At 43.2% G+C, this 576,716-nt stretch overlaps 1 protein-coding gene across 8 annotated transcripts; it reads right to left on the bottom strand.

Annotated features, from left to right (window-relative positions):
* Positions 1-44,716: 44,716 nt before the first annotated feature.
* On the bottom strand, positions 44,717-354,893 carry NCAM1 (neural cell adhesion molecule 1). Of its 8 annotated transcripts, none has more exons than XM_083163241.1 (20): positions 354,460-354,893; positions 151,471-151,542; positions 149,241-149,450; positions 146,100-146,243; positions 145,632-145,769; positions 143,625-143,742; positions 142,476-142,639; positions 142,195-142,337; positions 132,422-132,451; positions 114,353-114,503; positions 103,294-103,478; positions 102,390-102,486; positions 102,084-102,254; positions 100,259-100,390; positions 84,065-84,189; positions 83,081-83,261; positions 54,573-54,780; positions 53,321-53,437; positions 51,344-52,090; positions 44,717-47,282 (listed from the first exon to the last, which is right to left on the bottom strand). In XM_083163241.1, exons 1-20 carry the CDS (start codon positions 354,578-354,580, stop codon positions 47,162-47,164), a joined length of 3,375 nt encoding a protein of 1,124 aa, XP_083019367.1. In that variant the 5' UTR covers positions 354,581-354,893; the 3' UTR covers positions 44,717-47,161. The 8 variants fall into 8 exon arrangements, with proteins under 8 accessions (XP_083019367.1, XP_083019366.1, XP_083019368.1 ...); XM_083163240.1 differs by having other exon boundaries at positions 151,471-151,545; XM_083163242.1 differs by lacking the exon at positions 132,422-132,451 and having other exon boundaries at positions 151,471-151,545; positions 354,460-354,892.
* Between the last annotated feature and the right edge of the window lie 221,823 nt (positions 354,894-576,716).

Genomic DNA, 576,716 nt, shown 5'->3' on the forward strand with positions numbered 1-576,716 from the left:
CACTGCAGTAACCCATTGTTAAAAACTGTTTGACAAAAGTGTGCAGACAAATTAAAGTTTGATATTCACACTTTGATTTATTTATGAAAACGCAGGAACATTTTTCTCTGTGTCCCAGTTGACTGAGTGATTTTTTTTTTGTTTTGTTGAAAATGCAAACTCACAGTTGTCAAATAATTTCTTTTAACATTCCGTGGAATAATATCCACCAAGGTTCTCTAAACAAGGTAACGCAACATTAAACCTTTTACTTTCTTTTCAGATAAAGTCCTAAGAGAGGAAAGAAAACGCTATTACAATCATTTTGTTTGAAAAAAGCAAGTCTAGACATATATTGAATTTCTAGATACATTTATCATGAGTTTGGTGTGTCATATTTACTTATATCATGTGATTAAAGTTTTCCAAATTATAAGTACGGTCCTTTCTGTGACAGTGGAAAATTTCTGGTGGTAGTTGGACAATTGCTGGAAATAGACAACACATGGCATATTCCCAATGGATTGTGTAGAAAGTAATGGATTTTTTTTGTATTTTCAAGTGATGATTTCTTCTTGTCTCTCTCTGATACCGCCGTAGAAGCAGCCATATTGTAGGGTCATCCAATATAAATAATAATGACAGGAACTAAACCTAGCAGGAGCTTGAACACTGAAGTCTATGTTGATAGTCCACTGTCAACAAAGCTGTCTGTAAGCTGGGTCCAATGCTACAGTAGCAGTAAAGTTATAGCAACAGATATCATTGGTACTTGTGTAATATCACGGCGGCCATTAAGCCATTTGCGTAGTGGGCTATTCTGCATAGGAAAATTGCATTGCATGGGCCATTTTAAGGGCCGTGCGATGCGATGCGATTTTCCTATGTAATTTATTCACTGCTCTGTTAGCCCCGAGGGATCGCATCGCACCTCCCACAAATTCGCATACGGTTACATGCGATTTTATAGTGTTTGCGATGCCATTACATTAGCTACACAATAATATCATTGTATGACATTCAATGAGGTTTTAGGCCCCCCCACTATCCACGCCACCCCGAAACATGGTGAGTGCAGTGAGCCCCGCAAGGAACACGTCCTCCGACTTTTTCATACCCCCACTATCCATGTCGGCGTGGAGTTGATGTTATATAGTGTGGGCTCGCCACACTATATAGAGTCAACTCCACGCCGACGTGGATAGTGGGGGTAGGAAAAGGTCGGAGGACGCATTCCACCGCCGCTCGCCACGCTTCGGGGTGGCGTGGATAGTGAGGGGGGGGGCTAAAACCTCTTTTTGTGTCATACAATGATATTATTGTATAGCTAATGTAATGGCATCGCACACCCTATACAATCGCATGCGATCACATTCGATTTTGCGGGAGGTGTGATGTGATGCGATGCGATCCCCCGGGGCTAAGAGAGCAGTGAATAAATTACATTGAAAAATCGCACCGCACGGCCCTTACAATGGCCCATGCGATGCGATTTTCCTACGGTGCCGTACGTAAGAAACTTGGGCGCCGTGATAATACACAAGTACTATATCATTTACTTCATTTACTTTTCAATCATCAATGTGACAGCCTCTTACGAGAGCCACTAACTCAGCAGAAGATATGTTCTATATAGCCCTGGAAACACTTATCACTGCGTTATGCAACAAGTAAATTGTTGAAAAATACAGAATCCCTAAATCTTATACAGCAGATTCAGAACTCTTGATATCTCAACAATTGGTAAAGTTTCTTTCAGTATGTCCAGTACTTTTAAGTCCAACATTTGGTGTTCAGCTATTAAGCTTTACACATTTTGCACAGTCCTGGTTGTCTACTAACAGTTTTAGCTAAACTCGCACATTTTTACAACTCGGAGGAACATGCAAACTCACATGTTTACTGCAATCCTAAAATTTCCATCCAAATGTTTCGCCATTGCACACATAAAACTTGGATAGTGTCATTAAAACATTGAAAAAAAAAATACAAAAGACAAAAGCAGAGGCTTAAACTATGGGAGGCAATGGAGTCATTTGCTGCTCCCAAGGGGGCACTTCTCCTCCCCAATTAGTTTGAATCAGTGAATTGCTTCTGTGGCTGACTCCCCCTCCTAGCAGGACAATACACATCACACTTTCTTGATTCTAAACAAACAGTTTTTACAAATGTCACACCCTGTATTTGAAACCATGACCTGTTCCAGTAGAAGCAGACACCTTACTGATGAAGATATTTAGGGGGCACCAATATTGATCTTGCCTCATGGCAACTGGGACAAACAAGCAACTGGACAGAACATGTCATTTCTATGCTGAACCAGCTGCAGCTATGTCACATTATAATCGGTGGACTCCAGGCAGCGAGTATCATTGCAAAAACCAGCCCAGAATGTGAGTGTTGATGCTTAGATCACATTCATTTTATAGTGTACATTAAACTGCCAGTTATGTTCAAGTTGCTGATGAGTACTGGTGTTCTACTGCATTGTGATACAATGAAAGCCTATTATACACATTAAAGATAGTTTGTTGAGTCTCACCTATCATAATATACGTGCAACTCGGGATATATGCCTAATGCTTTAGAAAATAATAGAATAGAATTCCTTTATTCATCTCACAATGGAGACACTTGCAATTGTTACAGCAAGGTTCAAAGAACAGATACAGTAAGAGTAAAATAGCATAATAAAAACACACATGATAATAAGTCCAAACAATATAAATCTAGACTCTAAGAACATGAAGCTCTACTACAGACCATGACAGTTGTACGTTCTAATCGCAGCAGGAAGAAAAGACCTGAGGTTTCAGCAATGGAAACACTGCTGCCTCAGCAGACCACTCCGTTGAATACGGTCGATGCCACTACACAGTCGAAGAAGGTCTTCAGGAGCACTCCCTGCACTCCAAAGGACTTCAGTCTCCTCAGCAGATAAAGTCTGCTCTGCCCCTTCCTGTACAGAGCAGCAGAATTATCGGACTAGTCCAGTTTATTGTTCAGGTGAAAACTCAGATACTTGTAAGTTCTTACGATCTCAATATCCATTCCCTGAATCCTCACCGGTGTTGGGGGTGTATGCTGACGTTTCCTGAACTCAACTACCAACTCCCTAATCTTTCTTGTATTAAACTGAAAATTTACAATTGCACCTAGTCCATTCTTCCTCTATGTTGGTCATGGACCCCCACAAGGGAAAATAACCCATGTAAGTCGGAATTCAGACTGTTGGAATTCTGATGTTGGAGAAATGACCGTCGAAATCCTAGTCAAGCCCCAAGGGTACAGTATTTGTTTGTACTATGTGGTTACACAGAAGATTTGACTTAAAAAACTGAAACAATTTGTGTTGACCAATTGTGTATTGTGAACACTTTTTATGTTACCTTTTGACTCTGTCTTTTGTATCTGTAAACCTTAACCCCTGTCGATCTTTTGTACCTATGAGCTGCAGTAATATACGGGGACTCAGGACTTGAAATCTTTTGAAGAATTGGTGTTGTCCTCAAACTCTTCTTCCCACTTATTTTCAACCATTTACAAATACCTGAATGAGACTTTATTGGTACTTATATGTTAGTTGGGTGCCCACTATAGTTAGTATGCTCATACCCACACTATCTATGTCTGCGTGGAGTTCATTTTATATAGTGTGGCGAGCGCAATGAGCCACTGAGCCGCCGAGCCTGAAGCGTGGCTAGCGGACACAGAAAACTAAGCAAATAGCTAAGTGGGCTCCCAACTAACATATAAGTACCGAATGATTTTCCACACTTCCAAACTTCATAAAACCTTGGAACAGGGACATTGGTTCTGGATATTAGTATCCCTAAATGCAGCTCAATCTTTGAAAAATCTTGGAGTAGCGCCAAGAATATTCTTACGATTGAGACTCTCTTTAAGGTGATGTCACATTGGTACCAGTGCCCTTCCACCTTATCCAACATGTATCCTGTGGTACCCATGTGTTGTTGGATATGTAACTAGGATCTGGGATCCACATTATATATATATATATATATATATATATATATATATATGATAGTGTACCGAAGTACTGGGGCAGCACTCGTAGGACTTCTCTAGACACGTACATGAACTGCAGACCACACAGCAGTAGGTGCTAACGTTTTGATAATTTAATATCGTTATCAAAGACACAGAATATACCATAAACACTTACCTATATAGGAGAGAGAGATCACCCATGTGTATGCCTTCTGCGTTGCTCGGTGCGGCCCGTGGCGCTGGAGACGTGATGTCATCAGAAGCCACCCGCTCTGGCCCAACGGGTGCATTGCCGGGGCAACACGTAGACGCTAGAAAAAAAAACATAGTGAGAGATCAGAGAGCCTTATGCTGCGCCGTGTTGTAGAATCACCCCAACCAAGGGGACTGAAGTAATGAGGCACAGAAATGGAGATCAGAAGTGCGAGAAGGGGATAAGAAGTGACAGGAGTAATGAAATAACAAATTTGGTTTCCCTGCGGGCTGCTATACGTAGGGAAGACCACCAAAATCTTCAAAGAGCGTATGGCAGCCCATCGCTCAGCAATTAAATTGGCGTTGGAAGGTGCACCATCTGACCAGACAGTGGCGCGACACTTTAGGGACTTTAAACATCCACTCCCTACTCTCAAATACAAGATGATCGATCAGATCACACCCAGCATTCGTGGAGCCGATAGGAACAAAAAATTGCTTCAGTTAGAGGCAAAATGGATTTTTAGATTAAATACCATTCACCCAGCAGGATTGAATGAGTACTTGTCCCTTGGCTGTTTTCTCTGACAGCATCTCCTACTTATTTCACCTCTGTGCGTTCATGACCAGCATCTTTATATATCTTCATTGATTGTTTTCACCAGATATGGTTTGCATTTTTTGTACTATGTTATTTCATTGCTCCTGTCACTTCTTATCCCCTTTTTGCACTTCTGATCTCCATTTCTGTGCCTCATTACTTCAGTCCCCTTGGTTGGGGTGATTCTACAACATGACGCAGCATAAGGCTCTCTGATCTCTCACTTTGTTTTTTCTTTCTAGCATCTACGCGTTGCCCCGGCAACGGACCCGTCGGGCAGAGCGGGCGGCTTCTGATGACGTCACGTCTCGAGCACCACGGGCCGCACCGAGCAACACAGAAGGCGTACACATGGGTGATCTCTCTCTCCTATATTGGTAAGTGTTTATGTTATATTCTGTGTCTTTGATAACGATATTAAATTATCGAAACGTTAGCACCTACTGCTGTGTGGCCTGCAGTTCATGTACGTGTCTAGAGAAGTCCTACGAGTGCCGCCCCAGTACTTTGGTACACTATCTTCTGCATACTGCCCTGTGGAAGGCACCGAGGCCCTCATTACTAAGGAGGAGTGCCGGACCCCAGCCTTTGCTATATATTTATATATCTATGGTGGTCATGCCTGGTTTTGCAAATATTCTCTGATGATGTAATTACAGTTGCACTAGAAGTCCTAGGCCCCACACAGAATCTGGTTGGTTGGCATGGGCAACATCACTTCTTTTCATTTTTAGAAGCTTAGTAAATTTACCCCCCACGTTAATTCTTACATTACGTACAGATGGAGCCGCCATTTTCCATTTAAATGAAATGTACAGCATACAGTGTAATAGGGGATCTGGTTTAGCTTACGTTTTTCATAAGCTGAACCCAATAAAAGTTATTTTATAGTAAATGATGGAAAACCATGGAAACTATTATAATAATTGATTTTCTATGCTGAGCTGCTGGGTTTCACAGCTGCATGAAAACAAGCAAAATCAAAAATAATATACAAACTCAATCCGACAACAAATATGAACGAGAGCAAATTGCGTTTTACAATACATATGGAGATGTCACTCAGGATGGAGAATTGACACATTCGCTGTTAAATGTGATTTTACTGAGTTAGTGTCAACATCAAAGTAAGTATGACATCCTACTGGGAGTTAATGGAATTATCAGTAATTTGCTTTAGAAATAAATATTGGTGGTGGCAAGTGCTGGAGAACCTAAGATTAGAAAAATAAGGTGACAGTCTATTAATTCTGTCCTGCAGACATGTGGATTCTCATTGCACTTCCTCGGATTACTGAATGACAGCTTTTCCTGTATAGAATTACCTGACTACATTATTTTGTCATTATTTTAGAAATTGACAGTTCATTAATGAATGTTTAATGAAAATTAGGTAGTTCTATAACATAAATTACGTAAATTAACTGTCAACTTTATATGCTGTCAGTGGCAGTAATGTCTTTACTGCTAGGCAACATAGACAGATGCTTAGGGCCCACTGTCACCTGTCATGACAAGTACATTGGACCACAACAGAGGTGTGTGGGAAGCTACTGCGCTGCCTATACTCTCCACGGCACTGATCTTTAGAGCAGATATTATACTGCTGGAGTGGCTGACTGGGTAGCAGAAGTTGAGACAACTAGGAGGGGCCAGGAAGCTCTATTCACCAAATAAATGCGGTACACGTGTAAGGGAAGCACAAAATGATGCAAGTAGAGCTGAAACTTGACCAGGCTTTGATCAGCTACCTGCTGGGGGGTGAGGATCGTGGGGCAGCGGGAAAGTCCCACATGTAAGAGCGGTCTACATTACTAAGGATGGGGAGCAGGAGCGAACGCTGCTGGGATTGAGGCCTAGGGCTCAGGTGGAGTAGTGAGAATGTGCAGAGGGTCCAATGCAGCTGATGGAGTGGGTGAGTTCTACAAGAATAAGGACATGACTGATAAGGAATGATGGGAGTGGGAGGTCAGGGGCATGTGTGTGGGTGTGCCATTGGATGGGCATGGCAAGGGCCACAGGGTGCTGGGTAAGTTTGAGGACAACTAATTGCTGGTGGCCAGGTCTACACTGAGTACAGTGGGTGCTTGGAGGGGGTACAGGCTGAGAGTGACAGTGGACACAATATGCAAAAAGGTGTGTGTGAGGACCAAAGGCAAGGGGTGATGTAAGCCACATTGGGTGAAGGGGTGTGTGAGGGCCACACTGGGATAAGTGAGGTGTGGGAGGGCCATATACTGGAGTTGATGGTAATCCTACTGCATCAAATGGGTGTGTCTGAGAGCCATCATTTGTAGGCTGATAGCTCATAGGGAGCACTGGGAGGCACACTGAGGATCAATAGGAATACTGAGTGCTGGGGGAGTGCCGGTGGTGTATCAGGACAACAAACAGTGACTCAATGTAGAAAACAATGACTGCAGGGGAGACAAATGGCAGAGTGTGCTGATCGGTGCTGATGATGGGGATTATTGGGGTATGTGAGGGTGCTGAGTCTGACAGTGTTTGATCAGTTGCCACAGGCTTATTAATTTGCTAGAATTTGTTAATGTAACCAAAGCTTTGATCATCCATATGTTGTGTTCTCTCTCTCTCTCTTTCTCACTCTCTCTGCTTCTCTCTCATCTCTCCGCCCCTTACTGTACTGTTGTCAGCACCGGGTTTCTTGTGTTCCCGGCCTTGACCGTGGTGGACCAGTGGAGGGCGCTGGGTAGCAGAATATAGGAGGCTTGATATGTGACATGCACTGGGGACCCAGGCACAGCGAACCAGAGGGTTGGCGGAGACCAGAAGCAGGGGCGCGGAGTCTAACTTGCCAGCGGTATTCACCAGGGAGTCCCGCAAGGAACTATGGACTTGGCTGCGTCTGACAAGCAGGTCGCGGCCCCCTGCCCTGGTCCTCTGGATGAAGGCTGGGAGTGAGGACACAGGAGATATGAGAGAATGTCTTTGGAGACGGCCTGAGAGCCGGGGATGATAGTAGACAGCCTGAGAGCTGTGGGACGGCCTGGGAGCCGGAGGTGATAGTTGGCAGCCTGGGAGCTGCGAGACGGCCTGGGAGCCAGTGATGACCGTTGGCAGCCTGAGAGCTGCAGGATGGCCTGGGAGCCAGAGGTGACGACCTGGGAGTCGTCAGTACACAATGTAGATAACTAGGAAAGTGTAACAGAGTCTCTGGAGGTACTTTAGTATATAGTCGACACAGGATGTCGGCAACAGGTGTATATGCGACAATACTTGAATACAGCAACTGGTGGACGTCAGGGATGTCGACTGAGATGTAATAGTCTCTATGGAGCACAATAACAGTGAGCCAACCCAGGTGTTGACGGGGACTGTCGACAGGATCAGGACAAGATGGTGAAATCACTGATATTGGTAACTGGCTTAAGAGCCAGAGAGGTGCTCAGCGAGACACCTGATACTCGACCGCAGGGATGGTATTAGCAGGAGTCTCTGGAGATGAAAGGAACCAGGTAAGTAGCAGCAGGACACTTGGAGAAGGTATCGCTGGAGACTGGATAGCCAGGAGCCTTGGAACTCTCTGTCTCTGGAGTAACCACACAGGAAGCAGAATTAACATTTGTTCAAGGCAAGGAGGACTCTGGGAAGCTGGCTTATATTCCTCCAGGTGATTGCTTGATTGTCTGCAGCTTGCAGCAGCAGACAGAACCAGGAAGTATGCCTTGAGTTACCTGGGATCATGTGACTGGTGCTGAACTCAGGGAGCTTCACAGGAGTTCTAATCACTAAAAATGCAGAGCAGCTGCAACAGCAGCAGCTAGGAAACAAACAGGCATAGAAACCTCAGGAAATAACTGTGAACCAAGTCAGGTTCATGACAGTACCTCCCCCTTTAGGGGTGGACTCCGAACACCCCAATGAACTTGGCAGGGACGGGAGGATCGGGCCCTTGAGGCTAGGACTCCACTATAGCTTAAGTTGCATCTAGTAAGATAGCCAGGGGCTTTTGGATAGCAACTTGTAGAATTCAATTTAATTTTTTCCTGAGGCAAAACATGGTTTTCATCTTCGGAACAGGTGGACCATCCATCATTGACAAATACTGATTTTACTGGAATATCTTCCTGGAGAAAAACATGGTCGGGAGGGATAGAACCTCCCGGGAAGGGAGTTTCATCATGAACTGGGTCATAATCAGAATCTGAGTCCAATTCTAATGGACGTATATGATCCTTTCTCTTGGAAGTATCAGTTAGAAAGTCCTGTAAATAATGTAAAGCAGAAGAACCAATACAGATTGCAGACTCTGAATGATCAGTATACTTCTCTTTAGGGACAGAAGTGATGTTAGCTGGTACATCCATGGGACTAGAATTTCTTAAAGGACCTGCAGAAAGACAGAGTGAAATTACACCCATCTTTAAGTCAAGGGACCGGGGTTTAGAAATATCTTTATTTCTGGAGATATGATGACTCTTAATATATGGATCCTGGAGAGCCTGGTCTTGTTCAAGTTTAGATACTCCAGAAAATTGAGAACGCTGATATACACTTGGACAGGCAGAGTCCGGGCTGGAACCGGAACGGACTGAATCCGGACATTCAGATGGTCCATCTTGGACCTGGACTACACAGGGTGCAGACATAATGGCACAGGAAGAAGGCTGACCTGGAGTAAATGGCTTGGGTGCCATTTCTGGAACTGGAGAAACAGATACAGATGTTTTAGAAGTATTATGCATAAGAGTACTGCGGCATTGAGGCTTGTCACCCTTCCTGGATGTACAGAGGTTACAGTCTCTAATAAGGTGACTAGCACTACCACAATATAGGTGGAGCTGTCTGCGACGGTGACATTCAGCTTCCGAGCATTTGGGATGCAAGAATCTCCTGACTTTGTCTTCACTTTGCATGGAAGAGAATGGATTATTTCTCAGGGAGTTTATAAAAGGAGATTGTTTAATTGCAGTGGGTCGCGCAGAACTTCTTGCGGTAACTTATGTACTCTGAAGAATCTCTGGTATTAGCAGAATAATAGTGGACAGAAGACTTTGCAGCTGTTCCAACAATCTATGAAGAACACTCAGAGGCTCAGAATCCCTTTGACAAGGGAACTGGGAAATCTGCGGACAATTCATGGGTGACCGGGGACAGAAAACTGGAACAACCGGAGTTGACTTGGAACATGGACTAGAAGTACCCAGGAATTGCTGGAGATCGTCCAAACAGGAAGTGACAGCAGGTGGTGCAAAAAATTTTTGGACAGTCGACGCAGGAGGTGTCAACGACTGCTGTATAGTGTCCAATCGAGTGGATACTCCCTGGAGACTCTTCGTTATCCACTGCTGAGTGGCTTCTTGGATCTTCATACGGGCGGAGACATCTGGAAGAGCCGCTGGTCCCACACTTGGGTCGTGAGCCGAGTCCATCGGCCTTGAACAAACTGTCAGCACCGGGTTTCTTGTGTTCCCGGCTGTAACCGTGGTGGACCAGTGGAGGGCGCTGGGTAGCAGAATATAGGAGGCTTGATATGTGACATGCACTGGGGACCCGGGCACAGCGAACCAGAGGGTTGGCGGAGACCAGAAGCAGGGGCGCGGAGTCTAACTTGCCAGCAGTATTCACCAGGGAGTCCCGCAAGGAACTATGGACTTGGCTGCGTCTGACAAGCAGGTCGCGGCCCCCTGCCCTGGTCCTCTGGACGAAGGCTGGGAGTGAGGACACAGGAGATATGAGAGAATGTCTTTGGAGACGGCCTGAGAGCCGGGGATGATAGTAGACAGCCTGAGAGCTGTGGGACGGCCTGGGAGCCGGAGGTGATAGTTGGCAGCCTGGGAGCTGCGAGACGGCCTGGGAGCCGGTGATGACCGTTGGCAGCCTGAGAGCTGCAGGATTGCCTGGGAGCCGGAGGTGACGACCTGGGAGTCGTCAGTACACAATGTAGATAACTAGGAAAGTGTAACAGAGTCTCTGGAGGTACTTTAGTATATAGTCGACACAGGATGTCGGCAACAGGTGTATATGCGACAATACTTGAATACAGCAACTGGTGGACATCAGGGATGTCGACTGAGATGTAATAGTCTCTATGGAGCACAATAACAGTGAGCCAACCCACTGTTGTCGGGGACTTTCGACAGGATCAGGACAAGATGGTGAAATCACTGATATTGGTAACTGGCTTAAGAGCCAGAGAGGTGCTCAGCGAGACACCTGATACTCGACCGCAGGGATGGTATTAGCAGGAGTCTCTGGAGATGAACAGAACCAGGTAAGTAGCAGCAGGACACTTGGAGATGGTATCGCTGGAGACTGGATAGCCAGGAGCCTTGGAACTCTCTGTCTCTGGGGTAACCACACAGGAAGCAGAATGTACATTTGTTCAAGGCAAGGAGGACTCTGGGAAGCTGGCTTATATTCCTCCAGGTGATTGCTTGATTGTCTGCAGCTTGCAGCAGCAGACAGAACCAGGAAGTATGCCTTGAGTTACCTGGGATCATGTGACTGGTGCTGAACTCAGGGAGCTTCACAGGAGTTCTAATCACTAAAAATGCAGAGCAGCTGCAACAGCAGCAGCTAGGAAACAAACAGGCATAGAAACCTCAGGAAATAACTGTGAACCAAGTCAGGTTCATGACAACTGTACTGTACTGTATGTCTCCTTTTTCTGCCTCTCTCATCTATCTCTCTCCTTTCTACTCTCTTTTTGGTTCTCTTTTTCTTCTTTGCCTCTCTCCTCTCCCTGCCCCACTCTCTCATCCTCCATATCATCACTCTCCTCTCTCTGCCCTACTCTCCCTGCCCCACTTCTGCCCGATTCTCTCTGCCTATCTAACATCACTCTCCTCCCTGCTCTCCTCTCCCTGCCCCACTTCTGCCCGATTCTCTCTGCCTCTCTAACATCACTCTCCTCCCTGATCTCCTCTCTCTGCCCCACTTCGGCCCGATTCTCTCTGCCTCTCTAACATCACTCTCCTCCCTGATCTCCTCTTCCTGCCCCACTTCTGCCCAATTATCTCTGCCTCTCTAACATCACTCTCCTCCCTGCTCTAATCTCCCTGCCCCACTCTTCCTGGCTCCCTATCAGATCTCTCCTTTCTTTGCCCTCCTCTTCTTGTATCACTATCCCTGCCTCCCTATCATCTTTCTCTTCTCTAAGACCACCTCTCTCTGCTTTCCTATCATCCTCTCCATGCCCTCCTCTCCCTGCCCCACTCCTGCCCCACTCTCTCTGCCTCCCTATCATCACTTTCCTCTCTCTGCCCCACTCTCTCTGGCTCTCAGCTCTCTCCTCTATCTGCACCCCTACCTCTCTCTACCTCCTCTCTTTGTTTCTCTCTCCTGCTCTCTCCTTTCAAAAATGTCTACCACCAGCTTCCATCTTTCTTTTTGCACCTGCCCATGGTCCCTCTCCCTATATTGTTGGCCATCTTTGGCTTCTTTCTGAACCTTGCAACTCAAATCTCTCACAGCAGGGGATGCACACTGAGAGCTCCCACTAAAAGAAAAGTATAGATCTGCCCTGGATGATTTTGCTCATCTCCAGCCTCTACTACCCGCAGCAGCATGGCTACTGGGAAAGGGTGGGGGCTTGAGATAAACTGCTCGGGGGGAGGCTCTGTAAACTCCCAATACTTCATTAGTGCAGGTAGGCCCTGAGAGGAGACACACACACACAGCAGAAAGAGACTAACAGGAAATAGGGTGAGATGTACTAATATGCTGTGTACACACGGTGAGATTTGACATTATATTGTGACTATATAGTTAAAATCGCATGCAGATTGTATGCAGATCGCACAGGTTTTTTTTACCTTGCGATCCATATGCACGCTTCTGTGACAGCACAAATCAAAATCCAGATAGACAGGGCAGCAATGGCTATATAGTGTAGACCAGGGGTGTCCAAACCTGTCCTCAAGATCTACCAATGGTTCATGTTTTCCAGGCAACCTGTGGATCTATAGTACGAATGAATGCAGCAGGTTTGAAAATGTGGCAGTTAGTAATGACTACAGCTGTGCACCAGCTAGGTGATGTGGAAAATGTGGACCGTTGGTAGATCTCGAGGACCGGTTGGGCCACCTGGTGTAGATCTAATGCAGATTGTATGAATTGTATGTAAATAGTACAGATTTCTCAAAGATTGCATAGCACTTGAAACTTAAGTCGAATAGCAAAGGAATCTCACCTTGTGTACGCACCATTAGTCTTTCAAAGTGATAAAATGGAGAGAGATAAGCCACCAACATCAGCGACATTGTAAATCACTGCAGCCGTTCACACAGTGGAACTGCACATGTGCAGTCCACCAACAAATCAGAATGAGCCCCTAAATCCAATTCTGGTCAGTGGGCCTGACTCTGATTTGTACAGTATTGCACAGCTGCGCGGAAGGAAGTTGTAGGAGATATCTGTATAAAAAAGACACATCCTGCCACCATCTGCAATCTAGGGGCTGCATTCTAAGATGCAGCATTGGATTACACTTATGCTCATCGGCGTTCAGCCATCTGCATAAACTGGAGATCAGACAGCATTAGAACTCCACTGCTGGTCAGGGCCGGTGCGGGATCACTGGAGCGCCCTAGGCGGGAGGGGCCCGCCGGCGCTCACCCTCTCCGCCACGGGGGGAGGGTGTTGATGCAGCCGCCGCGGTCGCCATTTTGCTCCAGGGGGGGATGTTGCCGGAGATGCCGCAGGGGGGGGGGAGAGTGAGCGAGCAATATCCCGCTCCATGGGGGGAGGGGTTTACAGATGAGGCGACAGCCGCAGCTCCGGCAGGGCTCCAGGGGGTCAGTGGAGTGCGGGTGCTATCCAGGGGCGGGGGTGTGGCTCACTCACCTGCTCCAGTCCTAGCTACTTTCTTCTTGCTCTCCTTCTTGCTCTCCTTCTTGCTCTCCTTCTTGCTCTCCTTCTTGCTCTCCTTCTTGCTCTCCTTCTTGCTCTCCTGGGGCACCGGCGGGAGCTCTGTTGCTGCTGTTGTTTCTGCTGCTCACTACCGCCCTCCAGTGGCCGGCACCCTAGGCAAATGCCTAAAGCTGCCTTGTGGTGGAGCCGACCCTGCTGCTGGTTCCAGGTGCTCTTTGTCCAACGATGCCTTATCCAACTAAGGAGCCCACTGTCCCAGCAAACATTCCCAGTGCACCATGCATTTTATCTTTTTCTTTTATTAGCATTGCGCCACCAATGGGTTTTGAGCCAGGCAGTTCCTGGTGGTATGGGAGTAGGAGGGGGTGTCACAGCAACTGTACAGTTACTCACTGTGTGCCTGGAGCCGCCTAGTGTACAGACGAGACCAGAAGTACAGCAGCTCTGCAGCAGTGGATTCTCAGCGGGTGAATAAGTGTAGTGACCAGACAACCATATCGGTGATGTCTCAGATCTGCAAGCGCTTGCAAAACCATTCGATGGTTGCTGACCATCAAATGATTTTGTCACCACGCCCAAGGCTGCAGATGGATGTTTTACAAAAACATCCATTCACAAACCTGCAGAGGATTTTGGCATGCGAGTTGGGAGCGGGCGGCCGTGTGGGTGGCAGGCGGCAATTGGTGGACTCATAAGGCTGTGAAATTCGAATAAGGGCCGGTGACTTCATGTAGTGAGGCTGTTTCTTCCTGGCACTCAGTTAACATCCCAAACTCTTTGCTGCTATCTGTACAAAAAAAAAGTTTATATTAATTTTTAGAGGTTGTAGTTTTTTTATTTTACTAAATGAAGTATACACATTTATATGATACAAATATGAATTTGTTATATAATATTGGACTTTACATCTTTACAGTGATACTATTATTCCAAGATACATACACTAGTGTGGACTTGAGGATAACTTTACTACTTTTTACTGCGAGCCGCAGAAAGATTTATAAAGATAAACTTTTAATCTTGTTCATTTTTCCTCGGAGTATAAATTTATACGACACACTGGTAATAAAGTCTCCATTATGAATTTTTTTCAATTTCTTCTCTAATTTCTAGACACTCAATGAGGGACAAACAATGTTTATGATGCCATAATAGTTAAAGTTTAAATATACAATTATATTATCAGGTTTTGATAAATAAAACCATTGCCTTATGCTATTAGCATCTGTGTATTACCAAAGCAAGTATTTACGCCATACTGTATATACTTTCACAAGGCTTACAATTACTTGCACATCTACAGTATATGAAAACCTGTAATATTGGAAATGATGGCATCTGTACAGCCTGGTTTGCATAGACCGGTGGTCAGGGAACTTGGTCCTCATTACCCCACACAGTGCATGTTTTGCTGGTAACCCAGCAGGTGCACAGGTGCACTAATTACTCACAGACACATATTATAAGGTCCGCAGGTGGAGTTAATTATTTCACTTGTGATTCTGTGAGGAGACCTGCAAAACATGCACTGCGTGGGGTAATGAGGACCGAGTTCCCTGACCACTGGCATAGAACATGTCATCTCTTTACACTAAAGGACACATTTAACAATTTTTTAGGTGCTAGACCTGACCATTTCCAATTTCTGCTCTTCAGGGCAATAAGCAATTAAATAATGTCTAAATGTATCACTATACACCAGCCAGTGGCGTAGCTACGTTTTGGGCGCCCCCCTCTGTTAGGGGGGGCACCCCCCCCCCCGCCGCCCCGCCAAGCACCCCTACCCCGCCGCCCATGCAAACCCCCCCTCAATCCCCCACAGTGACAGCCTTACCTATCGCGCTGGTCCCGGCGGCTCCGTTCTTCTGCTGAGGACCACCAGAAAATGGCCGCCCCCATACAGCAGACAGTTTCAGAGAACTATGCGCTATATGGGGGCGGCCATTTTGTGGTGAGATTCAGCCAATCAGCATGCGGCCAGTGTTTTCAAAATCAGAAGCACTTCCCACGCCACCGCTCGGCGGATAGCGCTAGTTGTTTTCAAGTCACTGCAGGGACCCCGCCAGATTAATACACAGCGCCACAGGGACCCCTCTGACTTGCTTGCAGACAGCGCTGCAGGTACCCCTCAGACACCCCCCTCCCGGGAACCGCACCCCCCATCCGTGTAGCGGGTGGTTGCCGGTGCGCTCCCCCCCTCACCTGGGGCGCTCCGGTGCCTTGCACCGGCCCTGGTTGTTGGAATGAAGTGACGACGTTAGTACTTCACTCTTCTATGGAGAGTCCTGCACATGCCCAATCTACTGATCATGCATGTGCTCCAGACATTAGATGAAGATTTGTGGTGCAGGTTGGGGAGTGAGGTTGGGTCTAACTGCTTCCTCATTGCTGTCTGCCTGCCAAGACCTAGGGAGGATCTGATTCCAATAGAACATTGCAAAACTGCAGGAACCCAAACATGGACCCTGGCAAAAAAAAAATATATATATATATATATATATATATATAATATTTGCCAGGGCTGTCTTATCAATATAGTGGGCCTCTGGGCAAAATAATTTGAGCCCCCCCCCCCCCCCCCCAATCCTCCTCCACCCACCTATATGCAGCAGCAGCAGTGGGGGACTATAGAGCTTGATGTTGTCATCTGGGCATCGTGTGGAGGGGATCCGGGCAACAGCTGTCAGCGAGTCCGTTCCGGCCACTTGATGTAGTGCTATCGCCGCCGCACTGGGTGGGAAGCTCTTTAGCCAACTAGTTAGTAAGGGCTACTATACTGTAATGGAAATGTATCTATCTCTCATTCCTTTTTCCCCCAAAAAAGTAACAGTATTACATGGGCTAGGTGAAATGAGGGAGATTGGTAGACAAATGAGGGAGAGAGGGAGATTGCTGTTATTTCAGGGAGTCTCCTGCAGAATGCAGGAGGGGAGGTAACTATGGTACAACAAGAGGTAACGCTGATCTGGAGTAGCACCAAGGCATTTCACTGGTCCAAATGCCAGCTTTATTAAGGTGTGATATTACCCCTGGCCCATCCTTGCCTTAAGAAGGCTATATTCCACATGATGAAGTGATGGGCCCCAACAAAGCCCAAGAACTTCATTACTGGCCGCTAGGTGCCTCTGGCCAAACTATCCTGGCTCGCTAAACCGTGGTTGCAGTCGGCTGAAAACTCTGCAGCACAAATTGTGGAGATAGTCACACTGGACCATGTTGTGCGGGTGTTAGACCACACAGTGCAACAATGTGCCCTTTAGGCTGACCCCTAAACTTTGGCAGTGGTGATTGAGCTACACATGACCCTTGGGAAATTAAACAAATACAGGCCAGGATTTGGACCAACAGCAAAGCCAAGAATCCAGTTTCCAGTTGTCAAGACATAGGCTCTACCTCCCACTATGTGCTTTGAATGCGTCAAGCCTGGTCACATATGGTGGGACTGCCCAAAACAGGGAGAGCTGATGGATTGCAATGTGGAGAAAACAATTTGGCAGATGCTCATCAGAGTTCACCCTATGCTGTATCATGGTCTAGCTGGAAAGCTTGGAGATTTGGGCCCTAGTCAACATGGAAGGGGTCGACCTTCTGTGTGGACCTATTGACGGTCATCTGGAACCCATACAATCTTGCCTAGAGCATCAAATTGGGATGGCTCTGTTTAGATATTTAATCATCATTGTATCTTATTGTCACACTAATACGGTGTCCATGTCTACCTATGCCAACGTAGACACCAAATATACATGAGAAACTCATGCCAACCTTTAACAATGCCACTTAGTAATATAGTTTATCCTGTCATCTGAACCAGGGTTGCCAACTTTTACAGTCTCCTCTCCGGGAGAACCTGAGAGGAGACTGTCAGCATCACTTCTGGGGGCGGGGCCTGATGGAGACATCATCAGTCCCTGCCCCCCAGTAATGCAAATCCCACAATATGCGGGTCTCCGATAAGGGGGCCGGGCTAAAAATGCATGAGTAGCATATTTAGCCCCGCCCCCTTCCGCCGAAAACCCGCGAATTACAGCAATTTAAAGCTTCTGCAACCAGGTACATTAGGGGCGGAAGGGGGTCTGCCGGAATCCGGGAGGGTTGCCCACCTTTCCGGGGGGGCCGGGAGGGGGACCCGATTTTCGGGATCCTCCCGGCCATTCCGGGAGGGTTGGCAACTCTGACCTTAACCAATAGCTTGCTATAGGGCACTTGTGGTGATGGGAAAGTAGAATCAAAGTGCAGATCTAAAACCAGCTTTAGCTGAGGACTAATGTACAAGTGTTTCCTTCCCGACAATGTCATTAAATGAAAGGGAAACTTTAAAGATAGAATCTATCATGTCACATTTACTCATTGAATTATTGAATTAGCATGACATTTATATTCTTGTTGTAAGAAAACAATTCACTATTAATTATATTTTCCTCCCTTACTGCTAGTCTGAATAATTAACTATTGTGAGGTAATACAGGCAGATTGCTATAGATCATAAAGTGCATTTTAATTGCTTTACAAGTACATGTTTCATGCAGTTGCTGATCCTATCTTGCAAGCGTAGTATTCCAACAAGAAAGCTGGTACACTTTACCACAAGTACAATTGCCCAGTTGCTGTTTTTTTTTTTTTCTGTAACCGAGGCTGAATCTTGTTCAGGAAAACTGACTGCAAACAGCTAAATTTAGTGAACTCTATCACCACCTAGTGTCTATTTTATTAATTACAAGATAGATAGATACAGTAGAAATAAAACAGTACATTGCAAATGTGATCACAAAAAGGTTCAAATTAATCACACAAAAGGCAATACAGCACTCCACTGCATTTACCATGCCTAGATGTATCTTTAGTGTAATATGGTATGGTCAAGCCTATAAGTGACTTCAAAAAAATATAACACCATGGTGACATATGGTTTGCTTTTTTGTTGTGCGAATTTTGGTCAAAAAAGTTTCAACAGTTTTCTGCAAATAGCACATGTAATAGGATGCCATTCCTGGTAGAAATCACACATTTTGGCCTGTCGTAAAATTTGCACACCACAAGTACAGAAGTTTTCTCATTGAAAATCGCAAATGTAATAGGGTGCGAATTTCAAAATCGCACAAGAAAAATTACCGAAAATTCCAAAACAAATAGACCAGGTCCAGGCTGCCGTTTTTTAACACACATACAAGTGTTTATTTTTTTATTAAAAATACACAGGTGAACCCTATAATAGCCAACATATATATATATATATATATATATATATATATATATATATATATTATATACCACCCTCAACAATGGCACCTGTGAGGGTATTTGCTATGGAGTGGTTGCAGTATGGTACAACCAAGGGTGGACCCAGACTCTCTCTCTGATCAAGAGGTGGTGCAGCTTTTTAGGCTGAATTGTAGTAGTAGTAGTAGTACGTTTATTTATAAGGCGCCGCAAAGTGTCCGCAGTACAGTATGAATAGGGGTATAGCTGGTAGAACTAAAATCAGCATCAATTCAGAAGTAGGTGTAAAAATTGTCGAGGAGACTGAAGATTAAGTAGAGGAAGGGAAGAACAGGGCAGGAGCGCTGGTGAGGTAAAGAGGTAGGGTGAGTACGTGAGGCAGGAGGGCCCTACTCATAAGAGTTAACATACTAAAAATAGGTGGGTGGACGAACGAAAAACAATAGGATAAGTAGGAACGGAGGCAGGATAGGAGGATCAAAAGAGGTTAGGAGGAGGGATAGGCTAGTCGAAAAAAGTGGGTTTTGAGGGAGCGCTTGAAGGAGGTAAGGGAATCAGATAGCCTGATGGGTGGCGGGAGGTTGTTCCAGTGCAGGGGGGCAGCGCGAGAGAAGTCTTGGACACGGGAGTGGGAGGAGGTGATTAGGTGAGAGGTCAGTCGGCGGTCAGCGATGGAGCGAAGAGGACGGGAGGGAGTGTGGATAGAGATCAGTGAAGAGAGGTAAGGAGCGGTGGAGGAGGAGAGAGCCTTGTAGGTGGTGGTGAGGAGTTTAAAGAGAACTCGGAAAGGAATGGAGAGCCAGTGAAGAGATAGACAGAGGGGGAGGCGGAGGTAGAGCGGCGGGAGAGGAAGATGAGCCTAGCAGCACAAACCTTTTGAATTTATATGAGCAGGTGAGAGTAGGGCAGGCCGCAGGGGATCTAGGGGGACACTCGTATAGGGCCCCGACCAGTTGAGGGGCCCCAAGGCTTTGAGGGACTCAGGGGCTGTAAGTATGCCTGCCTAGTCACCTGTATGGCTAATTGTACTAATGAGTTTAGTGACATCACACAACACACCAAACCATACAACGCACAATGCTGTGCCCTCCCATCTGCCCTTCCCTATTACATTGCATAGCAATTATTAATTATCTGTTTATTTCTAATAATAAAAAAAATACATTCAATATGCAATGTAATAAAAATACACATGTGTTGGGGGCCCCAAAAGATATTGGGGTCCCGAGATTTCTGCTGCCGGCCGTGTCTGGCATGAATAGTGCCAGACACTTAAAAAAAACTACGTCCCAGCAGCCCCTGCTGTCCGAGACCAGAGCAGAGTCTGGCTGCAGCAGAGCCGATGGACACACCACGGGGACAGAAATCAGGGACAAATAGATAGCTGGTAAGGAGTTATTTAATATTTACAGTTGTAGGACCAGGTCCAGGCCCCCTTCTCTGTCAGGGCCCAGGACTCCAGAACCCACAGACCCTCCCTGTCTGTGGGCCTGCTTCTACAGAATGTGCTGTGCTGACAGCAGGCTCAGCATGAGTGTCTCACTGACAGCATGAGAGGTCATGCTGAGCCTACTGTCAGCACAGCACATGCTGGAGGTATGTGCTGCTGCTGCTGAGATTACAGTTTTTAGAGTTTTATTTCACCCTCCTCTAAACATTTTGGGGGCGTGGCCTAAGTGCAGGAGGTGCCCACACCACCCACACTTAGGCCACGCCCCCAAAATTTTACCGGGGCCCGGCATTCCTCTCGACTGCCCTGCTCACAATCTATCAAAGGTCCAAAAAGGAGGGTGTGAGGCCTATATAAGGGGTGTGATGCATAATGTAGGGGACTTGTGTTAGCCTATATGTGGTTGTATTTCGTTAGCCAACATGCTGGCTAAATTGCAATCTGATTGGTGCAAAAGATCGACAACTATTAGTTGACATGGTCAAAAGGTCGACGTGAAAATATCAATATGAGTTTTTATATTTTTCCAGTGTCTATGGGTCGATATGGACACCGTATAAGTATAGCACAGTTCAAGATTCAAATGGGGAGCCACACCAACTGCCAGTAAGTCAGTTTGGAATGGCAGTTAGGGGAGCCACACCCACTGCCACCATTTGAATTTTGAACTGTGCTGCAGCCCCTCCTCTCCAGTCTACCTGGGACCCATACAATTAAAATAATATAACAGGCTTATCTGAGAGTGGCATCTTTTGGAGGAGCATAGGTGGTGCCCAACACCTTTTGTCCTTTAAAACTTGTTCTAGGACTTTCTCTTGGGATATTTTATGTTTAGAGAATACATTTATTCATTTGCCATGTGTTTATTATATTTTATTTGCACGTGACTCCGAGTCATTCCCAACTGAGGCGGTGATTCAGGTTGGCTTGCACATTTGGTTTGCTAATGGGCAAAACCATGTGCACTGCAGGTGGGGCAGATGTAACATGTATAGAGAGAGAGTTAGATTTGGGTTATTTTGTATTTGTGCAGGATAAATACTGGCTGCATTATTTTACACTGCAATATACTGTAGAACAGTTTGAAACACAACCCCACCACCCAAATCTAACTCTCTCTGCACATGTTACATTTTCCCCCCTCTGCAGTGCACATGGTTTTGTCCATTAGCAAATGTACTTTGCGAGCTGACCTGAATTATGCCCCGAGTGGGAGCCTCCAGCTAATTTCTTACGGCCAGCACTGACTGCTTACGGTGATATTCAGCCACATGGTAACCTATCCTCGCAACACAGTATATAGGGTAAGCTGTGTCTAGCTAGCAGGCATTGTATAACAGTGTACAGTACCTTAAAGGCTGAAGATAGTTAATTGTTCTAGCCTGTAAGTAATCAGTGCCCAATAAGTAATCCAAAGCCATTGAAAAAAAGTTTCAGGGAGATTATCGTTGGTAGCAGAATTTTGCACAGCGCCCCATTGAGGGGGCGTGTCATGCTAAACTTAAGGGGTGTGTCTAGTTCCATATATGGAGAGATTGTGAAAAGAGATTGTGAACGTGGCACCTAGAAGCGTGGGTGTGTACTGCTACATCTGAGGGAAATCTTTTTAAATGACTTATATCCAAATGTAGATGAGCCCCAAAGCAGTCAACAGGAGCTACTATACTTGGTAAAGTTCTGGGAAATGGTGCTGATGATTCAATGTAAATGTATCTATCTCTCATTCCTTTTTTCCCCAAAAATGTAACGGTGTAATGTGGGCTAGGTGACATGAGGGAGATTGCTAGACTAATGAGGGAGAGAGGGAGATTGCTGCTATTTCAGGGAGTCTCCTGCAGAATGCAGGAGGGTAGTCAACTATGTCCAAAGCCCTAGTGAAAGCATTAAACTTCAGCAGCGCTGCATAGAAGGGAGAAAAGAAAGTTCACTCCTTTCTCAAAACAATACAAATCTTATAATTGAATGTTTAGTTTAATGTCTCTCAGGAAGGTTTTTAAATTGCTCTATTACTCTTCTCAGTCTTGTCTTTGTCTTCAATGTTTGACTAAAATGTTCTCTTTGAATTGTGTGTGTCACTGTGTCTATGTACGATGTTGATGTTAGCTCTTTCTGTTAGTTGCAGTTTAGTTTATCTTGCAATTATTTTCTGTTTGCAGTTTACTTTAGGTTTCTATACAATGCTGTTACCTTTCCTGTGATTGACTAAGTACATTGCACTGCAATTTGGTGTACATTATGTATGGTCATCAAATTATCTTATTTCATAATCTTTAATTATATTATACTTTTCATAATCGGTCCTGCCTTTCTGCCTTTCCATTTACATTTGTTGCACCATGTAATCCGTGGTGAGGTTTATTTGCTGCTGCTAATTTTAGTATTTATTCACAGTAACACTACTGTCTGTCATTGGATTTTTTGTTGTTTGCAAAAACACACGGTACTCTTTACCTAGAAGGGCGCCCACGATTTTGATCGTGGGCATCGTTAGTAAAAAATCGCGGGCATCGCACTAAAAAATCGCATACGATGCGACCGACGCGATGCCCGCGATTTCCCATAGGGAACAATGTTAAATGTCCCAATTGACCCGATTTTCCTGTTCAATGTCTCAATTGACCCGATTTTTCCATAGGAAACAATGTTAAATGGCCCACAGAGGCCAAATAGGCACCCTGAAGTGTGAAATGGCCCACACAATTGTTAACGCCACCCCACGATCAACGTCAACCCGAAGCGTGGCGAGCGCAGCGGTACACGTCCTACGACCTTTTCATACCCCCACTATCCACGTCGGTGTGGAGTTGAGAATAGAAAGTGTGGTGAGCACAGCGAGCCACCGAGCCCGAAGCGTGGCGAGCGCAGCGCGCCCCACGAGGGGACGCGGACAGCTGTGAAGCCCGCGAGGGGACGCGTATACCTGTGAAGGTGTCCGCGTCCTCTCGCGGGGCTCGCTGCACTCGCCACGCTTCGGGCTCGGTGGCTCGCTGCACTCGCCACACTTTCTATTCTCAACTCCACGCCGACGTGGATAGTGGGGGTATGAAAAAGGTCGTGGGACGCGTACCGCCGCCCCTCGCGGGCTCGCTGCACTCGCCACGCTTCAGGTTGACGTTGATCGTGGGGTGGTGTTAACAATTGTGGGGGCCATTTCACACTTCAGGGTGCCTATTTGGCCTCTGTGGCCCATTTAACATTGTTTCTTATGGAAAAATCGGGTCAATTGAGACATTAAACAGGAAAATAGAGTCAATTGGGACATTTAACATTGTTCCCTATGGGAAATCGCGGGCATCGCGTCGGTCGCATCGCACCCGATTTTTTAGTGCATGTGATGCCCGCAATGGCCGCGATGGGCGCCCTTCTAGGTAAAGAGTACCAAACACACTGAGCATGCTCAGTGAACGGAAAACTGAAGTCCTGTCTCTACTCCCAACAAAAATGAACCCTAGATTGCCTTGTAAGTGATTGCCTTTAAAAAATAAAATTTGCTAAAGCTGTTGAAGTTTGATTATGTCATTATAAAAAAAGTTTAACATCTAAAAATACACAATAAAATAATCAAGAACTGTTTTTCTCAAAATCTAGCCATGTTATTAATGATCCATAACATTTTACAATAATTCATATTCATTTTACAAAAATTGGCAACTTTATTTCACAGTATACATTTATTATTATTATTATTATTATTATTATTATTACTATTATTATTTTATTAATGTTGATTTGTTCTACAGAGCTTTTAATCATTATTAATAACTAAATAGAGTTGTTTTTATTTATTAATAAACTATTATAAAAATGATTACTAGATCTGTGGCTTATCGCCTTAAGAATGTAGTATTGGTATGTGTTAACCAATGGCGCCATCTTGTGGAAAAATGTGAAACTGACAAACAAGGTATGTAACAGCCTTCTTACTCAACTGCAGTCTTCAAGAACCCACAACTTTAAATTATTTTTAATTCCATCTGTAAGGAATTAGTGGGTTAATACACAACTACTGTATTAAGGCTGAATGATTCATAAATTCTTAATTAAATAAATCTTGACATTTTCCAATGTTATTTTTTTTTTGGCAGCAATAATGACAAAATCTGTATGAAACCCAAGGCTGAAATTGATGAAGTGTAGACTTTTGTTTTAAACCTCTAATGGTTAATGTGCATTATGTGCATAACAATATAAAACACTTATTTTAAGACACTACAGGGCCTAATAGGGCGATTATTTGGGGTAAGAGTGCGGCTCGGCTCTCTCAGGCAATTTTAATCCAAAGTCCAGCTAGAGGAGGCCTTCAACGTCCCCATTTCTTAAGCTACTACTATGCAGTACATATGACTAGAATCGTTGAGCTGTCCATTGTCCCTACCTCCAAACAATGGGTACAAATGGTAGGTCATGCCACTTACCTATCCCCTTCTACTCTCCCTTGGATCATTAAACTACTTCACATCTCGCATCCTACCTTAGGTCCTACTATTAGATTTAAATTTAAAAAACATGCTCTGTTTAGCTCTGGACTATCAATTCCTACACCAGTTTTTAGTAACCCAGACTTCCCTCCAGATCTCTCCGCCTCCTCCATGACAAAGTGGTCCTTAACAGGTGTTTCTTGTATCTTTTCATTTAATATCCAACACAGGACTATGTTCCTTCACAGACCTTTAACAGACCCATTATCTTCCCTCTAGGTCTTTCTGTGCATATTTGCAACTACAGTAAGACACTATGGGGCAGATGTATTAAGCCTTAACAAGAGATAAATGCAAGGGTGATAAAGAGAGATAAACGTCCAGCCAATCACCTGCTAACTGCCATGTTGCAGGCTGTGTTTGAAAAAAGTCAGTAAGGAGCTGATTGGCTGGATGTTTATCTCTCCTTATCACCCTTGCATTTATCTCTTGTTAAGGCTTAATACATCTGCCCCAAGATCCTCTGTCCTAGATGGACCCCTACCAAATTTGAACTACAAATCCACACTGAGACATTTGATCTGTCATTTACCAGCTATGTCTGGAAACACTGTCTACTAATCTATCTTCTTTTGTTAAAGAGTGGCAATCTGAATTGGCAACTAACACTCAAGATGAATATTGGCCAAAAATATTTCAATACACTTTTGGCAGCTCATCTTCAATCAAGGTCCTAGAGACTCAGTACAAAATTTTATCTTATTGGTATAGATGCCCGGTGCACATACATCAGATGTTTCCTACTATTACAGAGAATAGTTGAACATTCACATCAGTCACTGCCCCAGTGGAGCTTACAATCTATTTTCCCTACCACATGTACACGCACACACCGACATTCCAGGGTTATTTTTTATTTTGGAAGCCAATTAACCTACCAGTATATTTTTGGATTGTGGGAGGAAACTGAAGTACCCGGAGTAATCCCACCCAAGCACAGGGAGAATATACAAACTCTGCACAATTAGGGCCATGGTGGGAATCGAACACATGACCTCAACATATTATATGTTCTTGTCATTGATACTGTATTCAAGGATCTTGTATATGTGATTTGATCTGATATGTATGATGTTTAGTTCTGTCATTCTGAACTATTTTTGTAAGATTGAACAGTTGCTACCCTTTTTTCTCAATAAAAAACTGATTGCCCAAAAAAAATAATAATAATAATAATAATAATAATAATAATACAAATGTAGTATATTTCATTGAATATATAATAAATAACAATTTATTTTAAATATAAGCAGCAAAAAGCCAGTAAAATTATCTGGCCACATATGTGTATGTGGGTCTTTAGTGGTTGCTAAATAAGAAATGATTCCATACATTTTAGAAACAGCCAGGGCCGGCGCCACCACTAGGCAAATCTAGGCATTTGCCTAGGGCGCCGGCCACTGGAGGGCGGTATTTCGCCCCCCCCCCCCCTTGCCGCCCGGGTACCTGTCCTGCGGCGTAAAAGCTGGCGGCGGCAGCAGGGGGTACCTGCAGTCAATAAGAAATAACGAGCGCTATCCGCCGGGCTATGCGGAAGCGCTTCTATTTTGGAAACACTGGCCACACGCTGATTGGCTGAGACAGAAGCGCTTCCGCATAGCCCGGCGGATAGCGCGCGTTATTTCTTATTGACTGCAGGGACCCCCCGCTGCCGCCAGCTTTACAGCGCCGCAGGACAGGAACCCGGGCGGCAGACACCGGGGCGCCCCCACCCTGACTTGCCTGGGGCGCTCTGGTGCCTTGCACCGGCCCTGGACACAGCACTTGTTAAATGGTATATTGCCGTTTTTTTCCCACTTCAAAACGTTTAAGGCTGCAGTGGGAAAGCGCCAGAGTTGATTTACAAGTTAAAGATAACCGGTATTTCAAAACGTTTAAAAAGCAGAGTCCTACACGTTTCAGAGCCGTTTTTTATGCAGTGAGAATGGCTCTGAAACAGTATTTAGTAAAAACAACAGATTCCAAACCTGTGATAGGCTGTCCCCTGCATTCTGCCTTGAAACATGTTCAGGGGATTAAATGGGTTAACTGATGTGAATGGTACTTAAACAGTATTTAAAACGGTAATATACTGCAATGTGAAGGCTAAGACCCGTTTTAAATACCGTTTAAAAATACAGTTTTTTAAAACTTTTTGCAGTGTGAAAGCGGTATTACTGAGATGGGAGTTCTATTTTACATGGGATGTTGTAATGGGAAACCAATCAGATCCTACGTCTTATTTATTTAGCACCCCCTAGAAGATATTAGACAGGGTCTGATTGGTTGCCCATAACAACACCCCATGTGAACTGACATCTAAAGGTGCCTATACACTGTGTGATGTACTCCGTGCTTTTAGTACCAAGTGCATTGTATCTAGTACAAAAAGCATACAATGTGCTGCAGCACTGTGCTTTTTGTACTAGATACAATGCAATCTAGTTCTAAAAGTATGGGCTGCACAGACTTTGGGCGAGATGTATCAAACGGAAAATGCAGTAAAATCCCGGTTTTACCGCATTTTCCAATGTATCAAAAATGATACCGCATTGAAGGGTATCGCCACCTTTGGGTGGCGATACCCTATAGAAGCCTATGGGCTTCTTTTCGCCGCCCGCCGACGCAAGCCCCCCCCCCCCCCCCCTCTGGCTTACCTTCCTGAAGGGTCCTCCTGGACCCCGGAAGGTAAACCCCTCCTCCCCCTAGTGAAGCAGCGGACATCCTTCCGCCTGTAGGGGGGAGGAGGAGGCGCCTTGGACAGCCTGCTTAGCAGTCCCCAGCGTGAGGGGAGAGCCAGGCGGCAGGGAGGTGAGGGAGACCCCCCGCACACCAGAGTACAGGTATCGCGGGGGGCGGCTCCATCACCACATCGCAATGCCAGCCGCATATGTTAGTACATATGCGCTGGCATCGCGGCGGGAGGGGGGAGCGCGAAGGGCGGCGATGTATTTTAATACATCTCGCCCTTTATGTGCTGTGCGATGGGATGTGCACGGGAGTGCGCATCTCATTGCACAGCACCATTGTACCGTATATGGGCACCTTTAGTAAATTTCCCCCATGGAATCTGTGCATTTTCTGCAAATTTCACAAGTTTGCCCGAACCATTTCTTGTGGGTGATAATGTACAATTCCATCCAATCTTATTTCAGGGACAACGTTCTGCCAATGTTTTGCATACAGATGTGGCCTTTTATATCTTGGCCTGCTGCGTGACACAACATGCAAATTTCCGTGCACATGCCCGTATCACAGCTGCCGAGGCATTAGCATGGGCAGGGGAGGGGTGCGGGCAGGTGTCTGCATCAGGGGAACGGCCAGTGTTTAATGGGCATCCCCGTGAAAATGCTGGGCATTCTCCCGGGAACACAGGCGCTGCTCAGGGCGGGGGCGGCTGACATCACATGACATCAGCGCCGTGACGTTGGAAATAAAAGTCAGTGTAGACTGACTTTTATTTCTGATGGGGAGAGAAATCACTCTCTCTGCACATGTTACATCTGCCCCACCTGCAGTGCACATGGTTTTGCCCATTTTCTAAAGAAATTTGGGTACTCTTAACCTAGCACGGCGCCCACGATTTTGATCGTGGGCATCGCAGGTAAAAAAATCACGGGCATCGCGGGCATTGAATGCACTAAAAATCGGGTGCGACGCGACCGACGCGATGCCCGCGATTTCCCATAGGGAACAATGTTAAATGTCTCAATTGACCCGATTTTCATGTTCAATGCCTCAATTGACCCGATTTTCCTGTTCAATGCCTCAATTGACCCGATTTTTCCATAGGAAACAATGTTAAATGGCCCACAGAGGCCAAATAGGCACCCTGAAGTGTGAAATGGCCCCCACAATTGTTAACGCCACCCCACGATCAACGTGAACCCGAAGCGTGGCGAGCGCAGCGAGCCCGCGAGGGTCGGCGGTACGCGTCCTGCGACCTTTTCATACCCCCACTATCCACGTCGGCGTGGAGTTGAGAATAGAAAAGTGTTACGAGCGCAGCGAGCCACCGAGCCCGAAGCGTGGCGAGCGGACGCGGATACCTTCACAGGTAAACGCGTCCCTTCGCGGGCTTCACAGGTATCCGCGTCCGCTCGCCACGCTTCGGGCTCGCCACACTATTCTATTCTCAACTCCACGCCGACGTGGATAGTGGGGGTATGAAAAGGTCGTAGGACGCCTACCGCCGCCTCTTGCGGGCTCGCTGCGCTCACCACGCTTCGGGTTCACGTTGATCGTGGGGTGACGTTAACAATTGTGGGGGCCATTTCACACTTCAGGGTGCCTATTTGGCCTCTGTGGGCCATTTAACATTGTTTCCTATGGAAGAATCGGGTCAATTGAGGCATTGAACAGGAAAATCGGGTCAATTGAGACATTTAACATTGTTCCCTATGGAAAATCGCGGGCATCGCGTCAGTCGCGTCCCACCCGATTTTTTAGTGCATTCAATGCCCGCGATGGCCGCCGTACTAAGTAAAGAGTTCCCAAATTTGTACTGCAATCAGATCTGAATAAGGGCCTCTTGAGGGATCTCCAAGCAGAACACAAGTCTTATACTATTATTGATCTGGGTTTGGCAAGGTTGCAATGAGACTTTCCCATGTATCTAGAGTACATTCCTGTTTTTATTGCACAAAATGTTAATTTTATTATGTTGAAAAAAATACACCTTAATGTTGCAATTTTTTGTTGAATATTTGTGATGTGTACTAATCAAGTCAACAGAAATTACAAATGTGTTGCCTGTAAATGAATTTAAAATATTGATTATATTGACCGATTTTAGTTCCAAATATATATTCAAACATCAAAAAAAACTTTCCAATTAAAATGAACCGGAAATTTTGTTCTATCGTACCTTTATTTTGTTGCACATCTACCTGATACGTGTGCTCAGCAGCATCGAGAGGGGGTATTTTTTACCCAGGCCCAGATCTGCTGTAGGGGCCCAGGCCCCGTTCCCCCTCCCACTTTGGCAAGGAGCTGGGCATTGGGGAGAGAGATGACAGACTGCCGCCGCAGTACAGCCTCTCGCCCCATCTCAGCACACGATGCTCAGTGCCGTGTCCTGAGCCGGGGAGAGACACAGCTTGGGCGGCAGCCTGTTCGCTTTCTCCCTGTGTGGGTGTTTTACCCGCCAAAGGGCCAGCCACCCGCATTCCCTGCTGAATTTTTTACAGGGGTGTGGCCACGCCCCTCTCATTGGCCACACCTCTTTTTTACTGGGGTCCGGCGGCGCCCCTGCATGTGCCTACTCAAGCCTCGGTATAGAAGATACATTTAAGTTTGTACACTTAACTAGGACTGAGTTAAATGAGAACGCAGCTCACACTTTAGCCCATACATATTATAAGTTGCTTGCTGTAAGTTGGAGCCATAGATCAGTGGTTTTTATTCGAGTGCAGCTATTTACTGAGACACATTCTGTATTGTCTGGGTCTGGGACACAGCCAACTTTTAGCTGTTGGTACATGGCTGAGCATACAGATGTGTCCCTCCACAGCCTTCCAGCTTTTAGCAGCGTGCCGAAAGCATTTGGATTAGAGCCAGGTCCCATTGAAGTAAGTGGGAGCTGGGCGCATGCACACGAAGGCTCACGTTCAAGTCCATGGCATAGCGGGAGCATGCAGTCACACACGCCCCGATATGCCATGCTGTCCTTTACTGGGAAAACACTGTAACTTTTCATATGCAGATACAGCGGCGGTTGCACATAGAATATAGGCCTGCCACATATCATTGTAATCAGCAGAGGCTGCTTGTTCACAATGCTTTGTGAATTACAGTAGATGCATTTAAGCAGAAAAGTTGCATGCAAAGATGCCCAGAGATACTGAGTCTTACCACTGCATGGTGAGACAAGATGGACTGTTAACATGCAAAAAGGCTGGAAGTACTGTATGTGAACCCTTCTGTACGTCACTCTATCCACATATTGGCCCTTATTCAGATCTGATTGCAGTACAAATTTGTTTGGAAAATGGGCAAAACCATGTGCAGGGGGGCAGATGTAACATGTGCAGAGAGAGTTAAATTTGGGTGGGGTGTGTTGAAACTGAAATCTAAATTGCAGTGTAAAAATAAAGCCGCCAGTATTTACCCTGCACAGAAACAAAATAACTCACACAAATCTAACTCTCTCTGCACATGTTACATCTACCCCACCTGTAGTGCACATGGTTTTGCCCATTTTCCAAACAGATTTGTACTGCGATCAGATCTGAATAAAGGCCATTGTGTTCAGTATATCATTATTGACTGATTGTATGTAATGCATTGAAATTACATGGATCCCAAAGGTAAGTACTGGGGTTGGGGTTAGGCACTGAGGGGAGCGTTAGGCTGAGGGGGTTGGGGAGGATAGAGTGCTGCTGAGGAGGTGGGGAATGTTAGGCTTACACTGAAGGTTAGGGCCAGGGGCGGGCTGGGCCGGGGGGCAGAGTGCCATGTGCCCCCCGGGCCGCTATACAAGTTTGTGCTTCGGGCCGTTGCCGTCTGGTAATCCAGAGAGCTTTGTCTTCCTTCAGCACTCCTCCTGTCAACTGTAGGGGCCGCGGCTACAGGAAAATGGCCGCCGGCCCCCTGCACTGAGGACATGTCCTCAGTGCCGAACAAGTGACTGACTGCCTCCAGGCAGCACTCTTCACTGCAACAGCCAGCCCAGGATGGAGGGGGGAAGAGAGGAGGCGGCAGGTCAGACTGACACATGCTGCTTTAGCAAACTATGCAGTTATTACTGTAAGCAGCATTTGTATAGGTACGGGGTCGGGGAGAGAGGGAGGGGGAGGTCGGGTGTCTGTCTGTCTGTGCCTCTGTGCCTTGTTTTAATAGACTGGGATGCATTATATGTATGTGTCTATATTATGATATGTATGTGTGTGTCTATATTATTATTATATATATATATGTATGTATGTATATTATTATATGTATGTGTGTGTCTATATTATGGTATGTATGTGTGTGTGTCTATATTATTGTATGTATGTATGTATGTATGTATGTATGTATGTGTGTCTATATTATGATGTGTGTGTGTGTATATTATGATATGTATGTGTGTGTCTATATTATGATATGTGTTTGTGTGTGTCTATATTATGATGTGTGTGTGTCTATATTATGATATGTGTGTTTGTGTGTGTGTGTGTGTGTGTGTGTGTGTGTCTTTATTAGGATATGTGTTTGTCTATATTATGATGTGTGTGTGTGCGTGTGTCTTTATTAGGATATGTGTGTGTGTGTGTGTGTGTCTATATTATGATATGTGTGTGTGTGTGTGTGTGTGTGTGTGTGTGCATTTTTTCTGTATATGTACCTGTATGTAATATACTGCAAGTGTAATACCCTAGATAGGAAAATCATTTTATGGCATATCAGAATTTTTAAATGCAGACTTTACTTTCTCAGAGTTTCATAGTCAACCGTGCCCCGTCGCCTCAGGATAAATATAAAAAAACAAAATACCTTTGTATATTTATCGTGATGACAGGACATGGATGGCCCCAAAACAATGACAAAGAAATGTCTGCATTTATATTGAAGTGATGTGCACTGATCTTATGACACACGGTGCGATGGACAGATGCGATGCACACATTTTCCCCAGCCCTCAGCAAGACCCCCCCCCCCAGATGTTTTGTTTTTTAAATGTGTCCGATCACGCATGCGATCATAGCTTTGCCCTCGCCCTCTTACTGAATTATTCTCTGCCCACTTGCGGCAATATTTTATTTTTTCTGGGGCGGGGGTGGGCTGGCAGCTGGCATCTTATGGGCCTGTGCTCCGGACTTGCCACCTAGGCTAAAAGTTGCCAGCCAGCCCCTGGTTAGGGCTAAGCGTATGGGGGTGGAGTGGATTATGCTGTGGATAGGGGTGGTTAGGGTTAGGCAACGGGAAGAGGTTGGATAGATTTAGGATTAGGGGTAGGAATAGGGTGAAAATACTTACTGGGATCCATCAGGCTTCTGCCCATCGGGATTATGTTGTCGGCTTTCTGACTGAGTCCGGAGCTCGACTACTGGGATTTCATACTCAACCTGATTGTACTTACGTGGCTGTGTGAGTTTAACAATGGTGTAGCTATTGAAATCAGAAATTCTCCCTGTTAATACAGTACATGTTACAGTGTATTAGACAAGAAATTTGTCTAGCCTGGTGCTGAGACTTTCTAGCCCTTAACAGCAACCTTTACACTTACATATATTCCATTTTATAAAGTGCAGTGATTGTCTCAAAAGTGAATTAAGCAATAAAACTTGTGGGAAGTTTGTCCTTATCCTAATGTTCCTCGTACCCATGATTAATGTTCTAGTTGGGAGTATCTGCAGATGAAGTATTGCTGGCACCATCCTGCAAAGTACCAACATCATTTGAAACTTTAGAGTCCTGCGTCAACTGATATAAGATATGGTTTTAATTAAGGTGCTAGGTAACGACTTCATATATTTTTGTCATCAATTTTTTTTATATCTAAAATAACTTACTGTGTCTTGAAATATTAATATTGAATAATTTATTAAAGGCTCTCAGTACCTGTCACTTTAGGCTTAATTTGCCTGCTTAATTAATTGGCATTAGGAAGAAAGGATCACAGAACTCTTAAGGGATTTCTCCCCTTACCAGTGCAAAGTCAGATATCTGAACAGTAATCAGACTGCAGGCGATTTAACCCTTTGAGTGCCACGGGAATTTGTCAAAACTGGGTGTGAAAATTGTCAAGTAAACCTTTTTATTAACCCTTTGAGTGTCAAACATTGATGTGGGAGATCCTCAAAATATCCATTAAAATGCTAGCACCATTCAGTGACTGTTCTTTTTTGGGGGTGCAAAACTAAAAATAACTAAACTTCAATTTATTGACTTGGCTGCATTTGTATATACTAAACAAACAGCCGCTGTGATTAATGCTGGCATTTTTTGTGGATATTTTGAGGATCGGGCGCAGCAACATTGGCACTCAAATTGTTAAAAAGAGCTGGATCAGGGTAATTTTTGCCAAAAGGTAGCATCCCAATAATTGACGTGTAAAGGCCCCCATCCATTACTGCGACCTCTATGAAGGAAAAGTCACAGCCAATTCACTTTGATCCAACCGGGAAGGTCCTGGACAGCAGGGTTGTGGTCCAGGATGTGGTCCTTTTGCATGCAATATATTACATTTGGTCCCATTCCCCACTGCCGGGAGGCTGCCTGAGGTTGGAACTGCAAGCAGGTTTGATCTCCAACTTTAATCTGATGCGCACGGAACCACATATCAGATCGGATGTCAACACATGTGATTTGCCCACTTTTCACCCAAAATCGGGTGAGAAGTGGCCAAGTCGTACTAGTGGAGCCTTAAGTCCTGCTAACTTGACCGCACAATCACACCTTGGTCCGCTACTATGTTTCTATGTTACTACTCCGCTGTTCAGTTTCCGGTGATCCTGCTGTCCCGCTGAATCCAGACGCTCATCAGTCGCTGCTTATTTGCCACGATGCAATTCATCAATCTGGTCCAGTCTCTGGTCAACCTCCGGTCAGTTTTACAGAACTCTGCAGATTCAGTATTCTGGTCCAGTCTGTGGTCAACCTCCGGTCAGCTCCACAGAACTCTGCAGATTCAGTATTCCGGTCCAGTCTCTGGTGAACCTCCGGTCAGCTCCACAGAACTCTGCAGATTCAGTATTCCAGTCTCTGGTCACTCTAGTCGACTCCAGCTAAACACCATTTCTGCTGTGTATAGATGACTACCAGTTCTGGCTCTAATACATTTGCATCTGGTGTGTACTAGACAGTCTCCTCTGACTCCCTGCCACTCATACCACCAAGTGACATCACATACCAGTACTCCACATCTGTATTATTGCAAACACAGAGGCATAGCTGCTGTCCGTATACAGGAGTGTATTCCGGTGCTCCTGGTATCCCTGGTTATTCCGGTGCTTCCGGATCCTGTCTTCTTCATTGTCCCTGGACTCCTGAATCCTGCAGAGGGGGCAGATGTAACATGTGCAGAGAGAGTTAAATTTAGGTCTTTTATTGTTTCTGTGCAGGGTACATACTGGCTGCATTGTTTTTACACTGCAATATAGATATCAGTTGTGGAAGCCGAAATTGCACCTCTATGGTATTTATGTATTACGAACGCCCTCTACGCCAGTTAACTACGCTATTTTGGGTAGATCTAGTTTAAATCAAAATAATCTTAAATTGATCAAGGATGGACATAATGCATTAATATCTAATCATTGTGGTACTTCCGACATATGCACATTATGTTTTGGAATATGATCGTCCACACTTTATTGTTTAGTATTGTTGTAACCACCGTCACAGACGCAAGTTAATTAAATTAATAGCGATGGGAATAAATACACAACTCCAGAGATATCTGTATATATAGATGTGTATGTGTATAGAGACATGTGCAAATAGCTCCAACCAAGGAACAAAGGGCTGTAAACCTGGCTAGTTTAAACCAGCTATACCTCATGGCTAGGAAGAACTCCGGATGGATATCTGAAACCAAAGTAAGAAGGAACCAATGAGAAGATGCCTGGTCTCCTTGTCTCACCCAATGATCATCAAGACTGACCCTCCAACCCCTTCCTTATAAATGGAGCTACACTGGGCCCTGACGGACACATGTGATCTTACAGAGCACATTCCTAGGATCCTGGGGAGAGAGCGCATGTGATCGCATCTCTTCGTATGTGACGGTAATTGATATCTTTATACAGATGGATCCCCTGTCATCCTTGGCCAGTGCCTCCCCTCTGGCTACACTGAACTGGAATGCACATGTGTCTCACATGCACGTACGTCCCAGTCTCTCAAAGGTGGCGCTGCGGGTCCCTGCCCGCCTCCACTTCAGGGAGACGGGCAGGGTTAGGGAGTCGGGGCGGTGAGGGGGACCGGCGGTGACAGCGGGGGAGGCGGTGGGGACCCGGGTCAAGCTCCGTTACCACGGGTGCGCGAGCGTCTCGTGCGTGCAAGCCTCCTGGTGGGAGATGCCCACTTTCTGGCGCTGGTGATACTTTTGCCAGCCCCTGCAATGAAAAGGCCGGCTCCATCTGTATGTGTGTTTGTTGCACTGTGTTAGCTGTATCTGTGTTCTATAGTCACTGCGTTTGTTTAAATCCTTTATGTAATATTTATTCATTCCATATTTTGTATTGTAGAATTGTTCCTGAATATTGATTGTTACCCTCTTATAACCTTTGTCCATTAGGGACTTAAATATACTAGGACACAGGGTTAGATCCGTGATCTCACCATAACTGATTGTCTGTGCGAATTTATTATTTTATAAGTATATAGCGTATGAGATGCCTTAAAAGATTTTCTTATTCTCGGTGAGGATAAGTGTAAATGTAAAGTATTATTCAAGGGTGATCCGAAAGAGTAAACCTGATACACCACAGAGACAATGGTGTGTGTTTGAACCTAGTCATGTGTAAATGTGTTTTACAATCTCACAGTGTCTGTGAAAGGAGATGCCTTTAGGAACTGCTGTACATGGAGTTATAAAAAGGTAGTTACTAGGGATAAAGTAAAAGGTTAACAAGTGAGTAAGGGTAAGGAAATAGCTTAACTATTTTATTGTCCACTGGTTTATTCATTATTAAACAATTCTACAGTTTGAAGTACACCCCACCCAAATCTAACTCTCTCTGCACATGTTACATCTACCCCACCTGCAGTGCATATGGTTTTGTCCATCAGAGAATGATTGTGACTTTCCAAGTAAATCAGAATAACTCCCATTGTACTACATACTTATGTAGTGTAGTAAAAATCTGGGGTGAAATGTAATAGGATGAGAGATTCAGAAAGTGAGAGATTTGGTAAGAAATCTCCAGGTGTTTTTTAAAGCGGCAATCATTTACTTTGCACAGCCAGTTTGATTTTGAAGTGTAATCATTTACACTTCAAAATCAAACTGGCTGTGCAGAGTAAATGATTGCCGCTTTAAAAAACACCTGGAGATTTCTTACCAAATCTCTCACTTTCTGAATCTCTCATCCTATTACATTTCACCCCTGGTGTAATTCCAATCTCATGTAGTTCAAAATGCACCCAGTGTACTGTACAGTCTGAATCGCATAACACACATTGGGGCAGATGTATTAAGCCTTAACAAGAGATAAATGCAAGGGTGATAACGAGAGATAAACGTCCAGCCAATCACCTGCCAACTGCCATGTTACAGGCTGTGTTTGAAAAAAGTCAGTAAGGCGCTGATTGGCTGGATGTTTATCTCTCCTTATCGCCCTTGCATTTATCTCTTGTTAAGGCTTAATACATCTGCCCCATTGGGCCTTATTTTGGTTCATTCTTTCTGACAAAATTCTTCTTAGATGGACAAAACCATGGGCACTGCAGGGGGGGCAGATGTAACATGTGCAGAGAGAATTAGATTTGGGTGAGTAATTTTGTTTCTGTGCAGGGAAAATACTGACTGCTTTATTTTTACACTGCAATATAGATCTCACTTTGAAGTAAAACCCCACCAAATCTAATTCTCTCTGCACATGTTACATCTGCCCCACCTGCAGTGCACATGGTTTTGCCCATCTAAGAAGGATTTTGTCAGAAAGAATGAACCAAAATAAGGCCCATTGTATTGGATCAAATTGCAAATAGCACACATCTCACCGTGTGTGGGCACATTAGTAAATAAACCCTTTAGGTTTCCTTTTAGGCTTCACACCCCTAGTCTCCAGTATTTCAAACCAGGGTTTTTGATTATGGGTTAACATTAAGTAGGTTGACAGTAAATAGATTAAACTCATATAGTCAACATGTACGAGGTCAAAGGTCAACATTGTCAAAAGGAAGACAGTGCTTACAGTTACAAAAACTTGGTAGGTTGGGTATGGGTTATTGGGTCGACTCAATTTAGGTTGACATAGCTAAGGTCGACACAAGCATTAGGTTGACAATAGGAATGTTGACAGTCAAAATGTTGACATGAGTTTTTCACATTTTTTGTCCCAAACGTCAACATAGACACGTCAAAGTATCCCATGTCTCCTCGCATGGCTCGCTATGCCTCCCATTCTTCAGGCATGCTGGCTCGCAACGCTCGGTGCAATATTTTATTCTCCCGCCTCGCCATACTTTATGGTAGGGCAGGAAATACCATCTTTCATTTTGACCTTTTGACTGTATCAACCTTTTGTACCTTTTTAAGTGTCTAGCTTTTACATGTCAACCTATTGACCTTTTGCCCCATTGATCTATTGCATGGTGATCTATTGACTGTCAACCTAATTATGGCTGACCCAGACCATTATCATTGTGCTTTCGGTGTACAGTATGACCAGCTCCTCAGGAATCTACATTACGTGCAATAATTCGTGTGCGATTTATCGCATGTAAAAATGGCACATCAAAGCCAAATTGTAAGTGAGCCCTCCTGGGGAGCTGTCGGGGGAGCTCAAGGGGAATTTGGTCCAACTTGTCCTTAGCACAAGTCAGACTAGTGTATGGGGGGATTGATGCTTGTGGGGGAAGATATATCAAATTGAGGAGAAAGATTAAGCACCTAACTGTTGTTTGTTAAAACACAGCAAGTCAAATTTAGTTAGTTGCTGATTGGCTGGTACTTTCTCTTTCTCTGAGGTTTGATAAATCTCCCCCAAAGTCACAGAATACATACCATTCCTCTGACAGAATTGTTCAGCCGCAACTTGAGCAGGTTTCATTTTCTATCAGTGTCAGAATAAAAAAGCAAAAAGTTGACAAATTAGTGTGTGCACTCTGGAAACTCAACAATCAGTTTTACTAATTTGATTCTAATAAAAAACATATATGTTATACTCCCCAGGGTAGAAGCATCTCTCATATACATGATATGTGAAATTGTGAATAACCATGAATAAGCCAAAGACACCACAGGAGGAATTTTTTTGGAGAAATATAAAATGAGAAGACCTGAATAATGAAAGTCTACCTTACTAAATTTTTATAACGAAGTGACGGAAGACTCACACACCTACCCACAGTATTAATTCACTATTTTCACACTTAAGCAATCTTTCATTCAGGACATTTTAATTACGGATAGAGCGATCCTCATCTAGCCCTTTAATAGGATTAAGTGAGCCAGAGCTGTCAGACTTTATCCTATGCTAATCCCCTACTGTATTGTTATATTGTTGTATTGCTGCTGAGAACAATAGACCTTGGTGAGCCATGGCTCACCATGGCTATCCAGAGAAGGCTATCTGAAGAAGGCTCCATCTGGATATGTGTGGAGAACCACACAGTCTTAATTACAGAGCAATAAATGTTGTTGTTTTTTTTTTAAATCAAATTAATAAAACTGATTGTTGAGTTTCCAGAGCATACCCACCAATTTCTTCACTTTTTACTTCTAATAATTGTTCCAATACGAGAAGGGTAGCACTATATCTCATATCAAAAGGAAAAAAATGGAAAATCAGTAAAAAAAAACTCTCAGTTGAAATATTTTTTACATCATGTAGGAACAATGTCACAAAACACACAATTACCACAAGACCAGGTCAATTTTTTGTAATTTTTATTGAACACAAGTATTTTGACAGAATGCAAAGTTCTCCGTTAGTATTCAGTATTTACAGCAGTGAGAATGGGAATAAAGTTGGTAGTCAATGATTCCCTTGGTAAAAAGTTTTGTAACAAGAGAAGGCCCCAGAAGTAGGGAATGCTGCGTAGGGATGTCAATGGAGGCATTTCAACTGCAACAAACAGTCGCCCCTTTGCAAAACTTGGGCCTAGTCCAAGTGTCATACTGTATTAGAAATGATTTCATCTTAACTCTCAAAATCAAGCATTGTGTATCATGAAAACAAAAGAACACTTGACTATCCAAATGAGCTTGCTCTCCTCTGCTGTTACATAGATATGGAGGGGGCGGGGTGTATCAATGCTTAAAAGAGAGAGCTATATGACCTTCCAATCAACTCCTGTCATATTTCAAACACACCCTGTAAAATGGCAGTTAGAAGCTGATTGGTTAGTACTGTACTTTATCTCTGCCCAAGTTTTGATACACCGCCAAAGTGGCTAAACCTTAGAATTATACACATGTACCGATGACTTGTGTATAAATATATTTTACTAGATTTAAAAAATAATCCTTGGTCCCGATAATGAGAGAATATCAATAAGTCAATTATAGTGCTAAGATAACGTCTCATGGCTTATTTGAAACGTTCTGTGAGTTATTTTTTTGAACCTGTATATAAGAGCATTGGCCTATGCAGTGTAAAGAAAACTTAGCCAAGCCTTATGAGATTAGCAGATAATTTATTTTCTTCAGGTCAGGAGAAGGCCATTTAATACCCGGTAGATGTTGCTGAAGTACAAATCCCAGCATGCATTGCAAGATATGGACAAGAAAATCCGATTTTTAAGAGGCTGTTGTTTAGATGCAAATCGCTTACTGCACATTATAATATCACCAACAGCTTGGGAGTCCTGTGACTTTCCAAGTCAGAAATAGGAAGTTGAAATGCTTGGAAAGGAAGTGGTCAAATCACACACATCTAGCGGAAGCAGCCATTGTATGTGCTATTCAAAAGACTACAGTTTATCAATTTAGGAATAAGGGACAGCACAGAGGTATGAGGCAATTCATGTGATGTCACCAATCCCCAGTGAATTGATAGGCTAACTAGTCATGCAACAAACAAAGTGACTGCGGCCAATTGTGTGCAGGTGATGGCACCACTTTAATTATAAGGGTAAAACTATGACCTTCTCAGACCAATGGAAGCTTTTAATCCAGGTATACTGCATCTAAAACTCTAGCTAATTCATAGTCATAATGCCTTTAAAATAATTATAACCCAATACACTTCACTTTGAAATTAAATGTTACACAAATCCCTCCATTTACATCCCTAACAGCATTAGCGAAAACGAAAAAAGGGAGAAAAACAAACAGTAATAAACACTTAGCAATGTGACAAGACCATTTTTTTTTCACAGTTTGAATTTACTGAGCGATGTTCACTGTCCAGATGCAATCATTAAAAAAAATAAAAATTAAACATAATAATTAAAAATAAAGAAGACAATTACTATCTCATTTTAACCAAATGTTCATTCACTGTTAAAGGCATGGAAACACACTGTAGCAGAACTTTGTCATCGTGACATAATCTGAGGAACCTTATGAAGGATTCACCAGGATTTGTGATTGTAAAAATCTACTAGATTGTAATTCCCACTATTGTTCCGTCACCAGAGCTATACGTTTTTCATGTTTTTTATTTTATTTTTTCTGATACTATGACAAAAAACACATTTCACACTAATATTCACGCGTTTACTGTGCACAAGCTGACAGCAAAATGGGGAAAGGGTTTTTCCTGGTTTTTTTTATTATTTTAATACAAATTGTTGATTTTTTAATCTGATTTTTCCCTTACCAAAGATAGAATGAATCAAAGTAAAAGTACATAGTATCAATCAAACATACCCAAATTGTTTTATAGTATGAAAAGGGAGGTTTGTTTGAAATGGTCTTTATATCCTGGCAAAAAGTAACAAAAATTAGAAAAAAAAACGGAAATAATTCACATTTCAAGTTTATAGGACTACAGTTGGGAGCTGGCATTAAATCAAAGCATTTTGGCATTTAGTCATTATGTCCAATGCATAAGACATTTTACAATGATTACTGCATTATTGAGAACAAACAACAGAGGCATCACTGTGATAACATTTTAAAGCCTCCATGCATTTCCACGCACATCTGCCATATGTAAAGGGGTTCTCACATCTTATAGAACAAAATAGAATCTTCACTCAGACCAAGTATAGAAACATACATAATAATTAAGATTTCCCTTAACTGCTAGGTTTACAGCAAGAGATGTGCAGTTTGGTTCTCCAGAAATCCAAAGCCACTAGAATTGTGTGGATCCAAGCTGATCCAAAACTAGACCTGGATCTCCTAAGGAAATCTGTTCCAAACTGAGTCCCGTTTCGGATTTTTTTGGGCTGTTTCAGAATTCAGATTTAAATTTGAATTTCAGGTTTTTGCTTACAAAAAATGACATCATTTCAGCTGTTTTTATTGTTTTTATCAAATTTTTCCAAAACAAAAAAAGAATCCGAACCAAAACAGTTGAAGGTGGTTTTGCCAAAATCAAACACGATGATGAATTAGAACCAAAACACAGGGATCCGCACACATCTCCAGTTTATGGTACAATTGCTGTGTTTCCGTGAAGCTGTTCAAGAGTCAATGCTGGGTAATATGTAAAGCATTCAACATCAATAAGAGGTTGACTTACTGTATGCAAATATTCAATATACTGTAGTGGACTTTGTGTTGAAAGGAATCTTAAAGCCCACAAGCTATGGTGTATGTAATATTACTTTGGAATGCTTTTCCAGTGGTTAATTGCAGGCACTAGGATATTCAGTTAGACTAGAGATGGTGCTGTCTCAAGGATAATCATGATGAGGATTACCAAGTCACATCATTGTACAATACAACAGCCACAGTGGACCCTTTGTGCACTATACTGTAAGTGATGTTAAATGCACACAGTGAATAGCCCAGCCTTATAAGAAACAAAATTCCAATATTTAGAGACTAAAACTGTATTCTGGGGTCTGCCGAGAATTTTAGGTGTAAATTGCACCCTGCTGAATGCTTTTCTTTTCACCCAAAAATAGCTAATGCACACCTACTGTAGCTACATTTTCATGTTTGGATTTGTGATGTGCCTCATCAGAATTGAGGTGGAGCACCCCTATTTACATCAATGTAGTGTGGCATCTAATCACCTGCTGCTCTAGACCCCCTCCCCCGCACAGTACACTTCCGCCTGCTGGTGGGACAGTTGTGAGCTATGCTACTGTATTGTATGACACAACAATATGCACACTAAGACCAGTGCATGTTGCTTTCCTTTTGTCTTAACTCTGTTCTCCACATGTTCTTAATGAGCCCTCCCTAATAATCTTATACATTTAACATGTACCCTTACACATATCGCACTGCCTTTGTAGTTCTCTTACCAGTACAGTGATCATTTTATTTGTAGCATGATTGAATAAGTGGATGCTCCCCTTAACCTTTCTGAAGTACCCCTTGGTGCACACGTGTCACATGTTGAGTGTCCCTGAATAAAAATATTTAAAGGTGACAATGCAGAACAATCTGGACTTAAACGCAGTATTCTTCTAGATAATTGTGCTGTGTTTAACTGTGTAATAATAACAATAATAATGATAATGTGACGTTTTCACTAATGAAATTAAACAAAACCATTACGATCCATTACCCCTCAAAACATCTCATTGCAAAGTATGCATGCTAATAATATATATATAATTGCATATATATATATATATATATATATATATATATATATATATGTTACACAAACCCTCTTGAAAATAAAATGTTGATGCAAATAAAAATTGTCTGTAAACATAAAGAAAAAATATGTATAAACAATAACCTAGCAAAATGTACATGTCAATACTGTAGACTGAAATATAAAGTCAAACAAAAAAAAAATGCATTTGGCATCCTACCTAGGGAAAAATAAAATATACAAATCCCAAAACGAGTTCGTGAAGTGCTGAGATGGAGAGCGGGATCCACATTCAAGGTATAATAGCTACCGGGGTTTCAGCGTGGAATCTCTTTTCACAGTTAAAAAGCAATGTGCCACTTAATAACATCTAATATGTATCATAGTAAAATTGATCCATCAACCATACACAGTTTGAGAAGCCATTTTGGTGTGCTGAAGCAATTTGTATGATAATCCAGCCTATCAATTCACTAGGAACAAGTGACATAATGGAAGCAAGAGCACATAAGTCCTAAGTGATGTCACTTATTTGGTCATTTCAAAGCAGTGCTGTAACAGGGCACCAAGACAAAAAGCACAGCCTGGAGCATCTTAAGGACGTATTAAGGATGCTCCAGTTGACTCACAGGGTGCGTTGCCATAGTGTCCTTAGATGCTATAGGCAGTTCTAATGGCTGGAGAGTACGCTTCTAGGCACACCATAAGGCAATGCTGGTGGCCTGTGGTCCAGTACCGTGGGCGGCAGCATCACATGCATAACCATAGCTCTGCTATACGGGCTGTACTCTCATGACTTACTCCAGCCCACAAAATGGCTGCCACAACTGTGGAAAGGAATGTGATGACTATATTTTATACAGTAGGTTGTAAAACAGATATGGACAAACTATATGTAATTGCTAAAGACATGAATAAGTTCTACTAACGGTATTGGAAAAAAAAATATTTGCAAAATTATGTTTTTATATCACTGGAACTCTTGTTAATTATTTTCGGAATTATCTTGAATTAATTTTCTATCTAAGATGTTGTAACAAAATTGTTAGGTTCATATACAGATGGAGCCAGACTCTACCTTGCCACCAGCACACCAGATTTCACTAGCTGGCGAGCACTGGTGGAGGACGGCCAGGCAGACGGGGATGCTCACGCATCCATAGTGCAGAATGGGATGCGAGAGCATGTGAGGCGCACCCCATCCACCAGCTGGCGGCATCACATCGTGGCGGATGGCGCGATAGGAACTGCTTTGATGAGTGTGGCTCCATCTGTATACAGCTGTTTGTAGAGATGCTTTTAGAGATGTGTGGGTTCAGATTTCGGCTTTTGCCGCCAAATTAGAGCAAGTTTGGATTTATCTAAAGTGTTCTTATTGGCTATCCAGAACATGTGACAGCTGGTAGCCAATAAGATCTTGCTTTGAGATCAGAGTAAATCTGAACACGCTAATCTCTCACTTTAAGGAATCCAAGTGGTTTTATTGAATTTGTCTGGCGGTTTTAATTTTTTAAATAGATCAATTTGTTTGAAAATTTGACTTGCTTCAAAACAAAAGATGTTGAAATAAATTATAAAATGTCTGTCATTTTTTTTTCTCGTATTTCACCAATGAAAGTTAAACAAGCTCATCCATGATCAAACATGGTGGTACATGTTCATCTTAGCCAAATTTAGGTTAGAATATTTAGTATAACTTTGATAATGGACTGCAAAGTGTATAACAGTAGTTCAACAAACTTTTACTAAACCCACATTGAAACAGTTAAGCATTATTCATGACAGTGCAGCTTAGGACTTTACAATGAAGTAGCAAGTTAGCAAAATCAAGGAGTACAATGGTTAGTACCTTGCTAATTGCCAGGCTGCATATTTATGGTTCAGCACACAAAATGGCTGACTCCACTGTGAATGAACAAAATGTCCACTTTAACAAATATTGAATTCAAAGGGTATAAATCCCTTTAGGACACTGCATTAACAAAAATACTGTCTTAATATCCATGTACTGAAGACATTGTGTCCTTATTATAATCTCATTTGGTGCACACCTAATATTTCCATATCAAAGAATTGTAACGTTTAAACTTTTTGGAGTATTTATGGTCTATTTTCATATGAAAGGATTATTCTGTAGAAGCAGAAATTAAATTTGACACAGCAGTTCTTAAAATAAAGCACAAAATGCAAGTTGACATTTGTGAACATTTACAGAGTTTAAATAGATTTCCACTGATTGCATTTATAAAAAAAAAAAAAAAACCTTAGCCATATTTGTAATAAATCAGAGGGAGACAGTGGCTCTAAATGAATTGAGAAACATCCGTACAATACTCAGGGCATATGCAGGTCATATCACCCTTCTCCACGAAAAAGAAAAAGCTACTTGACATGTAATCAAGTCATGATTCTCATTCTGCGAAATAATGTCTATTTAAAGTGGTCAATCACGGTTTTCTGAGCTGAAGAAAATATTCAAAAGATTTTCTGACACCACTAGGGCGGCACTAGTTTACTGTACCTCATGCTTCAGCAATGTCCTGTATTCATTTGCTGTATGGGTTCGACCACTTAATGGCTGTGTATATTGTATATAAGTAATGCTTCAAAATTAACTGTTTTTTTTTTTCCCTATCTGTTTCTACCTGCACAAAATAATAATCCTAACACATTAAGTATGGAAGTGTGGAAATTGAATACTGGTATCGAACATCCCATGATGGAATGATATTCCTTATTATTATGAAAATTAAACATCTAAACAATCTATAATGTAGGTCTAGTGGAGAAAGCACATATCAGGAACAGACATATCTAATGAAGCAACACTTGGTGCTAAAGCGACTACAAACACTTTGCATGTGAGATATTTAGTTACTGAGATGCACTGATACAATGACGCATTCCAACCCAAACATATGACATCTGTCCATTCAGACATTAAAATGTGTGAAGAGCAGGTAGAAGGGTCATGCCAGCTTATGGGTGTTCCCTCAAGTGATGAGAACATATACAGAATGCAATTTGCCTTAATTTGGTTGGGTTCTATGACTGCTGAATCACGAACTGCTCACTTTGTAAGTCCCGATTACTCATCATTATAAATTTGCCAGGACTCATTTTTTTCCTTTGTATAAAAGCATTCTAATGAGAGCAACCTTCACCCAATCTTCATACCCCTTAGCTGGACTGACATACAGCCAAAGTAGGCACCTCTACAGAATGGTGGCATCAAGCACACTTTGTCTACAAATGCTTAAGATGCCGATTAGATCTTCATAACCCTGTCCTACATTTCTAGAATATAGAATTGGTGCTTTTATTGGGTAATGCGTATGTAGTGACAATTTGGAACAGAAACAGAACAAAATGGGGATCTATTCATGTTACCTTTAAATAATGACACAGGGAATCAGCAACACGCAATAAGGCCATCAAGATAGCTTTTTAACAATATACCGTACACCCATCCAGCTTATACTATTAAGACACATACAGATCTCTTTGTCTTTTCTCCAATTTCCTATACAGTCGATAGAATGTGATAACCAACACTTCACTGCCAGCCATGCAAGTAAAATAGGGTTCTACAACTTAAATGGGCAAATGTTCGGGCAACGCATTCCAAGACATTACGCGTAGTGTATTATTTTTTAATTGGACACCTAGACCCGGCAGGATTTCTAGACCTGATGGAGACCATTACACATCTAAATGCAATGACCTTGACTGTCTAAACTTCTCCCTTCCCACACGATAAATAATTGGGAGTGCTAGTTTTCCGGATATTGCATGGGACATCTAATATTAGCATTTTTCCACTTGGCTTTGTTCATAAAGAGAATGTACACGAGAGATGAACCCATTCTACAATCTCACAAAACATAACAAGTTTTTGTAAAAAAAAAAAAAAACTCAACAAAATAATAATAATAATCATCATAACAAGAAGGCCAAGATTTGAGAAGAATGATGAAGTGTTTGTGTGTGTACCTCACTCTGTAAATGGCTAGCATGAGGCTCTTCAGACATTATTTTTAGTATCCACTTTCCCCTTCCTATGTAACACACCCCCACTCCCGAGGAGAAATCATGCTTTACTCTCATTCGCATTTGTTTGAGTGGCTTCATTAGGAACTGTTTTCACTTCTGCTGGGGTGCTCTTGCTGTCTGACTCCTCTGGCTTAGAGTTCTCTTCTACAGAGGCCTTCCTAGAAACAGAAAATAATAAGGCAGAGTGAGGACAACAGGGAAGGAAAAGACAACATGATAGCACAATGCTTTTTGGGACATTCCAAAAATATGGTAATTACATTTACTGTGTTAAATAAGGATGCTCGGGTGTGGTTATTAGATAGACTGTGTCTAGATAGGCAATCAAAGGGTCGACCACTATTGGTCGACAGTCAAAAGGTCGACACATAAAAAGGTTGACATGTCGATACTGACAAATGTCAACTTGCAAAACGGTCAAAAGTTTGACAAAAATGTCAACATGCGGTTTTTGCAAAAATGTTATGTCGACATCTGTCGACATGGACCCCAATTAGTGTAATGCGTACACTCACATGCTTGCCATGCTTCGGGACTGGTGCCTTGCTTCTCTCAGTCATTTTACCATTACCAACGTTAATCCACGTGGATGGTTTAGTATGAAAAATGTCCAAAAAACTATTTATTTTTAGAAAGACTCATGTTGACCTTTTCAAATTTCAACTTTTTTAAGGCCAATCTTTTGACCATGTCAACCTATTTCATGTCAACATTTTGACTCATCAACCTTTTGTCTGTGTCGACCTATTGCAGGTCAAGCTGTTGACCTATTGACTGTCTAGCTTAGATTTATCAACCGGAAACAGGGAAATCCCTCTCACATCAAGGACTCATATGTGGCCCAGTTTTCCCAGGTACTTGTTTAGTTTCACGGCGGCCGATACATCAGATGTGATATCGGCCAATATATCGGCCGATTCGATGCGATCCAATGTGATTTTTTACCTGTTCATTACCCCATTATTCACTCCGCATGGAGTTGATTTTATATAGTGTGGCGAGCGCAGCAAGCCACCGAGCCCGAAGCGTGGCGAGTCGACGCGGATTACTGCACTCGCCACACTATATAAAATCAACTCCATGCGTAGTGGATAGTGGGGTTATGAACAGGTAAAATATCGGAACGGATGATACAGATGGGTCAGGTCCCATCTTGGCAGGGGATGGCGCTGGCGTCGCCAGCCGCCATCCCCCGCCAGCGCCATGGCGATGGTGAGAAGGGGACGCGCGCGCACGAGAGGCGCGCGCGTCCCCTTCCGACGGCGCTTCCATCCGTTCCCCCGGGTCCCCGCCGGCTTGCCGGCGGTAACCCGGGGTCCCCGCCGCCTGCCCGCATCCCCCCCTAAACCCCCCTAACCCTGTCCGTCTCCCTGAGGCGGAGACGGACAGGGTTTCCGTCGCGCTGGCGACGGAGACTGAGACGCGCGTGCGTGTGAGACGCACGCGCGTCTCAGTGCATTCGCTGGCGCGGCTGCTGGCGGGTCGCCAGCGCGGACGTTCTGGCGACCCGCCAGCCAGGATGGGACCTGACCCATCTGTATATCGGCCGATATCGCATCCGCTATATCGGCCGCCGTGAAACTAAACAAGTACCTTTTCCCATGACACTTTCTCAATCCAAAATTATTAATCCAAACATGTAATTTTTACAAAGAAGAGGACAAGTAGGAATAAGATTCTGTAACAGTTATGTTTTATATGGCATGGGGAAGCATGTACAATATATGCTGGATTTGACTAAATCGCTCAGAGTGCACTTCTCATGCCCAAATCTCCAGAAAAAATGGCGCGGCAGACATTTTTCCATCAATTTTCGCAGCAATGCTACCACCGGTGCTGTACTCCAGAGGGTATGTATTAAAAAAATGGGTGCAACATGTGCGGTGTGGCGGCCTCTCTGGCACACTGCACCCATTATAAATACACCCCTGAGTACATGATAAATAGCCCTGTTGGTCAATTGCATGTCAGTTTCCTAAATGTGAAATATTACACATTTCTATCTTCCAATTGTGCATGTGCCAACTGAGTATGGGGCATGCTCAGAACCAATGTACAGTGGCACTCATAGTATAATATAATAGTAATATATATTACAAGATTCTTCTGACTATATACTGTACATAGCATTCGTATGACCCTCAGTCCTATGTTACCTTGTATTGAGATTTCTGTCATCTTTGACCTAAAGCAGAGAGGGTTTTCCTGAAATATTGCAGTATGATTCCCAAGGGCGTAAGTTCATCTCAGTCGCCCAGAGGCAACTTGGAGTCGCCCCCCCCCCCCCCCCCCCCCAAAAAAAAGGAAGACAAATATGGTATGTGTATGTATGTCAGATCTTATCTCACAGTCCAGCAGCAGGCAGCAGTGATAGCACCATTGCTTGCTTCAGTACTGGCTGAGGGGTACCAGGCAGCAGCCACCCTGTCCCATATTGGAGGTGTTAACAGGGCTTCTGACAATTAATCATGCAGCAGCAGTGGATGCACTGCAGAGTTCTGTTGGAAGAGCAGTGATCAAACTTGGATCCTGCTGTGAACCGCACATATGCTGCTGTACAAGCAGGTGCCCCTTAAGGGCTTGGAGCCCGAAGGTTGGCTCCTCCATTGCATCTGAGTGTTACGCCCCTGTAAATCCTATATAATAAAAGGCTAACAATGCTCTTCACAACTATGGGGGGGGGGGGGGGGGGGGGTTTAAGTGTTGTCTGCACCGGTGGCCACTATATGGCGCTATTCAGAGCTAATCAAGTGTTGCCCAGTTTGGGCATGCACAGGCACTGACATTACTGTTATGTAATTCTGTTTTTCTGATCAAAGGGAACTAGTATTGGATAAAATCACACAATGTATGGACTTCTGGCTTAATTGTATTTGTAGGCAAGTGTCACTTTGCGCCCTCTTTGTGTTACTGCAAAATAACAATGGGGCAGATGTATTAAGCCTTAACAAGAGATAAATGCAAGGGTGATAAGGAGAGATAAACGTCCAGCCAATCACCTAACTGACTTTTTTCAAACACAGGCTGTAACATGGCAGTTAGCAGGTGATTGGCTGGGTGTTTATCTCTCTTTATCACCCTGGCATTTATCTCTTGCTAAGGCTTAATACATCTGCCCCAATGTGTTTGTACTAGCCTTGTAGCAAGTGTAAAAGGCCCGATATTAAATAAATGTAAACTCCTTACATTCTTTTCAGATCATACAATATTCTACATATACAACAAGGCCACAAAAAAAATGCTGTTTTCAGAGATGTTAGAGGTCCTAACTAATAGGCGGCATGCCACCAGACTTAGCAAGCAATGTATGGAGAGAACAGGGTTTATTTAGGAAGATGGAAGTTCTATTGAAGAAGGAATGTTGTTATGGGCAAACAATCCGATTATATCTATTATCTTCCAAAAGGTACTAAATAAATAATAAGAACCATAAAGGTTGCTAGCATCCCATCTGCAATAGAACCACCATCTTAGCAAATAAAGTTTGTGTAAAAAAATATTATCGAAAATCTGGTGGAAAATATGGCACCATATAAGGTTTTTACCATATATGGTGCCATATTTTTCCCACAAGGTTCCAACAAATGAATAATGAAAAGAGACGTAAAGTATGTTTTCAAAGTTTTCTGTTTCCTCTTTGCAAATTGTTTTTTTTTTAAACCTTGATATGATCTGAAATCGGTAATTTCAAAATAAAAAAAGGACTTATCAGTAATGTCATCAAACTAATAGTTTCTTCATGGAAGCTCTCTGCCCATGCCTTGAAGAGTGTGCTTGCTAAATTTGGTCACATCGCACCTATTAGTTACAGCTACAGACACCTCTCACTATATTTATATAACCTCATTCTTTTGTATAATTTGCACAATGTGGCTTTGATGACTGGTGGCTATTTAGTTATAATAAGTAAACATAAGTGAACTGATTGTGGAAGACACTTAGCTGTCTGCTTCAGACATGTTATATCAGAAGAAAACCTAACGGACTACAGGATAACAATATTCTCTTTGCTCGTAGTTAAAACAATGTTTTACTCGTCCATCCAAAATAAATAGAAACATCATCAGAAATACCAATTATCTCCAAAGACATAACTAGATGCATTAGTTAAGCAAAGGCAGTGATGTTAGAAAAGACAACCACTAATTAGAACACTACACAGCACCAAGAAAGGACAACACAAGACATAACCAACACAGAGGATTAAGGGAGGCCATACTCGGTCTTTGATGAAGCAGGCGGTACAGAGGTGTCTGCAGTGGAAGAAGCCAACTCAGGAGCTTTCCCACTAGCCACAGCGGTAGAAGCAGAAGTTCCAAGAGCTGCAAAAACATCCTTTGCAAGGTCAATTTCTGGAGTCTTGAAGGTCCCCCCATCAATTTGAAAGTCCTCACCCTGGGAGGGTTTTGTGTTGCTTAGGGAAGCTGCCTCACTCTTGGTAGCCTCCGTTGGACTTTTTATTGTGCTGGGCTGTACTGCTTCTTTTTCTGGGCTTTTGATACCTGTTGCTCCCTGCTTCACCTGTTCAGGAGTAGCTGGGGGGCTAGTGGTACTTGGTGGAACTGTAGCTGGAGGCTTGGCAATAGCTTTGGGAGCCTCCGCAACAGTGCTGGCAGCACTGGGATTCATAACACCCCCTTGGCTGGCTACAGCATTAGCTGAATTGTTAGTAGATGGGGTATCACTGAGATCTACCAGAGGGGCGACCTTTGGAGAAGCAGCAGCAGGAGGTGATGAGGCTGATGCTGCCTCTGTTTTGGAGGGAGTTGCTTGACTGGATTGGACTGAGTTTGAGTCAGGAGCAGATGTGGGTGGAGGGGCAGTGCTAGATGTGAGAGTGGTAGTCTCACTTGTGGGACTATTTTGTGCTGTGGCAAAGGTTTCAGTGATAGTATCAGAATTAGTAGTGACGGTGGTGACAGAAGGCAGCATATCCTCAACAGTAGCTGTGGTGTCAGCTGGATGCCTGCGAGCACAGGAGCAGAGAGAGAGAGAAAGAAAGAGAGAGTAGACAATGAAGAAAACGAGTGACAGAAACACAAGAAAGCAAAACACAAACACATGCACATACACAGAGGTATAGTAACAATGGACTGAGTATTATATTTAGACAGATACATGATTGTTAATAGCCATACTGGAGAGAGTCAAGCTGGAAAAAAGAAGGAAGCAACTAAATTGAGGTTAGTATAGCTGTATTACTTTGGGTCTTTCAAACCTCTTATCTGTCATGCTCTTTGTAACCTTATTCACACCTAGAGCTTATCTCTAAGTAAAAATAGTTTGTCCGAATAAGTTAAAAGAGTTGACAAACTTCTGGGTTTCAAACACATTAAATGTGATGTGGGTTTTTTTTTAATCTTTTTGTCTGTCCAGGATTGTGGTATACGTACAATGCTACTTAAAGATCTTCTCTAAAATAGATGGTAAGTGTGATTTTGCTTAATATAAATTTATATTGCACCCTAATCAAACTTAACACCTATTTAGAGTAGCTCCCAATGAGACTAAAGTTCCTGATGTTACCACAAGAGCAATGTCTGGTTTATGTGTGCATCGACTCAACTACAGTATGCTAGGTGTTCCACATTGCTAAAAAAATTATTATTTATTCTAGATCGGTTCATTTTATCTCTTATATAAGCTTCTGTTCATAAAATGTCATCTTCAAGGAACCATTTTACTACGATAAACAATGTTTAAGAAAACTACGCTGATTTCCAGGAATCATTTTTGTGCCTATGGACTATTGTAAGTAGCCACAGTGACACCTAATGCATGTATTATACACTAATGTGGGCCCCAATTTCCCATTCTGTCAATCATCATACTGAGCTATCCAATCACCGATCCATCTGGGATTTGGGGAAATTCAAAATGTTTAGATTGCCTGGCTCGCCCGTTCCCAACAAGTTTTTGGTTGGCATCAGGAAATTTGGTAAGCCCAGCATGTTTGATTTTTCGGTCCCCGTAAAGCCAGCCTTTGGCAGATTTAGGAACTGCAGACATCTTGGCACCATAAAGATATAGTGAAAACAAATTGGCCAGTTGGTAATAACTGTTTACTTACAATGAAAGAATTTTGAATTACTATAAGTCTGCAAAGGTCATGAAGTCTTTACAAACACCGGTAAACTGAGGTCATTATCTCTTTTCTACAGCTGCTGTAACTAACAATATGAATGATGCTACATACTCAGGTTCTGTTAGTGGAGTGGTCTCATTGGGTTCTGTCTGGTTGCTTCCATCGTGGTTTGGTGTCCTCTCTTCTTCTGTTCGTACCTCAACAATGGGCTCTTTAGACTCATCTTTCCTGTGGAAGAACCGTATTTGTTTGCAAATTCATCCGGATATGTGGTTCTACAGATTGCCACTATTTTAATTTTATTTAATTATACAGTCCTAAATTTCATCTTAAAAGTATTTAACATTCAGCCTTTCAAAGTCTCAGTAGAAATATAAGTGCTCCAAAAATGTTCCTAAAGTCTAACATATGTGTTATACCCCAATGCCTTTTTTCTAAAGGTATTTATTAGTAGGCATCATTGTAGGAATTCATCAATTAAATCCTTTCAGAAGTTAACTAATTAAGAGCCTGAAGACTTGTCCACTGCCATAGACCAGTGTTTTTCAACCACTGTGCCGTGGCACACTAGTGAGCCTTGAGCTGTTCTCAACTGTGCCCCCAGATCCAGAGATGCCCAAACCAGTTTATAGCCACCACCAGTTCAGCGGTTATTTACTTGTCTCTTCTTTTCATGTAAAGGGCCAATGTGTTTTATTTTTGTTACCTGTGGGGACCAGTGTGATTGTTTTTTATATGGGACCAATAGGTTTGTTTTTTTCCAGTGGGGGCCAATGTGTTTTGTCCTGTGCGGATCTCATGGTGTGCCTTGGCAATTTTAAAATCTTATTTAGTGTGCCGCAAGGTAAAAAAGGTTGAAAATCACTGGCATCGACACTACTACAAATGTCACATCACCTTGTAACTTTAGGTGAGTATCGAAACCATATGTAATAGCTTCTACTATGTTTATAACTACAAATTCTCATAACTTGATGAAAAGTACCTATGTTAAACAAGGATACTACATGGTGTGATTAGACTGTGCACTATGTTAGCATAGTTAATACATATCAGTTTATTGATGATTATTAAGAAGATGGACCTCTTTTAAGTTACACATGTTCAAGGCTACTACACATCTTTTTGCAAATTTTCATGAATTACAATAACTCACATGTATCTCATTTGATAATATAAATTGAACTTAGGGTAGGCAACATTGACTTAAAGTATGTGAGGTGCTCCTGAACTCTCCAGAAGTAAACTGTTCTCATAGCTTGCACAACCCAGAATTGTTTTAATGTAACAGAAGTAAATGAATGAATATATGGAATTCGTAGATTCAAAACAATTGTATGCAAAAACAAAGTGTGCTACGTACGAAAATGCTGCCTTTCCTTCTTCTATGTCTTTGCCCTTAGCTCCAGGGCCGGCTTTTCCACAGAAGTTGACTGCAATGCACATAAGCAGTCCGCATTTGTTCAGGAAGTAGCATGTTATGTCCACAGCAACCAACAGGAGAACAAAGACAATGACGAGGATTCCCACGATGGCTCCTGTGCCCAGACCTGAGCTGGTACTTGTGGTGGCTTTGAAAAGAAAAGGGAGACTGTAGTTAGTGATCGCTCATCAAGGGCCTACTCACCACATTCATTCTAATTTTATATGAAGCAGATGTTGTTTTTGTCCCCCATACTGTGCGACAGGTAACAAAATGCAGATGAAGCAGGCTGTATTGTACAATATGACCCACCAAAATGCTAAATGAAAACTGAAGTGGTAGGAATATACTGTATTGCTCATGTTTACCAATATGCTTCTGTGAGTGGGTGGGTTTACCATCTAAATCCGGGGTGGCCAAACCGGTCCTCAATATCTACCAATTCCTACTATAGACACACAGGTTGCCTGAGAAAAATGAACTGGTGGTAGATCTTGAGGACAGGTTTGGCCACCCCTGATATACAGTACTGTAGATGAATGGACAGACAAGGTAAATTATTGCAAAAATATATAATGAAAACCTGAACGTTCTACTATAACTGGCGAGAAAACTGAAATAAACGACAACTGTATTCCCAGACTTCATCATTCAGAATTCTTCAGTTAACCCTAGCTGAGAGGTGCAATAAGGTCTGCTCCATCTGTATTTAGTAAGGTAAAAGCTGATTCTGAAGCAACAGTGATACTAATATTTATTAATATTTAACAAACCTATAATTCATGTAATATATGATATATGTTTTCAACATCTTAATAAATATCTGACCATACAGTAGCTACCAATTGTCCCATTTTGGGACAGACTCCATTTGAGTGAGGTATGACACTGTAGTTTTCCTAAGCATGGGCGTGACCACACCAATGAGATGTGGACCCACCCACTAGGATGCAGTACGCCCCCAGCTTTCCACAGTTATGACTCATGTCCTGATATCAGAATTCTAATATTGGGCAATACGTTTTTACATGCAGACTTGACATTTTATTTATGACTTTATTTATTAACAGTTTCTTATATAACGCATACATATTCCACAGCGCTTTGCAATATTTCTAATAATAATATTTACATTACCAGTGCAGTGTGCAAAGCTGGGAAGTCCTTCATTGCTATTTTTTAAGAAAAAGTGATTTTTTTTTTAAACCACTTGGAATAATGTGCACAAATAATTCTCAAATGAAACTTACTAAAAAAACTGGGTATTTTATCCCATATGCAAGACACTGAGATGTGTCTTACTCCATGTCAGTAGTATATCTAACCAGTTTATACATAGTCACCATCATCAGTGTATACTTGTACTTGGTGCATATGGATATGGCCTTTTTGTTAACAAGTGTAGTGTGAATTTGCAAAGTTTTTCTATGCAAACAGGTATAAGTTCATCTCCATATAAGGCTCCTGGTATATTGTATAAGAAAGGAAAAAAAGGATACAATACAAATGTGTCCTTACATTATTGCTGCAAGTTTACCAAACAAGACCCTCTCCGCATGCCAAGTCCTGCGCCACTCTGCTTTTGCAAAGCAATGGGACTAAAATCTACTGTCTGCACTGATCGGGGTTGGGAAAAAATCACAGTTTAAAAAAAAATGAAAACACTTTCTTTGGTTTAAACCTTATTTTTGGTTTAAAGTAACAATTCATTTATGCCTATTTAATGAAAAAACAAATGTAGTGAAATAATACCACGAAACATTGCTATGTATTACAAATCTTGATCAACCATGTTTTAATGCTAACATTAATTCTAACATTAAAAATCCAAAGTTACTAGGCTTTGGAATGATTTATTTGAAATTTTTAATAAAACCAATTTTAAGCGGTGTCCAAATGGGCCAATCTGTCAGCTGCATCGGATGGCAGGGAGGGGGTGGTGCGGGCCATGCAGCATTGAGTGTCATGGCCCTCATTCCGGTATGGTAGAAATAGACTGTGCTGCACAGTCTATTTCTACATTCGATTCCAATGCAGCGGAGCTGAGCATTGGGATCGAATCGGGAGTGGGTGCTGCATAGCACGGGGCAATTTGCACAACGTGCTACGTAATTTTGAATATATAGTCAAAATCGATAGAGCAAATTGGACCGTGTGGACACATCATTAGCAATGAATAGGCGTCACGTGTCAGATTGATGCTAGGGGGGTATTCCGACGGGGGAATTAGCGGCGGTTGTCTTTTCAAAGCTGTCGTTCCCAACAGCAATGAAGAGGCAGATCGACAGAATGGACCCAACTTTAAATGCAGTTGGGCCTGTTTCGAAAATGGCCATGGATTGTCGAGAACACTGGCGGTTCTTGACAATCGATGGCTGTTTTCGTGGTCATGCGCCGATAAACTGGCAAGCAGAACAAAAACAAGCCAGGGTCCCGACTGTCGTGACGTACCTACAGTCAGGATCCGGGATTGAATATTCCCCTAGGTGCATAAGGACACATCTGTATAGCTGCAAACAGAAGTGAGAAGGTTTTTAGGTACTTGTGTACTTTCACGGTTCCCATCGCATGCCATATGTAGTGGCATGTGATGGCATGCGATGAGATGCGATTTTTGCCGTTTTTAAGCATTTTTTTAAAAAATCGCATGCAATCGCATCGCATGCGATTTGATTGCATGCGATCGCATGCGATTTTTAACAGAAATGCATCCAAATGCATTGAAATTAGTATCAAACATGTTCAATGGCCCCCAAATGTCATTTTTCAGGCTGTACCACCCCCACTATCAACGCGAACCCGAAGCCTGGCGAGCGCAGAGAGCCCGCAAGGGGTGGCGGTACGCGTCCTACGACCTTTTCATACCCCCACTATCCACGTCGGCGTGGAGTTGAAAATAGAAAGTGTGGCGAGCGCAGCGAGCCACCGAGCCCGAAGCGTGGCGAGCGGACACCTGTGAAGCCCGCGAGGGGACGCGGATACCTGTGAAGGTATCCGTGTCCCCTCGCGGGGCTCGCCCCACTTTCTATTCTCAGCTCCACGCCAACGTGGATAGTGGGGGTATGAAAAGGTCGTAGGACCCGTACCGCTGCCCCTCGCGGGCTCGCTGCGCTCGCCACGCTTCGGGTTCGCGTTGATAGTGGGGGTGGTACAGCCTGAAAAATGACATTTGGGGGCCATTGAACATGTTTGATACTAATTTCAATGCATTTGGATGCATTTCTGTTAAAAATCGCATGCGATGCAATTTTTTACTATGCGATGGACATCGTGGGAGCCGTGATTGTACACAAGTACCGGTTTTTATTATTGAAAGAAGACGACATTGAATCAGTGCAATAAATTTGAAGACCAGTATTTCTTTTTCATTACTTCTTAAGAGTATTGTCCTCGATATACCCATAGCTGCTGTGAATGTAAAGGCCCCCTTACACTTGTCAACTTATTGTCTCAACAAATTGAACCTGATTGACTCAAGATTTATCCTATGTGCAGGAGGTTCAATCTCTTCCAATCTCTTGGTTATACCCAATGGCACAGGATTGTGGATTGTGTCCTTATCATCAGGCACATAAGATTTTGTCAGACGGCACATCAGATCTTGTCAGATAAATTGACTCAAATTGGATGAAATCTCACAAAATCTCAAATCTCACAAGTGTAAGGGGCCCTTTAGGGGCCCTTTTAGAATCACGGTTTATGAGAGTAATGCTGACATAAATAAACTGAGTGCTGTGCTTTGTTTCTCGCAATAAATGTATAGGTTCATTAGCAGACATGTGGAAAGACTTTGTAATATACTGTACAAAAGGTTTACACACACTTTTTTCAGGTCAGCCCTTAGATAGCATGATAGCATACGCACAACAATGTCCTGAAAGCCATCGGAACTATAAGCCGGTCTGCATTAGCCAATACAGAAGGTAGGCGTGGCTCACCGGGCTTGTGTAGGCTTCCTGCTACATATGTGACTGTGTATTGTGAGTCTGTTACATAATAATACATCATTAGTCTTTATTCGTTGAAAAACAAGAACATGATTCTATTTTCGGTGTAAAAAAGGTCATTTGTAATAAAAAATAATTTGTGTTGACCATATGGGGGAAATTTACAAAGATGCTTATTCTACTTCACATGTGAAGTTGCTATTGGCAACCAATCAGATCCTATTATCTTCTAGAAGGTGCTAAATAAATAAGAAGTAGCTTCTGATTGGTTGCCCATAGCAACAACACATGTAAAGTAGAATACACATCTTAGTAAATTTCCCCCAATGTTTACCCCTTTGTCATATCAGTCAATTGAACCTGTTCACCTTTTGTACCTGCCTACCTTAAGCACTGTCTACAACGTCAACCTTTTTGACTGTCGACCTATCATCTGGCTCCCATTAAACCTTTCTTTTTCACATAATAAATATATTGCTTTAAACAATAACTAAAGTTATTCCCCATATGTTCCCCATATAGTTGTTTCAATCATCAGATGCAAACAGGTTATGCACCAGCTTTTGGCACACTTGTTAAGGTACACTAATAAAAGCTGATATCTGATTGGTTGCTGATCATGGCCCAGACATGGCATCTAATCCCCAGCGCTATGTGGTCTAAGTTGACTTTGGAGCAGTATGCTTCCATTGGGTGTAATTCTATTATTTATTACATACCACAAGGGGAAGCATAAGTACTAAGAATATCATTTTAAATGTAGGAAATGGAGAAACTTAATTGTGTAAATTTGTCAGTATTGAAATGAGAACGTTTGGTTCCTTAGGTCCTATTGAAAAGGTTAGCAGTGTCTGCGTTGACTGCAGCAGATCAACATGAACAAGGTCGGCATAGAAAAAAGTTTCACATGAAATGGTTGACACATAATTCCTTTGGGAGGGAGGGGGCAATTTTTATTGTTTAGCAAATGGACCCCCAATTAGTGTCCCCTATGGATAGTAAAGTAATAAAAAGTTTAATACATGTAAAATGGTGGAAAAACTCATGTCAACCATATACTGTGTTGACCAAGGTCATGTAGACCTTTTAGCCAAGTCGACCTTTTGATCATGTGCGCCTAATTCATGTCAACCTACAGTGGTCAACCTATTGACTCTACTGTTGACCTAAAGTCCGGATAGCAGTGAGTCGTCTGGCTCCATACCAAAATGTAGGCAAGTTCTATGTGACAGAGAGCAAAGAGGGTCCTTCTACTAAGAATACACGGACTAGCATATTCACCAACTGCAGATGTGCCATCTGTCATAGAATGGGTTGGGATCATTTGGTCTATTGCATTATGGTAGAAAGTCATTAGGTCGAATCCATTAGGTCGACATGCTAAAAGGTCGACATGATTCTAGGTCGACATGGGAAAAGGTCGACATGTTTCTAGGTCGAAAGGTCATTAGTTCGACAGGTCATTAGTTCGACAAGGTCATTAGTTCGACATTGTCTATGTCGACATTCACAAGGTCGACATGGGGTTTTTCACTGTTTTTTTACCTGAATGTCAACACAGTCGACATGGACACAGTTTAAAGTGCACTGCATCCCCTCGCATCGCTCGCTGCGCTCGCTATGCGTCGGGCACGGTGCCTCGCTACGCTCGGCACACTATTTTATTCTCCCACCACGCCCTAGTGGATGGTAGGGCATGAAATACCGCCTGTCGGCACATGTTGGCTCAAAAAACAGTGAAAAACTCCATGTCGACCTTGTGAATGTCGACATAGACAATGTCGAACTAATGACCTTGTCGAACTAATGACCTGTCGAACTAATGACCTTTCGAACTAGAATCATGTCGACCTTTTCCCATGTCGACCTAGAGTCATGTCGACCTTTTAGCATGTCGACCTAATGGATTCGACCTAATGACTTTCTACCATAATGCAGTAGACCAAATGACCGCATCCCCATAGAATGCTGTGGGTGCAAGGGGTGCAGTTGGCTAAAACTGGAGGGGTGACCCAGAATAGTCAGCCTCACCCTGGGACAGATAGAGGAACCACCCTCTGCACCCATGATAGTTTAACCTCTAGCTCACCATCCCTATGAAGCGAAAGCAACAATGCACTGTGATGTTTTAAATAAGTGTATATTCTTCTATTGGTTTATTTTTACTACAAAATAAGGTACGCAGGAGGTTATTTTGCCAAGGGCATCACATTAGGCATGCCAGGATTGCTTGAATGTAATTTAGTTTACTGTAGCAAGCAGCTGGGTGGACGCCAGCAGGTGTAACTACTTCTGTGATGAGCTAGCAGAATACCGATATGCTGGATGTGCAGGTCTAATATCTAAAAGAACTAAAACATGTAGGTTTATTCACAGTCAAACAAGGTCATTTTTAATCGCTCGTCAGCTGTGTACCTGCACAGCTTCTATTCCTAGCAAAACTGGAAGCAGGAGAATCTGCCTTGACAAGAATGTATAAGAAATGGACTCCTTTTAGGTGTATGACAGATATTGATATAAAAAGGGTCGTTTGACCTTTAATTGTCACATACAGTATATAACTTGACACTTGGCCCCTCCCATGCTTAAGTTGTTCAGCATGAATCCAGTTAAGAAAACAATTTGCAGCAGTAATGTCCTGGTGGCATAACTGAGCATGGTCTAGTGAAACACAGATTGGCATTGCTTGGATTTTAATATGCCAGGGTCATTGCATATAGTGTGCAAATGTATTCTACATCTAAGAGCACCACAGAGGTGTGCTTGTGCTGGATATACCACATCCCGAAACTACAATATGTGCTTGGATTTTAATTGCATTGTTCTTCGTAATATAAACGACCCCTGTTGGGATTTGGATACTCTTGATCAAGTCCAGTATATCACATTCAAACCTAACTTGCTACAAAAAAAAGAGACTTTGAATAATATTTTCTTTGCTTGCTGTTTATAAAGAACTTCTGATACTTTGGAGTCCATGGTATTGCAGGGCACCCATGGAGCCGATTCTGGTTCACTCGGTAAGCTTACCAATCGCCTGCCGTTTTAACTGACTACCCCCCAAGCCCCCTTCCCTCCCGCGCGCACCGCCACCACCACTGATTCCCCTCGGCAGCACGTGAGGGGGTGTGTAACCAAAGCACATCCCTCGCATGCCTCCGCTGCATCAGCCTGCCCGGGTACCCATGGGACTTCCCGGTGTTTTCATAGGGACGTCTATAAACCACTGGGTGGTCTCATGGACGAGCCCCATTCTCGTCGCCTTTCCTGTCCCGATGCTTTTGTATGGGCGAGTGACTATGCAAGTCGCCAAAGCCATTCACAAAGGGGAGCTGCACATGCGCATAATAGACCATGTGCTGTATACGCAGTCCCAAAAACAACAAGATGGGGCTGAACTCACTATATAGCGAGTCAATCAGAATCACCCCCCATATACGGTGCTCCTGGCAACACAGCAAAATTGTGGGGGTTGCTATGTGCACCACTAGGGGAGCAAGGACACATCAATGATGTCAATGGCGAGTCCCATTCCAGAATGCAATTCACACCTACTGTAATTGGAGTGAAACAGCCAGGCATACTGTATCTCCTTTCTGCCGATTGTGTTCTAGCTTCAGGTCCTTGGCAATTTGCGACAGTAAAAGTGATGATTTTGCAGCACTACAACCACCGCATTCTGTGCTAGAGGCTCCAGCATTATAACTAACATCTCTTAGTTAAGTCCATGGAATAAGTGAGTGATTTATATAAGGAACAGGTGGAAATAAGCAATTTTATATGTATGTGTGTTTGCGTGTGTGTGTGTGTGTGTGTGTGTGTTTAATTTTATTTTTTACTTTATATGCAAGTTAGGATTTTTTTTTAACTTTTTGTTCCTTTCTTGTCTTTAAAAAAAGATCTTCAAACTTTGCTTCCCCTGTTAAAAGTGTTGCTGACCTCTTGACAACCCCTGAATCATGTACCTCTGCATTTACCGAATTGCAGTCATTCACTACCAGAGCTGGCTGCTGGAATAAGAGAGTTGTAAACGTATTTTAGCTGTGAAACATTATTGAAGCTATAAAGTTTCCAAACCCTGGGAATTTCTGCAGCTCCAGACTCGGTACCTGGCGAGAGCACAAGCCGTCACTAAACCATCTCTTATAGTTTTCTGTTCTAGAGTGCAGTATAACATTTTAATGAGCAGCGTTGTATTCTATCGTTGTGCAGTCTTTTGTAGAGTTTTTATTTTAGAACCATTATATTCAGCGGACATAGCCGTCATCTCTACACGTGACCCATAAAGACACACCACACCGCTTCTGTTTTTTTTTTCTAGAATTTATTAATAGGAAATTCTCCACCAATGAAATTATCTGTACAAGAGAGAGAATTATATGGCTTTTGGCATCTATCAGTGTTAATACATACATGCTTCATCCACTCCTCTTAAAAAATATCACTCACAAGCAAGTGCTCTTGGTATTCAGGAGAATGGATTCTACCAATATATAGAGGGGGAGCAGAGAAAGTGCTGACGTTCGGAGGCAATTTGTGCAATTGATATTTACAGAATTGATGCAGAACTTCAAAACGGTGTCAACTAGGGTACGGATCATTAGACTGACACATATTAGGGCGACATTCGTTGGGTCAACCACTGAAGATTAACATGGCTTAGGTAAGGACATCAGTTTTAAATGTTTTTTTTTGTTCATAGTCGACTTGGACACCATCAAAGTGTACCACGTCCCCTTGCATGGCTCAATATGCATGCCATGCTTCGGGCGCGGTGCCTCACTGCACTCAGCAGACTATTATATTCTCCCTCCACACCCTAGTGCATGATAGCAGTGGTGTAAGTCTGTCCCAGTTGCCCGGAGGCAACATAAATATTGATGCCCCCCCCCCAATAGCTCAGTCAGTAAGGTGTCTATCTCCAGTAAGATGGGTAATGGGTTCTAATACAGGGTGACACTTGCAAAACTCAAGTTAGGAGGGCGAGTCAGTCAGGGAAGTGAGATTGATGGCTTTCAGTTAACTGATTCAAATTTGCAGTGGAGGAGAGGTGCCCCCTTGGAAGCAGGAGCCCGGAGGCAGATGACTCCATTGCCTCCCAGAGTTACGCCTCTGCATGATAGGGCATGAAATACCGCCTGTCGGCAGATGTCGGCAAACAAAAGAAAAACTCATGTCGACTTTTTGACTATCAACCTTGCCATTGTCGACCTAATGCTTGTGTCGACCTTCCAACCCAGCACACCTTAGTCATGTTGATCAATTTCACTTGCTGACCTAGGCCATGTCGACCTTCAGTGTTCGGCCCAATGCATGTCAACCTACTGTAATATGTGTCGATCTAATGACCATATAGGCATTCTACCATATAAAGTGCATCCTATTTTGAGCAACAGATGGTTAAAAAATGTATATAAAGGCAATTAAAGAGACATTTGTGTTAAATGTTTACTTAGCTTTACAAATGCATTTTGATGTTTAATCATGGACATTCATATCAGCAGTAATTGATTAGTCACAATGGGGGATATGTATTAAACAATCTCAAGGGTACACATGGAGACGTTTGCCATCACAAATAATCAGTTTCTAGCTGTCATTTGTCTACCAAATTCTCTAAAATGATTGGTTGCTAAGAGCAACGACTTTACTTGTCATCTTTAGAAGTTTTAATATACTGTATCTCCCTAATAATGTCAAAGCAACCTTATATTCATATTCAAAAGTGAGTAAAATATAGATATGTCAATTGTTTTGCGTTATTGGGTTGGCACAGTAGTGTGTTATTTGTCTAGCCTTGGAGACCACCATTAATATTAGCTTTACTGGAAAGATTGGATTTGGGAGGGTAAGGAACTGTGGGGTAGATGTATGAAGCAGTGATAAGGGAGGAGGAGTGCCTGGTACTTTGTCACCAGTCAATCAGCTCATGACTGTTAAGTAACAGGCTGGGTTTAAAAAGGGACAGTCAGGAGCTGATTGGCCGGTGATAAAGTACCACACACTTTATAACTTCTCCTCCCTTATCACTGCTTCATACATCTACCCCTGTGTCCCTTGATTCACCCTGACCTAATGAGTGTGACCAGAGTGTTCTCTCTCTCGATAGTTCTAATAATATGCTCCTGTAAACAATTCTCTGAACTTACTGAATAACAAATCATACACTGAAACTGCCGTTCTCTGTTAAGTTTTTAATTTAGAACATTCTTATGAAATTTTTTTTCTTATTAAACGTGACATGTTTTATGTTTTATTTTGACAACTTTTATGTTGTTTAATACTTTGTTGAGCCAACTTTTTCAGCCATAACAGCTGAATGTATTTTGGTGTAAGTAAATACCTCCCAAACATCCCATCTGTCTTGCCATGCCACCCATGGACCATAGCATCCAAGGTGAAGTGGAGGTTGGGAGGCTCGCTCTCATCTGCTGTTCTGCTGATCAGAGAAAGAGGTAAATAGATGTCGAATATTCATTAGAAAAAGGGTTTACCCTGGACTCAATGAGATCATTTTAAACAGCAGGGGGCTTGTCCAGCTGGTACAGAATTTCCTGTAAGGTGATGCTTCCTGCCACACCCCTTATTGGACAGGCACAAAAGTCACAATCTTTATTTATGATAGGTAGTATAATACCAGCTCTGCACACTGTTCATAAATGATTTTCGCCCATCCTTTAAAGGCAGATTTACTCTGGGATAGGTTTATTTGACGAAAATTATCCACCCCAACTTTCAGAGAGGGCCACACAGTCTCAACTATATAGGATTGCAATCAGAGCCATCTTAACATATAGGCTCAATGAGCAGCTGCCCAAGGGCCACCCAATTCTAGGGGTCTTCGAGCTGGGACAGATTGGCTTATGGGCATCTGCTTCCTGAGCTCCTTTTATGGGGCAGTAGAAAATTCACTGTATGGAAGCAAGTGGAGAGATCGCGTGGGACCACAGGAGGGACATGTTATGATTCTTTGTTTACATTTTTTTCCCGTGAATGGGTGTGGAGGAGTCACAAATACATTGCTTTTCCCGGGGGCCTACAATGTTGTCGTCCATAATTCCAATCAGTGCTTTGACTGGGCTATTGTACAACGATCATTTTTGTTTCTGAGCCACAACAATATTGGTTTAGGATTAGGATCGTTTGCTCAAGACTTTTTTTTTTTTTAAAGCAAATTGAAGAAGGTTCTCTTCCAATATTTCTTTGTATTTTCCAACAACCATCATTCCTTCCTTTTATCTTATTAAAGATGCTGATGAAAAAATAGTCCAAAATCAAAGTGCTGCCACCACCTGGTGTGTTTTGAGGTGTGGACAGTGTTAGAACTTTGGGTGTGCCAGTGTCACTCACTAATCTTATTTACCTAGGGCAAATCTGACATAAAGAACTGTCTCTCCTATAAGAATACAAGGTTGTACATGCTAACGCCAAAAAACTTGGCTCGTAACCCTGAATGAAGTCCCTACACAATATTAAAGTGTAGGGGTTCAATACCTGTGCCATGATCACATTTTATGGTGGGAAGGGGCATTTCCTGAATGTTTTTTTAGCATACAATATTTATAATTTCATTATTTGGAGCTTTGGAAATAAACAGTAACTTTTGAAATAAAAATATCGATTTCATCAACCATTGTTTCAGCAACAAGGGGGGAATTGCTTGTCAAAGCATCTGGAGCTAGCAGGGCACTGTCCATTATTCTGTACATTTTAATAGGCAGGGACATAAATAGGGACAAAGAAAGGCTCCATACCAAAAAACTACAATTAAATTCTCAAATAATAATACTGTAACACAAAAAGATACCCACAAGGTCGCCATTCATTTTGTCACTTTTTTTGGTGTAGACCGACTTGGTTCATACTTAATATCCAAGTGGGCATAGAGTGAGCGTAATATGGTGTGCCAAGTGCAGTGAGGCACCGTGCCGAAGCATGGCAAGGGGATGTGGAAATACTCATATGGTGCCCATGTCGACATATGTCAACATAAACATGGAAAAAATTTGCAAGAAGCATGCCAACCTTGTGGGCGTCGACCTTAAGCTTGTGTCGACCTATGGTATGTCGATCATATCAAGGTGTCGACCTAGTGACTGTTGACCTAGACATTGTCTATCTCTTATACCGTAACCCCAGCATAGTACCCTAATCCCATATGACCACAATGCACTGTGAGCCTGGATTTTGAGTTTGTTAACAAACAATAACAAACATTTTTAAAAAAGTAGAAAAAAATAATTGTTAGTTTATGTTTTTTAATATATTTAGCAAAGGAAAAATGCCTTATTTAATTAATTTTGTATTTTTTCCATTTTGGGTCCCCTGCTATCGCCAGCAAAGCAATAGGGGGCGGTACTTGTACTGCAGATGTCTTGTTATAGACAGCACCTGGGTAGAGGGTGTAGTTTTAATTTGCAATTGTCTTGGAATGGGACATCTATCTTACAGTTGCGTGCATTCAGATGATTGATTAATTTAGAAAATAAAATGGCCACAGTTTGGTGATGAGTGCACTTTAAACATATACTGTAGCTACACATCGTTTCTCTGAATAACCCTTTTGAGTGTTTTGTAGAGAACGTTAGACCAACGTAACTAAACTTAGCTAACATGCAGCTTGATCATAAGATACCTAAAGTACAGTAATAACATTATGATGACACATCATCAAATTAATCTATGGTGGCTTAACAAATTTTCTTACATTAGTTTTAGTTATTTTATTATTATTATTATTATTATTATTATTATTATTATTATTATTATTATTATTATTATTAAATCATATTATCTGTACAAATTGTCTAGCTAAGCCATAATCATATTATAAATACAGTGTTTGGCACTTTAACAGCATAATGCTTAATAATTACTGTATGTATTGGATTGAATTGAAAACTTTAATGTAATTAAAAGGACATTCCTTACTTGTATGCATTAACTAGATAGAGTGGGGGGACCATGTAGGGTGAGACAACATTTGTTTGATTACTACCAATTAAAGTACATCTAATAGAAATCAGTAACATTATTGAGGCGTGAGGCACTAGTGATGCATTATTTATGATGAGTTTGTTAACCTGTCATGCTACTGCTAAGTCACTGGAACAGAGAGACTCCATTTTCATAACCAAAATGGCAGCATCTGATAAGTGTAAAGAACAGGTACACTCTGAATGGGGGTAGTCAGATTTTTATAGTCATACCCCCATATCCACAAAACTAATTGGCTCATGGAAAATTTAAAAAAACTATCAAGGTGCCAATTTTGAGAAAATAGGATGAAGTATAAAAAGGGATGTCAATTTGGTATATCGGGAGAGATTTATCATACCTTCAAAAGAGGACAAGTTGAGGTGCTGCACTTAGCAACCAATCATAGGTACAGTATAGTACATTCTACAAAATTATAATAGAGTCTGATTGGTAAGAGCATGGAAAGCAGAATTTAACTGGCCATACACCTAAATATCTAAATATCGATTGTCAGATCTGGCTGGTTGGAACAAAAACCTGGTAATATCTGAGTGACAGTTTGTCAGTTTTCCAGCATTTCAAACAAATGGTCAACTGTCATTTGCTTTCATCCGTAAACAGGTTTTTAATCCAACCAGCCAGTTCTGACAATAAATTTGTAGATGTATGGCCAGCTTCAGACTTTTCACAGTATGGAATTAAATAAAGTTGAAGTAAATAGCATACCAACCAATCAGCTTATGTCAGTTTTTCAAATGCAACCTGTAAAATGACAGTTAGAAGCTGATTTATGGGTACATTATCTCTCTGTACACTTTGAAGATTCTCCCCCCAAAGGATGACAACCTCTTTATAATGGCTGTATAATTATCCTCCAAAGATTACATTGACAACCATCAATCCAAAGCTATTTGATTGGTGTCAACAAATGAATTCTAATATCAGCAAGGCACATTATTATTTTATTTTCAGAGATCCATCACATATCAGTCCAATCACATCAAATAGATCTCCAGCATTCCCTCGGTAGACCGACTAAACATTTTTTTTGGGGACAATTTTATGGGGAGAAATACATGTTCTACTGCAATTAAAATAAATCTACATCTTCAGAGATCTGTTTGCCAATATATAATTGAAGAATTTTAAGCATACCACTGCAACACAGGTCACAGATGAGTTCAACAGATCCAATTAATTAATAAAAATAAAAAACAACACATTAAACAGTAGTATAATGTTTTCATTACACCAAACGTTTTTCAGCTTACATGAATTATAATAACAGTAATTATCTAGAGGGGAAATGTAATTGAGGCATACTGTATTCACATTATACTGTACATAGGAGATGAACTGTAAATACCACACACATAAGCAGTTTTACATTAGATGTAAATAATACTAATGAAAGTGCACTGACCATCTGTACACACAATGGAAGGAACCATTTTCTGGCCAGAAACATTACTCAACTTAAAACGTTCACAAAGAAATTGATCACTGGGGTATGATGGTATGTAAAGGTTGTGATTCCTTGGTAATGCCATCAGTTCCTATTGAATTCATTGATTGCATTCTCTTGATTATTGGTTCAGGGTATAACACTGCTGCTTCCAATGTGGGTAGGTGATGGGGTGCACACCGTGATTTGCCTCCAATGTGGCAACGTAATAAAGTTGTGATCCCAATTTAAAATACTTTGATTTTTAAAAGATGCTGTCACCACCGTCAGTTCCTAACCACTTTTGCTACATCTCCATTTACACTGGCTCCACCCCTTTTTTTATATATCCAACATCCTTCTGTAATAAATCCACCTGCAGTGGCCACCCACTAACCAACAGGTATGTGTTAGAAATGAGCTTATTCCCAAACTGTCGAAACGTAAAAATAAAACAAAAATCAGACACATGGTATGGATTGCTTGGATGACCGCTTCTCTCTAGGGCAGAGAAACATCTACTGGAGCAAATAAAAAATCAGCCTAAGAGAAAAATACAGTCACAAATAAGGCAAGTGAAGCTGCGGAGGTGGATGACACAGTACAGCTCCCGGTATTGGCTGCTGATGCAATGAGTCCAGGGAAAGTGGTTGTTGGCGAGAATATTTGGTGCATGTAGAAGAATGGATGTCCAGGGGCGGTTGAGGTGACACAAAAAAAAACAGACAGGGGAGAATTCAGGGACAGAGGTAGGAGGTGGGATAAATCATGGGAAAGAGAGGAAGGAAAAAAAGAAAGAAAGAGAGAGAAAGAAAGAAAACAGATAAGAAAATAAACAGGTCACAAATACAGAGAAAAAAAAGGTCAACTCAGCATAGCCAAACAAGAAAAAAAATAAAAGATGGCAGCTGTTAAAAAATTGCATAAATACTGAGGCAAGCCCGGAAGCAGAAGCTGTTAGCAGTGAATTAGAGATATAAGTCGTACATTAGGCAAGAGCAAGATACCAGCGCATAAAGTATGGGTGGAAACTAAAAACAATGTGAACTAGAGTCTAGCTCAATGGACAAATCTGCCATCTATTATGAAACATTAGTGTGCCAGTGATTGTGGTGTGCATTACTGAGTTCCATTTCCGTAATAGGAGTATTTTTCCTGGTGAAAAACATACTGAATATTCTGTACAGATCAAGACCTAGTCCGGGAAAATAAAAGACCAATATTGAGCTCTTGAGATACAGGTAGTGATGTGGACTCGGGGTTTACTATATTAGATCAGGATTCATAATGTCAAAATGAGAACATGTCAACATGTTGATCATGCCGATATTCAGCATGGCAATGTCAATATACGCAGAATGTCGGTAAATTCATTTTAAGCATAACTATGTCGATAAATTAATTCTAAGCATAACTCTAACTCTAATGTCAACAATTCATATGTTCACATTCGGTCCATGTTGACACTTCCCAAGTCTCGACATTTGTTAAGTTGAAGTTTTAACCATGTTGACATAACTTTCAACATTCCGGGGGCAACATTAAGAATGCCAAGACCGCCAACATGGACAAACTGATTGCATGTTTTTCATAGTCATTAGGAGCCTCTCTAAAATGGCCCGACGTGCAGGAGACCTTTATCCACCAGGGGCAGGAAAACTTTTCTATTCCAGATGGTTAAACGCTGGCATGCTATCCTTGGTTACTAATTGGTACTATTTGGCTGCAGCAGAAATTGCAAAGGACGACCGGCTGACTATATAGGGAAAATCCATTATAAGGTAGTATAGGTACCCCCCTCTTTAAATAGTTTCTGTATTTTACAACCATTACATCAAAATAAATACAAAAACATAATTATTTAACAGCTGCAGTTATTTTATTATGATCTAATTAAGATGGATGTGGCGGTCCCCAAACTCGGTCCTCAAGACAACCTCATGGTCCAGGATTGAAGCATAACAGTGGTTGGCCACAGATGGATTAATAAGCACTTGAGTTAACTATCTGTGCTTAGCCATGGATATACTTAACCCTCTGAGTGCCGACATCAGAGATGTGCAAACTATCCACTAAAAATGCCAACGTTGCTCACATTTGTTATATAAATTCAAAAAAATTATTTCCTGTTCAAGGTAAACATTAGAAGTAATGATGATGAATAAAAAGGTTTGCTTGGCAAATTTCACACCTATTTTGACAAATTCTATTGGCCCTCAAAGGGTTAAAACCTGACCGGTTATGGTCATTTGAGTGCCTAGTTGGGGGACCACTGCTATAGCAGATTTTATTTGCAAAATGATTGCAATAATGTCTAATTTAGAAATTGGTTACTGTTTTGTTTAAGGAAGTAGTAGATGCAGTCATAGTTCATTTCTGACCATGTAAACAGTAACTGTGCTGTTTTATAGTCAATGTCCAATACGGATGGTATGATGTCTGGCCTATACTCGCGGTTCACAAGCGAGGCCACGCCCCCATGGTTTTGCCCATTTTACAAACAAATTTGTACTGCAATCAGATCAGAATAAGGACCTTTATGTATACCACTCACAGTATTCTAAAGTGTAGAACAATTGGAAAAAAAATTCCTCAATAACAGACAATGACCAATGAAGCAGAGATTTCCAGTATCAATTGCAAACAAACTGAGAAATGTAGCCAAATGTAATAGCGGTGTGTGATGCCAGCCAGCCTCTGTGGTTTGTTTTTTTAAAGGTGCAATCATTTACAAGGCAGGGTTTTGTATTGTAAATGATTGTCCCTTTAATTAAAGCCTCCGTGTTCGGCCAATGGTCTTTAAAACTAAAATTGAATGAAAATGCCCATGTTTAGATCCATTTTCAACCAGCAGTTCTACAAGTGACAATGTCCGCTTTCGAAAAATGAAACGATTATCTACACAAAAGATATGTGCCATAAGTGAATGGTGATAGGAAGTATGATGGTTATACAATTTTCATTGTGACAATCCCTTCCTTCCCTGTCCCCCTGCAGGACACTGTACCTTTCTGATCTTAAAGAGGTTTAAAACATGAGAACTACAATTGAGTACATTTATATTTTGCAGCTAACACTGTAACTATTGCCATTGCAGGGCCTTTTGCGATAATATTTTTTAAGTGTTAAAAGATACTCTTTCATTGGGAATGAACATGACTTTTTGGTTTATTTATTTTACGAATACGAGAAGAGAGATACTGTGCAATCATCCTGACTGTTAAAAAGTAAATATATGGAGCTAAAGTTATCCAAGGAATCAACATGGGTTGAATTACAATCAGAAGAAACAAAAAAACATTAAACTCCCCTTAGTCCACTAGCTGGGCAACGTATTCAAACATGTACTTCCTTACACAATTATAATTCACTTTCTGAGTCAGAGAATACGGTACTCAATGTTTCTTGCTATAAATTTAGAAACTACTGAAAACGTATAAATCATTTAAATAGATTATGTGAGAGCTGTGATTATGGGGGTGATTGGGATATGAACAGAGGAGAGACATAGGGCTCAACTGTCCAATGTTTTTCCTCGATAGGTGTTTCCCGAGGGTTACTGCCTGGCCAACGCAGATCGGTATTGCATGAAAATCATGGCATTTATGGGTTGTGATGGATAATTAGAGTCTGCTGCTTCCACCTCGGAATCAACCCCAATGTGAGAAACTTAAAAAGAAGACAATTTCTGAAATAAAAACTCAGGGCCTTATTTTGGTTCACTCTTTCTGACAAAATACTTCTTAGATGGACAAAACCATGTGCACTGCAGGGGGGCAGATGTAACATGTGCAGAGAGAATTAGATTTGGATGAGTAATTTTGTTTCTGTGCAGGGAAAATACTGGCTGCTTTATTTTTACACTTCAATATAGATCTCACTTTGAAATAAAACCCCACCCAAATCTAACTCTCTCTGCACATTTTGCATATGCTCCCCTGCAGTGCACATGGTTTTGTCCATCTAAGAAGGATTTTGTCAGAAAGAGTGAACCAAAATAAGGCCCTTAGTATTGTATGTCTTCAATGTATTCATTAAACAAGGCAGGTTCTTAAATACCCTGGGCCAGATGCACTAAGCTTCAAAAATGATCAAATGGAGAGTGATAAACAGCCAGCCAATCAGCTCCTACCTGCCATGTCACAGACTGTGTTTGAAAAATGTCAGGAAGGCGCTGATTGGTTGGTTGTTTATCACTCTCCATTTGATCACTTTTGAAGCTTAGTGCATCTGCACCTTTAAACAAACTTGCAAGTACTTTGTGTATTTAAATGGGATATTAGGAGCGATATGACCTTTTTAGACATGTACATTAAAAATAAAATAGAGTTTAGTTGCAGGATAAGTTGATACCGTGGTTGCTTATTAAGTATCAGTTACACGTTTTCACGTTTAAAAATAAAACACTAACACCAACCATCTTATATCTACTGTATATTTTATTGAGGATTTATCATCTCAATAAATTATCCTAATGCATGAAAAACCAGTGAAAAAGAATGTAAATATGTAAATTCTTCTATGTGGTTTCTTTTGATTTATACGCCTTTGAAAAGTATTCTCCCTTACCGTTTGTTTTTCCTTGGAATTTTGTTTAATATGTGGGTGACACCTTTTATTTGGGGTTTTTTATTTGGGGCTGCATTTGTGCCATCCACAATTACTGTATACAATTATCCACACCACCTAAAGCCCCCGGGGCTGGAGCCAGTCTGTATGGCTGAGACTATACATTATCAGTAGATATATGTTTGTGTAAAATGCAGGTTTGATTCATTGGGTTAACAGTGTCTAGGTAGACCACAAAAGGTCAACGTACACAAGACCAATATTAGAAAAGGTCAGTGCATGAAAAGGTCAACTTGGGTTTTTTATATTTGTAGGGTGACGAATTTTATCTTGTAACACATGGACACCCAATTAGTGTATCATGCCCCCTTGCATGTCTTGCTTGATTCGCCATGCTTCGGGCACTTTACAGTTCCCAACCCTAGTCCGTGTGGATGGCGGTGGCATGAAAAAGTTAACAAAATTGTGAAATACTCATGGCGACCATTTTACCATGTTGGCCTATTGACCACGTCGACGATATGCATATCAACCAATAGCGATCAAACTATTGTCTTTTGAACTAATAACTGTTAACCTAAAGTCTGGATACTGTAAACTACATACATCTCAGGTAGTCTGTTATATAAGATAGACAAACAGCAGGATGTAATGTAGTTCCAATTCCCCGAAGGTGAAAGATGCTGGCTGTATGTAAATGATTGATTGCTGCTTTGCTGGCATCCACACGTCTGGGGAACTTGGACCGCATTACATCTAGCCGAATAAATGTAATAATATCTGACTATATGATGAACTGGTGTGAAGGTAGAGCTGCACTGGGTTAGTCTGAAGTTGTCTTTACAAAAATGAATCTTCAGTCAAACTGCAGTGAATAATTTGCAACCACACTCATAATTTGTAATGTTGAATACTAAACAATGCAAATAGTTTGTTATGTAAACCTACCTTTAATTTGTGTTACTGCTGCTGGAAACCCAAACACTTTATACACTGACACTCGTACCACAATCTTTATTCAGCAATAATTTGATAATAATTTAATATCATTCAACACAGACATACAAAATAGAGATCCTTGATTCATGAAGACTGCAATAACGTTTGTACAAAGTGTTGTATCTATTTGTTTTGTTTAGATTCTAACATCACAAACTGCACTGCCACACTCAAAACTGGCTACAGCTGATGTCAGTGGTGGATTTTCCACTGGGCATGTAGCGGTGACACTTCATCAGGGCTTAAAGTGGTTCTAAAGAGGTGTTGGCACTAATTTCCCACAGCCCCTATTTTTCCCGTTTCCACTCCGGCATTAGGCAGAGGTAGGGGCCAGTGGTAGCGGTTTTGGCACCCCCCTGCAAACTATAATACTTTTCCGTTAGAGTTATTGTGCAGGGCCAAGGTGGAGGTTGATCTACAGATGGAGCCAGGTTTATCCATCTGACCGGTGCCTAGAGATTTCCGTTTCAGCGTGCCTGTCCCGTAGAATGGGGCACATGTGCATGTGAGACACCCGCGTGCCTCATTCATGGCAATGGGACACGCAAGCAAGTGAAATGCGCACGCATCCCTGTCTCTGCAAACGGTGCACCGAGATTGAAAGCAACGGTCGGATGGATAAACTTGGCTCCATCTGTAGTTCCACCTCACCAATACAGGTTTTGGAACTCAGTTTCACCCCACCAGACACACACACACACACACACACTTTTATCCCTTCACTTGGTGATTGGGGGGGGGGGGTGTCACAGTGGCATTGGAGTCCTGCTAGGCCAATGGCCAGGTGATTCTTTTTTTTTGTTTATTTTTTTGTTATTATGACTATGACTTTTTAATTAATGACTGGGCTATGGGCTGAACATGAAGGTGCAATGACATGAAGGACGGTGACCAATAATGTTGTGCTTAGGGACATTCTGACCCCTAAATTTGCCCCTGGCCAGTGTTACATAGAAGGATTTTTATTTTATTTTTACAAATTTTGAAAAATGGATTAACATGAAACCTTTTCTCTTTTTCTATCTTTGCATAAGATGACTGTGGCCTTTATATGCTTATTTTACAATGTCTTTATGAAGAAGCATACTTTTTTGGTTTATGTTTTAAGGTTATATTTTATTTTATGCATTACAATTTGCTTTATCATGTGATACTGTGATGATGTTTTAACATTTTTTTTAAATGCGTTTAGTGTACTCATCTCATAATTTTAATATCTATACTTGTGAAAATGTTTAATAAGAAAATTTGTCCATGACAATATATCTGATATAATAATAATAATAATAATAATAATAATAATAATAATAATAATAATAATAATAAAAAAAAATGTTCTTTAAATAAATTCAATTTATAACACCCGTTTATTACTGCACATTCTGTTTTACATGAGACTCGTCTTTGGCGAGTAATAAGGTTTGACCTATTTTATATGTAACATCAGCATGTATAAATACTGTATGGGAGACAGCATGTAGCTCAAATGCATTGGAGAGTAGAAGACCTGTCCTCTCATTAAGTGTGTCACAGACAGATCCCCTGTAAGTTAGGTGTGACATTGCCCAATCATTATTATCCTTCCTAGCACTGGAGGTATTCTGTATTTCTGGTTTCCGGATCTTTCCTATAACTATCCTAATACTTTTGCTAACTAATCATTTCTGTATATACAGTATGTATTGACAGCAGAGGCCATAAAGATTTTACAGGACTTGTCTTTCAAAATAAACTATCAGTCTTCATTGATTATTATATAACACTGTGACCTATAAACGGCAAGGTTGTTATAGAAATGCATTTAGAAAATGAAACAACAAAGATAAATATTAAGCTCTGGGAGACATTCACCACTGCTTAAGAACATCACGGCTCTTGTGTTGAGAGAACTTATTAAATGAATGCAGCGGAAGTCCAATCAGTGCACCCAACACAGATGTCTGCCCCATTGAAATGGAGCAATCTACCACCAGCTGCAGCAACAGATTGAACAGCCCATTTAGCAGTACAAAATCAGAGCCGATTTAAGAACAGTTAGCTTTTAGACCTAGTTCTGTATTAAATCTTGTCTAAAAAGTTTATCAGGGTTATTTTTGGTACACTTATAAAAACATTAGATTTATTCAAAGCTGTACTCAAAGTCATTCTAAGCATAATATATATTTGTGACTGTATAGAACATGACACTACAAAGAAATGGGTATAAATCAGTGTTTTACCAATTATAATTTCTGTTTTTCAGTACAATTAATTCTAGAAATGTTCTATGTCTGGTAAAGGAACTGTAACACAAAATGTCTGTCTTCCAGGCAGAGGAGTACTAAGAGATTTTGGGCCCCATAGAAACAGAGTTTAGAGGTAGAGAGAGACACCCATCTGCTGCAGTGGTTAATTTTACACCACATAGTAGTGTCCTAATTCATATCACATTATGGCCCTTATTCTGATCGGTGCGGATATATCCGCGTGCGTTCGGCCCGCCGATGTTTTGTGTCTGCGCATGTGCAGAGGCGTCTCTGCGCATGTGCGAGCGGGGCGTACGGCCAAATCCCGCATGATATGTGAACACTCCGAACAGGGGGTGGAGAGGGGCGTGAAGGGCTATTTGGGCTCATTACCATATGCATACGCCCCGCGTTTCATGGGAGTTCCCATGAAAACGCTGGGCGTACGTATGGTAATGCGGCCGTGACGCACGTGTAGGGGGCGGACATATGACATCGCCGGATGTCAGCTGCCCGCCCAGATCCCTGCTTTTGCACGTAAAAAAATGTCCGTGTGGTCTGAGGTTGCGGGAGCTGATGGAGCACACGGTCCTGCATTCGATGGTCTGCGACCATCGAATGATGGGGGAGGTTCCCTTAGATGGAGGAGGCGTATTCCGTGAAAAATACACGTGCGGTCCGTTCGGACAGCTTCTTACCGCATACGGACGGAGTTGGCGATCCGTATGGAAGGCGGGGTTTCGCACGCACGGTCCTGGCCGCATAATCGGCTCCGGCCGCACCGATCAGAATAAGGGCCATTGTCATTGTCTGGCTGCCAGTATACATTATTTAACAGCGTACCCCAAATCTGCATTATGACGTTTCCCCGGTTCATTTTATGCCAAATTATGCCAAATTACACTGCTGCCAGTCCATATTATGCCACATGATAGTATCTCCACTACTTCATATTGTACATTACAGTGCCCTATTTAATATTATGTAACATAATGCCCTCATTTTATACCACATTATATGGAGCAGGTCCAGAGGCACTAGCGCACGCAGGGGGAGTTTCTAAGTACCCAGAACCCTGCCCCCTGACATATCAGTTTATTTTTTAAGCTAAGAAAAAAACACTTCCGCGATCCGTGATTTAAGTCCTGCCCCTCCGGCATTAGGCTCTGCCCCTTTAAAGGCCCGCAAATGGTGGGATGTGCAATCATGTGCACTGTCCTCCAATGGCCCCCTGTTGTTTGGTAGCTGCTTTTGTGGCCATGCCTCCACTCACTTGAACTCCCAAATAATTTTTTAAGGGCCCCTATGTACCACCAAGTATAACACATTTAACTTCAGCAGGAAAGATGGGCCCCTCTCAGCTCTAGGCCCCATAGCAGCTGTATTCCCTGCACTTATGCTAGCTAGGAAAACAACAGTACAGTATACAGTATGCATACATACCGTCAAACACACTACTCAACGTTTGCAGGCATCAGGAACTTTCGTTCTCTATACTTAGCAACAAGACAGTACCTAGGGGTGTACAAGTAGTGCTGTTGTTCTAGAATGTCTCCTTGAAGCCAGTAATGCTGCTGCAGAGCTGCCTGAAGTGTCCAAAGGATGCCCTAAAGATGCATCTGCAGCCTGTTGAGCCACCCACAGCATCCTAAGTACATTCTAGGCGCTACCCTTCTTCCTACCACCAGCGGCCATAAGCAGTTTGCATGACCTAATTATGATTGAATATGTATTCCAGAGAGAACTTATAACAAGGGATGTTACATTTACTGTATAGGTCATGAGAATGCATTTAGGGAGAAGCTTTCTCACCCCTGCAGGACAAATAATGAGTGGCACAATGCATTCAAGTTTTGACTTGCTGGCCTAATACCAGTGAGCAATCTCACACAAGCAGTATGGGCATATTCATGCTTGGTTGTTCATATCTCTTATGTGTTGCTACATATACGCTGTGCCTGTGTGTATCTCACAACAGGACAATGCATTTGTCTAAAGAGAAAGTTAATAACTAATAGGTTCTAAGCTTAAGGTACAGTACTGCATGTGCAGGACCAGGCCAGGCAGAGGCAGAGCTCTGGGAGGCAATGGAGTCATCTGCCGCCGGGCTCCTGTTTCTCCAAGGGGGCACCTCTCCTCCCCTGCCAGTTTGAATCAGTTAATTGAAAGCCGTTGATATTGCTTCTGTGGCTGTCTCCTCCTCCAAGCAGGACCATAGATGTCACACTCTCTTTATTCTAAACATAATATCCATAACATACACATATGCATACATATGTTTATATAAGATGGTGTGTGTGTGTTGGGGGGGTCACCAATATTTATCTTGCCTCCGGGCAACTGGGACGAACTTACACCACTGAGGCCATGTGTGGGAAGGGAGCTGAGTGGATGGCCAGATGAGTCTGTATGCTGAATTTGGAGATTCCCTACCAGTAGCCTCAAAAATCTCAAGAAAGCTAAGACTGACACAATCAAGTCAGACTGAAGTGTATTAAACATTGACACAGGGACAGGCTTGAGGACAGTTTTAAAATAATCCCTTGTTATGGCTCGAATATGGTAGGAGGTGGGGTTAGGCATCCGTAGTTTATTTTTGGCTCATGAGACCTCATTTGTCTACAAGCTACACTCACTCTCCTTTTTTATTTGAAGACTTCAGGTCTGGAAGATCAGAAATAATTTGTGGTAGATACACTCAGCCCCTCCTTCTGACTGGATGAGGCTCCTTTAGGCATGGATACGTAGGAGAAGAGTAGCCTTTGAGCCAGGCCCTTGTTATGTTGCCCCTCTATTCTGAGTGTTATGTGTTGGCCCATGAGGCACTGTGAAACACTGACTTATCATGTTTGCCCTCTGGGGCCACAGTGGAGCAGGCGGATTTTTCACAAGGCAACCAAGGCAGGTGATATCCTGGCCATCCAAAACGTGCCACTGCATAGCGCCATGACCTCACATGGACCTGCTCACACTCCCAAAGTCCCAATGATGTTATTTGATAAGATAGAAAAATGTTTGGATACACAAAATGATTGGACACACATGGTCAACATGGGTCTAGGTTGACAGGTCAGTAGGTCGACAGTCAAAATGTCAACATGGGGTTTTTCACTGTTTTTGAGCCGACATGTGCTGACAGGCGGTATTTCATGCCCTACCATCCACTAGGGCGTGGTGGGAGAATAAAATAGTGTGCCCGAAGCATTGCGAAGGAAGCGAGCGATGCGACGGGATGCAGTGCAATGGAAATTCTGTCCATGTCGACTGTGTTGACATTCAGGTCATAAAAACAGTGAAAAACCCAATGTTGACCTTTTGACTGTCGACCTTGCCCATGTCGACCTAATGCTTGTGTCGACCTAATGTCCTGTCAACCTAGTCCCATGTCGACCTTGGCACCTGTCGACCTAGTTGTGTCAACCCAATGCTTGTTGACCTAGTTGCTGTAGACCCAATGATCCCAGCCAGTCTCTGATTATGCCTGCTCCAGTTCACAACTAGATGAAAGGGTACTTATGTAATATCTGGGCTCCCGTTTTTCTTATGAGACCGTGTCCGCTCGCCACGCTTCGGGCACGGTGGCTCGCTGCACTCGCCACACTATATAAAATCAACTCCATGCGTAGTTGGATAGTAAGGGTATGAAAAAATGGGGTGCATTTAACATGGGAGCCCAGATAATACATAAGTACAGATGAAAGTGCTTGTACTCTATTAGGACCACATTTGCATGCATCTTAGCTCCACTAAAGGATTACCCAAAAGATTGAGAAACATAGGAAGACCCTAGATCATGTTCCAATGTTAAATAATAACTTTGAGAAGGTATTTAAATCACTGGAACTGTTGGAAGTTATTCTGCCAGCAGGTGGTGCTGTTGCTGTAGGTCACCACAAAGTGAAATGACACTCCTCAAGCTTGGACTGTCTCGGCTTCTTGGTATGGTGCTTTAATTGTGTATTTTTTGAGGAGGGGTTGGGATGGGGAGGCAGCCAGTGATAGATTTGTGTCAGCAATGGAGGAGATCACCACCAAAGCCTCTGAGGCCTATCATATTTATGGCTATAGTAAGGAGGTAAGCATAGTGTGGTCCATGATGTTATATGAAGATGTGAGGGCACAGACAATCTGCCTCTGCTTATGAAATTATATTTTAGACTGTTTTCCAGGAAAACACTGCAAGGTTCCATTTCTCACAGATAGAGCATCAGTCAAAATCTGAATATAGGCATGCAACATATAATTTTAATCAGCAGAAGCAGCTTATCCATCCATTTCACTATTTTCTGTACTATAAATAAAGCACTACAGTATTTAATAGAAAATGTAATGAAAATGTCCAGCGCGCACGTGTTATGTATAAAGTGACCTGTATTATATGGAGGATAGAGGTATGTTGACACATATGTACTGTAGTTTATAAAATTTCTTGGCTGTCCCAATTATTCCACATCATTTTGGATGTACTGTACAAGCTCTTCATTAGATAAATGAAACTATAACTTAGCAAGAGGTACATGTACTGTCATTCATGAAACTGTTCCCATCAGGGCCAGATTAAGCCTTTGTGGGCTGGGTCAGTTTAGATAGGGGGACCCCCTCCCACTTGTCATTACTGGCTGCAAACTGCATGGGAGAATATTACACTGTCAAAACAGAGAGTAATAGCAGTATAAACTTGGACAATGGGTAACTGCGGGGGGATTAATATCTATGCACCACATTAAAAACCCATGTTTGTCCCTCTGTACCTTACACTGTAGGAGACCTCACAGGCACAGCGTTGCCTCTGATTAAAAACCCTCCCATGATGAGGCAGCTGCTGCTGCTGTCTTCCATGGGCCTAAGAAGCATGTGATAATCTCCACCAATCAGAGCTCAGCACAAGCCTCTCAGCCTCTGACCTCTTGTGCAGTTTCATGGTCTTGAAAAAGTTTCTGGTTGCCATAGAAATGAAACATGTCGACGTCACTTCTACAATCACATTTGGATTCTCCGTGCTTCTCCTTAGCCTCTTCTACCAACAGCCGGCTTGCCATTCCTCCTCCCCTGTGAGCGGTTCTCTGTCCGGCATCACTTACGTGTATAACGAACAGCAACTGGAGAAGCCGCCCAACTACCCGCCTCCATCCAGGCACAAACATCATACGGCACATGCTGTAACAGCCATCAGCCGCTGAGAAAGCCACCTGGGCACCTGCCTCCATCCAGGAGCAAACATCACACGGCACACATCTAAAGGGTTGAGCAAAATACCCGCTGGGCTCCCCATCTCTCCTACCAATTGCATTAAGAGACTGTAGGTGAGCTATAATACTTTACATCTATCGCTGCTATGCAAATCAAGCCTGTTGCTTTGACCTATTAATGCCAGCTGACTGCTACATGCGTGTTTTGATTACATGCTAACTGGCCTTTTTTGCTAACGTAATATTATACTGATCATTCTGTTTACTTTTCATTTTCTATTTTTAGAATGTTTATGATGCATATGGCTTTCCAATGCCTTTTTATCAATGGATGATCTATATGTACTTCTTAATTATAAAATGTGAACCTACTGAGTGTGTCCAGTGGTCATTTCTTCAGTAGGGGCATGCTCAGAGTTTTACATCCACTAAGCAGCGCACTGTGTTAAAACCTCTTTCTTTTCTCATGGGATTTAGTCAACTCCCAGTAATGCATTGCACACTTGTGCAGTCAGTGTGCCTTGGCTCCCGATGCTCAGCACCATTAATCATTGCCACATTGGCAGATAGGTGAAGCTGCAGCACTACCCCACTCCCATGCACAAGACCTTTAGCTAAAAAAATTATAATTATTATTTTTATAATTCATGCCGAACACAGGAGGCCCCTAGATAGAGGGGGGGCCCAGGGGTACTCACCCCCCTGAGCCCCCCCTTAATCCAGCCCTGGTTCCCATAATGTACTGCATAATGTGCTATAAAGCAATGATTGGGGGATAGCAAGCAAGGCCATTTGCCCTATGAGACATCTCTGTTTTTTTGCTTCTACAAATTTCCTACATACATACAGCGTCACTATATATTTTTTAATCCGTAGTAAAAGTTGCGGTGTAATTTCATTGAACATACTACATCTCACGCTCCGATTAATGGCACCGTCCAGGCACAACACAAGCAGTGCATGCAAGACCAGTTATGGTGGTAGGCAGTAAGCAAGCAGCTGCTCGGGACATGGTCAAGCATATTAGGAAGGAAGCAGCACTGTTGCGTTAATGGTTAAGCAGAATGGGGGACAATATGAAAGAAATGAGCAGTACCTGGAATGACCGTCGGCTTGGTTGTGGTTCTAAAATTCAAAAGAGCCGATTTTGACTTCCCCTGCTGGTTCTCAGCCACCACAACCACCTCGTATTCAGCGTTCCACTCCAGCGATCGAAGCATAATGTGGTCACTTTCCGATGCTATCTTAATTTCCGGTTTCCAGTCCACAGAATTTTTCTAAAGAGTGACCAAAGGTTGATATTTAGGTCTCAGATACATCACATGATTTGGATGCTTCCAGTTCATAGACAGTAGGAGACAGTAACCAAAAAGAAGCCAATACACAATCAGAAATGTGGATTAACAAGAACATGTGACTAAAATGCAAGTGACTCGACTGTTTACTCATCTCTCCAATCACATACTCTATATGTGTGACCTCTTGAAATTTTCAGATGTCAACAATTGACACAGTAAAGGTCCATAAACACTGGGCGATTGATTGGTATAACCAGCAGATGAGCGGCTTTCCCAGCAATGGTACAGGAGCGCGCAGCACCTCTCACCGCTCATCACCGGGCCATACACAACGGGCGGCTTTGAGCTGAAAGCCGCTCAAACCTGCTGTTTTGAGCGACTTTCAGCTCAAAGTCAAAGTCGCCCAGTGTGTATGGGCCTTAAATGGACAGATGGCACACAAATAGAATTGGATGGCAGATAAGAACCACTAGGCCCATCTAGTCTGCCCTAAACACAGATGTTTGCACACACTTACTGACTAGTGTGCAAATAATCTGCCAGTATATTTTTGGACCTGGAGTACCTGGAGGACACAAGCACAGGGAGAATATACATATAGGTTAGGACCATGGTGGGATTTGAATCCATGACCTCAGTGCTGTGAGGCAGTAATGATAAACATCACATCATTCATGTTGAGCGTGAGATTGAGCAGCTTCGCTAATTGGTAATTAAATAGGCAGAATATATCGACAGTTATTAGTTCAATCACTAAATAAATGCCTGAAAAGTAGACTTACAGGTTTGTACCGGTACAGGTAGTGGCGGATAGGAGATCCACCATCGTCTTGCTTAATCAGGAAGACTCTAAATGAGTTCCCATCATCTCCGACACGGCCAGACAACTTTGGAGCACTTGGCTCCCCTGAAAAGACATAAATAAATATTATCATTTATATATAGTACTACCACGTTAAGCAGAGCTGCACAGAGATTATGTCATTCACATAACAGCATGGCATGAACACTAAGACAGCAGAAACCACAGTTAAAGTGCAGTACATGGATTATTGAAGTATTTGTATTAGTGTAAATGGGGGAGTCTGCTACTATAGCTTCATCAGTGCATCTTAGCACTAATGCACTGTGGTTTCATAGCATGCTAATTCGGAGTTACACAATGCACAAAGTGCACTATGAATAACTTTTTTACATATTTAAGCTCTTGATGTACACTGTATAATTACATTAACTGGCTGGAAATAGTTTAAATATAAGGATTATTTTTTTATGTTTGTTAATATCTAAGGACTAAACTTTTCTTTGCATTGCTAATGTTGCCACATTCGAGTGGATTTGTATTGTTTATTACAATAAAAAAAATCCTGAAATGCTGAATGGAACTTATGAGTTGCAGTAAAAATATGTTCCTGACAGGAGATATCTCTGTATTGTATTACTCTTGTTTAATCATATTATTAACCATAGCTGACCACTAACAATGGCATAAAGTGTTGTGAACATGTCTGCATACAACACTCCATCTCCGGGTTCCTCCAATGAAATTCAAAGGCCACCAAGAGGAACCTGTGACAGCTTGTTAGGTTCCCAAAAGCAGTCCTCACGCACCACCACCAACACCCCAGGTTTTGAGAATATCCATGCTTAGCCATGCTTAGCCACAGGTGACTTTATTAGTACCTCAGTTAGTATGCTTGTGCACAAGCACGGATATCCCTAAAACCTGAACTGTTGGGGTGGCTTGGGGACCATGTTTGGGAACCATTGCCTTAAGTTGTTTGTGCAGTATTGGCACACTGGGCCATAACTAGTTCATGTACTTTATCCAGAAGAATATGTGTTACTTATAACATTGGAACACTGGATATACTCTACTGAGCATGTGCATGAAGCTCAACTCAAGCTTTGTACAGTTCTGGGGCGGGGCTTAAATGTGACAGCTAAATGACGCGATTATGACACGTTAGCCCCGCCCCCTCCCCGGAGATCTGCAGGTACGGCAATTCAAACGCTGCGGTCGGGGAGGGTGAGCCGCAATCAGGGGGGGGGGGAGCGGGGATCCCCCAGAATCCGGGAGGGTTGCCCACCTTTCCGGGGGGCCAGGAGGGTGACCTGATTTTCGGGACCCTCCCGGCCATTCCAGGAGGGTAGGCAACCCTGATATATATTCTTACAATTACCACCCAACTTTTTCTTTTTCCCCAGACCTTAAAATTATATTTATATACTGGGGGTGGGAAAACAGTTATATACACTTAAAAAAAAGCCCTACTCAAAATAATAATAATAATAATAATAATAATAATAATAATAATAATAATAATAATAATAATGTTATTATTATTTCTCCCTTAGTCATTTGCCAGTCTAGTACTTCTGTTGATGTGGTGCTATTGATAGAGTAGATATTTGTGGGATACAAATATCTTGTTGCTAAATATGACGTTTTCCAATGTAGAAGCATGAGTAAACGTTCATTGGTAACAGGTGGGATACTTAGCATTGGCAGGACTATTGCCAGCAGTAATTCCCTACATACTTAGGGCAAAGAAAAAAGGGCCTTTTACTATACGGTCATTAGGTTGACAGTGTCTAGGTCAATAAACAAAAGATCAACCACTATTGGCCGACAGGCAGAAGGTCTAAACATGAATGGATGTTGACATGGTCAAACGGTCAACACAAGCAAAAGGCCATCATGGAAATTGTCGGCATGAAAAACAGGTCGACATGAGTTTTGAATGATTTTGTGTTTTAGCCGACTTGTTCATACTTTACAGTCCCAGTGGTCATAAAGGAAGAATATAACAGTGTGCCAAGCACAGCGAGGCACCATGCAAGAAGCATGTTGAGCACAGTGAAGAAAAACAGTACACTAATACAATGTCCATGTCGACAGATGTCAACATTGACACCAAAAAAACATGAAAACTCATGTAGACCTTTTAATCATGTCAAACTAATGCATGTTGATCTTTTTCATATGTCAACATTCTGCCTTTAAACCAATACGGGGCGACCTATTGACAGTCATCCTAGACACTGTCGACCAACGATCCACACCCTTGCTTTGCACCCTGTGATAAATCACAGCTGCCATGAAACCACATGAATGCAAAGATCGAAGTCCAACTGCAAATAACTGAAGTCAAGCACTTCATCTGCAAATTTCTTCCGTTCACAAGGAAGACCTTCGTATGGATCAAACATCAAACCTTACACCTATTCTGTTATTAGTACAACATTATTCACTTTAATAGTACTTTATTAATATAAATACACCATGAAAAAGGGCTATTTTCCTAACTTGTGAGTATGTAAGTGTCAATTAGCAAATTAAACATTTTGGGGTAAATGTAACAGGGTGGGAGATGCCGGAGCTGCCGATATGGTCGTTATTTTTAAAGTGGCAACGATTGACCAGGTTGGTGTTGTCTTGTACAGAAAATGATAGCGGTTTTAAAAATAAGGACAAACTTCCACACCTCCAGCTTGTTGTATCCTATTACATTTACCCCTTGAATAAAGGATAGCAAACACTTATTTAATTATGATGAATGTATTAAGATAAAGAAAAACGCGGTACAAATTCTAGTAGTTGCAATGCTTCCAAACGGCTGTTTACGATGATGTCAGAAAATTGGATAACGCCAGTATTCCAAATGATCTTCACCTATGTTTGTATTTTTATAAATAAGTTTGGATCTGTTATTATCCCCAATCTTCACAATTAAACACATTAGCTTAATAGACGATTATAAATGTTAACCTTTACTTTCGAAAACACACAAGACACTCAATAGCCTTTAAATATTGATAAGAGCCTTAATGCTAAATCTGCTGCTTCTGCAGAGATTAAACCCATCATTTTATGAATGCCAATTCATAAGTGGCCACCAAAGGTGCTTTAGCGCACCGTCCCCAGGACTGAAGAAGACTGGATACTATATCATGGAGAGAAAAGGATTTATGCTCCCGTGAGTGTGAAGGTTACTCAACGATCGTGACCTGCCGGTTTTAACATAAAATAAAACTTAAAAAACTAAAAAAAAACGTTAAAAAATAAAGGACTGGTCTGTAAACAGAAACCGTAAACTAATCAAATTGCAGGGGTTAGTGATGAATGCAGCTAATAAATAAAGAGGATTAGTGAGGAGAAAGTGAAATATTAGTCAGTCAAAAATACATCTGCCATAGCCACTAAGGGAAAAGAAAATCGTTATAGAAGAAGTGGTTAAGTGAGAGAGATGGATTTGACAGGCTGTTGTGAATTTCTGGTGACAATTTCTGAGACATGATATAAATGGAATTAAAAAAAAGCACCAAGGTTTACAAACGAGGGCTGATCATTATTGACGAGCAGGAGACATGCAACTTCAGGCATCATGCATTAGGGGGGAAAAAAAACACCAACAAAAAAGTGATTTCCATTATCCCATTATTTCTTAAATTGTATAGGACTTCATACAACATTAACTAAATGCCTCGTTGTTGTTTTTTTTTTGTTTCTTCCTTTTTTTTAACATTTACGGGGAGATCTATCAAACTTTCTAAAGAGGACAAGTAGAGGTGAGGCACATAGCCAATCAGATTTTGGCTATAATTTACCTAGTATTCAAATAATAGCTGAAGGATGATTGTTTTCTACAGTATGGTCAACGTATCCACTTGTCCTGTTTAAACGGTTTAATAAATCTCCCCCATCATTCTGTATTCATACACACTCCGGATTCACCAATTTGGGGGCAGGGCTGGGCTCTCATTTCATTAGGTCCTTGCCCCCATAATGTCAAAATGCCTTGAATTGGGGCTCAGTGGGGGGAGTGGCAGTGCTAACGTGACACAATCTGTGTAATTTAGGACCCTTCATCCATGGAGCAGCAATTCACAGCATTATCTAATCATCCTGCCCAATTCACTAGGAGATACCCCCTCTTCTGGTGGAGTAGGGCACTAAAAGAAATATCAAGAGTCGTCTGTGCCTTCTAGGAGACATGGTATGATTTAATATTATGAAATATGAAACAGCTCTGCTGAACTCTCACTGAATACCATTACTGTATGCCAAAAGAATTGACTTCAGGAGCTGGTAGACTATGGGCAGGATGCATCAAAGGTTATTTTTTGGTCAAACCTCCAAAAATGCCGCTTTTGGAGGGTGTAAGGCATTTTGTATATGCACCAAAATCCGGAATGTGATACATTCAACAGCTTGGACCCAGCAGGCAATGTCATCTGTAGGTGGTGTTTCCTAATAGAAGCCGATGGGCATTTTGCACTGAGTGGGATCCAATCAGATGGCACCTGTGTCATAAAACACATGCTCAGTAGAACTCCTGGGTTACAAACCCAGAAGTATTCACACCACAAAGCACAGCTTATATGAGGAAACCCGTAAGTGTCCACAACACATAGGAAACCTATACGTGTCCACACCACAAATGACAGCTCATATCAGGAAAGCAGTCCTTTGTTTGACTCTTCCTGCATACCGTATGGCCTTAATAAATGCTACTATGTATGCGATCAGTGTAGGATGCACCATATTTAAAATGTATTTTCTAAGAGCAGCAGAAAGGACCATAAAAGCCAGTGCATTATTAGGCTCTCTTGAAAACGTCAGAGGAGAGGTGAGAATGGAATGTAATTTGAATAAAATAATTACAGTCTAACTCAATTTGTTGTTTCAATTTAAATTCAATTTGACAAATGAATAAGACCTTAACATAGAATTTGTTTCCAGAACAGACTGATGTGAGCTTAGTTTCATTATTAGTTTGGTGTTAGCCATTTCTTGTAAAACAGGAAATTACCACAAAGGAAATAATAATGTCTATTAGTACAGTGCTGATCAACTTTCCCGCCGGGCGGCTATCGGATAGTTTACAATAATATCTGTGTATCATAGTCTCAGATAAGGGTCTCCATATTGTCCACAAGGTGTTTGACCCTGAGAAGCAGTAGCCTTCATTCAAAAAACAAAAAAAAACAGCTGACATGGGTACCAAGCCATTCTGAAAGAAGCACACACAGGAAGTAGTGCATGAGGGAGGAGATAGACATTTAGTCCTATGGGCTACCAGTTGGACAGCACTGGACTAGTACAACTCAATAGCAGAGGGTGGGGTAAACTGAAGACAAACCAAACAGAGCAGGTTGTTTCTTTGTTCCTTGTGTTCACAATGTCTCTGGGACTTGGGACGGGACATTTGCATGCATGCATTAGTAAAGATTCATTATTAGAATTAGTGATACTACTTGTGTCATAGACTAATTACATTAGTGTGCCTCATCATCCATACTCTACCTTGTCATTTTTCCTACCAACATTTTTCCTGGAGGTTCTAGGTTATTTGAATGTGAGCAATATTTTCAAAGTATTTTCTAAAAATAGCATTGGGGTATTAATCTCACAGCGATTCTCAAGGAAATCACTGTAGACAATGAAACCTACTGTAGTTTCCTTGTGGCAATTGTGAATGGCTCAACAAATAAACTGTACATTTTAGCATGCAATTAAATTGAACCCTGTAACTATACTTAATATTGCCAAACGTGAGATCTTATCCATGATTTATAACTGCTCTAGGGATCTCTGGGCTAATTTCTGTATTACAGATATCATTGCCTCTACTTTGGTTGTTGGGATGGTGAACTGGTATTTTTTAATATGTACCATATAGAGCAGTATTGAATATTACAATGCAATGCTTTTTATTACCACACTGGCTATAATGCATAGTAATGCATAGGTGAGAGAAATTATCTACCACTATGTAGTTATCTGAAAAAAGAAAGTGTTAGATTTAACTTTGGCAACTAGCTGGAATTCTAGCTGCTGTGGAACTTTAACTCCCAGCATGCAACGGTTGCCTAATGCCACAGTAGGTTCTACTGCACATTGATAGCTGCCCCGCCACAAAACGTTTCAAAGTTTATTCAATGAACATCATTACTGTGCTGGGACATGTACCAGCACCAAGACACAAATCTTAGAATTATGTCCTGTGTTTTGTGTTTGAAGCCTAAAAACGATTAGTTTTATTCTGTTCATGAAAAGTGCAATGCTCCCGACCTTGCTATAAACCAACCAGAACAAAGAATGTTACCTTCTGTTGACCAGCGAGGAGGACATCAGCAGCACCATGCAAGTCACATGACAATTCACATGATACGCACGCACATGATTGGTTGAAAGGAAAGTGGAGGGAGGTCACATGAAAAATATAAAAAGAATGTAAACGATGAGAGAAGGGGAAAAATAAACATTTAAGGGATAAATAAAGGGAAGGTAACATAAAACAAAACATTAGGTAATAAAAGCTGGAAAAATATATAAATAAATTACAGCTGGAAAACTTGGCAGGATAAATGCCCAATTACGTTAGTTTACAAACAAAGGACACAAGTATTTCCACTGCTTAGAAGACCCAGCGCCACGGAAGAGCTGAAAGATAAACATGTTAAATATTACTTCAGGGAGGAAAGGCGTGTTATTGCAGAGGTGGTACAGTTCCGTCCTGTAAAAAAGAAAGGCTGCTGTGTTTGTGTGGTCTTTGGATAGGTCGTTTTTTCTTAGACAAGTTTTGCACTGCTTGCGTCATTGGCATGGATATTGCCAAGAAAGCAAAATACCGTATTAGGCACATCGTTCCAAGACTCTTGATATAAATCCACTGGCAAAAAAATCTACATACAGCAGCAGTAAGAAAAATACTAGAAAATCCAATGAAGATAAATCAGCAAAATAGAAAGTTATGTCTCTTCCACCTGTAAAAGCGCCAACTATTTGCTAAAGGGGTCAAAACTGTGAAACCAAAAAAGGTTAATTGATGCACCATAGGATAAGCTACCCCTGTGGTGGTGTGATAAAGAAAGTGTGAAGCTTTGAAGACACAGTGTGAGTAGATGAAGTGATGCACAATGTAAGTACAACAATCCATGCTGTGATTTGTGAACACTGTCCCTGCACTCAGTCAACTGCTATAGTCTAGAACAAATCAATGCATCTAAAATACCATCCATAGTGATCTACCTCAAGTGCTGAACATATTACAGCAGAATATCCTTACATGTGCCAGCCAAATACAATGCTGCAACATTTTGGTTCCCTGTGCCATAAAGAGCATACATTAGCCCCAACCACCACAACCCCTAAACCCCCCCCCACACACACACACACACACACACACACACACACACACACACACACACACTTCAAGTAGGGACATCTTTGTCTTATGGGGATGGCAGGTGGCCACATGATACTAACCCCATTTTATATTACCCCTTATTCACATTACACCACACAATAGTATCCATTATTCACATTAATCCACACAGTAGTTCTCCTTATTCCCATTACACTGAACAGAACAGTAGTATCCATTATTCACAGTCAGCCACAGAGTAGTACTCCTTATAGCACATAATGCGTCACAACAGTAAAGCCACTCATACACATTATATCACACAGTAGTACTGCCCCTTATACTAATGGCTTCGGAGATAATAAATAAATACCTGCCCTGAATGTGAAAACTTGCAACATCAGAATAAAATAAAAAATAAAAACCACACGTCCTTTTAATAAAGTAATACAATAGTATCTTTAGTGACCATTTTGCCAATCAGGAATCCCCAGTAACAAGCAACACTGATACCCCACAGAGGGACTGACCAAGGGGAACTGTTCATGATCACGGGGGGCACTGTGTTATTATCATGTCCAAGCTGCCTGAAAGAGGCGGAAGACATTTTCCCCATGGGTACCGTACAGATACAAGTAGCAACTTATATAAGTATCTTTCGTCACATGGAGGAAGATGGTGAATCAGGGCATGCTGGCAGTTTGTGAGGTTAGCTGTGGAGGTCTCTAAGATAAGCCAGCCTAGCGTTGTTCTAAGTGCAGCTTTTCCCAGAATGCCAGCTGCTACCGGGGTGTAAAAGCCAATCACACTGCACAGCTGCAGGAAGCGGTGTTGTGAGAGTCGGGGGAGGGAAGTGTTATAAGCACAGAGCACTCTGCAACCCCTAGTTACAGCCCTGGCCATATTGTATGTACAGGATTTCTGCAGCTGACCAAGTCTTCCGTGCTAACACCCAAATAAAATAAGAAGGCAGAGGGACTGCTTAGTGCCAGCCTGAGCCCTCCAGTTCGGTCATGAAGTTGCCACCATTCTTATTTGATGATCCCAGTAACAGCAGATATTAGTTCATGCTACAATACTATTAGCCTGCTATAATATTGTCATTCAGCGTCCTTTCCTCTGGTTGCCTGCTAGAATTTGGTCATGGAGAAGAAATGGAGATGATATCTGCCAATATAACCGGCCATAGCAGGATGTATAAAGGTAAACAAATGGCCACCAATGAAGGAACTCTGCATTGTAGAGTAACCATAAGGTTTCATCACCTATAAAAAGCAATCGGTCAACAGGTGTCTGGCAAATAACTATACACGGTCCACCAGGAACTGTGCTCTGTATAGCTCTTTGTCCAGCAGGACTGTATTGTACACTACCATCAAGTTATGCATTACACTTTGACACTGGTCCTAATTCATACAGTATGTATGTATAAGACACACAACCAGTGCCCATTGCATTACTTGCGTTACCCCATTAAATATCTCCCTCATTACCAGCCTGGAATGCTGGCACATCTACTTTAAATTCCCTTTATGTAAATGTATTTCCATTTTACGGCTTCCAGTACCATTAAAAGTTTTATTGAAAAGACATTTTCAATTACGTAGAAGAGAAATATATATGAAAGCTTTCAGTTAATCCTGCTGATCAGCCCCAACACAAAAAGAGAAGGTAATAGAATGTATCAAACTCAGACAACAGACTACAGTGAATTCGGAGACACAGGCAGCTAATGGTAGCCTGGACTTTCACACACATTGCCAAGGCCAGTTCTATTCCTCCCAACATGACCCATGCCAGGAGGGTCACAATGCTCTGCTCCTGGTTTTCCCTCTTAATGTATGATTGCCATCACCTATTATGAACAAGTCAATTGATAAGAAAAGTGATTCACCACAGGTGATGGCTATCATAAATTAAGAGGCAAGTTCAGGAATAGAGCATTTTTTTTGTCCCTCCTGAGAAGAGCGTCATGTTCGGAGGTATACAGTTCCAGTTTTATTTACATGCATGCTCTCAAGTTAGTGTACAGTGTACACAAATCAGTCTGCCAATATCAACATAAATACCAGGGCATGTTTTACCAGCATAAACAATCTAACATTTAAACGGGGTAAAAAAATCAGGTACTTGTTTCCTAGCATGGCGCCCATCGCATACCTTTACATAAGGTATGCGATGGTATGCGATGCGATAATCGGGTAAATGACCCGGATTGTACAATTAAATATCGCACAGCAAATGGCATGCGATGCGATTTTTAATTGTACAACCCTGATGGGTGCTTACAATGTTAAATGCACCGCCATTGTCCTTGCCACCCCCACTATTAACGCCAACCCGAAGCGTGGCGAGCACAGCGAGCCCACGAGGGGCAGCGGTACGCGTCCTCCAACCTTTTCATACCCCCACTATCCCCGTCAGCATGGAGTTGATTTTAGATAGTGTGGTGAGCGCAGCGAGCCAACGAGCCTGAAGTGTGGCGAGAGCAGCGAGCCCTGCGAGGGGACGCGGAATACATGTTAAGTCATCCGCGTCCCCTCACCATGCTTCAGGCTCGGTGGCTCGCTGCGCTTGCCACACTATCTAGAATCAACTCCATACCGACGTGGATAGTGGGGTTATGAAAAGGTCGAAGGATGCGTACCGCCGCCGCTCGCCACACTTCGGGTTGTCGTTGATAGGGGGGTGGCGTTGACAATGGGGGTGCATTTAACATTGTAAGCACCCATTTGGGTGCTTGTACAATTAAAAATCGCATTGCATCGCATCACATGCATCGCATGCCACTATATTGTATGTGATGCGATGAGATGTATAAGATGTAGTAAGATCAAAATCGTGGGCGCCTTGCTAGGAAACAAGTACCAAAAATCCTACTAAGCTGTAGGCCTCAGTACTCATGTACAAGGCATTTCATCTCACACCCTGCACACCAAGGCAACACACTGAAATTCATGCACACCAGAGTACACTCCATGCAGCACACTCATCGGGAAGCCCACAAGCATAGCATAGGACCCCAATGATACATGCATCAAAAAAATAACAATATATATTTAGGAATTGTTGATTATTATCATAAATTGTAAAGCGAAACGGAGAATATGCTGCTCTATATAAGAAACTGTAAATAATAATAATAATCATATAAAAAAATAAATCTCAGAATTTAGGTTCTTGAGACATGTGTCTAAGTAACCAACAGTTGGAGATATTTCTATAGCCAACTATCCCACATAGCTCTCCTGCGTTTGCCATCTGTGACATTAATTGCAGTGATGTCATACAAGAAAGGACACTTCACTGCCAATCAGTATATAATATTAGCTTTGGCTTTAGATGTTGTCATACATTTCTTTAAAAATAAAATAAATGTATGCCTTCACGTGTTAGAAAACATTTCAGTTACAGGCTCTGTGTCTTCTTTAGTATGCAAGAGAAAATGGTAGAATACTATGGCATGCACACAGCAAACAGCTCATCCAGAGTCCCCTACTCACTAGGAAATTCAGTGGTGTCAGGTGGTGAGGTGGTTCCTAGAAGAAGAGGAAAGCTGCAGTGTTCAAACTCTGCAATAACTGATTTTTTTTTTATTATTTTTATTTTTTAGCGTGTAATGTTTGTGGCTGAGTATATTCTGTTATATTAACCATGGAGGTGATCGATTTTGTTGTTGTTATTGTTGTTGTTGTTGTTGTTATTACGTTTATTGTGACAGTTTGCAAATACCCAAACTTGTACTATGCTAGTAGTATCAGGCTTGTTGATATTAATATTTAATAATATTAAATAATAATACAGGTTGAGTATCCGGTATCCGTGCATCCATTATCCAAATTATTCCAAAAACCGTGGTTTTTGGAATCATTAAAAAAAAAATTTATTTACCCCCCTAACCCTCTTTTCATACTTACCAAGTCCCAGGGCGTCCACAGCAGGCCTCTGGCATCTTCTCCAGGGCCTCCAGCGGTCCCAGGAATGCATTGCATGAGTGTGCGCGCGCCGGTGACGTCACCGGTGCGCGCGCACACCCGTACAATGCATTCCTGGGACAGCTGGAGACCCAGAGAAGATGCCGGAGGCCTGCTGTGGACGCCCGGGGACCGCGTTGGCCCCGGGGACCACCGGACACCATCGGGGGACAGGTAAGTAAGCCTAAAAAAAAAATTCGAAAAAACGAAAAATTCCCCTATCCGGAATGCTTGTGGTCCCGTGCATTTCGGATAGGGGATACTCAACCTGTATTAATATTTAATATAACATTAATAATTCATATTTTTATTATTATTATTATTATTGTTATTATTATTTTTATTTGAGAGAGGTGTCTGTGATTAGAATTTTTAGAGGAAAATGATAAAAGAATCTTGCCTGCCCTTGGCTAACAAAAAAGGTGTGCAATACATTTTGAATCCAGTATGGTATTACATATTTTTACATTCCTGTATAATATATACATAAAATAGTATGTGTTTTATCAGTTCATTACTACTACGATTATTATTATTATCATCATCATCATCATCATTGTTATTATTATTATATTTTTCTCATGATGGTGTCAATGTTATAAATGTACCCTATCGTTCAGCATTTTCAGCAAAACATTTGTGGTTTTATCAATAACATTTAAAATATGAGCATCTCATTAATTGCTAATTAACTTTTTGAATCAGCATGACATTAATATATTATTATTTTTTACAGAAAAGATTTAAAAGCTATTGTTAATAGGATTATGCTTTGGGAATGCTGTAAATGGCATCCATCCCAGAACAATAATGTCTAATGCATACTGTAATTGCAAGTCTTAATCCATCAGCCCTTACTGACTGCCAGGTGTGACTCATCTAGACATGATCTTATTCGGTTCTATGAATAAAAGGGAATAGTGCAGAGCTTGTGTGTGCGATTACCCAGAGAACAGAACAAAAGCCTCTGGCTCACCCTCAGACAGAATCATATCATCTTGACTTCATCGTTACTGTATGAAGACATCTTAAATCTTAGTCCACTGTAGGAGTCTTCTTATCCTTTATGTGTAGTCAGGATGAAGCCATATTGCACACTGATCAGAACTTACAAAACTCCCGTAAGGGTTTGTTTCAACACCTTCCTTGTTAGTAATCAATGGCTGCTCTACTACTCTGGAGACGGGAAAAAGTATCTTAACCAGAACCCTACTGTAGTGATTATCCCGGCAGCAGTAGAAGACTGGTCCCTTCTTGCACATAAAAGGAGGAACATCAAAGACTGCTGTACACCACAAGTCATTTCTAGATCTACAGGACACTTGTATGTACCTGCTGGACAGGAGCAGTCCTAGGTCATTACCTCGGTACTGTCTTATACAGGCTATGGTTGCTTCTATACGAAATCCTTAAATAATACTATCACAAAACCTATAAGAAAATATATATTTATCTCTGGTTCAAGTTTTTCAAGGTAGGATAAAGTGAGCTAAAGAGAAATTCTGAAATGCGGATACATATTTTGGAAATGTTTTTCCCGTGTTTATTATCTGTGTTTTAATCAAGTGTAGTTAAAAGGTACTTTAGTAGGTTAAAAGTTCAACCAGAAATGTACAATGTACAAAGCAAAAATGCTTTTATGTGTACCGTTTGAGTTATGGGGATATAATTATTATTATGTACTTTAGCTGGTTAAAGGTTATACACATATTGAATAGAAATGTACAATGTTTGTCTGAAAATGCTTTTTCTGTGTAGCGTTATTGGAATGTAATTATTATTTCAATTTGCATTTTTTGCAGAGGTAAAACAATTTAATTCGGACTAGCCCACATGGTTATAGGTTGGGCGTGTGAGTGGGGTGTGTTAGAAAATACCCTGTGGGCCCTACTGCCAGCGGACCATGAATTTTCCTCTGTCCAGTTTAGACAGTGTACTCTCCTTATATATTGTTACTCTATATAGGGGGGTAGTCACCGGATACAGCAGGAGAATGTCTAAACATGGATGTTTGTTTGTTTACGTAAAAAAATATACCAAAAACCGCCCTCCAACCAATAAAAATGAGCAATTAGTCTATAAATATGGGCCCAGGCACTGCAGTGTCCATATTGTCTGCAGGTTAAGTCCCCTTCAATGGTTGACCAAGGTTATTAGGCATGAGCCCATACTGCTGCATTTCCCGGTGGGTCCTTCATGCCTCAATATGACACACTTGTAAGGAACATCGCAGTCCTCTTCTCACCGAGATAAAAGGTATGCTGCAATATTGCTGTCTTCTAACAATTTTATATTGATACCAAACAAAGGTTGGTATTTAATTAGCAGGTTTTCCATGAGGAACTATGTACTAGTTTTTGAACCCGCATTACAATCAAAAATGGTTTTCCTACTATATGAATCAAGCTGTTTCTATCAGTCCTCTTCAATCTGTTCGGCTCTGCTCTACCTTTAAGGGGAAATACTGACTGTGTAGAGGGCCATCTAAAACATATATGTAACTTCTTAGTGAAATAATCGGAAATGACAGATTAATGGGTGCATCGGCAATGGCGGTATTTATATAGGACACCGCACATAGCCATCTCTTATAACCACATACATGATTTAAAGAAAAAACATCTCAAAACCCCAAACATGAATATATTATTTCACAGGAGCACAGCTATATATATTAATGTAAATTCTGGGGTTGATCATAAAAAATGTTGTTGCTAGTAACATAAAAACTAAATAAACTTAAAAACCTACAATAATAAAAGAGGACCTGTCACAGTACAGTATGAGTTATTTCCTAACCTAATTCCCATAATTCCCTGCATTCACCAGCAGAACATCCAGCCAGGAGAGTAGGCTGGCCCATTAGCAAGTAGAACTCGATACCGCCACCTCTTTCCCTCGTCGTACTCTGTCTTAAGCTATGCTGCGCTACTACATTAAATATTGTATGCTGAAATAACACATCTATTTAAAATATATCAAGTTTAACCATTTGCACTTAAGAACACCTAGAGATAAAACTCTCTATAACATTATTGCCCCCAACGCATTTCATATCCTACTTCCCCTTGGGAAGTTGTGTGCAGGGATAGGTTCAATGATGCAATGGATGTCATGGAAAGAGAGAGGGATTGCAAAGAGGCACTTACGTGACTGTGAAAAATCTGTGGTATTCCAATAGGTTGCAGACAGATGAAAAGAAGAGAGATGGTTCGAAATAAAAGAGAATGCAAGTGAGATGGGAACAAAAAAAAAACAACCAAAAGAAAGGATGAGCTTAAATTAAATATGTCAACATACAATGTAATGGAATCAAATGAAAATGAAATCAGAACCCATACATAATGAATTAATAGAGCCTGTAAATTCATGTTCTTTAAGAAAATGCTAAATTGTCCTTAAAAACATGAGCTCTGCACATTGAAATTATTTTCAACTTTAAAATCAGAATATCAGTAATGATAGATGAAAACTTGGGTTGTGATGTAAAAGAATGCTGATGTCACACTGGAGATAGGTGTGATGGGTTTTGCCATCACAAAAAAAAAACAACAGGTCTTATTTACATAAGCCACTATATAAATTTTAGAATGCCATTACTTCAGTCTATAAATATAAAATCAAAAAAAGTTTGTGTGGCCCCGTACCACATAAAGAGGTGTCAGAGATTGTTGGTACATTGCCATGTGTAGTAACAATGACTACTGTACATTTAATATTCGTTAAGAGTGAAATATACATCACATATGCTCTAGTACCTATTGAAGAACATTGTTATAATGTACTGTACATACACCTTTCTGTGTATCTTCATAGTAGCCAAGTATAATAAAATGTGTAAGATAAATAATTAGGTCACATTAAATTATAATAAAAACATCACTAAATTTAATTTACGAGTATTTTGACTTTTAAATTGTAAATTAAGAATGAAGGTTGTATCCTCCTAACTATTCAAATGGGGCAGAATACAGACATAGGGCGGTATTCAATCCTGTATCGTGGCTGTCGATTCCCCCCCGACAGCCGTGATCCAGGCCCATTTACATCTTGGCGGACAGCAAATCCGCAGGCGGGATTCAATGTCTCGCCTGCCGATCGGCGAAAAGTGGGCGTGTCCGCGTAAACTGCCGTGGATTGCCGATCTGCGGCCAGGATCGTGACAATCCATGGGCGTTATCGGCAGAACGGGCCCGACAGCTTCTCAAGTCAGGCTCGTTGAGCCAATGCTATCGGTAAAGACAGTATTGAATAGGGACCTGCCGCTATTTCCCCCGTCGGGTATAGTGGCTGAACATTGAATACCCCCCATATTGCAATTTGTAAAAATTCTAGGACCATTATATATACTGGCAACACAGCATCATTGTGTAAAAGCATAAGACTAGTAATTTATAAAGGTGTAACATACTATACTCTAGATCAGGGGTTCTCAAACTCGGTCCACAGGACCCCACACAGTTCACATTTCCCAGGTCACCCGGCAGGTGCACAGGTGCATTCATTACTCATTGACACATTTTAAAAGATCCACAGGTGCAGATCATTATATCACTGAGGAGACCTGCAAAACATGCACTGTGTGGGGTCCCGGGGTCCGAATTTGAGTATCTGTGCTCTAGAAAACAAATGATGAATTTATGTGCACCTGACCTAAATAACTGTAGATAACCATTGCAGATATGGGCCTGATTCAGAGGTGGATGCAGTTGTAGCCATAACTGAGCCATTTTTTGCAATACCATCTCTGTCCTTATGTTAATGCTGCAATCGATTGTCATTGACATTGACATTATAATCTGTGTTTACCCAGAGTTTTACAATCTGAAAGAGCTTTCGATTTACTTACGAACTGGCTGAGTCACAAATTCAAATGGTTGCGATGATTCTCCGATCCCTTTGCCATTAACAGCTGACAATTTCACAACGTATGATGTTTCAGGCCTGAGGCCTACGATTGTTAGAGAACCCTCTGAGCTTTCTGCAAACAAAGGAGGCTTGTGCTTCAGTAAAAGGCTATACTCTCATAACAAAAGCAAAATACAAATAGCCAGAAAAATGTCATTGCTACTACAGGTTGGGTCTCCCATATCCATGTATTCCAAAAACCTAAATATTCAGAAAACTGTGGGGGTTTTTTTGGTTGGGGGGTCGCCCCAGACCCTTTTTTTCATACTTACCTCATCCCCCGATGTCCATGGCGGCCTCCTGGACATCAACGGTGTGCCCGTGCACTCGCGCAATGCATTCCTGGGACCAGAGATACCACTGAAGAAGATCATGAAGGCAGCCGTGGACACCGGGGGACACCGTGAACGTCGGGGGACCATCAAGGCAACACCAGAAGACCAGATAAGTATGAAAAAAAAACATATATTCCAAAATCTGAAAAAAATCCCTTATACAAAATGCTTGTGGTCCCGAGCATTTCGGATAAGGGATACCCAACCTGTATCATCATTTTCAATCAACAGGCTACCTGTACTCCTTTTACTAGTCTATATTATAGTACTCTACCTTATTCTAGATCTTGTAAGTACTGTAAGTTCTACTGTAAATATTCAATGTAATTTATCATCTTTTAATTTGATAAATATATTAATTCAAAAAAATATATAATGTATTGGGTGGATAACTGCCTCCAACCAAAATTTTTTTTGGCTCCTAGGAGTCTGTTCACAACGCAGTACTATAGGGGCCATGTCACAATGTGAATGACCACTACATCTTGGAGGTGGGCCAGTTCCACCTTTTCAGACATGGCCTTAGTCAGGCCCAGGAACAGCTACCCCTGTTCTATGAAGTCAACTTTCTTCCTTTCCGCAGTGTGTTTTCTGGAATACATCAAGGGTCTAATTATGGCTCCATGACCCATGCCATACTCTTTTTACTGCTTAGCTTGTTGAAAAGTGCTGAGTAAGTGTCTGTGCCCTACCCCTGGGGGGGAAGTTCATGAGGCAAGAAGGAAGAGCGGAACTTATAAGAATGAGCAGAGGTTCTTGGCAGGGGCTTAACTAACTATTTTGCGCCCTCCCCCCCCCCCCCCCCCCCGCCGCACGTTTTTTCGGTGCCCCCGCACATACCTAACCTGGGCCCCCCCCCCCTTCTTACCCGTACCTGTCCTGCACCCTGCACCCGCGGTCTGCGTCTCGCCCGGCTCTCTGCCGGGACCTGCCTGACCGTCAAGGTCCCGGCCGGCTCCTGCTGCTACAATGAAAACTGGCTCTTAGAAAATGGCTGCCCCATACTGCAGACAGAAAACTGTCTGCAGTATGGGGGCAGCCATTTTCTAATTGTCAGTTTTCATTGCAGCAGGAGCCGGCCGGGACCGTGACGGTCAGGCAGGTCCCGGCAGAGAGCCGAGCGAGACCACGGGTAACTATAACTCCGCAGCCCCCCGGCGGCGCCCCCAATTTCTCTGCGCCCCCCCACCGTGGGGGCAGCGGAGCTATAGTTATGCCACTGGTTCTTGGTAATATGTAATAAAGCCATTGCAATTTTAGCTCATTAAGCTCCATCAAAGAATACAAATAGTTCTCCTTAAGTGATTATGGAAAATAAATGTGCCTGCTTAAAAAAAAGTTAAAAGAACTATTCTTTTAAGTCTGTTTTATTTTCAGCATGCATTAAAATCAGGTTTGAAATAAAAAATGTAAAATCGTCAACTCAATTACCATCCCGGGCACTGAAATTGGAGCTGTGCCAAGTTTCTCCCGCCTTGAGTCTCCAGTCTGCCTTGTATTTGAGGATGGGTACTCCACCAGTAGAGTCTGGCTCTTCAAACTCCACCATGGCAGTACTCGAGTAAGATTCCACCTTGAGAATGGCTGGTGAAGAAGGAGTTTCTGTGAAAAGAAAATGTAGTGAAATTTACACTATTAGTGTGTTTTACATTAATTGACCACTTGTTAAAAACATCTAAACACACACATATACTGTGTATATATAAAGCAGGACTTGTACCGAGGCGGGTTACACACCTGCTTGCACGAGAATGAATTCAGAGGACTCCTGCCCAACGCTGTTGACTGCAGTACAGTTGTAGTTTCCAAAATCACTTTCAGAATCTGGGTTTATCTGGTGGAAGACAGAGGTCTTATACACTTACATGGTCTGAGTACACTTTTCAGTTAAAAAATAATACAGTAGTTACTAATAGGCTCTGAATTTCTTAACAAATACCTGCAGTAGCCATTAAAATGATCCCCACCATATGGAAGAGCTCACATATGCAGGGCAAAATGCATCCTATAATATGATCCAGCTGTTTTAGAGATTAAGCTTTATAGGGTAGCGATATTATTATCGGTTATCGGAACAAGCTGCAACTGCATGTTCATATCTTGTATGTGGGTTATGCATAAAACTTTTCCTATATTTGTTTAACATGATTTTTTGAATTCTGTTTATAGATGCCTATATCAGAGCTGCCACTAGAAATATTGGGGCCCGGGACGGACCTTCAGTCTGGGCCCCTAGCGGCACAGCAGCACAACACCCTCCCCTGCACACCCACATAAGCACACCCCTCCCCCCCAATTACCATTACTTACCAGCGGCGCGGCATCTCCCTCTTTCATGGATGGTCGGGAGAGCACAGTGCAGCCTGCAGAGCGCAGAGCCCCTCTGTATCCTAGGCTCGGCGCTCTGCAGGCTGCACTGTGTATTGTGCGTGCCTGGCTGGGGGGCTGCCGGGTGGGGGAGGCGTTGTGTGGGTGCGGGGAGGTGGCGCCGTGCCACTGTGGGCAGCTGCCCAGGCCCCTCCATAGGCCCGGGACAGCTGTACCCACGGCATCCCCCTGCCCTATATTATCTGCTACTGATTGTCATTCTGTTTGTATACATTTGAAAAGCAAACTCCCGATTGTTGGGGGCTATTTGTACCTCGAGACTGCTGGCAAAAGGAGTGCTATGGATCTTGATGTTGGAGAAGTTGGAGCTGGGCAGAAGTTGTCCGTCCCTGAGCCAGGACACTCTTGCAGTGGGGTAGGCAAGAACCTCACAGGTGATATTAACCGGGTTCCCCTCCCAGGTGTAAACCACCACTGGACCCTTGATCTTGGGGGCATCTAGAAGAGGTAAAAAGAAAAAAAAAATATTCTCATTAATCTGACCATATAAAAAAAAGTTTTATTTGGAATACAAGGGAGCTGAATATATTTGTACTACTGTGTTCTCTCTATGTCAGTCCAATACCAAACATTAAATATCTATGTCTTTCACTTGTTGCCAGGGGTTTCACGCTCAATGGCGCAGCAGCGTTCCAAGGTAATGGGTAACTCTGTACACACTGTGCTTCCCTGACATACACCAGAGATCCTGTAGGAACTTTAGCATCTGTCCACTCCTAGGCTGCGGCAATTTTTTGGAAGGCCATTTTCAGCAGATTTCAAGCAAATGGCCAGATCACATGCAATCTGCATAAAACAGGCGCCTGCACCCCCAAGCCACTACTTGGTTTGCAGTGGTATTGCTCTGCCACTGATAGCCATGCTTGTGCACAGATGGTATTATAAGTAAACTGACTGAAGTACTTATTAAGTCAACTGTGTTTAAGCACGGATGTCCTTAAAGCATGGACTGTTAGGGTGCCCTGAGGATCGCATTTGGGAACCACTGTCATATATCATCAAAATGCATTAAAAATTCAGTATGTTTACATGAATGATATTAAATACATAAGACTATAAAAAAAATGGAAATCAAATAACTATACCAAGATGACCCACAAACTGGGAGCTACATTAAAATAGATTTATAGGTCCTGGTGTCCACTTCCTGTGAAAGGGTTAATATAAATGAATCCCTTTGTGTGAAAAGTACATATATGTATCTTTACTACTGATTTTGATGTTTGATTTCCTATAAAATTCATGCTGAGCATCAAAGTGAAATAAATGCTCAGCAGTACCGTCAGATCTATCCAGATAAGTAAGGGCACCCTCACAGCCGGAATATGTATTGAAATAGAACTATTATTTCCAATGCATAGTCATTCTATGGGGTCAATCCTATTAACCCCGAAGGGTGCGATTTGCCGTTTGGGTGTCGTTTCTCATGAGCCAGCAGTGGCTCATTTCTGTTAAGTATTTCTGTCTGTTTGAATACCATGTTTTCTGGTACAGGTTGAGTATCCCCTATCCGTGCATCCCCTATCCGAATTATTCCAAAAACCGTGGTTTTTGGAATCATTTGAATTTTTTTTTTTTTGCCCCCCCCCTAACCCTCTTTTTATACTTACCAAGTCCCAGGGCGTCCACAGCAGGCCTCCGGCATCTTCTCCAGGGTCTCCAGCGGTCCCAGGAATGCATTGTGCGAGTGTGCGCGCGCGCCGGTGACGTCACCGGTGCGCGCGCATATTCCAGCTGTGAGGGTGCCCTTACTTATCTGGATAGATCTGACGGTACTGACAGGTAAGTATGGCTACAAAAATTTATTCCAAAAACCGGAAAATTCCCCTATCCGGAATGCTCGTGGTCCCGAGCATTTCGGATAGGGGATACTCAACCTGTATATGGTTTTGGCACTGTGGAGCTGCAGCCTGACTCCTGTGTCCTCTATTTGCAGTACAGCTGCTTATTATTATACCATTAGCTCTGGGCCTTGTGTGTCAGGCTGTTCACCTGTAGTAAGTCTCCTCGTTAAGGGAGCTTGTCTGCCTTAGCAATTCTGATTGTGAGTATTCCCTTTATCTCCAATGCTGCCTTTCACCCAGATGCCGGTGATTTTCTAAGTGCAGCCTGTCCTAGTCTGTTTGCCTGTCATCTGCCGTGTATTCAGCTTCCCAGATCCAGCCTGTGACCAGTGGCCTTGGAGTTCTCTGCTTGTTCCCAGAACCTGCAAGGACAGAGATAAGTGCTCGTTCTATCCCCTGCAGTTTCTCTTCTGTCCATTGCTAGCATTTATCCGTGGAGTTATATGGTCTCTCTTACGTACGTTTGTGTCATATTGTGGTATATTATAAACACCGTCATGCATTGTTGTATTTATGAGGTCAGCCAGGACATATAATGTTTAACACCTTCCTGCACTTCTAAGTTTAGCTGGGAAGTATTATATCTACAGTATGTATAACATCTTTTTGCATTGTTGCATTCACAGTAGTTCTGTGGAAGATTATACCCCTATTTTCCACTTCACTACCTTTTGGTAATTGATCTACGCAGGGGTCTCTTGAGGTTTAATGTTGGGCTGCTGGAGGATCCCTTTCCATGGAGGACAACCATGCCACATTTTGCATGGTTTCCCATTTCTGCGTGTTTTAGTTAGTTTCCCTCTTGTTGAGCACCTTGTTTCCTTGCAAAGTCCTGGTGCACCGGGGTTGGGGTGAAGCTGATTTACCCCTTCGAACGTGGCTATTATAGGTGGTCTTAGCTCTGCAGGTGCCTATAACCTCTGGAGGGATTAACAGAGTTAGGGTTGGGATCATGGCCTGTCCTTCCCAGTAACCTCTTGTCTGGAATCCCCTCCGAGTCCTAACATCATTTTAACGCTGAAAACGGCACCCAAATTAAGCCTAACTTGCACCCTTTGCAGGGTTCAAATTCATTGAAAACTGATTGCACCCTTATGGAGGTGCGAGGGCTTTCAGCGAATTCAGCCCGCCGTAAAGTGTGCCTGGTCTCGTGATGATTCCCAACTTGCGAATCATCCGCACCGTTCGGGGTTAATAGGATCTACCCCTATGAGTGGAAGAGACTTTCATAGTGGAGTCCTGCTTATTGAGGACCTGCAGTAAGAAACATTGGATATGGGAAATGGTAGATTTGTATCAACAGCCTTCTCAGACAAGCTTAAGTATGTACTGTATATAAAGTCCGCTCTCAAAATATTTTCCTTTTATATACCATACCAGACTTTCTAAACCATCCAGTAAGATGATGATTTGATAGGAAGTGGAAGCCAGCTTTACAAGAAAAGAAAGCAGGATGCAGGGTGGCAACCTAGTCTCCATGGATATTCAGGGTGTGTAGACCAGGGCTTAAAGTGATTCTGGAGCGGTGTTGGAACTCATTTTTCTCTGCCACCCAATTCATGCCCTACCATCCACTAGGGTGTGGTGGGAGAATAAAATAGTATGCCGAGTGTAGCGAGGCACCGTGCCCGACTCATCGCGAGCACAGCGAGTGATGCGAGGGGATGCGGTCCACTTTAATCTGTGTCCATGGCAACTGTGTTGACATTCAGGTAAAAAAAAAGGTGAAAAACCACATGTCGACCTTTTGACTGTCGACCTAGACAATGTCGAACTAATGACCTGTCGAACTAATGACCTTTCGACCGTTTCCCATGTCAACCTTTTCCCATGTCGACCTATACCCATGTCGACCTAATGACTGTCGACCGTAATGCTGTAGACCAAATGATCCCAATCCGGTGCAAATGCACACTGACACAGATGACGGATAGGAATGTTCTAGCATAGAACAACTTTTCCAGTCTATGCAAATGTATGCATTTTTTTTCAGATACTCCAAGAAAATAGCAGTTATCCCCCCCCCAAACGCCAGCTTTCTGTCAGCCCAATTGCAAGGGGATTGCGATTAGATTTCTTTGTTATTTTTGTTGCTATTCTGCCTCACGCAAAAGCGATATTATCCGTACACATGCATCATTCGATAATCAAACGGATTGCGACTCGGCCCATCAGCAATCAACTCTGAATTATGCCCTATATGTTGTATCCATTCATTTCACATGTGGATCTTTACATATTAGTTTCATTGGCATAAAACATCAGCCAATGTGATGGCTTAAATTGGTGTTTATACAAAATGAGACCAATCTTTACATCTGATTCATTTATTTTATACTACAGTACCAGCATATTGGCAGCAGGCCCGCCACTAGAAATGTTGGGGCCCAGGACTGACCGGCGCCACCCCCAGCCAGCACCCACGTGCACCCTGCCCCCATTAATTACCAGCATCCAGCACCAGCAGCAGCGACGGCATCTCCATCTCCCTCCTTCATGGCCCGCAGAAACCCGTGTCTCAGGCTAGTACTGCCAATCAAGGCCGCCGACAAGGGGGGTGCCGTGGCTACAGCTGTCCCGGGCCCCGGCCTCTGGAGGGGCCCGGACAGCTGCCCACAATGGCACGGCTAACACCCCCCCCCCCTCACCTCTCCTCCTGGCCTCCCCCACCCGGCAGACCCCAGCCAGGCACGCACACTGCACAGTGCAGCCTGCAGAGCACCGAGCCCCTCTGTGTCCTAGGCTCGGCGCTCTGCAGGCTGCACTGTGTATTGTGCGTGCCTGGCTGGGGTCTGCCGGGTGGGGGAGGCCAGGAGGAGAGGTGAGGGGGGGGGGGTGTTAGCCGTGCCACTGTGGGCAGCTGTCCGGGCCCCTCCAGAGGCCGGGGCCCGGGACAGCTGTAGCCACGGCACCCCCCTTGTCGGCGGCCTTGATTGGCAGTACTAGCCTGAGACACGGGTTTCCCCAAAGAGGAATTATTCATCAACAGGCACAGGTGGAGGAGCCTCATCTAAACCTATTTAATATAATATTTCATAATGGTTAACAGATAATTACTATTGAAACAATTGTTTCAAGCTGTGTTTTCTAAAATGTCTCAAAAGGATTATATTTTTGACTTTTATCATTGTTTGTATATAATAATAAATGCTGCAACTGATACTTTGAAGATTATGCATAATTAATTGGAATGTACTCTTTGATATTTAAATTGTTATCTATCTTTAGTGGTACATTGTAATTATCTGTATGAGAAATGACTGAAATATAAGAGAGTAAAAAAAATAAAAGCCAACATGTGTACGGTAAAGCAGTAATCACTGTGCTCTTTATATCGTCCTCTAGGGGTGGTTACGTTTCTCAAAGCTCAATTGATCTGTGTGTTAGCTATCCTGGTTCCTGGTAGGGATGCCAAGCCCAGGGCATTTTTTTCAATCGATTGAAAAATGCTCAATAAAGAATTTACGGGATCCCGGGAATGGCATCCCGAATAAAAAAAAATTCCCCACCCCAAACTAGGTGCCCCGCACATTTACTCATATGCTGGGAGTGGCAGAGTGGCGGTGCGGCCAGGAGCAACAGAGCCGCAATGCAGCCGAGAGCAGCAGAGCAGCGATGTGAGGGTGCGGCTGGCAGGCTGTGCAGCATGGCCTTTGACCACTTCATGCTGTGCACAGCCACACAGCTGGAGATGGGAGTAGCCAGGCAGTGTCTAAGTAGGTGCTCAAATGCTGCCCGGCATTACACTGCGTGTGCGCATTCTAATCTCAAATTCTCAGGAATCAAATCCCGGCAATTTTAGGGCCAAATCCCAAGATCCCGCCGATCCTGGGATCGGCCACCCCAGTTCCTGGCAATGAGTATGTGGGATCTATTGATACTAGTCTGAGAAACCACTGCTATACAGTCTATGGAGGGTTCTCGAGGGGAATTTGAAGGCCCACGAAAAAATTAAAAGCTTTGCTGTGCATGGATAATCTTGATGCACGGAATTTGTGTCATGATATATTTATTATGTTTTCCACATTCCCAATCCCTGAGTATTCATGTAAGTCAGATGGAGGGCAAATAAAAACAGTCAGACAATGTATTTGTTTCATCCTCAAGGAAAGCAGTTTAGTCTACTGGCTTGTCACTCTGATATATGATAATCATTACCCTTAATTGATAAATCAATAAAAAGCAGAGAAACCTGACAACTAGGATAAATTAAGTTGTTTGTGATAGAAATGAATGTAAAAAAATCCACTGAGAATGTAAAGTAGCCCATAAATCAGCAATCAATCGGCACAATTCTGTGTTGTGCCGATGATCTACAAAATCCAACAGAATGCCCATTTTGATACAAAAGTGAGTGAAATCGGCAAGTCGAGGGCTTTTAACATGTTGTATTTCACCGATCATCAGAGTTCGCCTACTGGCACATTAAATCGTCCATCAGGGAATCTATGATTCCCCCCCCCCCCCCCCCGATAACTGTATGGGACCCTTTAGAAGATGAAAACCACAATCAGGCAGTTGGGTCTAGGGTCTTGTTCTGTCATGCCCACAACACAGGAACAACACACCTGTTTTGTAGAACAATGTCAGTTGTGGCCCCCACTCCCAAAGGCCATGTATGTACATCATTATGTGGCTAAGGGGTGCTGTAAGCAATTATCTGAAGACCCTGCACATGCGCAAACAACTAGACATCAGATTTGTACATAAGCCGTTGGGTTTGTGTACACATATGAATCTGGCTCTGGGTTGCCCCATGTCGGCCTGAAAAAGTGATATATAATATATGACTCCAGTTTCTACAGTGGCCGGCTTCTGCATGCATCCAGTTTTGAACTTTTATTTTCACTACAACAGAGATTTTTAAAAAAGCATAAAAAATATTGTGTCAGGTGTTGGGGGTGATGTGTTCCCGGCTGTGACCAAAGTGGGTCTGTATGATGGATAACGGAACTGGGCAGACTTGATATAGTGGTGCATATGCAGGAGATGAGTACAGGAACATGGAGGGCACAGGCAAACAGGGAATTGGCGAATACTCTGGCAGAGGCGATGAGTATAAACCTGCCAGTGGTTTTCACTAGGGAGTCCAGAGCTATGGGCTTTGCAGTGCCCGATGGGCAGGTTGTGGAGCCTCCCTTATCCAGGCTGTGGATATTCTGGGAAACAATGATTCAGGTATTTTTCGTACTGGGTACCAATGTACTGGAGTATAGGGCTGGCTACCAATGGTTGGTCTGGCAACCGATGATACAGGCTTGGTGTCAGACTGGTTGCCAATGGACGGTCTGGAAACGATGGTGCAGGTAAGCATCAGACTGGATACTGATACAGTCTGGAAACTGATGGTGCAGGTAAATATCGAACTGGTTACCGTTGGTCGGTCTGGAAACGATGGTACAGGCTGGTCTGCGCTGAGGTTTCCTGAACTGGGCCCAGAGACTTACACATGGAAGCTAGAGATGGTATAGCAGGATGAATTCCTGATATATACATTTTTTCTTAGCTTGCAACTCGCAAGGAGATTGACAGGAAGCCGGTGTGGTAACCGGCCTTTTAATGGCCATGTTAAAAAGACTCAGGCGTCCCAGACTAAATGCAGTTGTGCCTATGGAAAATGAAGGTGTGCCCAAGTGTTTAAGGGTAGGGTGTGCAACATCGCAGCCACCGAGTAAATCCATGGCTACTCAGAGCCTGCAATCAGTGGTGACCAGTGGGGAAATCCTTCCATGGAGAGCGGCTGATGAATGGACTTGGAAATATTTGCACAGCTGAGAATAGTTTTGCACCCATACACATGTACCCACACAGCGAATACATTTATTCACAGGATTGGATTTCACTCTAGTGGGGCGGCATTTACCTCACCACTGGCCGCTATAAATTAGCAGCCGCCCGATCCGGTCTCAAAAAGGCCCATCTTACAACTTCATTGTGACAAGGCTTTAACAGAACAAGTATTGCGGTAAAGGCAGCACTGCTTTCATGAATAGGGTGGTATGATAACGACTCACCTTAACAGGGCCTCCAGACTTTTCATAAATAAGCCCCAATATTAACTTTATACGTTTTATAGAGGTGCAGGATCCAGGGAATTTATTTTTAAGATACAGAATTACATCCAGGGAATGCTGGGAAAGCAACTGTCTCACATATTGTTTGTTACATTTTTCCTTAAATCCTCTTTATTAAGTTCTCATTATTGCTGTATGCGGTCTGATTACAACATTAACTGGATCATAAATCTCATACAGCGCAATAACATCATTAACAATATCCAGAAGCAGCAAGCATTCTGGGAGGGTTTTATTAGGTGTTTTTCTTTTTTGGATTATTGTAGCTATGTTCGCATTTTAACAGTTCATTTTAAACATTAGTTCAAAGCTTTGGGGGGAAAAAGGGTACTTGTTTCCTAGCACGGCGCCACCGATTTTAATTGTATGAAATCGGGTCGCAAAAATCGGTCTCATCGCATGCAACCAAATCGCATACGATGCGATCGACCCGACCGACCCAATTTTTTACATTGCAACCAATGTTAAATGGTCCCTGAGACCCGATTTTACATTGGCCCTAATGTTAAATGCCCCCCAGACCCCATTTTTCATTGTATGCCCCCCCATTGTTAACGTCGGCGTGGAGTTGATTCTATATAGCGTGGCGAGCCCCGCGAGGGGACACGTATTACTTCAGACGTATTAAGCGTCCCCTCGCGGGGCATGCGATGCGACCGGTTTCAAAGTGCGTTAAAAACATGTTGAAAGCCTGAAAGTCGGGTCCCATCGCATACCTTAAGTTAAGCTATGCGATGGGACCCGACGGGCGCCGTGCTAGGAAACAAGTACCAAAAAAAGTATTACTCTGCATTGGCCTGATTCAGGTTCATTCACAAAGCACATTTGGGACTTTATTCTGGTTCACACGCAAAGCTGCAAAATTTGCAGCATTGCGTGTGGAAGTAATGCCGCCTGCACGGCTGCCCACCCACCCCCGCCCTCACATGCCACGTTCCCCCGCAGGCATGCGAATGGATGTTTAGCATAAACATCCATTCGCAGCTTGCGTGCGGGGAAGAAATGATTCAATGGTCGCCGACCGTCGAATGATTTCTACAGTGCTCGCAGATGTAAGACACCTCTCATGTTGTCTTAGGTCTGTGGGCGCCCTGTGCGGGAGGCGGGCGGGCAGCTGACATCCACTGACATCAGCTACCCGCCCACCCCCCCCCCCCCCGCATCACAGCCGCATTTTCATGGGAACGCCCAGCATTTTCAAGGGCACGTCCATGAAACTCTAGGCGAGACCCCTCACTGCCGCCCCGCCCACACACCTAGGTTGTTCCCCTTTGTGTAGAATAACCCCCTTGGTTTGCTAATGGGCAAAACCATGTGCACTGCAGGTGGGGCAGATGTAACTTGCAGAGATCGTTAGATTTTGGTGAGCTATAATTCTGTGCAGGGTAAATACTGGCTGCTTTATTTTTACCCACTGCAATATAGATATCCGTTTGAAGTACACCCCCCACCCATATCTAACTCTCTCGGCACATGTTACGGTACTTGTGTAGTTTCATGGCGCCGTGCTACTTCGGGGTTCTACGCTCGCCACAAACTATGTTAAAAAAAGTCACTTAACTCCATGCCAACATGGATAGTTCATACCCCCACTATCCATGTTGGCATGGAGTTGATTTTAAATAGCGTGGCGAGCCACCGAGCCCGCAGCGTGGGCGAGCGACGCGAGCCCCGCAAGGCGCCGTGAAACTACACAAGTACCCATGTTACTTCTGTATGGCTTTCTCTGCAAGCCGAAAGCCTCCATGGAGAGTAATAGCAACAGGGCCACAGAAGTATAGCAGATTGTAGCAATCCCAATCCCCAAACAGAATGTACAATGATATATGTACAAATACAGTAAAAAGGTGACAATGAATGCTAAGTGGGTAATTAGAGTCTAGGGACCATAATGATGACTTAGGGCAGAGGTTCCCAAAAAAATTTGAATCACAAGCACACTAGAGTATCAGAATTTTTTGTCATGGCTCCCCTAGCCAATAGTTTGATACAGGGAGTTTTTAAGGATTTAAAAAAAAAAAAAATAAGTAGTGCTTATATGTCATCCATAGGTCCAGTTATGTGATGAGGAACATGGTTCACTTCTGTTTATCCACATATTTCATAATAGGAAGTCACAAGCAGTCTTTTTCCTTATTACATTGACCATAAAAAATTTGAATTGGTCCTGGACCACCAACTCAGGGCACCCCTGCAATTCCTCTACGGCACCCCTGGAAGCCACGGCGCACAGTATGGGAACCACTGACTTAGGGCCGTATACAGAGATGGGCTTAATAGCCATTGCTGCTATGTGTTTGTATGGAGTGGATCTGATAAGACAGTGGAGGAGAACCTTGGCACCCCAGCTGTTGTTGAACTACACATCCCAGCATTCCCTGGAACAGATTTGCTATTTGTCCATGCTAACACTGTTACAAGGCATGCTGGGATGTGTAGTTCAATAACAGCTGGAGTACCAATGTTTTCCATTACTGTCATAAAACATGCTTACGCCATAGCCATGTTAAACCCGCTGCTTAGTACAAAGAGGCTACCTCAAACTCACATCGGCCGCACCCTTGGACCTCTGAGCTATGGTTGCTCAGAATGTCTGTCACTACTAAGAAGCCAGAACCACTGAATACAAGGATGCTGTCACTGTCTACGGCACATCTCTGAACCAGTCATGCATGAGGTTTAGATACCATCCCCACCTCCGTTACCTCCCACAAACAGTTATGGAATCATAACTGTCCCCTAATCTCCACTACATCCACCTTCACAAGATCTTCATGGCGCATTCACAATAAAATCTATCTGGATAAGGCCCGAAGGGGCAGATGTATTAAACCTGATGAAGAGATAAAGTGGAGATAAAGTAGAAGGCGAAAACGCACCAGCCAATCATCTATTGTATGTTTAAAAAATGACAGTTAGAAGTTGGTTGGCTGGGGAGGAATCACCTTCCACTTTATCTCCACTTTATCTCTTCAGGCTTAATACCTCTGGGGCAGATGTATTAAGCCTGGCGAAGAGATAAAAGGAGATAAAGCCCCAGCCAATCAACTTCCAACTGTCATATTTCAAACACAGCTGATTGGCTGGTGCATTATCTCCTTCCACTTTATCTCCAGTTTATCTCTTCACCAGGCTTAATACATCTGCCCCATTGCCCCTTAGTATTGTACTTTCATTGCAATAATGTTCCTCTGACAATGAAATGACAGTAAGCCATTGACCCAGGTACAGATACAGCTCACATGGTTGACGACCTAGATTTCTGGTTTTCATTAAAAAATTTCTGGTCAATCCCCTGTAAACAAGTGTTGTGACACCTGGCTATTTGGTGCTGTAACAGTAATCTAGCATGTATCTGTCATGTGACGCTAGAAAAAGAAATGAGAGCTCTTACACTGCACTTCGAAGTACATGGCTTGCGTGTCCTGGCCGATGGTGTTGCTGGCGACACAGAAGTACTCTCCAGCATCTGTGTACTGGATGTCCTTCAGGGTAAGAGACGACATTCTGATGTGTCCTTGGACCACCACACGTCCATCCAAGGTCTGCAGGGAGGAGAAGAATTGGTCAGCGCACTAGAACTTCTAACAGATAAAATGTTATTACTGTATGTTCTAGACTAAATTCAGCAGATCCAGAGAGATAATAATACAAGAGCCAATGAGGAGATCCTTTATTTGTTACATATTAACAGTGAAGGTAGCCATTTAGGAGGCCGTAACAACAGTCAATCATCCACTTGAAACCAGTGGCTGATGTCATGCCTCAGGGATATTTCCATTTCCCATTAACATTGTGTGCTACTACTGTCACTTATGTTGTTTCATCAACCAAAATGGCTGCATTCACTCTACGTAGGCGATAGATATGGTGCAACACTCACTAGCTTTATTCATGGATACCAACCACAGGTAGTATGGTTAAGAACCCTTTGTAAACTGAATAAAACCCCCAGGGCAGCCGAGAGGAATGCCGGGCCATGGTAACATTTTGGGGGCGTGGCCTAATTACGGAAGGCGTGGCCACCACCTGTGATTAGGCCAAGCCTCCAAAATGTACCTACATCATGTGCTGTGCTGACAACAGGCTCAACACAAGCTTTCACGCTGTCAGTGAGACGTTCTTGCTGAGTCTGCTGTCAGCACAGCACATGTAGGTGTGTGCTGCCCGGGAGGGACGGAGGTGTAAAGGGGGGGGGGGGGGTCGGACAAGGGCCCCCGCCAGGCCCCTCCAGCAAGCCTGGGCCCCGGTAATTAGTAACTGCTCCCCCCCTCTCGGCTGCCCTGACAATCCCCTCCATCTAAACGCAATTCTGTACAGAAAGCATAATTCAATGTTATTCACCAAAGTGTTGTTGAGATGCCCAGGATAATAGTACACAGCTGTTACTACTACATAGGATGATAAGCACCAGGCTTTTGCTGAGTAAACAAACTGCATGACCTGCAAGGATGGAAACCTTTTTAACAATAGTTTACTAAATATCATCCCACCATCAATTGAGGAGCAGGACAGCTACCGGGGAAAGGTCTTCGATTGGACAATAGGGGAAATGTTGTTGGAGCTCTGACAAAACCGCCACAATATCACATTTATCGCTAGTTTTAAGTGGATGTGAGAGTATACAGCATAAAACCAATATATCATGCTGTGTTCTGCAACGTTTAGTCTAGTAGCCTTATACTGTTTTCTCTGTCCTCAGCTTTTTTTTTTTTTTTTAAGATAAGTGAAAGTCTATTTAAGACATGCAAAAATAGAGGCTTTTTCCTTAGCTTAAAAAGAACAATAACTCCTGCCCTTGTGGGGGCTCTGCGGTCAGACATCACCAAGCAGTAAGGGGTTAATCACCTGTCCATGGCTGTAGTGCTTGCAGAGTATAGACACAGCAGCTATGCTATTATGACATTAGGGGGCAGTGCACAGTATGGAGCCATGGGGGACATGCTATCTGATTGAAGCGGTTCGTGTAACTGTTTTGCAGGAATAGATTGAGAAGCCATTTTAATTGAGGTTTCGGTGCTAGGGCCACTTCTATTTAACATATTTATCAATGATTTAGAGGATGGACTATTAAGAAAAGTGTCCATCCTCGAGGACGTAGGGTAATTAAACGGGACAGGATGTATCCATACTAAAGAGGGACCTTAAAAACTGGAGGTGTCGGCAAATAAATGGAAAATGCTCTTCAGCATTGTTAAATGTAAGGTCATACACCTTGGGAGACATAACCAGGGTTTTAGCTATAATCTAAATGTGGTAGATAGGTGAATCGGTAATGGAAAAGGACCTACAGTAGGAATACAAATACCCTAGACAAACAGAACTTACCCCAATCAGTTTAGTTGAAATAATGTAGGTTGAACTTGATGGACAAAATTCTTTATTCAACCTTACCTACTATGTTACTGGTATACGGTCGTTAGGTCAACGCTATTAAGGTCAACATAAATTGGGTCGACCACTGAAGGTCAACTGATCTTAGGTCAAAACAGACAAAAGGTCGACATGCCTAAGGTCGAAAAAAGCATTAGGTTGACATTGGGAAGATCTACAGTCAAAAAGACGACATGGGGGTTTTTATGGGGTTTTTTTTAGCCGAAATGTGCCTACAGGTGGTACTTCATGCCCTACCATCCACTAGGGCATGGCGGGAGAATATAATAGTGGAAGGAACCATGCCCGAAGCACGGAGGGGACGCGGTGCACCGATAAAGTGTCCATTTTGACCTTTTTGTCTGTGTCGACCTAAGACATGTTGGCCTTCAATGGTCGACCCAATGTATGTCAACCCAATGACCCATATCAATGTTACTATTATGGGAGTCATTGCAATCTCCATATTGAATTTTAGCTGAGAACATTAGCAAATTGTTCATAGCAAATCATATATATGTACCCAAATGAGTGCTTACAATGTTAAATGCACCCCCACGCCACTCCCCCCCCCCCCACTATAAACGTGAACCCGAAGCGTGGCGAGCGCAGCGGTACGCGTCCTACGACCTTTTCATACCCCCACTATCCACGTCGGCGTGGAGTTGAGAATGTAAAGTGTGGCGAGCGCAGCGAGCCACCGAGCCCGAAGCATGGCAAGCGCAGCGAGGGGACGCGGATACCTTCACAGGTATCCGCGTCCCCTCGCGGGCTTCACAGGTATCCGCGTCCCCTCACCACGCTTCAGGCTCGGTGGCTCGCTGCGCTCGCCACACTTTATATTCTCAACTCCACGCCGACGTGGATAGTGGGGGTATGCAGGGCCGGTGCAAGGCACCAGAGCGCCCCAGGCGAGTCGGGGTGGGGGCGCCCCGGTGCCGGGGGGGAGCGGTGGTGGTGGTACCTGTGTAAAAAACTTGCGGCGCCGGCTTCCCAGCAGTGCTGGAGCGGGGTGTCCGTGCCGCGGGGGTACCTGCGGCGCTGTCATTGTGTATAAAGCTGGCGGCGGCCGGCGGGGTCCCTGTAGTGAATAGAAAATAACTAGCGCTTTCAAGCCCCGCCGCTCGCATAGCGCTAGTTATTTTCTATTCACTGCAGGGACCCCGCCGGCCGCCGCCAGCTTTATACACAATGACAGCGCCGCAGGTACCCCTGCGGCACGGACACCCCGCTCCAGCACTGCAGGGACACCGGCGCCGCAAGTTTTTTACACAGTTCGCTAACCCTCCATGCTGGGGGTGTGGGGCGAACTGCTGCCCTCCAGGTGCCGGCGCCCTAGGCAAATGCCTAGAGCTGCCTAGTGGTGGCGCCGGCCCTGGGGGTATGAAAAGGTCATAGGACGCGTACCGCCACCCCTCGTGGGCTCGCTGCGCTAGCCACGCTTCGGGTTCACGTTTCTAGTGGGGGGGGGGTGGCGTGGGGGTGCATTTAACATTGTAAGCACCCATTTGGGTGCTTATACAATTTTTAATCACATCGCATTGTATGGCATTGTATGCCATATACAATTTTAAAATTGTATGACATTGTACAACATTGCGCGATATCGCATCGCATACCATCGCATGCCTTTTGGTATGCGATGCGATGGGCGCCGCTATACATACACAAGTACCCAGGATTTAAATCTGACACCTCATTTGAAATGAACCTGTGAGGGAGGGAGTTGGTTTAGGTTTCTGGTAATTTGCTGTAAAAAAAGAGTCAGCTATAGAAAATAGTTGTTCCATAAAGTTGCAGGACTCACTGTGGGGTTAACCTCTGACCTGTTTTGTAGTCATACCCAAGCCAAGGTTCTACAACCCAGATTTCCTCTACTGTGTGATTACAACGGACATCCTGAGTATCCTGAAGGTTACTCAGATATCCAATGTTCTCATAGATGATCTTATGCTGTGTCTTCCTTCATATGTAAATACCTGCACAATTGTGTTCTCCTTTAAGTACTGGAGTGGAGGCAGTTTTGAATGGGAGAGAGACATATATTTGGATACTGCCTGCCAACAGATACTGTTGATTCATTATTTTTTTAGAGGTTCGCCCACACAGACATACACACATACACGTGTGTATATATATATATATATATATATATATATATATATATATATATATATATATATATATATATATATATATATATATATATATATACACACACACACACACACACACACACACACACACACACACACACACACACACACACACACACACACACTGCTGTTACTTCTAGTCATTATTTGCTTGGCCTGTAAATGATCCCCGCCATGCTCTAATGCCAGAGGGCAATACCTTTACGTTCAGCCAATCTACAGTTACAGTTTATTATTGCAGTCCATGAGATTTGAAGGCCACACAGGGACAGGACACATAAACTAATAATCTCTCCTAATTAAGATGAGGAAAGACATTATGTGCTTCTCGCTGGTCAATCTTTTTTGCCTCTAACCAACTCTAATTACCGCATCCTCATACTATAAAGGTACCATCAACAGGCAAGTAACTGTAAACAATTTAACAACCTAATCTAATTATACCTTAAACTAATGTACTGTGGCCATTCTGAAATGGAAAGCAACGGCAAATTACATTTTTATGAGCTGCTGAATTGGGGAATAATTGACAGTCATATGTTCTCTTTCCTTCAGCTTCTTCAGTCCTTAGACTAATAAAATGAGGGCGATGTGAGGTTGGACAGAGCAGCCGGTCTGACAAAATCTAGCAGAGCACAAAACGCCCAGGCACGCACAGATACTGCCAATGCAGGACTTTATTTTCTTAATCAAACATAGGGGCCGGTTCAGATCCATTCGTAGTGGGCCGAATCCATTCCCGTCCCCGATGGTTGGGGTTTGCAGATGCCAAAGCACGAATATGCGCATGTGCAAACCGCGGGAGAAAACAACTATGGCGAGTTTCGCAAAGGGGGTGTGCAGGGGGCGGAAGCAGGGGACATAAAAAGGCTGGGCGTACCACTGTAGATGCAGGCGGCTGACATCACACGGCGTCCGCCCCATTTTAGTCCATCTCTGTCCAGGATAAAAGTAAGTAAGTAAAGACACTTTTATCTATGAACGGAGAAAAAAATAATTTGATGGTGAGCAACTATCACTTGATTTTTCCTTCATGTGGCCGCATGCGAGTGGATGTGTAATCGTACATATATATATATATATATATATATATATATATATATATATTCTGGTCATACAAGGGTTCGTTGTCTCATACTGGGCCATGCAATCACTTATCAGAGTACTTCCTCAAACACGGACAACTACAGGTTGAGTCTCCCTTATCCGTAACGGTATATTCCAAAAACCTAAATATTCCGAAAACCGTGGTTTTTCACTATATTTCGTGTGTTTTTGTTTTGTCCCCTCCGCCTCTTTTTTCATACTTACCTCATCCGATGGTGTCCACGGCAGCCATTGGAATCCTCTTCTGTGGCATCCCCGATCCGAAGGATGCATTGCGCAGGCGTGCCGGTGACCTCACCCGCGCACTTGTGCAATGCACCCCTGGGACCGGTGCCGCTGAAGAGGATTCTGAAGGCCGCCGTGGTTGCCAGGAGACACCATGGACGTCGGGGGACCATCGGGACACCGACAGGGGACCATTGGGGCATTGCCGGGGACCAGGTAAGTATGAAAAAAGAAAAATATTACAAAATCCACAAAAAATCACTTATCTTAAAGCATTTCTGATAAGGAATACTCAACCTTTATTTTCATCCAATTTCACACATCAGTGCTCTACATATGTAGTGTATAATCTTTCTGACATAGCTCTTACTTGCTATCTTTGGTGAAACCATTCACGGACTGCCCTTTTTACAATCCCAAACTTTCATGAATTATACAGGTAGTTGTTTATATAACAATTCTCCTGAGCCCAGCGTTACTCATGTTATCTTATACAGCATTTCCCAGCAACACATAATATCTTTCTTTTTTCTTTTAACTGCATAGGGTGTGACCACGGGATCCCGACTGGCTGGACCCAGACAGCATGGTGAGCGCAACTAAGCCCCTTGCAGGCATGGTGGCTCACTACATGAGCCACCTATTTTATTATCCCTCTATGGGGGTCATGGACCCCCACGAGGGAAAATAGCAGGTGGCCGTCGGGAACCCGGCTGTCTGTGTTTAGACAGTCAGGATCCCGACGTCTGGTAAATGCTTGTCGGGATCCCGACTGTCGGGACCCTGTCCGGCACCCGTGACCACGCATACCAAATTTGTCCACATTACCTCCAGTACCTAAGCCTGCCGTGCTACAGCTGTCTCAATGGCCCTGCACGTCCCTATTTGTGCTAAAGCACCTATTTGTCTACCTGTACAAAACAGATGCCCACCAATGTTCCAGGTTCTGGAACACCCCTTGCACAATGACTCTGGGCCTAATTTGGTGAATTATGAACATAAATGGATCAAGATCCTGACTACAAATACTATAGATGAATCTCCAAACTTTCCTGACTGTGGACATCTTTGTCCTTATAGTCATTTTGGAAGTTGTATCCTACACTACTCTGCATAGATAACTATCTCCTAAGGGTGTTGCAAGGCGAAATTAGTTCCACCTCCTCTCAAGGATCCCTTTAAGCCCTGTTTACAGCTGCCACTATTTAGGTTTTATAGCACTTTGTGCGTTAGTGTGCCTAGAAAAGCACTTACCTGCATGAAATCTGCCTGGATTGCAAAAACACCACCACCACCCAAAAAATGGGGTAAATGTATGAAGCAGGGCTAAGAGTGGTGAAGTGTGCCAGTGTAAAAGTTGTCCATGGCAACCAACCAGTTGCTCTGTATAATGTTATAGTATGCAAATTATACACTTTATTTCAACGTTTATTAGTTGCCAAGGGCAACTTCTCCATTGGCAGACTGCTCCATTGTTATCACTGCTCCATACTGCGTTATCTTTCAACAGTTTTTCACTCTCTAAAGCTTGGTATATTTACCCAAGGTAACTAAAGTGCAGTAGCATGTGGCACAGCTGCTGTACGGTTAGCAGCATTGGCATAGATATGTCTTTATTTCTTGCATTTATATATATCCCCCCCCCCCCTGATTCTTTTGTTTTGATATTTCCTGGCAGGTGTATAGAGGAGGTAGTCTGACAATGATGTCCTACTTGGTGGCTGGCCTGCCCAGGAGATCCCGTGACCTGCACTGAATTGTTCAGCTCCTTGGCTAGGGTAGCTGTCTGATCCACTCCTCCTCCCACATGGCCCACCTGACTCTCCACCATCTTCTATTTTCTCACCTCGTGCTCCATCTCCTTTCAACATGCTCTTTCCCTCCTGCCTCTACATTTCTCACTTGTCTCATACCATAAATGTTGCCTCACTCTCCCTCCATCCTTCAGCACATGTTACTAGAACTCTTCTAGTCAAAAGCAATTCAGGTGTGATGGTGGAGTATTAATTTAATATGGGGAGGGTTTTATTATTGTAATGTAGTGGGTACAACTTATTTAATAACAAGTCTATCAATGTAAAACCCGCTGTGTCTCCCGGTGCTGGGCAGTGCTGCTGTGCACTATATCAACCACTGCCCCGCCCTGCCCCCGGCAACCCGGCTCTCTGTGTCGTGACGTTACCAAGTTCACGCCGCACATAGCCAGGAGGAAGGAGCCAGGGACGGGCAGCTGGCGCCGGGCAGTGGCTGAGCTCATCACTAGCTCAGCACAGCGCCAAGGAGGGGGAGTCATTGGCAATCCTGGAAAATTTCTGGGAACGCCAGTGTTACAAATGAAGCATAGCCCGGAAAATTTCTGGGATTGCCAGTGAAGGGGTTAATTTAATTTGGTGTTTATTTTATTTTTTAATTAAATGTGAGTAAATTAATGTAACGGGGCTAATATTTTAATGTGTTGTATCTGTAGTGAATAATCATTTGATGTCAGGGCTTGTATGGAAGAATGATATTAAAGTCATAAATATTGGGTCCCTTGCTCAAAATTGTTGTCCTCACTATGAGTAAACAAGTGCACTTAAATACCTCCTTTTTAACCTTACCTAATAAAATATCCTAATAAGTAATATATACTGAAAGCTACTCCCAGCATACAAAGCGTAAAGTAATTGTCCCTACAGTGTGGTGCTTATGATTAAGAAAAGACCACAGCACCTTAATATAATCTGACCAAAACAGATCAGAGGACTGTTAATCATTATTAGACATGTTGGGGCAGATGTATTAAGACAAGAGAAAGGGTGATAAAGAGATTTAAACGTCCAGCCAATCAGCTCCTTACTGACTTTTTTCAAACACAGCCTGTAACATGGCAGTTAGCATGCATTTATCTCTTGTTAAGGCTTAATACATCTGCCCCGTTGTTTGATCACCTATATGTATGATGTAGATCACCAAATGCACTAAAAGGTCAAAGGTTGTGACCATTGGCACACTTGGTGTGTGAGGCTCACTCAACGGATTGTTCTATACGTGGCTATCTATAGATTTGCAAAATGTATAGTTTACATATAAATATCTATTGACTCAAAGATATAAACTGTTGATGATTATACCTCACTGGACATAACCAAATCGCTCCAAAGACATCACATTCATTTTGATGTACAATAACTCTACCTTGGCTAAATACAGGTGGGGGGATACAGATGAGATCCCTTGATATACAGTCAATGTACAGTAGGCACATGAATTAACTCATGTGAATGTAGGACTGTATATGCCCTCTCCCCAGCAAAAGCGATGCAGAATTGTGAACCACCGATCGGAACTTAAGCGGTGGTTCACAATGCTGTCTCTCTAGGCCTAAGTGGGCGTTAAACTCCTGTACAACTTATGCTGCTGTTTACCATACATGAAAACATATCTGTATCGCTTCAAACCAAATATGAATGTTAGGCTATTTGTTAGCAGGACTAGAGTTCTAGAGCAAGAAAGATCTGTTATGTACAGTCAAAGGTTATTGTCTAAAACAGGGTAAAACAAGCTGGGTTGGTGCAAGTCTGGTTAGAATTGAAAAAAAAAAACTTTTGACAATGCTAGTATTAAAATAACACAATCTAATTTTGTATCTGCTGTAAACTTTGTGTTCTAAACAAATAGTCCTTTCTAAACCTCTAAAAAATCATAAAGGTAACTGCAAACACATGTTACTATAAAGGTCAAAATGTAAGGAGGCCTACTCCTCTATAAAGCCAGGGAGACTCCCACATTAGGAAACTTCCCAAATTTCAGGGGTAGATGTATGAAGGAGCGATAAGGGTGGAGAAGTGAGCCAGAGGAGAAGTGGCCCATGGCAACCAATCAGCTGCTCTGTATAGTTTTATATTAAGCAAATGATAGTTTCTACTTCAGTGCTGATTGGATGACATGGGCCACTTCTCCTCTGGATCACTTCTGCTCCCTTATCACTGCTTCATACATCTACCCCTCAGTGAGATCAGACAACTGTAGCTCATCCTGCCCTTAAGGGATGTGCAGTGATGGTTCGAATTGCATAACTCACGATATTTGGGGCTCCATTTAACAATAAATGTAATTGCTGGCAGCATATTTCATACATTGAATATGCTACTAGTAGCTGTCGTCACTTACCTGTCCAGTGTCTCCCTTGCAGGCAACGGATTAGTGACTAAGCATGTTTGGCAGGACACCTGCACATTTATATTGTGATCCAGGGACTCTGCAAAACCTGGAATGGTACCAAAAATGTGGACTCTACCGCTACCACCATCTATAGGTGGCATAAAGGTTTCTTCAGAAACAGTAGTAGGTTATATTACCTCTATCTGCTAAATAAATGGAACCCAACAGACAGGCAAAATCTGGATGAAATAAGTCCTGTTCTAATTTGCCCCAAAAGGCTACTTTCTGGTTACCTCTTACAATCTTTATACAAACTCCAACCATTTTAAGTTGTACGAGTTTAGATAAGTATGAAATTATCATAGACCTAGCGAACAATGGCTAGGACCGGCCGTGATACCACAATTACCATTACCATACCCATTGCAATTTCATGACACAAAATGGTGTCACCAGGTCACACTCGCACTTCTTCTCATACCTATGCATCTCTCTGAAGTACAGGTATGACAACCATTCTGAAGCACACGAGACAATTGTTTTCAGTAACTAGCTATTGTACAAATTAAACATATGACTTGTATATTATGAAGTGTGGTATAAAACCATTTCATTTTGAGTGAGGTGATCCTTTAAGCTTTGTTTAATATGTTTCTAGATCAGTATTTGTAAAACCTATAGAAGATACCAGTACTGTTTGATTTGGGAAGAAATCACAGGGAATAACGGACATTTAAATAATTTAAAAAGTCAACGTCAAGGTAAAGTAAGTGATATGAATTATACATGCTGAACAAACCTATTAAAAAATTTTTATAAGCCCTACAATAGCAATGATGGTTTTATGTGTGTGTTGTAGGATAACTGCTGTTTTTTTTTTTCTGTGTTTTTTTTTGGAGAGGGGGGATTATATATATATATATATATATATATATATATATATATATATATATATATATATATATATATATATATTACATTTTTAAATGTTCAATATTTCTTAACAGACTGTTAGGAACCACTGGGATAAGGATAACCATTTCAAGGTTTTATGGTCTTAAAAATGTTCTCCACACTGCTATGTCTGTGCTCGCACTTACTTAACACAGAATTGTACCATCTATAAGTCAGCATTGGGGAGTGTTGAATATATAGTACAGTGTATTGGGAACTTTTGTGGGTGAACCACAATTGTAACACTCTGTGGAACTAATTATTTCTAAAGAATACAAAGATAGGTTAACCAGATTGAATTTGTTTTCACAGGAGAAACGGAGGTTGCGAGATGATGCGATTAGTATGTTCAAATACAGGAATCATATGGAACTGGGAGATGATTGGTCACTAACAGGCCTATACTTAGGACACGCGGGCAAGTACTGAGGCTCGAGGAAAAAAAATTCCATACTGAATTAAGAAGAGGATTCTTCACCATTAGAGCAGTAAAATTCTGGAACTCATTGCCGATGGGGGTGGTTACAGCAACTACTGGATACATTTTTGGCCACTAAGGGAATCCTATAGATATGACTATACTACTGCTATAATACTCAAGTCAGATAGGTTGAACTCAATGGACTAAAGTCTTTTTTCAGCCTTAATTACTATGTTACTATGTTGAATCTGTGAGGAAAGCTGTAAAACATGCACTGTGGACTGAGTTTGAGAACCTGTGCAGTACTTTATTTCTTATTGATGCGGATAGCGTCAATAAGAAATTATGATTATTGGGTTTAAAATTATGCCCCATCGGGTCACACATCTTGCAATGAAAGAAGCTGGTTGCAAGAAAAGACCTAAAGTACACCAGCTGTGACCTGTTGCAAATTAATGAACATTAACCCCTTGAACATGAAGTTTAGAATTATACCAACCCAGAACATCAACAAAAGGAGTCCCGCCAATGCACCTATGCCATGCTTTGCAAGGCAACCCATGCCTCTACTCATCTGTTTCTACAGTATGTTGCATCGGCCTGCCCCTCTATAGACAATTTGGGGTGCAATGAAACATTGGGGGGGGGGGGATAACTGGAGGGTTTCTTTTTTGCATTTTTTTTCCTGAAGTTTCGCTGCTTTTATTTTTTTACTGGATTTCCTGTAGAAACAAAATACTTTGTTGTGTAAAAACACACAGGTCCAGCATAACCTGTGTGATTTTTGCCACCACAGCCCCCGAAAAGCTCTTGTCAGGAATTTTGGTTCCCCTGCACTATGCAGATGAAACAAAATCACCAATAAGCCGCAGATTGTGCCGGCTTATAATAGGATAGCCCCTGCAAAGCAATTAATGATCGCAGGTAATTGAATACCTCCCACTGTCCCTGTAAACCCTATGTGCCAAGGTGGAAGAAGAAGTATTATGTATGGTATAACCATACCGCTACCACATATCATATTATATTTTAGCCCCTAACCTAAGCCTTAACTTTTGAAGAATAAAACAGACACATTAAAATACCAAGCCATAAAAAGAAAATCTAAAAGAAAAGTTATTGCTCATTAACTATATAAAATAAGAGATAATTTGTTGGTGGTGACCAGGCTCCAGAGAAGAGGATGAAAAATCAAATAAAGGAGCCACACCAACTTCCACCAACTGCAAAAAGAAGGTGGAGCGCTATGAAACTGATCAATTGGATATTACAATAAATTTATTAAAAAAGATAATAATAATAATAATATGGTTATAAAAACAACAACAATGACAATTAATGTATGTATATATGAGGGACAAGGAAGGTATACTTATGTCTCTGAAATGCTGCTGGGATTGTCCAATAGGAGAGTATGCTCCTGGATCCAATGGATATATGCCTTTGGAAGATGGTGGAAATGAAATGCCGTCCTGGAATGCAAATGATGTCGCTGGAGGAAGATCTTAAACCCAAATTTGATGTGGGGTCCTCACAATATGCGATAGTTGTAATCCACAGTGGTTGGTCTCACGCTGGAGGATGATCGAATTCCTGCATTCAGGAAATGTCCTCACGATTAAGCGGAAATTGTAGGTCCACAGTGGAGTTGGTATAAAGGTCCCAATGCTAGGGATGGATGCAATCCGAAATTGGGGGGGCAAATAGGGGATCCAAAGGCCAACAGGGGGTGGAGATGGCAGTATTCAGAGATCCTTCAGAGTCCAAGTTAGAGTTAGCAAGTGCTGCCTAACATGTTTCGTCGTAGCCTTACCTTTGATAAAGTCGTAAGGCTACGACGAAACATGTTAGGCAGCACTTGCTAACTCTAACTTGGACTCTGAAGGATCTCTGAATACTGCCATCTCCACCCCCTGTTGGCCTTTGGATCCCCTATTTGCCCCCCCAATTTCGGATTGCATCCATCCCTAGCATTGGGACCTTTATACCAACTCCAATGTGGACCTACAATTTCCGCTTAATCGTGAGGACATTTCCTGGTTTATAGCTATTTACACTGCTTGTATGTATAATTTTAAATAATGAATCATATTTAAATATGTATTTGGTGATTATCAGTGTTGGCGTCTCTCTCCCCACTGTTTAGCATCTCTCTATCACCTCCAGAGATCCTTCAGAGTCCAAGTTAGAGTTAGCAAGTGCTGCCTAACATGTTTCGTCGTAGCCTTACCTTTGATAAAGTCGTAAGGCTACGACGAAACATGTTAGGCAGCACTTGCTAACTCTAACTTGGACTCTGAAGGATCTCTGAATACTGCCATCTCCACCCCCTGTTGGCCTTTGGATCCCCTATTTGCCCCCCCAATTTCGGATTGCATCCATCCCTAGCATTGGGACCTTTATACCAACTCCAATGTGGACCTACAATTTCCGCTTAATCGTGAGGACATTTCCTGGTTTATAGCTATTTACACTGCTTGTATGTATAATTTTAAATAATGAATCATATTTAAATATGTATTTGGTGATTATCAGTGTTGGCGTCTCTCTCCCCACTGTTTAGCATCTCTCTATCACCTCCATACTGCCTAGTGTCTCTCTATCCCCTCCTTACCACCCTGCATCTTTCGCTCCACTCCCTACCGCCCTGGAATCTCACTGTCACCTCCCTACCCTACAGCCCTGCGTCTCTATCCACTCCCTACCACCCTGTGTCTCTCTATCCCCTCCCTAATGCCCTGCGCCTCTCTATCCCCTTCCTAGCGACCATTGTCTCACTGTCACCTCACTACTACCTAGCGTCTTTCTACCCCCTCTCTGCCATCTATCATCAAATCTATCTCCTCCCAATTGCCCTGCAATTTTCTGTCCCCTCAAGCAGATGAAAACTTGTACTCTGGAGGCCGATTTTTTTTTTTATGGTGGCCTTTCAAGATTTTGCTATGGGGCCCACAAAGCTGAATGCATGTTAAGTGTGGCATGGCAAAATCTGTATAATGTTCAAAAGGTAGGTAATTTATACATGTGTGCGAAAATATATATTTTGTATATTCTAACATAGTGTTAAAATCTTGAAGCAGCAATCCCAGATACTGTCCTGATTTAACATCACTTAAGCCATATTTCTGACTGGTGTCTCTAGAGTGAGTACCAACAGGATGTGTGTCCTGCAGCTCCTAATAATAGGAACTCCCCACATAGCTTTAGGGTAATGTGAACATCGTTTTATCTCAGTGCTGGACTAGGGAATCCCAAAATGTATATGACAGATATTACTATATATCCCAAAAAACATGTCAGCTTTAAATAAATGTGGGCTAAAATTTACGGGTAATGAATTTTACAATTTTAAATAATTTAAAATTGATCTTTACTTACAGACAATTGTTGATATTATTTTTTATATTTATGAAATGTGTGTTTTAGCCCTGGAAACCCAACATCGATTTAGATCAACTTTTTGCAATTTTATATAATACTGAAAATTTAACTTAAGTAAATATATGGCTAAATAAACAATTATTATAAAAAAGAGGACTTCCACTACTTATACCCCTTTCACATCGCACTTTTCCATTTTTTCCATTTTAAAACGTTTAAGGCTGCAATGTGAAAGTGCCAAAGTTGATTTACCGGTTAAAGTTAACCGGTATTTCAACACGGTTAAAAAGCAGAGTCCTACACGTTTTAAAGCCGTTTTTTTGGCAGTTTGAACAGCTCTATTTCAATGGCTTGAAACGTGTCCCTTGGGGGTTAAACGGGTTGAATGTTTGAATGGTATTAAATGATTTTTAAAATGGTTTTCACCTGCAATGTGAAAGGTCTCAAGGCTCAGACCCGTTTTAAAGTCCCATTTAAGAATACTGTATCATTACCCATTTCTGCAATGTGAAAGCAGTATTATAGTACTACACTACTTAGTAATATCACACATTAGTGAAATAATGTTTTATTTAGAATATAGCGGCACTTTACACAGTATATTCAATCCTTTACTCCCAGTATATGGTTAAAATGCTAAAGCTTTCCATAGGACTTTGTGAAGTGGTGGTTTATGTATGCCGCTGTTGTTGGCAGGTTGGATGTCACTCAATTGTGTCAACTGTTAAGCTACACTTATAATGCTTTGTTGCGCATAACTAATAAAGTACATTTTTCTCGTATGAATATTTTCCAATAAATATCCTTCTAGTAAAATTTATAATGAATATAAAAGTAAGAACTGATTCTGATTGGTTGCCATTGGCAGTCAGATTCTATATTTTTTTTTTTCTAGAAGGTGCTAAATAAAAAAGTCAATTCTGATTGGTTGCCCATCTGAAATAGAACTCCTATCTTAGTAAATTTACCCCCAAAGAATGTAAATGAATGAAATAAAGAAAAATGCACCTCACATACAGGGCTCTGGTTTCCTAATATAGAAAAATAGAATTTGACGGCAGATAAGAACCACCTGGCCCATTCCTGGTGCACCTGACCAATTCTTCAGGCATTTAACAATGCAACTCAACTACCATGCGATTGCTGCTTTAAGTAACGTAAGCTGAGGATCACAGAAATATGTTAAAAACCCAAGGGACCCACACAATGCCACTTGTGTATAGATTACCTTGTGTAAGCTTTATGTAAATTCTATATTGCATTTTTCTATGAGGAGGTTAAACCTTTCAATCATAGGAACCATGTACTAAAATACACTTATTTATGCTTCGCAAGAGCCAGCTACCGCCATTGTTAATAAAACTAGCTCCGCTGAAGAGAGTGAGCGCTAAGTCCTCCCTAACAGCAGACAGAAAAGACCAAGCACAAACTTTTCTACCCCAGGTTTAATTACTATAGAAAAGTTATCATTTTACTGTAAGGAATATATAGTACCAAGTGTTATTTGCAAACACTCACTAAGGGCGAGATGGGTACTTGTTTCCTAGCACGGCCACAATCGTGTGGATCGTGTACCTTTCAGTTAAGGTACACGATCCACACGATGGACCCAATTTCCTTTGAAATCAGGTCCATTTTGCCGGCAAAGGGTCAAAATCGGGGGCATCGCGGCGGTCGGGACCATTAACATTGGTCCCGACGCGACCGACGCGATGCCCCTGATTTTGCCATAGGCTTCAATGTTAAAATATTTTTTAACATTGAAATCGGGAGGATCGCGTCGGTCTTGTGCCATTATAATGGCACAAGATGAGATGGACTTGATTAAGTCCATCTCACCTTTAAAAAAATGTGAAAAATGTGAAATGGGCCAATATGACCCATTTCACATTATAGATGTCCCCGTCGTCACCCCACGATAGACGCCAACCCGAAGCGTGGCGAGCGCAGCGAGCCCGCGAGGGGCGGCGGTGCACGTCCTCCGACCTTTTCATTCCCCTACTATCCACGTCGGCGTGGAGTTGAGAATAGAATAGTGTGGCGAGCGCAGCGAGCCACCGAGCCCGAAGCGTGGCAAGCGCACACGTATAACTTCACTATTCTATTCTCAACTCCACGCCGACGTGGATAGTAGGGGAATGAAAAGGTCGGAGGACGCGCACCGCCGCCCCTCGCGGGCTTGCTGCGCTCGCCACGCTTCGGGTTTGCGTCGATCGCATCGCATGCGACCAAATCGCATGCGATGCGATCGACCCGATTTTTCAGACACGACCACCCCGATGTAAATCGGTGTGGCCGTGCTAGGAAACAAGTACCGCGAGATGTACTAAGTGATAAAGTAAAAAGTTATAAAGTGGAATTTGATACAGTACCAGCCAATCAGCTCCTTACTGTCATGTTACAGGTATGGTTTGAAAAATAACAGTTATGAGCTGGTTGGTTGGCCATTTAACACTCTACACTTTACCACCTTTTTAAACCTCAGTACAGTACACCTGGCCCTAAGGTTTGGGCCATACATAGCAGTGCAGCGGATTCCGTTCAGTGGGATCTGCTAGGCCACAAGGAGCCCACACACAGGCTCCTATGCAGCCACCTACAGATTAGTGGTATGGCTGCAGCCACCGGGTCCTACTGAAGCATGCTGCAATAGGACCAGACGGCAGGATGGACAGATTTTGGGAAGCCGCACTATGTGAACACATACATTGTCGGCAAAGGCCGGATCCTATTCTGCACCCTACACAGCCTCTTTGTGGCCAAGCGGGATCCGCTTGGCCTCTATTTGTGGCCCAGCGCTAAGTGTAAAGTTCACTAGAATCTAAATAATTGTAGCTTTTATACAATGAAAAAACTTGATAAAAAACATCAAATAGATCAACGAAAGCAAATGTCTACACATTTATTTGTCTATTTAACATTAAACAATGTTATTAAATAGCCCTTATAATTGTATGACGTCGGGGACTTCAGTCCTCCATGACTGCCTTCAAGAACATTGCAAAGGCACATGACAAAGAGCTGAGAGTTTACTATGTGCATAGCCATGTTCTACCTTTGATAGCTTTGCTTGAAGTGTACCATTAGCCTAAACACAGAGTGAATTTTGTAGGTTGGACCAAAAGTTCTCTGGGGTTTAGGGACAACAATGAGGAACATTGTGCTAACGGCACTGGCTTCCTGCGCACTGGCAGTCTCCAATCTCATTGACAGACTCTATTCATTAGTCCATCCTCCAAAATGACCGCTTGTAATGTGTGTAGACAATGGGTGGAATTTAATAATGTGATGTAAATAGTACAAACATCCTGTAAACCAGATTAACCAATCAAATGAGTTTTAAAGTATAAATTTGATTTTAAAAATATAAACATGCAATTATCTGCTATGAGTTGCAGGATATACGTGAAGCTTATACCATGTATAAGCTGGATAGTTTTACATCCTTAACTTGTCTCAAAAACCAAGATCTATAGACCCTTCCGTAGGGTAGAGTAAGTGAGGTATTTTTCATAACAATTTTATAATTGTACTTAGACCAACCAAGCTTGTTTGATTGTTAAATTTGACAAACTAAGGGTAAACTAATACTATCCTCTTATCACTATCATCATAGGTTAAATCAGCGTGGTACTGGAACACATCTAAGGGTTAGGCAACTCTCTCTTTGAGTACAGCATTTCACAGCTAATTGGTTTTATACCTCTTGTTTCTGGGGTCGTGTCCACGAAGCCTGGAGAGAACAGATATAAAAACACAACAAACACAGAAAGCAATAAAACATTTTTTTGTGGTTATTGTATGTGCTGCGTTATGCTACAGTGACTGTCCGTGCAATGCATGCAGTTACGTGAATAGCTTAGGTAAGGCTTCTGCAACCTGGTGCTCTCTAGTAGGAAGTGAACTACAAGACCCAGCATGTTGCATTAAGCAGAGACTGGCAAGGCATGCTGTGACCTGTAGTTTAACCGCAGTTGGAGAGCGCTAGGATGCCTACCTTTGATTTTAGGTTACTGGACAACACATTGTTTTCCACACAACAATTAGTAAATATCACATATAAGAAGAGCATTGTTTTATCGCTATATGATGTTTAGCACTAAAGCAGCAGTACTCTGCAGCATTAATATAGCAGTTACCCCTTGACGTCAACGGAAATAAATTCAGTTAAAGGACAAGTAGTGACTTTGTTGCTGGGTTTCCACCAATACGTCTTGAACAGCCATTTCATACATATCAGAGAACTGGCCAGCTTTTTTTTATAATAAGCTCGTATTATATCCAAAAGAAATGATCACATTACAGAATAAAAGCAAAGAACACTGTGTGTGAGGCTAATATGGGGAGCTGTATACTTTATCACTTGTCATCTACACAAGCACCAGCTTAATACAATATATTGGCGTTGGCAATTAGAGTGATTAAAGAACAAGAAAAAAAGCCACTTTCCATGATTCAGATATGAGACATTCTATTGAGGCTTAGGGCCTTTCGTTGACACAGTGTCTTCGGTGACCAGATATGGTCTCTTTGAGGGATCTCAATGCTATGCACTCTCAATTAAGTGCTTCAATCATCCACATTGTTTGGATTTTTATGTAAGTCACTTGTATATCACAGCATACTGTATAATATTTGCATTCAATTAGTGAGAAATGAAGACAGTGCAAAACGAAACCAGGAGAATAGACTATGTCCCGGTTTGATCAGGAAAATCCAATCAGTAACTTTTATATTTCTGTAATTCAGCTTTCTTCTGAAAACTGTTCAAAATCATTATTGGAAATAGCTCCCTCGAGATTGATATAGACAGTACTGCTGCTTAACAGGATTTTCAGCTTAATCCATTAGGTGGCAGTGAATGGGTTAAGATCACAGACGCTAAATCCCAGGTCATGGAAGCCATTATGAGTTACAGTGACACATTTTAAACTTGAACATGCACAAGCAGTTGTTTGTTACATCATGCACACAGTTGGATTCGGTACACACAATTATGCCATGCTGTTCCACATTACATGCATGAATTGCAATGGATTGTCATTTCAACCTAAAATAAAAACAAAGAGCTTACATTTTATGTCTATGACTGCAATCAAGCCAGTAACTCTCATCAATATTTTGTAAAACAGCAGGTATAATGGAGGGGGGCCACATATAAAGTAAAGAAAAGAATTGAGCAAAAGTCATGAAAAAAAAAAGTTCAAGATAAATGTAGCACATCTCTGCGACTGCTAATTAAATATATGGGAAAATGTATATATTTATTCGTTAACAGGTTCTTATATATCCACTGGTGCAAAGTTATAAAGGTCTCTAAAATATGATGTCATAAAATTGACCTGCGCCAAATGGCCATGGGTTTGTACTCATACATGTTTCCGATGAATGGTAGTTACTTGCGTTCAGCAGGGTTACCTACAACAGGACAGCATGCCAACAATGTAGTTACTTGTATCCGCTTTTACTCTTTATCATGGGAGGCACCAGAGGAGGGGCTGTAGCTAAGTTCAAATTTCAAATATGAGAGCCACACCCACTGCCACCAACTGCCATTCCAAACTGACTCACTGGATTTGAGCTTTGGACAGTGCTCCTGACCCTGCATTTGTGGCAACAACAAACTTCATTTGTCATTGCCTCTAGAGCCGTTGCTGCTCTTTTTGATGTCAGCCATATTATATCCTCTTTGAGGAGGCCCACAGGACTGCACTAGAACAAAGTTTAGTATTATAAATTCAGAATAATGTAGTCACAAAAGGGGTGCCAACGTGCAGCACAGAGAGAAGTTTCCAATTCTCTACCCTGGAGCTACATGGGTTCGAGACACATACAGATCATCTATATTACAGCACTACAGGCCCCCATACACTGCAAATAATCCCAAATCTGGTCACTTTGATGTCCCCTCAGGTTCAATGGCGGTCCTGTGCGCATCGGACCCGCATCGCTACGGCCCCAACACGCGGAGTGATGTAGGGGCATTTTCTAAGCGATCTAGTGAAATCGCCCCGTCTGTAGGCCCCATTAGACTGATTGTTGTTGTCATTAAGGTCTAATGGAGTGTTAATGGAAGTACTAATGGTTTGTTTATCTACCATATAATGTTTGGGAGATGTTTGCTGGGACTCTTTTCTACTGCTGTTTCCCACCTTCCCTTCCCATTTCTGTCTTGTTTATCAGCTTTATTTTGGCAGGAAAGAGCAGCAGCCCAGCATCCAGCTTGCTCTAGCCTGGGGACTTTGCTCTTTTTAATACACTGAATAGCTGGCAGTTCTTTCTTCCGCCACCGTAAATTTGTTATAAATAAGGCAGACCATTTTTCTGAGCACCATATTCTGGTGGTCTGATGTCTTTATTAATAGGGAATTTAGAAGGCACTGATGACTCTGTTGTTAATGAGTCCCATTTATGTTTATTTATTTGCGAACGGCAGAGCAGTTGCTTGGTGGCTGCTTTGAATTAACTAATTACATTTTTTTTAAAACAAATTAGACCGTGTTGAACGCATGTAACCCCAAATCATACAGGAACGTGTATATGTGAACAGGCCCTCAGTCCTTGAGTTTCATCACTGCATAATTTTATCAGATTAGTAAATCTGAAAAAACTAAGAGGTCTTTCTACACCACTTTATACATGCCCCGCCCCTCTCAAGTGTTAATAGATGGCAAAAATATGTCTCCTAGTCTATTTTTCATGGCGCAGATATGAATTACTCGCCATGTTCTCTAGACAAGGGACCAAGCTTCAAAAAAGGGATAAAGCGGAGAGTGATCAACTGCCAGCCAATCAGCTCCTATCCATCATTTTGCAAACCCAGCCGGCAGTTAGGAGCTGATTGGCTGGCTGTTTATCACTGTTTTGAAGGTTAATACACCTGGCCCAAGGTCTTTACTGAATAGTGGAAGAGAGGTTCATAGTCTGGCCATGTTAGCAGGACTCTCGGCTGCCATTTAAATCTATCTCATGGAATAAAACACTGCCTGTTATTAGATGGAATACTGTAATGCTGTAATGTGGAAGACAGATACAAGAACAGAAGGATGACTGTATGTGTTGTGACAAATGCCATTGAAAACTTGCAGAAACAATAAAATTCTCCTAAATCTGTGTTTCACAAAAGAAAGTCAATACTAAATGGAAAAGAACGATCTGAAGTTGGATTTGTGCTAAATGTGCTATTTCATCTTATAGTTCCCAGGTGACTAAACTAAACTGTAAATGTAAAATAGAAAGGTAATTTTTCCTGTTATTATTTAGTCTGAGACTAGTTCAGATTATAATTAACATTATTTTCCCCAACTATCCAATGGCAATAGTCAGAAGCAGAAATTAAATGCAAAGTCAGCTCTCAGTGGCTTCAAACCAATCAGCTTGGAAGAATGACTCCGACTGGTGACTGACTGATCAAAACAAAGTTTTCAGGCTTCTTCAGTAATTGAATTGTCTTTCAAGATATGGTTAGACTGCTGTATTCTATCCCACAAATAAATAAAAAAACACTGATTTTAAATTCTCAGCAGGTCATGTGAGGACAGAGGGGGGTGAAAGAGTGGGATGATGTCACAGCACAGACAGAGTTCCCATAGGCATTTCAAGCCTCCTTCCACATCATGTTACCATGAAACTTTGTCATTAATAGCAGCTTCGGGGAAAAAGGAAAAATTATACACCTCAAAATGATTTTGGTAAAGTGCTTTGGAATTGCTGCTTAAAAAAAAAAAATTGGCAAGTACAAGAATTGGTAGCCTTCCTTTTTAAAGGATGTACTAAAAAACTAAAATACCGGTAAATAGATGTACAACATTCAAACAATGTTTAAGGAAAAAAAGTGTTCATTTCTAATGTACTGTAGGATATAATATGAATAATATTACAGTTTGAGTATCCCTTATCCAACTATCCGTCATACAAATTATTCCAAATATCATAGTTTCCAGAATGTATTTTTTTTTTTTTGCTGGGTACATTTGTAACTGGCACTACTTACATAATAAGTAACTGGCACTACTGGGGACATGATATGTAACTGGCACTACTGGGTACATGATATGTAACTGGCACTAAATATGTGCAAGAATATTATTGCTTGTCATCAAATTCAGTGTCTGAAATTGTTCACAAATTTTGTTTCATGTTTTAACACCTTGTTTCATGCACAAATAAAATATATTTGTGTGCATTTCATTTGTTTGATGTGTTCATACAACATAAATGCAAGATACCCCAAGATACCTCACTGAAATATAAACAATATTCCGAAATACGGAACAATCTGTTATCCAAAATGCTTCTGGTCCCGAGCGTTTTGGATAAGGGATACTCAACCTGTACTGTCAAAGAGATATAGAGGCTAAAATATATAAATATTGTCAATATCTTGCCACATATCCCTAACAGAATGCAGGAATTAAAGGTACCAAATGTCCCCACTGTTTCTCTTCACTGTGTGAAATGATCTCAATCTGGATTTAAAAACTCAGCAGTTAAATGCTATCCTACTGCTGTAATAATCCCATTTAGGAATGACATATTGCTAAAAAAAAACTATTGTACTTTACCTAAGTAAATGAATATGATTAGCAAAATCTCTTATCATATAGTCATACAAACTTCTACGCTTCACGAAAATAAACCCATTACACAAAAATTCCTTGTGTAAGTGTTTGGATCAGTCAGTGGGTAGATATCATTCTTTGCAAACCTCTGGTTTAATCATCCATAGAGAGCTGAGGAAATGGTATGAAATCAACAGATTATTAAACGCGGTCTTCTTCGTCCCCGTGGCTATCTTCTTTGTGGAGATTTCACAAAAATAATGCCTCAAATGATTAGCGGAATTACAAGACGTGCAATAACATGTGGACATTTGGATGGGACAGGCACTCAGAAAACACAGTACGCAACAAGACAACCGAAACATAGGCACTCTGTTACTGCAGAACTAAAACTACTCCTAGCATAATAAGACCCGGATGTTATTAACGTATTTCAAATTGAAATTGGCCACTATTGATCTAATTTGTTGCTTTTACGTATAAACAAGAATTCATTGACTAAAATGTGTATCTTCGCGTTATGTATTGAAGATACAAATCATTTTTCATATCCAATCTTTGCTTCCACAATATACAAAATTTCCAGGAAAATGTTACAAGACCTACCACGCCTATCCTAGCCATTCTCAAATGACATAATGCAACACTCAATCCTTTGCTGGATACTGTCATACTGTAACTTTGTACAGGAAAATAAAATAAAGACTTGCATGCCTGATCTACAGTAAATTAGAGTAAAATTTGGGTAAGTATGGGCATGGTAAAAAAGTAAAAAAATGGCCGTTCAACACCTCTCGACATTTTGTCAAATTGCCTTGCCTCTGTATAGCATAAACACTTTGACTCTGTCAAGCTGAAGTTCTGCAGAAATTCCGTAATGAAACTAGCAGAAAAAATGTAGACATTTTGTAGAGCGGAAAAGTCTAAGGGTATGATTCTGATTTGGAAGTAAAGAAAGAAAAAGGCAAGTAACTTTGTAAATATTCAAGCACAAGGGAAGAATATGTTTTTTTATGTGCAGGGTAAATACTAGCGGCAATTGAATGTAGCCCAAAGATGTTAGACAACTTTATTTCTCCACTGAAATTTAGATTTCAGTTAGGACACGCCCCACTCATATCTAACTCACCGTGTTACAACAACCACATCTGCAGTCCAACATGGTTTTGCCTAAAGTAGGTTCATAGTATATTGATTTTTTTTTTGCTTTACTTCCAGACTACAATTAGACCCTACATTCACAGTAGGTCTACTAACTTTGACTAACTTTGACTATTCCAATTTCTTCATAACTAAGTAGTTGGTATGCAACTTATAAATTCTTGGGGAGATTTATTACCAAAATTCTGAATTTACAATAGTAAAATAGAAGAAGCCACTAAATGCATTACATTAGGATTGACCTCTATCATGCTATCTTGTACCCAAATGAAGTCAGCAGAAGTCTGCTACAACACAGTTGACTAACTGTTGACTAACTTTGTGACTTAAATGGACAAAGCCCTATTGATGTAAAGTTAGGCTATACAGCTATCTACATGGGATAGCTGAACAATAAATGAATGCATTAAGCATCAAAAAATAGTAACGTGTATTGCAGTTGTTTAAAATTGTGTTAAGCTACATCTGAAAATAATTATCGTCAGTCGGCACTTAGGGTACCACGAAGGCTTGGACCATCCTCTTGTGTAAAGCTAGCGTTAAAGCCAATCAATGTATTTCACTTTAATGAGTATTTGAAAGAAGCAGGATATTCCTGGGAAAGTGGGTGTCACGTGCCGCTGTCGGACCCTCTCCATTCAAGTGTCTCATGCGCTAATGCTTGCCTCATACCAAAGAGTCACTCAATTTCATTAGGACACAGTCAGCATAAGAATATTGATTTACTTGGCACATCTCTGTACACAAATAATATATTATATAGACTGGATTGTTTTCTGGAATTAGGAATAAAACTGAGCTGAATATTAAAGTGACATTTTCCCATGTAATATGATATAAGTATTTTATTGCGTAGAAAGGTTCTGTCTAAGGGCAGAATTCAATGAGAAAAATTTGCCGTGTTTTATGGCGAGTTTGTGCTATTTTCGCGTTGGAAGGAGCATTTTGCTCTCCAAAAGTGAACCACCCTATTCAATGTGATATTTTCGCCGTCTTTTTAAGTGATTTTCGTCGTGTCTCTCCGTGTAGCAATTCTCCATCTTTTCATGGAGAACTGAAATGTGAACTTTGAAGCTAAAAGGTTTTTTTTTTTTAATTTTGGTGTAAAAAAATCAGGATTTTTTTTTTCTGTGAAGGGGCATGTTATTTTTATTCATGTGCTTATAGCACATGAATATATATTTAATTAAAAAAAAAATATTTAATTTTTTTTTTTTTTTACACAGAGCAGCCAGCAGGGGGCCGGAGCTCTCGAGCCACTCATTAGATATTCATATATTCACTGCACCTGATCATTACATATGCACGATCGGGTGCAGTGAATACTGGGTCCCCCGCTGGCTATAGGGGGGGGGGGCAGCTTGTGCTGCCTGGGTCCCGGGGAGCCCTCCTCCCCTCCACATATGTTCTGGGGCAGCCAGGGAGACTTTAATCTCCCTGGCTGCCACCGTCCCCCGGCTCCCTGCCACGGACGCTCGTCCGCTGCAGGGGTTAAGACTCGCCGCGAGTGGCGGCGAGTCTTAACCACATTGAATAGTGGGAGCAGGAGTGGCAGCGAGCCCTCCGGAACAGGGCGAGTGCATGGCGAGAGAAAAAAATCTCTCGCCATGCACGGAGAATTTTTCTCATTGAATACTGCCCTAATTGAGACCGCATTCTATTTCCCTCCAAAGTGAATCTCTGAAATTATTTCTATTATGATTAGAAACACATTGTAATAGTCACTTACAGTATTATTCTATATTTCTACATAAAGCAACTGCAATTCTAAATATATTTGAAAGGTTGGGGGGGGGGGGGATTTACGATGTGAGGTATCAATTCATATAGTAGTGAATATAATGGTGGAGTGCCAAGTTGCCCATATTGCCCAATCAGCTTTGATGTAGCATTTATCAGGTAGAAAATTTTAGGTTAATATAAAATATTAGGTTGGAGCTGATTGGTTGCTACTGGCAACTTCTCCACCCTTTTCTCAGCTTGATACATAAACCTAGTGAAATGTATGAACCTTTGGAAACAAATCAGCAGTATGCTTAGGCCGAAAGGAAATAACTGCCTGGTTGCTACAGTAACTGCAATATGCGTCTTAGCTGTAGGCTTGTATTTTTGGACTCTACAGAATAAGTGGAACATATGATTGGTATTTGTTGGCTAATGATTAGGCAAAGTTGTAGGAGGTAAATGTGTAAAGTAAATAATTTAACCAATATATTTAGGTTTAGAAAGAACAATAAATGTTGTAATTTAAACAGTTCTTAAAAAAGCTTGTTCACCCATAAGTCTATATGTGGAAATTCAGGATTTATGTGAGGTCGTGGTTCTCTAAGCATCCTGTAGAATGTTTATCTCTTCCAGGAATGTCTATCAAACCCCCACACAGAGAAATTTACAGACAGCAACAGTTATAAAGTATGTAAAACCTTAATATAGATCTGCACAGATGCAGTATTGCAATACATTGCCTAAGGCTTGGTATGGATATAAACTAAAACACAAGGGGACTATAAAATAAGAGACCATAGACAGTAACTGAAGCAGAACACAGAGCAACAAGCACTGTATATATATATATACAGTAGATATCTGTTTGAGACAGTTTGCTGCCCCACGATTACACTCTGAACCATAGGCTTGGTCAGGAAACAATGGCAGACAGGAGAGGTGAGAGTTTCAAAAATAGTCAGTAGTTTTGCATATTTGCATGGACTCCTATGAGTCTCCCAGCTTTATAAACCTGGAGGGAATTTCCAATTAATACTGTAAATGAGACAACTCAGCCTAGTTCAATGGTGGCCATTTGTGGTTAAGGCAGACATTTTGTGCGCTGACCTTACAATCTATGAATTCAATGATAGCAACATTGGTTTATAGTGAAAGAAGAAGTTTAAGATTGATAATATGATTTTGGTTAAGCCCACAATGTGACTGCCTCCATTATCTCTAGATGAAAGGTATACCTTAAAAATACAGACTGATATGAGTCATATATGACTAAAATTATAGGGGTCGTTATATATAGTAGGGGGAGATATTTGTTTTTAGCAATCATTCTCTAGTCATGTCCTAAGGCTCAAAAATTGTTGGAAAATGATGGGAGACCAATCATAAAAAAAATATTTTAGGCACATTTTGTCCTGTAAGTGACGTCAAAACTGCTGATTATTTTTGCCTTTGTCACAGTGACAATCCATCCGCACACAGTTGCTGTGGTGCTCTTGGTGAATACTTACATTTGTTTGAGAAAACAAATGGCGGCCACTGAAGGACACCAAGCGCATTTCGTCCCAATTCTCAGTCCAGCGTTCAGACATCAGCTTTCCCCTCCTAAGACCCAGTGATGATGTCACTGTACACTGATTTACTGTCATTGCACAATCCCAGTTATGATGCCACTGCATACTGCCTTATTGCCATTGATTTGATTTGGAGGATGCACAGAATGTAGAATGATTGCATTACATTCTTCAGTGTTATACATAGAGGTTATGGAAGTACAAAGGCCAAAGAAAGTGGGTGATCAGTAGGGCACCCATCACTTAACCAGGGATTCCTACCGTATGAGATACGTCCACGAATTAAATAATTTCCTTAAAGTAGCATTCTATTCAAACAATGGTACGCCAAACTGGTTATTGTCTGCAAATTGCTTATAATGTCCCGCTAACAGGTTGTCATCCAGCGACATCATAAGTCAGGAGTCCAGTGACATCATAAATCAGTGCCCCACATTAGTTAAGCAAGACAATGTTACCTTTTCTTCCTCACTGATGTTGCGCGTGGCTGTTCTCCAGGTAATGCTTGGTAGTGGGTCTCCAGATGCCTCACAGGTTAGGGTGATCTCATTATCCAGTTCCACTGCAGTTTTGTTTTCAACGTAAGTGATTTTAGGTTTTGCTGAAGGTGACACAAAAAATAAATAAATAAATACGCACACACACACAAACAAACACATTTATTCACATATAAGGCCTGATACAGCAACCTCTGAATACATTATATTCCAGCAGTCATGTATCCCTTACGTCTCCTCACCATAGACTTTGAGAAGAATGGTGGCTTCATTGTCACCAGCTTTATTCTCTGCAATACAGTTATATTCAGCCTCATCATCCTTTTCCACTCGATGAATGGTCATCTCTGACATGTCATCACTAAAGGAGTATTTCTCATCTGCATCTTCAATTGTTTCTCCTCTCCTGCAACAAAGAATTCCAAGTTTAAGATCAATTATTTAGACTTCTGATTCAAACTAGTTAAATAATAATATGATATATATTTTTTTTTCCAACCCTCCCACCCTTTATTAAATACATTCGGTCTCTATTGTACTCTTTGGTGTCTTACTCAATGTTGAGGTGCCAATACACTAGTCCGATGTGGGCTGATTTCACCCGATCCTAATGGATCGGGCGGAGAAATTGGCCAAAATCGAATGAGATTGACATCTCCCTAGGGTCCGTGGGCATTGGACCTGAACCGGAGGTGACTTGGCCCTCTACCGTTGGTGGGGAACAGGGTCACATGCAATCCTGCTGCCCAAGAAGGTTGGCCAAACACTATTGCGATGTACCTACCTTAAAAATTCATGTACTTTGTTTAATCTCCCACAACCTCTCCCATTTCATATAGATAGTCATTGTTAGCCTTTCCTTTCAATATTATACACTCATTGATGGTTTATATTACTAGAACATTACATCCCTTATACAAAAAACATTGTACAAGCCCTCTGTCTCACACCATCTCCAAATTCCTTGGCTTCCTAGTTTCCAATCATGGCTATGATAGGAACCACAAAACAACGACCAATACAAGGATGCCCCAAATAACTACCAAGACTCCAAGGTTGACTAAAATGGTAGTCCACCACTTCTCACTTATGTAACTAGTGGAAGTGCCCATAATCTTATAGGGGTAAGAAGGGGAACCCCTGAGCATTACTACCATTGGTTTAAGTAAATTATATAGAGCTATATTTTATAGTACTCGCAAGGAAAGTTATAAACTATGCTGTATGCGTAATGAAGGCATCAACTGATTGAACAGGTGGCATCTATATTATGAGTCTCGTTGAACACATTTTGATGCTACTGACTTCTGTCAATTATGTATTTTAATGAATAGCAGCCCCCATGGGTCAATAATGTTACTAAGAAGAAATTATATTTATTGATCACTTACTTTGTCCAGCTTATTTCAGGCTCAGGGAAGCCATCGGCATCACAACTTAAGGTAACGGACTCTCCTAAGTTGGCTGTTGCATTGACAACTAGTTGCCTGGCTCGCACCGTGGGGGGAACTGAAGACAGAGGAAAATAGAAATAAACTTCTATGAGCAATAACATTGTGATCTATCGTTCAGGGTCATCTTAACATCATCATAGGTCATGGGAAATGTAATGCACAGGGGCGCCAACCATTCACAGGAAGCAACTACAAATAATCATGACCTGCCCCTCTTGCGGTCTTGTGCCGTAACTCCACATGCTTCCATACAGTAAATGACTGTCAGCACTATGATTGATGGACAGATCCAGCCATAAACCAATCAGCATGCTGACAGCCCTTCACTGTCTGGCTCCACCACTCACCCCTGCTCAATGGTTCTGGGGATTGTGGGGCACTGAGCACTTAGCAACTGCCCTGTGTGTACATTAATTTGGCCCTGTTGTTGTGTCATAGAGAAAGTATCTTGTTAAATATTCATAGGAACAGGCGGCTATGAATCATAAGTGTGTGTATATGTGTGTATATATATATATATATATATATATATATATATATATATATATATATATATATATATATATATATATATAGATTACGGTGGGATGGTGATTCCAAGAAAAGCTGCATACCCCCCCCCCCCCACCCATGCTGCATCTAGACAACAATCAGACCGCCTACTTTTAATATAATGTTACGCATAATTACTAGTACAATAAATCAATAAACAAACAATAATAACGATGCTAAAGACATCGAATAGTATATCATCTCCAGTTCAGTTACAGCTTCCAGATCCTTTAATCAGGATGCACTATAGTCGCTTCTGTTCTATGCCAGATAACACTAATAACACTAATTTACAAAACGGCATCTCTGCAGTGTGTTTGCCATAATAATTCATGAGTGTATTTCTGTGCGTCGTCTGATGGGAGGTGGTTTTTTTATCTATACTGTAAATTGAAATTGGACCCATGAATGCTTCCTGTATAGCAGGCTTTCCCAACCACGGTCCTCAAGCCATACCAACAGTGCAGGTTTTAGTGATGTCCAGGCTTCAGCACAGATGGTTTAATCAGAATCACTCAGGTACTAATTAAGTCACCTGTGCTGAAGCCTGGATATCTACAAAACCTGCACTGTTGGTGTACCTTGAGGACCGTGGTTGGGAAAGCCTGCTGTATAGTATAGCCATAGACTATGGCTATACTCCATAGTTTATTGGTGACCACAAATACCTTTTTACCCAGCAAAAACACTGTGTGGTATATATACTAATCATCAGTTTTGCATTTTGTAGCTGTCTTCTGGTTGCTTTGCAATCTGCAGGATTTCGTGTTTCCTAGGTCTATGGCCATAGTGATGTCATCTTTTTTACTAAATTTCTCACAGTGATTCTCATAAATACAGACTTCGCTAATAAACTGGCTAACAAAATAGGTTATGTCATCTGGTTGGGGGTGACACCAAAATGCCCACTTTCCCACAATGACAGAAGTTGGGTGCTGCAGTGTGACATTATCATGCAGCTCTTGGCTCCTGTCACTGAGGAGGAGCTGGCAGTGCTGAAAGAGTCTCCAGGGGCAGCCCATTCGCTGCCTTTGAGTGAAGTTGTTGGGGGCTTCCCATGAGGCCATGCCCCCTTCAGTGATATCATTGGGGCTCCAATGAGGTCATACCCCCTGTACGAGAAGCCATGCCCACTTTTCAAGCATGTCGGGTTAATGCTAATGAGGTTCTATTCCCAGTCATGAGTAATGCTACAATGAGAAAAAAAAAACAAATATGGGAAAAAGGATTAAGGCTACATTAGAGACCTATGAACACAGCGATGGGGGGAAAAAGTTACAGGTACAGCAAGAATACAGAGAGGACGACTCAGGAAGTATGTTAGGTATCCCATAATTCTTATGGGCGGCCCTGTGCACCACACAAGCAAAATACTTCCTAGTGATTTCTCACCATTCACTACAACATGAATATCCTTGAAGTTTATCTCTCCACGCGCTAGTATCCGGCCCTCACATCGATAAGTCCCTTCATCTGTCTTCTTAATGTTCCGGATCTGAAGATAATTGTTGGATAGCATAACAAATCGGGCTGTGGGGAAAGGAGATCAACAGAGGGAGCCAATTAATATTTTCCTCTATGCACGCATCATTCTTCATCATCATCATCCTTATTGTTGGTCATGGGCTGCCTGGCCAGAGTAGCTAGTAATCAATATTTGTATTTATTTCTATTATTATTACAGATGCTTGTGAATGTTTCTATTTTTTTTTGCATACAATAATGCACAATGATTTTTAATTTGATTCTAGCTCCGACATGAGAACCTAAAGGGCCCATTATAGACCATGTCATTATAATGGAAGCTGTCAATTGCACAGACAAAGTGCTCCATAGTACAGAGGCTAAGTGCAGGCTTACCGTCTTTCTTGAAAGTCACATCTTTGCCTTTGTGTTTCCAGATAATGACTGAGGGGATAGAGCTTGATACATCACAGATGACAACAGCGTCTGATCCTTCTGTGAACTCCTGTGGGGTGGGCGCATTCCTGAAGGTCAATTTCTCTGGGGGAAAAATTAGCATATACAGTATGTCAGGGATCTGGGCAGTTACATTATGGATATAGTATTAAGTACAGGCAGTTATATATTAACATTATGGCTTGTTTTGCTACTCTAAGGGCCTAATTCAGACCCGCTTGTGTTCCCAGGGGAACGCCCAACATTTCCTTAGGGATACCCATAAAACGCTGAGTGCTCCTCTGCTTCAGCTCAGTGTCCGCCCCCGCCCAACCCCTCTGGAATTTCACACGCGCCAAAGCCTTTCGCTCCCGGGGTTTGCACATGTGAAGTTGTTTGTGCAAAGATCGGGGGAAGGGCTGAATGCGGTCTGAATCGGCCCATAAAAGGAGCATTGGTTGTCTAACCCAATACTACAGGAAGTGAACTCTTGTATATGAAACTAATCCACAGATATCGGAAGCAGTTATGTACCGGTAAGGACTGACAGATCCAGAGATACTACAAGCGGCCATTTTGGGTGAATAAAGGTTAATGCTTATTTTGTCCCAATGTTAGCAAGTTAAAGAGTATTAACTGCTTTATATATCACTGTTGTATTTTTATTCCTTGGTCATCAGTACTGTCCATTGTGTCATCTCTAGGTGCTGGAACGCAAACAGGAAGTTGTCCATTGTCACGTTTATGTTCCACTTGAAGCCCTTCTCTTCTGGGCATGTAGCGTCGATGGCAGAATTACTATCAGGCGTTCACATTTGTATTCCATTATACAAGGACAAACCTGTTTCTGCTTCTGGGACCTTGTGTACTTTGAAAACAGCTATATGATATAGCCAAAGTGCATTGGTGAAGGAGGTCAAGCAGCGGCCATGTGGTTTAGCTACACCTGACAACCATACCACTACATCTGGAGAGACAATCTGAGAGTTCCTTCAAATGTGTACAGATCCTGTTATGAGCGCTGGTTCTTATTCCATATGGTAGGAGGCTTATTTTATCGAATTTTATCAAGAGTGATATTTTCCATGCTGAAATGTTATCTATGTTTCTGAGCAGAACACAATTAAAACGATTATGTTTTATGAAAAACTAGATGCATTTTCCTTATCTTTCATCCACCTGCACATATGGGAGCTATCTACTACAGGCAAGGACCTTTCTTTGAATCGTTGATTTTGATATGCAGATTACCAATAATACCTTCTGTAAGCGTATTACCATAAGAGTGATATTTGCCAGGATTTTTCCTTCTTGTTCCCTTTTCATCTTGGCTGCATGTTGTGTTGTTGCTTTTCTTTCTACATCTAAGGTGGAAAAGGCTATTCTGTACACACGCCAGAGTAAAGCCCGAATCTCTCACGGCATAAACACAATTACACTATGAGAATATTCTCTTCTTATTTTTTTTTAACATATACAGTATGTGACATGGGAGAGAAGAAAGAAAGAAGTCACCCATTCATCAAGGACTGTCATTTATTTTATCTGAGTATACATGTACTGTACATGACTGAAAGCTGAGTGTACATGTACTGTACATGACGAAAGCTGAGTGTACATGTACTGTACATGACGAAAGCTGAGTGTACATGTACTGTACATGACGAAAGCTGAGTGTACATGTACTGTACATGACTAAAGCTGAGTGTACATGTACTGTACATGACTAAAGCTGAGTGTACATGTACTGTACATGACTAAAGCTGAGTGTACATGTACTGTACATGACTAAAGCTGAGTGTACATGTACTGTACATGACTAAAGCTGAGTGTACATGTACTGTACATGACTAAAGCTGAGTGTACATGTACTGTACATGACTAAAAGCTGAGTGTACATGTACTGTACATGACTAAAGCTGAGTGTACATGTACTGTACATGACTAAAGCTGAGTGTACATGTACTGTACATGACTAAAGCTGAGTGTACATGTACTGTACATGACTAAAGCTGAGTGTACATGTACTGTACATGACTAAAGCTGAGTGTACATGTACTGTACATGACGAAAACTGAGTGTACATGTACTGTACATGACTAAAGCTGAGTGTACATGTACTGTACATGACTAAAGCTGAGTGTACATGTACTGTACATGACTAAAGCTGAGTGTACATGTACTGTACATGACTAAAAGCTGAGTTAGCATATATGTACTGTACATGACAAAAAGCTGAGCTAGCATACATGTACTGTACATGACTAAAGTTGAGATAGCATACATGTACTGTACATTACTAAAAGTTGAGTTAGCATACATGTACTGTACATGACTAAAAGTTGAGTTAGCATACATGCACTGTACATGACTAAAAGTTGAGAGCACACATGTACTGTAAGTGACTAAAAGCTGAGTTAGCATATATGTACTGTACATGACAAAAAGCTGAGCTAGCATACATGTACTGTACATGACTAAAGTTGAGATAGCATACATGTACTGTACATTACTAAAAGTTGAGTTAGCATACATGTACTGTACATGACTAAAAGTTGAGATAGCATACATGTACTGTACATGACTAAAAGTTGAGTTAGCATACATGTACTGTACATGACTAAAAGTTGAGAGCACACATGTACTGTAAGTGACTAAAAGTTGAGTTAGCATACAATTACTGTACATGACTAAAAGTTGAGTTAGCATACATGTACTGTACATGACTAAAAGTTGAGATAGCATACATGTACTGTACATGACTAAAAGTTGAGATAGCGTACATGACTAAAAGTTGAGTTAGCATACATGTACTGTAAGTGACTAAAAGTTGAGATAGCATACATGTACTGTACGTGACTAAAAAAAAAAATTTTTGTGGAATAATTTTTTTTTATGATTTTGGATGAAGGAATCAATCATTTCACTTTGATCCTTTTAGAGAAGTAAAACCCTGCTCCTAATGGCAGGATATTCCCCTTTGAATTTCCATATTAGATTAGCAAAGTATATATCAATAAATATTATTCTACTTATACTTTGATTTACTGTGTTATCTGTTCCAGCCAGGAAATGAAGGTAATAAAGTAAAGCCAATCTTACGATAAATCTGAAGCTGTACGGTTCCTTCCGATCTTCCTTCTTCCGGGCTGGAAGCGATACATTTGTAGGTTCCTGCATCTTGGATGCTTGCATTGTAAATGGTAAGAGTTGATGAATAGTCATCGCTTTTCACTACTGAGATCTGTTGCTGGTTTGTTAGCCTTTCCCCGGTGGGGGATTCCCAGTAGATCTCAGTTGCTTCCCCGATTACTGAGACACAGGAGAGAAGGAAAGATTAGTACAAAATATGGTTAGTGAATGTACCTGTACCATTACATATTATTACTTTCAAAGAAGCAATGATTCAGAGGTTGAGGTATGAGTCATGCTAATGCCAAAGTGATGGCCATTCTATTTAAGCAACCAGTAGCCCTGTAACAAATATCTCGATATACTAACAAAGACCCGTCATTGATCGTACATCGGCCTTACCAGTGGACATTAGAGTGACACTATGGTTACTCAGAATGTCCTTCAGTACATGGCTGCCTATGGTGGAGCTGCATCATTTGATACAGTCCCTGACACTGACACACCAGCCGCCATTAGCCACCCCTCCCCCAGTCACTACCCAGGAACACCTATCGAAATTGCTTGCGCTCGTAGTTTTAATTCTGCCAACCTCTGGATGACAATGAAATTATTTCATAGAAATATCGCTACCAGGATATGCAGCTAACCCACATACAATAGTGTTACTGTCACCACTACAAAGCAATATATAGAACCTCTGAATTAGTCCCAAATAGTAAGAGAGCAATGAAGAATGAATATAGTTACATAGTAGGTGAGGCTAAATAAAGACTTGCGTCCATCTAGTTCAACCTATGTCTATAATAGCTTATCCCTTGTTGTATAGTATGTTATGATATTTTAAAGACATATTTTGTTACTTATTCGTTCCCGTGGATGTTTTTAACCAATAAATGTTTATCCAACCCTATTTTAAACATATTTATAGTGTCTGCCGACACCACTTCTCCAGGAAGAGAGTTCCAGAGTTTGACTGATCTGACTGTAAAGAAAATTTTTTCTTCTAGATGAACAAAATCTTTTTTCTTCTAATCTAAACTCGTGACCTTGCATCCTAGATTCCTTTCTAGCAGAAAATGGGTGTTTGACAGTTCCTTATATTGGCCCCTTAATATTTTTTACATGTTGAGCATATCCCCCCTTAAACATCTCTTCTCTAGTGTAAATAGTCCCAAATTGTTTAATCTTTCCTCATAGTTTAAATTCTCCATTCCCCTAATAAGCTTTATTGCTCTTCTTTGGATTTTTTCTAATTCTATGATGTCCTTTTTATAGTGCGGGGCCCAGAATTGTACTCCGTATTCGAGGTGCGGTCTAACCAATGATTTGTACAGAGGCATAATTACCATTGAGTCCCTAGTTTCCATGCCCCTTTTAATACATGCGAGAATTTTGTTGGCCTTTTTTGTTGCTATATGACATTGAGCACTACACCCCAGTTTGTTGTCTATTAGGACTCCTAGATCCTTTTCGAGTACTGATTTACCCAATTCATCCCCGCTTAGGTTATAACTAGCACACTGGTTATGTCTCCCAAGGTGCATGACCTTGCGTTTGTTCACATTGAACCTCATCTTCCACTTTTTTGCCCACTCGTCTAGATTGTCAAGATCATTTTGAAGCGTGGTGACATCTGCTTTAACATGAGTAAAGCATACTTGCCTACTCTTTCGTTAGTCCCTTCAGCCCCCAGAAGAGTGAGCACCCATTCTGCATCCTGCCCACTTCCTAGTAAAGTGGGCAGAATGGAGAGGTTAATATAGCGAATCCCGCTGTCCCTGGGGGTGGGGGAAGGGCTTAGTGATGCATCTCTATAGAAACAGGTAATTTTGGTCCCACCTCTATGCAAATTTGTGCCAATCAGGACATTTTCCTAGTGGGGGTGGGTCCAAGTGATGCATATTATCCGACCCTGTCACCAACCACCTGCGTCTCCTCTCTGAACTTCTCCCAGAGAGAAAAATGATAAGGCAAACAAGTAAGGAATACAACTATAATTGATCCAAGATAAATTTGGTTCTTTATTACTGGGGTTGGTGAAACATGACTTAAATAACAAACCCCTGAACAATAACATGATGGTTTCCTAAACCGGTAATAATATGGTGGACAACATAATCATTATTAACTCATGTTTATTATTTCTCTAAAGATCTTTACATCATTTCCTGCATTGAAAGGCTTTTAAGACCCATACCTTGACATAAGAAGAACTTTGATTCCCCGAGGCCTATTTCTCCTTGATCAGGAACAATGTTAACTTCTAGAGCTGCTGCAACAGAAAAACAAAAAGGAAAATGTTAAAGTCACACTTGAAATCAATAAAATAAAACTGTGACATTTACATCATATTTTACATTTTAGAGGCAGCAGTATCTGCTATATGATCATATAACCTCACAGCAAAATCACATTTTGAATTTATGCACCTAACTTCCTAAACATTGTGCGCTCTGCATAATTGTGCAATATGTAAATTAATCTCTGCTCCTGAGCCAGCAAGGTGCACAGAACTATGCACATAGATGTAGTGGGTGCAGGGAATGCAATTGCTAGAGGGCCCAGAGGCTAAGGGGCCCCATCTGGGGCTTCACCCAACTGCACTCTATAATGCACTTTATAGCCTAACTAGTAAAAAATAAGGGCTTAGTTCCTATCTGCTACTAACTCCAATCTCTGTATTCACAGCTCCCATTCTCCATATTCAGAATGTTTGAAAAATATCATTTTGCTTTCACTTTCTGTTAAGTAGTAATTTGGTCTGTTGAGTGGCCTCTAGTGGTCACCGGAAGTAGTTCATCTCAGAGGTGAGTAGTTAACCTTATATATACTGAGGTCAGTGTATGTACACTGAAGGCACTACTATGGGACACAACATTAACTTGGGCACCACTAAAGTTCATAAAATGAAGTAGAGCAAATCTTTGGGGCATAAAATGAACTAGGCTACTTCTTTGGGTCATAATATAAACTAGAACACTACTTTGGCACCAGGGCCGGATTAACGGCCATATGGGCCTGGAGCTGAAAATGTTCAAGGGCTTATTATGAGAAATGGAGGAGATGAGGCCAATACCATGTAGACATGTAGAACAAATACACTATAAGCCCCAGTGTCTCCCTAAATATATAACAGTACAAACATTGCATAACTGGGTGGAAAATAGAAATGCAACCATGTGTCCAAATGGGATCTGTCTGGTGATCTTCATGCTGTCCTGCTGATGGCCCTAGTTTTATGTGGAGGCCAGGAGCTGCAGCTCTATCCACCCTATTGTTAACTTGGCCCTGTTTGACACATAAAAAGAGCAACTGCTGTGGAGAGAAGAGTCTCCAGTAAGGGGAAGGAACTTTTGATGTGGAGCCCATGAAGTTGCTCCGCCCATGCAGAGCACTGACACCTCTCCATAAACTTTAATGCTCTTGATGTTGGCATCTGTCTCTCCACTGTATACCAGTCAATCACAGAACAGGGGAACAGGATGTGAATACTGCCCATCAGTGGCGTACCTCACTGCACGTCCCTGCTGCCCACGTGAACGAGCCCTTATTCTTGACCGCGGCAGAAGAACTTTCTGAAAGCCTCAGTATTAGAAATAAGAGGTGATTCATGACAGTATTTAAGCATCTTGATTCATTTCTATTATGGCTACAGCTTTCCCCGGAAGACAACGGCGAGGACAGTTTCATTAAACTGACGGGTTACAGGGATGAAAAAAATGAAATAAGTTGAAGGAACCGCGGTGACCCTATGTCATTATACAGCATGATAAACATTTAATCTCTAACACTCTATGGCTGATTAATGGTTGCCTTCTGCTGCCAGCACTCTGGCTGTATGCAATTTAGCTAAATGATCAGGAATCCCCTTACACATAAAAGAAAAGTGAGCAAAAAAGCAAATTGGAAAATCAAAATGATTTAAATGGCTCACAGAAAGTAATTTGGTAGAAATGACTCCAAGCTGGGTCACCTTTCAGTGACTCATCTATATCTACTTTCATAAGAGCTTCCTCCTTCCAACCCTTCATTGTACAATGAGGTGCGGATGAGTTACTAAGTGCAATTACAAATGCATATTCCCATCAGAATATAATAGATTTTCAGCAGGAAGAAGAGGCTTATGTCCACAGCACTTAAAGGCCATACATTATATTCGTACCTAAGAAAAATAATAAATGCAGAATAATATTCAGTCTGCATCCCTATAGCTGCATATTCTCCCTCTACGCCAATATGGATGGTGAAGTAAGAACAAGCCAAGTTACCAAAAAATCATGAAAAAGTCTTGTCATGTGTCTCTTTTTCCATTTCGACATTTTGATCCTGTCGACTTATTAAATGTCGACCTTTTGGGGTAGACCTATTGACTGTCTATCTAGACCAGTGGTGGGGAACCTCAGGCCCGGGGGCTGTGTGCGGCCCCCCGTAGCTGGTCTGAGTGGCCCGCCCACCCGCCTGGGGGCTCTGCCGGGAGTCAAGTAGAGGGGAATTCTCACGAGAGGTCAGTAGTTCTCGCGATATTCCTCTTAATCAACAGCAGCCGGAGACTGTCAGTCCTATTCAGCAGCACCCGCCGGAGCGTGGGACGACTGCAGCAGTACAATTTGTAAGAGAAATTTTTACATATGGCCCACGAATGATTTTTTCCCCATACAAACGGCCCTTGGCACAAAAAAGGTTCTCCACCCCTTATCTAGACACTGTGGTTCTATGAACTGTCTGGGACAATGGAAATATAATTCACAGCAGATTGCAAGAGTTTCTACAATCAAGGTCATTTCACAAGTAATTTGTTGAAGGAGTTATAAAAACTCGAGACATAAAGGGCATCAGTTTATAATTGCCGATGCCGGTACTCTGACGGGCACCCACCACCACCAATATCAGCGTTTGTGGGGATCGTCTAATGTGTATGGGTACCAGTGTATTAACCACAGGAGCTGATTGGTAGGTTCTTTCTCTCTCTCCAAGTTTTAATAAATCCACTCATTGTTAGACTGAGGATCAGTTCCATAATGAGAAATCATTGTAAGTCCATTAACATTTCTACAGTTCTTCAGAAATCAGCTTATTAATAGGAATGGACATCGACCATTTGTGATCGTTTCTGAATATTTTTTTTTCCATCGATGATGAAAAATCAGATGGTTTCCTTCGATCTATGGCACAGGATAACTGAATTTCTTTCTTTTTTAAACATGTATCAGGAAATGGAGCATAGCTCCATCCCTGACATATGTGAAGCCCTGCCCCCAGGTTCTGATTGGTCCATGGCCCAATCAGTCAAAAAACAGACAAGACTATTAGTTATTGAAACCATCAAAGCTTATCCATTGCATACGTGGTAACCATTAATAGCCACTTGCAATATTGCCATCAACGGTAACCTGATGACAACCACAGCGATGGCCATCCCTACTTATGAATATCATTAAGTTGCATTCCCTCATTAATCCCAGCCTTATTATAGTATTTTTTAATTCAAGTATATCAGTATTGTTTAATTTTTACTATAATGCACATTGACGGGTCTTCAAACTTTGCTTCAGCACAGTCAGCAGGCCGAGTGGGATGTAAGAGTCCAGAAGTGGGCATTCCTATGGCGCTGATTGGGGTGCTCCCTCCCGATCATCCGTTATGTGTGTCCTCGGTGTACCAACTCCTGCGAGTACCGTACAGACGGTGCAGAAAATAGCACAATGTGACCAGGACAGCGCAAGTCTAAGTAAGCAGAGACTGACTAAGATTTGATGACCATCGAATGATTTCAGGAACGGACGCTATCCTGCGAATGGATGATTACGCAAAGCATCTATTCGCAGTACGGTGGGTATATTCGCTGGGTGGCGGGGGGCGGGCATTCGCACGGCCGGCAGGTGGCGTTTAAAGGCTCGCTAAGCAGCAATGACCCACTATATTCCCTACCACATGTACATGTACACACATTCACTCTTGGGTTCATTTTTTTTTTTTGTTAGGTTCCAATTCACCTACCAGTATATTTTTGGATTGTGGGAGGAAAACTGGAGTACCCAGAGGAAACCCACACAAGGTCAGGGAAAATATACAAACTCCACAGAGTTAGGGCCATGGTGGGAAGCCATGACCTCAGAAGTGCTATAAGGCAGCAATGCTAACCACTACAGTGGCAAACGCTGAAATTTGGTATTTTTCTAAACCGGATACTATATGGAATACAGTATTAATATTAACCGGGACAGGTGGTCTACATTATAGGCTGTTTTAAACTTTTAAATAAGATAAGTGGTCAGGAAAAGTTTAAAGATATCATAATAAATAAATACACAGACATAAAAGAACCAGTGCTGCACTTTCTAAGCTCACAATCTCCCACTTCATGGTAAGGCTCCTGTCTCTTCCTCTTTGCAGCTACTCTCTGGTCCATTGCAATGCTTGAGGGCTCAGATGCACACATACAATAAATGTGGTAGAAGAAGGTGGTACACTGGGCATGTGCAGCAGGGAAACTGTAGAAAATGGATCATTACTAATGTACATTGGCCCTTTTTCAGATCTGATCGCAGTACAAATTTGTTCTCAAAATGTGCACTGCAGGTGGGGCAGATGTAACATGTGCAGAGAGAGTTACATTTGGGTGGGGTGTGTTGAAACTGAAATATAAATTGCAGTGTAAAAAAAATAATGCAGCCAGTATTTACCCTGCACAGAAACAAAACAAAATAACAAATCTAACTCGCTCTATAAAAAAAAAAAAATATATATATATATATATATATATATATATATAAAGACAAAGGAACAGAGTGCGCTTATAAGTAAAGGTACATAGCTTATTCCTCACATTTGTTTAAAACATTTATTCAGTAAAAGCCTTAACAGTTCGGCTCATATAAAATACACAAATACATATAGTCTTTGAAGGTGACAATTGTCGTAGTATACAATTTTTTCCAATATAACAACTGGAATGGATTGTGCAGCAGGTAGCCCAAGAAAAGGTTGCAGTGAAACAAAATGACTTATCAGTTGGATCTAACTAGAAGGGAAAGAATTTAGAAGTGCAGAGCGCAATGAACGCAGTGTCAGCTGGTGAGGCTGCCCCTCAGGTCTGAATAATGGGGATCACCATGGTGACAGAACATAGAGCTAAAGGTTCTCTGCCTGCTCTGCCTCTGATCTCATCTCTGGCGCACTGCAAGTAATTAAGGTTGTACTCAGTGGGATGCTGCCGAAATGACAATATCATACAAACATTGCTCCGTGGCTCACAGATCATTGCAAAAAGAAAAAAAAGACATTATATGTTACAGGTGACTCTATATCCTGTTATTTGCCATTATCTTCCTATAAAAACACAAGTACGGCTGGTGTCGCATACAATTAAGGCATATTGTGCTTTTCTCTGCTCTGTAATTTCTGTTCTAATCTGTGGCAAACTCGTCAAATCAAAAATAATCTTCACTTTTTTAAAATTATATAGAGAGATACAGGCTGATTTCATTACGTAAGAGACCTGGAAAGTGTAGAGTATGAATGAAAGCAGTAGCGTAAGTTCGTCCCAGGTGCCTGGAGGCAAGATGAATGTTGCCCCACACCCACACACACACGCACACTTTATTATATAATGCAATATGCTACGGTGCCACTGACTTCAGCATGTATTTATAGTTTAACTTACTCTTACTCCCTCCTTCCTTGCTCCTCTACCTCCATCTGTCACCCCTCCACCTCATCCTCGACTGTTCAACCCTACACCTCTCACTCCAAGCCCTGTCACCCCTGCATCTCTCACTCCGTTCACCTCTCCGTTTCCCTGTTACCACTGCACCTCTTACTCCTTGCACCTCTCAGTTGACCTATCATAGCAGGAATTTTATGGAGGGGGGGTTCTGTAAATATGTATGTGTGTGATTATATAATTAGGCGTGGGGCCATGACACAGTAGAAAGCAAGACCAGACAGATACGCAGAGGGTTTAGGGTACGCAGGAGGGACGGTCAAAGTTACGGGGCGGGGGGGTAAGTATACTGACTGTCGGGGTTGCATCCACTGGGATGCCGGCATTGGTGTTCTGCCTACCGTCATCCCCACATGGGATGGCTAGATGGGGGGAGGGGCACTGGGCTGGGAGGGCTGGCTAGATGGGGGGGCACCGGGCTGAGGATGGGGGATGGCAGCACTAACCTTTGGATTGCTTGTCAGGGTCACGCACATTGCAGCATCTCAGCTTTGGCTGCTGCTTGAACATCACAATCTGTGCTGGAGCCAGCAATGGGGAGGGATGGAGAGGGGAGCCGCCATTCCTGTTCCCACTGCTGGCTGGGTCTCATCACGATCCGCGGTTTGGGAGGGAGAGGGGAGCTGCCAGATCCTCCTGATCCTGTGCTGGTAATCATCATGGCCGGCGGAGTTGGAGGGAGTGAGGAGCAGCAAGTTCCTGATCCTCCAATGGGTATCATCATGGTTGGGGGTGGGCCGCCAGGTCCTGGACCCAATCTGGGTGTCATCACGAGTGGCGCTTGGGCGAGGCGGCGGCGGGGAGTGTGTCAGAGCCGAATGCCGATAACTGCTGGGGGGAGTGGGACGGATGGACGCACACTGCTACTATTGGTAGTAGCTAGTAATGCTGATGCTGCGCTGAGGGAACCCGCTCATCAGATATGCATGGGGCGGGGACCAGCGTCCTGCATATCTAATGAGTGTGTCCCCACCCCTTGCATACATATTGAGTAGGGTCCGGCGCAGCATACAATTAGAGCCAGGTCCTTTGTGCTGGGGCACTTTTTCTCACAGGGGTTGCGGAATCTCCGGTTGGACTCCCAGGAGGCAATGGAGCCAGTGCCCCCTTTAAGGCTGGTGCCCGGCGGCAAATGACTCCATTGCCTCCGGGAGTTCCGCCACTGAATGAAAGGATTTGATAGAGATTAACTGACTGCTAAACTGTTATTGCAAGGGTTTGTCCAGACAGAGATTTAGGCCTTTATTCTGGTTGACTCGCAAATCTGCAAATTTCTGTGAGGATCGGACTTACACAGTTTTGCACAGACTGGGAATATGGGACCTTATTCTGGTTGGCTCACAAGGCTGCGAATGGATGCTTAACATAAACATTTATTCGCAGGACAGGGGGAACCTCCCACATCTTTTGATGGTCGTCGACCATTGAAACATGTGGAAGGTGCACGCATATAAAAGTGACTTTCAAGTCACTTCCATATGCGTACACGCTTGGACGGAAATGGGTGGGCAGCTGACACCCGGTGATGTTAGTGTCCGCCCCCCGCACCCGCGTCACGGCCTCATTACCATAAGAACGCCCAGTGTTGTCATGGAAACACCCATGAAATGCTCGGCGTTTGCATATGGTAATAGGGCTGCCCAGCACCCCAGCCCATCTCTGCCCCCCTGCTGGCCATGTAGAATACGTGGACAAGGCGAACAGGATGTTTCCCGTGGGTGCACGCACCCTATGCCTGCACATGCGCAGAAATGTGCATGTGCAGACGCACAACATCGGTATACACACGGAGGACCAGATGAACCACAATAACCCCCATAATTTGATTTGGTGTGAACAAAAGTCGGGTAACAAATGAAAGCATATTTGCTCCCAAATGCTAAAAAATTTACAAAAACTATTATTTGGACAAATCTTTTAAATCAAATGGATTTACCCAATTTTTCTGAACGACCATTGTCTGTTTTCCAGCATTTGACAACAAATGGTCAATTGCCATTTTCTCCAATACATTGACAGATTGGACAGATAAATCTGTGTGTACCCAGCGGGTTTTCCCTCTGTCTAGGCGGCGGCAGCGGTTAAACAACCGCAGTAAAATCTTTAGATGTGCAATCAAGTCTGAATTAGGCCCAGAGTGACTTGTAATATGATTGTAGTGCACATATTTTTACCTGCCACATTTCTATGTGAATACAGTTTATGCTCCAAATGCAGATTCCTTACTTTAAAATCCACTGTGATGTTAAATTGATGTTAGAAGTAAATTGTTAACCAAAGGACAATTGGAGTTGATAAGATAAGCGGGGAATACAGCAGAACGTGGAGTCATTTGAAAACTGCTCTGCCCCTCTTCTAGACAAAGCATCCTATAGCAAAGACGATCGATGCTGGGACAATGGGTCAAATCTCTGCAGCAATGGGATTGATTAATTAATGAGTTACTGGAGACAAGTGTCCAAACACACATGTGGAGCATCTGTGATGCTTCTGACCTAATTACAGTAGTTCACTAGAAACTCTATTTTGTAGCCCGAACAGAAAACCAGTTATTCTGTGCTACACAGAATGGATACATGCAGAGGCAATGAAGTCACCTGCTGATGGGCTCCTGCTCCCAAGTGGGCACCTCCCAAGTGGGCACCTCACCCCTGTGAGTTTGAATCAATTAATTGAAAGCCGCGGATATCGCTTCTGTGGCTGACTCCCCTCAGTCACGCTCTTTATTCTAATCATATTTTTTTCTGTGTCATGGTGTATTAGAACCCCTGACCTGTTCCACTAGAAACAAATACTTTACCTAAAGTGACTATTTGAAGTTACTACACTACATAGCTCTGCACTAACAATCATACATAGTCAAAATCTGCATACTTATATTGCAGGAGCAAAGAATTCTATCAGTAAGGTGTTTCTCTCCAGTGAGACAGGTCACAGGTTGTAATCCTACAGATGTAGCCCCGTGGCAACGTAGCTCCCCGCCGCCGCCGGTCTACCTCGCCGCCCCGCCCCACCCATAATATCCGGCCCGTCTCCCTGAAGCGGAGAGGGGCAGGGTGACGCTGCCCAGCCGCCAAGGACCTGGGATGCACGTGGATGGTGTCCCTCTCCGCCGGCTCTCGCCAGCTGGGACGGTCTGGCGAGAGCCGGACAATAATGAGAGGGGCTCCATCTGTAGGTCTGACTGCTAAGCAATGCATTTGTTTAAAATAAAAGATATTGTGAATAAATCTGGTGCAATGTAACAAGATTTTTAGAAATATTTTCTATATACATATATATATTTATATGGAGCTGTGTTTGTGTGTGTTTGGGGGACACCGATATTTATTTTGCCTCTGGGCAACTGGGATTAATTTACGCCACTGGATACAGGGAAGTTTAAATGGAACCTGAATGATGTTTTGATTTGAGATACTTATACCGCTTTCATACTGCAGCTCTTAACCGGTATATTGCCGATTTTTTAGCCTTTTAAAACTGTTAGAGCTGCAGTGTGAAAGCACCAGTCTGCATTTACCGGTTACAAATAACCGGTATTTGCAAACGGGTAAAAAAAAAGTCCTATACGGTTCAGAGCTGTTTTTCATGCAGTGTGAATGGCTCTGAACCGGTATATAGGACTCAGGCAGTAGCTACGGGAGCGCAGTGCATATGTAATGAGCCGTTCATTACATATGTACATATGTAATGAGTGCAGTGCATATGTAATGAGTGTCTCATTACATATGCGCATATGTAATGACTGGCTCATTCATATGCACGGCGCTCATTACATAAGCACATATGTAATCAGCGGCTCATTACATATGCACTGTGCTCTCATACAGTAGCTACTGTCTGTCTTGCTTTTACACTGCAAACCTGCTTGAGACCGGGTATTTATGTGTGGTGTGAAAGGGGTTTAAAATGGTAATATACCGTTTTAAATACCGTTTCAAAATACCGGGTCTCAAACGTTTAGGCAATGGGAAAGCAGCAGAATACAAAGCCTTATGTTATTATATTTACTGCAACAAAGTTCTACTGCTTCTAGCTGTAATAAGTGATTTTCATTCTTAGAATGACACTAAAGATTCAGAACTAATTTTACCATGTTTTCTTGCCCTCCTGACCTTCTTACATTACAGTCAGTGCTTTCACGTGCGGGAGAAACCTTTGGCTGGTCTCCATAGCAATGGGTCTAGCTATATAGCGGAAGAGATACCACTAAAAGGCCTTTTGATGCAGCAGCAACCCTGCATTTTACAAGTGAAACCCTCACTTAGGAGAAGTACTGGAAACACTGACTTGTCAAAGCTGGGTTAACAGTAGGGTGAACGGGACCCCCACATAAAGACAGACCAGCAGCACAACACAATGATGATATATTTATAGATTCACACAAAACCATAAATTAAGTGGGTAGAAGAAATGATGAAGTAGGAACCAAGACAGTGTGCTCCTTCTCTATCCTCCCCCTTCTGGGTAGCCTAGTGCATTTTAAGTACCAGGCTCATCCTAAGAGAACACCGCATACAGCCCCCCGCTCCCCAATTTAGCATTAATTGTCCTTATCATCCAATATAAGAACAAAGAGGCACAATGCATACCTCCCAACTGTCCTGCACTGGTTGGCTAGATGGGGGAGGGGCACTGGGCTGGGAGGGTTGGCTAGATGGGGGGGCACCGGGCTGAGGATGGGGGATGGCAGCACTAACCTTTGGATTGCTTGTCAGGGTCACGCACATTGCAGCATCTCAGCTTTGGCTGCTGCTTGAACATCACAAATGGCCCTTATTCTGGTTGGTGCGGCCAGAGCCGCACACGGGGCTCCGGCCGCACAAACCAATCCCCGCCAACCCTACGGATCGCCACGGCCGTCCGTACACGGACGGCTGGCGATCCGCATAAAAATGGTGGAGGCGTACGCCTCCACCATGGTGGGAGCTGCCCCCTGCATTCGATGGTCGTCGACCATCGAAGGCAGGTCCGCACGCCCCGGCAGCTCCCGCAAGCTGAGACCACACGGACAATCGTCCGTGTGGTAGCTTGTATGGGGGCTGAAAGCTGACATCCGGCGACGTCAGCTTTCCGCCCCCATGAGTTGCGTCATGCCCTCATTACCATGCATACGCCCCGCGTTTGCATGGGAACGCCCATGAAACGCGGGGCGTACACATAGGGAAATGAGGGCATGAAGCCTCTCACGCCCCTATACGCCCCCTTTGCGGCGGACGAAATACGTCTGCGGCGAAGGGGGCTGCACATGCGCAGATTGACCTCTGCGCATGTGCAGAGTAAAAACATCGGCGGTACGGCCGCACGCGGGCCGTACCGCACGAAACAGAATAAGGGCCAATCTGTGCTGGAGCCAGCACTGGGGAGGGATGGAGAGGGGAGCCGCAATTCCAGTTCCCACTGCTGGCTGGGTCTCATCACGATCCGCGGTTTGGGAGGGAGGAGGGAGCTGCCAGATCCTCCTGATCCTGTGCTGGTAATCATCATGGCCGGCGGAGTTGGAGGGAGTGAGGAGCAGCAAGTTCCTGATCCCCCACTGGGTATCATAACGGTTGTGGGTGGGCCGCCAGGTCCTGGACCCAATCTGGGTGTCATCACGAGAGGCGCTTGGGCAAACCTGCTTGAGACCGGGTATTTATGTGCGGTGTAAAAGGGGTTTAAAATGGTAATATACCGTTTTAAATACCGTTTCAAAATACCGGGTCTCAAACGTTTAGGCAATGGGAAAGCAGCAGAATACAAAGCCTTATGTTATTATATTTACTGCAACAAAGTTCTACTGCTTCTAGCTGTAATAAGTGATTTTCATTCTTAGAATGACACTGAAGATTCAGAACTAATTTTACCATGTTTTCTTGCCCTCCTGACCTTCTTACATTACAGTCAGTGCTTTCACGTGCGGGAGAAACCTTTGGCTGGTCTCCATAGCAATGGGTCTAGCTATATAGCGAATGAGATACCACTAAAAGGCCTTTTGATGCAGCAGCAACCCTGCATTTTACAAGTGAAACCCTTACTTAGGAGAAGTACTGGAAACACTGACTGTTGTCAAAGCTGGGTGAACAGTAGGGTGAACGGGACCCCCACATAAAGACAGACCAGCAGCACAACACAATGATGATATATTTATAGATTCACACAAAACCATAAATTAAGTGAGTAGAAGAAATGATGAAGTAGGAACCAAGACAGTGTGCTCCTCCTCTATCCTCCCCCTTCTGGGTAGCCTAGTGCATTTTAAGTACCAGGCTCATCCTAAGAGAACACCGCATACAGCCCCCCGCTCCCCAATTTAGCATTAATTGTCCTTATCATCCATTATAAGAACAAAGAGGCACAATGCATACCTCCGAGTCCCAACTGTCGAAGCCTTTGATTACCCCTGCTCTGATCCAAAAAGCAGCGCATTATCCTTGAATATAGTGCATCTGCCCAGCTGCTTAGGGACTGTTGGTCATGCCCCCAAAATGATGAAAATGGGATTGTGTCATGATGTCATGGCCCTTCCCATCAAAGGCCACTCCTCTCCCATACAAGGCCACACCCCCGGCGGTGTGCGACGGTCCCGATTTGCATGGTTCCAAAAATTAAAATTAATTAAAATATGCTATATTTCCCAAACTAACAGTATCAAATTCATTTCTGATACTTTAAAAAAAGGCCTACTTAATATTAACAGCTTCATGTATCTAACTTGCTTCAAGGCAGTGGCACCAAAAGGCATTTACTGTAACCGGCAATCCCTAACAGCCAAACTGACCGTAGCTCAACTACATGCCCAGCAAGGAAGATGGAGGGGTCAGAATGGATACATCTTCACGCTCCGCATCTCCTTCCTATATGGAGCTGGGCTCAGAGGTCTAACAACACCTGAAAATGGAGTCAGTTCCTGTCAGGGCCGCCTGTCGTGGGAGGCATGGTCACCTCCTGTGATAAGGCCACACCCCCAAAATGTTTAGGGGGGTTGGAAAAACACTGTAAAGTTGAGGGGGGGGAGTGCTATTGTTGCCCCCCCCCCCTCCCCCAGCAGCACACACCTACCTACAGAATGTGCTAAGCTGAGCAGCATGCTGTGTGCTGCTGTTGCCCAGGAGGAGTGGAGGGGGAGGGTGGGGCGTACCAGAGCCCTTGCCGGGCCCCTTCAGCAAGCCTGGGCCCGGGTACTCAGTACCCATCCCCCCCTCTCGGCGGCCCTGGTTCCTGTAGTCAAGCACTGAAATCTTTCAGAATTTAGAGCTTGATGACTAGCAGGCATGCCACATAATAACAGCAACTGCTGCTTCCGCATTTAAAGTGGACTCGTTCACCTTGATCAATAGACCCCTATAATCCTATAATAATTTGATAGCTCAGAAATAAATGTTTTTTTTGCTGTGTTTTTATATTATACTTTTATGTACTACAATTTACTGAAGGTCGAATTGAAATGAATAAAAATCTATGAAAAACAACCTTATATCACCCAGTGCCTGCATCCTTCCCTGGGATTTTTAGCTGCGTTGTTTATCCAGTGTTGACCACTAGAAGGCAGTATTGTAACATTAATGCCTGACATTGTACAGACTAACAAGAGAAAAAAATGTTTTTCTATTATGAGGATCAGAAACAGTGGAACAGAAATGGTTCCACGGTTATCAATTCACATTAACAATGCTTTAGCAAAAATATCTGTACATGATTTTGCGATTGGTAATGCAAAGGATGCAGGCAATGTACAATGTGGCAAGTCCCAGCCTCACCATCTTTGCCATCAGGGTTTATAACAGAACATTTGGGGTACGGGTAAAAACCGGACCTGGACAAGATCCAGGAAGGGAGAGAATAAAGCCGGGCATGTATGGTCCGGGCATGTAGCAAAACCCGGAACGGTCCGGACTACATGGGAAGTCTGTAATCTCCCCTTCCCCATGTCCCTGGTGAAAGCTATCACAGGCCCCCCCGGACAAACAAGGCATTGGGGTCTTATCCGGGTTTTTACTTAGTTGTCCGGGCCCGGTTTTTACTTAGACCCGAACATTTGCACTATACATAATAAACCATCATTTGTAAAAGACTACAATCGTTTCTCGCTCGTTAAGAGATTCCAGCACTGGCTTGTGGAGTTTGTGACTCATCCATGGGAACAATGTCCAGTGTCTCTGCATGCCATTGTATACAAATGAGGCAGCCACTGTGATACACAGAGGTATGTGCATCTAGCTGTAACCTATTGTGTAGAGATCAACGGAAATTTGTCTAGCTGGAGCTGCACAGCGGGGAAGTAATTTGCTAATTCTTCCCTGTCCACACAGTGCCTCGTTTCTTCCCAGAAGATGATGTTACCCAGTAACATTCAGAGCAAAAGGGGACCCAGCCGTCACCATTCATCACACTGGGCAGGGGAAATGAGGAGAGCGGGGTGATTACAATTCGCATAAGCAGATCTGTGTACAGTATTTATACACCAGACAGGAGAATTACATCCTATACCTGGAGCCAAATCACCAAACGACTGTGGAACTGACAAATGACCAGCCTGTCAAGAATACAGAGATTTCAGCCCACAAATAAACATATCATACACAATGACTGACTGACCACTCTGTTTACACATGGCGAGCCTGAAGAAAGCTTCTTCAGTCCACATTGTCAGATAAATATCTCTACCACAAGAGTAATGAGGCAAGAAATAAAAAAAAATGCATTATACATCCATACATCCAGCCTCAATACGCCACCTAGCGCAAGATTTCTGGAGTGATTGGTCAGGTCCCTTGCGAAAATGGGTCTTAAGGTCCATACACACTAGACGGCTTTCCCCCTGCTCGGCGCCGACGGAGGGGGGGAGGATGGTGTTGCATAGCGGACCGCTATGCAAAGCCGTCCTGAAAGCCGCTCATCTGCTGGTATAACCAGCAGATGAACGGCTTTCCTGGCGATGTTGCGGGAGCGCGCAGCAGCGCTCACCACTCATCGCCGGGCAAACACACTGGCTGGCTTTGAGCTGAAAGCCGCTCAAACCTGCTGTTTTGAGCAACTTTCAGCTCAAAGTCGCCCAATGTGTATAGGCCTTTAGTCGCAGCCTGATGTGACTAGGACACACAAGGACACTGCTGATTTAATTTGATGTGGCATTTGTATATTGTGTGTATCTCAGCGCCGGCCCTAGGCATAGGCAAACTAGGCATATGCCTAGGGGCATGCAGCACATACAATTAAGCCAGCAGCGGGAGCGCTAGTGTGATTAGGCAACGGTGGGCAGTAACAAAATGGCCACCTTCCCTGGCGGAGGGTTGCTGTGCAAACCCAGCCACAGAAGCTCCAACTCCCATGCATCTTTGTGGAGTCCAGCAGAATGAGCTTGCACTGAGTGTCTCCCTGCAGCCACAACAGCCTTCAATATCTGCAGAGTCTAAGCCGTGTCAGTGCTCTGCAGTATGGGGAGGGGGTTAAGTTGTAATAACGTGTGGCATATGTGTAAGTGGCATTACTGTGTGGCATGTATATATGGACATTACTAATGTGTGCCATAATCTTTAAGGGCAAATACCGTGTGGCATTATGTGTATAAGGGCATTACTAATGTGTGGTATAATGTGTAAGAGGCATTACTGTGTGGCATTATGTGTATAAGGGTAGCTGGCCACAGTGCTAGGAGGCACCAACCAAAATCTGGTCGAAGGCATCAAATTAGATAGGGCCACATTTCATAAAGTGTGGGATAGATGGTTAGAATCTCCTTTTCATACTGTATATGTAGAGGCTGACGATATCTTTCAGTGTGAGCGCACAATATCGGTACCCGTGGCTGCTATTGTTAATTATATCATCCACAGCCCCCATTGTTTAGTGTGAATGGGGCTTAAGTCTGTAAATGGAGCAGGACAAAGCTTGTATTGGAAAAAGCTGCTGGTGCTACATTGTAAGACTTCATATGCAAATTCGGAGTCTCAGTCGCACACAGATATACGTCTCGTTTATCAAATTAATTATCAGTCTCCTCATGCATTCTAGCGGGATGTGGTCATTTGGTCTACAGCATGATGGTCGACAGTCATTAGGCCGACACCATTAGGTCAACATAGGAAAAGGTCGACATGGGTCTAGGTTGACTTGGAAAAAGGTCGACATTGTTCTAGGTCGAAAGGTCATTAGTTCGACAGGTCATTAGTACGACATTGTCTAAGTCGACAGTCAAAAGGTCAACATGGTTTTTTTCACAGTTTTTTGAGCTGACATGTGCTGACAGGCGGTATTCCATCCACTAGGGCATGATGGGAGAATATATTAGTTTGCCTGAAGCATTGCTAGCGCAGCGAGCTATGGGAGGGGATGCGGTGCACTTTAAACTGTGTCCATGTCGACAGTGTTGACATTTAGGTAAAAAAACAGTAAAAAAACCCATGTCAACTTTTTGACTGTCGACCTAGACACAGTCAAAATAATGGCCGGGAGGCTCCCGAAAATCGGAAGGTGGGCAAGTCTCCTATTTGCCCCCCAGAGTCCTGAGCCGCTGGAAAGAACTACCGAAATTTGCAGGTCCGTGGGAGGGGGCGGGACTAAAATTATGCAAATTGCGTCGTTTTAGCCCCGCCCCCACTTGCGGGGCCACCAATCGTGGCGTTTGCCTGTATTGGGGGCGAGGCTTTGAGACATCAGTACTGTCCCCGCCCCCCGACCAGGAGATTTGGCTGTCCTCTCCGGGCTTCTCCCGGAGAGGCTATTTGAAAAGTCGGCAAGTATAGACTACCAGCATGCAATGCATGCTTCCCTTACTGAGTAGCCAATAATAAAGGACAACACAAAAGAAAAAAAACTTGCTCATTAGAACATGTTATTTAAAGCAAATATGCTCTAAATGGGTTCTCAGCCCCCCAAACAAATCATCTGATTAAATTCTGAAAATCTCTACATATAAGTCCCACCATGGTAATTATATGCCCTAACAGTCATCCACTGGCCAAGGGCACCAGCAAAGCAGAAAGCATAGTAGTCCACTAAAACTGGGACAGTGGGGTTTATGCATTAACATATTACATTTATATTGTGTTCCAGGCCTATAATTCTCTACTTGCCTCCTCTTCTGGGAAGGTCTGGGAGACAGGAGAGTCTGTCTGTACTCCCAGCAGAACAGACCAGCTCCCCCCATTCCCTTCGCATCCCCAGTGATGTCTGCTGTCCAGGACACGATGACAACAATTTGCATCACCTTGCAGTTGCAGCACTACACCTGATGCTCAGTGCCTGGGAGCTGCTGCATCGATCAGTGAAATGACGCCAGCTCATCAAGCCGCAGCCTCCACTGTGCATGTAATGTAAGAGAAGACTGAATAAAGGAGAAGGCTGAGGACTCATTATAGTGTTTATGTGATGGGTGATGATTGCCGTGGGCATTTGTATTATAAGCCAGACAAATCAAAACAAGCACGTAAAAAAAAAGAAAGTCCACTCTGCCTACTAAGGATTAAATAAGAAAATTCCCTTTCATTTTTATGAAAAATAAATGATAAAATATCAATGGATCAGTTATAAAAACCTATATTTTAGTTAAGCATTATGATTGTGAATTTGCTTTTGTTTGCTGTTGTGTTTAATTGTGTGTATTATGCAGTTGTGCATTGATATGTATTCCCTTAAAAAATGATTTATTACACAAGCATATTAATGCACAGTACTCGCTTCTCCAATAGGATGGGTGCTTGTCACACATGCCTTTAGCACCCTCCCCTTGCTACACATAGGCCCTTAATCAGATCTGATCTGATCTGGTTTTGCTGTGCTATCGATGGAGAGAAAACATCTGGTTGTCCTCATTGATGGCACAAGTATTCAACATCGGCCATCACTATTGATGATTTTGAATCATCGCTGTTCGATCCCTAGCCACATATGCCTACCTCAACTGACCCGATCTAGGCAGCAGGACAGTGCTGTTGTGCAGGTTATGTGTGGTCTAGAGGTGTGTGACAGTCATCCAATCAGGTGATGGCGGCCATTTTTATCAGTGCTCACTAACCCACTGTTCTCAAGCAGCTTCTTCTGTCTCGGGGCCTAACTCAGACTAAAACATTTTGGTACTTGTGTAGTTTCACGGCGCCACTTACGTAGTCAGCATCAGCGTCGTGTTCCCGCATCCAGCGTAGTCAGCGTAGTTATCGTAGTCAGTGTCCCTGTTTTGTGGCATCAGGATCTCCGGGCAGACAGAGCAGAGGACTATCAGCTGGACCGACTGTTCCCAGACAGACCACCCGGGCGTTTGGACTGGTGATTATTTCTTGCCTATGAACTGCTTAACACCCAGTTCTGATACTGCAGCTGGTAATTAACATCATATCTGCATTTATCTCCCGGAATCCATTGGTTTTAAATTGTACTGTATTACCATTATGTATTGTTTGTGTGATTTTTGTGTATGTAATTAAAAATTGGCTTCACTATCACAAGCCTTTTTTGTTTCCGCATACATTGAATCACTTCACCTGCTGGGGATATCCTGATTGAATCTGAGGATCAAAAGATTGAACCCCTGACCTTTTGAAAGGAAGTATTTTGCATTCCATATCACCTCTTTAATCACCTGTATGCATGCAACCTACTTCACCTATTTCACCCATATATTGGCGCCGTTAAGAGTTACATACCTTTGTCTGAGCATCAGCGTCGTGTTCCCGCAGCCAGCGTAGTCAGCGTAGTCAGTTTGTGTCTGTGACTGTGTACGTTTGCGCCTAACCGGAGCTTAAGCAGTTAGCGTAGTCAGTCAGCGCTTATTACATTGTGTGGGAACCATTGACCATTTTAACCTGCCTGACATGACAGGTTTGAATGTATTCCTGAAACACCCCCACTATCGCGCGCGACCCACTGATCCCAAAGCGTGGCGAGCTCAGCGTGCCCTGCGAGAAGATGCATAAAATAAGCCCCAGTTCACCACACTTCGGGCTTGGTGGCTCGTTGCGCTCGCCACACTTTATAAAACCAACTCCACCCCGACATGGATAGTGGGGGTATAAACAGGTCGGGCGGACGCGTACCACTGCGCATGCCACGCTTCGGGCTGGCATGGATAAGAGGGGGTTTGAAATGGAGGCATTTGCCAGTATGTAACATGGAGCTCTGCCAAATGCGTCCTTTATTGTACATGAGACGCATGCGCTACCGAACCCCTAACCCTGACTATCTCCCTGAAGCGGACACGGGCAGGGTTGCCGTACCCAGCTGCACGAATTACTGAGACGCACAAGTGTATGAGACGCTCATGCATCCCAGGCAGATGGAGCACCTCTCCGCCGGCGCCCGCATGATCGCCTCTCCGCCGGCGCCCGCCAGCGCAGGGGATCTGGCGGTGACCGGCGCTGTGTAAGAGGCGCTCACTAGGCTTGCCAGGGACACAGGGGACAGAGCTGCAGCTCGCAGAGACAGTGCGGTGACTACGCTGCCTGACATGGACACTATGAGGACTACGTAGGGCTACCGTTGGCCTACGCTGACAGCATAGCGTAAGGTGGCGCAGTGAAGCTAAGCAAGTACCCAAACTTCTGATACCACCTGCCTTATAAAACAAAACAGATATCTGCTCCTGCCCCATTGAACAATTTAAAATGTCAGGTAAATAATGTGGAGAGAAGCAGCCGCATTAATAATATTACTGGGAGGTATCAAAACATGTTCATCCAATCAACTTCAGTCGCCATTATCAGTTTGTATTTTGCACCAAGGTGCACGCACCATCAAGTGATAGGGGTAATGGCAGGCAGATGCCTCTAGTGTGATATGGATGATCTGTATTTGTGGGAATGGTACTAAATCCCGGCAGTCGGAATCCCGGCAGTTGGAATCCCAGTGTTCAAAATCCCGATGCCGGAATCCCGACCGCCGAAATCCAGACAAGGGGGACGTGGATCGCCCCCCTTTGTGGGCTCGCTGCGTTCGGCACACTAATTTATTCTCACTCTATGGGTGTCGTGGACACCCATAAAGGGAGAAAGTGTCAGGATTTCGGCGGTCGGGATTGTAGCTGAATCCTGTATTTGTTAATACTGCCTTATTGTATACACAGGGCCGGTGCAAGCCCCCCCCTCCCTGCCCCAGGCAAATCGGGGAGTTGCCGCTGATGACCAAGGAGGGGGGGGGGGTTGTATCCCTCACTCACCTGCTCCCCACTCCTGTACCCGGCTACTTGGCGGCACCGTCCTGCTCTCCTTGGCCCGCTCACTACCTCCCTCCAGTGGCCGGTGCCCTAGGCAAATGCCTAAAGCTGCCTAGTGGTGGCGCCAGCCCTGTGTATACATGGCAGTACTTGCCTGCGCCATCCCCATTCATATTCTAAGTAAGGGTAAAGGTGACAAACTCTACTTTCGGCTAAAACACTTTTTTGCAATTTGCACAAAGGAAGATACTTATATTCAAATCTATATCAGTCCCCCAATCTCTAAATGCCTCACTTATGGATTCCTGAAAACCACGACTGTTCCTGTTTCCCTAGAGGTTTGAGTGAAATACTCCAACTTCAATCTCTGATCAAGAGATGCAAAAGCATGGCCCTACTATTCTAGAGATTTTAAGGAAAACCTGAAGCCCTGTCATTTCCTAACTTTGTCAGCTGCAAATGGGCTGAGGTGAAAGCCAAGGCAACAATGTACTGTGATAGCTGAATTTACATGCGTGGATTGTGCCAGTGCTGTATATCGCAGCCACTGCTGATCTGAAAGGGGAGCTCTATGCATTGAAAAATGAAATACAAAATCTCCATTGAGGCTGTTATTGCAGTTGATTTGCTAAAAAAATTGCACTTTATGCAATGGGAGAAGGTAAATTGGATTTTAATTCAATTTTAATAAATAAGTCACTGGCTGGGGTATCTTAATTATGGCTCTCTGTGTTTTGTTAAGCCACCATTACAATAGAATGTGTGGGTGACATCCCATGTGCTACGCACTATTCTCCTGGGAGAATGTTTGACAATCATTGTAATTATCTTTTTACTCCGTTTTACTAAATTTCCCCAACAATCAGCGTTTTAGACTGATATATTGTTACAGAGTTCCATTATGTGATCTGCATGGTGTTTATACCAAGCTGATATACAACTTACTTTACATGTTTAAGCAGCATTCACTAAAGAATGCAAAGATTTACATCACAGCCCCATATGGATTAAGAATGGTTCATGTTACAGAGGGGTTTATTCTAGTTCATTCTTTCTGACAAAATCCTTCTTAGATGGACAAAACCATGTGCACTGCAGGGGGGCAGATGTAACATGTGCAGAGAGAATTAGATTTGGGTGAGTTATTTTGTTTCTGTGCAGGCAAAATACTGACTGCATGATTTTACACTTCAATATAGATCTCACTTTGAAGAAAAACCCCACCCAAATCTAATTCTCTCTGCACAAGTTACATCTGACAAAATCCTTCTTAGATGCACATGGTTTTGTCCATCTAAGAAGGATTTTGTCAGAAAGAATGGACTAGAATAACCCCCAGAGTCCTAGAACAACTGGGTTTGAAAAAAATGGGCATCGGACTGTGCAATACCTATTGGGGACAGTTTGCCAAGGCAACTGTAGACCGATTGCTGAGCGGACTTCATAGTAAAGGAATCTGAGTAGAGAGATGAATTGCAAGCTGTGCTGTGACCCTTAGGATAATCATACAGTAAATGCAGCAGGCGCAGTGAAGCTAAGCACAATATTGCAAGACGCACCATTTACCATTACATCCTGCTGATTTAATCACCAGTGACATTTAACAGACATGACAATATGATAGGTATTGCACTTATTGCATATTGCACTGGCCCACCCTCATTTGTGTGTTTAGCATACAGTGCTGCTCAGAGAGGTGCAGTCAGGGGAGGCAGTGCCTCCCCTGTCATTAATGATTAAAATATTACAAAGAAGATACTTATGAGACATATTCTGCGCCATAAGTATCTTCTTTACATAATCTAATACATTTTGCATAGTGTTAAAATTGATTTTGGAGGCACCAAAAGCAGTGCCTCCAGCTGGCCATTATAAATATCTGGAAGCAGGGGGCGGGGACAAGTAGAGGGCTGTAAAAGCCCATTATCTCTGTGAGAGAGGTGCAAAATATCCGCTAAAAATGCCAAAGTCACTCACAGTTGTTATAAAAATTCCAATAAAAAATGTTGTGTAAAAAAAGCTTATATTTCCTATATAAATTATACAAAACCGGTCATTATGATGAATTAAAATGTTTGCTTGGCAATTTTCACACCTATTTTGACAAATTCACCTTGCACTCAAAGGGTTAAAAAAAAAAAAACCTAGCACAGCGCTCTGTGGAAAAATTTGCAATACCAATTAAATTATATACACACTTGGGGGGTTATTTTGGTTTACTCCTTCTGGCAAATTCCTTTTTAGATGGACAAAACCATGTTCACTGCAGGTGGGGTAGATTTTACTTGTGCAGACAGAGTTATATTTGGGTGGGGTTTTACTTCAAAGTGAGATCTATATTGCAGTGTAAAAATAAAGGAGTCAGTATTTTCCCTGCACAGAAACTCACCCAATCTAATTCTCTGCACATTTTAAATCACCCCCCCCCCCCCTGCAGTGCACATGGTTTTGTCCATCTAAGAAGGAATTTGTCAGAAGGGGTGAACCAAAATAACCCCCTTGATGTTTAAGCTCTTTTTTGTGATTTTTTTTTTTAGAGTAGTTTGCCATGCCTCAGACCATATGCCGTGTAGGCTGTGGGGGTTAGTAAACTATCTCTCCCTTACTATTTGTAGTATCAGCCGCTTGTTTCCTCAGTGCGGCTTCAAGCGCTGCTTCAGCTCCGGAGCTCCAGGTGGCAAGTTACAGTTTCGCGGTTCTGGCAATAGCGCTTCCAGCCTTCCGTCCTTTAACGATCTATGCTTGCGAGATCTGCTTGTCTATTCAACGTGTTTCATGCGTGTTCCACTTAATCATGGATCCATGATTAAGTGCTACATGCATGAAACGCAAAAACATGGAACATCAAGGTTCCGGGTCTAAGGCTATGCAGACTGTGCACAGCAGTAATGACAGCGGTGTGATGTTTTGCAAGTAAGTACACATAGATGACAGCAGATACACACCACGAACACGGCCATCACACGCCTGTACTTTTCCAACCACTCCCTGTTAACACCTACAAATGGTCACTTCCTGTGAATCACTTTGCCACAAAATCTTCATTGTGAGCAATATTGCAGCGGCAAATATATTCAAATGTATCCAATATTTACCAAGGAGAATCCAAGTCCATATAAAATATGTCTCAGCAGGCTCAAATATAGGTCACTTTACACCAGTTGTTTGTCCCATTATGGTGGAGATTCTCTAAAGCAGAAATGCGGTAAAAACCCCGTTATCGGGGTTTAACCGCATTTCTGTATGCTCCGTCCCCACTCCGCAGTGGCAGCGCTGCGGAGGGAATCGCCAGCAAAAGCTGGCGATTACCTGCAGAAGCCTATGGGCTTCTTACCACAGAGCTGTGTGAGGGATCCGTCACGGATCTCTCCCAGCATGCCCTGCGCCCGGCGCTGTGCTCTGCACATGCGCAGATGGACTCCCGGGTCACAGACCCGGAAGTCCAGCACCGGCGCCGCATCGCAAGGGACAGCTCTTATCGCAAGAGCTGTCCCTTGCGTTAATGATCGCATATGTTAGAGCATATGCGATCATTAAGAATGCGGTGGCCGGCGAAGGGGGGGTGAAACAGGGCAGCGGATGTTAGAACATCCCGCCCTATATCAGAGATGATTATTCCTGGACACAACGTAGCATATTGTTTGTCTAAGTTTATGCACGAAAAGAACCACGTTCAGAGCTACTCAGTCACAGCCTTTTCCTTATAAACTGTTTATTTGGAAAAATATAACCAATAAATCAGGGGCAACTTAGAAGTTTAAACATTGAGATACAATATAAACATTACATTGCCGGTTCGCTGATGGGATCTGAACAGACCGCACATGCCGGGTCGCATCGGGACTGAACCGTTTGAAAGTCCCAGTGCGACCCTGCATTTGCGATCTGAAAGCGGTATAAGAGAGGGGGCTGCTTAATGTGTCAACTTCCACTAGCCTGGCCATCAGGTCCGGATAGCGGGTAATATGGGCATGAGGTTTACAATGTCAGGGGGATTATTGAGAGAAGCGAAGGAGACAGTTCAATGTGTGTGTGTGTGTGTGTGTGTGTGTGTGTGTGTGTGTGTGTGTGTGTGTGTATGCAGAGGTGGGGGAACTCATTTCTCCATGCCACCTAATTACCCCCCTCCCTTACCCCCATTAGGCAGAGACAGGGCCAGTGGTGGGGTTTTTGGCATCCCCCTGCATACTACAATGCTTTTCTGTGAGAATTACTGTGCAGGGCCAATGCAGGGGTTAAAATGTTCGACTTCACCATTAGAGGTGGTGGAACTCAGTTTCACCCCGTTCCCCCTCACTTTAACCCCTGGTAATCCCTAAGTATTTAAAGTAGACAAAAAAATGAATTAGTTTGATGAAATTAGAAATACAGTACAATGTAATACACAGATGGTGTAATGGTTAGCATTACAGGCTCACAGCACTGAGGTCATGGGTTCCAATTTTCACCATGGCCCTAACTGTGCAGGGTTTGTATATTCTCACCATGCTTGTGTGGGTTTCCTCTGGGCACTCCGGTTTCCTGCCTCAACCCAAAAATATACCGGTAGGTCAATTGGCTCCCAACAAAAATGAGAAAGAATGTGTGTGCGTGTACATGTGGTAGGGAATATATATTGTCAGCTCCACTGGTGCAGGGACTGATATACAAAAAAATGTGGATCAACTTTAATTTCTACATATGAAAAACTCATGTAAACATGTATTTATTTGTTCCATAAAGAAGGTTTTTTCTTTCATAAAGAGGATGGCGCCTGTGTTCTCAATTCCCGCATCTATGGCTATTTGCCTTCAAATCTACAAGCTTGTTCAATAAAGGGAACCGATTTTAACTTGTGTCTAAATCCATGTGAAACATAGGAAAAAGGAAAATAAATCATTTGAAAAAAAAAAAAAAAAAGGATTATTGACATCTCGGAGAGAGCGCGAAAGAGATTGATCTGCTGCCAAAGCTACTGCAAAAGCTGCACTTGCCTACGTACTGTATATAGACGCTGCAGATGTTTATTGAGGGCTATTTACACCTCAATGTGATTCTGTTCTCATAGCAACATTGCAACTATCTCCTAGGAACCAGGGTGGACACCTGGGGGATAATTGAGAGGTGAAATGAAACCTTTTATATTCAGTGGAATACTTCTTACTGCAGTTTCTTATAAAAATGTTCACACGGTTGGAAGAAAAATAATGTCAATGTGAAAACTCTATGTTAGAGGTATCCAATCGTACACGGATGTAAATGGCAAATTCAATGGGCAGTATTCAATGTGAATACTGGCGATGTGCAGCGAATCCTCGCCGGCTCCGGTATTCAACGAGTCAGGGGCTCGCTGCCCCTGACCGGCGAAATTGAGCTCCTGCGGTGGACGCCGCAGGGAGCCTGAGGACGGCGGCAGGCAGGGAGATGGAAGTCTCCCTGCCTGCCCCAGAACGTTTGTGGGGGGGAGGTGGGCTCCCCGGGTGCCAGGCAGCACAGGCTGCCCCCCGGGGGTGCCAGCAGGGGACCGGGTATATTAACTACACCCGATCATGAATATGTAATGATCGGGTGAAGTGAATATATGAATATCTAATGAGCGGCTCGGCTCCAGCCCCCTGCTGGCTGGTCTGTGTAAAAAAAATAAAAAAAATAAAAAATATATATTCATGTGCTTAGAGCACATGAATAAAAATAGCATGCCCCTCCTCAGAATAAAATTCCAGATTTTTTTACACCAATTGTAAAAAACAAAACACTTTATTTTAAAAGTTCACCTTCCACTTCACCATAAAAAGATAGCGATTTTTACTCAGTGAATCATGGCGAAAAAAACCTTGAAATGTATTCGCCATCTGGTCATTGAATAGGGTGATTCACCGTTTTAGTCAAAAATTCGCCTTACAGCACAAAATCTCCATAAAAACCTGGCGAATCAGCCTCATTGAATACCGTCCATTGATGCAATTCAGTTTGGCAACTGTGATTTGAATAGGATCTGCCATAGTGGGAGTGGCAAAACAGGGGTGGGGCATGTTCCCTGGCAGCCAATGACAAGGGGCTCTAAAGAAAAGGCAGGGACATGATTGGTCCATGTGAGAGTATCACATATTATGCCCGAGGGTGTCCATGTGCAGTGGTTGTGACATCACACGACAATGTCTGGGTCGGAAAACCCGAGAGAAGACAGAACACATTGAGAAGTGCTTATTGGAGTAATTACACTGGGACAAGATAAACAATACACAGAATATAGGATAACGGCTCTTTGCGCTGATTTGCGCAAAACAACTTTCCAGGAATGAAGAACCTGAGGCCATGCCGTTCACTACACATGCGCAACCGGTAAAAACGCCACACCATCTAGTGGCAAACACATTAACCCACTGCGATTAGATACAATGTCGCTACATTTGGGCACACCTCATATTTGGATAGGTAACCTCATCCTAGTGCTACTATTACAATCATGATATATAGTCTATTTATGTGTGTTTACATGTGAAGATCTTTTCATTTGTGCCAGTTTTTATATGTTTTCATTTTCTGCAAAAACCCATCGAGAGTAGCCAAGATTATTAGTCCCAAGCTAGTGTCGGAATACAGTAACAGCCCCAAGCGGGATGAGGAATGAATAGCACCAGCACTGAGAGGTAGAACAATTTAAAATATTTGTTTAATTAGATTTTGGATAGGGTATGTCTGTGTGTGTGGAATAGTGCCAGGGAGTTGTCATAAGGGCATATTTTTTCTTTTCCCTGGGCGCCATCAGCCCTAATTACACCTCATAGTTTTCTCACATAGATATAGCAGTGCAAAAACCATACCCTCCAACAGTACCCTTTTGGCAGGTACAGTACTTTTTTTTTTTGTTGGCCTTGGTCTCTGACTATCCATTGAAAGTAAAGGAAAGGGGCATGGGCACGTCCTCTTTACCCATGACCACGCCCCCTTAATGATTTTGAACCAGTTTCTGCCCTTCCGATGCAAAAACACACCCTGCATAAGCCCGCCCACAAACATGTAGGGATTGAGGCTGCATAGACCATGGGAAAGAGGGGCAACTCGAGGCTACTCTGGGCGTCCCTCAGTAGGTTTGCTGTTAGGACATACGAAAAAACAAGGGGAGCTCTAGGCATCGGCCTGTTAGGCTGCCATTCCACTCACCCTGCATGCCAAAGATAGAGAACATGGGGCAGCGCTGGTGGTGCTCACTAGGCCCTGCACCCTGGGTGGCAGCATCTGTTCCGTCCCCCCCCCCCCTAGTTATGGCTCTGTTCTTTTAGATTAGCACATTATGATCTAGTAAATGAAGAGCGCGATTCCACGTTAATGACATGTGTGGCTCTGATTGTCTGTCTACGCCTAGGAATTTAACAATCCCCTGTAGCATAGAATTCTGTAACAGGGCACCTTATTTATTGATTCCAATCAGTGGTTCTGCTTGTAGGACAGATTTGCAAGATGTCAGAGTGCAACGAGTGAACTTCTAAATGATTTCCTGAGGTGAATGAGCTGTTCTGACATCACACAGGAGACAATTCCACCTTCTATACAGCAAGGTAGCTTATTCTTATAATACAATATATTATTTCAAATAAAGGGGAGAATAGTTCATCTGCACACAAAGTAATATGTCATGTATAGTGCACATATAGATAATATATAACATAAAACATACTTACATACAAAAATTGCAAATTCCATGATGACAAATTAGCAAACATCATCCTGATCTGAGGTAAGTGTGCAGCTTTGCCACACTTATAGTCTCACACTGGATCTGGCCTCACATCTGTTCACAAGCACCAGCACAGAGGAAAAATCATTTGATGGTTACTTTATAGGGGCCCCTTGGGACCTACTGGGCCCTAGGCAGGTGCTTAGGTTGACTTGTGGATAATCCACCTCTAACCAGAGTGCAGCCAGCCGCCCTCATGTCTTCCACCCACTCCCGATTGAAGCGTGGCTCCAACAGCAACTCTGCCCGCCTCCTGAAGACCACATGGGCCACTGTGCCTTTCCAGCTCCGGCAAAGCCCCACATTCTCCCTGTCTTCCTGATGCTTCCTGGAGACACCCTGTTCTGCCTACTTCCCCCCCATCAGACCAGCCTACGGTATCCCAACTTAGTAGTGCATGGTGCAGTGCATGGACTTTTCTAGTTTTTTTTGTGTAGAGGACATGGCCATGCCTCTAAGATTTGGCCATGTGGCACACCTCCCCCTCAGTATGCGTGCTGAGCAGTGCCAGGAGGTGGGGCTGCTCAGCCAGGTTTTCAGACAGCCAGTGTGGACGTCACGCCATCAGCTCTTCTAGAATTGGTCAGAGGTGGCAGTTGGCCAGTTGCCCTTGTACTGTACGATGACAATTGCAATGGTGTCTGCTTACTTACTGCCTTCTCCATCGGTATATGGGCCCTTATACTAATCTATTCGCAACGGGGCGACTTCGGCCCCGTTCTGATGTCTAAGGCTCTGCACACGCGCATGGCCTTTTATGTGCATGTACAGCTCCTATTTGCGAACAGCTTCAGGGACTTGATCACAGGGATCGGGGCGGGCTGGGGGCGGACAGCAGTGGGGACGGTGGTCACCCATGGGAACGCTCATGGGAATGATGTGTGCCGGGGGGCACGCCGCCCTGTCACGACCATCAAAAGAGTTCTCCAGCAGTAGAGATATGTGAGGGGATGTGTCTTCATTACACATTCCCTCGCTTGTTAACGTGGGGATTCAGCAGTGGGGGTGTGTGGGCGTCTCTGGTGCTGCGATCTTAGCATCTTACCAAGCCAAGCAGAATCAGGTACATAATCTGTCAGCTATATGGGACATATTCAAAATCCAAATGTGTACGTTTAACCTCTGCCTTATTCACGTGCACCTGCATGTTCCATGACACTAGTCACATGTCCCATATCATGTAGAAGACAAAAGACAATCGGATGATATTTTGGAAATGTGGAATGTTCCCCTACGGTGCTGGTCTTTACAGACTACTGATGTCTGTGCATACTGGTAAATTGAGTAAAGCATGTTATAATGAATATAATGGCATCTGACGCTGTGTTCACAGAATGCCATCTGTAAGACTCTTCATACTTTCTAGCTGGTTTGATACAAAGCAATATCGTCACTTTAATGCTGAAATCCCAAGTACACCGAGGAAATCAACACATAAATCAATGAGCTCTTTCATAGCACAGAAGAGTGTAGAGAGTCTTGAGCAGTTAGCAACATGGTTTCCAACTACAGCCTAATGCCAGAGTACTGACTGCAATCAATGCTCGGAGCTGAGATTCAGGCTGTTATATTGATACTGTATTCTATGGTGCATCTGCCAGATTACATCTGTTGTGTAATAATAACTAAGCAGACCTAGTAAAAGTAGCTTTTTGAAAGATTTATCCTCAGATGCAGACCATGGCAAAATGAAAGTCGCTCTTAGCTAATACTGTAAGTATATAGGAACAGCCTACACATTTGTGTTAATGCCATTTGTGTTACACTTCATTAATTTAGTAATCAAAGTGGGATAAATATGAGATAAAATACCAACTAACTACCCCCCACCACCACCACCCCACTTACCACCCGGCTCCCCCTCACTTACCGCTCGGCACCAGGTCCCAACCCCCTTCCCAATTAAAATGTGGCATGGCTGGTGAGCCAATCAGAGCCCGCGTAGTGTTAGCCAATCAGAGCAGCTGCCGGGGGTACCTGATGTCTGATTGGCTGCCGACGTCTGCAGGTGAAGAAGCCTTCGGGACTCTGCAGAGCTTCGTTCATTGCACTTAGGGGTTTATTCTGATTCAATAGGAAAGGCACAATCACTCTCTAATGGACAAAACCATATGCACTGCAGGTGGGGCAGATGTAACATGTGCAGAGAAAGTTAGATTTGGGTGTTTTATTGTTTCTGTGAAGAGTAAATACTGGCTGCTTTATTTTTACACTGCAATATAGATATCAGTTTGAAGTACACCCCCCACCCCCACACACACACACAAAACTAACTCTCTCTGCACATGTTACATCTGCCCCCCCCCCCCCCTGCAGTGCATATGATTTTGTCCATTAGAGAGTGATTGTGCCTTTGTGAGTGAACCAGAAAAATCCCCCAAGAGCGCAAGCAGCACAGTGGCGAGGGTTCGGTGGGCAAAATGAGTTGCCCGGGCCCTCCCTTTCTCTCTCTCTCTCAGGGCGGCCAGGCCTTGGACAGCTGTATCCACAGCACCCCCCTAATGGCGGCCCTGCAGCCTGTTACATGGGATTTAGGGGCTGATTGGCTGGTACTTTATCTCCGTCCAATTTGTCTCTCTCTTTAAACTTTGATACATATGCCCATAAGTGGATTTCCCTAACATGGTGGTATCTGATGCTGGAAGCTTATCCTGGTGGATCTTCATCTCACATGTTTGTTCATTGTTGGACATATCACATGATGTCACCATACCTCCCATCCAGAACAGCTCAGCTGTGTCCACTTGAGCCAACCAGGCTGGTGGCAGCCAAATTGGTAAGTATGCCGCAATATATTCCAAAATGCACAATATTGTATCGGTATTAATAAATAAGAAAACCTCAGAGAATGTCACTGAACACATGATTAAGCATTGCCATTTTGCAAGCTTCTTTCTGTTCCTTATTACGCAGACCCCGGGTGTAAACCAGGAGGATACTAACAGTGTCACACTGCTGTGCCAAGTGGGAAGCTCAATTGTTCTCTTAATATATTAAGTTGGCAGCTTTGCAAGGAAATGGATTCAGAAACTCCAGTACAGGCACTTTAGTGAGATATGATGATTGCTAGGTAAACCATCTGTGTTAGGAATGTGCTCTGCTTTCTGTATACTGTAGATTTGGCTTCATAAAAAGCAGTTACAGGCAATCAGGTGAGGTCATAAAATATAACAAATGAGCAATCTGCGCTATACAGATATCCGAGCCTATCAATGAGTCAGTCAGTAAAAAAACTATAAAGTCTGGGCAGTGACTAATGCACAGTATGTAAAAAATGCAATTGTGGTGCTGGATATGGAAAAATAAAACTCCGATTTTTTTTCTTCAAACCATTAATGGAAAAAAGGTTATACACATTTTCTGTTCTCTGTAATGGTAGCTGGCTCTGTTTCATTTATCCCCTGGGAAGTGTGATGATAGAAAGCTCTTAAAATGGGTATGGATTGTTTGGTCTACAACAACTAGGCCGACAAGCATTGGGTCGACACCACTAGGTCGACATGCAGCAAGGTCGACATGGGTTAGGGTCGACATGGGTCAAGGTCGACGTGGATCAAGGTCGACATGTGTCTAGGTCGACATGACATTAGGTCGACATGACATTAGGTCGACATGGGCTAGGTCGACAGTCAAAATGTCGACATGGGGTTTTCACTGTTATTATGCGGATGTCGACACAGTCTACATGGACACAGTTTGAAGTGCTTCGCTCGCAATGCTTCTGGCACGGTGCCTTTTCCATGTCGACCTTTAGTCCCTGTGGACCTATGGTGTGTCGACATTTAAACCCTGTCGACCTTTCCCATGTCAACCTTTAGTCCCCGTTGAACTATGGTGTGCCGACCTTTAAACCCTGTCGACCTTTTGACTGTCAACCTTTTGACCCTGTCGACCTTGTGACTGTCGACCATTAGTGGTCGACCATATGACTGTCTATGATGAGTCTGTCTATAACCAGTCCGGATACCAGACAAAGTATGCCGGATACAGATGTAGCCGGCTTTATCTTTGCCCGGCGCTCGCCAGAGACTCCTCTCTGGCATGCGCCAGCGATAGACACTGGGACATGCGTGCGCCTCACACGCACGTGCGTCCCAGTATCACGGCGGCTGGGCAGTGTCTCCCTGCCCGTCCCCGCACAGGGAGTTGTTAGTTTGGGTGCTACATGTTGCACTCCACCACTGTCTCCTATGGCTGATATGTAAGGGGAAATGGTCAGGCAACCTTTACCAAGATGGCTGCCGGAGACTCACTGTGGTTGTGGGACCATAAATGTCACTATGATGAGTTTCACAGTTCTTCATGGATGTGCGGCGCATACAGTAGTTCATTGATGTGAGTGCCTGTTACCAGCTAACTGCCATAGCTACCACTGTTAACACTATTACTGCTGTTCTACTAATAACCCTGCAAGCCGGGTTAAGGATCACTGTGTGGCCTAAACTCCATTTCGCAATTCCACTGGTGCCTACTGTTAACCTCATAGGTTTTACATCAAATGGTACATGTACATGTAACCTGGTACTTCTCTGTGGGGTGACAAGCTGAGGTATAGGTCATTGGTAGACAGTATGGTCAACATACATTAGTTTACACTTAGTGGTCGAACTAACGTACATCAACCTTAATACTGTCAACCTAGTGACCATAACTCACAGGCTGTTAGTCCATACTTTCCTGCTCTCCCCAAAATTTCCAGGAGGCCCTCGACTCTTGAGTGGCCCTCTCAGATACCAGGAAAAGTAGGGAAGTCTACTGGTGGCTGGCCACTGCATTATGGCACCACCCACTTCTCTCTTCCACTATTGTGGAGCCACCCCTACTGTATTGATAATTGCAGCATTGTCGCAGGGACATAATGATGCAATCGTTCTAACACACCGCCTTAGCCCACATCTTTAGTGAAATTATACAATTTTTAACTTTTGTGAACACATCAGACGCTCAGCAAATCACCATTTAACACACCAAACACCACCAAAACAGCCAATACAGTTGTATACTCTAGTTGTTTTTAAGAGTTTGATTTGAAAGAATAAAAGGTCTGAAGAGTTGATCTCTGCACTAGGCAGAGCAGCAACATTGAGTGTGTGTTTTCTGTAAGTCAATAAGTGGTAGAATCAATTCTTCTCAGACTAATATTAAAATAATACATTATTTTGTTAATAATACAATTTGGCAAAGTGCAATTTATGCAAATGAGAAAGGCACCTAGACTAGCAAGACTAAATCTGGGATATATCTGCTCATTATCACAATCATTAACGCAGTTTGCAATCCTGTGACTCCATCACACTCTTAAGGGGTGTACACACTGGGCAATTTCAGCCCCATTTCCAAGCAAACTAGATAGCTTCAAAATGGAGCACGGATCACTTTGTTTGTATTCCACCCAGCGATGTCGATACACGGTCCCACGCGTCGCCATCGCCCGCAGGGATAGACAGTGCATGAACTCTCTATTCTGCTAGATCGCATTGTTTTGTCTATTAGCCTAGGCAAAACGTTGCTCTGCATGTATCACTCAGCACACGTCACGTGCTGTAACAACGTTGCAGTAAGAGATCCCCAAATTTTAGTAGAAATAAATGCAAATAGACCAATTTAATTATTTGAAGTTCAGTTAAATATTGCACCCAAAAAAGAACAGTTGCTATGAGCGGCGCTGGCATATTTAGCGGATATTTTTAGGATATCTCACAGCAATGTTGGCACTGAAAGGGTTCACACATACCTCCCAAATGTTCCAATTTATACAACACTTCCTGAGAGGGAACCAATGAGATCCCTCCCAGGACCACCATGGCCATGCACCTTGCATAGAGCATGCCCAGTCTAGTGCTCGCTAGCTGGCCTGCAGTGGACGTATATGCCCTAGTTTTGGGTTTTCAGCCATCATAAAAAATAAACTGTAAAAATAAACTTAAAAATATATATATTGAATATTTTTTTTAAATTACTTTTTCCAACTGCAGGATGGTTATAACGAAATACTGTAAAGGTGCCCACACACTAAAACGATTTCCGATTAATCGATCGATATAACAAATTATCCATAGGAACGCACATGGGATCATAAGAGAAATCTTTGTTAAAGATGTGCGCTTGCCTGAAATCCTCTGTCCGGGACTTGACAAAAGATTTTCAAGGTTAATTTATGCGCACACCTTAAAGAACGCTGATCTTTCTAGTGCGTGGGCACCTTAAGTATTGTGGCAATGAATGTAATGCTGCAATGCAAGTTGACCCCTTGATGTTCCGGTCCTCACGCACCATATACTGTAGGTCTTTTTTTATTGAAATTTTTTTATTGAAAAATGTCTTTACAAAGAAATTGTTTCAGATTTACATGAGACAATGGGCCTTATTTTGGTTCATTCTTTCTGACAAAATCCTTCTTAGATGGGCAAAACCATGTGCACTGCAGGTGGGGCAGATGTAACATGTGCAGAGAGAATTAGATTTGGGTGGGGTTTTACTTCAAAGTGAGATCTATATTGCAGTGTAAAAATAAAGCAGTCAGTATTTTCCCTGCACAGAAACAAAATTACTCACTTAAATCTAATTCTCTCTGCACATTTTACATCTGCCCCCCTGCAGTGCACATGGTTTTGTCCATCTAAGAAGGATTTTGTCAGAAAGAATGAACCAAAATAAGGCCCAATGTAAGGCTATGTTCATGTAAAGACATAATTTAATCTCCCTTCTGAAGTGTTGGGAATGCATTTCTAAGGCAAAGTCTGACAGCGTCTGCTTCAGATTTACACCCCTCCTGTTCCCAAGATTTCACATTCAGTTTCCCTGCACTGAACTACTGTCAGCCTGCTGTCTGAGAGAGGATGAGTCTGCCCTTACTGACAGCTTCTGCAGTCACAACACACATAAAAGGGGACTTCCTAGAAAAAATAACGAGATCTGTGTGGGAAGAAGAATGTTTTTTTCTTTCCTGCATATGTAACCTTTAAAATATCTAAAAACAGTATATTTGCTTAAAGATTGTCCTTTCCAGGAACAACGTAATACGCCCAGTAATTCTAGCGCTGTCTCATCCGATTGTTTTATTGCGGGTGATGACACTAGAGTTGAAGAATATATTTTTAGTTGTAGTAGTCTTTAGGTAGCAGGCGTGCCGCATGCTGGATACAATCCAAATGAGTAGGGACTTAACTTTCCATTTACCAGTACTCTATGAAGCAACAACGGGCTTCTCGTTAATCACTGCTAATTACAGTGACAAGGAATTCCATGAATGGATTCCCTTTCTAAGCAAACCACAGAAATGGGCAAATGTACTATATATATATATATATATATATATATATATATATATATATATATAGTGGTGTAGGTGTAACCAGGTGTAATCCAGGTAACAGACAGACAGCGGCACTCAATGGGTTTTTCAAAAGTAGGTTTAGTGGTACTCCAACGTTTCGGGGACTACACTGCATACTGGATCCTGAGGGCACCTGGGAATTTGCTAGTGAGAGCAGGAGTGCCAAGCCACAACCCCAAGTCTATATATATATATATATATATATATATATATATATATATATATATATATATATATATATATATATATACACAATATATACAATATGAAGAAACTTCAGTTGCTGTATAGTTTAGCAGTTTGTTTCTGTGAGTCGACCTAATGACCAATAACCGTTTTACGCACTACTGATCCCATTCCCTATTATTATCAATGGGCACTATGATGTGATCCCTATCTTCCGCTAGTTAAGCTTCTGTCCGGCTCTGGCTCAGATTCTTCCGAAGGAGTTGGGTACTAAAGCCAGCCATACATCTACAGATCGATTGTCAGATCTGTCTGGTTGGAACAAAATCCTGGTAATGGATGAGAGCAAATGACAGTTGACCATTTGCGTTGAAATGCTGGAAAACTGCCATTCAGATCCTACCAGGTTTTTGTTCCAACCAGCCCAATCTGACAATCGATCTGTAGATGTATGGCCACCTTAACTCTCAGGGATAGTGGCTATCGCTATTGCCGCCCCTGGCTTCACTACATACATATTTATTTATTACCAGTCATTTATATAGCGCATACATATTCCACGACGCTTTACAAAAAATATTTGAACATTCACATCAGTCCCTGCCCCAGTGGAGCTTACAATGTATATTCACTTCCACAGGTACATGCACACACAGACATTCTAAGGTTAATTTTGTTGCGAGCCAATTGACATACCTGTATATATTTTTGGATTGTGGGAGGAAACCGGAGTACCCGGAGGAAACCCACGCAAGCACGGAGAGAACATACAAACGTGGCACAGTTAGGGCCATGGTGGGAATGGAACCAACGAAAACAATCCAAATAACCAAAATAACCTCTATACTATACTTAACACTCAACTGTCCCTGCGAAAAAAGGTCTAATAACCCAAAGGGGTTAATTTCCTTTAACTAGAGCATAGAAGAACAGCTGCATAAAATATTCAGCTCTAATGCTTCCTTCATAACTGGCTTAGCTTAACTCAGGGTGATTAATCAATTATTTACTTAAGGGTAGACCATTTTTCTGTCATATAAATTACATTTAATACCAATCCATTACTCTCCATTATGCAAGTACAGTTATGGCTTCCAGGTTTGGTGGTGACAGCCATTAATATAAATATATGTGTCTATGAAAAACATAAGGTACCTCGGGCACAGTCATACACAGCTTTTGTTCCACTTTCCTGGCAAATTACATGGTGTGGAAAAACACATTCTATTCTGTCAATCACAACGCAGTAACAGTGCTTATATTCTAAATTGCTAGACAACTTGCAAACGTACAATTCCCCAGTCATTTCCTGCAAGATGCACAAGACGTACATTAAACTGTTTTATGCATTGGCTGCTGCTGCAAGCATCCTTAATGGGTTAAGCCATTTTATGCATGAGAGGCTGGGAACATTCTAAATGGGTTAAACCATTTTGTACAAGAGAGGCTGCAGACATCCTAAATAGGTCAACGATTTGCTGCTAGCAGGCTGCAGATATTCTACACGGATCAAACCATTTACTCCTGGGGGGAGGGCAGCTGGAGCCATTGTAGAAGATTACGTATATAACTAAACTGATTTCAGTGGTTATAACAGTGATCATGATCATTTACACGTGTACATGTAAATGATCATCAAATCATTTTTATTATGTAATCGATGATTGTAGCAATATGCAATGACTGTCAACCTAACACCTTTCAAATACGGTAGGCATAAATCTGTAAAAATCAAGGGTTTTAAAATGCACTGTTTAGTAAATACACACCTTATTTCTTTAGGAACCCTTAAGTCCTATTTCTTTACGAATGAGGACATTAATATTTTATTACTTAGGAATGTGGTTACTCGCTTGTACTATTTTAACATGTTATTCTTGGGAGGAAAATGAGACACACAGTGTTATTGTAGTATTGTGCTGTGCTCATTCTAAGGCAGACATGTCCAAACTATCCACCTCCAGCTGTTGTGAAACTACATGTCCCATCATGCCTTGCCACAGTTTTGCATACCTCCCAACTTTATCATATGTAGAATAGGGACACTCGCGCGGCGAAGCCGTGTGAGCGCCGGAAAGGGGAGTGGTTTATTTAAATGAAGGTGCAGCATAAGCATTTTGGCCACTGCTCCTCTGAATATTCTGTCAGATTGGGGGGACTCCCAACTGCCCCCCCCACCCCCGCAGCGGGAAATTGCCGGCCGTGGGAGGGACGCGGGAACGTCCCCAAAAACCGGGATGTTCACGCTTTTAGCGGGACAGTTGGGAGGTATGGTTTTGCTAATAGGGAATGCTAAAACTATGGCAAGGCATGCTGGGATGTGTAGTTTTACAGGTGGAGGGCCACAGTTTGGACATGCCTGTTCTAAGGGGTAAATATTATGTGCTTTGATGTGTCATATAGTAAATCCCTGAAAATATGTTCTCTCTCTCTCTCTCCCTCTCTCTGTCGCTCTCTCTCTTTCTCTCCCTCTCTCTCTCTCGCTTAAAAAAAAAAATATATATATATATATATATATATATATATATATCCAGCTCTTGCTCTGCCAACAACTAACAGCACTGTTTTATAGCAACACTGGCTTGGCAAGGTGTAGGATGAAAGCCCTGCTATAAGCAGATGGTGTATATATATATACTGATGCTCTATTTACCGTTTAGTAAATGTCTCCCAAGGATGCATTACAGATTATATTTACATGTACTATATGCTGGTGAAAGTCTAACAATATTGCTGGAAGGGATTCTAACACTGATTGTACTTCCATCCTGAGAAAATAGGAAATGGTATTACCGCGGTCTAAAAGGCTTTGAATACAGTTATGTTGTGGAATATTTCAAAGAGACTTCAAACCATTCAGCATCTTTTATATTTGTAGACAAAGGGAAAATACATTTTTACATCAGTATCATTTGAATACATTGCAAATCTCTTACCTAAAGTTGGATCAATGTGTGTTTCCATGTACCGTACAGGTGGTAGATGAGTGGAGAAAGAGAGAAAGAGAACATATATATTAGTTTTTATCCCATTTCATAGAAATATATTTTCATAGTAACAGTTGGTCTATACTCTGAATTGAATGCCTTTTATAATGGTGTTCTTCATATTGTACAGGTGTTCCATCCAATCAGCTGCCTTGACATGTACTGTACTTAATGTATGTCTATGTATGGAAGGACATGACCTCCATCCTCCATACATAGACACAGACTGTGCAGCATTGGTATTTAAGTAAACAGATATGTCAAATTGATAACTGGCAGAATATAACCATTGCTGTATAAACTACTGTGGTGGTAAATGGTCTTTTTCTCTGATTCTTATTTTAGACCTGACATCTGTTGGCACAGTGACAGTATAGTAAGTTCTTGCTGTTATATTTAACATATGTTCAAATTTTCTGCAGATCAGTAGCGGAAACCTGCGTGCACCCAAAATGTAGGAGGTGTGACATCATAGCATTAGCCATGACCTCAATGGAAATTCCATTCACACCTGTGTTTTTGTCACTGGGGGCATGTCTGACACTCCAGGATCTGCTGGACATGCCCCCAGTCCTATATGTACAGCATCTACTCTAAGCAGAGCAGCAGGAGAGAGCCTCGTTAGCTTTCCCTCCCCACAGCAGAACACTGCGACCCGCAAGTGGGGCAAAACAGAGGTACTGTCGTGCTCAAATCTGCTAAAAGAGATCATTAACTACAAGAAGTGAAGAGCAATACAAGGTATTGTTAACTACTAGTTAAAAGCCCATCAAAATGAAGGATTCAACAATTTCTAGAAGTGGCCTCACATAGGCGGCACCAAAAAAAATGTAGGTGGAACCATCACCAAAAAAGATGGCATTAATACATCACTAAACCTGTTTGGAAGCCATTGGTTTCAATATGTTTGGCAGACCAGTGGCCTCCAGACCTTTAACAATTTAAACAAGTTTTGCTTTGACAAACCACAAACCTTTAATTTTAAATAATACCCCACTCTTCCCTCTGAGACTGACCACAGACCCCAAAACAACTTGTTACCATAATCCCCAGAATATCACAAATATCCACACACATCCCCCCAGTGCAGCCCAAGAAAAACCAGAGAAATTGTTACACCCTCAAATAGCACCCATTCCTGTCCCTTTAACAGATATCACAATGGATATACTGTAGATGGGCACCTGACTTAGCTGAGCATTTGCAGTGTTAAGTACTCTGCTCTGTGAACAGGTAAAGGTTGCTTATGTGGGAGACAGGAGGGGGCCGGGCCACGTCTTTAGAAAACAAAAGTCACTGGCCGACAGGTGGTCTCAAAGGTGCGGCAGCCTTCCGGGAATCTTCCCTGTAAGGTCTATGGCCAATCAGCCCCTGACTGTCGGCATGCATTTTCAGCGGTATTCAATAGGTGTGTGTATAAATAACGGGAGAGAAAAAATTAAATTTTTCGGGATTTGTAAGGAAGCTTCCACAAATTATTGTTTGGTGGCTATCCAATTTTGGAAAAGAAAACATTGTCATTCATGTGTCAATCATTTTAAGAATATTATCATCATTTTAGATCACTGGGGTTGGAATAACCGCATAAAAATCCATCCTATTTTTAATGTGCAATTCAGTCACATAAAGGAGCAAATTAACAGCGAAAAGTTACAAATGAGCCCTTATCTAACCACATCATTAAAATGGGAAAAAAATACCAACATTTTACATGACGTTACCAAAGCTCTTCCCTGGCCCTGATTTGTACAAAAACACTTTAAAGGTGAGGTATTTACATTTCGGAAATAAACTGTAATTCTCTTAATAAGCCACGGAAATTAGATTATCGAAAGAGCTATTAAGCAGCTGGGTGTCTAAAGATACCAAAAGCATTGATTTGTGCAATCTTCAGAAAATCATTTTGTTGACTTGACTAATTGTTCTTCGTATACAAAGTCGCATATAATGAGTTAAATTTTTAAAATGCAAAAGGTCATACAGAGGAAATTTGGGTTGAGGAGCAAACTTTGCTTTACGGATATTTCACATGGTACACTCAGTATAACAAGCTTGACAGTGTATATACACGGAGTGATTTTCACCCGGCCCAGCGATTTTTACAGTGGGTGAACCACTTTACATAGTAGGAGACTGTGGAAAGTGGTCCACTTGGCCTGTAAAACAGGACAACAGATGGTGGTGTCAAGCGATGATGGAGGAGCGTGCATCAGTGATCACTGCTCATCACCCGCCCATAAATTATAGGAGATTTTTAGCTGAAAGTAGCTTAAAATGAGAAAAGTGAGCTACTTTAAGCTCAAAATCGCCTAGGGTGTATGGGCCTTAACTTCTGCACAGTGAACATGTTGGCAAAACTTAAAATTTGGATTTTGGCAAATGCCAGCACAGGATATCATATAGACCAAGTATCCTCTGTGCTTCAACGGTGAACTAGGAGAGGATGGTTCTCGCTGATCATCTACATACACACACACACATATACGTTTTGGGCAATAAAGACCTTTATGTCTTGATAATTGGCTTTATTGCCCAAAACGTTGGCCATTGCACCCTTGAGTATGGGTATTTATTCTTTGCTGAGATAAAACATCTCTAGAGTGCCTCCAACTATTTGCTGTATTACCTCCCTGACAAGGAAGGAGTGCACTGTAGTTAAAAAAAAAAATGTAAAAATAAAAAATAGCATGCCCCTTCACAGAAAAAAAATTCAGATTTTTTTTTTTACACCCCAAAAAAAAATATGGTGAATCATGGCGAAAATCATGCTCTCCATCCTAACATTGAATACATTCTTGGCGAATCCCAGTTAAAACCCCATTGAAATACACCAGCGAATTGCACCGAGCATGAAACGGAGAACTGGCCGGTATTCACTGTTTGCTTTTGGTGAACAGGGAACATTGTCCAGGGTGAATCAGATTTTCAGTGAAAAAAATTCACTGCAAGGAGTGAAAACAGCCCGATTCGGCGAAAAAAACCGGTGAATAGGGGGCATTGAATACTGCCCTCTCTCTCTCTCTCTCTCTCTCTCTCTCTCTCTCTATATATATATTATACACATATATAAACACTGTATGTTACTTTTTTTTTTTATTCTGCTCACAGCTATTTTGAAAAAGGAATAGCCTTTAATCCTATATTAAGAAATGCAATCACATTACTTACATTAAATACTATAGCGGCATCGGAGAAGTTAAAAAAATGTAACCCACTTCTTGACCACAGCACTAACTCATCATACTGTACATCAAATATATGTTTGTTATCTGATCCCTTAACACTGGGCACCTATACTCCTAAATCCAGCTCACAACAAACTCGTACTCCGATATAATTGCTTCTGTCCAGTCCACTGGGTATGTGTACCAGTACATCAGCCTAGACGCACTAAATCCTGACTCAAAGGTCAGCCTGACACCAACCCACTCGTTTCCTCTTCCTGAGTCACCACCTTGGGAAAAGATGGTCTTAATGAAGCGTGGAAAAGTAATATACTGTAGAGAGCACTTTGGGAAAACCGAATAATTTATAGGTGTATTGTGTGGATCTACACAGTACTGATGCTTAATATGCTGCCTATGTACTTGGTGTATGCACCTGAGGGAGGAGGACAGATGTCTGCACCCCATAAAATTAGCATTTGTTTATATCTGGGACGGCTGGGGCAGATCACATGGCTAGTCTGTTAATTTAGATTCCTGCTGGTCTTTCCTCTAATTACAAGCTTCCTGATTATTGCCTGTGGCCTCCCGGAACTCAGAACAGCTGTAGCGATGGAATGTTACCAAGTGAAATTGTAATCCAGAAACTGCATACACTATGCCCAGGGCAATCTACAGTCTGCAATACTCATAACTACAATGTGTCAAGTGTGTCTAATCTACTTTAATCACATTTGTAATATTAAGAAAGTTATTAAAACTTGGGCGCTCCGGTTGGAACAAACTAATCGTGTCAGTTTTTTTCATTCTTATTATTCAACGCAGACAATATATTTTTTTTTTTATTCTAATACACGTAGGCAAATTAATTAACGACTTACGTACCTACAACATGTTTATTGCTATTAAATTTCTATTAACTTCTAGGAGTGCGGAGTTTGTATATTCTCCCGTACTTGCGTGGGTTTTCTCCGGGGTTCTCCGTTATCCTCCCACAATCCAAAAATATACTGGTAGGTTAGTTGGCTTCCAAAAAAATAAACCCTAGAATGTCTGTGTGTGCGTGTACATGTGGTAGGGGATATAGATTGTAAGCTCCACTGGGGCAGGGACTGATGTGAATGTTCAATTATTCTCTGTACATCGCTGCGGAATATGTGTGCGCTATATAAGAAACTGTTAATAATAATAATAATAATAATATAATAATAATAATAAAAATAGTGTCTATTGTTTAAGTAAATGGAACGCAGACCCATGAAAGACATGGACAGTACTCACCAAAGAAGGTAAAAGGGGGGGAGGGTGTTTACCGCATTTTGCGATGCACTAAACCCTGCAGGTCGAGGTTTATCTGCATTTGCTGGCATTACCCTATAGAAGCCTATGGTTTTCTCTCCACAGCACTGCTTGAGGGATCTGTCACAGATCCGTCCCAGCATGCCCAGAGGACGCAGTCATCACTCAGACCCGGAAGTTCAGTGACAGTGGCGCTTCCCAAAGGACGGCTCGTATCAGAAGAGCTGTCCTTTGTGTCACAGATAAAGAACAATAGAACCTGGAGTGACACAAATCTATGGTAGCTATATTTGTATACAGATTAAGATTCACTATTCACCTATGATCAGAGCGGTCTACAAAGACTTTTTGTTGTATTTCAGCAAATAAGATCCTAGGCAAAGCGGAGCAACTATTCAGACCTGATCGCAGGATAAATCTGTTCTCAAAATGGGCAAAACTATGTGTGCTGCAGGTGGGACAAATATTTTAGCGGGGTAGTTGTCTAATGCGGGGTACACACCAGGACGATATGGCCCAAAACGAGTCAATTTAGATACAATCTCGACCAATTATATGTAAATTGGCCATGTTTTGGGCCATTTCGCTGTCCTTTTGATGCGATATCGATCTGATGCGCGGGTCAGTCGGTCTTTTCTGAGATCCTACCTGCTGCAGGTAGGATCTCAGAACCGACCATTGCAGTGGGTGGGGGTCGTGATCGGATTGCGAGCACATCAGCGGCATTTCCGCGGCGTGTCGGCGGCGCTGTCGTACGTTCCTGTGAAGACCCGCTCACGAGCACCATCGTCCTAGTGTGTACTGGACATTAGCCTGGAGAGAAATACAATTGTGAAAGATAATGTACTAGCCAATCAGCTTCTACCTAACAGGCTGTGTATGAAAAATGACTGAAGCTGATTAGGTGGTACTTTATCTCTCAGAATTGTTATCTCTTTTTGAGCTGTGAGAATTATCTCGCTTAACAACTGACAGCTATTCAATAAATTCTAATGGGTAGTAATTCATTATTATTAGTGGATACCTGAATATTGTTAGCGTGCACTGTGCAATCTCACCGAATCAGTATACCACAGTAGCGACTTGTTGCTCAATATAAATTGTTATATCTTATAGAGCGGGTACATGAGCGAAAATAAACTGAAAAGCAGTCTATGGCAATTTAATCACCCTTCCGGTTGGTCAACTGCTTTTTCCATTCTACAAAGCCCAACATATTTTTAAAGGGCAGTAAGATGAAAATGCATCAATAAAAGTATTTTACACATGTTCAGAACTGTAATGAAATGTTGTTTCTAGATTACAGCACCTATGGCTTAGATGTATATTAATGTAATACAGAAATGTCAGCATAAGACCTACAACAATAATATAGATAGATAGATAGATAGATAGATAGATAGATAGATAGATAGATAGATAGATAGATAGATAATGCTAGGAAATTCTAGGATCTGGGACTAACCACGTTTCCGCTCTTGCCGATAATGATGATGAGGACATAGACTGACACTGACAGCAGATCGTTCAGCACTAACAGTGATTTAATGGTTCATATATCTTGCTCCTTCTACTTATGGCCTCACAGTTTATTCCAGACATTGGTTAACCTGCAAAACCTAATAATAAATAATTTGATTCAACCCTTCAGTATAGTCAGGTAACAGAGACAGGACGTGGACAGCCAGACAGGCGCACTGGAAAAAAAGGGCATATGACAGTCTTACGAAAGGTCAGCATTAAGGAGCACAACCTTGGAGTATAGTTAGATTACTGACCTATGATTGGGGGTGATTCAAGCCCCATTGCAAATTAGCGTGTGACTCCATTTACTTACATATGTGTCTTACATTGCACATGTGACAGACCCATACTGCACATTTACATTCAGACTTGTTTGCAGGGCAAATTTGTTCTCAAAAGGGGCAAGACCATGTGCACCCCAAGGAGAGGGGGGATGTAACATGTGCAGAGAGAGAGTTAGATTTGGGTGGGGTGTGTTCAAACTGAAAATCTGAAATCTAAATTGCAGTGTCAACATAAAGCAGCCAGCATTTACCCTGCACAGAAACAAAATCACCAAATCTATCTCTCTCTGACCTTGTTACATCTGCCCCACCTGTGCAGCATGCTCTTGCCTATTTTCAGAACAAATTTGCGATCAGGTCTGAATTAGGCCCACAGCGCGACCACAGACGTCAGGTAAGTGGAAAGGGGGTTGCAAGCAACTTAATTTCCCAGGGTCTCTGTCAGAGAAGCCCGGAGAGGACAACCAAATGTGCAGGTTGGGGGGCGGGGACAAGGCTGATGTATGAAAGCCCCGCCCCAATCCACACAAACGCCGCGATTCGCGGGTCCGTGAGTAGTGGTGGGGCTAAAATGACACGATTCGCTTCATTTTAGTCCCTCCCAGGACCCGCGATTTACAGCACTTATTTTCCCAGCTCCAGGGAGGGGGGGGGGGGGGGGGGGGGGGGGCGGGGACTCTGGGGGGGAATGTGAGAGAATTGTCCACCTTCCCGTGGGGGTGGGAGGGGGACCCGATTTTCGGGAGACTCTCGGCCATTTCGGGAGGGTAGGCAAATAGGAGTTGGATGCTAACATAGCACTGCTGTGCAGCAGCACCTGGCACTGCATGCTGTATAAACCCCACAGTGTATTTCTTTCTAGGTGGAACCAAAGTGTTAGTTCAATAGGAAGTCATGCTAACTAATTCTGTGACCGTTTTTCAATCACCCATTTTGTCTGCATAATTAAATATAAACTTTGGTTTTAACACAAAATAGATGTTTGTTTTAGGAATTAAATTTGCAATGCAATAAAACTATTCAAAATACATAAAAGGGAACTTTGGTTGTTGTAAAAATAAGGAAATGTTTCTAAAGCATAACAAATGACAGTATGAGTATGACAACATAAAACTGAAATGGCAAAAGATTCTACAATTAAACGATAATTATCGTAGAGTCTTAATATGATTTTGTGACCCAACTCTAATTTGGTGCAGAAAATGAACAAAATAATTTATCGGTGGGAAAACTCACTTATGCTGCCAGCCACAATACGGTACTTTTATCACATCGCATGCAATATTTCTTTTTTCTAGAACATTGAATAATATGAACATAAGAACATATTAATGCTAGAAAAACAAAAGGTCATATATTCATTGTTCCCATTAAAATCAGAACAGGGTAAATATATTATTAAGCAGTAAATAAATGTACAGGTGTGTCCTTTATACTGTAACTTCAGTCACACCAAACAGCCCCTTCTCGCGGTTCCAAGTTCTGGGTCACTGGATCGCTCCGAGCGCCATTTTCGTTCAAGTGGTCAGATTTAGCGATGATTGCTTATGTGTGAATTCGCAATCCATTCGATTATCGATTGACTGTGCATGCTTCCGAATCTCAGCGCGCATGCGTGAGACGAAATAAGGACAAATATAGTGAACGGATCTATTCAGAAACCCACCACAAGTGTCAGACAAGGAAATGCAGACTTGCCCAGGCATTTAGGAATGGGTATGTGACGTCAGCGCCAGCCTAGATTGGCCAGTCTATGTCGCAGAGAGTTGGAAGGGTCAAACTTACTCACATTTGCACCAAATGGGAAAATCATTGGATGGTCCGTGAATTGTGCATAGACGTGCGACAGGTTACCAGATAGCGATATTTTCGCAATTCGCTCGCAAATTTACACAGGGCGGGTTTTCTGAGTTTCTGGGTGGTGGCTGACTACTCGCAGCCATCTTCAAATTTGACGATGAGCGATCGGGTCTGAATTAGGCCCAAAGTCTACATCTTGGGGGTCATTCTGGTTGACTCTCAAAGCTGCAAATTTTGCAGCTTTGCAAGCCAACTAAACGCTGAAACCCCACACCCCCGACCCCCCCACGCGCAAAGCATCCATTCGCATGCGTGTGGGTCCCAAATCATTTGCTGATCGCCAACCAGGGAATGATTTTTCTAGTGTTCACAGATCTAAGACACTCTCTGGTGACTCAGATTTGCAGCGCCCTGCTAAGTGAACAAGGAGGGCAGCTGCCCGCCCCTGGCACCAACGTCATGGCGCCATTAGCATGGGAATGGCAAGTGTTTGCATGGGAACGCCCCTGAAATGCTGGGCGTGACCCGTGCCCGCCATCCCACACACCCCGCCCACACTGCTCCGTGCGAACGGGCTGGCGACTATACAAGTCACAAACAGAGCCTGCACATGTGCACAAGCAGTAGCAAAACATTGCGCATAAGCCAGAATGACCTCCCTTATTCACACCATTAAAATAACTGGAAGTTACAAAATTGCACTGCTAGATTATACCGATCAATCATTTTTCCACTACGATGCAGCTGTTGTACTCCTTCTGCAGCTTTGCATGTTTTTAAGTATTTTGGGGTTAAAGTTGCAGCCCCGCGTCTCTAGAACAGTTCAAAGGTGTTTGCTACTTTAAGATGCGAAAGAGATGTAATCTTTGATAAAAAAATATGGTAACCTGCACCTGTTGGAGCGGTGCAGCCACATCTGGCATCTCACAGTGTATGGCTAAGTGTATGAATAAGGCCCCATGTGTGGGCAGACTTACTGCAGGAGCTGCAACTGAAAAGTCCTTTGTGCATAACCAGGGAGTTACACAAGTTCTGTAGGCATCGTGGGTAAATGAACCTGGCCCTAGGAGGAAATGTCTGATGCAGTGAGGGCACTTTCATATCTTCTAGTGAGACTATGCTTTGCTTTCAGTGCAGATACAAGTATCCACCATGGTGAAAACAGCCGTCAATATGCAGGTAGTCAGATAATTCCTATGTGTGGTCATTACTTATATCTTGCCCAACGTTCAGCCATCTGCTTTGACCTTTAAGCAGGGGTTAAAGTGAGGAAGAATGTGGTGGAACTGACTTCCACCACCTCTAATGGTGAGGTGGAACATTTTAACCTCCACATTGGCCCTGCACGGTAAGTCTCACAGGAAATCATTCTAGTTTGCAGGGGGATGCCAAAAACCCTACCACTGGCCCTGTCTCTGCCTAATGGGGGTAGGGGACGGGGGGTAATTAGGTGGCATAGTGAAATGAGTTCCCCCACCTCTGCATGACCACTTCAATCCCTGCCTCTAAGTGAGAACAACAAAGCTAACTAATAATTGAAAGCAGCAATATATAAGTAACAATTAAAATGCTACTAATTGTTATCTTAAAAAGAAATAAATATTGTGTCTGAATGGAAATACAAATTATTAATTGTAGCTCACAAAAACATTTATCAAACAGCTACAATTAAAAAAAAAAACATCCTTAACCCTTTTGAGTGCCAAGTGAATGTCAAAATTGGCAAGCAAACATTTTTATTCATCCTAAGGACCGGTAATGTTTACCTTGTATAGGAAAGATAATCTTTTTTTTTTTTAATAGAACATTTTTTTATTTAAATTGATATAAAGACTGTATGTGGCATTTTTCAACATCACTCACGGAGATGTTGGCATTTCTAGCGGATATTTTGCACATCTCTAACGGAAATGTTGCCTCTCAAAGGGAACTGTACATCATTGTAGTATATAGAGCACAACTTGAGTTGTGTTTTTCAGCAGAATATTACACCTCTGTTTCCTCAGCAATTCTCAGCCATGAATGCAGAACAATTATTGTCTCTCACACCGACCTACAGCATACGTTCCCGCGTCCCGCCCGGGGCCGCCATTGTCCCGCGGTGGGGGGACAGTTGGGAGCCCCCCCAGCTTGCCGAGAATAGACGCACAGCATCTATTCAGCGCCGACGAGCGGCGAAAACGGGGGAGTGGCCGGAGTTCGCGTCACCCCATGAAGCCACGCCCCCTTTTCTTGAGGCCACGCCCCTTTTCGCCGCGCGAACGTCCCGACCTCCCAACTTCAAAAGTTGGGAGGTATGCTACAGTGGGGCAGATGTATTAAGCCTAGAGAAGAGATAAACTGGAGATAACTTGGAAGAGATAACGCACCAGCCAATCAGATGTGTTTGAAATATGACAGTTGGGATCTGATTGGCTGGTGCGTTATCTCCTTCCAATTTATCTCCAGTTTATCTCTCACACCGACCTACAGTATGCCCTGACGCTTCATTTACCACAGCCCCCCCCCTACAAATGACTGTATATCGAGGTCTTCTCCTTTAATCACAAGCAGAACATTCTGCTGAGTATGAGAGATGTTTTACCATCTGCACTTTTATATAAGATCTAAACTGTGATAAATGTTCCGATGCTGCAGATAAAACATTTTCTGCAATCAAACTTTTAAAAACCAGTGTGATCCATCCATCACCATTTCTGTATTATCCAATGAAATCACTGTATCTACACCAGAGCATATTAACCTTTTCCACGCTTCAACTTAGATTAAGTTCCCTATTAATCAAGATGAGGCGGTATGGATGATTTTCTTTCTGCCGCTGCAGATAGCAATAATCAATTATTACCGTTTGTCTGTCTCTAAAGTATATATGTACGTCTATTTGTGTGTTATATATATATATTTGTGTATATATATATATATATATGTGTGTTTGTGTGTATGTATGTATATATATATATATATATATACATATATATATATTCCCTTTTTTACTTTGTGGATTAAATTACCATCTGAAACCAGTGATGGGCCTCCCAGATGCGACGTGCAGACAATAAGCGCCCTGTGTGTGCCTTGGGTATACACAAACAACGTTTCCTTTTGTTCCCTCAACCACCAGCCGGCCCGTTGTTATTCACCAGGCCACTGCGGCTTTCTTGTTGCCATGGCAACTCTCCAGCATCCTCCCATCAGTGAGAACCGAGCCCTTAGCTATCAGCTCATACATCATAAAAACAGTAGGGGGGGAGGAGGTTGGCTGAGACCTGGGAGCGTCTTCATTATAAGATCTTTTGATTTTAGAGATATCTTCTTAACTGTCTAGTTATTGTGGCTGAGTTATTTTAAATGCTTTCTTGGGAGGACTTGCAGTATTTTAAGAGGTTTGCAATATGCAGCCCCCACGGTGTTACAAATGTAAACTTTTAGCATCTTCAACACCAGGCAAAAGAGATGATGAAAAAAAAATAATAATAATAATAAGTGCTTTAGCCTTCTATAGAAAATGCATAGTCATAGGTGAAATACCTGCTGCTGGGTAGAGGTTTAAATGAAAATGGCTACTGTTACTTTGCAATAGTCATTTTTTATTGTTTAAAAGACAATGATCCATGCAGATTTCTCAACAGAAGCTCTGTCATTACAGTCATTAAGCAGAGCTATAAATAGATATTTGTCTGCTGTGGTTGGGATAATCAGAGTCTCCAAGCCCGCAGCAGCAGATACTTGCCATTATAAGACGTACCATTTGTATGCTGATATCACATTGCTAATAGGATGTTTGCATGTATGCACATAATAAATGTCATATTAATGCCCTCTAACCAGATCATTATTGTAGGAACATTCATCAATCTTACAATTGTTAACACCCTGCTCGGCGCTCAGTAAAGCCTCGTAGTAGCAAGCTTCTTATAATGACATCTATTCAATAAATGAATATTTGTTCTTGCTAGCGTCTGAATCCAAAGATGCTGGAAATAGCATTTCCGGCGAAGTGTCTATCATTAATTTACTGGGAGCAAGTGACGTCACTGTGGAATTGGTGACAGTCTGCCTTCTCATGAGGACTAGACATTCCACAACACAGCTGCCGCACTGTGTAGATATATGTACTTCAAATAGCAGTAGATAGCAGCAGCGGCGTAACTATACATTTTGCTCCCCCCTGCCAAAAAGTTTGTGGCGCCCCCCCTTCCCTGGGCTCCTCTCCAGCGTGTTTCCCCAGCGTGAGGTGATGACGTCACAGGCATAAAGGAGAAGCTGAAGTACGATAGAGGAAGAGAAACCAGCAGACACTGCTTATTCCCTTGGCTCCGACGCATCCCAGGCCGCCCCAGCACGCCCATCCTGTACACAGTAGCCAATAGCCGGCTCTGTGTACAGTCAATTGAATCAGTGGGGGGGATTTGTCGTCTCTGCCATGGCCGCACCCACGCTGCGGCTGACTCGCCTCCGTTGCTCAGCCAGTGGGCAGTGGCAGGCAGCAGCATTTCAGTGCGTCCAGCGGGTGCTGGCGCCCACATAGACCCCACTGTGGCTTGCTCCCCCAAGCGGCAGTTGGGGCTGCATTACAGTAGTTACGCCACTGGATAGCAGTAACAGAGAAAAGAAGGAGGCACATTGATCCTGGCTATGAAACTACTGAACCAATGAGTCATTATAGTATACTGTACTGTCCATATGTGTTTTTCTTTTGGGAGCATATACTTTATTTATTCAAAAATATTTGCAGGATGTCCTCCAAAATATCTGATTTTAGAGGCACCCACACATACTAACTTCGGGAGATCACGGCAGATAACCTTATGCAATGGAAAACACCAACTCTTGTGTTTCAATGTCTATTTCCCTCTAGAGCATCCTACCTCTATGGGGTATATTCAATGGTGCCGCCTCGACACAAAATGCAGCGGGCTTGCTGCATTTGTGGCAAATCTAGCCGTTCCGGGAAATCGGCAAAGATTTCCGCGGAACATTGAATACAGTGAGCGGCCAGCGAGGGTTAGACGGCGAGGATGGCTTGTTTTCCATCCTCATTGAAAACAAGCCATCCTCGCCGCACAAACCCCCTCACCGGTGGGATTGAATACCGCCCTAAGTCTAGCTGTCATTACCAAGTTTTGTTCTATTACCGTTGTTCCAATTGTAAAGTGCAAAGGAGTATTCTGTGCTCTATATATATATATATATATATATATATATATATATATAACGCTGTTCTTGATAAAAGCGCGACAAGCGCTGAAACGTTGAAACCTTCTACAGCCTATTGTAGTTTTTTCTACCAAGACCTGAGTGCCGCCGCCACCGCCGCTATATCCATCGGGCCCCTGTCTCCACGGTGTGCCCGCCCGGAAGGCACCAGGCAAGTACCCCTCTTATCCGGAGTGCCGGGGACTACCTCCTATATATATATATATATATATATATATATATATATACTGATAATACATAATTAAATAATAAATACATTGCTGGCCACAAAGACTTGTGCAGTCGAATTTAACGAGCTCCAGAATGCAAAGCATTCCTGTCATCTGTAGATGACGTTATCCTATAGTAGCCTATGTGCTAATGTAGAAGGGATTTTTTTATGGAGAGGGACCCTCAGGATCCTTCTCCGTCAACCCCCACTGATGTATGTGATGGAAGAAAGCCACACATGTGCAATAATCAGGGGGCATATATATCAAAACGTGAAGACAGATAAAGTACCAACCAATCAGATCTAATCATGCATAAAAAATCTTTGTTTTGTTTTTGTTGTTGCGAGTCTCCTGCAGGTTAAGGGAAGGTTTAAGGTGGCACATGACCAACAAGAAGAGGACTACAGAAACACTCCCTAAGCGACTATACAATCTCCAAATTGAGATCCTGGACTCAAAGATGTAGCCACGCTCATTATTTCTATGCCAAATGCCATGTGGTGATAGACGCATGAGCATGGTAATGGGATTATAGATTGTAAGCTTGCGAGCAGGGCCCTCCTACATTTTGACTGTCTGTAAATACCCTGTTTTGTTGTATCACTGTCTGCTATTGTAAAGCGCAACGGAATATGCTGCGCTATATAAGAAACTGTTAATAAATAATAATAAATAATTGCAACAAATTCACTCCCAATAAAGATCTTCGCAGCAATATCGCTGTGCGGCGTTTCCTTGCAATGGGTTTAGCTTTGTTCAAACATGCACGAGCGGCCGTATGGTGGCTACAATGTGCGTGGCTACATCTGTATGTACTGTACAAGATTTGAAGGGTTCTCCAAGGCACTGTATAGTCCAAAAAAAAAAAAAAAAGCAACCTTTATCATCTATATGATTTTAGAAGCTATATATATATATATATATATATATATATATATATATATATATATATATATATATATATAGGATATGTTCGTTCTCTGAGAGATTTTGTGAAATTATTTGTTTATGAGACTTTAAGTGATTTAATGTGATTTATCTGATGAGATTAAATTGTCCACAGGGGGAAAACCTTCCTGCGTTTCAATAAGCATTTCCTGACCAGAATCACTGAATATCTCCTGAACAAACTATTAAATCTCTTATTCCATTAAACTTTATAAATTACTTGAAGTGCATGCATTAACGCAGAAGCGGTAATCTGGGTCGGTGGACATGGCGGTGATGCACAGAATTCAGTTCCCGCTACAAGGATTGGAGAATGTTTTATACATATGGAGGCAGAAAAACAAATGTTGCTGCTGGTGGAGAAAGTGACTACCCTTTCACATCGCACTTTTAAAATGGTATATTGCCGTTTTTTTTCCATTTTAAAACGTTTAAGGCTGCAGTGGGAAAGTGCCAGAGTTGATTTACCGGTTAAAGTTAACCGGTATTTCAACACGGTTAAAAAGCAGAGTCCTACACGTTTTAAAGCCGTTTTTTAGGCAGTGTGAATGGCTCTATTTCAATGGCTTTAAACGTGTCCCTTGGGGGTTAAACGGGTTGAATGTTTGAATGGTATTAAATGATTTTTAAAACGGTTTTCACCTGCAATGTGAAAGGTCTCAAGGCTCTGATCCGTTTTAAAGTCCCATTAAAGAATACCGTGTCATTACCCATTTCTGCAATGTGAAAGCAGCATGAGTGTGATTTTTGTCATACAGCAACAGTTAACAATAATAAATATATTCCATATACAAATAATAAATACATGAATAAACAAAACTCCTTAGTCAAAACAGAATCGGTATCGCATAGAAATGAAATAGTAATCAAACATGGTTTTAAGCATTCGATGCCGATTCGCCCTTCCGTTCAGCTGAAATCGAAAAGCCAAACAGACAGGGCAGCAATGACTATATAGTGTAAATTGAATGTAGATAGTGTGAATTGAATGCAAATAGCACATCAAATCTAGGGCTATTTCACATGCTCTGGCTGACGCCGGGCGGTCAAACTCCGCAAGGCCAAAAACCGTGCCGTACACAGTAGTGAACAATGGACATTGTGTCCTTTCACACAGGACGGTCACAACCCGGCCGCTGGCTTGCAACCGGATGTCACCACTGGAAAGGACGGCTGCCGGGCTGGCCGTCTCGTCCATTGTAAACTTCTGTGTACGGCACTGATTTTGGCGGTGCGAGTTTCGCCACCCTGCGTCAGCCGAAGTGTGTGAAATAGCCCTGAGAGGAATAGCTAAGGAATCTCACCGTGGGCGGGGTGTATTAATATACATTGCCGCCCTTCGCCATGCCCTCGCCGCGATGCCAGCGCATACAGATGGGTCACGGTCCATCTTTGCTGGGGATGGCGCTGGCGTCGCCAGCCGCCATCCCCCGCCAGCGCCATGGCGATCGTGAGAAGGGGGCGCGCGCGCACGAGAGGCGCGCGCGCCCCCTTCCGACGGCGCTTCCAAACGTTTCCCCGGGTCCCCGCCGGCTTGCCGGCGGTAACCCGGGGTCCCCGCCGCCTACCCCCCCCTAACCCCGTCCGTCTCCCTGAGGCGGAGACGGACAGGGTTTCCGCCACGCTAGCGACGGAGACTGAGACGCGCGTGCGCGTGAGACGCACGCGCGTCTCAGTCTCCTCGCTGGCGAGGCTGCTGGCGGGTCGCCAGCGCGTACGTTCTGGCGACCCGCCAGCAAGGATGTACAATGACCCATCTGTATGTACTAACATATGCGGCTGGCATCGCGGTGCGATGACGGAGGCCCCCCGCGATACCTGTAATGTGATCTGCAGGGGGTCTCCATCACCTGCTGGGAGCCTGCTTCTCCCCGGCGCCTCCTCCCTCCCCTGCAGCCGGAAGGATGTCCGGCTGCGTTGCTAGGGGGAGGAAGGGCTTACCTTCCGGGGTCCAGGAGGACCTGTAAGAAGGTAAGCCTAAGGGAGGGGGAGAGGGGGGGTATGCGATGTGGCGGGCGGCGAAAAGAAGCCCATAGGTGATATCGGTGCGGCCGGGTAATAGTACATAGGAAAATGTGGTAAAATGGGGGTTTTACCGCATTTTCCCCTTAGTACATCCCGCCCCATGTGTACACACCATTACTTTATGTGCTGTACGATGGGATGTGCGTGGGAGTGCACATCGTACCGCCCTGTCGCACCGTGTATGGCAGGTTGAGGTATATATTGGATAACTGTGAAAACTAGGTATATTTTTAGACAGAAATCTATAGCGTTTTATGTACTCAGATAGTGACATATTTAGCTTGGGAACGTGATACCTTTACTCTGGAGAACTATTGGTCCAACAAAAACAAACCTATCAGCTGCATGGTCAAATCTCTTATTCCTGCGTATGTTGTTATTAATAATGACCTTAATCTCTCACCCCCATGTAAACAGACAGAGTATAAGCCGCTCTCTGTCACCAGCTGAGCAGAAACACGTCTGCACTATTGTTTCCTGGTCCAAAATGTGCTTGTTCCGTAATTAATTGTAAACTTACCATAAAAGAAACGATATAATTAAGCACATTAATAGAATGTATTTTGGTTAGCATTACTGCCTCACAGCACTGAGGTCATGGGTTCGATTCCCACCACGGCCCTAACTGTGCGGAGTTTGTATATTCTCCACGTACTTGCGTGGGTTTCCTCCGGGTACTCCGTTTTTCTCCCACATTACTAAAATATACCGCTAGGTTATTTGGCTCCTAACAAAAAAAATGAACCCTAGAGTGAATGTGTGTGCGTGTACGTATGTATGTATGTGGTAGGGAATATAGATTGTAAGCTCCACTGGGGCAGGGACTGATGTGATTGTTCAAATACTCTCTGTAAAGTGCTGCGGAATATGTGTGCGCTATATAAGAAACTATTAATAAATAATAAATGTGCATCTGGCCAAAATGAGCCTCATGATGCATCCAGCTGTGCAACAGTAACAAAAGGGGTCAAAGAAGTTGTCTCATCAGTGTTAGTAGTAAATGATAATATCACATGACCCAATTTGTATACAATATAATGCAGAAATGAACTGATATTTACATACAACTGAATAGTGCGCTAAAGGTGCGTACACACAGGGGCGATTTTGTGCAAAATCGCAGGAAATATGGTCGCTGAGCGACCATATTGCCCGCAATGGGAGTGTGCACCGGCGATATATCGCCGGGTGCGCGCTTCCGTTTTTGCCCCTGTGGTGATCGCTGGTCGCAGGAACATGCTCCTGCGACCAGCTGATTACCACTGCCGGGCTCCCCCCGGCAGTTTCTTTTTCATCAGCGACCATCTCTGGTCGCTGATGAACAGGAGAAACTGAGCAATATATTGCTCAGCCATATATTGCTCAGATATATATGGCTGAGCAATATATCTCCCCCGTGTGTACACAGCATTAGAGTGTAAAATGCCATTACCTACAACCACAAATGCAAAATACAAATACCTGAAAAGTGTAATTCTACATGAACTTTGCTTCCTGGTACAGTCTGTAATGAATAAGGTGGGCTGACATGTGTACAGCAATGCCCTGTGACACTTCACCAGGAATTAAAACCCCCCCCCCCCCACCCACCTCAAAGGATCTATATATATAAAAGGCTTACTACGCCTCACTTCTATGAGGTGAAGTACCGCCAGTGACCACTAAAGGCCGCTTGAAGGACCAAATTACTCCTTAATGTGCTAAAAATGTCATAACAGAAAGTGAAAGCAATTTTGCAGGGACACTGATCTGTTTCAAATGTTGCCGGATATGGAGAGAGGGAGAAGTGAAGACATAAATTGGAGGTAGGAGCAGATAGGGACAGGGTGTGAGGTGGAGAGTTTGTGGATTAAAAACTGTCACAGCTCAAAGCTCAAAGTACATTGCAGAAGCCATCTTTTTGAGGGGAGTTTAGTCGTATATTATGTAAAGCAGTCATTTATATACACTTATATAGCAATCAAAGAAATGTAAACAACATTTTTTAACACAATCATTTTTTGTAATCTTTCAAGTTAAATATAAAACTCAGACCCTTTTCCCTGTCTGTTGGCAACGCTATGACAAGGATGGTCCGGAGGCCATGTGACTTTCAGGAGAGCGTATCTGTACAGAACGGTCTCAGGTAGAAGCCGCAGGCAGAGAACGAAATCACATCCACGACAACATCCGTGCAGACACCTGATTACAGACACTCAGTCCCCTCGCTTACAAGGTTTAAAATAAATATGGCTTGGCAAAAAAAAAGTATAGAGGTCTGAGATGTGTTCTCCTAAGGCGGGTCAAACATAACGTGTGGAAGGTGGGAAATTTGCAGATCACACTTCATATTTAAAATGTCAATGAAAATATTTCTTCCACAGAGCAGCTATGTTCTCGTTTCCATTTAACCAGATGTCTGAAGAAGTACAGCAATTGTCTAATCTATGTGACTATGGGCCTGATTCAGCCCTGCTCACTAAGCTGCATATATTCTCGCCTAACGCATGCCCTCCGCTGCCTGAATCCTTGCGCTACGATGACGCGGCCGCACAGAAGAAATATCATTCGATGATCGCTCACCATCGAATGATTTATCCTCCCTTCACAGACAAAAAGGAAGCCTATACTTACTTTTATCATGCACGGTGATGGCAGAATTGGGGGCTGGCACTGGAGTCATGTGACATCAGCTGTCTGCCCTGAGCAGGCATGGGCACCCTGCGTTCACAGAGGTATACCCAGCCTTTCTATGGGTGGACTCTTGCAACAGCCTCCTGTCTGTCCATCATTATTCGAATGCTCCAGCGAGTGTAAAACTCGCCAAAGGCATTTGCTCTGGGGGACTATGCACATGTGCATGAGCGACTATGCACAAGCGCACTCCCCCACCATAGAAAACGGGGCTGAATTATCTGCTCTTCTTCCTTCACTGACTTCTTAAGGCCCCCATACACTATGCGATTTGGGCACGATTTAATCGGGCCATGAAATCGGCCCAAATCGCACTTGCAGACACCCCCTCCGACCGCGCATCGGATCGGGGTCGGGAGGTCGGACGGGCTGCAAATAAGATTTGCTAAATCTTATGTGCAGCCCAGCCCTGGAGCCGTGCGGGGGATGACAACGGGCCGGGGATGCCGGCTATAGAGAGCCGAGCAGGGGGAGGCTGCATAGGGAGAGAGGTCTCAGCCAATCAATGGCTTGCTAGTCATCTGTATGGGCTTTTTTTTCTTAAAGTTATCTGTTCCTCCCGGGCCGGCTCCCGCCGCTGCCCGGCAGCCAGCGTGCGTCATCCTCCCTGCCCAGCGCCCTGCTCCCGCTGACACCCCACCACAATAGCCTCCACCTGCTCGGCTCTCTATTACCCGGCAACCCCCACCTTGCTCCCTCCTTTACTGCAGCTCCCCGGGGACTGCATATGATAAATCCATGCGATTTATCATATGCAAACCTTGGCACATCAAGTGCCTAATCGTGTGTCCCCCTCCCGGGGAGCTGCAGGGTGAAATCAGGTCCGACTTGTCCCTAGGACAAGTCGGACTAATGTATGGGGGCCTTTAGTGTTTGCTCACATTGGGGCAGATATATTAAGCCTGGATAAGAGATAAACTGGAGATAAAGCGGAGATAAGGTAAAAGGAGATAAAGCACCAGCCAATCAACTCCCAACTGTCATTTTCAAACACAGTTCATTGGCTGGTGCATTATCTCCTTTTACCTATCTCCACTTTATCTTTTTGCCAGGCTTAATACATCTGCCCCAGTGTGGGCTATTACAGATTTAGCAAATCTGTAAAATGACAGGAGCTAATCTATTAGTTCTATATCTCTCTTTGCTTTGTCTTTCTCCAAGCTTTGGTACATCGCCCCCTGTGCAAATAAATGAGGCTTTCATCAATTTGAACTATGTATATGCAGAAGCCATTGGCAATGCCAGTACCGGTGTCAGTCTAACATACACGGGTAGATTTACTAACTGTCGATCAGGGGAATATGTGCTATCCCCGTGCGTTATGGCATGGGATATCGCCTCCACTGATGTATGACACCCGCGATGGGGGTGTTTAACGGGCAGCGCTACGGGGGAGGAGGCTTAGCGCAGCTATGATATTTTATAGTGCGCGCCTGGATCCTACCTAATGCCTCCTGCAGCTATCAACTTCGACAGCAGCAGGTGGCGATGCCCTATCCCCACAGCAGGGACTGCTGCTGGCTCTGAGCTGCGCTGGAGTTCTCACGTGAGTAGCGAGATCCCGCACATGTCCAGTCCAGACAGCCGGTGGGAAGGACACAGCGCTGTCTCCAGGAGAGATATCACCAGAGGGGGGAGGTTGCCCTCCCCGCTTTGGCGGGCAAGATGTTAATACATCTCGTCTGTCTCCCCTCCTGAGGTGAAGCAGGAAGTGTTTTAGCGGCGTGATAAGTGCCGCTATAATAAATCGACCCCACAGTCACATTAATGTCCGATGTATTCAGCTTTCCTTGATATTACTATTAAAATGACCTCTCGGCAATGGTAAATGCGATACACAATGTAATATTATACATTCACTTCGCTGCCATGTGTCTTAATAACTATCTAGTCTATTTTATTAATCCAATTAACGCTATGTGAAAAATAAATCATACAGGATACTGTTCATCTATTTTTCTTTTACCAAGCAGCCATGTAGAAGCAATGACTTAATATAGATGGTGGGGTATTGAAATATAACAATCTCGTAAAAGAGTCACACTGATCCGTTGATGGATTGTCACTTGACCTAGTTATATTCACCCTGATGTTATGAAAGAGTGGGATTTATTACTGGACTGCACATATCTCACACCTTGTACGTGTTTGCTAATGCATTATACGTAGTAGGATTAACTTCATATATTATCTAAAAAAAAAAATGAAATTGTTGGTAATCCAGGCACAGATGGTGACAAAGAGCGCTGCGTTATTACACCTGATCCAGCTTCTATGGTAATAAACTCCTCACATCTCATGTTTAAGTGGATAAGGTCTGGATCATCCACCTATTGCTGTTTTGGTGCCACACACAAAATATTGTACTTTCCCCTCCCATGTCGGAAGAGCGTTGTTAATATTATTGTCATTGCTCTCTTTCCTTTTCTTTCCTGGACCTTATATTTTTCAATTGAACCATCATATCAGACATATATCAGACAGGTGCCATTCACAGCTGATGTAGAGCTATACCACTGAGGCTGGGGTGAGTGGGGAGGGGGGGTTGCTGCCACTGAGAGCTGGGGCTGGGGGTACTGCTACTGAGGGTGGTGAGGGGGGTACTGCTGCTGGGGTTGGGGGTATTGCTGGTAGGGATGGGGGTACTGCCCCTGAGGGTTGGGGATGAGGATACTGCCATTGAGGGTGGGGGGCACTGCCACTGGGGTTGGGGGTACTGCCACTAAGGGCTGGGGAGGGGGGTGCTGCCACTGAGGGATAGGGGTGGGGGTGCTGCCACTGAGGGCTGGGGATGGTGATACTGCCACGGAGGATGGTGAGGGTGAGTACTGTCACAGAGGCTCTGCCACTTGGGGTGGAGGTACTGCCACTGAGGGCTGTGGAGGTGTGGGGGGTGCTTCCACTGAGGGCTGGGGAGGGGGAGTGCTGCCACTGAGGGATGGGGTGTGCTGCTACTGAGGGATGGGGGGTGCTGACAATGAGGGCTGGGGAGGGGGAGTACTTCCACTGAGGGCTGCTTGGTGCTTCTGAGTGTTTGGGGGGAGGCTAGGCACTAGGAGGCAACGGGGTACTGGGGCCAGGGTTATGTACTAGCAGAAAGAGTTAGGGTTATGCCATGTGTGTGTGTGGGGGGGGGGGGGGGTTGTTCCCTTCTTCAGGATGCCGGCATCAGGATTCAGAACACTGGCAGCCCCACCAGCGGACCTCTATATGTATGCCATATGTACATTATGTATAAATACACACATGTACATTTGGAATTCCTGTGTTTGCCCTTGACCTCCAGATGCACAATCACGGCTATTTTGTGGAGCATTATAAACATAACTTTAGGTTAAATCGTATTAAATCTTGTTGTTCCTATTGGGAAAACTGTGCCCCTAGAACCACATGCAATCCAGCTTGGATACAGCCGCTGAGACGGAACCCATCAGTCTTTTATCAAGCAGATGGATTGTAACCAATACCTAAAGCATGCCTTGGAATGATCATTTGCTTGCCCCGTCTGCAGAACGGACACAGCTGCCGTCTCACATAACACCTTCCTCACCATCAGGATGTATAGTACAATGCATGGCCTGACAGAGTGAAGTCTTAGTTTAAGGTTACAGTACTGCACTTATTCCCTATGCATTGCTAACCCACGCTTTATTAAATAATAGGCCAGAAGAGTTTAATGTTATATTAGGTAACTTTATATATCTAGAATAATTTGATTTGATACCAATATGAATCTATTCATTGTGCCTATTTCTCTCTTCTGAGTGACTCATTTTAAAAAGGTATTGATCCATTTGTGACGTCAATGTTATTAAAGATGTGGCTAAGAGCTTGCGAGCTGCAGTTACCCAGCGAGGCTGTTCTAGAATAACACATAATGCATCTGTAGCGATGGCGCACAGGAAAGGTGCCATTTACAGCCCTCTAGACATCGATCTCAGAAGCATTTCTCAGATTCACATTTCACGGGGTTCAAAATGACTGCACAACAAAAGGATCCGAATACCAGTTTTACCGTATCTCCGAATAAAATACTATTTCTAAGCTAGTTTAGAAACAGTATTAAAATCAATGAAGTAAACAGTACTGTATATTCTAAACAAACGCAAAGAAAAACACAATAAAAAAAAAACTGACTCAGGGTAATTTTCCAAAAACTTCTAAAAAATAAATTAAAAAAAATGATGTTTCCCATAGCAACCAATCCGATTATGTCTATCATTTTCTCTATTGAAAATCATAGAACAAAAATACTCAGTCAAAAAAGATAGACAGAATTTGATTGGTTGCTATGGCAACATCACCTCTTCATTTTTAGAAGCTTTATTAAATTTACCCCTAAGTCAACCGTGCACAATGCCCCCCCCCTACAACCTTATAAAATACGTGTTAGGAAATATATATTTATACAAAAATATTGAGAACACATACATATTTTTAGAACTCTGCCAGAGAATCGATATTGATGGCTTTCAATTAACTGATTCAAACTCTCAGGGGAGGTGAGTTGCCTCCTTGGGAGCAGGAGCCCGGCGGCAGATGACTCCATTGCCTCCCAGACTTCTGCCTCTGGTGCACACCATGGAGAGTGCCTATGGTGGCATATCCAGAATCACTGACAGTGTTACAGGGTGATTATGGTATAGTTGGTTGACAATGTCTAGGTCAACCCTAGGTTGACCACTATTGGTCGAGAGTGACAGTGACTAGGTTGAGCCATTAAAAAGGGTCGCAAAACCATAGGTTTGACATAGCTGGATGGTCGACACTAGCTTAAGGTCAACATGAATACGGTCGACACTCAAAAGGTCAACACAAAATTTTCCGGTGTTTTTGGGTGTCTATGTTGACATATGTCGACATGGACACAAGTATACCATGTCCCCTCACATGGTTCACTACACTCGCCATGCTTCGGGCACTCTTATACTCCCACTCTATGCCCACTTGGATAGTAAAGCATGAACCAAGTCGGTCTACGCCAAAAAAGTGAAATACTTGTGTTGACCTTTTGTGTATCGGCCATGTCCATGTCGACCTTACACTTGTGTGGATCTTCTGTCAATGCCAACCTATGGTATGTTGTCCACCATTTCCAGATGTTGACCTAGTCACTGTGGACCATTATTGGTCAACCTAGATATTGTCTACACAGGGACCGTATACGGGTGTAAAGATGCAGGAGGTGGGAAAAGGCGAAACAATGATGCAGAGAAAGGCATTTTCTCTTGGCTTATTCTGTATTGAATATACTCATGTGGACAGGAACCAGGCAATTGTAGATTAGCTCTGGCACAGAGTCCACCAATTTGTCCTCAATGTAATCCATAACCCACAATTGTCCCCGAAGAGTTCTGGAATATATTTTATTGTGTAAACAAAAACCACAGGCAATTCCGATAACGTCTGGCACAGCCTTCATTGAGATGCAAATTTAAACAACTCTATTACACACAGCAGGTACAGAGCATATGCTACCTGGACGTGAGGTTTGACAAATAAAACCCAAATTGTACAGTAGCTTTGCAGTGACCATTTGGCTAATTATTTCTACCCAAAGCTAGACACTTGCTGTTGATGTGACATTCTGTATGGGAGATGTTGCATGGAAACAACCGAAGCAAAGCCAAGTGTGATTTAACCATGAAATGAATGTGGGATTGCTATACTCTTATGCATGTTCTGTCTCCTTTCAAATCAAAGCACCGGCCCATGAAATAAATCCAGTTGCATGTTAATTACCGCCAGGCTGGAAAATAATCCGTCAGCAAAATGATTTGGAGCATAAAAACAATATACTATCCTTGCTGCTTAGCTAATACAAGCTGCAGGCAATATTGGAAAGGTCAGGTACTGCATACACATGTATAAAACAGCCAACCACTATAAAATATTTCCGCTTTGATTGTACCTGCAATAGAGGTAATCGCCCATGTACTGTAATATCTAATATCTAAAACAAATACATCACACTTTTCTTCACCAGAGGGATTCAGTTCCAGGATGACACTACTTACAGGGATGGGGGGAAGGTGGTGGTGGTGGTGGTGGTGGTGGTGGTGGGGGGGGGGGTGGTGGTGGTGGTGGTTATTGCTGTTGGCAGCTGGGATCCTTACAGTGGAATACTGGGGTTAGACAGCAGGGTTTTTTTTAGGCTATGGGGTGGGATGCAGGGGAAGGTTAATGTCAGGCTGTGGAGGGGTGATTGGAGGGTTATGCTGTGGGAGGGGCTAAATACTGGGGTTAGGTTTAGGCACTAGGCGGATGGTTAGGCTGATAGGTGGGATAAAGCTAGGGTTTGGCTGCAGCAGGGTGGTTATTATTGGGCTGTGGGGGTGGGGGTGGGGGTGGGGGTTCAGGGTTAGCCAGCGCCACTCAAATTTGTTATATAAATTCAAATGAAAAATGTTGTGTAAAAAAAAAAGATTATATTTCCTATATAAGGTAAATATTACATGCCATTATGATGAATGTAAAGGTTTGCTTGCCAATTTTCACACCAATTTTGACAAATTCACTTGGCATTCAAAGGGTTAATCCAGCCCTGACCCTGGGTGTGGCATTGTGCATAACTCATCATGGGCAGAAGAAATCAGATGGATCTCTATGCACAGAAGCAAGTAGTGACTTTTATCATACAAAAAGTTGGATGGTGACAATGTGAACGCATGGAACTGCCATGACATTTGAGAGTGCCATGGGTGTGTTCGTAGGTGTGTAATTAAAGCGTGTGGGATAGAAACATAGAAACATAGAATTTGACGGCAGATAAGAACCACTTGGTCCATCTAGTCTGCCCCTTTAAATGGTATGGGGAGCCTGTTCATGACAGATCACTTTCAACTACCATGGGGTACTTATGGCATAGTTGCCTACCCTCCTGCATTCTGCAGGAGACTCCCTGAAATAACAGCAATCTCCCTCTCTCCCTCATCAGTCTAGCAATCTCCCTCATGTCACCTAGCCCATATTACACTGTTACATCATAGTTACCTCCCCTCCTGCATTCTGCAGGAGACTCCCTGAAATAACAGCAATCTCCCTCTCTCCCTCATTAGTCTAGCAATCTCCCTCATTTCACCTAGCCCACATTACACTGTTACATCATAGTTACCTCCCCTCCTGCATTCTACAGGAGACTTCCTGATATAAAAGCAATCTCCCTCTCTCCCTCATTAGTCTAGCTTTCAACTACAGTGTTATATTGTTATATTTTTGGGGAAAAATGAATGAGAGATAGATACATATATATTACATTATAGTAGCTCTTACTAACTGCCTTGGATATAAGTCATTTTAAAAGATTCCTCTCAGATGTAGCAGTACACACCAACGCTTCTAGGTGCCACGTTCACAATCTCTTTTCACAATCTCTTTTCACAATCTCTCCATATATGGAACTAGACACGCCCTTTGGGTGGAGCATGACACGCCCCCCTCAATGGATCAATGTGCAAAATTCTATTACCAACTGTAATCTCCCTTTAGCTGCACGGAATCTCTCATTAGCATAAGGTAGGAAAGACATCAAACTCAGAATAAGTCTACTTCAGACACCCAGCAACAAGAAGCTTAGGTTTTTCCTACCCATCGAATCAGCAGTTTCATTGTGGGTACTTCTGCTTGTGTTATCAATCAGGACATCTTACAAGAATGAACTACAGTCTCCCAGAACATTACAGTGTGGAAAAACCTTAGCTACATGTCTAATTATCCTGGTCATAACTCTCTCTGTCACTCTCATGGTCACGATTACAGTGATTTACACCAACCCAGTGATATATAGGTACACCGCAGTATACATATCCAAACCCTTGTTATTAGAGGATAGACACTTTGGCTGGGACAGAGACTTGATTATTAATGTTGTGATCCGGTTGCACAGAAGATATACATTTGGATGTAATACACAGCTTGTACTCCTATTTTGAGTTGAGCATAACTATACAGTCTTCTGTGAATGGCAAGGCAGACCAGGGGTGTCCATGTTTCAGTTCAGTAATGGAGAGGAAAAGCATTCATGCTCCTCAGCTTTTTGCTTACGTGTATAATGTGTACAATGTGTAGATATGTCATTTAGATGCTGTTCCTTTGTGTTTCCTGTCGGTATAATCTTCAATATGATGATGAGTTTTTAGCTGGTAGGATGGGCTCTAGAGATGGGTTTTGAGTAATCACTTAAAAAATTGAAGTTTGGAAACAGCGGTGGATTTAAACTATGAGCTGCAGGACCGCAGCCCCCACAGGTAAAATCCGCCATTCTACTCAGTGTCTGTGAGCCAGCTGCAGTCTGTGTTTTTCTACTGGAAGGCATACCTGTCAGTCACACACACACACACACACACACACACACACCACAGCCAAACTGACTGCATTTAGCAGAAATAGTTCCTCCTGTAGAAGCCACTTCCTTGCCTTTTGCGCAGCGCTAGCCAGCTTCTATGGTCTGCAGCCGATGCAGTCCAGAGAAGCTGGTGGATTGTGCACGCACAGTCATTCCATTGCTTCTGTGCATGTGCAGGTGCCAGGACCTTGGGCTAGCTGTCTCCTCTCCGGTCATGGCGAAAGTGTCCGCCTCCATCTAAATGAGTCATACTTGCCTACTTTTGAAAACTAGTTTCAGGGAGATTATAGTTTGTAATAGAATTTAGCAAAGCGCCCCATTGAGGCGTGTCTAGTTCCATATATGGAGAGATTGTGAAAATAGATTCTGAACGTGGCACCTAGAAGCGTGGGTGTGTACTGCTACATCTGAGAGGAATATTTTATTATGACTTATATACAAATGTAGATGAGCCCCAAAGCAGTTAGTAAGAGATACTATACTTGGTAAAGTGCTGGGAAATGGTGCTGATGATTCAATGTAAATGTATCTGTCTCTCATTCCTCTTATCGCCAAAAATGTAACCGTGTAATGTGGTCTAGGTGACATGAGGGAGATTGCTAGACTAATGAGGGAGAGAGGGAGATTGCTGTTATTTCATGGAGTCTCCTGCAGAATGCAGGAAGAGAGGTAACTATGATGTAACAGTGTAATTTGGGCTAGGTGACATGGGGGAGATTGCTAGACCAATGAGGGAGAGATGGAGATTGCTGTTATTTCAGGGAGTCTCCTGCAGAATACAGGAGAGTAGGTAACTATGATGTGAGTTGGAGCTGCCGGTCACTGGTGAAGGTGATAAGCTTGAACCTAATAGGTCGGAAGTATAAAAATCCGTAGAAATGTCAGCCTCCTGCGGAGTCTTTCTTCCATTCAGTGACAGTAAAATCGCAGACCCAAATGAGATAATAATGATTAATGCTTATGGCAAGTAACAGCCCCACACCAAATGGAGGAGCAAGAACACTTCAGAGAGAATGAATAGCAAGCACAACTGCAGCGACAGCATGGCCACACTACTCTTATATGAAAAAGGTTTAAACAAACCTATTTAGCAGGTTTTCTTTTTACCTCCATTTTGTTAGTCTCTACAGCAAAGCTTCAGCAAATGTATGCAGCCAACCCTTTAATTTACACGTTCATTGAAGATAATTATACTTCATAATTTGTTTAGTTTCCCAGAATCCAGACTTCAAGGGATTCAAAATATTGGAAATTGAACGTACTCCCTATTTCTTTCCTGCAGTTAAATGAAATTATCTTCTCCATGGGTGGTTTCTGCTTTTGTGTAAAGAAAAAGAAATAAACACCTGAAAATGCAGGACTATTAGTAATGTATCTTAAATAGCCAGCTTTGTACATTCTCACACTTGTATTGTTCTTGTGATTATATTGCCGAAAAAAAAAGGAAGATAATTATACCCCATGCACAGCTACCTTGCAGCTGCTAAGACTTCAAACGCAGCACAGAATTTCTCCTACACCAATTAGTATACAGGAGAAATAACTTTCACAGGTATATCTGCCTGACAGATATTCTTTCTAAAACTGTGTTAATTGCAAGTTTCTTATAAGTGTAACTAACAGGATCTGAGAGTGTTGCTCGCTACTATTTTTTTCAAGAAGTTCCCTCTTTCTCCTCAGTGTTTCCCAACCTCAGCCACACTATCACCGCTTTTACATTGCAAATGACGGGTCGCACCTGGGATTTGGGAACGGTCCTGGCATTTGCGCTAATTGCGGCTCACAGCGACCCTGCTTATTGCTGGGTCGCTGATGTCATCCAGGGGGTGGGGTGGAGCAGAGTGATGTGTCAGCCGGGGGCGGGGGAGGAGGCAGCACTAAGGTAACACAGCTGCCTTCTCCATAGAAGTGAATGGGACCTGGGTCGCTCAACCCAGGTAACCTATTCACACTGCTCAGCGACCCGGGACCGACTCGTGTAATACCCTTCTTTTAACCCGGGTTAGATTGCTGGGTTTCTGGACCGAAATTTTTTTCAAAAGGCCCTTTCTCACCGCACAGTGACCCGGGTCGACCTGGCAACAGCCCGGGTCGGACCCGGGTCATTTGTGCGGTGCAGTCCAGGTTTTAAGGAGCATAACCCAATTTTCAGGAGCCTCCCAACCATTTTTGAAGGGTAACCAGGTATGGCTTGAGTACAGTTGGTTAAATTCAATAAAGGTTTCTATCTGTTTTTTTTTTAATGTTGGCTGCTGCTACCCTTGCCCAGACTCCTCTCCAGCTGGGTCTGGGCACCTGAGCAATGGATCAGGCAGGGGCCACCACATGCACATAAGCGATGGCAGGACTGCACATGCACAAACCATTGGCCTCTACAGACTGCATCAGCTGCAGCCCATAGAAGCCCAATAGGCAGGAGTAGCTTTCTACTGGAAGATTGCTCTCTGCTAAAAATACATTTGAGGGAATAATGGATTTCTGTGGTCATTTATGAAATAATAATATATTGTGTATAATTATAAATATATACATTTTTGAAAGCCAGCGACGGCAGCATACTGAGTTCCCAGACTGTGTCAGTTAGATGGCTGCAGTCTAGATCCTCTTTACCTGCCACATAATTGTCTTCTCACAAATTTGAAGGTGGAATGAGTTTAAAAAACACTTAACTGTGTTTAAAAAAGTAAACATTTTTGTTCTGTAGTTCTGGCATTTTTGTGTTTCTTTTCTTTTTTGTTTCTTTTTAAAAGAGGAAACCAATCAACAGAGACCATAGAGCCAATATAATATCTGAAATGTTAGGTTACTGCAGTTTACTTTGAAACGCACAGATTTCATTAAACTTTTTCAAACTGCAACTTTGTCCTAAATATAAACAATATATAGTTCCAAAAATGTCTGAAGACATTGATTGCTTGTTATTATATCATGGATGGTGTAATGGTTTCATTACTGTCTCATAGCACTGATGGGTTCAACTCCGACCATGGCCCTAACTGTGTGGAGTTTGTATATTCTCCCCGTACTTGCGTGGGTTTCCTCCGGGTACTCCGGTTTCCTCCCACAATCCAAAAATATACTGGTAGGTTAACTGGCTCCAAACAAATTTAACCCTAGAATGTCTGTGTGTGCGTGTACATGTGGTAAGGAATATAGATTGTAAGCTCCACGGGCAGCCAATGTCACAGCATGTCTACCGCCCACCCAGTTCTCAGAGCAGGACGCCGCAAGTCTAACGGTGCCCATACTCGCACCGATTTTGTGTGTTGTGCTTTTTGTACTTCAAGCTGCCATGCGATTTTGGCACTTGAAGTGGATGCGATGCGATGTACTGTACTGTGCGGGTGCGATGCGATTTTAGCCTTTTTTTTTTAAGTTAATAGTTACTAATGGACATCGCATCGCATCCCCGCAGGTACACGGTACTTTAAAAGTACGAAACGCATGCGATAATCGCAGCGTGTATGGGCACCTAAAGTCAGCAGAGACTGACTTAGATTTGGGAAGACTAGAGACATAGGAGCAGATGTATTATAGCGACGCTTATCACGCCGCTATAACACTTCCTGCTTCGCCTCATTAGTGAGGCGAAGCAGAGAGGGACATCGACAAGATGTATTAACACCTTGTCTGCCGAAGCGGGGGAGCGCTAACTCCCCCCTCCGGCGATGTCCCCTCCTGAAGATAGAGCATCAGTTTACACTGATGCGCTGTCTCCTGTCCCCCGGCTGGCTCGACGGCGCATGCGCGGGATCTCGCTGCGCAGATCCCCAGCGCAGCCCACAGCTAACAGCAGGGACAGCGCTGTCCCTGCTGTTTAGATAGGGCTTCGCCAGCCTGCTGCTGGCAAAGCCAAAATGGGCAGAAGGCGGAACGATCAGCAAAGCTGACCGTTCATACATTCGGCCTGCTATCATTTAGATAGCAGCGCCGATATGGACAGGGGTGCATAACGCCCCTGTCCTTTACCGCACGCTGGCTCCATCATACATGGGGAAGAAGAGGTATCAGTACACATAACATGCGCTGATACCCCTTCTCCCCCATAACGACACTTCATACATCTGCCCCATAATTTGATGGTCCACTAGCCTGCAAATTGATGTATATGCAAATCATTCATTCACAGTGCGGCAGGGGGGGGTGGGGTGTCATTCGAACAGCCGACGGGCGGCGTTTTAAAACTCACCACTAGCCAACCAGAAATTCCCCCCTGTGTGCGCTATTTAAATAACCGGAAATTAACAATTGTTCATAAAATTCACTGGATTAATATTACCAGAAAGAAGCACAAAACACTTCCCATCTCAAAACACCAGAGGGAGCAGTGGAGCGCATTAGGATTGTTTATTAACGTTATCGGCGAGCTGAGGACCAGAGCTAGCCTGTCTTCGCTCTTTAGAACAGTACACGCCCAGGATCGCCATATTAGGTGCAGCGTTTTCACATTACAACTAATTGGATGCTGTGTCCTGCAGCAACAGACGCAGAGATTTCAGCTGCAGCAGCAACTGCTATCCCATAAATACAGCACCAATGGATATTCCTGACCATGCCTCAGCATACAATGTTTCTTGTGGTGAGATAGGAATGCACAGATCTGGCACAGCCGGGATAGCAGCATTCTGGGAACAGTCTCTTCTCACACAAACAACTGTTTAATAGCTACAGGAAAGGGATGGCAATAATGCTGGAGGGCATTACATTGTAAGCATGACATGTAATACAAGAAGATGCTTTCTGATACATGTAAAGCCTAACAGCAGCAGGATTGTATAGCACATTTATTCTGCTTCTATATTAACGCCACCATATCACACAGGGCAGATCCCAGGTTCAGGGAACAATACCTCCCAACCGTCCCAATTTTCACGGACCATCCTGTTTACTACGGCAGTACATAGTTATTTAATTTTTACACAAAGGCCTTTTAAACACACCCACACACCCACACTCACACACTCACAATTATAGAGGTAATTCATCTCTGTTGTACACTTGATGTCGCACTGGATGGACCAAAAATAATATAAGCATTCCAGAGTATGTATAGAGTTGGTATCAGTGTACACCGATGACCTCTGTCTTGTGGCCAAAAGGAAGACAGACAATCCTGCCCGCCACACATTGAGCAGCTGAGCAGCTTCCCCTGTCTGCTTCTCTGCCATAGTAACAAATAAAAGAAAGTGAATGTACAGTAACAGCGCTACCCAACAAGACAATGGTATGCAATAAGTATATATATATATATATATATATATATATATATATATATATATAATGCAATATGTTTAATAAATGTAACCAACACTTTAGAATTGAATCCCGCAATAGCTCCCCCCAGTACATATTAGTACTGATCTTACTTGAATAGACAAACAGGAAGGCTGCATAGAGCAAATATTGAAGCAGTGGTGACGTGTAACTACAAATTTACTCCCCCCAGCCAAAATATCGTCTGGCTCCCCCCCCCCCCCCCATACTGCGCCTTATACACTATGAAACAGTACACATCCCCTCACCCCTCTTCATTCCTGTGTCACTTATCTGTGTCCATATGGGTCCTCTTGCAGGCTGCAGCATTTGTGATGTAATCAGCATTCACCCCGCCTCCGCTGTCAGAGGAACCTCGAAGTGGGTGGGAAAAGGTCCAAGAGTCTTTGTACTGCAGTTGTCGGTGAGCGGCGCACAGCAGGGGAGCCAGGGTGCCATATTTAAGCCCCAAAGCCCTGTAACAGTAATGGCTCCCGGAGTTTGTGCAGTGTGCACCACTGGAGCCACCCTCCCTGCTTCTGCCGCCTAATAGACACCGGCGGCGCCCACCACAAGCCCGCTGGCGCTCGCTCCCCCAAGCAGCTACGGGGTCTGCAGCATGGTAGCTACTCTACTGTATTGAAGAGAAATGATAAAAGGCATCTGCTAATGTAATTTTCTATGTAAACTGTATAGTACTATCTTTAATTTCCACAGAGGGCTGACGAAGTCTATCGTGACGAAACGCGTAGGGGCGTGGCCTAGCATCAACGTGACTGTGATCGTGAGCCGACGGGGAAGGATTACCCTGCTGTATTGAAAAATACTATTCCTATGCTGTCAACCTGCGGCAATTTGTGAGCCGCCGCTTGTGGTACGTGATCCCATCTGTTGCCTTGTACCGTGCTTTTAATAAATTGTTTTTCCATAAAAATTGGTAATTTGCACTATTGGAGCGCCCACACTGTCTTTCTAGATACCTACAACCTGATTGGATTCAGGAGAACCTTCGGGTTCAATTGAGTGGAGCAGCCGACTTATGAGTGAAGTGCTGGGCTTTCTGATTAACCACAGGATTGGAGACTGCCCTATATTACTCCTATCGTCCAGAAAGACTGGGACTTATATATATATATATATATATATATATATATATATATATATATATATATATATATATATATACATATATATACACATGTACATGAGATTGTTCCTGGGCCAGTGGTGGAACTTGGTGGTGGTGAGCCCAGGTGCAAAAATATAATTCGGACCCCGCTCCTCCTCCACCCCATCCCAATATGCAGCACTGCAGTGGGTGACAGGAAAAGGCAAGGGGAGGCAGAGTGTGGCAGGGAGAGGCAGTGGGAGGCAGAGTGTGACAGGGAGAGGCAGCGGGAGGCAGAGTTTGATAGGCAGAGACAGCGGGAGGCAGAGTGTGACAGAGAGAGGCAGCGGGAGGCAGAGTGTGACAGCGGGAGGCAGAGTGTGACAGGGACAGGCAGCGGGAGGCAGAGTGTGACAGAGGGAGGCAGAGTGTGACAGGGTGAGGCAGCGGGAGGCAGAGTGTGACAGGGAGAGGCAGCGGGAGGCAGAGTGTGACAGGGGAGGCAATGGGAGGCAGAGTGTGACGGGGGAGGCAGAGTGTGACAGGGAGAGGCAGTGGGAGGCAGAGTGTGACAGAGAGAGACAGCGGGAGGCAGAGTGTGACGGAGAGGCAGCGGGGGGCAGAGTGTGACAGGGAGAGGCAGCGGGAGGCAGATTGTGACGGGGAGGCAGAGTGTGACGGGGGAGGCAGAGTGTGACAGGGAGAGGCAGTGTGAGGCAAAGTGTGACAGAGAGAGGCAGCAGGAGGCAGAGTGTGACAGGGAAAAACAATGGTTAACAGGAACAGGGTAACCGGGGTATTAGTGGGACCCTTAGACCTCAGAGGCCCATATTGAAGCAGTGGTGACCGTGTAACTACAAATTTTGCTCCCCCCAGCCAAGCACCTGCTGCCCCAATGGTACTGTAGTTCCACATCTTCCCTGAACTACTCATCCATTTCATATTGCACGTATATGACTTCTCTAGCAGGGAAACAATAAGAAGAAAACAGAGGCCTCTGTTCTGACAATTTCATCTGCTACACAAGAAACAGGATGTTTGGCATCAGGGCAAGTCTATTACTTAGCAACATCTATAGAATGTGACACGGATTGCAATGAGACGGGGATATGTACTGCCTTTGCACTGCAGCACTTGTAAAGCATTGTTTGAAATTCTTCCTTTTCCTTTCATTCATTTCTGTGTGAGAGTTAAGCAAAACATGGCTTTGTGTCAGATCAGAACTAACGCTTAATGTTTGTTCATATATGTTAAGGACTACACGAATATGACGCAACCTCCTATCAACAAAATATGCTTAGGAGCAGAGAGGTGGACAATATAACACATCATTTCGAAGCCACATATAGACCACATAAGTCTTTCAAAAAAAGGTCTAGGTTTACAGTCCCAGAAGTTACAGGCTCAAACTGAAATTGGGGCTTGTGCCCCAGCATCCTACAAACAGTTATCCAGATGGCCAAATTTCTGTGTTTCGTTTAGTGGAAGGTAGTTTATGTCACTGGTGGGTGGAAAAAGCCACGAAGGAGCACTGTGACCTGACACTGTTACACCACTTCCACTGAATTTCCTGTGGTTGCACATGCCAGTAAGGCTGGTTCTTAATAATAATAATAATGATATTTATATAGCACTTTTCTCCCAATAGGACTCAAAGTGCTTCACACATTGTCTTTACAGCTCGAAATACAAAACAAGCTTAACAGTAGATGTCAGTGAAATGCTTGAGTAAATAAGTATGTCTTTAGTCTATTTTTAAAGGATTCTATAGTGGGCGCTTCTCGCACTGTGCGAGGAAGAGAGTTCCACAGAGTTGGAGCAGCAAAGTTGAAAGCTCGACCCCCAGATGAATTCAGGGAGATTCTGGGTACTGTTAGTAGTCCTTCTTCAATGGATCGTAGTAATCGAGTAGGACAGTAAGGGATCAGCAGCTGTTGCAGGTACCTTGGGCCCTGGTCATGTAGGGCCTTGAAAGTGAGTAAGCCAATCTTGAAAACGATTCGCCATTTTACAGGTAGCCAGTGAAGGGCGTAGAGAATGGGAGTTATGTGGCAGGAGCGGGGCTGGTTAGTTAATAGTCTGGCGGCTGCATTTTGTACCAGCTGCAAGCGGTGCAATTCTTTTGCTGGAAGACCCAGGTAGAGAGCATTGCAGTAGTCTAGTCGTGATGATATAAATGCATGTATGACTTTAGGAAGGTCTTCTGAGGGAATTAAATGCTTGATTCTGGCTATGTTTCTCAGATGAAAGAATGAGGATTTGATTGTGGCTGACACCTGATGTTTAAGTGTCAGGCCACTATCCAGGACAACACCAAGATTCCACACATGATCAGAGTTTTTTAGTGCTGTGCCCCCCAGCTTAAGACCTGTCAGTTGGCTATGCTGCCGTCTTGTCCTGTGATTTATCATCAGGACTTCTGTTTTATCTGGGTTAAGTCTCAGCCAACTGGCACTCATCCACTCCTGGAGCTCAGCTAGGCAGCCAGTTAAGGTTGTTATTGTGTTATCGGTGCCTGGAGCAAAGGATAGGTACAGTTGGTTCTTCATGTTTCCAACCATGGAGGAAGGAGTGGGGACCATTCAGAGGTGGGGGGTAGGCGGCGTTTACCTGTTCTCTAGGTTGCGAGTTTACTCAGCCTGGCTAACTGGTTTGAATCAGTCCCAGTGCTTGTTTATCTATATTACTATATGGATTGTGCATGGCAACTTTTTGGACATATTATTTTGAGTGCTGCCTGTTAAAGCTTTCCTGCAGAAACACTTTGCTATTTTCATGTGGCACTGTATGCAGGAATCGAGTAGTGGCCAGTAATAAACATAAGGCACGGTGGTTTCTGCCCAGTAATACATACAAGTGTAGCAGCGGCTAATATTATTAGTAACAGGAATGACTATTAACATGCCATCAGCGCAGTAAAATCCTATAATAAACCAGCAGGAAAAGACCGGTAATAAGCAAGCACACAAAGCGGCAAAAGTAATGCCCATTAATATGCCACCAGTAGAACAACCCTGTGATTCCAGGCAGAAAAGCCCAACACACATACGCTTATTATCTGGTGCAGGGCATTATTTGCAAGCAGTGTTTCTTTTTATTTTACAAATAAACACGCTTTATGCTAAAATTATTATAAAAGGCTAGCTACTGTAATACACATTTCCAGATGTAGGCAGCAATTAGGAGCAGCGAAAGGCAAATATAAGGTATAATACAGGGTTGCCGGCTTTATCAGTCTCCTCTCCGGGAGAAGCCCGGAGAGGAGACTTCCAGCTGCAGTTCAGGGGCGGGGCTTGAGCGTGATGTCATTAAGCTCCGCCCCATGATGTAAAATGCCCCAATTCACGGATCTCTGTGGAGGGGGATGGGGCTGAAATTATGCGATTGTGGACATTTTAGCTCCGCCCCCTCCTCTGAGAACCACGGATTGCTGCATTTAAATGCAGAGGTCAGGGGAAAGACGCCGCAATCGGGGGTGGCGTGGGGGTCCCCCAGAATCCGGGAGAGTCGCCCACCTTTCCGGGGGGCCAGGAGGGGGACCCGATTTTCGGGATCCTCCCGGCCATTCCGGGAGGGTAAGCAACCGTGGTATAATACTGAAAAAAAAAATAGTTTCTAGAAAAAAATGTTGTGTTCAAGGTTGAGAAAAACTACCGACATATTTCTACAGAAATGATTCTATAAATTCATTCTGGATGCTTTCGTTTCTTTGGCTTTATGGCAATATACTGTAATTTTCTTTGAGGGTGAAAAAAAAATGCAAACACAATAAACAAAGTATACTTACAGTGAAAGTGCACTCACAAACGGCTCTACAGGTTGTCAGCATCTCTTACCGCTGAAATAATGCTAAAAGCAGTTGTTCTGTTATACTACAGTAGTCCTTGACTATACTACAACTTCCACTTCCCTAGACACTTGATATTCTTAGTGCACAAGGTGAATAACTGCAAAATCAAAGTTGAGTCAAGGATAGGTAGTGTTGCAAACTGCCATTATTTGGAAGTATAGCCACTGTACAGGAGTATAAACAAACTAGGTGGCCCGTGTGAAAAATTTGCATACGAATAAAGTACGATTCATTTTATAGCGAGGTTGGTGGTTTGTTATAGGATGAAAAAAGAACCGGTTCCTTTGCAGCAATTTCGAGTAGCCGAGCAAAACGGGTAATTTTAGCCATGCCGTATTGACGCATCCAGGGAAAGAACTCTAGGGCCAAAATTACATTTTTAAATTTGATTTTAAACAAACAATGCCATGAGCAATCTAAACGAACAATTCGTCAGACGCTGAGAAATTCATCCTTAAAATGGTATCTCATTTATTGAAGTATAATCACTAATAATAACACCATTTTCAATGACATTGGCAGTAGCTGGATTGTATGCAGTAAACTACACCTTAAGCTAAGTTGTACTCCATATAACAGCAGTTAAAAATCCAGCATTTGCCACAAAAAACAAAAACAAAACCAGGGGCGTAACTATAGCACCGCAGCTCCCGCCACCGCGGGGGGGCGCTGTGCATGTGGGGGCGCCGGGGGGCTGCGGTGCTATAGTTACCCCCCCATCCCCCGCAGACTTACGTATCTCGCTGGTCCCGGCGGCTCCGTTCTTCTGATGAGGACCACCACAAAATGGCCGCCCCCATCTAGCACACTGTTCTCTGAAACTGTCTGCTGTATGGGGGCGGCCATTTTGTGGTGGTCCTCAGCAGAAGAACGGAGCGGCCGGGACCAGCGCAGCGCGATAGGTAAGACTGCGGGGGAGGGGGTTAGCATAGGCGGCGGGGCGGCGGGGCAACGGGGCGGCCGGGGGGGGGGTGCTTGACGGGGCGGCGGCGGGGGGTGGGTATGGGCGCCCCCCCCTAACGCCCAAAACGTAGCTACGCCACTGCCCAAAACATATAAATCCTATTAGAGTTAAACTGTTACACTTTATTGACACATGAATGACCTTGCACAGAAATAATCCTAGACATTTTATGAAATAATACCCCTTTCACATCGCACTTTTAAACCGGTATATTGCCGTTTTTTTCCCATTTTAAAACGTTTAAGGCTGCAATGTGAAAGTGCCAAAGTTGATTTACCGGTTAAAGATAACCGGTATTTCAACACGGTTAAAAAGCAGAGTCCTACACGTTTTAAAGCCGTTTTTTAGGCAGTGTGAATGGCTCTATTTCAATGGCTTGAAACGTGTCCCTTGGGGGTTAAACGGGTTGAATTTTTAATGGTATTAAATGATTTTTAAAACGGGTTTCACCTGCAATGTGAAAGGTCTCAAGGCTCAGACCCGTTTTAAAGTCCCATTTAAGAATACCGTGTCATTACCCATTTCTGCAATGTGAAAGCAGTATAACTGAGCCCTGGGTAAACAACAGCAAAAACAATCCGTATCATTATTTACAATTTCACTTTGTTTCTTCTCATTGTCATCACTCCTGAGTTTTTGACTTGTGGGACTCATCCTAATCTCTTTTTATTTATATATACGAGTCTCGCACATCTTTAGGGGTAAAGGAATTAACAAACATGGGTAAGGTCGACAGTGAAAAAGTCTACATGGTTTTATTTATTAAAATTTTTGTAATTTTTTTTTGTCATTTTTTTTTTACCATTATGTCCTAGTTATGTCCACAGTAGGGCATGAAATACCGCCCGACGGCACATGTTGTGTCGACATGGACACCAACACGTACCACCACGTCCCCTCGCATGGCTTGCTGCGCTCGCCATGCTTTGGGCACGGTGCCTCGCTACGCTCCTCACACTATTTTATTGTCCCACCATGCCCTAGTGGATGGTAGGGCATGAAATACTGCCTGTCGGCACATGTCGGCTCAGAAAAAAGTGAAAACCCCATGTCGATCTAACTGATGTCGACCTAATGACCCTGTCGACCTAACCCATGTCGACCTAAGTCTTGCCGACCTTACTGCATATCGACCTAAACTCATGTCGACGTAAACTCATGTTGACCTATCTGCATGTCAACCTGTTCCCAGGCTGCTCCATGTAAGACTGAAGGCCATCACAGCTAGTGTATACCATATGACATTAGAGGGCTCTGTGAATGAATGAATTAAATAAGAAGTCGATTCTGATTGGTTGCCCACAGCAACATCACATGTGAAATAGAACCAGTGGCGTAACTACCTAATTGTCGCCCCCCCCCGCCGCATATTTTTCGGCGCCCCCCTCCCCTCGGCCCCCTCCCTCCCTCCCCTCGACGTACCTGTCCGGCCGCATCTGCCTGTCACTGTCCCGTATCTCCCGGCGCCGGCTCCTGCTGCTATAATGAAAACGGACTCTTAGAAAATGGCTGCCCCCATACTGCAGACAGAAAACTGTCTGCAGTATATGGGGGCAGCCATTTTCTATGAGTCCGTTTTCATTATAGCAGCAGGAGCCGGCGCCGGGAGATACAGGACCGTGACAGGCAGATGTGGCCGGACAGCAGCGAGTAAGTGGTAGCTATAGCCCCGCAGATCCCCGGCGCCCACAGGTTCTCTGCGCCTCCCCTCCACCGCGGGGGCTGCGGAGCTATAGCTACGCCACTGAATAGAACTCTAGCATCTTAGTAAATTTACTGTCTAGTGTCTATTTATATAAACAAATACTCTTGAGTGTCTATAGGAACACCCAATGAGTTGACAGTATCATGATGTGAACACTGGCAACTCACAGCATTGAGGTCTATTCAGTTAAGTGCATAGTCTACTCTACTCTACTTACTTCTTCGTATGCCTATATTTCAAGGATACATAAACAAACAGATAGAAACATTCTATATTCCCTGCGATCCACGGGGAATATCGCAGACATTTAGAGATTATTATTATAATTTATATAATATTCCCAATGTACTTAGTAAAGCTGAAACAGAAGTGAGATTTAAGGAGTTTATGGAGTCTTGTAATTTGCCGTCGTTAACGGAGCCTCAAATTGAAATATTAGAGGCACCAATCTCGCTAGTGGAAATCGAAGCCACCATTAAAACTTTAAAAAACGCATCGGCCCCAGGTCCCGATGGATTTTCAGCCATATATTATAAAAAATTTTGTAAAATTTTGGCCCCACAGATAAAAACGTTTTTTGACTCGATCCTAGAGGGACATCCCCTGGATCAGGCGACAACATTAGCCGAAATAATAGTGATTCCCAAGCCAGACCGTGACCCCACAGTATGTAGTAACTATCGCCCTATTTCTTTGCTTAATACCGACCTTAAACTTTTTGCTAAAGTTATGGCAAATCGTTTGGCAAAAGTGATAGATTCACTAGTCCACCCGGATCAGGTGGGTTTTATACCGAATAGACAGGCCTTTGAAAATATCAGGCGAGTAGTGGACACCATTTCAGCTATTAATATAACACAAACCCCAGCCCTTGTCATGGGCCTAGACGCGGAGAAGGCCTTTGACAGGGTTTCATGGAGGTATATGGATCTGCTACTCCCTAGATTTGGAATTTGTGGGCGTTTTCTACAGGGAATTCAAGCTTTATATAAAAATCCCATGGCAGTGGTTTCGATAAATGGCAATAACTCATCCCCCTTTAGAATTAATAACGGAACTAGACAAGGGTGCCCATTGTCGCCCATGATCTTTGCACTCATGATTGAACCCTTGGCGGCTAAAATTAGAAATGAGAAGGAAATTGGAGGTATCAGGATCGGGTCAGAGGAATATAAGATCGCGTTATACGCGGATGATATCTTGCTAACATTATCGGACCCGCTGAAGTCAGTGAATAAAGTATTCCAGACTACCCTAGAATTTGGGGTGATCTCGAATTTCAAGATGAATTCAGCAAAAACCGAAATTCTGGACCTCCACCTTCCTCCAAGTTTAAAGGAAAACTTGGCCACCACTTTTTCATGTAAGTGGAGAAACAGTCACCTGAAATATTTGGGCATCAATATTACAAGAAATTATCATAAGTTATATGATGCCAACTATCCTAAATTACTGAATGAGATCTCAAACGATATAAAAGGCTGGGCCAAAATTCATATTTCGTGGACGGGAAGAGCTAACGTTTTGAAGATGAACGTCCTCCCACGTTTGCTATATGTATTTCAAGCCCTCCCTATTAGAGTCCCCCCCCTGGTCTTTAAAAACCTACATAGCATTACCTCCCACTTTTTATGGTCAGGGAAAAGACCACGGGTTCGTTTTAAGACATTACAGAACGGCACCAGGGAAGGTGGGCTGGGGGTACCTAACTTTAAACTTTACTTCTATGCAGCCCAAATATCACAACTAGTGATGTGGCACTCAAATAAAGAAACACACAGATGGGTCAAACTAGAGGCGCAACTAGGGAATATATCAACTATATCCACGCTACTCTGGGTGCCGAAAAGCAACAGACCTATCAGGGAAAAAGCTCACCCAGTAATTGAATTCTCTCTGTCCCTTTGGGATAAAATAACTAAAGAATATAAGATCATAAACACTCCTAATGCTCTCTTACCAATGTGGGACAATCCCCAATTCCCAGTAAGTAAAGAATTATCCTTTAAAAAAAACTGGTCAAAAACAAATATATTATTCCTAAACGAACTAGAAATGTCAGGTAGACTCCCGCCGTTTTCAGAAATAGCACTAAAATTCAACATTCCGCCTAGAAGCGTTTATCAATATTGCCAGATAAATAGCTTTCTCTCCCACTCACAGCAGGCGAGAAAGAACCAAGTTAATACGGTAGTTGAGGTACTATGCTTGAAAAGGGCAACATTTAAGGGTATTATTTCAACTGTGTACCAAATACTATTAAAGTACCATAAAGAGGAGCGCCTCCCACAGGAATTGATATGGGAGTCAGAGTTTGGGAAACAACTAGCCCTAGAAGATTGGGGGAGGATCAGAAAAAATCTGATATCAGTATCCCAGTCAATTCGTTATAGAGAAAACTCTTATAAGATATATTCTCGCTGGTATTTGACCCCAAATAGATTAAGTCATATATACACTGGGGCCAGCGACCTATGCTGGCGTGGTTGCGGGAATAGAGGGGATCTCTCACATATCTTTTGGACATGCCCACAAATTCAACAAACCTGGAAATTAGTACTAGATTTAATTAAGCAAATTACAAATATAGAGATCCCTAAGTCTCCTGAATATGTACTGCTCCCTTTAAAAATTCCAGGGATTATAACAACGTCCCAAAAACTAATATGGTTTATATTGAGTGCTGTGAAAATAAAAATAGCTACTCATTGGAAATCAAATAGGGTTCCATCTATGCCAGCAATTAAGGAGACGGTGTGGCATCTTTATCAAATGGAATATTTAGCAGCCATGGTAGAGGAGAAAATGGATCTGTTTAGGGAAGTATGGACGCCGTGGGCAGAATTCCACAACTCTATAATTTGATATGACCAAAAGGGCAGGGAGAACTTAAATAGAGAAGCTTAGTTTAGGCGGCGGAGACCAATTGAATAGAATAGTCGGGATCATGGAAACACCACTCCTTCCCCCCCCCCCCCCCCCTCACATTTCCCTTCCCCCAATAACTGTATGGTATGCTCTATTCCTGTCCTCTCCAATCTACGATTAGTGACTCTATGGGACGAATTCAGGTCTTATAAATATATTAGAAGTAATATCAATTAGTTAGAAGGGACTCTACCAGAGATGAAAAAGAATCATTAAGATATAAGTATTAATAGATTATATAAAAATATGCTGAGTATGTTAACCTGCCTCATAGGTAATGTAGCTACCTCGTGATGGACATTACTCGGTGACCAAAAGGGAGAGAGAAGGAGGAGCAGCTAAGTGTTTTGTCTATGTGTAGTCTGTATGTGGGTTCTTGTTGGGATTTTTACGGGTTTTGGGAGGGGAAAAGTGATAGTAATCAGGAGGTCTGGCTTATAATAAAGGCATAAAAGTCGAATAATACTGTAAATAGAGGGGGATATTAGGGTTAAAAAGATAGAGGATTGAAGAGAAAGAGGAAAAGGGGAGGATTAAGAAAAATAGAGAGATTATTTTGATAACCAGCCATCATTCCCCAAAGGGTAATTTTAAACACTATTTGATGTGGATATTTGCTGAAAAGTTATTATGAACTCCCTTTCATAACCACACTGATAGAAGGTTATTGGTTTTAATATAAAAGGGAGCTACATACGCAGATATAATCAGATAAAGGAAACGCAAGCTCTAAAGAACAACGAGCAACCCAGTCCCCCCCCTTGGATATAGATCTTTTCCCCACCCCTCCTATAAATCCACTCACTGCCCTAGGGTAGGAGTTTGAAATTTCCTTGTCTATTGTTGTATGTTCGTCATGTTATGGGTTCACTGTTTGGAAGTGTATGGGCCGAAAAGATTAAAAGCATACGGTTAACAAACAGTCAAAACATAAGAGACATTATAGTATAGATATAAACCAATAGAAGATTAATTATTGAAAGTAAATAGATGGTGTAATAATTTGTATATGGAAAGGTGTGATTTTTACTGCATTGATAACTGTCTGTTAACTGTTGTAATATTTTGCACTTAAAGCCCGAATATATATATATATATATTCATATCTGTGTGTTATCTTGTAAAAATGCTGAAAATGAATAAACAAATTTAATAAAAAAAAAATAAACATTTAATCTAAATTGGTTTATGTAAACTATTTCAGATACTATTCTGTATGATACCTTGTATCTAATATCATTTCACTTTGATAATAAATAGGCTTTACTTCAGCAGGGCAGGCAAGTGTGGTATGAGAGAGAAGTGAAACAAGGAAATTGAGAATGATGACATCCTTTACACATTCTCTAAGGTTTGTGAAACAAGGGTTACTAAACACCCAGTAGTTACGTGTAACCACCCCAGCACCCTCACTGTTATACATTGCCCACTGTGGCCAGCAACATTTAACACACTGTCAAGGTAGAGATCTATTAATAGAAACTAAGTGAGCATAAAAGGTAACTGCTATATAAAGAATGTGTCAAGGACATAAAACATATCACCATGGAAATAATGGCTGCATTGGATAATATTTCATCAGGACAATATTATGATATTTTTCTTTATATTATACAAATAAAATGACAATATGAAAACCTTCATGTAAGTAGGTGTATGGCAGCAACATCTGTAAGTCAATTATCATGCAGCAGCTGTGACAGGCACGCACAGAAGAGGTGTCGAGATGTATAAAATAGACATGTACAATCTCTTGTGCCTCTGCCCCTGTCACCCGCCTCTTCCTGTCACCTACTGTTTTTCCTCGCCACTCCCTGTAACCCCCTACCTCTCCCTGTCACCCACTGCCATGTCACCCACTGCCTATTTATCGAAAAGTCTCCGCCCCTGCCCAGCCTGGCCCGGCCCCCTCTCTGCTGTGCCCTGCTGCTTCCCTCCCCTCCACTGTGACTCCATCCCCCACCCTCAGCGGAAAATAGAGTAAGTGACAGTAGGAATGCATCCAAATCCTAGTAATGATACCAAGGGCCCATAAAATGTATATGCACATATCCTTTTTATAATTTTTTAGGGGTATATTGGTTGGTTTTGGTTTTTTATTTATAGATTTTTATTAATTTCAGTTCAATTATAATCAATCTTAGTCAATGTTGGGCATCCAGGGATATATCACACATTTACTACCATTTAAAAAATTAATTTAAAAATGTGTACCCCTTAAGGTGCCCATCCACTAGTGTGATTTTGGCCCCTTTAATCTGATTTTGAGGCATCAGGCCGCATGTCAAATCGCATGAGGACTTTACTTCCAATTTCAACAGCAACTCAAAAGCTGTTTGCAGGTAATTGGATTCCCCCATAGAGTCGCAAGTCAAATCATTTAAAGGAAATCCAGCACACGCATCACAAGTAGAAGAGACGTGTGATGTGCAAATGACAAGTTAGCAGTAAGGGGTTAATGTGTCATTTGAAAGCCGAATCTCTATTCATGGCAATTCATGGCAGTGAGGGTGACAGGTAAAAGGAATAATATTCTACCTGTGATGTTCTGTCACTCCAAGTGATCACACGCTGATCTGCTGGCACATACGGCACATAGCCTGTCTTGCGAACAAATTAATTGCCCCCAACAACCCCCCACCACCAGCACCACCGTGCAGAATCACTGAGGTGCAGCATAGGGGATTATTTAGCTGAAAGTCTATATTATGAGAATGCAGAATGCTAGGAGATAGTGACTTTAATGAGGCAGGCTTTCACAGCATGCACACAATGGGGGTTATTCTGATTCACTCGGAAAGGCACAATCACTCTCAAATGGACAAAACCATGTGCACTGCAGGTGGGGTAGATGTAACATGTGCAGAGAGTTACATTTGTGTTTTTTTATTGTTTCTGTGCAGGGTAAATACTGGCTGCTTTATTTTTACACTGCAATATAGATATCAGTTTGAAGTACACCCCCCACCCAAATCTAACTCTCTCTGCACATGTTACATCAGCCCCACCTGCAGTGCACATGGTTTTGTCCATTAGAGGGAATCAGAATAAACCCCAATAGGTGAACAACTGCTTAAAATTCATCGTAAATTCCATAGGGCCACATGGGCTTGGTGCTGAAAATGATCAAGAACCTTAGTGTCATGTGGGCGTGTACATCCCCTAAGCTATGTGTCCCAGTGTCTCTCTAAATATGCACAAATACAAACATTGCATCACTGTGCTAGGTAAAAGAAAAAATAGAAATTCAGTAATTTATGAATGACCGTGCGGTCAGTTGATGGCTGCTCATCAAAATATGGGACTATTTTTAAGTGGAGGCCTGGAGTGGACACTCAATCTGCCTAATAGAGGGTACACACGGTGAGATATGCACTATTTTTCTATTCAATTTTGCTTATAGAAGCAAAATCGAATAAAAAATCGAATGGGCATCGAATGGTTTTTCTACATGCAGATTCGATGCAGATTCAATCCCGTTGCTTGCTCCCGTGTAGTGTAAAATGAACAGAAAAATAGTATTTTCAGGCAAGACTATAGATGGAGCACCTCTTAGCCAGCGCCGGGGCTCGCCAGATTGCCCCCGCGGGCGAGATGGTGCTCCATCTGACTGGGAAGCGGGAGCATCCCAAATGCACACGCATCCCAGTTACCGTGCTGCGTGGGGCGCGAACCCTGCTCATCTCCGCTTCAGGGAAACAGGCAGGGAGGGAGCGGGGAGGTGGGTGACAGGGACCGGTGGCGGGGCTCCGTTAGAAGGGGATGCGCGCACGTACCCTTCCGGCGGCTGGCAGTTGGCGATCCAACTGCCAGCCCCTGGATGGAAGAGGCCGGCTCCATCCGTAGTACAGATCTGTACTACGTAGTCACATCAAATGCATTTTGTGTACCATTCAATTTGATCCCGATTCAATCCCAATTGAATCGGGATCGAATCACAAGCAAAACCGCACTGTGTGTACCCACTACTAGTGTTAATCTAGCCTTGATTTCAGTACATAAGCAGGAGTCTAATGGTGCATACAGTACACACAGGTTCATTCCTTGTACGATTCGATATCTATTAGATTTGGACTATTCAACCTGCTCTGAAGTTTTTTCTATTCCTTTTTGATTTCCACTATTTTCTATTCGGTTTTCCATTCGATGTGCATTCGATTTGCTACTAGACCAACACTGGCTTCAGGCAGGAGATGGACATCGAATCGAATGCTGCAGTGAACACATTAGATGCGCAGTATCTACTATTAGATTTTCACTAGATAGTCTCGCCTTCCAAGACTTTTTTCTATTTGATTTACCCTACATGGAAGCACGAATCGGGATTGAATCTGCATCCAATGTAGAAAAACCCATTCGATTTACTTTTGCTTATTGAAGCAAAAATCGAAAGAAAAAATTGTTCATATCTCGCAGTGTGTACCCTCTATTACATGTTATATTATTATTATTATCATTATTATTATTATTATTATTATTATTATTGATAATAAGAATAATAATATGCAATGCTAGTCTAGAGGAAACATTTGCTGTAGTTTTACATGTGACCTTAGAAACATGCAGTGCTCATTGAGCACAAAAACACCTGAGAGAAGCCTCTATAAATTACACTCTGTGCTTTATTGCCGCAAGATGAAGTCCTTTTACCTACTGAACATATATTGTTCTTGATCCCATTAAAATGGGTCAGCAATAGCGTACGTAATAATCCTTGCACTCCAGTGATACCAGGAATGACGAGTGGATTAATCTGCCAATAAGAGAAGCAATGCATCAACCAGACGCCTGTATTGTAATTTGGGGAAGCGTTGGTGTGTGAGGCTACGGTTTACACGCTGTGTCCTCTGCAGCTGATTTAAATATTTCAATCCCACAAGCGCAGCGCAGGTTATTTCTTCCAGCAGTAGACAAAGCATATAATATTATACACACACACTCGCACAGCATTGTTAGCGAATAACATTGATATCAGTTTTTATACAGAACTGTAGATTGGAAAAGGACATCATTATATAAAAGTATAGTGCAACAATTATAATAACTAAAAGGTAAATATGTGATTAATATAGCACGTGAGAAATAGTGATATTTCAGCAGTTATTTGTGATGTATGGTAGACATTTGTTCTACTTGATTGGGAGGATTTGTTCGTCATTTATAATATACAGATGGGGCTTGGCCCATCTTTGCAGAGCTGGCATTTCTATCGCCAGCCCCGTCATTGCACCATTCCCGCCAGACGGCGCGCACGCACTAGACGCTCGATCGCCCCCTGGCAACGGAGCATGCCTCCGGTCCCTGCCACCACCCCCGCCGTCGCCGCCGCAAGTACCTCTCGCCTCCCTGAGCGCCCCCCTAACCATGCCCATCTCCCTGAAGCGGAGACGGGCAAGAACACGCAGCGTCGCCGCCAAGAGACTGGGACGCGAGTGCGTGTGAGCGCACGCGCATCCCAGTTCAGTGTAGCCCCTGTCCGCCGGCGCTCTCCAGCGGGGAGGGGCTGGCGAGCCCCGGCCAAGGATGGCAGGGGCTACATCTGTAAATGTATACACCTCATAAGCATTAGCCTTGTTTGCCTGCTGTGGTTCCAGTGATTTACACCTGGTGAGAACTGATGACACCAACAGGGCTCTTTGTGTGGATATAGATAAGTACTTATGTGTTTGCACTTTTTATTTCACTCCCTCTGTTTGAGAAGACAGTAGTATTCTGAGCTGCTCACATATTTGGGAGACCCTGCGCAGTACACAAGGCCTGACACAGTAGTGTACCACTCTGCAATTTCACCTGCAAGGGACCGGCAAAAACATGCTTAGTGCTCAGTCACCTTCTTGGGCAAAAGATGCACATCTCATACCCGCCGCTGATGTACACAAGAGAGAGCATCTGCCTCACATTGGTAGCACCATATGACCCATCGCAGACTGAGCGATTCACCTAAGAAGTCAGGGAATCAACAGCTGCAGACAAATTCTCAGTGGCTGACTAGGAAACACCCAGAAAACAGTCCTGCATTCTTTGCAGCCACTCCCTTTTACCTTCACCATACGTATACTATTTGTCCCGTACTTGTAAATAACTATTGTGTGCGTAAATAATTGAGGCGGTGCTTGCTCGGTGCAGCTTTGTCCCATGCCCAGAGACAAAACAAAAACCGCTCCACTGCATTTGATATCGTTATTGCATGCACCTTGGTTTAGGCCCATTATTTAGAGTCGATTTTCAAGGATAAGGCTGATTATAACCCCGCCCCCAGGATCCCATTGGCTATTCTCACTGTAGTCTGAGTCATATCACACCTGTCATGGGGTAAGGGGTATAACGATACAAGGCTGAAAATAATAATTTCAAGTGTTTTTATTTCACAGCTTCAGCCATTCTAACCATGGACGAAACTACCCATGTACACAATGGAAATGGATCTAGTAGCACAGCTGCTGCATTTGTGTACGCAGCAGCTAAGCAAATGCCTCAGGAGGTGGTACATTTATGATGTGTGCAGTACTGTAACTATACATATATTGGGGCAGATGTATTAATCCTTAACAAGAGATAAATGCCAGGGTGATAAGGAGAGATAAATGTCCAGCCAATCAGCTCCTTATTGACTTTTTTTAAACACAGCCTGCAACATGGCAGTTAGCAGGTGATTGGCTGGACGTTTATCTCTCCTTATCACACTTGGATTTTTCTCTTGTTGAAGCTTAATACATCTGCCCCAATATGTCTTATTTACATATACCATTTTCCGCTTGCTTGTATGCCTATGTCCCACTGGGTGCGCTTTTGCACAGATGTACCGTATATATGTATGCAGATGAATACATGTGCACCACCCAGGACTTTACATACAGCATTGGCTCTTTACAGGAGAGGTGATTTTGAAGACAAGGGATTGCATTATGCTGAATTTCTTCCATTAAACAAAACTAATGAGCATATTAACTTTAATGCGGAGCTTGCTCAATGCTTTCCACAACATTCCTGGCTTTGGCTTTACATACCCAAAACTTATCTCGTTATTTCATTAAACTATTTTCTACAAACCGTGGAAAATGCGAATTACCAAAACAACATTTTTATTTCCCCCTAATGGATTACTGGTGAAACCCATGCCCGGGGCTGCATGAGTTGTGGCTGTCTAACAATACATCAAGGGGATTTTATAAAGCAGGATGCAAGGTCTATTTCTGCAGTGCGCACCAGGAATCACATTATTTTTCTGTGCATTTCTTAGCAATATCGAAGTTTTAATGTAAAATTCATGAGGTCCCAATATCATTACCAATGCAAATGTGGGAACACTTCATGCCTAGAAGCCATCTATGTGCACATTAATTTCCCATGTGGTAAGAGACCTGTCTCCACTCCTTTACGTAATGGACATCCCGAGGACAACCCAATAAAAGGTCACCAGTGGCCTCTTTCTAGATGAAGCTTTTTCTGCAGCATATCATTCTCAAGACACTTCCTGCCAGCCTGGGCGCGGATCTGCATAATCTTCCTCTACTCCGAGCCGTTTCACAATACATTAATGAGTATTAGTAGCTAGCCGATGCTCATCGTCACTTTCTTCCCTAAACCTTGTTTTTATTGCTTGCTCTTATGTTTTACAAAATATCATCAACAATTTGCTGTAATTAATACTTCAAAGCAACATGCTTTTTTAATAGATTATTGGTGTTTAAATCCAAAGTGTCCTACCAAAGTCCTGCACTCCAGGTAGCAATGTATAATCAAGAAATGGTCACCTAGGTTATACATAAGTCAGATAAAGATACTGTAATGGAAGGCGAAGGCACGTACGCTGCTAGGGTGCAGTTGGGTAGGGTTAGATAGGGATAATTATTTTAAAGTATTAGTGTGTGACAAGCTGGGAGACATGTCCCTGTCCTATAGGTTGTTGGATGGGTTGTGGGTGGCTCAGGAGTTCTACCCATGTAACATTTTGTTTCCTTTTATGTCCGTGTGACTGTTGATATTGATAAATAATGTGCTGTATATTGTACAATACTGTTTTGTTTTTGAACCAACCTTTCTTGCAGAAGAGATGCACCTGGCTGGGAGACCATTGCTCCGCCATTGCTATGTGGGTGTGATCCTATGCAAATCAGGGAGGTGGGAGGGGGCTGGGATTGGTTTCTATTGTAAATCCGCTTGCCTCAGAGTTATGTATTCCTCTGCATTTGATAAATGTATTGGTTAGAGCTGGAAGAGGCAATACTTTCTCCCCCCCCCCCCCCCCCCCCATCTGATACACTCAAGTCATATCTTCATTTCAGATTTGTATAATGGGGCCTACACACTTAGCAATGTGTATAGATGAGCGTTCTGAGTGATTCTAGAGTGATCTTTTCCGGTGAGAACACTGGCCCTGACAAACGCTGGTTATTAATCCCTGGCCCCTACACACACACACACACACACAGTGATGTAGGGGCATTTTCTGAACGATGTAGTTAAATTAAGTAACATCGCTCAGAAAATGCCTATATATCGCTACGTGTGTAAGGCCCATGAGTTTGGGGCTGTCATGGTTCACATTCTGAGCCCGTCAGCTAATAGAGAGATAATTAGCGGCAATGTTCTGCAGCGTGTGGATTGAGGGAGTGATATTGCTACTAGCACACCAAAGGGAGAGATAGCTGTCCTATGAAATGTGTCTGTCCCATGTACTCTATTAGCGGCTTCTGTAGAACGCTTCAAAAGAGATGTCTGAAAGCTTTGTGGTCTGAGGCACTGATAAAAATTACAGCCCGTCCCTGACTGGAATAATTCTGAGACCATCCAATTAGGAGCAGGCTTCCTTTACTGCAACAGACCTCTGGGCGTTCATTCAGCTCTGCTTCTTGTTATCTACGTACTGCAGCAGATTCCAGTGACTTATATACTGTATACATGATTGTGTTTTATTTGCATATGAAAATATATTGGGTAGGTGATAGTTGGGTAATGGCACATAGAAAATGATGGCACTGAAAGTTTTAAATAGATCTGTACAATAGAATCCGTGGATCAATGATCGCTTAGAAGACAGAAGATCCGTACAAAGAATTTGTGAGCGAGGGTGCTTAGCTGGGAAGAGGAATAAAATCTTCCCACAGTGACCCATAGGAGAGTGTGATTCTGTAATACAAGAAGATGACGCACAGACCAATCATTTCAATTGCCGTGCATTTTCTGCAAAACACTAGGTGTTTCTACTGCCACTTAACCAATAAACCTGATGTTTTTCTACCTAGGCAGAAGCATTTACCATCATCCAAAGAAGAGCTCTCAACTCATCAGTTAGAAATTGCTGAAGTTATCGCCATACCTCTTGCTGATCTCTAAAATGCATAAACCGCATGTTTCCTGAGGCCCATTCCCTCATAATAAACTGCATTTGATTTAACTTCTATAAATTTGACAGCATAGAATAATAATTACTTGTTTGTTTATATATATATATATATATATATATATATATATATATATATACACACACATTATATATAACCAGACTTGAACAGAGGCAGCTGTTGCCAGTGATTACACTGCCAAGAGCATTCCCCAAGTACCTTCTGCATGCCCCGATGCTGCCTGCTCTGTTCTAGGAAGTGGCACATGCACACTGCTCCCATGCACTGCACACACGTGCTCAGAAGAATCCACTACTTCACTCTTCAGGGGGTTCAGGGAGCCTATGACATCACCATGGCCTACATACTTCTGTTATGTATAGATACTGGCAGGTGCTCAATTAGCTTAGTAATACCACTCAGGTGCATGGAAAGGAGGGGTAATACTGAGTAAGTAAAAAATACATGGTTTCACCCAGCTCACTGAATGGTATTACTAAGCTAACTGAGCACCTGCCACTATCTATATGTATGTTGTGAGAGGCCGAAAGGAGCCTGTATTAGGCGGAGATGCAGGTCCTGATATGCCACATGGAGTATTATGGGGTTGCTCCAAGGTAGGTAGCTCTTAGTTTAGATATATTTAAGTAAGGAGCCATTATCATGTGGCTCCTTGCTGGCTAATCGTAGACCCAATTTAGGGTAACGGTGGTGTGGGGTGCGGTGCCCCTGGACTGGTTGGGCTGGGTGGCTCTAGTGTGGCACGCCCTTACATTCTATTAACACTTAGAACTTTTTTACCCCTCACTAACACTTTCTTTAATATTTTAATTACATTTTTTTTTTTTAATCTCTGTCTCACTATAGCTTTGGCTTCCATTCACTAATCTGCATTAGCACTATAGTATATTCACTGGTGTGCTACTCTGTTCTTACTTTCTTATGCTTTTTTTGGGGGGTACCGCACCCTGCACCTAGATATAGCGCTAGGGACCCCCAATATACAGAGAAGCCTTGACGTTGGCTTGGGGGCATACACATAATTTTGCGCAAAATATATGTAACCAATATCTCTGAATTCTATTATCATGTAGTGTTCTAGACTGGTTACTAATACCATTCAGTGAGCTGGAGGAAACCATGGCAGGCAATACCTGTTCAATAAATATTAATTACTATTTCCCATAAAATTGCTATTGGTTATAATTGATATTCAATAAGTTAGCGCGGAGCACAAAATCCCTTCTTTCTTCTGTATACTTTGTATGGGTGTGACAACCCTGCTTTAGTGCACCGCTGCTTGGCAAAGCATCTCAAACACCTGCACCTCTTTTCTGGCTAATTTATACCAGATCCTGTGTTGCCATCATCTAGTGTGTACCCGGCTTTAGGACTAGTTATAATGATGCTCAGTGGGCCTCCATCTTTGAAGTTTCCTGTTGGTGTTCATGCAATATACTATTCACTTAGATGCCTCAACATGTTCTCCAAAATGTTACTAGGGGTCTCTGCAAGCTGTTGAAGGCGTGGCAGGGACACAGAAAACCCCCTCTATGTAATATCCTTGAAGACCCTCTGGGATGGGGTGATCTCTTTTGCAAGGGGAGATTGGGTGATGAGGTTCCAGAAGGCCCAAAGTTTTGGCTCCTGAACAAGATGTCTCTACCCATATCTGCTTACAAACGATTGCTCATAAAATATTTGATATGTTGCATTGAAAGCTGTAATCCTGGAGCGTTGGAGATCATCTTGTCCCCAAACCCTTAAGGACTGATTTCAGACTAGAACTATATAGATCAATGGATGAAATTATCCTTTATTCCACTGATAAGCTCAGGGATTAGTCAGTAATTTGTCTTGGCTGGTTGGAGTTTACTGAACCTGCCAAAATGCAAGTCTATTAGTAACTTATCAGAGGCTCATTCCTTTTTTTTTGTTTGTTATATTTTTTCTATCCTAGGTACTGTCACATATCACTGGACAAAATTGGGATATAGATAAATGGCGCAATTGGATACTTGACATTTTTACGTTCAGTGTCTTCCTTAACAAAATGTGGTCGTTCTCAACAGGCATTGATCACCAAGCCGTGGTATTCAGCAAGTGCCAAATGAAAAAAAACAAATAAACAATAATAAGAATTAGAGTTCCTTGTGTGTGTCTCTTAATATAAATAATTGAATAAGTGACTTATTCAATCACTTATTCAAAAAGTCACTTATTCAATTATTTATATTAAGAGACACACAAAAGGAACTCTAATTCTTATTATTGTTTATATATTTTTTTTTTCATTTGGCACTTTCTGAATACCACAGCTTGGTGATCAATGCCTGTTGAGAACAACCACATGTCGTTAAGGAAGACACTGAACGTAAAAATTTCAAGTATCCAATTGCGCCATTTATCTATATCTCAATTTTGTCCAGTCTTGTGTTATGAAGTAAAGGTGTAACTTCGGGGATAGTGATTTAAGGAAGCATCGCCCGACGTATTACCTATCATTTGTTTTTTTGTACTGTCACATATCAGTCTGATACAGAATGGTCTGTCTCTTCCTCTTCTGGTATCTCTTCTTACCCTACTGTACCTTATTTCTTGTGCCTTCTCTTTTTACCTCATGTGCTTTCCAACATGGTTCTGGGCTAAATATTTGCTATTTATTCCCTATTTGCCTGCTCTCGCCCCCGACCTCACTGACTCTCCCCCCCCAGCCGCCACTCCATGAATATATGTTCCCTGTGTGGTAACTGTACTGTCTCTGCTTATATTATTACGACCAGTGGCGCATCTAATGGCTGCCTAGGCGCTGTACAGCTCTGCAAATATGTTTGCTGTGTCTATAACCGCTAGGGTAAATCTAGCGTATACCTGTATGTGTTGTGTATATCTATACTGTAAAGGTGCCCATACACTAGTAAGATTTATCTGCAGATCTGGCTGGTTGGAACAAAAACATGGTTATGGATGAGTGACAGTTTGTCAGTTTTCCAGCATTTCCAAGAAAATGGTCAACTGTCATTTGCTCTCATCCATAACCAGGTTTTTGTTCCAACCAGACAGATCTGCAGATAAATCTGCGTGTGTATGGCCACCTTAACTGTTTAACTGTTACCGAACTGGCTGTTGCACAGCAATCCAAATCCAATTTGTGGTATACGCAAGTACACCTGGCCAATAAAGCTGATTCTGATTTATATAATGAATGTTGGTGATGATTCTAACTAGTTTACCGTGCCAAGTGTTTTAATTATCCTCTTTTATACTTCTCATTACACATGTGAGTTTTTCGTGCCACAGTCTGCAAAAAAAGGTAATAAAAAATGACTTGCAAAAAAAAACTGCTATAGAAATTTGAATGCACTTTATTTTTCTTTAGTAAACAACAACCAGGATTTACCTTCGCTAATTGTCTCAGGATATGTGTAAAAATCGTAAAGACGAGAATGCCCTAGAACGTCTACTGCAAAAAGTGGCGATGAACTGCGCACTGTCTTTTTATATTTCACCTATTTCCATACTGCACTAGCAGCAGCCATCTCAAAACACAACTGAGCGTTCAAGAAATGTTTTATTAGCATTTGGCTGTTATGGCCAACTGCATGGCAATTACACTTCTTTCTCCTAATGTTTTAACCAGAGGTCGTCTAGAGAAACAGATACTTCCCGTCTGCTGATCTAACTCTAGATGAGATCATGTGCATGTTCTTCGAGTGCTCGGAATTTAAATGAAGTGCATTACTCTAAACTGCAGGCCAAAACCAACCTTCCTTATCCCCTTATAAAGAAATAATTATACAGGTCCAATATTATTAATGTACAGTTCTCAGCTAGTCAAAGCAGAGTTAACACTTCAGTCTGCCAGAGTATAAATAGCCACCATTCAGAGTCATACATTTAAAAGACTGACGTGTGATAATGCTCATGTGAACATTGTTCGCACATTTACATGTCAAACTTACATGTGCAGGGGTGTAATAAGATAGTAGGGGGCCCCCTGTATGCAGTGTACGTCATAGTCACCTCCTCTCTTGCCAACATTGCATTACTGATGAGATTGCCTCTGGAGAAATGATGTGGCAGCCATATTACCTGCCATTTTCCTACTGCATGTGTACATGTCTCCGGGAGGAGGCTTGGCAGCCATATTAACAGCCATTTTACTACTGAGCCTGTCTCCAGAGAGATGGTGCGGCAGCCATTTTTGTACTGCACATGTACATGTCTCTGGGGAGATGGCATAGCAGCCATATTACCAGCCAATTAACTACCACGTATGTCTCTGGGGCTTGGTTGCCATATTACCGCCATTTTCCTTCTGTACATATGCATGTCTATGGGGAGATGGATTAGGAGCATATTACCAGCCATTTCCTAATGCACATGTGCATGTCTGTGGGAGATGGAGTGGCAGCATATTACCAGTCAATTTTGTACAGCACATTAGCATGTCTCCAGGAAGATGGAGTGGCAGCAATATTACCAGCCATTTTCCTACCACGCATGCACTTGTTTATGGAAGATGGAGTGGCAGCCATATTATCAGCCATTTTCCTACTGCACATACAGATGTCTCTGGGGAGGTGGAGTGGCAACCCTATTAGCAGCCATGTTTCCAGAGAGATGGTGCATCAGCAATATTACCAGCGATTCTCCTACTGTGCATACCACGTCTGCGGGTAGATTACGATCGAGCATGTTACAAGCCATTTTCCTACTGCACATGCATATGTCTCTGGGGCGCATGCACAAATTACTGTGAAAATGCCACCCCACCATTGGAATTGTGTACTGCTGCAGATGCTGCAAACATGGGTGTGCTGCATACTTGCCTACTTTTGAAAACTAGTTTCAGGGAGATTATAGATGGTAATAAGAATTTTGCACATCATGCTCCACCCACAGGGCGTGTCTAGTTCCATATATGGAGAGATTGTGAAAAGAAATAGTGAACGTGGCACCTAGCAGCGTGGGTGTGTAATTTAAACTGAATTATAACCAAATGTAGATGAACCCCAAAGCCGTTACTATACTTGGTAAAGTGCTAGGAAATGGTGCAGATGATTCAATGTAAATGTATCTGTCTTATTTCTTTTATCCCAAAATATTTAACAGTGTAATGTGGACTAGATGACATGAGGGAGATTGCTAGACTAATGAGGGAGATTGCTGCTATCTCCGGGAGTCTTCTGCAGAATGTAGGAGGGTAGGCAACTATGGTGTGCTGAGTACTGCACCATACATCCGGCACCCATTATAGACGCGCCAACTGTACATTCATGTTTATGAGGCATTTCTGGGGTAGCACAATGTTGCAAATACGCCCCTCCCCCTCCTCACAAGCTACGTGTATTAATACACCTTACAATAATAATAGTAGTATTAAAGCGCTCCCTCCATTAAAATGCACAGTCCAGTCCTGTAACTCCTGTATAACGAGGGCAAAGCAGCTTGGGCAACAGTAGAACGGCATTAGCTAAATTGTCTATTTACAATAAAACCCCTGCAATCCCTGCAGACCAGACAACAGACACGGCTTAGTAAAGGGGACAGATCATTAAAAAAAAAACCTGGCACCTAGGATTTGCCCTAAGACGGTATTCAGAATATTACATAAAGTTGTTATGGTATTAAAGATAGTTTGCAGATCTAAAACATATGACTTAGATTATGATTACAGTATATGTCTTCCATGATTTTTTATTGTAAATTGATTGCAGACTATGAGACCACTTATCTGCCCCCAAGGCATCCTTTGCTTCTAAACGCAAGGCGTAGACAATGGATTATAATCAGTGACGGGTACAGACTGTGCCCTCATCTACATACTGAAATGTTGGCACGTTTCGAATAAATATGACACACAACGGTAACACTGCAGATGAAATCCCACATGCTTTTTGCTACAGTTCTCACAATGATTCACCTCACTGGTGCATCTACTCTGTTCTCTACTATAAACCATGTTCCAGAGAAATGAGGTAGTGTTTGGCTGCAGGTTCATTCAAGGGAACATGGCTAGGTCATTTACTAACCAATGTTACATTCCTCCAGGACCGGAGTCTGCTTTCTGAACAGGCTTTTTTTTTTTTCTTTTCAGATTTGGACTTTGAAAATCTAATCAAAACCAACGCTTGGAAAATAAAATTGTCTTACCTTTTTCAGTGATTAATACCAGAAGCCCGAGCAGAGGAAAATACAGGACATGTGGCCAAACGGGAGGAGAGAGGGGAGAGAGAGAAAACAGAAAGAGGCGATCAGCTTTTGCAGTGAACAATTGCATTAAACATTTGACGTATTTTTATGCTTAGATATAAATTTTGGACAAATGGGCAAAATTAAAAACCTGAATGTATGTATTCATATCTATGGAAAAAAAATCATTAGTTCTACTCTTTGGGAAGTCTTTAAGCCTTCTATTAAAATAAGAATGTACCCAAATATAATAAGAGAGCATAGGATTTCTAAAGTCACCTCAACTAATATAACTGTAAAAAAATTAACAATCATCAAATTACTAAAACTGCTATTGTAACGTATTCCATTACATTAGAGTGGATTGCAGGTCAAAATGCAATTTCCAGTGGATTGCAGGGGCATGGGCAATTTCCATGTTAGCCACCTTCCTTGCACCAAGTCACATATCTCCAGGAAATGGTGCCTGAGCCACTTCCCTGTGATTTCTCTACTGCCCATGCACATATCTCCAGCAAAATGGTGCCAGAGCCACTTCCCTGTGATTTCTCTACTGTACATGCCCATATCTCCAGGAAAATGGTGCCAGAGACATTTTCCCTGTGTTATCTCTACTGCACATGTACATATCTCCTGGAAAATGGTGCCAGAGACATTTTCCCTGTGTTACCTCAACTGTACATGTACATATCTCCAGGAAAATTGTGCCAAAACTATTTCCCTGTGATTTCTCTACTGTACATGCGCCTATCTCCAGGAAAATGATGCCAGAGACATTTTCCCTGTGATTTCTCTACTGTACATGTGCTTAGCTCAAGGAAAATGGTGCCAAAATGTGCACATGCACATATCTCCAGGAAAATGGTTCAAGAGCCATTTTTTCCTTGTGATTTATCTACTGTTCATATGCTTATCTCCAGGAAAATGGTGCCAGAGACATTTCTCTGCCATTTCCCCTGCAATCTCTCTACTGCAGATGCATGTATCTCCAGGAAAATGGTGCCAAAATGTGCACATGCACATATCTCCAGGGAAATGGTTCAAGAGCCATTTTCCTTGTGATTTATCTACTGTACATGTGCTTATCTTCAGGAAAATGGTGCCAGAGACATTTCTCTGCCATTTCCCCTGCAATTTTTCTACTGCAGATGCATGTATCTCCAGGAAAATGGTGCCAGAGCCATTTCCCTGTGACTTCTCTAGTGTGCATTTACATATCTCCAGAAAAATGATGCACACAGCATTTTCCCCCTGTGATTTTGTTAGCAGCAACCATATATTCATGCAGAGTGTTTGGTGTGGCCACCCCTTGACTTGGGGCCAGTATGTACCCATTGTAGAAAAGAAAGCGTTTAAGGTATATAATTCATGGTTGCCTTTTAGTGGGAGTCTCCCGCTTTTTAAATCTTTCTCCCGGTCCCCTGGAAAGTCCCGGTATCCTCCCGGTTTTTCAGCCTTCTTGCTGAAAAATTGGACTGCGCATGCGCAAAGTGGCGGGGGCAGGTGCCAGCAGTGACTAGCGCGTCATGAGGTACCCGGCGTTGCTGTCCTCTTAAATGGCAGCCACCGCGGAGACTGGCAACATGGAGAGCGGAGCGTGAGCAGCGGCGGTAGCGGTGAGTGACGGCCACCGCAGGAGTCGGTACTGGCAGCAGAGAGAGGAGAGTGGGAATGTCTGGAGCGGCAGCGGTGAGTACCACTTGCAATCTTATTAGGTTAGTCTAGCCCACGGATCCACCCCCTTTTGTATCAAGCCTGCCGGGTCTGCCCCCTACTTGATGGAGCTGGCTGCCCTCTCCCGGAGAGGGCTGCTGAAAAGTCGGCAACCCTGGTATGTATACATAGCATATATTATTTGTATCTGAGCCCTGAAGTTTACATCCAGAATCTCACTAAGCACTGTGTAACCTAAAATATCAAAACAAAACAAAACACTGTTCTTATGTTTGGCAGTAAAGGTAAAATGTTTCATTTTCAGCATCCCTGCAGCACTAAATTTAGTATCCTGACAATATAAACTATTCTGTAACAATACAAAATAATCTCACTTAATGCTCAATTTCCAGCTCTTTTGCGTTAGTTAACCCAGATTTCTAGTCTACAAATGACCCTTTTAATATGGTTTAACTGTGTCCAGGAATAGCCGGAGTAATGAGTGTTTTCATGTCTTTGTGTTTCATAAAAAACTCTGCCCTCTCCTCAAATTAATTTCAGTGAAGAGAAAGAGCCTTTTGTGCATGCTAATCATCAGCATTGGCGTCCAGAAAGCCCCTGTGTTTAGGAAGTTGTACTTCCATTTGGCGTGAAGAAATGGCCAGACAAGTTCTCCCTTTGTATCACTCTGGAAGCATCAGCGTCACAAACACAATGCGATCACTAATTTCATGCTGATGAACTCCTTAGAAGAGGAATCTGTAAAATGCTCCCTGTACGTGATTGATTGATATATATATATATATATATATATAGATAGATAGATAGATACGGTATAGGCGAGCACACCTCAGTCAGACTCACTTGGGGTGCCTTCCCCTGGATACTACCGGTCTTGGGGTCTACAAACCTACTATATAGTTCTCAAGCCTTTAAAATGTGATAAATTTATTCAGCTTTTTATCACATTTTAAAGGCTGGAATGCTGCGGTTCCTGTCACCTATATCGCTGTTTGCCATCTGCGGGCACCTGTCATTCTAAGGCAGGCAGACACTGACGAACATCTATTTATTTATCCCTGGTCCGTGCATACAATTTTCGGATGGTCAAACATCAATGACCCATCAATATTTATGACCAATCTGTGACCAATCTGTGATCCCGTTGGACATCATCAAATGTCAATATGTGAAGTTTTTTCAAAACTTATTTTAAACCATCAAACCTCAAAATGTCGAGTTAATAACCCCTGAAGAAGTCGATCGTCGACGAAACGCGTTGGGTCTCGATTTCAACTGGAAACCACTGGAAACACTCATGTCAAATGTTTACAGTGTCTGATACAAACTATGTATTTTATATTTTAAATAAATACATTTACAAATTGTAAAATATTGCACCCACTGTTAGGTCTATTACTAAGGTGGAGGTTCCTTTTTAGCGCTCTCTATATCTATTATTTGCACATATCCTTTGATTCTGTCCTCCACTAAAAGGGAGGTCTTATAGAGTAGCTGCTGTATTTAGCGCAAACTAAAGTATTTTTCCATATATATATATATATATATATATATATATATATATATATATATATATATATATATATGACAGGAACTGCAGCACTCTCCAGCCTTTAAAATGTGATAAATTTATTCAGCTTTTTATCACATTTTAAAGGCTGGAGTGCTGCGGTTCCTGTTACCTATATCGCTGTTTGCCATCTGCGGGCACCTGCCGGAGCTGTCATTCTAAGTAGCTGTGCCGGACCATCCTGTTATCTATCTATCTCAGTGGCGGAGATACCGTAAGGCAGCCCCCGCTGCTGCTTGGGGGAGCGGGGGCTGGGTGGGTGCCAGGTGCTAGACAAGTGAGTGTGACAGACAGAGAGTCTGTCACACTAAACTCAGTGGCAGAGATACTGCGGGAGCGGTGGCGCCGGGTGCCGGACACACAGTATGTGGCTGCTTGTTGTGCCACGGCCGCCCGCGCACCGCTGCCTGCCGCTGCCTGTGCGCTCGCTGATCACAGGCGATTCGGCACGGGTGTGGCCATGACAGCGTCTGTCAGTGTCATAAAAAAAAAAAAACATTGTCCAATGGGAGGGAGTGCGGGCGGGCTGTCCAATGGGAGGGCAGGTGGGAGGGCGGAGGTGCGGCCTGGGATGGTGTCAGAGGCAGGGGAAGCAGCAGTGTCTGCTGGTCCCTGCCTCAGCTTCTCCTATGCGTGTGTCATCACGTCACACGCTGGAGTGGAGACAGAGGCCAGAGCGAGGAGAGGAGCCCACCTAATCCTCACAGTGAGTCTTTATGTATATATATATAGTGGGGGGGGCGCCACTCATTTTTTGGCTGGGGGGAGAAAAATTTATAGTTACGCCACTGATCTATCTATCTATCTGTCTATCTATCTATCTATCTATCTATCTATCTATCTATCTATCTATCTATCTATCTATCTATCTATATATATATGGAGATGGAAAGAGAGAGACCATATGGCATGATTGTCTGTAGCTTAATCTGGCATCATTATTGATTGAATTGTGTAAATCATTATCGTGAATGACATTTACTTTCAAAAGTATATTTTGTGATACTGAATAATTTTTTTTTAAAGGCAAGAAATATACGTTTCTATAACAGCTTAGAATAATTTTGCCTTTCTCTGCTCTAGTAACAATGGTTTGCATCTTCCCCTGACTCCCAGTTTAAGTACTTGACATAACAGTTCTTTGTAATAAAATGAACAAAAACTTTTTCTCTTGACTGGTTTATGCAAATCATTGAGTGCATCTAAGTGGAGAAACACAGTTTATATATGGAAAATCAGATTGAATATGTAGATACATTATACTGACCTAAAAGACTTACCAATTTGAAAAAAATTACAAATTAATAACACTTCAGATGAGGTCACATGACATATCCAGGGATTAGGACCTCACATTTTTGAATGTCTTTATGTTATCTGTATTATAGATTATTAATGTCTGTACATGAAGGAGGACTGAGGATATTGCTAGCAAGAGCAATGCTGCGGAGTGAAGAACGGCCCCCGCTCTGCCCCCACCCACCATTGCTTGTCGCCATTGACAACTGTATATACAGTGGCACCCCCACTGGGTCCCCCCAGGCTATATCGCTGGGTGCACATATCATCATGTGTGCTCCTAGCTTTAGCACTTTTTGATGCTCCACTCAATTGCATTGAAAGGATATATAACATTTAATTAATTTATTTTATACATACATAACAACATTGAGACAGTAACATTTAATTCTAAAATTACATTTTACATTTGTTGGTTTTAAACTGGTAATATACTGGCATCTTTTATTAATTAGTAGATTCTTTTTTGGGGTTCAAAATAGATACAGGATTGGTGGGCTATTAATTATTTATTATCAAGTCTTTAATTATAGTGATAATATTATAATGACTACCATACTTTAATGCCATGTTTTTAAATTTGTGGTTGCATTGTTAATACTTTCCTAGCACATTAAATAAATTAGATGCCACTATAGTGTGCAGTTTTGTATTCCATAGCCTGTGGTCTACCAACTGATAGGGATTCTGTTGCAGGAGGTCTTCCAAATGATCCATCTGATATTGTTTCTATAGAATGTTGTCTATCAACTGATCCAATGGATGTGGATTCTGTAGTTTGTGGTCGACCAACTGATCCAGCTGATGTGGATTCTATAGAATTTGGTCTACCAATGGATCCAACAGATGTGGATTCTGTAGCATGTGGTCTACCAACTTGTCCGTCTGATGTGGTTTACCAACTGATGCAGCTAATGTAGATTTTATAGAATGGGGCCTACCAATTGATCAAGCTGATGTAGATTCTATAGAATGGGGTTACCAACTGATCCAACTGATGTGTATTCTGTAGTATATGGGCTACCAATGGATCCCACTGATGTGGATTCTGTAGCATGTGGTCTACCAACTGATCCATTTGATGTGGCTTCTGTAACATGTGGTCTACCAACTGATCAATCTGGTGTGGATTCTATAGAATGTGGCCTACCAACCGATGCTGATTCTGTAGACCGCAGTCTAGCAATGATGTGGTGCCATTACAATGGTGTTCAAAGATTTCTACATACATTTAATTTGTGCTAAAAACAGCGCAGATGAGAATTTACATTTTTTTAAAGTCCTGCATATGGCAATCTAAATGCCATAGGTTATTACCGATTTTCCATCAACTAAAACATTATGTGGTCCTTGTTTCAGGAACACATATGCAAGCGATTGAGTGCTCCTGGATGGATGCCAAACCAGAAATTCTAAATAATATACGAGGAGTCTGCAAACATCTCTTTCTATCACTCTATGATCATTACAGCTGGAAAGTTCTAAAATAAAATGAAGATGATTTATTTTGAAATTCTGTATAAAAAGTACATTGATTAAAAGTTGTTTTGTCATTTAGGTAATTATATTATCATTGCACACTAAGATCCAGGGATCTGATACAGAGATGTACTGAAGATGCTGGTTTCTGTCCAGTACTGATTTTTATACACTGCGCATGCGAATGACCTGTTCTACACATATGCAGAGAAGGTACTGCATCGTCAGACACTGCGCCGCCTAAGCCAACGCCTGATTGACAGACTGTGGATATTTGGTGGCAGGATGGAAGGCAACAACCAGTGTTCCTAAAAACAGGGCATGTCAGCAAAGTTTTCTGGGAGTGGAAAGACCAGGGTCTGCGATAATAGACACATATTTACTGGTCTCAGCTATGATACTGTGACAGACGTTCTTTGTAGCCTTTGGCTCACTCATATTTTAAATGTATTGACCGGTACCAATAGTCCTTTTCTGGGGTTCAGTATGATTTACCTACAATCAAAATCCCGACTGTCAAAATACCGACAGCAATTGACCGATGGTCAAAATACCGACAACGTCAAAATACAACATGGTCAAAATACCTACATCTAAAATATAGACAGGTCAAAAATTAGACACATGTTTTTCATATTTTTGGGGGTCTGTATGTTGACATAGTTTGACATGAACCCCGCGCTTCGGGCACGGTGCCTCGCTGCGCTTGGCATACTATTAAATTCCCCCTCCATGTCCACTGGAATGGTAAAGTATGTATAAGTCGGTTTCAATGAAAAAAATTATTTCAGTATTTTGACCTTGTCTGTATTTTGACCGACGGTCAATGGTTGTTGGTATTTTGACCGTCGGGATTTTGATTGTACGTAAATTGACCGCATCTCCTTTTCTGAATATGTTTTCTTTGAATGCTCCTCGGACAATTCTTCAATAATGTGTTTGGAGAAGTAACAGTTTCAGTGTTTAAACACAACTACAGTATTTTGTAGTAGATGATTCTGTTACACAAACTAAGCACACATTCTTCTCTTGTATTTACCAGGCTGGTTGTCCCATATTGCTAATTGTGCTTAATTACAAACAATTTAGCTGTGAAGACATACATCAGATATTCAATTATGGAACAGAGACTTTGGGAAGATGTGATTTTACACCTAGAATACTAATTGGAGCCTTTAACCAAAAATGAAGCTTTCTGTTCCTTCTCTCAACTTTTTTAGGATTGTTGTCTTGATGGCAAAATTATTCTTAGAGGGTCAATTAATTCCACTGAAGAAAATTACATTTAAAGAAGACAAGTCATTCCGAAATAAAGTCCCTTTTATGCAATGTCTTGTGCTCTATATGTGACATGACAAGAAATAAGTCACCCACTGTTCTCCGGCACATAGTGTCTCTGTGTGCTATGGCCCTCATTCTGATCTGCTCGGTAAGCTGCAAAGCTCGTAGCTTAACAAGCAGTTGTTGCACTGCCCCGTTGCCCTGCCGAATCCCCCCCTCCCCGCTGTCATACCCCCTCCCAACCATGCGAGGGGATGTGTAATGAAAACACATCCCCTTGCATGTGCCCACTGACTCTGTGCTGCAGCTTCACCTCGCACTGACTACGGGGTGAGCTGGCTCCCCTCGCACTGACTGCGGGGTGACCCGCTTCCTCCACACTAATGACAGCGGGTATACCCGCTGTCATCCTGTTATAGAAGCACTCAGCCCTGATTGGCTGTAGGTGTCTCCATGGAGCCGGCTCACTCCGCAGTCAGTGTGGGGTGAAGCTGCAGCACAGAGTCACCGCTGGAACCAGAAATGGTATGTATACTAGTGTAAAATTAGTGTATGTAAAAAATGTGTATTTATTACATTCTTACATTACATTCTTTTTACAGGTGAACTAAAAATCCCAGCATGCTGGGAGGTCTGCTGGGTCTTGTATTTCGACTGAAAATAGCAATGTTTTTGATCATTTAATCTTACACGTATCAGCCCAGCGTCCACTGCCAAGGGACGCTGGGAACAGCCCTGGGCTTCAGCCCTGCACAGGTGAAGCCTGGGGGGACTCCTTTATTGAGGGGGTCACCACTCCCCCAGGTACCCCGTCCAAGGCTGACCAGTCATGATGAGCATGGTATGGCCAGGGGACCTTACATAAAGTGGCATGACACTGCGGGTTGCTGGAGTCCGGTGCAGGTTCCAAAATATGGGGTAACCGGTTTATTTGTCCCCCTGAATTTTTGGAACCAGGACCGGTCCAATAGTCGCTGTCTGGTTTTAGAAATATGGGGGACCCCTACACTTTTTGTCCCCCATATTTTTGGAACCAGGTCCCGTTCAATGAGCCCAGGGCTGGTTACGCTGTTTAAAAATTTTACTAAATACTGCACACCTTCATGTCTTAAAAAATCGCACATACACATGGCTATGTAAATAAGAACAAATGACTGACTACACTAAAGCTGGCCATACATCTGGTCGACCAGCAACCGATCCGGATTGTGTCATGTTTTCCATACCCTCCAACATGACCCATTCCATTAGATACAAAATGCTCTGTTCATGGACTTCACTGTCAGTGGCAGTTGCAGAGGTTGGACTCCAGCACAGTGCAAAATTCAAAGAGGGGGGGGGTCACATCAGCTGTCACTGGGTCCAGGACAGTGATGTTTGGGGTGGCTGTAGGTGTGGCTCCCCTTTTTGAATATTGGACTGTGCTGTAGGCCCACATCTGTAACTGCCACTGGCAGGGAAGTCCAGGAACAGAGCATTTTGTACCTAATGGAATGGGTCATGTTGGAGTGTATGGTTTTCCCATAGACTCCAGGCAGCTTCCCAGACACACAATAAACCTTATCTGTGTAATTTCACATAAGATCTGTCGTAAGATCTGCAATTGCTAGCATACTCGTCGTTAGAAGCATCTTCAGATCATGTGTGCAGTACATAAGAATGTACAATCCATCTCACAACCCACAGGCCCACTCATCGTATCGTAATCATACCAAACAACTCACAATGTGCACAGAAACACACACAGGGCCTTATTCTGCTTGGTGCGGTGAAGTCCGCCCACAAAACATCCGCATACGGACGGTCACAAACACAGACAAAGGGGAGTGGCGTACACTTGGGCGTACACCACCGTACACGGACGGATCCCCTTTTATCCACCGATAACTGGCGTACAACAGAACGTACGCCACAATATACGGATGGGTATCGTCCGTTTCCTCACCGACATCTTGCGTATATCTAAGCGTACGCCACATTACACGGACGGGTCTCGCTTTTTTTCAATGGCAAACTCAGCGTGTGTCACCGATCTTGAGAGTGAGCGTACGTCCTTGCACGGTGGCATACCCTGCAAATATATGGACCTGCAAATCTTGCCTTTCAACTATGATTAAGACAATAATTAATTATTCTAATTGTTATTCAATAATTGTTTTCTATTAACTCAATTGTCTACCTTAATAAACACCCTAATAAAACCACATTTTCACCCTCATTACATGTATATTTATTATGTTCTAATGTTGCATTTAATCACTATCTATGTGTCCCCACATTGGTTTTACTTTTAAATAAAGTTATGTTGGTGTTAGAGTAAAAACTTGGACACATGTCGACTTCTGTGAATTGAGTGTCCTGCTTATTAAAGTATACAAAAACACTTACTGAATTGGTGTAGATGGTTATAAACTAACTACCTTGCCATATATAAGCAGGTCTTAAAATGAATCTTACCTAAAATTAAACCAACCTTTACATGTAGAGAAGTGTTGAAAGATACAGGTATGCTTCCAATGTGTTTGAGGGCTGTGTGTGGCTTGCAGGTAGTGAAATATTGGTTTTGACTTAATAGGCTGCAGCATTGCTTATTACATTCAGGTGTATGTGTTTGAGTAGTAATCAGTGTTAATTAGCAGACCCAGGCGTCCGCTCTCATACGGTATCTCTAGGGGTGGTCTGGAGCTATCTTTGGCATCCACCTGGTTTTGGCCCAAAATGCACGGTGCTTTCGCCGATCGAGCGGTTGTAGCACCGTACATTTTTTGGTGCACACCCCTGTGTACGCCCATGTTTCTGCCCAGTTTTCCTCATTATTCTGTCCGCTCCCCTAAACACGCCCCCATGGCGCCCACAATGACCGTACTCTTGCGGACAGGTTTTTTCGCACGGAGAGACCCGTTCGTGAGCGGTATGAGGTTGCCGCACCTGCGCATTGCGAAAGCTACACATGCGCAGAAGAAAAAAAAAAATGATCCGACTGCGTACGGTCCCACTGCACCAAGCAGAATAACCCCCACAATGTCTTACATAAGTGATAGAAATCGTGCATTCAGTCCTGAAATTGTTTTAATGTATGGCCAGCTTCAGATTTCCAATGAAACATTAATCTTGACACCAGCACCCTACAAAGCATCCATTAGGACAGTGCACAACTATTACACACTTCCTGTGGCAAGTTTGAATTGTGGAAACGAACTAAAACCAATGAATGCTTTGATTTGAACAAAGACATTCACACAGGGTTGCCTTCCCTCCCGGAATGGCCGGGAGGGTCCCGAAAATTGGGTCCCCTTCCCGGCCTCCCAGAAAGGTGGGCAACCTTCCCGGTTTCTGGGGGAACCCTACTCCCCCCCCCCCCCCCCTGTTCCCGGCTATCTCACCCCTGACCACGCCGTCTAAATAACCGGATTGGCCGATCTCTGGTGAGGGGGCGGGGCTAAAGTGTCAGAATCGCGTAATATTAGCCTAGCCCCCTCAGTGGTGATCGGCAAAGCGGGTCATTTCCCATCATGGGGGTGGGGCTCAAAGCCTTCGCCCCCCCAAACGCCTGCTGAGGAGATTTAAAAAGTCGGCAACCCTGCATTCACATCATTGTCAGGCTGCAAGTCAGCTAATACAGAGACTTATTAGGAATGATAAAATATGATGCAATGATCACTGAACTATAAATGCCAGAAAGTGGTTCTACTTACTTGCAATTATTGGTCCTACAAATGCTGGTGCTCTAGAGGGTCGATAAAATTACGCGTGACACTTGACTATGATCGCTACTACATACAGTAACTGGTATTCCTGCACAGCCTCTGAGAGTGTAAGGCAAAACCGGTGATGTAGTCATCTTTCTAGAACATCAAACCATGTGTACTTGACCTAACCCATATACAACAATGTCTAGTTATCTGCTCCACAAAAGCCAAAATAAAAAATGATGTACTTAACATTCTTATTCCTCCCAACTGTCCCATGTCTGTGGGGTAGGTAGTCACGATGTGCACTAATCAAGCTGGAAAGTTGGGAGTATTCATTTCTTATGCATAGGTCAAGACATACTTGCCGACTTTTCAATGTCCCTCTCTGGGAGAAGCCCGGAGAGGACAACAAAATGTGCAGGTCGGGGGGCGGGGACAAAGCCCCACCCCCAATCCACGCAAATGCCGCGATTTGCGGGTCCGCGAGTAGGGGGCGAGGCTAAAATGATGCAAAATTACGCAATTTGCGTCATTTTACTCCCACCCCCTCCCCCGGGCCCACCATTTACGGCACTTATTTCCCCAGCTCGGGGGGGGGGGGGGGGGAGCGGGGGCTCTGGGGGGAATGCGGGAGCCTTGCCCACCTTCCCGATTTTCGTGAGACTCTCGGCCATTTCAGGAGGGTAGACAAGTATGGGTTAAGAGAAGAGTAGTTTACAGGGGATGCGCACACCTGTTTCTGTGAACACTGCATTCAAATGTAGACACTTATGGGTTTGGTAATGGGATTGGGGTGGACCAGCCAGTATGAAGCGCTGCTGTGTCTTCCATGACTATGCCATGTGGCACACATGCACATCAGCTTGCCCTGGTTCCCCCAGGAAAAGGTGGAAAGCATGCATTCTTCAAATTGGTAGCCAGGCAGGTGTAACTAGTAAATGGGCAAAATCTCATTAGGACAGCAAGTGTATAACATGTATGAGAATGTGTCAGGAACAAAGAAGTACACTCTTCTTATTATAGCTTGCCAAAGGGACCTATTTTGGCACTCAGCATTTTAATGTGTAAATATTGCATACTCCTACAAATGCCACTTCACAGATGCATTCTTCAGTTTGCTAAACACATTCAGAGATTTGCATGTAAACAAATGGACAAATGGCAATTTGCATAATCAACCTAGTTTTTATGCATTTTTTCCCTAAGATTCATAGTGCTGTTTTTTTTTTCCTCTCTCCAGTAAAACTAATGAATCTGTCTGACTGATAAACAAGTATTTCCTGAATTAACTGGCAGGAAACATGAGGCTGCACCAGACAATTTAAATCAAATGTCATTCAAAAAGTTCAACTGGAATATTTTTTTATTATACAACAACGATTGAGACTCAACAACGCTGAGAGCAGTAAGTGATGGAGATAAAACATTAGATCTTTTGGAGAAGGGTATCAGTGTTTTGCAGATCAAGCTTTCCAATCCGTTCCCTCCATGGAGGGAAATTTATCCTGAAACTAGGCCACCGTACAAGTGTCCATTAAGCTGCTTAATATAGGCACGTAGTCTCACAAGTACCCCAATGGGCCTGTAAGCATTCCGGCAGACTTTCAAAGTGTGCCATGATTTTTTTTTCCCTTTCATAAAAAGAGCTCATTAAGGCTCATCCATATATATATATATATATATATATATATATATATATATATATATATATATATATATATTCTCTGATCCCCCCAAACCTCTTCTTTACTTTGAGGTTCCTATCGTACCACACAAACAAAGGCGGCAGCAAGTCAATTAATTTACATTGTTGTTTATATCATGAAACCCACCCATCCCATATTTTAGCAGGGGGATGATGTGTCACATCTGCATGGTACTCAAGAAACAGTTCAAATAAATGCAAATTTATATTGCAGCCTCGCAATAGAAGTCAATTCAACAGAGAATTGAGATAATAAATGCAGCTAAGGAAGTAATTTTAACCTCTACCTCCATATAAAGAATTGTTACAGAACTGAGTATATTTATCAAAATGCAAATGAAACTATGGCTGTCTATAATGGTGTTTATGCTGGTTATATATCACTATACATTATATTTTTCTTATTTTTTTGTAGTTTATTTTATATATATATATATATATATATATATATATATATATTTTTTTTTCATTAATAAGCAGAATTAAAAGCCCAACACTGCCCATGAATGCACATATACAGCACAGCAGTGATCGGCACAGTAAACTAACCTTTATTGCTCCAGGGCAGCCCCGAGGCAGCTGACTATGGTAGATTTTAACCCTTGGAGTGCCAACGTTGCCGTGAGAGCTGTGCAAAATATCCACTAAACATGCCGGGGTCAAAGTCAAGGAATAGGAATCACCTTAAGTATTGCCGGCAAATGATCTGAAGTCAATTAATTGAAGTTTTGTTAAATGTTGCACCAAAAAAAAGGACAGTTTCTGTAAGCGGCGCTGGCATATTTAGCGGATATTTTGCCTGTCTCGCACGCAAAGGGTTAAGACTGGTGGAAACCAAGATTGGAGCAGAGGGCTACTGTGGCATTGTTCATTTCTTTTTCATTTGTTTAACACATTGGCCTCATGATACCACTATGCTAAATTATTGTGATAACTAAAACTGGAACACAGAAGCAAAAACAGGGAACCACTCAAAAAAGCATATGACTTAAAGGTAGTAAAACAGTTGAGAAAATAGAACTTTTAAAGCACATTAGGGTACGCCAGATCTGTGCACACAAAAGTGAAGGACCATCAGTCATTACATTTGCCTGATGTTGTAGCGGTATAGCCAGAATACAAGGGATATTTAAGTGGAATTGTTCAGGACTTACTTGTTATACCCATAAATAAGATGCAGTGTTCATTGATTATAATTACTCAATACAGACGAGCAGGGGTTAAAGTGAGGGGGGACGGGGTGGAACTGAGTTCCACCACCTCTAATGGTGAGGTGGAACATTGTAACCTCCACATTGGCCCTGCATTGTAATTCTCACAGAAATTCATTCTAGTTTGCAGGGGGATTCCAAAAATCCTACCACTGGCCCTGCCTCCAGCTAATAGGGGGAGGGGGTAATTAGGTGGCATAGAGAAATGAGTTCCCCCACCTCTGCATGACCACTTTAAGCCCTGCTCACAAGCGAATGCACTTGCATTTATATACTTGCATTCACAGAAAATTAATGCATGTGTAACTGGAGTATTCATCAAACCACTCCCCCACCACTAAAAATATGCCTTTTCCACCAAATATCTGGGTCTGACCCAGGTTTTCGTACACTGTTCCAACCCGAGTTAGACCCTGTATACACTGTTTTTTGGACAACTGATATTCCTGGGTCTTCCCTACATGTAACTCACAGATACTTCCTAGAGTCAGGGCTCTTCATACACAGCCAATCAGCAGCTTTTAAGCATAACCTTGGTCAGAGTACCTGGGTTGAGCTGTTTACACTGTACCGTTACCCAGGTCTCAACCTGGTAGCTACCAGGGTCAGATTACCAGGTCAGTCAACCTGGGTTATTTATCAATGACCCTTTTTTACACCATGCTGTGACCCGGGTAGAACCATCAGTAACCCTGGTTATTGCGTAAGTGGAAAACACATGTCAATTATGTTTAATGTAACCACTGAAGAAAAATGAATCTTATCATGGTGGTTTTTCCTAGAAAATTATATATATTTTTTTTTTACCCAAGTTCTGTTTATTTAACTAAAGAACAAATGATGTCAGACAACTTCTTGGCACAAGCGGATTCTGGAGGAATGATGTGGGCTGAATTGTTTTGCAAAAACTAATAGCATTTAGACTGCATCTTATTATTCCCACACATATTGTTTGTTCTAGAAACCCAAGCTGCTTACTACTTAAAGTGGCTCAGTTTAGGTAGATTTTTAAAGTAATATATTAAAATATGTTTCCATTTCATATTCAGCTGATGTTGCTAGGGCCAGTCTCTTGCACAGGGATTGCATGCACACTTTGATAGAGGGCTTTAGAATACAAATAAGCAGCATTTTCATCACAAGGGGCCCAGCTCTTGAGAGAGGTAACCCATCAAGACTCCACAACACAAATATTTCCTTCTGAAATTACTTAAACTGCCCAGACAATGATGGATAGATGTAATCAAAGCCTATGAGTCAGAAGTGTAAGGTAAATATGGTGGGTGCCATTGCTCTGGTTCCCAGAGACTTAGGGATCCAGCAATCATGGGTCTGTGTATATCATATTTCCATTGTTCCACCTGTGTAATTTCTTTTATTGTTATATTTTATCACTATTGAAGCTTAGTGCATCTGGTCCAATATGCTCTGTTCCTAGACTTTCTTGCCAGTGGCAGACTGCAGCAGTCCAAAATTAAATAGGGGAGTTACCCCAACTGCCACGCCATACTCTGAAAAACATTACAGACAGGGTAACGGGAGGACAGAAACCTCCCATGGAGCAGAAGGGTAGCAGATGTGGCTCCTCTATTTGAATTTGCGACTAAACTACAGCCCCACATCTCCAACTGCCACTGGCAAGAAATTCCAGGAACAGAGCATCTGGTCCCTCATGGAATGGGTCATGTTGGGAGGTATGTGACAATGGGCCAGATGCACTAAGCTTCAAGTGGAGAGTGATAAACAGCCAGCCAATCAGCTCCTAAAAGTAGATAGAACTAGAACACACCCTAGACTGGGTGGGAATCTAGAAGGGGGGCGCTTGGCACAAGTGGCTTCTAAGCAGCTGCTGAAAACAGGTTAGTTACTCCTGTAAAACATGTAAAGCAACAAAGAAAAAGGTAGCAGCGCTCTGGACAATTGAAAGTGAGAAATTGGATGATCTTTACATATAATTATTTACTTCAAAATGTGACACAAAAGCAAAACATACAATTAAAACAGCACATCAAGGTATGCAGCAAAGTTAAAAAAATAAATGCAAAGCAATATGGCCCACTTCCACACTATAGGGAGTGCTGTGGAGAGTCTGTTCCTAGTAAGCCCAGGATAGGAAATGTGGTTTTATAATTACCGCTCCAAGTTGGAGTTAGGGTGGATCAATTGATGGTGAGGAATGTCCAGAAATGTCCTTGTATCCGAGTGGTCGGCCCAAGTTGGCACAAATAACCGATGCCACTGGAGATGGTTGGAGGACAATGATGGGTCACCTTTTGAAGAATGGAGCAGCAATCCTGGAGCGGGTAAATGTCCTGATGATTTGATGAGTTGAGAACTGAATCTCCCACTGGGCTGGTTCGGACTCTAATCCACAAGTCAGGGGTGGCAAATGGGGTGGTGGCACCCCATTTGACGAAACACTGACGAAGTCAGACGACGAAACGCGTAGGGACTTGGCCTGACGCAACCAGGAGCTACCAGCGTTAGAGGCACCACGAGCTGCACCGTGATTGAGCTGAACGCTGAGACGCTGATATCGGCGATAACACCAGAGGGATCCGTGAGTGCACTGTGGCGGCCGGCGGCCATGATATTTGCCAGTGTGGATATTGTTGTGAAATCTTGTGGTAATCAGCCCACTACTGATGAAACCTGTGGTACGCAGATTGTACTTATGCTGCTGACTTTTTAGCATGGTTTTAAATACATAATAAAAAATTATAATGCACAATTAGGCGCCCTTTCTATCTTTTGTAGTGTGATTGATATTAAGATATATATATATATATATATATACACATTATATCATTCAGTATTATAAGTCCAACCCATCTATAACATAAATTGAAGATATCAGAGGTGAGATATTTAATTCAGCATTCTGTTGCAGTTATGGTGACATGGCTGGCATGGGTTAATTTAAAAGCATTTCTTAATTTGGCTCATAAAGGCAAAATAACGCAAAAACACGGAATGATGTGCCTCTTTGTTGTGAGAAAGTGACTCATACTGTCTGCATCACCTTTTATGTTTAACACAATTCATTTTCAGAGCATTTTTGAAATGTGTGCCACAGGAGAAAGGGTGGCATGCTATATACAGTCACTTTTTATTTCCCAATTACATTGCGTGTACTGTGCGGTTCTTTTTACTCCTTGCACACTGGACACTGAGCAAAAAATGTTTTTCAAAAGTCATACACAGCATTTCTGCTCATAAAAGCATTATCAAATTGGGTCAGAATTGCAAAAACAATGTCTACTTATTGAACTTGCCATTGCTTGTTACTAGACTACCCCAAGCAAAACCTGTAGTTCTATAACAATTCAGTCTTGTGATAGGAGCAGTACTGATGGTATAATGGTTAGCATTACTGCCTCACAGCACTGAGGTCATGGGTTCGATACCCACCATGGCCCTAACTGTGCGGAGTTTGTCTATTCTCCCCGTACTTGCGTGGGTTTCCTCCGGGTACTCCGGTTTCCTCCCACAATCCAAAAATATACTGGTAGGTCAATTGCTTTCAACAAAATTAACCCTAGAATGTCTGTGTGCATGCACATGTGGTAGGGAATATAGATTGTAAGCTCCAATGTGGCAGGGACTGATGTTAATGTTCAACTATTCTCTGTAAAGCGCTGCGGAATATGTGTGCGCTATATAAGAAACTGTCAATAAATAAATAATAAATAAATAATAGGTGCCTTCTAAGTAGCAAGATATTAGTAGTATGTCAAGGTTCTAGAGTGTCAGGTGGTACGCTAGTGTCACTCAAGCCTAGTTGTTTTGAGTGGGTCAGTGTCTACACCTTGCGTACTCATATCAGCTTTATCTCTGTCCTTCAACACTGCGATGATGTATTTCAAGTAGAGCATGGCTTTAATAGATATTGGTCACCTGACCAGACACCTGACTGGAGATGTGCATTTTACCTCTGCTAGTTCCATACTGGATTACTCATTTCTCAACTCCCTGCTACTGCCTAACATAGTCTTCTTCATTCCTGTGGTGACAATGTTGGGTCTCTCTCAATGAATCACTAAGAAACATTCTGCAATGACAGCAACTTCACCAGTGCGCTATACCCTTGGGGTACCTCTGGCATAGGTGTTCTCGGGGTACAGTTATACAGGGCTCTGCTTTCATCCATTTATTTCTGATACTTGAAGTTTTTGCTCGACTTTGTTGACTAATGTGCTGGTTCTTTAGGTTCTTGGCAACCATGAGGCTCGATTTCGAATTTTATTATAAAATAATCATCATCACAGACATCTTCATCTTAAATTACATCTTAAAAATAAATCTTAATTTATTATTTATATATATATTATTTAATAGTTGTGACAGAAATGTTTATGTCATTCAAGTGAGCGATGCGGTGCAAGGGAAAAAATAGTGATGTTGTTGGCTGCAAAATGTCATTAAGGGACAGCAGATTGTGGCCATTGCTTTCAACTGAACCGCCTTAGAAAAGACGGTCATGTATTGCTATAGTGATAAGGTGATGCAAAGAAGTAAACATTTTTTGTAGCCTTTCTACGTATATATATATATATATATATATATATATATATATATTGATTGCTAAAAATGCCAGGAGTTTAATCTTCAAAATGCAAGTTAAACTTTAGAAATAAAAAACTCCCCTACAGCTCCTTTTTATTAGGAAGACGTACCAATAATTATTGCCGTTAATGTGAGATGTTTTCATTCTATCTCCATGGTGAATTCTCTTTCATCTTAATGGAACTCAGCAGTAGATAAAAGGATGTATTCATTCTCCTGGCAGGGAATTTACAAACCAGCATATAGGATAACAACATAAATGGTGCCAAACTAGAGAACGTGTTGCTGGGTGGCGACAAAAAAGTTATTAATAATTACTACCTTGAATAAAATCAAATTAATTTAATTTAAGCACTATATATATATATATAATATGTAATCAGCAGCACCTGGGATTTCCTGATATAAGGGTTTCCAGGGCAGAGTCATCTTGCTCTTTATTGTGGAATAGCAACCCAAGTGATAGCCCGGGGGTGTGTATTATAGGGACCATTGGAGCCTTTCAAGTGTCTGCTATGCAATCCGTTAAATTGGATTATTCTGTATTTTTGAATATTTTTATATTTCAATGAGGTATCTTAAGGTATCTTGCATTTATGTTGTATAAGCACATTAAACACATAAAATACACACAAATATATTTTATTTGTGCATGAACATGAAACAAAGTTTGTTTACAATCTCAGACAATGAATTTGAATGCCAAGCAATCATTTTCTTGAACAAATTTAATGCCAGTTACATATAATTTCCCCAGTAGTGCCAGTTACAGATGTACCTAATAGGTTTTTAGCAACAAAAAAAAGAGTACATTTTGGAGACTATGGTTTTCGGAATAATTTGGATAATATTTGGATAAGGGATACTCAACCTGTATATACATTTATATTTTTTATGACATTTTTTGATAGGGGAGGAAGATATGATTTTCTTTCCCCTTTATCGCTACAGCAATAGAGCTTTTGTATTAATGGCATTGCTATCTAACATGCTAATTATTAATCTATTAATATCTTGGTGCAGGGTAGATCTTCCACACTGGAATCCACAGCATTCATGTACACAACCATCGGGTGCCTAGGAAATGAATTAATTAGTTCAGTGTGAGCAACATAAACCACCTCCTGTTAATAAAGGAGAGCTCAGGTTTTGGAGGCCTCAGACACTGTGTATATATATATGGCCAGCAGGTTGGAAGAAATAAGTCAGGGAATCTGCTGGTCAGCTCCAGTAAGCATCTTTAAAAAGGAAAGGGATGTAAGTGTTGGATATCACAAAGATCATGTGGAGCGCTAGCCCGGGGTACCAAAAAATCGAATAAACTCCCAATGAAAAGGTGAATTGGCTACAGTACTAATAGATGTAGGTTAGACTGTACTGACCAATAAAGAAGCTGACTATTGGTGTGCCCTATTACACTCACTAGGGTACAAGTGCATCTCACTAGTGAGGGGATGATGTCATACAATATTGGGATCTGGTGAATTCTAATTGACTTGCAAACAGTAACTACATAATAGGGAAGCTGTGGGAGGAGGCACTCTTATGTGAAGTCACTCTCCATAAAGTTTAATGCGGTTCCTTGCTCTGGTCGTACCCAATCATTTTAAAATGTCTCTGGCCAAAAATGACTGGATAGATGTTAATGGGTGAATAACAATCAGGAACCAACCAAATGTAATTTGCAACCCACTAGTATTATATGCACCTAGTTTACTCAAGGTTATGCGGGTTGACAGTAATATTAAATGTTATTTTATACATAAAAATAATAGTTTAATATTGTTCACAGGGAAGCTGTCAGGATCCCGGCAGTCAGAATACCGTCAGCTGCATGTCGGTAGTCAGAATCCTGAAGTATCCCAATGGTAACTACTTCGAGGAATGGGTCATAGGGTCGACAGAACATAGGTGACACATGACATAGGTCAATATGCATTACATCAGCATTAGGTCGACATGGAAACAGTCGATATGAAAAAGGTTGAAATAAGGTTTCCATATTTTTGGGTGTCTATGTCGACTTAAGTTGACATAGACACTGTATAAGTGTACCGCATCTCCTCAAATGGCTCACTTCACTCGCAATGCTTCGGGCACGGTGCCTCACTACTCTCGGCACACTATTATATTCTCACTCTATGGCCCCTTGGATAGTAAAGTATAAAAAAAACACCTTTTGTAAAAAGACACATTTGTTTGAATATCCCTTTACTGTTTACAACCAATGCTGACCACCCTCTCCATCCTTAATTCGACTTATCTAAGCTTAAGGCAGTGTCTCCAAACTCCATTCCTCATTGAGTTGCAGTGGCGTAAGTTTGTCCCAGTTGCCCGGAGGCGAAATAAATATTGGTGCCCCCCTCACACACACAACCTTAAATTTATATATATATATATATATATATATATATATATATGTAGATAGATAGATAGATAGATAGAACACATACATTTCAAAAGATATATATCTATATATATCTTCTGAAATGTATGTGTTATATATATATATATATATATATATATATATATATATTTAGAGAGAAAACACATATTTCAAATGAGATATTGACGGCTTTCAGTTATCTGATTAAACTTGCAGGGGAGGAGAGGTGCTCCCTTGGGAGCATGAGCCCGGCGGCAGATGACTCCATTGCCTCCCAGAGTTCTGCCTCTGGTGAGTTGGGAAACATTGGCTTAAGTTTAGAATCTTATGAGCAGTTCAAATATGTTATGGCTCTCAATTCCATATCTACCCCAAGAGTGGGGGCTTTAAATTTTTATTAACAGCTGTAATTGCGACAAATAAATGAAGATTTAGAGAGGAACAACTTTTGAGAACTAGCAAAAAAAAACTAATAGAATCACAACTTAATATTGTGTAAAAATATTGTTGATAACAGAGGGAGAATAAAATATATTCTGTGTTCATCAAATCTGTAAAGTGGGAGGCTTTCCTGGGAAATCTGTTGCTGGAGGTAATGTCCCAGATAATAAATGAGACCCCAGAGAGGGGACTTGGCACGTTGATGACTTGCCTGTGTCTTAACCCCTTCATGACAGAGCCAGTTTGTGCCTTCATGACAGAGCCCTTTTTTTCAAATCTGACATGTCTCACTTAAGTGGGGATAACTTTTTTTTTGCTTTTACTTATCCCAGTGATTTTGAGATTGTTTTCTCGTGACACATTGTACTTCAAGTTAGTGGTAAATTTTGGTCGATACAGTCTGTGTTTTTTTGTGAAAAATACCAAAATATCGTGAAAAAATGGAAAATTTAGCAATATGCAAAATGTCACATTTTCTGCTTGTGAGACAAATAATCATACCACTCAAAATAGTTAATAACTAACAAAGACCATATGTCTACTTTATGTTGCAATCATTATTTCAACTTCCTTTTAATTTTTTTGGACACTAGGAGGCTTCAGATATGACTAGCAAATTCTAAAATTTTCAAGAAAATTTCAAACACTGATTTTTTTAGGGACCAGTTCAGTTCTGATGTGACTTTGAGGGACTTGTATGTGAGACACCCCCATAAATGATGCCATTTCAAAAACTGCACCCCTCACAGTATTCAAAACAGCATTTTGGAAGTTTGTTAACCCTTTAGGTGTTTCACAGGAATTAAAACAAAGTGTAGGTGAAATTTCAAAATTTCTTTTTTTTTGCAGAGTTTCAATTTTAATACATTTTTCTAACGAATACAGTAGATTTTACTAGAGAAATGTGACTAAAAATTGATTCCCCCAATTCTTTTGTTTTCAAAAATATCCTATATGTGGCCCTAGTGTGCACGTTGACCAAACCACAGGCTTCATAATAGAAGGAGCACCTACTTGATTTTGGAGCCTCCTTTTTATGAGATTTTTTTTTAGGCACCATGTAGGTTTCTAGGCACCATAAGTGCTAAAAGTTAGGAACCTCCCCCACAAGTCACCCCATTTTGCAAAGTACACCCCTCAGGGAATTCATCTAGGGGTATAGTGTACATTTCAAACCCCCAGGGGTTTCACCAATTTTGATACAACTGGGCAGTGAAAATGAAAAATTACATTTTTTTACACAAAAATGCAGTTCTGGCTCAAAATTTTTCATTTTCACAAGGAATGAAGGAGACAAAGCACCCCAAAATCTGTGCCCCAATTTCTCCCGAGTACGGCAATGCCTCACATGTGACCAAAAAATACCAGTTGGGCGCATGGCAGGACTCAGAAGGGAAGGAGTGATTTTTGGATTTGGCAGCACAGATTTTGGTGGAATGAATGGTGGGTGCCATGTTGCATTAGCAAGACTCCCAAAGCACCAATACAGTGGAACCCCCCCACAAGTCACCCCATTTTGCAAAGTACACCCCTCAGGGAATTCATCTAGGGGTATAGTGTACATTTCAAACCCCCAGGGGTTTCACCAATTTTGATACAACTGGGCAGTGAAAATGAAAAATTACATTGTTTTACACAAAAATGCAGTTCTGGCTCAAAATTTTTCATTTTCACAAGGAATGAAGGAGACAAAGCACCCCAAAATCTGTGCCCCAATTTCTCCCGAGTATGGCAATGCCTCACATGTGACCAAAAAATACCAGTTGGGCGCATGGCAGGACTCAGAAGGGAAGGAGTGATTTTTGGATTTGGCAGCACAGATTTTGGTGGAATGAATGGTGGGTGCCATGTTGCATTAGCAAGACTCCCAAAGCACCAATACAGTGGAACCCCCCCACAAGTCACCCCATTTTGCAAAGTTCACCCCTCAGGGAATTCATCTAGGGGTATAGTGTACATTTCAAACCCCCAGGGGTTTCACCAATTTTGATACAACTGGGCAGTGAAAATGAAAAATTAAATTTTTTTACACAAAAATGCAGTTCTGGCTCAAAATTTTTCATTTTCACAAGGAATGAAGGAGACAAAGCACCCCAAAATCTGTGCCCCAATTTCTCCCGAGTACGGCAATGCCTCACATGTGACCAAAAAATAACAGTTGGGTGCATGGCAGGACTCAGAAGGGAAGGAGTGATTTTTGGATTTGGCAGCACAGATTTTGGTGGAATGAATGGTGGGTGCCATGTTGCATTAGCAAGACTCCCAAAGCACCAATACAGTGGAACCCCCCCACAAGTCACCCCATTTTGCAAAGTACACCCCTCAGGGAATTCATCTAGGGGTATAGTGTACATTTCAAACCCCCAGGGGTTTCACCAATTTTGATACAACTGGGCAGTGAAAATGAAAAATTACATTTTTTTACACAAAAATGCAGTTCTGGCTCAAAATTTTTCATTTTCACAAGGAATGATGGAGACAAAGCACCCCAAAATCTGTGCCCCAATTTCTCCCGAGTACGGCAATGCCTCACATGTGACCAAAAAATACCAGTTGGGCGCATGGCAGGACTCAGAAGGGAAGGAGTGATTTTTGGATTTTGCAGCACAGATTTTGGTGGAATAAATGGTGGGTGCTATGTTGCACCAATACAGTGGAACCCCCCCACAAGTCACCCCATTTTGCAAAGTACACCCCTCAGGGAATTCATCTAGGGGTATAGTGTACATTTCAAACCCCCAGGGGTTTCACCAATTTTGATACAACTGGGCAGTGAAAATGAAAAATTACATTTTTTTACACAAAAATGCAGTTCTGGCTCAACATTTTTCATTTTCACAAGGAATGAAGGAGACAAAGCACCCCAAAATCTGTGCCCCAATTTCTCCCGAGTACGGCAATGCCTCACATGTGACCAAAAAATACCAGTTGGGCGCATGGCAGGACTCAGAAGGGAAGGAGTGATTTTTGGATTTGGCAGCACAGATTTTGGTGGAATGAATGGTGGGTGCCATGTTGCATTAGCAAGACTCCCAAAGCACCAATACAGTGGAACCCCCCCACAAGTCACCCCATTTTGCAAAGTACACCCCTCAGGGAATTCATCTAGGGGTATAGTGTACATTTCAAACCCCCAGGGGTTTCATTAATTTTGATACAACTGGGCAGTGAAAATGAAAAATTACATTTTTTTACACAAAAATGCAGTTCTGGCTCAAAATTTTTCATTTTCACAAGGAATGAAGGAGACAAAGCACCCCAAAATCTGTGCCCCAATTTCTCCCGAGTATGGCAATGCCTCACATGTGACCAAAAAATACCAGTTGGGCGCATGGCAGGACTCAGAAGGGAAGGAGTGATTTTTGGATTTGGCAGCACAGATTTTGGTGGAATGAATGGTGGGTGCCATGTTGCATTAGCAAGACTCCCAAAGCACCAATACAGTGGAACCCCCCCACAAGTCACCCCATTTTGCAAAGTACACCCCTCAGGGAATTCATCTAGGGGTATAGTGTACATTTCAAACCCCCAGGGGTTTGACCAATTTTGATACAACTGGGCAGTGAAAATGAAAAATTAAATTTTTTTACACAAAAATGCAGTTCTGGCTCAAAATTTTTCATTTTCACAAGGAATGAAGGAGACAAAGCACCCCAAAATCTGTGCCCCAATTTCTCCCGAGTACGGCAATGCCTCACATGTGACCAAAAAATAACAGTTGGGTGCATGGCAGGACTCAGAAGGGAAGGAGTGATTTTTGGATTTGGCAGCACAGATTTTGGTGGAATGAATGGTGGGTGCCATGTTGCATTAGCAAGACTCCCAAAGCACCAATACAGTGGAACCCCCCCACAAGTCACCCCATTTTGCAAAGTACACCCCTCAGGGAATTCATCTAGGGGTATAGTGTACATTTCAAACCCCCAGGGGTTTCACCAATTTTGATACAACTGGGCAGTGAAAATGAAAAATTACATTTTTTTACACAAAAATGCAGTTCTGGCTCAAAATTTTTCATTTTCACAAGGAATGAAGGAGACAAAGCACCCCAAAATCTGTGCCCCAATTTCTCCCGAGTACGGCAATGCCTCACATGTGACCAAAAAATAACAGTTGGGCGCATGGCAGGACTCAGAAGGGAAGGAGTGATTTTTGGATTTGGCAGCACAGATTTTGGTGGAATGAATGGTGGGTGCCATGTTGCATTAGCAAGACTCCCAAAGCACCAATACAGTGGAACCCCCCCACAAGTCACCCCATTTTGCAAAGTACACCCCTCAGGGAATTCATCTAGGGGTATAGTGTACATTTCAAACCCCCAGGGGTTTCACCAATTTTGATACAACTGGGCAGTGAAAATGAAAAATTACATTTTTTTACACAAAAATGCAGTTCTGGCTCAAAATTTTTCATTTTCACAAGGAATGAAGGAGACAAAGCACCCCAAAATCTGTGCCCCAATTTCTCCCGAGTACGGCAATGCCTCACATGTGACCAAAAAATACCAGTTGGGCGCATGGCAGGACTCAGAAGGGAAGGAGTGATTTTTGGATTTGGCAGCACAGATTTTGGTGGAATGAATGGTGGGTGCCATGTTGCATTAGCAAGACTCCCAAAGCACCAATACAGTGGAACCCCCCCACAAGTCACCCCATTTTGCAAAGTACACCCCTCAGGGAATTCATCTAGGGGTATAGTGTACATTTCAAACCCCCAGGGGTTTCACCAATTTTGATACAACTGGGCAGTGAAAATGAAAAATTACATTTTTTTACACAAAAATGCAGTTCTGGCTCAAAATTTTTCATTTTCACAAGGAATGAAGGAGACAAAGCACCCCAAAATCTGTGCCCCAATTTCTCCCGAGTACGGCAATGCCTCACATGTGACCAAAAAATAACAGTTGGGCGCATGGCAGGACTCAGAAGGGAAGGAGTGATTTTTGGATTTTGCAGCACAGATTTTGGTGGCATAAATGGTGGGTGCTATGTTGCACCAATACAGTGGAACCCCCCCACAAGTCACCCCATTTTGCAAAGTACACCCCTCAGGGAATTCATCTAGGGGTATAGTGTACATTTCAAACCCCCAGGGGTTTCACCAATTTTGGTACAACTGGGCTGTGAAAATGAAAAATTACATTTTTTTACACAAAAATGTACTTGTGGCTCAAAATTTTTCATTTTCACAAGGAATGAAGGAGACAAAGCACCCCAAAATCTGTGCCCCCATTTCTCCAGAGTACGGCAATGCCTCACATGTGACCAAAAAATACCAGTTGGGTGCATGGCAGGACTCAGAAGGGAAGGAGTGATTTTTGGATTTTGCAGCACAGATTCTGGTGGAATGAATGGTGGGTGCTATGTTGCATTACCAATACAGTGGAACCCCCCCACAAGTGACCCCATTTTGCAAACTACACTCCTCAGGGAATTCATCTAGGGGTATAGTGTACATTTCAAACCCCCAGGGGTTTCACCAATTTTGGTACAACTGGGCTGTGAAAATGAAAAAAATACATTTTTTTACACAAAAATGTACTTCTGGCTCAAAATTTTTCATTTTCACAAGGAATGAAGGAGACAAAGCACCCCAAAATCTGTGCCCCCATTTCTCCAGAGTACGGCAATGCCTCACATGTGACCAAAAAATACCAGTTGGGTGCATGGCAGGACTCAGAAGGGAAGGAGTGTTTTTTGGATTTTGGAGCACAGATTTTGGTGGAATGAATGGTGGGTGCTATGTTGCATTACCAATACAGTGGAACCCCCCCACAAGTGACCCCATTTTGCAAACTACACCCCTCAGGGAATTCATCTAGGGGTATAGTGTACATTTCAAACCCCCAGGGGTTTCACCAATTTTGATACAACTGGGTAGTGAAAATGAAAAATTAAATTTTTTACACAAAAATGCAGTTCTGGCTCAAAATTTTTCATTTTCACAAGGAATGAAGGAGACAAAGCACCCCAAAATCTGTGCCCCCATTTCTCCAGAGTACGGCAATGCCTCACATGTGACCAAAAAATACCAGTTGGGTGCATGACAGGACTCAGAAGGGAAGGAGTGATTTTGGGATTTTGCAGCTCAGATTCTGGTGGAATGAATGGTGGGTGCTATGTGGCATTAGCAAGACCCCCGAAGCACGGTGAAATGATGAACCTAATAATCCATAGATGTGTGGTATATTTTGAAACACTCCTTTATACATAGGCCGGGTTTGTCGGGGCAAGTTTCACAGTGGAAAATAGTTTCCTTTCTTATTCCCTTTTTATAGCAAACTTTGCACCTTTTTTGTGTCCTGCCCTTTCTTGCAGTGGAGGGGATTTCGTTGGGAAAATGCTGCCCTGGTACAATACGGGGGCCAGTACTAGAAGTACTGGGGCCCTCTGCCTGCTGGTTCCCAAATATTAGGCCCTTTATGACTTCCTCTTGAAAGTGCATAAATGTCCCCCTCTGGCCGGTAGAACGGAATAGCACGTAAGCGTTATACAGTGCCATCTGGATGATATACACGGCCAGCTTCTTGTACCAGATATTTGTTTTCCGCAGGGCACTGTACGGCTTCAGTACCTGATCTGAAAGATCCACTCCGCCCATGTACTTATTGTAATCTAGGATACAATTTGGTTTTGAGGTGTGGGTACTGGTACCTCGTACAGGGATGGAGGTGGTACTGTCTCCATGAATTGTTGTCAGTATAAGGACATCCCTCTTGTCCTTATATTTGACCAACAACATATTTTCGGTGCATATTCCCCTGCTTTCACCCCTTCTCATTACTTGGGCAATGTGCGTTTTTGGGAGGCCTCTTTGGTTCTTACGCACAGTACCGCAAGCTGCTGTACCTCTTGAACCAAGGGCCTTAAACAGGGGGATGCTGGTGTAAAAGTTATCCACATAGAGGTGATAACCCTTATCCAGGAAGGGGTGCATTAAATCCCAGACAATTTTTCCACTAACACCTACGAGGGAGGGGGGGCATTCTGGCGGTTCAATTCTTGAATCCTTCCCTTCATATACCCTAAACTTGTGGGTGTACCCTGTGGTGCTTTCACACAGCTTATACATTTTTATGCCATACCTTGCCCTCTTACTGGGAAGGTACTGGCGGAATTTAACCCTTCCTTTAAAATGTATAAGGGACTCGTCGATGCTAATACATTTATCAGGGATGTATAGCTCTGCAAATTTGGCACTGAAATGATCAATGACCGGCCTGACTTTGAATAGCCTGTCAAAGGTGGGATCATCTCTGGGTGGGCACTGTGCATTATCGGTGTAATGTATAAATTTATGGATTGCCTCAAAACGAGTCCGAGTCATGGCCATACGGTAAAATGGGGTGCTGTACAGAACATCTGTACTCCAATATTGCCTAATTTGTGGCTTTTTTACTATGCCCATATGAAACACCAGACCCCAAAACGTCATCATCTCTACTGCATCTACAGGGGTCCACCTAGCAAATGATGACGTGGGGTTTTGAGCAATAAACTGCTGGGCATATAAATTAGTTTGGTCCACCATTAAATTTATAAAATCATCAGAGAAAAATAATTTGAAAAAGTCAATTTCTCTGAGACCTGTGGAATCAAATTGGATTCCTGGCATGGCCAAAAACTCAGGAACCTGGGGCTCAAAATTGTCTGGTGGTGGGGTCCATAAGAGATCAATTATTGGGGGGGGGTCTCAGCTGCTCTACGGGGGCGTCTTTGAGGGGGTCCCTCATCACCAGAGGAGGAAGAGGAGCTTAAGACGAATCCTTCAAATTCCCCGCTTGCCTCACTGGCTGTGTCAGAATCAGAAGCAAGCATGGCATATGCCTCCTCCACTGAATACATTCTTCTGGATGACTGGGATGACATTTGGGATGACATTTGGGATGACATTTTTATTTTTGTGTTACTGGTAGTGAAATGTTTCAACACGTGTATAGTGTAGGGGGGGGTACAAACTTTATTTCAACCCGGGGGGTATGTAGTGTGTTATGTGTATGTAGTGCAGAACAAAAAAAATACTTTATACAAAAAAAAAAAAAATTGAAGGGGTTAAAAAAAAAAAATTGAAGGGGTTAAAAAAAAAAAAAATTGAAGGGGTTAAAAAAACAAAAAAAAAAGGTCCTGCGCCAAAAATTGAGCACAGATGTTGGTCAGTAACGTCTGTCACTGAACAGCGCTCAAAGGCAACAGGAATTTGATCAAAAAAAAAAAAATAGATCAACCCTGTGCCGAAAAAGCTGATCAGTGATGTACGTCACTGATCAGCGCACAGTGGCCACAGGACACCCACAAAATCACAGTGTGTGTAAAAAAAAAATTAAAAAAAGACCACACAGCAACCACAAAAAAAAAAAAAAAGGTGATCAGTGATGCGACACTGATTACCAGTGAGGGGCAGCAGGTGCACAACCTTTGGTGCAACTGGCAGCAACTGACAGGTATATATAAAAAAAAAAAAACCTCTGCGCCCCCAAAAAGTTGCTGATCACCTCAGATATAGTGATCAGCACAAAAGGCGGGGGTAGCAGACACAAAATATACACTCTCTATCACTCTCTGTCACTATCTCTCTCTATCTCTCACTATCTATCACTATCTATCACTATCTATCACACTGCAGCAGCAGCACTGACAGTTATATGTATAAAAAAAAACCTGCACCCCCAAAAAGGGGGGGTAGCAGACACAAAATATACACTCTCTATCACTCTCTGTCACTATCTCTCTCTATCTCTCTATCTCTCACTATCTATCACTATCTATCACTATGACACTGCAGCAGCAGCACTGACAGTTATATATATAAAAAAAAAACCTGCACCCCCAAAAAGGGGGGGTAGCAGACACAAATCTCTCTATCTCTCACTATCTATTACTATCTATCACTATCTATCACTATCTATCACTATGACACTGCAGCAGCAGCGACAGTTATTTATATATAAAAAACCCCTGCACCCCCAAAAAGGGGGGGTAGCAGACACAAAATATAGCTCTCTCTGTCACTATCTCTCTATCTCTCTCTATCTCTCTCTCTCTATCTCTCTATCTCTCTATCACACTGCAGCAGCAGCAGGAAGTCTCAGGAAGTCAGATCCAGGAAGCGTCCAGCACGCTACAAGCAGTGATCAAGTGATCAGGTAAGGTATTTGCAAGGATCAGGTAAGTATTAGCAAGGATCAGGTCAGTATCACGGCAGATAGGCACGGTGACCGCTCTGCACGCTACTCCAGACCGGAATGGCGTCTGCAGCGCAGTCACCGTTAGTTTAAATGTCGCGCCTTGGCTGTGATTGGTCCGTGGGTCCCACGGACCAATCACAGCCTTGGGGGCAGGTGGGGTGAGGGTGGGGTGAGGTGTCATCGTCACCGATGACCCCCTCATGCCCCCTGACGCCCGGCGGTGATTGACACCTGTGTTACCAAGCGTCTGATTCGCTGGTAACACAGGAAAACGCTGTGAATGGCTGTTCACACTGAACAGCCAATCACAGCGATCGCCGACGGGGGGGCGACATCGCAGCCCCCCCTGGGCATGCAGGGACATGTCTGCTGTCAGGGACAGCAGACATCGTCCCTCTGTCACTGCGTCTCGAGACGCAGTGACAGTTTAAAGTCATGACGTATATATACGTCATGTGTCGGGAAGTACTTCCCGGCCATGACGTATATATACGTCAAATGTCGTGAAGGGGTTAAGGAGTTTACTCTTCCTCAAGTGACACATGCACAGAATTACCAACCACCATTTGTCTGACAATTCCCATAGAAATGGGGAAAAAAGCTAACTAGCAAAAATGTATGGATTTCCTGGCATATCACTGGGAGGTAATATAAAACATATTTTAACAAAAAAAATGAACATTAAATATTCACTACTTCGATAATCACGGTCTATTCAACAGTCTTTTTCTTTACTAAGCTGAAAATAATAAACATTGAAGTAACTGAGGTGAGTTTAGCCAATGTTCTACCTTAAACAAACACAATATATTTCTGAACAAAGCTTACAACAATAGACAAATCATTTGGAATTTTGTTTTGTCTGTGGAAGCTGTTTGTTCTGAATGTGCTCATTAAACAAGGTTGGAATGATCATTATGTATGCCTCGCAGTGTAGAATGGTGAAGGACATAAAAGAAATACTGAGGACACACCTTCACAAATGACAATTCCTATTTCCTGGCATCTTCGGCATAGAGATTATTGCAAATCAACTTTTTGCTGTTTGTACTGCAAACAAAAGGGTCTACTGAAGAGCGTTATTGCTAGGCGAGTAGCGAGAAGCAAAGCAAGTATATACAGAGGAAGTAGTTGCATTGCAAGATTCTTTGTTTGAAACCTGTTAGTATGATTAGTTTTTGTTATTATCTAAATTCAGTCCCCACCTATGTGCACATATTAGTGGTATTAATACGCAAGTGAGTCCAAAAGAGCATGGTTTGGATTCCGGCTTCCAGCCCCCGGCGAGCTGCCCCGACCGCTGGTGCAGTCCTGTACTTGCGGTCTTATCAGGGAGTTATCGCTGGCTCCGGTCTAGTTGCTGCTGATCACTATCTCCTTCTTACTCTACGTGTTTCGCCACCTTAGTCAAGCTCAGCGGCTTCCTCCTGAGGAAAATACATACCCATTTTTTCCCGAACACATAGGGCCTGAATCTGCTTGACTCACTGGGAAGCATACATTTGCTGACTAGCGAGCCCATAGACGCCGCCCGACATGTGACCAGACACTCCACCACCATCGCTAACCATCAAATGCTTTTTCTTCCCCTTCTTAGAAAAAGTAAGCTTGTACTTACTTTTATCCAGGCCGCACATCTCTGAATTTGGGGCGTCAGCCACCCGCTCCAAGCAGGCATCACCACCTGTGCTTGTACGGGGATACGCCCAGCATTTCTATGGGGACACCCATAAAATGCTGGGCTTTCACCTACTCCAGCGCCGTTTCTGCTCCCATCTGAGCATCTCCCCACTCCACCCACGTCCACCGTTGCTTGTCATCCGTCAGATACCAGCGGATGGCGCGCTGGCGGACTGACAGAGTCTGGGCCCATCTGTATAAAATGTATTTTATGTTTTGATATAAAATCAATGTAATCATGTGGAGGTGCCTATGCAGTCAAATTTATAGACACCCCCCCTCCAAATTATCTTTAACATATTTTAATTGTACCAACCAACAATTTTAATCAACTTATTTTACTACACAGAGCAAACATTTACAATGTTATGTAATTAAGCAAAAAAAATATTGAATATTATTAAACAAATGTTACAGAATATAATTACATTTTAAAAAAAAACTTGATAAACTAACAAAAATGTAAACATTCACTTTTTTTGTGGTTAAATCTTTCAGAATATCTTGGAAGTCTAGGTTAAGAAAGATGACATATTCAGTGGCCATAATGGTGGGGTTCATTTATTCTTATGTTATTGGTGTCTCCTATATATTATTATATACAGTATTTTTTCCCATAAAGACTTTAATGTAATGTTTTTGCTTCTTTTAGTTGATTCATTTTTTTTCTATCTTTTGCAATCAATTTTAAGAATGCTTGATTATGATTTCCTTTTAAGATCAAATCAATATTACTTTGTGGAGGAGCCCTTAAAAGGCGCAGAGCCGGTGCCTACTTTGCCTATTTAGTAATCTGACGCTGCTCTTAGGACAATGAGAGTTACCGAACCTGACCTTTTTGGTTTTGTACACACCCACTGACACAACTGATACATTCATGCTGATCGGGAGTGACACCCAAAGGGTTGGGCAAATAATGTGTAGAAATATAAAAACGCTGTATTTTACCTTTTCTGATAATTAAAAAAAAAAAAACATTGTCATACGCGATCGCGTCAGGAATGGTTAAACTGTCAGCAAAGGTTATTAGCAGCTCAGATCACCAGCCAGAGCTTCATAAAGCTCATTAACTGAATGTTCCCTAGGTAAAGCAGAGTTAAGGGATGTGTGTGTGTGTGTGTGTGTGTAGTAAGGTCATTTTGCTTTACTGACAGCTGCACCTTGGAAACTTTTCACCTACTCGCAAGGAGATAATGAGCAGACACTCTATAATTGTTTTTCCCTCGTGCAAATATAACACATTTTCTAGAAATTACACGTACATTCTTAAAATAAATCAGCCATCTACTGCTTTATGTTCAACGCTTACATCATTACTGCAGCACAACATAATGCATTCGTTCAGGTTGGCGTTAATACAGATATTTCACGTTGCTTAGAAAGTGATATCACACCACAGAATTAGGCTAAAAATAATACCACTGCGACTGATGACGTTGTACAACGCCCAGTGTGAGGAAAAAGATCTCATCCACCTTCATCTTTATAAACTGGGATGAATTAACAGCCATTTTATTATTATTATTATTATTATTATTATTATTATTATTATTATTACAGGTATAGTCTCACGTACCCGGAGATCCATTATCCGAAATATTCCAAAAACCGTGTTTTTTTAGAATATTTTGGATCTTTTTTTTTTACCCCCCCCTCCCTGCCTTTTTTTTCCATACTTACCAAGTCCCCCGTTGTCCATGGCAGCCTTCAGAATCTTCTTCAGCGTCTTCATCGTTCCCAGGAGTGCATTGCGCGGGTGCGCTGGTGACATCACCGGCACGCATGCAAACTCGCACAAAAATGCACCCCCCCCTGGGACCGCTGAAGAAGATCCTGAAGGCCGCCGAGGACGCCATGGGACCATGGGGGGGACCAGGCAGGGGCGTAACTAGATATTCCTAGGCCCCATAGCAAAGGTTTGTAAGGGCCCCCTATTTATCAACTGATGGTGACAAATGTATGTAAAACATATTACTTAGACAGTAAAGATGGGCCCCCTTCAGCTCTGGGCCCCATAGCAGCTGCACCCCTAGCACCTATGGTAGTTACACGCTTGGGACCAGGTAAGTATGTGGGGAAAAAAATCCAAAAACCATAAAAATCCCTTATCCGAAATGCTAGTGGTCCCGAGCATTGATACTCAACCTGTATTATGAGTGTTGTGTTTTTTTTATAAAAATACTGAACTGCCATGTTTGTTTAATATATATGTCCTCTGAAAAATAAGTGAGAAAATGGATTCAGAACATTTTGTTCTCAGTGAAACAGGTCATCATATGACATACAGAATATTCAAATTCAAAGTCGAATGAATAACAAATTGAAAGTTGCGCTCTTTGAATATTAAGTAGCTGCCAGCGCTGTGTACAAACAGATGTAAATTACAGGGAATTAAATCCGCTGAACACCTCTGTTGCAGTTTGCTGTGGATGGCAGCAGATATGTCTAACTAAAGAAGGCCGGGGTAGGATGTGATCTCATCCCAAAATGCTCACATCTAATTATGAGGACTCTCTTCTGGTATGCTATGATTCTACAAAGACCTCTGGGCCAACTGCAATGAGCCTGGGGTTTAGTACCCAAAATAGAAATATCTGCTGCACCTTTTTAATTACTGTATGTGCAATTCCTATATTGGCTAATGCCCAACTCTGCTTAGCGCGCAGGTGCACCAGCATGCCCTCACTAAACTTTGCCTACATGAGTGTTCTCCTTTACAGACCAGTTACGCCAAGTGCATTACCCACATGTGCATACAGTATGCTTGATTCTGGGACATGTGCAGCGTGAAAAATGCACAAGATATGCTCTGCTAGCAGGCAAATGTTCATCTCAGCATCAATGTTTTTTTTTTTGGGTGGGGGTACTACTTGCGGGTTTACGGAACTTTTTAAGACATGTTAAGAGTATATAGTTGCAGTTTTAGGTGTGTATCAACATCTTATTTTCTCCATATTAAAGGTGCCCAATTTGTGCCCATTTCACCCGATTCCAACAGATCAGGCCAATATATTAGGTCATATTGTCCCAAATCGGAGGTGTTTGACGTCAGATCGGATCCGGTTCGCGTTCCTGTGCACAACGAATTGGAGCTGAGAGATTTGTGCAGTACATAAGATGAACCGGACCATCAATCCCATCCCATTTCCTTCTAACTCTTCCGGCAGCCCCCCAGGAGTCCTTCTGCTTGCAATAGATCACATGCAAGTTATCGCATGTAAAAAAAGTCACCCTCTCAGGGAGCTGCTGGCGAGGTCAAGGAAAAAACAGGTCCAACCTGTGCCTCTGACAATGTATGGTCACCTTAACACTATTTATTCAGGTCTCAAAAAAAAAAAAAAAAAAGATTCACATAGTACTGTTGTTCCATGCTTTGCGCATGTGCTGCAAATGGCAAGTGACAATGCGCAGCTGGGAGTGGGCGGTGACAGCAGATGTCTTAAAAAATGGGGGTATGTCACCTCAACTTGTGGGAGTGCCATGTCTTCCGATGGAGATTTCCTGGCCTCCTGGATGGCACTGCGGCAGCCAGCCGGCGTGACCTAATGGGCCACAAGTGGCACAGAGTGACCTGATGCTTTGTCCTCAAATGTAGCAATGGATCACACAGATCACACAGATGGCTCCTGCTGCATTATCATATCTGAGCATCACTGCTGCTTCCGAGCAGCCAGGCTCACTCCAACCACATCTGAATCAGCCTGTCGTGGAACAAATCCCAATCCCAGAATATGCATTTCTATATAACTTTCCCATATTATGTACTTATTCCTTTAAGATAGCGTTGCCATGTTTCTGTAAGACAAGATCCAATTAAAATATATCTGACACTGAGAACTGGCAGATCAATGTTATGCATTAGCCATAGCTGTTAGCTGACATTAAGGCTGTCTCCCTGTAGCTACCTAGAACTGCAAATCATAGCTAATCGATGGTGTATGATTCATACGCAGTTAGGAGGAGAATGCATAGAATAGTATCGGATCTGTATATATATATATATATATATATATATATATATATATATATATATATATATTTTATGCTAACTAAAGAATGCACAAATAAACAATACAGTATGTTCTTTTTTGGGCGAATAGACTGGAATGCATAGTGCAGAAAATAAATCATTCACCAGAAATATGTCAGTGCACATCAGGCAACAATAACGTTATGGACATGGCAAAAACACAGCTAATAAGATGAATTTACTAAAATGGGAATTCTATTGAAGATGGGATGTTGCCCATAGCAACCAATTAGATTATCTCTATCTTCTAATACAGTGGTGTCAAACTCACAGCACAACAGCTGGTGTGGAACTATACATCCCAGCATGCCCTGCCACCGCTTTTATATAATGGATTGCTAAAACTGTGGCGGTGCATGCTGGGAAGTGTAGTTCCAGAGGGCCATGAGTTTGACACCACTGTTCTAGTAGGTGCTAGCTAAATAAGAAGTAGAGAGAAATTGACTAACATGGGGGTTATATTTCACAAAGGATGTTGCTATGGGCAACCAATCAGGATTTACTTCTTATTTTATTTAGCACCTTCTAGAAGGTAATACATAGCTTCTGATTGGTTGCCCATAGCAATATCCCATGTGAGATAGAACTTCCATCTTAGTAAATTTCCCCCGTTGAATCTGATTTAGTTGCTACGGGCAACATCCCATCTTCAATAGAACGCCCATCTTAGTAAATTCACCCCAAGGTGAGCTCTTTTGCAGCATTATTTATACAAGCCACTAGCAAACCAGCGATCCCTTACACAATCAGCTGACAGCCCTGCGATATTCATCTAATTTGACTTAAACATAAAGCAAAAGCGAAATTGTCATCAACTGCTCCGTCATATTCTGTTATCAAAACATGATATAAAATGTGTGTACTATAATTATATTCAATACACACAATTAATGATCTGCACATAGCGCCGCTTGTCTTGAAACTGCTATTATTCTACAAAAGGATGTCAGGATAAAAGAAACAACTGAGCAATGCATTTATGTGGCACGATGAATCCCAAGATGTCACCGGATTGAAGAAGCTAGGTTTTTGATCTTGTAACCTGCCCACCTAGACACCATGCCTGCCGCAGCTGTCTGTTCCAGCTCCGCTCTCTTGGGAAACAGAGAGAGGCACGGACTGAATCCTATTAGCTAGAGATGACAACATGATGTATAACATAACACTCTAATTCTAAAGCACAGCTCCATAATGAATTAGACATGCCCCGTATGGGACCCACTTAGCTGGAGTGGAGGAAAGGCAGCAGGCACATGGTTCTCCTCTGAAGTAAAATACAGGGTGGGAGGGTGCGGGGTAACAAAGGAATAAAGGAACAGAAATGCTGAACACGAAATCCATTGTTACACTTTCGGAGCTTTAACATCTATCTTAGAGTTGATAGGTATATATTACACATTAGACTGTTGCGGCATTTTAATAGTTAACCATCTAGAGAGCATGAGGTTGGACGCGCAAGGATGTAGCTGAACATGTGTTGGCCTCACAACTTGTTTTTATAAAGGACAAACAAATACACACAGGAACCTTTGACAGGTGAGGTGTGTGCGCCCCCTATCTGTGGTCCAAGAAGCAGCTACAACTCAATGGAGCTGCTCCTGGTGATAGAATCGCCAATTGCTGCTGAAGGGGCACATGCACACGAGACGTTTGCGCGCCCTGTCCTGTCGGAGCCGCCGCCGCCCTCTGCCGGCTCCCCCGTAGCCCCTGCAGCCCCCACTCGCCCTGCCCGGAGACGGGCAATGAGTCAGCTCCCGAGCGTGTGAGATGCCCGCGCACCCCATTCAGATGGAGCTCCTGTCCGCCAGCCTGCACCAGCTTAGTTCAGGCTGGTTGGCAGACGCTCCATCTGTATTCTGTACTTTTATAAGGTCTAAGGTAATTAAGGATTTTGCTAGCAGCGGACTATGGGCCTGATTCAGACCTGATCACTGGACTGCGAATCTTTGGAGCCCCCCGCCACCCCGCCAAGCACCCCCAATCCCCCGCCACCCATGCAAACCCCCCCCCCCCAATCCCCTGCAGCCTTACCTATCGCACTGGTCCCGGCGGCTCCGTTCTTCTTCTGCTGAGGACCACCACAAAATGGCCGCCCCCATACAGCAGACAGTTTCAGAAGAACGGAGCCGCCGGGACCAGCGAGATAGGTAAGTCTGCGGGGGATTGGGGGGGGTGTAACTATAGCACCGCAGCCCCCGGCGCCCCCACATGCACAGCGCCCCCCCCCCCGCGGTGGCGGGGGCTGCGGTGCTATAGTTACGCCGCTGACCGCAGCGATACCACCAATCTATCCTGCACAAGTGCTAACCTTCTTTCATTATATGTAGCAGGAGGCAGCCTGAAATCACCTTGTGGGGCATGTAATAGGAGGGTGGCCATTGTGTCATTGCCAGTGGCTTGCCTTCTAAAAGGCACAGTGCATCCATATGCTCCATGTGCTATCAGGTGTCTCGTCTACACACGAGGAGAAATAATGAGCGCTCTGAGCGATGCTAGAGCGCTCATAAAGATCTCCCAGCGCACATCGATGTGTCAGTGATGTGTGTTGAGCGAGCTGTCAGGGCCAGAGTGAGAACACTGGCCCCGCCCAACGGTTAAGTAGATTTATCCAGCATTGTTGATATTAAACGTCGGAAGATAGCAACACGTATCACTATGGCCCCTGCACACAGATGTAGGGGCATATTCTAAGTGCATAATTGCCTCCCCTCCTGCATTCGGTAGGAGACTCCCTGAAATAACAGCAATCTCGATCTCTTCCTCATTAGTCTAGCAATCTCCCTCATGTTACCTAGCCCGCATTACCCTTTTAAATTTTTTGGGGGAAAAAGGAATGAGAGATAGATATATTTACATTGAATCATCAGCACCATTTCGCAGCACTTTTCCAAGTATAGTATCTCTTACTAACTGCTTTGTGGCTCATTTACATTTGTATATAAGTCATTTTAAAAGATTCCACTCAGATGTAGCAGTACACAGCCACGCTTCTAGGTGCCACGTTCACAATCTCTTTTCACAATCTCTCCATATATGGAACTAGACACGCCCTATGGGTAGAGCATGACACACCACCTCAATGGCGTGCTATGCAAAATTCTACTACCAACTATAATCTCCCTGAAACTAGTTTTCCAAAGTAGTGATATGAGGCCAGATGCCCTAAGCTTCAATAGTGATACAATGGAGACAATCAGCTCCTACCTGCCATGTCACAGACTGTGTTTAAAAAATGTCAGGCAGGAGCTGATTGGTTGGTTGTTTATCACTCTCCATTTTACCACTTTTGTAGCTTAGTGCATCTGGCCCTAAGTGAGATTGCAAAGAAAATGCTGTGAAATCAATCAATCAATGCTGGATGCATTGGTGCACCCAATGGAATCCCTGACGGTACCACTGCAAACAGGAGGTGTGGACAATCAAAGTCTCAGGGCTTATACTTGACAGGCACACATATCTGCCTTTAGGAAAGGCCGAATGTATCACTTGTATGTTATATTGCTAGTCAGTCTCTAAAAAAGTCTATGATAAAATAATTATTGAGGATGAATGTTTCCATATGCTGTCATAGGACAATCAAAGCTCATCACAGACTGTGTGTGAATTAATATCTGTCCATCCAAAAAGGTTTTTGGCAGCCAGCGCATCACTGAATTGATAGTTCTATATTCCTTATAGTGTCTAATGGATAGTTCTGCATAAATGTAGCATTAGGCAATCAACTGCTAGTAAAATTGTATCATTGTGTAACTCCACACTGGCAGGGCAGTGATTAATGAGCAATATTTCATCCTCTCCTTCACCAATCCGGCAAGAAAATAAACATATCCCAGTCTCCTCCAGTCCCATGTTTTCCTTAGAAATGGTCTGTGGCATCTGTTCCGCAACTTCAGTGATTGTATTCCAACCGTTCTATAACCTGCAGCTGACCCTGAGCAGGTGTGCAGGCTATTGAAAAGCTGAGAGGTCAGCAGAGCAGGCGCAGGTACTTCAGATGGAGCTGAGCGTGTGCACACTTCCTCCACAGATATACATCTGTTTTTGGCTAACGGCTCCACATTCCAAGATAAAAACAAAATAATTATTTAAGCATTGGGATAGTAAAGAGAGTTGTCCTGGAGTAGTCACGTTTCCTTCTACTAGTTCTTTACATCCTTTTATTTTCAACAAAGAGGTTTGAAATACCAAGTTGTTGTGATCTATACGCCCACACAGCTTGCAGGGGTGCCTTGGGTTGGTGGTTCAGGACTAAATACAATTATTTTATTAACCCCTTCCCGACATTTGACGTACATTTACGTCATGGTCGGGAAGTACTTCCCGACACATGGCATAAATGTACGTCATGGGTTAAAACTGTCACCGCGTCTATAGACGCGGTGACAGTTTGGAGATGTCGGCTGTCCCTGACAGCAGACATCCCCCCTCGCCGCCCGGGGGGGGCAGGGGTGCCCCCCCCGGTCGGCGATCGCTGTGATTGGCTGTTCAAATCTGAACAGCCATTCACAGCGTTTCCTGTGTTACCGGCGGCTAAGCCGCTCGGTAACACAGAAAACGGTGGTGATCGGTGCAGCACCGATCACCACCGAGCGGCAGCACCCCCCTCCCACCCGCCGGGCACTCACCCGGCAGCAGCAGCAGCTCCCCCGGCTCCACCGCTGCGTCCGGAGCGCACGCTGCGCTCCCCTCCTCCCCCCTCCCCCCCGCAGCAGCAGCAGCAGCAGCAGCATCATGCTGCTGCTGGAAAAGTTAAAAATAAAATAAAATGAAAAATAATGTGCAAATGTGTATATATATATATATATATACACACACATATATATATATATATATATATATATGTGTGTGCAGTGGTCGAAGTGGGGCGGTATGGGACGGTATGCCATACCGCCACTTTAATATGAAAAAAAAAAAAAAAAAGCCGGGTACCTCAGGAGGACGCGCTCTGACCAATTAGCAGAGTTGTCATGTGCTGTGCTCCAGTGGCCTGGGTTAGCAGAGCAAGGGGAGGAGACCATCTACTATTGCTACTGCTTTGCCAGCTCCCCCTCATGATGTCTAAGGTGGCTGCTTCTTCTCTCCCGCTGCCCGCAGTCTGCTCCAACTCCCGGCAGCTCTGTCCTTTGTTTCCCCAGTTCCCCGCACTCAGCTCCATACCCCGTCTGCCAGTAATAAAAAAATATATATATTCTAACTTAGCTCCGCTACTGCATGACACCATGCCCGCAGTCCGCTCCACCTCCCGGCAGCTCTGTCCATTGTTTCCCCGCACTCAGCTCCGTACCCCATCTGCCAGTAATAAAAAAATATATATATAACTCCGCTACTGCATGACACCACCATGGTGTCATGCAGTAGCGGAGCTAAGTTAGAATATATATATTTTTTTATTACTGGCAGACGGGGTACAGTGCTGAGTGCGGGGAACTGGGGAAACAAAGGACAGAGCTGCCGGGAGGTGGAGCGGACTGCGGGCAGCGGGAGAGAAGAAACAAGGCGGCGAAGGAGGTAAACAACTGACGTGAGGCATAGACGTGTGGTGCGAGGGACAGATCTGCTGGTGGGAGGCAGAGCGGAGTGAGGACAGGGGAAACGGGGATGGACAAGAAGAGGCAGATCGGGGGGGGGGGGGACTTAGCTGACAAGATGAGGAGCAGTGGAGTGGACACAGGAATTTGGGGGGGGGGGAAGTGACGTGGGAAAAGGGACAGAGATGCTGCTTGCAGTTGCCAGAAGTAAAGTGCGGGAACACGCCGGTATGCGAGGTGGGGGCTTCCAGAAGCTGGACCTTCTACCTGGGCTTCAAAGGTCCTTTAGCCCACTTCACTTATATATATCACCTACTATATATCACCTACCAAATGTTACATCCTTCCATCCCTACCTTAGTATCTCCAACTAGCCCAGTTTCCCCTTCTAACTGCCCCTAGTCCAGTCTTAGTGTCCCCTCCTTAATCATCTAATAGTCCCCCTAATTCAGCCCAGTGAATCCCCATCCCATCCATCCCAGTGCCCCCTTTAATGTCACCCACTGCCTCTCCATGTCACCCTGTGTATCTTCTGTCCCCCGCAGCATCTACCTGACACCGTCTGCCTGCTTTAATGTCACCCTGTGCCTCTCCTTTCGCCCTCTGCATTTACCTGTCACCTTCTGCCTCTTCATGTCACTCTCTACCTGTCGTCACCTACTGCCTATCCTAGTCATAATCAACATCACCCACTGCCTCCCCCTATCACCTACTGCTTCTCCATATTGCAAAGTCACTCCCACATTACAGCGAGCATAAGAACTCCTCCCTCTCTTTCCCTGACATAGTGTCCAACCCAGTGCTCGAAGTGGGCCGGTATACTTGCACTTCAAGCACTGAACTTCTTTTTTTTTTTACTTTAGTAGCAGCATATCACAGAGGGCAGACCCTACGCACCAGAACGCTCCCCCCTCCTTCCGCGGCTGAGGGCGGACAGCCGCGTCACCTCCCTCCCCACGCCGTGACTGCAGTCAACAGGCAGCCCCTCTCAGCGGCTAAGGGCGACCGGGTGACCAGCATCACCTCTCTCCCAAGTCCCCACCCTACGACAGCAGAGAATGGGCAGCCCCTCTCCACCCTGCGTCTGAAGTAAACGGGCAACCCCTCTGCACCGCACTCCCCTTCCATCTGCAGGAGTGCAGGTGGATGGCCCCATCACCTCCCCACCCAGCAGCTGCATTCAACTGGCATTCCCCTCCTGGCAGGTGCGGGCAGCATCAGCTCCAGGCAGTTGCATTCAGCAGACAGCCCCTCTCCATCCTACATTGAGGTCAGTGTGGATATTTATGTATTTATTTGTGTGCATCCCCGGCAGTCTGCTCTGACTATTCAGGGCTACAGGGGCAGAGGATTGTGTGCCTGTTTGTACCTCTGTCTCTGCCATGCGTGCCCCTACCCATGTGCGCCAGTGTCCCAGCCATGTGTGTCCCTACCACTGTGTTCTTCTATCCATGATATGGTGTGCCCCTGGCCATGTGTTCCTCTGTCCCTGCCCCTGTGTGCCCCTGTCCCTGCCTGTCTGTGCCCATGCCCATGCGCGCCTGTGTCCCTGACTCATTGCGGCAAAATTTGGGGATGCAGGGACAGGGACTGCAATCTGTGTGACATTATGTAAAGTTTGGCTCAACCGTTTGGCAAAATGTGACTTTTTTTCCTCAATCTGGGTGGCATGACGTGGATTTTGGTTCAATCCGGTTGGTATGATGTAAATTTTGGCTCAATATGTGTTACATAACGTGAATTTTTGCTCTTGCAGTGTGGCATGATGTGGATTTTGGCTCAATATAAGTGGCGTGATGTGAATTTTGTCACTTTTATTTTGTCATAAAGCTGCACATACTGTACACAGAGGGATCCTGTTTTGTGAGGCGATGGGTGCCCCCTCCCCCCAAAAAGTATGTGCTGCACATACTTTTTAAACAAGATCACATTGCATTTATTTCAAAACACACACTCGCATACGTTTTTAATTAGATGCAATGCGATCTAGTTCAAAATGCACAGAGCCCATCGCTTCATTGGTGGGCACCTTAATGTAAATTTTTGCTCCATCCGGATGGTATAATGTGATTTTTGGCTCATTCCATTTGAATTTTGGCTCATTGTGTTTCGCTTAATGTGAATTTTGCCTGAGCCCCTGTGGCATAATGTTTAAGGACCATATAGTATAAGGGAGTTTGCTATTGTGCTGCATAATGTATATGAGGTATATGGTGTGGCACACTACACTCAAGGACACGCCCACTTTTAAGAGGCCACGCCCACTTTTCCTGGAGCGCGCGCGCCTTCGGCGCGCATAGCACACGCCTTCGGCGCGCATAGCACACGCCTTAACTTTTCCATACCCCCACTTTAAAATTTCCACTTCGACCACTGTGTGTGTGTATATATATGTATATATATGTATATATATATATATATATATATACACACACATATATATATATATATATATATATATATGTGTGTGTGTGTGTGTGTGTGTGTGCGTATACCGCACCGATCACCAACGATCGCCAGCCCCCCCCCCCCCCCCTCCCACCCGGCAGCCCCCCTCCCTCCCACCCACCCGGCTGCCGCAGCGCCAGCACCCCTCCCACCCCCCCGCCAGCCGCAGCGCCAGCCCCCCTCCCAAAGCTGGTGACCAAAATGGGGTCACTTGTGGGGGGGTTCCACTGTATTGGTGCTTCGGGGGTCTTGCTAATGCGACATAGCACCCGCCATTCATTCCACCACCAAAAATCACTCCTTCCCTTCTGAGTCCTGCCATGCACCCAACTGGTATTTTTTGGTCACATGTGAGGCATTGCCGTACCCGGGAGAAATTGGGGCACAGATTTTGGGGTGCTTTGTCTCCTTCATTCCTTGTGAAAATTAAAAATTTTGAGCCAGAACTGCATTTTTGTGTAAAAAAATAAATTTTTTTACACAAAAATGCAGATCTGGCTCAAAATTTTTCATTTTCACAAGGAATGAAGGAGACAAAGCACCCCAAAATCTGTGCCCCAATTTCTCCCGGGTACGGCAATGCCTCACATGTGACCAAAAAATACCAGTTGGGTGCATGGCAGGACTCAGAAGGGAAGGAGTGATTTTTGGATTTTGCAGCACAGATTCTGGTTGAATGACCCCCGAAACACCCATACAGTGGAACCCCCCCACAAGTGACCCCATTTTGCAAACTACACCCCTCAGGGAATTCATCTAGGGGTATAGAGTACATTTCAAACCCCCCGGGGTTTCACCAATTTTGATACAACTGAGCTGTGAAAATGAAAAATTATTTTTTTTCATTTTCACTGCCCAGTTGTACCACAATTGGTGAAACCCCTGGGGGTTTGAAATGTACACTATACCCCTAGATGAATTCCCTGAGGGGTGTAGTTTGCTAAATGGGGTCACTTGTGGGGGGGTTCCTAACTTTTAGCATCTTATGGTGCCTAGAAACCTACATGGTGCCTAAAAAATAATCTCATAAAAAGGAGGCTCCAAAATCAAGTAGGTGCTCCTTCTATTATGAAGCCGGTGGTTTGGTCACCGTGCACACTAGGGCCACATATAGGATATTTATGAAAACCAAAGAATTGGGGGAATCAATTTTTAGTCACATTTCTCTAGTAAAATCTACTGTGTTCCTTAGAAAAATGTATTAAAATTGAAAATCCGAAAAAAAATGAAATTTTGAAATTTCACCTACACTTTGTTTTAATTCCTGTGAAACACCTAAAGGGTTAACAAACTTCCAAAATGCTGTTTTGAATACTGTGAGGGGTGCAGTTTTTGAAATGGCATCATTTATGGGGGTGTCTCACATACAAGTCCCTCAAAGTCACATCAGAACTGAACTGGTCCCTAAAAAAATCAGTGTTTGAAATTTTCTTGAAAATTTGAGAATTTGCTATTCATATTGTAAGCCTCCTAGTGTCCAAAAAAATGAAAAGGAGGTTGAAATAATAATTGCAACATAAAGTAGACATATGGTCTTTGTTAGTTATTAACTATTTTGAGTGGTATGATTATTTGTCTCACAAGCAGAAAATGTGACATTTTGCAAATCGCTAAATTTTCCATTTTTTCACGATATTTTGGTATTTTTCACAAAAAAACACAGACTGTATCGACCCAAATTTACCACTAACTTGAAGTACAATGTGTCACGAGAAAACAATCTCAAAATCACTGGGATAAGTAAAAGCAAAAAAAAGTTATCCCCACTTAAGTGAGACATGTCAGATTTGAAAAAAATGGCTCTGTCAGGAACGCAAAAACTAGCTCTGTCAGGAAGGGGTTAAACCAGTGCTTGTGACTGCCTATCATAAAACATCTTTGCAATCAGAAGCACTTAATGCGTGCAGAATGTTTTTGTGCCACCGCTTTTTATAGGGCGGGCCCTCTTAATTTTGGTTTCTTCTTTTGCACTATCGTAGTGCAACTTGTCTTTTCTCTTCTTCTTCCCTTTCACGTTGACTATCCATACTTGGGGTTATTTTGGTTGATTGCGATTGGTATTCTGGTTGATTGGTCTACCAGAGCCCGCCATGCAAATGCAGGGCCGCCCACTTCCCCTGCATTTGCATGGCGAGCTCTGGTATAACAATGTATATATATATCATATTGCACAGGTGCCAATTTTTTTATCTATATGACTTGGTCCTTTCACCTTTCTCCCACAGTTAACCTACCACAGCTGCCACGCCTGGTAATCATGGATGTGATGAAAAACACTCTAGGCATGACCTATTCCACCCAGTGTAATCCTACATAGAGCACTCAAGACGGCTGCCTCACTTGGTTCCTTTCATAGGTGGAATACATAACTCATGGAATATATTACGTAAAATTAAATAAAAATAACAAAAAAAATTTGACCTTGTTAAAGCAAGTCAGTAGTACTGCGAAACGCGTTGGAGTCTGTTGCCTTTTGGACCCATTGGCTTAAAGACTTTTTCTCTACACCTAAGGACCATCTTCACCTGCTTATTAATCTGATCGGACATTGCCCATTTCTGGAAGTCCCTTGCCCGAATTAATATGGACACCTGACCACTCGCAGCAGTGAGGACTCCTGAGTTGGCTAATTACACCTTGTGCCATCGGTTGAGACCATTACAACTCCATCAGGATACCATAAAGTGGCTAATAAGGACTCCATCTCATACATCAACTTGGATCAGTGCAGGTCAAATTATCCATATATTGGTGATTATAACCATTGGGTCCAATAACCTTTTATTCATTGTTTTTAACTTATATATTTCATGTGTATTATTATTAAACCATTTTCATTGATTTAATTGATTTCACAAGCGCAGCTTTTTTTTGTTATTTTTATTTACTCTTACCTTTTAGGGAGCTGACTACTCTCACTAGCAGCAGCTTTGGGCCAATAACTCACGGCAAGCGATCTATACTAACCCTTGGTTAGTAATCTTTTTTCCTATATTACGTAAAATGACTGCACCAAGCTTGCAATATGCTTATTGTGCTCTATATGGTTCTTTGTTTGTTGTCTGTGTGGTTTTCTACTTGCAGTAATACAAAAAATGTAAATTTACTTTGATTACTGCTGGAGAAAGGTACTGTATAACTGAAATAATAATTATCATCATCATCTCATTCCATAAAACATGACCATTGATTGATTTGATTGATTGATTGAATGTGCAGCTGACCAAATCTGCGGCAACTGCACAATAGTATTGAGTCACCATCAACCAGAATGTCTATGGAATGCTTTCAGTCTCTTGTTCAATCCATGTCATTCAGCCTCTTCTGGGGGCAAATGAGTTCATACTCCCTTACAAAACAGGTGTACTTAATAAATACTGCTGCCTTTGAGCAGCATGATCAAGATGGCGCCACTGATGGCTGCCTAGGAGCTGTGCAGCTCAGCCAAATATGTTTCATGTGTGATAACTGTACTGTCTCTCTGCTTGTATTGTTACCTACCTGGCTGTTTCGGTGACCAGTGGCGCCGCTGATGGCTGCCTAGGCGCTGTTCAGCTTGGCGGGTATGTGCTCCCTATGTGATAACTGTACTGTCTGTCTCTGCTTAATGTTACCTTCCTGGCTGTTGCAGCGACCAGTGGCGCCGCTGATGGCTGCCTAGGCGCTGTGCAGCTCGGCGGGTATGTGTTCCCCACATGTAATGTCTTAATGTAATGTATGTAATGCCTTCACCCCCCCCCCCCCCCCTTTATCCCTGCTTGATGCTGCACTGTAAATCCACAAAAAATTCCTAGTGTGCGCAAGCATACATGGCCAATAAAGTTGATTCTGATTCTAAAGTGTACACTGGCTTTATCTAGGGATTGATAGGATTGCTTGATTGTTACAGTGTTTTACAGTCCTTATGGGGACACGGAAATGCTGGTGCCGTTATGACGACCCAGTTGTAGTGCTGCTAACAATTTAGGACAAAAGTAATTAGGTAATTTTATGAAGCTAGAATAGAAACAAACTAGATAATATACAATGTGCACAAACAAATACACTGATACTATGATACTACATAAACTGTGATGGATGGCCGTTTCTAAAGAAAAACTGAATAATATTATATGATTGTAACTAGATCCAAATATAAGTGTACCGGGCATAGAGGGCTGAAAATAGAATTTGCCTTTGCACTGAGGGAGTGCTCAGGAACAAAGGCGCTACCAGCTGGTATTGTACCTATATCACGGTGACAGCCATTGCTGTTTCTATGCAGTTCTTACAGCAGTGCGCATAAGCATTATTATTAATAAACTGATTCATTGTCTCTGAAAGTGGATCATGCAAACAGGGATTTCTTGAGAGTTGTGGTTATGTAATAAATCATTATAGCACTGCCCTAATTAATTGTCTACCATCTACTGGAACTAATGCATTTATAGAGTGGGTTATTATAATGGGCTTTAGATGCACACTGTACAGCGAATGGCGTGTAAAGGGCTCATGGATCCAGAGAAAGTTGATGTTGTTGCATTTAAATTAACTGACTTTTGCACTCAAACAGGAGAGAATGTAATGTACATTTGTGTGTGGCGTGCATTATTTTGATTCCTAGTGAAGCACACTACTGCATTCGTTCTACCTCTTAAGGTCCATACACACTGGACAACTCAGAGCTGAAAGCCGCTCAAAACAGCAAGTTTGAGTGCCTTTAAGCTCAAAGCCGCCCAGTGTGTATGGCCTGGCGATGGGCGGTGAGACGGGAAAGCTGCTCATCTGCTGGTATTACCAGCAGATGAGCGGCTTTGAGGCTGGCATTGCATATCGCTGCACTATGCAAAGCCATCTGCCCCCCCCCGCGCTGACTGCGACGGGTAGGGGTAAAGGCGCTCAGTCAGTATGCACTGAGCGGCATTCCCCCCCATCGATGACAGCGGTCATTCGGCGGACTCCGACAGATATAAAAGTCCGTTTAGATTGGCTTTTATTTCTGAAGGGAGAGAACTTATTCATTGGATGGCAACCATCAAATGATTTCTTGCATGTCCGCCGAATGACCGCTGTCATCGATGGGGGGGAATGCCGCTCAGTGCATACTGACTGAGCGCCTTTCCCCCCTACCCGTCGCAGTCAGCGCGGGGGGGGGGGGGGGCAGATGGTTCGCATAGTGCAGCGATATGCAAAGCAGTCCTCAAAGCCGCTCATCTGCTGGTAATACCAAGGGTATTTGGCCCGGCGGCGGCCTTGTTAAGCCGCTTGCTTAGCAGCAGGCAACCGTTGCTTAGCAAACGGTACTGAATTAGTCCCTTTATTTGAGTGAAAGGAACTATAGGTTTCTATTTTGTTCATCTCTATCAGATGGGAACAGTAATGACGTTTTAGTTATAATAACTACATTATTGGTAGCATGGTAATGTAATAGTTCGCATTTCTGCCGCACAGGGGTCATGAGTTCAATTCTGCCCAAGACCCTTTCTGTGTGATGTTGTTGGAAGATTTATTAGGGCAAGCTTCCGATCCCTAACATGTCTCATATATCAGCGTTAGTCATACCTGGCAGTACATAATTCCTCTCCCAGACTCTGTCTGCATGATTTGCTTCATCACTCAACTTGCCAGTCCTGTGCTAAGCATGAGCTGGCTCCCAGGTATGAAACTTTGCAGAAATAAACTTTTGGAAGCCCAACATGGCAATTATGCGGGTCGGAAAAAGTGAAAAATACGTCATTGCTAAAATTCAGCATTTGTTTTCTTCCAACGTATACATGTACAGTATGCATTTTTTTCTACTTAATCTTAAATGAATCTGCTACTGAAAGACCCATATCTGCTTCCTGTGCAGTGCTTATGAATAACACATGTGCATAATGGGGCACACGTAGCTATTTATGGGCATTTTCTAAGCAATCTACGTGTAGAGATATGAGCATCTCTCTGCAGTCCCTGCTAGAACGAGATTCGATATAAAATCCCCTTAAATTCTTATTGTATGCTTATAGGTTTGAAAACCACCAATACAGACAGTGCTCCTGTTTGTCATAACTTTTTGCAAATGGTCCTGGATATATTACATATTGTTCCAGTTTATTGAAATTTCTGCCTCCCTTGCCTGTAGTGACCCATTCATTCAGGTGCAGAAAATGCCTTAAATTAATTCCTGATGAACTCTGCATCTGAAATAACAAATTAAATAATATCAGAGCGGAGGTGATGACATGACAGCTTGCATTCTGTTACCCTGCACCCATGCAATATTACAACAGAAAGTAATGACATGGTGGTGTGCATTCAGAAGGCCTAAGAGGACTCACGAGGCCTCTAATTAAGTCAAACCAGCTGATGTCGTCCCTATGGCTTCTACAACATATTGTTGCTTTCATTGACTGCGCCTAGGCCTAGGCCATAATGAACCATATCCTGGAGTAAACAAGCCTGGCGCCATCCAAATCTGGTGTAATACACAAAGGCCCAACATTTCCCAGAAACCTGTTATTACGTTATCCCGCACTGTTTCATGATAAGCACTGCCACACCTCCTGCAGCTATAAATACATCCATATCAAACCATTCCTGAATATGACAATACTCATTAAACAACCCAATGAATGTATACCTAATAACAGGCTAGCAGCAAAACCCCCTAATCCTCTGGAAACACTGGGAAGCTAATGAAATAAATAAATTCACCTGATTATCCTGTAGAATCACTTCCAATATTTCACAGTGCACATAACATGGGCACACACCAACTGCAACAATGCGACTTGTTTCCAATTAGGACAAGGTAGCACGGGAATAAATATTCTAAAATATCCTAAGAATTCAAGAACGCATAATTACTTTTCCCACCAATAGCCAATTGAACTCTTTGAATTAATTTATGAAGAAGCCTTGTGTATTTGGGATGCATCTACTTTAATATAGCCAACCATGGTTTTTGTTGTAGGGTCATCTTTAGCTTCTGTTTCATGTCTTAGTATGTTATTTTGTATCATGACCCTCAAAATGTAAAAAGCTGTGTAATATAATGACACTTTGCAAACAAAGGATAATAGTAATAATGTGGGGAAAATCAATAAGATGGATATACAGGTTGAGTATCCCTTATCCAAACATCCGTTATCCAAATTATTCCGAAAACATACATTCGAGAAAGTGGGAAAAAAATCTTGCTAAATGCACTACTGGGGACATGATGTGTAACTGGCACTACTGGGGACATCTGTAACTGGCACTACAGAGGACATGATATGTAACTGGCACTACTGGAGACATGATATGCAACTGGCACTACTGAGGTAATCTGTAACAGCACTGGTGAGGACATGATATGCAACTGGCACTACTGAGGTCATCTGTAACAGCACTGCTGAGGACATGATATGTAACTGGCACTACTGGGGACATCTGTAACAGCACTACTGAGTACATGATATGTAACTGCCACTACTGAGGTAATCTGTAATAGAACTGGTGAGGACATGATATGCAACTGGCACTACTGAGGTCATCTGTAACAGCACTGCTGAGGACATGATATGTAACTGGCACTACTGGGGACATCTGTAACAGCACTGCTGAGGACATGATATGCAAATGGCACTACTGGGGACATCTGTAACAGCACTACTGAGGACATGATATGTAACTGGCACTACTGGGGACATGATATATAACTGCCACTACTGAGGACATGATATGTAACTGTCACTACTGGGGACATCTGTACCAGCACTACTAAGGACATTATATGTAACCGGCACTACCGGGGACATCTGTACCAGCACTACTGAGGACATGATATGTAACTGGCACTACTGGGGACATCTGTACCAGCACTACTGAGGACATTATATGTAACCAGCACTACTGGGGACATCTGTACCAGCACTACTGAGGACATTATATGTAACCGGCACTACTGGGGACATAATATGTAACCAGCACTACTGGGGATATCTGTACCAGCACAACTGAGGACATTATATGTAACCGTCACTACTGGGGACATCTGTACCAGCACTACTGAGGAAATTATATGTAACCAGCACTACTGGGGACATCTGTACCAACACTACTCAGGACATGATATGCAACTGGCACTACTGGGGACATCTGTACCAGCACTACTGAGGACATGATATGTAGCTGGCACTACTGGGGGCATCTGTAACAGCACTACTGAGGACATGAGATGTAACCAGCACTACTGGGGACATCTGTACCAGCACTACTGAGGACATGATATGTAACCAGCACTACTGGGGACATCTGTACCAACACTACTCAGGACATGATATGCAACTGGCACTACTGGGAACATCTGTACCAGCACTACTGAGGACATGATATGTAGCTGGCACTACTGGGGACACCTGTAACCCGCTCACTTGCTGTCAGCTGCCGCGGTGCCGGTATAAAGATTAAATATAAAAGTTCAAAGGATACCGCACCCGCCGGACTTCTTTAGCAGAAATAACGTCACACTGCAACTGCCATATATCAGCAACGTTTCGGGATTTTTTTATTTATCCCGTCCTCAGGCTGTACACACAAAGTTTGTGTGTACAGCCTGAGGACGGGATAAATAAAAAATCCCGAAACGTTGCTGATATATGGCAGTTGCAGTGTGACGTTATTTCTGCTAAAGAAGTCCGGCGGGTGCGGTATCCTTTGAACTTTTATATATATATATATATATATATATATATATATATATATATATATATATATATATACTGTATGTGCAAGAAATTGATTGCTTAGCATTCAAAGTCAGTACCTGAGATAGTACACAAACTATGTTTCAGGTTTTGAAAACTTGTTTTATGCACAAATAAAATATATTTGTGTTTATTTCATGTATTTGTTGTGTTTGTACAACATAAATGCAAGACACCTCAAGATACATCATTGAAATATAAAAATATTCTGATATACGGAATAATCCATTATCCAAAATTCTTCTGGTCCTGAGAATTTTGGATAAGTGATACTCAACCTGTAATGGCATGATTAGAAACAAAATTCAGTACTGGCCTATTTGTTGTAATTGAAGAGAGGATTACATCCAAAGCATGCACAATTGGCAATTTAATTACGTAAATCACTGTTAAAAGGTAATAGGAGGGGGAAGGTTGTGAGAGGGAAAACAAATCATAAGACAGAAGCTTTTGGATTGTGGCTTGTAATGGAATCGCCATTCACAATGCCCACCCAGTTTTAAACTCTGGCTTAGGAGGTCTGGGCTAAATTCAATGCCTTAAGGCAGTGGTTCTGAAACTTGGTCCTCAGGATCCCCCAACGGTGCATGTTTTCCAGGTCACCTCCCAGATACACAGGTGCACTAATTACTCACTGGCACATTTTAAAAGATCACAAGTAGAGCTAATTATTGTGATTCTGTGTGGAGACCTGGAAAACGTGCACTGTTGGGGGTCCCTGAGGACCGAGATTGAGAACCACTGGGTTACGTTATGGAAAGTCTGCGTAAGTTTGGCCTTTTTTTTTTTTTTTAAAGCAGCAATCATTTTCAAGGCACACCCAGCCAGGTTTTGCCTTGGAGATGATTGCTACTTAAAAAAAGGGCAGACTTGTAAGAAAGTCATGCACCTCCAGATCTCAGAGTCTATTATATTTAAGCAGCAGGAATCCCTTTAGTACCACCTTTAACTGTTGGCAGTACAGTTATAAATATTACTGAACATTACATATGTTTGTTTGTATGGTGAGAGCATGAAACGTGGCAAAATACTTTCTCCAACAAAAATGTATCTATACCCTGTGCTAACTGCTCACCACTATGCACTGTAAACACGTGTTTCAATGCATTACAGAACAAATTTCTGGGTAAGGACATTTCCAATTCAAGTTTTCTTCCAGCTTCTGTCTAGTACTACATGTTAGGGCTCCACGGTGTTTACCTCACAGTAATTGGGACAAGGGATGGCCATCGACCATCGATGATTCGAAATCATTGATGGTTCATGGCCGATGTCGAATACTTTTGCCATCGATGGGGAGAACCAGATGGTTTCCCTCCATCGATGGAACAGCCAAATGATTTTTTGCTGTTTTTCCCCAAGTGTCGGGACACTGAGCATAGCTCCGCCCCTGACACCCATGAAGCCCCGCCCCTGTGTTTTGATTGGCCCACAGGCCAATCAATCAAACACAATGGATGATCATCGATATGTAAAAATATTGATGGTCAGCCATTGCATAGTTTAGCACTATCGATGGGCAGTTGCAGAATTGCAATTGATGGCAACCATCGATGGCAATGGTAATGATGGCTATCCCTAACTGGGACTTTCACGGATCACTAATGCTATCTACTGAAATTCAACACACTGGCCAGACCACATTACTTCTGGCATGGGGGGGGGGGGGGGGGGGGGGGCTGATGATGACATATCAAACATATGGGAAACGTAACTTCTGAATGAAGAATTAAAAGTAAAATCCACAAGAGTAGACATGATGACCCATATAGAAACAGGAGCATTAACAGTGATAAGGGAACAAATGAATGTGTAACCCAATGCACCAGAAATGAGTCAACAACCCAAGTTTTCAAACCATGTAATATAACAATAGCTTGAAAAGATAGTTAAAGAACTATGGATGACACTATGTCAGTTGTAATACTATGACGGAAGCAAACTACAGCCAGGGTCGCATCCTGTTGCAGGTCATTAATGGGCACACAACTCAGCCCCCGTGAGACTCAGGCTAATCTCTCTTTCCCTCTACCCTCTTTTTGACTCTCTTCTGCCTCTCCGCCTCTTCCTTCTGTCTCTCTCCTGTCCTCCCTTTCTCCCATATCTCTCTCCCATATCTCTCTAATAGCTCTTTCCTCTTCATCTCTTTCGACTCCTCTCTTCTCATCTCTCCCTCTATTCTGCCCATCACTTTCCACTATTGCTTCCAACTCTCTCCACCTTCTTCTCCCATTTCTGTGTCCAGGCATGAGGTAACCAGTGAGATCTGTGAGGGGAAAGGGGGGATAGGGACTCTGGACCACTGTTAGGTGGACACTTAAGCCTGGTGTATAATAGACTTTCCATGTAAAAAAATTGTACAAACAGACTTCTGTTTTTTAGAAAAAGTTAACTAAAGTGATTTGTTTCTTCTTTCAACAAGCTCCTTTTTTAGTTCTTATCTAGTATTTTTCCTTTCAATGCATTGAGAGTATCAGGATCTGGCACAGCTAGGATGGACTAAGCCACTTATTTGACCATTGCACTGGCTTGTACACGTCAGTCCTTAATGTTTTAAAAAATGTGACATAAGAGCTGTGATAGACAGATGACTAAATGTACTCATTAATCACATTGTGTTGAATCCAACAGGTTATGGATGATGTTGTTCATGAATTTTTTAAGTTTATGGATAGGCAAAAATGGTCCCTAGAAGCTTGACTCACTAGTAATAGCTAGGTGCCAAAATCTGAGACTGGTCAGTTACATCTTATTGTTAAATAAAAATCTGATACTTCATTTTGCACAGCTGCAGGTCCCTGATCAGCGAGTTCATCCAAAAAAGACATATCACTTCACATACATAAGCAAACTAGTCCCAAAGGAGCTCTCTATATGGTTAAAACTGCACCCCCCCCCCCCCAATACTGGCCATTCTGAAGAGTATGCAAAAGGGTTCGTTCGCATATCATCAACTTCAAAATCCCTAGGCCAGCTCCACGCATCGCCCCCTCTCACACAGCAGGAACAGGGTTTATTTGGCACATGCTCAGCATGGTAACATCAACACAAACCATGGAACCATTTCAAGGAGCCGGACCTTTCTTCCTCCTACTCCATGCTTGTTCCATTCTAGTCTGGCTTCTGTCCCCTCCACTCCACTGAAACTGCTCTCACTAAAGTCTGCAGTGATCTTCATGCTGCCAAATCTAAAGGCCACTACACTCTACTTATTCTTCTTGACCTTTTTGCTGCTCTTGGCACTGTTGACCGCCTCTCCTCCAAATCTTTCACTCCCTTGGTCTGCGACTGCGTGGTACTGCTCTCTCCTGGCTATCTTCCTACCTCTCTGACTGCTCCTTCTACATCTCTTGTCATGACTCCACCATGACTGCACTTCTACTGACATTAGGTGTCCCCCATGGCTTGGTCCTCTTCTTTTCTATCACTATACGTCATCCCTAGGTGAGCTCATTCAACTTCCAATATCACCTCTATGCTGATGATACTCAAATCTACCTCTCCTCTCCTGACCTCTCTTCTGATCTCCTCACTCGTACTGTATTTCCAAATGTCTCTCTGCTATCTCTTCTTGGACGTCCCAGCACTTTCTTAAATGAAACATGTCTAAGACTGAGCTCATCATCTTCTCACCCTCCCACATAACCTCACAATTTCCCTTTCTATTGATGGAACAACGATCTCCTCTAGCCATTAAGTATGGTACCTTGGCGTTACTCTTAATTCCTCTCTTTCCTTTAAACCACACATTCAGCATCTCTCACAGTCCTGTTGTTTCCACCTCAAAAAATATTTCCAGTGTCCCTATCTCACCCAGGTTGCTACAAAGACCCTCATCCACTCACTAGTCATATCCAGATTGGACTACTGTAATCTCCTACTTTCTGGCCTCTCTGTAAAACACCCCTCTCCACTCCACTCTATCCTCAATGCTGCTGCCCAGCTCATCTTACTCTCCAAACATACTATGTCCACCTCCTCTCACTTACAAGCCCTACACTGGCTCCCCTTTCCCTTCACAATACAATTCAAGCTCCTTACACTCACTTACAAAGCCATCACTTATTCCTCTCCCACCTACATATCTGACCTTGTCTCTCTTTACAACCTACCCTCTCCACTCCACAAATGCACATTGCCTGCAAACTAGTTTCTTCTTCCCATTCCCACCTCCAGGATTTTGGCCGTTGTACTCCGTATCTCTGGAATTTTCTACCCCTCCCTATCAGACTTGCCACCTCCCTACAAAACTTTAATTCGGGCTCTCAAGCCCCACTTCTTCATTATATCTTACTATTTCTCACCCTGACCCTCTGTTTATGCTCACTTCTATTCCTGCTGTGTTACCCCAGTATGTCTGCCCCTTCCTTTTAAATTTAAGCTCTGACGAGCAGGGCCCTCTCTCCTCATGTGCTTTTCTTATAATATATCTCTGCCACTGTTATAATTGCATCAGTGTCCCCTGCTGCAACTGTCTTTTATTTACCATGTACTTTTCCTATTTTGCAATTGTACTGTAAATCACAATTTTCTTGTTTTGTTCATCTATGTATTGTCAGGAGCTGTGGAACCCTTGTGGCGCCATATAAGTAAATGAAAATAATAATAATAATAATAATAATAATAATAATAACAACAACAAACAGGTCAACTGTCAGGACAGTAATACCACTTTCACATCGCCAACACGTTTTAAAAACCGGTATTTAAAACGGTAATTAAAACGGGTCAGAGCCTTAACATTGCCACAGATTACCGTTTTAAATACCGGTTTATACCCCTTTCACATCGCACTTTTAAAACGGTAAATTGCCGTTTTTTTTCTTCCCTTTTTAAAACGTTTAAGCCTGCACTGTGAATGCATAGCATTGTACACATTCACATTGCACAAAAAACGGCAAGGAACCGTGTAGGACTTTGCTTTTTACACGGTTCGAAATGCCAGTTAACTTTAAACGGTAAATCGGCTGTGGTGCATTCACAGTGCAGGCTTAAACGTTTTAAAAAGGGAAAAAAACGGCAATTTACCGTTTTAAAAGTGCGATGTGAAAGGGGTATGAGATACACTCCAAAGTTGTGGCTTTCTTGCCTAAATAGGCAAGGTTTTGGTTGTTTTTATTTATTTATTTATTTATTTTTGTGGTGGGAAAGAATTGCATTTCACCACTCCAGGTGATCATTTTAATTAAATCATTTAATAATGATGTTTGGCTGCTCTCACCTTCTTTGACTGTTTAGTTGGCTGAATCCCCCTGACAGGGGCAGCTTTATCACCTTACACCTCATTTAAGAAGGTTGAGTGGATATGTTTTGTTGGAGCTGCTTATCTGTCTTGTGTGTGTGTGCAAGTTTACCTCTGCGGAGAGAGATCTGTGTGACTCAGTCCCATACTCAGACATATAGTCAATACATACATTCAAAACAAATCAAAGCAACACATACACATTTCCCAAAGCAAATATATACAGATAGGTTATTTTGCTATTCTAAATAATAGATACAATTATCCAAAAGCTGACAACCAACATTGATTTGTTTGACAGCCCAATCTGATGTTCATCCATAAAGCAACAAAATACATTTAAGATAATGATTATTGTGCCTGCCAAACGTGTTATTTAGAGGCCCATTCACACCAATCTGATATGTATTTTCCCACCCCTGCACTCTAAAATAATAATTCAGCATCTGAAGTTTAGATAGCAACATATCCTGTTAATCCTGCCTTACTATCAGTGAATGAGATTACATTGATAATGCTCAATGCATCAAAGTGCATGGATAACATGGTACAAAAGCCTGACTAAAATGCATCTAAAGCATGTGCTAGTTTTTATGTGTTTAACCCATGTTCTCAGCTTGAATGTGTGAACAAGGCCCGGCGGTTGGGGGAGGGGTCAGCATAATGCTCCATCTGCTTTGAAGGATTTTTAAGAGTATCAGATTGGCTTTCCAGTTCTTGTTCTGAAACAACAGACTTTGAATCTGTCACCTCTCCCAACTGCCAGTTGTGACTGAACATCTTGCTTGAGCATCCACTAAAAAAAAGCGCGGGTACCTCACGCAGCAGACAAAGCTCTCAGGGGGGGTATTAAAATTTCTGTTGTGTCCAGACGGACACAGCTTAGCCTTTATCGGCCTGTCTGGTGTAGATGGCTCCCACTGTCATCTCTGACCAGTCTCTGGTTCCATCAACTAATCTTCACAAATAACACATGTCTCTTCCATATTAACCTCATGGGTGCCGAGTTTATCAAAGCACAAACACAATAATCTCACAATACAGATTATAAAGTATGCTTAGTCTGTTATTTCATGATTGTAGGTAATGTTCTTTATTTATGAGAGGATGTATTTATCAAAGCTCAGAGGTACAATTGTGAATTGATAAAGTATTAGCCAATCAGCTTCACCTTACATTATTGACAGGAGCTTATTGGTTGGTACTTTGCCATCATTTTATCTTTGTCCAAGAATTCATAAAGACCTCCCTTTTTTGTTACAGCTTGTATTATATCGATTACTGCAGTGCAATATTATATTTTCCTAATTATTGCTGGGTGGTGTTTTTTTTTTTTTTTTCTACAGAAAACAGATCAAATAAAAGAAACCACACAGTAACAGTGTATCACTATCATTTAATCCTTTGAGTGGCAACATCTCTGTAAGAGATGTTCATAACAGCCATTAAAAATGGCAGCATCGCTCACATTTGTTATATAAATTCAAATATAAAATTTTGTGTAAAAAAAGATTATGGGTGAAATGTAATAGGGTGAGAGATTCAGAAAGTGAGAGATTTCCTATATAAATTAAACATTACAGGTCATTATGATAACTAAAAATGTTTGCTTGGCAATTTTCACACCTACTTTGACAAATTCACTTGGCACTCAAAGGGTTAAAAGCATGAAAACATTTATCACCTATCTGGGTACTTATGTAGTATCTGGGCTGCCGATTTTGTGATTGTATGCCTTACCTTAAGGCATACAATCAGATGCGATGCGATGCGATTCGATGCGATTTTGCATAGGATTCAATGTTAAGAAGGTCCTGTTCATTTCCCCACTATCCAAGTGGGCATAGAGTTGACTTTATATAGCGTGGCGAGCGCAGCGAGCCACCGAGCCCGAAGCGTGGCGAGCGGACGCATATTTCTTAAAAAGTATTCTGTGTCCCCTCGCGGGGCTCGCTACGCTCGCCACGCTTCGGGCTCGGTGGCTCGCTACGCTCGCCACAGGTTTATATCCAACTCCATGCCCACTTGGATAGTGGGGAAAGGAAAAGGACCCCTTTTTCCCATTGAATTCTATGTTAAAATGGACTCAGACCATTTTAACATTGAATCCTATGGAAAAATCTTGACCATCGCATCGCATACGATTTGGTCGCATGCGATGCGATGCGATGCGATCCGATTTCTAAATCGGACGCCGAGATACTACATAAGTACCTCTATCTGTAATCTGCTGGGTAATGTATATGAATCTGCAATGCACCTCTGCAACAATGTAACAGCCCAAAAAAGGTTTGTATCTTAATATTTGTCCCATTTTTATTAGCTGTAGAAGCAGAGCATTGAGGACAAAGGGCCTTATTCAGCTTCATATGCTATTCAGCGTTTTCCGCACTTCTGCGCTTCGTGCGCGAGAACTTAAACTGTGGTGATACAGCATTGGACAATGCAGGTATGTCTGGACCATTTGCGGGGACGGCCCACGGCACACAGCTGCTGTGACACAAAAGATGGTGGCTAGGCAACTGGCTGTGCAAGTTGGCTGCACAAAATGGGATGGAAGTAGAAAAAAGGCAAAACATTGTACATGACCTTAAATAATCAATACAATGGTTATTTTGAGAGTTATGTACTTTTATCTGTAAGATATAAGAAAAGTTACAGATTTTTCTGCTGTATAATGCTCATTATGTGAGTGTTATGTATTTCAGAGTGGCACAATTCATGTTGTGGCATATCCAGTTAACAAACTATAATAAAGCTAATTTTTACCAAGGCTCTGTTCACTGGCCTCTTGCCATCCATTATTACCTAATATCACTGAAAACTGTCTTACTCCAGAAATAAGAGGTCTGTGTCTGGGGATAGAAATGAACTAGATATGATCAGGATGTCCACGCCCATTGAAGCAGATTAATCTAGTTATGACTGCTTGGCTCAGTGCACTTGAGGGCAGTTGATCAAAATCCGCATCCTCCGATGCGGAAGTGCTGTGATAGTATGCGCAATGGAATATGCTGCGCTATATAAGAAACTGTAAATAAATAAATAGTATCAGGCAAAATCAACAATTCGATCATTGAATACATTGTAGGCATGTGTCAATTATCACATGCAGGGTCAAAGCTTGCAAGAAAATTATGTGCCTTTGAATCCTCTCCACCGCCATATTGGGGGATTTAAAAAAAAAGAAATTAGATATACAATGAGTATTGGCTACACATGCGCTGCTGCCATTGCCGCTACCGTCGCAGGTTTGGAGCTCCTGGAGGGATGAATTTGCAGCATCATTTTACTGCACTGTGAGTCACAGAAGCAGCAGGGAGCCCCAATACATGGAAGTCCTCCCTTGAGCTTCAATCGCCGATCCCTGGGTAGGGGAGAATGATTTTATTATGTTTTTAATTGATTTATTAGTTATGTATTTTTACATTGTGACCAGCTTGTGAGTCCAAGCTTGTTTTGATTTGTGTTCTGTAAAGGCAAATCTGAAGCACTTTGAGTTCTATTGAGAAAAAAGTGCTATATAAATAACATTATTATTATTATTATTATTATCTGCCATCAAAATCTATGTTTTTATGGCTGCAAACCTTGAATTATTAAGATCTACAGAACTAGTATTCTTATCCATCCTTTACTATGCTGTGTTGGACCCAGAATTCTGAATCAATGCTCTGCTTGCAACCTTGCAGTCCTGAATCCTAAATAAATTGGAACCAGACAAAAAAAGAAAAAGAAAACCCATAGTAATGACAGGAACTATTCCCCCTATGATTGCCAGGTGGTCAATGCAATAAGAGCAGTGAGCAATGGCATGCGGCTGACTGAAAGTGGAACCTCAAGATAAATTTGCAAAACTGGCCCCCTGGCCAGGTGCTTGAACATTTTTTAATGCTATGCTGAGGACGATGCCTTTATACTGTAGGGGATATATAGGGCAAGTGCATGGTCAGGTTGTACATGTCGATGTGCGTGTGTAGTGCCATCTCAAAGCATTATATTATAACAGTATTATAACACAAACATGTGAAATTTCTACAGCAAGTTTATAGTTATAATGCCAGGGTGGTAACAGTCTCCTGAGCTCCTGACCACATGCCCATTACATAGGTAAACAGCACTTATCTCCCTTAGTAGGGAAACAAAAAACCAGCACTCACGTTTTAAGAAGGTTAAAGTGATATATTTCAGATAGTCATCATATTCACGAGCCTGTCGGCAGTCCCAACAGCTGTTTCAGCTGGCATGCTGCCAGCTGAAACAGCTGTTGGGAATGCCGACAGGCTCGTGAATATGATGACTATCCGAAATATATCACTTCATCCTTCTTAAAATGTGAGTGATGGTTTTTCTTTCCCTACTAAGAGAGATAAGTGCTGTTAAACATTAACTTTCTGGACCCTGCACCGCACCATATTTGTATAAATGCAAAGTGGGCCACCTTGCCAAGCATACATTACATAGGTAAGAAATGTAATTAGGCCAGTCCATCATAAATGAAATGAGAAAGCAGCACATATTTTTAGCTAGCCATAGAGTACTATTTTGCACTTAAATCCTAAAACAACCTAGCCCGTCGAACCCCGCTGCAGGCTTCTTCACGCCCCAAGGCAGACCACGGCAGGGGGGTGCCCGCCCACACAGGCGGCGGACATTAGTGACATTGGGGCGCGGGCCCGCCCACATTAGTGAAGTCGGTGTGTGGGCTCGCCCTCATTAGTGAAGTCGATGGGCCCGCCTCACCGCATATGAAGTGCCCCTTTCCTCCAGCACCCTGCCCTCCTGGGATGCTGGAGGGAACACTAATTTACGCTGGGTACTCCGGTTTCCTCCCACATTCCAAAAATATACTGGTAGGTTAATTGACTCCAAACGAAAATAAACCCTAGAATGACTGTGTGTGCGTGTACATGTGGTAGAAAATATAGATTGTAAGCTCCACTGGGGCAGAGACTGATGTGAATGTTCAACTATTCTCTGTACAGCGCTGCGGAATATGTGCGTATGTCATAGATAACTGGTAATAAATAAATAATACAGCACCCATACAATAACATTCTGACGATGATAAATGTGGTGTCATCTGTCAGAACACAGTATGTGTGTAAATGCTATTCATGGCACGTATAGTTCTTGCACTGTCAACAAAATTTTCTTCTGGGAATAAAATAAAAGCATGATTTCTTTGTTTTCTAGCTTGAATATTCAATCCCATTAGCAGCTTCACTCAAGCTTTCTTAATGCTTCCAGTCAGCCAGAGACAGAATAACCCAGTGAAGATTACAGCAGATTTGAACAAAAAATAGAGAGAACACAGAACTTCAATAACGTTCGAAATATGGTTCAATAGGCAAATGCATTAACTTTAAATTCCCTAAAACCCTTATTCTCTCTAAGGCAATTACACTTGCGAGATTAACATAAGCAAATTGCAATAATTTACTTTAATCATTGCAAGCAAACATCTACCTAGGTGGGTAAAATAATTTATCATAAGGGACTTTGACATCTGCACAATGCTTTCGCTCTTCCAAGATTCTCCTGTCAGAATACAATTTTAATAACACGTATAGAGGTTTACTAGGGTTTCATTACTAATTGACGTGCACAGTTTCCATTTACCAATAGCCCCAATCACGAATTACCTTTGATCTGGCTTATTAGTGGCTAAACTCCTTTTCTTCACCTAAAAGGTAATGAATGACACCACTTGACAAAGCTACTGATCTAAGGTCACAGCCCATGTATCACTCAGTGTGACGGTTTAATGGAGTCGAGGAAAAATCTGTGTTTATCTTACAAACAACAGAATTGGATATGCTAAAATCTGGGCCAAAAGCACGCAGATGCAAAAATGTTCTCAGTATGCCTATTTTTCAATCCATGAGATCCTATCCTTTGCATGGGCAGCATGGATGGTGTAATGGTTAGCATTACTTCCTCTCAGTGGTAAGGTCATGGGTTCAGTTTCCACCATAGCCCTAACTGTGCAGAGTTTGTATATTCTCCCCATGCTGCCGTGGGTTTACTCCGGTTTCCTCCCACATTCCAAAAATATACTGGTAGGTTAATTGTCTCCCAACAAAAAAATGAACCCTGGAATGTGTTTGCATGTGCAGTACATGTGGTACAGTATATAGATCTGATTGAGATATTTTGATTCTTAACGCGTTTCCCCGCCTCCTCTCGTTATCAGCGGCTTCCACAGAACAGAAAAAAAAAAAATCTGAGGAAGCTGCTGATAACAAGAGGAGGCGGGGAAATGCGTTAACAATTGAACTATCACCATCAGATCTGGCACACAACACTACTCTTGGTAGAGCTGCTGTGGAATAAACTCTAGAAATAGCCGCACAAGAAGGGGATCAGCACCAGCGGCTGGGAGCCACAGCACAGCAAAGAAAAGAAGGGTGGGACATGCAATGTAAGTGATGTATTTCGTTAATAACCAGTAGCATCGAACAGAGATTTGTATTTATTTGTGATATGTGATTTATTGTTTTTATCACTGGCCAGTGAACTCCATACATGTTTTATTAAATCTTTATGTTGAGTTATAATTATTGGGCTTTATTTAGCACAGTTTTATTGTTCTTTGCTTAATATGTGAATGGACTGAAGACTTGACCCTGGGTTTCCCTCTCTAGACTTCCTGGGTGCACACCCTAGTGAAATGTTCTGTGCACCCTAATGTATATAAGGAAAGAATTATCACATATGAAATACATTTCGTAGAAGTATTTTTATTATAATGTACTGTTGCCAGAGATTAATGGTTACATTTTTATTTGGTTCTTTTTGCAAACATAGCGCCAGTTCGTATAGGAGACGTCCTATTACTGACCAAGATGAGCCAAAATGATGAGTTTTCAGATCTGAATGTATCCGAGTCAAAACCAAATCACCCATCTTTAATTATTATGATAAATTATTATTATTATTATTATTAGCCTTGATTGTAAAAGGTTTTTTTTGCAAATCACTTTTATAAATGCATCTGCAGCTTTATTAAATATGTTAATATCTTACTTCATGTCCTTATTAATTATAAAGTTGAGTCAAAAAGCTGAGCCTGCAGTCTTTTAAGTTGCTGTGACATCACTATTCCAGCCCCTGTGAATGTATCCACCAATCAACACAGTGCATTTCTGCAAAGCAAGTCTGGTAAGCTGTTAAATTTAAAATTTAATTATGTATCAACACGTACATATCACTGATCTCAATTATCCACTTTGATCTTTGAAATTTCAATTAGAAAAATACAAAATAAAAAAAAGATTTCCACGCCTTTAACTGCTATGTAATCAGCTTTTCATAATGCATTTGCTGCAGCAAAGCAATTAAATCAATATTGCGTTTGAGCACACTGTACATTCTATTAAGAGATGGTGTGCAGAGAGAGAGACAGGTCAACTCTTAGTGAACTTAGACCATGGGTCCTCAAACTGCGGCCCTCCAGATGTGGTGAAACTACAAATCCCAGCATGCCTTGCCACAGTTTTCCTATAAGGGAGTGTTAAAACTGTGGCAAGGCATGCTGGGAATTGTAGTTTTACCACATCTGGAGGGCCGCAGTTTGAGGACCCATGACTTAGACGATAAGTCCATAAATATCAGTGGTTGATGGGATATTGTCCCAGCCTTTGATGTCTTCTATCACAAATACAGATGCTAAGGCTATCAAGTGGAACCAAAGCATATAAACCTAAGGATATTTTCTCCTAGAATTGTGTCACGAAGGCTCATTTATTCTAAAACATTTTAGTTCCTAAATTTAGCCTCTGCACAACAACTGTTCCTTGGAATATTTCCTATTTTTTACTTATTTATCTCTTTGCAGTTTTTGCTAGAGATACAGATGGTCAATATATGAAATAACAAGGACTTTTTCATACCACTATTGTGACTAAATGAGTGGCATGTTGGGAAAAACTGTAAAATGCACGGTCTACACTACAGGAACAAGGGAACAAGCAATTCTGCACTCACAAGTATGTAAATCTAATGTAGTATTTTTAAAAACAGATATATACAGCTATATATATATATATATATATATATATATATATATATAACATCAACTTCCTATACTATCTGACCACTGTGGTATTCATAAGACTTAAGACAGTGTCTTATGAATACCACAGTGGTCAGATAGTATAGGAAGTTGATGTTATATATATATATATATATATATATATATATATATATATATATATATATATATATATAGCTGTATATATCTGTTTTTAAAAATACTACATTAGATTTACATTCATCAGGAGCAATAATGTATAGAAGATGTATAATATGTAGTACGGGCAGTACGGATGGTGTAATGGTTAGCATTACTGCCTCACAGCGCTGAGATCATGGGTTCCATTCCCACCATGGCTCTAACTGTGCGGAGTTTGTATATTATCCCCGTACTTGCGTGGGTTTCCTCCCACAATCCAAAAATATACTAGCAGGTTAATTGGCCCCCAACAAAATTAACCCTATAATGTCATGTGGTAGGGAATATAGATTGTAAGCTCTACTGGGGCAGGGACTGATGTGAATGTTCAACTATACTATGTAAAGCGCTGCGGAATATGTTTGCACTATATAAGAAACTGTTAATAAATAATAAATAAATAAATGTAGGACCTACTGTAATTGCTCGCTGGATGGGGGGGATTTTACCAAAATTCCATTGCACCAATGTTCTACATGAGTTCACTAAGGCTCCACTTAGTATACTCCAGAGTACTTTCATAAAATATCAGCAAAAAGTATTTGCATATTCTAATTAAGTAAGAAGCTCTTTAATAATAAAACCCAATCAAGAGGTCCTAACATGCTTGGGTCTCCACTGACATTTTATTTCATGAGCAATATTTTAATCAAATTAAAATTAAATGGTTATGTGCCTGTATTTATCAAGTTCTTCCAGTGCAATAACCATGTGGACCTCACTGCCTAAGTTGGTAATTGTAATGTCAGTAAGATATCATAGCTCATAACTCAGACACCATGGTCTGGTGTCAGGTTCCGCAAAGCAATTTGTCAATAATGTGAGACTGTTATGTAACATAGCCTTCACCTCTCTAACCATTAACGCTAATACTCCCTGGCCCTGATACCCAAATAACCCTAACCGCCAAACCTCTCCCTACTCATGACTCCTAACCATAATATCTTCACCTAATATCCTATCCCTAATACCCTAACACCTTACCCCAAACATAATCCGAATATCTTAACACCTAATCTATTCCCCAAAATTAACCCTAATACACTAACCAAAACCCTAAATCTTATATCCTATCCCTAATACCTAACCTCCAAAATAATCCTAATATCCTAACCCATAATCTATTCCCCAAAAATAACCCTAATACACTAACCAAAACCCTAAATCTTATACTAAACTAACACCATCCCCTAAACTAACCATATTACACTAAACTAACACTATCCCCTAAACTAACCATATTACACTAAACTAACCCTATTATCTTAACCAAAACCTCTAAACTAACCGTTATACCCATTGTTAACTCTCTAACCCTATAACCAAATTATTCTAAAGGGTGGACTGGGTGATCCCTTTCGGTTCTTATCTGCCATCAAATTCTTTCTTTCCTAAATTGTCTCATACGTACCTAAGCCTCTGTATATTAACTAATTAATACTAATAGTCAATCACCTAGCATACATTTCAGAGTTGAAAACAAGGCATTATGCAAAGAATAGGTGAAGGGGGTTGTATTTTGTTAATAGTGACATGTTGACAATGATGAAATGTTGACACATGGTCATAATATTGACAATGTTTTCTTAAGGTAAGTATAACAATAACCCTAATGATAACCCTAATCCAAGGCCTGAATTTCCACTATTTCCATGTCAACATAGTGAATGTTGACAATTTTGACCGCATACCAGGGTGGAGATTTCAAATGTTGGAAATTGGCTCCACCCCAAAAAATTGGCATCTGCAAGAAGGAAAAAATGAAACATTGAAAAACAAAGGCGTCAAAGATGAGCAATGCTTATTGCAAATTCAGTGAATTATTGAAACTCAATACTAACATGTCTGCTTTAATTTTAGCCCTTTAGCACTGACTTGACAGCTAATATCAAAGAAAACAGATGTAGGAGCAGAGTCTTAATAAAATAATTAACATTTCACAATGTCCCTAACCAAATCATGTATTCACTGATTGTAAACTTTGGACAGGTGAAATAGAATTAAATTGATCAGCACATAATAATAATAATAACAATAATGATAATAATAGTAATATTTTGAGTGGTGAATTTGGTTATTTTAGACCAAACTGGCTGCACATTTATACTTGTTTGTTCTAAAATGATGAGAAATATTGAATAACATTGCATGAACGGCTGGAAGAAAATGTGATTGGCCACATTAGTTCAACACAATAGGATCCAGAAGTTCTTCCCTTGATATCCCCACTGCAGCTGCACAGTTTGACCATGCTAGACACATCCAGCAATGATGATAAATAAATTATCTTTAATTCAAAATTTGCTTGAATCTGTAATGATAACTGTATCACCAGCACAGTGGGTAGAATTACTGCCTCACAGCACTAAAGGTGCCCATACACTAGTAAGATTTATGTGCATATCTGGCTGGTTGGAACAAAAACATGGTTATGGATGAGTGACAGTTTGTCAGTTTTCCAGCATTTCCAAGTAAATGGTCAACTGTCATTTGCTCTCATCCATAACCATGTTTTTGTTCCAACCAGCCAGATCTGAAGATAAATCTGCGTGTGTATGGCCACAATTAAGCTGGGCATACACTACTGCCATTTCTCACAGCAGTGTACACCCCACCCAATCAACTGTGAGACGCCCGGGATCATCCTGGATGGGACGGTGAAATGTGATCCATCACAATTTGTCCTTTAACTTGTTACGGGATCTCATGCGACCCCTGCTTCCTGCCTGGCCCACCGCCAGGAGGGAGGTCCGAGGTACCATGCATCGGACCTGAGGGTACATCACACTGACCCACTTTGGGTCGATTTCTAAGCCCGTCCTCTCAGGAACGGATGAAATTGTCCCAAATCCAGTTAGTGTATGGGGGCATTTAGGTCCTGTTCGCAATCATGACTGATCTTTGGAAGTTTGCATGTTCCCCCATGTTTTATTGGGTGTCCTCCAGGTGCTAAGTTTTTCTAACACTCCAAAAACTTACTGGTCGTTTAATTGGCTTTTGACAATGAAAAAAATCCACCTAGTGTGGGCAGGGCCAGCAACAGAAATCTTGGGGCCCGGTACACTGATATCTCTGGCGGGCCCCCCTAACCCCACCCCCTTGAGCAAAACATTTTTTGTATACTACATATTGGGTTTTTATTTATTGTTACAATATTTCACTAATACCGGAGGATGGTCCGAGTAAGTACCCTTACAGGAACCAGGGGGGTGCCTTTATGAACCATTGCTAGTCACTGCATTGCCACAACTATGCTAACAGCCCCATAGCACCTCAGAACCTTGGGGCCCCTGACATGCTTGAGGCCCGGTACAGGTGTCCCGTTTGACCCCCCCCTGTCGCCTGCCCTGAGTGTGGGTGTACATGAGCAAGGGAAATCTAGATTAAGAACTCGGGTAGAGCAGGGACTGTTGTGAATGACAGGAGTATGTGCTGCATATTATGTGTGCAATATACAGATAACTGATTAATAATATATTACAGCACAATCTAAATGAAAATTGATGTCCTTTTGCTTTCAGTGATTTATAAATTCAGTACAAGGGGAAAAAAACTCAATTGAAATTAATGTTAAGTTTGGTGTATGAGGAGTTTTCCATCATTTAAACCATTGTCCTATATCTTACACAATTAAAGTGTAATATGATTGACAGATCTGTGTCTAATTCTGATGTACGCTCTTGGTGCATATTTATCTTAAACAGATTGACAGAAGGATTAGTTTGAGCCAAGAAGAGGAATAATTCCCTACTACAGTAGTGGTATGAATCAATAATACTCCCAAAATCTACACTTAGAAAATAAATACATCAGCGTTATTATTGCCAAGCACTTTGCTGCAGTTGCCTTTGGTTGATACCACATACCGCTGTTGTACTGCGGCTGTGCATTTAAATGTGACCAAATTAATATACCTTTATTTCATAAACTCTCTATGTTCCCCATCCCATTTAACTTCAGTAACTGATATAGTAAATACTTATTAATGCATGGTCTCTGCATTTTTGGCAACTGTCCCAGGAAGAGATAACTAAATTGGAATAACTGCTAGACAATTCATTGTCATGGCATATGCCATATAAAAACGTTTCTTGTCGGCGATCATATAATGCTATTGTATGGAGGAGACAAAGTATCTTTAAAAAAAAAAAAAAAATACCTCGAGGGACCAATTTAAGCTCTTGCTTAAAAATCAATGTAAGAGGTACAGCACACATCGAAGCATATTGACTAGGCTTCAGGAGAAGTGCCGGAGTATAGACAAGCTAAGCTTCTATGTCAGGTTGCTCGTGGCAGGATATTGTGGGACAGGTGTAAAGATTTATCATTATCTTCTCACACAATAAGACACCATTAGAAAAGATAGATGTCATGCTAATTGATTTTGAGATATTGCTTTATTCTATCTTTAAAATGCCACTAAAGGTATATGCACAGAAATACATCTACAGAAAACCAGTAAAAATGTGTTTACCTTTTATTGATAATAACTAGTAGGTTATACTGTGTTTTTTCTCTACAGTATATGCTGTTTTGGGATATGCATTTTCCCTCATTAAAAATCTCTTTTACTTTTTATTTAAAAGTATAGTGAGTGATGTGCTTCCCTGCAATGGTTAGTGAAAAGGCTGGCATTCCCATTATATGAACCTATGTGGTTGTATAGGGGTGATTATGGGGCCAATGGTTATGGGGAGCCCAAAACACTGAATGAGTGGCAGATATCAGTCATTCACTGTTTTTTATTACCACCGCCCATTGGCATGGCTAGGAGTTAATACACAGTATATCTGTGGTTGATATACTGTGGCACTGACAGGTCTCCCAGGCCCTCGTAAAAATGGAGGGGACGTGGCCACTGCGAAAAAAATAAACGAGAGGGGGAGAGAGGACAGACTGCCGCTGTCTCTCTCCCCAGCTCAGCAGACAGTACTGAGCAATGTGTGATGAGCTGAGGAGAAAGGCTGAACTGGGGTGGCATCCTGTCATCTCTCTACACACTAACCAGCTCCCTGCAACAGGGGAGTGGGACCTGGGCCCCTCCAACAGACCTGGGCCCAGGTAAAAAGTACCCCCCCCCCTCTCAATGCCACTGTTGATACAGATTACATATATATCATAAGGGGTAAGTATTATACCAGATAAAGGGAGTTGTGATGACAGTAATGAACATGGTTAAACTGGAACAGGGCATACTTGCCGATGTTTGTGGAATATTTGGGATATTCTCAAATTGTGGGTGGTCCTCCACATAGTTCTCTCAAGAATATAGCTTAAACCCATACAACCACTTGTGGCTACTTGCTACTTTGCCCTTGCTGTCCATTGCAAATATGTAACTAAAGCCATGTACATACGGTGAGATATTGGCTAATGGTCAATTTTGACTAAGCAATTTATTCTAACTAATATTAGTCTGTGATCTACTCAAAATTGTCTTGCCTGCACAGTCTATCTATGCCAGGTGATACTGAATTAGCAGGGCAGTGCATCAGTGTCTTAAGCAAGAGAAACATTTTGAGATTTTGGCTAACCTTCTAGGCCATTTCAAAACCACCTGCAAGATCACACCAGGTGGACACACCTTAAATATCCTTATTCGGGGAAAGCATTTTTAAAACACGTGTACACACTGGACTAATGTCAAGGCGATTTTCCATTTTGTAACGACAGAGTCCCTACACCACTCAGTGTGTATGCTCAATGCATTCCCGGGGTCGCATGCAACATTGTCAGGTTTGATATGCAAACCGGACAACAAATCACATGTGGAAACCGGCTTGACATCACCTTCATGCCACTCCCTAGAACAGAGTGGCAAGTAAGTTGTTCTAGTGTGATAATTGCATGAGACCAAAGGATGGGACATATAGTTCGGTGGTTAGCAAGATTGCAGTGTCGGCGACCTTGATTTTTTTGGCTCAATGGAAAACATGAGTAAAGTCCGAATGATCACTGGTCTTCCAAGTGTGTACCCAGCTTAAAATTCATAATGAAATACCCACTAGTAATTTTTTTTGTAATATCCATTTCATTTTTTTTTCGTGGTTGATTTGGTTATACAGTATAAGACACAAATACATAAACTTATTTACAGTTTGTTCATGTGCACAAAAAGATCACTTGACCATCAAGAGCACACGTAGAAGGTGGTCTAAAAAATATCTGAGGCAGCTTCTATGATAAAACAGATCGTTTCTGCGATGTATGCATTACATAATGGAATTTCATGATGTACCATGATCAAGAGCAACCGATGAAGCTATTCTTAGTTATAATCCATTTAAAGGGCTGAATTCGAAAACCGCCAGCAGCACTGTTTCAATCAGCACACAAACCAGAGCCTTGTAGTCACTACAAAAATGAGGTGGATAAGATAAAGCCTTAATTTTAGATAAGAAAACATTCTTGCCCCACATGCCTTTGCTACTGTTGGCATACAGCCCACATATATAATAAATAACAGATGGGTTTAAGCACAAGGACATTTCCAGATAAGTCAGAAGTTCTGGAGCCAGAAAGAAAAGAACCCAGAAAAATGATTCATCCCGTCTGCATAATTATTTATGTTTACAGATGTCAATATGCTGTAATCACCTGCTGAGTGCATTTTATGCTGAAGTGTCTATAGGAGAATGGTAATTAGCAGCTTCTATCTGGAAAACACAGCAGGGCCATTTTTTGTGCAAACTCCTACCAATTCTGCACCATACTAATTACTGTGCGCTTTAATGTGGTAGGAGAATGATATAAAATGAGGATGCACAATTGATTTGGATGTATTGACTTAAATTTGAACAGAGTAAAATGCCAGTAGCCAGAAGCATAATAGTACATACTGAAGGATTAACGTATTTATATTCAAATAACCAGGGTTTAGGCCAGGGGGGCAGAGAGGTATCTGTTCTCTAAGTTGGTTACTACAGCAGATGAGAAGACTCTTTGCTAGGGGCACTCTGCAGTATAAATAAGTTAAAAGTGTAATTATCTGAAATTGTAACTTTTATTTCACATTCAAATAAAAATCTAAGCGAAACAGAGAGAGAAAGGGTTATTAGATCTGAAAAACGTGTCTCTAGGGCAATAAATAATGTTAGAAATATCCTGATTAATACCAGTAGTCTACTGTACGTTGCTATCTAGGACCAGTAAACACAGGTTTCAACTAATTGCTACACAGATGTGCATGGCAACCAAGAGGGGCTCAGAGGATCTTGCCCAACTGACCTTATTTGGTCATATGTGGTCAAATCACTATGATTGGTGAATGGCTGAAACTGTCCACTGTGTGAATCACAGCCCTAGTTACGGACTTCCCTTAAAAAAAAAGCCAAGATATTCCAACTGCAGAAAATAATAGGTATTATTATACAACTAACGTTCATTTATATTTATAATTCTGTCACAGCTAAATCCTAGGTTTGATCCATGATCATCAACGCGGTTTTTAACCGTGTAAACACCTGCTTCAGATTCTTTCACACCGAAGCAAGGATTCAGGTATATAGGTCTGATATTGCCATGGCAACCCAGGCCCTGTGTCAATGATTTTGGTGCCGACCTGGGTTAAGGTTATACAGGCATTAACAAAACCTGGGTAGAGTCACATGGGTTCGTTGCACCTTTCTTTAAATATTGACCAAGCCTATTTGGGACAGCTTCTCGTCAGTCTCTAGTAACATGGATTGTGAGAGTGAGACACGGGCTGTGCCTGTCTCTACGTGAGTATACTGTGCAGTAGAGTGGAGTAGAGAACCTGCAGTACATATTACAACTTGTCTATAACTGTCCATAACCTGAGGGCAGTTGTGACGTTCAGGAGGAGAAGGAGGGGGTTGGGCACCAAATAGTTTTATGCCTAGAGATGACCGCTATATCTGTGTCTGCACTTTATATGCTAAATGGGAGGCTCTGTACAACTATCTAGATCACAGGCGCATACCCTCCAACATGACCCATTCCATTAGGTACAAAATGCTCTGTTCCTGGACTTCCCTGCCAGTGTTACATATGTGAGCCTGTAGCACAGTCCAATATTCAAAAAGGGGAGCCACACCTAATGCCACCCCAAGCATCACTGTCCTGGACTCCCCGTCAGTTGATGTGACAACCCCTCTTTGAATATTGGACTGTGCTGGAGTCCCACCGCTGTAACTGCCACTGGCAGGGAAGTCCAGGAACAGAGCATTTTGTACCTAATAGAATGGGTCATGTTGGAGGGTATCAGGCGGGACTACCATTAGTGCAGCAGGTGCAGTGCACTAGGGTCCCTGAGGACAAAGTGGCCTACTATTGCCCCTGTTACCCTCTTCCTGTCACCCACCATTTTTCCATCACACTCTGCCACCCCCTGCCTCTCCTTGCCACCCACTGCCATGTTGTATATTGTAAACTTGGGTTCACCATCCACAAATTCCGCCACTGATCTAGGTACTTGGTTATGAAGTATATTATAAGGGAAAGAGACAAAGGGGGGAAATGTCCTTCTTCCACCATTGGCAGCCTAGCTCTGTCCATCACTTTACTGGTACTCTTAACACTTTGCACTGACAGCCCACTAGAGGGTAGAAAGGCAGACACTAGCCCTGCAGACAAAATTCTTACTGAAGCTGTAATAAAACAATGTGTGTATAATTCTAATTCATTAAACAGATAAAGCATAGCACAATTCTGTATTCACAAGTGCATACAGCATAGGCCTGGGAAGCCAAAGCAAACTGAATAGCAGAGCAACAGTAAATAAGAGTTGCACACCTATGGCATACCCTCCAACATGACCTATTCCATTAGGTACAAAATGCTCTGTTCCTGGACTTCCCTGCCAGTGGCAGTTACAGAGGTTGAACTCCAGCACAGTCCAAAATTCAAAGAGGGGGTCCAGGAAAGTGATGTTTGGAGTGGCATTAGGTGGGGCTCCCCTTTTTGAATGTTGGACTGTGCTGCAGCCCCAACTCTGCAACTGCCACTGGTAAGGAAGTCCAGAAACAGAGCATTTTGTACCTAATGGAATGGGCCATGTTGGTGGGTATGCTATGGAAGGGAAGGGTGTCAAGCTTGCTACATAGGGTGCGATGCGATCTTGTCCCCTGTCATGGGATAATAAATTCCAGGATATAGATCCCTTTTAAATATAAAATAAACTCTCCAGTCACAGAACTGACATTACAACATCATTTAGGACCATAGGCGAATCTAGAAATATGCTAATAGTTGGTCCCAGACTACATATAATGGATTTGTGTGCAAAAATGGGTGTGGCCACATTTGAGGGGCGTGGCTTAACAGGGGCAATTCACTCCTCTGGTTTTTCATTTTCATTTATGCTACCATACGGCATTGTGACCCATTAAGTTTGCATAATAAATGTTACATGTGCAATATAACTTTTCTTCACATTGTATTATACTAACATAGGAATAGAAACAGCAGGCACAGGCCTTTTTGTGTAATATACTTTATCTCTCTCCACCTTTCATTGTGTTTGCTTAGCATTAGAAATAGCAGGCACTTGCATCTTTGTCACACACACCCTCCCTCCCAACACTACCTCAACCCACCCGCCCAGCCCCATTCCCCATTCCTCCACACCCCAACCCGCATGAGTGCGCAATTCACCCTATGGGAACATATGGTATCAGTAAAGAAACATGGGCAGGAGGGGGGGGGGCCATAGAGGGAGTGGCATGTAAAGGGTAAATGTGGATGTGTGAAAGGCAGATGCCAGGCATGTGAGGAGGACTGAATGGTAAGGGGGAGGGGAAAGTCTAATTTTGAGTAGAATAAAGGGAAGTCTAAAGTTGGCCATACACTAGGGCGATTTGGATGCCAATTTTCATGTGATTGTGGCGATAAATCGCATAAAAAGTGTTCAAATTACTTGGATTTTATATGAGGTGCGATGCGCTGTCCCATGCGCATTGCACCGGAGCCTCTGAGCTGCACCATCTGCAGAAGCAATCTGTTGGTTTGCATCCGACCCAGAATTGCATGGCTAGGATTGCATGCAATATATCGTATTAAAAAAATGCATATAATATATCTCATGCAATCCTGCAACCCGAGACGGGCCCGGGGGGCTCATTGGGGGATTGCGTGCAACATCTCAGAGGGGAGGAGCTGCACAAATGTATGGCCACCTTAAGAGGCATGTCTAAGGGGCAAATTTAGGGAAGTGTGAGTAGCATAAGGGGACGTTCAAGGGGCGTATCAGGGAAGTGCGAGTAGCATAAGAGGATGTCTAAGGGGCGTATCAGGGAAGTGCGAGTAGCATAAGAGGATGTCTAAGGGGCGTATCAGGGAAGTGCGAGTAGCATAAGGGGAAGTTTAAGGGGCATATCAGGGAAGTGCGAGTAGCATAAGGGGAAGTTTAAGGGGCCATACCAAGTAGCATAAATCAAAGGTGTATAAGGATTTGCAAGAGACGCATGAAAAATATGTTTTCAGGTTTTATTGCATGTCTACATGTGAGGTGTGAGTGGCCTATGGAATGAGTTTGGGGATGTCTTAATGATTTAGGGAGGCATAAGTGACATGACTGCCGAGTGTCACGTACAAGGTCTAAGTGGCATGTGGCAGAATTCCAGAGTACTTGTCAGATCTGAGAACTTGTCATGGTCTTATGGGGGCATTTTGTGAAAGTGGGGATTTGAGGGCACGTGGGATTATTTAGGACAAGTAGTTGTATATGAATTATAGCAGGTTCTCCTAGAGCAGTGGTCAACTCTAATCCTCATATACCCGCAACAGGTCATGTAGAAAATGGTGGGGACCTTAGAGAGGCCAAACGAGATATGCAATACTCTATGTGAAGGGACAAGAATATATTTTATGGGTGCCGGACGGGTTCCCGACAGTCGGGATCCCAACAGGCATTTACCCGACAGCCGGGTTCCCGACGGCCGTCGGCTATTTTCCCTCATGGGGGTCCACAACCCCCATAGAGGGAGAATAGAATAGGTGGCTTGCGTAGCGAGCCTGCAAGGGGCTTAGTTGCGCTCACCATGCTGTCTGGGTCCGGCCAGTCGGGATCCCGACGTCGGGTTAATGACTGTTGGGATCCCGACTGTCGGACCCCTATACCACACCCATATTTTATTGGGCTGTTGATATAGAATAACGATAATAGATATTGTTTTAAAGTGTTGCTGTAGAAGTCTTTTGTATCTACAGGATAATGTATCAACATTTTCACATTTTTCTAATTTTAAGCTAAATTTACAATTATTATATATGGCACATTCTGTAATAAAATTAAGAGAAGGGCAATGCACGCTGTCTGCAGATGCTTGTATGTCAGTGTAATACACATGTATAAATATCTTGGTGACCACGCTCCAATTGCACGGTGCTTTGATCAGAAAGTCTATAGCTGTAGAGCCTGCCAAACATACGCCACAGACCAACACAGTATACATCACTTCCAACTGGCCCTAATTACCAGGGACTCCGGATCCAGCATGGTACAAATCTTGTTATTTTCTATACTATACTATAAGTAGGTCTCACTATGCATTCTTAAAACTCTGTGATTTATAACTTTATATTTATCAGTCCTGGGTAAGGAAGGTGCAAAGGACATAATAATCAAGTTAAATAGTCAGCAATCATAAGTACAGTACTCCTGCTCAGTAACTGGAAACTATCATAAAATATTGCATACTTTCCACTGTACCCAGGGCCGGCTCTACCATTAGGCAGCTTTAGGCAGCTGCCTAGGGCACCAGGATCTGGGGGGGCGCCACCAAGTCTGCCTATCAAAAAATCATGGCTGTCTATGAGGAATGTGCAACTTCTAAGACCTCAACCCCATACTTTCCTTGAGGCATACTTCCCTACTGCCCCATCCTCCTTGTACTCTGTTGTGGGTGTCAGAGGGAGGCCTCCAGGGAAAGCAGGGGACTTGTCCATTTTCCCGGGAAGGGCTGGGAGGACCAAATGATTTTTGGGAGCCTCCTTGGAGGGGTGGTGCGGGCAGTAGGTTAAAGTTTTGCCTAGGGTGCTGAGAAGCCTTACACCGGCCCTGACTGTACCAAAGACAGGTTAAAATTAAATACCAACTTTTTTAAAAAGCTTACGTGAGATTTACTATAACAGTTACTTATAACTAAGGACGGTACTCTACGGCGAGGATGGCATTTTGTTGGCGAGGAAAAGTCATACGCACCATCAAACCATAAGAGGATACCCTTAAATGGCAAGGTTCACCGCAAATACAGGGATTCCGCTGCATTTTGTGATGAGCCCCGATGTTTTAATGGCCACACTTGCCATTTCCACCTCGCTGAAATGAACCAGCGAGGTGGAAACGGTGAGTGAAGGGGAGGCAGTTGAATACTCTGACAGCTAGCTATCAGAACTGCTCCTCATCATAGCTCCCTGTCAGAGTATTGAATACCCCTCTATAACTACGGTTATCTGGGTGGTTGAAAGTAGAGATGGGTCTTTCATGATTGAACTGGTTCTTTTGGATGGTTCTTTTAAAAGAGCGAGTAAGCTGTTACTCACTAAAAGGTAAATGGTCGTTCTTCAGTTCTTCTTGGAGGCCTATTGTTAATATGTTCAGTTTCGTTTTCATACAATGCATTTGCCTGAGCACAGCAGTGCCACACATAGTAGTTTAGAGGAACAGTACTGACTGGCTCATTAGAGCTGTATGAGTCAGTGATCTGTATTAAACCGGGTAACTACTGAACTGCTGAACTCACTGAACTACAGAACTGAACTACTTGCAAGGACTCATAAGTTATTAGGGCAATGTAGTTCATCCTGCTCTGCAGAGTCCACTCCACACCATGTCTGAGCTCAGCACTGCCACCTGTGGCAGCTGAGATGTACTAACTCCAGAGAGTATTGCATTGCTTTAAAAAAAGTGCCAGGATAAATAGAAAAATAAGTGAAAATAACCACCTGTGAGACTAATGTACAAAATTTGATTCACATTACTAGAATCAGTTGAAAGGTAAATTAAATGAACTACACTTAGTACACGCAAACCACAAATAACTATTATTTTTATTCAAAGTAAGTTAGTGTGGGGGAAGGCGTTGGCAGCCCCGGGTAAGGCCACCACTTCAGCCCGTATTCAGCAAGTTCAATTCAACATCTTGCATAGGAGCTATTTAACCCCTGTTAGATTAAAGAAAATAGCAGGAACACAATCTGACTGTTGCCCAAAATGTAGGGCGGGAGTAGGGACATTCTGGCACCTCCTATGGGAGTGTAAGGTGATTAAAGAGTTTTGGGATAAGATCATGGATAAATTGGTGATTGTGGGAGTGCCGCGGGGGTCCCTTACAGCGCTTAATATGGTAATGGGAGTTTGGAAGGAGGAGGACTCCGCGTTTGAATGGAAGGAGCTCGTGATGAATGTTTCAGCCATAGCCAAGGTCATTATTGCTAGGCAATGGATGGCCCCTTCGGGCCCTAAAGTTATCGAATGGGAGAACTTAGTAAATAATACTTGTGAGCATGAGAGATATGTATATGCATCAAGAGGGGCAGAGAGTAAATTTATGAAAGCATGGGGCCATTGGAAACAATCAAGGCTCTATAAAGTGGCAGCCCGGAACGGGGGGGGGAGGAGAGGACACGTGCGGCACAGGACGAGAATTGAGTAATGTACAGTCAATAAGTTATGATGGATGAAATTCACTAGGCGGAGGGTAGATGTGATAGTTTAATTAAAAAATGTAGTATACACTAGATGTAATTGGTCTGCTGTAATGGGACCGCACAGAATATTTTTTTTTTTATGGGGGGGGGGGGGGGGGACACCACTACCAAGGCCTGTTTGATCTTGATTAAAGAACATTGGTAAAATGATTACTTTTTTTCTCACAAAAAAAAAAAGGGGGAAGGGGTAGGGTAAAAGGAAAAAAAAACGGTGAAAACTAATATCCTTTGAAGAATTAGCACGGATCACGAGTATATATCACGATTATATTACATAGTATATGTGGGAAAAATGTACGAAATTGCCGTTATGTGTGCTTCACCTGTCCTCTCTCCCGCGTGCATCTGTCCGTATTATTTGAGGATTTCTTAAAGAGCTTTAATAGTCTCACATCTCCATTGTTTAGTCTCGGGCTGTTTTGAGCTATATTAATATTAATGGAAAACAAATATCTGGGTAGGTGAACCAGGGAAGGGGAGGCACCAAGGTTGTAAATGACGTTAAGAAACTGTAGCAAGTCAGAAGGAGTAGTATCGCAGTAAAGGTCTGTAAGATGCGGGTGGGGACTAGGCCAGGGATATGTGTGGGCTTTGGGGGAGGTGGGTGGGTAAATGTTTGTAAAAATTGTGAAGAAAAATATTGATTAATGGATTCTGTGAATGTCTTGGGATTTGTTGTACTGTGTAAATTTTTAAAAAAATGTAGAAATAAAGACTCAATTAAAAAAAAAAGTAAGTTAGTGTTTCGTCCAAAAGAATGTCTCTTTTCACTGAGCAATCAATTGATCATCGTTCTCTTTAGTGAGGCACTTTGCCCATCTCTAGTTGACCAGGGTCAAGAGCAGGGTTAAAATGCAGGTTTGCTCAACCCGGGAATTTTCACAGTGGAGCTTTCACACCGCACCTCGACCCGGGATGGAGACACAAGGACACAGCAACAACATGGGTCCAGAGTGCGGTCTGAAAGAGGTATTAGACTACAGGAGGAGGGGATGATTAGGGTCAGATGGCAAAAGGGGATGATTAGGGTTTGGCTACAGGAATATACCGCCCAACAATAAGGGGGCGTGGACAGTGCTGTGTGAGCAGCTGGCCATTCCCACAGCCCTTCTGTCTCTGAATAGACACTTTGCACATATGTACAGCGTCTACTCCCTGGTGCTCTGCTCAGCAGAGCAATGACAGGTAGGGGAAATTCCCATGTGCCCCCAACCCCTACTGTGGGACACTGTTGGTCCAGGGTGCGACACGGGTCTGTCCTGAGAAACTAGATGGCCCCGCGAAAATCGTGATAGTTGGGAGGTATGCAGGAGGGGTGGGTTAAGTGTAGGGATTAAGGGGGTTATTCTGGTTCGTACGTTATTAACGTACGCCGGCGGATCTGTTTTTTTTTTTATCTGCGCATGCGTACCTTTCGCAATGCGCAGGCGCGGCAACTTCACAACGCTCACGGACGGGTCTTTCCATGCGAAAAAACCTGTCCGCAAGAGTACGGTCATAGTGGGCGGCATAGGGGCGTGTTGAGGGGAGCGGCCGAAATAATGAGGAAAACTGGGCGTAAACATGGGCGTACACGGGGGTGTGCACAAAAAATGTATGGTGCTACTACTGCTCGATCCGCGAAAGCACCGTGCATTTCGGACACAAAACAGGCGGCCGCCACCGACACCTCGAGACCACCCCACAAATACCGCATGAGAGCGGACGGCTGGGTCTGCTAATTAACGCTGATTACTTCTCAAACTCATACACCTGAATGTAATAAGCAATGCTGCAGCCTATTAAGTCCAAACCATTTTTTCACTACCTGCAAGCCACACACAGGCCTCAAACACATTGGAAGCATATCTTTCTACACTTCTCTACATGTAAAGGTTGGTTTAATTTAAGTTAAGAATCGTTTTAAGACCTGCTTATATATGCCAAGGTAGTTATTTTGTAACCATTACACACATTCAGTAAGTGTTTTCATATACTTTAAACAGCAGCACACTCAATCTACACGGAATGCAGTTAAGATCCCTGGAGGGAGAATAAAATAGCGTGCCGAGCATAGCGAGGCACCGGGCCCGCTGCATGGCGAGCGCAGCGAGCCCGCAAGGGGGGGCGATCCACGTCCCCCCCTTGTCGGCATTTCGGCTGTCGGGATTCCGGCGTCGGGATTCTGAACGCCGGGATCCCGACCGCCGGGATTCAATAATGAATCCAATCTACACAAGTCGACATGTGTCAACGTTTTCAATGTAACACCAACATAAGTTGATTTAAAAGTAACAGCAATGTGGGGACACATAGATAGTGATTAAAATGCAACATTAGAACATAATAAATATACATGTAAGAAGGGGTAAAATGTATTTTTATTAGGCTGTTCATTAAGGTAGACAATTGAGGTAATAGAAAACAATAATTGATGAACAATTAGAATAATTCATTTAATTGGCTTAATCATAGTTGAAAGGCTAGATTAGCAGGGCCATATATGTGAAGGGTATGCCAGCGTGTACGGACATATGCTCACTCTCAAGATCGGTGACATACGCTGAGTTTTCTATTGAAAACAGGCGAGACCCGTCTGTGCAAGGTGGCGAACGCTCAGATAGCCGGAAGATGTCGGTGTGAAAACGGACGAGACCCGTCCGTATACGGTGGCGTACGCTCTGTTGTACGCCAGTTGTCTGTGTCTAAGAGGAGATCCGTCCGTGTACGCCACTCCCCTTTGCCGGTGTTTGTGACCGTCCGTATGCGGATGTTTTGTGGGTGGACTTTCGCTCACCTTCCGCCTACGGGAAACGTACAGTAATGCGGAACGTACGTACGTTTGGCCGCCCGAACCAGAATAAGGCCCCAAATACTTACCAGAATCCATCGGGATTTCATTTTATAACCAAAAGAAAAGCAACATTTGATTAATAAGTTGCTGTTTCGGAAAATGTGCAAAAGGCGTAATGCAGATTCAGTTTTTTTATTGAAAAAAAACCTTTAAACTATACATAATATAAGTAAATAATGGTAAGCCACATTTTTATTGAAACCTTAATGCACATCAACAGCTAGTGGGTCGTAAGGACAGTGTTCAGTCTGAATGAACGCAGCTAAAAGAGAGTTATGAACACACAGTAGTGTTGGCTAAAAATGATAAGGGGCAATTCTGAAAAATGTGTGATACTATTTCCTTTGTATTCTGTGCATTGGCAAAATAATTACTTAATGACTTTTCAGCAAGTTGTTTAGCTGACAAGGGTAAAAATGTTTAAATCCTGGATAGCATCCAATGCGCTTTATGAAGCTATAGTGCTGAAGAAAGGAAGCCAAGAGGACCAATTTGGTTGGCAAGCCGAAGGGAAAAAACATGTGGAGTTCTGCACACCATCTAAAATGATTAATAAATTGGTGCGTTGGTGTTAAAAGTATTGGATAAACAACAGACAACAACAAAAAAACTAATAACAGCAAAAGATTACAAAATTTGCTAGCAAACTGTAAAAGGTAAAACAAATTAAGTTTACAAAGCAGCAAAGAGTCCAAGGTCAACTTTTTCATCTACTGTGGTTTCTCATTTTGTTTTCAATTGTTTCTGAATGACCTTTAACTACACTTTCAAAAAGCATTAACAAACTCCATCCGGCAATTAAATGCTGGCAAAATAAAATAATAAAAGGAAATATTATCAAGTAAAACAAAGATAGAGTGCTCAATCCAATTAACTCGCCCTCCGCACCAGAGCGTGGAGAGTAAAAGCCGTAACACCATTGGAACTGTACCCCCCCTCGCAGCCCTATCTTGTCTCAGATATGTGGATTTTTGTAGCCCTATGGGGCTTCAAACAAAAATCTATGAATCTGTTGGCATATAGCCACAAATTGCTTTAACCCATGAATAAATCACAGCTAATTGGACTGAGCCCAAACAATTCAAGGTGAACAGTCTGCGGGCCCATCATTCCGTACTGTTAGCTGGAACACAAAAATGTAAATGTAACTGTATAGACATATTTAAAAGGTTACTGATTGTGAAATACACTGACAAGGGCGAAGTAAAAGAAAACACCACTAGGTCGACATGACTGAAGGTCGACATGCATGAAGGTCGACTTTTTTTTTTTTACTTTTTTGAGCCGACATGTGCCGAGAGGTGGTATTTCATGCCCTACCATCCACTAGGACATAGTGGGAGAATAAAATTGTGTGCCGAGCATAGCAAGGCACCGTGCCTGAAGCATGGCGAGTGCAGGGAATGAGGCGCTACGTTTGTGTCGACTGTGTCGACATTCAGGTAAAAAAATATGAAAAACCCCATGTCAACCTTTTGACTGTAGACCTTCTCCATGTCAACCTATTGCTTGTGTCGACCGAATGACCATGTCGACCTAACCCCACATACCCCTTCATTCATGTTGACATAGTGGTGATGACCGAATGCTTGTCGACCCAGTTGGTGTCTACCCAATGATTCATACACAAAGAAAAACAGATTGCAGTTCATTGACTTCTTTCTTGGATTACCGTGGTCCAATGAAATCTGCAAAAATCAATTCCATTCTTATTGTAAATGTAATTAATTTTTGCCATATGCGAGCTACAATGTATATAAAGAGATTTAAAAAAAAAGATGAAAAGGCTTCTGCTGAAAAGCATGAGAATGTGATATTTTAAAGGTAAAGGGTCATTACATCTACTAGTCCCCGCCTCCAGTCATCAAATAGGAAACACCGATTGACAAAAAAAAAAAAATAGCAGTGAGCAAATGGGAGTTTTTTTCTCTTCTCTGAAAAGACACTGCACTAATTCTTTTGCATTCAGACTTTCCACTTGAATAGGGGGAAAAAACCTTTTATAACAACAACTGCAACTCCCCCAACACCCCCCCCCCCCCCCCCCGCGTTTCTTTCTTCTTCCTTTTTTTTCTCAAGCGCTATATAGGTCCCCTCGGTGCATGCACAATGCAGAACAGGGGAACCTCTTTCACACACTGATTAATATGCAACGACAGCTTCCTTTTTTCTTTTTCTTTTTAACCAAGATTTGAAGGACCATCAAACAGAAATTACCGAAGGCAAGCGATTTGATCACAAATCCAAATGTTTATTTTCTAACTATTACATTATTAGCGTTACAAAATGACCTAATCTGGTTCCTTGGTGTTGTATTCTTTATCTAAAGCTTAGGAGGTTTTTCTTGCCCGTTGGGCAGCGATAGATAAATGTATCATACTGTCTGGAGGAAATTCTGTAGATACTGTACATTAAGGTGGTAGCACCGCGGGCTATAAGATTTTCTTGATTTTCTGGAGTAGTATAATTCCCTTTGAATGGTTAGAGGGATTGCAAGGCTGCAGCCATTTGGGGGTGATGTTGCGGGCAGTGCCCCATCATTTTCTTCCGAGACTTCTTGGCCTTGGCTACGGAGATGTGAGAGCCAAATTGAGTAACCTCAGGGTTACTCAGATGACTGATTGTCCCACAGATGATTTCTAAGAACATATAGAATAAATAAAGGACCCTTTTAGCAAAGCAGAGGATATCACTGATATCTGATGCACACAGCACAGTTCCAAGGTGGCACGCCATGCCCATACACTAGTACGTTAACCGACAGTCATCAAACTCTGGAAATTTAAATTGTTAATCTCAGTTGTGGGAACAAATTCCTACTTCAAATAGAATTATTTCCCGGAGCCAGGTTATACTATAAAGGGTCAACAGTCAAAAGATTGACAGTGTCCAGGTCATCCCTAAATAGTAATGGTTAGCATTACTGCCTCACAGCACTGAGGTCATGGGTTCCATTCCCACCATGGCCCTAACTGTGCGGAGTTTGTATATTCTCCCTGTGTTTGCGTGGGTTTCTTCTGGGTATTCCAGTTTCCTCCCACAATCCAAAAATATACTGGTAGGCTCCCGACAAAATTAACCATACAATGAGTGTGTGTGCATGTACATGTGGTAGGGAATATAGATTGTCAGCTCCACTGTGACAGGGACCAACATGAATGTTCAAATATTCTATGTAAAGCGCTGCGGAATATGTGTGCGCCATATACAGAACTGTTAATAAATAAATTAGGTCAACATGGTTAAGAAGTTGACACAGTTAAAATGTCGACATGTAAATGGTCAACAGAGAAAAGGTCAGGATGAGTATTTCATTTATTAATTTTTTTGTTAAAACCCACTTGTTCTTACTTTACTATCCCAGTGGGCATAGAGGTAGAAAATCAAAGTGTGCCGAGCGTAGCATGCCATAGTGTGCCAAGTGTAGCACAGCGAGCGCAGCGGTACACTGATATGGTGTCCACGTCAACTTCTTTTTGACCATGACGACCTACTGTAATGCATATGGACCTTTTTGCTGTGCTCACCTTTTACCTGTTGACCAACAGTGGTCGACTTATTGTCTGTCGACCTAGACATTGTCGACACCCAAAATAAGCTTCGCCAACTATACAATAGAGCAAAGAGACCACCAGTTTACATGAAGGTGGATCTCATAACAATTTAGAACAACTTTAGCAGAACAGTAGGAAGCCATTCAATGAAAAATCTATTTCTCTTTAGATTCAGATGACATATTTTAGAAGGTAGTGAAATGCTGTTTGCAATTTACAAGAGATAAAAATGATAAATATCGTAGACAACATGTTTTGGCCTTTGGTTACGTACGTGTACTCTATTGTACATTCATTAATCCTTATCCCCTAAAGTGTCCTTTAACGATCTACTACACAATCCTGGGAATAAGATAATGACTAAGCGACACATAATGGAAATACTGTTGTTTATTGATTATTGTTCTATGAAATAATAATAATACTGTTCTCACTCCAGCAGCGAGTGATAGAAAAATGTTTATACATTTGTCTTAAAGTACATTTATACTGTACTTCTATTGGCTGCTGTAATACCATGTGACCATGATGAACAATTTATTATTTATTTATTAACAGTTTCTTATATAGCGCAGCAGATTCTGTTGCGCTTTACAATAGTAGACAGTGATAAAACAAACTGGGTAACGACAGACAGACTTGGAGGTAGGAGGGCCCTGCTGCAAGCTTACAATCTATAGGGACATAGGAGGGAAACACAAGGACAGGCACCAGTAATAGCATAGCTTGTAGGTCCAGAAGGGAAGCTATATAATACATAAGTGCCTCAGAGGGTTATGCGTGTAGAACTTAAATACAGTATGATAGGCTTGCCTGAAGAGGTGAGTTTTCAGGGAACGCTTGAAAGTTTGGAGGCTAGCGGAGAGTCTTATTGTGAACAAACAAAGAAACTGTTAATTGTGGTTATTTTAATGTTAAAATAATCACAATTTTATTTACCCATGTTAAACAATACTCATAATACTGCAGGAGCTAGGTCTAGAGTTGGGCCTCATTCGGAGTCGAATGCAGTCACTTCTGTGTCTTTATGCTAATGCAGGTAGAAAGCCTTTCCCCTGTGTACATCTGTGCGGACTGATGCACTCACTTGCAGGATCTATTAGCATCTGTTGTGTCTAGAGCTGAACCATCAATCGCACCATCTAAACTCCCACCACCCTTTGGTAACTGCAGTAGCCATATGGCAGATGCAGTTTGTAGGTCTGGGTGTGACCTACTGTAGAGCTTATATGATCTGCTACGTGTTTCTGTATGCAACTGCTGTCAGCAACATGCCTGTGATGACCTGCAATGCTCCCGTAAACCAACTTCTTAGCCACTACCCTGTTACCTCCCATTCCCCCTGCAGGAATGCCCCTTACATTTCTGCTATTGCGATTCTACACTCAAACAGAATCAGGGCGAATGTACGGTGCGACTCACATTAATGTACATATACAAAACATTGTTCCACTGTGTCTGACATTGCTGCTGCGCTCAACACAGAATCAGGCCCCTAATTTTTTATTTTATCTTTGCCCAAACAATATCGGACGCGGATGAGCAAATTGAGCAAACACACTGACGGGTGTGGTATAGGGTTCCAACAGTCTGGATCCCGACAGTCATTAGCCCAACGTCTGGATCTCGACTGGCCGGACTCAGACAGCATGGTGAGCGCAACAAAGCCCATTGCGGGCTCGCTGCACTAGCCACGCTGCGGGCACGGTGGCGAGCGTAGCGCGCCACCTATTCTATTTTCCCTCTATGGGGGTCGTGGACCCCCACGAGGGAGAATAGCCGTTGGCCCCCGGGCAACCGTCTGTCGGAGTTTTGACAGTCGGGATCCTGACGTCGGGTAAATGACTGTCGGGACCGCGTCCGGCACCCTCATTGACATTAGGGTAATGTGAACGCTCAGAAAAAGTGTACACACAAGTACTTTTATTTACATTGTTGTTTTGATTCAAAATGAAAAACTTTTGAAGGATTTAATTATGAATATGATTAATGTGTGTATGATGGAGAGTAGTTAATAATAACTTGTGTTTTGGCCATCCTCCCTACAAACTAAGATATACTGTAACAAACAGCATAAATAAAGGTTTATCTGTCAGCTACCATGTACCGCCGTTTCCAAGCAACACAGAAGGGTATAGAAAACAATTGTTGGAAAATGAAATGAAACAATGAAGAACATATACCTCTACATGTAAAAAAGGTAGAGAGCTGTAAAGTAGTATCAAATGTAAAATACAGCAAGTTTAGGAGAAAACTCTAAATTCCTTGTTGTGCCTAACACTTTTTTTTTATGTATTGTCATTATGTGTTATTTTCTTTATTTGAACTTAAAGTGATCAAATTAAATTTGACAATAGCAATTCTAGTTTGTGCTAAACTGAGCAAGCTGCCATATTGAGGAAAAGGGACATTTTACACTGATACAAAGTGTCACAAAGAAGCACTGACCCCAATCTACATAACAAATAAACAATGACCTTTTGACATATTTCCCCATTATTCTTACATCACAAAAGAGTACTTCTTTGTAGAAAGGCCTTTTGTAATGGTGCTCAAGGGGGATGGTGAGATGTTGGTATCTTACTCAAATCTATCTAAAGATGTATTACCGCTGCTTATAAACAGAAATTTGCAAGATGCTACAACAGTGTAGACTTAATATTACTACATAAAATACTTAGTCTTTATATGCATGTATTGTGAAATACAGGCAGTAGTTCTACTCAGTAAATATTACACCTTAGGAGCATTTATGTCAGGGTTAACTACCCTCCCGGAATGGCCGGGAGACTCCCAAAAATTGAGTCCCCCTCCCGGCCCCCCAAAAAGGTGGGCAACCCTCCAGGATACCCTGGAGGGGCTTCTCCCAGAGAGGAGACTTTAAACGTAGGTAACTCTGATCTATGTGTATATGATGTCACCAAATCACTGATTTTCCTTACCACACCAGATGATATTTAGGTTATTTTCTTCAGTTTGTAAATAACTATAATAAATCTACAATTGCTGGTGTCAGGGCCAGTGTTCTTACCATAGAACATTGGCACTGACAGATCCCTCAGCAGCACATCGCTGTGCACCGCTGTGTGCTGAGCGATGCTGAAGCTGTCTGAGCGATCTAGCATTGCTCAGAACACTCAGCAGCACATCTTCCAATGTGTAGGCCCCATTAGAAAACCCCACCAATTCTGGCTTGTATTTTTTGGGATGAAAAAAAAGGAAAGGGAAAGATTGTCTTCTTTTTTTTGGGACATGCTTCAAGCTGGACTTGGCTGTGCCTGATATACTCTATTTGAAGAAACATTTTACACACTGCTACACATAGGCGCCAGAGTGAAACAACCATTTCTGCTGTAGGCTAGGTCGCTCCACCATTCATGTTTTTCTTCACTATCATTCCTTTTTATGTTTTATCTATTATAAAAAACCCATTATACTATATTGACATGTTTTTTCTTTTCTTTTAGAAAGAATCAATTTTATGTATATTTTAAATGTTCACTTAGAAACAAGATGGCCGGAGCTTTCCGAACACGGAATTGCATGATTGACAACTTCTAGCATTTGTTTTGAAGGAATAGCGATTGCCGCGTCAAACCAGCTTGATTTCACTTCCACGTTCCATACTAAGCCCGTGACACACACGGCCATCTTGGTTCCGGTGACGCGATACGGGAAATCCGGCTGGGTAATCAATGCGGAAGCGTGCACAAGTGTGTACGCTATCCGCAAGGACTATATATAGGGACATGTTCCCTTCATGGACATTACACACTCCTGAGGAAGAATTTTATTTGAAACGCGTTGAGTGTCTTTTATGGAGGATTCCCTGGTTTGCTGACAGCCGCCGGTGACGTGTTATCCCCTGGTCTCTGGTTCCCCTGTTCCGGACGGGTCGGTCATGGACTTTTGAAGAGGATCTACACGCCATTACATCTTCACCTGTTTGCTGTATCTGCCTTTGTGGAATCTATCCAATGCTGTTTTACTGTCTACCAGTTGTAAGTGTGGACTTTTATTAAAAAACCCCTGTTTTAAAAGGTTAATTTGCACTATTTGCTTTTCCTTTATTGTACCCCCTTGTCACATATCCTGTGAAAGGGAGGTTATTCCTACAGGTTTCATCTAAACCCTGCCAGCATCTCATTTGGAAGCAGTGCTGATTTATGGTGATATAATTTTGTATCGTTCCTTGTATATGGTTACACACTGAGCGCTATCTTTCAAAATCACCACCATTGTTGCTCTCTATCTACACATAGGCGCCGAAACCGTGGGTGCTCCGGAGCCCGAGCACCCACGGAAGGTGAGGAGCACCCACGGGCCACGGCAAGAGCTTACCGTCGGGGATCCTGGCGGATGGGAACTAGTAGTGGTATTAATACTGCTGCTAGTTCCCATCATCCGCAGTGACTCCCCGCTGCTGACGGCATATCCGCTGCCAGGACCCCACTGCGGCGCTGCCAAGACCCCCTGCGTACCTCCATCCAGGACTGGGGGGGGCACCCATGAGCACCCACCGGCAAAAACGTAAGCCGGCGCCCCTGCTGCTACACTCACGTTAACAACTTCATCTCGGCACATGAGGAAAAGACTGAAACCTTTATGATTTCTAAACACATTATTTTCCATTCCTTTGTCCAGTGGTATGTGGATTATGGGGAATTTGGTCGGATTAACCAGGCAATTGGATATCTTTGGTTGTTTCAGGGTGAAGGGGTAGTGTGAATTGGGGGTATACATTGTTGCTTGCATAAACTGCTCTGACCATATCATTATTAATGTGCGTCATATACAAGCCTGTTTTTACTAATATTATCATGTTTCTCTCAACACTTTTATGGTTTTTTTCTGGTTCATTCACTTGGCTGAGAGTGAACCAGATCCAGCTTTGCGAATGGTGGTACGCCGGCCCACCATTCACAAGGCGCGTACATTTGCAATGGCTGCGAATGGATGTTTTACATAAACATCCATTCGCATGCCACTCGGAACCTCCACATCTTTCGATGGTCGCCTTGGAAGGTTCTACGCATATGTAAGGTTGCTCTGAGCAAACTTACATATGCATGCACACTCGGGGGGAGTAGGCAGGCAGCTGACATCCGGTGATGTTAGCTACCCGCCGCGGCATGTCCGTCACGGCCTCATTAGCACGAGAGCACCGGCGTTCTCATGGGAACGCCCATGAAACGCTGGCTGTTCCCATATGCTAATGGGCCACCCCACCACGCCACACCACCCTCCACTCGCAAACCCATAAGATCCTTAATGTGTGGGAAATATCAAACAATCTGCAAATCTGGAACTACCCTAAATGCAGAATATAGTCACACTGACTCGTACATGTAAGTGCTCCCGAGATGTACAACTTACAGACAGCAATTTTACACTTCCTACATAAAAATAAATCATTTGTTTTCTCAGTCATTACTTTCTTGCCAGACAATACAGTAAACCATTGTTTGAACGGTTAGAAAGGCAACATGCCAATCTCACCACATATTATAACGGTTACATTTCAACCACAGACCTTCTTCACCGATGTCCATAAATTGTTTCACATGAAGACTGTTATTATTTAAAAAGTGCCGATGAAATATTTATTTACTTATTACAATGTTACGACCACAGAAAGTCATATTACTGGAAATGAATGATTACATTGGCAGACTGGTACAGACAGAACTAGCAACTTTCTAAGCCTAGAAATCATGGTGAATCAAAATACATTCTAATATTGGCCATATACCACAGGTTTAAAAATACTCAGTTGCATATTATGATTAGAAAGCTATTTATATCAGAAAACCTGGAAGTGATTAAGGAAATTTTGCTAAGTACAATTACTAAGAGTAACAGTGTTTTATGTCAATGTTCAGAAGAGAAAACAATGTCAGGAATTATTACATCCCACCATGATGTATTTTTTCATTAATTAGAATATTACCATATTTTGTATTCATTTACATACAAGGGCTTGTTTAATAACATTCAGGTCTAAAATGTGAAGTGACATTAAGCATGACAACCAATTAGGTACTGTAACACGCCATACGTACATGTTACTGTAGCTGACACTGTACAGCGTTATCTCCCTCCCAAGTCATACCAATGCCACAGACATGTTTTCTTCACGTGGTGCCGCTAGGACACTGGTACTACCATATTGCCTGCGATCAGCTGGCCGCTGAGCTACTAATCTCTTTGAAGATTACCTGCACATGACTGCTTGGACCTGTAAGCAACCAGGGTTTCCTGTATCATTCTCTCTCTGATCATGGTCCTTTGCCAGAACAATTTCTACCGTAATGTGAATGTTACAGATGTGTCCCGCATTGTTGCTACATTGTTACATTGTTGCTGCATATTGCAGCTTACTGCAGTGGGACCATTGCTGCCGGGTCCCGCTGAAGTGAATGGGAAGTGGGTGTATGGGCTCCTATTCACTTCAATGACATAGTGGGTGCATGCAAATATCCACTCCATGCTATATACCATGCCACCCAAGGATGAAACATTTCCAAGGCACACCATCAGAGCCCCACGGGGAAAAACACATTGGCCCCCATAAGAAAAAAACAACTGGTCCCCATAGGTAACAAAAATAAAATATATTGACCCTCACATGAGAACAAGAAAGCAGTGAATAACAGTTGAACTGGTGGTGGTGGCTGTAAACTGGTGTGGCCATCTCTAGATCTGGTGGCACACTTGAGAACAGCTCAAGGCACACTAGTATGACATGGCACAGTGGTTGAAAAATGCTGTTCTTTACAACAGAGCGTTATTACAGTTTTTAGTGTGCTCCTGTAGTGCACCAAGTATAAGCCGGTATTACTGAGTATTCTCCACAGTCTCCTGTGTGTTCCTGTCATACCACAAGCACTAGTCATAATTACTGAGGATTCTCACAGTTTCCAGTGGACACCAGTGACTCTCCAAGTGCAAGTTATATCACTGGGCACCTCTCCACATGTTGCAGTGTGTCTTTGGTGCTCCACAGTTTCCAGTATACGTTTCGGTACTATCAGCATTAGTCCACTGTGCTGGCACTGTATGCAAGTTACAGTATACTATGAGTTGCTGAGCACCCAATGTACAGAGTGCCTCAGTATAGCCATTGACTGGCATTTTGCTGGCATTTAATACAAGCTCCACAGTCCCATCTTCATTATATTCATCAGTCCCTACTGTTAATCGGTGACTGCTTCATTGTGCCCTCTCAGATCTCTACCTATTCTGCCAGTATTAATAATACCCCTTTTACTCCAAAAACTCTGGTACGGTCAAGGTTACTGACCATGGGTGACAAGCCTTGTTTACACCGGTATAAAATCTCCTAGAACTGGTGCTTTGAGATGGCATAAGCTCCACATGCCAATGGGGGGGTTCTCCATAAGCCAGTAATGTAACCTGGGTCTCACCTGTTTCTTGGGTTTGTCCCATGTCCAAGCCTGCTCACTAGCAGTGTTCTATTCCTGGTTGCTTTTCCAGGACACTTTTGTACCCAGCTGAAACCCAGGGCCACCCAACAATAACCTGGGTCATTGTGGCATTAAAAAAGGGCCACTAACAAATTCCATGAGATCTATGAGAACAAACCTTATTAAACTTCCTAGTTTTTTAAATATGGCCTCCTGCCATATACAGACCTCCAGGCCTGCTCACAGGCCATAGAGTGCCATAGATATGAAGGAATAATGGCTGTCTAGAGTAGCCTACTTTGGCTCTGTTCGGTGGACATTGCCTTTCCTGCACACTCTGTTTGGCCGGAGAATAGCGATGCCACAGAGCCACACATCGATATCACCCACACATTATACACACAGGGAGATTCTCGCTAACCTTCTAGATTTTGACAATGTAGTCAAAATTGCCTGACCAAATCCCATCGTGTGTGCACCCCTTTACTCAGAGCCCTGCGATCAGATAACTGCCTTCCCATGAGAGTAAAATCACCCTGTGAAAGACTGCGAATGGCTTCTAAGAATTAGTTTGATCAATGATTAGCTGCAAGTCCATGTGCAACTCACTCACATCAAATGATTTTCCAAGTATAACCTAGAACTTACCCTTCCTGTGTGATGTCACACATCTTCCCTGAAAACACCTGGGCATGTCAGCGTTTTTCCCTGACACTCCCACAAAATGGCCGGATACCGCCCCTAAACACTGGCTTCCTGTCAATCTACTTGCGAATGGCTTGTGATCAGAAAAGATGCTGGATCTTTGTGATGTTTTTTATTTATTTTTTTTGATGTTTGGGATCACACATATGCTCTACGATCTATGATGCACAGTCAATCGATAATCATTCACCTTGTTAAAATCGCAAAGCTGCCATCGGGTCTCAATAACACCCCATGTGTGGAGCAAATGTACACGCTGTAAGCTACACAAACTGGAATATCTTTCGCTCTGCATTAGCCGTTTAGTTTTATATTTTTAATTTACTTTTCCTATTTTCAATCATTAACTTTACACTTGAAAGACAAGACTTCTCCCAAAACACTTTTCCCAAAACATTTGGCACCCTGCTTTCCCATAGACTGAATAGACCCCGTAAAACCCTATTTTGGCACCCTATTCCCATTATAACAGGGTGTCAAAATTGTACTTCCCGGGGCCTCTTTTATCCGGATCTACATATTATAACAGTTTGGAGAGACACTTAACTACTGACCCATTACACCAGTGTACCTTATGCCTCCAGGGACCGTGGAACATTACAACCCACTTGATAAGGTGTCCTCGTATGCCCTGCTCGCTCATATCGTAATGGAAATGGCACTATCAAGTCATTTCCACTTCTTTTTATAGCTGCTACCCAATTAAACAATTAATATTAACACCTAATGCAAAGGGAATTATTAATAGATGGAAAGATTTCTCAGAATAAGCAGAAAAAGGGAAGTCATATTAAATGACTTGTAAGATAATTAGAAAATAGGAATATTTCTATCAAAATCATTAAGGGCCTTATTCTGGTTGGTGCGGTAATGTCGGTCCGCCGATGTTTTGTGTCTGCGCATGTGCAGAGGCGTCTCTGCGCATGTGCGAGCGGGGCGTACAGCCAAATCCCGCATGATATGTGAACACTCCGAACAGGGGGTGGAGAGGGGCGTGAAGGGCTATTTGGGCTCATTACCATATGCATACGCCCCGCGTTTCATGGGCGTTCCCATGCAAACGCTGGGCGTACGTATGGTAATGCGGCTGTGACGCACATGTAGGGGGCGGACATATGACATCGCCGGATGTCAGCTGCCCGCCCAGATCCCTGCTTTTGCACGGAAAAATGTCCGTGTGGTCTGAGGTTGCGGGAGCTGGTGGAGCACTCGGTCCTGCATTCGATGGTCTGCGACCATCGAATGATGGGGGAGGTTCCCTGAGATGGAGGAGGCGTATTCCATGAAAAATACACGTGCGGTCCGTTCGGACAGCTTCTTACCGCGTACGGACGGAGTTGGCGATCCGTATGGAAGGTGGGGTTTCGCACGCACGGTCCTGGCCGCATATTCGGATCCGGCCGGACCGATCAGAATAAGGGCCTAAAACCTAGCATTGGATATGGAAATTAAGGACAGCTGGCAAACATGAGTCGAGAAATCTTAGCTTGCCACAGATCACCCCGTTATTTGTGAATTGCCACGCTCTTATTTACTTTAAAACAATCTTGGTTTTTCCACTTGATATCTCTTGAGAACTATTTGTTTATACCTCGTGTTGCAATGTCTATGAGATAATATCTATTTTAAGGTTGTACACATTAGTAACATATTTATCAATTATAGATGAGCAATTATGTATTTTCTCTTTGGATCAATAAAGCATTTGTCACTTTGAAAGGATTTGCTAGAGAGATATGGTCAATGGTTCACCAGAATGATGGTCGACAGTCATTAGGTCAACACCATTAGGTCGATAAGCATTTAGGACGACATGAGTCTAGGTCGACATGCAGGAAGGTCAACATAAGTCTAGGTCGACATGGGTTAGGTCGACAGGGTCATAAGGTTGACATGGGTTAGGACCACAGTCAAAAGGTCGACATGGAGTTTTTCACATTTTTTCGAGCCAACATGTGCCAACAGGCGGTATTTCATGCCCTAACATCCACTAGGACGTGGTGTGAGAATAAAATAGCGTGCCGAGCGTAGCAAGCACAGCGAGCCATGCGAGGGGACGCGGTGCTACGGTTCAGTGTCCATGTCGACTGTGTTGACATTAGGGACAAAAAATGTGAAAAACCCCATGTTGACGTTTTGACTGTCGACCTAACCTATGTCGGCCTAATGATCCTGTCAACTTAATGACCCGGTCAACGTAACTCATGTCGACCTTCCTGCATGTCGACCTAGACTCATGTCGACATAAATGCATGTAGACATAATGACTGTCGACAAACATTGTGGTGACCTAATGATCCATACCCATTTCAGAAGAGCTATTTATACATAAAGTAGTTGAATTTTGAATGACAAGTTCGGTATTCCTTGATTCCTTGAAGATTAAATTCCTATATCCACTGTTGTCAAAGTACATGCCTTTTTTTATGCAAATGAAAGCCAACTGGAATGGAGACCGCTGTTCCCAATGGCACCGTAACCCACTAGCATTTACACTCGTCTTTGGGTGTAATGAATATATAGGCTATTGTAAATAGTCATTCCTGAATGTTTCCTTCACTCATAAAAATGCTTGGTTACACTGTGAGTAAAGCCTTGGGTACAATTTAAAACACAATGTTACAAATACACAACAGCATCAATGAAAGCCGTATATTGAGACTATAGCCAGAGGGTCACATAGTTATCTGTGAACCATTAAATAAAATAGGCATTTAGATACAGTAATTTATATCCACCATTGGTAAAAACACACATATTGTAACTTTACTGTATTCAAGGACAACATAGTGAAGACTTGCTCTTGTGTCACATATCCTGACCTAATTAAAAAAAAATATATATATATATATGGGGATGTTAAGACAGTGCAAGGCCCAATGGACATTTATTGGTCAGACAAAATGCATACAACTAACATAATATACCATGCAGGCTATTATCATTTGTTTCTGTACCAAATTCAACGTCAATAAGTTATTATCTCAAAGAACACCACTATTTACTAAGCAGGATCTTCTGCAAGCTGCCACTTCCAGGCACTTTCAAATCTGAACTTAAAAACGGTATTTTCACAGGGGCATTCTGAAGTAGGCCAAGAATCTCTACTGAGCCTCTCGATCTCATTACACTTATCCCTTCGAGGGCCAAGTGAATTTTTCAAACTAGGTATAAAAAATTGGCAAGCAAACATGTGTATTCATCATAATGACCTGTAATGTTTACCTTATATGGGAAGTATCTTTTATGACACAACATTTTTTATTTCATTTTATATAACAAATGTGAGCAACGCCTGCATTTTTAGTGGAGATTTTGAACCTCTCTCTCACAGAGAAGTTGGCACTCAAAAGGGTTAAACACCTATCTAACTGTATTCTGTAGTCTTGTATAATATCAAATAGAAGGTATGGTAATATGGGCAAATATGAACTGGGGGCACTAAAATTTTGTACGGTATTAAATAGAGCATTGCAGTGTGGCATGAATATACCTGGGTGAACTATAATGTCATATATAACTGGGCACTATAATGTTACATAATATGAACTGTGTACACCGTAGAGCGCAGTAATCCATACCATTCATCACTATAGTAGTGAACTGTAGCATTCCAATGTGGTATAATATGATATGTGTACACAGTGGAGCGCAGTAATCCATACCATTCATCACTATAATAGTGAACTGTAGCTTTCCAATGTGGTATAATATGATATGTGTATACCGTAGAGCGCAGTTATCCATACCATTCATCACTATAATAGTGAATTGTAGCTTTCCAATGTGGTATAATATGATATGTGTACACCGTAGAGCGCAGTTATCCATACCATTCATCACTATAATAGTGAACTGTAGCGTTCCAATGTGGTATAATATGATATGTGTACACCGTAGAGCGCAGTTATCCATACCATTCATCACTATAATAGTGAACTGTAGCATTCCAATGTGGTATAATATGATATGTGTACACAGTGGAGCGCAGTTATCCATACCATTCATCACTATAATAGTGAACTGTAGCGTTCCAATGTGGTATAATATGAACTGTGTACACCATAGAGCGCAGTTATCCATACCATTCATCACTATAGTAGTGAACTGTAGCGTTCCAATGTGGTATAATATGATATGTGTACACCGTAGAGCGGTTATCCATACCATTCATCACTATAATAGTGAACTGTAGCGTTCCAATGTGGTATAATATGAACTGTGTACACCATAGAGCGCAGTTATCCATACCATTCATCACTATAGTAGTGAACTGTAGCATTCCAATGTGGTATAATATGATATGTGTACACAGTGGAGCGCAGTTATCCATACCATTCATCACTATAATAGTGAACTGTAGCGTTCCAATGTGGTATAATATGAACTGTGTACACCGTAGAGCGCAGTAATCCATACCATTCATCACTATAGTAGTGAACTGTAGCATTCCAATGTGGTATAATATGATATGTGTACACAGTGGAGCGCAGTTATCCATACCATTCATCACTATAATAGTGAACTGTAGCGTTCCAATGTGGTCTAATATGATATGTGTACACAGTGGAGCGCAGTTATCTATACCATTCATCACTATAATAGTGAACTGTAGCTTTCCAATGTGGTATAATATGATATGTGTACACCATAGAGCGCAGTTATCCATACCATTCATCACTATAGTAGTGAACTGTAGCGTTCCAATGTGGTATAATATGATATGTGTACACCGTAGAGCGCAGTTATCCATACCATTCATCACTATAATAGTGAACTGTAGCGTTCCAATGTGGTATAATATGAACTGTGTACACCATAGAGCGCAGTTATCCATACCATTCATCACTATAGTAGTGAACTGTAGCATTCCAATGTGGTATAATATGATATGTGTACACAGTGGAGCGCAGTTATCCATACCATTCATCACTATAATAGTGAACTGTAGCGTTCCAATGTGGTATAATATGAACTGTGTACACCGTAGAGCGCAGTAATCCATACCATTCATCACTATAGTAGTGAACTGTAGCATTCCAATGTGGTATAATATGATATGTGTACACAGTGGAGCGCAGTTATCCATACCATTCATCACTATAATAGTGAACTGTAGCGTTCCAATGTGGTCTAATATGATATGTGTACACAGTGGAGCGCAGTTATCCATACCATTCATCACTATAATAGTGAACTGTAGCTTTCCAATGTGGTATAATATGATATGTGTACACAGTGGAGCGCAGTTATCCACACCATTCATCACTATAATAGTGAACTGTAGCTTTCCAATGTGGTATAATATGATATGTGTACACCGTAGAGCGCAGTTATCCATACCATTCATCACTATAATAGTGAACTGTAGCATTCCAATGTGGTATAATATGATATGTGTACACCATAGAGCGCAGTTATCCATACCATTCATCACTATAATAGTGAATTGTAGCTTTCCAATGTGGTATAATATGATATGTGTACACAGTGGAGCGCAGTTATCCATACCATTCATAACTATAATAGTGAACTGTAGCGTTCCAATGTGGTATAATATGATATGTGTACACCGTAGAGCGCAGTAATCCATACCATTCATCACTATAATAGTGAACTGTAGCTTTCCAATGTGGTATAATATGTACTGGCGCAATACAAAGTGGAATAACATGAACTAAGGACACTACTATTTGCCAAATTAGGAACTAGGGGCACTATGCAGTATAAATTAATTAGGGCATTAAAAATGTAGTTCATAAAACAGACTACAGCATTACTATAGGGCATACAATGAACTAAGACACTACTTCGGGGTATAAAATAAATAAGTAACATAGAGAAGTATGTCTTTACACACATTGGGCCTGGGCCAATGGCGGAACTCGTGAGTGGTTGGCCCAGGTGCAAAAATATAATTTGGGCGCCCCCCTCCTCCTCCACTCCAACCCAAGTTCACAATATGCCACACAGCAGTAAGTGGCAGCAGTGGGCCCCTTAGTCCTCAGGGGCCCTGTTGCAATGCACCTGCTGCACCGTTGGTAGTTGCTCCCCTGGCCTGGGCCACTATAAATTGTTGCTATGGTCCCACAAAGTTTGCCTATTCTCCAGCTTAGTCTATGGCCATGATATCCGTTGGTTTTCGGCTTTCAGATAAAATGTCTGTCGGTCTGTCAGTATATTCCCGGCAGTAGTCATTTGTTTGATTGTTTAATGTTTGTGTTTCAGAGCTGTGGTTAAAACACTTCCTCCGGTCTCACAACTCAAATGCAACAGCTCTCCTCCCCCTTATACTTGCACATTAGAAAGCATAAGGAGCTCAAATGCCTTCTATTAGAATCTGGATTTTACATTTGTAGGAAAGTACAAGTAAATATGTGTAAGGATGACAAAAAAACACAAAAATATTTGCTAAATTTCATTCAGTTGGAAGTTTAGCATATTTAGGGGGGGGGGGGGGGGGGCGACACACAAAGCTGCCCTCATTATACAATATATAGATTTGTTTTTCTTTAGAAGAAACCCCAAGGGACAACATGACTTGTTTAGTCTGAAGCTCATTTAAAATAAAAATAAAAAAAAACAATTCCCCAAAGATAGACTGTAGCAGGTGCTGTGGTTACAATTCCCCGCCCACTCTGACCAATTTCTTTATCCAACCCCCTACCCTACCCTTAGTCCTAAACAATTCCTTACACTTCAAGTTCATTGCCACAGACATTCAAAATGCAATATCTATCTATCTATCTATCTATCTTATCTATCTTATCTATCTATCTATCTATCTATCTATCTATCTATCTATCTATCATATCTATCTATCTATCTATCTATCTATCTATCTATCTATCTATCTATCTATCTATCTATCTATCTATCTGAAGGTCCAGGCTAAAGGCTATTTAAGATATTGTGTAGAAACCATGTATTTCAATATGTGGAGTTCAACTTAAATGTAACCAATTTCTAATACTTTTAAATGGTTATTTAAAACAAACTAACAATTTGTAACAATGCAAGTTAAATGTTACAGGTCCAGATGTTCCATTGTAGTCTGCATAATCTATGCCATTTTTTTAATCAGTGTAGCCCAATTTTGTTACAGATGCACTTTCCTTAAAAAAACTAAAAAAAAAAAAAAAGGATTAAGGGGAAAGGAAAAGCCATCTGCTTGCCCCATAAATCAGTTCTGAAAAGTCCTAAAACATTGTTAGAAATGCAAGCTTAAATTAAAGCATTGTTATGCGAGGGCAACTACTACTTGTGGGGAGTGAGCATAAGGTCAGAGCTATTGTAAAGGACAGCACATAAAATCCTTTTATGCACAGGCCAACGGCCCCTCGCTGTGCTTCAGCCTCCATTATATTGTTTCAGTCTCGACTACTGAAAAGTGCCCACTCACTGTACACACACACGCACAGATATATATATATATATATATATATATATATATATATATATATATATATGCAGCAAATGAAGGCGGCACTCCGGGTCTGGTAACGTGGTGGAAGCAATCCAAGTTTATTGTTAATGTTCTTCAGAATATTAACACATTAGCAGCAATGAAGGCGGCACTCCGGGTCTGGTAACGTGGTGGAAGCAATCCAAGTTTATTGTTAATGTTCTTCAGAATATTAACACATTAGCAGCAATGAAGGCGGCACTCCGGGTCTGGTAACATGGTGGAAGCAATCCAAGTTTATTGTTAATGTTCTTCAGAATATTAACACATTAGCAGCAAATGAAGGCGACATTCCGGGTCTGGTAACGTGGTGAAAGCAATCCAAATTTATTGTTAATGTTCTTCAGAACTTAGTTCTTCAGGTTCTATAAAAAGGGGAGAATGTCCCCATAACGTTGACAATAAATTTAAATGGCTTTCACCATGTTACCAGAGTGCCGCCTTCATTTGCTGCTTATATTTGGGTATTTTTGCCCTTTAGAAAAGGCACCTGGACAAGCAATAATTTGGACACAGCCATTTCCTGAGTGCTGGTCCATGGTGGAAGTCATTGAGGTTGACTCACAATTTGCAGCTTTACGAGACAATTAAACGCCGCCTGACGCCCGCACAAATGCCCACCCGCCGCACGCACCGCGAAGGTACTCGCATGAAGGCGAATGGATGTATTGCTTAAACATCCATTCGCAGATTGCGTGCAGGTAAGAAATCATTTGATGGTCGCCGACCATCGAATGATTTGTACCGTGCATGCAGATCTAAAACACTCTCTGCTATCTTAGATCTGCAGTCTCACTGTACAGGAACTGCCCAGCCCCCACATCACAGGCAAATTTACATGGGAACACCCAGCGGTTTCATGGGAACGCCCATGAAAAGCTGCCCATTGCCATGGGCACCACCGCTTCCAGCCGCCCCACGCCCCCTCCCTCAATGCAGTGTGCAAGCGGCCGGGTGAATACTCAATTCACCGTGGCTGCTCGCACCAAGCGGCTGCACATGCGCTTAAATGTTTGTGCGCATCCGCAATTGCGAACTATCACTCGCTCACCTGTACGAACGTGACTAATTCAACCAGTTAAGTCACAGGGGAAAATTTACTAAGATGGCAGTTCAATTTCAGATGGGATGTTGCTATTGGCAACCAATCAGATAGTATTATGTTCTAGAAGGTGCTAAATAAATAAGTAGAATCTGATTGGTTGCCCATATTCCATGTGAAATACAACTCCCATCCTTGTAAATTTCCCCCATATAACGTTTTGGTTTTATTTAAACTGTCATCCAGTTCCGCCAATCATGATGAATATATATATATATATATATATATATATATATATATATATATATATATATATATATATATATATATATGTCCCATTGTTCATGTAGTGTAGATACAATTATAAGCAGAGGCGTAACTAGACATTCATAGGCCCCATAGCAAAAGTTTGTATGGGCCCCCTATTTAGCAACTGTTGGTAATAAATGAATATAGCACATATACCTTAGACTGTAAAGATGGGCCCCCTTCAGCTCTGGGCCCCATAGCAGTTGCACCCCTTGCACCAATGGTAGTTACACCCTTGGGACCAGGTAAGTATGTGGGGAAAAAAATCCAAAAACCTTAAAAATCCCTTATCCGAAATGCTATTGCTTCTCACTCTGGGTCCATCCCAACAAAAAATGGGAGAGGCAGCAGCGTTTTGAGACAATCATCTTTATTATTATTTCCTATGAGTGGTGTAGATGGGGAGGGGGTAACTGATCTATCTGAGGCAATGATGCCTGAGCCTGTGCCCCAGCAGCTGCACACACCCCTGTGGAGGTGAGCCGGAGGACAGTAGCTCTGTCAGCAAGCGGCTGGGGAGAAGCACATAGAACGTCGCCCTGGGAATAATCATTTTCCCGCCCATGGAGATGGCGCCTGATTGGTCCGGGGGGCTCGGAACACCGTGCGCGCGCCCAGCCTCCTCCACCCTGAGGGCGCGCAGCAGCAGCAGCAGCAATGTGTGTGTCTGTGTGTGCGTGTGTCTGGTGGTGTGTGCGTGTGTGTGTGTGTCTGGTGTGTGTGTGTGTGTGTAGCATTTGCTATCTCCCTCTCCCACCATGGCAGCTGCAGTAGAAAAAAAAAAAAAACAACACAGCTACAACCTGACTGCAGAAAATCTCTTATGTTAAAGGCAGTTCCAAAATGGTCAATAAAAATACGACATCTTTTTACATCACCAAAATGCCTGCACTAGTGCAATGAAATCATTGCTGGTGCTGTAGGCTGCTAGCAACCACAGCACTGCACTGTAACAACCAATGGCCGTGTGCTGCAAGAGGGACGATACAGCCTGCTTCCATTTATCACTGGGAACCAAAGATGGGGATGCAACGTTTGCTACAGTAGCAATATACTGTACTGCACGGTTCCACAGTGTCACACACCCAACGTGTGTGTGTGTGTGTGTGTGTGTGTGTTATATATATATATATATATATATATATATACTTACACACCCAACCAGTGTGTGTGTGTGTGTGTGTGTGTGTGTGTATAATATATATATATATATATATATATATATATACTTACACACCCAACCAGTGTGTGTGTGTGTGTGTGTATAATATATATATATACACTTACACACCCAACCAGTGTGTGTGTGTGTGTGTGTGTGTGTGTCTATATATATATATATACACATACATATATATATATATATATATATATATATATATATATATATATATATATATATATATATATATACACACACACATGCAAAACCTATTTCATAAAATGGAATACTAAGTACTGTACATCAGTGCTTAAGGATATATCTAGATAAAGAGATACATAGATACAGTTTTCACAGTATTTATGAGACCCACACTTTCTGGAACACAACAAAGAGGCAGACAATCCTGTGTGTGTCCCACTCCTTACCACAGCACTGCACTGTTGCAATGTGCTGGAGAAAGTGCACCTCATTACAGCGAATGGTTATGGCATTTCAAATGAACGCTTATTGCATAAACAAGTGCAGATATCCACTGGGAGCATCACCGTGGTACTCAGTGCAATCACAGGCAGGATATCAGGAATATGGATGCAGAGGCTGATTAGCTTGGTATCTTATTTCCAGCACAACCTATAGGATTTACTAAAATCACCTAGCAAAGAAAGCAAATGACGATTATGGCCACAATAACAACCAACATCGTACATAAGAACACACAGGCATATGACACACACACACACACACACACACACACACACACACACACACAACCCAACACAAACACTATCTCTAATGCACTCTGCAAACCATCAAATCTGCTTGCAAACAAATATATGTGGATGTAGGATATGGGAGGGGGTTAATCCATCCCCAGCAAGCCTTTCTTGTTAGCTGGGTACCATTACCATTTCATAACCACAAACTTCACATTCCTGAACCATGCAGTAAAAACCCCATTCTTAAAACAGACATGAAGTTGTGTGTGCCACAGGAAAACATTACATGTTACTATTCCAGGCAGAACCATCTCCAATCTTTAATTTGAAAACCACATCACATAGACCAGCTCTGATTTATTTCCAGGGTGAAATGCTATATAGGACAGGGATTTTTAAAGACACTCGTCCAAGAAAGTGGAACCCCCCCCCCCAAAAAAATAATAATAATAGGACACCCATTCAATACCACCATCAACATATTTTAGGTTGGATTTAACCAGTTATGGCAAGGAAGCTGAGTGGTTATTGTGCACACAGTGCATACAGAACGCACTATCTGGGGCATCACATCAAATGATACATGCATGAAATCCGTTACAAAAATATGATGCATCACAATAATAGATTCTAGAATAGATTCAATGTGCAATCATTCAGCCATGTGTGCTGCAGAGATTGGCATTAATCAGTTTAACCACCATTGGAACTGACACCCTATCCACAGAGAAGGGTTTGGATATGTTAAAACAAAAGGGCTTATGCAGTCCAGTCCATCGCCTTATTGCCAGAGATTGCCGATGCCACAGTATAATAATACATTAATTAGGATAAAATGAACACAAAAGAGACTTAAAGGATAGCCACAATTTTCATAAATCAAGCAAGGCATCATATAAGAAAGCACAAAGAACAACAACAACACAATACTAGCATCACCATTCAGGGACTGAACATCCTTTGATTTGCAAAAGGAAAAAACAATAATCAAAACATAAACATGACCAAATAAATAAATAAAATACCTGCAGCTCCCAGGAAATATAAAGTCCAGATGAGATCCTTAGTTTGCAGCATTTTAAGTCTGCAGACCGAGGAATTTCTCCTGCTGCTCCTATTTGTTAAAATGGGTCCAAAGATGAACATAGACGTTTAAGATCCCCCTTGTTGAAAATGCTGGAATGGTGCAATGATGTGGCTGGGGTCTTGATGCTATTTTTTTTTTCTGCAGATTGTGAGTACGTTACTAGGAATTCTTTTTTTTTTTGTAGAGTGGATTGCCAGCTGCTCCTGTAAGCTATGTGCAGGCACTGATCAGAGAATGAGTGACAGTCTGAGCCTCAGCACACCCCCATCAAGCAGACCTGATCAATGCGCCCAGCCAGAAATTCCGAGTTGGTGTCTGGATGCAAGAGGGAGAGTGAGAGGCAGAGACCAACACCAGTATCCCTCCGCAGCCTCTGTACAAATATGACTGAGCATCCACCAAGCTAAAGGAGAGAGAGAGGGGGAGACTGGTGAAGATAAGCGAGAAGATGCAGCTGCTGTGGAAAAAAAAAAAGCATAGACTTGCCAAGCTTATGTGCTTTTAATAAAAGAAAACAAAGGTAGTGTTAATGTTTTATAAGCATAATGAAAAGAAGGTTCAGAAAATAAAATGAGATTTACCTTTTTGGCTTCCATCAAGTTGAATGGAATGAATGTTAAACTGTTGTTTTTTATGACTATTATTGAACTGTCAGGTTTATTATGACAAACTGATAATGCTTAAGTAGAGGTCATTGATTTTCTGCATAATGTAACAATCTTCACAAACCTTTTGTTGGGTGATTTTTTTCCTTTCACCAGTTGAAAGCATGCAGTTACTTGCTGTTTAAATGGAAGCATCCCATTATTCCAAATGAAATGTATGGTCTAGATTAGACATTTATGAGCTAATTTACTGTAAAATCAGAATATTTGAATAAGGACACATTAGATGTTATAAAAACAGGTATTATTTACTGACGGATATTTATGTACTGTAGAACACACTACACGCTAGAGCATAGGTGCCGATTCTGTGGGTGCTCAAGGGCCCGAGCACCCATGGAAATTGATGAGCACCCACAGACCCAAGTCCCGCTGCTGGGCCGCTGTATTAACTTGCTAATTTACGGCTGCAGCACCCGCATCGCTGGACCCACCGCCTGGGAAGCAGTATGGTGAGAAGAGTGTATTCCATCCGCAGAGTAATAGGTGAATGTGAGGCAGGTCCCACACACTGGCCCTTATTCTAATTCGGACGGTACGGCCCGCGTGCGGCCGTACCGCCGATGTTTTTATTCTGCACATGCGCAGAGGTCAATCTGCGCATGTGCAGCCCCCTTCGCCGCAGACGTATTTCGTCCGCCGCAAAGGGGGCGTATAGGGGCGTGAGGGGCTTCATACCCTCATTTCCCTATGTGTACGCCCCGCGTTTCATGGGCGTTCCCATGCAAACGCGGGGCGTATGCATGGTAATGAGGGTATGACGCAACTCATGGGGGCGGAAAGCTGACGTCGCCGGATGTCAGCTCTCAGCCCCCATACAAGCTAGCACACGGACGATTGTCCGTGTGGTCTCAGCTTGCGGGAGCTGCTGGGGCGTGCGGACCTGCCTTCGATGGTCGACGACCATCGAATGCAGGGGGCAGCTCCCACCATGGTGGAGGCGTACGCCTCCACCATTTTTATGCGGATCGCCAGCCGTCCGTGTACGGACGGCCGTGGCGATCCGTCTCGTGGGCGGGGATTGGTTTGTGCGGCCAGAGCACCGTGTGCGGCTCTGGCCGCACCAACCAGAATAAGGGCCACTGACTGAGTAGCTCAGCAGCGGCCCTTCCGCCCATGTCCCACCGCACTCCCTCTCCCTCATTGCCGGCACAGGTACTGTGGGGGCATTTATGTACCTGCACTGTGGGGGCATTTATGTATTTGGCACTGTGGGGGCATTTACTGTGTGTATTTGGCACTGTGGGGGTATTTATGTACCTGCACTGTGGGGGCATTTATGTATTTGGCACTGTGGGGGCATTTACTGTATGTATTTGGCACTGTGGGGGTATTTATGTACTTGGCACTGTGGGTGCATTTATGGATTTGGCACAGCTGCCATAATTTGAATATTGGAGACAACTGTACTGCGTAATATAAATTGATATTATTATGTGGCCACGCCCCTTCCCCATGGAGCCACTCCCCTATATTTTTGGCTTGAGCACCCACCAGCAAAATCATAAATCAGCACTTATGCACTAGAGAACATACGTAATTCACAGTGGTCTGCTCCATTCCTCAGGGGAACTTACCATGGGCCTGAATCAGACCTATTAGCTAAGCTGGGTGCAGCCTAATAAACAGGTCAGCTGCCTGCTAATTGCCGCCCCAGAATGCTACGCCAGATCACCTGTATTACCTTATTATCAGTGGTGTCCCGGCACTGCGTTTGTACCCTGCACCTGGTGTACCCCCTTGCAACACGACTCCACCACAGCCCCACACCTGTCTCACCCTCCACAAATCTCTCATGCAGCCCATCTCCTCCCTCCCACAGGTGTGACTCCCTCTGTCCACCAGCAGTTCCGCTTCACCCCACTTCCACACATCACAATGCAGTGCCAACAGCGCCAATTCTCCTATCCAAAACATGACTTCCTTCCTCTTCCTGCCCTCTAAACCCTTCCAAATCCTAATTCCCCCGGCCCCTGATGGGGTGCCATATAGATAGTAGTGCAAAGACAGTATTATATAGATACAGACTACTCCCCTGGGGGAAAACAGCACTCACCAGACTTGTATTAAGTGATGCCATCAAGGTAAATGTCCAAGTTTCATGGTACACAGTAAGACCTGCCGATGTTTCAGTCCCTTAGGACCTTTCTCAAGGCAGCATCAGGAGACAACAGGGGCATAAGGTATCAACAGGGGGGCACATGAGGGCAAGGGCAAAGCAGGATGGACTGATATCAGAATAGGTGATCCGCTGCTTGATGTTTGGACTGGACTTATAACTAAACAGGGGTAAAAGTTGACAATCTGGCCCAATCACAGGTTCTGTACTGATGATACTGTATGCCAATGTCTGGAGACAGCTGCTTTCATGATTCCAGACAGGGTAGAATATGTAGTTGGAATAACCACCCTATTCAATTTGCCAGTCTTGGATTTGGAAATAGAGGTCAGGAGTGTCTCACGATCGATATCCATACACTTGTTGACCGCCATCTCTACCCCAGACTTCTCATATCTACAGTCCAAGAATTTTTTTGCCATCAGTTGCAAATCCCTGTATAGATCATCATGTTCAGAGGTGATCCGTGTCACTCTGATCAGTTGGGAAAAGGTAAGACCCCTTTTAAGTGGAGCGGGGTAGAAGCTGGAGTGTGCCAGTAGGGTATTTTTATCACTTTTTTTTCCACAAAGAGTTTGGTTGCATATTTGTCCTGTAATGCTGTTACCGTCACATCTAGGAAGTCCATGGTGTTATGTTGGCAGTTCTGGGTAAAACGGATGCGGCCATGTAATTGATTCAAGTGAATAATAAATTATTCCAATTGGGTTTTGCTACCCATCCAAACCAAAAAGAGGTTGTCTATATATCTACTGTAAAACAGGATATATTTGGAAAAGGTGGGATAAGACAAGATGTGTGTCCTCTCATTACTGTAGATGAATAAGTTGGCATACGATGGGGCCATGTTTAACCCCATCGCTGTTCCAGAAAACTGCAAATAAAACGCATTGTTAAATAGAAAATAATTTTTGTGTAATATAATATTTATTAACAGAATGAGGAAGTCAATCGGTGGACCATTAAAATGAGGGCTTTCAGTCAGGATCCCTCGCACAGCAGCTGTACCTTCCTCATTAGATATATTTGTATACAGACTGCTGACGTCTAATGTCACAAGAAGGCTATTGGGAGGTGGTTTACCCAAGCTGCAAAGTTTTAGGAGAAAGTCTGTGGTATCTTTAGTAAAGTAGGGGGTATTAACCACCACGGCTGCAGAAGGTAATCCACAAACTGTGAAAGAGGTTGGCCTAGTGACCCCCTGGCAGAGATTATGGGTCTGCCAGGAGGGGCCACTAGGCTCTTGAGGATCTTTGGGAGTATATAAAGCAGCAGGATTTTGGGGAAAAAGTCAGCAGTGTTTTCATCAATCCACCGATTAGACACACCAACAGCTAACACAGTATCTACCTCTTTCTTGTAGGTAGATGTGGGATCAAAGGTCAAACACTTATAGCATACAGGGTCATTCGATTTGAACAAATGTAAGGCCTATTGATAACACAGCCATCTCGGCTAATCAGATAAATTAAACATGACTAGTTCCGGGGCTTGGGATTTCCCTCTTTCCCTATTGTGTCTCCTCCCTCCCCGTCTGCTTGGATGTCTCCCTTCCGGTTTTGGCTGCGTGTGTGTGCACGCTCTCGAAAGAAAGGGCGTCTCCTACCCCTAGATGGTTGGTCCGAATCACTTGGTGATGTTGGGACTCAACGTCAGTGAAGTCCCTCCCACCTCCACGTTTTCTTTGTCCCTATGCAGATCTCCACGGACATCTGTTGCTCTGTCTATTCAACCAGGGATATACCCTAAGCTCCTTGTAGTCTTCCCTGACCCTTTTGTATTTAGATTTCTTAAAGGCCAATACATTTTTAAATTTCTCCACTCCCTCAGTAATTTTAGTTAACCAAGAGTTACCTTCATCTGCGGTAAGTGTCTCTAGCCCACTTTTCTCACAGTCAGCTATGTCAGTTTTTTATGACATCAATTTCTGCATTGACCTGTTGCACCACCAAGACCATAAGGTCCAGGCTGCATTGATTCAAGATCATGCACCATTGCTTACAGAATTCAGGATTCCCAAGGCCTATGGTATGTTGATTTTTTTTATGCGAAAGCCCTTTGGTAACATTTTGTCTTTATGGTATTGAAATATCGTAACTGGGCCGGGAGAGCGGGGGGGGGGGTTTGTGGTGGCAACGGTATGCGCTAATGCGTACAGGGGGGTGTGGCAGCGGCGGTATGCCCGGGGGGGGGGAGGGGGTGCATAAATTCAAAGTATACGGTGCAGATCCGGAAAATCAGAAGATTTATATATGAAACCTTGGGGGAATAGCACTCATTAATGATTAAAGTTTGGATGGGTACAGGATCCTTATAGATACATTTTAGGAAAGCAACAAATCCAGAGGACAGAGTTTAGACAGCACTCCTTGAAAACATGCAAAAGAGTTTTTAATTCATGTGGCAAAAGTTCATAGCCAAATTGGACTGGGATGCAACTGATAGCACAATCTCTTTGCACAGGTTACATCTGCCCCACCTGCAGTGCACATGGTTTTGCCTATTTTCCAAACAAATTTGTACTGAGCTCAGATCTGAATAAGGCCCTTGGTGAGGAAACATAGGAAATCTAAATCAATTCAATATTTGGCGTGACCACCCTTTGCTCCCAAAATAGCATCAATTCTTCTAGGTACACTTGCACAAAGTCAGAGATTTTGTAGGATTGCAGTCAGGTGTATGAGTCTTATCAGACAGGTGATAATGATCAACATTTTCATATGCAGGTTAAAATACTTAAAATAAAGTGAAACAGCGTAGGAGGCGAAAACTGGGTGAATAACAACCAAATTCTGCTACAAAAGTGAGATTGTGGAAGACAGTTTCATGTCATAGGTCATACAACATGGCAATAAAAAATGTATTGTTATATTGCATCAGCAAGGAATCTCAGAGGCAAAGATTTCGAAGCAAACTGGAGTTTCTATATATGCTGTACAAGCTATTTTGAAGAAACACAAAGAATCTGGCAACATTGAGTACCATAGACGCAGTTAGGGTGGCCAATCCCGGGATCGGGATTGGCGGGATCCTGGGATTTGGCCCCTAAAACGCAGGGATTTCAATCCCGGGATTGGAGTTTCCAATCCCGGGATTTTGGGATTAGACTGCGCATGCGCAGAGGTCACGCTGCGCAGGCCACATAACAGCCGCCTGATCCTGTGCGCACACTGTGCACTGCGCCGACCTCTCGCCGTACCACCCAACCACCCAGACTGCCTGCATTCGGCTCTTTCCGGACCCCATTCCATCACCCGACGCCCACCCACCCAGGCTGCATCCTCCTGCCTACAGCCCAGCTCCATCGCCTGGCCGCACCGCACCTGTAAGTAAATATGCGGGCGGCCGGGGCGGGTTTTTGCATAAGGGAAGCCAATCACGGGATCCCGGGGCATTTTTCAATCCCGAATTCTGGGATTGAAAAAATGCCCCGGGATTGGCATCCCTAGACGCAGTGGTCAGCCAAGGAAACTTTGTGCATTGGATAAAAGACACATCATGCTTATTTCTCTTCAAAATCAGAAGAGTGCCATCACCTCAAAACTGGCATAAACCAATGGGACCCAGGTACACCCATCCACTATTCAGAAAGAATAGTAACCAAAAAGCCATACCTTCCACTTAAAAAAATAGGTCAAGCAACTCAACTATGCACGAAATCATAGTGTGTGAGTACTGTACGCATCTGAAGTGTTAGGAAGCTTTGCATTTATACCTAAAGATTCCTTTATGTACAGAATTCACCCCACCTTGGTGTGAGTACGGTATGCCGCGCTACATAAAGGAACCTAGTTTAAAGAATTTTCTCTTTCCAAGACATACTACACCATTATGTATTTTTTCTTTTCCCTTTCTTTCAAGAACTTTTTGAAACCTACGTGGAGGAAAAAGGAAGAAAACTTAGAGGACTTCATCTTTAGAGTACAAAAACTGACTTGATGTTATGAGTGCTGTTTGGTAACAGTGAATAATTTGGTAGTAATGCTGTAGACAGGGTCTACCTGGATTTTCAAAAGGCCTTTTAGACTGTGCCACATAAGAGACTGATCAATAAAATGGAGGATTTGGTAAGAAACTACGAGATAAAGAACAGAGTAGTGGTAAATGGTGCGTTTTCAAGTTGTACATCGGTACTAAATGGAGCACCACATGGTTAGGTGCTAGGGCCTCTTTTATTTAATATATCCATTAATGATATAGAGGAGGAAATATGAAGCGAAGTATCCATCTTTGACACAAAACGGTGATTAAAGTGGACAAGGATGTTTCCATTCTACAGAGGGATTTAAATAAACTAGATTAGTGGGTGGAGAAATAGAATATGAGGTTCAATGTTTATGAATGTAAGGTTATACGCCTTTGGAGACATAACCAGTGCACGGACTATAACCCAAATGGTGTAGAACTGTGTAAATCCGAATTGGAAAAGGACCTAGGAGTCTAAATTAACAGCAAACTGGGGTACAGTGCTAAGTCTCATGTGATAGCCATTAAGGCCCAAATTATACTAGCCTGTATAAAAAGGGATATGGAAGCTAGGGACGACAATGTATTTAGGCTACTCTACAAGGCACTGGTTAGACCTCATCTAGAATTTGGAGTGTAATTCTGGGCCCCACACTACAATAAAGTAAAATAAAACTGGAAAAAGCGCAGAGAAGGGCAACCAAGCTAATAAAAGGGTTGGAGTCTTTAAGCTTTGAGGACAAATTAGCCAAATTAGTAATGTCTATGCTGGAGTCATTTAAGGGGAGACATGCGTAACATATACAAATATATAAGGGAGCAATATAAGAAAACTGTCAGGCACCATTTTTACTTGGAAGTCTGAAACTAGGACACGTGGGCATGCCCTTAGACTAGAGGAGAGGTGATTTCGTACCTTGTATTTTTTGCAGTCTGGGCAGTAAAGGTATGGAACTCTCTGCCAGAGGAAGTGGTGTTGTCAGACATGGTTAATACATTTAAAATTAGGTTGGACAAACATTTATTGAAATAAAGACATTCAGGGGTATAACCCATAATCATTATTTAGTCCAAAGTTGAACCAGGGTAAATACAGTAATTCAAATAATTCACATGGGGATATCCAGGGGCGTAGCGAGGGCGGAGCCGGTGGAGCACAAGCTCCGGGTGCCGGAAGATAACACCCTCCCTCCCTGTGCCGCACTATCACTCCCACCCTCACTCCCTGCGAGCAATTTCAGCCCCCCTGGGCAATGAGCAATTTCAGTCCCCCTTGGCATCGAGCATGAAGCCCCTGGCATCGAGCATGTAGGTAAGTGGCACTTATGTGTCAAATGTGTAATAGCGATTACGGTTTGTTAAATAGTGTGTAATGGGCATTACGGTGTGTTATATAGTATGTAATGGGCATTACAGTGTGTTATATAGTATGTAATGGGCATTATGGTGTGTTATATAGTATACAATGGGCATTACAGTGTGTTATATAGTATGCGACGGGCATTACGGTGTGTTATATAGTATGCGACGGGCATTACGGTGTGTTTTATAGTGTGCAACGGGCATTACGGTGTGTTATATAGTATGCAACGGGCATTACGGTGTGTTATATAGTATGTAATGGCCATTACGGTGTGTTATATAGTATGCAACGGGCATTACGGTGTGTTATATAGTATGCGATGGGCATTACGGTGTGTTATATAGTATGCGATGGGCATTGCGGTGTGTTATATAGTATGCGATGGGCATTACGGTGTGTTATATAATATGTGATGGGCATTGCGGTGTGTTATGTAGTATGGAATGGGCATTACGGTGTGTTATATAGTATGCGACGGGCATTACGGTGTGTTATATAGTATGCAACGGGCATTACGGTGTGTTATATAGTATGCAACGGGCATTACGGTGTGTTATATAGTATGTAATGGACATTACGGTGTGTATAGTATGCAACGGGCATTACGGTGTGTTATATAGTATGCAACGGGCATTACGGTGTGATATATAGTATGCGACGGGCATTACGGTGTGTTATATAGTATGCGATGGGCATTACGGTGTGTTATATAATATGTGATGGGCATTGCGGTGTGTTATGTAGTATACAATAGGCAATATGTGTGGCCTTATGTGTAAGTGGCAGTATGGCATGTGGCTTTATGTGTAATTGGTATTACAAAGTTCGCTAAAATGTGCAATGGGCATTACGGTGTGTGGTGTAGTGTTGGGCCACACCCACTTTTCACTGCGCAGGAGCCTCACCTACTACAAATTGGGGGGCGCAAAACATGTCCTTGCTCCGGCCGACGTGGCACTTAGCTACACCACTGGGGATATCACAGCCTTCAATGCTGCCAACAGCGTTGAAGGCAGTTAAGTTTCCAGTGTTACTAATGGTCCCTTTAACCTACATTAGCATGAGGATTGTAACCCTGGATGTTTCTTACCACTAAAAATTTGTCTAGCCCTCTCTTGCATATATTTATTGTGTCAGCACTATTTCTTCTGGCAGAGAATCCCCAACTTTCACTGCCCCAACCGTAAAAAAAGACTCAGTTCCTTTGGAGGGTACTAAATCTCCTCTAATTTCAAGGGGTGCTCGCGTGTCTTGTGCATAGTTCTCAAAGTAAACAAAGCACCGGTCCCTATATTGACCCCTGATATATTTGTAGATGTTAATCTACTCTGCTAACCTTTCCTCTTAGCTCAATTATCTGGTCTTCACTTGCACCAAAGCCACCAGAGGACTCTGCTGCATTTTAAACCTGCAACTAGCTTTCACAGTTCCCCTGGTCTCTGCCTGCCCTAGATCCTCTGGAATACTATGCTGTGGCTACAGCCTCTAACCCAGTGTTTTTCAACCACTGTGCCGTGGCACACTAGTGTGCCTTGAGCTGTTCTCAACTGTGCCCCCAGATCCAGAGATGCCCAAACCAGTTTATAGCCACCACCAGTTCAGCGGTTATTTACTGGTCTCTTCTTTTCATGTAAAGGGCCAATGTGTTTTATTTTTGTTACCTGTGGGGACCAGTGTGATTGTTTTTTATATGGGGCCAATAGGTTTGTTTTTTTCCAGTGGGGGCCAATGTGTTTTGTCCTGTGGGGATCTCATGGTGTGCCTTGGCAATTTTAAAATCTTATTTAGTGTGCTGCAAGGTAAAAAAGGTTGAAAATCACTGCTCTAACCACTTCACACTGAGGGCCAGCTGTATCAAGCTTCAAGAAGGAATAAGATGGAGAGTGATAAACAACCAGCCAATTGGCCCCTAAATGGCATTTTAAATCCATGCGTTAACATGGCAGTGGTTATTTATTGCTCTTCGTTTTATCACTTTTGGAAGATGGATACATCTGTCCCTGAATCCCAGGTCTCCAACTGCACTACAGCCCCTGCAACACTCTGCTCCACCTTCATTCCGTGAACAGTCTACACCTGGGTCTCTGCTTACCTCAAACTACTGCACAACCTCTTTTCACACTGCAGCTCTTAACCGGTGTATTGCTGATTTTTTAGCCTTTTAAAATGGTTAGAGCAGCAGGGTGAAAGTGCCAGTCTGCATTTACCGGTTACAAATAACCGGTATTTGCAAACAGGTAAAAAGCAGAGTCCTACACGGTTCAGAGCCATTTTTTATGCAGTGTGAACGGCTCTGAACTGGTATTTAGGACTCTGGCAGCAGTGAGCACTGAGCTGGTCCCACTCTGTGCATATATGTGAGCAGGACCCAGCGCAGTGAATATTTATTGAGTGGGACCCGCTCATTATATATGCGCATATATCATTAGCGGGACCCTCTCATTAACCCCTTGAGTGGTGGGTTTTTCTGAGGCAGGACAAACCTATCAGGGCAGGTTTTTCCTGCCCCAGAAAAACCCACCACAGAACTTAGGGGCAGCCCCTCCCCTGTTGCCTACCCCTCCCCCCTGTTCTCACCACCTTCCATCACCTACTGCCGACTCACATAGAGTTGATTTTATAAAGTGTGGCGAGCACAGCGAGTCACTGAGCCCGAAGCGGAGCGAGCCCAGCGAGCCCCGCGAGGGGACGTGGAAAACAAGCTCGAAGCGTGGTGAGCGCAACGAGCCCCGTGAGGGGATGCGGAATTCACGTCAAGTAATCCATGTCCCCTCGCAGGGCTCACTGCGCTCGCCATGCTTTGGGCTAGTTTTCCGCATCCCCTCGCGGGGCTCACTCCGCGCAGACGTGGATAGTGGGGGTATGAACAGGTTGGGAGGACACTTACCGCATCCTCTCGCAGGGCGCGCTGCGCTCGCCAAGCTTCGGGCTGACGTGCATAGTGGAAGTGTGCTAAATCGCATCGTATGTGCTGTGTGAAAGGGGTTTTACTTGCTCTGACCCGTTTTAAGAAACGTTTTAAATATCAGGTCTAAGCAGGGTTTGCGGTGTGAAAGCAGCATAAGAAAGCTCTTCAACGCAATATTAGCCTTCAGTGCTGTTTGTGGTGTGACAGCTTTCCTATTACTTCTGTGTCCTGCGCCTGACTACTGTTGTGTCTCACATTCGTCTGTCCAAGACAATCAGAAAAGGAAGTGACTGTACGGTAGCGACACTTTGTTCATTTTCATTTTCTCAAAACAATTGGAATTACTAAGGGGGCAATTCAGACCTGATCGCTCAGGTCCAAATTTGTCCCCGGACCTGATAGTCGCATGATTGAATATGCGCCTGTTCAAACCCTGGGAGTGAACACCTTTGGCGATTTTTGCACTCGCCGCGGTGTTGGCTTTATGGTGGGCGGAAAGAGGCGTATGCAGCGACCCACCCAGTATTTTATGGACATGCCGCCAAAAACGGTGGGCATGCCCCTGCGAACGCAGGAGTGCCCATGCATCCAATTCGGCGGATAGTGGGCATTAGAAAAGTCAGTATAGACTTACTTCTCAGAGCGAAGGCAAGAGGAATCAATCGATGGTGAGCGACCATCGAATGATTTCTCCTCCTCCGCATACGCATGCAAGCTTATGTGGATTCGCTCATTGGTGGGGCGGCCATTCTTCCTGCTCTCTAGGCAGCAAATATACGCAGCCTAGCGAGCAGGTCTGAATCGGGCCCTAAGTACTGAAACATTTTTTACTTTTTGATATGTCCAATATTTTGAAGTTAGTAATGGATATATGTCATAGTTGCCTCCCCTCCTGCATTTTGCAGGAGACTCCCTGAAATAGGAGCAATCTCCCTCTCTCCCTCACTAGTCTAGCAATCTCCCTCATGTCCCCTAGCCCACATTACACTGTTACATCATAGTTACCTCCCCTCCTGCATTCTGCAGGAGACTCCCTGAAATAGGAGCAATCTCCCTCTCTCCCTGAAAGGTCTAGCAATCTCCCTCATTTCTGTAACCCACCTTATGCAGCTTTTACCTTTTTGGGAAAAATAAATAAATCAGAGATACAGACAATCAGATGGGATTTGCACTTGAAATTTATTACATAGGCATCACATTTATGTGGCTAGTTCCATATATGGGCGGATATGTGCTTACACGCTTGTTGCAAGATATATCTAGATCACATTAGGAACTTTATACTTTGGGAAATGTAGCAAATACAGGGTTGCCTTCCTGACTCTCTCCTTCAGGGAGAAAATGCTCTGTTCCTGGACTTCCCTGGTAATGTATGATTGCCATCGAAATTTGCAGCTTCGCGAGTTAACCTGAATGAGGGACAATGTACCAACATATCAGCTCCCAACTGTCATTTTTCAAACACAGCCTGTAAAATGAAAGAGAGAAGCTGATTAGCTAGTACTTTATCTCTCACAATTGTATCTCTCTCCGAGCTTTGATAAATATCCCCTCCCTAATATCGTCAGTTATTCTTAGATATTATTTACTATCCGGCTCCTTTCATTCTAATTTCTCGGTCACAGTTTCTTCTGTAAATATTTCCTATGGTGAAAATCATATATGCGCATATGTCATTAGTGGAACCCTCTCATTAACCCCTTGAGTGGTGGGTTTTTCTGAGGCAGGACAAACCTATCAGGGCAGGTTTGTCCTGCCCCAGAAAAACCCACCACAGAACTTAGGGGCAGCCCCTCCACTGTTGCCTACCCCTCCCCCCTGTTCTCACCACCTTCCATCACCTACTGCCGACTCATATAGAGTTGATTTTATAAAGTGTGGCGAGCACAGCGAGTCACTGAGCCCGAAGCGGAGCGAGCCCAGCGAGCCCCGTGAGGGGACGTGGAAAACAAGCCCGAAGCGTGGTGAGCGCAGCGAGCCCCGTGAGGGGAAGCGGAATTCACGTCAAGTAATCCATGTCCCCTCGCAGGGCTCACTGCGCTCGCCATGCTTTGGGCTAGTTTTCCGCATCCCCTCGCGGGGCTCACTCCGCGCAGACGTGGATAGTGGGGTTATGAACAGGTTAGGAGGACACTTACCGCATCCTCTTGCAGGGCGTGCTGCGCTCGCCACGCTTCGGGCTGACGTGGATAGTGGGGGTGTGCTCAATCGCATCGTATGGTATGCCCTGAAATTTTCCGGGAGAGCCCGCTCCTGCAGCGCAGCTCAGCCCGGAAAATCTCCGGGTATACCACTGAAGTGGTTATATATGCACTGCGCTGTCTCATAGCTACTGTGTGTCCTGTTCTCCAGCTGCTTTCACGTCACAAACCAGCTGGAGACCCGGTATTTACGTGCTGTGTGAAAGGGGTTTTACTTGCTCTGACCCGTTTTAAGAAACGTTTTAAATACCAGGTCTAAGCAGGTTTTGCGGTGTGAAAGCAGCATAAGAAAGCTCTTCAACGCAATATTAGCATTCAGCCCTGTTTGTGGTGTGACAGCTTTCCTATTACTTCTGTGTCCTGCGCCTGACTACTGTTGTGTCTCACAATCATCTGTCCAAGACAATCAGAAAAGGAAGTGACTGTACGGTAGCGACACTTTGTTCAATTTAATTTTCTCAAAACAATTGGAATTACTAAGGGGGCAATTCAGACCTGATCGCTCAGGTCCAATTTCGTCCCCGGACCTGATGGTCATGGTTTGCGCATGAGTGAATATGCGCCTGTTCAAAGTGGGAGTGAACACATTTGGCGATTTTCGCACTCGCCGCGGCGTTGGCTCAATGGTGGGTGGAAAGAGGCGGATGCAGCGGACCGTACTGAATGCAGGCGTGCCCATGTATCCAATTCGGCCAATAGCGGGCATTAGAAAAGTCAGTATAGACTAACTTCTCAGAGCTAAGGCTAGAGGAATCAATCGATGGTGAGTGACCATTGAATGATTTCTCCTCCTCCGCATACGCATGCAAGCTTATGTGGATTCGCTCATTGGTGGGGCGGCCATTCTTCCTGCTCTCTAGGCAGCAAATATACGCAGCCTAGCGAGAAGGTCTGAATCAGGCCCTAAGTAATGAAATTTTTTTTACTTTTTGATATGCCCAATATTTTGAAGTTAGTAATGGATATATGTCATAGCTGCCTCCCCTCCTGCATTCTGTAGGAGACTCCCTGAAATAAGAGCAATCTCCCTCTCTCCCTCACTAGTCTAGCAATCTCCCTCATGTCACCTAGCCCACATTACACTGTTACATCATAGTTACCTCCCCTCCTGCATTCTGCAGGAGACTCCCTGAAATAGGAGCAATCTCCCTCTCTCCCTGAAAGGTCTAGCAATCTCCCTCATTTCTGTAACCCACCTTATGCAGCTTTTACCTTTTTGGGAAAAATAAATAAATCAGAGATACAGACAATCAGATGGGATTTGCACTTGAAATTTATTACATAGGCATCACATTTATGTGGCTAGTTCCATATATGGGCGGATATGTGCTTACACGCTTGTTGTGAGATATATCTAGATCACATTAGTAACTTTATACTTTGGGAAATGTAGCAAATACAGGGTTGCCTTCCTGACCCTCTCCTTCAGGGAGAAAATGCTCTGTTCCTGGACTTCCCTGGTAATGTATGATTGTCATCGAAATGTGCAGCTTCGCGAGTCAACCAGAATGAGGGACAACGTACCAACACATCAGCTCCTAACTGTCATTTTTCAAACACAGCCTGTAAAAATGAAAGACAGACGCTGATTAGCTAGTACTTTTCTCTCACAATTTTATCTCTCTCCGAGCTTTGATAAATATCCCCTCCCTAATATTACTCTTATCGTCAGTTATTCTTAGATATTATTTACTATCCGGCTCCTTTCATTCTAATTTCTCTGTCACAGTTTCTTCTGTAAATATTTCCTATGGTGAAAATCAGATTTATTTTAGAGCACATTTTGTGAAATGTATAAAGCGCATGCACAGATAAGTACTTTAGGTTACCTCAGTGATTCTCAAACTCGGTCCTCAGGACCCCACACAATTCACGTTTTTCAGGTCACCCGACAGGTGCACTCATTACTGACTGACAAATTTGAAAAGACCCACAGGCGGAGCTAAATATTTCATTTGATTCAATGAGGAGACATGAAAAACATGCACTGCGCGGGGAATTTGTTTTCAGGTAACCAACGGGTTCTCAAAGTACATGCTTTTGCTAAAAGAGAAATAAATACCTTTTCAAATATCATGTATTTGGTATGGAGTGCATTCGTTTTAATGTCCCACTGTACCTATGTCCTCTACCTTCATATTTGTGGTCAGGACAGTGATTCTCAAACTTTTTGAAATACGGCGCCCTAGAGTATGATCATTTATTTCACAGCACCCCTAAGCCAATAGTTTCACACTGAGAAATTTATAACAAAATATTAAAATTAAGTAAATTGTGTTTATATATGTCATCCTTAGGTTCAGTTATGTAGTGATGGACAGGATTAATTTCTGTTTGTTAGCATATTTTAGGATTTGCATCCACAAGCACTGGTTTTGCCTGTTAGATTGACCATAACTAATATAAATTGGTCCTGGACCATCCATCCAAGGCACCCCTACGAGTGCTCTGAGGCACCCCAGGGTGCCACGGCGCACACTTTGAGAACCATTGGGTCAGGAGCATTTGCCTCTTCTGCAAACTCGCATTGACTGTTGCAATGAAAATTAGGTTTAATTTGTTAATAACTAATAAGTGATGTGTAAGTTTCAATTAGTATTTGATTTTTGTTTGCAAATGACACAAAATAGTTTAGGCGTCTTATAACATTTCTTACTCTAAAAGTGCCCATACACGGTGCGATGATCGCACCCGTTACGGGCTGGATCGCATCACATGCGTTTTGCATGTGATTTGCATGCGGTGCGATCAGAAGGCAGTACAAACAGTATGTGCAGCACAAGATTTTATTGCATCTTGTTGATGTCCCTTCTTGCCTCGCCTCATTAATGAGGCGAAGCAGGAAGTGTCACAGTGGTGTGATAAGCGCCGCTATAATACATCTACCCTTCAGTTCATTGTGTTGGCCCCATATAGCATTATATGTTATGCTGTCCCGGGCGGCCTCTGGAAGGGCCTGGGCAGCCCATTTTGCCCACCACAACACCCCCCTCCCCCCCGACTGCCTCTGCAGGTCCCGGAGCGCAGTCATATTCAACCCACGACGCCAGTGGCAAATTAAAATGTTGCACCGGCTTTGGAGCCAATCAGAGCTCGTGTACTGGCAGCCAATCAGAGCGGCTGCCAATACGTGAGCTCTGATTGGCAAGCCGGTGCTGCATTTTAATTGGCCGCTGGCATCCTGAGTTGAAGAAGCTGCACTCAGGGACCTCCGGGCTGCAGCTCAGTGGAGGAGGCGATGGGGGAGCAGGAGCCGGGTTACAGTAAATCAAGTGAGGAGGGGAGGGGAAGGCCTGCGGCCTGGAATGGGAATGAGTCCCGGGACCCAAAATTCCTGATGGCGGGCCTGCATAATATATCAACTTGCACTCAGACCTTAACAACTCTTTACATAATGATAATAATAATAATAATAATAATAATAATAATAATAATAATAACAATGCATATACTCCAAAATGTGTACACTTTCTCAGAACCGCACTCTCAGGCACATCAACCCCCCCCCCCCCCCCCCCCCCCCCCCATGGGCATATACTGTACATTCAAAACATGTGGAATCAAAACTACATGCATTCAAAGCATTTGAAGTTCGTATTTTCACCACCAATTACCCTTTTTAGTAACTAAGACATTAGGTTGGAATAACACATTGTAAATTAAGTGAGAAAAGTACATGTACATTTGAAGGTGTGAACAGATTTATGTTGAACCCTCACTTTGAAAAGAGTGTTTTTCACAGTTCAACTACTAATTATTGACACATTTTAAAACCCAGATGAAATGAGTTAATGGTTTTAATAAAAAAATATCTCTTTTTAAACCGCACTTTGAAACCAAGGACGTAAAGCGGACGCCCAGCAGAAAAAAACAAAAAACGAATTACTTAGGTTGTGAGGTAGTAAAACATTAATTAATTGGGGTTAGGGTGCTGCCACCTTTTGTGGGAATTGGCTGAGGTTTGAATACATGGTCAGAGATGACCTTTGATCTGGTTAAAGGCCACATACTCACTCAAAAAGATGACTATATCTGTATTTAACTGTATATGTGAAGAGAGCGAGATTGGAGCTAAACCAGCAATGATGTATTTGGGTTCTCTAAATCCCCCCCCCCCCCCCCCCCCAATTTTTTTTTATAATATTTGTTAACTTTAAGATATTGTAATATTTATAATATTTTATAATATTTGTTAACTTTATGTAATTGTCATAATAAGTGTATTTATTGTTATTGTATTTACTGTTTCTTTTCTCAGCACAAGTAGGACTATTATTATTATTATTATTACATTTTGTTTATAAGCCGCTACAAGTGGTCTACAGCACCGTACATCTGGAAACATCTGGTGGTAGTCCGGTGGGATGGCGGGCGCCGTTTACTTGTTTTCTAAGCTGCAGCCTAACAGGTCTGAATAAGACCCACTGAACATTACATTACATTAAAGTAAGCAAAAAATAAACACAGCAGAAGTAACAATTAGCACCACAATTCTCATTACACACTGGGAAGACAGCTGAGGGAAGGAGTATTCAGCGAAGGGTGGAACCTATCCAATAGTGATGGAATGACTAGAAGGAGCAGAGTCGCTGGAAGAGATGAATGTCTATAAGCAACAGGAATTCTGGACTAAATGGCCACCGAGTAGATGAAGGCTGTCATTGAAGGGCCAGAGAAGAGGGCAGTGAGAACAGGAGGAGGAGGACCCTGCTCCTAGGAGCTTACAATCTAAGGGAGAGGGGAGACAGACATGAGGTATGACTGACCTATGGATGGGACCTGGGGGCAGGAAGTAGGCAAGGTTTCTGTCAAGAAATAAGAGTTTTCTCCACTGGTGACTGATTGAGATCAACTTGTGCAAATAGATACTGTAAGTTTTTAATGCTTATTGATACACGGATGCCATTCGCAGTGTTCTCTTTGACTTCTGACTCTCATCATAGCATGTACTCAGAAGACTGGGACTCAGCATACATTGATGCAATATAGAAGGACACTGGGGGTTATTCTAGTTCACTTGCAAAGGCACAATCACTCTCTAATGGACAAAACCATGTGCACTGCAGGTGGGGCTGATGTAACATGTGCAGAGAGAGTTAGATTTTGGTGTTTTATTGTTTCTGTGCAGGGTAAATACTGGCTGCTTTATTTTTACACTGCAATATAGACATCAGTTTGAAGTACACCCCTACCCACATCTAACTCTCTGCCCCCCCTGCAGTGCATATGGTTTTGTCCATTCGAGACTGATTGTGCCTTTGTGAGTGAACTAGAATAACCCCCACTGATAACTGCAGATCTTTCTGGTGCCTGACATATTGATACATTGCTTCAATACACAGACAACTCAGATCATAAAAAAATGTACCCATGTGCCATGGGATGCAACAAAAGCTTTGTGCTCGCTGTGTAATATTATGTGTCAGGGGAGTTATAAGAGTGGAGGGGAGCTGTGCATAGTGTCCATCCAGGCCCTACCCTCTCAATTTCTTTCCTGCATTTGCTGCAGAATTATTATTATTAACATTTATTTATACGGTGGTTTTTCTGAATATTTAGTTTTTTCCCCCCGCCTCTTTTTTCATACTTACCTTGTCCTCCGGTGTCCATGGCGGCCATCGGAATCCTCTTCAGCGGCATCCCCGGTCCCAAGGACGCATTGCGTGGGCGAGTCGGTGATGTCACCGGCACCCCTGCGCACTCGCAATGCATCCCTGAGACCAGAGATGCTGCTGAAGAGGATTCCGAAGGCCGCCGGGGACACCATGGACATTGGGGGACCATCGAGGCACCACCGGGGGACCAGGTACGTATGAAATAAACAATATTCCAAAATCCACAAAAATCCCTTATCCAAAGTGCTCGTGGTCCTGAGCATTTCAGATAAGGGATATTCAACCTGTATACAGTAGATCCATCATATTTTGTTTCTTTTTAGAGTTGGGGACGAACAGTAAAAAAACAAGATTGGGTAGCATACTGATGTAGTACACGGGCCGGGGTTATATTCAGATTACCTCTTAAGCAGGATGCACCGTAGCTGCAGTCGCTCAAGTTCTTTGTTCTTGGTAGCTGGGAGGAACTCTCTTCACCATGGAGATGGACAACAAGAGTCAACGGCTTTACCTTTATTTGTTTCAAAAAGGGTGAGGTATCAATATAATGCTTTGTTATAAATCTCAATGCAATAATATCAACTTGTAGGGCACATTTCTTATTGGTTTCAATGATAACAGCAAGACTATAAAACACACCTAATCAGTCCAGACCAATAGGTTATCACAGTGTGTCCGACTGTTTGTAATAGCACTGATCCACCCCAGGGCTTACAGCCCCAATTAGACTACTAACACGTCACAAAAGGGGGCGTCACCTCGCTTATCACCAAGGTCGGTTGACACATAATGGGCTCAACAATTTAAAGAACGGTTATTTTACACTTTAACTAATATTTACCCACTCCTGCACTTGTGCTTGAAGGGTCACAATTTCTCTCTGTTTATTGGGGCGAGATGTACTAAGCCATGAAAAGTGATAAAATGGTTAGTGAAAACTGCCAACCAATCAGCTCCTTTCTGTCATTTTTCAAACACAGCATGTGACATGGCAGGTAGGAGCTGATTGGCTGGTGGTTTATCACTGTCCATTTTATCACTTTTCAAGCTTAGTACATCTGGCCCTTGGTGCTGTCAGGTAGTGGGAGGTATTTACCAGAGTTTCCAATGGGGTTCACGATTATTGAGGCACCACTAAACTGGGCGCCATGGTAAATAATTCCTGCTTTTAAGCTTACAGTCTAGTATAGTGGATAAGTACTTGTTAATGCCAATTTCTGGTCCTTCACTCTATTAACACCTATAGCACGTATTGCTCCCATCTGTTGGTTTTCTTTACAACCTCAGAGGTTCTTCTCTTGGGGACAAGTGCTCGTAAAGAAGGGATCGTGTATAACTGGATGCAATAAAACTTTATGGGGGAAAAAACACCTTTACAATTGGCATATTAGCCATGTGTCCATAAGTGTCAAGTGTTACATATCCATACACCATTTTCTCCTTCTCACTTGTGGCAGTCACAATAATCACATACAGATGTGCCCTCGCTTGTCTCACCCATGAACAGGTCACATGAGCATATGCATCATTATTGCAATTAGCTCTGCCTGCGTGTGATCTATTTTCAGCAGCATCATGGCCCTTATTCTGATCGGTGCGGCCAGATCCGAATATGCGGGCAGGACCGTGCGTGCGAAACCCCGCCTTCCATACGGATCGCCAACTCCGTCTGTACGCGGTAAGAAGCTGGCCGAATGGACCGCACGTGTATTTTTCACGGAATACACCTCCTCCATCTCAGGGAACCTCCCCCATCATTCGATGGTCGCAGACCATCGAATGCAGGACCGAGTGCTCCACCAGCTCCCGCAACCTCAGACCACACGGACATTTTTCCGTGCAAAAGCAGAGATCTGGGCGGGCAGCTGACATCCGGCGATGTCATATGTCCGCCCCCTACACGTGCGTCACGGGCACATTACCATATGTACGCCCAGCGTTTGCATGGGAACGCCCATGAAACGCGGGGCGTATACATATGGTAATGAGCCCAAATAGCCCTTCACGCCCCTCTCCACCCCCTGTTCGGAGTGTTCACATTTCATGCGGGATTTGGCCGTACGCCCCGCTCGCACATGCGCAGAGACGCCTCTGCACATGCGCAGACACAAAACATCGGTGGCACGAACGCACGCGGATATTACCGCAACCAGAATAAGGGCCCATGTGATCCTATGGATCGTGTGAGCAAACACACACACACACACACACACACATTCATGGGCACTGTATAATCATTATAAATGACCCACGACTATTAGTAGCCACAGGTAAGACAAGCATATGTTTGCAACATACAGTATGACCTATAGGGCTTAGGTCGACACATACAATAGGTTGACATGGCTAATGTCAACAGGGTTGGAAGATCGACACAAGCAGGAGGTGGGCAATGGCAAGGTTGTCAGAACAGAAGGTCAACATGTGTTTTTCACATTATTATCCTGAATGTTGACATAGTCGACATGGGCACCGTCAAAGTGTATTGCATCCCCCTTACCATGTAATTCTACCTCCATGCCCTGGTGGATGGTAGCGCATGAAATACCGCCTGTCGGCTACATCTCAGCTAAAAAAAAACATGAAATACTCGCGTCGACCGTGCCATTATAGACCTTCCAACCCTGTCGACCTTAGCCACATCAACCTTTTTCAGGTGTTGACCTAAACCACGTCGACCTTTATTGGTTGACCCAATGCATGTAAATCTCATCTGTGTTGACCTAATGACGTATACCTTTAAGGTGTATCAGTGTGCAGAAGTGCTATGGCACAACCCGGATATGTATGCCATTGTTACTTGGGTTCAATAAGGATTTGTATTTCCCTTGGTGAGAGTAACACGCCAGCTGTCGCATTGTAGATTCTATGTAGATTCTTGAGAGATGAATCCATTTCGCATTTAAATAAAGTTTACCTTGATCCACCTTGTCAGATTGCTAATTATGTTCCATGCAGCATTCATACTAAAGATTTGACATTTACAAACTTGTCTAAATGTTTCATGAGATTACACCGATAACAGTAACAGAGATAAAATTAAAATCTTATCAATTCTAAATTTGTGCAAGCATACAGTGAAAATATTTGCACAAGTAATTTAAAAGAATATAGTATGCAATTTCCAATATAGTACATTATTATTTTGCTATGGAAACAGATTGAGTCGAAGAATGCGTTCAGGTTTAATTAACACTGATCAACATCCACAGAACTGGTACCCTTACTTGTGTTCTCTCTTGTATTGTCCTTTGCTACCATAGTAATACATTATCAAGTACAATAATTATGCAGTACCGTATATTAAGCTTACGTGCTGTACCGTATGCGCTGAATATTTGTAACACAGGGCCTTATTTTGGTTCATTCTTTCTGACAAAATCCTTCTTAGATGGACAAAACCATGTGCACTGCAGGGGGGGGCAGATGTAACATGTGCAGAGAGAATTAGATTTGGGTGAGTAATTTTGTTTCTGTGCAGGGAAAATACTGACTGCTTTATTTTTACACTGCAATATAGATCTCACTTTGAAGTAAAACCCCACCCAAATCTAATTCTCTCTGCACATGTTACATCTGCCCCACCTGCAGTGCACATGGTTTTGTCCATTTGAGAAGGATTTTGTCAGAAAGAATGAACCAAAATAAGGCCCTTAGTTTTGTGTATTACTTTGTTAATAATACAGTAGTTGTAATTGGTTAGGGGGCTGCTTTCCATAGTACATACTCTCTCCTCATGTGCTTTTCTTAGAATATTTCTCTGCCACTGTTATAATTACACCAGTGTCCACTGTTGCAACTGTCTGTTTTTATTTAAAGTGTATTTGTCCTAATTTGCATTTGTACTGTAAATCACAATCTTTCTTGTATTGTTCATCTATGTATTGTAAGGTGCTGCGGAACCTTGTGTAATACAAGGTTGGTTCCTGTATCTAGTGTAAATGGAGGCACATGAAGAATGTCACGCCGGTAGCTGAGGCACTTACTCGTCCAGATAATCCGATGGGTTGGTCTCTTCATCTAGTGGCATGTGTCTAACACCCCCTGGCACCTTCATCCTATCTCCCGGCCAGCTCCACAACTCTGCGGTGGGTATCGCAATCTTCTCCACTGGGCGCCACCATGTAACTTGGTCACATGACCTGAGTGACCAATTCCAGCAAGCAGCCGATAGCAGCCAGTCAGTAGCATCCAAGGGGTATATAGGAGCTTAGTCCACAAAGGACTGACATCAGTACAACACTTCTTCCAGCCTAGTCTGCATCAGTGTCCTGAGCTCCATCTAGTGCTTCATAACCAGCTCCAATTTGCCTGATTTATATTTAGTGTCCACTCCAGCTTGTTTCTTTTTTCCCCCTGGAAGTTTATTCTTTAACCGGTCCACTCAGCCTGTAGAATTATCCGGATCAAGTACTTCTTCCTGTCTTTAGCTCCGGTCCAGTTATCCTGGTGAATTTTCTGCATCAAGTCTTTCTTTTTGTCTTCAACTCCGGTCCAGTCATTCTGGTAAATTTTCTGGATCAAGTTTTTCTTCTTTGTCTTCAGCTCCGGTCCAATCAGCCTGGTGAAATTATCCAGATCAAGTATTTCTTTGTTATCTTCATCTCTGGTCCAATCAGCCTGGTGAAATTATCCAGATCAAGTATTTCTTTATCTTCATCTCTGGTCCAATCAGCCTGGTGAAATTATCCGGATCAAGTATTTCTTCCTTGTTTTCAGCTCTGGTCCAATCAGCCTGGTGAATTATCTGGTTCAAGTATTTTCTCTTGTCTTCAGATCTGCTTATTTTCCATTATTATCAGTATCTTCAAAGTTCAACCATTCTCAGTATTCTAACTTCCACTCTCCAGTTCTATTTAGTGCGTTCTGACAGGGGGCCTCCACCTGCAGCTCTGGGCCGCTAAAGTTCACACCTCTTTGCGGCGGTTCTTGATGAAGACCACCCAGTGTGTTAGATTCCGCGTCCCTGTTCAGGACTCAGCCTAGGTTCTCTACCTTTCCAGTTTTCACGGCCTCTGCGTCAAAAATGATATCCAGCCTGTAAAACTACAGTTTCCTCATCTCAAACCTGATCGCTCACGTGACCTCCAGCCAGATTCACAAAAACACACCATTGTGGCAAATAATATGTAATAAGTGACAAATATCATCTTCATTCCTTTTTTTAAACATTTATTGGAAAATGATTTGGAAGCTATTTCTTTTTTTTTTTTGTAAATAAAGAACAAAAACAGTAACAACATGCTTATTTATAAATGCTTAAAAGTATTTGTGAATTTTACTAAGTACATAAACAACTGAATTTGAGCTATAATTGCTCTTTAGGCATTCACTGAGTATCCTCTAAACAATTTGCATAGACAGCTAATTAGTTAGGAAACATCATGTTCTATTTTATTGCTCACTTAAGGGCTACATTACCACCTTGTCAGAGTATTTTCCTGGCCAGAAGTTTAATTCTCAGTTATACAAAGACAGATGAACTTACAGTGTAAACCTAGAACAAAAATGAATGGTTATTGCTTCAGGTATCTAATCCATAGCAACTGATCAGATAGTGCCTTTTCTGGTGGAATTCAAAGACCAACTAATGATTGGTTGCTGTTGGTTACACGTATGTACTGCCTAACACTAATGATGTTCACGGGGGCTATTCATTATACAGCACATGCTTGCCTTTATTCTGCATATTGTTGCAGCTAGAGAAATTTTAATCAATGGTCAACGTTAGCAGCTACCAGTAACTACAAAGTAGCGCTATCTTAAGTTTTAATGCTGGAGGGTGCATAAACACAATCCATAGTTCCAGCGGCTGTACAAGGCAGGGAGGGTTATGGTCAGGGGTGGATTGTGACTTGAATCCAGCCCGGGAAGAGTCGTGCAGCAGCCCGGGGGGTTGGGGGGCGGTGGCAGTGTATGTAATATGTAATGGGGGGGGGTGGGCGGCGGCAGTGTATGTTATATGTAATGGGGGGGGGGTTGGCAGTGGTGTATGTAATGCGAGGATGGGGGCTCACCTGCTGGCTCCAATCTAGATGATGAGCGGAACGGGTGCTTGGAGCCTCAGGAAGGAGCTGGCTGGCTCCAAGTCACAGGCAGCAGCAGCTCTCCCCGATCCTCTGACAGCGCCGCATGTAGCCCACTGCCTACCCCTGTGTGTTCCCAGCAGCAGAAGGCCCACCATGCGCAGCAGCCCTCCAGCGGCCATTTTGGTTTTGGGCTAAGTACCCAGCTAGCCCAGGGGGGAGCGCGGCGGCCCGGTTTTGATGAGTTTTGGGCCGGCCCGGTTTCCCAGCGGGCCAATCCGCCCCTGGTTATAGAATAAAACATCTACAATCATAGGGTCGACCACTAATGATCGACAGTCAAAATGTCTACAGGTAAAAGGTCGACAGGGGAAAAAAGGTCAACATCAGAAAGTTCGACATGAAAAAAAGATTGACATGAGTTTTTAAAGGTTTTCTTCATGGCGACTTTTCCCCGTGTTGACCTATTGACCATGTCGACATATTTCCTGTTGACATTTAAACCCTGTCGACCTTTTGACTTCCGACCTTTTGACCCTGTTGACCTTTTGACTGTCGACCAATAGTGGTCAACCTTATGACTGTCGACCTAGAGTCATTCTATGATCAGTCCTGATACCGGCAGGGAGTAGGGTGGTCTTTCATGCTAGGTTAAGGGAGGGGGTAAACTAGGTGACCCCACAAAGTGTAAATCTGACCCTGCAATTGCCCATTCAAAGTGCATACAGTGCAGATTGGCTCCCATTTCCCCTCATGAGCAGCATATGCAGGGCTGGTTCTACATTAGGCAGCTTTAGGCAGCTGCCTAGGGCGTCGGGATCTGGGGGGGCACCGCCAACAAGTCTGCCTATCAAAAAATCAAGAATGTCTATGAGGATTTCTTGTTGTACTTAATGCAGGTGGCGGCTGTGGAACTTCTAATACCTAACCTCCGTACTTTCCCTTGAGGCATACTTCCCAACTTTGCTGCTGCTTTTTCCTTGTACTCTGTTGCGGGTGGCAAATTGGGAGGGTGCGGGGGGCCTCCAGGGAAAGCAGGGAACTTGCCCACCTCCCCAGGAGGCTGGGTGGACCACCCATTTTTGAGCATCCCTGCCATTCCGGAATGTTAGGCAAGTATGCCTTAAGGGGTTTGAAAGTGGTTACTAGTAGCAGTATAGGGGGGCATCGGGCTTGGCGTCTTGCTGCGCTCGCCACACTTTATAAATCAACTCCATGCTGACGTGGATAGTGGGGGTATGAACAAGTCGGGAGGACGCGTGGGGGGGGGGGGGGGGGGGTTAGGTTGAAGTTTTGCCTAGGGTTCTGAGAATGGCCCTGATCATATGACATGAGTTGATGAGGGGATACTGCATGTACTTTGCATGTGGAACACAGAACTAAAATGATTTATGAGTAGCCGACACAGGAAGTACTTGGGGGCACTGGGGAGACTTCTGTGTAGAATCGAGGAGGGCCCTGTTTGGCATACGGATATGGGTCATAGGGTCGACAGCACAAAGTTCGACATGCATTGTGTTGACCACTGATGATCGACATGCATCAAGGTTGACATGACTGAAGGTTGATATGGGGTTAGGATGACATGGTGATTAGGACGACACATGTATTAGGCTGACATGGGCAAGGTCGACAGTCAAAAGGTTGACATGGGGTTACTCAGTTTTTTTTTGGTCCCAGATGACAACAGAGTCCACATGGACACCAGAGCATAGCACCGCGTCCTGACACAGGGTAGAGGCAGAGGGTGAGGTAATGGGTGACAGGGAGAGGCAATTGGTGAAGCCAGGGAATGGGCGACAGGGGGGGGGGGGGGGGAGCTGACAGCCAGGAATCATCACCATCATTTTCTTTCCCAAACAGATGGGGTTGGGAGATTATACCTGCCTCTGTCCCACCACCCTCCCCAGAATCCGCCATGGTTTTAACAAATTTAGAGCCAGAAGTATCAAGCTTCAAAAAGTGATAAAATAGAGAGTGATACTAGCCAGCCAATCAGCTCCTACCTGCCATGCTATCGGCTGGGTTTGAAAAATGTCAGGTAGGAGCTGATTGGCTGGCTGCTTATCACTCTCCACTCTACAACTTTTGAAGCTTGATACATCTGGCCCATAGTGTGTGTATATAATAACTTACGGTGCTGCCATTGTTTCTCATACAGTACAGTATGTACTTATTATTATAATAATACTTTTAGGGGGCTTTAGCAAAGCTTGCAGAGAAATAAAATTGTGAGAGATAATGGGGCAGATGTATTAAGCTTTAACAAGAGATACATCCAAGGGTGATAAGGAGAGATAAACATCCAGCCAATCACCTGCTAACTGCCATGTTGCAGGCTGTGTTTGAAAAAGTCAGTAAGGAGCTGAATTGGCTGGACGTTTATCTCTCCTTATCACCCTTGCATTTATCTCTTGTTAAGGCTCAATACATCTGCCCAATGTACCAACCAATCTGCTCAAACACAGCCTGTAAGGCAGAATATAGTTGACTGGTACTTTAGGTCTCACAATTTATAACTCTGAGCTTTGCTAAAAAAAGACTCTATTTATTATCATTTGCAGCCAGAACACACGTTTTCTTTAATGCCACAGTTAGCTGCAGTAAGGAATCTTTATTCTCCCAGACGTACCATTGGCAGGTTGCTGGGATATCAGCACATGTGCAAGCCGGAACCCCTGGGGAGGATTTTTATTTTGCCTCTGAGTGCCTGGTATGACTTATCACTTACAAAAACATTTCTTTTTTAGCAGTAGTCCCTGACCAACCACTTAATGTCAGGACCTTTGGGGTGCTATAAGGATGGATTAGCCATATATATTATGGGGAAAGGCTTCCCTATGTGGTTTTCCTGCATTGCGGCAGCCCCATCCTCCAAAAGGGTAAGAGCCCCACTGGTCCTGATCACTAGCTGCTGTATTATAATGATAATGCCATTGGGATGTGTTCTGAACTGTATGATGATAACTAGGACTCTCTCTTTATTTATAGCACTCCCAGTCCTTATGTGCATCTTTGAGGTGGTGTTTTGCACTGTTGACATAAAAGTTTACAGGTTGCTGAAGAAAATTGATAACGTTGGTGGGGATGGTGGGAGCGAAACAATGCAGTAAACCTAGGATTGACAGAACCTTTAAACAGGCCCTGTTTATCAGATATACAGAGAGAGCGGGAGAGAGAGCCTCTTTGTAAATACAATTACTTTCCTGACATAACACTGCAGGAGGTATTCAATCCTGGATTCTGACTGTCGAGATGTCCTGACAGTCGGAATCCAGGCCGTATTACATTCCTTTCGACAGGAACTCGACAGTCAGTATTCAGTGTACCGACTGCCGAGTATCGGAAAGTCTACAAAACAAATCAGTGTAAACGAATGCAGATTGTTGAAAAACAGCCGTGAATTTGACAATCAATGGCCGTTTCCAACAAAACTGATCTGATTGTTTTAAAGTCGGATCTGTTTTGTCGGAAACTGCCTTCAATGCTCTCGGACAGCAGCATTGAATAGGCAAACAGTGGCTAGGATTAAATACCGCCCTGATTCTGAACATTATTGGACATTAGAGTATTAGTTCACTTTAGGTGAACACCAATATCATAAAAATACATCCAGCAATAATAATAAGATACAGCTAACATAACATGATTGGGAACAGTTGTGTACATGATGTTTATGTTTGTTAATTGGTGTGTTTATTTATTTTTTACAATTTTCTATTCTAAACATTAAAATGAATGTGCGCTAGTCAAAAAGCAATACTGTGGGGTTCAAAAACAAAGGTCCTGATGAAGCTCACTGGCGAAGCGTACACCGACCGTACACTCCGTGGTGTGCTCCCACTTCCCTTTCCCCCATGATTACATTTTGATCTGTACTTTTATTCCTTAGCGGCTTTAGCGGTAGTGTGCACTAGCACTGATTGCGGCGAAACAGACGCGGAGTACTACACCAGACTCCGGCGCCGTGTACCTGAGCTGACAGCCCCACAGGCTGATCTCTCACCGTATGCTGTAGGGAGCCGGTCACGTCACTACAAGGCAACGCGACTAGCGGGCGCAGTGCACCATATAGCGAAACTGCGCATCCCGCCGGTCCGGAAACACAGCACTTAGCCTACCGCTTACTCCTGACTTGCTCTTAAATAATACATACAGTCTAGCCCTGGACAGGGCTTCAGTACTATTAGACTGGGAGCATTTGTACTTTATCAATTATAGATTAACCGTTTAATGTGTGGACCCATGTATTAACGGTCATTGCCACATACTATACCCCAACGGTCTTTTCATATTGATAGGGCAAAGTCAGCACTACCGTTAAGGAACATTTAAAACATTTGTACCTATACATGTGTGACTGGCACTATTTGGAGTAACCAGACCAACTTAAAGACAAATAAAGTGCAGAAAATACAAATACTGTGAAAAGCATATATTTATTGTGGAAACAGTAGGAAGTGGGACTCCACGGACCTAAGGATACCTTTATCCTTTTTAATGTTTATGTTATATGTTGTATTGTGTCTTTTTAAACTTTCGCTAGAGTTCTTATGTTATAAATAAGTAAAGGTTATATTTTAAAAAACTCTCCCTCCCCCTGGTGCATCACAAAGTGACATTTCTTCTTTTCTTGTCCTTCAAGAATTTCCCTTTTGAAATCCAAACCAGTGTTGAACCAACTATCATGTGTAAATATTTTTTTTTTTTAAATATTTTATTATATATATTTCACATACATACATACATACATATAAACATACAAATTTTTAAAACATACATGATAGAATCTTTACGATATACACTTTAGTGTTTTAGTTGTCTGCTGGTTTATGTCTTTAACAGATATTATTTAAGTTGTCCGGTCCCCGGTGCCACAGTAATGACCTCCGCTTTTTGTTTACTCTGTGCCTAATGTTATTTTTATCTTTTTCAAAAGTGACTAGTGCTTTGTGAGGTGCTTAATTTATCAAGGCTTGCCTTTGTTTATTTATTTATTTATTTTTTGCCATGTGACTTTTCTCTGTTAACCCTCAGTAGGAGGGATTAATTGTTTTATGTCTAATTGGTGCCCGTTTTAATTTTAAGTGAGTGACTCCCCTTCCATACTATTTCCAGGCGGGTGTCATTGTGCAGCACCGGGTCTCGGTCACAATTGTTCACCCTCAAAACCCATATTCCTTTCTAGTTGTTACAATTATTGTTTGTCCGGCAATGTTAATATTATCCCCCCATACCTATAAAGACTTTGACTTTTTACATTGTGTATTTTTCTTTATTCCTACAAAAATGGTACCCAAATTAAAAATAAAGAGATAGGAAAAGAAAGGAGAGGAAAGGAAAAGGAAACCGAGATGGGGGATATCTCTATCCTGTATCCAATATGTCCCCTCCTCTCTTCCCCCCTCCATCCCCCCTACCTTGATCCTATCGTATGGTTTAGTTCCCTATCTATCAAAAGTGTTCTGAGACAGTGGCCTCCCTCTCTGTATTATACCAAGATGTTGTTATTATCGTTTTTCTTATTATTTCTTTGACAGGGAAAGAGAATTTTTTAACGTGAGGCAACCAGATGTCAAAGAACCCCTTAACCCTTTATCTTTGTCTATAACCATCTCTATCCAGTCCATCTGGTATAGGTACGAGATTCTGGGTTTTAATAGAGCAATTGAGAGTGTGTTTGAGGCTATCCATTGTGAGAGGATCGTCTTCCGTGTTGCTGCCGCTATTTGGCTATAAGTTTCCGCTGTCCTTGCGACAGTCTGTTCTGTTTATTATCCGGCATTATGTCCCATATGGCCCATTCGGGTGTAAGTTCGGTACTTGTTTCCTAGCACGGCCACCAAGATTTCTATCGTGGTGTTTGTGTCGGAAAAAATTGTGTCGGTCGCGTCGGGTGCATACCAAAACGCATACGACGCGACGACGCGATGTACCCGATTTCTCCATAGGCTTCAATGTTAAATTATTTTAACATTGAAGCCTATGGAGAAATCGGGTCCATCGTGTCCATAGGCTTCAATGTTAAATTTTTTAACATTGAAACTGAGTCCATTTAACATAGTAAAAATGGGAAAAGGCCGAATAAGGGCCATTTCTCATTGGCTATGGCCCCGTCATGTGTGTAAAAAATAATGGCCCCCCATTGTGGCCGCCACCCCCACGATTAACGCGAACCCGAAGCGTGGCGAGCGCGGCGAGCCCGAGGGGCGGCGTGCGCGTCCTCCGACCTTTTTATTCCCCTACTATCCACGTCGGCGTGGAGTTGAGAATAGATTAGTGTGGCGAGCGCAGCGAGCCACCGAGCCCGAAGCGTGGCGAGCGCAGCGAGCCCCGCGAGGGGACGCTGATACCTTCACAGATCCCTGCATCCCGTCGCGGGCTTCACAGGTATCAGCGTGCGCTCGCCACGCTTCGGGCTCGGTGGCTCGCTGCGCTTGCCACACTAATCTATTCTCAACTCCACGCCGACGTGGATAGTAGGGGAATGAAAAGGTCGGAGGACGCGCAACGCCGCCCTCGCGGCCTCGCTGCGCTCGCCATGCTTCGGGTTCGCGTTAATCGTGGGGTGGCGGCCACAATGGGGGGCCATTATTTTTTACACACATGACGGGGCCATAGCCAATGAGAAATGGCCCCTTATTCGGCCTTTTCCCATTTTTTACTATGTTAAATGGACTCAGTTTCAATGTTAAAATAATTTAACATGGAAGCCTACGGACAAATCGGGTCCATCGCATAGGCTTCAATGTTAATAATTTAACATTGAAGCCTATGGGGAAATCGTGGGCATCGCGTGCGATCGTGTGCCTTAAAGTTAAGACACACGATGCCCGCGATTGTGGCCGTGATAGAGAAACAAGTACCGTAAGTTCTACATCAATGCAGTAGGTAGTTTGTATATATGCCACTACTGTCTTCCAGTATCTTTGTACTTCTAGGCAACCATACATGCAGTGATACAGATCTGCACCCGGTGTTATGCATTTAAAGCATTTTGTGTCCATAGATACTCCCATTTGGAATTTTTTTGGGGGTGTATAGTATACCCTGTGCAGCAGCTTGTACTGCATCTCCATATATGATGCAGTTACTAGGTTTTTATTTATTCTAACAAATGCGGTCAGTATGGTTGAAGGATAGCCCAGGAAGATCCCTACTCCACTTTACCATCCCTGTCTGTATATCGTCCACCTGGACCTGTTTTCTAATTTGTGTGTACAGTAGGGATGTAGTGATACCCCTGCTGGCTGCTTGACCTGTCACATCATCCATGCCCCCTATTGACTATCTATCTGGTAATTTGTTTAATATACTTAGTACGTAGCTTCTTATTTGATGGAAGCTGAATATTGGGATGTTTGCTTCAGGGTATTTCTCAGGCTAAATAGACAGTATTGACAGGTCTTTCCGATCTAATACATCTCGCACAATCCTAATCCCCTCCTCTTCCACTTGTGGATATCTTTCTTATTTTGTATAAGTGATTCCTGGGTTTTTAGATTGTAGTACACCGAAGAAAATATGAGTTATATGGGGATATTCCTAACCTATTCCGTGCGGTTCTCCATGCTTTATAAGTAGAGACCCAGTAGTGGATTCCCCATAATTTTAGCTGGAAATTTTGCTGTTCTCATGTGTAATAAATTACTTAGAGGGATTTCATGGCAGAATGACTGTTCTAATCCTGTATTCGCAAAGTTTTCTGTGTAAATAACATTTAACTCAAACCACATTAACACAAAATATAAATAAAATGTAGAATAGATTGCGTAGAAAATGTGTGCACAGTAGTTAAAAGCATTGCAGCTTTCAATTCAGCCGAAACAACTTTAATGAAATCTCCAAAGTATCATCAATATGTTGTCAGATTGACTTAGTAATGTAAACTGAGTCTTTTATGCGAGTATGAGAGTACCGACATTAGGTTAAGTGCAATTTTACCCGTACTGTTAATGATACAGGAATAATAAAGTACTTTGAAAGATGGTGATGATGTTATGTCATAATAAGGGCATGTAATGAAGGTAATATATCCCTTACTTAAGAAATAATGCAGTGTTGGCCAAGCCTTTCTCCAGAATCAGAACAAGCAGCAAAGTCAATATCGGACCAGATGGAAACCCAGGTCTGGTAATGTAGTAGAGATGTCTCCCTTCCTCTGTAAGGAGCAAGCTGCCAGATAACTCACTTGACAAATGTTGTCTCACTTGGGTCCTAAACCATCTTTTAGTCTGACATTTAAGCTCCTATGAATGTGACTATATCAGGCAGTCCCTCTAGTCCACACCATCGATCTCCTTCAGATTTCACATCATAAAGCCACAGGCGTAACATACGTACCGCTCCTTCCTCTGCCAGCTGTTTGAAATATTAGCAAACTGCAGTTGTGACGAGTCCTAACCGCCTCTCTATTTCCCAGCACAGGCATTACTGCAATCTAGGTGTCATGGACTGTAGGAATTTTGCTATGAGCCAACAGGTCATGAAGGGCATTGAATCACTTCTTGTTAACTTGGTCATAAGGAAAACTATTCTCTAATTGGTATGGTGTGTAAACGAATAAACTACATGTGTAACCAAACGGTATTGCACTGAGGGTTGTACTAGAAGTTAGATATCAAGTGACCAAATGATCTTCCCTAAAGTGCACTTACAGCAAGGGCTACAATCAGGGCCGGCGCCACCAATAGTCAGCTTTAGGCATTTGCCTAGGGCACCGGCCACTGGAGGGCGGCAGTGAGCAACAGAAGCAGCAGCAGCAACAGAGCTCCCGCCGGCGCCCCAGGAGAGCAAGAAGAAAGTAGCTGGGATTGGAGCAGGTGAGTGAACCATACCCGCGCCCCTGGATAGCGCCCGCACTCCATGTTCATTACAGATTTAAACAGTGGTGTTCTATTTGCAGTTGTTATTGTGAGAACTTCTTTACTCTCCAACAGTGTCGGAATAGGGTGGCAGTGAGCACAGTGCTGTCCCGCTACCTAAAATTGTAACATTCTAATGTCACACCAAGTGGGCAGAGCCACATGCTGTGGGAATAAGAGCTCTGTCTGGTGTTTCCATAGAGAGAAAGCCTTCCCAGAGCTTTCCTTGGACACTATGAATACCTGTACAGTGCCACCACCTGCTGTAAGGTGCAGTTCAAGACACCATTTAAGACACCTGCAGGTGCCATGGGGCAATGATGATGCCATGGGCCGCCGCCATGTGTTACATTACATGACAATTAGGAGCTGATTGGTTGGTAGTTTATTTCTCCAAGACTTAGTAAATTTTCCCCTATGCAGCCACCTTTGAATCACCCCATAAGTGCAAATAGAAATGTACTTTATTATAAGCTACACATGAAAGGTGCAAAGCTTAATGGAGAATCCTTTGAGGGAGAAAAGACATTGCTCTGTACTTATAATGGAAAACTCCCAATCTGAGTCTTCCCAATGACACTGCATCTTCCCCACAAAATAACTTGCTTATGTGTACAAATGTAGGAGCATGATGTCACTCAATAGCATACAGTATATGACTCAGTTCTATACTGTGTGGTTCATAAATGACTATTGGTGGCAGTAAGGTAAGTTCAGCAGACCAGTCCTGGGCGCACTGTTTCACTGAGCCAATGCAAGTAATTAGAGCAAATGGTTTGATAAAAATAGATCTGTTGGTCCAATGGCTGAAATAAATTCACTTAACGGGAAACATTTATTTCTGCTTACATGTTTTACATAAAGCAATTTGTTACTTGTTCTTTGCTGATTAACACAATTTTCCAGAGCTGGAGAGAGAACTTGGTACACTTGATTTGCTACTCCGCTTTATATAGAAACTTGGTATTAGATTTGCAGTTTTCAGCCTGTGACACATTTCCGGGGCTTTTTTTTGTTGTTAAAAATAGAAATATTTAATTTCATATTGTGTTTCAAAATAACATACTATATTTACACTGGTAGATGGGCCATAGAAATGCTAAAATTGTTCTGAGATGCTAAGCCACAGCTGATGTTACCCAGCAGGATGAATTACGTACAGAATGTGATACCAAAAATTCCGTACAGCAGTAGAAGCAGACAGTTCAGCAACAATGATGAGATGAAAAAAGACGTACTAGTAACGAGCAATGGGAAAAGCAGGGTATTGGCAAACCAGAGGACAGTTTGGTAGGTGGATAAGTACTGAGTAAATATAGGTACCATGCAAAATTTGGGTCACCAACCGAGGTGCATGCTGGGAGTCGATCATAAAGCAGAAGGTGATGCATGCATGTAGAATGCATTACTAATATTATTCGAAAATAATAATTGAAGAGAGCGCACTGAATTAAACAATTGTTTTTTAATAATTGTTGTTTTTTAATAAATATCATGTGTTTAATTCAGTGCGCTCGCTACAATTAATTATTTTCGAATAATATTAGTCTAGTTTTGTTTTATTGGGTTCTTTTAAGGGATCCCACTGGGAGCTGCCTTATAAATACTTTGTTTGTTTAAATTATATTATTATTTTTTAATAATTTTTTTTGCGCCTGATTTCCATATTTAGTGAATGCATTACTGAAGTTGGTGCAGATAGCGTCAATATAGAATTGGAGGCATAACCAGGATCTGTATAATTAGCAAGAAAAGCAGACATAAGAACAAAGAAACACTAGCACACAAATGCTATAAACCAACCAGGTACTTTAGCTGAAGACTAAATGAAGCTGGCGCTAATCAAAATATTTTAAATATAAATTTTGAGATGACTTTTTTGGCGATTTTTGATGATCTTTTTTATGCAGATTTTATATTTGCTTGTTATGCTATCAGAAGATGTGCCATTAGTGTTTTTTAGACTAACTTATAGACAATATTTCTGATTGGTTGTAATGTTCAAATTCCTCGTCACCAGTTGTGAGGGAATGGCTGACATTCTGACGGCTGAAGTGCCCGGGGTGTGCATCAACATCTGTTTGAGGCCCGGAGTCCTGTTCATCTGGAATATTTGTGACAATTTTTTTGTTTAGATGTTATCCTTTTATTAAAATGATTTACACTCCCACACTCACACTCCCAGGCCTCACTCACTTCTATTTTGGTTGCTGCATATTGTGAGGAGATACTGACAGACATTTTGGGTACACATCCATATTGAAAGATACACTTTAAAGATACTTAAAAGACCAGTGGAACTAGAAGGTCTAAAATCAAAATGGAAGATTTGCGTGGTTTCTTTATAAAGAAACATAGGGGGAAATTTACTAAGATGTGTATTCTACTTCACATGTGATGTTGCTATAGGCAACCAATCAGATCCTGTCTACTATCTTCTAGAGGGTGCTAAATAAATAAGAGAGTCTGTGCTGTCATCTTTTATGTGCAATCTCACATGTCATAGTTTTCTAATTTTATAATAAATATTAAACTTGTGTCCCTTCTACGATCATTTCAATTGAGTTTTCCCCTTTCATAATACATTAAAATCTGCTGCCCCCGATTTTAGTGTATTATGACTAATAATTAATAAATATTAATCTAGTGGCCATTTGTATAATGAATATTAATCAGGTGCTCCAAAAAATGGTCTGTCATGGGGGGTGGTATTCTGGTTACTCAGAAGACCCTCCTCTGTGTACGCTAGTAGATACCGTCACATTTTTGGTATACAGTTACATTTCAGGATAAAGTAAACTTTTGGGATACAGTAAACTGTAGATGGATGCATTGTGGAACACAATACATTTTGTTGCTCAATGTCAAATAATGTGGTTGACTTGTACTTATTATTATATTGCCTATTTTATAATTAGTAATTAACTGCCATTTATATTACAAATGAAAATACCACCTTCCCTAGTACCTATGGACTGTGAGTATCAATACCAATATTTGTTTTATACTACATATTAATATGTTTTTCACCTTCTTAACATATTATCTGGTGTTCTCTTTTATACTCATTGCTAATCAATTGCTAAGATTTGTATGCAAATATTAAGTTGTTGCCCATTTTATAATAAAAATATATATGCTGCCATGTTTTTCTGACCATTATTAACATGATGCCCCCAGGGTGGATATTAGGGTGTTTGTTGCCCCACTGCAAACTATAAATTTGGTACCGCCTACAAATATTTCCTCTTGACATGTCATGGGGAACTGCATTGTGAGGCCTCCTCCAATAAAATGACACCATAACTCCCCCCCTCAACATGGCCAGAAAAAGGTATTAGAAATTCCTGGATATGCAACGTGGGAATGGGGTGGAATAATGGGCATTTAAAGGGGTAAGGGGGAAAACTACTTCACCAGTAATAATCTTTAAGATTAAATAATGTATGACAACCCCCATATTTGAATCACATAGGTTTTTATTATATTTGGGTGTTCTGCCACAGAACAATGTAAATATACATACAGTATCTAATAAAACACAACAAAAGATATTTCTCAAGGTGGTGCATGATTGAATACATTCAATAAAATATAACTTACTTGTAATTAAAAGCTAAATATTTAACATTACCTGTTTTCTTTTCAGGTTTTTATATTTCACAGATTTTTTCAACTGTTTAACTATACATGCATGTCTATACTTTTGGCTACACCTGATGATATTTTTAAAGGTTGCCATTGTTTTCTTTTATTTTTGGGGGGCTTGAGGAATAACACCAAATGAAATGCCAATAATATTGGCTAATGGAATAAATAGTGATATGTGTCTGCTTCACCCAGATGACATGTGGGTCTCGGAGGTTCCCATCTAGAAGCACTGGAGCGGGGATAAGTATTGTGGTAAACATTCAAAAACATTTCCATATATATACTAGCTGTCAGATCCTTTTGTGAAAACATAAGGGCTTTGTCCAGCATTGGTATAGTTACCCTAGGGAAGTGGGCTAGAAACTTGGACATACCTCTGGCGACTTCAGCATGATCCACAATTTTCCTTAGAAATGTATAGTGAATGAAGATAGCCTAGTAATTGGGTACTGGTAGAGACATTAGGCAGTTCAATGAGCTATTCCAGTGCCCAATCCAAGAAATGTGTCAGAATATGTCTTATGTACAAACGTGCTTGTATAAATGGTAAGGGATAAGTGCTAACCCTAGCAAACCTTGAGTACACCGGAAAAAGTCTAAATCTGTTGATCATCTGGAGAGACCAAGGATTGCCTTGTAATTATCCCCACCAATCTTCACATAGTGGAGGGGTGAGCAGCCATTCGGAAATCCAGGGTTTTGGATTATGGGTATATTTAGGGAGTGGTGCTGATTTAATCTTGCATTATGGCATAAGGGGCCTTATTCTGGTTGGAGCGTCCGGGCCGTACGCGTACGTCCCGGTTTTTTTTACGATCTGCGCATGTGCAGATACGCTAATGCGCCGGCGCGAGCACGCCACAACGCTTACGGCCGGTGTCTCAACGTGCGAAAAAACCTGTACGCGAGCGTACGGGTAATGGGGCGGCATAGGGGCGTGTTGATGGGAGCGGCCGAAATAATGAGGGAAAATGGGCGTAAATATGGGCGTACACGGGGGTGTGCACCAGAAATGAGCGGTGCTACTACCGCACGATCGACTAAGGCACCGTTCGTTTCGGACACCAAACAGGCGGCCGCCAACCGACAGCTAAAACCACTCCTACAGATACCGTTTGCCAGCGTGCGCCTGAGTTGGCTAATTAACGCTGATTAGTACTCAAACACATACACCTGAATGTAATAAGCAATGCTGCAGTCTATTAACTCCAAACCATGATTTCACTGCCTGCAAGCCACACATGCAGCACGCAAACACATTGGAAGCTTATGTTTCTATACTTCTCCACATTTAAAGGTTTGTTTAATTTAAGGTAAGAATCTTTTTATACGCTAAGGTAGGTATTTGATAAACAGACACATTCACTACCTGCTTTCATAGACTTTACGCAGTAGCACACTCAATCTACACAAGTCGACATGTGTCAACGTGTTCACTCTAATACTAACATAGGTTTTGTATTTAGGATACAATAACATAACCACATCTAACACCTACAAACGATGTTTCTGCAATGTTTGAAGCACATGACCACTATTTTCAACACAATCTTTGTATAGTACCCAAATTATGACCTGTACCACTATCTCATCTGCTATGATTTGGATTTCACTACACTCTGGATGTAAGATGCCACCAATCACATTATTGCACTCTCATCTCTCTAACAAAGGATTCCTACATCTGCTTATGACACTGTCAAATCATATATATTTTAAAAGTTATGCATGTTTGTTCACAAGCTAATTTATCATGTTTGGCCCATTCACACATCTTTTTTTAGGGAGGACACATATGAATTCCTACACAAATGTACCTTTTCACCCTTGTTTGTCTGCCTCACCCACTCCATGAGGAAAGCATTGTTCTGGACTGCTTTTACCTACTACTGTAGGAGCTACCTCACCTGCACACAAACTGCTTTCTCACCTATTAAGTTGCTCTGCACATGTGCTGACACAAACTAATTAGCAGGGAAAAGTTGGATAGGAACATGGGAATGGCCATGGAGAGGGTTACACATGGGAAACTTCCACCACACTTCAACAAATGTTCAAAAATACCCTGGTCAGTAAGTTACACATAAATCTAGTATTTGTTTCACACAAGAAATTACACATACCACCATTTAGATTTAATTTGTAAAATTAATTTATTTGCTGTTCAGCATCACAGCTTGACACTTTAATGTGAGAAATCAAAAAAAAAAAAAAAATATACACACAAATAATAAAACAGCCAGAACAAGAGGTTGCATATCTCCAAACATGTGTTACCCTGCAAATGCAATGGTGAAAGAAATGGGGACACCAGAATACGTACTGCAACAACCAGGGTGACTACTAAGCAAGATACACACCACCAAAAAAAAAAACCTGCATTTGTAGAGGTCAAAATACGAACTTTCATGCCCATGGCACGCAAATGGATCGATGGGCAACTCAGGAAGCGGATGTCCAGTGCAATTTAAACCTTTGGCCTCCAACCACAGAGGAAGTGACCCAGGTCTCATTTGGGCCCTTTTTTGCCCCTTTTAGATGGGGCCTTGGGGACAGGGGCCTTTGGGTCAGCTGGCTTTCGGCGTCTTCCCCTAGTCGCCACAGGAGGGTCAGCCGAGGTGGAAGGTTGGGGAGCAGCTTGGGGTGGGGCAGCAGATGGGGGATTGTCCTTAGGGACCTGGCGGTGGACAGCTGCTCCGCAAGAAGTTCATTCTGGCGGCTGAGGTGTTGGCCAATGCTTAGCATGCCAGCCGCCAGAGTTTCATTAATGCGGTTCAACGCCTCAACCTGCAGCTGGTTTGTGGCCTTCCACTCCGCCAGAAAATCCGCCACCTGCTGCTGACGGATCGCAGCATCCACCCCTTGCTGCTCGATCCTGTCCAGCGTCACAACAGGCTCTCACTCAATGTCTCCTGTGGCTGGGGCTGGGGGCGACGTCTTGATGGAGGCTGGACCACCCTGCTCCACCTGTGGCTCTGCAGAGGCCGATGCTGCCGGTACATCCTGACTTTCTGCTTCTGCTAGGATAAGAATTGAAAACAATGTCACCATCACATACGCAATAAAAAATATCTTTCTAAATACAATGCATTACTGTGACTTACCATCAAAAGCAGCAGCAAAGACCTCCACCGGGAGCTCACTGTCCATATTGGAGATCCCCCTGATCTCCCCCACATCGATCACGTCACAGGAGTCCAGCTCCAGGGGGGTAAACTCCAAATGGTCAGGCATAGGACCGCTCCCGGTGGAACATGCTGTGGTTGTACCGGTCAGTCATCTTCCTCTTCAGGGCACTTTTGAAGTCAGTCCACCTACAAGTTTAAAATACAAATATCACCATGAGATATGTGCACCACTGTGCTACGTGTAGGGTTACCACCTAGTCCCTTTAATTCTGGACACCTGTTACTTACACAGGTTCTGTGGCAGTTTAAAATTAGGTGAAGTGGAGTCTTGAAGTCAGCCAGCCACAGAACCTGTGTAATTAATATGTGTCCGGAATTAAAGGGACTAGGTGGTACCCCTAGCTACGTGACATTTCCTAGTGTGGGTGATCTTTTGTGCCATGTGTGGCCAAATATTTCTTTGATGGACCAAACCATGTGCACTGCAGGTGAGGCAGGTGTAAAACCCCATCCAAATCTGATTATCTCTGCACAAGTAACACCTGCCTCACCTGCAGTGCACATGGTTTTGTCCATCTAAGAAATATTTGGCCAGAAAGAGAGAACTAGAATAAGGGCCTCAGTTCCTGCTGGAGACTGCTGAACAAATTGCCCTGACAAACACACTAACCTTTTCTTCACCGCGTCCCAAGTTCTGACCACTGGTGACACCTGGTTCACTTCCTCTGTGATCTTGTCCCAAAGGTTTCTCCTTGCACTGGCACCTGGCTTCCTGGTTGCCAATTCAATCCATTCGCGTGCCCTGGGCACGAGAATTCGCATTTCGGCCTCTACAAATGCAGGGTTTCTCCTTCTGGTGGTGGTATCCTGCTCAGTCATCACCCTAGATGTTGCAGCACGTTTTCTGGTGGCCCCAGCTCTCTCACCATGCACCTGCTGGGTCACACCTGTTTGGAGAGATGCAACCTCTTGTTCTGGCTGGCTGCTTGGCCTTGTGGAGCTGTGGAGGTTCACCAGGGCCTGTTACTGAGGGGCCCGCTTGATCTTGCAGGCGACTCCTCTCTTGGGCCCTCCTTCTCCGCTCCTCTTCCCTCTTCTGTAATGCTTGAAGCATGGATTCGGCTTGTGCTCTCTGCAGAGCGTCCTCTGCTGCTGAATCGTCAGAGTCAGACATGTTTGCAGCAATTGTGGCCTGCATCTGACTGAATATTTATATGTTAATCTCCCGCCACGAACAAGGGGGCGTATATTTTTCCCCGCAAGGTATATGCAAATTTACGCCGATATTTCCCGCCGATAATTGCCGCTTAAATTACGCAGGTCTCAATGCACCTGATCAATCACCCGTATATGTATCTACTCAGGTTGTGGAGCATTGTGGGCTACATCGTGAAATGTGTGCACCTGTCATTCCAATGATGAGTGTTGTCAGCTGGTATCTGTTGGAGTTCGTGTATGCTTTGTGAGTCACATTTCAAAACATCACGTTATAATGCTTTCCTTACATATGTAATGTGTATGAAATTGTCATACAGCAACATGTTGCATTGTGGCCCTTTAGGCAGCGTAGTTATAAGTAGAGTGTTGCGTGTATCATTTTCCGCCTACTGTATATACAGTACTCCTCCCCATGCATATCGCTGTATCGTGCCCCCTTTAAGCAGCGTAGTTATAAGTAGACGGTTGCGTGTATTAATTTCCGCTTACTATATATATATACAGTACTTCTCTTCATGGCAATTGGTGTATTGAGCCCCTTTAAGCAGCGTAGTTAGGAGTAGACGGGGTGCGTGTATTATTTTCCGCACACTGTAAATACAGTACTTCTCTCTTCATTGAATGCATGCTGTTGGTTGTGGTGTGTATATCGGAACGGTCCGCGTAAGTTTCTATTCGCATCCAGTTTGTTAATATAAGAGGGATTAATAAAGTTAATACCAAACAAACAATTTTTTCGACCAATCAGCAAGCACCAAAAGTGATATATGTACCTGCAATTAATAACTGCGCCATTGCCAATATGACTTCTACAAGAGCCAGGCCTTTTCTACATGTGAGCTTTTGGCCCTGGTGGAAGTGATGGATCGTCACCTGGGGCCCAGGGGCCCATATGTATCTAATGCGGACAAGCGGCGGGCGTATAATGCTGCCCGCCGCCTGATATTTTCAACAACCGGCGTCCGCAGAAGCCTGGGACAGGTTGAGCGGCGCTGGTCCGACCTGCGCCGGCGGCAGCCGGTTCTACTCAGCAGCTTCGCCGCCATATTGCCCGATGTAAGTTTTGATTACTAGTATGTCAGCGTTTTTTAGCATGTTTGGTGTACTTTTTATAAATATGTTCCTGAGTATGGGGGTGTATATGGGGTGTATAGGGGGTGTATAGGGGGTGTATATGGGTGTATATGGGGGTGTATATGGGTGTATATGGGGGTGTATAGGGGGTGTATATGGGTGTATATGGGGGTGTATAGGGGGTGTATATGGGTGTATAGGGGGTGTATATGGGTGTATAGGGGGTGTATATGGGTGTATATGGGGGTGTATAGGGGGTGTATATGGGTGTATATGGGGGTGTATAGGGGGTGTATATGGGTGTATAGGGGGTGTATATAGGTGTATAGGGGGTGTATATGGGTGTATAGGGGGTGTATAGGGGGTGTATATGGGTGTATAGGGTGTATATGGGTGTATATGGGGGTGTATAGGGGGTGTATATGGGTGTATATGGGGGTGTATAGGGGGTGTATATGGGTGTATATGGGGTTGTATAGGGGGGTGTATATGGGGTGTATAGGGGGGTTTAAGTAGTTGATCAGTTTTTGGGTGTAGGATATCAAATAGTTTGCATGATAAATGTCTGAAATTTCACAGCAATGATAATTTTGAAGGTTATGAGCATGACTAATGTGAATTTTTTCTTTCCCCCTTTTTTATGAAACCCAATCTTCGATTTCTATGCCATCAACATGAACATTTCAGCACGGGCAAGGGCACGCATTGAAGCCCGGGAGCAGGCAGCCCGGGACCAGGCAGCCCGGGACCAGGCAGCCGAGGAGGAGGAGGAGGAAGAGGAGGAAGAGGAGGAGGAAGAAGAGGAGGAGGAGGAGGAGGAGGAGGAGAAGAAAGAGGAGGAGGAAGAGGAGGAGGAGGAAGAAGAGGAGGAGGAGGAGGAGGAAGAGGAGGAGGAGGAAGAAGAGGAGGAGGAAGAAGAGGAGACCCAGGGTGCAGTGTTTTCACCCACACAATTTCCCCATCCCCCACCCCCTCCACAACCCCCACCCCCTCCACAACCCCCCCCCCTCCACAACCCCCCCCCCCTCCACAACCCCCCCCCCCCTCCACAACCCACACCCCCTCCACAACCCCCACCCCCCCCCCTCCCCACCCCATTTCCAACCCTAATAACACCTCTCCACCACCCACCCCCAAACCTCTCCACTCCCCAGTAACACCCAGTACCTCGGGCCAAAGACCAGGACCATCCTCCTTGCTCCTGCCTTCCCCAACCACTCCACAGCCAACCAGCGGCGCCCAGGATGGCTCAAGTAGCCGTAAGTAAATAATGTGTCTAATGTTGACCTACACATTTCTACACATAAGCAATCACAACAACCACATATGTGTATCCAACATCAACATTAGTTGCAACATATCACTGCAGGGCGACCATGAGGTGTGTCCTGTCCTTCTCCAGGAACAAGGGTCCCCTTGGTGGTTTTTTTGAGTGTGGCCATGCCTCACCCCTTGAATAATTGACATAACAGTACATCCAATGAGATATCCGACATTAGTGGTGTGGTAGTTATGTGGTGTTGGGTAACTCCAGTTCCCAGCATGATGTGCAACACAGGGCCAGATTATAATGGAGGCGCAAGGGGTCAGTGCCCCTGGGACCCCCTCTAGCTATGGGCCCCCTGTGGTTGTCATTTTTTTTTTTTAAAAAGACAATGTTTAAGTTATGTTTTTTTTTTTTTGCTAAATGTTTTGTGCATGGGTGGGGTAGTGCTGCAGCTTCACCTATCTGCCAATGTGACAATGATTTATGGTGCTGAGCATCGGGAGGCAAGGCACACTGATTGCACAAGTGTGCAGTGCTTTTCTGGGAGTTGACTAAGTCCCATGACACTTTGCACCAGAGGACAGAGGCTGAGAAGTTTGTGCTGAGCTCTGATTGGTGGAGCTCATTACATACTTCTCAGGTCCATGGAGAACAGCAGCAGCAGCTTAGTCATAGGAGGGTTTTTAATCAGAGGCAGCACTAGGACTGTGAGGTCTCCTCCAGAGTAAGGGGCAGAGGGACAAACACAGGCTTTTCATGTGGTGTGTGTATATATATATATATATATATATATGGTGTCTATTATTATTCCGAGTGCCGCCAACCCCCTGTCTATATATATATATATATATATATATATATATATATATATATCCCCTGCAGGTAACCATTGACCAAGTTTATTCTGCCTTTACTCTATGTTTTGACAGTATAATATTCGGCCATGCAGTGTGCGGCCAGTAATGACAAGTGCAAGGGGGCCCCCCGCTCTAAAGTACCCCGGGCCCCCCAAAGGCTTAATCTGCCACTGGTGCAACTTAAATGTCGAGATTGTTTTGGTAATAGTGTGTGAGGCCATGCGGATGCATGCTTTACAAACTATTTTAAATTTAGGACATTGCTGTACAAATTATAGGCCTACAGCTGTAGGCCTATAATTTGTACAGCAATGTCCTAAATTTAAAATAGTAAGGAGTGCTTAAGCCACAACAATGTCATAACCCTTAAATAGCACAGGCTAATTGTGAGGTTAGAGGACAGTCCCCCAAAAACAAAGTACCAATTGGGATACAGCATACATTCATTGATGAAGGAGTAATTGAATTAATGTTATTTACTATGTACAGTATGTGTGTGTTAACATATTTTTTTTTAGTACTGTGTTTACAGCAGACCCATCTTCAATGTAGTTTAAAAATGTATGTGCCCTTCACACATAACTCACAACTTTTTATTATGTACAAATACAACAAACATTTGTTTATGTTATAAATTAATTTTTTTTTTTATCCCTTCACTACAGACACTGAACAGCAGCAGGAGGAGGTGGCAGCCCTTATTCGGGAGATCTTCCTGACCCTTTTTTATTTTCAACTTCTTTTTGGCCTACTGGAGGCCCGCATTTAATTTTTTTTTATCCCCCCCCCCCCTTATTATGTTTGTAAGAAATAAAAGTTGATATTGTATTATAAATTGCCTGTGTTTTTAATAATAAATATGTTAGAGGGCTTGTAAGGGTAGGTACATACAGATGTGTAATGTAAGTTATATTAGTAATTTGAGGTGAGGGGTAATGATTGATGTGTAAATGTGTGTGTTTTTGAGTAAAATAACACATAGTGAAAATGCATGAATGTTTAATGTTTTTCGATTAAAACATCACACATAACATCAGGGTAGGTATACATGTTACACATTTTGGACAAACTAATTATGGACATAATTTAGTACATATACAGAAACACCAACATAACTTGATTTAAAAGTAACAGCAATATGGGGACACATAGATAGTGATTAAAATGCCACATTAGAACATAACAAATATACATGTAATGTGGTTTAAAATGTAGTTTTATTAGGTCTTTATTAAGGTAGACAATTGAGTTAATAGAAAACAATAAGTGAATAACAAATAGATTAATTAATCAATTGTCAGATTAGTAGTTGAGAGGCAAGATTTGCAGGTCCATATATGTGAAGGGTATGCCAGCGTGCACGGACGTACGCTCACTCTCACGAGCGGTGACATAAGCTGAGTTTTCCATTGAAAACAATAGGGACCCGTCCGTGCAAGCTGGCGTACGCTCAGATCGCCGCAAGAAGGCGGTGGGGAGACGGAGGAAAGACGGCCGTAGACGGCGCCGTACGCTCAGTCGTACGCTAGTCGACGGAGTGTAAGGGCTGGGCCGACCGCGTACGTTGCCGTACGCTCATTTGTACACCACTCCCCTTCTACGTTATTTCTGCCCGTACGCAAGCGGCCGATTTGTGGGCGGACTTAATCCTAACGGCCGCGTACGGCTAGCGTGCGGTAATTGTGAACGTACGCACGTTTGGCCGCTCCGATCAGAATAAGGCCCAAGATGTGCCATGGTTTCCTGGTGGTCTACTAAAGGGGGTTTAAAATTATGGAATCTGGAATCTCTTATGTTGGCGAGGAAAGCATGTCTTGTCTATATCATGTAGGAAACTTTGTTACAATGATGTATTTGTGTATATCAAGCTTTTTTTTTTTTTTAACCAATCCTGCAGGTGTCTTAGAAGGGCTACATGATTGTAAATCACAATGTCAGGAAAATTGATCTTGCCTTTCCATTTTGGCTAGACAAGTTTTCCTCCTTTCAAAATAAATTTCCAAAGGAGTGCATTAATTAGTTGTGTATCCACCTTTGGCATTAAGAACAGAAGCATTTCTAATGGGTAAAGTAATCGTGGGGCGGCTAACATCTTAAGCAAGATAAGACAGTGGAAGATGCTCCCATCCCCTCAAATCACCAGTCAAGATTCTGCACACATTTTGGGGGGTATCCAATGTCTGTCGAGCTCATTATTTTTGTCGAGCTTTGTTGTTTTCTCGAAGAGAGGTTGGTTTTTATGAGGTGGCCTATTCATTGTCTAGTTTTCTCGACTTGTCGAGCAGAGCTCGCCTGATTTGGTTTTCGGTTTCCTCGACTGTCGAGTTGAACATTTCTCGACTTGTCGAGTTATTTTGGGTAAAATCTGTCAAGATAATTCCTGCAGCCTACTCAATGTCAAAGCGTATACCTCAACTGTTTGAAATCACTCTTCCCTCAAATTTTTTTTTTTTATAATTTGATCTTTATTAAAGTTTCAATTTAATATACAAAACATTAAACATAGACGGGACGATAACAATAAAAAATGAAAAAGCGAATAAGAAGAAAATAAATAAATAAATAAATCTTTACATACTAGATGTTGGACACAAGTCATAAATAAAAACAGTGGTTTAGACCATTTTGGACGTTCCCTATACATCTAGGGAACATTGAGTGGCTGCGTTTTGGCTATAGTGCGTTTGCATTACGAGTAATTAAGACAGTAAATGGTGCCTTGGAGGATACGCTACAGCTCTAGGCGGTTAGACCAACAGGTACTACAGCGTAAGTGCCAGTCCATTGCTGATAGCAACCTTATGTCGATTACAGTCAAACAAGAGAATTACAAATAAATACAGTTATTGAGCTAATCCCGGTAACAGCAATTAACTAGCTTTTAAAGAAGTGATTTATATATATATATATATATATATATATATATATATATATTTTTTGGTGAGTATATATATATTAGTGTATCTATTACATTTATAGTGTTGAAAAATACAGATATTTAAAAGATAGAAATTTAATGTACACAAGAATGAGTGAGGTTTTTTTTTTTTTTAATCTGTTGGAATTCTCCAATCATGTGTTAGGATATATTAAAATTAATGTAAATTAGTGATTCACAGTCTATGTTTGTGGTTATTTACAATATCTTGAGGCTAACCAGCCACTCCATATTTTATAATAATTCGTTAAAGTGCTTCTAGTCATAGAAATAAATTTTTCCTGTTTGACTGTATAATTGACAAGGGCTATCCATTCTTGGATTTCCGGGCCTTTTTTGGCCATCCAGGTTCTTGCAATTATAACCTTAGCCAAAGAACAGAGTCCAATAAGGTCGATAGTATCCTTACCAATTATATTTAGGACACAGCCCTTTATAGTTAGTATTTCCCTGGGTATCCATGTTTCAACCATGATCTGTATTACCTTTTCCCAATACTCGTTAACAATTTGGCAGTCCCAAAGTAGATGGAAAAATGTGCCTAGGGTTGTTTTGCACTTGGGGCATCTTCCTGAGGCCCTGCCCCCAAATTTTGATACTCTGGTTGCCGAGAGATATGCTCGGTGAAAGATAAAAAGCTGGATTTGTTGTACTCGTAATGCATTAGTAGACATTGTTATTGAAGACATGGCAATCTTCCAATCCTCCTCCCCCAGCTCACCCACCTCCGTTTCCCATTTTGACCTAAGGTTTTCTAGCTGTCATGGGATTTTTCTTTATCTAGAGTTTTATATATCCTAGATATTATCTTCTTTTTAACAGGTTGTTTTAGAATTTTTTTAAATGTAGATTCTCCAAACAGAGGAGTAGTTCCCCGGAATTGTCTCTCCAGTGCACTCCTCATCTGCAGATAGCGGAAAAAATATGTGCGTGGGAGGTCATATTCTTCTTGTAGTTGAGAGAAGGATTTGACTCTTCCCGCCTCATACATTTGGCCCAGCTTTGTAACACCCATGGTTGTCCAAGTTTCTCTAAGTTGCAATTCTTTTAGTTCCCCTAACATCAGTCGATCTCCTAATGGATGATCGGGGTCTATATATTCGTATTTGCTAATTTTATTAGCTTCTTTCCATAATTTTATGGCCTGTTTAATCAGGGGGGGGGGTCTTTGGTGCTAGTACGTCCCTGAAGTATTCTGGACAATGGATCCACTCCTGGGGTGGATGAGTCTATCAGAGCGGAGATTAACTCGCTGCCCTGTCCTTCAACTATCCATGACCTCATCTGTGCCAACTGAGTTGAGAGATAATATCCCCTAAAGTCGGGGAGTCCAAGACCTCCCTCTCCCTTTTCGCGCATAAGAGTTTTAAGCTGGATCTTTGGTCGAGCACTGTTCCAAATAAATGTTGATAATATGCTATTAAGTTTCCTGAAAAGTGAATCCGGTAAGTATACCGGGGATTGCTGCATAACATATGTAAATTTAGGTAAAATTGTCATTTTTAATAAGTTAACTCGACCAGTCACAGTCAATGGTAACTTATTCCAGGTTTTGAGTTTTTTACGTAAATATTCCATTAGTGGATCTATATTAAGGGAAGTAAATTCACTTGGATCACATGAGATCCAAATCCCTAAATATTTGAAGGTTGTTACCCATTTAAGGGAAGATGGATGTGCTGGGGGAGAAACACCTGGATTTTTTACTGAAAGGATGTGTGATTTCTTCCAATTAATTTTGATCCCTGAGTAGTTTCCAAATTCTTCGATTAATGTTAATACCAGAGGGAGGGATGTAGCATATTCAGACAAATATACCATCTTACGCAAGATAAGACAGTGGAAGATGCTCCCATCCCCTCAAATCACTAGTCAAGATTCTGCACACATTTTGGGAGGTATCCAATGTCTGTCGAGCTCGTTATTTTTGTCGAGCTTTGTTGTTTTCTCGAAGAGAGGTTGGTTTTTATGAGGTGGCCTATTCATTGTCTAGTTTTCTCGACTTGTCGAGCAGAGCTCGCCTGATTTGGTTTTCGGTTTCCTCGACTGTCAAGTTGAACATTTCTCGACTTGTCGAGTTATTTTGGGTAAAATCTGTCAAGATAATTCCTGCAGCCTACTCAATGTCAAAGCGTATACCTCAACTGTTTGAAATCACTCTTCCCTCAAATTTAACTCGACAATTCTTTCTGTCGTGACAAGGGAGTTTCTCTTGTTGCATGTCCAAAAATTGTGTAGAGTGTATATGCAGGATTCCCTAATGTTTGTAGTGCTTATCTTGACTTCTGTCTTTGTGTTATTTTGCTAAATATTCCTCCATTGTTTCATTTTCCATTGGCTGCATGTTTATATGATATGCTTTATTCCATTGTCAGGATCAGTATTCAGCTTGTATTATAATGCATTTGTTTAAATGATTCCATTTTCCATATAAGAATTATTCACTTTTTTCTGCTCACCTTTCCTGTTCACTGTGTTGGATTTGGCCCATTGAAAGTCTTCTGTATACATGTCTATTTGTGTCTACTGGTTTGACCAAACACCTATGTTTAGGTCCCTTGTATACATGCTGGGGCAGAAATACCCAGGATTCAATGTTTGATGTTGCCATTCTTTTGTTTACTTCTCCCACAATGCACTCTGTTTTTTTTTCAATTAGATATTCTTTATTCTTATTTTTTACATACATTTAAAATTACCATATCTCATAGACCATACATATAAACGGATTTACAATATTTACATACAAGACAAACGAAACATACATACATACATAAGTCATCTTATATAACTCAATATTTTGAATCGCAGTATTAGCTATTACAAGATACAATGAAAAAAAAAAGCCTGGCATATACCTTCTGGGCTCACTTCCTATCACAGAACTTTCAACATTTGCAGATCATCATGCTTCATAGTGCAATATATTTCCGTATCTTGATCAATATTTAGCCTTGTGTCTAGCTGTTTTTACGTCTCATTGTACCGGGGGATATATTACATTCAGTCATCTTAGCCTATATATGAATAATATTATTTATTTGATGTGTTTGTGTCATGAACTATCTAAATTAAAGTGCTCCGTACCTTCTAAGTCCTCTATTACATATCCTACACATGGCTATTTTAAAGTGTTAATATGTTATTGTGTTTCTTGCGTTTTATGCATTTTCACAAAATATTTCTCTAGTGCATTTTTGAAGTTGAATTGGCATTCTAGCCCTTTTCAACTTCCTCCTACAGTATGTGTACTAGCTTATATTTGCTAGAGTTTTAAATTACTTTGTGTATTTACATAGATTTATTTTAAGTGTCCATTGACATGTGACACGTAACTACTCCGTTATGTACTCTATTTTTTGTGTTTTCGACTCTTCACTACCCCCATCTACCTTGTGTTACATTAAAGGTGATTTTCCCCTATTTCATTTATTCTGTATAGGTTAGTATTACACCACCTATCCCATTTATTATGAAACTTGTCCATTGTATTTCTTGTGTGGAACATATATTTTTCATGTTTAATCACATCTCTTACCAGTACTATCCATTTAATTCTCTCCGGTTGGTTCGGAGAGAACCAAGTACGCGCTATGACTACCTTGGCTAGAGTGATCAGGCTAATAATATATTGATATAGACAATGCACTCTGTTTACCTCAGAGCTCTCACTCCTGTACTGAGACTTCAGGAAGATATCAGCATTGTTCAGTCTGCTGATTTGAAAATGTGTTTTATAGGAGAATTTGCATTTTTAACAAGATATCTACTTTCATATCATTGACTACAAAAATGGAGCCTATCTCTGACACAATTACCACTTTCCTTTTTGAACTTCTTGTGGTCAGACGTCGTCATCAACAATAGGGGAGAATTCGACTTGTCGAGCTAAATTTTCATGTCAAGCAAAATGAGAAAAACAAATGCTCGATAATTAGGACTGTTAATGGTGGGATTGAAATTACAGTTTGAATAGGCGAGAACTCGACTTGTCGAGCTAAATTTCATGTTGAGAAAAACGTGAAAAACAAATGCTCGATAATTCGGACAGTTACTGGTGGGATTGTATACCCCCCTTAATCTGTACAGCGAGACATGAAAAATAAATTCTTCAGTGAAAATACCAAAAAGAGGTTTCTAACATATGATATATATATATATATATATATATATATATATATATATATATATGGCTGACATCCCTTCACTCTGCTATTTAAGGTAGGCACCCACTGTTTATTTGTTATCACTTGCATCTTGACAAAGGGGTGTTATAGACCCCGAAACGTTGGTCCTATATATCTTTTTGAATACACTTTGAAAAACCCGACTGAGTGCCGCTGCTTGATTTACTACTTCTTCTATATATATGTGTATATATATTTATTCACTAGGTGATTCATCGCGCCCTACGGGCGCTCTTCACACCGTCGTAAGGGGCTGCGCCCCCTTAATTTGTGAACGTTTGTATATGAGAAATATGGTTAGAATTGTATGAAAGATGCCCTGTATTGCATCGCGGGAGGGGGGGTCGCGGAGGGTGCCGCAAATTGCAGGAGGGGGGGTCGCGGGGAGTGCCGCGAATTGCAGGAGGGGGGGTTGTGGGGGGGTGGATGCTGCGAATCGCGGGAGGGGAGGGATTGCAGAGAATCGCGGGAGGGGGGTCGCGGGGTGGGTTGCCGCAAATCGCGGGAGGGGGGTTACGGGGGCGGGGGTTGCGGCGAATCATGGTAGGGGGGGTCGCGGGGGGTATGCCGTGAATCACGGGAGGGGGGGTCACGGGGTGGGGTGCCGAGAATCGCGGGGGGGTGTGTGTGTGCCGTGAATCGCGGGAGTGGGGGTTGCGGGGGGGGGGGGTGGGGGGGGTGTGACGCGAATCGCCACAAGAAAAAATCAACACAGAAAGGTCAACACATGTAGATGTTGACATAAGTGTGGCACTTCATTGGTGTCCATGTCGACACATGAGAATGTATATGAAAACATTCAAAAAATGAAAAAAAAAACCTTCAAAAACTCATGTCAACCTTTTTCATTGTCGACCATAGCCATGTCAGTGTTTTCCATGTGCAATTTAATTCTGGAGCTGCCGCGAATCACGGGGGGTGCCGCGAATTGCGGGAGGGGGGGTCGCGGGGTTGGGTGCCGTGAATCGCGGGAGGGCGGGGTTCACAGGAGTTCCGGTGAGGGGTTGCCGCGAATTGCGGGAGGTGGGGGGTCACGGGGGGTGCCGCGAATCGCGGGAGGGGGGGTTGCGGGGGTGTGTGACGCGAATCGCCACAAGAAAAAATCAACACAGAAAGGTCAACACATGTAAATGTTGACATAAGTGTGCCACTTCATTGGTGTCCATGTTGACACATGACAATGAATATGAAAACATTCAAAAAATGAAATAAATCTTCAAAAACTCATGTCAACCTTTTTCATTGTCGACCATAGCCGTGCCAGTGTTTTGCATGTGCCATTTAATCCTGGGGCTGCCGCGAATCGCGGGGGTTGCCGCGATTTGCGGGAGGGGGGGGGGTTGCGGGGGGTGGGTGCCGCGAATCGCGGGAGAGCGGGGTTCATGGGGGTTCCGGTGGGGGGTTGCCGCGAATTGCGGGAGGGGGGGGGGTCGCGGGGGGTGCCGGGGTGCCGCGAATCGCCGGAAGGGGGGTTGCGGGGGGTGTGACGCGAATCGCCACAAGAAAAAAATCAACACAGAAAGGTCAACACATGTAAATGTTGACATAAGTGTGGCACTTCATTGGTGTCCATGTCGACACATGAGAATGAATATGAAAATATTCAAAAAATGACAAAAAACTTCAAAAACTCATGTCAACCTTTTTCATTGTTGACCATAGCCATATCAGTGTTTTCCATGTGCAATTTAATTCTGGAGCTGCCGCGAATCACGGGGGGGTGCCGCGAATTGCGGGAGGGGGTGTCGCGGGGGTGGGTGCCGCGAATTGCGGGAGGGCGGGGTTCACAGGGGTTCCGGTGGGGGGTTGCCGCGAATTGCGGGAGGTGGGGGGTCACGGGGGGTGCCGCGAATCGCGGGAGGGGGGGTTGCGGGGGGGTGTGACGCGAATTGCCACAAGAAAAAATCAACACAGAAAGGTCAACACATGTAAATGTTGACATAAGTGTGCCACTTCATTGGTGTCCATGTCGACACATGACAATGAATATGAAAAAATAAAAAAAAAAATTAAAAATAAATCTTCAAAAACTCATGTCAACCTTTTTCATTGTCGACCATAGCCATGTCAGTGTTTTGCATGTGCCTTTTAATCCTGGGGCTGCTGCGAATTGCGGGGGGGGGGTGCCGCGAATCGCGGGAGGGGGGTCGCAGGGGGGGTGCCGCCAATCGTGCAAGGGGGGGTCGCGGGGGGGTTCTTTTTGCCGCGAATCGCGGGAGGGAGGTCGCGGGGGGGGGGGTGTTTTTTCAGCGAATCGGAGGGGGGGGTCACGGGGGAGGGTTTGCCGCGATTCGCGGGAAGGGGGGGTCGCGGGGTGGTGGTTATGCCGAGAATTGCGGGAGGGGTCGTGGGGGGGTTCTTTTTGCAGCGAATCGCGGGAGGGGGGGTCGCAGGGGTGTTTTTGCTGCGAATCGCGGTAGGGGGGTCGCGGGGGAGCGGGTGTTTTTGCCGCGAATCGCGGGAGGGGGGGGGGGCGCGCGGAGGGGGAGGTTTTGCCGCAAATCGCGGGAGGGGGACGCTCACCTGGTGGCTGTGGAGTAGCAGTGCTGGGCAACATGGGAAGGCAGTGGGTGTCTGGCACTGTCTGTGGGCTCACTGGGCTGGTTCTCTGTCATATACCTCCCAACATGACCCTCTCCAGGAGGGACACAATGCTCTGCTTCTAGACTTCCCCTTAATGTATGATTGCCATCACCTGTTTTAAACAGGTTAATTTCTCAGAAAGGTGTTCAGCACAGATGAAGGCAATCACACATTAAGAGGAAAGTCCAGGAACAGAGCGTTATAGACACAGACACCCACTTTGAGTGACAGATGTAGCCAAATATATAGGAGATTTATAGTTTTTAAAATGTTACTCCTTACAGGGTTACCATATTTTTCGCCACGTTGTAGGGTTTTGATTCAAGACAGTGAAAACTAGTGAAAAGAAGCAGTTCAATACTTCAAGTGCAGAGTTTATTAGGAAATCCTGCATTATAGGATTTAAAAAAAAAAATGTGAATTAATATGACAATAAGAACCACAACATTTCTTGGTGATTTTTAGGTAAAATAAACCCCTAATTTTTTGTACTTTTTGGGCTTATTTTTTTGCCATTTCAGAAGAAGAATAGGTTTAAAAATTCTAATTATTCTAAAACAAACAAAAAACAAGAAATCAGCTATAATTTGTGAGTCAATAAGTATATTTACTAATATTAATGTTGGGAGGTGACCTGTTTGAAATGTAGGCTCAGCACAGAAGCAAAAAGTTACGTGCAATGGCGGGATTTCAACCGTGAGGTATAAAGCTGAGAATTTTTAAAGGCAAACCGAGATTGGGTTAAGCAAAATTGCTTGAGAAACAGGGGTCCAACGCTTAGGGCCGGCACCATCACTAGGCATAGAATGAAGTCACGCGTGCGAGGTAAACATTCCTGTGTGCGACGTGTCCATCTGAAGCTGCCTGGAGTGCCCTGCTCTGTCCTCCTGCGCCGCAACGCAGTACAATGTTAGTATAATGTTAGTATAATGTTAGTGTCCGGGGTGGCTGTATGCTCCTGCATATGCAATTCAGTTTTGTTAAAAGGATGATGTACACCACCAATCAGATTGATCGGCCACGCTGACAATAAGTGTAACAAACTAGGTGGCTGGGGAGAATCCTCTCCATGTCTTTTGGCCACAAGAGATGTGTCCAGGACAGTGGTTCCAAAACTGTGCAGGGGTGCCCTGAGTTGGTAATCCAGGGTTAATTCAAATTATATATGGTCAATGTAAAAGGCAAAACCAGTGTTTGCAATCACTTTGCGGGGGGCAGACCGCTTATCCGCCACTCCACGGGGAGGGAAACAGTAGCCGGGGGTGTGTGTGTTTGTGTGTGTCGGTGGTCCGCTCTGACCGTTGGGGGCGTAAACGGGATATTTACTGAGGTCATCATCCGTAGCAGTGTCTCCTCATCATCATCTTCCTCCAGCAGCAGCATTGCCTGCTTCCTAAGGTATCACCATGCAAGGAGATTGCAAACACTGGTTTTGCCTTTTATATTGACCATATATAATTTGAATTAACCCTGGATTACCAACTCAGGGCACCCCTGCACAGTTTTGGAACCACTGTCCTAGACACATCTCTGGTGGCCAAAAGACATGGGCCCTTATTCTGATCGGTGCGGATATATCCGCGTGCGTTCGGCCCGCCGATGTTTTGTGTCTGCGCATGTGCAGAGGCGTCTCTGCGCATGTGCGAGCGGGGCGTACGGCCAAATCCCGCATGATATGTGAACACTCCGAACAGGGGGTGGAGAGGGGCGTGAAGGGCTATTTGGGCTCATTACCATATGCATACGCCCCGCGTTTTATGGGAGTTCCCATGAAAACGCTGGGCGTACGTATGGTAATGCGGCCGTGACGCACGTGTAGGGGGCGGACATATGACATCGCCGGATGTCAGCTGCCCGCCCAGATCCCTGCTTTTGCACGGAGAAATGTCCGTGTGGTCTGAGGTTGCGGGAGCTGGTGGAGCACACGGTTCTGCGACCATCGAATGATGGGGGAGGTTCCCTTAGATGGAGGAGGCGTATTCCGTGAAAAATACACGTGCGGTCCGTTCGGCCAGCTTGTTACCGCATACGGACGGAGTTGGCGATCCATATGGAAGGCGGGGTTTCGCACGCACGGTCCTGGCCGCATAATCGGCTCCGGCCGCACCGATCAGAATAAGGGCCCATGGAGAGGATTCTCCCCAGCAACCCAGTTTGTTACACTTATTGTCAGCTTGGCTGATCAATCTGATTGGTGGTGTAGATCATCCTTTTAACAAAACTGGATTACATATGCAGGAGCATACAGCCACCCCGGACACTAACATTGTACGGGCCCAGGGGTATATGGCACCCTCTCCTACAACCCAGCCCGCGAGTAATTGTCCAGAAAATGTAAGAAAGAATTAACCACATAGCTCTCCACAAATACATAAAATTCTGTAGAGTAGTTTTAGAAGTACAGGCATTATGCAATTCTTCTGGGTATGAATATTAGATTGTTTTTTTTTTTTTTACAGTACATACACATATAGAACATTCTATATCATTTATGAAATCTTTAGCAAATTTTTAGTAGCACTTTGCTTAGTTAAACATAAGAAAAAGCTAATTATTGTGAAAAATGTGAAAAAATTAAATAGCAATTAGTTGTCTTTGGTTATAAGCAAGTCAGCTCTTGAGTCTTATTGCAAATGCTACAGCTAGAGATAGAATTAGTAATGTAAGTTAAAACTATTACTTATATTGTACGTTACAATGATGGCACTAAGAAATCTGCAAAAGCTATTTGGAAGAAAAAAGCTGTTAAAAAAAAGTGAATTGATCCTGTGAGGTAGCATGCTAAAGAATACACATGTATGTCATCATTGCTATCATAGAGATCAGAAAATGTAATTAAAATAAATAGCTCTTAAAATGGACGTCTACCACTGTGGGTGTCGATTATTTCTCTTTGCACAAAATTCTGGCAGCAGCAGGCAGTTATTTAAAGGGATCAATTATCTTCTTTAAATAAAACCCACCAGACAAATGAATCATTCCCAAAGAAGATGAGTTGATGTGACATGAATGGTCAGTTTCAGAGGCCTCTGCAAATAGTTTCCCAGCCTACAGAATCCATATACAGGGAATGCTAGAAATACCAATAGTATAGAACTGAAGAGGCGCCACAATGTGATCTTAGGATACCGGCCACAGTGAAAGCATGACAAATAATAATTGTGCATAACTTACAAATAACTAATTGCACAATTTATGTTCTATATATATATTTCCAAACATGGAAGATTTAAGTATGGACAGAACCTCACATCTATAGAGGGTATAACCTCTCATATACTGTCATTTTAATAAATATTTTTATATATATTTTGGTACTTGTATAGTTTCACAAGCAGGCTATGCTACGTTTTCAGCGTAAGCTAAGCTACATTGTCAGTGTAGCCCAACGGCTGCCTAGCATAGTCAGTGTAGTGTCCCCGCGGCAGCCCTGCGTAGTCAGCGTAGTGTCCCCGTCAGGCAGCATTGTCACCTTACTGTCCCCGCGAGCTGCAGCTCTGTCCCCGACATCCATGGCAAGCCTAGTGAGCACCTCTCACACAGCGCGGTAACCGCCAGATCCTCTGCGCTGGCAGACGCCAGCAGAGAGGCGCTCCAACTGCCTGAGACGTACAAGCATCTCAGACACTTCTGCGTCTCAGTAATTCTTGCGGCAGGGTGCGGTAACCCTGCCTGTGCCCGCTTCAGGGAGACGGACGGTGTTAGGGGTTCAGTAGCATGTGTGTCTCATGCACAAAGGGGGGTGTGGGCGCAAGTGCATCTCATGCACAATAAAGGACACATTCGCCAGTGCTCCATGTTACATACTGGCAAATGCTTCCTTTTCAAACCACCACTATCCACTACAGCCCGAAGAGTGGCGTGTGCAGCGAGCCCCATGAGGGGTCACGTAAAACGAGCCCAAAGCGTGGTGAGTGCAGTGGAATACACGTCAAGTAACCCTCGTCCCCTCGTGGGGCTCTCTGCGCTCACCACACTTTAAAGAATCAACTCCACGCCGACGTGGATAGTGGGGGTATGAACAGGTCGGGAGGACGCGTCACATGTCCCCTAGCCACGCTTTGGGCTGACGTGGACAGTGGGGGTGTTTAAAGAAAACATTCACAACTGGCATATCATCCATCTGAAACAGTAATGACGACATGTGTTAACTGGCAACTAGATTATATTGAACAATAAAGAAGAAAGAAGAAAACCTATGAACAATGTTCAATAATAGCATATAGCAAGTCCAAGAAACTCTAAAAACAGTAATTCTTCTTTTTCTGCATTCCCTTCAGATGCAGCTGATGTTGACGCAGCTGCGTCAACATTTGTGTCGGCTGGTTTGTTGGCAGATGGGACTAGAGTTAATGCATGTAAAATGTGCAAGAAAGTGTTCTCTGCACCAAGGGTTTTGCGCCAAATAAACTCGACTAGCCTATCCCTCCTCCTAACCTCTTTTGATCCTCCTATCCTGCCTCCGTTCCCCTCCATTCCTACTTATCCTATTGTTTTTCGTTCGTCCACCCACCTATTTTTAGTATGTTAACTCTTATGAGTAGTGTCCTCCTTCCTCACGTACTCACCCTATCTCTTTACCTCACCAGTGCTCCTGTCCTGTTCTTCCCTTCCTCTACTTCATCTTCAGTCTCCTCGACAATTTCCACACCTACTTCTAAACTGATGCTGATTTTAGTTCTACAAGCTATACCCCTATTTATACTGTATTTTTCAACACACCCTGTACGTTACCTTGTAATTTGTTTTTTGTTTGCTATGTACAGCGCTGCGGACACTTTGCAGCGCCTTATAAATAAACATACTACTACTACTACTAAATAAACTCCTGCAGGTAGGAGTCAAGGTATTGACACGCAGTGCCCCTCCCTCTCTCTATTCCTCCACTTGCATGAGCCCCAGAGCCTTTCAGTATTTTGGGTATGAACCCCAGTGTCTGAATCCATGAAATTGTAGCGGTGGTTGACGCGTGCATGATGGTACCCCGTCTGCTCAAGTTATTGTGTATTGTACACACGCCAACAGTCTGAGTATATGGTGGTACCCGGTTCAATATGCATCTGGATGGCGGACATCAGGGTGCTGGCGTCACGGCTGGCCACTGGTGTTACGAAACATTCACCTGCCTCACGAGATATGCCACAATTGAGCCACTGCTGAGATATGACACGTCCAACATGATTTTGGGGCTGGACGAATAGACTTTCGTTCACCTCAACAATTTTGCCGGGTCTGCCAATCTGGCATTGGGGCTGCAACATCAAATTGAGGGTACACGCCTCCTACAACAGGTTGTTATATATCACAGCGTTTTGTTGGAAATCATGAGGTGGCGCTCACAAAATGCTTGTCAGCGCCTCCACCCATGAAAATATGAACCGTAAAAGGGTCTGAAATGTCAGGTGACATCCGTGAAACCATTGTGCGGCCCGGAGACTGACCTTCCCACAGCTTCTGATGTGGCAGCGCCACATACGCGCCTTTACATTGAGCCTCATAGGATGTCCGTTGACACAGTGGTGGCGTTGTAAAAACTCCACCGACTCCTCCTCCATCTGCGGCAGGTTGAAGATGGTTAATGGTTCGGCAGCCATAACTGACACATTCTAATAAGTGGTGACACAATGCTGACTGACTACGCTAACTACGCAAGCTCCGGCTAGCCGCGAACGTACTGACTATGCTGACTACATGCTAACTGCGTAACGCTGAATGACTACGCTAACTACGCAAGCTCCGGCTAGTCGCAAACGTACTGACTATGCTGGCTAAGGGAACACAACGCTGATACTGACAGGCACGCTGACTACACTGACTACAATAACCACGCTGGCCGCGGGAACACTGGAGCATGCATCGCATCGCATCGCACAGCACCATTGTACCGTAAAACCTTAAGCAGGTTTTGTGATATGAAAGCAGTATATTGGTGGCTATGACTAATTTCTAGATGCATTTTGAAGGTTCATGAAAGCACTTTCAGCATTGCTATTAACCCCTTCCCGACATTTGACGTACATTTACGTCATGGCCGGGAGGTACTTCCCGACACATGGCATAAATGTACGTCATGAGTTTAAACTGTCACTGCGTCTCGAGACGCAGTGACAGAGGGACGATGTCTGCTGTCCCTGACAGCAGACATGTCCCTGCATGCCCAGGGGGGGCTGCGATGTCGCCCCCCCGTCGGCGATCGCTGTGATTGGCTGTTCAGTGTGAACAGCCATTCACAGCGTTTTCCTGTGTTACCAGCGAATCGGACGCTCGGTAACACAGGTGTCAATCACCGCCGGGCGTCAGGGGGCATGAGGGGGTCATCGGTGACGATGACACCTCACCCCACCCTCACCCCACCTGCCCCCAAGGCTGTGATTGGTCCGTGGGACCCACGGACCAATCACAGCCAAGGCGCGACATTTAAACTGACGGTGACTGCGCTGCAGACGCCATTCCGGTCTGGAATAGCGTGCAGAACGGTCACCGTGCCTGCCTGCCGTGAATACCGACCTGATCCTTGCTAATACTTACCTGATCCTTGCAAATACCTTACCTGATCACCTTATCACTGCTTGTAGCGTGCTGGACGCTTCCTGGATCTGACTTCCTGAGACTTCCTGCTGCTGCTGCAGTGTGATAGAGAGATAGAGAGATAGAGAGAGAGATAGAGAGAGATAGAGAGAGATAGAGAGATAGTGACAGAGAGAGCTATATTTTGTGTCTGCTACCCCCCCTTTTTGGGGGTGCAGGGGTTTTCTATATATAAATAACTGTCAGTGCTGCTGCTGCAGTGTCATACAGTGATAGATAGTGATAGATAGTGATAGATAGTGAGAGGTAGAGAGATAGAGAGATTTGTGTCTGCTACCCCCCCTTTTTGGGGGTGCAGGGGTTTTATTTTATATATATAACTGTCAGTGCTGCTGCTGCAGTGTCATAGAGTGATAGATAGTGATAGATAGTGAGAGATAGAGAGATAGAGAGAGATAGTGACAGAGAGTGATAGAGAGTGTATATTTTGTGTCTGCTACCCCCCCTTTTTGGGGGTGCAGTTTTTTTTTATACATATAACTGTCAGTGCTGCTGCTGCAGTGTCCTAGAGTGATAGATAGTGAGAGATAGTGAGAGATAGAGAGATAGAGAGAGATAGTGACAGAGAGTGATAGAGAGTGTATATTTTGTGTCTGCTACCCCCCCTTTTGTGCTGATCAGTATATCTGTGCTGATCAGCAACTTTTTGGGGGCGCAGAGGTTTTTTTTTTATATATATACCTGTCAGTTGCTGCCAGTTGCACTGTCAGTTGCACCAAAGGTTGTGCACCTGCTGTCCCTCACTGGTAATCAGTGTCGCATCACTGATCACCTTTTTTTTTTTTTGTGAGTGCTGTGGGGTCTTTTTTTAATTTTTTTTTTACACACACTGATTTTGTGGGTGTCCTGTGGCCACTGTGCGCCGATCAGTGACGTACATCACTGATCAGCTTTTTCGGCACAGGGTTGATCAATTTTTTTTGATCAGATTCCTGTTGCCTTTGAGCGCTGTTCAGTGACAGACGTTACTGACCAACATCTGTGCTCAATTTTTGGCGCAGGACCTTTTTTTTTTTTTTTTAACCCCTTCAATTTTTTATTTTTAACCCCTTCATTTTTTTTTTTTTTTATTGGTATAAAGTATTTTTTTTTTCTGCACCACATACACACTACACACTACATACCCCACGGACCAATCACAGCCAAGGCGCGACATTTAAACTGACGGTGACTGCGCTGCAGACGCCATTCCGGTCTGGAATAGCGTGCAGAACGGTCACCGTGCCTGCCTGCCGTGAATACCGACCTGATCCTTGCTAATACTTACCTGATCCTTGCAAATACCTTACCTGATCACCTTATCACTGCTTGTAGCGTGCTGGACGCTTCCTGGATCTGACTTCCTGAGACTTCCTGCTGCTGCTGCAGTGTGATAGAGAGATAGAGAGATAGAGAGAGAGATAGAGAGAGATAGAGAGAGATAGAGAGATAGTGACAGAGAGAGCTATATTTTGTGTCTGCTACCCCCCCTTTTTGGGGGTGCAGGGGTTTTCTATATATAAATAACTGTCAGTGCTGCTGCTGCAGTGTCATACAGTGATAGATAGTGATAGATAGTGATAGATAGTGAGAGGTAGAGAGATAGAGAGATTTGTGTCTGCTACCCCCCCTTTTTGGGGGTGCAGGGGTTTTATTTTATATATATAACTGTCAGTGCTGCTGCTGCAGTGTCATAGAGTGATAGATAGTGATAGATAGTGAGAGATAGAGAGATAGAGAGAGATAGTGACAGAGAGTGATAGAGAGTGTATATTTTGTGTCTGCTACCCCCCCTTTTTGGGGGTGCAGTTTTTTTTTATACATATAACTGTCAGTGCTGCTGCTGCAGTGTCCTAGAGTGATAGATAGTGAGAGATAGTGAGAGATAGAGAGATAGAGAGAGATAGTGACAGAGAGTGATAGAGAGTGTATATTTTGTGTCTGCTACCCCCCCTTTTGTGCTGATCAGTATATCTGTGCTGATCAGCAACTTTTTGGGGGCGCAGAGGTTTTTTTTTTATATATATACCTGTCAGTTGCTGCCAGTTGCACTGTCAGTTGCACCAAAGGTTGTGCACCTGCTGTCCCTCACTGGTAATCAGTTTTGCATCACTGATCACCTTTTTTTTTTTTTGTGAGTGCTGTGGGGTCTTTTTTTAATTTTTTTTTTACACACACTGATTTTGTGGGTGTCCTGTGGCCACTGTGCGCCGATCAGTGACGTACATCACTGATCAGCTTTTTCGGCACAGGGTTGATCAATTTTTTTTGATCAGATTCCTGTTGCCTTTGAGCGCTGTTCAGTGACAGACGTTACTGACCAACATCTGTGCTCAATTTTTGGCGCAGGACCTTTTTTTTTTTTTTTTAACCCCTTCAATTTTTTATTTTTAACCCCTTCATTTTTTTTTTTTTTTATTGGTATAAAGTATTTTTTTTTTTCTGCACCACATACACACTACACACTACATACCCCACGGACCAATCACAGCCAAGGCGCGACATTTAAACTGACGGTGACTGCGCTGCAGACGCCATTCCGGTCTGGAATAGCGTGCAGAACGGTCACCGTGCCTGCCTGCCGTGAATACCGACCTGATCCTTGCTAATACTTACCTGATCCTTGCAAATACCTTACCTGATCACCTTATCACTGCTTGTAGCGTGCTGGACGCTTCCTGGATCTGACTTCCTGAGACTTCCTGCTGCTGCTGCAGTGTGATAGAGAGATAGAGAGATAGAGAGAGAGATAGAGAGAGATAGAGAGAGATAGAGAGATAGTGACAGAGAGAGCTATATTTTGTGTCTGCTACCCCCCCCTTTTTGGGGGTGCAGGGGTTTTCTATATATAAATAACTGTCAGTGCTGCTGCTGCAGTGTCATACAGTGATAGATAGTGATAGATAGTGATAGATAGTGAGAGGTAGAGAGATAGAGAGATTTGTGTCTGCTACCCCCCCTTTTTGGGGGTGCAGGGGTTTTATTTTATATATATAACTGTCAGTGCTGCTGCTGCAGTGTCATAGAGTTATAGATAGTGATAGATAGTGAGAGATAGAGAGATAGAGAGAGATAGTGACAGAGAGTGATAGAGAGTGTATATTTTGTGTCTGCTACCCCCCCTTTTTGGGGGTGCAGTTTTTTTTTATACATATAACTGTCAGTGCTGCTGCTGCAGTGTCCTAGAGTGATAGATAGTGAGAGATAGTGAGAGATAGAGAGATAGAGAGAGATAGTGACAGAGAGTGATAGAGAGTGTATATTTTGTGTCTGCTACCCCCCCTTTTGTGCTGATCAGTATATCTGTGCTGATCAGCAACTTTTTGGGGGCGCAGAGTTTTTTTTTTTATATATATACCTGTCAGTTGCTGCCAGTTGCACTGTCAGTTGCACCAAAGGTTGTGCACCTGCTGTCCCTCACTGGTAATCAGTGTCGCATCACTGATCACCTTTTTTTTTTTTTGTGAGTGCTGTGGGGTCTTTTTTTAATTTTTTTTTTACACACACTGATTTTGTGGGTGTCCTGTGGCCACTGTGCGCCGATCAGTGACGTACATCACTGATCAGCTTTTTCGGCACAGGGTTGATCAATTTTTTTTTTTTTTTTGATCAGATTCCTGTTGCCTTTGAGCGCTGTTCAGTGACAGACGTTACTGACCAACATCTGTGCTCAATTTTTGGCGCAGGACCTTTTTTTTTTTTTTTTAACCCCTTCAATTTTTTATTTTTAACCCCTTCATTTTTTTTTTTTTTTATTGGTATAAAGTATTTTTTTTTTTCTGCACCACATACACACTACACACTACATACCCCCCGGATTGAAATAAAGTTTGTACCCCCCCCTACACTATACACGTGTTGAAACATTTCACTACCAGTAACACAAAAATAAAAATGGCATCCCAAATGTCCTCCCAAATGTCCTCCCAAATGTCCTCCCAGTCATCCAGGAGAATGTATTCAGTGGAGGAGGCATATGCCATGCTTGCCTCTGACTCTGACACAGGCAGTGATGCAAGCGGGGAATTTGAAGGATTCGTCTTAAGCTCCTCTTCCTCCTCTGGTGATGAGGGACCCCCTCAAAGACGCCCCCGTAGATCAGCTGAGATTCCCCCCCCAATAATTGATCTAGTATGGACCCCACCACCAGACAATTTTGAGCCCCAGGTTCCTGAGTTTTTGGCCATGCCAGGAATCCAATTTGATTCCACAGGTCTCAGAGAAATTGACTTTTTCAAATTATTTTTCTCTGATGATTTTATAAATTTAATGGTGGACCAAACTAATTTATATGCCCAGCAGTTTATTGCTCAAAACCCCACGTCATCATTTGCTAGGTGGACCCCTGTAGATGCAGTAGAGATGATGACGTTTTGGGGTCTGGTGTTTCATATGGGCATAGTAAAAAAGCCAGAAATTAGGCAATATTGGAGTACAGATGTTCTGTACAGTACTCCATTTTACCGTATGGCCATGCCCCGGACTCGATTTGAGACAATTCTTAAATTTATACATTACACCGATAATGCACAGTGCCCACCCAGAGATGATCCCACCTTTGACCGGCTATTCAAAGTCAGGCCGGTCATTGATCATTTCAGTGCCAAATTTGAAGAGGTGTACATCCCTGAAAAATTTATTTGTATCGACGAGTCCCTTATACATTTTAAAGGAAGGGTTAAATTCCGCCAGTACCTTCCCAGTAAGAGGGCAAGGTATGGCATAAAAATGTATAAACTGTGTGAAAGCACCTCAGGGTACACCCACAGGTTTAGGGTTTATGAAGGGAAGGATTCAAGAATTCAACCGCCAGAATGCCCCCCCTCCCTCGTAGGTGTTAGTGGGAAAATTGTCTGGGATTTAGTGCACCCCTTCCTGGATAAAGGTTATCACTTCTATGTGGATAACTTTTACACTAGCATCCCCCTGTTTAAGGCCCTTGGTTCAAGAGGTACAGCAGCTTGCGGTACTGTGCGCAAGAACCAAAGAGGCCTCCCAAAAACGCACATTGCCCAAGTAATGAGAAGGGGTGAAAGCAGGGGAATATGCAACGAAAATATGTTGTTGGTCAAATATAAGGACAAGAGGGATGTCCTTATACTGACAACAATTCACGGAGACAGTACCACCTCCGTCCCTGTACGAGGTACCAGTACCCACACCTCAAAACCTAATTGTATCCTGGATTACAATAGGTACATGGGCGGAGTGGATCTTTCAGATCAGGTACTGAAGCCGTACAGTGCCCTGCGGAAAACAAAAATCTGGTACAAGAAGGTGGCCGTGTATATCATCCAGATGGCACTGTATAACGCTTACGTGCTATTCCGTTCTACCGGCCAGAGGGGGACATTTATGCACTTTCAAGAGGAAGTCATAAAGGGCCTAATATTTGGGAACCAGCAGGCAGAGGGCCCCAGTACTTCTAGTACTGCCCCCCGTATTGTACCAGGGCAGCATTTTCCTGATGAAATCCCCTCCACTGGAAAAAAGGGCAGGACACAAAAAAGGTGCAAAGTTTGCTATAAAAAGGGAATAAGAAAGCAAACTATTTTCCAGTGTGACACTTGCCCCGACAAACCCGGCCTATGTATAAAGGAGTGTTTTAAAATATACCACACATCTATGGAATATTAGGTTCATAATTTCACCGTGCTTCGGGGGTCTTGCTAATGCCACATAGCACCCACCATTCATTCCACCAGAATCTGAGCCGCAAAATCCAAAAATCACTCCTTCCCTTCTGAGTCCTGCCATGCACCCAACTGGTATTTTTTGGTCACATGTGAGGCATTGCCGTACTCGGGAGAAATTGGGGCACAGATTTTGGGGTGCTTTGTCTCCTTCATTCCTTGTGAAAATGAAAAATTTTGAGCCAGAACTGCATTTTTGTGTAAAAAAATGTAATTTTTCATGTTCACTGCCCAGTTTTATCAAAATTGGTGAAACCCCTGGGGGTTTGAAATGTACACTATACCCCTAGATGAATTCCCTGAGGGGTGTAGTTTGCAAAATGGGGTCACTTGTGGGGGGGTTCCACTGTATTGGTGCTTTGGGGGTCTTGCTAATGCGACATAGCACCCACCATCATTCCACCAGAATTTGTGCTGCAAAATCCAAATATCACTCCTTCCCTTCTGAGTCCTGCCACTTTTTGGTCACACATGAGGCATTGCCGTACTCGGGAGAAATTGGGGCACAGATTTTGGGGTGCTTTGTCTCCTTCATACCTTCTGAAAATGAAAAATTTTGAGCCAGAACTGCATTTTTGTGTAAAAAAATGTAATTTTTCATTTTCACTGCCCACTTGTATCAAAATTGGTGAAACCCCTGGGGGTTTGAAATGTACACTATACCCCTAGATGAATTCCCTGAGGGGTGTACTTTGCAAAATGGGGTGACTTGTGGGGGGGTTCCACTGTATTGGTGCAACATAGCACCCACCATTCATTCCACCAGAATCTGTGCTGCAAAATCCAAAAATCACTCCTTCCCTTCTGAGTCCTGCCATGCACCCAACTGGTATTTTTTGGTCACATGTGAGGCATTGCCGTACTCGGGAGAAATTGGGGCACAGATTTTGGGGTGCTTTTTCTCCTTCATACCTTCTGAAAATGAAAAATTTTGAGCCAGAACTGCATTTTTGTGTAAAAAATGTAATTTTTCATGTTTACTGCCCACTTGTATCAAAATTGGTGAAACCCCTGGGGGTTTGAAATGTACACTATACCCCTAGATGAATTCCCTGAGGGGTGTAGTTTGCAAAATGGGGTCACTTGTGGGGGGGTTCCACTGTATTGGTGCTTGGGGGGTCTTGCTAATGCGACATAGCACCCACCAAAATTCCACCAGAATCTGAGCTGCAAAATCCAAAAATCACTCCTTCCCTTTTGAGTCCTGCCATGCACCCAACTGGTATTTTTTGGTCACATGTGAGGCATTGCCGTACTCGGGAGAAATTGGGGCACAGATTTTGTGGTGCTTTTTCTCCTTCATACCTTCTGAAAATGAAAAATTTTGAGCCAGAACTGCATTTTTGTGTAAAAAATGTAATTTTTCATGTTCACTGCCCACTTGTATCAAAATTGGTGAAACCCCTGGGGGTTTGAAATGTACACTATACCCCTAGATGAATTCCCTGAGGGGTGTAGTTTGCAAAATGGGGTCACTTGTGGGGGGGTTCCACTGTATTGGTGCTTGGGGGGTCTTGCTAATGCGACATAGCACCCACCAAAATTCCACCAGAATCTGAGCTGCAAAATCCAAAAATCACTCCTTCCCTTCTGAGTCCTGCCATGCACCCAAATGGTATTTTTTGGTCACATGTGAGGCATTGCCGTACTCGGGAGAAATTGGGGCACAGATTTTGGGGTGCTTTGTCTCCTTCATACCTTCTGAAAATGAAAAATTTTGAGCCAGAACTGCATTTTTGTGTAAAAAAATGTAATTTTTCATTTTCACTGCCCACTTGTATCAAAATTGGTGAAACCCCTGGGGGATTGAAATGTACACTATACCCCTAGATGAATTCCCTGAGGGGTGTACTTTGCAAAATGGGGTGACTTGTGGGGGGGTTCCACTGTATTGGTGCAACATAGCACCCACCATTCATTCCACCGAAATCTGTGCTGCAAAATCCAAAAATCACTCCTTCCGTTCTGAGTCCTGCCATGCACCCAACTGGTATTTTTTGGTCACATGTGAGGCATTTCCGTACTCGGGAGAAATTGGGGCACAGATTTTGGGGTGCTTTTTCTCCTTCATACCTTCTGAAAATGAAAAATTTTGAGCCAGAACTGCATTTTTGTGTAAAAAAATGTAATTTTTCATTTTCACTGCCCACTTGTATCAAAATTGGTGAAACCCCTGGGGGTTTGAAATGTACACTATACCCCTAGATGAATTCCCTGAGGGGTGTAGTTTTCAAAATGGGGTGACTTGTGGGGGGGTTCCACTGTATTGGTGCTTGGGGGGTCTTGCTAATGCGACATAGCACCCACCAAAATTCCACCAGAATCTGAGCCGCAAAATCCAAAAATCACTCCTTCCGTTCTGAGTCCTGCCATGCACCCAACTGGTATTTTTTGGTCACATGTGAGGCATTTCCGTACTCGGGAGAAATTGGGGCACATATTTTGGGGTGCTTTTTCTCCTTCATACCTTCTGAAAATGAAAAATTTTGAGCCAGAACTGCATTTTTGTGTAAAAAAATGTAATTTTTCATTTTCACTGCCCACTTGTATCAAAATTGGTGAAACCCCTGGGGGTTTGAAATGTACACTATACCCCTAGATGAATTCCCTGAGGGGTGTACTTTGCAAAATGGGGTGACTTGTGGGGGGGTTCCACTGTATTGGTGCAACATAGCACCCACCATTCATTCCACCAGAATCTGTGCTGCAAAATCCAAAAATCACTCCTTCCCTTCTGAGTCCTGCCATGCACCCAACTGGTATTTTTTGGTCACATGTGAGGCATTGCCGTACTCGGGAGAAATTGGGGCACAGATTTTGGGGTGCTTTTTCTCCTTCATACCTTCTGAAAATGAAAAATTTTGAGCCAGAACTGCATTTTTGTGTAAAAAAATGTAATTTTTCATTTTCACTGCCCACTTGTATCAAAATTGGTGAAACCCCTGGGGGTTTGAAATGTACACTATACCCCTAGATGAATTCCCTGAGGGGTGTACTTTGCAAAATGGGGTCACTTGTGGGGGGGTTCCACTGTATTGGTGCTTTGGGGGTCTTGCTAATGCGACATAGCACCCACCAAAATTCCACCAGAATCTGAGCTGCAAAATCCAAAAATCACTCCTTCCCTTCTGAGTCCTGCCATGCACCCAACTGGTATTTTTTGGTCACATGTGAGGCATTGCCGTACTCGGGAGAAATTGGGGCACAGATTTTGGGGTGCTTTGTCTCCTTCATACCTTCTGAAAATGACAAATTTGGAGCCAGAACTGTATTTTTGTGTAAAAAAAATAATTTTTCATTTTCACTGCCCAGTTGTACCACAATTGGTGAAACCCCTGGGGGTTTGAAATGTACACTATACCCCTAGATGAATTCCCTGAGGGGTGTAGTTTGCAAAATGGGGTCACTTGTGGGGGGGTTCCTAACTTTTAGCATCTTATGGTGCCTAGAAACCTACATGGTGCCTAAAAAATAATCTCATAAAAAGGAGGCTCCAAAATCAAGTAGGTGCTCCTTCTATTATGAAGCCTGTGGTTTGGTCACCGTGCACACTAGGGCCACATATAGGATATTTATGAAAACAAAAGAATTGGGGGAATCAATTTTCAGTCACATTTCTCTAGTAAAATGTACTGTGTTCCTTAGAAAAATGTATTAAAATTGCAAATCTGCAAAAAAAAAGAAATTTTGAAATTTCACCTACACTTTGTTTTAATTCCTGTGAAACACCTAAAGGGTTAACAAACTTCCAAAATGCTGTTTTGAATACTGTGAGGGGTGCAGTTTTTGAAATGGCATCATTTATGGGGGTGTCTCACATACAAGTCCCTCAAAGTCACATCAGAACTGAACTGGTCCCTAAAAAAATCAGTGTTTGAAATTTTCTTGAAAATTTGAGAATTTGCTATTCATATTGTAAGCCTCCTAGTGTCCCAAAAAATTAAAAGGAAGTTGAAATAATGATGTCAACATAAAGTAGACATATGGTCTATGTTAGTTATTCACTATTTTGAGTGGTAAGATTATTTGTCTCACAAGCAGAAAATTTAACATTTTGCAAATCGCTAAATTTTCCATTTTTTCACGATATTTTGGTATTTTTCACAAAAAAACACAGACTGTATCGACCCAAATTTACCACTAATTTGAAGTACAATGTGTCACGAAAAAACAATCTCAAAATCACTGGGATAAGTAAAAGCAAAAAAAAGTTATCCCCACTTAAGTGAGACATGTCAGATTTGAAAAAAAGGGCTCTGTCAGGAACGCAAAAACTGGCTCTGTCAGGAAGGGGTTAAGGGCCTGCCAGGAAACAAAAGAAGAGTAACAAAATAAAAAGATAAATAGTCACAGAAACGGCTAACATGAGATAGGAGTTGTTTTTTACACTGCTGATTGAGATCATGTTAATTGATGGGGACAGGTCTACTTTCATTTGTTTGCTACAAGATTGTTTTGTGCAAAAGAAAGCTGTTTTGCTTCTATCTGCTGAATAAATACCAGTGTTGGTTACAAATTGCTTTGGTCTTTTTACCTGTGCAGTTCACTTTCACAAGTTTAACCCCTTCCTGACACAGCCAGTTTTTGCCTTCCTGACAGAGCCCTTTTTTTCAAATCTGACATGTATCACTTAAGTGGGGATAACTTTTTTTTGCTTTTACTTATCCCAGTGATTTTGAGACTGTTTTCTCGTGACACATTGTACTTCAAATTAGTGGTAAATTTGGGTCGATACAGTCTGTGTTTTTTTGTGAAAAATACCAAAATGTCGTAAAAAAATGGAAAATTTAGCAATTTGCAAAATGTTAAATTTTCTGCTTGTGAGACAAATAATCATACCACTCAAAATAGTTAATAACTAACATAGACCATATGTCTACTTTATGTTTCCATCATTATTTCAACTTCCTTTTAATTTTTTTGGACACTAGGAGGCTTACAATATGAATAGCAAATTCTCAAATTTTCAAGAAAATTTCAAACACTGATTTTTTTAGGGACCAGTTCAGTTCTGATGTGACTTTGAGGGACTTGTATGTGAGACACCCCCATAAATGATACCATTTCAAAAACTGCACCCCTCACAGTATTCAAAACAGCATTTTGGAAGTTTGTTAACCCTTTAGGTGTTTCACAGGAATTAAAACAAAGTGTAGGTGAAATTTCAAAATTTCATTTTTTTTGCAGATTTGCAATTTTAATACATTTTTCTAAGGAACACAGTAGATTTTACTAGAGAAATGTGACTAAAAATTGATTCCCCCAATTCTTTTGTTTTCATAAATATCCTATATGTGGCCCTAGTGTGCACGTTGACCAAACCACAGGCTTCATAATAGAAGGAGCACCTACTTGATTTTGGAGCCTCCTTTTTATGAGATTATTTTTTAGGCACCATGTAGGTTTCTAGGCACCATAAGATGCTAAAATTTAGGAACCCCCCCCACAAGTGACCCCATTTTGCAAACTACACCCCTCAGGGAATTCATCTAGGGGTATAGTGTACATTTCAAACCCCCAGGGGTTTCACCAATTGTGGTACAACTGGGCAGTGAAAATGAAAAATTAATTTTTTTACACAAAAATGCAGTTCTGGCTCAAAATTTTTCATTTTCACAAGGAATGAAGGAGACAAAGCACCCCAAAATCTGTGCCCCAATTTCTCCCGAGTACGGCAATGCCTCACATGTGACCAAAAAATACCATTTGGGTGCATGGCAGGACTCAGAAGGGAAGGAGTGATTTTTGGATTTTGCAGCTCAGATTCTGGTGGAATGTTGGTGGGTGCTATGTCGCATTAGCAAGACCCCCCAAGCACCAATACAGTGGAACCCCCCCACAAGTGACCCCATTTTGCAAACTACACCCCTCAGGGAATTCATCTAGGGGTATAGTGTACATTTCAAACCCCCAGGGGTTTCACCAATTTTGATACAACTGGGCAGTGAAAATGAAAAATTACATTTTGTTACACAAAAATGCAGTTCTGGCTCAAAATTTTTCATTTTCAGAAGGTATGAAGGAGAAAAAGCACCCCAAAATCTGTGCCCCAATTTCTCCCGAGTACGGCAATGCCTCACATGTGACCAAAAAATACCATTTGGGTGCATGGCAGGACTCAGAAGGGAAGGAGTGATTTTTGGATTTTGCAGCTCAGATTCTGGTGGAATGTTGGTGGGTGCTATGTCGCATTAGCAAGACCCCCCAAGCACCAATACAGTGGAACCCCCCCACAAGTGACCCCATTTTGCAAACTACACCCATCAGGGAATTCATCTAGGGGTATAGTGTACATTTCAAACCCCCAGGGGTTTCACCAATTTTGATACAACTGGGCTGTGCAAATGAAAAATTAAATTTTTTACACAAAAATGCAGTTCTGGCTCAAAATTTTTCATTTTCACAAGGAATGAAGGAGACAAAGCACCCCAAAATCTGTGCCCCAATTTCTCCCGAGTACGGCAATGCCTCACATGTGACCAAAAAATACCATTTGGGTGCATGGCAGGACTCAGAAGGGAAGGAGTGATTTTTGGATTTTGCAGCTCAGATTCTGGTGGAATGTTGGTGGGTGCTATGTCGCATTAGCAAGACCCCCCAAGCACCAATACAGTGGAACCCCCCCACAAGTGACCCCATTTTGCAAACTACACCCATCAGGGAATTCATCTAGGGGTATAGTGTACATTTCAAACCCCCAGGGGTTTCACCAATTTTGATACAACTGGGCAGTAAAAATGAAAAATTACATTTTTTTACACAAAAATGCAGTTCTGGCTCAAAATTTTTCATTTTCAGAAGGTATGAAGGAGAAAAAGCACCCCAAAATCTGTGCCCCAATTTCTCCCGAGTACAGCAATGCCTCATGTGTGACCAAAAAGTGGCAGGACTCAGAAGGGAAGGAGTGATATTTGGATTTTGCAGCACAGATTCTGGTGGAATGTTGGTGGGTGCTATGTCGCATTAGCAAGACCCCCAAAGCACCAATACAGTGGAACCCCCCCACAAGTGACCCCATTTTGCAAACTACACCCCTCAGGGAATTCATCTAGGGGTATAGTGTACATTTCAAACCCCCAGGGGTTTCACCAATTTTGATACAACTGGGCAGTGAAAATGAAAAATTAAATTTTTTTACACAAAAATGCAGTTCTGGCTCAAAATTTTTCATTTTCAGAAGGTATGAAGGAGAAAAAGCACCCCAAAATCTGTGCCCCAATTTCTCCCGAGTACGGCAATGCCTCATGTGTGACCAAAAAGTGGCAGGACTCAGAAGGGAAGGAGTGATATTTGGATTTTGCAGCACAGATTCTGGTGGAATGTTGGTGGGTGCTATGTCGCATTAGCAAGACCCCCAAAGCACCAATACAGTGGAACCTCCCCACAAGTGACCCCATTTTGCAAACTACACCCCTCAGGGAATTCATCTAGGGGTATAGTGTACATTTTAAACCCCCAGGGGTTTCACCAATTTTGATACAACTGGGCAGTGAAAATGAAAAATTACATTTTTTTACACAAAAATGCAGTTCTGGCTAAAAAATTTTCATTTTCAGAAGGTATGAAGGAGAAAAAGCACCCCAAAATCTGTGCCCCAATTTCTCCCGAGTACAGCAATGCCTCATGTGTGACCAAAAAGTGGCAGGACTCAGAAGGGAAGGAGTGATATTTGGATTTTGCAGCACAGATTCTGGTGGAATGTTGGTGGGTGCTATGTCGCATTAGCAAGACCCCCAAAGCACCAATACAGTGGAACCCCCCCACAAGTGACCCCATTTTGCAAACTACACCCCTCAGGGAATTCATCTAGGGGTATAGTGTACATTTCAAACCCCCAGGGGTTTCACCAATTTTGATACAACTGGGCAGTGAAAATGAAAAATTAAATTTTTTTACACAAAAATGCAGTTCTGGCTCAAAATTTTTCATTTTCAGAAGGTATGAAGGAGAAAAAGCACCCCAAAATCTGTGCCCCAATTTCTCCCGAGTACGGCAATGCCTCATGTGTGACCAAAAAGTGGCAGGACTCAGAAGGGAAGGAGTGATATTTGGATTTTGCAGCACAGATTCTGGTGGAATGTTGGTGGGTGCTATGTCGCATTAGCAAGACCCCCAAAGCACCAATACAGTGGAACCCCCCCACAAGTGACCCCATTTTGCAAACTACACCCCTCAGGGAATTCATCTAGGGGTATAGTGTACATTTTAAACCCCCAGGGGTTTCACCAATTTTGATACAACTGGGCAGTGAAAATGAAAAATTACATTTTTTTACACAAAAATGCAGTTCTGGCTAAAAAATGTTCATTTTCAGAAGGTATGAAGGAGAAAAAGCACCCCAAAATCTGTGCCCCAATTTCTCCCGAGTATGGCAATGCCTCATATGTGACCCAAAAATACTAGTTGGGTGCATGGCAGGACTCAGAAGGGAAGGAGTGATTTTTGGATTTTGCAGCTCAGATTCTGGTGGAATGAATGGTGGGTGCTATGTGGCATTAGCAAGACCCCCGAAGCACGGTGAAATGATGAACCTAATAATCCATAGATGTGTGGTATATTTTAAAACACTCCTTTATACATAGGCCGGGTTTGTCGGGGCAAGTTTCACAGTGGAAAATAGTTTCCTTTCTTATTCCCTTTTTATAGCAAACTTTGCACCTTTTTTGTGTCCTGCCCTTTCTTGCAGTGGAGGGGATTTCGTTCGGAAAATGCTGCCCTGGTACAATACGGGGGCCAGTACTAGAAGTACTGGGGCCCTCTGCCTGCTGGTTCCCAAATATTAGGCCTTTTATGACTTCCTCTTGAAAGTGCATAAATGTCCCCCTCTGGCTGGTAGAACGGAATAGCACATAAGCGTTATACAGTGCCATCTGGATGATATACACGGCCAGCTTCTTGTACCAGATTTTTGTTTTCCGCAGGGCACTGTACGGTTTCAGTACCTGATCTGAAAGATCCACTCCGCCCATGTACCTATTGTAATCTAGGATACAATTAGGTTTTGAGGTGTGGGTACTGGTACCTCGTACAGGGATGGAGGTGGTACTGTCTCCATGAATTGTTGTCAGTATAAGGACATCCCTCTTGTCCTTATATTTGACCAACAACATATTTTCGGTGCATATTCCCCTGCTTTCACCCCTTCTCATTACTTGGGCAATGTGCGTTTTTGGGAGGCCTCTTTGGTTCTTACGCACAGTACCGCAAGCTGCTGTACCTCTTGAACCAAGGGCCTTAAACAGGGGGATGCTAGTGTAAAAGTTATCCACATAGAGGTGATAACCTTTATCCAGGAAGGGGTGCACTAAATCCCAGACAATTTTTCCACTAACACCTACGAGGGAGGGGGGGCATTCTGGCGGTTCAATTCTTGAATCCTTCCCTTCATATACCCTAAACCTGTGGGTGTACCCTGAGGTGCTTTCACACAGCTTATACATTTTTATGCCATACCTTGCCCTCTTACTGGGAAGGTACTGGCGGAATTTAACCCTTCCTTTAAAATGTATAAGGGACTCGTCAATACAAATAAATTTTTCAGGGATGTACATCTCTGCAAATTTGGCACTGAAATGATCAATGACCGGCCTGACTTTGAATAGCCGGTCAAAGGTGGGATCATCTCTGGGTGGGCACAGTGTATTATCAGTGTAATGTAAAAATTTAAGGATTATCTCAAAACGAGCCCGAGTCATGGCCATACGGTAAAATGGGGTGCTGTACAGAACATCTGTACTCCAATATTGCCTAATTTCTGGCTTTTTTACTATGCCCATATGTAACACCAGACCCCAAAACGTCATCATCTCTACTGCATCTACAGGGGTCCACCTAGCAAATGATGATGTGGGGTTTTGAGCAATAAACTGCTGGGCATATAAATTACTTTGGTCCATCATTAAATTTATAAAATCATCAGAGAAAAATAATTTGAAAAAGTCAATTTCTCTGAGACCTGCTGAATCAAATTGGATTCCTGGGATGGCCAAAAACTCAGGAACCTGGGGCTCAAAATTGTCTGGTGGTGGGGTCCATACGGGATCAATCATTTGGGGGGGGGGTCTCAGCTGCTCTACGGGGGCGTCTTTGAGGGGGTCCCTCATCAGCAGAGGAGGAAGAGGAGCTTAAGGCGAATCCTTCAAATTCCCCGCTTGCATCACTGGCTGTGTCAGAGTCAGAGTCAGAGGCAAGCATGGCATATGCCTCCTCCGCTGAATACATTCTTCTGGATGACTGGGATGACATTTGGGATGACATTTGGGATGCCATTTTTATTTTTGTGTTTCTGTAAGTGTAATGTTTCAACACGTGTATAGTGTAGGGGGGGTACAAACTTTATTTCAACACGGGGGTATGTAGTGTGTAGTGTGTATGTAGTGCAGAAAAAAAAATACTTTATACAGGAATTTGATCCCAATAAAAAAAAAAAAAAAATTGAAGGGGTTAAAAAAAAAAAAAAAAAGGTCCTGCGCCAAAAATTGAGCACAGATGTTGGTCAGTAACGTCCGTCACTGAACAGCGCTCAAAGGCAACAGGACACCCACAAAAACAACGTGGGTGTAAAAACAAAAAAAAAACAATTAAAAAAAAACTGCAGAAAAAAAATGATATCAACCTGTGCCAAAAATGCTGTTCAGTGATTGTACGTCACTGATCAGCGGCCACAGGACACCCACAAAAGCAACGTGGGTGTAAAAACAATTTAAAAAAAATTTCCACAGCACTCTCCAAAAAAAAAAACAATTTAAAAAAACTGCAGAAAAAAAAATGATATCAACCCTGTGCCAAAAATGCTGTTCAGTGATTGTACGTCACTGATCAGCGCTCAGCGGCCACAGGACACCCACACAAGCAACGTGGGTGTAAAAACAAAACCCCACTGCACTCTCCAAAAAAAAAAAAACTGCAGATCAGTGATGCAGTGATGCACCACTGATTAGCAGTGAGGGGCAGCAGACACACAACCTGACAGGGTATATATATATAAAAAAAAAAAACCTGGACCCCCAAAAAGTTGCTGATTAATTAATTTAAACTGACCAGCACAAAAGGGGGGGCAGCAGGGGGGGCAGCAGTCAGTTGCACACGCAGCACAACCTTTGGTGCAACTGACAGGTATATATATATAAAAAAAAAAACCTGGACCCCCAAAAAGTTGCTGATCAGTTAATTAATCAGCACAATCAGCACAAAAGGGGGGGCAGCAGGGGGGGGCAGCAGTCAGTTGCACAGGCAGCACAACCTTTGCTGCAACTGACAGGTATATATATATATATAAAAAAAAACCTCTGCACCCCCAAAAAGTTGCTGATCACCTCAGATATAGTGATCAGCACAAAAGGGGGTGCAGCAGACACAAAATATATCACTCTCTATCACTCTCTATCACTCTCTATCACTCTCTGTCACTATCTGTCCCTATCTCTCACGATCTGTGACTCTATGACACTGCAGCAGCAGCACACACAGAAGTCACAAGATCCAGGAAGTATCCAGCTGCTGGCAGCACGCTACCAGCGGTGATCAGCGGTGATCAGGTAAGTTTCAGGCAAGGATCAGGTATGTATCACGACAGATTGGCACGGTGACCGCTCTGCACGCAATTCCAGACCGGAATGGTGTCTGCAGTGCAGTCACCGTTAGTTTAAATCACGCGCCTTGGCTGTGATTGGTCCGTGGGTCCCACGGACCAATCACAGCCTTGGGGGCAGGTCGGGTGAGGTGTCGTCGTCACCGATGACCCCCTCATGCCCCCTGACGCCCGGCGGTGATTGACACCTGTGTTACCGAGCGTCTGATTCGCCGGTAACACAGGAAAACGCTGTGAATGGCTGTTCACACTGAACAGCCAATCACAGCGATCGCCGACGGGGGGGCCGCATCGCAGCCCCCCCTGGGCATGCAGGGACATGTCTGCTGTCAGGGACAGCAGACATCGTCCCTCTGTCCCCGCGTCTATAGACGTGGAACCCGGACAGGACCCGTGTAAATGGTGGTGTAAATGGTCCCGCTGCGGGTGCAGGCACCCGCAGCGGGTCCACAGCGTGCAGCGCTGGGAAAGATGTGCCCATCTGCTGTGGGAGGAGGGGGGTCCCTGCGGCTGCTGAGGGTACCTGTCAGCCTGCGGTCGGAGCTCAGCGGAGGGGATGATGTGCGGGAGAAGGGGGGTCCCTGCGGCTGCTGAGGGTACCTGTCAGCCTGCGGTCGGAGCTCAGCGGAGGGGATGATGTGCGTCGCTGCTGTACCACCCCCCGGCAGCCGGTCCCTGCGGCGGATGGACAGTCAGTGTCGGCGGTCCCTCCAGCACATGGGAACTAGTACTAGTTCCCATGCGCCAGAGGGACCCCCCCCACTGACTTTACATTCGCCGCAGGAACTTCGCGGCTGCGGGGAGAGGTACAGCAGCGGCGCACATCATCCCCTCCGCTGAGCTCCGACCGCAGGCTGACAGGTACCCTCCCTCCCCTCAGCAGCCGCAGGGACCCCCCACCTCCCAGCACCCGGGGACAGCACTCCCCATCTACCCCCTCAAAAATTGTATTCAAACAGTAGTAATTATTATTATATTATATATTTCTATAAATATATATAAATATATATATATAAATATAAATATTATATATATATATATATAAATAGAATATATATATTCTATTTATATAAATATAATATATATATATATATATATATATATATATATATATATATATATATATATCAGTTTTGTAGAAGCAGGCACTCACCATAGGCAATTTTTCAGGGTTGAAAACCTTTTATTCAGTCATAGCTGGAGTCCAGCTATGACTGAATAAAAGGTTTTCAACCCTGAAAAATTGCCTATGGTGAGTGCCTGCTTCTACAAAACTGTTATAGATTTGGGACTTAATTGCCTCTAAAAGTGGTGCACCGCCGAGTTGAACCAGGAGTATATTGAGTGCGGTATCTCACACCTGCTATATATATATATATATATATATATATATATATATTATATTTATGTCAACGGGAGTTGCGGCACTCAGATTTATTAAATAATCACGCTGTACAAGCAAGTTTGATCAACGTTTCAATCTATTATGATTTTTGTCAGGATTTTTTTATCCTGACGAAAATCATAATAGATTGAAACGTTGATCAAACTTGCTTGTACAGCGCGATTATTTCATAAATCTGAGTGCCGCAACTCCCGTTGACATATACCCTCTACTTCTTTGATGGCACCAGAGAAATTGTATTCCTAAGAGCAGAGTGCCGGTTTCTCCAGTGGAAATATATTATATTTATATAAATATAATATATATATATATATATATATATATATATATATATATATATGTTATATATTATATATATATATTATATTTATATAAATATAATATATATATATATATATATTATATTTATATAAATATAATATATATATATATATATATATATATATATTCGGAAAGATTGAGTAGGCACACACAATCTGCTAGCAGACATCTGCTGGGGTATCTATCCCAAGCTCCAAGTTCATGAAACACAATCCTGGGCCACCAATATATTTGTAGAAAATAAGGAGAACTCACCAGACTTCTTTTGAAAGTATAAAAGTTTTTATGTCTTACATCATGTCATCAAAAGCTATGTCGACGTTTCGGGCATCTTAGTGCCCTTCATCAAGACAAGACACCAGAGGCATAGGAGGCAGCAGGTAACTGTTCACAGCAAGATTCAGTCTTTATATACCCATGCTGAGAGCTATGACAGGCAATCCCCCAATCAGGTACCACAAGTGATCAAAAAACCGTCTAAAGGACTCGTAGCATTATTAGAAATACCTACATAGTGGCAGGCATATGCGTTTTATTATAGGGATAAATTATATTGCGTTCAATAGTGGTAAAAGCAAGAAATAGACATAAATTGTTGGCGTGCGTTCCACTGCCGGTGGAACGCACGGCCATGACTCCGGGCTGTTTCCGGGTCACGTGAGGCGCGGTGCCAATCACCGCTGTACGGATCATTTCCGTCTTAGCGTGGTTAACCTACAGCGCGGTCGTCTAGGTAACCACTATGCTACCTTGATGCGCAATGTCCCTACGTCTGTCGGGAGAACTGACAGGTGATTGTGCGTGTCACTGTCATATTGTGGACCGCACAGCCATTTTTATCAATAAAAGGGAGCGTATCCACGTTGTTTCTATAATGTATTTGTTTTACTTGGCCCTTGTCTGTATTGGGCTGAGATATACAATATTCTATCAGTTCATCCCTGTTTTTCACCTGTAAGACCCTGCAGGAGTCGAATGCCTGTCAAGCTACTAAAACATATTAGCATATAAAGTTTACAAAGTATGACATAGACCAAATTAAAATACCAATGAAAAAATAGAAAAGAGAAGAAAGAGAGAGGTTATAATTTTTAATTAACACATCTAAAGTGCATGATATAGTGAGCAGCACCATCACCAACAGGTATATCTAAGTATTAAAATCATCTCTGTTGTTGGAATGGGTCCTCACCAAACACGTCGACTGGACCGTCGGTCTGTGTTGGTGTGACCCTCCAACAACCAAGTAGTTAGAGTCAGTGTGGCACTAACATCATAATCTCATGTCTATACACTAACCTAGAGGAATCATTCCGAACATTAGGGGCACCCATTTACTCCAGAAAGATGCTGAGACTGTTTTTCTCATTCAGTCCCCTCGGTGAGACTGTATCCAGCTGGTGTATCCAAAAAGCTTCTTTCTTCATTAGGATCAGGTCTCTATCACCCCCTCTTGGCAGTGGGGGGATCCAATCAATAATCATGTATCGAAGCGTAGCTAGCTGGTGTTTACACTGAACAAAATGAGCAGCAACAGGTTTGTCGGTTTCGCCAGTTTCAAACGCTAGGCGTATGGAGGATTTATGTTGGGTAATCCTCTCTCTGAGTGATCTGATAGTCTTACCGACATACATTAGCCCACACGGGCATATTAGGATGTAAATAATGTGATCGAGTTGACAGTACAGTCGATGTTGCAGATACATTTTCTTCCCACTATGTGGGTGACAGAAAAAGGTTCCCGTCATTAAGGATCTGCACGTTGTGCATGATAGGCATTTGAAGCACCCATTCTTCTTTGCCAACCAGGTAGTTACATTATTGCCCGCTGGGCGCATGTCAGGTCTGTGAAGAAAGTCTTTCAAATTTCGACCTCTTGTGATGCTCAATAGTGGACGCTGAGTACCGACCTTTTTGAATGCTGGATCTGTGTTGATCAATGGCCAGTTTTTAATAAGGGTTCTCTGTTTAGCTCCAAGATTGGAGTCACAATGAACATTTAAAATCGTGCGTGTCACTGGTGTCTTTTTGTCTTGAGATGCAGTCGGGCCATTTCTGAATTTCTTTTTAGCTTTGGTAAGACATCTTTCAATTGTTTTCATGTCGTAACCCCGTTCTTTAAATCGGTTTTTGCATTCTTGTAATTGCACTTCTGCGGTAGCAGAGTTGGAGTTATTGCGTAAAACTCTAAAAAATTGAGCAACTGGTAAGTTGGATTTCAAAGCAGGGGGGTGGTGGCTGGTGGCCCAGAGGAGAGTGTTCCGATCCGTCGGTTTCTTGAATAGCGTGTAACCCAAGGACGAAGCATGCTTTAGCACAGTGACGTCTAGAAAGTTCATAGTGTGGAGATCAGCAGCAGAAGTGAAGCGTACAGGGGTAGGTAACTGATTAAGGGTGTCAACCATGTTCTGAAATGATTCCTCACTCCCTTTCCAAATTAAAAAGACATCGTCGATATACCGTTTAAAATACACAAGGTGTTCACCATACTGGTTTAAAATGTACTGTTGTTCGTACTGGTGCATGTACAAATTTGCAAAGGTCGGGGCCACATTGGACCCCATTGCGGTCCCCGACACTTGTATGAAGTACTTTCCTTGGTACATAAAGTGGTTCAACTCTAGAACATGCCCCAATAAGGTAAGCATGTATTCAATGGGTGGACCTTCATATGGTCCAGTAACCATTGCTTGTCTGACCGCATCAATTCCATCGGCGTGTGGTATAATTGTATACAAGGAGCATACGTCCAGGGTACAAAGAAGACAATCCTCATTCACCACCCCTAATTGTCTAATATCTCCCAAGAACTGACCAGTATCTCTAAGATACGTTGGTGTAGCTTGTACCAGAGGCTGCAGGAACTGGTCAAGGAAGGTGGCTATGGGTTGAAGGATTGACCCTCTAGCCGAAATTATTGGACGGCCGGGGGGATTGATGAGTGACTTGTGCACTTTGGGAAGTGTATATATTAATGGGCACACTGGATGACTCACTGTTAAATATCCTAGTAAGTCCTCATCAATCCATCCCCTGGCCAGACCTAAGCGTAGGGTCTCATCTACCACTCGTTTAATCCGTGCCATTGGATTAGCTACAACCCTGTTGTACGTATTCTCGTCTGTCAACTGTCTTTTGACTTCACGGTCATAATCATTAAAGTCTTGGATTACGATCGAACCCCCTTTGTCCGCGTTGCGGATAACAATTTTATTGTTTTCTTGGAGGGATTTTAATGCAGATCTTTCATTGCGGGTTAAATTGTCATACCCTTGCATGTCTTTGGTCTCCCTTTTAATCTCCAAGTCTGTAACCCTCAAAAATGTTTTTAGACTCGGGTTATTACTGGGGGGATCGAAAGTGCTAGGTCGTTTTAACACTTTTTTGGTGGTGGGATTGGTCTGTATAATAGTATTTTGGGGTTTGTTGTCAAAGTGTTCCCGAAGTCTCATTTTTCTGCCAATTTTAAAGTGGTCAATAGACCACCTGAAGGAATTAAACTTAGTGGTGGGTATAAAATTGAGACCTTTCGAGAGGAGGGATTTCTCAGATTCTGTTAGTTGGTAGGAAGATAAATTAAAAATTAGTTCCTGTATGTCTTTCGTCCCCTTGGTCTTCCCCTTCCCCTGCCTCTGCCCCTTCCCACGCCGGGGATGTGGTCTCCTGTGGGCGGGCGTAACACCCCTCTGGTCAATGGACGTGTGTCCCCGCCTAAAAAAGGCGCCGGGGGGAGGTCACTCGAGGTAGTGCCTCTGCTGGTGGGGGGGTGACTGTCACCGGACTCGGTTTCAGAGGAGGAATACGAATTCAAATACTCGCCTTCACGCTGTCCGTGATAAGGTCTCCTGTAGCCACGTCTAGGTTGTGTGTATTGTCTCTGTCGGTCACTGTCACCTGTTAGCCACTTATACACTGTGTGTCTTTGATAGTCGATCTCAACTGCCTCCAATTTTTTCCTTTTGAAGGCAATGAGCTCTAATCTGTATTTATCAATCGAGAGTTGGAGTTTTTCGATCCAATTCTCCGTTTTGTCAGCCCTTAGGGTCTCAACAGTCTCTTTCTCACAGTCTTTGAGTTCATTCTTAACTTTTTTCAATTCACTCCCCACCTCTTCTACCACTAGAGCAATTAAGTCCAGTGAGCATTTGTTTAACACTCCACACCATCGGACGCAAAACGCTGGATTGCGCCGCCCGATGGTGGGAGTGTTAGACACACGAAACCCTCTCGGTATTTTTTTCTTCCGATAATAATCGGATAGAAACTGTCCATGTAAAGTGAGGTCAATCTCTCGCTTTTTTAAGCGTTGTAATTTGTGGAATCTGTCATTTGAGGAGAGGGAAGGTAATTGGGAGAAATCTAACTCAGAAAAGAGAAATTTATCAATCTCATCGTCTGTTAAGCTTATTTGCACGTTTTCGGCATCACTGAGAGCTAGTTCATCCAGAACTATACTGCCTGTTGCCATCTATAACCAACTGCTACAGGTTTTTTTTAAAGGAGACCGGTAGGGTTCTAATCACAGAATACAATCACTGTATCAACAAGCCACACTGCTCACTACAACAAAACATTTCACAACAACACCCTGTGAAATTAGTGTGATACCTAAAATGATCATTGGTAGTTAAAAAATATTTGCCTGCTAAATCTCCATCTGCTGTTTCCAGTGTGGTAGTAGTCGCAAAATCAATATTCATTCATTTGTTTCAAACTGTATCCAATATTTCAAAATCCATGAAAACGTATCCAATGGGTGCTCTCTCAGAAGTTTTTTTTAAAGTGTATGTCCCGCCATGGACCAGAAAAAAACTTCAATATATATTCGGAAAGATTGAGTAGGCACACACAATCTGCTAGCAGACATCTGCTGGGGTATCTATCCCAAGCTCCAAGTTCATGAAACACAATCCTGGGCCACCAATATATTTGTAGAAAATAAGGAGAACTCACCAGACTTCTTTTGAAAGTATAAAAGTTTTTATGTCTTACATCATGTCATCAAAAGCTATGTCGACGTTTCGGGCATCTTAGTGCCCTTCATCAAGACAAGACACCAGAGGCATAGGAGGCAGCAGGTAACTGTTCACAGCAAGATTCAGTCTTTATATACCCATGCTGAGAGCTATGACAGGCAATCCCCCAATCAGGTACCACAAGTGATCAAAAAAACGTCTAAAGGACTCGTAGCATTATTAGAAATACCTACATAGTGGCAGGCATATGCGTTTTATTATAGGGATAAATTATATTGCGTTCAATAGTGGTAAAAGCAAGAAATAGACATAAATTGTTGGCGTGTTGACACACTGTTTTGAACGACGCTGTTGATTGCTGCATTGCTGTACTGCCTTGATAATGGTCCTCAGGGACCGAAACGTCGGCAGGCTTTTTTGACTGAATAAATCGATTGGGACACTGATCCCGGGTGACTACTTCTTAAGAAGTCTGGTGAGTGCTGTTTTCCCCATTGGGGAGTTCTCTGTAAATATATATATATAATATTTAAGGCAGGGCTGACCCAGGTTCAGTGTAAATGGTGCAGACCCAGGTCCGACCCAGGTCAAAGTGCTGTGTAAATGGGGTATAAAGCAGGGTCAGACCCTGGATACTCCAGCGTTCAAAGACCAGGGTCCGACCAGGGTTTTTGGTGTAAAAGGGGTATAACTGAAGATTGGAAATGAATAAAGGGTCTGATTCAGAAATGTTTACTAGGCTGTTTATACTGTTGAACAGGTCAGCGACACCCACCACCCCACAGAACGCCTGCCCTCCCCCCCGCTGTCCGCATCCCCTGGCATGTGGCCGAAGGGGAAAGAAATCATTGGACGGTGGCTGCAGACCATCGAAATATTTCTCTCCCCTTCGGTAATAAACAGCAGTCAGAACTGACTTTTATTACTGTCGGAGTTCGCTGAAAAGGGGGGGCTTTGATGTCATGTGACGTCAGTCACCCACCGCAAGCAGGCATTGGCCCTCCTGCATTTAATATATAAACAAAATATATAAACTAAAAATCTATTGTTGTAAAAACTTGTGGCTCTAAGATGATATACTAATACCCCTTTTAGACATACAACCTGGTAATTTCCCTGTTCAGACCTGGGATTTTCTCCCAGTCTCTTCACTCTATACCCTCTGGCGCTGACACACTTCTCTGCGCTGTGTTCTGTGTTCCTCTCATGTGTGGCATCTGTCCCTCTCCAGCTATCACTAATGATATCATCAAGCATCATGTGGCCCTTCCTGGCCAATTAAAACAATTGTCAAGTAGCCAGAGAGCAAATTCCCAGATTGCATCATTCACACTTAACCCGGGTCACAGTCCCAGGTTGGTACCTTTCAGACATAACAAAATTCCAGGTTGATGCGCGTTCTTGTTCAAAATCCTGGGATATTGGAGTATGTCTGAAAGTGGCAGAACATTTAGGATGGTCCCTTTAAAGAAGCTATGGAGATGAATATTAAGTGGGGAGGTCTGGTGGAATGTGAAGCTTCTAAAAAGATCTAAGTTCTGTTGGTATACGGAGATGTGTGATGGCATGTAAGAGGCACGTGGAGAGGTCCGATGGCGTGATGCAGACGTATGAGCAGTTATTATTACATGAAAGGTCATGTAAGGAATAGTATGTACAGGGAATGTGAGATCTGATCCCATATTTATTAATTATAAATGTTTGTTTGGCTAGAAGTATCTATTATATGGTGGATTAATTTATATTTTAAACACAATAACCAGTTATTTTGTTGCTAGATAGATTCAATATTTTCTTGTCTTCCATATTTTTCTCCACATATATTTAAACATTTTTGTAAAAAAAAATCTTTCCTACATCCATCTTATTAAGCAACCTTTGCTATACCACAGCACATTCTGCTTTATCCAGAACACCTGCTGTATACCGGTTTTTACGATTTGTCTTTTGGCATCTCTAAAAAGAACAGCTTCCTCTGGAGAAAATGTGTAATTTTTTTTTTTTTTTTAAGATGTCATATTTTCCTATTACACGCTTTGAATATATTGCCACAAAATAGCTGATTAATTCATCTGCCGAGCCAATAAAAGTCGCATTAAGCAGATGTGCAGAACATTGTGCGAGCAATCGGAAGCATGATTCACATTATTTATTAGCAAACATCCAATGATAATAGAAGTAAACATAAAAAAAATGTCCTTATCAACCTTTTGTAGTTGCAGTAAATCAAGGTTTTATTCTATTATTAGTGTACAAAGGAAATTATTCATTTAAAAGGACGATACAAGACTATAAAGATGTAGTTGCAATGTATAATTGTGTTGCTTTTAATTTTTTAAAATATAATTTCTTATACCGGTACTTTTTTTTTTTATAAAGTAGACCCGTAGTAAATAGTATAACTTTCTTGATCTTCAAAATAATCAAATCAAGATTGTCGCACATAAATCACAACCGTTGGGCGATATCTTAAATATACATTAGCCTGCACTATATCGTCAGTATACATCAATATATTCAAAGGGCATTATTTATAATAAAAATCCAAAAAGATAATTTATATTGATCATTTATGTCCAGGTGGTGCAACTCAGTAAAGTGTTATAGTCATCTTGCTCTCTGTTTGTGATGAGTCTGAATCTACGTTAAAGACATAGGTGGGTATTCAATCCTGAATTCCAACTGTCGGAACATCCCAACAGTCGGAATCCCGGGCAGTTTTTCGTTTCACTGGCCGGGAAGGCGAATCCCAGCTGGGATTGATGGTCTAAACTGCCGATATTTCCCATGAAAGAAATATTGGCAGACATTGAATACCCCCCATATAGGTATATGTACTAAGCCATGCATTGGAGAGAGATACAGCGCCAACCAATCATCTCCTGTCATTTATCAAACACAGCCTGTAACATGGCAGCTATGAGCTGATTGGCTGGTAATTCTCTCTAATCTTTATCACTATCTAAGGCTTAGTATATCTCCCCTATTAGACATCTATTATCTTCTAGTAGGTCCTAAATTAATAAAATGTATATTCTGATTGATTGCCCATAGCAACATTCCATCATAAGTATAACTCCCATCTTAGTAATTTTCTTAAACTTAACTAAACCGGAAAAAAATACTTGGGTTTTCAAGAAGGCATTTCTCTTTCAGCTCTGGCCAAGAAGAAACTAACAAGAACAGAGCCATGATTGGGGGATTAGGAATAATGGAACACCGCCGGCTTTCCCAGTATACAGTATATGCTGTTGTATTACTATTTCCCTTTGCAAATGGTCTGTGTTTTAATTCCATCTCTGAGGTCAGTGGCAGAACTTGTCGGTGGTGAGCCTTGGTGCAAATATATAATTTGGGCCCCCATCCTCCACCCCAACCAAAGTTCACAATATGCAACATGCAGTGGGTGACAGAGAGAGGCAGAGGGTGGCAGGAAAAACCACTGGGTCATACATTGTCATACATGCAAGTTTTCTGGTATGTGGAATGCATTTTTTTATTTAAATAACTGCATGCATTATACATACTCCTGTCCTGTAAGCACATGGATATCTTAAATGTCCACCCGCCAACTCTCTTCCTTCTTCTATATCACGGGTGTCAAACACAAGGCAGGCGGGCCAAATCCGGCCCGCCAGACCTCGTCATGTGGCCCGCGCAGCCGCCGCCAGCCTTCACCTTTTATTCTCGCTTCTTTTTTTGAGATCCTTGCCTGCAGTCTGCTGAGGAGATAGCACGCAGGGGCAGTGTGTCCCATGAGATGCATGAGAGCTACCAGAAGCTCTGTGACTCCTACATCATGCCGCACGTCTGACGGCTTGCACTACTACTGCATGGAGTAGAATAGAATAGAATCAACTTTATTGGCCATGTGTGCTGGCGCACACTAGGAATTTTTTGTGGATTACAGTGCAGCATCAAGCAGGGATAAAAAGGGGGGAGACATTACATATATTACATAAAGACATTACAAGCATTTAATTTCTAGCTACGACTATGGTGGTCAGGTCGCCAAGTAGGGACACGTTGTTTGGCGGTTGATATTGGGATTGCATTCGCTTTGATTGGATTGTTCAGGTGATGGACGGCTAACGGAAAGAAGCTTCTTGCGGATCTGGACGCTTTGACGGGGATGGACCTGAACCGTCTTCTGGATGGTAGGATGTCGAACAGGTTGTGACCAGGATGCAGCTTGTCATTTGCGATCTTCTCAGCACGTTTCCTTACCCTGGATGAGAACAGATCCCTTATCGGGGGGAGGTCGGTCCCTATGATCCTTTCCGCAGTCTTCACTACCCTCTGCAGTTTTTGTTTGTCGTTCTCGCTTGCGCCACCGTACCAGATTGTGATCGAGGAACATAAGACAGACTCCACGATGGCAGTGTAGAATACGCACAGCAGCTCTTGTGGGATGTTGAATTTCCTGAGTTGCCTCAGGAAGAACAGGCGCTGTTGGGCCTTTTGATGTTTGTGGTTATGTTTAATCCCCATCTTAGGTCACTGGACATGGTTGTCCCTAGGAATTTGAAGGAATCAACCCGCGACACCACTGCATTGGCTATTGTTAGCGGGGCTAGTGCATTTGTTTTTTTCCTGTAGTCGACCACCATCTCCACTGTTTTGGTGGGGTTTAGATTGAGGTTGTTGCTGCTGCACCACTGTGTCAGCTTCTCCACTGCATGCCTGTACGCGGTCTCATCACCATCCTTGATTAGGCCGATGATAGTGGTGTCATCTGCGAATTTGATGATTTTCACTGACTGCTCAGCTGAGGTGCAGTCATTCGTGTAGAGAGAGAAGAGCAGAGGAGAGAGGACGCATCCTTGGGGGGCTCCAGTACTGATTGTTCGTGTGCTGGACGAGAAGGCGCCGTCTTTGACCACCTGTTCCCTTGCCGTTAAAAAGTCCACTATCCATGAGCATGTTGATCCTGGGACTCCTAAGGAGAGGAGTTTTGGCTGCAGGATGCCGGAAACGATAGTATTAAATGCTGAGCTGAAGTCCACGAATAGGACTCTTGCATAGGTGCCTTGGTGGTCGAGGTGTTGTAAAATATGGTGCAGCCCGAGGTTGACCGCATCCTCTACACTTCTGTTCGCCCGGTAGGCAAACTGCATGGGGTCAAGGTGAGAGTTTGTCACTTCTCTCAGGTGCTTCAGTACTAGTCTTTCAAATGCTTTCATGGCCACTGCGGTTAGTGCAATTGGCCTGAAGTCATTTAGGTCCTTCGTGGGTGTTTTCTTAGGGACCGGGATGATGATAGAGCGTTTGAAGCAGGCAATCAGGGCGTGCATCCAGATGGAGTTGTGTCACTCTCCCTTCAATCAGCTCACAAAGCCGGAGCTGCGAGGTTGGTGCTGGGAAATGCTGGGACTGGGACGTCACGCAGCTGGCGATCCGCGCTGGTAGTAGCGGATGGGAGCAATGGAAGTATGTGATTGTTTGCTACTACTGCTGGATTCCATGTGGTAACCGTGTGTGCGAGGCGGCTGACTGGAATAGGTTAGTAGTGTCAAGCTCGGGCTGGCCGCTGTACATGGGGATCTGTCACTGAGGGTGACGTTTACACACCAGGCCTTGCTCTCCTCCTAACTTGACTTCAAGGCCAAACAGTGTTCAGGTCGACTGAGCCACTTAAGACGTGTTAGGATAGCTATGTGACCATTTCCATCTTTCTCAAAATCCAAGCAGCTCATATTAGCCCAATAAGTCATTTTCAGGTCCCCAATCTCCCCTATAAGGAAGGAATATCTTTCCTGAGAACTTTCTCAAGTATTATCCAGGTAACTCCTCCCAAAATCATTTTTCAAAAAATTGTACATTTGAATATCTACTTGTCATTATTCTGACTATGTTTCTGCTTTCAGAGCTAGTTATTACTTACATTATTACAAAAAACAGTAATAATTGAATGCAGTGACAATAATTTATGATAATAAAGAGTGGACACATAGTCCTACAGATACAACCGGCCCTTTGAGGGTGACCAAACTGCTGATGCGGCCCCCGATGAATTTGAGTTTGACACCCCTGTTCTATATGCTATGAATGCTTTGTTATTATGCTTCTTTGGTACTTGTTTCCTAGCAAGTCGCCCATTGCATACCATACTTATTGGTGTGCGATTCGTGCAATGCGATGTGAACCACCGAGCCCGAAGCGTGGCGAGGGGACGTGGAATACAAGCCCGAAGCGTGGCGAGCGCAGCGAGCCCCGCGAGGGGACGTGTAAAACATGTAAAGTAATCCGTGTGTGCTCGCCACGCTTCGGGCTCGCCACACTATCTACAACCAACTCCACACCGACGTGGATAGTGGGGGTATGAAAAGGTCGTAGGATGCTCGCCACAATTCGGGTTGGCGTTGATATCGGGGGTGGCGTTGCCAATGGGGGTGCATTTAACATTGAAAGCACCCATCAGGGTGCTTGTACAATTAAAAATCGCATCGCATGCCGCTATATTGCATGCGATGCGATGCGATTGTATAAGAAGTAATAAGATCAAAATCATGGGCGCCGTGCTAGGAAACAAGTACCGCCTCTTTCTTTTTATCTTAGCCCCTACATACCTTATACAGGATAAGATACTGTATACAGGATTGGCACAAACCTTGACAGTTGTGATAGATTTGAAATCTCCCATGCTGAATCTCCCATTATGAATCTCTGACACAAATCTCTCTGTATGTGGCTAATTATCTGAGAGAGTGAAATCTCTCGTGCTGAATCTCCTGTTATGAATCTCTGGCACAAATCTCTGCGTATGTAGGGCCCATAAATGTGCAGGATTACAGGACAGGTGGTTCTGCTGATTCAGCTCGCTATTTAATTAGAATCGGAATGAAAATATAGTACAGCTTGTTTCCTCTCTTTTCTGCCATTGCTAATTTACAAAAACTTTGATGGAAGAAACCAGAAATACAGAGGCAGCTTCCGTTCCCATCCTGCAATGTGTTTGAGACATCGCATCTGGATTATTCAAATCAGTGAACCACATTATCTCTTTATCAGTCTTCAATAAGATCACAGCATTTTGTGACTGACCATGGATTATTTAGGGGGCATTTATCAAAGCTTGAGGGAATAGAAAATTGCGAGAGGTAAAGTACTAACCAATCCATCCCTAACTGTCATTTTTTAAACACAGGATGTAAAATGTGTGGCAGAAACTACATAGCTAGTACTTTATCTCTCACATACTTCTCTCCGAGCTTTGATAAATACCCCCGTTACAGTGAAAATGCCTTCTCGCTAAAGAGATAAATGTCCTAGTGCAGTGGTTCTCAAACTCGGTCCTCAGGACCCCACACAGTTCACGTTTTCCAGGTCACCCAACAGGTGCACTCATTACTGACTGACACATTTTAAAAGATCCACAGGTGGAGCTAATTATTTCACTTGTGATTCTGTGTGGAGACCTGCAAAACATGCACGGCGTGAGGTCCTGAGGGACGACTTTGAGAACCTGTGTCCTAGTGCACTCAAAAGTGTTAAAGCTACCTTTTTACTGATGAAGAAGGTTTATATGCAGTCAAACACAGGGTTGCCGACTTTTAGATTCTCCTCTCCGGGAGAAGCCCAGACAGGAGACTTTCAGCAGCCGTTCGGAGGGCGGGGCTTGCACGTGACACCATTAAGCCCTGCCCCGGATGTGAAATAGCCTAATTAATGGATCTCTGTGGAGGGGGCAGGGCTAAAATGATACTATTGTGACATATTAGCTCCGCCCCCTCCTCTGAGACCCATGGAATGCGGCATTTAAATGCTGCAATCGGGGGGCGCAGTGGGGGGGAATCTGGGAGGGTTGCCCACCTTTCCAGGGGGCCAGGAGGGGGACCCGATTTTCGGGAGTCTCCCGGCCATACCCGGAAGGTAATCAACCCTGGTCAAACAGTGTATGTACAAGTATTCTGTGCTGGTGGAAAATTCCAGGTGATGAACAGATATAGAAACTGAAGCTGTCCCCGTGACCTACTAAAAAGCAAAATGAAATAACAGTATGTGTCATTACACCACAAACCAGCGTGTTTGAACAAGTGTTGTACTAGTGGAAGTAAATGAGCAGGCTTCTTTGACATGCACTATAATGAGGGTCAACAACCCGGTGTATTTTGGAGCTATGACATAAATCACACTAGTTCACTTGGGAGTTTGAGACGGGTGCATTGTTTCATACTTCTAAGTATATGACCTACTTTTCCCACAGGCCAGCTGTGCACTGTCCTGGAACGATTGCCTGGAAGTGCGACATGTGCAAATGACATGTCTCCAAGGGCTCCATAGGTCACATATAAATTTGGCCAAGTTATTTAATCTATTGGTGATTGAAGAGTGGTCATCCAATATCTGCAGGCAAACTACAGTCCTATGATCCATAATACAACAGGCTTGGACTTCTGGGAAAGCTGCTGCTGTTCTAGTATTATTAAGAATTCACGACAGTTTATGCGAAGATAGGAAACGTCTAGTCTGTTTTAAATGGGCAATAAATTCGTACCTTTCCTGTGAACCTTGTTAGGGTTCTACTACGAAGAAAAACAAAAGTGTTTTGTATTATTGTTCTTATAAATCTCTCATGGCTCTTCAAGAACACGAATGAAAGCATGGCATGGTCTTTAGTTATAGGAGACTTTACATCTGTAGAACTAGCTTGTTAGTGATTCATAAACCTCAGATTCACCGGGAAATGTATTTGTGCTATAAACTTGTTGGGGAAAAAAAAAACACTATAAAAAGTCACCATGGAATATGTAATGTTTTTGACAGAATTGTTTTTCTTTGCAATATTTAATCCTTCCTTTTGCACATTATTACATTTTCTGTTTGTATAGCTTGATTGATGTTAATGTTTTGTCTGTTTTTTTATTATCAGTTTTCTAAACACAAGATTAGCAATCAGCAAAATCTGTAAAGGCCCATACACACTAGACCATACCTCCCAACTTTAAGGGAGATAGAGGAGCGACAGTGTGTTGCGCGCCGCAGGCACGCTAAAAATTTAGGGAGGCTTGGCCTAATTTTGGGGGCGTGACCTATACTAGCGGCTCTCCCACGAGGCCACGCCCCCATTTTGAAGCTATGGGGCATGACCAAGAGGCTCTGTGAGCCTCTAGCTATGCCCCCAGCCCCTGGCTGCGGGAATAGACGCTGTGCGCATTTATTCATTCATTTATTCACCGCTACTCAGAAGACAACAGGGGGGACTCCCAACAGCCCCCCCCCCCCCCCCCCTTTGCCGCGGGACACTGCCGGCTGCGGGAGGGACGCGGGAATGTCCCCGAAAACCAGGACATTCCCGCGGTTTTCGGGACTGTTGGGAGGTATGCTAGACCACAAGTTATCAAACTCGGTCCTCACGACCCCACATCGTGCATGTTTTGCAGGTCTCCTCACAGAATCACACGTGAAATAATTAGCTCCACCTGTGGATCGTATAAAATGTGTCAATGAGTAATGATAGCACCTGTGCAGCTGCCGGATGACCTGGAAAACGTGAACTGTGTGGGGTCCTGTGGACCGAGTTTGAGAACCCCTGCACGATGTAAAAAGTGATTGTGAATTCACAAGGTGCGCACAATCAGTGGCAGCCTGCCTACAGGTGAGAGTGAGTGAGGTAATCCTCTCTAGCTCTGGTGTTTGAACAAGAAAAGGGAAAATAAAAATCACTATAGTGTGTGCCAAATGTGAGTTACATATTATAGTATAATGTATATAAATTATACATCCTTATTGATCTCAGTCCATTTCAACAATCACTTCCCACTGAGACACAGTATTCCGCGTCGTCCGACTTTTAAAGTGCAGGAGGGGAAACACAAACGGAATACAAATATAATGAAGTACAGTTTAATGATAAAAACAGAAAATATAAATAAAAATTACAAATAATAATCAAAATAATCAAATCCACACGTTATACAAAGCATACGGAAGGGAGGAAAATTACCCTCTTAGGTGGAGAACCAGGACATCTCGACGTTCTCAAGCAAGGCAAGGAGGTGGAACAAACACCACCGAAGTAAAACCGGAGTTCAGCAGTGCTCTTTGTAGTGGTAATCTGTTCAATCTTCCGTGCTGGTGTGTGCGGAGAGTCTTACGGTGCTATGAGCCAACGCACGTTCAAGACTGGATACTGTCTGTCCGTTTTGATGCTCTTAAACACTCTTAATTGCACTATTACCTTATATAGCTTATAATCTTTATCACAAGTTACCTTCAGACCCCATTGAGATGCACAGGAGATCTTATACATGGCATTTATGTTCATAGCTGCTCATGTCAGTAGTGCTTGCAAGCATATTGGGGGTCATTTTGGTTCACTCTTTCTGACAAATTCCTTCTTAGATGGACAAAACCATGTGCACTGCAGGTGGGGGAGATGTAACTTGTGAAGAGAGAATTAGATTTGGGTGGGGTTTTACTTCAAAGTGAGATCTAAATTGCAGTGTAAAAATAAAGCAGTCCGTATTTTCCCTGCACAGAAACAAAATAACTCAACCAAATCTGCCCCCCTGCAGTGCACATGGTTTTGTCCATCTAAGAAGGAATTTATAAGAAAGAGTGAACCAAAATAACCCCAATTGCTTCTAATAAATTGCCTATTTGGGAGCGGAGTGTCTAATATAAATACAAAAGTCCGAAATGTGGGGAATCCTTTATTAAACAATTGAACACATATCTCCTTTATGTCTATATTTTTCATCTGTGGTGCAAAAGCATCTGTATAAATACAGTGCTCAAAATGGAGCAACGGTGTGGGTGCTGATAAGTAGCAGATTTACAGCTAGGCATCCAAAGGCTTAGAGTTCAGTGGGTCACAGGTAGGGTTGCCACCTCAGGCATCTTCGATTCCTGGAGATTCCCCCACACACACCTTCATGTGTGTGTGTGTGTGCGCACTCCAGGAAAAGTGGGCGTGGCTTTGTAAAACAGGCATGACCTCTTCAGAAAAGTGGGTGTGGCCTCTAATACAGACTTGTATTGAAGTCCCTATTATTACATTTAATAACACATTTTCCCTATTGACAACTCCTACAGAGATACCTCATACATCCTCCCCTCACCGTGACACCAGGGACAACAACTTCACAGCAACCACCCCCTCACTTCTCTAACATGCAGATCTGCCCCAAACACTGACCGTCCACACACACAAATCCCGCCCTCCACACTGGCCTCACCATTTCCTCATCTTACAGCACTGACTGGGCAGAGGTCCCCTAGGATTAATACACAGTAGCAGCCAGCTTATCTCTCCTCTGAGGCTCAGTTTAGGAGGATGCGCTGCTGCAGCACCCTGAGCTGTTGGCTGCACAGTGCTCATCTGTCCTCTCTCCCGCAGCCCAGTTTAAATATTTCTGGAGGTAGACGGAGCTGTGGGGCGGAAAGGAACTCGCAAGTGCTGGAGACACACAGTGCATGCCCTGTGGCCTTTCTGACACCCAGAGCTCATGCTCTGCTGGAAAAACCCTCCCTACACCCCTGACAGTATGCACACTCAGTTAGGAGGCTGTGGAGGCTTTCAAAGTCACCCGGATTCTGGGAGAATCCCTGAATCCGGGAGACTGCAAAAATGTCCTGGAGGGCTGCCACCAATTCAGGGAGAATCCAGGAAATCCTGGAGAGGTGGCAACCCTAGTCACAGGGAGCCTGCAAGCTCTGCTGAAAATCTGCGGGAGCTGGCCTTGCTTAAAAGTCCTGGTAGGCTTTCACTGACTAGACAGCTGCCAGCTCCAGTGCTTGCTCGGCTCTCTCTAGTGACCGGATCTGTCCCCTCCCTACACACATACCACACCAGTGACCGATTGGAGACTGGCAGCTGTCACAGCACTGTAGCTGTAGGAAGTTGCTCGGCACTGCTCTGTCAGTGTACACTGTTCTGTGAGAGCTGCCTCTACTACTCAGAGGTCGATGAGCGGCAGATGAGGGAACTGACTGACAGATTAGAGACTGAATGCTTTGTCCTGTATTTTTGTTTTTGTGCCCACCCCCACCAGAGATTTGATGCTGTACTTTAGATTGTTACTGGTAGTATCTTGGACCTCTCCCTCCCCCACGCTCACTCATCTTTACCCCCACACTCTCTCTCCCTTCCTGACACCCCCTTCGTCTAGTGCACACTCACCTCCAGCTCTCTTTCTCTGCCTGTCACTCTTGTTCCTCTCTCTCACCCTCCCTCTCCCTCTCTCTGACACCCTTTTGCTCTCTCTCCCCCTTGCTCCCCTCTCTCTGTCTCTCTTCCTCTTTCTCTCCCTGACATGCTCTCTTTCTCTCTCCTTTTAAATCCCTCTCTATCTTCTGTACCTGTCTTTTTCCCCTCTCTTTTTTTCACCTTGACACCCTCCCTCTTTCCCTCTCTGTCTTTCTCGCTGCAGCGTGATGTAGGGGAAGGGGACTTTCGACGTGGACGTGTGGGGTGATGTAAGAGAAATGGACCTGTGACATGATATTGGGGAAGGGGATATGTGGTGTGATGCAGAACACGTAGGCCTGCGGTGTGATGTAGGAGATAGGGTTGTGTGGTGTGTTGTAAGGGAAGTGGACATGCGGCGTGATGTAGGCGATGTGCAGTGTGATGCAGAGTATGTAGACATGCGGTGTGATGTAGGAGACAGGGTTGTGCAGTGTGTTGTAAGGGAAGGGGACATGTGGCGTGATGTAGGCGATGTGCAGTGTGATGCAGAGTACATAGACATGCGGTGTGATGTAGGAGACAGGGTTGTGCAGTGTGTTGTAAGGGAAGGGGACCTGCGGCGTGATGTAGGCGATGTGCAGTGTTATGCATAGTACATAGACGTGTGATGTTATGTAGGAGACAGGGTTGTGTAGTGTGTTGTACAGGACTGGAAAGTGCGGAGTGTAGTGTTTATCCCGGAAGCTAGGGGTAAGGTTATGGTAGTCACTTTGCATTAAAAAAGGAAAAAAAAAAAGAAAAAAAGATGGTGGAGCACTAGAAACAAATTATTTATGGTAAATTGGGCATCTAGTCTGCCCCTTTTTTAAACATGTTACCTCAAACCATATTTGATTATTTTTTTGTAAGGATATCAATATGCTTATCCCAAGCATGTTTAAATTGTACTACTGTATTTGCGTCTACCACCTCTGATGGTAGGCTATTCCACTTATCTACTACTCTTTCTGTGAAAATTTTTTTCCTCACATTTGCCCTGAATCTTCCTCCCTCTAGTTTCAGTGCATGTCTTCGTGTTCTGTTGCTCCTCTTCCTGTGAAGAATGTCTCCCACCTGTACCTTGTTAAAGCCCTTGATATATTTGAAAGTTTCTATCATGTCCCCCCTTTCCCTTCTCTGCTCTAAAGTATACATATTAAGATCTTTTAGTCTTTCCTGGTACGTTTTGTGAAGTAGGCCATGCACCAGTGGCGTAACTAAAGGGCCGCAGCCCCCGCGGTGGCGGGGAGGCGCCGGGGGTCTGCGGGCGCTGTTGTTTCTTCGCCAGCTCCCCACTGCTTGTGGGTGCAGCGGGGAGCTGGCAGGGGGGTCCGTGCGGCGCGGGGGTACCTGTGGTTAGGGACTCGGGAGAGCCTGGAGTTCCCTGCGGCGCTGATTATGAGTTGCCGGGGTCCCTGCAGCGAAGTGGAAATACTGCGCTACCGCCATGCTGTGGCGCGGGAAGCGCTTCTAACTTTGCAATGGCATTCTTTTTCTTGTGTTTTTCCTAACTCTTTTGACACAAAGTTCTGTTGCTAACCACAATGGCATTCTTTTTCTTGTGTTTTTCCTAACTCTTTTGACACAAAGTTCTGTTGCTTTTAGAATTGCACTTTTTAATTTTTCCCACTTATCCTGCACTCCTTCCAAGTTCTTCCACTCTGCCAAAGAATCTCTTACAGAGTTTCCCATCTCTACAAAATCAGCCTTCCTAAAATCTAACACCTTTCTCACCACCTTTTGTGTGCGATGAGTCAGTCTCTGTCTTTATTTTGAACCATACTGCTTGATGGTCACTGGTTTCCAGATTTTCACCCACATTTATGTCAGATATTCTGTCACCATTTGTAAGTATTAAGTCTAATATTGCGTCCTTACGAGTGGGCTCCCTCACCAATTGCTAATAAAGGAGATTTTTTGCACTGTTCCAATCGTTTGGAGTGCCGCATCATTCTGCAGTATCTCTCTATCTCTCTCTCTCTCTCTCTCTCTATCTCTCTCTCTCTATATATTTATATATATAGGATGGTGAGTGTGGCACTCGCTGTCTGAATAAATGAAGAGTCGACAGAACTGTGTCTTAAGTCAACGTTTTAGTGCTCTTTATTCGGCACTATCGTCAGGATAAATGGTACATACAGTGAATACAGCTTTTATAGCACCACAGTGAATGGATTCTAGCAATTTGCCAAATACACTCACCATCCTGTATCCTGCTTCCCCATAAGCTGTGAGGGCACCGCTGCAAGCTATCCCAAGCATCTGGGAGTGCCGGATCCCAACCTATATATATATATATATATATATATATATATATATATATATATATATATATATATATAGCATACTTGGGTAGATGTGGCACTCACGTCACTGGCATGTTAATGGCGATTTGATTATGACCAGAGAGACAATGAGTGAAAAGCGCAGGTCACGTAATGTGTCCGTAACCTGCTTACCCTTTATGCCTAACTACGTGCGAACAAAACGTAGCGCAGCGTAGCGTACCTTTTACTTAGTATTTTGCACCAAGAAACAATATCTTAATACGAGATCCTTTCGCAGTACTTTGTCTCTATTCTGCGAATATACCTTAAAGGACAGTGTCCGTAATATACCTTATCGCTATTATGCGAATAAACAGACACGACCACTGAATAGAAATAAGGAGATTAGAACTCCGTAAAAAGGTTGTATTTAAGTCCCTAATGGACAAAAGGGGGTTACAGAAATAAGAATAAACAAGTATAACAAGTAATACAATATACTAACATTGAATACTAAACAGACTCTGCTAAGGGGAAAGAATACAGATACAAGACACAACCAGCCAACAATACTTTAAGAATAAATACCGTGAAATGCAACCGTTACCCGTGGTCATCAAGTATGCGAAGCGCAGTCCGGTCAGAGCTCACTATCGTTCAGGAATGAACTATAGTCTGGTAGGAAGGTCAAGGGAAGGTAGATGTGCCGAAGTGCCCGAGCTTGCTCCGGGTCGCCTATCTTATAGGGTCAGAAAGGGGAGGTCAAAGGCCACTCTCATTGGTCAGAGATCATATGTCCGGTCCACTGTGATTGGAGGTTAGACGCTGTACCTGGTCTGACCAGGTGCAGGGGAGTGAACTTTAAGAGTCTTTTGTTTGGTGGTTTCGGCGTCAGCAAGGATAAGAACCGGTTTTATCTAGTTTCCTTTGTTAACTACTTTCAACAGAAACTGTCTCTGAGATATGGATTATGTCCATAACTATCGGGCAGTGTACATTGCGAAATATTCGCAATGACCGGAATACTTCGCATAATGAGCTGAACGGAACGGTACTAAACACGATACAGACAGGTGTGTGCAGGGCTAACTAAGCTATGTGTGGCGTTCTAAACCTTTTAACTATATTTCATTTCGTGTAAGTGTGTTATTATGAATTTATGTGTGATAGTATGTCTACTCTTCTGGTCCACATTGTCACACATACTCAGGTATGGAAACTTTATTTGCGCAACTCTGCGAACCAAAATGGCGGCCATACTATCACAAAATGGCGTGTGTGTACCTAGACTTCCACAGTCCACCCTTTAACAGTAATTATAAAACTGTTACAATACAAAACATTTCACACGACAATACAGAAATTCATAATCCAAACAGAGAAATTGGGATACATGAATTAAACATATAAGGGGAGTAAACCATCTGCTCTCGGCCGATCCAGGATCATGGATAAACGATGGGCCGCATTTATCGAACAATCTACTCAGGGTCACGAAGGATAATGTACAATTTTGGGATAAAAATAAAAACAGGGGTGGTTACAACATATACACGTTCACAAATATGGTTTCTTTAAAGGAAGGTGGTTTCGATTTTAGGGTCATATACCAAACCCTGGTCTTCCTCTGTATCTCTCGTTCTTACACTCATGATTTCGGTACGTTTTGCCTTTCCCCGGGTCACCACCTTTAAACATTTGAACAGTAGCACAAAGACTATGATGGCACCACCGATGCAGAGAAGGAGTTTTCCTATGCTAGCTATGATCCCCTGCGCCCATTCTCCTAAACCAGAGAACCAGTGCATTGGATTCAACCAGGAGGTCCATTCGCTAACTTTGTTACCTATTTCAGCCAGGCTGATATTATGTTCCCTTCTAAATTCCCATTTAAGCTGAAGAATCTCATCCATCCGGTGATCGATGATTTCTTCTGGGTCTTCAGTATTGTTGGTGATATATGTACAACATTTCACCCCAAACTGTGTAGAAAGGGTGAAACAATATCCTCCTGTCATAGCTGTCAGATAGTTCAACACCATCCGATGTTGGACTAGCTCTCTTTTATACGCTTGCAACTCCTTCCCAGTGTACCTAAAAGTGTCATCATAAATCTCAGTGATGTTATCTACCAAGCTTGCTAATGCTTGTATATACTTAAAATTGATAACTCCTCTGGCGGTATGGGTGATATCTAATGCAATGAGGAGTTGGATACCGAACGACTCGTGTATCATTTCAGAAGCTAGGGGTTCTTTTCTTATTGTTAAATCCCTTTTATGGATTTGGTCATAATGGGTATGAGTGTAAGGAGGAGAAATACCTCTGTGTATGTTCATCATCTCATCGTGTGTGAGGGTCATCACTTCCGGTAACACTCTGCCTAGATAACAAATACCAACGTAGTTCATGGAGAGCCATTTGTACGCCCTCCTACCACAAATATAATAAACATCGTCAGGGAGAAAATAAGGGACAGAGTATTTCATTATCTTGTCACACATTATCCATAAGAACATCCCCGTCCCCTGCTCCCTGACTCGTTCCTCACATGTTTCTGGCTGTAGGGTCATATTACAGTAGCCGGCTGATACTCTGCCGGCCATCATTTTACTTTTCTTCACCGTGTACACATATTTATAGTGTCTTCCACTGGTTCGGATTTTTAACAATAATTCTTTATCTATGGGCTCTCCATCTGGACGCTGGGAGTAAGTTATTGTCTGGTTTTGCCATGTCACTTCCCAAGTACCGATTGTTCTGGAACTTGAGAAGTTCATACATACCAGGGATTTATCCACTTGGTATGGGTGTAATCTAAGACTAGGGGACCTGGTATACAGGTATCTCTTATCCAATGGCCTCCCCTTATTTAATACGCTTATCTCTGAAATATTAAGCGGGTATGGGACTAGGCCTACACTACTCCTTTTATGTAATACTTGTGAACACACCCAGCATTCTGTTTGGTTTAAAACCTTACCCACTAATGAGTGGTAATCACTCAAGGGATGTCGGCCGGTAGTTGCCTTACTGGTCGACTGACATCGCTGGATGCATCCTTCTTCCATTTTAGGTTGACAATATCTACAGACACAGTACTCACCAGACAATAAATCATCACATAGCCCTTGAACTACGTTTTCCTCATACCTTTTACCTTCTCCTGTCATGGGCAAAGTGTCAAGCTGGTTTAGGGATTCTACCTCACCCATATCTGGGTCCATTATTACACTGTCAGAACTCCGCTCCGATCGCTCTAGAATGTGGCAGCCACCGAGTATTTTAGGATGAAGAGAGGAACACAGAAAGAAAACAAAGACATATATGCATAACTGTGAACCTTTTGCCTGGAGTCCTTCCATCATCTCTACCAGGGGACTTTTATTTTGCTCTGCTCTTAGACCTTTGTTCGCTCAGGTTGCTCGACCTTGGCTGCTTCTTAGTGTTCCCGAAACAATGCTTCTAGCGACACTTCTTCTCTCTCGCTCTCTGCACACTGGGATTCTGGGTTACTGGCTTTCTTGCAGTGGGACGAATGTATCCAAGTCTCTCTCTCTGCGACTTTAATCGATGTAGTGCTGGTCAACAAAACTTGGTACGGTCCTTCCCAACGGTCTATCAAACAACCTGAGCGTAAGAAATTTCGGATCATAACAAAGTCTCCTGGTTTAAGATTATGACAATTCTCGGTAGGCATATCAGGGTTCAGTAAATTCAGCTGCTTTTGTTGCTCCCTTAGCTGTTTGTTTAGCTTTAGGATATACTGTACAGTTAGCTCATTATTACATTTTAGATCATCCTGTGGGTCTATCATGATGTGTGGCTGCCGACCAAACAGTATCTCGAAGGGGGACAAGTTGAGCGGAGTCCTGGGAGTGGTCCTAATGCTATACAACACAATAGGCAGTGCCTCTGGCCATAACAACCCTGTTTCAGCCATAACTTTACCCAATTTGTTCTTAATAGTACCATTCATTCTCTCAACTTTGGCGCTCGCCTGGGGACGATATGGAGTATGAAGTTTACTATTAATCCCCAGGAGTTTACACATGATTTGGAAGACCTCTCCTGTGAAATGAGTGCCTCTGTCACTCTCAATGACCTTTGGGATACCATATCTACAGACAAACTCCTGACATATTTTCTTTGCTGTAAAGGTAGCAGTGTTGGAGGCAGCGGGGAAAGCCTCCACCCAGCTGGAAAACATGTCAACACAAACCAATACATATTTCAAATTTCTACAGGGTGGTAACTGTATGAAGTCGATTTGTATTACCTGGAAAGGGCCTTCTGTAGGAGGGATGTGGGATGGCTCTGTTGGGATGGCTTTTTCAACGTTCTTCCTCAAACAGGTGAGGCATGACATTGCCACTCTACCTGCTTGAGAAGCGAACCCTGGTGCACACCAGTAGGCCTTTACCAGCTTGCACATACCTTCCTTCCCAAGATGTGTCAGCCCATGGGCCGCCTCGGCTAGACTAGGAAGGTATGCTCTGGGGGCCACTGGTGTCCCGTGTCCATCTCTCCAAAGTCTGGTGGACTCTTGGCCACATCCCTTCGACTTCCATACTGCTCTTTCCTGTGGGGAACACAAATTCTGCATGTCTATCAGTTTGGATGTGGATACCATGTTCAGTGTACAAAGGTTGGTGGGATGGGTGAAAATATTTACAGGGCATGCGGCCCTTTTCGCTGCCTCATCAGCGCGGCTGTTACCAAGTGACACCGGGTCTTTCTCTGATGTGTGAGCTTTGCACTTGATAACAGCCACTCTGTTTGGAAGCTGGATAGCTCCCAGAAGTCTTCTAATGTACATCGCATGCGCCACTGGTGTGCCAGCCGCCGTCATGAAATTTCGGAGGCGCCATAGGGCTCCAAAATCATGGACTACTCCGAAAGCATATCTGGAGTCGGTATATATGTTAACTGATTTCCCTTTGGCCAGTTCACATGCTCTGGTCAGTGCCACCAGTTCCGCTACTTGTGCTGAGTGAGGTGGTCCTAAGGGTTCAGCTTCCACAATACCTTCTTCATCTACTACCGCGTAGCCTGTGCACAGCTCTCCCGTCTCCGTCTGTCTATGACAGCTACCATCTGTGAATAAGGTTATGTCTACCTCACTTAATGGGCTGTCGCTTATGTCAGGACGTGCTGTGAAGGTCTGATTCAGGTAGGTCATGCAATCATGTTTGTCCTCACTCTCACTAAACTCTGCTTTACCATATTCAGCAACATTCCCATCACCCTCCACCCTTTGTGCCTTGGAGGGCACATGAGGAAGGAATGTGGCTGGGTTTAGTGTGTTGCATGTTTTGATGGTAATATTTACTGGGGCCATCAGCGCCAGTTCCCACTTAGTGAACCGTGCTGAGGACACATGACGTGTTTGGGCAGAATTTAGGAGGGCAGAGACAGCATGGGGAGCATGAACAGTTAAATCGTGTCCCAACACTACGTCCTCACTTTTACTTACTAGTTGTGCTATTGCAGCTACACTTCGTAAGCAAGTTGGGAGTGAGCGTGCTACTGTGTCCAGCTGGCCACTGTAGTACGCTATTGGTCGGTTGGCATCACCATGTTTTTGTACAAGCACTCCTGCCGCACACCCACCTGATTCAGTTCCGTACAGTTCAAAGGGTTTCCCATAATCTGGCATTCCCAGTGCTGGGGCCTTTGTTAGGCTCACCTTTAGTTCCTCGAAAGCCAGTTCAGATTCCTCAGTATGAGAGACCCGATCAGGCTTAGTTGAGGAAACCATCTCTTGCAGTGGTAATGCCAGAATAGAGAATCCTGGGATCCAATTGCGACAGTATCCACACATGCCTAAGAACGTACGGATCTGATGTTGGGTTTGTGGCAGTACCATGTTCTGAATCGCTTGGATTCTGTCGTCGGTGAGGTGTCTCAGCCCTTGGGTAAGGCAGTGGCCCAGATACTTAACCCTGGCCTGGCATAATTGCAGCTTATCCTTTGATACTTTATGTCCTGTTTCTGAGAGATGCATCAGTAGTTGTCTAGTGTCATCCACTGATGACTCCAGTGACTCAGAACACAACAATAAGTCGTCGACATATTGTATCAGTATCGAACCGCTCATGGGTTGAAAGGATTGCAAACAATCATGCAAGGCCTGGGAGAAGATGCTGGGGCTGTCTATGAACCCCTGGGGGAGTCGTGTCCAGGTATACTGTACTCCTCTGTAAGTAAAGGCGAACAGATACTGGCTGTCAGGATGCAAAGGGACGGAGAAGAATGCTGAACACAAATCAATGACTGTGAAATGAGTACAGTGAGGTGGGATTTGCATTAGGATGACGGCTGGGTTTGGCACTACGGGGAATTGGCTTTCAACTACCTTGTTTACCCCTCTTAAATCCTGCACTAGTCTGTAGCCCCTCCCCCCGCTCTTTTTCACAGGAAAGATGGGACTATTGGCCGTGCTGGAAGTTCTAACTAGGATTTCCTGTTGGAGCAACCGTTGGATCACTGGAAATATTCCTAGCTCAACTTCAGGTTTTAAAGGGTATTGCAGTATTTTTGGGGCTATCCTGCCTTCTTTTAAGCGGATTTCTACTGGAGCTACATTTGCCATCAGCCCAGCATCCTGTCCATCTTTAGTCCAAACTCGGTATTTGTGCTGTAATTTCAGCTACCCTAGATGGATTTGATTCTACAACAGTGGAACACAACATTAGCCTCTGAGGACTATCCAGCATATCTTGCACTTCTTGTGTAAGATTTCTGGGAGTGTCCAGAAATACCCCATCGGGGGTGCAATAGATGACACATCCCATTTTGCATAGTAAATCTCTACCCAGGAGGTTAGTCGGGGCCGCTGCAGCCAACAGGAAAGAATGTTTGGTATGCAAAGGCCCAATTGTAACCTCTGCTGGTTTCGTCAGTGGGTAATGTTGTATTTTTCCTGTTACCCCAATTGCTGCTACTGATTGGTTAGTGAAACCCAAGTGAAGAGGAGTGTTGAGAACAGATCTGGCCGCCCCTGTATCAACCAAAAAGGTTTGCCTTACTCCAGCTATATCAACCTTCACCTGAGGTTCCTCTCCAAGGTGTTGTGTTAGTCTAACTGGCTGTAGGATACAGGTATGACCTGTTTCCTATGGTCTGACCTGGGTTGCCCTTAGCACAGTGTCAGCCATCAGATGGGGAGGAGGCATGTTGCGTGACCTGTCTGTCTCCTCCCATTGTCTAGGGGCTGGGTATCTCCGTGTCTCACCTTTGTGAGATTCCCATTCTCGCTTATGTGTCTGATAATTCCTAGGGTTTCTTAACCTACAACGAGCTGCATAGTGACCTTCCTCATTGCAGTTGTAACAGATAATTGGCTTTCTACCTGTGTCCCTGGTGTTTCGTTGTTGGTATGCAGCTTTGTTTGGGGCATTAGTAAGGGCCTGGATGCTAACCATCATCAGTTTGTCAGTTTGCAGTTCTCTGCGTTTCTTGATGTTGCGGTCGTGGTCCACAGCGGATTCCCTTAGGGCATCCACCGTCATTCCACGCCAATTTTGGAAAGAAGTTTGGACTCTGGCTCTCAGGTTTTCGCTAAGCCCTTCCACCAGCACAGAGACAATCAGCTCCCTCAGGTGGGGGTCGTCCTTAGGCTCGGAGACACCAGTGTACTTTGATACCGCCATCAGACCCCGGCTGAAATATTCGCTAGCTACTTCACCATCTTTTTGTTTGATAGTGAATATCTTGCTATATTCCACTGCTGCAGGAAAGTACACTCCCAACTGTAAGTTAATCAGGCGTATATTCTCCTGGTTGATCTCATCATTTATCTCCTTGTCCACTTTCAATCCACTATCCTGAATGAATTTCGGGATGTCAATGTGAGTGGGGAGACAGGCCCTCAACATGATTCTCCAATCCTTGTTGGTGGGCTCATCAGAGTTTCCTAGATCCCTTACAAATTTCCGGCACACTGCCAGATCTTTCCTAGGATCAGGGAAATCTGTAATGATGGACCGCAGCTCTAACCGTGTCCATGGGTTTAGCATGGTCATCTTTCTGGTAGGTATCACACCCTCTCTGTCTGCCTTACCATAGGGAACCTCCAGTGTGCGTACAGGGTATGTTTGTACCACATCTGCATTACTGGGACCTGCTTGGGAGTCGTCTGTGTCTGTGCTGTGTGGTGCATCCTTACCTGAGTCCAATTCTATGCTGTTGGCACCAGCTGCCTCCTCCTCCTGTGCTGGAGCCCCAGCAGCAGGTTGAGCTTTACCCTCAAGCATATTAATGGCATGGGAGACGGCCAGTGCCAACAGCTGCTCGTTCTCCTCTCGGGTTTCCTTATAAGGGGATAAGACAGGGTACAAGTTAGCAACAGGTACATTATTACTCATGTCTTTCTTATAAGTCATTAACCCCTTCGGCACATATGGGGGTGGGGGAGCTGATTCTATTGTGGCAGCGGTTGCATTTGCATTTTTATTGTGGCTGATTGCATCAGGTATTGCCAGACTTCTGGTTCCCCATTGTTCCTGTCCTTCCTTCTGCCACAATTTAAGAATATTTATATGCTTCACTCTCTCCTTACGACTGGAGAGTAGGCATATTTCATCTTTTACTGCCGATAAGATTTCTGGATCGAAGCTACCAACACTGGGAAATTCTAACTTGCTGCCTTGTGTCATTTTTCTCCATTTATTTTGATAAACAACTGCGAGTTCACCGTGCTTCCTGCACATAATAAAAGCAGCCGATCCTTTTGGCCGGCTTGCTTCCTCTCTAATATGCACGTTATCACAGCGTGACCCGTTATTACCCATAGTTACAGGAATAAACGTTCACAGCTTAATAGATATCGGTGGGTTATTACTTATCTGAGAGCTCCCCAACCACTCACTTCTCCACACAGCGACACTATTCCGCAATCAAGCGTGAAGCCCACAATGCGAGGTACGATACTCAATCACCAAGTCTTTCAACTAGCAGCGAACTTCTAGCCAACTTGCTTGGTGCGGCACAATTTTTCCAGGGTATAACAAACTTGTTTTCCTATACCCCCAAAAATTGGATTTCTAAAGTAGCTAATCGGAAACAAGTGCGTTCCGATATATCTTCTTGTACCCTCCTAGCGGAATCAATTCCACTGAAGGGGCAGTTCCTATGTGTACGTCGGCACGTACACCCTGTCCTAACTGGACCTGTCCTACACTGGACTACACTGCGCTTGGGTCGTGTCCGTCTCACACCCGTCCGCCTCAGTTATTTTTCACACTGGGCGCTAGTTACACCTCGGTCTTATGCTTATTTTTGAAATATTTCTGTACAGAAAATTTTCCCAGGCCGGTAGCTTTTCACTAGATTCTTATGCAGGTATAAATCCCTTATTATAAACTATAGGAATCTATTAAAATAATGCTTGAGTTGCTTGCTTATAAAAAAATGAACAAAAAGAGAAAAAAAACTTTTTTTTTCTTTTATTAATCACCGCCTTATTCGCAGTATATTACTATACTTGTTTAAATAAAGTTAGTGGTTTAACACTGTTCACCTTTTAGTTCCTATGTGTGCTGCGTGTGCAGTACCAATGAACAGCCACGTGTGTACGTGCGTTGTTCACAGGCCGCCGATGAATCGGCCACCCACGTGTTCTATAGTGTATTTGCAAGGTTGCGCTCGGGTTTCGCTATACGCAGTAATTGCGCCTAAATGTGGAATAAATCCCTTAACTCTGTCCGAGAGTTACGTATCAAGATGCGAAATAAATCCCGTACTTAATCCGTAAACCACGTACAAAGATGCGAAACTTTCCCGATGTGTGCACGTGCGCGCGCACCTTGCGTAATACACAATAGACGCTTTACGTTACTGCAAAAGGCCCAGGACTTGTCGCCACGTGGCGGAGTCCCTGTTTTTGCGGTAACTAACAATAAACAATTATAGTTTTGCACAGAGGGGATCCTCTATGTACTATAATAAACACAGATTCCACGTGTGCGAACCTTATCGCACGTGGTACATATTCTGTAATGAACAAGCAACTCAAGACACTATACCCCGTTAAACTACTTGTGGCAGGCAGAAGTACAGTTTACTAAACACTTAATATATGCTTTAAAACACGTGGCTTTCACTTATTGTGCTCCGGGTTCAACGCTAGCACTTCCCAAACCCCGCACCGCCGCGGACCCGGCCTATCCAGCAATGGATAATACTTCCACCCTTTTGCTGGTATAGGTCGGGTCGCACGCCTGGTACTGAGTTCTGGAATGTGAAACGGCCGGGCGAGCACCCCAATTGTTAATGGCGATTTGATTATGACCAGAGAGACAATGAGTGAAAAGCGCAGGTCACGTAATGTGTCCGTAACCTGCTTACCCTTTATGCCTAACTACGTGCGAACAAAACGTAGCGCAGCGTAGCGTACCTTTTACTTAGTATTTTGCACCAAGAAACAATACCTTAATACGAGATCCTTTCGCAGTACTTTGTCTCTATTCTGCGAATATACCTTAAAGGACAGTGTCCGTAATATACCTTATCGCTATTATGCGAATAAACAGACACGACCACTGAATAGAAATAAGGAGATTAGAACTCCGTAAAAAGGTTGTATTTAAGTCCCTAATGGACAAAAGGGGGTTACAGAAATAAGAATAAACAAGTATAACAAGTAATACAATATACTAACATTGAATACTAAACAGACTCTGCTAAGGGGAAAGAATACAGATACAAGACACAACCAGCCAACAATACTTTAAGAATAAATACCGTGAAATGCAACCGTTACCCGTGGTCATCAAGTATGCGAAGCGCAGTCCGGTCAGAGCTCACTATCGTTCAGGAATGAACTATAGTCCGGTAGGAAGGTCAAGGGAAGGTAGATGTGCCGAAGTGCCCGAGCTTGCTCCGGGTCGCCTATCTTATAGGGTCAGAAAGGGGAGGTCAAAGGCCACTCTCATTGGTCAGAGATCATATGTCCGGTCCACTGTGATTGGAGGTTAGACGCTGTACCTGGTCTGACCAGGTGCAGGGGAGTGAACTTTAAGAGTCTTTTGTTTGGTGGTTTCGGCGTCAGCAAGGATAAGAACCGGTTTTATCTAGTTTCCTTTGTTAACTACTTTCAACAGAAACTGTCTCTGAGATATGGATTATGTCCATAACTATCGGGCAGTGTACATTGCGAAATATTCGCAATGACCGGAATACTTCGCATAATGAGCTGAACGGAACGGTACTAAACACGATACAGACAGGTGTGTGCAGGGCTAACTAAGCTATGTGTGGCGTTCTAAACCTTTTAACTATATTTCATTTCGTGTAAGTGTGTTATTATGAATTTATGTGTGATAGTATGTCTACTCTTCTGGTCCACATTGTCACACATACTCGGGTATGGAAACTTTATTTGCGCAACTCTGCGAACCAAAATGGCGGCCATACTATCACAAAATGGCATGTGTGTACCTAGACTTCCACAGGCATAATAGACGACACGTAGTCATAATTCTTAATCAACGTTTCGGTAATTTATTATACCGTCTTCAGGATACCCAAGTATGCTGTATTGAACCTTCCCTCGCCAGGTTGGTTTATTGGAGGCACCCGCCCAAGTATTTCTGGTTATTGGAGTGCCGGACTACTACCACTTGTATATATATATATATATATATATATATATATATATATATATATATACATATATATATATATAATAGAGAGGATATGTGGCACTCCCCAGTTTTCAAAAACGGAAAACAACGCCTCAGTATACGGTCAACGTTTCAATTGAACTATGGATTTTTGGAGATGGAAATATCATTTGGCACCAACAAAACTTTGAGGTTGCGACCTCTCTTGTGGCAGTTCAACAACCATGTATCCCTGAGGCATTTCAGATGTTTGTCAGTTTTAACTAGGTTGCTTGCAGTGGAAATGGGGTTGCTAGCAGTGTTGTAAGTTGTAACTAATGGAAGAATAGGCTTTGTGGTCTTCTTTGTACTCACAGTCAGACATTCATTGTGAGGACGTTTCAATGCTTTCGTCATCGCACACATGAGTTCTTTCTGGCAGTACCCTCTATCTAGAAACTTTCTCATCATAGTTTCCATTTGTGTACATTGCTACGTTTGTAAAAGTGAGTCACTTGTCTGCAGTATAGGGTAAAATATGCGCTGTAGCACGTCGAGAAGTTCAGGAGTGAAAGCTGGAACCGATCAATGTTATGTTCTGTCTGCGGCGAGGTGTTTGGGGGTGAAAGCCGGAAACGGTGCATAAGATCTTTCGGCCTCAGCGAGATGCTTTGGGGGAGTGAATGGCGGAACTGATTTTTAAGATGTTATGGCCATGTCAAGGTTCTAGGGGGTTAAAACTGGAACCGCCACATGAGGTATTCCTGTCTTGATGAGGTGTTTGGTGGGTGAAAGCTGGAAACGGTGCATGAGATGTTCTGGACACGGCGATGTTCTTGGGGAGTGAAATATGGAACTGACAAATGTTATGGCTGTGGCGAGCTGCTTGGGAGGTGAAAGCTGGAACCGGCGCATAAGATGTTATGTGCTGGGGGGTGAAAGCCCGATTCGGCGACTTAAGCAATCCATACAGAAATAAAGTATATCCCTGATTGTGGTGTTTATGGGGCAGATTTATTAAGCTTGGAGAAGAGATAAACTGGAGATAAAGCGGAGAAAAGGTAAAAGGAGATAAAGCACCAGCCAATCAGCTCCCAACTGTCTTTTCCAAACACAGCTGATTGGCTGGTGCTTTATCTCCTTTTACCTTTTCTCCGCTTTATCTCCAGTTTATCTCTTCTCCAAGCTTAATAAATCTGCCCCATGTCTTTTAGATACGGTAACGGAAATATACAATATGTATTGATATATGATCTTGCTCTCTGTTCTATTTGATGCCAAAATACTGACAAACATAGCTAAATAGTAGAGCAAAAATGACAATTGTACAAGATAAAAGTAAAACATGGAAATGCAGAAGGAAAAGTGTGAAAGCAGCAATTTCCAGGCAAAGCTGCTTGTCTCTATTACTGGGGACTTAAATTGTTAGGTTAGTGAGTTCTTTTAAGAAGGTTAGAAACTGTACCTCCTGAACATACTCATATATTAAAATTCCGACAGCAGAAGGAACACGATTAGACCAAATCTACATTACCACTTTATTTTCCATAATCATCCATCAGATGGCGAAATGAGGGGATTAAAATTGTCTATGTATATGAACATTTGGTATTTCCAGGCTGGTGTCTATACCCTGTTAAGGAGTCCTGATAGACATTTACATTAATTCACCTGTCAACATTGCTTTCCTTTAATAGGATTTCTAGATTTCTATTTAGGTTCAGCGCTTGATTGAAAACACTATTTTTTTCTGCTCTCCCTTTTCACCAAAGCCAGGAATTTCAGAGACATCTCTGCACACATTTTCTACTTACATTAGTATATATTTAAGCTTTATGGAAATGAACCTTTTTTTGTTTCCTGAAATGACTTGGTTTAGTGATTTATAAATGAGATGGTGACTTAATATGAGCCACTCAGTAAGTATTAATAATATAGAGACTGCATCAACCTAATTCACAGTACAGCATAACAGGTTCATGTTAAAGAAGTGTAAATTTGCACAGAACTTTCTGTTTATTGGAAGGCAATGAGCTGGTATTCTGTCATTAAATGCATGCTTGCTTACTTTTGAAAACTAGTTTCAGGGAGATTATAGTTGGTATTAGAATTTCGCATGGCGCCTCGTTGAGGATAGCTGGTCCTGCGCCACCCAAAAGGTATGTCTAGTTCCATATGTGGTCCAGAAACAAATTAAGTGGGGGCCCAGGGTGTCAGTGCCTCCTGTTTTAGGGGGCCCTTTGGCCGGAGTGATATTTCTTTTCTTCTAACTCAGCATATTATATGTGTTAATAAATGCAATGCCTATGCAATAACTTCCAAATGCAATTTAACCATACTTCCCTACTTTTGATAAATTATTTCAGGGACATTGTAAAGGAGGCACCAGAATTGGGACGGTCCTTGGGAGTGGCCCCTAAAAAGTGTGGACGGTGGCCCCTAGATCTGAGATCTACTGTACTTGTTGAAGAAAGGACACTGATACTTATCAGGGTTGTTCATGTATTGTGTTTTACACATGGTTCCAAATAAGTTGCCATGAGAAACCTTACTTAAATTGCATTCAGCCATAGTTTGGGACGGGGAACTGAGTTCCACCACATGTAGTGGTGAGCTGAAACTATATCAAAGTCAACCTTGAACCCTGCATTGTAATTCTAACAGAAAAGCATAATAGTTTGCTTGGGGCCTTGTCTTTGCCTTATAGAGGGAAGGGGGGGGGGGGGGGTTCTACCTCCTCTCCAGGACCACTTTAAGTGGTGTGAAATATGATGCAGGATGTTAAACATGTTGGATGTTAATCAAACATATAAAAGTCATATGTTGGGTTCAAAATATAAAAGTCACAAAACAAACAATACAGCATCTTGGTATTGATAAAAAGGTGAAACTGAAACTATTCATTCTTAAAACAGACTACGGTATCCTGCTTTAGAAAAAGAATATTTAGAAAAGGGAATACTAATATTACTATTGTAAAGGTGGCCATACACACGCAGATTTATCTTCAGATCTGGCTGGTTGGAACAAAAACATGGTTCTGGAGGAGAGCAAATGACAGTTGACCATTTGCTTGGAGATGCTGGAAAACTGACAAACTGTCACTCATCCATAACCATGTTTTTGTTCCAACCAGCCAGATCTGAAGATAAATCTTACTAGTGTATGGGCACCTTAAGTTAGATATTATTATTGTAATGATATAACATTTGTAATTTTTATTTTTATTTTTCATTTCTTATTGTTAAAGTTGTTTATGGTTGCGCTGTTTTTCAGTGTTTTGAATAATTAATAAAAATTACTCAATATAAAAAAAAAATGATGCGTACCTTCAGTCGTGTTACAGATAATATTCTATCTCAGTAGGTGGAAAAAACCTAAGCATTATAGAAAATAAGAAAACTACTTTTACATGGGGTATACAGTAGATTTCCTTTATCGATTTTAATGTTGATACTTGATACAAAGTATCTAAATTAATTTAGATACTTTGGGGGAAGGGTAGACTTCAGGTACCAACCCCAAGAAAATGATTATGTTCACAAAGACAAATGTGAAATAAAACATTTTCCAGAAAGAAAAAAAGAAAGAAAGAAAGAAGTCCTCAGTTATTTCTGGTTCACATCAATAGTTCACACTAGGGACTCTCAGAGATTGCTACATCCAGGCAGACCCACGTAGTCAGTTTCCCATTTCAGATGTATGAAATCTCAGTCAAAATATGCTTATATACAGTGACTAACTTGCTAAAAATGTATCCTTATACTAACATGATGACGTATGAAAATAGAGCACTCGACCCTAAGCAAATTTATTACCTTTACACCAAAAAATATATTATTTATTTTTGCTAATTCATGGTTTGTAAAACAATTTAAGTTGATATCACATAAAATATACGGTCGAGGAATTTAATTTTCTGTGTCATCTCCTTGGCTGCCGCAATGTTCCTGACAAATGTAGTACAGTGTAATGCTACAATTATGCCATTGTGGTTGGGTGGCATACATACATGTTTATCATAAGCTCAGTATATCATTAAGCTGCACGGTTTGAAGGGAGAGATGCAGTGTAAGAAAGGAAGTGTAACTGGGCCAGGAAAAAACATAATGGAAAAGGAAAGCAGGGAAATATGACTTAGGAAGTGCAAGCTTACTTCTAAACCTTTGACAGCCTTACATAACAAAGAGAAAAGAGTTTTCTGATGTTGGCGAGGGTAAAATGACTGGAGAAAGTTGACATTAGGGGTATGGTGTGATTTGTTGACAGTCTTCATGTAGACATGAGAATGTAAACATGCTAGAACGGTTGGTATGCCTAGCATATTGACTTTAGTCATGTCTACCGAGTTGACATGAAAAATGTCAACAAACCGTTTCTAGTGGTCTCTAAACTTCTTCTGGTGGAAAAAGCTGTTCCAGGGTCTTCTGCTGGACCCCAGCAGTCATGTGTGTTGCAGTTCCGGTTCTGACTTCCAAAGCTGCAGTTCCAGTGAGTAATACATTTCTCTAGTACCTTAACCTACTCCCTAATTTCCAGTCGTCTGGTATTACTCCTATAGCTTGTGACTTGATAACCTTCCCCCATGTGTTTAGTATTCACAACTGAAAAACAGGGAAGTGGCCACAGATAAGTGATCATCACCCCTGATGAAGTCTTGATGACGAAACGCGTCTGACTTTTTTTTTATCCTTATTTGAAAATATCTGAACCACTGGATGTTATCAAGCTGCATAAAGATTTTGGAAAATAAATTATTTTAATAAAGAATTTTTTTTTATGAAAAATGCTTTCTAAAAAAAGGTTGAATGGATAAAATCTTGTAGTAAATGGGGTGCATTCATAGGAAGAACATTTTACCAGTTGAGTACCCCAGGGATCTGTACTTGGACCAGTGCTCTTTAATATCTTTATTGGTGACATTGCAAATAGTATGGCAAGTGTCATGCCTTCAGCATAAGTTTCCTTTGTGTACAATTGTGTCTGTGTTTTGCATAGTCCACTCCTTCCTGTGGTCAGCACAGATCTATACCAGGTAGTTTGTCCCCCTTAGCTTTCTGTAGCTAGATAGCTAGCAATGCATTCTGGGACAAAGATGATGCTAGTGGCCATATTAAGTCTTCACATGGTCCAGCCTGATACAGCATTCGATGGTGAGTTTGTCACTCAAAACTGTGTCACCATGAACCCATTTAGGCAGTTATGTATGCTAGCAATACCAGTTACACTCTAGAATATATCTTTTATATGTAATGCCATGTCTGTATGCACAATGTTATGTGTATTGCATATGTTTACCTTGTATTTTCCTATGTGCAAATTGTAATTGCATGTTTATGTTTGTTTACAGTTTTACCAATTCACTTCAACTATATGCATTTCACTTCAAGTATATGCAACGCACTTCACTTGTACTGTATATGCCACTTCACATCAACCCAACAATTTCATGTCTATGCAACGTTATGCTTATTACACCATCTAATCAATCATCGCATATATACGTGATCCCTTTACTGAATAATAAATACTGTTCAGACATCGTATCCAGATCGATTATTGAAAAGTAAAGGAGGGTTATGCTGTAAGTTTCGAATTTGCCAAGCGGCTTAGTGAGAGACTGAACAAAAAGTAAACTAACTTTTTTGCAAATGACACAAAGGTATGCAACTACTGAGAAGGAAAGGGATCTAGTAATCACTATTTCGGGTGACTTAAAGCAGGGTAAACAATGTAACAAGAAGGATGAGGAAGGCAATTCAGATGCTTGGTTGCACAGGAAGAGGAATCGGCAGCAGAAAGAACAAATAATAATGATACTGTATAGGTCATTGTTACGACCTCATCTAGAGTATTGTGTCCAGTTCTGGAGGCCATATCTCCAGAAGGATATAAATACATCAGAGATGTTACAAACAAGTGCAACCAAAATGGTACATGGCCTACATCACAAAACTTACCTGTAAAGACTAAAAAAAATCTCTCTATGTTTCTATGTGACGTGTTGTCCATGAACATTGTGGTATTGACCTTATAAATATCAATATGGTTACTATCAACTTTCTGACCGGATGCTCTATGATACCTCTATAAAATGGACACAGCCACCAAACGGTCTCTTACTCTATTATATCTGGAGAGCTACTAAAGGGTTTGAGATAGTCCAGTAAATTTAGTTTGGTGGTTTCTAAATAAATATGGGAAAAAAATCCAAGATAGTTCTTATATAAATCATGTTATTTCATATATAAGTGCTATTAAAATACCATTCCGGTCATGGATAAACTAATTTAAAAATATACATAATGTCAGTAATACAGATAATTAATTGGCAAAAAAAATCAAAAATGATATGACAATTACAAGCTCAAGTATAAAAAATATAAAAAAGTAAATATAAAAAATAAAGCATGACCTTAAAAATTACAGAAATTTGAAATCGGACTGAATTATAAGATATACAGTATTGCACATTTACGACTCCTGACCGCCTCCTTAGGCAGTGGGGCGTATCAACAGTTTTGGAGATATCCACCAATCAAAATGCAGGAAGCAGTCTACAATATACAGGCTTCTGCTGTAGATGAAGTTTTGCAGTGCACAGCTCCCAACCCGGTGGTGGGGTACGTAGTAAATATCCCGGTGCTCATGATATCAGAATCTTGGTAGCAAAGCACCGAAGCATGATCCTGACAAGATGAATAAGGGTAATTGTTAGATTTACAGTTAGGGTTAGAGTTAGGCACTAGGGTTAGGCTGTTGAATGAGATGCTTAGGGTTAGGGTGCAGAAGGGGTGTGTTAACGGCAGGGGTAATGTTACTGTCAGAATACTCACTGGTATACAGTATGTCACATTTCTGAACATGGAGGGGGTTTTCTGTGGACGTAGGAGGATCCGAAAGAGAGCCTCTTCTGTTCACAGATCCTGGCGCTGATTTTTAGGAAAAGCAAAAGCTTAACCAAAATATCAAAGAAAAATACAATTATATATTAAAAATGTATATAAACTAGATTAACAGCTGCCGCAAAGTGTAAGTGAGCGTGCTAGGTCTCACTCAGGGAATTCAAAAAAGAGGAGGATGTTTTACACCTGTGCTGCTGAATCTATATTGTTTTGCCTGTGAGCTTTGCTGAACAAAAGGACAACTGGAGACACTCAGTAATAATGTAACAAAATGTATGCATATAAAAAGAATTGGTAACAAAGTATATATTTTAAATTTACACAGATATATTATTAAAATCAAGTACAGTTATGATAAGGCATGCTCAATAGATATATGGGGCAGAAAACGCTCTCCACTTAGGTCACAAATATGTGTTTTAGATGCTTGGTATCAAGGAGCGAAGATTATACAAGAATTATAGCCAGTCTTGTTAGTAGCAGAAATAAGCTGTTAGATGGTGGGGGGAGGGTTGCGGGAAACACAAGCCAATGCCGATGGATAGAGGCAGATAGAATATGCACAGAGGACAAGTAGCGTAACACCTTTTTAGAGTATGTAGCGCAGATGGAATAGTTCAGGAGACGCACTTTTGTCCTGGATAATATGCTCACCCTCCTTGAGATGGATAGCTGGAGGGGCCGGGGAGCACGATGGTGAATGCTGCTCAACCCGGTGTACGTGGTGATGCTGTGTCTGTAGCTCTGACGGGGAACCCGGAAGTGTCGAGGGCTCAACCCGGAGCGAAGGCTTAGTGACGTCCGCCGGAGAGGGGGGCTCCGATAGGCTGCCGGCTGGAGTGGGAAGCCGTAGGCAGTGTTGAATGGTGGGAGATGTAGTAGGCTGGCTGTAGTTGGGCTCAATTGGTAGCGTGAGCCGGCTCCAAGATGGCGAGACTGTGATCTCAAAAAGTGGGAGGTTTCTGCAGAGTAGCGGAAGTAGGCGTCTACTTATTTCTTATTTCTGCTATAATTCTTGTATAATCTTCGCTCCTTGATACCAAGCATCTAAAACACATATTTGTGACCTAAGTGGAGAGCGTTTTCTGCCCCATATATCTATTGAGCATGCCTTATCATAACTTTACTTGATTTTAATAATATATCTGTGTAAATTTAAAATATATACTTTGTTACCAATTCTTTTTATATGCATAAATTTTGTTACATTATTACTGAGTGTCTCCGGTTGTCCTTTTGTTCAGCAAAGCTCACAAGCAAAACAATATAGATTCAGCAGCGCAGGTGTAAAACATCCTCCACATTTCTGAACATCATGAATCCGCTGTTGTGATTCTGACCGTTGGCTGAGTGTCGGGATATCATATCCAGCCCTTATGGTGGATAGAATCAACAATTCATCTTCAATGAGTTTCAGATGATTCATACATATTCAACATCTACCACCAGTAAACTTACCGCTATAGGTTTTAACCAGTGGTTAAAATATTTCCACATTTAACAGTAAATCTAACTCTTTAACCCTTTGCAGTCCAATTTTTTTTTTTTTCGATTTAAAGAGTCTGGTTTAAATGTTTAAATGAATTGCAATTTTCAATTTTTTTTGTTTAATTCAAATATGGTCTACATTGAATGTTGAACAATGTTAATGTTCTTATTTTAAAGTGGCTCACCATTGGATCTGCTACTAGCGCTTGATGTTGGAAGGGTTAATCATAAGCAACTGGTATGTTCTTTAGATTTTTTTTTAGGTCTGTGCTGTCCAGTTATATTTGATTCTATAATTACAGCTCTGTTGTTTTTAGCCAAAGCAAAGATCAAAAATGCATTAGAACCTGAAAGGCTCGTTGCAGTAAAGTCCCCTATGGTGTATACAACAATAAGGAAGTGAAAAACATTGTGACTTACTTAATAATTTAATCTATGGCTTTCAATAAGTTTCCTTTTAGCATGTTATTGCTTTGCTGACATACAAGGGACAATGAAAAAAAAAAAGATATACTTATCGAATAAAAATACTTTTTATTGAAATAAAAAATTTCAGGCTGTGCAGACTTTTAGGGGGCAGTTTATTAAAGGCTCTAAGGGCATAAGTCCTTTGTAAACATAACTTTTTTAAGTTTTTAAAGGAATAAGCCACATATAAGTAATTCTGCATGATTCGGAGACAGATTGAATGTGGACAGGGCCAGTTTTAAACATGCACTCAGTATGTAGTTGAATCAGGCACAGCAAAAAGGAGAGCGCCATGGCTCAGCTGCGCCAGCCACATGCAGGAAACCATTGCATCCTGATAAGCCCCATGTGTAGCACCTGCCCAAAGACTCGCGTTTCGATACTCCATAAGGCACCTTTGTCAAACCTTGAAAAAGATACCTTGTGGGGTATCAGAACGCGTTGGTTGGAGAGACTCCCAGGGAGGATCTACTTAAACCCCAAAGATGGTACAGTGCGCCACAGGGACGCCTGCAGACAAATAATATTGTGCTGTATTTGTCTGCATTTATTTGTGGACCAATCTAAAGGGTAAGAGTCTGATCAACCTTGATTGTGTAGACTTTTTAATAAATTGAAACAATATTACACCATATGGTGTTTCTTTCTCTGAATGTAGAACAGTGAATTTGGAGGGATCCAGATTTTTAACACATCAAGGCCATAGCCTTCCTCTATAAAAAAGTGTTTTTTGTCTGCCTCACAGGTAGACTATCACTTGCGGTACAGTGTTACACAATTGTTTGTTTTTATTTTTGTTTTGGGATGCCCCAATTGAGAAGAGCTGCAGAAGTTTTTGTAATCCTCTATAATTTTAGATAAAATCCCACTGAACATCTAGCACCGGTGGACCCTTTGTTGAACTATTTTTGTATCATTGTGTACTCCGGATCTTGTTGGTGGCACTTTTTATGGAAGACTGCAAGTAGCGACTTTAGCGCATTGGTCCGTCTACATTTAGGTGCATAGTAACGTCTCTCTATTAGATTAGGCTTTCCTTCTGGCTCTGTGTTATTACATGGACAGTAATGTCTGCACACCGCCAAACATTACCACAGGGAGATATTTATAATCTTGAAAAGTTACACGTTATTTTCTTCGCTCCTGCTTACTTCTTGGCAGACATTCTGGTACAACTTGTTAAAACTATATCTTATTAAGAACTAAAACAAACACCCAAAGCCAATACACTGCTTATTACGGTTTTGGAGCCAAACCATAAATTGGATCAGTGGCTAAGTGTATAATTCTGAACTATATATAAAAGACAGAGCATAGGGATAATTTGGAAGGAGCTTTCTCAGAAGGATCCTCGTGGAGTATACTTACAGAAGCATAAATACTGCCAATCTAATTTTAGGTGTAATTAAATGACTAATGATTTACGTACTCACATATTGCAAATGAGTGCGTTCACCTACTGTAAATGACTATTTTATAAGCAGGAGATAATTGTGTATTTATTATTATAGCATCAATATATTGTGCTGCACTTTGTAGAGATATTGGCTAATCATTATCATCCCTGGAGTTTACAGTACTCTACCGAAGTCAATTTTGTAAAAAAAAAAGCCAACTACTTCAAAGTGTATTTTTGAATAAGGAAGGAAACAGAAGCATTTCAAAGAAGCCTTATTGGGCCTACACACGTAGAGATTTTGCTGAGCTATCTGAGCGATGCAAGATCTCTCATCAAGATCGCTCAGCACACAGCACTGTGTGCTGAGCAATCTGTCAGGGCCAGTGTTTCTCAGGGGGGGATGTACTAACATCCGTGCCGCCCTTACCGCCGCACATCGCCGGCTACTGCAGACCTAATTATCGCATATGCTCTAACATATGCCATAATTATGGCAAAGGACAGCTCTTGCATTAAGAGCTGTCCTTTGCGATCTTTCCGGCGATGTGCTGCGGCTCCCCCCTCCATTACCCGGGGCTGCTGCTGCTGCTGCCGGGTGGCCTCTCCTCCTCCTCCCTGCTCCCAGAAGAGGATACAGTGCAGGGAGGAGGTCACAGGTCCAGGCAGCACAGCGCTGTACTGCCTGGACGCAGCAGGTGAGGGGGGGTGTCGGCGCAAGGCGGCGGGGGTACGTTCGGGGCAGCGTGGGTGCATTAAGAAGCCCATAGGCTTCTATCGGGTATTGCCAGCTTTTGCTGGCGATACCCCCCGCAGCGAAAACCCGCTGTGCGGGTTTTGCTGCATATCAAAATGCGGTAAAAACCCTGATAATGGGGTTTTTACCGAATTCCTGCTTTAGAGATCTCCCCCTAAGTGAGAACAGTGGCCCTGACCAGCGATCTAACTAGGTTTTATCTAGATTAATCACTAGATGATATCGACGTGCGGGGCCGCGCATCTCTATCGCTATCGCCCCTACACGATCTGATGTAGGGGCATTTTCTAAGCAATCTAGTCAAATTCAGTCAGATAGCTTAGAAAATGCCCTGAAATCCCCCAGTGTATAGTCCCCATTAGATGTGGAGAACATTAAACCGCCATTGGAATCAGACAATGGCTCCCATGATGTGAGACATGAATGCTAATCACTATATGCCCTGATCCTCACTCATACTTAGGTTGACGATGGACAGCTTGCCAAAACCCTTCCCTCACCAACAATCATATAAACGAGTAGTTCATTGGGGAGTACTGCGAGAACTGTGCAATCACTGGATCCATGGAGCACTGGAAAGTAAATCTTAGCATTTTATTTTAGGTCTCCTCATTCTACACAAAATTCACTTTTTTCTTCAATAAAAAGGATTATAATAAAAATAACAAAAGCTTTCCTACTAATTCTCTTAGAGCTTGCTGCAAGACTGATTTTTACATTTGCTGAAATGTTCCGCATGCTTCTAAGTTCTAGCTGTAGGCCTGCAATCTCCATTTACTTGGAACAAACAATACATGTAGCTGTTCTGCAACACTTCTCACTTCTACGTTACCTCGGTTCTCTTAAATCATTTATGAGCCTTTGCCAATAATGTTCAAATATTGTACTGCTAGTAGAATCAATATATTACAGGGTTGCCTACCCTCCTGGAATGGCCAGGAGGATTACGAAAATTGGGTCCTCCTCCCGCCCCCCCCGGAAAGGTGGGCAACCCTCCCAGATTCTGGGGGACCCCTACGCCACCCCCCGATTGCGGCATCTTCCCCCTGACCTCTGCATTTAAATGCAGCAATCCACGGGTCTCAGAGGAGGGGGCGGAGCTAAAATGTCCACAATCGTGTCATTTTAGCCCCACCCCCTCCACGGAGATCTGTGATTTGGGGTATTCTACATCCTGGGAGCGGGTCTTAATGACGTCATGCTCAAGCCCCGCCCCCCGAACTGCAGCTGGAGGTCTCTTCCGGAGAGGAGACTGATAAATTTGGAGACCCTGATATATTAGTATGTATAGAAAGGCTCCCATGCAGGGGGATACCAGACCAGTGCATTGCTGTTGTTACACACTACAGGAAGTGTGAAGGAACCAATGACTTACAATTGTGAACCCTTTGTACCTAATTAACACTGGGGCCTGCAGAATAGACCTCACATAACTGATGTCCTGGGACTTCAGAAGGCATCACGCATAGCTCATACAGAGCATCATGCTGGGCACATCACAAACTATCTTGCTGGCTACATTGCATGGTTTGGTTTGATTTATTTATATGCTGCACGTTTGCTTAGCATGTTACATATCATTCGGGATATTACTTACCATTGCTTCTTGTTAACCCCTTTACTGAGAATGTTCAATGGAACTCAATATCCATTACTATATTAAAACTGCCGACGATGAGTCATTGTGAGTCACAAATCAGCACATAGTGTCTCCAGGCCGTCCACTCTACTGCACAGGGGACTCTCTTATACCGCAATAAGTCAGGTTGCTGATGTCAGACGGCGGTGGAGCGGCGGCGCATTACCAGGGGATGGGGGAGGAGGCAGCATGTGAAGCTGATGCTGTCTCCAACTCCTGCCTCCTTTATAGTGTCAATGCTCGACCCGGGTTACCCGTTCACACTGCACAGCAACCCGGGTCAGATTACCCCTTCTTTAAAGAGACATAAAGCTGCAGGACGCAGTGAAACGCGTTAGGTGATCCTCCCAGCCTCTGGATATTGCTGTGAACCCCCTCCTTTTTGCGGACACCCTTTCATCATTCATCCAAACTTTGGACACTTCAATTGGCGGACACCGTGCTCAGCACCCCAGGTGAACAACATCCACACCAGGGAGTACCATCACTGGGCACGGAAGCCACACTCCACATCATTGCTGTAATATCCACCGGGTACATCGCTTCAGAGATTCCTCCAGGTGATTTGAGCTAAAAACATTATTCTCTCACCCTAAATCAGAGGACTGAACATCATCAAGCGAGCAATTGTTCCTCCAGTGGCAATTCCACTCAGCCGCAGACATCGTGAGGACCCCCGTTTACACAACCTAGAAAGGACCCTAATACATCAATTGGTAACGTGCACTTAACCGTCCCCCAAAAAGTGATCAAAATATATATCCAGACGTATCCATCGAGGCTTGGTTATTATATTCACTTTCATTCATTCCAATTTACTTTTTATTCCCCACCCTACCTGTTACATTATTGTGTATTTTTATATATATTTTATGTAATATTGTATTTATGCATGTATTTTAATAAAGTAAATTTTTTTATATTTTTCCAACCAATTGGTATTGTCTATTAATACAAGCGCTGCTCGACTCGCCTAGTGCGTGTCCTTTTCTTTCTAACCCTTCTTCAAGCCTGGGTCAAAATGCCGGGTTGCTGAAACCCAGGAAATTTGAAAAACGCCCTCTCACACCTCACACAGACCCGGCAACAACCCGGGATCAACCAGGGTTATTTTTGCGATGTGAAAGGGGTACTAGAGACATACTCGCTGTATCTTTACAGCCTTAAAAGTGCAGGCATGCATGAATGAGACATCATTACTTTGATTCAGCTTTATAATGCTCTGCTGCTTAATCGATTTTTTGTTCAAAAACAGCCAAAATCGCAGATTTAACAAAAATCGCTTTTGTAGTAGTGTGTGATTTGCTGTATAAATTGTGCGTTTTTGCCGTGACCAAAAAATTGCACTTCAAAAATCACTTACAGATGTTTTCTCATTGAAAACATCAACATTTTTATTGAAAAATGTTCACATTATGCAAAAAATTTTCAATAAAAATCATTGAAGTTAAAAAAAAGAAAACATCAAAATATAAAATGTAGTAGGGTGCAATTTGAAAAACATGACCAAAAATTGCAAGAACAATAGACCTGCTTTTGGCAGGCGAGTTTGACAGAACCATGCACAGATCAGTGAGATCTCTGCATGGTTCAGTCAAAAAAGTGTAAAAAAAAAAAAATCAAATGAAAAAAAGAAAATCTGCGTAGGGTTTCGCTCAAAAGTTTAGTAATTTATAATAGTAGAGGAATATGAAAACAAAATATATATATTTTTAATTTTACACAATTATGTTTTTTTTATCTTAAGAATATTGATTTTTCTTCACAATAGTCTCTAGTCCAGCCGGTCTCCTCAATTTATATCAATGACTTTTAAAAAGCATTTCCCATGATCACTACAGAGCAAAGTATTGTTAAAGACAAAATTGCTAATGGTTATATGGTTTGTGGGAGACCAATAAATGCGGAAGACGCTTAGACCAGCGCAAAGGGAAGTGATTATTTAAAAGCATTGTTTTATTACAATGTTTGTTACTATGGGGGTTATTCTAGTCCATTCTTTCTGACAAAATCCTTCTTAGATGGACAAAACCATGTGCACTGCGGGTGGGGCAGATGTAACTTGTGCAGAGAGAATTAGATTTGGGTGGGGTTTTTCTTCAAAGTGAGATCTATATTGAAGTGTAAAATAAAGCAGTCAGTATTTTCCCGGCTCAGAAACAAAATAACTCACCCAAATCTAATTCTCTCTGCACATGTTACATCTGCCCCCCTGCAGTGCACATGGTTTTGTCCATCTAAGAAGGATTTTGTCAGAAAGAATGAACTAGAATAAACCCCTATATTTTCACACTTCAAAAAGTGCTAAACTACCAACCAATCAGCTCCATATTACAGGCTGGGTTTAAAAAATGATAGCTAGGAGCTGATTGGCTGGTTGTTTATCACTCTGCACTTTATCACGTTATGAAGCTTAGTGCATCTGGCCCATATTAATTATCAGCTTATTATAATTAGCTCTCTGTGTTCGATTTGCAGTTACGTATCCTTTTTTTTAATGATTATTCTTTGTGTAGTTGTGATATTGCTGTTTTTCTAGGTATATATTTTATATGTGTGTGTGTGTGTTGCCATGTCACTTATACCCCTTTCAGACAAACTCCAAAATCTCAGGCTTTTGCACATGAACGCGCATCAACCCGGGATTTTGATATGTCTGAAAGGGTCAACACGGGTGTTAAAACCTTGGTCTCCGACCCTTCTTTTTACCTGGGTTGAGGACCAGGGATTTACGACCAGGCTTGACCCTTTCGGGTGCCGGACGGGGTCCCGACAGTCGGGATCCCTACAGGCATTTACCGAACGTCGGGATCCCGACTGTCAAAACACTGACAGCCGGGTTCCCGATGGCCGTCAGCTATTTTCCCTCGTGGGGGTCCACGACCCCCATAGAAGGAGAATAGAATAGGTGGCTCACGTAGCCGTAAGGGGCTAAGTTGCGCTCACCATGCTGTCTGGGTCTGGCCAGTCGGGATCCCGACGTCGGGCTAATGACTGTCAGGATCCCAACTGTTGGACCCCTGTACCACACCCGACCCTTTCAGACAAAACCCGGGTTTTTCTGCAAATTACCGTGCAGAACTGCTTCACCCGGTAATTTGCTGCTGTAAGTGCTATTCCACTTATCTACTACTCTTTCTACTTCACAGAAAGAGTAGTAGATAAGTGGAATAGCCTCCCATCTGAGGTGGTAGAGGCAAATACAGTAGTACAATTTAAACATGCTTGGGATAGGCATATTGATATCCTTACAAAAAAATAAGGATCAAATATGGTTTGAGGTAACATGTTTAAAAAAGGGGCAGACTAGATGGGCCAAGTGGTTCTTATCTGCCGTCACATTCTATGTTTCTATGTTTCTATGTAAGTGTTAAAGGGCGCAGGCTGCACCCGGGAAAATTACCCAGCAGTCGAAATGCCGGGTAATTCCCTGGTAGTATGTATAAAAGTGGTATTATTGGTAAATTTACTAAGATGTGAGTTCTATTAACATATCCGTTTATAATGGTCTTCAAGAGTAGGGTTGATGACAATTCTAATCTGAAAAAAAATATTAGCCCCAGCTGCCGATCGTGTCTTTTTTCAAAGAGTGCTGTCGTGTCTTTTTTCAAGGAGTGCTGTACCTCCTCTGTTTATGGATATGACATTTACAATTTACACAACATAGTGCTGTTAATCATCAGTCCATGAGCACTGACTACAGCAGTCAAAACACAGATTCAACTTGCAACAGTTGTTCCTCAACGCCCCATTCCATATGGTGTTTGTATATGTGCCAATTGCTGCAATATTTTAGAATAATCCTACATTTTGACATTTCCTTGTACATGTAATTATTTGCATATAAAGCAACCTTGTGAATAATTAAATAAAATTTTTGCATATGTTGACTAATTGCACATCAACTTTTTTTTCAAAGGGAGTAGATTGTTGAGGAATTACATTTTGCATTGCTTAATGATATTTTACAATAAACATTTTAGTACTTGTTTATCTGATGCAATATATTGGATGTGATATCGGCCGATATCTCGGCCGATCCGATGCGTTCTGATGCGATTTTTTACCTGTTCATAACCCCACTATCCACTACGCATGGAGATGATTTTATATAATGTGGCGTGCGCAGCGAGCCACCGAGCCCAAATCGTAGCGAGCGGACGCGGATTACTTTACATGTATTCTGTGCTGAGCGCAGCGAGCCCACGAGGGGATGCTGCCGATATCGCATCCGATATATCGGGCGCCGTGAAACTAAACAAGTACCGACATTTTTGATATGTCTGGAAAACCGTATGATGCATTACATTTATTTATTAATAAAGAGGGTTTAAAAAAAAATATTATTGTATTTAACATCAGAGTAGATGTTAAATACAATAGGGCGGCGGCAAAGGGGCTAGATACAATTGATTAATGTTCTTCCTTTTGGCAGGCCCCTCCCCCTTGACAAGCCACCTTCTTAGGGGGTGATTCTAATTCCCTCCAACCGGGGCAAATTTGTCCCCGTTCCGATGGTTGGGGGACTGCGTATGCACATGGTCTTTTATGGGAATGTGCAGGCCCCCTTTGCGAACGGCTTCGTCAACTTACATAGTCACCGAGCCAAGGGAGTGGGGGCGGATGGCGGCGGGTATAGCGGGCGGGATGAAGTGTTGCCGAGAGGGCAGCTGACGTCAATTGACATCAGCCGCCCACCCTGTCTTCATCCCGCCAGCCGCAAATAAAAGTCAGTCTCCACTGATTTTTATTTGCAAGGCAGGTGAAATCATTCGATGGTCGGGGACCATTAAATGATTTCTGCTGCAGCAGCGGCATGCAAGGTTGCCTATCTTTGTTACACATCCTCTTGCATAACGACGGGACTCAACGGTGGATATTCGGCGGGGTGGGCTCTCTGGCACTTGGCAAGCTGTGATCCTCGCAGCCTACTGAATCAACCAGTATCAGCCCCTAGATGTACTGTGCTGATCAAATTTGGGATGACTTTTCTGCCCCATTCTGTTCCAGGCATGGTCAGTATTTTAGGAGTGGTGCATCAGTTTTAGTGGTTAAAGTTTTAGAACACTAGGCTACATCGCTCTACTGATTTAATTTGGCTTTTCATTATTAACTTCAAACAACACCACATATGGCTAAATTGCTGCCTCCCCCTTCTGTCCCTGTACAATACATTAACAAATATACCATAAAATAATTGAGTACTTGTGTATTTTGGCGGCGCCCATCGCATCGCATACCATAAGGCACGCGAATTTTAAAATTGTATGACATTGTACATGGCATACAATGCCATACAATGCGATGCGACACGATTAAACATTGTATAAGCACCCTAATGGGTGCTTACAATGTGAAATGCACCCCCACGTCACCCCCCCCCCCACTATAAACGTGAACCCGAAGCGTGGCGAGCTCAGCGAGCCCGCGAGGGGTGGCGGTACGCGTCCTCCGACCTTTTCATACCCCCACCATCCACGTCGGCGTGGAGTCGAGAATAGAAAGTGTGGCGAGCGCAGCGAGCCACCGAGCCCGAAGCGTGGCGAGCGCAGCAAGCCCCACGAGGGGACACGGATACCTGTGAAGCCCACGAGGGGACTCCGATACCTGTGCTCGCCACACTTTAGGCTCACGTTTATAGTGGGGGGGTGGCGTGGGGGGTCCATTTAACATTGTAAGCACCCATTAGGGTGCTTAAAAGCACCCTTTATGGTGCTTATATGATCTTTCATCGCATAGGGGGCAAAAATCGCGTCGCATTGCATGCCAACCGATGCATGCCATGCGATGCGACGCAATATAAACATCGCGCAATGCACATCGGGGGCGCCGCTATAATACACAAGTACCAATAATTGTGTTCTTTGTGAAAATGGATAATAGAAGACAATTTAAAATGCTGCCCTAACTGTTGTGTGACCAAATATATGCCAAAAGGTTACAGTAATAAGTTTTATACCTTGGTAATAAATCTTTACAAAAAGTTTCTAATGGTGTGTACACACGGTGAGATTCCCTTGCTATTCGACTTAAGATTTGATTGCTATGCAATCTTTGTTAACTATTTACATACAATTCATGCTATCTACATTCGATTTGCACTATATAGTCATTTCTGCCCTATCTATCTGGGTTTCCATTTGTGCTGTCCTGGGAGCGCACATCGGGATCGCAAGGTAATAAACCTGTGCGATCTGCATGCGATTTTGACTATATAGTCAAAATCTAATGTCAAATCTGACCATGTGTACACAGCATAAGAACGTTCAGGAGCGATTTGAGAAATCCATTTTTTTATAGCTAACAATACATTTTAAAGCTACATTTAGTTGCATAGCTTGGTATAACTAATGCTCTATTTGTTGTTTTGATATCTACTTTATTTACTTAACACTACACTAACAGTAAGGTGTACGTTTGGGATCCATGTTGGTCTTTACTTTGCCTAGTAAGTTTTACTTTCTTGCCACTAGGTCTCATCCATTCCACATTCCATTCATTTTCCAGCATTTTATGGGCTATTGAAACTTATGTTCCTTAACTTTACACATTTCTTTATTTAACTAATTACATTACAGTGGCAATGTTTGCAATATACTTACAAAACTGTTTGATGGCCAGTAGGATGCTCTCTGTATACAGCCCCTTGACATACAGTATGTGAATTTTTCATGCATTAATGGTACAGGGAGGCCTTTACAAAATATTGATGATTATGAAACTCTGAAGTGTTTAGTAAAGGGGTGTACAGACGTTGAGATTTTGACAGGAGATTTTGACTAGATAGCCAAAATCTCCTAGAAGGTTAGCCAAAATCTCCCAGTGTTTCTCCTGCTAAGTCAATATTGTCTAGCAGAAAGTACTTAGCATAGATTGATTGTGCATGCAAGAAAATTTGGACTAGATCTAAAGGGTGTACACACGGAGAACTTTTAACAGGAGATTTTGACTATATAGTAAAAATGTCATTACTCAGATGTCGGAATCCCGACTGCACAGTGTGTGGAGCGCAATGAAGCCCCTTGCGGGCTCGCTGCGCTCTCCACGCTGCGGGCACGGTGGCGAGCTGAGCTCGCCACCTATTTTATTCTCACTCTATGGGGGTCGTGGACCCCCACGAGGGAGCAGTTGGTATTCCGACGTTAGGGGAAATGACTGTCGGAATCCCAACTGTCAGGGAGCCATCCAGCACCCGTCAAAATCTCCTAGAAGGTTGGCCAAAATCTCCCTATTTTTCTCCTGCTTAGTCAATATTGTCTAGCATAGATTGCTTAGCATAGATTGACTGTGCAGGCAAGAAAATTTTGACTAGATCATGGACTATCAAAACCGCTTAGTCAAAATCTCCAGTGCATCTAGCCAAAATCTCTCCCAAAATTGCTTAGTCAAAATTGTTAATTTGTCAAAATCTCACCGTGTGTACACCCCAATAGATTATCATTACTAAAACAAAATCGCTTAGTCAAAATCTCCAGTGCATCTAGCCAAAATCTCTCTTAAGGTGCGTACACACGGGGCGATATATCGCCCGGTGATATATCTCCGAGTGATTTATCGCCGGGGCGATATATGGCTCAATGTCTCCTTTTCATTGGTGACCAGAGATGGTCGCTGATGAAAAGAAACGCCTGCCGGGGCAGCCGCAGAGGTAAGCAAGCTCCTGCGACCAGCGATTATAATGGGGCTGAAAACTTGGAGTGCGCACCCGGCGATTTATCCCCGGTACACACTCCCATCACTGGCATTATTGTCGCCAGCGACCATATTGCCAGCGATATCAGCCCCCACTGATATTGCCCATTAGCCAATATCTCACTGTATGTGCAGGGCTTTAGACACCGGTATAAACTGTTGTTAGGAGGTTTAATAAAAACTGCAATTACTGTACATACATTTGCTTGAACTGTACAAACATGACATTTCCATTAGCGTACATACATCTGAGAGACAGCTGTTTCTTTAAATGAGACTGTAGCACTCCACAATAGGACATGCCAAGGAAATAACACTTCATCCTACTCTTTATGTATTATTCATTAAAACTCAAGGGCAGAAAGCAAACAAAATGATTCTGTGCACAAGAAAAACACATGCTATGATTTCCTCCACCAGAACATTTTTATTAACACCTTTCTCTGAATTATTTACAAGTGGAAATGGGAAAGACCTTAGCGCATCAGTAGAGGGGAAGTAAATCATGTTTATTCCTGTAATAACATACACTGCAATTTGAATATAAAGGATTAGAGTATTTTGTCCTCTTGGCATTAAAAAATTAATCATGTAGCAAACAATCAATCTCAAAGGACCGATTCAATTAGCCGCGAGGCTCAGATGCAGCCTTTTGCATTACATTCTGAGTACATTATGGACAGTTACGGTAAAGAAAACATCACTCATTGTTGCTTGCACTTTTTAGAGCGTAGCTCATTACTTGGTCATCACACAGTGGGCTATAAGTGTGATGCTTATGTTCAACCTCATGCTAATTAAATATTTGAATAGAAACTGGAGTGGCAAGTTATATACACAGTAGGATCTTCAGAACCATACTGTATGTGTTAAGAAAAAAGTGCCTATGCAAAAAACAGGCACTTATTTTTAGGTTACATTGAAGCTAATTAAAAATAATGTACTAATGTGAAAGCACAGGGTAAATAGTCAAGCAGGATAATGTAAAGGATATTGTAAAGCATATACATCATACAGATTGACTCAGGGTCTGGTTCAGACGCACATGCCTTCACAGCTGTGACCTAGCACACAGGGGCTAAGCAAAAATATTCAAATGTTGCAGCCACTATTGGAGGCCTCTCTGAACTTCCGCTTGAGTTCAAATCAGTTGAACATTGACCTTACTGATGTTTAATAAACAATGTTTTTGGAGTTTGCCTGCGAAAACAAATGCCACCTTTCCTTCCTATGGTATACCTTCCAACTGTCCCGATTTTCATGAGACAGTAAAGTTTTTTGGACTGTTCCACCTGCAAGCACAGTGTCTTGCCGTGGTGGTGGGGGTGCTGGAGGGTGTTACAGTTAAGAGCACAGGCAATTCCTCTATAGTGATGGAAAACACCCGGAAAGCCCCCCTTTAATGAGGTCTTGCCCATTTTCATGAATACATTTGATGCCACGGCCGTAACTAGGAGTGTGCTAGCAGTGTTCTGTGGGCGCATCTGCCAACACAAACCATGTCCCCCAGCTCTCGTTGCTGCGGTACCTTCCCCTGGAATGTTAACCCATCTAATGTAGCGTGCTGATGGGGCGGCACTCAAAGACTGCACATTCCGGTTGGAAAGGTGAACTAGTGCATTTAGTAACGTCCCCTGCCGATGACGCCTCTTATCTATAGATATATATCACGGGTACTTGAAATAATGATATGGTAGGCAGACTTCTGGTTAATAGGCCTGGAAACACAGCTACTTACAGAAAATAACTGGATGAATATAAAAAGTCCCAACACTCTTTGTGCTTAGCAGTCAGTCCGCTGTAGTGGTCTACAGCCACAGTTGGCTATACTGCATTCTTCTCGCACAGCCCTTGGTCACTGGCACTTAGAGTTACTTGGCATACTAATTAGCCTCTAACAGGAATCAGTGCCCCGAGTACTGGATGATTGGGAGTTTTAAACTCTTCCTCTGCTGCTTACATCCTGGACCACCAAATTGCAGGATTTAGTGGTCCTTATTTATATTTGAGGCTGCTGGGTTGCATTAGGAACATTTTCTATTATATTTTCACCACTCTACACTGTTCACATTTACTCTACTACTATACTTAAGGAACCTCTCACTGACTTGATCACATAGTGCAATTAAGCATATTTTCCCATTACTGTATGGATGCATCAATCTGTAAGTGGCAATTAACTTCCTACATCAATCTCCTATTTTTCTAATGATTGTAAGCTGGAGCGTGGGGATCTCTTACAGCTTTGTCTGTCTGTAATACCCAGTCTTGCATATAGCTGCGTTTATCCCAAAATTTGAAGCACTGCATAATATGTTGGCAATTTATATCTAAATATTTCATAATTAAATAATACTGGCATTATATATGATGATGATGAGGATAATGATGATGATAAAATTTGCTATATTTGGAGATTAACAAAACGGCTGCAAAATCAGTTCCTGTAGAACACACTATGGGCCGGATTCTGAATTGGATGCATTTGAGACCATCTTAAGATCTTTTTGTGACTTGATGCTAATGTTGTAATAAAGACCTTCCCCATACCTCCCAACGTGACCCATTCCAGCATGGACAAAATGCTCTGTTCCTTGACTTACTTGCCAGTGGCAGTTGCAGAGGTGGGGCTGCAGTATAGTTAAAAATTCACATAGGGGTGCTACACCAACTGCCACCCCGAACACTGCCAAGCATTCAGAGGCGTAACTATAGCACCGCGGGGTGTGGGGGGGGGCGCTGCGCATGTGTGGGCGCCGGGGGGGTATGGTGCTATAGTTAGCCCCCTCCCGTCCGCCCATCTGCCGCCCATTTGCCGCCCATTTGCCGCCCGCAGCCTTACCTGTCTTGCTGGTCCCGTCCCGGCTCCCTTGCTGGCTTCATTCTTCTGCTAGTGAGACAGACCACAATAAAATGTCCGCCACATATAGCAGACAGTTCTCTGAAACTGTCTGCTGTATGGGGGCGGACATTTTGTGTTGGTCCGTCTCACTAGCAGAAGAATGAAGCCAGCAAGGGAGCCGGGACGGGACCAGCAATACGGGTAAGGCTGCGGGCGGGGGTTGCGGCGGGGGGCGCCCCCCATTAATGAAGCGGGGGGGGGCCCAATTCATAGTTACGCCACTGCAAGCATTACAGTCCACGACTCACTGGCAGGTGGTGTGGCTCCCCTATTTGAATTTTGGACTGTATTGCAGCTCCACCTCTGCAACCACCACTAGCAAGGAAGACTAGTAGCAGAGCATTTTGTCCGTCCTGGAATGGGTCATGATGGGAGGTATGATCCCCCGATATACTGTACATCTGTACATCCAACTGTGTAAGGTCTGAGACCGCTCCCTCTGAGCTCCATCCTATGTGAGCTGTTGAGAGCCTCCATCTGTAACCTCATTGAGAAACATGTCCTAGACACTCCCAAAAGACACAACATCTTTTGAGTCACTGAGCAGAAATGCTCTTTACATTCTACTACAGTACATAAAGTATTAACTTGTTCTGCGACTCTGTGCCAAGAATATTGGGATACAAGCATCCTGCGACTCATGCGCAGATGAAAAACCAATGACCCACTGTGGCCGACATGCTTGTGTTACTGACTCATGCCCAATATCTTGTAAATAAACGTTCAATGTTTGATTGAGGATTGATATTTTGTGATGATAATCTTGTTTACTGTACTTACTGGAATGACAGTAAAGAAATTGCTACTGAATGATGAGTGCATTGTTTCCCTCTTGCATTGTAGGTGCGTGGGAGGGATGAGCATAAATCATTTACAATACGAAATGTTTTAGCTGCCAATGATTGGATATGGCAAGGGCAACTCTCCCTGATTACCATAATGATTTATGACTAACATGTTGTCCTTTTATTACAATGTTATTTCTTAAATAATGTATTGCTAGAATTAATTATTCAATATGGTATAAATATATAGTGGGGTATTCTATCCCGGCCGCTTATTTTGCCAGGGGGAAATAATGGCCATTTCCGACACTATTACGTCTAATGTCATTCGACCTATTCAATGTGGGCTCTGTTCTTCTGACTGGCAGAATATATTCAGCCATTCGAAAAGTCCTGGCTTCGGTGAAAACGGGCAGTGATTCGACAATCCAGCGGCCGTTTCCGACAATCGTCTGTGTTGTCAGATCCTGTTCAGGCGAGTCCAGGCTGGGATGGAACCTTATGGAATTACCTCCCATAATACCCAATATAAAAAAAGATTAATGCTGCTCTTCACCTCTATGGGGGAATTCAAATGTTTTGAGTTCCGGCAGCCAATATATGGCACCTGTATAGTCAAGACAAGTGTTGCTTCATTCAGGCACGCACAGTCGCTGCTGACATTACTGTTATGTTCTTCCACTCTTGACTGGCTGGTACAGTATCTAGGGCTAAGCCTCCAGGCCGTATGTCAAGGCGTCTCTGTGTCACTTGGGGTCCCTAATACTGGGTCACCCAGTGACACAGTAATGCCTTGACGTACGGCCTGGGGGCTTAGCCCTATATCTGCAGATATATGCAACCAAGATCTCTGTATTATCTGATTATTATGTGTATATTTCTCACTCAGTGTGCAATTGGGATACAAAATGTTTTCTTCCTAACCAGAATTACCCCTCCCTTTTGGCACCTGAGTGACATCACAATCTGATTGAGCAGCTTGCCAACAAATGTGTGGTACAGTATCTAGTAAGGTAACGCAGGCCTGCCCAAGCGTTTCAGGGGAGGATGTGTGAGGTCAGCTCCGGCCTCGATCAGGCTGATTTTTTTTTTATATTGATTTTGTATATAAAGAAAAAATATACATTGTAATATAGACAAGGCACAAGTGGTCATAAAATAGTTTTAGAAAAAAAGTAGAATACAGTGCTAGGATTGACTGGATAGAAGATTAATTCATTTATCCAATAAAATACATTTATTATACAGAGTAAAAAGAACAATTAACCATTGTCTACAGAGAATTCTCAGAAACAAAATAAAAAAAATCTGGATGGGTATTTGCTCCAATTGGGGGTAATTATATCAGCAGTTCAGTGCACCAATAAAGTTGAATAATTACCAAGTTATGGTCAGTCTCCTATGTTTCCAGGATGATTGTAGAAAAGTCCCGGAGAATTATCCAGCATTGCGGATCCGGATTAACTCAGTGGAAGGCGAGATGTTGAGGGTGAGATGGTTTTGATACACCCAAATGGACCTTGATATATAGACTGAGGCTGTGGAATCCTTCAAATTTTTCAAGCTGGTCCCGGAAGTTGGATGGCAGGTGCAATGGGTAGCTGGAAACAAAGGGTGGCTCTGGTGGCTCACTTGTGGCTCTAGTGGCTCAATGGTGGCTCTGCTGGCTCAACGCATTTTGACGTGCTGACACGTCTTCCTCAGGAGCAATAGTTTTGGATAAAAAAAATTATTGGAGTGAAGGCTGTCCATGTGCGATACTGAACAAAATATGCATACGACAATGACATATACAAGTCCTGTAAAATGTCCCAATACAGAAATCGCAACTCCCTTGTCCTTGTAAATACAATAAACAATAAACAGTGGGGTCTATGGGGGTAATATGACTTCAATAAAAAATATGGCATGTCCAGATGGTAGCAGAGGTCAGTTAATGCTTCATGAGACATGTGTCTGCAGGGGTTGTGGTTTGATGTCCGTAGTCTGTTAGAGATATAAAGTTACGGATTGGAGGGGATGGGACGGAGCGAGACTGTTGTCTGCATTGAGGGATATCTTCAATAGAGACTTGGATTGAAATCCGGAAAACCAAACAATTTTAGATTGTGTCTCGGGACCCAGTGTGGAGATATACGGATCCCATTTCTTGTGGAAAATTTTCAGCCCATATGAGTGATCAGAGAGGTCATTTTACGATCGTAGTATAGTTGGTGGAGTAACATGTTATGGAGGACCGACATAAAGGGGGCAGATCGGGGATAACAAATGTTTCAAAATTAACTTCTTTGCTACTGTAAACAGTACAAGGAGAAAGGCAAACAGATGTTTGATAGGTGTCTGCAAGTCCCAAACATCAAAGTTTATACACAGACAGGCCACTGGTTGAGGGGTTAAGGAGAGTTTAAAAGATGAGTTAATAAAAGGAAATATTTTCTTCCAAAACCCTCTTATTTTTGAGCATTCCCAGAAACAATGAATGAATGATACTTGCGTCTTGCTGCACTTAGGGCAACGGTAATCAGCAGGGGGAGTGAAGTGGGCTCTGATCGAAGGAGGCAGATAGGATGGATTTAAAATGTACCTCTTGTAAATATGCAGACTTCAAAGTTGACATAATAGAGGAATAATATGAGAACAGTGAGGAATGAGAATCAACCTCAGGGATCTCACGTTTCCAGGATTCAGCTAAAGGGGTTAGGAGGGGTGAAGGGGGAGAGTTTATCAAGAGGGAATAAAGTAATTTTGTTTTATATGGGCGGGATTCCCAATGACGCAATGCTTTGGTGAAATCTGAGAAGGGCGAGGTGAGGTAAGAGTCTAGTCTCAATTATTGTATGTAATGACGTCTCTGGAGATACATTTAAAAATGGGAGTTGGGGAGTGAGAACTTATCCCTTAAAACAGTGAAGGTCTGAATATGGCCTCCAGGGTCAAACATCTGGTTTGCTGCCCATAGCCCCCTCCCTCACCACTGCAGGTAGGTAGAGTTGTGCAAGGAAGGAAGAAGGATGGATTGCCCCACAAAGTAATGTATGGAGAAGCTGTGTGATCAAGCCTTAGTCTCTTGTGTAGCTTTATCCAGCTAAGGTATGTGTCGTGAATAAGGGGATGGTTGAGAATGTTGGGGGGTATAGAAGATTTTTTTTTGTGTGTAGGAGTGAGAGAGTAAGGGGAAACTATGGCCTTCTCCAGAGATAAATCAGTGTATGTCCCACATTGAAGCATCCAATAAATTGCATAGCGTGAATGAATGGAGATAGAGTAGGATGGGAAATCAGGTAGCCCAGTTCCACCATTTGCTTTATCCATAATCAACTTAGAGTAGGCAATTTTCAGCTTCTTACCCTGCCAAATAAAGTGTGTCATGGCTTTTTTCAGATGAGACATATCTGCTGCGGTTATGAGAAAGGGGAGGAGTTGTAGTATGTAAAAGAGTTTAGGAAAGATCATCGTTTTCATAACCGAGATCCTGCCCAAAGTAAAGTGAGGGAGGGCAAACGAGCCTACTAGCTTAGCAATTACTTTGTCTATAGTGAATGAAATATTTAACTTGTAAAGGTCTGAAATATCTCTTGGGATCTGAACTTACATTTTTAAAGTGAGAGTGGGTTAATTTGAAAGGAGAGGAAGCAATAAGGTTAGAAACGGGAACTGGTGGGAAATTCAGGGAAGTAGTTCTGATTTAGTAATGTTAATCTTATAACAGGTGAATCCCCCAACTCAGATATCAATTGCAAAATCACTGGGATGAAAACACGAGGGTCAGAAACAACTAAGGGCATGTTGTCAGCAAAGAGAGAAACTTTAAGCTCAACACCACCCAGTACAATCCCTTTGAAAGTGGTAGAGGATCAAAGGGCCATCGCTAGTGGTTCCAGTGCTTATGCAAACAAAAGTGGGGAGTGTTGCAGCCCTGCCTCATCCCCTTCTCGATAATAAATGGATCTGAGAGAAAGCCATTGCAAGATATCTGGGTTCGGAGGGCTGTATACAAAGTTTTAATAGCGTTAATAAAGGCTTCTGGGAGGTGAAATCTGAACAATATATGGTAGAGTTGAGGCCATTCAGTAAAGTCAAAAGCCTTTTCGGCATCCAGGGAAACTATAGCAGAATGTCTGAAAAGGGTGGTTGGCTTTTTCATTCAGATAGTTTTGCAATGACCCACCTTACATTTACTACAGAGTGCCTGCCGGAGATGAACCCAGTTTGATCACCGTGGATAATGTGGGGTAGGATCAATATTAAGGGCCTTATTTTGGTTCATTCTTTCTGACAAAATCCTTCTTAGATGGACAAAACCATGTGTACTGCAGGGGGGGCAGATGTAACATGTGCAGAGAGAATTAGATTTGGGTGAGTTATTTTGTTTCTGTGCAGGGAAAATACTGACTGCTTTATTTTTACACTGCAATATAGATCTCACTTTGAAGTAAAACCCCACCCAAATCTAATTCTCTCTGCACAAGTAACACCTGCCCCCCCTGCAGTGCACATGGTTTTGCCCATCTAAGAAGGATTTTGTCAGAAAGAATGAACCAAAATAAGGCCCTAAGCCTGTCTGCAAGAATTTTTGCTATCAAATATAGTCTAGGTTAAGGAGCGAGATAGAGAGGTAGGAGCCTGGGAGGGAAAGGTCACGGTCTGGTTTGGGCAGTAATTTTAGGACTGCAGAGTTAAAGTGCATGGGGGGAGGAGAAGTTGCAGAGAGTAGGTAATTGAATACTGTAATTAGCACTGGGCCTATCTTGGGTAGGAGGAGTTTGTAAAAGTCACCATCGTAGCCATCAGGACCTCGGGCTTTGTGCGGTTTCAGGGATTTTCTTGCCATCATCTATAGATAGATAGAGTAAAGTGGCTGACATTTCAGGTGGCACTGAAGGGTAATCTAGCATGTCCCACAGACCAGGCTGTATAGATTAAGTGGGAGGGGTAGAGTCGTTGGAAGGAAGGGAGGAGTAGAGGTATTTATAAAAGAGTTGCATTATCTCAGCTATGCATTTGAGAGTTAGCAAGGTGTCCGTCAGATATACATAAAGGGTGGACAACCACAGGCTTTTCTATGCCTTTGTGAAGGTTGATGAGAAGTCAGCCTGTTTTATTACCAAAACGGTGGAATTTATGGTTCACTGTAAATAGGTAACAGTCACCCATTTCGGTGAAATATGCATCAAAATGAGTTTTGGCTTCTAGGAAAGTACGTTTAGTTTGAGGGTGAAGTTTTAAAAAGCTGAAAAGCCTCAGTCAGTGAGGATTGCAGCAGTAGGTATCTCTTGGATTACTCCCTGTTGGAGGCTGCGGTGAAGGACATAATGTTGCCCCTCACTGGCATTGGATTCATCAGTCTCATATGAGAGTGGATAAATAATTAAAATTATCCAAAGCATGGAGGTGACGACAGGGCCTTCCTGCACATTCGCCAGTATTTGTTCCTGGAAGACAGGTAGTAAGTAACTCCCCTTCGTGTTTCACTTTGATTTCTCTATCCTAAGATGTTAAATCTGAACACTCAGGTGAAATGGGGAGCAGGTCTTTCCATCCTTTATTGAATTGCACTCACCATACTGAAGAATGTTGGGGCAATTAGGCCATGGATTGGGGGTGACGCTGGAGAAGTCAGGAACTTCTCTGCTATGACCCGCTCTATGAATAGCAGAGAAAAGTCCTTATTGCCACAAAACAGGGATTTTCTCAGCAGAATGAACAAAACAAGCCAGATAATGGCTAAGTAGGGACACAGAATCTACCGATGGCTGGATGTTACAATGATCAACGCTGGCTTACAATATACAGTACAGTGTAGGATATAACAAAAGGAAACATGGTTTTAAAGTCTAGCAGCAAAAAATGTCATCTAACATTTTGTATTATTGTAATGAAAAAAAAGATTTTAAGACATCTGCACAGTATTGTGTTACAGACACAGTACTGATCTCTAAACATTATCTGTTCCTGCTGTTTCTGTTTAAAGCTCTTCTCCTACAGATTATACGAAATGAGAACAGAATGTTTCTGTGAATAAACGAGCATCAACTGGAATGTCCAAGTTATTGTTGAAGCAGCCACCTTTGAGTATGATAAAAGTGGGTGAGAGGCTGGCCCCAGCCTCCCCGCTGACTCGCTGTGCCTGATTTTTTACTGTCCTGGACTGAGGTGCCCTGCACAGTTGTAGGGATTGTTCTGGGTCTCCCTTTTGTTATGAATAATATTTGAAGAGATGTGATACCTGTATGATCAGTAATAACGTTATTTTCTCTATATAAAACAAAAGCCATCTTTCCTTTAAAGTTAAATACTCGCCCAGAACATGAATTATAAATAAAGTAGTACAATCTCATTACTAATAAGGAAGTATTGAGGTCTATAGGTCTATACAGTAGCCATACAGGACATTATAAATGCTTTGTCGATGTTATCAATATAAACACAGACTGATAATATAAATTAATACTTAAACTATCAAATATAGGGGGCATGTAATAAACATTATTGAGAGATAGAGAGGAGATGTTGAACATTGCAACCAATCAGCTTCTAACTTTCAGCTCTCTCAGCCAATCAGCGGCTGCCCCCATTCATTTAGGGTTTTTTGAATTCTCCCGCTCTCTGCCATTGCTGCAGCTCCCCGGGAGTCTTTGCATTGGATAAATCACATGAGATTTATCGCATGTAAAAAATGGCACAAGTGCCAAATAGTATGTGAGCCTCCCGGGAATTTTCTGGGTGGCTCACGGGGGAATTGGATGCGCCTTCTCCCGTCATAGAAATTTCATAATGTATGTGGGCCTATACAGTTGGAGCCCCTCTCAACTCTCTTCCTTAGGTCATGGCTAGCCATGGCTATCCTATTGTTCTCAGCAGCAATTTAATGCATACAACAATACAGTAGTAGGGGATTAGCAGAGTAATCCTATTACTCACTTAATCCTGTTAAAGAACTAGATGAAGAGGGCTCCGTCTGTAGTATTGATACATCTCTCAGTATCCAGGTGACAGACAATGTCTAGGTTAACAGTCCATATGTCAAAACCAAAATGTTGACATGCACTAGATGAATGTTGTCAAAATGTCAACATGCATGATGTTAATATCGACCAAAAGATCGACACATGAAAAAGTCGACATGTGTTTTTCACAATTTTTCCCATTTTATTGGTCTTTTTAATGCTTTCCCATCAACGTTGATTGGAATAGGTGTAAAAAATGTGGAAAAACTTAGTGGACCTTTTCATGTGGCAACATTTTCCATGTGGATTTTTTACTTGTGTAGACCTTCTATTAATGTTGACTGTTGACCTAGACATTGCCTGTAAGATGATCCACACCCAAATCTCCCAATCTATTGATGTACAAATAGCACAGTTTTGTACTCTACAATTGCATATTGAGAACTGGTAGCTTCTGTATATTAGAAAGGCCACTGATGCTGAAATATAGCGAACACTTGTATAGACCAATAGTAATGTCTAAGGACACATAAAGTAATTGTATAGACTTCCAAGTCCAAATTGAGAAGTCTCAAATAACTCCAATTGTACACCCCAAGTTCAAGGACAGGAGACAAGACAGAAAATTGTAAAAACATTCTAAGGTCAAAGCTGGTGGTAAACAAATCATACTCATAAGTATAACCAAGGTAGGAATAAGGAAAACAGCAAAACAATATATACAGAAGCGAGTCAGCAACAAGTATTTGAGCTGTGGAGAAAAGGTTACTACTGTATACTGAAGCTGGAACTTTCACTGTACAATCTATAGGAGTGTTATAGGTATAGTTATAGTTCTTCTACACACATAGGATTGGAGGTGGTTGCTACTTTAAATTAGGACATTGTATCTGTTAAGAAATTGTGGGTGATAACTCATATTTCCTGCCTACCTACAGTAATGTGAGCCAGGGAGGTGTAGGGCTGGAGGCATGATCTCTGATGAGGGAGTTGGGCGGTTTTACGTACTCTGTGTGTTGTACGCTGAGATTAGCAAGTGAGTCAAAGATGAACATGTTACCAGGGGCAACAGATCGTTTTAACTGCTTCATTTGTTAGGGATATTATCATTTAAACATCGAAAAATTTTATGTGATAGCAGATAAGAACTACTTGGGCCATCTACTGTAGTCTGCAAATGTATCTACATACACTTACAGTAGGGTTATTTTTTGTAAGGAGACAATTATCTTTTCTTATTATTTTTAATTTTAATTGTAATTTTTTGAAAAGTACACAATAAACAAGAAAAGAATAAAATAAAAAATAAAAAAAGTAAATAATTAAACATACAGATGCTCTCGTGGTGTCATTATTGTATACACTACTTGGTAAGAGTAAATTGAAGTAGACATATACATTGAATATGTAGGAAAGTCTATTTTGTCAAGATATGCAGTAATAGGGAACGGCAGTAAATAAAGAAAAATCAAAATAGATAAATAAGGTCGAACGTATATAGTAGGTAAGTGCTCCCCACCCGTGCGCACAGCAGCCTATCTAGTTATGTAAAAGAGGGTTTTCCTATCCCCTCAAACAGATAAATGCATACAAAAGATATACATAACTTATAGACGGGCGCTGATAAGTTCTGCTTCTAAAGTACTTCTCCGCCGTGGATGTATTCAATATACCATGCGGAGGGAAAACATATGAATAGTGAAGTACAGTTTAGGTACAACAAAGATTTTAATTAGACACACTGCACTCTCTGGTAGGTTACAATTAAATCAGGTCGGTGATCAGAAATAGGTCATAAAGTTGAAGTGGAGCTACAGAACGGGAGTCGTGTATGGAAAATCTAGCCATCTAGACCATACTGCAGAGAATTATGTCCCGCTTTTCTGGACAGGTAGGTCAATTTCTCATGGAAAATAGTTTCATTGACTAACTTGAGCAAGGTTTGTGTAGTCCGGAGATTCTTAGAAAGCCAAGTTCTGGCAATACAAACCTTTGCTAAGGTATGGAAGTTAATCACACAACGCTTAGCCGGCGCATCTAGTTTCTTCATCTAGAGCAGCCAGTAAACACATCGCAGGTGACATAACATCCCTCGGTATACTGGTAATTAATACAATATCAATAACTCCCGACCAGAAAGCAGCTATGCAGGGAAACTACAATAGTAAATGCCAGAAAGAACCATCTTGAGCACCACATTTGGGGCAGGGAGGAGCAGGAATACTACATAACTGATATAAAAACTGGATCTGTTGGAACCTAATGGTCAGAGTAGAAATATGTTGGCTAGCAAGGACAAATTCACATAAATCATCAGACAGAGGACCCAGGTCTAGTTCCCATACAGTCCTAAGCTGGGATAGGGTATTGGAGTGCACTGACAATTGGATATTTTGAGTAGAAATAGGAAACTAAATAAGTACACGAGGTACCCAGAACCAGGGCGTTCACTGGGAAGTCTAAAATAATCCGACGTACATCCCGAAATTGAGTAATAAGGGCGTGTCACAATTGAAGGTACCTAAAAAAATAGGAATTAGGTATAGAAAAATCAGAATGGAGGGTTTTTAAAGACATTATACAGTATATGTATAAATCTCCTAATGTGGAAATCCCCCTTTTACCCCAAATAGAGATTACCTGTAGATTAGTCAGTTCAAGGAGATGGTGGGAATTATGTAAATGAGTTGACTTGACCACTCATCATAACATAAACCCATTTCCAAACTAAGATTACTTGCCTAATAGACAGTAGTAAAGCAAGTGTTGGCACTAAGGAGAAGGTGTAGGGGAGACCGTTTTGGACAAACCTGTGATAGAGTCATTAAACCATTGCCAGAGAAGTGTCAATTGAGCAGAATAATAGTAAGTTCTAAACCCTGGAAGCCCTAAACCACCCCTGTCCCTTGGACGCGTCAGAACAGTAAGTTTTAAACATGAACGTTTATTGGGCCCAAACTAGGGAGGATAGTAAGCCATTAATTACAGGAAAGATTTGGGTACTTATGTATTATATGGGCTCCCATGTTAAATGCACCCCATATTTTCATACCCCTACTATCCAACTACACATGGAGTTGATTTTATATAGTGTGGCGAGCGCAGCGAGCCACCGTGCCCGAAGCGTGGCCAGCACAGCGAGCCCCGCAAGGGGACGCGGTCTCATAAAAAAACGTGAGCCCAGATATTACATAAGTACCAAGATTTTTTGGGGACTATAGACCGGGGATTGTTGTAAAACATAGAGTAGTTTGGGCTGGAAGACCATTTTAATTAGATTTTGGTACTTATGTATTATCTGGGCTCCCATGTTAAATGAACCCCATTTTTTCATACCCCTACTATCCAAATATGCATGGAGTTGATTTTATATAGTGTGGCGAGCGCAGCGAGCCACCGTGCCCGAAGCGTGGCGAGGGGAAACGGTCTCACAAGAAAAACGGGAGCCCAGATATTACATAAGTACCTAGATTTTTTTTAAAGAAAATTCCATCAGAATGCCATCAGTACCCCGGGCTTTCTTGGAGGGAAAAGAATTGAAAGCAGTAGTTATTTCTTCTAGGGTCAGAGGGGAATCTAAAAATCAGGAAGCATCTTAAGATATAGAGGGAAGAGGGATATTATTATATACTGCATGACCGCTGTTCATCAGAGCTGCAATCCAATTTAGATTCATACAGTTTACTATAGAAAGCCACAAACACAGCTGCTATTTTTGGAGTATGTGTGACTCTAGATCCATCAGGGTGTTGCACTTCAACTACAGTATTATTAATATGGTCTCCCCCAGATAGATAGGCCATATAGCTACCCGGCCTGTGCCCAGTAGCATAAGCAGAGTGTGACGAAAATAAGAGTTTGTATTTTGCTTTGTCCTCCAATTAGGAAGTCCAGTTCTTTTGGGGTTTAGGCCAAGCAGATTTCAAAGTGTCTAAGTGGTCAGACAAATAAACAAGTTCGGCAGTAGTGCAGGCTAGCTCTAACTCTTTCTCCTGCTCTCTATAAAGTGTTTTTAAGCCAGAGATATTCTGAATGAGAGTACCTCTAGCAAAGGCCTTAAAGGTGTCCCATAATACCATGGGTGAAGCCCCAGGAGAATTTTTGACAAAGAATTCCTCCCATGCAACTTCCAGTTCTGGGGCAGGACCCATACGCTCAAGCCAAAATGGATTAAGCTTCCAAATCCTTTGACTAGGGATGGCCATCATTGCCATTGCCATTGATGGCAATTCTGCAACTGGCCATCAATAGTGCTATGCAATGGATGACCATCAATATTCTTACATATCAATGGTCATCCATTGTATTTGATTGATTGGCATGCGGGCCAATCAAAACACAGGGGGTCTGGCTTCATGGGTGTTGGGGGCGGAGCTATGCTCCATGTCTCGGCACTTTGAGAAAAAAAAAGCAAACCATAATTTTGCTATTCCATCAATGGAGGGAAACCATCCTGTTCTCCCCCATCAATGGCAAAAGTATTCAACATCGGCCATGAACCATTGATGATTTCAAATCCTCGATGGTCGATGGCCATCCCTACCTTTGACCGGATTGACAATCAAAGTCAAGAGACAGTGTGATGGGGGAGTGGTCGGAAATACCTGTACTTTTGTATATAACCTGACTTACACGGGGTAGGAGATCTCTTGTGATAAGGGCCAGGTCGACCCTCGAGAAGGAGGAGTGACAGAAACAAGAATATTGGTTCATTGTTGGGTATTTTTCACACCAGGCCCATCTCCAGGAAATCTGTAAAGGCTGAAGGTCTTGTTTGTAAATGGGGGCCTGAAGTGGAGGTCCTATTAAGTTGTGGATATCACCTAAACAGATTGTGGAGGTAGCAGGATCCAAAGCCATCAAGCCTGCCAGTTTTGTAAACACGTTATGAGCATGAGGTGGTGGGATATAGATTGCTGCTAGGAGAACAGAGATTGCATTAAGTTTACATATCAAAAAGACATAGCGACCTCTTGGGTCAGTTTTCACAATTACCAGAGAAAATGGCACAGTTTTACGTAGTAATATAGACACCCCTCTAGAGGCAGAAGTATCTGTGGCGTGATATGCCCAGCCAACCCATGGTTTTTTTTAAGTGCTAGGATTTTAGTACCCAATAAATGCATTTCATTCAAACACACTAGCATACGGGAGCATATTTTTTAATTTGACCTAACACCAATGACCTCTTTATTTTTCCATTCAAAGCTCTTATGTTCAAATTAAGAAATGTAAGCCTAGGCATATTTGACAGATCAAAGGGGATATGTAGTTACATGACCCACCACTGACCACACAACCCAAGTATAATGCCATAAATAAATCAGCATTAATTCAAACATATTGAGAGCAATAGTAAGACTCAATGAATAAAAGTCAATAATAAAAGTGAATAAAATGAATAAAAGTCAATGTAACCAAATAGAACATACAGCCCAGACAAACTAGGCATATTTAAGAAAATAAATAAATAATCCAAGACAGAAGAAAAAAAAAAATAGAACCCCTAGCCCTCCCCACAGAAGGCCAGAAATATAATGACAACTCAATCCAAAACAGTATAATAGCATAAACAAAATATTAAGGTACTTATGTAGTAGACGGGCGCCCACTAAGCAATTTGCTTAGTGGGCTATTCTGCGTAGAAAAATCGCATCGCATCGCATGGGCCATTTTAAGGGCCGTGCGATGCGATGTGATTTTCCTATGTAATTTATTCAATGCTATCTTAGCCCCGGGGGATCGCATCGCACCTCCCGCAAAATCGCATGCGATCGCCATTACATTAGCTATACAATAAATAGCATTGTATGACATACAATGAGGTTTTAGACACCCACCCACTATCCACAGAACCCCGAAGCATGGCGAGTGCAGCAAGCCCCGCGAGGGGCGTCTGAACGCATCCTCCGACCTTTTCATACCCCCACTATCCACGTCTGCATGGAGTTGATTTTATATAGTGTGGCAAGTGCAGTGAGCCACCGAGCCCGAAGCGTGGCGAGCAAAGGTGGAATACATGTAAAGTAATCCGCGTCCCCTCGCGGGGCTCACTGCGCTTCTGGCTCGGTGGCTCACTGCACTCACCACGCTATGTAAACTCAACTCCACACCGACGGGGATAGTGGGGGGATGAAATGTTTGGAGGATGCTTTCCGCCACCACTCGCCACGCTTCGGGGTGGCGTGGATAATGGAGGTGTTCCTCATTGTATGTCATACAATGCTATTATTGTATAACTAATGTAATGGCATCGTACACCCTATAAAATCGCATGCAATTTTGCAGGAGGTGCGATGCGATCCCTCAAGGCTAACAGAGCAGTGAATAATTTACATAGGAAAATCGGGTACTTATGTAGTATCTGGGCGTCCGATTTAGAAATCGGATCGGATCACATCGCATCGCATCGTATGCGATGCGATGGTCAAGATATTTCCATAGGATTCAATGTTAAAATGGTCTGAGTCCATTTTAACATAGAATTCAGTGGGAAAAAGGGGTCCTTTTCCTTTCCCCACTATCCAAGTGGGCATGGAGTTGGATATAAACCTGTGGCGAGCGTAGCGAGCCACCGAGCCCCGCGAGGGGACACAGAATACTTTTTAAGAAATATGCGTCCCCTTGCCACGCTTCGGGCTCGGTGGCTCGCTGCGCTCGCCACGCTATATAAAATAAACTCTATGCCCACTTGGATAGTGGGGAAATGAACAGGACCTTCTTAACATTGAATCCTATGCAAAATCGCATCGAATCGCATCGCATCGCATCTGATTGTATGACTTAAGGTAAGGCATACAATCACAAAATCGGACGCCCAGATACTACATAAGTACCGAAAATCGCATCGCATCACATGGCCCTTAAAAAGGCCCATGCAATGCGATGCGATTTTCCTAAGTTACCGTACGCATGCAAATTGGGTGCCCGTCTACTACATAAGTACCAATATTAATAGACATCGAAAGATGCAAAGAGCATAGACTACAATATGAGATATAATATGACACCTGTCGTTTGGCAATAGACAGTAACACTGATCTTGCAAATAGGAATTAAGGCTACTGAACAAAAAATAGCCGAAGGTTAAACAGTAAACAGCTAATCAGCAGTTCGCAATATAAGAAGGAAGCAACAAAGAGAGGATGTATATACTTACCCTCAGAGGGACCAATATGTATCACTCATTGTCCATGGCATGCCTTGCAGGTCTATGGTGTCCTGCCATGCAGCCGTCTCCTTAGAAGTCTGGAAAAACACCATCAGCTACAACTCTCAGTTTTTAATGGAAAGAGCATAGCATAGGGGATTTGGAACTCCTGTAAGCACCGCTTATTCGGGAGAAACTGGGCTCTATCTTTTTGGACACCCACAGCAAAGTCAGGGAAAACAGATGTTGGAGTTATTCCATGTCAGTGGCCCTTTGGTATGAGCTAAATGGAGCAATGCATCTCTCTCTTGGTAATGAAGGAACCGTGCAATGTATGTGTGTGGCAGTGAGCCAGGAGGTAGTGGATGCATAGGAACTCAATGAGCCCATTCTACTGCAAAGTGGGAGGAGAAGTCATGCAGACTGAAGTACTCCACGAGCCATTTTTCCAAAACTCTTTCAGGGGAAGTACCCTCCTTTTTCTCAGGAAGGCCCACAAAGCGGACATTGTTATGCCGCAGACGGCCATCCATATCCGTAAGTTTCCTGTGTACATCAGCCATTTGTGATTCCAGAGTAGCCATGCAGAGATCTAGAATAGTTAGAGTACAGTATCCTCAATTGTGGAAACACGGGTCTCAATTTCTCCAACGCTTTCTCGAAACTGCTGGAGATATTGATGAAATATTGTGAGATCAAATTGAACTTGTTAAATTTTATCACTGATCCTTGTTTCACTTACCAACAGGGCATCTAAGTCCTTTTGTGTGGAATACTCTGGTGGATTAGAAGAAGAGCCACATTGAAGAGGCAGGAGTACATTTTTATTTGTATAAACAAGTCAATTATATACTATCTGCAACACAATCTCCTGCATAGTTCTACCATAGATGGCATTGTTTCTTAATAGCCTGCCAATTATGGGCCTTATTCTAGTTAACTCAGACGGATGCGTATTTTTGGACAGCCACCGAGTGTTCTTAGCCCCGCCTACCGTAGGGATTGCTCACACCACCCGAATGCAGTAAGATGCCGAGTGTACGAACCGCAAGTGGATGTTTCATGTCAACAACTCCTACATCTGTGGGAACCTCCCCCATCCTCCTATGGTCGCCGACCATCGAATGATGGACCGAGCGGTCGGACAGCTCTGAGTGCTCCAGACCACTGAGACATTTCCATGAAACGTGGGGCGTACACATATGGTAATGAGCCCAAACACCCCTTCACGCCCCTCTCCACCCTCTGCTCAGATGGGTCCGTATGATCCTTTTCTGCACCGAATTCACGCCGTGTTCGGACATGTGAGGCATTCGCACATGCGCAGAAATGCCTCTGCACATGCGCAAACACAAAACATTGGCTGTTCGACCGCACACGCAGCCGTCCAACTCAATCAGAATAAGGGCCTATGTGTATTAAAATAGGTCTACTGGTGAATGTTGTAAACTGGACAACACAATAATGGTTGTCCCGTCAGTTGCCCTTTTTCTGTATAAGGAGGTGGGAAGCTCACCTGGGAGGATAGCTCACAACATTATTTTTAGAATACAAAAAAAAAAGAAACTTTGACTGGAAACTGTGGTGCCTTCTGTCCATTGGGTTGGATGTGCAGTGTATGGGACAGAAGTGAGTCTTGGATATAACTATTAAGAATTCTGTCTTTCATAGACATGTCATTATTAGAGATTACATACTACAGTATATTAGCTACTGTAACTTCCTTCTTATTACAGGTACCCAATGACTTAATAGTACAGTATGCATCAACTGCAACAGTCATGTTTCCTACATTGGGTAAAATGGTCTAGAATTATTGGAATGGCAAAGAAGCCGAAACAGTTGACTATGTGCATCAGTACAAATACAGTACATGTCTTATAAGGGACATAGCCATATGCGTATTTATAACTGTGAACGTTGATTTATATTACCATACTCATTGAATATCTCCAGACTTATCTACATAAATGTAAATTCCAGAATGAATTTGAGTGTACTGTTTGTTAACATTGAGTAGTACTCTATAGGGATTGTGTTTGACGAGACATGAAAACAAGTTAAAAGCAATTTAGGTACTTGTGTATTATCATGGCGCCCCCGATAATTAGTCGCACGATTTTTGATCGCATCGCATGCCATACACCCGATACACTGCGATGCGATGTAAGCCTATACGATGTTAAATTGTATAAGCACCCTAATGGGTGCTTTTAAGCACCCTAATGGGTGGTTTCAATGTTAAATGCACCCCCACGCCACCCCCCAGTATGAACGTGAACCCAAAGCATGGCGAGCGCAGTGAGCCCGCGAGGGGCGGCGGTACACGTTCCCCGTCCTTTTCATACCCCCACTATCCACATCGGCGTGGAGTTGATTTTATATAGTTTGGCGAGCGCAGCGTGCCACCGAGCCCGAAGCGTGGCGAGCAGAAGCATATACCTGTGAAGTAATGTGCGTCCTCTCGCGGGGCTCGCTGCGCTCACCACACTATATAAATCAACTCCACGCCGACGTGGATAGTGGGGGTATGAAAAGGTCGGAGGATGCGTACCGCCACCCCTCGCGGGCTTGCTGCGCTCTCCACGCTTCGGGTTCACGTTTATAGTGGGGGTGCATTTAACATTGTAAGCACCCACTAGGGTGCTTATACAATTTATAATCGCATTGCATTGCATTGTATGCATTGTATGCCATATACAATGCCATACAATTTTAACATTGTATGACATTGGGGAACATCGCACGATTTTGCATCACATGCCTTATGGTCTATAAGGGCGCCGTGATAATACACAAGTACCACAATTTACAACTGTTGTGTATGGAAATTGAGGAGTTCTTCAGCTCACGGGCATACAAAAGTTTTTCTTTGAGCAACTTATTACAAAATTATGAGATGCATAATATGCTACACAGCAATGTCCTCAATTCAAAATATACTACTGTGTATAGTAATGCAAAAACTGATAATATGCCAAACCGAATTTCCATTGAAATGATTGATTGGAATGCCTCCAGTAAAATACCACACTGTAATACCCCAGTGTCCCATATCACACAGTAATATGTCCCTCAGAAGCCCACTCATGCACCTTGTTATGCTCAGACCCATTTATGCCATTAAATTGCTAGGACAGACCCCTCTCTCATGCCCATGCCTTACTTACACCTTCATCACTGAAGTTCTAGTACTGTTCGCTGTCCATCTGCTGCTCTACACACATCACTTGCCCTTGTGGCCCTCTGGTGCTCCACCTCCAGTGCCCTCCAGGACCCCCTACTATGATCAATCCTTCAAGGCATGGGGTAGACTGGGGGCAGAGCAGTAAATTACCTGCCGTGACCCATTCACAGAGATGTCCCCATCACTAATCCCCAGCAGAACTGCCATCAGAAATTGTGGGGCCTGGAACTGGCAAAATAGGCAGGTCCTCCTTTCCCCTTCTTGAACCCCTGGCTTGCCTGGTGAGACCTCTGGTATCGGCAGCACTGGCCACACTACTCAACCTCTCCATTGCTTCAAGGGAAATGTAAGCTTTGTTTATGACACATTAAACATGATAGGCTCCAGTCCTGGGCCCCTTTTTGTCTGGCCCCTTGTGAGGAGGAGCTACTGAAGTTTAGTTTTTACTGTCAGATGGGGACCAATGTTATAGAAACCAACATTACTTCTGGAGTATTAGGCACGCAGCCAACGCTTATTTTATGGTATGGTTGATAGTATCATCTTATAGCCCTTGTTACATCTTTATGATTACTTAACTTTTATTTACTAAACATGTTAGTAACTTATCTTAGTACATTGTTCTTAATGCACCAATCTATGGAAATCATTGCTGCCCTTCTTGCCCTTATTTCCTTAAGATAAAATGAATTCCTGCCTCTGTCCCGATTTTTCTTTTCAAAACTTCTAATTAACTAAAATGCCTAATAAGTAACAGGAATCCTTCCAACAATTCAGCACTTCATTAGCAATTTATCCCATTATGGACATGTATCAATTGAAATCAGTTCAACATTCAGAGGAAACAATTTACTTCCTTTGCCAAAGATAATGGCTTATAATTTTCATTAAGTTGCAAAATCACAGGCCTTCAATGTTTCATTAATAGGCATCTGAAGTAGATCATGAACTGTATTGTTATCTCATACTGTATGAACCATATATGGAATTTTAGAAAATATTCTAAAATGGAATAATTCATATGTCATTTAAATATTATGTATACAGAAAAATAAATAAAAGAAAATGTTGTGAAATGGCTGTCCTCTACAGTGGTACATATTTTACATTATTATAACAAATATTATAAAGGTAAGTCATGGGCGGCTTTCTTAGTTAAACTAAACTACAGAGCATTAACTATTGTTCCCCAATTTAACAAGATCTCCAATACCCAAGTCTGTTGAGATATCTTCAGTAAACTGCCAATTTATCTGGAGTCCAGACCTCATGCATTATAATTGGTTGTTATTTATGGGTATGGATGCTCCCACCCTATGAAATGCCCTTCCATGCTCAATAAGACTCTCTACTAGCCTCCAAATATTTAAGCGTTCCCTGAAAACTCACCTCTTCAGGCAAGCCTATCATATTTATGTTCCATACGCATAACCCTCTTAGGCACTTATGTATTATATAGTTTCTCTTCTGGACCTACAAGCTATGCTATTATTGGTGCCTGTCCTTGTGTTTCCCTCCTATGTCCCTATAGATTGTAAGCTTGCAGCAGGGCTCTCCTACATCCAAGTCTGTCTGTTGTTACCCAGTTTGTTTTATCACTGTCTACCATTGTAAAGTGCACCCGAATCTGCTGTGCTGTATAAGAAACTGTACATACAGTAATACATATATATAATGTAATATATAATATAATAAAATAATAAATATGGTGACTGATTTTTTTAAAACCAGGACCGGCTCTTTGAGCCTGGGGCTGGTTATGGCTGTGGGGGGTACGCCACGCTATTTTTAAAAATGAACTGTATTTTCCAGGTGCATTTTACCGGCAATCAGCCACCGTATCCCGCTAATTACCAGCCGTATATTGCATACAGTATGCCCGCTTAGTAAATTAGGAATCTCCATTCGGATGAATGGTGATTCCTAGTCATATTCTTTCTATGGCGTATACATTCGTATTCGTAAATACGAATGTGCCATGAATACGAACTGAGGTATTTTCGGCACATTAAATGCCGAAAATACAAATATGCATAAAATAGGCATATTTTTTTTTATACGAATATTATGCGTATTTTCATAAAAAAATGTCCCCCATAGTCTCCCTTGGTTTCCTTAATGGTGGCAGATAAATTGTGTATTTATCGGTGAGCAAAGTGCTCACCATCATGAACCTGCTGTCCTAGATTTCGGTATTTCAGATGGAATTGTCAAAAATCATCAAATATGTAAGGAATATTACATTGCCTATTGCGTATTACATGGCTATTAGAAGTCATCAATGTATTCTATGATCAAATAAAAACATTCATTTGTACACTAACGGCCTGATGTAGGTTGGTTTGCAAAAGCAATCTCCCCCTTTAATAGACAAAACCATGTGCGCTGCAGGGTAGATGTGCAGGGTTAACACTGGCTGCTTTATTTTTACACTGCAATTAAGATTTTAGTTTGAAAAACCCTGGAAGGTGGACACTACTTAAATGTGGTTTACTCTCCGTGAAGAGGGACTGCTCACCAATATTAACTGGATGCTGAATATCTTAACAGGACCAAGTGACTTGGACTCCACTGCACAAAGTTGCTACCGGCGACCAGTTTTGGTAATTATAACCTCCGGAGAATAACTCATACCTTTATTTCACCAATAGTGAATACCACAGGGCTACACTATTTATTCCCAAGCCTAACATGAACACTAAACCATATACCCTGATCTACATTAGACCTTTCTTGTGTGTATTTTATATTAATTTAAGTTATTTTTAACATGCATTATTGATTTTGGGCCAGATTCTCTAAGCTTCAAACGTGATAAAATGGAGAGTGATAAACAACCAGCCAATCGGCTCCTGTCTGACATTTTTCAAACACATCCTGTGACATGGCAGGTAGGAGCTGATTGGCTGGCTGTTTATCACTCTCCATTCCCCTTTTGAAGCTTAGAGAATCTGGCTCTGTGTCTTATTAATTTTTTTATTTATTTAATATTGGTCAAGCACTACTTTTTATGCTCATGTGCATTCCTCATGAGCATATTACTACAGTCCTTTGTTCATTGTGAGGACTGACTACCCTAATGGTTAAACGGCTGCTATTGGAGCACCACTCACACCAAGCGCTCAGTTGTAACCTAGGTTGCACCTCTTTTTTTTCCAATACATTCCTTTTATCGTGTGTCTCTTCATCTGCGCCTCTGTGTGTGTGTACACACTGTAATGCGTACACCCATCTGTTTTAAACAATGCACTTTTTTATTTAGCGAAGTTAACTCTGTGGCTACTCTGTGCCAGGATTAATTCTCAACTTTTTTACATAAAACACGTCTTTGATTTCAATGACTTTTGCTCTAATCCGATCTATTGTAGCAGTAAGTACTTGATTGGCAATCCTTTGATTGTAATAGGGTCCAATTTGGTTAATGTGAACCGTTCCTTGTTGCAGCTGAAATCCTTGTTGGGACTGAAACAATATACCAGCAATCTTTTCTGCAGCTATGGTTATACATAGCCGTTTTGGTCATGTGACCACTGTAGAGGTGAACTTATTCTTATTCAAACAAATATTTGTGTACACTACACATTTGCCTTTACATATTTGATTTCTTTTTTTTATAGCAAATACTGGTTACAATGTTTTACACTTGGTTGTTAGAACTGCTTAATCAAAACTTGAGGTTAGTGACCTCCACTGGGCTGGTATCATCTAAGGTGGATCTTCGGAGCAATGAATCTTGTGCAACCAGGGTTGAGACATTTAGAACACACCAGCGTGTCTTATGTAAGAGCCCCCATTTCCCTTTTAGGCTAGGTGCACCTACCAGTACTTTATGCTACCAGGACTTATGCCACAGGTGGTAGTACAAGCTCAACCCCAAGTGAGCAGAATCAATGCCAGCTGGAAGGAGGATCCTACTTGGAGACTGGAGAACAACTATTAATACAAGGTAGAAACTAGGAACTGTATTGGGAGATATACAACAGAGAGGAGGCAGTGGGTGAGAAGCTGAAGAGTAAGATAGTGAATAGTGACAGACAATAAAAGCTAGACACAGGCTGATGGAGATGGGAAGAGCAGACAACACAGGAGGCAAAATAATGGAGAAACAGGCACTAGTAACAAAACTGGAGAGAGGAAGACAATAAGGAAACAGACTATTAATAATGGGAGAATACTGAATACAATACAGGAGAAAAGACAACTCACTGAAACACAATAGAAGGTGAATGGAAAATAGAGCTATTAAATGGAGCTGGAACAATACTGAGGCTGGCTGGAAACAGAGCTAACTGGGACTAAACAGAGAGTTGGGTGTTAAGAGCTCATGCCACAACTGTGAACTATGACCAGAACTGGGAGTGAGGCATACCAGGAAGATATAGGAAGCATGGACCAATCAGATGGCTGGAAAAACACAAGCCTCCTGAAACACAAATGAACTGCAGCTGACTAGCCAAACCCAGGGGCGTAACTAGAACTTTATGGGCACCATAGCAACATTTTTTTAAGGGCCCCCCAAATCAGGTTTCCAGTAGAGAGGGTATGTAGCAGTGACATTTGGTGAGGACAGACACAGATTTATACACACACACACACACACACATATATATATATATATATATATATATATATGCGTAGAGGAGGAAGCGGCACTCCCAGGACTTGAATGAAGAAATACACTTGAACCAGTGTGAACATTTCGGTTTATTGAAGTAAACCGTCATCAGGAATACAGAAGATAGAAAGCAAATACCTTATATAGACAAACAATCAGTGTGAACCGCGTGCAGGGGCCCCCCTGGTGGGTGATGACGTCAGTAGCAGAGAGCTGCCTCCCAACTACCACATCATCACTATAGGACATTGTGCATAGTGTAAACAGTGAAATCATTACCATTATTATTATTATTATTATTATAATTTTATTTATAAGGCGCCACAAGTGTTTCGCAGCGCCGTACAATGGAACAATACAGGGAGACAAAACTTGGCATAACATTGAATAAATAACAAAAGTAGAATACAAATAAAGAGCACCACAGTTCAATACACATTACAGCTTGGATATAAGTAGTGAGGACTCAATCAACATACAACTAGAGGCTTGAGGCCAATGATGGAGATGGGTATGCAGACGAAGATGGTCACTGAGTGTTGGAGTATAGGAGAGCTGTGAGTGACATGTGAAGAGAAGTGGGCTTTGACAACAAGAGGGAAGAGGTCCCTGCTCGGAGGAGCTTACAATCTAGTAAATGGTAACATATAAATTCAAGTAGGATACGAGACATGATATTGACAGGTTACTAAAATACAATAATCATTTAGCAACGCATATAAACAGTTAAATATACCAATGTTATGTATAGAAACAACTATAACAATATGTGTCCCGGCGACTGCAACAACGTATCCTAGAGCAAGTTACAGTTACAAAAGAGTACTTAGTAGCGTATTACAGTAAGCATGAGAAAGACAGGTACTCGTTAAGACCAGCGGGGTGTATGGTGTTAAGTTGGGAGATCCATTTAGCCTCCCGTTGCAAAATAATTTTATCTCTATTGCCCCCCTGGGATTTGCCAGTACTTGGTCAATCATTTTATATCTGATCTGTGACAGATTGTTGCCAAATTCTTTGAAGTGTTTTGCCACAGGTTGTTCTTTGTTTTTACCTGCTAGGATTAAACGGATGGCACAAACAGACAGGGTATGTCTGATAGGTATCCGTTTTCCACTTGGGGTGTGTGTAAAGGAATCGCCTGTTTCTAGGTAGGAGCAAGTGACACAGCCTGTGCATTTGTAATTACCTGGTTTGCGTTTAAGGAAATTGTATTCACTCTCATCTTCATACCCTCCAACATGACCCATTCCATTAGGTACAAAATGCTCTGTTCCTGGACTTCCCTGCCAGTGGCAGTTACAGAAGTTGGACTCCAGCACAGTCCAATATTCAAAGAGGGGGGTCACATTAACTGTCAGTGAGTCCAGGCAAGTGATTTTTGGAGTGTCATTAGGTGTGGCTCCCCTTTTTTGAATATTGGACTGTGCTGCAGCCCCACCTCTGCAACGTTCACTGGCAGGGAAGTCCAGAAACAGAGCATTTTGTACCTAATGGAATGGGCCATGTTGGAGGGTATGTATCTTGTTTGTGATTAGAGATATCAGTGTGCATGATTGCATCTCTGATGCTTCTGCCTCTTTTGTGACAGGAGAGCAGACGTGTATTGTGCAATGTGGACAAATTAGGGTTGTTCTGTATAAGCGGCAATGTTTTTTCGCAACTTTATTGAGCGCTGTGCTCGCTGTCGTGAAAGAGTTTACCCATGTGCCATATTCACCAGTGTTCTCAGAAGATTGCTGTGTGTTAGTTCTAGGACATGCCAATGCTTTAGTGATGGCATTGTCTAACAGGGCGTTAGGGTATCCTAAGAATTTATTCTTCATGTTGTGCATTTGTAGCAGCTACAGGGTCATTGCAAATTCTATGCACCCTAAGGAACTGCGAATACAGTAACCCTCTTTTAAGAGGAGCAGGATGAAAACTATTGGCTGACAATAATGTGTTACAGTCTGTGGGTTTTGTATAGAGGGACGTGCTGATTTGGTCATTGCTCTTGGTTATTGTAACATCCAGAAAATGTACACAATTTTCATCAATTTCAAAAGTAAATTTGATGTTGGGATCTGAATCGTTAATGTCACCCATCATGTTGATAAAATCTTCACGTGTGCCCAGCCGTACAGAGTGCCAGTCCCTTGCAAGTGATTATATATACGAAGGTTCATGTGGGCATTATACACAGGTGCAGCAGTATATACGGAGATCTGGTGGTGAGTTGTGAAAAGAAATGTGCAGGAAAGTTAGGCAAGCAAAGCAGTGTCTCACCTATCTTTTGAGTGGGACCCGATCAGCTGTGTGGTGCCCCTTAGCTGTGTGGTGCCGCTGCGGAGCTACCTCTGGACTTGTGAGATGATGACATCATCATCATCTTGCTGGTCCCTATAGACTATGCAGCCGCAGCCCTGACGCCGAGCACACGGAAGCTGCTACCCCGAGCACTGTGCAATCCGGAATCCCGGCGACCCCGTCTGGTGCTACACCTCTGCAGAGGAAGTGAGGCAACATCACTACATATAACCGATTATAGTACACAAAGGGTGCAGGGGAATGCCTGCTGGGCTGATGGTAGGGTTACCACCTCATCCCTTTAATTCTGGACACATATTAATTACACAGGTTCTGTGGCTGGCTGACTTCGAGACTCCATTTCACCTGGTTATAAACTGCCACAGACCCTGTGTAATTAATATGTGTCAGGAATTAAAGGGATGAGGTGGTAACCCTAGCTGACGGTCCCCCCAAACGTCCGTTCCCCATAGCAGCTGCATCTCCTGCACCCTCCATAGTTACGCCACTGGCCAAACCCATGGTAATGGGCTTAATATGTGACAGGTTTGTGCAAACAGACAGGAGCAAAGGTGCAGTTCCACAGACCTGCCAGAGGTGGCTATAACTGTTGCCTGGCAACAGCCAGGACAGAATCCTGACAGAAGATTTAACATTGGTATTTTTAAGCTGCCCACTTTGATTAAATGTTGTTCTGTAGACCATATTACCATATAACCATAGTATCAAGATAAAACATTGGTTTTGGAAAACTGTCTTTGTCTAGAGCAGGCATGTCCAACCTGAGGCCCTACAGCTGTTGTGAAACTACAAGTCCCATCATGCCTTGCCACGGTTTTGCTATTAGGGAATTGTAAAACTATGCCAAGTCTTGCTGGGATGTGTAGTTTCACAACAGCTGGAGGGCCACAGGTTGGACAGGCCTGGTCTAAAATTCTCAATAAAAAAATTATATTTCCATTTGACTTGTAAACTTGTCACTTACATTATTATTACTGTTTCTGTATTTTATCATTATAATTTATTTATATGGCACCCCAACGGTACTGCAGTGCCATACATAGCAACACATAGAAGTTTTGTGCAATAGCAATGCTACTGCTAGTCTGTTCTATAAGGAATAAAGGGTTTGATTTAGTAAGGATCACTAAGCAGCAGTTATTCACTGCTTAGCGAGCCCATAGATGCCGCCCGCCACCCTGCCAAATCTCCTCAGTACCATGCGAGGGCATGTACGTTAACACATCCCCATTGCAGGCGGCCGAAAGGGAGAGAAATCATTCAATGATCGCCAACCAGGGGTTAAAGTGAGGGGGAACTGAGTTCCACCACCTCTAATGGTAGGGGGAACTGAGTTCCACCTCTCTCACAGCCCTGAACAGTAATTCCAACAGAAAAGCCTGGGTACTCTTTACCTAGAAAGGCGGCCATCGCGGGCATTGAATGCACTAAAAAATCGGGTGCGATGCGACCGACGCGATGCCCGCGATTTCCCATAGGGAACAATGTTAAATGTCCCAATTGACCAGATTTTCCTGTTCAATGCCTCAATTGACCCGATTTTTCCATAGGAAACAATGTTAAATGGGCCACAGAGGCCAAATAGGCATCCTAAAGTGTGAAATGGCCCCCACAATTGTTAACGCCACCCCACGATCAACGTCAACCCGAAGCGTGGCGAGCGCAGCGAGCCCGCGTGGGGCGGCGGTACACGTCCTACGACCTTTTCATACCCCCACTATCCACGTCGGCGTGGAGTTGAGAATAGAAAGTGTGGCGAGCGGAGCAAGCCACCGAGCCCGAAGCGTGGCGAGCATAGCGAGCCCCGCGAGGGGACGCGGATACCTTCACAGGTATCCGCGTCCCCTCGCGGGCTTCACAGCTGTCCGCGTGCGCTCGCCACGATTCGGGCTCGGTGGCTCGCTGCGCTCGCCACACTTTCTATTCTCAACTCCACGCCGACGTGGATAGTGGGGGTATGAAAAGGTCGTAGGACGCGTACCGCCCCCCCTCGCGGGCTCGCTGCGCTCGCCACGCTTCGGGTTGACGTTGATCCTGGGGTGGCGTTAACAATTGTGGGGGCCATTTCACACTTCAGGGTGCCTATTTGGCCTCTGTGGCCCATTTAACATTGTTTCCTATGGAAAAATCGGGTCAATTGAGACATTGTACAGGCAAATCGGGTCAATTGGGACATTTAACATTGTTCCCTATGGGAAATCGTGGGCATCGCGTCGGTCGCATCGCACCCGATTTTTCAGTACATTCAATGCCCGCGATGGCCGCGATTTTCTACTAATGATGCCCACGATCAAAATCATGGGCGCCCTTCTAGGTAAAGAGTACCAAAGCGTGTCCCAGCCATTTCTTCTGGCAAGGCATATGTGATGCCATGCCATCACCGCCACTGAAGTGAAGATGTGCCACTAAGAGGAGCAGGCTCTGTGCTTGGTGAAGACAGGGGGAGAGGGGGTTGGAGGGACACAGAGGTGGAGAAGCTGCTGGAGAGACACAAGGCATGGAGCTGCTGAGGAACATGGACATTGAGCTGCTCGAGGGACAGCGACAGATGTGTATAAGCAGCACAACTGTGTGCATTATGTGTATAAGGGGCACTACTGTATGATTTAATATGAATCAAGGGCACTACATCCGGTGTGATGTGTCCCTTTATGGGAGGTAGGGCACAAATTTTCCTGACAATGGCCTAGGCTCTGCCCAATTGGGGGGGGGGGGGGAGATTTGCGTTGTTAGGGAAGGGAGTTCCACCACTTCTCCAGGATCACTTTAAACCCCGTCGCCAACCATCAAATGATTTCTCTCACCTTCGGAAATAAAACCTTTATTTTCTTCATTGTCCGCGGAAGAGGGGGTGGGCGCTGACATCATACGACATAAGCCTCCCGCTTCCACTGGTTCCATCGTCCTGCCCACCCCCTCCCCTGTGATAGTTGCCTAAGACAATTGTACAACAGTCCTGCACATACGCAAATATGCGCATGTGCAGACCCGCAGAATTGGTCCCTGAAGCGAATACGCTGGGGACCAATTGATCCTGAATCAGGCCCAAAATGTTAATTCCCAAACTGCAAAGTAACACTGTTGCCAGGCACCTTGAGGGCGGCAGTTCGCCCCTCACCCCCAGAGAGCTGTGGAAAAAACTTGCTGGAGCGGTCGGGGGTGTCCGTGCGGCAGTGGTACCTGTGGTCAGGGGTGTCCGTGCGGCAGTGGTACCTGCAGTCAGGGGTGTCCATGCGGCAGTGGTACCTGCGGCGCCGTCATGTGTATAAAGCTGGCTGCGGCCGGCGGGGTCCCTGCAGTGAATAGAAAATAACTAGCGCTTCCTGCGCCGCCGCACGCATAGCGCTAGTTATTTTCTATTCACTGCAGGGACCCCGCCGGCCGCAGCCAGCTTTATACACATGACGGCGCCGCAGGTACCACTGCCGCATGGACACCCCTGACCGCAGGTACCACTGCCGCACGGACACCCCTGACCACAGGTACCACTGCCGCACGGACACCCCTGACCGCAGGTACCACTGCCGCACGGACACCCCTGACCGCAGGTACCACTGCCGCACGGACACCCCTGACCGGTCCCGCAGGGACACCCCTGGCAGGGATGCCGCCCGCCCCCCCCCCCGGCACCGGGGCGCCCCGACCCCGACTTGCCTGGGGCGCTCCGGTGCCTTGCACCGGCCCTGACTGTTGCTTAAACAAACCGCCATGGATGGTGGAACAAGCTCTGAGCCTTTTTATTTATTAAGTCTATTGGGAAAGAGGCAGACTGTCTGCACAAAGTATTAAATGGAAACTAACAATGGTCTTGTTATCGCAATCATCTGCATTAAGTAGCACTACACTGGACATGATGGTTTATATAAACACAACGCTGCACCACTGAAAGGTACTGCGGATGATTTGTTCATTTTCCAAAAAAAAGACGGTTATTTGATAAAATGTAATTTTGTTTCACCGTAGAACTATTTTTACCTTGATAACAGCAAAATGAGCCAAATTAGCATTCAGGATATGCATCCAGATACTCAGACACCAAGCACATCCTGTAAGTACTTATTGCTATTACGCCTGTGTCCTTCATTCACTGCTACATAATCCTGGCTATCTCTGCGAGATGAGTTCATTTGAAGTTGCACAGTGGCAGCGTGTGGCATATTTTAATCCATCTCACAACAATACATTGCTTTGTAAAATGGTTCAGAAGCCACTCAGCAATTCTAAAACTGTCTCTGAGGGGCCCGCATAAGCCTTGCAGATAGAGAATTATTTATTTTGGGTAGCTTAATATCCCAAGCAAACAAAGAAGAATAATATGAAACGTATTAGATGTACAAGACAAGAAATGATGTACACTGTTATGTTACTGTCTATATACAAAGCGATGCTACCTAATATGGGAGGCTTTCCTCTGGCTCTCTCTTACTATGTGGTGCAGTCATAATATTCCCAGATGACTTTTATCATAGATAATGGGGGTTTTAGTAGCTCTTGGTCATCCTGCTCTCCGGCGATGCAGAGAGCCAGAGTCTACTGTGCATAAGCAGGTCTCCAGGAACATGGTGCCCATGTCACGTTTCCACGGACACCTCTATTGCGCAAATTAACAGAATATGACCGTTGCAGCCATTGTCCCAGTGATTTATACCGCTGTGCTGCAGGAGCCAGGCTGACGGAGGGATGAGTATAATTATTACATTTAAAGACTCATAGAAATCATGGCATTATTACGCAATTGTGACAAGCCGCACATCACTACTCTCTATGCACAGTGTCGCCGAGGAGGCATTGCTGCCGGATTCTTTTATGCATGGACAAACCAGCCCTGGCAACCAGAGCCAGTTCTGAGGTGTTCAACCCTCTGCAAACTATAAAGGTGTAGCCTCCCATACTTTAGAAAGAGAGTGCCAATGGCGCATGCTGAAAAAAAAGGGTGTATGCCCTTAGTAGTAGTGCCTCATACACATAAAATGCCTGGTAGCAGCAGTGCCGTAACTATACATTTTGGTGCCCTGTGCCATAAAAGGAATTAGTGAACTCCCTCAGCCCTCCCCCCCACACACATTCGGCACACATGAAAAATGTGCCCTGTGCCAGAAAAGAAATTGGTGTCCCCCCCACACACTCCTTTGGCACTTGGCTCGCATTACACCGTAATGCCCATTACACGTGCCACCCACTGTAATGCCCATTACACATTATGCCACATAACATAAAGCCCCTTACACATTATGCCACACACCAAATGTATATTACATATTATACCAAACAGCCTAAAGCCTATTATATATCCAAACACCGTAAAGTCTATAATACATTATGCCACAAGGATTCAGTATTAAATCCCGGCGGTCGGGATCCCGGCGTTAAGAATCCCGATGCTGGAATCCCGACCGCCGAAATCCCGACAAGGGGGGACGTGGATCGCCCCCCTTGCGGGCTCGCTGCGCTCGCCACGCAGCGGGCCCGCTGCGCTCGCCACGCAGCGGGCCCAGTGCCTCGCTACGCTCGGCACACTAATTTATTCTCCCTCCAGGGGTGTCGTGGACACCCCCGGAGGGAGAAAGTGTCGGGATTTCAGCGGTCGGGATTCCAGCGTCGGAATTCTGAACGCCGGGATCCCGACCGCCGGGATTTACACTGCATCCCTGCCAAATAAGTGCTGCTTACCTACATAAAACACTAAATAAAGAGCGCGCACTGTGTTGATCCATTCAATTTAATATAAAAAAGGATATAAAAACTGTATACACATAACCATACATATAGAATTATAACATTAAAAACAAATAGATATTCAGCATTGATATCCCAGTGGATATGATGTCTCAATAGATTGGCACTTTCTATGATTCATTATCACAGTCCCTTTAGGCAGGTAATCAATAGAAAAGTCAATTTTCCATATAAATTTTGCTCCAATTTGTTAAATAAGGCAATGCAAGGTTCTTATACACTCCAGTTTAAGGAGAACTCCGTTGTTTATATTTACCAGAGACCGTGCTGAATGTGAGGTGACGCCAGCGGGGTGTATGGACTTGTAATGGGGAACTTCATCCGCTTCAACCAGCGGGGCTCTGTTGTAATGGGAGCCTCCGTCGGGAGCAGACCATCGCTCTCCCGTCTCCCGCTGTCCACTGGATGTTTGAAGAGGGAGGGGAGCGTCAGCCTCACCCGCCCGATGTTCACGCTGCAGGGGATCCCCGCAGGTCACTCCTGGCTTGCAAAGCGGAGGTCTCAGGATTGTTGCTAGGGATTCATGCTTGTTGCTAGGGATTCAATGCTCTTTGCCAGGAGTTCCATGGTCATTGCCAGGGATTTTAAACTCATTGCAATGTGGGATTACATGATCGTTTCCATGTGGGATTACTCACTCATTGCCATGGGGGATTGCATGCTTGTTGTCATGGGGGCTATATGCTCGTTGCCATATGGGATTACATGCTCATTGTCATGTTGAATTACATGCTCATTGCCATGGAGGATTGCATGCTCATTTCCATGTGGGATTACATGCTTGTTGCCAAGGGGGTTTACATACTCCTTGCATAAGGGGAAATACATGTATCTTGCCCAGGAAGAGTTACATGCTCATTGCCCAGGGGGAGTTACATGCTCCTTGCCCAAGGGTGGTTACATGCTCATTGCCCAGGGGCAGTTAAATGCTCATGGCCCAGGGGCAGTTACATGCTCATTGCCCAGGGGCAGTTACATGCATGTTGCCTAGGGTGGGATTACATGCATGTTGCCAGGGGGGTTACATGCATGTTGCCCAGGGTGGGTGTTACATGCTCATTGCCCAGGAGGAGCTACATGCTCATTGGCCAGGGGGAAGCACCTGAAAAAAGTGCTGGGACAAGCGGGCGGGTGGGGAATTGTGCCCCGGATGTGCAGTGTCTCTGCCACAGAGGAGACAGACTCTAGAGGTCCTTCTGCATCACCTCATGTCTGTCTCCTTTGCAGAGGTCATTTTTGGAGGGACGCAGGGTATCTGTATGCTGACCCAGCCCTTTTTATTTAACGAGTTGTAGGGTAGCCATAGGAGGGAAGTGCTGCTCTGGCTTGGTGCCCCCGCCGTGCTTACAGCTTCCGCCAGCTCTGCTGGCAGCTCTTGCAGCCATTGGCCCTTCTGGCATTCGCCAGAAGTGTCAGATGGCCACTTCGGTCCTGATACCACCATTACCTGGCAGCAGCAGCTCGGCTCTACCCAGTACATGCTTCTGTGTGGTGGGCTGCAGTTTGGCCAGGGAGGAGCTTAGTGCTATTTTTTTTCTGTATTTTGTTAGTATACATGGCCACACCTCCCACAATTAGAACACACACCCTGAAAAGTACAACGGCTCAGACAGGCTCTCTACTGCCCTGGTTGGTGAGTATAGGGTACTTTCTGGTAACTTGGGGAACAACACCCCATGGGGGTCATTCTGGTTGAACCAAAAAAACTGGGAATTTTGCAGATTTGCGGGTCATCTAAACGCTGCCCGCACGCATGCCCGCCACCCTCGCATGCCGATTTCCCCACATGCATGTCAATTTGCAACCTTGTATGCGGTGGAAAAATCATTTGATGGTTGCTGACCATTGAATGATTTCTCTAGCGCTCGCAGACCTGTCACCTCTATGGTGTCTTAGATCTGCAGCGTCCCTGTATGGAAATAGGGCGGACTTCAGTTGTCCGCCCCCCCGCACCTACGTCACGGCCGCATTAGCATGGGAACGCCCATAATTTTCATGGGGACGCCCATGAAACTCAGGGCATCCCCATTATGCGCTGCAGAGGCAGAACTCTGGGAGGCAATGGAGTCATCTGCCGCCGGGCTCCTGCTCCCAAGGGGGCACCTCTCCTCCCATGGAAGTTTAAATCAGTTATCTAAAAGCCAACAATATTGCTTCTGTGGCTGAGTTCTGAAATATGTTCTACTATCTATCTATCTATCTATCTATCTATCTATCTATCTATCTATCTATCTATACAGAAATATATATTTTATATAAGGTTATATAGGGGTGTGTGTTTGTGGGGGCACCAATATATATCTTGCCTCCGGGCAACTGGAACGAACTTACGCCACTGATGCGCTGTGCTGTTCCTAAACATTGCTCCCCTGTTCGAATGCGCAGGGTAGTAAAGCAATTAGAGAGGGCCCATATGTGTATTTTCCTCCTATGCAAGTTTTTTTTTTTTTTACAATAAATCCACCTCACAAAACGAAATCTTATTTTCCTACAGTACTACAGCGCAGGAACGCACGTTGGCACCAGCACATTTGTCTGTAGTCAACAGTATGTGGAATGCTTTTGAGTTAAAAACGAAAACAACATGAAAACAAAGAAAAAGATCTGTGAGTAAAACCAAACCAATGCTTTTGTAATTATTAGCACAACATGAAGTTTGTCCGGCTCTTTGCCTTCCTGTTCCATTTGGCACACAGGGAACACTCAGAACCTCATAAAAGGCAACTGTTACATTTTTGTATGCGTAACAGAGAAAGGCGTGTGATCACAATGCGGTGCTCCTTTGTAGGAGCTGTGATATAGAATGCTAATCTGTTGTCGGCACATGAAATATTCAGTACGGGGAGTTAGGCTCATGCAATGGCATGCTGCATTGCGAAGATTGGAATTCCAAAACCTACAGCATCACAGTGATGTATCATTTAGGCAAATGCAGCTGCTACAAATAAGGTCATCTCAGGTAACATACACTGAATCAGCGGCTGCACTAATACTGCATCTTCTCCAGAATCTAGAATTCCAACACTTACAAACATGTCTCTTTGCTGAGATCGCAGCAGTGCATAAAGAGCCTGACTTGGGGCTGGTTGTGCGTCTCTGTGCTTACGTATTTAGGCGAATATACGCATGTGCAGGGCCAATGTGCAAACGCCTTTGGTGACTAGCACAGTCGCTGAGGCATTCAAACACAGGGCCTTATTCTAGTTAACTCTCTCTTAGATGGACAAAACCATGTGCACTGCAGGTGGGGCAGATGTAACTTGTGCAGAGAGAATTCGATTTGGGTGCGGCTTTACTTCAAAGTGAGATCTATATTGCAGTGTAAAAATAAAGCAGCCAGTATTTACCCTGCACAGAAACAAAATCACCTACATCTAATTCTCTCTGTACATTTTACATCTGCCCCCCTGCAGTGCACATGGTTTTGTCCATCTAAGAAGGATTTTGTCAGAAAGAGTGAACTAAAATAAGGCCCTCAGTGAGGTGAGCAGGTGGTGGACAGAAGACTGGCGCTTGGGGAGGCCCATTTCCTGGGAATTCCCACAAAAATTGTGGGTGTGCCAGAAAAACACTGGGCGTTCCAATGTGGGTGCAGGTGTGGAGCAGCTTGCACACGGCGGGCGGCTGACGTCACTTGAAGATGACAATCAAATGATTCTTACCCTGTATGCTCGTGTGCTTCCGAGGGGATTCAGGGGGATGGGGGCGGGGGGGGGGGGGGGGCACACACACAGGTTTTGTTCACCCGGCGGGTGGCATTAACTTACTCATTAAGCAACAAATGACCACCAAGCTGAATTAGGCCTAGAGTTTCTACTCACGTTCTCTCATTTGCAGAAAATCTGCATATAAAACTCATTGTTCATTATCACATTCTCAAAATGAAAGTTGTAACATAACCAAACAATGGATACAATCTAACTACGGATTTAGCTAATATGTAACAAATGCAGGAAATCTGTGTATGAAATAGAGATGTACTTCTTTACTTTCACGGCGCCAGCATGGCGCCGCGCGTACTTCCGGGTTACGCTCGCCACTAATTAAGTTAAATAAACGGAGTTAACGCCATGCCAACATGGATAGTTCATACCTTCACTATCCATGTTGGCATGGAGTTGATTTTAATTAGCGTGGCGAGCGTAGCGAGCCACCGAGCCCGCAGCGTGGGCGAGCGAAGCGAGCCCCGCAAGGGGACTCTGACGCGCGGCGCCATGCTGGCGCCGTGAAAGTAAAGAAGTACCAATAGAGATTACAAAATGTAATATTTTGAAAGGGAAGTAGTAGTAATCAGGTCGACATTTGCAATGTTGACAGTCATAATGTTGACACCACAATGTGAACAGTTATGATTCCCAGAGTGTGTAATCTCAGAACGCAGAGATTAGAGTCAAGACTGAACCAGAAATTGTGGTGCCCGGGACTGACCAAATATGCATGGCCATTTTCCCCTTGAGCCCCTGGCATGCCCGGTGAGATCTCCGTTGTCTGCAGCACCAGTGGCGTAAGTTCATTCCAGTTGCCCGGAGGCAAGATATATATTGGTCCCCCCCCACACACACACACACATACAACCCAATATAACCTTACATAAAATATATATTTCTGTTCAGATACATAGATAGATAGATCATCACTGTCTACATGATGCATGGAAACATAATCAATGTCGAACCATGACCACAATGACATACAGTCTCATGCCGACATTTTGAATGCCAACATTATGACAGAACATATCATACCAGATCCTTTGGATTTAATATTCAATTCTAAGCACCGATGAACCATCTGGAAAAGGTAAATATATGTATAGTGGAGTGATGTAGTCTGGATCCCGGCAGTCATCGAAACGAAGGTCAAAATCCTGACAATAAGAATTAAGGTTAGAGTTCGGCACTACAGAGTTTGTTAGGCCTCTGGGAGTGGATGGTAAGGGTTAGGCTGCGGGTAAAGTGGGTTAGGATTAGACTGTGGGTGGGCTAGGGCTAGGTTACTCTCCAAAATTTGTAAGTATTTTGACTGACCGGATTTCATTAGTGGCATTGTGACCATTGCGATGGTGACTGTAGAGATATCGTACCCAACTCATACTGATTTACACAAGGGCCACTGATCAAACCAGAACATATAATACTGTAAGATTACTCTTATTTAATGTAATGGGAAATAGACTTCAATGTACAGGCATATGTTTTTAAAAAATCCAATGGAAAGTAGCTAAAATGAAGAGGTTAATAAAAGCTAAATTTAGGTGTGCCCGTTCAGGTTAATATCAAATGCATGACGGAAGGGTAAATTGCTCAATATTGTAATAACCACAAGCCAATAGGGTGTGGTATAGGGTTCCGACAGTCAGGATCCCGACAGTCATTAGCCCGACGTCGGGATCCCGACTGCCCAGACTCAGACAGCATGGTCAGCGCAACAAAGCCCCTTGCTGGCACAGTGCCACCGATTCTATTCTCCCTCTATGGGGGTCATGGACCCCCATGAGGAAAAATAGCGGGTGGCCGTCGGGCACCTGTCGTTTTGACAGTCGGGATCCCTACGTCGGGTAAATGACTGTCGGGATCCCAACTGTCGGGGCCGCTTCCGGCACCCAAGCCAATATTCCAGTTTGCTTATTCAAAAAAATAAAACAAAATACAAAAGCACAGCAATTCATCAGAGGTAAAAAATATCATATACATCGGAACAATGGAGGATGTAAAACTTGCTGTCTTGCATTGCTGACCTCTACATACAAGAGTATGTTCTTCACATGACTACATGGGTTTCTTTTTGCTGCTCTGGCATTCAGTTAAGATGCACTAAGATTCAACAAATGATACAATGGAGAGTGATAAACAACCAAACAATCATCTGATAACTGTCATATTTCAAACCCAGTCTGTCACATGACAGTTATGAACTGATTGTTTATCACTCTCCAATTGAAGCTTAGTTCATATGGCCCACAGTCCTTAATCATAGTTGTAGGCTAGTCAGCTTTAAATAAAATGAGCCATTTAGGTACAGTGAATGTCAAATAGGAATAATAGTCATTACCCAGTACTAACAAGCATAATATACATCGGAAGCATTGCTGTACCAATGTGCCTATGAAGTAAAACAATATGATGGGACTTGTAGTTTCACAACAGCTGGAGGTCATAGTTTGGCCATGCCTGGTTTAAGATGTTGGCTATTAAAGCAAATATGTTGCTTGCCAAATTCAGTTTGAATTAAAATGTTTCTCTGTCTGTATTGCTGTGCTGTACAGTATATGACAGTAATAAAGTACTACCATTGTGGGTGGTAGTATAGGGTCAGTGACTATGAAAGTATTTTTGGTACTTGTTTCCTAGAACAGCGCCCAGATTTCCTACGTACGCTAACGTAGGCAAATCGCATCACATGGGCCATTATAGCGGCATGCAATGCGATTTTTTTATGTCATTTTTTCAATGCTCTGTGTACCCCACTGTATCGCATCTCATTGCATCGCACCTCCTGCCTAGTGTGGCGAGTGCAGCGAGCCACCGAGCCTGAAGCGTGGCGAGCGCAGAGAGCCCCACGAGGGGCCGCAGATTACTTTACATGTATTGCGCATCCCCTCGCGGGGCTCTCTGCGCTCGCCACGCTTCGTGCTCGCCACACTATACAAAGTCAACTCCATGCCGACGTGGATAGTGGGGGTATGAAAAAGTCGGAGGACGCGTTCCGCCGCCGCTCGCCATGCTTCGGGGTGGCGTTGATAGTTGGGGGGTTGCGTAAATACTCTTTTTAGGACCTATAAAATCATATTATTGTATACCTAATGTAATGGAATTGCATACCCTATAAAATTGCATGCGATTTTGCGGGAGATGCGATGCAATGAGATGCAATGCCCACAGAGCAGTGAATAAATTACATGAAAAAAATCGCATTGCATCGCATCGCACATCGCATGGCACTAAAATGGCCCATGTAATGCGATGCAATTTCACTACGCAGAATAGCCCACTAAGCAAATAGCTTAGTGGCGCTGTTCTAGGAAACAAGTACCGTATTCTTTGTTGGATACAGATTGACTGGGAGTTGTGAGTAATGCAAATACAAGGATTACATGTGCACCTGGGCAATCCATGTTGAAATACAAGGGAAACAAATACATTTATTTGTGCATGCAGGTTAAATACTGACTGATTTTGCATGTAGCCCACCTTAATTTTTACACCACAATTTAGATTTCAGTTTCTACACACCCTTGTCTTATCTTAATCTATCTGTGCAGGTTACATCTGCCCCAACTGCAGTACAGCCTGGTTTTGCCAAGGCTAGCAGTAACTTGCTTTCTTCCGATTTGCTCCTGAGTGAGAATCAGCCCATAAGTATCAAGCAATCTGCACAATTATCTTGGCAGAAGAGAATCGTATAAATATGCATAACATGACTGACATCTAAAAACAACTACAGCTAATGCACACTGTAGGGTCCCCAAGGAAACTGCTATATTTGGTGCATGAACAACATTTATTCAGCCCCTTAGGAGCAGCTTGCCCGGGTATATAGGCTATTAGAAATGCATGTTTGAATGTGCTCAACACTCAGTCTTACATAAATGAATCACCTGTACTCAGCAAGATACTGTGGGCGACATGCATTGTCGTTTGGAGAGAGATAAAGTCAATAGCGATAAAGTACCAGCCAACCAGCTCCTGACATTTTTCAAACACAGCCTGTAACATGACAGTTATGAGCTTATTGGCCGGTACTTTATTTGCCTCCCTATATTACTCTCCAAGTAATAAATGCTGCAATTACCAGTATATTATTAAGAATAACTGAGAGACATCCGTTGTTTCCTTATGCTAAGATTGGTCTATGCTTTTATTCAGTCCATTTATGTTGGGCCAAAGGTTCTTGTTCTATCAGAACTTCTTGATATAACTTATGTTTCCTTGGAAGGTATATTGACACTGTTTATTTATAACTGCATTTATTAGAGTACTTATAAATACACATTGCAGCTTTAACACGGTATATTGCCGTTTTTTTACCGTTTTAAAACCTGGACAGCTGCAATGTGAAAGCTCCATTGTCAATTTACCGGTTACAAAATACCGGTATTTTGAAACGTGTTAAAAGCAGGATCCTACCCATTTAAAAAAGTGATGGGAAAAAAACGGCATTGAAACGGTAATACCCCTTTCAGGGGATGCGGTTAATTTCCCGGCGGTCGGGATCCCGGCGGTCGGAATCCCGACACTGGAATCCCGACCGCCGAAATCCCGAAACTTTCTCCCTCCGTGGGTGTCCACGACACCCATAGAGGGAGAATAAAATAGCGTGCCGAGCGTAGCGAGGCACCGGGCCCGCTGCGTGGCGAGCGCAGCGAGCCCGCAAGGGGGGGCGATCCATGTCCCCCCCTTGTCGGGATTTCGGCGGTCGGGATTCCAGTGTCGGGATTCCGACCGCCGGGATCCCGACCGCCGGGATATCATATCGGATCCCCTTTCAGACTGCACTTAAACGGGTAACATACCGTTTAAGCTATGCCGTGTGAAAGGGGTTAAGGCTGTCTGACCCATTTTTAAAAACGTTTCAAATTAGCGGGTCAATGTCGTTTATGCGATGTGAAGGCAAAACGAGGGCTGCATAAGCCAGAGTGTAGTTAAGAGCCCGGGGATTTAGGGGTTAAACGCAGATACACATGCAGCATCAGAGCAGTGTGTAATTCTTAGACAGGTTAGCATGTGGTGCTTATGGGCCAATCAGCACCCAGAGGGGAGGTAGCTTAAGTGGGGTATATAGGGTCCAGCTTAGGGGGAGGAACTTCCTCTTGGAATCCGGATTCACACAGTGCAGCACGCGAAGCTAAGTACCTTTTACCTTGTTTTTAGGCCTGTTTCATTCGCGCAGCTGCAATTATGTCCGGCCGCCCCAAGAGATCTGCTCCACCACCACGGTGGTTGGCAGACGCAGCCCGCCCGCTGGTGACTGTACCAGCGCGCGGGGGAGGCAGGGGAGGCAGCAGGACGGCCGCGACCGCGTCATCGCGGGTGAGCGCGCCGTCTCCTGCACATTCTTCCTCTGGGGGACATGTGTCCCCAGCGCAGGGAAGCGTTTCCCCGGCTCAGCAGGGCTCTGCTGTGAGCGGGGAGCGCGCTGCGCCAGCAGCACATGGTGGGCACCCAGCAGCGAGTAGCGCTGCTGGGGACAGTGCTTTGGCGCCATCTGCTGACGTTTTAACGCCAGCGCAGGTGATTCATACCCCTATGGGCTCCCCGCGCGCTTCAGGCAGCGGGGTGAGCGGTGGGGGGGTTTCACTTAGCGGGGGAGATGGGGGGGTGCCCCCCAGAACTAGTACCCCATTAGCGCAGGGTCCAGGGAGTCCTCTGCAGGTCATAACAGGGGGCCCCACGTGGAGCCCTCTGCGGATGACTGCCGGCGGGCAGCGCGGTGCGGGTCAGGGCCCTGTGGCCTCCCTGACAAACATCTTGGCCCCGGGGAGGGTGTCGCTCATCCCCTTGGGCTGGGACGGTGGCCGTGGGGACGCTTTCGTCGGCGGCCAGAGGGATGGCGGTGCCCCCCCCTTCCAGGGTTGGCAGGCACCGCAGCAGCAATGGCATCAGGGCCAGCAGCCATTCCCTGCGGCCCCTCAGGGCTTCGCCGGGGCCCCGGCGGGGCGGGGGGGGCACCAGGGGCTTGGCCACACGGGTTTCGGTGCGGGTCAGCAGGCATTCATGCAACCCCCCGTGCAACAGCAGCAACAGTGGGCTTTTCCTGGTCAGAATGCAGGGGGGTACCCAGGGTACCCCATGCCCCACCCACAATACGGGCCCTACCCAGGGACCCATCAGCCCCCGTTCCCGTATTTCCCCCAAACAGTGGGGGCAGGTGGAGGTTTTCCCGGGGGGTATTTTGGGGGAGCATGGCAGGGTGCTGGTGCACCACAGCAGCAGGGCCCGGGGGGGGCGCAGCAGGCTTATCAGGGGGCGGCTTACACTCACCCCAACATGTATGCCCAGGCTCAACAGGTCAACCAGGTTTATGCGACTGGGGGCCTGGGGAGCTCTGGGACAGCAGCGGGAGGGTCAGTGAGGGTGACGGGCTCAGGATATGGTCCTAACACTGCACCTTTATCTCCCGAGTTATCCTCTGTCGGTGGCAGGAGCGGCATTTTCGGGGGTTCGTCCCAGGAAGAGGACGCAGAAAGGTCCAGGAGGGTTCCGGAATCCAGGCCAGCAACACCGGTGGCGACTCCAGCCATACCCAGGGTCCCGGCACCAGCTCCCAGGACGATTGAGACCCCGGCGTCCACGTCACAGGCAGAAGCATCCACTTCAGCGGGGACGGGGGCCACAGCACGGGTTGATCCCGCGGTCCAAGGCGAAGCTTCTGGAGATGGTGAGAATGATAATACATCAGAGTGTGCATCCTCTTCCTCCCACTCCTCAGCGAGTAGTGACGAGTCTGGGTCCCCCAAGCGCCCGCGCAAGTTTGCTAAAATGGTTGCGCGAGCAGTGGCGAAAAAAGTGGGTGGCACTAAGCGAGCTAGAAAGGAGGCGGAGCCAGAGGTAGCTGCCACAGCAGGCGACATGGTCCATTGCACCAACACAGCAATGGCCAGGGGCCTGCGTAAGGGCATAAAGGATAAAATAAAAAGGGGAAAGTTTGTCGACTTCTTTACACTGACAGTCGACATGAAAAAAGATTTTGAGGCAGCCAAGAAGGCGGGAAGTGGTAGTGAGGCAGCCTTTAAAGGCTTTCACAATTGGCTGAAGGGCTTTTTAATATTCTTTTCTTGTTACCTGAGCACAAGGCCTGGGGAGCACGTGAACGTCTTACGCTACCTGTTCCTTGTGAACGAGACGTACACGGACTATAAGGGGCAGGCGTGGCGGAACTACGATGAGAAGTTCCGTCTCGCCCACGCCGGGTCAAGGGTCATGCCCATGGGCTGCAAGCACGTGGAGATATGGCTCGAGGTCATAGGCAAGGGGCAACATAGCTCAGACACAGCGGGCAGGAAGCCATTTCCCGCGGCCAAACCCGGTTCCAAAACCGGCAGCAAAGGGAAGTGCTTTGCATACAACGAAGGCAAATGTGACAGGGGCGCCAAGTGTCGCTTCCGTCACGACTGCAGTAATTGCGGGGGGGCGGGGCACCCCTCTAAATCCTGCAGGTCAGCGGCCAAGGGCAGGGATCACGGGGACGCCGGCACTGGCGGAAAGTAAGGCCCCTTCCCCAATTGTAGTAGACGCCCTGGCACGCAGGTTGATGGCGTACCCTAACAGGGCGGACGCACGGTTTTTGTTAGACGGGTTTAGTGTTGGTTTCCCCCTCCCCATCCCTGACGGAATAAGGGTTTCCTGCATTAGGAACCTCAAGTCAGCCAGGGATTTTCCGGAGGTGGTCCGCCAGAAAGTCCAGGCTGAAGTGGCCCTGGACAGGATGGCGGGCCCCTTCCAAGGAAACCCCCTCCCTGACATGTGTTTTTCCCCTCTCGGGGTGGTCCCTAAGAAGACCCCGGGTAAATACAGGTTGATACAGCACCTGTCACACCCCCATGGCGCGTCCATAAACGACGCCATCCCGGATGAGTTCTGTAGTGTGCAGTACCAGCTATTTGACGAGGTACTGGGCATAGTCCGGGGTTTCGGCCAGGGAGCACTTATGGCCAAACTGGATATTGAATCCGCATTTAGGCTCCTCCCATTACACCCTAAGTCCTTCAGGTTCATGGGCTTTAGGCTAGATGGGGGCTGTTACATAGACAAGTGCTTACCGATGGGCTGTTCCGTCTCCTGCTCATACTTTGAGAAATTCAGCACGTTCTTGCACTGGTGCATACAGAGCAGTACAGGCTGTGCGGGCGTAGCCCACTACCTGGATGACTTTCTCTTTGTGGGACCAGGTGACGACGGCACGTGCGCCCATATATTGTCCCGGGCGGTTTCCCTGCTAGAGGAGCTGGGGGTCCCTATAGCTGCGGATAAGACGGAGGGACCCACCAGGGTCCTGTCTTATCTGGGCATAGAAATAGACTCGGCTGCGGGGTGCTGCCGCTTGCCCGAGGAAAAGGTGACAAAGCTTCAAGGGCTAATAGTTGAGTGCTTGCAGAAGAAGAGGATACAGCTGAGACTATTGCAGTCCCTGCTGGGGTCCTTTAATTTAGCTTGCCGCATCATTCCCATGGGGCGGGTATTCTGCCGCAAGCTCGAGAGGACCCCCACCACACGGTCAGGCTGTCACGGGAAATGCGAGACGACATGGAAGTGTGGTCCACATTCCTGGGGCAATTTAATAGGGAGCTTATATGGCCCACGGAGCCAGAATCCAGCAAGGAACTGCAGCTCTTCACAGATGCTGCTGGCTCCACGGGATTTGGGGCTTATTTCCAAGGGGAATGGTGCGTCGCACGGTCACAGTCTTGGATTGACAGGGGTTTCACGGTCAATCTTTTGCTGCTGGAACTGTTCCCCATCATAGTATCAGTGCAGCTGTGGGCAACGGAATTGGCAAATCGGAACATAGTGTTCTGGTGTGACAACCTGGGGGTGGTACACGCAATTAACAATCAGAGGGCGGCTTCCCCAGAGGCCCTCAGGTTGCTGCGTTACCTGGTGCTTCATTGTCTGAAGTACAATATACATTTTAGGGCTAGACATGTCCCAGGCATAGAAAACACTATCGCTGATGCCCTGTCTAGGTTTCAGTTTACTAAGTTTCGGGAGCTTGCTCCTGAAGCGTCACCCCTGGGGCTTAGGTGTCCAAATCTTGTATGGCAGATCATAGAATCGGCATGAAGGGTTTGGCACTGCTGTCACTGGCGCCCTCAACCCGCAGGGCTTACGAGGCGGCCTGGAGGGATTGGGAAGAGTTTCAGTCTGCGCCTGACACTAGCGGTAAGTCGGTCGAGGACCGGTTACTCGCATTCGTATGGGGCCATTATGTAAGAGGCAGATCAAAGTCGGCTATGACGGCGGCTTTGGCTGGTATAGCTTTCCACAGCAGGCTGAGAGGGGAGCAAGATCCCACAGCCTCTTTTGTATTAAGTAAGGCTTTGAGGGGCTGGGCTAAGCAGCGGCCAGTGCCTCCTGACACTCGGCGGCCTATAGATGAGCGCATGCTAGGGGAGCTAGTGGCAAATCTGGATAAGGTGGCTGATAACCCCTTTGAGGCTGCGCTCCTGAAGGTGGCCTTTGCATTCGCCTTTTTCGGGGCATTCCGGATTGGGGAACTGGTAGCTGCGCGCAAGAAGGCCCAGTCTGGTCTTAGGTCGGAGGACGTGGTTCTCCATGAGGACCACGTCCTGTGCGGGATACAGAGATCCAAAACAGACCAGTTGGGAAAGGGTAGTTGGGCCACCCTGCGATCCAGTGTGAACCAAGCCATTTGCCCTGTAGCATTGTGCAGGGACTACATGTCTATTAGGCCGGTTAGAGCCATGCAGTTTTTGGTGCACACAGATGGTGTGCCCCTCACCCGGTTTCAGTTTGGGGCTGTGTTTAGACGGTGCTTGACCGGCATAGGCCTGAGGGCTCAGGATTATGGGACACACTCCTTTCGCATAGGGGCCGCAACATGCGCAGTGGCGGCGGGGCTTCCACCCTCTGCCATACAGAAAGTAGGGAGGTGGAAGTCATCGGCTTATAAGAAATATATAAGATTAGATAAGTTAGATAAGGTAGATAAGTTGTAGAATGCGCCTGTTGCGCCAGCCCAAAAACGTAAGTTTACAATCGGTTCTGGAACGGCTAGCGTTCGGGAATCGACGGTGTGGAGTGAATTTTTTACTTTTTCCTCCGAGATAGAACTAATTCAATTCGGCTGTCACCAATGTTCACCGGAGGTTTTTTAAGTTTTTCACCTTCACTTGGGCTGTTTACTGTATTCTGGTTGTGTTACAGTGTATAATATATTGATGTTAACGTTAGGTTTTTTCTCTTTCAGCCTTTTCCCTTTCCTCATCACATCAGGGGAGAGTTTGGGTAGTGGGCCACTCATATATTTTTTGGGCGGCCAGGCATCCCATGGCCTCCAGAGCTTTAGGCTTGCTACGAGCTGACTCAGTGCAGTGGTTTGGGGTTAGGGGACTTCAGTGGGGTGGGCTTTATAGCCTACTGGTTTCCAAGGCCCGCAGTTCAGGTCCCCCCAACACATTGATAATACATCTAGGGGGCAACGACCTGGTTAAAAATACGGGGCTCTCACTCATGTGTAGCATAACGGCTGACCTGGAGCGCATTGCGGCCCTTTGGCCAGGAGTGCGGTTAGTGTGGTCTGATATCGTCCCCCGGCTTCAGTGGCGGGGCTGCAGGAATGCAGTTGCCATAGATAGGGCAAGGCGAAAGGTGAACCACGCTGTTTCCAGGAGGGTGAGCGCCATGGGGGGTAGGGCAGTGCGGCACCCCACGATAGTTAGGGAGTCGGCCCACCTTTATAGGTCAGACGGGGTCCACCTGTCTGACGCGGGCATGGAAATTTTCCTGGGCGACATCTTTTCTGGCGTGACTCGGCAATAGGAAGGCATTAGGTCTAGTTGAGGGGTGGCGGGCCTGGTCCCGGGCGACCTTGTTAGGTCTGGGGAGCCTTGGCAGTGGCGAGAAGGCGCTCTCGACCAGCAGTCGGGTGAGGTGTCAGGTGGTCACCGTGCGGTATTACCCCCCCCTTGCCAGGACGGTGGGCGAGTCACGAAATGAGCGGGGACGGTGGGCACTTCCTTGAGGTGTCCGCGCCTTACCTTAGAGGGGGCGGGGAGCCGTCACGGTGCAGGCTGTACCTTACGTAAGGGGTGTGTTTGTTAGATTGGAGCGAGGCAGTCGCTGCCATTGACATACACCTCTGACTGGTGCTGGTCTCAAGTGCTGTCTTGGCCATCCCTTTGATAGACTAACAAGGGTCATACCACCTAAATAAATAACTTGACCATTTTAAACTTATGCCATGGTTGTCTGAGTCTTATTTTTAGATAAGGTGTCCGCGTGAATTATTTCTAGGAAGTTATGGTAAAGGTAACAACAAAGGGTAACCAATTTAATCCCTTGGGCGCCTTAGGCAAAACGAGGGCTGCATAAGCCAGAGTGTAGTTAAGAGCCCGGGGATTTAGGGGTTAAACGCAGATACACATGCAGCATCAGAGCAGTGTGTAATTCTTAGACAGGTTAGCATGTGGTGCTTATGGGCCAATCAGCACCCAGAGGGGAGGTAGCTTAAGTGGGGTATATAGGGTCCAGCTTAGGGGGAGGAACTTCCTCTTGGAATCCGGATTCCCACCCTCCCTCCCTTCTTTTCTTTCCTCTCTCTGGTGCTCATTGCCTTCGGGCTGTCCAAACAATTCGGTTAAATTTAATTTAGTTTAAAAATCGGCGAGAAGGCGCTCTCGACCAGCAGTCGGGTGAGGTGTCAGGTGGTCACCGTGCGGTATTACCCCCCCCTTGCCAGGACGGTGGGCGAGTCCCGAAATGAGCGGGGACGGTGGGCACTTCCTTGAGGTGTCCGCGCCTTACCTTAGAGGGGGCGGGGAGCCGTCACGGTGCAGGCTGTACCTTACGTAAGGGGTGTGTTTGTTAGATTGGAGCGAGGCAGTCGCTGCCATTGACATACACCTCTGACTGGTGCTGGTCTCAAGTGCTGTCTTGGCCATCCCTTTGATAGACTAACAAGGGTCATACCACCTAAATAAATAACTTGACCATTTTAAACTTATGCCATGGTTGTCTGAGTCTTATTTTTAGATAAGGTGTCCGCGTGAATTATTTCTAGGAAGTTATGGTAAAGGTTACAACAAAGGGTAACCAATATAATCCCTTGGGCGCCTTAAGCAGCTTTACAGTACATCGCATTGCACACGCCGCTAATCCAATTAAATACTTACAATTGACCATGTCTTCACCTGTAATAGGCATTCATCAACGATATATGTAAAAACATACAAAATAGAAGTAACATGGTATAGTGGGTGAAATTTAATAGGATGAGAGATTCAGAAAATGAGAGATTTGGTAAGAAATGTCCAGTTTTTTTTTAAAAGCGGCAATAATTGACACGGCCAAACCAGTTTAAATTTGCAGTGTAAATGATTGCCGCTTTAAAAAACCTGGAGATTTCTTAAAAAACCTCTCACATTCTGAATTTCTCATCCTATTAAATTTCACCCAGTATGTAAAAAAAAAAAAAAACAAATAAGATTAAAATTGCCGTAACAATGTAAAACAATTAACGATTGGAGGCTTTACCAGAAAAACATGAATTGCTTGCCCATCTGATGGTATCTTTATGGCAAAACAGGTTCTCCGGACCAACCAGTCACCAGGCTCGTACACACATGTCCACCGGTAAAGCAATCTAAAGGCACGCTCCTGTACATTTCTGGAATCCGACTATTCCCTTCTTCCATACAGTGCCATTCACATTCATTTGCTTATAGCAAATTTCCCCCAAGATGTCCCTGGTAGTGCGGCTAGCAGTGCAGGTAATGTAGGGAGATGCAAAGAAGCTGTAAAGAGTAAAATACTGTACAGTAGTTAGCAGTGTTTAATAATAATGTTGGAGATGGGATGATACGATTTGGACATATGAAACATTTTGGAGACAGGATGATACGATTATTACACTATGACCTGTATATCTATGGAAGCAGCAGTAGTAATGTGGATGCCTGTGATGTGTAGTGAGGAGACTTTATGTAGGAGACTTGGAAGCAGAATGGAACACGCACAGGTCATACTTGCCTACTTTTGAAAACTAGTTTCAGGGAGATTATATTTGGTAGTATAATTGTGCACAGTACCCCACTGAGAGGGCATGTCATGCTCCTCCCAAAGGGCGTGTCTAGTTCCATATATGTATGGAGAGATTGTGAACATGGCACCTAGAAGCATGGGTGTGTACTGCTGCATCTGGGAGGAATCTTTTAAAATTACATATCCAAATGTATATGAGCCCCAAAGCAGTTAGTAAGAGATACTATACTTGGTAAAGTGCTGGGAAATGGTGCTGATGATTCAGTGTAAATGTATCTATCTCTCGTTCCTTTTTTCCCCAAAAATGTAACAGTTGAATGTGGGCTAGGTAAAATGAGGGAGATTGCTAGACTAATGAGGGAGAGAGGGAGATTGCTGCTATGTCAGGAAGTCTCCTGCAGAATGCAGGAGGGGAGATAACTATGATGTAACAGTGTAATGTGGGCTAGGTGACATGAGGGAGATTGCTAGACTAATGAGGGAGAGAAGAAGATTGCTGCTATTTCAGGGACTCTCCTGCAGAATTCAAGAGGGTAGGCAAGTATGGCACAGGTATAGCTTCAGGAGGCAGGCAGCACACTAGTGTCAGAAAGCACTGATTACAACAGGTAAGTAGATGGAAATGCTTTGCTTTCAAATGAAGAATGTTTGATGAAACAAGTGAGCAGATGGCAATTGTATTCCACAATTCTACTGATTTTTTTTTTAATAATTACACGGTCTCCTTGAACACAATGCTCCCTAACAGCATTTTATTAAATGACACAGTGCCCCTGCTTTTACTGATATTTGGTACATTGGCCTTTATTCAGATCTGACAAATTTGTTTGGAAAATGGGCAAAACCATGTGCACTGCAGGTGGGGCAGATGTAACATGTGCAGAGAGAGTTAGATTTGTGTGTTATTTTGTTTCTGTGCATGGTAAATACTGGCTTCATTATTTTTACACTGCAATTTAGATTCAACACCCCCCCCCCCCAAATTTAACTCTCTCTGCACATGTTACATTTGCCCCACCTGCAGTGCACATGGTTTTGCCCATTTTCCAAACAAATTTGGGTACTTGTTTCCTAGCACGGCGCCCACGATATTCAGTCGTATGGCATTGTATTCAATTTAAAATTGTATACCATTGTATATGGCATACAATGGCATACAATGCAATGCAATGTGATTTTAAATTGTATATACAATATTTAATTGTATAAGCACCTTAATAGGTGCTTACAATGTTAAATGCACCCCCACGCCACCGCCACTATCAATGCCAACCCGAAGCGTGGCGAGCGCAGCGAGCCCGCGAGGAGTGGCGGTACGCGTCCTCCGACCTTTTCATACCCCCACTATCCACGTCGGCTCGCCTGAATTGTGGCGAGCGCAGTGAGCCCCGCGAGGGGACGCGCATTACTTCACATGTATTCCGTATCCGCTCGCCACACTATATAAGATCAAATCCACGACGACGTGGATAGTAGGGGTATGAAAAGGTCGGAGGACACGTACCGCCGCCCCTCACGGGCTCGCTGCGCTCGCCACGCTTTGGGTTGGCGTTGATAGTATGGGTGGCGTGGGTGGCGTGGGGGTGCTTTTAACATTGTAAGCACCTATTACGGTGCTTATACAATTATTTATCTTTTAGGGGGCACATTTAAATTTGAAAACACCCATTAGGGTGCTTATACAATTTAAAATCCTATACCATTGTATATACCATACAATGGCATACAAATCGATGGTATACAATTTAAAATAGTATAACATCGGCTAACATCGTATCGCATCGCATACCATCGTATGCCTTATGGTATGCGATGCGATGGCCGCCATGCTAGGAAACAAGTAGCCAAATTTGGACTGCAATCAGATCTGAATAAGGCCCATTGTGCAGTCCAAAATGAGTTATGGCCTCCCAAGTGTGCCATGTCACAGGCTGGGTTTGACAAATAACAGGTATGAGCTGATTGGCTGGCTGTTATCTCTCTCTACTTTGTCACTTTTTGAAGATTGATACATCTGGCCGTCTATGTTCACACAATGGTAAAGTATGAACAAGTCAGTTGAAAAAAATAGAACTGATGGAAAACTCATCTCAACCTTTTTTCCATGTCGACCATTTATATGTCATCATTTTTGCTTGTGTTGACCTTCTGACCTAATGCATGTCAACATTTTTAATGTGTCGACCTTCTGCCTGCTGACCTTTGTGACCTAGACTGTCGACCTAATGCCGGCATTCCACAGTGTGGCATTCACATCCTTGAATGCAGCTCTCCCTACATGAGAATATACCAGTTACTTCCATGCACGCTTTATATGATCAATTAATACTCAATTTACTTTAATCTCTGCATAGGCCCTATATATCCTTTTCCTAAGGGCTGCGATTATTTTCTGTACTTTATTGGAAACCACCAGCTTTTTACTATTGTTCTCCTCAGATGCGGGTTTGCTTGTGTAATGTACAATACACCTGGTAGCAGGGGCGGATTGGCTACCGGCCCGGGAGTTGGGAGCGGGGGAAGGGGTGGCGTCAGGAGTTGCGATGCACGCACGGGGGGGGGGGGGGGGGGGGCGTCTCACCTGGCTTCCTCCCGGCGTCCAGTTTCCCTGTATCTGCCACTCCGGCGGGGATCTTGAGTCAGGCAGTGGGAGGTGCTGTGCAGCAGCAGCCCTCCCGCGGTCATGTTTGATTTGGGCAAAGTGCTGCAGCCAGGGGCAAGAGCTGCCGGCCCCTTTTTTTAAGATTTTTGGGCCGGCCCACCGGGAAATGGCCCGGTTTCCCTGTGGGCCAATCCGCCCCTGCCTGGCAGACATGAACACGTTCAGGTACTTGCTACTAGTACAAGAGGCTCTCCTGTCTTTACAAAACTCTGGAGCATTCGTAGCACACATACCATACATATATTATCTTGCAAAAAGGGACTGCAGCCTTCAACTGTTAAATATTTATTCTAGTGATAGAGTGCAACAGAATTTAGACCTTCCCCTTTTATGTTTAAAAGAATACAACATGTAAGGATCAAGGACAAGAGAAATCACACAATTATAGCGGAGGCCCTATATACTCCCCCAAAAGCCGCTCTAAAGGCTGCAATTAATTAAAATCTCTTCAAGTTTCTTACTTGTTTTTTCATTGCCTAATATGATGAGAAGGCATCTAAGAAAGCTGAAGTGAATTTAATTAATTGGCCGTTTTGATGTGGCTTGTGGGGGAGGTAACAAAATATGTATTTAAATTAATTGTTTTATATTTAACACTTTCCCTAGTTCATAGAATGTGCTAAAAACATGTGGAACTTAAGGATACTTATTATTACAATATTAATCAGGTGACAGCAGTTGGTGCATTTGATGTCACCACCGAGAGAAATACATTGGGTGGTGGATACAGTAGACTGTACATACAGTACAAATGCCACTGACACGCTACGCATATGCTGTTTATTTTTAAATATTCTCAAAGGTTTTTAATCTGCATGCTATGCATTCCCTAATATAAAGATGTATTAATATAGGTTAGTTCTCTGGTGCTCTTACCCACTTTATTCCAATTAACATCTGGGTATTTGTAGGTTGGGAGCTTCTTAGGAAACCGTCATTGTGTGTAGATGGAGAAACGCGTCAAGACCGGGAACTTCGGAGCACCAATGGAATCGGCGCCTATGGGCTGAATGATGATAATTGGAAGGAGGACATGGTGCAGAGGAGCAGTACATATGGATCATTGCTGAAATGCACCTATAGTATTTGGCCTCCAGTCCGTTTGGACACTATTTTAACCACTTAACCGGCCAATTAATTTTTTTTTTTTAAACTGCCCAAAATTCTTAGTTTTTTAAAGATCAAATCTACTTAAAATATATAAAAAAAAAATTATTAAAACAATCAGAGTTCCGCACATGGACACAGTCCTTAGTGCACATGCGCGAGCCCTGTGTTCGAGCACAGGCTCCGAATGCCTGTGCTCGCCATCCACCCACTGTTTGTTTGACAGCGGGCAGCAATTTACGGGCATGCAGATGGTGTATTCTGGGTGTTCCCGTCATCAGCGGCTTCCTTACCCCTGCGGCTTTCACAGCACTGAGCCGGTCATGGCTCACACAGCACTGCGAGCAGAGGGAAAATCATTCAATGGTGAATGATTTTTCCCCTATATGTACGGCTTTGAATGTGTTCACAGCCGCACACATTGGCGGGGGGAGGGGGGGCATCTGTTAGGCAGGCTGCTACCTGCTGCGTGGGCTCCAAACACTCATACCCCAGCGAGCAGGCCTGAATCGAGCCTTTACTTGCTGGGTAAACCCCACAGGTAATTAAATATCACCCAGTATGTAATACATTCTCAGCCTACTGAACCTACCTGTAGATTACTACAACTTCTTAAAGGAATTTTTGAGAAATGTTTTTCAGCAAAATCCATTATAGTACTATTAAACTGCAAAAAGTTATTACTAAACTAAAATTAGACTAAAATGAGATCCACTGGCTAAATGGTGACTAAAATTAAAAAAAAAAAAAAACAAAAAACTAAAATGTAACTTTGAAGCAACTACAATTTTAAGAAAGCGACTAAGACTAATACTGTACTAAGTTTTAAATCCTTGTCAAAATTAAAACTTTGATGCACCTGTCGTTTCTTACTTAACTCATATGCAAGCTCTCCCTGCTTCAGGTCAGCTGTACTTTTTTGAGCCCCAGAGGAGCTTCCTATGTTCCAGCTGTTCACCTTAAACTCAGTGGATCAGGTGGCCAGAATGTGCAAGATGCTGGAGAGACTGGGAATATCAAGAGGATGCGTTCCTGTGATTCCTGCTCAAGAACCCTACAGCATGCAAGATGACCCACAAACCAGAGTGCTACCTGAGAGCCTGGGCCTGCCACATTGACAACTTTAGGGACCACTAACACATCCTGTATCAGCATGGTTACACCCCTTAAAATCTTTAAAACTGGGGTGTGCAGTTCAGCCCCCTTAATTGTGTGTGTGTATGTATGTATGTATGTATGTATGTATATGTGTGTATATATATATATATATATATATATATATATATATATATTTGGCCAGATTGGTCCAATTCAGGGCACTCACCAATTTTCCAATAAATGTAAGAATTTATTACATCACCATTTCCAAATCACAGAAAAAATTCTGGGGTCGATGTTTCGGCCATGTATGGCCTTCTTCAGGGCAACACAGCTATGGACAACCTTTCAGCTCCAGAGACACCAGGGTCTCTGGAGCTGAAAGGTTGTCCATAGCTGTGTTGCCCTGAAGAAGGCCATACATGGCCGAAACGTCGACCCCAGAATTTTTTCTGTGATTTGGAAATGGTGATGTAATAAATTCTTACATTTATTGGAAAATTGGTGAGTGCCCTGAATTGGACCAATCTGGCCAAATACTGTTATTAGTGGAGCAGCTTACTGTTACTCTAGAGGTAGCACCCCAGTGCCGACCATCGGATGGTTGTGAGTGCGGAACTTACAATATATATATATATATATATATATATATATATATATATATATATATATTCACTTGAAGGTGGCACTCTTCTGTTTTAGCAGACCCCCACCTTATGCCTCTATGTGATTTTAATTAAATTTCCTGTCTACATATACTGTATCCTTTAAAGTAGGCATGTCCAACGTTGGCCCTCCAGATGTTTTGAAACTACACATCCCAGCATGCTTTGCAATAGTTTTAGCATTCTCTAATAGCAAAACTGTGGCAAAGCATGCTGGGATGTGTAGTTTCACAACATCTGGAGGGCCAACGTTGGACATGCCTGCTTTAAAGCATTCCTCTGCACCCCCATTCAATATGATGACTTAAAACTGGGTTGGCACAATGGAAAGATCATTTCCCATCACTTACTACCAAAAAATTCTTGAAATATTTTGAACTTTCTGTTAAATTGGTCCCAGCAATTTTTTATACAGAATTGTTCTAAATATATATTACACCAGATGTATTTTTCGCCACACCGTCGTTATCTGATGGATCTGATCGATGACCACTTGTGCCTTTCGATGTGGATCACAAAGTGCAGAATTGTATCATTGCTTGTGGGAATGCCAAATAGTTCAGGGGGTTTGGGTTCAAGTTTGGAGATATGCTACTCGACACTTCCAATTAACCTCTGAGTAAGCAATATTTGGCAATATTTGGCATTATGCCAGCAGAGACCCGAGTGACACAAGGAGTTAGGAAACTATTGATCATTTTATCAGCAGCTTCTAAGAAATGTATTCTTCAGTTTTCGCTGCACCCCACTGCTCCTCCATTGGCCCTTTTATTAAACAAATTGCTTAATATCTTTAGGGCGGAATGGCTTGAAGCATCCTTACAAAAAGAAAAATGTATTGAAAATGTTTTCAACACTTGGGAGAGCGATATAGAAACTCTATCACTAAAGGAGCAGGTCCGGAAATGGTTTCAAAAGCATTATGGTATGAAACACAGGTCTGCGCACAAGAACCCCCCCAATTTCATTGACTACCAGCTGATTCGGAACTTACTTCATCCATATGTGATGATATTGGTTGTAGTGGTGTTGTGGTGGCAGTGGACATTTTTGAATTCTTCTACCAAAAAGTACTCTTACAACATACTATTGTTATGATATTCTCTATTATTTACCAAAAACTTACAAGGAATGTTTATCAAAATATGTACACAACATGTTAGTATTGTTTTGACTTATGATGCTTTTTTCTTTTAAAGAATAGGCAGAGGTGGAACTACCATTGGTGCAGCAGGAGCAGTGCACCAGGGCCTGAGGACTAAGGGGACCACTGCTGTCCGTCACCCTTTTCCTATCACCCACTGTTTTTTCCTGTCACACTCTGCCTCCCACTGCCTCTTCATATAACCCTTTTGCCTCTCCCTGTCACCCACTGCTGTAGTGCATATTGTAAACTTTGATTGGGGTGGAGGAGGGGGGCCCAAATTATATTTATGCAACTGAGCTCAGCACCCACATGTTCCAACACTGAGAACAGGCATTATAAATCCTGGGTGAATTTATATCATGTGTTAGTATTAGAAACATTAGGGACCCATCTTGTGAGGTTAACCCACTTCGACCGCTGGATGGGCATATAATAAATTGGTAGAGGAAGGGGAGGGGGGGGGTGTACAGCATATGAGGATACAAGGTGAGGTTATAAGGGGCATAAAATATATATTTTTTTATTGGAAAACACATTTTTTAAGCACAGGTGATTATAATATTACAGTATATGTGTTTAAAATTTAAATCTATTTAGAATAATATAATGCAACGTCTTATCTGTTAGACAGGCTATTGAGCACAACGCCATTTCAGTCGGGTCTTCAAGAGAGAGCATCAAGTCGTAAAGGCAGAGAGCTGCCAATCTAATAGTTTTCTAGAGGGAGGCTGCCAGAATCAGTGACACGTGGGGATCACTCTATATGCTATGGAGGAAATAACAAATATGTAGTGCAAGCTGCTAGATATCTGGAAAAATTCCAGATCCAGTCTGGATGTCTACAGGGCATCCAAGCCTAGTCCACAAGTTCAGAGTACATATCCTGTCCAGAGGGAATCTGGAGCAGCTCTATCCCCAGAACTGCTCTTTGTATAATGTCTTGTTTCTATTTCGTACATCTACACTTTTGCCAATAGAGGAGAACTATGTAAGTACCATGCAGGCCTTTGATACATATTTCCAGAACCCACCAGGTTTGCAGAATTGCTCAGTGTCAAGAGCACACTTGAATGACCCTCTACATATTGGGGTGATTCTGGTTGGTTTTCAAAAGCAAACTCCTTCTTTAACCCCTTCTGTGGCAGTCCCGGAAATTTTCCGGGCCAAGCTGCGGTGCCGCAGCGGGCAGTCCCGGAAAATTTCCGGCCATGCCACAAATTTACAGGTGTGCGCCAGTGGTGCCTGCAGGTGTGCACCACTAGTGCATCACCTCAGCAGCGACCCTCACTAGGCCGCTCCGAGTCCCTCCCCACCTCCAGTGTTGTGTACCCCCCCATACCTTCGCTCCGGCGATCGTTCGCCGGAGCTCCCCTGCTGCCGCCATTACTGTGGGAGAGATGGCGGCAGGCTCGGGGATGTTCGGCACAGCTCGGGGGACTCAGATCGCTCGGGTGTTTAGGCGTCTGAGTCCTCCCGAGCCTAGCCGAGCCTGCCGCCTGCTGCCTGCTAGTGTGCTGCTATGACTGGCAGCGGCCGCAGCGGCAGGGGAGCTCCGCTGTAGATCACTGGAGTGGAGGGGCTGGGGGGGGGGGGTCACAGGAGGGGAGGGAAGCACTAGGACTCCTCTAACCCATCAGTGGATGGTTTTTCTGGGACAGGAAAAAACTGTCCTATTTAGGTACTCCTGCCCCAGAAAAACCCACCACTGAAGGGGTTAATGGCCAAAACCATGTGCACTGCGGATGGGGTAGATGTAACATGTGCAGAGATAGTTACATTTGGGTTTTGTCCATTAAAGAATGAGTTGGTTTTTGCAAACCAACCAGAATCACCCCCATTGAACAGCTTGATGATCACCCGGAATACTTTTCTGAAAGTATATTTTAGTGAGAAACAAGGAGAAAGATTCCATTGAGGCATAGATAGAACAATGGCAGTTGCGATGTCAACTGTTGGATGCTGAACATAGAGGACCCACAAGCCAGGTGCTTAACTCCTAGAGGAAACAGACTTGCCAACCTCTGGGCTTCAAGCCATAAAGGGGCACCTTCATGCACAGTAGCAGCTGTGTGTTTCAAAGTTGAATCCAATCGTATTCGTTGCTCTTCCAGTGGAGCTCTGTGGCACACCCGCTGCTGCTGCATACTGTAGATAAACGGATCTATACCATGATACAGTACCTGCTAACACCTGCAATAGGGGATAGGATGGCTCCTGCCTGGTAACACTCAGGGCGGGATGTATTAATATACATCGCCGCCCTTCGCCTGACAGCCGCCGCGATGCTGTCGCATATGTACTAACATATGCGGCTAGCATCGGGTTGCGGTGACGGAGACCCTGGCGATACCTGTGATGTGGTCTGCGGGGGTGTCTGTCACATCCCGGCAGCTGCCAGCGCCCCCCTGCGTCTCCTCCTCCCCCCTGCAGCCGGATGTCCTCCTGGTTGTGACACCTGCTGGGGGAGGAGGAGATCAAAGGAGGACGGGAGGGGGTGCGCGGACGATGGACGGCGGGCGGCAATAGAAGCCCATAGGCTTCTATAGGGTATCGCCACCCAGAGGGTGGCGATACCCAGCCAGGCGAAGATGGGGTGGACGGGTAATGGTACATAGGAAAATGCGGTAAAACCCCTGTTTTACCGCATTTTCCCTTTAGTACATCCCGCCCTCAGCCTGCACTGCAGCAAGCACTGATGCACCTGCCGGTGTAGCTCGTCTGTGAGATGGGAAGCTCTAGTGAATGATTACACACACACACAGATTCACACGCACCATATGTGTTTCCCTTTTTTCTTTAAGGTGCGGGTCAGCAAACTCCAACATGCCTCTGGGCAGCTGAGATTAACTTACACCCCTGCTGGAAGAAGAAAGAGTATCAAACAGAGCTTTTGCTGGAAAAGAAAATGGCAGTGAGAGGACATGTGAATGTACAGTAAGTAACATTGTAGATTGGCTTTTTGATACCTTTCTTTAAATAATTAGAATATTTTGTAATACATTTAACTTTCCACCGGAATACACACAGAAAGGCTATTTTTGCATGTCTTTAAAGTCAATGGGAAAGACATACCAAGCTTCAAAAAAATTATAAAGTGGAGAGTGACAAACAGCCAGTCAATTACCTCCTAACTGCCATGTTACAGGCTGGGTTTGAAATATGAGATAGGAGCTGATTGGTTGGCTGCTTTATCACTTTTTGAAGCTTGATACATCTGGCCCTAAATATTTTCTTTGAAGCGCCAGATGTGAGCGCTACGTAAATAACTGTTAGTAAATAAATAAAGGTCATGTGACCTAGGATATGTACCGCAGATACTCGATGTTACATCCTACTCACACTGTTGATGACGTAAGAAATCTGTTGATGTTTCCGGGTGATTTGAGTAATGTATCCCAGTGATGGTAAATATAAGTTGACATTTGTCAAACTGAGGCACTCAGCGGGTGCAGGAAAAATATAGTTATTATACATTGGAAAAATAGTATTTATTATTTCAGTCCTAAAATGTATTTGGCATAAAAAACAAATTCAATGTTATATACAATTAAGACCCCATGTGTCCCGGTTCTCCCTGCTCGCTCTTGGTTTTATAACGTGAAATGTAGTGAATACATACTTCCTAAGAGAAAGGACCTCAGGTCATAGATTTTCATGAGCTCAATCAGCTTTAAGTCATAATATACAATAATTGTAATTTGCTTCATCTTTATTATACTCTTCCCCCCAAACACAATGACAATAATAATGAACCACACCCCACATAGCAGCCGTGTGTACATACACCCCCAAACAACAGTAAAACACCACTATTAATGGTGTCCCTCTGGTCTAGCACCTGCAGAGCTGCATGCAGAGGACTGGGCTACAGAAGAGATGGAGAAGATGAGGAGTCATGGAGAAGAAACAAGGGATGACACTGTCAGGTCCGAATTCGCCCCCCCTCCCAGCCAATGGTGGGTATTTGTACATGCGCATGTGTGAATATATGCATGTGCAAACCCCTGGATCAAGAGCCTTCGGAAGTTATTCACCTGCCGGGGCTTACGTAACACGATTAGCAGGCAGATGCATGGGTATGCTCATCGTTTCATGGGTGTGCGCACAAAAATGGTGGGCGCAGCCATAGAAATGCTGGGCTTGCCCCTGTGAGCCCGCTCATATCCATGCATCCTTTGGATTAGGCATCTGACCTCACATGACATTGATGCCCGCCCCAAATTTAACGGAAAGCGGCCATCTGAAGAACAAGTGTAGACTTACTTTTCAGAATGAAGGCTTGAAAAATCATTTGGTGGTGAGCATGCTAGCGTGGGGATTCATTTGGCAGTTGGGGGGACATTCGGTGAGGCAGCGTTTAATTGCCTGCTAGGCAGTCAATATACATTGTTATTGGTGGGGGGTGGATCCGCACAGACAATTAATTATAACAATGAATTATTTAGACTCATGTTAAGACCAATATTTTCAACTATTTAAGAAAATTCTGCTAGTCATCAATTGGTGGTGCGCCCAAACATTCAGAGATTACAACTGAATAAGGGGATTGGCTTGAAAAGACGCAAGCCAGAAAGAGCAAATGTGCTTTTTGGGCGCACTCTTTATATGTATTTATGTGATGTGATATTAGTTTATTAAAACGTAACTTTTATTGAAACTTTTCTAAAAGATAGATGACTTTCTAACTCTATTTATTTAAAAAAAGGTTTTTTTTAGATAAAAGAGAAAAAATTATTATAAAAAATGTCCGCAGGTGCCAGTCTTGCTCTGCTATAATTGAGTCAGAGTGTATACTGGTCAGGCGTGCAGTTAAACGTTACTTTCATAGGCATTCCTTGGTAACGCCGCCTGTTTCTTTAGGCGTTATATAGCACTAAATCATCACTCCCTCTGATTATTTTTCAGGGCAAGTGCCGACAAATTTGATTGTGACTATTGTTGGAATACATTTCCTATTGTGGTCACTGTCAGATTGCCCCTTATCAACACTTAAAGTTATTGTCTGGAATCCAATCTATCTGAGCACTTGGGAAGTTATCTACTTATTCGCTGTGAAACCCTGGAGTCCCACTTTGGCAGCGTACACGGACGTCACTACTCTCTGACCTGTACGGTACTCAGACAATCCGAACAGCCGGCTATCCAACAGACCCCCTCCCGACACGACACGGCTACTGAGCCTGAAGGGTCAGGTACCAAACGCCACTGAGCTCTGATTGTCACACCAGGGGGGCTCAGTCGACGAGACTGAGACCTCTGGTGGGGACCTGGACCGGTGAGGTTGGAGAGGACCCTTGCGCATGGAGGGCGCGACAGTGCACCCAGAGCCAATAAGCAGTCAGAGGTAAAATACAACCGGAGTTTATTTGCAGATGGTTGTAATATAAACAGACAGTAAAGTATGCAGGAGAAATAACAGAGTTCATGCAGATTGCAATACTTTACAGATGTGATGTGATGTGGGATCGATGGTGGAACATCGGATGTGAAGACTGTGGGTCCGGAATGACGGACGGAAGACTTGAGCTTGACTGTGGGTCCGGAATGACGGACGGAAGCTTGGCTTGGAGATCCGGAATATCGGACTATCGATGATGATGTGGGAACATCGGATTCGGGTATCGGATATGGAAGGAGACTGTGGGTCCGGAATGACGGACGGGAGATGACTGTGGGTCCGGAATGACGGACGGAAGCAGGAGATCCGGAATATCGGACTAGCGATGAAACATCGATGGTGGATGATGCTGGAGCATCGGAAGGACCAGAGTCCCGGAGCTAGGCTTGGTCGCTGGGCTGAGAGGCAGGATCACAGGCGGTGGAATAACCTGGACTTCACAGGAGATGGAACAACCTGGAACACACTACAGCATGGAAAACAACACCAGCAGAGAAATACACTTGCACGGAGACAAGGACAGCTGACCATACACTGGAGACAACTGAAGCACTAGCAATGGTTCTGAGAGCTCCCAGCATACTTATCCCCACTGGGTGGCCAGGATTGGCCGAGGAAGTATGACAGGGAGATCAGAACCAACAGGATTGGACAGCACAGACATGTGACTGGAAAGAACATGGCAGCCCCCATGTCTGCTATGGCGGGAAAGTGTGTTTGTGCACACCATGCTGGATACTGGGAGCAATGGCGGAGGACAGGTGGATTGCCGTGCACTGGGGACTGTCACTGGGAGACAGGAGGCCGGCAGAGATGACGTCTGGACCGCAAGCTGAACCTGCGGAGGCACTTAGCCGGTAAGAAAGTCTGTCTGACAGCTCGGATCGTGACAGCACCCCCCCCTTTAAGGGTGGCCCCAGGACACCTTTTAGGCTTGCGGGGAAACTTGAAGTGGAACGCCCGGATGAGTCTGGGAGCATGGACATCGATGGCATTGGTCCATGATCGCTCTTTGGGGCCGTAGCCCTTCCAATCGATCAGATATTGCAGACGACCATATCGGATGCGAGAGTCCAAGATTTTACTGACCTCATATTCTGTTCCACGCTGGGTGCAAACCTTAGGAGCCTTGGGGAGCTTGTAATGAAAGCGATTCAGAACCAGCGGCTTGAGCAGCAAAATGTGGAATGTAGCTGGCACTTTCAAATAGGGCGGCAACTTGAGCTTGTAAGCTACTGGATTGACGACTCGCTCAACTGGGAAAGGACCAATATATAGGGGAGCGAACTTCATCGATGGCACTCTCAATCGAAGATTCTTAGTTGACAACCAGACACGATCTCCTGGACGGAGGGCTGGCACAGCTCTGCGTTTCCTGTCGGCAAATTTTTTGTACCTGCTTGAAGCCTTCAGAAGTGAAGAACGAATGAGCTTCCAGGATTTGATGAATTGCCGGATGGTCGTGTCGACCGCTGGAACAGAGGACACAGGTTGCAGAGTGAAGTCAGGAACTCGAGGATGAAACCCATAATTGGCAAGGAATGGAGTGACATTTGATGAAGAATGATATTGGTTATTATGGCAGAACTCTGCCCATGGAAGGAGTTGAGCCCAGTCATCTTGGGAAGAAGAGACATATGTGCGGAGAAATGCTTCAAGGTCCTGATTCACCCTCTCCGTTTGGCCATTGGTTTGAGGGTGGTAGGCTGTGGAAAACTTTAACTTGATTTGAAGCAGGGAGCACAGGCTTCGCCAGAACTTGGCTACGAATTGGACTCCTCTATCGGAGATGATTTCAAGAGGCAGCCCATGAAGCTTGAATATCTCTTTGATGAAGAGCTGGGACAGCTTGGAAGCTGACGGAAGACCGGTGAGGGGAACGAAGTGAGCCATCTTGGTGAACCGGTCAACAATCACCCAGATGGTGGTGAACTTGTCAGACTCTGGAAGATCAGTTACAAAGTCCATAGAGATATGCGTCCAAGGACGATGTGGCACTGACAGTGGCATCAATTGCCCAGGAGGAGACTGACGACTGGTCTTGTGCTGAGCACATTTAGCACAAGAGGAAACAAAGTCCTGTACATCCTGTTTGAGGGACGGCCACCAGTAGGACCTGGTGATAAACTCGTAAGTTTTCTGAATGCCTGCATGGACAGCGAATTTTGAAGAATGCGCCCAACAGAGCAACTTCTTTCTTAGAGCTGGCTTTACATATCTTTTCCCTGTAGGGGGCGTGAGATTTGAAACTCTCGTTGCGGAGAAGGCCACTGGATCAATAATGAAATGTTGATGTGTGGACTTAGACTCACTTTCTTGCTCCCATGAGCGGGAAAGGGCATCAGCTTTTCGGTTTTGTGTCCCTGGACAGAACGACAACTTGAAACGGAACCTGGAAAAGAAAAGTGTCCATCTGGCTTGACGGGGATTTAAACATTGAGCAGACTTGAGATACAGAAGATTCTTATGGTCTGTGATAATTGTGATATCATGAACAGCGCCCTCTAGAAGATATCTCCATTCTTCTAATGCCAACTTGATGGCGAGGAGCTCTTGGTCACCGATGGCATAGTTACGCTCTGCAGGCAGGAACTTACGGGAGTAGAACCCACAGGGATGAAGACGACCATCGGGCGCTTTCTGCGAGAGGACTGCCCCAACACCCACGAGGAGGCATCAACCTCGAGAATAAAGGGCAAGGTGGTATCAGGTTGTCTTAAAACAGGAGCGGAAGTGAACCTCTGTTTCAACAGATGGAAGGCTTCGATGGCTTCTGCCGGCCACTTCGCTGGATTAGACCCCTTTTTCGTTAAGGCAGTGATGGGAGCCACAATAGACGAGAAATTACGAATGAATTTTCTGTAATAATTGGCAAAACCCAGGAAACGTTGAATACCTTTCAGTGAAGAGGGAATTGGCCAATCTTGGATGGCCTGCAGTTTTCCTGGATCCATTTGAAGACCAGAACCGGAGACAATGTACCCTAGGAAGGGTATAGACTTCACCTCGAAGACACACTTCTCCAGTTTACAGTAGAGATGATTTGCTCGCAGCCGGGACAGAACCTCTTTGACCCAATAACGATGTTCTGTGATGTTATTGGCGTAGATTAAAATGTCATCGAGATATACAACTACATGACGATACAGAATGTCCCGAAAAATCTCATTGACATAGTGCTGGAACACGGCTGGGGCATTGCTGAGCCCGAAGGGCATGACGAGGTACTCATAGTGGCCGTCTCTGGTATTAAACGCCGTCTTCCACTCGTCGCCCTCTCGTATGCGGATGAGATTATATGCACCCCTCAGGTCGAGTTTCGTGAAGATGGTTGCACCGCTGACACGGTCAAACAGCTCGGTGATGAGGGGCAACGGATATCGGTTCTTTACTGTAATGTCATTGAGGCCGCGATAATCAATGCAGGGACGTAGGCCTCCATCCTTCTTCTTTACGAAGAAGAACCCTGCGCCAGCAGGAGAAGTCGAAGGACGGATGAATCCCTTTGCCAGATTTTCCTTTATGTAATTGGTCATGGCTTGAGTCTCTGGAAGAGAGAGAGGATAAGTTCTACCTCTGGGTGGTTCTTTGCCTGGGATAAGGTCGATAGGGCAATCCCACGGTCTGTGAGGAGGTAGGACATCAGCGCCAGACTTGCTGAATACATCTGAGTACTCTTGGTAGGGAAGAGGCGGAAGGTCTGCTGCATCGGCTGAAGAATGACGAGCTGGGAGTACCTTTTGGAGACAGGTACCGGAGCAGGAAGGATCCCAGGAAAGGATTTCCGATGTCTTCCAATCAAGACGAGGATTGTGAAGACGGAGCCAGGGTAAACCCAGAACCAGAGCATGAGTGGCTCGGGGTAAAACCAGGAAGGACAAAAGTTCAGTGTGCAGGACTCCCACTTTTACTGTAAGTGGCAAAGTTCTGCGGGAGACTGTCGCATCAGGAATCCTACTGCCATCCACAGCAGTAAGGAAGACAGTCTTGGAAAGACTTTCAGTGGGTAACCCCCACTTGCAGACCAGTTCTGCAGTAACGAAGTTGCCAGCGGCACCAGAATCAAGAAGTGCGGAGACAGTCTTGAAATGCTGACCAACTTGTAGGGAAACTGGAAGGACACAATCAGTTGCTGATGGAGAGGACTTAATTACTCCTAGTCTACCCTCTCCTTGACGGGCTAGGAGGAGGAGTTTTCCTGACGCTTTGGGCATGCAGAAATTTGATGTGCAGGATCGGCACAATACAGGCAGAGCTGTGCCAACCGTCGACGTCGACGTTCTCCCGGAGACAAACGGAAACGGTTTATCTCCATTGGTTCTTCTTTGGAATGGACCGCAGGAGCAGTGGGTAAAGAAGGCGGAGGAGTTGGCACTTTAACTGGAGCGCTCTTGTGACGTTCTACAGCCCTTTCTCGGAAGCGTAGGTCTACTTTGATACACAATGATATAAGGTCATTTAGACCTGAGGGTAAGTCTCTGGTAGCGAGTTCATCCTTAATATGATCGGATAGGCCATGCCAGAAAGCTGCGTATAAGGCCCCATCACACCAGGAGAGTTCAGACGCCAGAATCTGGAACTGGACCAGATATTGCCCGACGGAGCGGGATCCCTGTCTGAGACGGAGGAGTTCAGTGGAGGCAGATGCTGATCGCCCAGGCTCATCGAAGATACGCTGGAATGTTGACACGAAGTCCTTGTAGTTGGACAGGATGGCATCAGATCTTTCCCATAAGGGAGACGCCCATTCTAACGCTGCTCCACACAGGAGGGAGATGATGTAGGCGATCTTGACCCTTTCAGTAGGGAAGTTGCTGGGTTGCAGCTCGAAGTGAATCTCACACTGATTGAGAAAACCTCGACAGGTCTTGGGGTTCCCATCATACTTGGTGGGGACAGAGAGATGAAGGCGAGGTGCAGCAGCCATTACAGGAGGATGAACTGGACTTGGAAGTTCTCTGACAGGCTCAGGGCCACTGAGAGTGGTCTGTAGCTTATCCAGCCGGGAAGACAGATCTTGCAGACAATGAATCACTTGGCTCTGCGCAGCCTCTTGCTGATCCAAGCGAACAGCCAGTTGCTGTACAGGGCTGAGTGGAGATGCTTGGTTTGCGGCTGGATCCATTTGGCTAGTGCTTACTGTCACACCAGGGGGGCTCAGTCGACGAGACTGAGACCTCTGGTGGGGACCTGGACCGGTGAGGTTGGAGAGGACCCTTGCGCATGGAGGGCGCGACAGTGCACCCAGAGCCAATAAGCAGTCAGAGGTAAAATACAACCAGAGTTTATTTGCAGATGGTTGTAATATAAACAGACAGTAAAGTATGCAGGAGAAATAACAGAGTTCATGCAGATTGCAATACTTTACAGATGTGATGTGATGTGGGATCGAGGGTGGAACATCGGATGTGAAGACTGTGGGTCCGGAATGACGGACGGAAGACTTGAGCTTGACTGTGGGTCCGGAATGACGGACGGAAGCTTGGCTTGGAGATCCGGAATATCGGACTATCGATGATGATGTGGGAACATCGGATTCGGGTATCGGATATGGAAGGAGACTGTGGGTCCGGAATGACGGACGGGAGATGACTGTGGGTCCGGAATGACGGACGGAAGCAGGAGATCCGGAATATCGGACTAGCGATGAAACATCGATGGTGGATGATGCTGGAGCATCGGAAGGACCAGAGTCCCGGAGCTAGGCTTGGTCGCTGGGCTGAGAGGCAGGATCACAGGCGGTGGAATAACCTGGACTTCACAGGAGATGGAACAACCTGGAACACACTGCAGCATGGAAAACAACACCAGCAGAGAAATACACTTGCACGGAGACAAGGACAGCTGACCATACACTGGAGACAACTGAAGCACTAGCAATGGCTCTGAGAGCTCCCAGCATACTTATCCCCACTGGGTGGCCAGGATTGGCCGAGGAAGTATGACAGGGAGATCAGAACCAACAGGATTGGACAGCACAGACATGTGACTGGAAAGAACATGGCAGCCCCCATGTCTGCTATGGCGGGAAAGTGTGTTTGTGCACACCATGCTGGATACTGGGAGCAATGGCGGCGGACAGGTGGATTGCCGTGCACTGGGGACTGTCACTGGGAGACAGGAGGCCGGCAGAGATGACGTCTGGACCGCAAGCTGAACCTGCGGAGTAGGGTTGCCAATCCCGGGGCATTTTTTCAATCCCGGAATTCGGGATTGAAAAATGCCCGATCCAGGGATTCCCGGGATCCCGGGATTGGCTTCCCTAATACAAAAACCCGCCCCGGCCGCCCGCATATTTACTTACAGGTGCGGTGCGGTGCGGCCGGGCGGGTGATGAGAATGCAGGCTGGGTGGGAAGGAGGGCGGGCGGCGGGAGGTCAGCGCAGGAGTGAGATGAGGAGGCGGCGGGCGGCGGGAGGTCAGTGCAGGAGTGAGATGAGGAGGCGGCGGCTGTTGTGTGCCCTGCGCAGCGTGACCTCTGACGTCGTCACGCTGCGCAGAGCTGCACTGCCCGGGACGGGAGAAGCCGGGCAGCGTCTGAGCACTAGCTCAGACGCTGCCCGGCATAAGACTGCGCATGCGCAGTCTAATCCCGAAATCCCGGGATTGGAAACTCCAATCCCGGGATTGAAATCCCGGAGTTTTAGGGGCCAAATCCCGGGATCCCGCCGATCCCGATCCCGGGATTGGCCACCCTACTGCGGAGGCACTTAGCCGGTAAGAAAGTCTGTCTGACAGCTCGGATCGTGACACTGATCACAGTGTCAGACCAGTATACACTCTGACTCAATTATAGCAGAGCAAGACTGGCACCTGCGGACATTTTTAATAATAATTTTTTCTCTTTTATCTAAAAAAAAACTTTTTTTAAATAAATAGAGTTAGAAAATCATCTTTCTTTTAGAAAAGTCTCAATAAAAGTTACATTTTAATGAACTAATATCACATCACATAAATACATATAAAGAGTGCGCCCAAAAAGCACATTTGCTCTTTCTGGCTTGCGTCTTTTCAAGCCAATCCCCTTATTCAGTCAATATAAATTGCCTGGGACTCCGACGGTCAGACGTTCTGACAGTCGGAATCGCAGAATTAAGACCCCTATGCTTTATCACCACGAAATGTGCCCATTAGGAATGATCATGGCGGCAATTTCGTTGATTTGCCCACAGTACTTTTTCCTTTATAATAAATAGGCCCAGATGTTCTTCAATTGAATGTTTGGGCTGTTTTTATTTATGTCAGCACTTGACAAATGTTAAGCCCAGGGGAACACAAAGCGGTTACTAGGACCTTACACAAAAAGGCCTAAATGACTGTGGTGGTACAGTAAATGGATTGTTGAGGAGGGTACTGGGAAAGAAGTGGGTTTCATGCATGACTTTCACTTTCTAACAAAGATCATTGTCTATGTCTGAATGTTAAATTCAAATGGAAAGCAAAGATGGGATCACCAAAGGTGATATCAGGACACAGGGAAAGGGGATATCAGAATATATACAAAAGAGCATTCCTTGCTATATAACATTTTTAATTCCCTTTATGCGTCACTGTAAATATAGATCTGAGTAGTAAAATAAATCGTTTCAAAATGTATTGAGTTTTCTTACATATGTTTCTCATTGTCTCCATTTGGAAGTTTTCATTTTCTTTCAGCTATTTAGCTATTTTCTGGCTCTGAGCTAAATCTGAACAAACTATGTACATGTCAGCAAATATAGAATGAAAATGTGTCATATATCACCACTGATCAGAAGATAACATCTAACAAAAATCTAAATAAACTATCCAGCAATATCCATCTTTATAGTTTGCACATGACCTAAGTATCATGGGCCTATATTCTAATCGGAACGGTACGGCCCGCGTGCGGCCGTACCGCCGATGTTTTAACACTGCACATGCGCAGAGGTGAATCTGCGCATGTGCAGCCCCCTTCGCCGCAGACGGATTTCGTCCGCCGCAAAGGGGGCGGATAGGGGCGTGAGAGGCATCATGCCCTCATTTCCCTATGTGTACGCCCCGCGTTTCATGGGCGTTCCCATGCAAACGCGGGGCGTATGCATGGAAATGAGGGCATGACGCCACTCATGGGGGCGGAAAGCTGACGTCGCCGGATGTCAGCTTTCAGCCCCCATACAAGCTACCACACGGACGATTGTCCGTGTGGTCTTAGCTTGCGGGAGCTGCCGCGGCGTGCGGACCTGCCTTCGATGGTCGACGACCATCGAATGCAGGGGGCAGCTCCCACCATGGTGGAGGCGTAGCCTCCACCATTTTAATGCGGATCGCCAGCCGTCCGTGTACGGACGGCCGTGGCGATCCGTAGGGTGGGCGGGGATTGGTTTGTGCGGTCGGAGCCCCGTGTGCGGCTCTGACCGCACCAACCAGAATAAGGGCCCTGGTTATTTAAGAAGAACCTAGCTTAAGATATGCCAAAGTTATCTCTCGTGTTGGGCAATTTAACAAAGCTTACCTGTCTGAAGCATTAAATCATCTTTAGAAGTACTATGCACTTTAGTTAATACTGTATATGGAAAGTTTGATGGATAGTTACAATAAATTGGAGCCAACAAAAGTAAATGAATTAATTCATTGGGTACTTGTTTCCTAGCACGGCGCTCATTGCATTGTATACCATAAGCCTTACAATGGTATGCGATGCGACGCGATGGCACCCAATGTTATACAATTTTAAAATCGTATACCATTGTATATGGCATACAATGTGATGCGATGCGATGGTATACGATTTAAAATTGTATAAGCACCCTAATGGGTGCTTTCAATGTTAAATGGCCCCCCTAAAAGATTATTAATTGTATAAGCACCGTAATGGGTGCTTACAATGTTAAAAGCACCCTCACAACACCCCCACTATCAACGCCAACCCGAAGCGTGGCGAGCGCAGCGAGCCCGTGACAGGCGGCGGTACGTGTCCTCCGATCTTTTCATACCCCCACCATCCACGTCGTCGTGGAGTTGATTTTATATAGTGTGGCGAGCGCAGCCCGCCCGAAACGTGGCGAGCTCAGCAAGCCCCGCTAGGGGACGCGGAATACATGAAGAGTAGTACACATCCCTTTGCGGGGCTCGCTGCGCTCGCCGAGCGTTGGGCTTGGTAGCTCACTGCGCTCGCCACACTATATAAAATCAACTTCACGCCGACGTGGATAGTGGGCGTATGAAAAGGTTGGAGGACGCGTACTGCCGCCACACGCGGGCTCGCGGCGCTCGCCGTACTTCGGGATGGCGTTGATAGTGGTGGTGGCGTGGGAGTGCATTTAACATTGTAAGCACCCATTAGGGTGCTTATACAATTAAAAATCATATAGGGGGACCATTTAACATTGAATCGGGCAAATATGGCATGCGATGCTATACAATGTATATGTTGCCATACGACTGAATATCGTAGGCGCCGTGCTAGGAAACAAGTACCATTCATTGTTTATCGACTAATGTCAAGGCTCAAAAATCTCTCGTGATCAAGATTATCAAGCAGATTTTTTTTATTTAAATGGTTTGTAATTCAATAAGGCTTTGTGACATCTACAGTACTTACATTTACACTATACCTATAGTTTATATGCTTTGTTACCCCTTACATGTCTCTTGTGTATATTTATTTATTACCAGTTATTTATATAGAGCACAAATAATCGTAGCGCTTCACAGAGAATATTTGAACAATCACCTCAGTCCCTGCCCCAGTGGACTCGAGTTTAAGCTCCACTGGGGCAAAGGCTTATGTGATTGTTCAAATATTCTCTGTGAAGCGCTACAAAAATATGTGTGCTTTATAAATAACTGGTAATAAATAAATGATAGAAAAAATTGTGAACTATTAGTTCTATATTTTTGTATTACTTCAATCTAGCGTGTGACTATCATGCCCCCTAGTAGTCCCTAAAAAAAAGGTGTCACACGTACACAAAATGAGTATATGTCGGGCGTGAGTGGAAGATTTCTTTGCTTTCTCGGTTTAAACTCATAGATTATGTTTATTTATTTAAGCATTTTACTTGGAATGAAAGTCACAATTTTCTGAAAAAAAGGGCTGTATAAATTAGAGATGAGCGTGGACCCCTTTGTTTTGGTTTTGGACCTAATTTCATCCTTGCATTCTGGTTTTGCAAAATGATCCTTGAAGTGTTTTGGGTAGGATTTGGATTTTAGTTTGGATTCAAATCAATTAAGAAAAATCTCTAAAAGTTCTAAAATAATTTTGCATTCCAAAACCCAAGATTCAAATTGGATTGGATCTCCTCAGGAAATCTGGTCTGGGGTTTGATTCGGTTTGGATCCACAGAATTTGGCTTGATTCAAAATATTACAGATTTGTTTCTGAAGATGCTTGCTTTAGCTGTCCATACATCAGAAAGCTATTACTCCAATCAGCCAACTACTGTAGTTGGCCGATTGGAATGATAATCTGGCAGTATGCAGGATCAAACAATAATCAGGAATTTTTTTTCTCATGTGGCAAAAAACTGCCAAAAAAGGTTAGTTTATCTAGACAGTAGTGAAAAAAACTTTTTGATTTTCCCAACTTATTTTCCCAGTGTAAAAGGAATTCCCCCCAAACAGAACTATAATTAGAGACTAACTAGCAGTGTCTTCCTACTTTTTCAACATACTATCAGGATCCCTGTCAGTGGCGGAGCCGGAGAAGAGAATCAGGAGCAGCCAGGGTCACCATGCACCCCTGCCAGCGAACACTGTGCCACCGAGCCTGCACCTTCAGTCTACCCAAAATTTAGCCCATACTGGCACCCTTTTCTCTTTATTTCTGTTCCTTGTCTTCTTTATACTGTCTATGGATGTCCCCTTTGTTGACCTGTCCTTTAGTCAGTACATTTTAGAAACCTGCAAATATTGAGCCCTTCAGTCTACCCCTCACTCTGCAAGGTTTAAAATTTTGTTTGTGTGTAATCTTATATACAATTACACAGTTTTTATTAAATAGAAACATCAAATTTGATAGCAGATAAGAACCATTTGGCACATCTATGTTGTCTCTTTGTTAACGATATTGTTACCTCAAACCCTATTTTGCTGTATAGGGTGATATAAGGCACCAGGAGGTGTATACCTAGTATGATGCTGTATAGGGTGGTGTAAGACACCAGGGGGTGTATACCTAGTATGATGCTGTATAGGGTGATATAAGGCACCAGGAGGTGTATACCTAGTATGATGCTGTATAGGGTGATATAAGGCACCAGGAGGTGTATACCTAGTATGATGCTGTATAGGGTGATATAAGGCACCAGGAGGCGTATACCTAGTATGATGCTGTATAGGGTGATATAAGGCACCAGGAGGTGTATACCTAGTATGATGCTGTATAGGGTGATATAAGGCACCAGGAGGCGTATACCTAGTATGATGCTGTATAGGGTGATATAAGGCACCAGGTGGCGTATACCTAGTATGATGCTGTATAGGGTGATATAAGGCACCAGGAGGTGTATACCTAGTATGATGCTGTATAGGGTGATATAAGGCACCAGGAGGTATATACCTAGTATGATGCTGTATAGGGTGATATAAGGCACCAGGAGGCGTATACCTAGTATGATGCTGTATAGGGTGATATAAGGCACCAGGAGGCGTATACCTAGTATGATGCTGTATATTGTGATATAAGGCACCAGGAGGCGTATACCTAGTATGATGCTGTATAGGGTGATATAAGGCACCAGGAGGTGTATACCTAGTATGATGCTGTATAGCATGGGTCCTCAAACTGCGGCCCTCCAGATGTGGTGAAACTACAAATCCCAGCATGCCTTGCCACAGTTTTCCTATAAGGGAGTGTTAAAACTGTGGCAAGGCATGCTGGGAATTGTAGTTTCACAACATCTGGAGGGCCGCAGTTTGAGGACCCATGCTGTATAGGGTGGTGTAAGACACCAGGGGGAGTATACCTAGTATGATGCTGTATAGGGTGATATAAGGCACCAGGAGGTGTATACCTAGTATGATGCTGTATAGGGTGATATAAGACACCAGGGGGTGTATACCTAGTATGATGCTGTATAGGGTGGTGTAAGACACCAGGGGGTGTATACCTAGTATGATGCTGTATAGGGTGATATAAGGCACCAGGAGGTGTATACCTAGTATGATGCTGTATAGGGTGATGTAAGGCACCAGGAGGTGTATACCTAGTATGATGCTGTATAGGGTGATATAAGGCACCAGGAGGTGTATACCTAGTATGATGCTGTATAGGGTGATATAAGGCACCAGCAGGTGTATACCTAGTATGATGCTGTATAGGGTGATATAAGGCACCAGGAGTTGTATACCTAGTATGATGCTGTATAGGGTGATGTAAGGCACCAGGTGGTGTATACCTAGTATGATGCTGTATAGGGTGATGTAAGGCACCAGGAGGCGTATACCTAGTATGATGCTGTATAGGGTGATATAAGGCACCAGGAGGCGTATACCTAGTATGATGCTGTATAGGGTGATATAAGGCACCAGGAGGCGTATACCTAGTATGATGCTGTATAGGGTGATATAAGGCACCAGGAGGCGTATACCTAGTATGATGCTGTATTGGGTGATATAAGGCACCAGGAGGTGTATACCTAGTATGATGCTGTATAGGGTGATATAAGGCACCAGGAGGTATATACCTAGTATGATGCTGTATAGGGTGATATAAGGCACCAGGAGGTCTATACCTAGTATCATGCTGTATAGGGTGATATAAGGCACCAGGAGGTGTATACCTAGTATGATGCTGTATAGGGTGATGTAAGGCACCAGGTGGTGTATACCTAGTATGATGCTGTATAGGGTGGTGTAAGACACCAGGGGGTGTATACCTAGTAAGATGCTGTATAGGGTGATGTAAGGCACCAGGAGGTGTATACCTAGTATGATGCTGTATAGGGTGATGTAAGGCACCAGGAGGTGTATACCTAGTATGATGCTGTATAGGGTGATGTAAGGCACCAGGAGGTGTATACCTAGTATGATGCTGTATAGGGTGATGTAAGGCACCAGGAGGTGTATACCTAGTATGATGCTGTATAGGGTGATATAAGGCACCAGGAGGTGTATACCTAGTATGATGCTGTATAGGGTGATGTAAGGCACCAGGAGGTGTATACCTAGTATGATGCTGTATAGGGTGATGTAAGGCACCAGGAGGTGTATACCTAGTATGATGCTGTATAGGGTGATGTAAGGCACCAGGAGGTGTATACCTAGTATGATGCTGTATAGGGTGATATAAGGCACCAGGAGGTGTATACCTAGTATGATGCTGTATAGGGTGATATAAGGCACCAGGAGGTGTATACCTAGTATGATGCTGTATAGGGTGATGTAAGGCACCAGCAGGTGTATACCTAGTATGATGCTGTATAGGGTGATGTAAGGCACCAGGAGTTGTATACCTAGTATGATGCTGTATAGGGTGATGTAAGGCACCAGGTGGTGTATACCTAGTATGATGCTGTATAGGGTGATGTAAGGCACCAGGAGGTGTATACCTAGTATGATGCTGTATAGGGTGATATAAGGCACCAGGAGGCGTATACCTAGTATGATGCTGTATAGGGTGATATAAGGCACCAGGAGGCGTATACCTAGTATGATGCTGTATAGGGTGATATAAGGCACCAGGAGGCGTATACCTAGTATGATGCTGTATTGGGTGATATAAGGCACCAGGAGGTGTATACCTAGTATGATGCTGTATAGGGTGATATAAGGCACCAGGAGGTATATACCTAGTATGATGCTGTATAGGGTGATATAAGGCACCAGTAGGTGTATACCTAGTATCATGCTGTATAGGGTGATATAAGGCACCAGGAGGTGTATACCTAGTATGATGCTGTATAGGGTGATATAAGGCACCAGGAGGTGTATACCTAGTATGATGCTGTATAGGGTGATATAAAGCACCAGGTGGTGTATACCTAGTATGATGCTGTATAGGGTGATGTAAGGCACCAGGAGGTGTATACCTAGTATGATGCTGTATAGGGTGATATAAGGCACCAGGTGGTGTATGCCTAGTATGATGCTGTATAGGGTGATATAAGGCACCAGGAGGCGTATGTCTAGTATGATGCTGTGTAGGGTGATATAAGACACCAGGAGGTGTATACCTAGTATGATGCTGTATAGGGTGATATAAGGCACCAGGAGGTGTATACCTAGTATGATGCTGTATAGGGTGATGTAAGGCACCAGGAGGTGTATACCTAGTATGATGCTGTATAGGGTGATATAAGGCACCAGGAGGCGTATGTCTAGTATGATACTGTGTAGGGTGATATAAGACACCAGGAGGTGTATACCTAGTATGATGCTGTATAGGGTGACATAAGGCACCAGGAGGTGTATACCTAGTATGATGCTGTATAGGGTGATATAAGGCACCAGGAGGTGTATACCTAGTATGATGCTGTATAGGGTGATATAAGGCACCAGGAGGTGTATACCTAGTATGATGCTGTATAGGGTGATATAAGACACCAGGAGGTGTATACCTAGTATGATGCTGTAGAGGGTGATATAAGGCACCAGGAGGTGTATACCTAGTATGATGCTGTATAGGGTGATGTTAGGTACCAGGAGGTGTATACCTAGTATGATGCTGTATAGGGTGATGTTAGGTACCAGGAGGTGTATACCTAGTATGATGCTGTATAGGGTGATATAAGGCACCAGGAGGCGTATGTCTAGTATGATGCTGTGTAGGGTGATATAAGACACCAGGAGGTGTATACCTAGTATGATGCTGTATAGGGTGATATAAGGCACCAGGAGGTGTATACCTAGTATGATGCTGTATAGGGTGATGTAAGGCACCAGGAGGTGTATACCTAGTATGATGCTGTATAGGGTGATATAAGGCACCAGGAGGCGTATGTCTAGTATGATACTGTGTAGGGTGATATAAGACACCAGGAGGTGTATACCTAGTATGATGCTGTATAGGGTGACATAAGGCACCAGGAGGTGTATACCTAGTATGATGCTGTATAGGGTGATATAAGGCACCAGGAGGTGTATACCTAGTATGATGCTGTATAGGGTGATATAAGGCACCAGGAGGTGTATACCTAGTATGATGCTGTATAGGGTGATATAAGACACCAGGAGGTGTATACCTAGTATGATGCTGTAGAGGGTGATATAAGGCACCAGGAGGTGTATACCTAGTATGATGCTGTATAGGGTGATGTTAGGTACCAGGAGGTGTATACCTAGTATGATGCTGTATAGGGTGATGTTAGGTACCAGGAGGTGTATACCTAGTATGATGCTGTATAGGGTAATATAAGGCACCAGGAGGTGTATACCTAACATGATGCTGTATAGGGTGATATAAGGTACCAGGAGGTGTATGCCTAGTATGATGCTGTGTAGGGTGATATAAGACACCAGGAGGCGAATGCCTAGTATGATGCTGTATAGGGTGATATAAGGCACCAGGAGGTGTATACCTAGTATGATGCTGTATAGGGTGATATAAGACACCAGGAGGCGTATACCTAGTATGATGCTGTATAGGGTGATGTTAGGTACCAGGAGGTGTATACCTAGTATGATGCTGTATAGGGTAATATAAGGCACCAGGAGGTGTATACCTAGTATGATGCTGTATAGGGTGATATAAGGCACCAGGAGGTGTATACCTAGTATGATGCTGTATAGGGTGATATAAGGCACCAGGAGGTGTATACCTAGTATGATGCTGTATAGGGTAATATAAGACACCAGGAGGTGTATACCTAGTATGATGCTGTATAGGGTGATATAAGGCACCAGGAGGTGTATACCTAGTATGATGCTGTATAGGGTGATATAAGGCACCAGGAGGCGTATACCTAGTATGATGCTGTGTAGGGTGATATAAGACACCAGGAGGTGTATACCTAGTATCATGCTGTATAGGGTGATATAAGGCACCAGGAGGTGTATACCTAGTATAATGCTGTATAGGGTGATGTAAGGCACCAGGAGGTGTATACCTAGTATGATGCTGTATAGGGTGATATAAGACACCAGGAGGTGCATACCTAGTATGATGCTGTATAGGGTGATGTAAGGCACCAGGAGGTGTATACCTAGTATGATGCTGTATAGGGTGATATAAGGCACCAGGTGGTGTATACCTAGTATGATGCTGTATAGGGTGATATAAGGCACCAGGAGGTGTATACCTAGTATGATGCTGTATAGGGTGATATAAGACACCAGGAGGTGTATACCTAGTATCATGCTGTATAGGGTGATATAAGGCACCAGGAGGTATATACCTAGTATGATGCTGTATAGGGTGATATAAGGCACCAGGTGGTGTATACCTAGTATGATGCTGTATAGGGTGATATAAGGCACCAGGAGGTGTATACCTAGTATGATGCTGTATAGGGTGATATAAGACACCAGGAGGTGTATACCTAGTATCATGCTGTATAGGGTGATATAAGGCACCAGGAGGTATATACCTAGTATGATGCTGTATAGGGTGATATAAGACACCAGGAGGTGCATACCTAGTATGATGCTGTATAGGGTAATATAAGGCACCAGGAGGTGTATACCTAGTATGATGCTGTATAGGGTGATATAAGGCACCAGGTGGTGTATACCTAGTATGATGCTGTATAGGGTGATATAAGGCACCAGGAGGTGTATACCTAGTATGATGCTGTATAGGGTGATATAAGACACCAGGAGGTGTATACCTAGTATCATGCTGTATAGGGTGATATAAGGCACCAGGAGGTATATACCTAGTATGATGCTGTATAATAATATGGTGATATAAGACACCAGGAAGCGTATGTCTAGTATAATGCTACATAAAGGTAAATGGAAGGTCGGGTGCAATATCAGTTATAGAGCCTCCTTATGTTACTGGAGAACATGTCAGTAATCTGGTGTATGGCTGCTCACAGGAAAGTTTTATCTCACAAATAGATGTAGTTAAACGTGTAAGGAGACAGAAAGCATAAGGATGCAACAGTCACTTATCTTTCGTTTCCCTCTCGTGTCACTTATTTTGTCACTTTGTCACTCTTGCAGCACAGTTAAATGGTAAAAGCCTGAGATGACGCTAATATAATTCAATATTGTTTTGTTCATAGTATGCCGTGTCTGTCCTGTCCTTTCTGTGTGTCACATTACTTCCTACAGGGCAAACCTTCCAGGTCCGCACAGTCGCCTCTAGCAGTAACATAGTCACCATAAAAACTTCTCCCGGAGGAGTGTTCTTTCTCCAAACCTGATTTACAAGGCTTTTGTCCTTACCATGATAAATCTGTAAAACATATCACAATATGCAAATATTCCAATTAAAAATCTCATCAATAATTGTTGGCAGGTAATAAAAGCTTACTATCTCGCAAATGCGCTAATATTACAATAATTAATGAGGTTTTCTCACAACACTTTATAGAAACAAACATCTCACTTATCACTTCTATTAATGCTGCAGTCACATCGGTTGGGATTTGTGAAATGAACAGAAAATGGAAAGGAAATATAGTTTATTAAAGTTTTATGTTCAAATGCTTCTAATAAAGTTGTTTTCATCATTATGTGTCGCACTGTGATATATGCTGGTCTGTGCACTTATACTGAATGCCTGAAGACCATTGTCGTTCATATGATGGGGTGGGGTTCAAGCTTATAGGTTGCCCCTTTATTGTACAGCATGGGTGTGGGTCATTGGATACACAGCATCTAGGTCAACAAGCATTAGGTTGTCACCACTAGGTGGACATGCATGAATGTCGACATGGCTGAAGGTCGAAATGGGTTTAGGTCGACTGGGTCATTAGGTCGACACAAGCATTATGTTGACATGGGGAAGGTCGACAGCCAAATGTCCGACCTTATCTATGGTGCATGAGAAAGCTATGATCACAGTAACAGAGGTTAGTTAAAAATCAACCCAAATATATAGATACAGAAGTACCAACACACTCGCCATTCCTAAGAATGAGGTGCAAACAGCACCCACTTCCCAGGATGGGGTGCAGTGGCCTGTGACCACACACTCTAGTAAATACAAACACAGGGGGCCCAGCACTCACTACAACAAACTAACTCACCTTAACATTCAAATAATCAATAAATAAATAATGGGGTTTTGGGGTTATGAATTGATCAATGCATTTAAGCTTGCAGCCCATCGCCAAGGGACCCCATTTCACTGCAAGTCCTACACTAACAACTGGTTTTCATGGGAACCTGGCATCTGTTTGCACATTATAGCTAAAATTAACATGTGTTATTTTCCTGGGTTAAAGCTCAACTGCCAAGTACCTTGTGGCTTTTAAAGGTGAGACAATCCCAAACACAGCACCTGAATTAGTATTAAAGGGGCAGCTGTCACAGGTTTCAGGTAAATGAGCTTATCTATATATATTCTGTATAAATAACCAATCCCCCAAAAAAAGAGTGGAAAGAGAGGAGAAAGGTAGATAAAGGATAGAGGAGAGATGTTAAAAAGAGGGAGAGGGGGGGGGGGGGGGAAGAGTGGGGAGGACTCAAGTACCTCCATACCCCCCCTGTCGGCGGCCCTGTACATGCACACAGAATTTATTCCCTGCAGCCCTGCTAGACAACTGCCACAGGACATTGCCAGCCATGGGTTGGATGCGGGACAGTCTCCAAAAAAACAGCTGTAACATGTGCATAGAAAATTAGATTTGGGGGAGTTATTTTGCTTCTGTGCAGGCAAAATACTGACTGCTTTATTATTACACTGCAATATAGATCTCGATTTGAAGTAAAACCCCACCCAAATCGAATTCTCTCTGCACAAGTTACATCTGCCCGACCTGCAGTGCACATGATTTTGCCCATTCGAGAAGGAATTTGCCTTTGTGAGTGAACTATAATAACCCCTTTTGTTTTAATGCTAAACACCCTCCCCTAGCAGTAGAAATGTGGTGGAGCTTGTTCAACCATTCCTGCAGCATGTGTAACAGTTACATGATAGAGAATTTTGCATGCAAGCTGCAGTCTCTCTGGTTGTCAGACAAATCACTATGGACAGAGCCACAACTTGAGTTCCATAAAATGATGTGTGTAAATAAAGTATGTGCTGGAATGATTTATGAAGTCTGCAGAACAGTTTGGTGCCGCTTGATAAATGAACACAGCCAGGGATGTAATATCGCCAGTACTCACAGGTGGGGTTGAGTTTATTTTTTCTCCTTTACAGCTTTAGTTTCTTTGTGACGTTTATTTTACTTCCACAACTTGGATTACTGATCAGTTCCCCAGCCAACAGAAGCTGCACATTAAGTAATCTATTGTGGGTATGGGTAAAAACCGGACCAGGACAAAACCCACGGACCGCCGGAGCGGACATCAAACTCTGCATTTTGGAGCTTGAACGTCCGGGGAGTGTCCTGTCCGGGGGTGTCCCGTCCGGGGGGGGGGCTGCCTGTGACACCACAGGGACCCCCCCGGACAAGACACCCCCCGGACCGGACCCTACAAGCTCTGGACTGCAGATTTTGATGTCCTGTCCGGCGGTCCGGAGTGTAGTCCGGGTCCGGATTTGACATAGTCCCATCTAATGTACCTGCCTGATACTATCCGATAATTGTGTTTTAACTTCCATGGTACATAATACAGTATGTCCTCATTTATTTATTGCTCTGCTACACAAATAAATGAATACATCAAATGACAGAGTTGGTGAGCCTTGTTCTACTTGTACTCATGACAGGACTTTGAAGAAACTTATTATAGATGTTTATGTTAAAGAAGTTTCACTGACATTTCTCTTTCAAGTCTTTGCTAACATTGATCTTTGAATATTTACAAATAAATTATGTATGCAGAGCTACTCGCATAAATTGAGCCCTCATTTTGTTATACTGATGTAGGTACAGCACTTATAGGGGGGATTCAATTGCAGGTGATAACCCGTATTTAAGTGCAAAAACTTTTACATTTCATGAAAAGTGGATAAAAGTGGTTATTGGCTAATTCAGTTGTAGGTGAATTTAAACTGATAAGCAGCATAAGACTTCTCACACCTCTAAAGGCCGCCATACACTATGCGATCTGGGCCCGATTTGACCCGATTCGGAGGAATCGGGCCGTGAAATCGGGCCAAATCGCATGTGCAGACATCCCATCCGACCCGATGCGCGGTCCCGTGCGCATCGGGTCGGATTCGGGAGGTCGGACGGGCTGCACATAAGATTTGTTAAATCTTATGTGCAGCCCAAGGCGGGCAGGGGACGCAGTGTATAGTACGTGCGGTGGAGGGAGCCGAGCTGGGGACTGTAAGCAGGGAGCCGGGCTAGAGAGGCAGTGGGCGCACTATCCTGGGTGGGGGGGAATGCCGCAAATACATACTTCCAGGCGGTGAACGCCGCAAGGGGATCAGAGACAGAAACCGGGTAGCGTAGGGGAAGCCAAGCACATAGAAATGAATGGACAGCCAGTGAGAGCTCTCAGCCAATCACTGACTGTTAATTCATTTCTATGTCCGCCCGCTGCTGCCCGGCTTCCCCTACGCTACCCGGTCTCTGCTCTCTGGTCCCCTCGCGGAGTTCACCGCCTGGACCAGTGCGCCCACTGCCTCCCCTTCCTGGCTCCCTGCTTGCTGTCCCCCGCTCGGCATCTGGCTCCCTCCACCGCAGGTACTACAGGCTGCGTCCGCTGCCTGCTTGCAGCCCCCATGCCCTGCTCAGCTCCCGGCTCCCGCTGACAGCACTGTTGGCAGCTACCCGGGCCCCTCCAGAGGCCGGGGCCCAGGACAGCTGTACCCACAACACCCCCCTGTCGGCGGCCCTGCGGAGATTTGGAAAGTGGCAAAACACGTACCAGTAACATGAAATGTGTAGTATTTGAGGTTTAGGGGGTCTGAAAAACTATATAAGGTGCACTATGAGGGTCATTCTGATACACTCACTTTTTAGCGAGTTCGGCACCGGCCCAATGTTTTGGGACTGCGCATGTGCATGGTCTGTTATGCGCATGTTCAGATTCCCTTGGCGGAAAGCTTTGGTGACTTGCATAATCGCCTGTGCTATTCACAAACATAGAGGCGGGCCAGGGTCAGATGGTGGCGGTAATATGGCTTGCCCATGGGAACAACCAGTATTTTATGGGCATCCCCATGACAACACTGGGCGTTCCCATGGGTACATGGGCTGGCACATGCATATTAAAGCCAGTTGAGACTGACTTTTATTTGCGTAGGCAGGAGAAATTATTTGATGGTCGCTGACCATCGAAATGATTTCTCCTGAAGCGGAGACATGCGAGGAGGGGATGTGATTTGATACAAATGGAGTGGAGATGGTGCGCGGGAGGGGGTGGTGGTGTTTAGCGTTCTGACAATCAGCGTCTCTGGTGCTCGGTAAGCTGTGATGTTCGCTGCTTATCGAGGAAACCAGAATCAGGGCCTATGTGGCAAAATAAAAAATTTTAAACATATTAATTAACTTACACAGGGTAATATTATCCATATCGCTTATATATTTTGCTACATCTGTCACTCAATTTGTGAGTGTGTCTATAATGATGGGTGGAGACATAGGCTAATAGCCTATCAGAGCCTCTGACTCCATCCACACACACTCACATAGTGACAGAGAACCAGCCCACAGTGCCAGACACCCTCTGCCTCCCCATGCTGCCAGGCAAATACACTGCTGCCTCCACAGTATTGCTTACCCGCCCTTCTCCCCTGGAGATAGATAGTGGCAGCCGGCGCCTGGCAACCTCCCCTCTTCCCCTTCAGCATATGTCTCTTCATGGAGCAGGTGAGCGGCAGCCCCTGCAACATCCCCCCCAGCTGCTCAGCAGCGGCTGCCGCCCCCACCTCTCCCCCCGGAGCAGAACAACAGAAGCTGGCAGCTGCCAAGCGCACCTCTCTCCCCCCAGCGGGTTAGTGGCGCCCGGCGCAAACACCTCCCCTCACGGGAACCCCCCGTGACACCCCTTCCCCCGCGGGAACCCCCCATGACCCCCCCTGGGACCCCCCCCCCCCCGCGATTCACAGCACTCCTGCGATTCACAGGCCCCATGCGCTCCCCCTCCTGCGATTCACGGCACCCCCTGCACCCCCCCTTTCGAGATTCACGAGCCCCCACGTGATTCACAGCACCCCGTACGCCCTCCCGCGATTCACGGACCCCCACATCCACCCCCCCCCCCCACAATTCGCGGAACCCAAGACCCCCCTTCCCACAATTTCTCACAACTCAAATCTTCACAAACTAAGGGGGGGCGCAGCACCTCACGCCAGTGTGAAGAGCGCCCGTAGGGCGCGATGAATCACCTAGTGTGTTATATATATGTTAGTTGATCTGGTTTATTTGCCCTTTAGTGGTATTTTATTTTCAGATAATCTCTCTGCCTAAGAATCTCACCGCGCCTGGTGCTTGTGTGTTATTTGCCATTCTCTCAGCGACACCATGTGCAAAAAAAAAATAGATGATAATAATACCAGCGAGAGTATAAATCTCTTCTGACTACCTTGTGTTATGAGAATTTGCCTGTTCCTCGCAGTCCAATATCACACTTGCCACAGTGTCAGATGAAAACGAAAGGAGATGTTATATCATGAGCCGGCAGCATCTCACAAAGTAATCATACAGCCAAAACAAAAGTCTAGATTGTCAGGTCAGGTATGGTCACACGCTTATCGGCCATAGCATCTTATGTAAAGATAACCGAGCTGACTGCATACAAATATGAGTACAGACATTTACTAATCAATACTGGCAAATAGTGTTGTTATTTAACATTCTACTTGCTTTGATTTTATAATCGCAGCAATAAAAACCTTACATATAATCATTTAAACTCTGCTATGTACAGAGCTATAGGGGGGTGATTCAGGTTGGTTTGCAAAAGCAAACTTCTTTTTTAATGGAAAAAACCATGTGCACTGCAGGTGGAGCGGATGTAACATGTGCAGAGAGAGTTATATTTGAATGGGGTGTGTTCAAACTGAAATCTAAATTGCAGTGTAAGCAGCCAGTATTTACTCTGCACAGAAACAAAATAACTCAGCTTAAAAAATAACTCATAAAAAAGTTATACACCCCAATCCCTGACAATACAACCATGAAAGGCAGGGGCGTAACTAACTATTTAGCGCCCCCCCCCCGCCGCGCGTTTATTCGGCGCCCCCCCCCCACACACACACACCTAACCTGCCCCCCCCCCCTTCTTACCCGCGGTCTGCATCTCTCCCGGCTCTCTGTCGGGACCTTCCTGACGTCACGGTTCCTGGCCGGCTCCTGCTGCTACAATGAAAACGGACTCTTAGAAAATGGCTGCCCCCATACTGCAGACAGAAAACTGTCTGCAGTATGGGGGCAGCCATTTTCTAATTGTCAGTTTTCATTGCAGCAGGAGCCGGGCGAGACCGTGACTTCAGGAAGGACCCGACAGAGAGCCGGGCGAGACGCAGACCGCGGGTAACTATAGCCCCGCAGCCCCCCCGGCGGCGCCCCCAATTTCTATGCGCCCCCCCCCACCACCGCGGGGGCTGCGGAGCTATAGTTACGCCACAGATGAAAGGTAGTCAATTCTAAGTGGGAACACTGTTCCCTCAGCGTCTCAATGACAACATTGACAATATTGACTTTGAATCTTTTGAATGAAGAAATATAAGTAAACTTTTTGGGTACATGGGGGCATGGGGATCTGGGTTAAAAATGGGTGGTTCAAATGAATCAAACATGGTACAAGGGGTTATTGGGTTCTGGGTTAAGAATGGGTTGTTCAAATGAATCAAGTATGGTACAAAAAAAACCTTAATATGATTAAAGTGGAATAATCACACAGCGAGAACCATATATATATTTAAAAAATATGTGTGTAGTTCTTTAGACGTACAGAACCGTTTTCAAAATAGTTTCTTACCCTAAGGTAAATACAGCGCATATATTCTTTAGTATCTTTCAGTATCTTTTCTTTCAGAGAGACAATTGCATTGTCCCTTTAGTTTAGACTTATGCCTGGTACACACCAGGACGACTGAGGCCCGATCCCCTCAATCTAGATCCAATTCCGACCAATTGTATGTAGATTGTGTGGTGATTGGGCCCTTTTCTGTACTGGTGTGGACCGATACCGATCCGTTGCGCGGTCTTGCGGGTCGGTCATTATTCAGATCCTAACTGCTGCAGGTAGGATATGAATAACGACCATACTGCCGGGTGCGGGTCGCCATTGGATCGGACCCGCTCACAGTGCACATCGTGAGCGGGTCGTGCCCCCCTCGCATCATCGTGAGCGGGTCTGATGAAACACTGACGACCCGCTCACAATGTGCATCGTGAGCGGGTCGTCGTGGTGTGTACCCTACATTAGATAAGTGAACACTAGAACTGAAGGTGATGAGTTCTAGTCCCAGTAGAATATAGAACATCTTTTGGAATACAAACTAACATGTATTTTTATTATGTATTTTTAATATATTTCAAACTTATTCTTTAATTATTTTTAGTATTCTATTTGCTTTAAATAAAAATGTTCATGTCATGTAATCTTTTCGGTTGTTTACAGTGGTGTATATATCAATATTGAACAAAGCATCTTTAATAAAATCTGTCTATTGGTATATTTTGATATAATTTGAAGTGTTGCTATAGAGCTCTCTCCTTGATAAATTATATAGAAAAAAATATATAACGTGAATAATATGAGAAAACATTTGCTGAATACAAAACGGCTTTACTCCCACACGAAACAGCTGAGCAAATTAAATGGAACCAATAGGATTATAACTTCAATTAAAGACCGGGTATATCAGGGCAGACAGCCCAATATATGGGTACTCTTTGAAAAAGCTCCAATCAGAGTGAAACGCGTTAAGGAGAATTGCCCGGCCCTCCTGGACCAAGGAGGGACTTTCTGCCAGACCATCACATACTGCTGCCTACACGTACCAGAGAGACTGTGCTGCCGACATCAGAGGGTGAGTGAGAGACGCCACTCTGCAGCATTACGGGATGAATGGATGCTGGACGCAAGTGATCCCAGCTGCGAGTGAGAGACACGGCTCTCGGATTGACAACAACTGCCGTAATTGAGTAAGGGCCACAGCGTCCTTACACATACCAATACCTTTATGGAACAGGCCCTCCTGCCTCCCTGCAAATTCAGCTTTCAACCACCACTAACACCAAGGGCGGGATGTACTAAAGGGAAAATGCGGTACAACGGGGGTTTTACCGCATTTTCCTATGTACCATTACCCGTCTGCCCCATCTCCGCCAGGCAGGGTATTGCCACCTCTGTCCTCCGTCCGCGCGACCCCCCCTCCCGTCCTCCATCTATCTCCTCCTCCCGAGCAGGTGTCACAGCTGGGAGGACATCTGGCTGAAAGGGGGAGGAGAAGACGCCGGGGACACTGATAGCCGCATTACAGGTACCGCGGAGGTCTCCGTCACCGCACCCCGATGCTAGCCGCATATGTTAGTACATATGCGGTAGCATCGTGGTGGCTAGGCGGCAAGGGGCGGCGATGTATATTAATACATCCCGCCCCAAATCTGGAGCCTGTGAGTAATTCATTTCTGTACAGTGGATATAAATATTTGTGCTTCTGACACATGTAAGCAGAAAATGGAAACTATTTAAGCTGACATATTCCTTTGTCCCTCTTGGCCATTGAGTGGAAAGAGATATATTTTATTTGTATTTTTGGGCTACACAAGCCTAAAAAAACCTTTTTCCAATTAGAGTATAATTAATTTAAAGTAACAAGCATGGTTTATTAGTGTTTTGTGTACATTATAGGTGGCCACCGTTTATTAAATGTGTACATAAATATAAATTTTATTGTGGAAATCAATCTATATGAATTTAACTTTTAAATAAATATATTTTTTTCTGTATATAAGTATTCAGTATTAATTCAGACCTACATGCACCTTTATTATATAAGCGCAGTCATCCCTTGAAAAAAGATTCTTCTCCATGCTCAAATTCATACCACAAATTTATACCACTACGGGGACACAGGCGTGTGCCGAAGGCATGGCTACCTGAAAGGGGTGTGGCTATCCAAAAGGGCGTGGCCTATACTGATGTCTTCCCATGAGGCCATGCCCTCATTTTGCTGCTGTGGGGGCATGGCCCAGAGACTCTGTGAGCAAGAGCGTAACTACCATAGATGCAAGGGGTGCAGCTGCTATGGGGCCCAGAGCTGAAGCGGGCCCATCTTTGCTGTCTAAGTAATATGTTTTACATATATTTATCACCATCAGTTGCTAAATAGGGGGCCCTTATAAACTTTTGCTATGGGTCCTATGAATATCTAGTTACGCCCCTGTCTGAGAGCCTCTAGCCATGCCCCATGCCCCCAGCCCCCCCAGCTGCGGGAATAGACGCTAAAATAGACGTTTATTCACCGCTGACAGGAGGGACTCCCAACAGCCCCCCTCCCCCCCACCGCGGGACACTGCCAGCCGCGAGAGGGATGCGGGAACGTCCCCGAAAACCGTGACATTCCCGCAGTTATCGGGACTGTTGGGAGGTCTGCAAATTTAACATTCTTTTGGTAGTGGGTCAGATTGCTGGCTAAAATCAAAAGCTACAGTGCAGTGGTTTATGAGCAGTAGACACAATGAGCTGTAGAACATCCTATGATTGCTGGGAGAGTGTACTGATACTTATAATATAATAGAACCATGGCTTAAGTATGTATAACCAGATCTTTTAAACTACAAGTCCCAGCATGTGCAATCTCACCAGTGGCGTAAGTTTGTCCCAGTTACCCGGAGGCAAGATGAATATTGGTGCCCCCACACACACACACAATGTTATTCAAAATATATATATAGTCTGTTATGAAATATATATATATTATATACTGTATATGTATACAGAGAGAGAGAGAGAGAGAGAGAGAGAACACATATATTTCAGAACTCAGCCACAGAAGCGATTTTGATGGCTTTCAATTAATGGTTTTAAACTGGCAGTGGTGGAGAGGTGCCCCCTTGAGAGCAGGAGCCCGGCGGCAGATAACTCCATTGCCTCCCGGAGTTCTGCCTCTGAATCTGACTTTCTCTGCTTAACATGCACACAATTTTCTATGTAGGCTATATGGGAATGCAACATTATTCCACTTACGCAAATTAGGAATAGATGTGGAAAAATAGAGTTGTGAAAATCCGTATCGCATAGAGGCACTTGGTATAATGTTAAATGTGTTTAACATTTGCATTTGCACAGCTACTACAGCTTACAGAACAGAGGACACAACCTTTAAAGATGTATCCAGACGGCTTTACATGGCTGACTAAACACACTTCCATTCGTACTTTCAGCATATGTTCCTAAGTGGTAGAGAAGTGACTTGCAAAGCTCGATCCTATGAATGTTAGTTTTAGACGCAATTATGTGACAAAGAACAGGTCAATAATATTGAACCTCTTGACATGACCATCTGTGTAACAGCTCCGATTAGGAGATTGCATTTATAACCTGAAGTGCTAAAATATGATCATCTGGTTTTGCATTTACTATGAAACTCTGAAATCTGAACTAAATTTCAGTCACAGTGGATGATTTTTAAAAGTGGAAGCAAAAGGGATTCTAAATTATTCAACGGGGTTCAGAGGAATTGGCAGTTAATGACAAAACGACAGTGTTACAGACTCTGCCCTCTGAGCTAAATCACAGGTTCTACCTGTAAGTAATGAGGAGTACAATAATAGATGAGAAAAGATAGAGTGAATCTTTGTGCAAAATGTTATTGTGTTGGAACAATCCCTTTCGCAGATGTACTGTACCACAATTTTCTAATTCCTCTTTTGCAATGCAGTTCATGTAAATTAGATTTTTCTTTTTTAAGCCTGGTAATTGAGTATTATGCCTAAAAAGTCATTTCCTAGCTAAGTAGTTAGTGGCATTGAAAATACGAGGAAATGTACATCATGTAAACTTAAAAATGTGCGCAATTTGGTTCTAATTCATTATTGTGTTTTGGTTTTGGTAAAAGCACCATCAAATGTCTTGGTTTGTATTTTGTCACTGGTTTAACTTGGGATTGCTCTAAAATCAATAATTAGAAAAAAAAATTCAAAAACTACAAAAATCTCATAATTTGGACCTATTTTCATGTCATCCAAAACTCAAGTTCAGGTCTACTCAGAGCTCCAAATTATTTCTAAACTGGGACTTCATTTGGTACTTGTTTCCTAGCA

This window comes from Crinia signifera, chromosome 19 (genome assembly GCF_055691185.1).
Source record: "Crinia signifera chromosome 19, ASM5569118v1, whole genome shotgun sequence".
NCBI lineage: Eukaryota > Metazoa > Chordata > Amphibia > Anura > Myobatrachidae > Crinia > Crinia signifera.

Bases quoted from the DNA above. Each gene is read 5' to 3' on its own strand.
- NCAM1 (XM_083163240.1), bottom strand. From the start codon at position 354,580: ATGTTCATCTTTGGACCCATTTTAACAAATAGGAGCAGCAGGAGAAAT. The intron at 146,244-149,240 runs GTAAGATTGGCT...TTTTTCCCCCAG, and splicing joins CGTACAGCTTCAGATTTATC to AGAAATTGACCTTCAGGAAT. The intron at 84,190-100,258 runs GTAAGTAAATCG...ATGTCTTTTCAG, and splicing joins ATTTGTGACTCAGCCAGTTC to GGGAGCCAAGTGCTCCAAAG.